Source organism: Phoca vitulina, unplaced genomic scaffold (assembly GCF_004348235.1).
Source record: "Phoca vitulina isolate PV1807 unplaced genomic scaffold, GSC_HSeal_1.0 scaffold62, whole genome shotgun sequence".
Taxonomy (NCBI): domain Eukaryota; kingdom Metazoa; phylum Chordata; class Mammalia; order Carnivora; family Phocidae; genus Phoca; species Phoca vitulina.
Genome location: NW_022589765.1, coordinates 3,242,736 through 3,788,033, shown reverse-complemented (window position 1 = coordinate 3,788,033; position 545,298 = coordinate 3,242,736). Strand labels below are relative to the sequence as shown.

Here is a 545,298-nt window from a genome sequence, read left to right as displayed (position 1 = left end):
GACCATAGAGTTGAGGGTCCATTTCTGGGCTCTCTATTCTGTTCCATTGATCTATGTGTCTGTTTTTGTGCCAGTACCATACTGTCTTGATGATGACAGCTTTGTAGTAGAGCTGGAAGTCTGGAATTGTGATGCCGCCAGCTTTGCTTTTCTTTTTCAACATTCCTCTGGCTATGCGGGGTCTTTTCTGGTTCCATACAAATTTTAGGATTATTTGTTCCATTTCTTTGAAGAAAGTGGATGGTATTTTGATGGGGATTGCATTGAATGTGTAGATTGCTCTAGGTAGGATTGACATCTTCACAATATTTGTTCTTCCAATCCATGAGCATGGAACGTTTTTCCATTTCTTTGTGTCTTCCTCAATTTCTTTCATGAGTATTTTATAGTTTTCTGAGTACAGATCCTTTGCCTCTTTGGTTAGATTTATTCCTAGGTATCTTATGGTTTTGGGTGCAATTGTAAATGGGATCGACTCCTTAATTTCTCTTTCTTCTGACTTGTTGTTGGTGTATAGGAATGCCACTGACTTCTGTGCATTGATTTTATATCCTGCCACTTGACTGAATTCCTGTATGAGTTCTAGTAGTTTTGGGGTGGAGTCTTTGGGATTTTCCACATAAAGTATCATATCATCTGCAAAGAGTGAGAGTTTGACTTCTTCTTTGCCAATTTGGATGCCTTTGATTTCTTTTTGTTGTCTGATTGCTGTGGCTAGGACTTCCAATACTATGTTGAATAGCAGTGGTGATAGTGGACATCCCTGCCGCGTTCCTGACCTTAGGGGGAAAGCTCTCAGTTTTTCCCCATTGAGAATGATATTCGCTGTAGGTTTTTCATAGATGGCTTTTATGATATTGAGGTATGTACCCTCTATGCCTATACTCTGAAGAGTTTTGATCAAGAAAGGATGCTGTACTTTGTCAAATGCTTTTTCTGCATCTATTGAGAGGATCATGTGATTCTTGTTTTTTCTTTTGTTAATGTATTGTATCACGTTGATTGATTTGCGGATGTTGAACCAACCTTGCAGCCCAGGGATAAATCCCACTTGGTCGTGGTGAATAATCCTTTTAATGTACTGTTGGATCCTATTGGCTAGTATTTTGGTGAGAATTTTTGCATCCATGTTCATCAGGGATATTGGTCTGTAATTCTCCTTTTTGATGGGGTCTTTGTCTGGTTTTGGGATCAAGGTAATGCTGGCCTCATAAAATAAGTTTGGAAGTTTTCCTTCCATTTCTATTTTTTGGAACAGTTTCAGAAGGATAGGTATTAATTCTTCTTGAAATGTTTGGTAGAATTCTCCTGGGAAGCCATCTGGCCCTGGGCTTTTGTGTTTTGGGAGATTTTTGATGACTGCTTCTATTTCCTTAGTGGTTATAGGTCTGTTCAGGTGTTCTATTTCTTCCTGGTTCAGTTTTGGTAGTTGATACATCTCTAGGAATGCATCCATTTCTTCCAGGTTATCTAATTTGTTGGCATAGAGTTGCTCATAATATGTTCTTATAATTGTTTGTATTTCTTTGGTGTTGGTTGTGATGTCTCCTCTTTCATTCATGATTTTGTTGATTTGGGTCATTTCTCTTTTCTTTTTGATAAGTCTGGCCAGGGGCTTATCAATCTTGTTAATTCTTTCAAAGAACCAGCTCCTAGTTTCGTTGATCTGTTCTACTGTTCTTTTGGTTTCTATTTCATTGATTTCTGCTCTGATCTTTATTATTTCTCTTCTCCTGCTGGGTTTAGGCTTTATTTGCTGTTCTTTCTCCAGCTCCTTTAGGTGTAGGGTTAGGTTGTGTACTTGAGACCTTTCTTGTTTCTTGAGAAAGGCTTGTATTGCTATATACTTTCCTCTTAGGACTGCCTTTGCTGTATCCCAAAGATTTTGAATAGTTGTGTTTTCATTTTCATTGGTTTCCATGAATTTTTTTAATTCTTCTTTAATTTCCTGGTTGACCCATTCATTCTTCAGTAGGATGCTCTTTAGCCTCCATGTATTTGAGTTCTTTCTGACTTTCCTCTTGTGATTGAGTTCTAGTTTCAAAGCATTGTGGTCTGAAAATAGGCAGGGGATGATCCCAATCTTCTGGTACCGGTTGAGACCTGATTTATGACCTAGGATGTGATCTATTCTGGAGAATGTTCCATGGGCACTAGAGAAGAATGTGTATTCCGTTGCTTTGGGATGGAATGTTCTGAATATGTCTGTGAAGTCCATTTGGTCCAGTGTGTCATTTAAAATCTTTATTTCCTTGTTGATCTTTTGCTTAGACGATCTGTCCATTTCAGTGAGGGGGGTGTTAAAGTCCCCCACTATTATTGTATTGTTGTCGATGTGTTTCTTTGCTTTTGTTATTAATTGCCTTATATAATTGGCTGCTCCCATGTTAGGGGCATAGATATTTACAATTGTTAGATCTTCTTGTTGGATAGACCCTTTAAGTATGATATAGTGTCCTTCCTCATCTCTTATTACAGTCTTTGGTTTAAAATCTAATTTGTCTGATATAAGGATTGCCACCCCAGCTTTCTTTTGGTGTCCATTAGCATGGTAAATGGTTTTCCACCCCCTCACTTTCAATCTGGGGGTGTCTTTGGGTCTAAAATGAGTCTCTTGCAGACAGCATATCGATGGGTCTTGTTTTTTAATCCAATCTGATAGCCTGTGTCTTTTGATTGGGGCATTTAGCCCATTTACATTCAGGGTAACTATTGAAAGATAGGAGTTCAGTGCCATTGTATTGCCTGTAAAGTGACTGTTACTGTATATTGTTTGTGTTCCTTTCTGGTCTATGTTGCTTTTAGGCTCTCTCTTTGCTTAGAGGACCCCTTTCAATATTTGTTGTAGGGCTGGTTTCGTGTTTGCAAATTCCTTTAGTTTTTGTTTGTCCTGGAAGCTTTTTATCTCTCCTTCAATTTTCAATGACAGCCTAGCTGGATATAGTATTCTTGGCTGCATATTTTTCTCATTTAGTGCTCTGAATATGTCCTGCCAGTCCTTTCTGGCCTGCCAGGTCTCTGTGGATAAGTCTGTTGCCAATCTAATGTTTCTACCATTGTAGGTTACATATCTCTTCTCCCGAGCTGCTTTCAGGATTTTCTCTTTGTCTCTGAGACTCGTAAGTTTTACTATTAGATGTCGGGGTGTTGACCTATTTTTATTGATTTTGAGAGGGGTTCTCTGTGCTTCCTGGATTTTGATGCCTGTTTCCTTCCCCAAATTAGGGAAGTTCTCTGCTATAATTTGCTCCATTATACCTTCTGCACCTCTCTCTCTTTCTTCTTCTTCTGGGATCCCAATTATTCTAATGTTGTTTCATCTTATGGTATCGTTTATCTCTCGAATTCTGCCCTCGTGATCCAGTAGTTGTTTATCTCTCTTTTTTCTCAGCTTCTTTATTTTCCATCATTTGGTCTTCTATCTCACTGATTCTTTCTTCTGCCTCATTTATCCTAGCAGTTAGCGCCCCCATATTTGATTGCACCTCATTAATAGCCTTTTTGATTTCTACTTGGTTCGATTTTAGTTCTTTTACTTCTCCAGAAAGGGTTTCTCTAATAACTTCCATGTTTTTTTCAAGCCCAGCTAGTATCTTTAAAGTGATGATTCTGAACTCTAGATCTGACATCGTACTAATGTCCGTATTGAGTAGGTCCCTGGCAGTCGGTACTACCTCTTGTTCTTTTTGTTGAGGTGATTTTTTCCATCTTGTCATTTTGTGCAGAGGAGAATAGATTAATGAGAGAACAAAATGCTAGCAGGGTAACAACGTCCCCAGAAAATATACTCTAAACAAATCAGAAAAGACCTGAAGCAGTGGGAAAAGAAAGGGAAAGAGAGAAAAAAGAAAAGGAAAGAAAAAAAGAAAAAGATAAAGATAAAAACAAACAAAAGCAGAACAAAACAAAACAAAACAAAAACAATGTGATCAAATATGATCAGGCTGGATTATAGATCAGTGCCACACACTAGATTTTGGGTGTATTTTGGTCTGTTAAAAGAAAGTCCCTCCCAAAATTTTAAAGAAAGAAAAACTTATATATGTACAAAAATAAGGGTTGATATGATGAAGGGATGGAATATGACTGTAAAGATGGAAATTATAAAAAATTTTAAAAAAGGATTTGATAAGTTGTTTGAAAAAAGAAAGAAGAGGATTAAAAAAAAAAAAGAAAGAAAAAAGGGAGAGAATGTGATCAGGCAGGGGAGTAGAAAAAAAACATACACTAGAGATTTAGAGTATATTTTGATCTGTTAGAAGAAACTATCTCAAGATTTTAAAGAGAGAACAACTTATATATATATGCCAAAAATACGGGTAACTACTATGAAGGGATAGAATATGACTTTAAAAATGAAAAATAAAAATGTTTTTTTTTTAAAAAAGGGATTGATAAGATGTTGGTTGAAAAAGGGAAAAAGAAAAATTCAAAAAAAAAAGAAAAAAGGAAAAAAGAAAAAAAGACAGTTAAAAAAAATAATTAACTTTGAAAGACTAAAGAATCATGGTAAAAAAGCCATGAATTCTATGTGCAGTATTCCCCTAGCGCTGGAGTTCTGCCGTTCTCATTGATCGGTAACCTTGGTCTTGGCTGGCTGTTCTCGCTGATCTTCTGGGGGAGGGGCCTGTTGCCGTGGTTCCCAAATGTCTTTGCCGGAGGCAAAATTGCCCCGCCCTTGCCGGTCCGGGCTAAGTAATCTGCTCGGGTTTGCTCTCCGGAGCTTTTGTTCCCTGCAAGCTTTCCGTACAGCTTTGGAGGCGGAGAGTGAAAATGGCGGCCTCCCAGTCTCCGCCCCGGCGGAGCCGAGAACTCGGGGTCCCGCTCCTCAGCGAGCCCTCAGAGAAAAGCCGTCAGTCACTCCCGTCTCCCCGGTCTCCGGCCGCACTCCGTGCTCACCCGGCCTGTGACCGCGCCTTTCTATCTGGCACCCGACCCCGGGTGGAGTCTCCAAACCCAGCAGATCCCCGCGGTGCACTCCCGCACCTCTCCTCCCCGGGGAAGAAGGTGAGTCTCCCCGGATCTGCCGCTTGTTGGGTCCCTGCTGGAGGAGCAGTGGCCCGACTGTGCCGCGGATCACGGTTTATAGCAACCCCGAGCTGAGAGCCCGCGCCTGGGCTCCGTCTCTGCAGCCGGCTTCCCTGTTCCGATCCCTGGGAGCTCTGCCGCACTCAGGCACCCCCGGTCTTTCTGTGACCCTGAGGGTCCTGAGACCACACTGTCCCGCAAGGGTTCCACCCCCCACTTCGCCACCAGAGTGACGTCCCTCAGCGGAGCAGACTTCTAAAAGTTCCGACTTTGTGTTCCGCGGCTCTATCACTTGCCAGAAGCGGCCGACGGAGGCCCCTCCCCTGCCGTCTATCCTCCCGAATATCGCCTCGGATTCACTTCTCCGCACGTCCTACCTTCCAGAAAGTGGTCGCTTTTCTGTTCAGAGAGTTGTTGCTCTTCTTTTCTTTGATCTCCTGTTGAGTTTGTAGGTGTTCAGAATGGTTTGATCCCTATCCAGCTGAATTCCTGAGAGGAGACGAAATCCAGGTCTCCTACTCCTCCGCCATCTTGCTCCGCCCCCCCCACATGATATCTTTTTAGTCTAAAGATGGCATTTCACCCATTCATTCAACCTAATCATTTTGTTTCCTGCCTCCAGGAAAGGTATTTCCTAATGAACACACTTGACTTTCAGAGAAAAAACTGGGGGCCAAGTGTAGCCAGTCCATCGGGTGACTATGTATTGATTGGCATTCAAGGATGGAGGCAGGTCTGGCAGCAGTCAGGGTAGTTGGGGCTCCAGTGACCTAATGGCCAAAATGGTCATTGCTTCAAGGCAAAGCCATGTGGCTCTCTAGCACAGACTGCAAGAATGTCAGAATAGCACTGAGGCAAACAGCTCTGCCAAAGCTTGGTGCCACACTGATGATACCCTCCAGACAGAATGGATAGAAAGCAAAGGGCCTTCTATCTTCCAAGGCCTCTGCGGGAACCTGGGAGTGATGACTGAGAGATGTGAAGACCATGATACATAGCAAATTATCTCAGATGAGAATCTCTTGACCTGCAAATATTTCATTTTTTAAATTAGTGATTATAGGTGGAAAATCACAATCAGGACACATTTTATCAAATATACCAATTTCTAAATGCTGGGAATTAGTACTGAGCTGGATATTGGGGGAGGCCTGAAGACCAGTTGTGCTTTCTCTTCTTTATTTTCTTTACAAGAGAGCTATTATCAGGACAATTCATTGTGAAGCACTATTACTTTAAAGAGAAAAACTTGGTCGGCCTTTCCTTCCCCCGGCCAAATTCAATACAAATCATCACCATCATCTCTGTCTGTGTGAAGCCCCTTGAGCAAGATCATTCATCCAAAAGCAACAAAGTGGCCCCTCTCTCAACTTTGCTCTGCCCAATGTCCTGAGTCCCCCCATGAAACTGTACCTAGTTCTTCAGCACTTAATTTTCCTCTCCAGTCCTTCTCAATACTTGTTTTCTCTTGCAAGAAAACTCATTGCTAGCAATAAATTTCAAGATGCTACCATGCATTCAAGAGGCAGTGTTTTGCTAAAATGAAATCACATTCTCTGGAGATGGACAGTTCTGGATTTCAGCCATTTTATTCATTACATGAACTTAAGTAATTTTATCTGTGAGTCTCAGTTTCTTTGCCTATGTAATGGGGGAAATAATGTATTACCTCATAGGTTGTTGCAAGGATTAATTGAGGCAATGCACATAAAGAGTGTAGCAGAGTGCTGAGTAAGTATTTGATCTAATGTTAGGCGTTAAAATATTAAAATTAATAAATGTAACCTATGGAAAATGTTTATCTTTTTCTGTCCTATTTTGCTCTCCATTATAACAAACCTAAAGGAATAATGAGAACCCATTATAGGAATCCATATTTTTTCATGTTTCTCCCACTCACAGCAAGTCAGCCCCTTTCCTGCACCTTGGGAAGTAACTCAAAACTGATTTTGACTCAGGCCTTTTTTTTTTAAAGACTGTATTTATTTATTGGGGGGGTGCAGAGGGAGAAGCGGGCTCCCCACTGAGCACGGAGCCAGACGCAGGGCTCAGTCCCAGGACTCTGGGCTCATGACCTGAGCCAAAGGCGGACACTTAATCGACTGAACCATCCAGGCGCCCCTTGATGCAGGTCTTCATAGTTGTATATGAGTGTGATGCATGGCTCTGGGTTTAATCATTCAGATATATCAGGTTCGGTCTAGGGCATTAATACCGAAATACCAAGTACATCAAGCATAGATTTCCCTGGTCACAGGCTCAGACATGCTTTAAAAAAGTATCTTCCTCTGAGCCACCACCATTCTGCCTAATACAGAGAATTCCAGCCGGTTATGTCCAGGTAAGTTCAGCAATTTCCCAGTCAGTTTAAGTTGGATACTCAGTCATAATCACTCTTTTCCTCCTTGGTTCAATCCCTTCCTCAGGATCAGTGATCAGCTCTGGGGATGTTTGGTAAGGAGGCAGCAGCTAAAGGGAATGCCCCTGTATTGGCCTTGCTTTCTTACTGCTGCAGATGTAACTCATCCCATCTGTTCCTAGGCACACATTTTGCACGATGCTCCCTTGAATTCTCTATCAGTTGATGTTTGCTGTTTAACAAGCTACCTCAAAACTTAGTAGATTAAAATAACAACCTTTTATTTAGCTCACAACTCTGTGGGTAAGCAATTTGGGCTGGACTCAGCTGGACTCATTTACGCATCTACAGTCAGCTGGCAGTCAAGGACCTCATTCACATGTCTGGAGATTGGCTGGCTGTCAGCTGGGATGAGAGAGTAAGCTGGACCATATGTCTTTCATAATCCAACAAGCTGATCACAGAGTGATCTGGAATCCCAACGGAAGCAAGAGAAGGCAAACCCTAATATGTAAGCACTCCTTTAAGTTTCTACTAGCCATCATGTTTTGTTGCCTTGTTGGCCAAATCAAGCAACATGGCCAAGCTTACAGTCAATGTGAAGGATGATATCAAAGAGTATAGAAACAGAAAGTCATGAATAAATGAGAATTAGGGGCGCCTGAGTGTGCAGTCAGTTGAGCATCTGTCTCTTGGTTTCAGCTCAGGTAGTGATCTCAGAGTCACGCTCTCAGGGTTGTGAAATCGAGCCCTGCATCAGGCTCCATGCTGAGCCCAGAGTCTGCTCAGGACTCTCTCACCTGCTCCCTCTGCCCCTCCCCCCACACCCACGTGCTTGCTTTCTCTAAAATAAATAAATCTTTAAAAAAATTAAAAATAAAAAAATTAGAATTAACCTGCCACAAATGGAAATTGCTTGTTTTATTTATTTATTTTTTTAGAGGGAGAAAGGGTGCACACCCTTGTGCGTGCGAGCAGTGGTGGGGGTGGGGGAGAAGGAGAGAGAGAATCTTAAGGGGCTGACACAGGGCTCGATCTCACGACCCTGAGATCATGACCTGAGCTGAAATCAAGAGTCAGATGCATAACCAACTGAACTACCCAGGTGCTCCAGAAATTGCTTGTTTTATAATCATTTAACTCCCACTTAGCTCCCACTTAGCTCTCTTGTGTTGATGAGCCAGTGAAAGGTATTTTATATCTCAATTCATGGCAGAGACTATTGAAATCATACACGGAATCTTCTTATCCTGGATAAAAGCACCTTAGAAACACATTGGTTCTCTTTCCCTCATATAACCTCCCCCCAGTCAATTCAGGGAACCACAGGACATTTTCATATGGTCTCCCACATTTGTGGAGGGTTCATAGAACTTAGGGGATGGGAGTTGGCAGGTAGTAAGAGTAGTGGAGACTTATCTTTTTTTTTTTTTTTTAAGATTTTATTTATTTGACAGAGAGAGAGACAGCGAGAGAGGGAACACAAGCAGGGGGAGAGGGAGAGGGAGAAGCAGGCCTCCTGCCGAGCAGAGAGCCCCATGCGGGGCTCGATCCCAGGACCCTGGGATCATGACCTGAGCCGAAGGCAGTCACTTAACTGACTGAGCCACCCAGGCGCCCTGAGTGGAGACGTATCTTTGACCTTTTCTTGCCTAGACCTGTCACACAGTACAGCTCTACCATAAGACTGCTACACTGGATTGAAAGGAAGTGGATTGCTCAACCAGGCTTCCCAGTTCACTGGTCCTCACCTAGGATATAAAGCTCAAATCACTCCTCCTTTGATCTCTTCAACCTTTAACTGGGATTTTCATCATGTTTTACTACCTTTCATATTTGGCCCAACAGGATGGGGGGATAGAATACAAGAACCTCCAAATACATGTCTAACTCTCTTTCTGCCTCTCCAAAACTCTTTGTGCTTATTGCTCCCTGCTTGAAAAGTCTTTTTCATGTGTGCATGCATGCACATGCACACACATGTTGCACATGTGATGGACATGGGGAGAGTATGAAAAGGCAGGAGAAAATGTTCACATTGATCTTGTATTCTTTCTAACTCTTTTCTCAATTATATTTAAAAAGTGGCTTTTTTTCTTTTTGAGCTTAGGAGCTAAAAATTGGTCACCTTTATTTTTGGAGCTTATCCTAATAACTACCCCCTATGAATTCTGGAAGCTGTTATTCTGGATGCACAGATCCCAGTCAGAGACTTAGTTCCCTTCTGAATTCTGCCATAACTGAAGGCAGAGCCTCCACAGAGGTCAGATAAGTCTTGCAATGGCCTTGCATACCTTGGTGGGGAGCAGTAGGGAGGGGAGACCTGTGTTGAGGAATCCAAATGCAATGATTTACTATGGAGAAAAATGTAGAGGCATAATATCTTCAAGTATTAACGGATGGGTTTTTATAGATAAAGCTGTGGATTACAAAACCCAACATTTTTGAGAGAGAAAAAGGTTTTGAGTTTCAAAAGTTTAGACTTAGTACAAAGACTTAGAGCACAAAGGTTATCTCATAAACAAGGGAGCTGGGAAGAATTTATGGTGAAAGAAGAGCTGATTTTCCACATCCAAAATGAAATTAAGTTCAATTGGCTAATGAAGGGAGGAGAGTTGAAAGTCATTTCTGGGAAGAGGGGTGATAGAAACCCCTGAAATATTTGGGGAATATTGAGAGCAGAGACCTGTGCTTAACTTCCCTGATGAAGCTCAAGAAAGCAGCAAGTTTTGCAAAAATGGTGGCCAGAAAGGTCTAGATATAGAGGACCAAAAAGTCTTCCAAATCTCCTAAGACCCCAGAGAGTGATGGGAAGATATGTCAAAGTTATCTGTGCTCTCAAGAAGGGTACAGATGAATGAGAGATGGGTAGGGGCCTTGTAATTTTAATAAGGAAACAGTGAATTCCGTATCAACAGAGCAATGTACATCTGGTCAGACTGTGGACATTAGGAGACACTGCAATAGTGATAAAGACCAACAATTGAAATATAAACAGGAGCTAAATTCCCCTGCTCAGACACCAAAAGAAAACAGAGAATGATCACAGACAAAATACCCTGCTTTCCACTTTGGTACTTAGATGCTACCCCATAGGAAAAAAAAATGGAGAACAAAACCTTGCTTTTTACTAGGTTATTACTTGAAAAAAAATGTTTAATCATACATTTGACTAGTAGTAACTTTTTTTAATTGTCAACATTAAGGTTTCCGAGACCAAACAGAATATGGGCTACAAATGATATTGGTAAAGGAGAATCACACCTTTACATACTTGAATTTGACTATGAAAATCATACCTACGACAGGTTTTCTATTGCTGCTATAGTAAGTCACCACAAATTTAGTGGCTTAAAACAACACAAATTTATTATCTCATAGTTCTGGAGATCAGAAGTTCTAAAGTAAAGATGTCAATAAAGCTGTATTCCTTCTTTAGGCTCTAGAGGAGAATCTGTAGCTGTTTCCTTAACTTTTCTGTCTTCTAGAGACAAATTTTGGTCCTTGGCTCATAGCCCCTTCCTTCCACCTTCCAGCAGCATAGCATCTTTCCCCACTTCCCCCCCCTCCCCTCATCATATCTCTTGCTTTGACTCAGACTCTCCTTTCTCTTATAAGGACCCTTGTGATTATATTGGGCCCACCCACATAATCAGGATAATCTCCCCAACTCAAGATGCTTAACTTAATCACATCTGCAAAGTCCACTTTGCCATCTAACATTCACAGGTTTCAGGGATTAGGATATGGATATCTTTAAAGGGCCATTATTCTCACCTATCACACAGGATAATCTGAGCTATGACCCAAGATCCAGGAAGATTCACCCTTTTATGGATCATTTTTGGTAAGGACCCATAAAGCCAAATGCTTAGGAGCACATTCTTCTATACAAGGCTAATGATCAAAGCTGATCTTCAGGCATTATGGATTGATAAGGCCCTCCCAGTTGTTCATAGTCAGAATCTGTACTGATTGGTTGGTGCCTGCACTATATCAGTTGTTAAATACTTTGACTCTCACCCTTGGTGACAATGACAAGTTGAGAAGTGCCACCCTGACAGTGTGAGCAATTAGAGTAAATCCCTAGAGCAAGACAGCCTACAGAGCTAAATGGGCTGAATAAGGCAGAGATTTGGAGGATTAGGTGGATGAAGGAGGTAAATAAAAATGATTGCTTTCTATACATATGTCTTGGATAACATCCAAAACAGGCTAGTGTTTCCAGCAATTAAAAAGCATGTAGTACATATCTTCATGTCCTCTTCCTTGTGATTTCCAAAGAAGATATAGGTGACTAATTCCCAGACCCCAAGTGACATATTCATTCATTCAACCATCTTCAGTGTCTGCTCAGTGTTGGGAGTTATTCTAGGTGCTGGAGATGCTGTGGTAAACAGGACCAGATAGTCTGCCACAAGGCTTTCAAACTTCAGTGTACATCAGGATTGTTTAATAAAATATAGCTTCAAGAGCTGTCCTAAAAAGACAGGTTCCTGAGCCCCTCTCTGGGAGTCTTTTTCAGAGGGCTTGGGGCAACTCAGGAATTATCATATTATAAATTACTGACAGTTGTAAGTGGGAATGTTCTTGTGAAAAGGGCTTACAGAGAGGAACTCATCACAATGGCAATGGCATAAAAGAATCCTCAAGGCTAATCACTTACCATCTATCTTCATTTCTGCTGAACCATCCTATGTGTTGGGTCATACAAATACAATGAGACTCAGTTTACGTAAATGCTAACATGTTTACAGCCTCTCATCTTCATTTGGAATTCCCATGTGGTCATTTGTTACTTTTGGTCAAAACCATAAATCTTATATCATTGTCTGCTCATTTATTGCAATAACTCTTGGAATAATCTAGATCAAAAAGTAGTGAGTCTCTAGATCAGAAGATACTCTTCATGGTTTTACTTAGAAGGCAGACTGATCATTTTGACTTTCAACTATTACATCAAAGACAGGCTGTGCTTTATTGTGCTAGAAGTCTTATTTGTATTGATGGCTAGGACACTCAGGAAGTTTGACATCTCTAGGTAAAACATGTTCCACTGACAGATTCTTCTACAGGAAATTGGCCCACACACAGTCCTTGTTAAGTTGACAGTGAAACACATGATTCTACTTTCCTAGCTATAGTTCTTTAGACTATAGATGGACACTGAAACCAGAGAAGTTCAGCCACAGACTTATAACTGACCTATGGCATGACCTGGCATAAAGAGATCAGCCCTGAAAGAGGTGAACTAAGTCACTAATTTCCTTTCTTGGTAGTTTAAACAAAAAGCCACAGAAAAGTCACAGGGTAATTGCAAGTTAGCTATAGGAACTGAACTGAAATGTCATTAACAAGGCAAATCCAGGTTTTGTGCAGCATAGATCTTATACCGTTGGGGCAGGGCAGAAGAATTTGTAGAAAAAGAAACAAAATTTGAAACTAGGTACAAGGCCTGGGAAGGGACTCTTGGAAGTGAGGAGCCATGAAGCTTGCATTCTTTAAGTAGTAGTGTACGAGAGCCAACTCATATCCATTTGTGAAGGACAAAAGTTATATTTTCAGAATTTAGCAAGCTCATTGATGTCATATTGGTAGCTTGAAATCAGCCATGGGTGGAAATATTCAAGCCACATAAATTGGAAAATGTGACAGATCAGGACATTTCCCTCTCCTCTACTCCAAGAGCCAGTTATTAAACACCAGTACGTTATTGCATTTGCTTCTTGATAGGAAAGAACCTATGGCCATCAGGTTGATTCAGTTGGTGGGACAGTCATTAGGAACCATGTGTAAAATGAGTTAGCAAAAGATGCCAGAAGAAAGGAGAAAATAGAGTAGATTCACAGAGAGAAGCAAAGAGATAATGAGAGAGACTCCATCCCTGAGAATCTCCTTTCTGGATGGTATTTTAGTTTAGTTACCAGTCCCAATGAGGCCTAGCTACATTTCATTTTCTCTATTTGGATTTGAATGCCACTTTCCTTTGTCAAATCACCCTCCCTTTACTTGAATTAGCCTGAGTGGGCCTCTATTCCTTGCGACCAAAATAACTTTAACCTACAATATTAATGAGACTAGGGAAAATCAAAGATTCTTTATGAAATTGGCTCTTCAGTCACAGACTAGAGCTCTTCCCCAAGCCAAGAATCTTACAAATATGTTTCATTGAGTGGGAAGTTATGGATTACTTGAAGGAAACCCAACCCTTTCTTGATAAATAACTATTTTGAATATATGAAGTTTGAGATGCCTATTAGATATGAAAATGGAGATTTCAAGTTAACAGTTATAAATCTTGAGGTTAGAGGAGAAATCGGGGTTGGATATGCAAATTTGGGGTCATCGGCATATAGACAGTACTGAAAGTCAGGGGACTAAATAAAATCATTCGGAGAGAGTGTATAGATAGAGAAGAAAAGGTGGGCCAGCCCTGAGTCCTGGGGCATTTCTACATTTAGAAATAGGGCAGAGGAAAGGAGCCAGCAAAGCAGATTAAGAATGAACAGCCACTAGTTTTGAAGGAAATATGGTGTCCTAGAAAACAAAAAAAGAAGTGGTTCAAGAATAAGGTAGTGGTCAATTGTGTCGGATGTTTACAAGAGATCTATTAACTGTGCCGGAACTGACGATGCAGAACAGAGAGAAGACAATGGCAGGTGAAAAGTCCTTGAGAAGTCAAGAGCAGATGGGATCCAGAGCACAAATGGAGGGATTGCCTTTGATAGAAACAAAGAATATACAGAAGTAGGTTAGATAGATTTAATAGTAGAAAGGTGAGGGGAACCCCCATATGATAATGTGGTTTTTGAGGGGGGTGTTTTAGAAGTTTCAGCAGAGAGGAAAATGAATGAAGTGACTGTTTCAAAGAGGAGAAAGGCAAATATGCAAAGACAGTATAACAGAATTCCCAGGCTGTTAAGTTTGAAATTTGAGGACACGAATTTAAAGGGAGACCAGGTAGCACATGGACTAGTTTTCTATTGATGCCATGACAAATGGCCACAAACTTAATGGTTTAAAACAACACAAATTTATCTCACAGCTCTGTAAGTCAGAAGTCCACTGTGGGTCCCATTGGGATAAAGTCAAGATATCTGCAGGACTGGCTTCCTTTCTGGAGGCTCTATGATTTTTCCCTTTCCAGCATGTCGTGGGATACCCACATTCATGGCCCCCTTTCTCCATCTTCAAAACCAGCAACAGCAGGAGTCCTTATGCTACGTCTCTCTCTAACCACAGCTGAGAACACTGCTCCATTTTTAAGGACTCATGGATTTAGATTGGGCCCACCTGGATAATCCAAATTAATCTCCCCCATCTCAAGGTCTTAATCACATCTGCAAAGCCCTTTTGCCATATAAGGTAACATTCACGGGTTACTGAGATTAGGACATGGCTATCTTTGGGGGGGCATTTTTCTGATGAGCACAGAATGATTGTATATTTTTCCCAGTAGTGTCTGGCTGCTCACGTACAGACCTGAAATAGGCAGAGAGCAGGGTATTAACAGGGTTTGGATTGTGCAAGGAAAGAACAGCTGAAGGAGAGGGAGAGATGGGCAACAGTTGAAGAGGTATGCAAGGAAAGGACTCTATGATAATTAAAATCAAGATTTTGGAGGTGGTTCAGTTTTTGGTGAGGATAAGTTCAAGGATATGACCTTGAGATTAGGTTGGTCAGGCAGGATAAAGAAAAAGACCATTGGAAATGAAAAGGTCAAAGAACTGAAGAGCCAGAAGATTGGATGACTCTTCCATGTGAATGTTGAAGTCACCAAGAATAATATCAACATTGGGGGGAGAGGAAGAAAGTGGGTCAAGTATTGAAGTGTTTATTTTTTTTCAAGTTTGTATTTAAATTCCAGTTAACGTACAGTGTAATATTAGTTTCAGGTATAGAATTTAATGATTCATCACTTTCACACAACACCCAGTGCTCATCACAAGTGCATTTCTTAATCCCCATCACCTATTTAACCCAACACCCTCCCCCCCCACCTCCCTTCTGGTAACCATTAGTTCCTTCTCTACAGTTGAGAGCCTGTTTCTTGGTTTGTCTCTCTCTCTCTCTTTTTTTCCCTTTATTTATTTGTTTCTAAATTCCATATAAGACTGAAATCATATGGTATTTGTTTCTCTGACTGACTTATTTCGCTTAGCATAATACCCTCTAGTTCCACCCACAGTGTTGCAAATGGCAAGATTTCATTCTTTTTGGTGGCTGAGTAATATTCCATTATATATATATATATATATATATATATATACCACATCTTCTTGATCCATTCATCAGTTAATGGGCCTTTGGGCTCTTTCCATAATTTGGCTATTGTTGATAATGCTGCTATAAACATTGGGGTGCATGTATCCCTTCAAATCAGTATTTTTATATCCTGAAATGTTTACTGAATGAAAGGAAGTGACTGGTTTAAAAGATAACAAGGAGAGGTAGCAGGTAGTAGATTAGGATGGCATGACATGTAAAGGACCAGGGTTGTCTAAAGGAAAAAGGAGAGATCAAAGCAAGGAGGGTACCTACCCCACCTCTACTGAGAACCAGTCCTATAAACAGATAGGAGTTCTACCATACAAAGGGCAGAGGTATGAAATAAACCTACCACCTAAAAGCTAGCATTTAATATCCTTGGGATGAGCCTCAAGAACCTACATACTAGAATTGCAACAAGGGCGCCTGGGTGGCTCAGTTAGTTAAGCGACTGCCTTCGGCTCAGGTCATGATCCCAGAGTCCCTGGATCAAGTCCCACATCTGGCTTCCTGCTCAGCAGGGAGTCTGCTTCTCCCTCTGACCATCCCTCCTCTCAAGCTCTCTCTCACTCTCTCTCTCTCAAAATAAATAAAAATAAAAAATAAAAAAAAAGAATTGCAACAAAATCCAGCCTCATGATGTAGCATGTATCAGTCTCCATATTCAGGAAAATTATATCTGGCTTGAGCTTCAACCCCAGCCTTCACAAGGCCAAACGGCCAACTACATACTTCAACAATATATTTAGCATTCTTGAATTTGTGTAAGATTATTATCCATGAGTCCATGAAGTTTACCATCACATCTAGTTTGCACACCAATATCAGTAATAGAAACAAAGCACACCATTTAGACTTATTGTCAATATCTGAATATTCACTTGTAAAATATGTGAGCATTCTTGTTGAACCCTGGAGTAAAAATCTTCTTTTGTGCTTTATATTTTGAAATTCTCATTAACCAGTTGAAGTGTAAATATATACATATTATTGCAATAATAAAATCTTTTAATAATTAGTGAAGATTGTGAAAACTATTCTTACATACAAAAGCAATTATTAAAGACTTCCAGGTGGTTAAATAAATTGGGAAACAGTGACAATTAATGCAAACATTAAAAGAATGCTGGATCCAGATAAATTTAGAAAGAATATACTTTTCAGCCTTCAAATGTTTATAAATATTTATAATTACAAAGGCAAATACTTATATAATAATTATTATAAAATGATTATAAATATAATCATTACAAACACTGAATAATGGATATTAGATTTTATAATTTTCATCTTTATAAAATTATTTGGTATACTAGTTAAATAAAATGATATTTAAAACCTCTATTTGATTTAAAGGTATTTAATCCCATTTATTAAAAGAAAAAGTCATAATTAAATATTATGCACATCTTAAGAGAAAGAATTAAAAACAGAATATCAATTTTGCCATCTCAAAATTTCATGAGAAAAAGAACTCCAAAATCACATACAAAACCTCCATGATAAATTGTCTTTGATCCAGACAGAATAAAGAATACAGAGTAAGAATTAATAAGGAAGTATTAGAAAAAAATGGGTTACCCTATAACTATCTTACTCTTGCATAAACCTCAGTTTAAGATGAGTATCTACTTAGGATCACCAATATGCAGTAGAATGATGCCAGGAATACTCCGGCATCAGTCAGTACCAAGAAATTATGATTTCTACACTACAATGTCAAATTTTTTACTTGACTACAAAATGTATAAAATAAAATTATAAAAATTAATTTGGGGGAGAGATTTTACATTTATCCTTGGGTCTCATGAGTTCATTCTATTTTGGTGACATTTGGTTTTGGTTAAGTTTCATATTGAACTTGTATTGTCATTTACTTTTTATTTTTTATTTTTCTTGAAGATTTTATTTATTTATCAGAGAGAGAGAGAGAGAGAGAGGCAGGCAGGCAGAGGGAGATGCAGACTCCCCACTGAGCAGGGAGCCTGATGCGGAACTCAATCCCAGGACACTGGGATCATGACCTGAGCCAAAGGCAGATGCTTAACCAACTGAGCCAACCAGGCACCCCTGTCGTTTATTTTTTAAATTGAAATATAATTCAGGTACCATAATATTCAGTCTTTTAAAGTGTACAAATCAATGGTTTATAGTGTATTCGCATAGCTGTGCAACCATCTCCATGGATAGCTGCTGAGACTACACAGGATTTCATCACCTTCTCCTGGAATATTCTACTTAGCCTACTGGCCACCATTTTCTGGGGCCAGGTCCAGTAGGTTCCGTGCCCACTAGGTCTCATCCTGCTTCCAAGTCCCAGCTTACCGCTGTCTCCCCAATGACAACCTTCTACTGAGACCCTCGCCATATGCTTCGTATCCAAATCCATATAATTATGATATATTTTGGATGGCTTCATTATTCAGGTTTATAAGACACATTGTTTCATTTATTCCTTAACAACACGACAATAAGTACCATTATTCTTATTTCAGAGATAAAATAAGCTCAGAGAAGTTAAATGACTTGCCCAATGTCAGAGAGCACAACTGAAGAAAAAGATAATCCCTTTACCTCCTTCTGATGATAAAATTGAGAGTAATATAATTATTGACAGTGTCACAATTAGTGGTAAAACCAGGACCCAAACTTGAACTGCAAAGGCTATTCTATCCATGGATTACCTAATACAGATATCCCCCACTTTTCAAAAGTTCGAGTTAAGGCCACTTCGCTTTTACCAGAGACCCACATTAGTACATTTTTTCGCTAACTGAAAGCAATCCAAAGAAGATTGTCACTTCTACAAAAAAAAGTGAAAAGCAAAAATAGTGTTTAGCATTTGTTTTGCAGCTAGCCCTTATAGAGGCACCCGGAGGGGGGAGAGCGGCCCCGCCCAACTCCTACCCCTCTAACAATACTCAGCATCTCCACATCAAGCCACCAGAGCTTTTCGCTGTGTCTGTGAGCATCTGTGCTTTATCTAGATTTATTTTGTGCGTCTGTTAGCAAGATGTGTCCTAAGGTATTAGAAAAGCCTAAGAGAGGTTATTTTTTGGGTGTGGGTATGCTCAAATGTTTTCCATATAAATTAATGATAATTGCTTCTTTGCTTTACACCATTTCAGCTTACAAAAGGCTTCGTAGGAATGCTCTACTTTGAGATAGCAAATAGTGGCGGGGGGGGGGGTTCCTGTACTGTTTCTCTACCATTAAATAATCTGTATAAATTTTATTATGAGGACATTTTCCCAAATTATTTTTGGCAGCCTCCAAGTTCTCCAAAAGCTTTAAAAGAATTTTTCTAGCTTGTCTGTGATGCAGCATCGTCTGGCTTCCCCGCCTATCACCAAACTCATTTAATTAATTCTGTTCTGAAAGAATCAGTTTAGTCTATATGTGGCAACAGATGAAGCGACAAAAGTCTAAAAGTATTGTTAATTTTTATGATGTTCAACTAATAATTGTTATAGATTCCTCCATAATACTTCAGTTCTTAATCAGTCTTTTTCCTCAATGTTTGTAACACCTGCTTTTCTACCCTAATTGGTTCAAACCGAGATTCCTCAAATTTAGTTTTCAAAATTTTCATCAAATACTTTCATCTTCACCCTACTCTCAGCCAAAATTTATTTGCCTATATGAACCCTGCCCTCAGGTCCCTCAAACAAATCTCATTATCACCCTCTTTATACCTCATGCTCACAACCACCTCAACAGTTTTGTTCATGCTGTTCCCTTAACTGGAAATACCCTTCTTCTTTCCCCCTACAATGGGATATCTACCTCCCCTTTATGCCTAACACAAATCCTACCTCATCCATAGAGCTTCCCCCCCACACACCCACACCTGCAATCCTCAGTGGCCTGTCTTTGGACTGCGACTGCACCATGAGAGGGAATAATCAGAGAAAACATTAATGGGATTGCAGTTCATGGGTTAGAAAATGCTATCTTTCTGAGAAATCCTAACTTCATTACTTTCACTACCTCTAGCATTCTTGATAACTTTAATTAAATCATCAAGATAATCTCCATCTCCTTCGGATGATAAAATTGAGAGTAATATGATCATTTACAGTGAAAAAAATCTATTTGAAGCCAAACAACCAAAACCCTTAATTAAGTAGAATTCCTTTGCATAAAACTTTTAAAATAATGAGGCAAAACAAACAAACAAAAAAAAAATAAGCTAATTTAATTTTTAATTACCTTCCGGGTGGTGTCTTGGTCTTGGTAGATACTCAGTCTCATGCCCAAAATCTATTCCATCCAACATCTGTTCCATCCATTCTTGGAGACTGATCACTGATTCTTGAGATGATATGCCTGTGAATCGGCAAAAGTAAAGATGTTCATTAGATTTTACTTGCTAAGGCACGAAAGTAGACTCAGACTAAAAATTTCCAAGAACATGAGGAAAAACAAAATAGGATTGTACTTCACCAAGGCAATCAAGACAGACTACTTAAAAAAAAAAAAAAAAAAAGTGTAAAGTCCTCAAAGTCAAGGGCCAAGTCTTAATCTTCTTTGTCTCCCTGACATACAGTTGAGTCTCAGGAAAGTTTTCCAGATGGAGCATTTCACTAGAAATCCCCCTACCCAGAGCTTTTCAACAGATTAATTTGGATGTTTTATTTAAAATTTCCTCAAAGGCTGAAAATATCCACTGTGAATATTCAATTTAACAGCTTCATTTACACTGACCTTTTAACTTTTTTTTTTTTTTTGGCTAATTTCTTCCTCTTGTCCTCTCTCTCATTGGTAAGCTTTGTTTTCTTTTCCAGAGGCCTATTGAGCATGGCACACTTTCAGTAATGTTCCATTTTCTACTTGTTTTTAAATCAACCATATGTGCCTCCATTAAGAAGTGAAGCTCTGATGATTCTGGCTTCCCTCTTTAAGAGTTCTGTTATAAAGAAGAACAAGAAACCTCACTCGTAGATCCAGGACTCTCCTAAGAATGGAGATCCTCTATGTTGGTATTTATTAGATGCAATATTGCAAATTGGAATAGTGCGCACCTTCTCCAAAATTTCACCAGGCAAAAGCCCCAGTTTGGAATGCTTTTACATTAATCAGCTTTCCCGGCAGCATAATGATGCTGGAAATTAGGAAAGCAATGGAGGATTCTTAGTCGGATTTAATAGGCTCGGGCACTTTGCTAACACACTGCAGTGGATCAATTGAAGTTAATTATTATACAAGATTAAACCCCAAGTAACTACAGTACATCAAACCAATGCAAAAAGCTCTGGCTCAGGAAGGAGAAAAAACAAACATGAATTCTAGAGGAAAGACTTTTCAATCGAGTTCTTTACTCACTACATTTTGCATATAAACATAATAGACTAATACAATATGAAATACAGCATATTAAATTCTAAAAGTGAGATATAAACTTCACCTACTGTCTCTATGGAATACTTAACCTGGAGACCTAAAGGAATAGCTGTGAATTTTCCTAATGTTTCTATTTATTTTTGGATAGTTGATTTGTCTTCTGCTGCTTGCCCAGATTTACATTTCCAGCCACCGGGGACTCAACCTTTTATGATCATTGACCATTCCAAGAAAAATAAGTATCTGAAGAAGCCACAAAAGCAAATAAATGGGATTTCACATTTATTCACTGCCTGAGACACTTAAAGGAAACATGGCTAAGCCTGGAATAGGTGCTTAATAAATAACTCTTGAAAGAGAGTTCTTTAGGTTCTTTAGGGACCTAACTGGGAGAGACAAAGGAACATACTAGGAAGGAGAAAACAATGACAAGGCACATTTATGCTAATTCGTGGTCATTAAGTGATAGTAATGTACCTTTTTGGAAGGATATTTTTAAATTATCAACCATTTCTTCCTGAGAGTTGCTTTTTCTTGCCCTTCCCCTCACTGAACAGCTAAACAGTTCTGTGCTCATTTGCTTTGGCAGACAGCAAACAGCAGAAATGGCATAAAGCAGTGGGGGAGCAAAAGGCATCTCATCTTAGCATTTGGGTTTCAAAAGCTTAGCAAAGGGCTCACAATATAGACAAGTAAGACTGGTGAGAAGTAAAAAGTAAACATTACCCCAACCATCCCCCACTGGACCAGGAAAAGATTTCCTAGGATGAGAGAATTCTGTAAAGGTAGAGAGGAAGCAAGGAGAATATAGATATCAAGTGGTCCAAGAGATGGGGCCAGAAATAAAAAGCCACAAGAGGTTTTTGGTTTCTAAGAGATAGGGAATTTAGGCCCCATTTTCAGATAAAGCCTTTGGGAGACAATAAGATACACGAGGGACAAATGGCTCTTAAATGTGTCTAGGCAGAAGGGGACTTTGCCTCACAGCACTTTACTACATCTCGTCATGGAGCAGGAACAGCTGAGTGATTGCTGTGAGCACAAGAGTGACATGGAAGGAGCATTAAAAAACAATCAACTGAAGGGAGCCATGAAGATAAGACCAAGGATCATCCCTCCTGGTGCTGTTTATGAACTCTTGTTGTACACTCAAATGGGGCCATGGGTATCTCAACAAATACCTAAATGAGCAGATGATATTGAAGATACAATAAATCATCTCCCAATATCTTGGTAATATATGAGATCTCTACTGACCCCTCAATAACTTAGACACAACCCAAAGTAAAGAAGCATGAAATCCCTAAACTTACTACAATTATGTTTCCAAACGCTGTTGGAATAAAAATTCCAAGTGGAAATTTATTAGAAAAATAGGTTCATTTTTGGACACATGAGTTTATGGACTGAGATTCACACCTATATACCTGTAAGCATATATACAACAAAATACAGGCTAAAGAAGTGTTAAAATAGGAATGGGCAAGTGATTTATTCTATAAACATTTATTCACTGATCACCAGGGCTTTGATTAGGAGTTGGTAAGAACATAATGGCAGGACAGGGGGATCTGGTAGAAATTCATAGAGCCCCAACTACAAGGTTGGAGGTTCAAGGTCAGGACTGGGTAGTAGACCAGGAAACAGAAAGGAAACTGGCATAGAAAGAAAAATGACAATCACCTAGTTTTTTAACTTTGTGTGAAAATATTGGCTCTCAAACCTTAGTACAAATAAGGACCAGCTTTGATGGATTTTTTTTTCCACAATACATACACCAAGGCCTCAGTACCAGATTTTGATTCCATGGATATAGAGCAAGGATCACCATACTTGTTCTGTAAAGGTCTAGACAGTAAATGTTTTAGGATTTCCTGGAGATGTGGACTCTGTCACAACTGCCCAACTCTGCACTGTGGTGCAAAAGCAGCCATAGACTATACATATGTGAAAAGATGTATCTGTGTTTCAATAAACTTTTATTTACAAAAACAGGTGGTAGCTTGAATTTGGCCCATAAGCCACAGTTTTCTTTTTTCTTTTTTTTTTAATTATGTTATGTTAATCACCATACATTACATCATTAGTTTTTGATGTAGTGTTCCATGATTCATTGTTTGCGTATAACACCCAGTGGTCCATTCAATACGTGCCCTCCTTAATACCCATCACCAGACTAACCCATCCCCCCACCCCCCTCCCCTCTAGAACCTTCAGTTTGTTTTTCAGAGTCCATCGTCTCTCATGGTTTGTCTCCCCCTCTGATTTCCCCCCCTTCATTCTTCCCCTCCTGCTATCTTTTTTTTTTTTAAACATATAATGTATTATTTGCTTCAGAGGTACAGATCTGTGATTCAACAGTCTTGCACACTTCACAGCACTCACCATAGCACATACCCTCCCCAGTGTCTATCACCCAGCCACCCCATCCCTCCCACCCCCCACCATTCCAGCAACCCTCAGTTTATTTCCTGAGATTAAGAATTCCTCATATCAGTGAGGTCATATGATACATGTCTTTCTCTGATTGGCTTATTTCGCTCAGCATAATACCCTCCAGTTCCATCCATGTCACTGCAAATGGCAAGATTTCATTCTTTTTGATGGCTGCATAATATTCCATTATATATATATATACATATATATACCACATCTTCTTTATCCATTCATCTGTCAATGGACATCTTGGCTCTTTCCACAGTTGGGCTATTGTGGACATTGCTGCTATAAACATCAGGGTGCACGTACCCCTTATGGTAGCTCTATTTTCAACTTTTTGAAGAACCTCCATACTGTTTTCCAGAGTGGCTTCACCAGCTTGCATTCCCACCAACAGTGTAGGAGGGTTCCCCTTTCTCCGCATCCCTGCCAACATCTGTCGTTTCCTGACTTGTTAATTTTAGCCATTCTGACTGGTGTGAGGTGATATCTTACTGAGGTTTTGAGTTGGATTTCCCTGATGCCAAGCGATGTTGAGCACTTTTTCATGTGTCTGTTGGCCGTTTGGATGTCTGCTTTGGAAAAATGTCTGTTCATGTCTTCTGGCCATTTCTTGATTGGATCATTTGTTCTTTGGGTGTTGAGTTTAAGAAGTTCTTTATAGATTTTGGATACTAGCCCTTTATCTGATGTGTCATTTGCAAATATCTTCCCCCATTCTGTCGGTTGTCTCTTGGTTTTGTTGACTGTTTCCTTTGCTGTGCAAAAGCTTTTTATCTTGTTGAGGTCCCAATAGTTCATTTTTGCCCTTGCTTCCCTTGCCTTTGGCGATGTTTCTAGGAAGAAGTTGCTGCGGCTGAGGTCGAAGAGGTCGCTGCCTGTGTTCTCCTTTAGGATTTTGATGGACTCCTGTCTCACATTTAGGTCTTTCAACCATTTGGAGTCTATTTTTGTGTGTGGTGTAAGGAAATGGTCCAGTTTCATTCTTCTGCATGTGGCTGTCCAATTTTCCCAACACCATTTGTTGAAGAGACTGTCTTTTTTCCATTGGACATTCTTTCCTGCTTTGTTGAAGATTAGTTGACCATAGAGTTGAGGGTCCATTTCTGGGCTCTCTATTCTGTTCCATTGATCTATGTGTCTGTTTTTGTGCCAGTACCATACTGTCTTGACGATGACAGCTTTGTAATAGAGCTTGAAGGCCGGAATTGTGATGCCTACAACTTTGCTTTTCTTTTTCAACATTCCTCTGGCTATTCGAGGTCTTTTCTGGTTCCATACAAATTTTAGGATTCTTTGTTCCATTTCTTTGAAAAAAGTGGATGGTATTTTGATGGGGATTGCATTGAATGTGTAGATTGCTCTAGGTAGCATTGACATCTTCACAATATTTGTTCTTCCAATCCATGAGCATGGAACGTATTTCCATTTCTTTGTGTCTTCCTCAATTTCTTTCATGAGTATTTTATAGTTTTCTGAGTACAGATTCTTTGCCTCTTTGGTTAGATTTATTCCTAGGTATCTTACGGTTTTGGGTGCAATTGTAAATGGGATCGACTCCTTAATTTCTCTTTTTTCTATCTTGTTGTTGATGTATAGGAATGCCACTGATTTCTGTGCATTGATTTTATATCCTGCCACTTTACTGAATTCCTGTATGAGTTCTAGCAGTTTTGGGGTGGAGTCTTTTGGGTTTTCCACATAAAGTATCATATCATCTGCAAACAGTGAGAGTTTGACTTCTTCTTTGCCAATTTGGATGCCTTTGATTTCTTTTTGTTGTCTGATTGCTGTGGCTAGGACTTCTAATACTACGTTGAATAGCAGTGGTGATAGTGGACATCCCTGCCGTGTTCCTGACCTTAGGGGGATAGCTCTCAGTTTTTCCCCATTGAGAATGATATTCGCTGTGGGTTTTTCATAGATGGCTTTTATGATATTGAGGTATGTACCCTCTATGCCTATACTCTGAAGAGTTTGGATCAAGAAAGGATGCTGTACCTTGTCAAATGCTTTTTCTGCATCTATTGAGAGGATCATATGGTTCTTGTTCTTTCTTTTATTAATGTATTGTATCACATTGATTGATTTGCAGATGTTGAACCAACCTTGCAGCCCAGGGATAAATCCCACTTGGTCGTGGTGAATAATCCTTTTAATGTACTGTTGGATCCTACTGGCTAGTATTTTGGTGAGAATTTTTGCATCCATGTTCATCAAGGATATTGGTCTGTAATTCTCCTTTTTGATGGGGTCTTTGTCTGGTTTTGGGATCAAGGTAATGGTGGCCTCATAAAACGAGTTTGGAAGTTTTCCTTCCATTTCTATTTTTTGGAACAGTTTCAGAAGAATAGGTATTAATTCTTCTTTAAATGTTTGATAGAATTCCCCTGGGAAGCCATCTGGCCCTGGGCTTTTGTTTGTTGGGAGATTTTTGATGACTGCTTCAATTTCCTTAGTGGTTATAGGTCTGTTCAGGTTTTCTATTTCTTCCTGATTCAGTTTTGGTAGTTGATACATCTCTAGGAAGCATCCATTTCTTCCAGATTATCTAATTTGCTGGCATATAGTTGCTCATAATATGTTCTTATAATTGTTTGTATTTCTTTGGTGTTGGTTGTGATCTCTCCTCTTTCATTCATGATTTTGTTGATTTGGGTCATTTCTCTTTTCTTTTGGTAAGTCTGGCCAGGGGTTTATCAATCTTGTTAATTCTTTCAAAGAACCAGCTCCTTGTTTCATTGATCTGTTCTACTGTTTTTTGGTTTCTATTTCATTGATTTCTGCTCTGATCTTTATTATTTCTCTTCTCCTGCTGGGTTTAGGCTTTATATGCTGTTCTCTCTCCAACTCATTTAGGTGCAGGGTTAAGTTGTGTATTTGAGACCTTTCTTGTTTCTTGAGAAAGGCTTGTATTGCTATATACTTTCCTCTTAGGACTGCCTTTGCTGTATCTCAAAGATTTTGAGCAGTTGTGTTTTCATTTTCATTTGTTTCTATGAATTTTTTTAATTCTTCTTTAATTTCCTGGTTGACCCATTCATTCTTTAGTAAGATGCTCTTTAGCCTCCATGTATTTGAGCTCTAGTTTCAAAGCATTGTGGTCTGAAAATAGGCAGGGAATGATCCCAATCTTTTGGTACCATTTGAGACCTGATTTGTGACCTAGGATGTGATCTATTCTGGAGAATGTTCCATGGGCACTAGAGAAGAATGTGTTCTGTTGTTTTGAGATGGAATGTTCTGAATATATCTGTGAAGTCCATTTGGTCCAGTGTGTCATTTAAAGTCTTTATTTCCTTGTTGATCTTTTGCTTAGATGATCCGTCCATTACAGTGAGGGGGGTGTTAAAGTCCCCCACTATTATTGTATTGTTGTCGATGTGTTTCTTTGCTTTTGTTATTAATTGCTTTATATAATTGGCTGCTCCCATGTTAGGGGCATAGATATTTACAATTGTTAGATCTTCTTGTTGGATAGACCCTTTAAGTAGGATATAGTGTCCTTCCTCATCTCTTATTACAGTCTTTGGTTTAAAATCTAATCTGTCTGATATAAGGATTGCCACCCCATCTTTCTTTTGGTGTCCATTAGCATGGTAAATGGTTTTCCACCCCCTCACTTTCAATCTGGGGGTGTCTTAGGGTCTAAAATGAGTCTCTTGCAGACAGCATTATTGATGGGTCTTGTTTTTTAATCCAATCTGATAGCCTGTGTCTTTTGATTGGGGCATTTAGCTCATTTACATTCAGGGTAACTACTGAAAGGTATGAATTTAGTGCCATTGTATTGCCTGTAAGGTGACTGTTAACTGTATATTGTCTGTGTTCCTTTCTGGTCTATGTTGCTTTTAGGCTCTCTCTTTGCTTAGAGGACCCCTTTCAATATTTCTTGTAGGGCTGGTTTCGTGTTTGCAAATTCCTTTAGTTTTTGTTTGTCCTGGAAGCTTTTTATCTCTCCTATTTTCAATGACAGCCTAGCTGGATATAGGATTCCTGGCTGCATATTTTTCTCATTTAGTGCTCTGAATATATCATGCCAGTCCTTTCTGGCCTGCCAGGTCTCTGTGGATAGGTCTGTTGCCAATCTAATGTTTCTACCATTGTAGTTACAGATCTCTTCTCCCGCGCTGCTTTCACGATTTTCTCTTTGCCTCTGAGACTCGTAAGTTTTACTATGAGATGTCGGGGTGTTGACCTATTTTTATTGATTTTGAGAGGGGTTCTCTGTGCCTCCTCGATTTTGATGCCTGTTTCCTTCCCCAAATCAGGGAAGTTCTCTGCTATAATTTGCTCCAACATACCTTCTGCCCCTCTCTCTCTTTCTTCTTCTTCTGGGATCCCAATTATTCTAATGTTGTTTTGTCTTATGGTATCGCTTATCTCTCGAATTCTGCCCTCGTGATCCAGTAGTTGTTTATCTCTCTTTTTCTCAGCTTCTTTGTTTTCCATCATTTGGTCTTCTATATCACTAATACTCTCTTCTGCCTCATTTACCCTAGCAGTTAGAGCCCCCATTTTTGATTGCACCTCATTAATAGCCTTTTTGATTTTGACTTGGTTAGATTTTAGTTCTTTTATTTCTCCAGAAAGGGTTTCTCTAATAACTTCCATGCTTTTTTCAAGCCCAGCTAGTATCTTTAAAATCATCATTCTGAACTCTAGTTCTGACATCGTACTAATGTCCATATTGAGTAGGTCCCTGGCAGTCAGTACTGCCTCTTGTTCTTTTTTTTTGAGGTGATTTTTTCCATCTTGTCGTTTTGTCCAGAGGAGAATAGATGAATGCGAGAACAAAATGCTAACAGGGTAACAATGTACCCAGAATATATACTCTAAATAAATCAGAAAAGACCTGAAATCAGGGAAAAAGAAAGGGAAAGAAAGAAAAAAGAAAAAGATAAAAACAAACAAAACAAAAAAAACCAGAATATGATCAAATATGATCAGGCTGGTGCATAGATCAGTGCCGCACACTAGATTTTGGGTGTATTTTGGTCTGTTAGAAGAAAGTGCCTCCCAAAATTTTAAAGAAAGAAAAACTTATATATGTACAAAAATAAGGGTTAATACGATGAAGGGATAGAATATGACTGTAAAGATGAAAATTATAAAAGATTTTATAAAAGGAATTGATAAGAAGTTGTTTGAAAAAAGAAAGAAGGGGGTTTTTTTTAAAAAAAAAAAGGGGGGGGGGAAAGGGAGAGAATGTGATCAGGCAGGGGACTCGAACAAAGCCATACACTAGAGATTTAGGGTATATTTTGATCTGTTAGAAGAAACTGTATCTCAAAATTTTAAAGAGAGAACAACTTATATATATATATACCAAAAATAAGGGTAACTACTATGAAGGGATAGAATATGACTCTAAAAATGAAAAATAAAAATGTTTTTTAAAAAAGGGATTGATAAGATATTGGTTGAAAAAGGGAAAAAGAAAAATTCAAAAAAAAGGAAGTTAAAAAAAAATTAACTTTGAAAGACTAAAGAATCATGGTAAAAAAGCCATGGATTCTATGTGCAGTATTCCCCTAGCACTGGAGTTCTGCCGTTCTCATTGATTGGTAAACTTGGTCTTGGCTGGCTGCTCTCGCTGATCTTCTGGGGGAGGGGCCTGTTGCCGTGGTTCCCAAATGTCTTTGCCGGAGGCGGAATTGCCCCGCCCTTGCCGGTCCGGGCTAAGTAATCTGCTCGGGTTTGCTCTCGGGAGCTTTTGTTCCCTGCAAGCTTTCCGTACAGCTTTGGAGGCAGAGAGTGAAAATGGCGGCCTCCCAATCTCCGCCCGGAGGAGCCGAGAACTCGGGGCCCCGCTCCTCAGTGAGCCCCCAGAGAAAAGCCGCCAGTCACTCCCGTCTCCCCGGTCTCTGGCCACACTCCGTGCTCACCCGGCCTGTGACCGAGCATTTCTATCTCTGGCACCCGACCCCGTGCAGAGTCTCCAAACCCAGCAGATCCCTGCGGTGTGCTCCCGCACTGCTCCTCCCAGGGAAGGAAGGGGAGTCTCCCCGGATCTGCCGCTTGTTGGGTCCCTGCTGGAGGAGCAGTGGCCCGACTGTGCTGCGGATCATGGTTTATGACAACCCTGAGCTGCGAGCCCACTCCTCGGCTCCATCTCTGCATCCGGCTTCCCTGCTCTGATCCCTGGGAGCTCTGCCGCACTCAGGCAGCCCCCATCTTTCTGTGACCCCGAGGGTCCTGAGACCACACTGTCCCAGCGAGGGTTCCACCCACAGCTTAGCCACTGGAGTGATGTCCCTCAGCAGAGCCGACTTCTAAAAGTTCCGATTTTGTACTCTGCAGCTCTATCACTTGCCAGAAGCGGCCGACAGAGGCCCCCTCCCCCGCCGTCTATCCTCCTGAATATCGCCTCGGATTCACTTCTCCACATGTCCTACCTTCCAAAAGTGGTCGCTTTTCTGTTCAGTTGCTGCTATTCTTTTCTTCGATCTCCTGTGGAGCTCGTAGGTGTTCAGAATGGTTTGATCCCTATCCAGCTGAATTCCTGAGACCAGAGGAAATCCAGGTCTCCTACTCCTCTGCCATCTTGCTCCGCCCCCTAGGCCACAGTTTTCTGACCCCTATTCTCAAATAAGGCCTGAAACCTGTAATTTTTAAAAATTCTACAAGTGATTCAAATGCACAGCAAAAGTATTGGGAAAACACTAAATTAGAATATCATTTTCCAGAAAGCTTTGGTTTGAATATAAATACATTACTTGTGAGGGGTAACATATTGATACTTTATCTATCCTTACCAAAGTTTTATTTAATTAAAAAAAGAAATTTGTACAAAAGATACATAGGTCTCATTCATGAATGGCTATGTAAAAGTTATACAAAACATCTAAATTAAATATTGTCAGGTAGAATCCTATAGTATAGTAAAACAATAAATTTTCATAACTAAGTAGGGCTGATTCCAGGAATAGAAGGACATTTCATACCCTTGAGCTTAATAATTTAATTTCTAGGATTCATACAGATACACATGTTAAGAGATTTAGGTAAGAAAAGTACTGATTCATTGCAGCATTGTTTGTAATAGCAACAGATGGAAAACCATATAAAGGTCCATTAACAGGAAACTGGTTGATACTATATGCTTAAATACACATAGACTGTCTCCAGAATATATAGGAAACTAGCAACAAGTGGTTTCTTCTAGAGAGAGGAACTGGTTGAATTAGAAATAGGGCTAAAGGGAGACTTGCTGTATTTTGGGGCTTTAGGGGCTTATATAATGTGCAAATACTACATATTCAAATGACTAATTATAATTTTTTAAATTACATTGCAGTAATTGATTCATTTAGCAAACCCTTATTGACCTCTTACCTCAGGGTAGAGCAATAAACATGAATATCTAGCAGAGGGAAAAACCAAGCAAAAAATTTGGAAAACGGTGGCCTGAGTGTCCAGGTGTCACTTCCAAAAATTGATTCAATTGTCTTAAGAGAGGAGAGGGAAGCAGGTAATCAGCATTTGGTTATATGCCCCCAAAGTGATTCTAATATCTAGCATAACATATCTAATACATTTGAGGGCTACTTAGTTTAAATAAGTATGGGTTGATGGTGAAAAAACCTAGAGAAAATCTTAATTGCATCTGAGAATGCCACATCTCCTGAGGACATAACAAGTGCATGATGTCATTTCTCAGAACAATACAGGAGGGGCCAAGAAATGAGTGAATGTCATTGACCAGTTCTTCCACTTTCTAGAGTAATCCTCAATGAGGATAATTCACCATCCCGACCCCAGGCATTCCAGAAGAGCAATAGCTGCATCGCTCCCATTTTGTACACTGTTCTACTTGCACCCAAAGAAGACTGAGAAAAGAACCTCCTCTCCCTCCAACACATACACCCCATAGAGAGGTTCCATTTTTTTCTTCGACATGCTAAGGGACTATTGGAGTAAAAAGTCTTGCTCTATCTTCCAGCACCTTCCAAGTTCACTACTGCCAGAGACCCCTAATGAGCTGATCTTCATGTGTGCTGAAGGATCCCATCCATGAGCAAGTATTGAAAATTCACGAGCCAGCTAAGGAGACTCAGCAACTTGAGAAAATGGCCGAGCTGAACAACCACAATTTGCGACTGCTATTGAGGCAGAAATAATTATAAGGGAAAGAAGAAAACTTTAAATGAAAATAGTGAGGACCCTCAAAGAGACATAATTAGAATGCAAAAAAAGGGGAGACCAGAAAACATTTTTTTCACAATTTAAAAATTCAATAATGAAAAAGGCAAACAGGATGGCCAATGCTGAAAATTGGAAGATCAAATAAAAAATATTTTAAAACATAGGGAAATATACATTGAAATGGGATTTATTAATGAAAAGGTAAGATATATTGAGAGCAGGTCCATGTAACTAATAACTAAATAATAGTTGTACAGGAAGAGAAAAAAATAGAGAAATCAATGATCAAAGAAATAATAAAACAAAACTTCCCTAAACTAGAAAAACTTTAGTTTTCAGATTAAAAGTGATCTCCAAATCTCATGAACTGTTAATGAAAAAAGATGCACACCTAGAAGGCCTATGGAAACATCTAAGCTACAAAGAGAGTAAAATTTTAGACACCCAGATAAATAAAACAGGTTGTTTATAACTAAAAGAGAATTAGACTAGCATTTAACTTCTCTTCTTCAACATTGGAAGTTGGAGGACATTGGAACAATATGTATAAATTTGGGGGGGAAGGATTTAATCAAAGTAATATTCACATGTGAGTAAAAAAAAATTGTGAACATGAGTAAATTCAGAAAGTATAGCACTATTGATATAGCCACTGGTAAATCAGTATGGAGGTTCCTCAAAAATTAAAAATAGAAATAACATATGATCCAATAATTTACTATTGAGTATTTATCCAAAGAAAACAAAACACTAATTCAAGAAGATACATACACCCCTATGTTGATTGCAGCCTTATTTACAATAGCCAAGATAAATGGAAGCAACCTAGGGATCCATCAATAAATGAATGGATAAAGAAGATGTGGTATGTCTGTGTGTGTGTGTGTGTGTGTGTGTGTGTGTGTAATATATATATATATATTACACAGTGATAATAAAGGATGAGATCATGCCACCTGAGACAACATGAATGGACTAGAGGTTATTATGTTAAGTGAAATAACTCAGACTGAGAAAGACAAATACCATATGATTTCACTCACAAGTGGAATCAAAAAAAAAAAAAAAGAATAAACAAAAAGTAGAATCAGACCTATAAATACAGAGAACAAACTGATGATTGCCAGAGGGGAGGTGGGGTGGGCAAAATGAGTGAAGGGGAGTGAGAGATACAGACTTCCAGTTATAGAATGAATAAGTCACAGGAATAAAAGGCACGGCATAAGGGATATAGCCAATGATACTGTAATAGGGATGTATGGGGACAGATGGGAGCTACACTTGTGAACATGGCATAATGAATTATTGAAATAAAATAGTTGTCATTTTGTCAATTTCAAAAAACTGAAAATATAGAGTTGTCAAATCACTATGTTGTATGCCTGAAACTAATGTAACATTGTTGTGTCAATTATACTTAAAAAAAAATATTAAGCCAGTAATAGCATAAGTGGTACAAAAATAATAAAAATCATAAAAGTGGGGAGAAAAGAAAGTATACTACTCATATACTCTTTATAAGTAAATTACTCAAAAACTGTTTCCAAGTGAAAATTATAGCAGATGAAAGAACTCAAGATGAGGGAAGATAAAAATGTATACAAAAGAGTAGTGAGTGGTGTTTCTTACAAAATGTATTGTTAAAATCTAAATGAATAATAACATGAGCACAAACTGTAACATAAATGTTAGGAAAGGTGTATTGAACTATAATTTACATTTTGTAAAGTAAAATATATAGTCATAAACTGAAAATAAATTATTATTTTAACAAAGTTCAGGATTTGGTGGAGAAAATAGGGAGTGGGGCATTTAAAGCTTTGTAAGAAATTTGTTTGAACGTAGTAGTAAAACATTTTGGGGATTGCAAAGCATAATTTATTTAGCTTTGGTACTTTGATAGAGGAATATAGCTTTAAATACCACAAAAATGTAGAAATATATCACTAGAAAAATAGAGAATTTATGAATTAACAGAGGACAAAAGAGAAATTTTCTCACTCTGAGAAATCTAGATATAATAAAAGGTAAATGAGCAAATAATAACAGGTATAATAAGTAATAAGCATAAAATAAGAAAAAAAGGAAAAATGTAAATATATTAATTATCCCAACAAATGTGAATGGATTGAACTCAGAAAGAAAGAAAGAAAAAGAAAGAAAGAAAGATTCCAAACTAAATTAAGAAATAAATGTTGAAAATAAAGGAATAAGCAAAAATGTATCAGGTAAATATTAACAAAAAGAATTCAAGAATTGTGATATTGGTATCAGGAAACGAAAATCGAAGTGAAAAGTATTAAATGGCACAAAGAGAAACATTGATAACTGATTTCTTCATTGAGTAGCTACTATGTGTCAAGCATTGTTTTGGATACAAAGAAAAAACAATGACCAAACAGAATAAAAGAACTGCTTTTGTGGACCTTGCATTATAATAGCAGAGGATAGATATTAACAAAAAATTAAATTATTTGGCATATTAGAATCTGATAAATGCTGTGGAGAGAAAAAAAAGCAGGAGAGAATAGTGGGGAAGGCCTTAGGTAAGGTAGGAGAAGGCTATCTGAGAAGGTAACATTTGAGCAAGGACTTACACTCAAAACAGGTGTAATGGTAAAAGATATTAAGATACTAAGAAGATATATAAGTCACAAGTACTTATGCACCAAACAATATAAGAGCAAAAGTTCCCAGAATTAGAAAGAGAAAGCAATATAACTACACAGAATGAAGAATGTTAATAGATGTCTTTCAGAAAAAGTAAGGATATGGAGGATGGGAGTTATTCAATCAAAAATTTCTGTCCCCTTCAAAGAAAGAATACACATTTTCCTCTCTGGCTATGGAAGATTTATAAAAATCAATCATGTACTTGATACAAAGGAACCTTAAGAAATTCATAAAGTTTTTAAAAGCCATATTACCTAACAATGGTACAGAAAATTAGAAACAACAGCAAAAATATAATAATATCTTAGCCATCTGGAAATTAAGGAATGCTTGGATAAAAGAAGAAATTAAAATAGAAATCATGACTTATCTAAAATTTATCCCAAAATGTACTTTTCACATTGGGCAAAGGACTTAAATAAATATTTCTCCCAAGAAGATATCAGAATGTCCAATAAGCACATGAAAATATGCTCAACATCACTAATTATTAGGGAAATACAAATCATAACCATAGTGAGATACTAACTCATATCCGTTAGGATAGCTACTATCAAAAAAATAGAAAGAAAGAAAAGAAAAAGAAGAGAACAGGTGTTGGTGAGGATGTGGAGAAACTGGAGCTCTTGTGCACTGTTGGTGGGTATGGTACAGCCATTGTGGACAACAGTATGGCTGTTGCGCAAAAAAATTAAAAATAAAATTATCATATGATCCAGCAAATCCACTTCTGGGTATACACCCAAAAAATACTGAAGGCAAGCTCACTACCGTGAGCTGTGTGACTTTGAGAAAGTTACTTAACCTGTCTGTGCCTCCATTTTTCCTTTGTCTACAAAGAGGAATAATAAAAAAGCTACATCTGTCAAATGGGGATAATAATAAATTATAGATTTTGTGGATTACTATGAGAATTAAATAAAAGCTATGGGGCACCTGGGTGGCATAGTTGGTTAAGCGTCTGGCTCTTGGTTTTGGCTCAGGTAGTGATCTCAGGGTCATGAGATAGAGCCCCCCCATCAGGCCCCACGCTCATCGCAGAGTCTGCTTAAAACTCTTTCTCCCTCTGCCCCTCCCCCTTGCACTCTCTCTCTCTCTCTCTCTCTAAAATAAATAAATCTTTAAAAAATGAATTAAATTAAAACTAAAAGCACTTAGGCTACGGCTTGGCACATGTTAGGAATAACTATGACAACATTCAGCCTTCTGGGGTTACCTCTCCATGTCTCTAATCTCTCTGGCAACCTGCTCACGAATTCCAACCCCTGGAATAGTCCCAAAACTGTGATCTCTGCCTCTTCTGCCTACCATTCTCTGCTTGGTTTCTGCCATCCTGGGAAATACACCCAGGGAGAACATTCACCCTGGGTAAATGCTGGGCTTGAATCATATACTTGCTGTCTCCCTCAAGGATTGCAGTCCCATTTTGATCACTGCCAAATACCTATAAATAGTTGTTTTATATATTTTGTGAAGTTTTTGTTTTGTTTTGTTTTGTTTTGTTTTTAGAGAGAGGGAGAAGGGCAGAGGGAGAGGCGGGGAGAGAATCTTAAGTAGGCTCCATGTCCAGCACAGAATCCAATGTGGGGCTCAATCTCACCACCCGGAGATCATGACCTGAGCTCAAGTCAAGAGTCAGATGCTTAACCGACTGAGCCACCCAGGCACCCCTATTTTGTCAAGTTTTTATAGTTGTTCATGGCAAGAGGGTGAGCCTGATACCAGGTACTCTGTCATGGTCAGAACTGGAAATCATGGCAACTTCTTAAAAAATTGATTAACATAGAGTGCTGTTGAGTTTGTGAGAGAAATATGTATTCTTCGATGCTGTGGGTGGAATATAAATAAATACCAAGTTTTTAACAGTAATAACAAATTACACTTATTGAGTTCATTGTATGTTTCAAAATTTCTAAGCTGTTTATTTAAATCTATTATTTCTGTAATCCTCACAACAGCCATATGAGATCCGTACTTCCTAATTACAGAAGAGGAAACTGAGTAAAGCAGAGGAGATTAAATAACTTGTCCATGGTGGGGTGTCTGGGTGGCTCAGTCAGTTAAGGGTCTGCCTTCAGCTCAGGTCAGGATCTCAGGGTCCTGGGATCGAGCCCCACATCTGGCTTCCTGCTCAGCGGGGAGTCTGCCTCTCTCTCTCCCTCTGCCCCTCCCCCGCCACTTGTGCACATGCTCTCTCTCTCTCTCTCTCAAATAAATAAATAAAATCTTTAAAAAAAAATGACTTGTCCATGGTTATAAAGCTAGTAAGTATGAGGTGGAGTCAAAATTTGAAACCTGACACTTTTATTCTGGAACTCATGCTCTCAACCAGTGTAGTCTACTGCCAACCTGGAAATATTTATTAAAATTAAAATGTGCGCAGCTTTTGACTCAGCAATCTCACTTCCGAGAATTTATCCATCAGATGTAAAAGCACTAGTATATCAAGATATACATGTAAGTTTATTTATTACAGAATTCGTAATACTTTAAAAAATGCTGAAGCCAATCTGAATTTGATAAAAGAAGTGATAAGGGAATGGTTGAATAAATTACAGGGCCTTTGTACATACTATGGAATATTACATGACTATTAAATGAGATTAATATGTATTGAATTGAGGTTGTACAGGACATATTAAAGATGAAAAGCAAATCACAGAATAATACGTATAGTGTGACTCATAAATGACTCACCTAATTTATGTCTCCAGCACAGACCTCTCTCCTGAACTTCAGGCTTCCCACTCAACATTTCCTCTTAAAGTCTCAAAAGCAGTGCCAATTCAATATGTCCAAAACTGAACTCAGAGTTTTCTATCCCCAAACCTAATTGTCTCCAGTGTCCTCCCTCCTAGTTAATGCACCATTATACATCTGAATGTGTGAGCCGGAAGCCCAGGACTTATATCTTTGACATCTCCCTCCCACTCATGTCACCTTCCCACCAGCGCACCTTTCCCACACTACACACGTATCCAACTCATCATCAAGTTCTGTTGATTTTATAACCAAGACGTATCTGCAATCTATCTCTTTTCATTGTTTCCATTACCACCACTCCCAGGTGAACGGCTAGTGTCTCTCACTTGCATTGCTACAATACTCTCTAGTCCAACTACAGGCAGACTCTCCCTATCAACTCTAGCCCACCCTAATTCATCCTCTACCCTGCATTGTGAGAGCAAAGAACCATCAATTTGGAAAGCTTTTGCCCTAATCTCTCTTGATCAGACAGAAAACAATGCAGCATTATCATCATCACAGTCTAAAGAATTCAATTGCCTTTTGTTGTTAAAAATAACAAACGCTTTAGTATCTGGGAAACATTTTGAGTCACAAATCCCCTTCCCTTAATACACTGCAACTGAGCACAGGAAATGTAACGATAAAATGCATTTTAAATTCTTTCCAAAGAGATATCCTTTGGTGGGGGCGAGTATTGAAAAAGTTTCTTTCTAGGGAATTCCTCTTGCAACCAGGTCCCGTTTATTCTCTCTCAATTTTGGCTACTACCTCATAAGTATTGCAGTAGAAAAAAAATGCTTCTTTTTTTAAGATTTTATTTATTTATTTGAGAGAGAGTGAGCGAGAGAGAGAGAGAGAGAGAGCACAAGTGGGGGATGGGGGGCAGAGGCAAGAAGCAGACTCCCCGCTGAGCAGGGAGCCAGATGCAGGGCTGGATCTAGGGACCCTGTTCTGGCAGACGAAGGCAGATGCTCAACTGACTGAGCCACCCAGGCACCCCCCAAAAAATTCTTGCATGCTACTTAGCTCATGTAAATTTATAGCCTGGAAGACACTAAGAACCCAAAGGTCGCCTCTAATTAGCCTGCGCTTCTGACCAGGTTCCTACTTCCAAGTTCCTCTGATTAGGACCCCAATACTCCTGCTAGGCTCAGCTCCCTCCCCTGGATCTCCATCCATTGGTAAGGATTCTGCTACCAATAGATGGAGCTCCCAAATGCACCTGTCTGCCTATGGAGCCCTGAAGACCTACTGCCATGTTTGCATCTACCTTTCTAACACACTAACATAAGAATGTATACTCTAGTGTTGACTGTTGCTTTAATCCTACTGAGAGGGCTGTACCTCCAAACCCAGCCCAGTCTCTGAATCCTGGAAAGTTTCCTCGGTGACTGCCCTTTTCCCATGCATGGGTTTCACGCCGGGTCTCAGGACAGTAGTTCCAGATGGGAAGCTTTTCTCATGACTCTTTGAAATACTGGGGAGCTCTGGAGATGTGGGCAGAATGGCAACTACCACTTCTCAATTGACTGGTTCAAGCTCTATAAAGCAGCCTCATTTACCTTTAAGGAAGCTCCTACCTTCTGATGTACTCAATAAAATATTAATGGTAGTTCAATATGTATAATACCGTTTTGCATTTGTGTGATTTTTCACTTCTTCCAAGCATTTTCACATTGTTATCCTCATATGCACCTGCTATTTTATTGGATCTCATAGGCCTCTTAGAAGATCAGTAAAGTAGGTATTAAGTGAATTATAAGCCTCTTAAGGGCAAGGACTGACTAACTCTATTTGAACCCTCCCTAGTATTCAGTAGGGTGATTCTACACAAAGTAAGTGCTCAATATGTAAGTGCCAACTTAATATTCTCTCCATTTCATAGATTCAGAAAGTAAGGCTCAGAAATGTTGAGCAACACATCTAAGGTCCTACAGCCTGTTAGTTCCACTCCTCATTCCAGGGCCAGTGCCCATCAATTAGACCAATCGTTTTCCAACTGTGCTCCGTGGGAATCCTGAATTGTGCAGGGAGTATGAGGGTGGGGCCAAGTAGAGAACACACAACTGCTCCAATCAGAACATCTTCACATTCATCTATTTTAGATTTTGAGGGTGTGTGTCAGATTTTACTCAAGTCAATTATTGTGCTACTATTTTTTTCTTAAGAGCAAGCAATCCTTTACCCATGCTAACTTATAATATCCTTTATGATGAAAAATATTCACTTGATGGTTAGAAATGAAGTGAGGGAGAGGAGATGAAGTAGAAAATGATAGAATCAGGTGGAGCTAAGAGTTAGGAACAAGACCTCGGTTCTCGGACCTTCAGGCCCTCAGCAAGGCGAGCACATCGCACAAGTTCAGGTGACACCATTCACATAGAACGTGGCAACCTTGCCCTCAGGATAGGGACTCCATATACCTAGAAAAGCACTCATGAAAAATGTCTCCGTATCCCTGATAGACACTCAGAATGTACAAGACAATTTTGTTCAGACCAGAAATAGTTAATAAAAGTTACCGCTGAGTGTTTCAATATGATTACCGCTACTATTTTGGAGTTCAACCACCTAGCACGTTTTGTTGCCTTAGTTACTATTAAGCATCTTAAGCTCAAGAGGGAAAGAGAGAAAAGAAGTATGCTCATGAGTGGGGGCTGTGTAAAAGTGAAGTACAGATATTGGTATAAGGCTCACTCCAAAAACAAGTGCAGAGGACACGAATAGGCAATTCACAAAATAAGAATGGCTAGAAAGCATATAAAAATGCTCATTCTCACCATTAATCCATGAAAAACATAAGCAAAAACAATGTGGTTTTTTTTACTGAGAAAATTAGCAAATGTTAAAAAAAAAAAAAGATAACAGCCAGAATTAGTGACATCTAGGGAAATGTAGACTCTTGCATATTGCTTGTAAGAGCATAAATTGATAAAACTTTTCTGGAGGAAAATTCAACAATAAGTAGCAAAAGTCTTAACAGTTTGAATATCTTTTGATTCTGCAACACCAAATAGGAGTTTATTCTATAGAAAGAATCATAAATGAAAACAAAGATATATGTTAATTGGGCTTCACTACAGCATAATTTGCCATAGTGAAATATGGGAAACAGTTGAAATAGCCAATAATAAGGGACTGATTAAATAAATTATTGTATACCTATATATGTGGCTATTAAAAAGCAAATTATAGAAGATTTAATGGCATGGAAAATGTCTAAAGATATATTTTTCAAACATACTGAGTTAAAAAGCTGGTTGCAAAATAGTATGTAGAATATGACATTATATATATACACATATTTATAGTAATCCTTAGGACTGTTCATAAATATTTTCATATTCTCCTTCAAGGCATGTAGTATGATTGTGCTTCCCAATCCCTTTGATGTTACGTATGGTCACGTTACACAACTGGAATGTGAAATGTAGTGGAACATTTAAGGGCCAGTGACCAATGTGCCACATGCCCTTTTCCCACCTTGACAATCGTGGAAGCATGTGTTGAAAAGAGTCTTCTATCAGCCTGGGTCTCTAAGTGACCATGATGTGCAGAGGCTCCCTGCCCACATATGTTGGATATGTAAAAAGCTTTTATTGTATGAAGCCACTGAGATTTGGGGGGGGTGGTTAACGCAACATAGCCTAGCCCATCCTTGCTTATCCTGTGTTCGTGTGCGTGCATGTGCGTGTGTGTTGTGGGCAGAGAGAGAGAGAATGGAGGGGAGGTGAAGGAGGGGGAAGACTAGATAGTTTTACATGAAAATAATAACAAATGGAGTGATTTTCATTTTCATATTTTTATATGTCTTCTAAATTTTCAAAGACTATAATTTTTATATTAGAAAGAAAGCAATGTTTTTTAATTTGTGTAAAATTACCTCTTCCTATTCTCATCTACCTTGTCCCTTCAAAGACTTCTACACCATCTTCCTGAGTCCCCAAGAGAGGAATGTGAGCTGTGGGACCCTAGGTAAGGCATGTAGTCTCTCTTGGGTTTCCTCCTATCTCAATGGCCTCCATTTCACAATTTGCTTTGCAGACCTCTCTTCATCTCCCCAATGTTTCAATGTTCATGGACTTTAGGACTTTGTCCTAAACCCTTGTCTTATCTCTCTCTCCTCCTTTTCCCTAAGTGAGTTCATCCAGCCCTCTGGCTTCGAATGCTGAGTTCCAAAGGTGTAGCTCACCTTTCCTCTGAGCTACAGTCTCCTACACAAGGTGTAGCTCACCTTTCCTCTGAGCTACAGTCTCCTACACAATTATCTACATTACCATTCCACTTGGATATCTCACAAACATCTGAAACTTAACATGGTTAAGCAGAACCCTTGGATCAACACTGCCACTTCTGCCAAAGCCTATTCTCTCCACCTACGTTGTTACCACCCTATTCCAAGTTCCCATCATTTGTTATCTAGACCATTGCAAAAATCTCCTAATTGGTCTGCAAATTCTACTCCTGCCCACCCTTCAACTCCTTCTCTATATAGCAGCAAGAGTGGCCTAAAATAGAGGTCATGTCCCACACCTACTTAAAACCCTCAGTGACTCCCTACTGTACTTAGAATAAATCTTAAATCTATACCATGCCCTACCAGCCCCTGTCTTGTCCCCAAACCTCACTTCATGGACTTCTCCCCTCACTTGCCACATTTTAGTCACACTTGTTTTCTTCCAGGTCCTCAAAGATGCCAAATTCTTTAGTCTCCAGTACTTCGCATAGGCTCTTCCCTCTGCCCACAAGCCCTATCTCCCCCACTTCGTTTGACTTATCTCATCCTTAATGTCTCAGTTAACATGTCATTCCAGCAAGTGGGCCTTTCCTCACCACTCTGAGGCAGAAAATATGGACTGCCCCCACGGCAACAACCCCCACCTACCTTCTTGGCTAGCACAATGATGATTTTGTTCAAAGATATGTCTCACATGGTCAGGGGAGCCTGGCCCTTTCCCAGTCACAAATAGTAGGTAACAACTGGTCTTAGACAGTCATGATCATATCTTGCCCTCTTGTCAGTGACTGGTTTAGAGATGAGTAAATGATGTGGATCTGACCAAAACAACACAAAGAGAAGTCTGCTTTGGAAAGGTCCTTGCTAAGAAAAGAAAGAGAGAAAGAGAGAGAATACCAGTTTTCTTTAACTAGCTGTCATGTGTCTACATGTGATGTTTGCAAGTGTGTAAAACATCTTGCAATTATAAGTGAAGCATTACCCATATGCTAAGGATGGTAGAATAGAAAGATGGAATGTGCCTGGGTCCCTCATAATAATTATGTTGTATATCTGAATTGACCCTGGATGCCTTGCCTCCAAACTTCTTATTCAGTGAGATAATAAATTCCATATTACTTGACCTAATTTTTTTATTTATTTATTTTACAGCAGGGGGGACAGAGGCACAGAGGGAAAGGGAGAGGGACTCGATCTCACAGCCCTGAGATCATGACCTGAGCCGATAACAAGAGTCAGACGCTTAGCCTACTGAGCCACCCAGGCGCCCCAACTTGACCTAATTTTAGTTTGGTTTTCCATTACTGGCTGTTGAAAGTTGGTCCTCATCTTCTATTCATATTGCAACATCCTATTGGCTTTCTTTGTTAAGCAAATCCAAATGGATTGTTACTTGTTTACTTTTTGTTTATCTAACATGAGAGCAGAATTATGTCTACCCTGTTCACCAGTGTCTACCACAGTATCCAACACATAGTAGGTGCTCAAGAAATATTTGTAGATGAATGACCAAATATCACATCCACAGGGAGAACCAACTAGCTGGTTTAGATGGCAATTGGTAGCGCAGAGGATATGTACAAACACTAAGAAATAAATTATAATTGTCCTTGGAAAATGATTTCCCAAAGAATTCTGATGCCTGATGTTTTAAACTTTAGTTTCAAAGGAATGCAGATGGGTAAGATACTAAAATGGAGGGCTCTAAGAGCTCTTGTCCATCCTCTAGGCAATCTATGTCTCATCATCCCAAGAAGACAAGACAAAAGATAATCATTTCCAAATCTCTACCACACCAAAGTGAGCTCATGTTTCTGCCTGGAGCAGATCAGACACATAACCTGGATTATTTTGTTTCTTTACTCTTTCATCAACTTCTACTGTTATGAAAAGCATTGTTATTGTCTTTTCACAAATTCAAGTAAATCTAAAATGATGGCACAATCCCATACAGCATGTCATTCAGATGACTGCAGGAGTCTTGTCCAGAGGCATTACAGTTTATCCAACTTTGAGAGCCCTGTCCAAGACAGGCCTTGTGTGGTATATTTCAGGTCGCACTGAGACTGTATCTTCTAACCAAAACAATGCCCCTGGTTTGCCAGGGTTCCTGAATTCCCACCATTATCATTGCTTCACTGGACTAATGCAGTTATGTCTCCAGAAGTCCCCTATTAAAATGTGAATATACTGTCTAGAGAGACTAATATGTGAATTGTTTGTCATTCATTTTTGAACAGAGGGCAAAGTCCTGAGGGAATGGAATACTGTAGAGGATAGTTAAGCTCTAATGAATGTGAGAAAAGGAAGAAAGTTCTAGACATGGGAGGGAACATAGGCACTGGAAAGCTAGAGGAAGAGAAAAGATAAAGGAAACTGGAAAATACCAAAAGAGAAAGCTAGTAAAGACTCAAAGAGCACAGATTCGCCCCAGAGCCCCCAGTGATCCTTATGCTACCTGATCGCTTACTTCTGATGGAAACATACAGGGGGGAAACACCACTTAGCCTCTTATCTATCTCTTCGTCTGTAAAATGGAGGCTGAAAAAAAAAAAAAACATAATAGCAGTGATTAGCAGCTGTATAAACAGAAAGGCAGATAAAGAAATGGGCTAATGGAGGAAACCAGAAAAGCACACATTTCAAAGGTCTGGTATCAGCAGGGCTAGTTGGAAAACTAACCTGGGTCAAGGTGTCATTGACTAGGGTGAACACATTTCCTAGATTATACCGTTTGTCTGATGTCCTGGTTTAATTATTAAGTGAACTCTTCCACTCTCAAAAGTGTCCTAGCTTGGACAATAAACCATGCAGTGACCCTTATGAAGGACAGGTGACAGTGTCATGCGGATAGATGAGAGCCGTGTTGAGTTACTAAGTGCCTTCGGGTCTCAAGGTCTTGGAGTGGCCTGAGTCCCCCAAATTCCTGACTCCAGTTCGGAGGAGCTGCCTGTTTGCCATGATGCAGAAATGTTGGGAAGCCATGCACCGAATGCAGGAAGTACTGCCATTTTAACAGAGGGCGTCCCAAAGGACAGGGTGAAGACAGGAATTTCAGAAAGTAGAACAAGGCCAGTGGGGAGGACACAAAGAAGGTGACATGGAAGCCCTAGAAGCCCCTCAAATCACACTCAGAGGAAGAACTCACTCCTAGACACAGGGCTGGACCTGATCCAGGTACATAAACAGTTGCCATACTCTCCATTTTCACCCATAATGCAAATAGTGCTTGCTCTAGACAGGATCCCTCAGTCCTGGGCTGGGCTAATATCCATAGATGCATTTGGCCATTTACTTAAGCCCTCAACTTGTAAGAAACAGATCGGTCCTCATGCAATGCCAAATCCAGAACAATGACAATGACCAAAAAGAAAAAACATTAATAGCCTGTGCACAGAGAAAACACATGAAAATAATCCACTATACATGATGTGAAGAAAGAAGAATCATTTGATTATAAACACTGGATTTCAGTTCTCACCTTACAGCACCAGAGAGGAAATTGTTCCAAAATTGATAACTTGTGTTTTTCCTTCCCAAAGTTTGTGTTCCCATCCAAATTGCACTAAATCTTCAGAGACATTGCCTTCTGAGCCTAAAACCTATTTCCCCACCTAATTCTCATCTCTGGGTAAATACTTGGAATGTATCTAGGAAATCAAAGACATAATTTCTTTTTCAATATATGCAAAGACATTCGTCTCCTGTGGTTGAGGGGATGAGTTACACGCTACGAGGAAATCAGAGGAGAGCTCTGGATGGGGGCTTCTGTGTAGCTCCTTGCCCCTCTGGCTCTAGCTTTATTACCCTGCAACAGCACCAATGTGTGGGAAAAAAAAAAAAAAAAACCCAAGGTTCTGGCCTCTCAGCTGCTGCCAGGAAAAGCCAGCATTATCTCAACGTACACTGAGGAGCAGGTGAGGAGAGAAAAATAAAAAAAGATAATCAAAGCCCTCCTGCCGCCCCCTCTTGCCTCGAAAGTCTTCACCAAGAGCCCCAGACTCGGCTATTCTATCTTGTGCTGTGTGCATAGAGAGCAGGTAATCAGCAAAACTAATCAAAAATGCATTCATTACCGCAGAGCGGCAGTGGGTGAGAGTGACTGCAGCTTTCACTGGCAAGTGGTTTCTGCACTGGCACAATCCAATCTCCGGGGCTCTTTGGCAAAACCTTTGCATCCCCCTGCCCTCCCCCTCTCCCCGCCATCCCAGCTGGCTCTGCCATGCTCAGCTCCGCTTCTCCATTAAAGGCAATCTGATTCAGACACTTGACAATGTTTTCCCCTCCATCACCACGACGTTGCTCTGTAAAAGCTGTTTTCTGTCTAATAAGTCTTCTGAGTATTTTTAAAAAGGTGTTTCTTCACTCTAAAATATATTTTCTTCTTTGTTTTCAAAGCAGGAAGCCATTTTCTGCCAGGGCTAAACAAACTCAAATGCTGACAGATTCTGCAAATGCACAAGCCTTTCCTGCTTTGTCCAGCTTAGCAAAATGGCCAGAACCAGAGCCAGAACCAAAGAAGCTCAGGGGGATCTATGCTAAAATATGCTGTCAGGTCTGGGGCTAATAACAATAATAACTAACGTTACTGAGCATTTATTACGTGTCAGGTGTTACTCTCCGCACTTTAATTACCTCATTCCACCCTCACAATACCCTTGTGGGGTATGGGTTACTCTCATCATCCCCATCGTACTGACAAGGGCTGTGAGACCCACGGAAGTCAAATCACCCTAACACTAGGTATGGACGGAGGATTTTGAACCCAGAGAGAGTGGTCCTTGCTCTAAACCACCCACCATGGTTCTGATAGAAGAAGAGTATGGCCCTCTGCACATTTGCCCATCCCCTCTCAGACTATAAAGTTAACCCTTCCACGGCGTGTGATTACCATGCAGTAAATAACTGTTTTCTAGGACAAACAAACAGTACTTCCTCCATCCCCCGGAAAAATCAATCTGTTTTAGCGAAGGTGGAGGGAGAGATTCATAAAAACAAAATAAAACTCTTTCCCAAGTCTTTGTTTGCTCCAGTCTACAATGCTGGTTGAGTGGCCCCTGAGTTTATGTGGTACAGAGGCAGCTAGCTGCTCCCTGCCCTTTGAGAACACACAAAGTAGCTGGGATGTCAGAACACACACACGCACGCATGCACACATGCACGCCCATACACACACACACGCACGCACGCCCATACACACACACACACACACGCACGCACGCCCATACACACACACAGTGTGATGTGGAGGCAGGGTAGCATAGAGGCTTTCTGGATCTCATTTCACCTCTGCAACTTAGAGCTGTGTGACCTTGGGCAAGTCACTTAATCTCTGTGTATGTGTGTCTTAGTTATACTGGCTGTAAAATTGAAATAATAGTAGTACCTACCTCACAGGGACTATGCAGAGTAGATGAACTAATGTGTTAAATCTCTTAGCACATACTTGGCACATAGTAAGCACCTGATAGATAATAGCTCATACTATAATTCCTCTCCCACTGACCTGAACTTTACAGCTTATGTTATATATCCAAGGCTTCAGCAAAGAAGTGAATGGTGGCAATTTGAGGCATGGGAGGGTGGTACCATATGCATTTCATTAACGCTTCGACTTGACCCAGATAATCCGGCAAGTTACTGACCTTGCTTCAGAAGTATACTTCGAAAACATACCAGATTGGAATACTGGGGTTTTGTGGAAGCCAGATATTTCCGGATTTAAGCCTCGGTAACAGAAGGCTTGAAAAATAAACAGCCCCAAACTACATCTTTTTATCTAAAGGAATCTGCCCTCTAAATTATAGGGGACTGTGGGATGTTGTTTTTTTTTTAGTACATATAGGAAACCACAAAAATGACAAAACAGCCAATTTTTTCACTTGAGAAGATGATTTGCTCCACAGCTCCTTTAAGTGACAAGCGCGTGTCCTGGATTTAAAATAGAATTCAATTTACCTAAATTCATTTTCCACACAAATTTTTAGATGCACACCCATTTCATAAAGCAAGATTTGCCCATATTATAAGGTATAGCAGTAAATTGCTGACGTCCATTTCCACTTTGTCGGCATTCACCACCCAGCCTCTTATCATGCTGTGGCCAGCTACAGACACACTCAGCCAATCTCCATGTTCTTAAGAAACCGGAAATGTTATACTAACTCAAACCTCCAATTCTTCTCAACTGCCATCCGTTCCTTAATGGTAACGCAAGGACTGCTTTCTGCCAAGTACCTTGTAGACGGTACCAACCACTTAGCTGACAGAATCCCTAGAAATCAGAAACTTTTTCTCCCTTGGATTCCTCCTAACTTATGACCCATAATGTTAAACAGAGCACCACTGGATCTTGCTTTAGGTTAATTCAGGCACTCATTCACTCATTTGACAAAAGTTATTTAGCATCAATTATATTCCACACATTTTTTCTGGGTGCTGGGATTACAGCAATAAACAAAACAGACCAAAAAAAAAAAAAAGTCCCCATCCTCACAGAACTCACCATCTTAAATAAAACAAGTTAGTAAATATCTAGTTAGAGTTAAGATATAGAACTACAGTATATTCCAATACCAAGGAAGTTGGTTCCCTCAAGTCTCCCTCTAGTTAGAAAAACAATAAAGTGTGGGGCGCCTGGGTGGCTCAGTGAGTTAAGCATCTGACTCTTTATTTTGGCTCGGGTCATGATTTCAGGGTCATGAGATCGAACCCCAAGTCAGGTTCCATGCTGGGCATGGAGCCTGCTTAAGATTCTCTCTCCTGCTGCCCCTTGCTCGTGCTCTCTCTCTCTCTCTCTAAAAAACAAACAAAACCAATAAAGTGTTAATAATTTTCAAAAAAAAATGATTAGTTTGGGAATGTAAACATTCCATCCATTTATGTACTTATTAATCACACTGTTCCTAATTCCAAAAAGACTTGGAAATAACCTATAATATAAGACTTATAAATTTCTTGCTTTAATTTGTTTGCCATGAATCTAACTTAAGCAAAAGTCAAGTATTGTACTGATGGAGAAGTGTAAGATTTCAATAGTCAAGATGCTATGGCTTTGTGCTTGGATAATTGGTCTGCAATTATTGGAAACACCCACAAGGTGGTGGTAATGATGCCTTAATTTATAACCATATCAGAAGGGCAGGTTGATAATACAGGTATGATATACCTGAAATGAAGGTACAGTGTACTTCTCCAACCACAAAATTTTGTTTCTCAAAACCCTTGTGGCAGAATTCATGATTAAAGAGCTTAGGATGTTTTCAAGAAACTTCTTTTTAAAAGATTTTATTTATTTATTTATTTATTTGACAGAGAGACACAGTGAGAGAGGGAGTACAAGCAGGGAAGAGTGGGAAAGGGAGAAGCAGGCTTCCCGCCGAGCAGGACCCTGGGATCATGACCCGAGCCTAAGGCAGACACTTAATGACTGACCCACCCAGGCGCGCCTTCAAGAAACTTCTTAAGAAGGGTGAGATCTTGAGTGAACTCATGGAAGCCCTCATTAATTCATCCAGCACACCTTTACTGAGAAGCTTCTGGGTACCAAGCATTATGAAAGGCATGTGAAAATGAATTTCTGTGTTCACAAAATATACCATAAAGGAAGCATCCTAAATAAAAGGAAAAGGCAATGACACTTCTCACATTCTAACTTATGCAATTACTCTCCATTTACCATTCCTTGTTTAATAGATGCTTCTCGGGGTCTCTTTCCTTTCAAATTTGTATGAAATGCTTCTAATTTTGATTTGCATTAAATACGGGGATAGTAACAGTACTTACCTCCAAGAGTTAAGGATTCAATGAGACAATACACTTAAATCATTTAGCAAGTACCTGGTCCCTGGCAAGAAATATATGTTAGCCATCATCATTGTCATCATCACCATGATCAGTGATCTCATTGTCGTCATCATCACCATCAGGGGAAAAATCAAGTTAATCTGTATATACCAGAAATTTGAGTGAAGGCAATTAAGAACTGGGGAGGAGTCACTTCCCCTTTATTAGTAAAACATGACAATGTTCTAAACTTTGAGCCGGACCTTTAAGGGGGACAGGGTGTGTGTTTGTTTTTGCTTTGTCTTCTGTTGTTTTGAATTTCAAGGCATTGCCTCACGGGGACTTTCTTAGTGTGGTGCCTCTGGATGTAAAATGATCTTCCCCTTAGGGAACTCAATGTGAGTTTGGATAGCAGGGTTGGTAAGATTGTAAGACCACTCTTTGGCCTCCTGCCAGGATACAGTGATTTTAAGTGATATTTTTTTTCTCTTCCTTTGTAACACAGAACTTCTCTTGGGACCGGGGCTACCCACTGGGGAGGCCAGAAGTGTTGAGGAACTGTTTGCTGCCTCCCTTGAGGAAGCCCTTTCATTTCCTTTAGACCCTGTAAGACCCTTAGTGAATGAGTTTCTCCCTGGGGCCTGGAGTCAAGAGCCCAGGGAACTGAGAAGGGAGACACTCCTCCTCCAGAGCAGGCTGCCCTCAGGGCTGGCTTCGTCAGGCTGACCTGTGCAGTCTCACAGGGCCCCATGCTAGAAGGGCCCAGTGCTTGCTACCATGCTCTGCTGTCTCCGTCTTGAAAGTCTTTATGATTGAACAAGGGGCCCAGCATTTTCATTTTGCACTGGACCCCACAAATTATACAGCCAGTCCTCTCTGCCCTGAAGAGTTTCTAAACACTGGGTGGACCTCATTAGTCTCTCTCCCTGCTGCTACTCAGCAGACTCCAAGCCATTCCCCACCCTTGAGTCCCACTAAGTGTGGCGGCTCAGTGAAAACTAGCTTTCTAACGAACCCTGCACTCTGAGGATCACTCTAGAGATATTTTCGTACCCTGAAGCACTGATGTCTAGTAACAGGAACTATAGGTAGCTTTCAATGAATTAAGGCAAAAGCAGCATAGGAAGTCAGAAAGCCTTGGTGGCAGGTGCGGGGAAGTGATGGGCATTCTGACCTGTCTCAGTTTCTTCACCAAAGAGCTATTGCTCTAGAATGTCTAGAAAAGTAAAAGCAGTAGAAATTCTCTGAGAAAGTTCACATTTCCTTATTTAACTTGAGCTAATCAACTTTACCAATCTGAATGTCACAATATTGAGTGGGTTCTATTAATGATCTCTCTCTCTCTCTCTCTCTTTCTCTCTTCAGTGCCTTATATGAAGAGGCAGGTAAGATATATCCCCAATTCACAGCTCAAAACACTGAGGCTCCAAAAGAATAATTTGGGCCTAACTGCAATTAGAATCCAGGTTTTCAGATACCTGGTACAATATTCACATTTCTGGAAAGGTGTGTGGAAAACATTTGGTTTTTTTAAACTCCTGGTCTGAGTACATAGAATGAGGGTTTCTTAACAGTGGCCCTATTGGCCTCTGGGACTGTATAATACTTTGTTGTTGGGGGCTGTCCTGTGCCTTATAGGAAGTTTAGCAGCATCCCTGGTCTCTACCTACTAAGTGTCAGTAGAAATACGCCCCCAACCCCCCACTGCCATGTGTGATGATCAAAAAGTTCTCCAGATATTGCTACTTGTCCCCTGGGGAGCAAACAACATCCAACTGATAGCCACTTCAGGAGAGCACTTCACTGTTTAAAGGAACATGTGATGAATCCTTTAGTAAACTACTCTCTGCTCTCTCCAAATTTGTATTTCCACATACTAGATTCTCTTAAATTAGAAGATACCTCCTTTTCAAAGGAGAAAACCACCGATTTGGGCTGTGTGGGGGTAATCACCTAGAAAAATGTGATGCTTTTCTTTTCCCTCAAAATATTATGTTCATGGAAGTGATGTCACAAAGATTCAACAGAATATGCTCACAGCATACAGATTAGAACACATTTAACTTTAGCAAATCCAGCAATTCCTCTTTAAGAATTAGCTACAGTCAAATATCTGAAAATTCAACTGTTTCCAGTTATCTTTTCATTCCCCTAAATACGCAGAATTCACTTTTAAAGCAAGAAACACAGACGTTCCTCTATCTAAGGGAGTGTGAAAAAATACCTTGTTCCTAAAGATAGCTAGGGTCAAACCCCCTAATCAAACAGATCAGGAACAGAAATTAAGTGGCAGACGTGGCAAACAAACAGATAGCAAGTCTTCCATCTGGCAATTGAAGCAACCCATAAGTCACCCATTGCTTCAGCTAGACGAACCAGACAGTTTAGCATCTAAACTAGGATACTTGTGAGAGCGAAAGGGGGCATAGAAACACACCACTCCCAGACACTTGTCATATTAGAGAGCCCCAAATCTTAGTAGCTTAAAACAAAACCATTTATCATTTCTCACCCATGTGTAGGTTGGCTGTGGTTCAGCTGATCTAGACTGATCTCAACTGGGCAGCTCTGCTACAGACCATAATAACAACGGAAATGGCTCTGTTTCTCACTTCAGGCCTGTGAGTCAACCGAGCCAGTTCTGCTCCACGTGTCATTCATCCTTCTTGGACGAGAAAACTATCTGGTATGTGTTCTTCTCGTGACACCCACAGAGGTGAAGATGGCAAGCAGAACTGCCATGAGTTTCCTTAAGACACAGGCCAGAACTGGCACACTGCCACTTCTACCCACGCGCCACGGGCCAAAGCAAGTCACACTGCCCAGCCCAAAATTAAGGGGCAAAGAAATAAACTGCCCCCAATGAGGCCATGATAAAGGTATGAATGCAGGAAGGAGTGAACAATTAGAGCACTCATTCAATCTAACACATATGCTTCACCCATCCCAACCTCATCACCGCCACCCCCACACATACACATACCTCAGGAAGGGTGGGGGGAGTCTGTTTGCCTTCATACGATGTGACATAATGCTGACTCAGTTCCTGACATACAGTCATGTAAGCTTCAGAATCCGGAGTCAGTTTCTAGTTTTCGTAAGTACTCTGAAAAACGGAAATTTTTTTCTAGGAGAGTATAAAAGCATAATTCCTCAGCCAATTGGCATCTAGAATTCCTCAACAAAATTCTCAAATCTGCTCAAACATGCACCCTGTCCGCAACTCGGGCTGGGAGGCAGGGCCAGTTTTAGGTTGGGGGTTAATTTCCCCCAGACTTGCCTGTGCTATTTGACAGTGACAGTTCCTAACCTTCCCAGAGCAGTAGAAAAAAAAAATACATTAATAAAAATGTCAACAATAACATCTTTGGGAGGTAACCTGGAATAATTCACAATAAATTAACACTTCCCATCAGAGAGACATTGCAGCTTCTAAGAATGTCACTTTGTGAGAAGTGGGAGTCCCAAAGCCATGTGACTTCCATCTGCAGTTTGCAAGCCCATTCAGAGCCCACCAGGGGATAATTACTTGCTAAGATGTACCCATCCCAGCAGAATATATTTGTTATGATTCAATTCTCCCACAGCATGAAGGAGACTCTGGTCTGGTGGATGAAGCCCTAGAGGGATAAGAAACTCCATTCCCCACCACTTGGCTGTGTGACCTTGAGCTGTTCACTAAACCTCTCTGATTCCTCGGTTCCACAGTCTATGGAGTAACACCCCAGACCTCTGCTTACCCTGAGAAGGACATGAAGAAGAGTCATTAGGTCCCTATCTGTAAAGATCTGAAAGCCTGTTTGCCTCTACCCGCAGGAAAAGGAATTACTTCTACATTCATTTCTCACCCCGGACACTCAATATAAAATTACTTTCTTAGGAGCAGAATTAAATATCAGGCAGATGCATCACAAACTGAATTTAGGGGGATGAGTTACTAAAATCGCAGAAGGATCTCACCACCGAGCAGCCTACCTCTAATGGACGAAAGACAAGACCATTCAGCAAATTACCATGGGCCTGTAGAGATTTCAAGAGTAAAATGATTACCACCCACATTCATGAGGAGTAGACCTTTGGCAAGGTAGGGATCTTAGTGGTTATTGTGGGACACTGCGGATAGGATATAATCCTGCTCCCCCATGCCAAGGTGATTGGTTCAGGTAGCTCAGGTCTAAGCATGACATTACTTGACCACAGGATTCGATCATGAATGTTCATGTGATTCATTTTGAACCAGTGATGCAGATGTGAAGATAAGACATGCTACAGACATTTTGCCATCATATGGTAGGCAAAAAAAGGGGGAGGGGGGAGAAAGGAAAAGAAGTTAGGTCTTTGATAAAATTTTTGAACTACTGAGTCTAATCAATTCTCAAGTAGTCTTACCTCTGTCTCTTCCAAAGATGTGAGTCAATGTATCTCCCTTATTATTTAGACCAATTTTAGTGGGTTTTGTCTTATCTGAAGCACGAAGCATCCTAACTGATATAGGAACTGAAGGAGTCAAGAGCATGGTCACTAGCCCTGAGAGTACCTAAAGAAGGCAATGTGAAAGTGCTTAGTCCAGAGAGAAAAAGTTGGAACAGAGGTATACTAAAGGGGAAAGATCATCTCCGTAATTATGCCCCCGCAAATACCTCCTGGAGATATCCTTAGGGCAAAACAAATGAGTTGTAAACACCCTTCCCATCTATAAAAAGCAAGCCAATCTGAAAATAATTCAAGATAAACAATTGCTTCCATGACCATGCTCACTTGGTGAGACTGTCTCCTCCTGGATATTGTTATGGATCCATTTCTGGGCATATCAAACCTAAGCTCATAAGACCTCTCCTCTGAGCTACACATAAACTCCCACCAGAAGCAGTGCCAACTGGGCCCATGCCTAGAATTTCAGCTCTGCAGGGCTGTGGATTTATTCAGCAACACCAAGGATGACATCTACATAGAGGACTTCTACAGAGGTTCCTGGAGGGGGAGTAGAGAGAAGATTGAATGACAGAGAAGTTAGATGGAAGACCCAGGCTTTCTTATTTGTCACACCCAACCTGGGTCTCCAGATATGACCGACTCTATTCTTGCCAAAGAATCCAGGAATGAAAGTGCAAGAGACGGCCATAAAGAATCGGGAGTACCTAAAGTAGTTCCTTGATTAGAATTGTAGGCTACAGTTTGGACAGTTTTTCTGACCCTAAGATAATCCTGCCTCCTGGAACCATAGGACCATAGAATAGGAGAGAAGTAAGGGTCTTTATTATTTTTTTTTTCTTATACCTAAAGCAACAATCCATCAAGAATGCAGCATTATGGGGCACCTGGGTGGCTCATTTGGCCAAGTGTCTGCCCTCGCTCAGGTCATGATCCCAGGCTCAGCAGGGAGTCTGCTTATTCATCCACCTATGCCCCCCCCTTGTGCTCTCTCTCTCTCTCTCACTCACTCTCTCTCTTTCTCAAATAGGTAAATAAATAAAATCTTTTTTTTTTTAAAGATTTTATTTATTTATTTGACAGAGAGAGACACAGTGAGAGAGGGAACACAAGCAGGGGAAGTGGGAGAGAGAGAAGCAGGCTCCCCGCAGAGTAGGGAGCCTGATGCGGGGCTCGATCCCAGGACCCTGGGATCATGACCTGAAGTAAGGGTCTTTAGAAATCACCTTGTTCTATCTTCTTTTTTTGATGGCACGGGACTGAATCTGGGATAAGGAAAGTACCTTGTTTCAGATCTTTGAACACCTTCTTCTGTACTCCCATGGTACCTGGTGCTTACTGTTTTCACAGCACTTACCATGTTACATTGTCATTGCCACTGAATGCATCTGCTCCTTCTCTGAACTTGAAATTCACTGAAAGCAGAAATTCTCTTGCTCCCTTACCTCCCTGGTACCTACCAGAGTCTGTCAAATAGCAGGTGGTCCAACATTTGTTGAAGATATCAAAGTTTCAAGTCCAACAGTGAAGAAGTTATCTTTCTATTAGGCAAAGGATATAGAATCTTGGTTTCCTTACTTTTAAAGGGTACAGCAGTTTCCTTCCAATGAATCAGGATGATTTTTGTCATTATTTTCCTTATTTCACTTATATGTCAAGTGAACAAGTATGAAGATCAATGTCTAGTTAGATCTTCTCCCCCCAATCCACTGGCCGACATTTCTTTCTGCTTACCCAAGTGCCCCTATCTATCCCAAGCCTGAAACGAACAGAAACCTCATGAAGAGAAGCACTGTTTTCCCTTTTGTATTGTAAACGTTGAAACTTTGTATTTTCAAAAAAAAAAAAAATTCGTATCTTCCTTCTGCCTCAACATCCCCACAAACCAAAAGGGCTGGGAGCACCCTGCCCAGGTGACAGGGTGCCCCACTGTGATAAGGATGGCCCCTGCCACAAGTCCCCCTTCTTGCCCTCCCCTGTGATCTACTGTCATTCAAATGTACCAATGAAACCCCCTCATGCCTTTTGCTTGTGTGCTCCATCCTGATAAAAGCACTTGCCTATGGGTCAATCTCTCTCTCTCTCTTTCTCTCTCTCTCTCTCTCTCTCCCCATCTGTGTGGTTGAGCCCACTCCTTCGGTGCTCCCCTGCCCTGTGTGGCCTTCCTTCATGGCATACAGTGACTCTGTTTCTCTGAAACTTGTGAGTATAATAAACTTTCTTTTCTGGTGCCTCTCTTGTGTCCCCTCTTGTGGCTACACCTGACTAAACCATTTCATGAGAGATTACGAACAACTTCTCCATAAGAACTGCAATGAATTCTTTTCTTGCGACTTCAGCTGTCTCATAGAGCTCATTTAGAAGTGCTGACAATGGGTCCTAAGACTACCAGGTAATTCCGAATCCAGCAGAGATCCCTCTTAACCGCAGAGAGAGAGCTAGATGTGGGGTTTTGTCGGCAACTTCAGGCAGCTATGATGCTGCTAGAACAATCTCTGGCTCCTCACTGGAAAAACAAAGCTGAAGTTCAAAAAGCATCTCACTGCTTTCTTGCGTGAGGGATTGAATGCAAAAGAATTTGCATGTATTATACGGACTTTTCAACCAACAGCAATATGCCTAGTTCAGCACTGGGTCCCTGCTGGCTCAGAGGGGACTAATCCAATTCTGCCAACAGCTGCCATTGGCAGCTAAAAGTTAAAAAAGTGGCAGCAGATGCAAGAGAGGAAAACAGGTAGTGGGCAGGGGAGACTGAAAACAGGAAGGAGAGGTGCCATTTACAGTGATGAATCCAATGGAGGATTTTCAAGTGCAGAGGCATTGAAATGCCTTTCTTCCACTCATCTTTTCTTACTGATCCACCCCGTTACTCTTCAAGCCAAATGACAGTGAAGATGGCCACAGATCTCTTCATCTACTTCTTCTAATGGCTAGCCAAGCACGGATGGGGACCCGGATGCTTTCAGGAGGGAAGTGAGGTGTGCTCCATCCAAAATGTATTGTCTCCGCACCTGAAATCAAAACTGCAACTCTGCATTAGCATTAGTCCTTTGGGTCAAGGTACTGAAGGCTCCTATTACAATGCAACGATGTTATCTAAAAGGAGGACCATGCAGTGCCTGGCACAGAGTAGAGGTTCTCTAAATGTCACTTTTCATAGCAAACTGTCACTGTCTGCCATTAGAACCTTAGTCAAGATTCATCTACCAGATTCTCTCCTGTCTCCAAGGGCTCTTGAGGAACCCTGATGGGAAGATTTTGATGGAACACTGGCAAAGCCTTGGTAGTAGGGTGTGAGGTCTGGGGATGGTGGAGAAAGGGGAGGCTGACAGCCTGAGGCACTCTGGGGGAGAAAGGGCACTTTTTAAAGGTGAGAAAGAGGGAAGGGAGTTGGGAAATTAACATTTATTGATTCTTCTATGAGTCAGGCATTTGAATTAGATGGTTTTGTATCCATTATTTCATTTAATCCTTATTTAATCCACAACCACTTTATAGGGAAAGAAGTAGTAATATTCCCATTTTGCAGATGGCAAAACTGGAGTTCAGATTAAGAAAGCCGCTCAAGGTCACACACTGCCTATAAGTAATAGAATATAGACTTGAACCTAAATCTGTCTCCTAAGCCTGTATTCCTGAACCATGCCATGTCACTCTCCACACTCATCAAGGGGTGGCCAACATGGTCTCTGCTACCTCCTTTGCCCTAATGCTCCAATCACTTGCAAATTCAGTCTCCTGTAACAGCCACGTTTCTCCCTCATTCTTAGCCATGGACTATCCAAATGGAGATAAAAAGATTTCCACGAGTGGTGGGATAGAAAGAGATTTTGCATTATCAAACTGGATATAAAGTTGGGGAGAGCCTAGAACCATTTTTCTGGTTGCTCGAGGGTTTGGAAATTTTCTATTCTAGGCTCCAATCTGTGGTCATGCCAAATCCAAAGTTCTGGAGTCACTGGTGGACCAGTTGGGCCCCTGCCCCATATCCCCTGCCCCACACATACCACGAATCCTGTACACTGGCCGGAAAGTTCATTTTTCCCATAGACCAGGAGGAGAGGATATGAAGAGGAGAGTAGCTGGCACCGAGAGGAATAAAACTCGTCTCTTCCAGAGTAGCTGGGGTAGGAGTGAAAGCCTTGGGAGATAAGGAAGCTTCTTTTCTCCCACCACCGGAGAAAGGGGCTAGGGAGAAGCATCTATAGCCCCACACAAGATCTTGTGGAGGGGACCATCCCCCAATGGAGATCCAGGCCAAACTGCCTGACTTGGAAGGTTCTTTCCTCCCCTTAGAACAGGGAATAAAGAGGACTGGAGGAGAATCGATAGCCTCTGGGGTCATCAGTCAGGGGCCAGGCTGCTTTGTCCAGAGGCTACAGCAAGGGAGCAAAGCAGCTAGGGACAGTTTCCTCCAACCTTAACTTTCAATCCCCACCCTTATCCCAGCACATTCCCACACCTCTCTCCTCCTTCCTCCGTGGGACTGAGCGTCCTTTTCCTTAACCTTTTAGTTACCACTTCCACGCACATACTTTTCTAAGCCCTCCAAAACAGTCAGCCTCACACTGCCCATCACTGCCTTCTCCCCCGCCGCAAGCCCGGCTCTGCACTTGGGTAAGGGGAGGTACTGGCCTCGCAGAGCCATGGGGGTGTGCGGGGGTGGGGGGGGGGCGGTTGTTCACTGGCCCTCGGATCTCTGCTGTAAAAACTGAGCGGCAGGGATCAGGCATGCGCAGCATCTTCGGGCGCATTGTGATGGGAACTGCTTCTCCGAGTCTCTACAAAGACTCCGGAGTAACCGCTAACCGCCCCCCCCAAGACCCCCCTTCTTTAAGACAGACACACAAACGCAGAGGCAATGCAGCTTTTCTTTCTTTTTTTCAAAGGGCCAGTTGCCGCTTGAAAGGCTAGCCCACGTGAAGACTAGTGTATTTCTATCGATCCCATCTCCGGTGTTGACAAACGCCAGCGCCAAGGCTTTGCAGTCCGGGGCTGCAGTTTGCAGTGAAGCTAAGCGGTGTGCGGCTTTAATTCCACGTCAGATCAACTTTGATCAATATCCCCCTACCGGCCCAATTGGAAGAGCCCAATTCACCGGCGCTGAGCCTTTCCGCTCTTTCCTTCTTTTTTCCCCTTTTTAGACCCACCATCTTCTGGGGGAAGAAAAGTCTCGGATTTTCTTTATAATTTCTTTCTTTCTCTCTCTCTCTCTCTTTTGTTTCTTTGGGGTTTTTTTGTTTGTTTTGTTTCTCGGTGTTTTGTCTTTTTTGTTTTGTTCGGTGTTTTAGGTTTTTATTCTCTCTCTCTCTCATTCTCTCTCTCTCTCTCTCTCTCTCTCTCTCTCTCTCTCTCTCTCTCGTAGTGATAGGGAGAGAGATCGCTTTGGCGAACCGAGCTTGCAGCCAATGAACCCGCCTTCCAGATTGGTGTGAAGACAGAAGTGAGGTGGGGGGCGGGGAGGGGGTGTGAGAGAACCTGGAGAGGGAACAAGAAAGGGAGAGAGAGAGAGAGACTGAGAGAGAGAGAGAGAGAGAGAGAGAGGAGGCGGTGGAGGAGGAGGACTAGTGTGGGGTGGAAAGGAAGAGTGAGCGAGAGCAAGTTGAGGGGAGGGGGTGTAAGAGCCGGCGAATTCTTTTTCTTTTTCTATTATTATTTTGACGACTCCTGAGTTGCGCCCATGCTCTTGTCAGCTTCGTTTTAGGCGTAGCATGGCCAGGCAGAAGAAAATGGGGCAAAACGTGCTCCGGGCGGTCTTCCTTTTAGTCCTGGGGCTTTTGGGTCATTCTCACGGAGGATTCCCCAACACCATCAGCATAGGTAAGCGCGAGCAAGCAGCCAGTCGGGCCGGGCTCCCCTGCACCCGAGACCACTGCCCCGGCGGGGCTGCTGCGGCCGCGGGGCCCCATCCTGCATGGCCAGGGGAGGGGACCGGGGACGGGAACCCGGCAGGAGCCTCGGGGATCTGAGCCCCAGGGAGCCGGCTGGTCTGGGGAGCGGCGGGGACGCGAGAGGGGTCTCCCGGGGCTGGGGTGGGAGCGGTGGGCTCCCGGGGGTTTCGGAGAGGAGCGGAGCAGGCGAGGCGTGCGGGAGGCCGGGAGGCTGCAAAGGGGCGAAGAGTCGCGGCTTTTCGGCTGGCTGCTCTGGACTTTGCCATGGCGTGCGTGCCGCGGCTGGAAGTTGTCCCAGGGTGATGCTGCCTGTCAGGCCGCGCCAGGGCGCCCCGTCCCGCGTGTCCGTCTGCCAGAGACCGGCTGGAGCTGGGGGAGCTGGAAGCCCCCTCCCCCCCGGGTTCCCCAGACCCGGGCGGCAGCCAGGGTCGGTGGCGGATGGGGCAGGCGCGGGTGTGAGGCAGGGAGCCGTGCGAGCGAGCGGGCGGGCGGCGAAGTCACGCAGACCACGAATTCATGAATTGCCGCTGTGTCTGTCTGGAGCCCGGCTCCCGGGCGCTGGGAGAGAGTTCTCTCAGCTTCTGTCTTGTATTTTCGAGTCTGAGAAGTTAGAATTGTTGCCGTTACTGAACCAAACCCCCGAATTGTCCAGGGGGGATGGGGGGATGGCTGCCGGGAACAGGATGGGGCAGCAGGGGGAACGGAATTGTTTTTCTTGCCAACCCTTCCCTTTGCACCAGGAAAAGATGAACCAGCTTTTGGAGATGGGCATCGGGGTGAGGGTTGGGGGGGGGGAGAAGTGGAGAGGAAGCTACTGCCCGAGAAAGAACCGAGTCCCCAAAGCAGCCCCCTCTTCCCCCTCTCCCCTTTCCCCCTTGCCTCTGGCCTCTTCTCTTCCTCTTCAGTCAGGAGGAAAACCAGGTTTCTCTTGGCCAAAATTTGAGTTCACAAGAGTCTAGAAAGACACACAGGTTGAAAATCAATAATCACCGCACACCCCAGTGCCATCGAGAGATATCCCCTATCTGTAGTGCTCCCCAGTTTCTAGCCGGTCCTGGGAGGGGACACGAACCAAATCTCGGTTCCTTTTGCTTATAGGTGGACTTTTCATGAGAAACACGGTGCAGGAGCACAGCGCTTTCCGCTTTGCCGTGCAGTTATACAACACCAACCAGAACACCACGGAGAAGCCCTTCCATTTGAATTACCACGTAGATCACTTGGATTCTTCCAATAGTTTTTCTGTGACTAATGCTTGTAAGTAGATCTGTTTTTTCTCCCTTTTGGGACCTTCGGGACCTCACTTGCATTTTGCTTGTGGGACTTGGGGTCTGCGTGTGTGCTGGGGGGTTGATTGCCTCAGTAGACGTATCAGGGGCTCTCCTTCAATCCAGGTTTCATGCGGCATAAATCAATTCCGTAGGTTCCTGCTGAGGGACTTAAGGCAGTGCACAAAACTCTGTTGTGAATAATGTTAGATGCAAAAGTTTTATTTTCCTCCTTGCTAAACTGGCGTTCCCTCCCCCACACTCCCCTCTTTGGGCTGGAAAAAAGAAAGAAAGAAAAAATAGCATGGTTGTTCAGGGAAATTTCTTCAGATGGGATAAAAAAAACACAACTCTTGATTGAGTCAATTCAGGATGTACATTACTTGATTGTTAAAGCTCGCGCCTGGCTGTAGGAATGAGCTGAATTTGACAATCACCTAATATTTAGGAGCCAAATATGAGAAATTCTGCAAACAAGTGACCTTGAGGCACAGATCAGGCTGGGTTTCCTGGCCTCTTTCTGTCCTATAATATCACCTTTCTTACTAAGAGAGCTCTGATAGGAACTGATAAGACAAACTCATTACAAGTGATGAACGCCTGGCAAACTGAAGGGAAGGGAGAAGACAGTGCTCGGGTTACTATTTGGGAAGCTACTTCTACCTCCCCTAGTATTGTTCACCGCCCCCCCACCCTGATTCTTCTTAGGGCAAAAGGTGGAGGGGAGGGGGGAGGCTTGCAGCAGAAAACCTGAATTTCAAAAGGGAGGAATTTCATCAGCCCCAAAGCCATTTCTGAAATACCTAGTTGTGTTCTGATTGTTCCTCTGGAAAGGGGACATTTTGAGAAGTAAAACCATGGGAACCCAAATGACCAATAGCCTGTTGGACACAGGTTTTTCTTGAATGGAATGTTTTATGAGAAAGACTGGTAATTCTTCATCTAAGCTTATTTTACTAAAAGTTTTCACAACAGTGAGGCTGATGATGGCATAAATATGTTTTGCTTTTACGGCTGGTGTAGTTTGGCATTTTGGGTTTTTTAAGTTTTATTTCAAGGGAGAAATGATATTTATGTTTCATTGGGGGAAACTTTGTATATAACTTCCTTCTAATTCTTCTGCCTCAAAGGATATGTGACTTCCAAAAACTGTTGAAAGGGTCACCAAGGGCACAGGTTCCTTGGATTTGAAGGCTTAGGTCAAGGAGATGGGGGTGAAGTACTTTGCAAGAAATGTGACACTTCAGCAGGTTTAAGAAAATTTTAGCTGAAGGTACAGATCCTTATATGAACATGTTCTGAGATACTCTGTATTTGACATTCATTGGCTTTCCGACATTGACAAAAATAGGAACTTATTAATTCCAGCTAAGTGTGAAAGTTACAAAATGTCTGTCTATACTTTGCATCTTATTTCAGTAATCCCAGCCTGTCGCTACAGCACTTACAACACACATCTGACTCTTAATCCTGCAGCACTGTGATCTTGTCAAGAGGCTGAATCTCAAATGCAGCTTCCTAAGTATCAATTAGAACAGATTTAAAACCAAATACATCAAACTAGCAGGATTTATTAATAATAATGAATAATATCTATTTCAACTCACTTTAGTGTCTTTCCACTGATGAGGACTGGGATAAGAGTGCCAATTAACTTCTTAGGAATGGATTGATTTCCGAGGTCTTTCGTCCTGTTTTTCTATGGTCAGATCGGATTGACACCCACCTGCTAAGGGCTATCGGAACCCTACCAAGTAGCAAGAAGGAAATGATCCTTGCCCTGTGAAAAGCTCAGGCTTGAGAACAATTGAGGCAATAAGTCATTCATATCGGTGTTGAGTTGCCTTAATGTCTTAACCTCCCAGGGCAATAAAGGAACAACCATGGGAAAGGAAAAGAAACTGATCAGCTCCCATACCCCCGATCCACAGCACTTCTGTTTAAAAGCTTACAAGGCTAGGTTATGGCTGGGGGCTTGAAAATGTGGGATAATGGGTGTGGCTCACTGGACAACGAGAAAGACAATACAAAAAAGTGACCTTGCTTTTAGTTATGCCAAATACACATATATGCCCACAAAGACACACACAGGAGAAATATCCAGAAACCAGTGATGTGTACCCAGCTGCCTGTTGCACTCTCAGACTTTACAGCTCAGAAGACAGAGGAGGAAAGCTACCATCTTCTCTGGTCCCCGAAACAGTTCCTCTCTGAATGTCACAATCATTGAATGGGGGCCAGATCCCAAAGCTGTCTCCGGGCAGCTGCTGCTTAGAAGCTTAGTATGAGAAAGATGACTAGTCCAACCACAATCTGATAGTCTCTGAATGCAGAAAACAAGCATTTCTAGGGTCCATGGGAGCCCTGGAGGTGTAACTCATCTTCCCCGCCCCCCCCCCCCAGGCTTAACTGTTCTTTTTCCTAGAGAAATAGAGATCATGTATCTCAGATGCTGACATAATAATACTAGTTCAGGACTGAAGCCTGGCAGGTGATCCCAGGTTCCATTCTTCCAACTGATTGCACTATTGTGCAGAGAAGAAACCCTGGATCCTCTCTCCTGCCCCTTCCTGGAGACCTAGGGAGAATTGGAGAAAACCCCTGATGAGTCCAAATCTGGTCTCCCACCTCTCCTATTTGGTTCAGTATGGAACAGGAAGGCAAAAATTAAAGAAACTTTTCCCTGTTTCCATTCAGAATTCCTAGTTTCAGCCCTAGAATTAATTTCTTCCCATGATATTCCCTGCATCCCCAATCCTTGGGTGGGCACACACTTTCCAGGGCTTAGGTGTGCAGGTAAACAAACCCCTGAAGAATAAACAAAGGGTAATGCTTTCTGTGTATGTCCCTGCTCCACATCCCCTCCCCCAATGTATTCAGAAGGTTTCCTCGCAATGAATCCCCGGCAGCATATTTAAAGACTCTTCTTCACCAGCAACCATTTTTTTTTTTTTTTTTGCACAACCCCCAAGAGGTTTACTTAAGACAGACTCCAACTTCGTTCTGTGTCTTAAGAGGCCAATAAAAGCCTCTTTGGCTTTGAAACGTGGCTCATTTGGGATCTCGGTTCACAGGTGAATTAAAGTTTATTGAAGAGACTCATCTGATTTGAAGCACATGTTCCCATTTCATAGGAATTAATTGCGTTTGCTATCTGACTTTTCAGTTTAGCTAGATGACCCCAGAAGGGAGGATGGTGTGCATATATGGTTTCAGGATCCATGCGTTCACACACACAACCAGGGTGTATAAAAAGAGATGTACACACATGTTTTTAAGTTACATGTCTGTTCTTGAAAAACCCCATCTGATCGTCCCCGGGCTTTGGGGGTTGTGGAAACACCGAGGGAGGGCTGGGTCTCATTTGCGTGGCTTTGCTGCCCTGGTTCCTCGGGAGGCGCCTCGGCTTCCCTTGAAGTCCCCTCCCGTGTGTTGCTGCTGTGCACTTGTAGTGCACTCCACACTACATCGCCCCAGCCTCTGCAGTGTCAGCTCATTAGCACACAGATCTCATATTCCCTCTCCGCACTGTCATTGCAAAAATTGCTGTTGTACACCTTTACAGCCAACAAATGTGCTCGTGGATTACGCACTGTTTGCAAGAAGCAAGGAAAAGGCAAATGTAACCTTAAAGGTTATTCACCACGGAATTGTGCTCTAAACGCGTTGGCTTAAATAAAAATCCGTTGATGGAGGCGCAGTAGTGATGGTAGGACTTCGGAGTGCAGGCTCTAATGGAGCCCCAGGCAAAATCCCTTTGGCTGCCTAAATCTAACTCATCAGCTGCACATTTTTATTCCATTAATTTTTTTTCGAGCCCCGTGAAATATACCTGCTGAGAGCACGCTCCCTTTATAACTGAGCGCGTTTTGCTACCAAGTGTACTTAGCTGAGACAGGTTTCCGTCTCTTTGCCCACAGATCACAATCTAATTATCTAATTATTCTAATTGCCAGGATCCATTTAACTGTTTAGGTCCATTTGGAAAGGAAATGTCTCCCCTGATCTGCTTCTCTGCTCTTTGGTGGGTTTGGTTTTGTTTTCGCGTTGGTCTCTTTCACGGAGTCTTTGGACCCAGGGTGAAGACCTGCAGTATCAATGCCCTCAAACGGATCTGCGTTATGCTAACCAGTGTTGACTGCTCCAGCCCCACCTCCCACCCCCCAGCTCCCCATCTTTGTGCCTAGGCTGCTGTCCCTCTCCTCTGTCTGCTGGCCAGTCTTCAATAAGCTCCCTGGCTTAGCTCACTTCTTGGCCCCTCTGGCCAGCTGGCTTAGCCCACTGAAGCACGAAGAGGTCGCCTCTGTGGTGCCAAAGACTTAAGTCACCTTCTCACAAGGTTTATTATGGGTTTTTTAAAATCTATTTTTTATGTGGAGAGGAGGGAGGAAGGTGATGCTGTTCATTTGGGCCGTAAAAATGGATGGCTATCAGCAGGCTGTAAAGGTGAGCTTCTAGCAAAGTGTACTGCCTCCCCTAGAAGGCAGCTTCCTGTTATCTACTAAGTGGGGGCGGGGGGGGGGGGGAGGGGGAGAGGCCAGGAAGGGTTTGAGTGGAAGGAACAAAGAGAACTATTGTTCTTTCTCTGTGCTTACAGCCAAATGAGCCACGGGTTTTCTTCCTCTCCGCAATTTTAACTTTTTTCCCCCTAAAATGAAACTAGTTTTCCACATCCCCCCACTTCGACCTCTACCCGAGGTTTCTGTAATTCTGCCTTTTCCTCCCTACTCCCCAAGATGGAAAGAGAATAGTGGGGGCTGGCTGAGATTTTTATGTTCTGGTTTTGGCTCCTGATGGATTTATTTTGAAATGTCATTATGAGGGGTAGTCAGAAGTGATTGGCTGGTTTCATTTTAAGAGACTGGAAAATAAATAAGGCTCCCGAGGCGTTGTTGTTAGTCTTCCTTTGTGGATAGAGATTTGTCATTTTTATACGGTGGGTTAAAGGATTAACAGTATGGATTTTCAGAGAGGGCCAGAATTTGAGAAGGAAGCATTCGTAACTTTGGGGGAGTAAACATGCTTATTCGGATGCTTTAGCTTTGAGCTCCTCAGATTGAGACCGCAAACAGATTTGAAGGACCTTTCATAAAACTTTCTACCTTCGGGGCGCCTGGGTGGCTCAGTCGGTTAAGCGTCTGCCTTCGGCTCAGGTCATGATCTCAGTGTCCTGGGATCGAGCCCCGCATCGGGCTCCCTGCTCCGTGGGAAGCCTGCTTCTCCCTCTCCCACTCCCCCTGCTTGTGTTCCCTCTCTCGCTGTGTCTCTCAAATAAATAAATAAAAATCTTTAAAAAAAAAAAAAAAAAAAAAACAACTTTCTACCTTCTCTGCGGGTCAGGAATATTATCTGCATACCTTACCTGATCTGTTAAAAGAAATCACATTTTGACTTTGTTCCTTTGGCTTTGATACTTCGGGTCTAATTAGATAAAATGTCCACAGGAGGGTGCAATTAAAACCCTAGGTGGGGGCGATGGGTGTTCTTCAGCACGAGTGTGGGAGTTGTGCAGACGCATAAGGAACTCCCTCCCTGCTCGGGAAATGTCTGGGCTCCAGACGTAGAGCTACAAATAGCCTCAGCCTGTGTGTGGGATGAGCCTTGAGCTAGGGCAGCAGCCCCCCAAAAGGGGTCAGTACTTGGCAAAAGGTGAACACAGGCAGAATGTGTCTGTCCTCTTTCACACCTCTACTTCTTCTCTTGCCACAATTTCCCCCGCCGGCTCTGCCTGCCCAGCCCACGGCTTTTTGCTGGTCTCTGAGTGGCCCCCAACTCTGGTATCCCATCCACAATAAACTGACCTCGGCACTGTTCTCCGCTCTGGACTTTTCTGCTCCTTCTCTATCAGAATATCCCTGTTCTTGATCTATCCTCTTGAGGGCCTGCACTCTACTTTAGGGGTGGCAGTATTTTACCCTAATACAGGAATCTAGCTGAAAGTGGCCGATAAGGGGTTAGTATACCTAATGTGAATATTTGCTTTAAAGCCAGAGACTGTGGGAACCATAATGCTTCAGTTTCAAGGAAGGGAAGATACTCAAGTGGGTGTGTTTCTGGACGTGATGCACAGAGTGGCTGTTCGCTCTACCCAAAACAAAGATCAGCTGGCCCTGGTCATGGAAGACCTCTACAGGCCAAAGTAAAAAGCTACCTGCACGTGGGGGGTTCGGTGTAAGTACACCGAAGGCACAGGGCGGGTACAACTTCACCATGTCGAACTTGGCCTTTGTTGTAATTGGGAGAGTAGCCACAGTTCCTAGGGATTCATTTTATTCAGGAGGCAAATATGTATGGCTTTTTTTTTTTTTTATGTCAACCATACCTCGATTAAATGGTCTAAAAAAGTGTGAACTTTTCATATGTTCTACCAAAAGAAAAAAAAAAAGAGGCTGTTGTAGAATCGGAAGGTGCCTCCGTGGGCACCAGCGGGAGGTACACCAGCATGGGACGGAGGTCATAGGGGGGAGTAAGGTGGTGAGGAAGCTGGCATGTAGAATGCAGGGATTACAAGGCAGCATTCCCCCCTCACAGACACTAAATGGTAGCTCCGGAGTGCTAAGGAGAGGAAACAGAGCTGGCAAGGACCCCTTCACCCCATGGGACACAGCTTAGTCTAGAACAGCACCTCTCAACCTTTTATGGGCACACCAATCACCCGGGAATCTTGTTAAAATGAAGTTCCTGATTCAGTAGGTCCGCGGTAGCATCCAAGAATTTGCATCTCTGGCAAACGCGGAGGTGATGCCGATGCTGCTGGTTCTCAAACCACTTCGAGTAAGAGTCCAGAGCAGGGAGACCATGATTACCAAAGAAAAAGGCTCTCCCAGACAAGCTCTTACCCCTATCTGTACCTCTTGACCTTCCAAAGAAGGTTCTGTAAGAGACACATTTGGCTCATTCTGATTCAAGGATGTCCCTGTCACATTCCCAGGAACCCTGTGCCCGGTTCAGCCATGTCTGTAGGTGACATGATGAGATGTCTGATGAGAGCGTCTACTTAAGGTTGCTTTTTGTAGGGATTTGGAAGAGACTGGAAGGCAGGCTGAGAGAGGAGGTAGCTCATGAGCCAGGATGACAGAGTCTTGGCTCCTTGCCACACCCTAAAGTGTCCCCTTTAGAAACAACCTGCCTGCGAGAGTTAAGGTTGGCATGCAGTGGCAGCTGCCTTCCCGCTCTGCTTCTCAGCTGTCTGACCCCCTTAAACAGGGTGAGAATCAAGAGGTACAACACAACTCGAATTCTGACTGGTTCCCTAACAACTGAAAAATTGACTACATTTTCAAGGCTGGTGCCAAGAACACACTGTGAGGTAGAGGGGAGGAAAGGGAGGTAATGTCACTCTCGAACGTATCTGAGCTGAGGACTGCTCCAGAGAAGTCATTAGAAGCTCACCCAGTGTCATTCGAAGGCTGCCCAATGACACCCTACTACCCTAAATATTGTCCCCCTATGGCGGTCGGCCATTAGAAATTCCACACTATTTATTTGTGGTATGGCACTTCAAGGCCTGTGCTAAAATGCAAGCATACCATCTGAAAGTGAATGAGTTAAATCCTTATCAGCCATTGAGGTTGCAACCAGAATTCTTTGACCAGGTTACCACCTATTACCTTGCAGAATCCTTAGAGGAGTTTTCCAAGACAGATAAGTGACCCCAAACAAGGCACCTTCCCAAGAAAGTGGGGGCATCAAATAGATGGTGGGCAGTCAGGGAGCACAGGGAGACTCTTAAAGATGAGGAAGAGTCCCTCAAATACACTTCACCTATCTGGCAACATTTGACTTTCTCCCTGGATAAATTCTGGGAGTTTCTTCACTAAGATTTTAGTTGCCTTTGACCCTGCAAGTCCCACCCTTTTGATAGTGGTGGGTGTATCCTCTCTGCCACGCTGGTTGTTTGCTGCAACAGATGATCTCAGCCTCTAGATTCCCCACAATTACTGTGGGATATTTTCGGAAGTAAAACCAGTTTGTGATGAGGGATGGTGAGGATTTTTTAAACCTTTTTAAAAATGTTGCAATCAAAACTAGTTCCCTTTCAATTATCCATGATTGGCTGATGTATTTTGCCAATCAATTACTTATTGCGACAGGGACCTCATTCTTGAAGCTGCCCAGAAAGGGATCAGGCAACGAATGAGACAGGAAAGGACAGGACCCAGCCTGCGCAGCAGTAATTGTGTGGATGTGGTTGTGGGTCTCTGTGTGGGTGAACACCTTTACACATTTAAGGTAGAAAGGCTGCCAACATCTACAGTCAGCCAGAACCTGTTACAGAGTCTCAAATATTCTTATATTTCTTTGTTATCTCCAAAGCTACTTGTTCGTTAGTTTAAAACAGTATTTCTTGAATTGGACCACTTGCATCAAAATCGCCAGAGATGTTTGTTAAACATACGATTTCCTAGGTCACACTCCAGATGTTTTAAATCAGAAAATATAAGGATACGCCTTTTTTTTTTTTAACAAGCTCTATGGGTGATTCTAATGCACACTCACGTTGGGAATCACTAGTTTAATTAGCCCTGGTACTGCAAACAGAGATCTGTGGATTCAAACTGAACATTTGTTGAGCACCCACTAAGCTGCAGGCATTGTACCAGGCACTTTCACATACGTGACTTCTGTAAGCAAGCAAGGTGCTTTTGGCCCATGCGAGCATTAGTGAGTGGCTCTCAGGTTGGAAATCCAAGACTTGAGAGAACTAAGACTAACCTCAATTGAGTCACAGTCTCTGAGGTAAACAAAGCAAAACTGCTCTTTGCAATGGTAAGTAGAGATGAGGCAATGACTTTATTTTTGACTTCTCTTCTTTGCTTGTTAGCTAATGATCAGTCCTTAGCCATGCTATAAACTAGGTGGTATGACAAATGCCAACCCATTTGTGAAAAAAACAGATGCACTGCAGTCACTTTATATGTTATTCATTGTGCCATCCTTGTTATCAACAAAGGCTGAAATAATATTGACTATCATTCATTGAACCCATACTTTGTAGAAGACATGGCACATGTCTTATCTCATGGAGTCAGCCCAACATTGCCAGAAAGGAGGTACTCTCATCTTTATTTTATAAAAGAGGAATCGGAGGTGGTTCAAAACATACATAAGCAACTAGCTCCAGGTCACACAGCTGGCTAATTAGTGAGGCCAGGATTCTAGCTGAGGTATTCCTGCCTCTAGAGCCTGGACTCAATTTCAACTGGGGCTGAAGTCTCCAATGATTACAGGGGCCAGGTGGATCGCATAAATGTGTCAGTTGGGCCAGGTGTGGAGTGGTGGGGCTTGCGGCCATCTGGAGAGTCCATGCCCCTCACCTGAAGACACCTAAATCCATTTTTTTAAAAACCACTGTGGGACAAACAGAACATCTGCAACAGGCCTTGGGGGAAGGTGTGAATCTCTGCCGTCTACACTGCATTATCCCCCTTCCTCTAGCAGCTAAGTTGCTAGTTGAGGGAAGTTCTATTAACTTGTAGTTAAAAGTACTGAGAAGATCAGAAAATCTCTCCTGCACAAAAGAACTGTTTGACCTTCTCCTCCTGGTGTGCCATCAAGGTACCTCAATATGGCAGAACTTTCTCCCCTTGGTGCACACACTTATGGTCCTGTGTGCATTCACTGTATATGCAGTGGCCGTTCGTGGTTGCCTAACCATGACTAACCTTCCTCCCGGCGATGCTGAGGCGTGCGGCAAGAGCAGGATGCTGGCACAGGGTCATTAACAGGTGCCCAGCAGGTCAGAAGAGGAACTACCGGGGGTGCGGTAGGGGAAACTGCTTAGGTTCTGGTAAATGCAAATCCCAGCTCCACAAATGGGAGGCCACCGGGTCAAGTACGGCCGTGCCAATATTCACCCAGGGTGGGAACTTCCCAAACACCCCAAGAAAGAGGCTTATTAACTTTAGACCGTTACTGGGTCCAAAATAGAGACATATAGTTAGTTGTGTGGAGCTGTATAAACTGACCTAAGGCAGTTTGGTCATTCAGATGACTGGGTATGTTTTGTTGGATATCAGTAATTTGCCATTGTTAAAGGGAGGACTATAGGTCTTCTCCCCATAACCTCACTATCAGATTTAAAAGTAAGCCTCAGACAAAACTCTGTTTCTCATTAAAATAGCAAGCAGGCATAAAAATAATTGGACAGCTTGTTCTGTAGGCTCAGGCAAGTCCAGCTGCCTTTCCTTTTAGGTGCTGAACAGCACCTTGCCTGAAGGTTCACTTGGGGCAGACAAACAATACTCTAGTGGCGGGTTGCAGGTAACCAAGAATCCTCCTTAGTGGCTGCCCACAGGACTATTTACAAATTAACCCTAGGGTACCAGTTCTAAGGGATAACACGGTAGAGCTTATTAGATCCTTATATCTTCTTTCTGCTACTTTGGGACCACCTCTACCATATTTCTAGCCCATCAACATATATTGAACACTACCGAAGTCACCAATGAGAAATTTAATGTTAATTTTAAAAGCCTCTGGTGTTCATTAAAGATGCCCAAAGTGCTTGTAGAACCACTTCTGGGTTGGAATTTTTAAATGCTAGATAACCACTCCTGCACTGTGTATTTCCAAGTAAGAGTAACTGGACCCGCCCCCCCACCAGGGTGTAGATTCAGACTAAATAACCCACATCTATACCACACAATTTATGTCGAAGTCTTATAAATTACAGAAAATATAACACTTGAGCTACCATGTTTCTTATGGCCTTGGAAAGCAGTATAAACTGTAGGGGGGATTAGGGGCATGGTGAAATGAACAATGGAGCAGGATTAGGAGATCTACCTGGATGACCTCAGGCAAGTCACTCTGTTCTCTGTTGAAGTTTTTATGTTTGGTAAAATGGGAAGGTTCTTCCGGATGATCTCTAAGGAGGCTTCCATTTTTGACATCTACCATTCCCTCTTGTCTAATCCCTCCCACCTCCTCTTCTAGTAACAGTCTCACTTCATTTCTTACTGAGGAAAGATCATCCAAAATGAAAGCCCCTCAAATTCTTCATCTACATCTAGAAACTTCTCTTTATATCCATCTATTCTTCGGCTTTTCAAGACTATGATCCAACTAATAAATCCTTGAAACCAATGGACAGGGCTTCTAGCCAGTTGTGGCTTATCCTGGCTCGCATCTCACCTCTTCCACTTGCTAGCTGTGAGAACTTGGGGCAAGTTTACTTAATTTCATTGTGCCTCAGATTTCCCAATTATAAAGTGGGGATAATAATAGTCTTCACCTCATAGGGTTGTGGAGAGTTTCAAAATGAGACAATTTGCAAATCCACATAAAGCACTGAGAATAGTGCCTGGCACATATTGGATATTATTATTATCAACATAATCATTAGTTTAAAATCCTTTGAGCTTTTTGTCCTAAAAACAGAAACCTCATTTCATTTGGAAAGTAAAATCTCTCGTCACTTTAGGGACCAGATTTCCTTCCTGAACAGCTGCCCTCTGAGCCTTTCTATAGTTTTCGGCTCTTCCCCGAACCCAAGATTATTTTTTCCTGCCAAGAAAACCATCCCAGCATCCTTTCAGATCACCAGCCCACCACCATGACCTTCTATATCCCTCACCCATGCATCCAAATTCCCAAACCCATCCAGTTTGCTTCTTGGGAACGACAGCTACTCAGATACACTCTGTGGTCAAAGAACTCAGAGATGCAGTTTTCTGCATCATCTAAGGACTATGGGTTCAAGGGAAGACCTCAAGTCTTCTCTCCCAAATAAATGGTCTTCTTCATCCCTAAGTCCAACTACTTCCAATCCCAAAAATGAATCCTCCTTTCTGTTCTTTTGTGACAAGCCATTAAGCAAACAGTACACAAGTAGCCCCCTGCCTTCCCAAAGGCCCAGGAGGCATCCATGTGTCTCTCTGACGGTTGATTCGGAAGAAAACATTTGGGCCAAGCTCCCAGGGGACTGGCTCTTCAGCCCTAGAGCTTCTCTTAGACATGGGGCTGCCCGCTGAGGGATGCAAGGAAAAGAAGCAAGGAAGTGCTCCGGGCCTCCCAGGAGGAAGCCCCTTCATTTTGGGGGGCATCGTTGGCCCATTAGGGAGGGAGATTCCTCCATGGGTCCCAGAGACAAGAGCCCAGGGAACTGAGGAGACAGGCACTCTGTACCCCCCTTTCTTTTCTAGAGCACGCAGTGCCCTGGAGCGCACACGTTGCATTCATCTTCCCCTAGTCCTTCCCGCTGCCTAGTGACACTGAGCATTTGCTAATCCTTTTAGTCTAATCCTTTTAGGCTCTTGCCATCCAGATGATGACAGCTCAACAGAGACCCACTTCTGGCACATCTGAGTCCAGTCAACCCTTTGAGTAAATATCACAGCCTCTTCCAAGAGTTCAGTCCACTTTGTGCAAGGGTTACTAACGGTGTCCTTTGACCTCCTGGTTTCTGTCAGTCCCAACTCTTCCTGTCCCCCATTCTTCCTTCTGCTGCCTGTAGATCTGGAGACCGCAAGGATTAAAAGACAATGAGGAAAGTTGAGCTTGCCCCTGGGCAGAGAGACCCAGAGCTGCCAAGCTCTGTGTGCACTCACTGCTGGCCCTTAGGTTCTGCACCTGTCTCTCCCGAGCCAGGGGCTACTCTTTCTCCTACTTAGTTTGGGAGCAACTGGAGGACAAAGGATGGCTCTAAATTGGACAGCCTGCATTTGAATCTTGGCTCTGTCTCTTCCTGGTCATGTGACCTGGGGCAAATTACCTAGCCTCTCTGAGCCTCGGGTTCCTCATCTGCAGAGTGAAGATGAATATAATCATAACTGACTTATAAAGTGGCTGTGAAGATTGACTCAGATCATCCATGTGAAATATTTAACGTCACTCCTGGCGTAGAGTAAGCGTTCAATAAATGGTAGCTGTCATTAACATGGAGTGTTGAGGCGGTTGGTAAGTGGAGGAGAGGAATAGAATTAGTCAAAACCAAACTGTGGAAGAGATTCTTCCCATCTCTGGCCATCCCTCAAGCCCTTCAAACTAGTGTGTACCCTCTGGGGGTCTGTAGCTGAAACCAGGCCAGATGGGATCACTTTTGAGTACTCACAGTGCTGCCTCAGGCATAAGGGATTTGCTTTAGGGCAAAGCAAAGGAGAGAGAATTGACTTGATGACCCCAAAAGCCAGTGCATACACACCACTAGGTTCAATCATGCCACCGTTGAGTGGAATTGTCTAAAAGGACATGCTCCCTTCTGGTTTGTTTTTTTTTTTTTTTTAATCTGAACTAGATATGCTTGGGGAAAAGCAGCATGGATAGTAATACGATAACCTTGGCACTTGCTGGCTCGAAGGAAAGAACAACCTTTCGTCAAATGTAAAGTCTATTTTCATGTGTGGAGAGTGGGAGAGTGGAAAAGTGGATCCTGGAATCTCCACTTAGACAAGGAAAAATGTGGTGCCAGTTGAGTTCTCCCAGCTGTGATTTTTCTGAGTTCTTTTAATTAAGGGTGATGTGTGGATGGAAGTTGAGAGCATATCAGTTTGAGTGGATGGATTTTCTTCTTTTGATGTTGCTTGCCTAAGTCAGACCAAAAATAGCAAAGGAAGGAGATATGGAAGAGGTTAAAAGAGAAATTTTGCTAATGTGATTTTCCAGCATTTCAGCCTCCTTTCTCCCCAGAGCAAAGGTTAACTAGCTAATTCCACAAGCACAGACTCACTAGAAAGGATCCTGCTGAGGACCACAGGGCCATGCAGTCCTTTTCCTACCCTCTCTTCCTTTGTATTCTGGGGCTGATCTGCCAGCATGGTGTCTCCAGCAGGCCCAAACCTGGGTGATGACCAAAAGCAGTTTTTTTTCCTTCCTACCCCAGGGCGCCCTTGCTCTGCCTGCATCACCTCCTCTTCTCATTTCCTACCCAAGCCAACTGCTATGCGGCCTCAAGGGATCACTGGGCTTTTTTCCCCTCTCAGATGAGGAAACTGAGGAACAGAGAGGCTAAGTCACTTTCTCAGAGTCACACAGCCAGTGATGGCTGAACCGAGATTATAGTGTGGGTCTTCTCCTTCTTGGCACTTCTCTATGTTGTCTTCCCAACATAATCCCTTTTGTTTTAACTTTCACGGTGATGCCATGATGTTATGTATGAAAATAATAACAGCCTTGTCTTTTATAAGTAGGTATCGGAGAGGAAGAATAAATCCACAGCAAGTGAATTAGAAATGCAGGAAAGCACGAGTTTCGGGCACCACATGTAATGGTATCTTCTATTTAGTGCCTCCGATGTTAGCCTGTCATCTTACCACCCTCTGATTTATAGTCACAAATGAGCCAAACTAAGTCTTGAAGGCCTGTTATAGATCACAGACTGTTGGAGATAGAGCAAGTAGTTCTAGTCCAACTACCTCATTTTGTGGATAAGGGTAGTGAGGCCAAGGAAGGGGCAGAGATTTGCCAGAGTCGATGCGAGGCAGCTCCCTAGTGGCAGAAGCAAGCTGAGGGTCTAGACGGCCAGATTCCCAGAGTGGGCTCTTGCCCACCACGGTTTGCAACCTTACCAGCAGAGTGTTGTACTAAAGCAGCACCACAAGGTTTATTACATTCCCATTTGCTGCTCTCTTTTTTCTCTAATTGTTTTATGAGTATAAGTCATAGTATCCCAACCAGATTTTTAAAGCATAGGATATTTTGCTATGATTATACAAGTTAAAATGGAAAATTAACTCATGTTCATCGTTAAAAAAAAAAAAAAAACTTCAAAAATATAGAAAGAAGAACCATCCAAGTAAAGTAAAAAGTTGCCCCAAACTTGGGTTTTATCATATGTAGAGAGATGTGTATCCTGCCTTTTTACTCTGTATTATATAGGGACCATTTTTCCAGAGTCCTTAAATGTTCTCTAAAAATTTGTTTTTTTAACGTCTATAAATTATTGTGTCACATAGTGTCACCTTATGGCATATATATACCATGATTTTTATATAACCATTACCCAATTTTATGCATTTAGCCAGATTCCCAATTCACTGAGGTTTATAATTACACCTTCGCCTCCTGTAATATCTCCATCCTGGCACAGGTCTGAACACACAGCAAATAATAAATACTTGCTGACTAATGAGTTGCCTTGGCCTTTCTGGAGTGATCATTATTCCTCCCCCAGATAGGGCAGCCAAAGCCAGAGCTGGACCTTCCATCCTCTCTTAAGGTACATGTTAAATAGCTCAAGACAGGCTGTATAGCAATGGTGGTTATGCTCAGAAGTCAGGCTTTCTGGGCTCAAGTCATGGACCCATTGCTTTCTGGTGGTACAGCCGTAGGCGAGGCACTTAACCCCTCCAAGCCTCAGTTTTTCTGTCTGACAAATGGGGAAATAGTAGCGTCCACCTCATAAGATGGCAGTAAAAATTAAATGAGAAAATATGAAGAAAGCACCTGGTATATAGTGAGCACTCAACAAATGTTAGTCACCATTATGAATATTATATCCGTCAAAGGAATAAAGCACCAGACTTGCAGTCAGAATGCCCTGGTTCTTTGTTCCATCTCTGCTCTTATGTGGCCCTATGGCCTTGCAGAAGTCAGTTTACTTGTCTAGGTCATAGTTGCTTCATCTACAAAACAGGAATACTAATCCCTCAGCTGGGAACCTTACAGGGAGTTTATGAAGATCGAATGAGAGAATGAATGTGAAAGTGTTTTGAGAACCATGAAGTAAAGTATGATTGCGAAGTATGTCAAGTCAGACGTCACGTGTGATTGTTGTCAGTAGGCCTGGAGATGCGGAAGGCGCAGGAGACTAGGAGGAATATACTGCGCCTAGAGAGTGGTTTCCAGAACTAAACCCCCGCTATTGGAAATATAGACTGTTATAGACAGATGGGACCTTAGAGATCACCTAGCCCGACATCTGACTATTATGCGGAAGAGCAGGGTTGCAGAGAGGAGAGAGCTTGAGATCACAGAGCTAGTCACAGAACTGAGACCAGAACTCAGGTCTCCAGATTTCCTGAGCAGAGTCCTAAAGCGATCACCGCAACTCTTTATTTATTGGCCTTTCTCTCAAAGGGGATGAAGAAAAGATGTAGTTATTTGTGGAATCCTTGTAGGTAGGAGCTGATCAATTGGAGTTTTGTTGCAGGGACAAGCCGCATCTAGCAGAGCTCTGCTATATTTTTAAATGCCAACCTCATTCCAGGAAAGGGAGAGTAAAGGGGCAGGAAGGTGATGGGGGGGCGGGTCTCAGTCAGGTGGGATGAGTATGCCCTCAGATTTGGACAGATTCCCAAGGGACTTCTGTTGTTCCCAGCACTGACCGCTGCAGCAGATGGCCTTTCTTTGATTGTTAATATTTATCCTTGCAATCGGTCCTCAGTTGTGTGTTTTTGGAGAACTTGGTAAAGCAGATGAAATTGCCAGTTGCTTGAAAATACAATTGCCAATTGTTGGAATGAAGTAGATTGATTACAGCCAGAGGACCATTCATTTTACCCTGGCATGCATACAGCTGACGTCAAGCAAGAGCTACATCACTGATGGCAGCTCAGATATCACTGCATCCCCTGAATTATATCCCTCCAGGTACTCAGTAAATATATGTGTTGGATACTTTCATCTTTACTCTATTTTAGCTGAGATGAGAACACATAAACACTTCCATCTGACAACCTTTTCAAGTTCAACACCAACAGAAGGTTATTTTAAAAAGAAACAAGAAAGGGGTTTTTCAATAGCAGACTCCAAAGGTGACTAAAAACGCTATCCAACGAGGCGGCCCGTTAGGAAATGTAGTGTGAAATGTGTCAATACGATGAACCCGAAAGAGGTCTCACTATTCTTAGCTCCAGATTTGTGGCTGCCTTACCCAGCTGCCCCTGTGGCCCGGACAGAGTCCATCAAGTTTCACCCTCCACCCCCAATCCTGAAGCTCCACCCCCCTTCCTCCCTTCAGCTGAAGGAGACCCTGTTGCCAGAGGCAACTCGCTTTCACCTTGTCCTCTGCATGGCTCCCGAGGAGAGGGACTCCCTGCCTTGGCGGGAGGGGAGGAGAAAGCCCTTAGAAAGTTCTCTATCATGCTACAGAGATCACTGGTTGCTGTGCCTCAAATGAGGCAGTGAGGGCGAGCCGAAATCAGGCCTCTTGCATCTGCAGAAGTGGCCCTAATCTGAAATCAACAAGAAGGGTGGAAAGGTGAACTGACCTTGTTCGCCAAGCCCTGTTCGTGGAGAACAAGGGACTCCCCCCGGAAGCTGGAAAGGAACCAATTTCGGACAAGTCAAAGGCAGGTCTACTTTACCAAGTGGGAAGTAAACATATGGAACCCTTCGCCCAGAGCTGATGCCGGCTGAGAATGTAAATACAGTCTGAGAAGTTTCAGTCCATTCATGCTGTGTGGGGACATCTTTACTCTCTGAGCTCAAAATCAGTGAGGACAACTAGGTCCTCTGACAGCCTCCCTCAATGAGCCTGAAGACATGGTCTTAGGATTGTGATCATGTATTCCAATTAAGCGAGCAAAAAAAAAAAAAAAAAAAGAGGGGCTATTTAGAGGTGGTTGGCTCGAACTGAGTTGCTGAAGTCTCTGGTTTGTTCAGAGTTCAATTCTTGCACACATATAAGGGAGGCGATATGTTACGGAACATACAACCTTGCCCTTGCCCTTGCCCTGCCGATACGAACTAGCCATATGACCACCTCTCTCCAGGCCTCCCTTTTTCCTAGTTGTAAAATAAGGGCACTAGACTAGGTGACCCCAAAGGTCCTTTTCTAACTTCAAATTGGTTTAATTCAAATGATATCAGAAAGTTCCATTGGAGAGTTTGGGGGTGCTCTGCACCTTTCCTTGCCCTCCCTTGCTCAGCAGCTCAAGCCCTTCAGTATGCTCAGAGGATGCCCCAGACTCCACCAAGATGTCCCACTCAAGACCCGCCTCCACAGCAGAATTTATATTTCGTGGCCTGTTCCTCGACTCCCCCAAGCCCCCTGCTGCCTTGTACGGAGGTAGAACTGGTTCTCTATGGGGGGTTGGTTTTGTTCAGTGCAGTAGGCAAGTTTGGGCTCCAAATATTAGAGGCAGCATTGTGTGGGCTCTAAAGGTTGAGCTGACCTGGGTTAGAACACAGAGTCTGCCACTTCCAGCCGTGTGACCTTCAGCAAGTTACCTCAACACTCTGTGTCTCGGTTTCTTTCCGTGGAAAGACAGTCACAAACCTGCCTCCGTTCTAGAGTGACAATGAGGACTGATAGGGAGAATTCACATCAAACGCTCAGCGTAACGCCTGGTATGCAGTAAATGCTGCCACCAGTGGGCACACTTCTCTACTCGTCACTAAACAGAATCAAGCTACAAATCAAAACCACTAAATCAATCAATATTGAGCTAATGAGCAAGACGGTCACTTTTAAGAGTAGCGAGTCATTCAGCTTCTCAGCGCCCCCCTCCCCCCGCCCCATTTTGGTCCCAATAACAGCATATTCACAATTCAATAGGGGCCTTCTGGAAACTACATAGGCCCACAAGAAATTTATTTCTGGTGGCATTTGGGTCACCCTCTAAATCACACTGCTTGGATGGATGCTACTTTCACTCCCCTGTGGAGCCAGCCCGGCCCGTGGGGATCCTATAGGGAGGCTGACAGAGAGGTGGGATCCAAAAGGTAACTCCTTGACATGGCTCATCCCCTCGTGGTGCTGACCAGTATGTCCCCTCCCTGTTCAGGGTGTGAAGTTAAACTGTGTGGCGAGAACAAGACCCCTACAGTGGTCCCTAGCTCCTCCCTTGTTGGGTTCTCACTGAGTGAGCACCACGGGGTGGGGGTGGGGGTGGGGGGCGGCAAAGAGAGAGGCTCAGCCTCAGTGTGCGTAGCTGGAAGGAGGCAGGTCGAGCCCAAACTCACTTTCAAGATAGGAGGAAGTGCCTTTTGGAGATAAAATAACAAGACAAAGCTGAGATGGAACGGCATCAAAGTTGATGAAATTGCAAGAAAGGTTAATAAAGGATCATTACTTTGCTCCGCAAGCCCTGTGTTCTGCTGCATGGGTGTGTGTTCGGGGGTGTGGGGGGGAGATGAGAGCAGCTAGCATGGAGACTCAGCTTCTCTTAATAATGCAAATCCGGTTGACCAGAGGGTCCGCTTTGACTTGGGGTCCCCATAACTCATCTTACACAGTTTACCTAAAGATAGTTTCTCTTCTTAGGCTTTTCTGAGTGAGAAGCCCTCCATCTTTGGAGGAAAGACCCCAGTAATTAATTGGCATACATGCACGAACATAGACGTGCCTTCAGAGTTTAATGGATCAAGGAAGGAAGGAAGGAAGGGGAGATCGTTCCTGAAGGTATGTGCCAGGTCCAGTGTGAAGGAGGGTGAGAGAGACGGTGACCTGTGCACTTTACTGGGAGCATGCGTGGATGCAGGCTGCTGTAATACCCACTTCACAGTAAGGGAGGCAAGGCAATACCCATTTCATGGCTAAAGAAACTGAGGCCCAGAGAACTAAATGTGTCGTTCCCAGTAAGTGGCAGGGATAGGACCCAAATCTGCCTCCTAATACTGAGCTCTTTCCATTCACCGTGCTGTCTCCATGTAACTAGCACTGGAGAGGAATGAGTGGTTCCACATAAGCTAATTTTCCAGATAATTGAAGCACACATCTCTCAGCAGCGCGAGGGTGCTATTTTTATTTTAGCCATTTTTGAAGAAAAACTTTCTACAATGCATCCCACACCTCCATGCCTTATTATGCAGAAGATACCGAGTACTGTGCTTTTAATCTTCTGTCTATTTTCATAGCCTTCTATCTCTTCTCTCACTGTGAGGCTGACAACGTTCAATACTTCCTAGGTTACTGAAGATAGCATATGAGAAATGGGGTGCTCCTAGAAGCAGGCGTACTGAACTGTGACAGTTGACAGTGAGGCGACAGCCTGCAGGATCAGCAGCTATGAAGGTACGGCAGTCCAGGACTATTTAGGGCAGGGACAGAGAGGCCCGAGAGGCCAAATAGCCTCACGGACGACACAGCCAGTCCTGGGACTGGAGATCCCAATAAAGACCCAGAATCCTCCAATAGAAAGTGGAATTGTGTTGATTTAATTGCACTGGCCTACCATGGGGAAGGGGTGATGGGGAGAGGTCCTTCCCAGCTGGGAGGAGTATTTTTTTTTTCACTGATACTGTTTAGAGTGGCTCATCCCCGATGGTAATAAGAGGCAGACTTTTAGACAGTTTATTACTGTCTTTAAACCCTATACGTATAACGCACCCTCTTCTTGTTGGCACCCCAGGCAGACCGCCCCCACCCCTGCCTTGGTGTGCTAGTGCTCTACTGTGTTTAAAAAGGCAGGGAGAGGGGGATTCATTTTAGAAAGATTTCCATCTCAAATGGCTCAAGAGTGCATGTGTTGAAAGGGGCAAATCTTCACTGATCTGGAAAACGAATCCCATGTGATTAAAAAAAAAAAAAAAATCCCTTTGAGCAAACCCACCAGAGAGCACCATCCTATTGGCTTGCTGCCATTACTCAGATCTTTTCAAGTTCCAATCCGAATGGGCTCTGCTCTGCCTTCTCCATCTTTGTCTCCTCTGACCCGGCAAAGTTTCCCATCTTTCATCCTGTCACTTAGCTAATGGTGTGTGTCCCTCTTGCATACATTCCAGAGTCACTGGCTTCTTTCGCTAGTGGAGTCGTCAGTGAGATGCTCGGCAGATGGCTCACTGGCTGCCGTTCTTGTCCCCTCACTGCAGCAATCTGTTGTTCTAAATCAAAATGTTAATGAAAAATAAAAGAACACAGTGCCAATGTCTGTCTGATTTAAATTAATATAGAGTCATACCTTTTGAGGCAGGTTTTACTGGCACGAGGTTCTATGTACAGGCTACCCATACATATTGTATTTTTTCCTCTCTCTCTCTCTCTAATTAAAATTAAGCGCTTTCATTGATCTGAGAGTCTCTTGGTACCCCCAACCTGTTCTTTTTAATAATAAAAAGGCCGAACAAACAGCCGATTTCAGCATTCCAGGGAACGGCATCTTACCTGGCGGAACCTAATTTTGAGAGATATTATATGTGATGTCTAATTATAAGCATGCTTTGATTAGATGCTGTTTTCAATACTGGAATGACATGTTTACTAAATGCTTCGAGTGCAGCTCCAAGTTAGGCATGTAGTCATTGAAATCTCTTTCAATCCATTTGTTTTAAAACTGCTAGCAAGATCATCGCTAATTTTCTACTTTAGTTACAAGGGCCCTTCACTTCCTCTGCACTCAGCGCAGTATTCGCTTCTGCTGCAGCAACAGGACCGCTCCCCTCTCCGGAGAAAACGCATGTGAATGCAAGGTTATCTATGCAAGACAGATTTCCAGCTTGAGCTTGGAGAAGAAGGAATCACTATGATGTTAACATACCCGGTTGAGGGGGAATTACCTCAGTGTTTTAATTAGCCCCAAATTCCAGAAGCCAAAAGAACAGCGGTTTCAAACAACTGCAGAGGAACCCACCTTTGTTTGTTCTCCCTAAGACTCCTTTGGTAGATACTGCTGGGAACAGTGTTGGGAATGAGGAGAGCTAACAGGGTGCTTTCAACGTACCAGGCATCCTCCTAAGTGATTTACATATATTTACTCTTTCAATCATCAGAACAGCCCTCTGACTTAGGTCTATTTCGCAGATGAGAAAGCTGAGGCACCGAGGGGTTGAGTAACTTGCCCAAGGCTACACGATTAGTAAGCGGCAGGGCTGAAGGTGAGCACAGCTCCTGGCCCCAGAGCCTTCGCTTTGAACCACATGCTCCTTGGAAGTGACCTATTGTTTCCTTGCAGATCTGTAGGAGGTTTTCTTTGCTCAAACTGCTGTGCGAGTTAGAATTAGGCCTCGTCTTCAGCAGGGCTTGCTCCTTGCTAAGTGCATGTTCTGTCTGCATGTGTCACTGCCATTAAGACTAAGCTGAAGCAGACAAATCAAGCCCAGGCTGCAGGCAGGTAGGAGAAAAGCCTGGGTTTTCAGGTGGGAGGTGGGGTGCTAGTCGTTGGATCAGTCACCTCAGTGCTGTGCACCAGTCCACCCAACCGTGCTGACAAGAGAAGGCCAAAAAGGAGGTAAGGGCCCCAGAGCCCCCCATCCACACCAGTAATCCAGGTAGGGACTCTGCTGGGACACACCCTCCGGGTCACGCTGCTTCGGGCTCAGCGCTCCCCTCAACCCACAGGCCAAGCCACCACACAAACGAAACACCACTGAAGTCCAGCCTCTCTCCTGCTTCTCAGAGCCAGTTCGATTGGAAAAGCAAACAGTAAAAGCTGATTCTAATTAAATATATGCATCCCAAGCCTAGGGATTTACTGGGGTATCAAGTTGTTCAAAAGAAAAGGCCCCTAGTGGGACGGGATTGAGTGGAGAGGGAGTTGTTTCCCTTGCTAAACCTCACTTTGGTGGTTATATCTTTCTGGCTTTACCAGAGACTGAATGAAAATATGAGTTTGGAAAAGGATATTACCAGACAGTGGGGTACGTTAAACACAACTCTGGGCTGGGAGCCAGGAGACCTGGGTTCCGGCTCCAGCTCTGTCTCTAACAGACCATGGCCTCTCTGGGTCTCAGTTCGACCCTTTCTAAAATGAAAGGGTTGGAGTAAATAAGCTCTGAGAGCTTTTCCAACATTAAACCTTGCCTGATTTTAGCCCCCCCCCCCCACACTTTTAATGAAAGTTGATTCTCCCTAGAGCAGCAAGGATACTCAGAGGATGATTTGACCAAATGAAGCAAAGATTTGAGCTATTTTGGGGTGTTTCTGAGCAACCAACTCCAACCACTGGAGTCAGAAAGTAGATTTCTTTTTGGTCTGGTCTCTCCCAGTTGATATCGCTAGATAATTGCTCACCCCTCTGAGTCTTCGAATCATAGGCTTATTGAATCTCTGGGATGGAAAGGACCTTAAAGGTCATCTTTTCCCATCTCCCTCCAGGGCCGGGCTTCCCTTTGTCCAAACATAGCCAGTCTAAGCATGCGATTAGTGCCAGGTTTATATATAAGCAGAAGAGGTGCTGCTTACTTGGCTGGAAGTCACAGGTGCTGGGATGGGTCCTCTGACCCTCGCCCCCAAATAGCTCCTTCCTCCTGCTCACTGATGCCATAAGCCCCTTTGACAGAAGGCCTAGATTTTCATTCTGCATTGAAAATATATAAGATACAAATCCCTTTGGAAGAGTTGGCACTGTCTAAATTCATAGCATGATACACGTGACTCATAGCAGATCCTATCATGAAAGCAGATTTTAATAGGAAAGAGCTCAAATATACAGAATTCTTGAAAAGAGTGAAATAGGCTTCAGTGACAGGGAAGAATTATACAGAATAGGAATGGAGGGCAGGGTGAAGCACCTATAATGGGAGCCTAATAGAATGTGTGGCAACTTGGAGTCAGACTTGGGTTTCTATCTCACCTGCCACTTAACTGCTCTTTTTACCATGTCTCTTAACCTGAGTCTCAGTTTTCCAAACTGTAATATGGGCATAATAATGTCTACTACACAGGGATCTTGTTGAGAATTAAATGTGATTGTCATGCAAAGCCATAATGGCCACATACTTGATTTCAATATGCTTTCAGCCCCAGATCCACAGGGTTGCCCTGGATTGATGGCCTTTGATGTGTCCTTGCTTGGTTATGCCTCTGCTGCACCCACGCGTATGAATGGTGTTGATGCACACGTCTGCAGCCACCAGTAATACCTTCAAGTTGCCTTAACCATCCATGGAGCTAGCCCAATATCTGACTCAAGCACCAGCCAGAATATCAACTAATAAGCAACTGAAATGCCAACCCAGACCTTGATCGAGATTTACAACCACAAAGAGACCAGTTCTATGTTCATAATTTGAGAGGGACCGTGATTTCAAGCCCGTCCAACTTAGCCCAGTTAATAGGAATTCAGAGTGGTTTCCCTAATTAATCAGCTCCAACTAGGAGTCAACATACCCAGTGGCTTTCTTGAAAAAATGTCCCCAACATATATTTCAATCTTACTATGGGAGAAGAGAGTTATTAACAAATGAAATGTTATGGGTTTAGTACAAGTTTTAGGTTTAGGGAAAGGTACAGAGTCCATATGCTCATCAAAGATAATTAGAGGAAGGTTGGGGCTGGCCAGTCTCCACCACTTAAATTCTGGCCTGGGCCCCTCCTTCTGCACAATTAGCCTGAATGTGGTCAGGTTCGGGTTTGGGGCTTACTCTGTTCTTTGCTTTGGGAGGCAGTGCTGGTTTGGAGGGACCAATCAACTCTACAATTTTTTATTTTCTATTGTAGAAACATGGTAAATTTGGGGCTCAGGGCTCGTTTTCTACCTTTTTCAAAACATGCTCAAAGCTCCATATAAAAATAACATCACTCTTTCACCCTGCCATGTTTTTGGCCATCTTCCTCCTTTTGCTTTCTCAATTCTTCTCATCTGAATTGCCTCCATTTTCTATCCCACAGTCTGCTTCTATTCTCACCAATCTACCAATATTTCTCTTTTGAGTTCACCAGTGATCTCCTTCTTGCCAAATCCAAGGGCAGTTTTTCAGTGGTTCATCCTCAACCTCTTTGTGATGACACACCGGTTTTATCTGCTCTTAAAGTTCTCTCCTTAGCTTCTATGACACTGCACTTTCTGGATTTTTCTCTGATTTTTACCCATTTCCTCTGTGGCATCAGGAAACTCACCTCTCCCTTCTGGGCTTGAGTTTCTTCATCAGTAAAATGAGGGGTTTAAACAGGATGATATTTGAAGTTTCTTCCATATCTAACATTCTGTGGTTCTCAGAGTCAAGGGGATATACCCAAGATCCTTTATTTGACTTCAACACGTTGTGATATTTTTAATATTGAAGGTTTTGTAGCTACTCCTGTCTATTTTAGTGTTCCAGTAATTGATATGCATGTACGAACTTCATAAAGCTGGGCCTTTGCTGATTTATACATATTTAATCTGTGTTTGCTTTCAGTCTTTATCTGAGAATACATATGTTTGACATGCTTGGATACTACCCTGTGCCTTTCTTGAAAATAGATACAAGGTACATTCTAGAACAATATCCTGTTGCTTATGCTTAATATTAGTCTTTCAAAAATGTATACGGGTCAGAAATCATTCACCTTGTTCCATTTAATTTGGATATTTAGAAAATTAAACAATTTTTTAAGCCAAGTGAAGGCATTATGATCAACCATAAGAATTCCCCAACATCATCAACAAAGAGCTACAAATAATACATAACAGTTTAATACTGAATTCATACTTTACACAGAAATAGACTGTGGGGTGTATTTAACCCTGGGAGTCTCCATATAACATCACTTGAAGACATTCAAGAGGGCCTAATATTACAATACAATTTCTACTGATATTTATTCCTTCACACACACCTCAGGTACTATACAGGACACCTTCAAGAGAGTTGCCTGAGACCCCAGGGCAAAAGATTGACAATCCATGCCTTAAAAGCCATGTCCTCAAATCCTTTGAATAAGAACTTTCCCTTTCCTGGGGCACCAGGGGGGCTCAGTCGGTTATATGTCCAACTCTTGATTTCTGCCAGGTCATGATCTCAGGGTCTTGAGATTGAGCCCTGCATTGACCTCCACACTGGGCGTGGAGTCTGCTTGAGATTCTCTCTCTCCCTCTCCCTCTACCCCTCCCCCACCCACTCACGCATGCAAGTGTGCACTCTCTCCCTCTCTCCCTATAAATGAATAAATAAATAAATAAGTTTCCCTTTCCCTAATGAAAAGGAAGTGATGCATTGCCTGCATCCAAGGGGCACACAATAAATATATGTTGGTAGTGAGAAGGTCAAAAGAAGGAAACTGTGAGTGTACAAGGTAGAAAATGCCTGTCTCTGCGAAGGAAGCCAGTCAAGAGTGAGGATAAGGATCCTCAAGCCGCTCCCAAAGCAAGCCACATAAAAAAGCAGCTGAGGTTTTGTATTTTTGCTTATCACCAAAGAATATCTGAATTTGAAAGACCTTGCACACAAAGGAGTTCTCTTGATCCATGGAACATAAACATGTCCGTGTCTCTTCAAGGCGTGATATACTATCATCCCTCCTCTCATAGGAGAAATTCAGTGACTCGCCCAAAGCTCTAAGAGTCAGTGGCTAAGTCGACAGGCCCCCAAATCTCTGTCAAAAATTCAAAAACTCTTCCTTTACATACAACAGGACAACAGCTGACTGCCACTCTTACTTCTCCCACTCTTCCTCCTTCTTCTCCCCCTGCCTCCTCTTGTCTCTCTCTCACACACACACAAGCACCACATACCACTTTAGTGTTCAGAAATCTGCTTGGTGGGCTGATTTTTATTGTATCATATAGTTCTGTTTTCCAGTGTTGTCAGGGACTGGAACACTCAAATTAATAGACTTGGGTATTCAAGTTGCTAGGGAACTGCTAAACCCTCCATGTAAAGTTTACCAATTTTTAAGAGAAGAAAATAAAATTTACTCATGACTAACAATACACTGTACCTAAAGTTATCTCTCATTGATGATTCAGCACTGCCCTGGAAGGACTTCATGTAGTTAAGTGAAAGGTACCATCTTAGGAATGACGGGACCGTGAAAGTCTGTTCTAGGTAAAACAACTGATCCTAAGGTCCCTGGGAAAAGAAACAACCTAGATTATTTTTAAAGTGAGTAAACATCACCAGAATTGTTATATAAAAAGCAAAAAAAATTCTACCTTGAGATTGCAAACTACCCTGTCTTCCATTTATTTTCAAATGAGAAATCCCAATGCTCTGCTCTTACAAGGAATAATGTGATATCTCATTTTGAAACTCAGAATGTTTACTTCTCTAGAAACATCTTTATCTTTTGGGCCTTTAAGATACTACCCTGAGAGGTCATTTTCACTATGTTGCATTGTCATAACTTCAGGCTTAAATACATTCGACAAAATGCCAATTTACTTGTCAAGAGTTCCAGGTGGTATGGTGCCAGTGACAAAGAGTTTGCTATTACGTGCCAAAAGTTATATTTAGGTTTCTGGCACAAATTAATAATTACTTATAACATTTTATAAAAATAAGAAATCATCCCAACAGTCTTCCATCCAAAGCAACACCACCATTTGTTCTATTAGTATGTGGAGTTTTTGCAGTGTCCAGGAGAGAATGAGGAGTAATAATAAAACAGTAATAATACCTACAAACATTCACTTCTCATGCTGTGCCAGGCGTTTGCTAAATGCTTTTCCATGCATTATGTCATTTAAATCCATACAATGGACCTATGCCATAGGTATCCTTGTTAGCCTCATTTTACCAATAAGGAAACTGAAGCCTAGAGAAGTGGAGGTGTCTCCAGACAAAGGGCCATTTGCTCAGACAAATGACCGGGTAGAGACACACGTTCAGAATTGCATTAGTTGTTTCCTGTGAAGGAGCATTAATATTTAGTGAGCATTTACCATGTGCCAGGAACTGGGCCAAGTGCTTTTCATAAGTTGCCTCTTTTAATACTCCCATCAACCTTATGAGATTGTTATTTTTAAACACACTTTACAGATAAAGGGATGAGAAGATCAAAGAAGTTAAGGAATTTCCCCCAAGGTCATGCCACTAAAGAGGGCAAAGCTGGGATGTTAATTTAGATAGGTTTGACCCTAAAGGTCATGCTCTTTCTACTATGAAGTAAAAAATCAAGCCAGCAAAGGAGACAAACCACAGTTTAATAATGAATTCCATATTCTGTTTCCTCGGATCTAAAACCTTAGTCATGAAAGCCAATCCCAAAGCCAATGCCAACAGGAAATTCTCCATCCCTCCTGTACACAGAGCTTTTTATCCTATGGAACACAGAGTTACAGCATTCTGCTCACTCTTAGCTTTCAGAGCAGTGAATGAGAACTGGTTGAAGCCATTCTCTGGAATTATCTCAGGACAAATGAAGAGAAAATAGACACTAAAAGTCAAAATTCTCTAAACTTTCCATATGCAGCAAGATTGCTCTGAGATGATGACTTAACTCCTTCATGCCAGTAGATCTACAGCTTCGCACAAGAAGCCAGGCCCTCTACTCTTAGTGGCCTGACAGCTGTAACAGCCTCTCCAAATAGAAACACTTCATCAGCATTTCTCAGAGGAATCCCTTGGAGTGCTTATTAAAAATGCAGATACCGAAGCCCAACCCCTGAGAGCAGGACCTATGAATGTGCATTTTAACAAATGCCTCAGATCACCTAGACATACAGTAAGGTTTGTGAATTACTGTACGAAGTGATAAAATGCTCCTCTCTCGGGCCTTATTAGTTCTGAATTTGGGAAGCTCAGACACAGATGAGCTGAATTTCTTTTTACCCCAAGGAGGGAAGCTCCCTTGAATTAATTAATACTAACAAACCATTTCACGTGAGCTTTTAAGGTACTTTAGGAGCACTTGTTGGCAGAGAGAAGATTAAGGTTAGTTGACATCCATCCACCCAGTCCTTATAGCAGGACACAGTGGCTGGAACATGTCTATGCAAAATACCTTAGTAGCTTTCCTTTAGCTTTTTGAAGGTCCCTATATAAAGTTTAATGTTCACCTAAGAACATTCTGTAACTTAGACTTCACCCTAATTAAGACTGATCTTAATGTCAATTTAGCCCTAAATAATGAAGTTGAACTATATTTCTGTTCTGTGTCAAGTCTAAAGCAAGAATAGAAGCCTCGGTAATGAATAGCAACTAATTGAGTGCTTACTGTGTACCAGGGACTATTACAAGACCTAAAATCCTGGATTAAAAACATTCCATCATGAGATAATTTTGCCTACTGTCTGTAACCTCCTCTGGAACATTCACAAGGCCCATGAACCTATTAAGAGCTCCAAGAAGGCCTTTCAGGAATGAAATCAATTTTGGTAACTCAGAGTTACCAAAACCTATTTGATCATATGCCCCTTTTATGAGGAAAATCTCTCGATGTACACTTTGAGGACGTGCCGTTCTGCAGCAGTGTTTTTCAAAATGTTTTCAGTGGCATCAAAATGCCGTCACCTCAGACCTGTAGAATCCATCTCTGCGGGGCAGGGGTTGGCTAGTAAGGAATCTGCATTCTTGGGTAACTCTTAGATACAATGCTCTAGCCTATAGCAGAAGAGTCCATCATTGCTCCAAAGGTGAGGGGAATCTTTCTAGCTACATTGACTGAAAATTAAACAAATTCCAAAGATGGAAAATATGACATGACTACATTTTGATGCTTGAAATTTCACCACCTGACCAGTCCAAAAAAAACAGGGCTGTTCACAGGGGAAATGCTTGTCCTTAAGTAACTGGGATCTGGAAATGGTGCACAGAACAAGCCCAGCTAAATATTCCCCAAAGCTCTGCTGCCACTTCAGGGAACAATGGGAGAACATAGGTGGGCAGATCTGTTCTACCACTTGCTAAGCTATAGAGTTTTAGGACAGTCACTTTACCTCTCTGTTTCCTCATCTGTAAAATGAGAATGGTTTTCTCTACCTCAGAGCGCCACTGTAAGAACTAAACAGGCGGTATGTATATAGACATTTTCTGTTACAAACAGGAAGCTTAAAAAAATGTTAGTTCTTTTCTCCTCTTTTCTTGTTCCCCTCCTCCTCTGGTATAGCACCGTGATGTCATCTTAATTGTGAAAGGGAGGAGTTTGGGGGAGGGGAGAGGAAATTTTGCTGTTGGTTTTGGAGGAGCTATGCTTTTCCAAGGGCAGTTTTCTTTAGTGAGCCCCTATGTCAGTGGTACAATGTCAAATGCAAGGTACTGACGGACCCACTCAATTCCGTCCAGTTAACTAGGAGTCAACACGCGCTGGCATACACAGAGATGAACGGACAAGTCCTGCCCTTAAGTTGCTCATGGCATAGTGAAAATACCCTGTGGGCCTATTGTGGCATAAAACGGGAACCCTTTAAATGGGGGCCAGAGCGAGGAGTGCAGCTGGTCATAGAGGCAAATCAAACTAATGCAAAGCGCATTCTGGCTGAGTGAAATCAGAGAGTCCAAGGACACCCAATGTCATCGTGATCTACCCCGAAGAGCCAAGCGCTGACCTAACCCAGGGCTGCAGTTCCAGGGCTCCATTCCAGCAGCCAGCACAAGCCCGGTCACAGGCTGTGGTGTGCTTTGAGTCTAGTGTCGTACTACATACAGGACGAAGCCAATAAAGCAGAGGTGACCCCTGCCCTTTAGGAGGAAAAATACTGATGAAGGCCAACCTTTAGAGCACCTGAATATAGTCGAAGAGTTAGCACCGAGCAAACAGATAAATACCACATTCACTCACATCATTCTCTTCTCAGATTCCTGTTCATTTTTCTCGAAGATTGAAAAGCTTAGCTCCTCTGCAATCTGTCAAGAGAGTTGGAGATACTTGCCACTAGGTTTTTTTTTTTTAAACATTGATTTCACCGGAGTTGCATGATAATCAGTGGTCAAACTAATTGGAATTCGGCTTTCTTAACGGTTATTTCTCTCTTTAGCGATTCTTCAGGCTTTGTCTGTGAGAGAGAGGTGAGGTTCCAGTGATCCTTGCATGGAATATTTCCTACTAATGCTCCCATCTGGGCCTTAAGCTTCTTTGGACAGTGGGACAAACAACAGGCGGCTCCTGCCACGTCCCTCTTCACTTGCACCTCCTCCCATACCTAGCGGGGCTTTCCGGGTGACAAGGTTGGCACCTCTCAGAGATGGAGGGGAGGGGGCAACTGTGGTTGAGAGGCAGGACTAGAGGATGAAGTGCGCCCTTGGTCAGCAATCTCTTGCACCTTCCCCTTAACCCTATGCCAAGCCCTTCCCCCACCGCTGAGGGGAAAACATACCCTGATTAAAGAAGCCTCCATGAGTAGCACAGGTGTTGTTCCTAAATAGGAAAATGAGTGATGGGGGAAGGGATTAAATTAAGCAAACATTTTTTGCCCCTGATTTTCTTCCAGAAAGGTCTGTAGGAAGAGACTACATTGAGAAGCCATATCTGAAGAGCCATATCTGAATACCTGGGCTTTCCTCTGAGACGGCTTACATAGTTAAGTCTAAGTGAGGTTTTAAAGCTCTGGTCTAGTCTCAGCTGTTCAGCCTAGATTCCACTGAACAATTGTGCTTCATTCCTAACATCCAACTCCTCAAATAGTTTTCAGTACTACCTGATACTGCTAAAGGGCAAAAGGTGCTGACAGGAACCATGGACATTTCCGCAATGCCTTTTTTCCCCCAGCAGAACAAACAGTGTTCAGATCTTGCAAAGCCAACAAAACCACAGCATAGGTCAGCTGCAAACTCCCCCTCATCAGAGACCTCCCTGAGCCAGCAAAGTCAAGGCCATGAGCTCAGGGCCCACAGAAGGTCGCTAGAGAGGACAATGAGTCTGCAGGATGAGTCAGGAGAATTGAGGAAGCCCGGCCGGTCCCCAGAGCCAGGCCTGTCGCCAGGCAGCCAAGGAAAAAGCTCTGTAAGAACCTGGAACACCCTGATAATGGAGGAGAGGGTGAAAGAAAGAACAGAAAGGCAAAACTACCTGTCCTCAGCATCGGCAAAAGAAGAGAGCAGGCCAGATTTATCTTTGACATGTTCTTATCCCACTACATCTTCTCCCTTCCCAAAGCATCTGACCCCCCGTGCCGGTGCCAGCTGCCCAGGCATTTCCTACCACCCTCAGATCTCTCCCTCCCCCAGCAGACCCACGTTCCCCAGACCTTCCCCGGGATCCCACTGTCTCTCAAAGCAGTGTCTTGTTCCCTCAGCACTGCTCTGACCTGTCCCTTCATGATAACTGATCTAAGCCAATGTACCAATGGCTATTCGTGAGTTAGTGTGGTCCCCACCAGGGTCACGTATTGGTAATGAAACAGCTGTCTCTTGGCAACAGAATACCTTCACTCCAAAGAGTATATGTAGGGAAAGGATTTCCAGTGAAGTGGGGGCCTCAAGCAGAGAGATCCCCACCTTCAATTCCGTGTGAAAGAACACCCACCTACCTCCTTGTTTAAGCATAAGCCAGCCCAACAGATAGCCACCTGGTCAAAAGCCTAAACCGAATTAGGGCCCAATATCAAGATACCTCCTTATATGGGCCCCAAAATACAAGAACTTCATCTGAGCTATTTCCAACAGATTGCAAACTGCTAATTTGTGATATCATTGCTTAGGGGAAAAAGCAAATACAGGAGTTAAGAGAATTTGTCCTATTATCAAATTGTGAGGAAGACAATTTTTTAAAAAGATTATTTATTTGAGATAGAGAGAGTGCACACGCACAGGGGGCAGCAGAGGGAGAGAGAGAATCTCAAGCAGACTCCCTGCTGAGCGTGGACCCTGAGATCATGACCTAAGCCAAAATCAAGAGTCTGACACTTAACCAACTGAGCCACCCAGGCGCCCCCATAAGGAAGAAAATTTTTAAAGTAACCCACAGTGTGACAAAAATCGTCCACTTAGAAGTTTTGAAATCCAAGGTTCTAAATGAGACAATGTAGAACCTGGAAGGCCTGCCCATGGCATCAGCTTGTGTGCCTGACAGCTGGGAATGAGGATGGGGTGGGGGGGTTTCTGGAAGGAAGATAAACACCTGGCATTTAGGTCACCCATTTTATTAGAGGCTGTAGACCATTGAGGACTCAGTAGTCTGAGTCCAGAGTTATGGCTGAGTTTTCAGAATAAAAGCATATAGTACAGAATTCTGAGTTCCAGAGTATCTAAGAAAGCATCTAGTGATGCTGATTCCAAATGAGCATTGCTGTCTAATAATGAGACTTCTCTGGGCGAAGAATGCTGTGATCTCAGATCACTTGTTGCAAGTGGACTTACCTGAGCAGTCCGAGCAAACGGAGCAAGCTTCTCTGATTTCCTTCTCCTTCCTTTTCCGTAGCTCACTCTCTCCACACCCCTACCATTGGGACCCACTTCTTCCTGGCAGCTTAGGGCCCCCCATGGCCTACTCAGTCCAGGTTGCTCACCATGCCTCTATAGTCTCCAGTACTTTCTGTCCCTCCTCCCTCCCATCCCAAAGTTCTATCCTGAGTCCTTCCTCTGAGACCTCTGTTGCCCACCTTCCAAAGAGACATCTGGGGGCTAATGAGTTGTTATGTGCTAAAGTGGTCATGGCTGATAATGAGTTAAATTCTTGCCCCTTCTAATTACAGGAGACTGGTTGACAAGGAATGAATTTCTTTTTATAAGATTTTATTTATTTATTTGACACGGGGTGGGGGGAGAGAGCAAGCACAAGCAGGGGGAGTGGCAGGCAGAGGGAGAAGCAGGCTCCCCACTGAGCAAGGAGTCCGATGCAGGGTTCGATCCCAGGACCCCTGGGATCATGACCTGAGCAGAAGGCAGCTGCCCAACTGACTGAGCCACCCAGGTGCCCCAACAATGAATGAATTTCTAATGATAGCATTTCAGGCTAGTGGGGATGGTTCTTGGGGACAAGGACACCATTTGACACACCTCCCATCACACAATGGAAATGGCTGCCTTCTTTGCCCTAAACATAGGACAGAGGAAGTGCCTTGGCTGCTTTAGGAGATGAAAGCAATCAGCTTAATTCACAAATAACCTATTAATGTTGCCAAAAATCCAGGCACAGGCAGGTGTCTATTCCTAACAGGCGGTGTATTTTGCCCATGATTTTTGCTTTGTCTTTTGCACTGCTGCCTTTTTTTTTTCACCTGAATCCACCTGAGGCAAAGTAAGTTGCTAAATTGGTATTGCATTTTTTTCCTGAGCCATCTAAAAACTTTTCTTTCTTACTACTATTTTGAAATGAGCCTGCCCCTAATCCCATCCCCATCCTTCTCCTTCTGTTAAGACTCTAGAAGTAGACCTCCCTTGAACCAACAACTGCACTATTGAAAAGATGTGTATATAGGAAAGGCCATACCCGCAAGCACACATCACTGAACTGGTCTATGATGGAAAGAATTCCAAAAAATCTGATCCACTCATTCAATAAAAAAGTGCAAGGCTAATCTTTGGCCAGAGGGCACACCTGTTGTTAAAATGGTAAATACTCCCGAAACAGCTGGTAAATAGCCACTACCCCTTGCCTTGACTGCCTCAGACCCTACTCTGAGATCCCCAGACCTCCACAAGATCTGACAACTGATATGTAACGTCTGGCATGGCAGAGGACCTCCAGGACCATAGCTGGAACCTATTCTGATCTGTTGTTTCATGTGCCTTGCCCTGGGAATATCATCTGTAATCTCGGAGCCACTTGTGCACCAGGTACTGGGGTTGACCCTGAATGTACACCGTGGTCACTTTGCTTAAAGCTCTAGCAGTGACACTGAGGTTTGTTTCAGTCTACTCTGCCACGTGCATTCCCATGGAGCAGAATGTCCACGACCTTCAAAAGACGGACAACTTGAGCCATTTCCAAAATAGCACTTGGCAGGCAGCCTAGACTCGGATGGGGACAGCAGACACAGACTGTGAGCATGATGGGCCTGCCCCCTGTCACATCACCTCAGGGGATCCTCAGCCCCATGGGACTCACTAGAAAATCCTTTACATTGGAAAAGCAGAAATTATCTAGTCCACCTGAGCAGCCTGGGAGTGGGTCTGTATTCTTAGCCTCATGCTTCAAGTGCTGAGTTTAGAACAAAAGCCTCTGCTCAAGGTCAGATGATGAGTCAGCTACTGAGTGGGGAACAAAAAGAGACGGAGAATAAACAACCCACAACAGGGTAAACCTGAGCTGCTTCCACCTATGAGAAAGGCCTGGCCAAACCCTTCATAGTCTTTATTTATAGATAGCTTGAGGAATTGTCCTGGAAGGATGTTAATGCCCATAGGTAAGGAAGAAGGATGATAGTGGTAGGTGTCTCTTTAATCAGCTGTCCCGGAGACCCAGACTTGCTCTAGCCTCATGATCTAAGTGAATATACACCGAGCTGCCGCTTGCTGTCTTTATTTGTAACTCAAGAAGGATCTAATTCATTCTGCCTCTGATAAAATCTCCCTCTTTCTCCCAATGCATGTTGGCTACTGTTAACCTTACAAGAATGTAAACGGTCAGCTTCCAATTAATTCTGTTTGCTGTGCCCTAACTAATGAGTTAATGCTGTCCGTCATTATAACAGCAAAAAGCTGACTTGTGATAAAGGGAAGCAGAGAGAGCCCGTGTCCGAGTTTTTTGGGAGGGTCTGAGTTCTAATCTTGACGCTAACTCCCTTGGTAACATTAAGGGAGACAGGTTCCTCATTTTCATTTTCTTCATTTATAAAATAAGGATAATGCTATTACTTGCCTCGTGGCTTGGCCTAGGAAGAAAATATGATTATAGACAAGAAAATGATTTGAACATTTCAATACCCTCCAAACACATAAGGAAATATGACTGCTTTAAGAAATACTCAAGGGGTATGTGGAAACGAGCATTTATCAAACACCTACTATATACCCAGCCCTTTCACATCCATTAATTTTTCTTGATAACGATCCTATGAAGTAGATGTTTGTTGTTACATATAAAATAGCGAGGGATAAAAAAATGACAATATGTCAGTATGTTCAAATTCTAACTTTTAGAATCAAGTAGATTTGACCTTAAAGAAAACCAGGCTTACACACATACACACAAATAGAATCTGAAGTACAGATGACAATGATGCAGCAGGTCAGTTTGGCATCAACTTGCATCTCTCAGATAAAATTGAAAGTAAACAGGTGACACTTCCCATAATTTATGTCACAAAAGTATAATATGGTTTGCAGAAACTGGAAAACACATTTAGGATAAGGATTATCAACCTGGGAGGAAGGCAAGCGTGCTCAAAATGTAGCCAGTTGGTCCAAACAACTACATGGGTACTGTCCAGGGTACTGCAGACCTGTAGTTTTTTGTTTTTTCATCTTTTTTTTTTTATTATTATGTTTCTTCCCTGACCAGTGGCAGGCTACTGGTGTAGCCAAACCTTGTTCTTTATAATTAGCAAAGCAGGGATGAGACCCCCCAAGAGTAGGGAGCAGAAAGATGAGAATTGTCAACATTTTTGTCCTCACCTTAGACAACGAAAATGGGACCCAGAAAGTTATTTTCCCAGTCATGCAGCTAATAATGGGGGAAGTTGGGTTTCAAGCCAAAGTATATATGATCTTCCCATACCCACACTGTTTACAAGAAAAGCCACCACTTCCCCAGACCACATTCCCTCTCTCAGAAATGGTGCCAAAACCTTGGGTGGTAGTGAGACACTGCTCCTGGCCCTTTCTGACATGAGCACCCCCTTACCATGACCACCCCACTGGTAATCCACGACTAAGTTCCACAAGCATGCCTACAAGTGTTATCACTGTTTCCCTGTTCAAATGGGGTAGAATATATGACCAAGAAACGAGCTGTTCTCTATTAAGAAAGCTAACTGACCCTCCTGGGGGATCAGACTCATCCATGGCCATATCCTTCTTTGCTCAGCCTCCCAGTCACAGAGAAGCTTGAAGGCCAAGACCTTCTCTGAAACATTCTATCCAAATAGTCCCCATAGCCATCCAACACAGGATGTGACCCATAGTGCACACTCCAAATACTTGATGAATCAATAAGGACCATGTGCAATGATGAGGATGTGTCCTAGATGTCTTAATTTTATTAGGGTCCTTGGGAAATTTTATCAGAGATCATACACACACAAAAGATGTAAAATTGAGAGGAATCTAATGATTAGCTTCTACCAAGAAACTCTCCTTTTCCTCAATCACTAACCTAATAACACTTGTTCTAGTCTCAAATCTATCAGAGGAGTTCTGATATCTATCTGAAACTATCAGTTCCAGCCAGAGGAACTAACAGAAGATGTCTCCCCTCTTTAAGCCTCAGTTTCCCCATTTTTAAACTAACAATATTGAGCAAGATCAGTGGTTCTCATCTCTGACTTTACACTAGAATCATCTGGGGAGCTTTTAAAACTACTGGTGTTGGATCCTCTCCCCAGGGTTTCTGATTTAATTGCTGTGGGGTGAGGCCTGAACATTGTTATTTTCTAAAAGCTCCCCAGTGAGCCTGATATGCTGCCAGCGTTGAGAACCACTAGGCTAGATGACCCATAAGGCCCCTTCTTACTCTGAAGATCGATATGCCGACTACAGCTGGGTCTCTCTTGATATCAGGGATGCCCTGCCTATTCTCTACTTTCCTAATACCACACACCACAAGATCTATCAATGGATTGTTCAACAACTTAACATCTCACTTCCCCTCATTTATCTATTGGTTTAAAACTTCGCGCATAGTCTTGGGGCTCCTCAGCACTGCTGTTGAGATCTTGCTTTTTAATGCTAAATGGGTTATTTTGCCATCAAAGAAGCTCCTCTGATCCCAGGATGTATCTTTAAAGCACTAGCCACCCTGCCCTGCTTCCAGGCTGGGAAAGCCCAACAAACAAATATGAGCAGCCTGGAGTCCTCCTGCTGATCTGGAAGGAATCCATAAACACAATGCACAACTTTCCATTTCACTGGACTTTTTCATGGCACCGAGCCTGCCCATTCCATTCGGCCCTTTGTCAAGAATGTCCTTGACACTTATGGAATTGATTTGTTCTTCCTTTGCTTTAAATAATAAGCCAACAGTTACGCAGGAGTTTTATAAGGTATCGATTTAACATACAAACCACATAATGGCCCTTGAATGCTACAGCGAGAACCAGTGCCTCATCAGCCAGGAAGACCAATATAGTGACATCTTAGCGTTTTCATAATCTGTCAAAACATCCTTGAGCTCTGGGCTTGCTGAAGAGCAGACATGCCAAGGATTTAGAAATGTCAAATTAAAATATTCTAGGCTATTTTCAAAAAGACATGAGCCTTTTTAACCACTAGCATTCTATCAACAATTCTTTTTCAGAACATAGGGCTTCTAAAGGAAGGCGGGCTCTCAGATGAACAGTGTGAACACTATACAGGGAACAGAGGGTCCCTCAAGGTCATAAGACAGCTTTATTCTAGAGGCACTCGATCAGAAACATTTGCCTACTCTGTGTGTAGATAGAAAAGGCTGAAAGGCAGAATCAGGGTGAAAGGAAACACAGGGCAGGAACCTTAATGAAAAATTCCCAAACTATAAGATCCTAAAATACAGATATGAAAAATTAGAATCTGGCATGGCCTTTTAGTGATATACAGCTTAGGTGCCCTTCAAGGATAGGAAAGTACAGAGGTGTTTTGTTGTAGACCCTTGGACAAATTGCCAAAAGTACATGAGATCATTCTTCCCTTCGTTGCCAAATGCCTTGCAAGGGTAGTTATCTATTCACCTTGCCTCTACTTCTGCATCTTCCATTCATCCTTCAAATTTGCCTCCAATATTCACCACTCTGCTATAACTGCTCTCATTAAGATATCCATGATCTCCAATGGCCAAATCCTGTGGTCAGCTCTCAATCCTCATCCTGATTGCCACCTCTACATTATTTGACACTGTTGACCATTCTTTCCTGCTTCAACCTTTGTGACACAATCTCTCTCCAGATTCTCCTCCTATTTCTCGACTTTTATTTTCAGTTGTCTTCTTAGGCTATGCTTCCTATTTCCGACCCTTAAATAATGGACATTTTTCTTGGCCCTTCTCACGCTTTATAAGTGCTCCTGTGATATGACTTATAGGACTCTCAAATCTTTATCTCTTGTCCCAGTCGTTCTTCCAGACTCTAAACCCATATGGTCAACTCTCTTTTGAACATCTTCGCTAGGCCCTATAGCCAATACTCATCCTCATTCCCAATCTGCTCTTCCTCTTGTATTGTTCCATTTGTCACAATAACTTTTTAATTGGTCTCTTCATCTGCAATCTCTTTCTTACCTCTATTTTATTGTCCTCATTATCTCCAGAACTCTCTCTTGAAAAAACAGACATATCTGATTTTGTCGCTCTGTTTAAAAACTTTTAGGGGGGCTCCCCTGTACCTATAGAATAACTCTAATACTTGCCCCATAGTATTCAAAGTATCTAATGAGCTGACCCTGCTTTACCTTTCTAGTTTTACTTCTGATATTCTGACCACTCCCCAACACCTCAATCCCACCTCTCCTATATTCTACCACTCCTTAAGTATGCTATGCCAGCTCATGTCTCAATTTCTTGGTTCATACTACTTCCTCTAGCTAGAAGAACCTTCTCTCCTTCCCATTTCCAATTCATATTCTTAAAATGTCACTTTGCCCAACCATAATGTCATCTCCTGTGTAAAATCTCCAGGCAGAATTAACTGTAGTCTTCTCTGAACTCTGAACTTTCTACAGACCATAACGCTAGCACTCATGCACATTATTTTACAATGAGGTATGTGAGAGTTCTTTAAGAGCTGGGATTCTGCCTCAGCCTTCATGTTTAATATTTCAGAGTCTGGAATCAGACAGACCTGGATTTGAGTACCAGCTCTGGTGCTTACTAGCTGTGTGATCTTGGACAAGTTCATTAATGTCTCTAAGCTTCAGTGTTCTCATCTGCAAAACAATAGTGTTTCAGGAAGAATAAATGAGATAATGCATATAAAACACTTATAGTGCCTGACACATAATAAACACAATAAATGTTAGCTATAATTTTTTTCTATGCTACTGGCACATGGTGGTGTGGAGAACAAATAATAAATGGTTACTGAATAAATTCATCATAGCATGGAAGACTGAAAAACACTTGCGAAACGGACAGTTTCTTCCTTTGTTGGATCTTGGGATCCCTGTCAGAGGCATAAAAATTGAGTTATGTAATGAACTGACCTCTCTGGAGCCAGATCATTACAGTGGCAGTTGGGGAAACCACAAGCTTTGTATGTGCATTTTATCTTTTGAATCTGAACCTATCACATCTTTATTCCCAGCAAATATAAGTTTTGACATGTGCATTTCAAACTTCTTTTCTCAGACTTTTTTTTCAACTTTAACATTTGACAAATAGGATGATTCAATTAATGTGATAATTATTTAATACAGCAAGCAATAACTTTTAAGATGTAATGATAATTGAGTCCAGCATGTTTGAAAATACCATTCTCTGAGTCAGGTTCAGCAACATGTCTTGAAGTTGGGACCTGAGAGGTTTAACTAATTCCAAACTCCTCTACCACCAAAAATTTAAATTAATGGCATTTCTGATTCTTGCCCCCTCTTACCTATAATCCATCTTAATCTCTTGACCTCCATTTTAGTCATGAAATCCTAAAAGATTACCTTTCATATTCAACGCAGAATAATCTGTTTAATGTCCCTTGATAAGGAATATCCTTTAAAAAGTCCAAATTCTGGCATGCTCTTTTTTTTTTATTTTTAAAGAGAGTGTTCACATGCATGGGGAGGGTAAGGGGCAGAGAGAAAGAGAGAGAATCTTAAGCAGGCTCCACACCTGGCGAAGAGCCTGACTCAGGGCTTGATCTCGATCTCATGACCCTGAGATCATGACCTGAGCTGAAATCAGGAGTGGGACACTTAACCGACTGAGCCACCCAGTCACCCCATGGCACACTTTCAATAGAAGCCCTATCCTTTGGGAAAAGATAAACCCTGTAGTCTTTCCCCTTATTTGGTCCTAGAAAAGGCCCAGAGGAAAACACTTATGTCAAGTCTATTGTAAACCAGACATTAGCAGTATCATTATTATTATAAAAACAATTTAAGAAAAACACAGGAAGTTTGGAAAGTGAGAGTGAGGCAGGGCTCTTCCAAAACTCCATTATCCACATACAACCAGAATTATTTCTGTATATTTTTCCATTTGTTTTCATTTGCCTGCATTTTTTTCAAAGCTTGCCTCTTAAGCATTCTGGGTACACTAAGAAGATTTTAAGAACTTCAGAAGAACGGTAATTCTAATCATATGACTGCCTGGAAGGTTTTCCCATGGCTTCAGTTTTTCAGAGAAAAATAAGAGTCCAGATGGCATAATGACCAGCCCTTTTTACTTCAGTTTGGACTCTGAAAGAGAAATGGCACGAGGAGAGAAGGGGATTCTCTAGTGACAATGACTTCAATCTTAATGATATTAAAAAATAAAAATTAAAAGCCAGAGAACATTGAAAAAGTCCATTCAGATCCAAAAAGAACAATATGCAAATAGTCATTCTTGTATGCAGTTAATCCTTGATTATCCATTAGAGCAGAAGAGAGCTGATGCTTTGAGGTGTGTTAAATCATACTTATCTGCAACTTGTAGCTTCCTGTCCCTCTTCCCCAGTATGCGTGCACACACCCCCCTGAGGGTAATAATTGTTTTAGATTGCATTTTGTATGTTCATGAAAACCTAATGTTGGAATCAATGAAAGCTCGGATTTCAGGCCTTTTACCTTTGTTTCTCAAACTGGCCTTCCTTTAGTAAAGTCTTCCACATCCCCCAAAACCCACACAGCTTCCCCCTGCTTAATTACCTAGGCTGCATGTTTTAATGCTGGACTTCATCATATCTTATGCTGTTCTTGAATTATTTAATATGGTTAAGGCTTGTCTCAACTAGATCATGAGTTATGCGACAGTTCATACTGAGTACTTCCCTTCTATCTGCTGTGCTTTTTATCATGTAGACCATGAGCTACTTGAGGCGGGGAGTGTGCTTTGTTCACCTTTGTCTCCCCAGCTACCCTTACTGTAGTGCCTGATAGTGGAGATCCTCAATAGAGTAAATATTGAGTGAAGAAAGAAAGAAATGGATTAACAAATACATAGATGAAAAGACAGCACCCAAGAATGTCACCTCGCTGATTAATGGATTTCACAGCACCTGCCAGCAAGAAGGATGGCCTGCAAGTGTTCAGTCCACAGTTACAACTATTGAGCACCTTCTATCTGCCAGACACAGATATTCTGGGGGAAAGAGAAGGGAGGCCTAGAATTGGAAATCCACTGTGTCTAAGTCACGAAGTGAAACACAGTTGCCCCATTGCCTTTTTGTCACTGTTGTCCATGTGTAGCATGGTCAATTTTTTTCTCCACCACACGGGGTGAAATAATTTAGGAGGCAGAATATTTCTGTGTTTTGCATGATTCCCTTAAGTTGAGCTGAAAGGTTCAAGCACTGGGATGTGTAATCACTGTTATGATGTCTCCTTTGCTCCATCATCATCCCTTTCAGCCAGTGGGAACGTAAGTTGGAGAGACATTCTGTATTGCAGAGAAGTTGCGGAAGCTGTAGGGGGGTGAGGAAGGAGTGGCTTCCCAGGTGTTTGTACTTTGCTTCCACTTTAGAGCCTGGAGCCTTTCAGTCTCTCCTGCTGTCTCTCTGGAACCTCTTAGGAAAAATTTGCTTTAATAACAATAACAGAGCACAAAAAGGAAGAATGGAAATGATCATAATAGCGTGGGCTTGTTGACCCAACACTGTCAGCCTTTCAGCGGTCAACCTCATGGAGCTGCCCTATGCTTGTCAATGAGGGGATAAAAAGGATATGGAAGAGACATTTTATGGGACCATTTCAGCTGTTCATTTTAAATATACCCTCCATCAAATATAGTGAGCTGGGACTTGGAGATCACGGACAGCTGGGTTGCTTGAAAAGGGAAAGGATATTATAGTAAATTGTATTATTGTACATTTACAGAATTCCAGGGTGTCTGGGAAAGCCTCAAAGGGCCACAGGAGCATTTCCAACCCGTGGCTTGAAACACCACTGTGCTAGGGGTGAGCCCAAGGCTGGCTAATGGGTCCAACGATGAGAGCATGACTTTGGTAGTTGGGAATTTGGTTAGGGGCTAGCACAGATGATTTTTTTCAGAGTTGAAGTACTTGGCAGGTGAACCAAAAATGAATATTTTTTATGAAGAGATTTAACAACAACAATGAGTTCACTGCCTGGCCTCAGTGATGCCTTCTGGTATTAAGGATCCATTCAAAAGCAGATGTCTGAATCTGAGGTTTTATGACAATGCCTCACCATGTCCAACATCATTCCCTTTCACTCCCATTCAGCACTTAGGCAAGCACACGTAAAATATATCCAGTCCAAAGGCACAAATCAGGTAATTGTCCTAGCAGAGCTGGGGAAGGGAGGAGGCTCCTTTGGATTTCTAGAGACCTGGGAAAATCAGGATGTACCTGATGGAGGGAAGTTAGAGTTGCCAGAGAAGGAGGACAGTTCAACACAGAGGTCAGCAAAGTAGCTGGTTTGATTATATAACATATTGTTATGAAATGGGGCACATGGTTCATTGAAGCCTGATCACCACAGGCAACATACTTGTTTAATTCAAAAGGAGGAGTGTCTCACTGAGGGTAAAATGCTGGAAACTCTAGGTTCAGGCAGTCAACTCACCAGGGCCTTGCCCATCTCCATGCTGTGTAGTGAAAATTAGCAGTGGAAAAATCTGAGAGCTGAAAGACACCTTAGAAATTAGAGACTGACCTCTCCTCTTTGCAGATGGAGAAACTGAAGCCCAGGGATATAGCCAAGGTTGCATTGCTAGGACTACAGCTCAGGTTCTCTGACTCCCCAGATGGATGCACTTTCCACTATAATATACTACCTCTCACTGTTTATAATATATTCATCATGATGACACTGAAACTGCAAAAGACCTTAAGGTACCTTCTGAATTATTAGCAAAAATCGTCCTCTGTTTCTTCTATTGCCAGTGTGCTGTGAATTGTATTGCATTTACTTTTCTGCACTTTTGTATCTATAGGAACTCACCATTAAACACAACTTTGAATTAATCTGAATAGCCCATTCCCTAACCCTGCCAGATAGCATATTGTGTTAGGAAATGGAATGTGCTCTTTCCCTTGCATCCTTTCCCTGGCTTACTTAGGGGACCCATGACTCTGTCTAAGAACTAGACAAAGGAGACCAGAGTGAAGGACAGAGGCCAGCTCTCAGAGCAAGGTGTGTGGCTGGGACAATATTTTCTCTTTCCGTTTCCTCCACAGCACTTGGCATGGTGTGGAGCACACGGTAATGTCCATAAGTGCTCATTGGTGGATCACAGAGGTCTCCAGCCCTTGATGCTTTACTGAAGATGGGGGAGAGGGCCATGGGCTTAGTAAGATGAGTCATTATAGATTCACAGAAAGATCATGCATTTTGTACTTAAATGGACCTGACAGTTGAGATAACACATGTAGGGACCTAGCATGATGTCTGGCAAATAGTGAGTACTCGTCAAATAGTACTCATTATTACTATTATTTTAAGAAAAAAAAAATGTATGCCATAAAAACTCAAGCTGTCCAGGGGGTCTGGATTACTAACTGGATGCTGAGAGAGAAGTGGGGATGCTAATAGAGGAGTCTTTGTCAAATGCATGAAGCTGGGGGTGGGGAGGGAGTGTTAAGAAAGCTAAAGAAGTCCCAGTTCTTGGGGCACCTGGGCGGCTCAGTTGAGTGACTCTTTTTTTTTATTTAAAGATATTATTTATTTATAGAGAGAGAGAGCGTGCATGTGAGTGGGGGGAGGAGCAGAGGGAGAGAGAGAGAGAATCCCAAGCAGACTCTCCACTGAGTGCTGAGCCCTACACAGGGCTCGATCCCATGACCTGAGCTGAAATCAAGAGTCCAATGCTTAACTGACTGAGCTACCCAGGAGCCAGGTCCAACTCTTGATCTCAGCTCAGGTCTTGATCTGAGGTGCTCAAGCTTTCTCAAGACCAGATGCAAGGTCTCTTGCCACTGTGGAATAGTCCCAGATGGTTTTCAGTGCCCCACCGGACTTTTGGTGCCACTGCCAAGTGGGAGAGGCCAGTGCCCTGCCCTCGGGATGCTGGCATTAGCTAATACAAAAACTAATTCATTCCGAGGTATTAATGATCACCTATACCTCATTTATCCCCTCTGATCCAAATGTAACACTTTTATTTTAATGAACCCACTATGCTCACCTAAAACAACTTGGTAGAAATTTCTGGCACCTGAGTAGGCTGGTAGGGGAGCGATTCAGAGACATATAGGAGCATTTTGGTAGTGCTCAAACCACACTATGTAGGCAACTGTGCTTCAGATCATTCTGGAAATACAACTGGGTACAAATTGTAAAAATAACAAAAATATGGGAAAATTGCCTACTCAACCTATATGTAGGGCCTCCCAGCTGTCACCTTATCTAATTCTGTAGACATTTCGAACACCTACTCTGAACCTGGCACTGTGCTAGCTGCTGTGGATACAAAGCCGGCTGTGACACATCTTGGAGCTCTTAGTTCTGTGGTCCAGCTGGGGTCTCTAACACAACTTCAAGCTGCGTATTTGATTGACAGATGAAATAAAACAGCAGGAAAAGCCTGGCAGCTGTTTGCTTATAACCACTTAGCATCTGAGAGTTCCCTCCCTACTTTAAATACTTCTTTGTATTTCAAACACAAAGAAGATGAAGATCTCCCTGTGAAAGCACGTAATCTTAGAGGTAAAAGCTAAACAAAGAGCAAGTGATCAGAGAAGTGAAGTCTGCAGTGGGCAAATTGCTAGTCTTTTCCCAAACAAACCAACACTGTCCCTGCTACAAGGCCTTTGAAGAAGAATCCACTAATTAAACCTGTTTTTACCGTGACAATTCAAAGCATTAGCATACTGGAGATCCCTGGAAATAAGAGGCAGCAAACCCTGGGTAGTTTAACTGGTTAATTTTCCCCCACTGATAAGAATCCAAATCCTGACTTTAGTAGAATGGTTAACTATTCAAGCCAGAAAGAACCTTAGAGATCATTGAATCCTCATTTTTTAGGCAAGGAGACTGAGGCCCAAAGAGGTCAATACCTCTTTGACCACACATCCAGAAAATAACAAGGCTGGGACCAGAATCCAGAACTCTTGAAGGATATTTATTCATTCATCTAGTCAGTCAACTAAATTTCTTGAGCACCTACTATGTGTCAGGCATTGTGCTAAGTTCGGGCTGGGGGTGGGCTATACAAGTGTCTCTGTCTCTGTCCTTATAAAGCTGAGGAAGACAGACATTGAACAAGTGACTCATTGTCTATAAATATGATCCATGCTGTGAGGGATAAGTACCGGATGCTAGGAGAGCAATCTAGGCTTGTAGGGGGAGTTCTAAGAGAACTCTCCCTGAGGAGGTCATGGTTTAGTCTAAGAAACAAAGGATGAGGGCGAGTCCACTAGCAGGGTAAAACTGTCCTTGTGGTTGGGGGGAGAGATGTGAGGAGAGAGAACATTCTAGAGTGCACATGGGAAAGTGCAGTCAGCTCAAAGCTATCCCAGCTCCTCTCTCAGAGTCCAGACATCCTGCACTTTTTATAAAGCAGCAGGATCTCGAGTATATTTTATTTCCTCAGAAGCATGGGTGCAGTGGAGAGAAAGGAATTGTAGCCATCTGGACCTATTAAAATAATTATTAAATCACTTCTCTGATTAAACAGTTATTTTTACTTACCAGCGCCATACACCTAGGCAGATAATCACTTTTTCCAGCTTCTGAGAAGGTCACATCCTCATTCTTTGGCAAGGCACCTGAAAATAAAATAAACCTATATTCAAAGAGTAGATTTTAAGTGATGCTCACTGAAATCAAGTCCACAGCTTGAAGTAGAAATAAGGAATGGTGGCATTTTCACATATGTATGCAGAAAAGGATATACATAGCAATATGTCAGCAGGCAGAGACCAGGCCTTAACCCCTTCCAGCTCTCACTAGAAGTGCCTTGTCCACAAGGGCGAGCAACAAAACTATGCAGCACGTGCTGCATAGGGGTTTGGAGTCCTGCACCCCAGATGTGGAAGGACAATTCTGACTCTCTCAAGGTCCCCATTTCTGCCATGTCACTTTGAATGGGCTTAAAATTCTGCCCTCCCCCCACCAATTGCACCTCAGGTGAAAATTAATTTAATATTAACTGTGATCAGTCATATGCAGCATGATAATAATAAAAGCTACCGTTTCGGGCACTCTGTGGTGTAGATGCATTATATCATTTGATCCTCACTGCAGCCCTTTGACCTGAGCTCCATTCCTGCCGTTTTGCAGCTGAGAGAGCTGAGCCTCTGAGAAGCTGAACAATTTGGCCAAGGTCACACAGAAAATCAATCTCCCCCCACCCCCAAATAAGAATATGAGCTACACGAGAGCGGGGATTTGTGTCTGCCTTGCTCACTGACATATTCCCAACATTGAGAACCGTGATTGACACAGAATGAGTGTTCAGTAAATATTTGGTGGAGCTGGAATCTTCTAGATTTTACTCACACATTGAACACACTGCCTCCAAGGTTGCTGTCCCTTTACACCTCATCTATTTCAATCCTTATAATCTCTTATCTGGAAACCACACTGTGCTCTCAACTGCTCATCTTTGCTGCCATTTCCAGGCTCCCTGAGTCTTATAACTCTTCCTGACATAACACCTAAGCTTAGGTCCACCCCCTTAGTGAAGAGCCTTCCAGATAGCACAGGCCTTGCTTAGCTACCATGAGGGTATTTCAGATAGTCCCAGGCTCACATTCTAACCCTGATATTTGCTACCATGTGATGTCACTTGTTTGGGTCTCAATTTCTTTATCTGTGAAATGGGGAAGCCCTTGGAAAATCACTTGCCTTCTCTGAGCCTCAGTTTCTTGTTTATCTCCCAGGTTCCTTCTAGCTCTCCAGCCTTCCTGACTAACACACTGGCACTAGATCTCTAGCTGCCCACCCTTAATGGCTTACGTCCCCTTGCTGAAGTCCTGTAAATAGGTCTGGTGCCTTGAGAATTTGCTGGACCTTCACTTACTAAGGAACCTGCCTGCATTTACCAAATATGTAGAATTCAGTGATTTCTTACCTGTTCTGAAGAGCCATTCCTACTACTTCTGCCTTTATCCCTACTTAAGTCCTTTTATGCTTAAGATCTAGAAATGAAAGAACGAGTAGGATGTCTTCTGCCAGGGAATCTGATGATCAGGGGTTGAAGCCATGAATAGTAAGTATTTGAGGAAAAGTATTAGCTATATAAAGCCATTTGCTAGTTGATAGGAGCTAAAAGCACTCCTATGAATAATTCCCACGTACTTACCTTTTGTCATGTTTTCCTCTCCTGCAAGGAAAAGACTACACTAAAATTAGGAAAATAACAGCCCCTGTTTTATGGCCAGAGCCATTCCACTCATTTTCTTCCTGCTTCCTTCCATTTGCATGAGTAACATCACAAGACCCTAGAAAAAGAATGCTGTCCTTGTAGATGAAAATGGTGCTTTTGTCTCAGGCTCTCTTTCTTATGAGCTCTCACCCTCACAGGGGCTTCCACCTGGATGTCAGGGGTCCGTCCAGTGATGAAAGTCCAACTGGTCCCCTTACCAGTTCTGGCCTCAGCAGGGCAGGGAATTTCCAGCCACTTCCCTCCAGGGGGCTTGAGTCTATGGCTTCCACAAAAAGCCACAGTCATCCCCACGACAAGCACCTTCCCGGTCTTCACGCCACTCCCCAAGGCTTCTAGCCTCAGAGGGTTTGTACTTTCTCTCCTGGAATCCAATTCACAAATGTTTCTGACTCTGGACTACTGATAGTATTATTATAACTAGAGTGGCAAAGTGATATGTAGAGGCAATAATGATCTGCAGGATGGGCCAGTTCAGGGGGAGCTTCTTAGAGGAAACTGCATTCTAAGCAGGCAAGTAGTGCTAACCCAGCTCCCTGAAATTGATTGGGTGACAATCCAATTACAACATGTATCCGATCCTTTCATGCATCATGGCAACATACTGGGATTCAGGAGACCCCTCGGTTCAAGGGAGTGGAATATTCTCAGTGCCTGGCCCACTCCTAATGGGAGCTTAGAACAGAAATAAGGCAATTGCAGGTAAAGAAATCATAACTCTGCATTAAAGGGTAAGGTCTTCATTGACAAACGCATGATGTCTTAGCAACAGTATATCGGGAAATAAGGCAAGAGGGTGCAGATGGCAAAATCTCTCCTAGAGATACATAACTGGATTATAAGCTCAAATAGCAAATATGCATTGAGGGCCAGGATAATTGGTCCTTTATCTTCTCCTTATAAAAACAAAGGTTTATTTGCCCTTTAAATGGGCCAATAAAATTAGATTGGCATCCGGTGGTGTGTGCTGAATACATAATCAGAAATCTGAAGCAATAAAAAAAAAAAGGGAAAAAGCAAAAGTAGAAAAATCTAAAATTCTGAACGGTGTAGAAAAACAATGTAGGAAAATAATACAGTTCCAAATAGACCTCCTCACTGTGTGGCAGACTCCAGAGCAGTCACTTCTGCTCCTGGAAGCTGGGGGTCGCCAGCTCGATCCACAGTTCCTCAGCAACAGAGGGTGCTTGGCTCTGGGGTGGCCCCAGAGGAAGGGAGGAAGGGATGGGGCAGGGCAGGGCCAGAAAGTAGGGGCTCTCCACCAAAGAGGGATTCACAAAACTTTGAAAGCAAAAGCAGTACTCAGGGAAAGGAATGTTTTGTGGCACTCAAAATGTCTTTTAAAGTATACTCCCTATAATCCTCCCAAAGCTGCTCACGTTGAGATCTTCAGAGAAAAAGCACAACAAAAACTTTCTAATACATGAGAATACAGCAATCCATCCTCCAGAAAAAAAGTCAGTGCTTGCTAACTGATGAACATGAAGCACAGTAAATAATAAAAAAAAAACAAAACCTCATCTTCCAACTGATTTCTAATTTTGATGGCCAGACACATAAATATTTGTTTAATGAGTGACAGCACATTGATAATACTTTTCTGTATTAGCTAGGCAGATGAAAAAGAAGGGAAATTGTGTTATCATTCAATTATTTTTGTATCAAATATATTCACATGCTCTACTCAGAGAAATTATTAATTATGCACAAAAGAATTTTGACTTAGAAATCTCAGAACACTTTATAGAAATTCATTGTGTAGAACAATTCAGGTGGTCAGATAAATAAGGATAAAGATAGGGATGCAGAATGAGTCCCAAAGAATACTTCTTTTAAAATATTTTACAGTTGGAGGTTCTCAGCGAAGGCGGAACTATCTAGAGGTCATCTCTCTGCCTCCAACCAGGAATACATGGAAGCTTTTCTGAATAAATTAAGTGCATCTGCTTTCCAGAGGGAAAGATTCTTCGATTTTTCTAAGGGCTCTTCTTAGTTTTTTCAAGCCTCTTATAGACCAAGAGACCCTTTCACGGCTAGGGGAATGCATATTTTGCTTCCTCTGTGTCTCTCCCAGGCACCCGTCAAAGGACTCTGTACTCAGTGTGCCTTCAGATGCCATTGCTGCCTGGCCAACACTTATGTTCAGTGCTTTCAGAGCTGCAACTCCTTCTCAGAGACAGATGTAAACCAACATGGGAAGGAACATTGGCTGAAGCAGGAGCCTCCGGGACAAAGGGTAGTAAGACACAGTCGTAGAGTCACTGTGTCTATAACATTGCTCTGGGGAGCCTAGCCCCAAAAAGACTGATCTCCAACCAGCTTCACCAGAGATTCCCTTTAAAAGGCAAAAGAGGTTGGGGCACCTGGCTGGCTCAGTTGGTAGAGCATGCTCCTCTTGATCTTGGGCTTGTAAGTTTAAGCCCCATATTGGGTGTAGAGATGACTTAAAAGTAAAATCTTAAAACAAATATATAAGAGGCAACTAGGCTCCTACTGTGCATAGAAACATAAATCACAAGCAATGAAATAAAATTAAATACTCATAATTGACTAATTGCTGGTACAGTTGGCTGCTTTTCCCCCCAGGGAAGGCGTCTTCTATATGATTTCTGGAGCATTTAACCAAGTGTAGCTGTAATTATTATTATTCCTATAATAATAGGGTTTCTACAGATCTTCATATTTTGTACATGTTTTATACTCATTATGGCTAATCCACAAAACATCTCTTTAGGATATATAAATACTGCCCTTGCCATTATGCTGGAGAGGAGTGAGAGCTCAGAAGAAGGTAAAGAGAAGGTCGCAGATTGAGTCAGCAGCAACATAGAGACAGAACTGGAGAATTCTGCTTTTCAGTACCAGTTTATGCCATGGGCTCATTAAGTGCTTACAGTATGAACCAGATTACACCGAACTGGACACACAACTAACGGAACATGTGTTTTGTGTTTCCTGCCATGGGTGAAAGTTCCCATTCACATACACAAGGCAAGCAGGCCGCCGCTTGGTTGAGGCATGCTATGGTCAAGTACCCAAATGGGGGCTTCCGTCCAAGTGCTGTGGACACTCGGAGAAGGAATGGGTCTCCTGGGGGATGAAATGTGCACCAAAAGCTCCATGGAGGAGGGAGCTTCAGGCTGGTTTTGAAAGGTGGGCAAGAATTGGAGTGGTAAAGATTTGGGAAATGGCATTCCAGGATGGGAACACAACATGAAAAATGCTGAGCAGCAGAAAAGAGTAAGAAGTGTGTTGAGCACAGAAAGACCAACTTGGTTGGAGCAGAAAGTTGCTGCTGGAGAATTATGGGAGACTATTTTGGATCGATCATAAGCCCTAATGATGTTGGCCCATGGGGTAGAAAACAAAGATGCACATTAACTGAGTACTTACCGTGTCCAGCTTTGTGCATCATGTTTTTTTCTAATGTGAATTCCAGGCTGAAGGGTTGGGACTCTGACAGGCAATAGGGGAGCCGAGGGTCCAGTCACTGGGTCCCAATACCTAAAATAAGACAGTGTGTTCAATTACCTCACTCACATGTCCTTGGTCAACCTCTGAGGACTTCACTGGGGTATTTCTCTGACTAAATACACAGCTTCTCTCAGGCAACGCCATTGTTATCTGAAAATATGAAGCCTTTAACTTTGCATGGCACTGCACAAAGAGAATTACAGAGGCCTAACTCCTCTTGGACAACTTTGACATGGTCAGATGTATTCATTGGTAGCACATGGTTACAAGTTGAATACATGACTGAGCAGCAAAGCGCTAGCCGGGGCTACTTATTCTGTCTGCGGCTGAAACTGCATGTGTTTACTTCGTTCTAGCTATTTCTAGCTATTTTTAGTCAGATTCTTCCCTGCGGATCAAGTTAGGCACTTTGGGAGACACAGTCTCACTTTCAAACCACTGAAGGAGCATCCGCAGGGCCCCTGGAAGAGGACTCAGCTGTTCTGTGTTGCTGCAAGAAGTTAAAGTAGGAATCCATTTGAATGATGCTCTGCACCAGTGCTTTCACAGCTTCCAAATGGATTGAGTTCTGAAAGGAGTTGTGTCATCTGGCTGGCATACAGGTGGCCTGGGCACCAGAGCTGTCCACTGGAGCACATAGGCTGCAGGCCGGAACTGAAGGACTGTACGTATGGTGCTGAACCCAGCCCCCTTGGTGTGCTCAGGTTTTTGTGGGAAGATGCATTCACAGTCCCAGTGTGAAAGCTGAGTAACGCAAGTTCCCTAATCACTCCCATCTGAGCTAGAGGGAACAGAGAGTCCTCCAGCCCCCATCCCCAGGCAGCAGCTCAATGGGACTCCAGCTGGATGGGAGGAAGACGAGTCCAGATGGGGGCTGTGAGGATCTAGGGAGGAGGAATGGATTGGGAAAACAGGAGAAGGAATAAGACAGGATTTCTGCAGGAGGTGATAAACAGTGAGGACACAAATGTAGACCAGACCAGTGTTAGGCCTGGGACGGGCCGTGGGGCTACAGTGGTGTACAGTGGTAAAGAGATACCATTTTATTTAATGACCCACAATACACATGCATATATTTGATAACCAAAAGTTTCATGAAACAATATTTACTCTTACTACACGGATACACATGGCATTTTTCTATTGTATTTTTTTTTTTTTAAAGGCTAGGTCATGACTCACATCGATTTTATAACCCATTGGTGGGCTGTGCCCTGCAATTTACAGAACACTTCCTGTAAGGAAAGGGAGGGAGGGTTCATTTTCCTGTATCCTTTCCTTGTCAGTCGTAGACTCTGGTCTGCAACAAGTCAGCAGTGAGGGTGAAACACTGGGGCATGGGATAAGAATGGGGAAGCTGGGTTCCAGGTAAATGAGGAGAGGGAGCAGAGAAAAGTAGGGCTGAAGAAAGGTGAAGTGTGGCTGTCCCTGGGCCAGCTCTGAACGCCTAGGAGGAGGTCATAGGAAAGGGAACTGGACATCCCCACCATCTCGCATAGTACTTGGTACTGTCCGATAAATGTTGAATGAAAAATACCTGCTGAATTGACACACACAAGTTAGAGGTTGTTTGAACAGCCTCGATCGGTTCAAATAGATCTGTGTCTGATCAAAATACAGGGAAGATGAGAACCCATCTTTAGCAAACAGCAGTGCTGACGTGGTGTATTGTCACCAACTTTACCCCTCCCCCTCTTTTCTGCCCTCATAACACCCAGCACTGCCTTCATGTGGCGGAAAGGCCCCAGACTGTGGTGCCCCCAAATGGAGAGGCACTGTGGTAGGAGATCATGGACTCAGATCTTTCCTAACTCCCACCACCGGCTCTCAAAATGTACCTGATCTGTGTCCTATTCCCTCAGTACCTGGTTCTCAGAGTTCACCTGGCAAACCACTCCATACTGACATGGTCATGAGTGACACCAACTGCATGTTGCCCTTTCGGGCCACATTTGTCACCTGACAGGGAATATCACCATTCTGGCCAACAGAGGTGGGTGTTTCAAACCTTATAGTAGTCAGTGGAGAAGACAACTGAAGGCAAGAAGGCTTTCCAGGGGCCCTCAAACCACACTACAAGGCAACTACTTACTCTGCCAACCCATTAGCGTTTCCATGAACCATTAAACAACACCATCCCCAACCCCCCAAAAAAGTGTGAAAGTAGCTAGTACAATGCCTAGAAAAGAGTAACGAAGAAGTGCTGGATGACTTAAAATCAAACATATTTAGTTGGGTAGGTGCAGGAGGTAACTTGAATAGGACCTACTTAGACCAGCACTCTCTGTGATGATGGAAATGTACCATGTTGCACTTCCCAATGCATGTGACACTCGAAATGCAGACAGTGTCACTGAGAAATTGAATCTTTAATTTTATTTAACTTCAACTAATTTTAATTCAAATAGTCACATGGCCAATGGCTACCAGATCAGACGACCCGGATCTAGGCAATCACTAGACGTAGCAAACACATTTTGAGGAAGTACCTCTTGGCGCCCTTGTTAAAAAGCTGGATCTTTTTCTAAATAAGCCTCAAGATCTGAAATTCCTCTCTTTAGAGAGATGTCCTTATTTATTTTAAGGCAAAGGAGTATGGGAGGACTTACTGAAGCTGGTTTCAGAGGGTCTTGTTCTCAGATTTGAGCTAGAGTAGCTGTAGTTCCTGATCAAAGTACTTTTAAAATAAAGGGTAGCTGGGGCGCCTGGATGGCTTAGTTGTCTGACTCTTGGTTTCGGCTCAGGTCGTGAACTCAGGGCCCCACGTCGGGCTCCACGCTCAGTGGGGAGTCTGCTTGAGGATTCTCTCTCTCCCTCTGCCTCTGCCCCTCCCCCCTCAAGTAAATAAATAAATCTTAAAAAAAAAATAGAGAGTAGCTGGACCCTGCAATGTCCTGCAAGGGCCACTGACGTTTGCCTGAATGTAAGCTCTATGCTTGACAAGACAAACACCTCTGAATGGACATCTTTGGCACAAAGTTCTGCACAGACCCTGAATGCCTCCCAAACCTAGAATGGGGAATTACTTTCAGAATTCCAACCAGTTGAATTTGACTTAGGAAAAAAAAAATGTCTTTAATTTAAACTTGCCTTTTTTTTTCCTAAAGGAAAAACGGGTTCTTTGTTCTCCAGGCTGATAGAACATATTTGAGGGAACTGAGGTTGTATAGATTTTTCAAATAGCAATAGGGTGAAATTTTTGTATAACCACCAAACCTGGGTACTGTGAAGATGGCTTTTCAATAGTTGCTTCCCATCAGGATTGCATTTGGGCAATTTTGTAAGGCTGCTTATAGTTTCTTTGAAGTCAACCAGCAAGCGGGGATGCTAAGGACCACGGACTCCAGGAGCTAATCAGATATCAATTATTCCACTTGTAAAATGGGTAGGCCATTTGTTTCCTGACCACAAAGGGCAATGAATCAGCTTTTTGACCTTAGGTAACGACAGACTGCTTGAGTTGGAGGGTAGAAAGGAACAGTTTTCCAGTTCTTCTGGTAGTTCATTCTTTACCAGAAGGCACTTTTCTGTTTCCTCTCAGCATCCTCTTCTTTTTTCACTTCTCTGTAAGACTCAGTGATAAATAGTAAAGATACAGGATCAGGGATGATGATGCCAGGAAAGAAGAAAATCATTCCAGTTACTTTTTTTTTTCCCTGAAAGGCAGACCTGTGAACATGTCTGAAGAACCAAGGTCAATATTAAGGATCATTTGTATTACCTAAACCAGAAGTATATTAAAGATACATTTGGAGCAGACCGAAGAACTCTAGAGTATTTATTACCTAATTGTTGTCATCCTGGAAAGTCTCGGGGTGAAAAATGAATTAGCCTGCCAGATAATTCTGTCCTTGACCTTGTCCTCTTTAGCACTTTTGTCAATAATTTGGATAATGCTACCGAAAGCAGGCTGATCAAATTTGTAGATGACAAGTAACTGGGAGTGATAGCTAATAAACTTATTAACCAAATCCAGATTTAAAAGGCTGGATCAAAATCATGAGGACATTCTAAAAGGGTAAAAGGTATCGAAAAGGCATTTAGCTACCAAAAAAATACACACACACACACAACACACACACACACACACACACACACACATATACATATATATATATATATATATAAAAGCATGGGATGCTAAGGAATATATATATATATATATATATATTCAACAGCACATATCCAAGGTTGGGAGAAGCCTGGCTTGGCAGAAGTCTTTAACAAGATACCTGGGATATAAATTCAAGACCACAAAGTATGAGTATACCTCAATTCGATAGTAGAAAGGTAAAAAAAAAAAAAATCAATGCCATCCTAGGCAGCACTGATAGATATGTAAGATGTCTAGTTCGAAATGGGAGTCTCCTGCCTTCTGGGTGGGTTCAACCTCACTTACAGTGCAGTGCTCAGTCCTAGACACCAAATTCTTAAGAGTGACATTTAACAAACTGAAACACGTCAAGGGGAAGCTGGCCAGAGTTGAAAGCCTGGGATCTATGACATACATCTGACATGCTAATGGTGATTAGCCTGAAGAAGAGAAGGCACAGACAGGTAGAATGTATACCTTCAGATGGTTTCAATCTGCCATTAGAAGAGGGAACAGACATTTTCTGTGAGCTTCAGGAAAAAAAAGAAGGAACCATAGGTGGTGAAAGTTACAGAGGCAGATTTGCACTCACTGTAATAAAGACATTTCTAATCATTAGAGCTGCCCCAAAGTAGAATGAACTGCTTTAGGAAGTGGTGAGCTTGCCGTCATCCAAAAGTGTTCAAGAGGAGATGGAATGCCTACCTGTAAGTCAAATTACAGAGGAGATTGTGGCACTGTTAAGAAGCTGGAGGGGGTGACCTAGGCCATTACACTCAATAAAAAGCATGGGATGCTAAGGAATTCAAACACAGTGGGAAATAAAAGTATATCTTCCCAACTGACAATGGCCCTAAACATTTTATTATGTTTATATGGTTCTGTTTTGAATTATGAAGTCTTTCAAGCATACGCGAGACAAGACAACCATTAATTAATTTTTAAGAATAATTTTTGTTTAGGGACTCAGCTCACCCTCCTCCCCTGCACAGGCTGCAAAATTAAAGAAAATGGCTTTCAAATGCTATATGGTACAATATCAAACTTGAAGCTCTTACCGGTCTATGACAAATCTTAGGGCTGATTCGAAGGCATCATAAGAGTTCATCAGTTTCCTGCCCAGCTTTAGAAATTGTTTCATTGTCTGACTGGATCACTGGATCAGTTAGTTTTTCAATTAAGAATTGTGCTAAATCCCATGTAAAATGAGTTGCAAGTCAAGACAGGCCCCTGACTACTTTAGATGATTGGTAGAGATATGCGGGTGAATGCCAGAGACTGGGGCTGGGAAGAATGAGGATTCTGTTGAGTTCTTTGTTGTTGGGAAAATGATTACTGAGAGTCAAGAACCAACTACTTCCTCACTGACACACTCAGATAGCAGCTTTTATAATTTTTCAAAGGAGAGTCTCAACTATTATTTCCATTTATTCTCAGCACATCCCTTTGATGTGGGCAGGGCAGTTGTTAGTTCTGCTGGCTTACAAATGACAGGCCTGAAGCCTAGTGAGGTAACTGACCCAAGGTCACACAGCAAGTTAGTGCCTGAACCATATAAAAACCCATCTCAGTGCAGAAGCCCTGAGGAATAATTTTAAAAATAATATTAGTGGGGCGCCTAGGTGGCGCAGTCAGTTGAGTGGCCGACTCTTGATTTGGGCTCCGGGTCATGCGACTGAGCCCCGCTTTGGGATCTGCGCTCAGCGGGGAGTCTGCTTAAGACTCTCTCTCCCTTTTCCTCTACCCCTCCTCTGCACGTGCTCTCTCTCTAAAATAAATAAATAAATCTTTAAAAATAATAATAATAACATTAGTAGCAGATACCACTTTATCAATTAAGCAGAGTCTTATATGAGAGTCCTAAGCACTTTGAACATACTCATTTAACAGGCACAGCAATGTTATGGGGCAGAATTATTATCCCAATTGTTACAGGTATAGTAGTGAGGTTTGGAGAGTTTAAGTAACTATTTCAAGGCTGTTCAACCATTAATCTGAACTCAGAAATAAACTCCAAATCACTCCACCTTCACTGCCACAAAAATCCAACTACTCTTCCCTCTAACCGAGACTACAGAAATAACATTCCGAATGTTCTCCCTGCTTTCACGGATGCCCCCTTACTTAAATCCACTGTCAATATAGCAGCCAGATAAATCTTTCTAAAATATAAATCAACTCATGGAACACCCATGATCCTTCCAAGATTTCCTCTCATGGTCCTTAGAATGAAATCTAAATTCCTTGCCAGGGTCCTCAAAGGTCTTCCACGGTTGGGTCCCTGCCTCCTACCAGACTCATCTTGCACCCTCCTCTTTGCTGGCCATACTCCGGCCAGGCTAATCTTCTTTCAGTGCCTCCAGGGCATCCGATGTTGCCCTCCCTCAGAGCCTTAGCAAGTGCTATTCTCTTGGCATCGGATGCTCTTCTATCTGAGGTGTCAGCTCAAATGTCAAGTCCTCAGCTAACGTTTCCCTGACCTAAAGTCACCTTGTCACATAGTCTCATAGCACCCTAATACCTTCCCTTCTTAGTACTTAGACCATGATAAGCACACAAGGGTATAATTATTTTATTAATATTTGCTGCCAATACTAAACCATAAGTGCCGTGAGGACAAAGAGCCTGTTTTGCTCACTACTGTATCCCAGCACCTAGACCATGTTTGTCACACAGTAGGAACTCAAAACTTTATTTGGTGAATGAGTAATTAATGAACAAGCAGAAAAATTTAAAACTCCTGAGCTCCAATGCTTAATCATATTGTCTTGCTATAGAAGGGCCTAAAAAGCACCCCTTTATCCCAACCCACCTCAACATCTCTCCTGCCATTTCTGATGCTGCTATGGAAGGGTGGATTGCACTTAACAGTTGCAAAATGAATTTTCCAAAATACATGTGTTCATATGTTAATGCCTGCATTTGAAAGCCGTTATATTCAAGTAGGATCAAATGTTGATAATGAATGTTTTCTTTGCCAGCATTTAGATACATGCCATGTAATTGCAAAAATAACTAGTTAGACTGTCGGAAGGCAGTGTACTCCTGAGAGCTGAACAAAATGTTCAAGGGAATTAACCCAAAGATGGTAATTAAACCATGGAATCATCAGCTGGAGAATGGGGCTGATACCTTATTCTGAATCTGGTACTTTATAAGCACCCACTGTGGTTACTAGAACCCAAGACCAAAGGGTATTTGGTGGGGAGGAGGAGGCTGATCTATATGAACCCAGGGAAGGTATGTGTTGGCTACTATCCCACGCCTACCCCACCATCAACATCTTTTATTTAGCTCGCCCGCTCCTACATCCCCAAGTTAAACACAAATAGCCAATTTAAGAGCAAGGCCAGGGAGGTATCTGCTTGTATGGTAGGCTTTGAAGAGCCCAAAATATCCACCCTTCCTGACTTTCTACCACTAAAATAACTCCTTTGGGATGTTCTAGATGTATATGCATTTTCATTAGGCTAAGGCCTTATTCTCTGTGGAGAGTAAGTCATAAGCTAACCCTGTGGTTCTCATATGGGGGAGGCAGGGAGGGAGGAAGGAACAGGTATAGTGATGTTGCCCCCCAGGGGCTATTTGATGATGTTTTGAGGCATTTGGAGTTTCACAACTGGAGAGCAACGGCAGTGCTATGGCCCTCTAATATTAGAGTAGCGTCCAGGGCTGCTAAACATCCTACAATATACAGGACAGTCTATCACAATAAAGAATTATCCAACTCCAAATATCAATAGTACCCGCCAAGGTTGAGAAACCCTGAACTGACTCGTGAAGATTCATTTATTAGTCCATTAACAACTCATACACAGGGCAGATTCTTGCCGAAATAGGAGTTGGGATGGGTATATTTTGATTGGACAGTTGGGAGAGAAAGAAGGAAGAGTGATGTGATAGCAGTGCCAGTGATGGATTGGGGAAAAGACTGGAAGCAGGTGACCAGTTATGACACTACTCTCATAGTCTAAGAGAGAAGGAATGAGAACCTGAACTAAAGATAAACAGGAAAAAGGTCCCCCACATGCTGTAGAGGTGGAATGGACGGAACATCACCAGAGAATGGCACATGGATGAGGCTGAGAGAGAAAAGCCAAAGATGGCCCTGAAGACTCCAGCTTGGGTAACTGGAAGAAGAGCAATGCATTAGGAGAAACAGGGACAAGAGAAGCAGATCCCCGGGGCCGGGGGGGGGGGGGGGGGGGGGGGGGGTGGTAAGAGGAGAGAGATAATATGCCAAGTATGAGAATATGAAGGCCTAATAATATGAAGTCCTCCAGGTGAGGTTGTTCTATGAGCAGTCAGAAATGTGGATCTGGAGCCCAGGAATGTGTCTGAAGCTAGAGGTATCTACTTGGAAGCCATCCGCATGGAGAGGGTGAACTAAGACCCCTGCTTGGCACATAGCAGGAACTCTATAAATATTTGTTGAATGAAAAAAATATCATTTGGAGTAAGAAGAAAAGAGGGCCAAGGACACAATCTTTGGACACATCTTCATCGAGGGGGTGGAGCAAGAGGAAAGTGAGCAGGAACAATAAAGGAGGTAGAGCCAGCAGAGTCTGGTGCTCTTGAAACAGAAGAGAGTTTCAAGAGGAAAGATTTGGCCAACAAAATCAAATGCTGCTCAGCAGTCAAGTCGGATGAGGTCTGTGGATAGAGTTGGGTTTAACAGTGAGCAGGTCATCATCAAACTTGAGAGAGCAGGTTCAGCGGAATGATGGGAGCAGAAACTAGGCTGGAGATGCAGAGGGCTGCAAGGTCCTCATCACCCCATCATGAGCGACGACGGTAAAGAAGGAGTTAGGAAGATCGTTTATGGATGCGGCAGGGATCAAGGGGGAGATGAGGTCTTTTAGCAAATTTTTTAGCCTGACAGGAAGAAGGCAGCATAGAGAGACTAAATGCACAAACTTGAATAGCTAATAACCATTATGTATCTCCTGAGTACATCAGTTGTATTTTTGAGCTTCCTGTAAAAAAAAGTTGAGGTCATGCAGAATTGGAGTTCAGTGTATCATTTAACACTCAAGAACCCCAACAGGTAGAGTTAGGTTCAATTTAAGGAAGAGCTCCATAGTCATCAGAGCTACCCTGCAAGGAAAGGGCTACTTTTGAGTGGTGAGCTCCCTTGTCACTAGAGGTATTCAGGGCGCAGTAACACGACCTCACGGCAGGTGGTTCCTGTCCTGAATCAGAAACTGGACTAGATAGTTAGTTTCCAAACTTTTGGACTTCTCATATCAGTAATATTTAAAGGGGCGGGGAGGGTGAGTGGAGTATAGGTTGATCTAGAGTCACTGACTTTTAAATTTTGCTCTGTTAAGTGTATTAATTTTCTACTTACTGCTGTAACAAATGACCACAAATTTCGTGGCTTAAAATAGCACAAGTTTATTATCTTCCAGTTCTGTAGGTCAGCAGTCTGGTAGGGGGTCTCACCAGCCTGCAGTCAACAGGGCTGCATTCCTGTCTGGAGGCTCGGAGGGCGAATCCGTTTTCTTGCCTTTCCCAACTTCTAGACTCTGCCCACATTCCTTAGCTCACAGTCCCCTCCAACTTCAAAGCTAGCAATGGCTGGTCAAGTCTTTCTCATATAACATCACTCTGATGTTGACTCTTTTTTTTTTTTTTTTTTTTTTTTTGCCCCGTTCTTCTACATTTAAGGACCCTCGTGATTATCTTGAGCCACCCAGATAATCCGGGATAATCTCACTATTTTAAGGTCAGCTGATTAACAAGCTTAATTCCATCTGTAGCCTTAATTCCCCTTCACCATATAACCTAATTCATAGATTTGGAGGATTAAGACATGGACATCTTTTGGGAGGACATTATTCAGTCTGTCACACAGACCAAATATATATGTATGTATGTATGCACACACACATGCACAAACACACACACCATTTCTCATTAACATGATCATCATCATTTCAGAAGAGAAAGGACTACATACAGGAATGGAAAACAGAAATGATATAAAGAAAAGGACTGTCCTTCCTAAAAAAGGACAGTTGTCAACCTTACTCTAACCACCCCCCCACACACACACACACACAAACGCGTGTGAACATATTTCACCAGATGGGAAACTCACCATGGACCAACACTACAGCTTTAGAAAGCACGACTAGGGGCACCTGGGTGGCTCAGTCAGTTAAGCATCTGCCTTCGGCTCAGGTCATGATCCCGGGGTCCTGGATGGAGCCCCACATCCTGCTCAGTGGGGAATCTGCTTCTCCCTCTCCCTCTGCCCCTCCCCGTGCTCATTCTCTCTCTCTCTCTCTCTCTCTCTCGAATAAATAAAACCTTAAAAAAAAAAAAAGAGCACAACTTTATGATCTCTTAAGGTCCCTCGCAGCTCTAAATTTCTTTGTTCCCCTGGAATTCATGGTACTATGGTATTACCTGGAGAACTTTCTTGTGATATATCTCTATCGGTTCCTTCAGAGCTACATTTTTCTTCTTCCTGCTTGCTTCAAATGTGATCATTAAGTCAGCAAGAGACTTCAGTTTCCTTTTTTCCCCCTGATTCAGAAGGCTATGAAAAGTGTTCTGTAAATGATATGCAATATTGCTATTCTGATCTTTGGGGTAATCAAGTTGTTTGACATTTTTGTAATGATGCCTTTTGGAATATGGGTGGTGTAATTAGCTGCTACATTGTACATTAACAATACCTGTCCCGACCCTATAGACTTGGGGACTATAAATAAAAGCGTGACAGCTGGCTCCAGCGTTGCTTGTCACTCACCATTGAAGGGAACACAGCCGGGAGCTACACTAGAGTCCCCAGGAATCCAGGATGTAGTCAGAAACAGCATCTTCAACAAGAATTTGGTGTTTTGCTAGTAGGAAGAGATGGAGACAGGCACCGTTAGGAAGCAGACAACCAAGATATTTCCTACTGGGAAGGCACAGAAGTCCCAAGGAGAGACAGCATTTTAGCAGCACAAAGGCATTATATAGGGAGGGAAAGAGTCAGAGGACAACAGTTCATTCTCAAGTCAAATTAGCAGGGTTTCTTTATTAAACCATTACTCCCTAGGAATTAGAATAGGAAAGAACACTGAAGAAATATATAGGGCAAGGGAAAGAGAAGAAAAGCTACGCTTACCTGGGTACTCAGTGTGACGTTGCAGGCAGTGGTTTCTGTGGGGAGGCTAACCTGATGGGGTTAATAGGGCAAAGTATGCTAGAAAGAGCGGGAAAGAGGAAAGAAACTGAGAAAGAACTATTTGGTTCCCAAGTTATATGTGAGGCACTGTAAATATTTTCCATGTACCATTTCATTTATTCCTTACCTCAAGACAGTAACCCAAACCAACACTTAACAACTGAGACATCATTTTTACTTGTCTCATTCATTATGGTCTTTCCGCCTCACTAGTATGTAAGTTCCAAGAGGACAGGAACTTTTTTTCTCTCCTGTATCTCCCAATACCTATAACAATGCCTGGCACATAATAGATGCTCAGTAAATATTTGTTGCATGAATAAAGAGCTAGCATTGAGTATCTGTTTTGTGCCAGGCACTGTTATAGATGGCTTCGCATGACTAAACTCATTTTAACTTTTACAGCCAATGCTGAGACAGGAACTATTATTATCCCAATTTCACAGATGAAGAAACTGGGTTGGAGGCCCAGAGATATTAAGTCACATGTCCAATAAGGGATCGCCTAAGTATTTCAAACTACACAGTCTAACTGCAGAACCTGTGTAATCACTATCCTATACTGAGGCTCAGAGAGGTTAAGTAACTTCCACAAAGCCATGCAGTTTAAGACTGGCAGGGCTGTGACTGAAACCAAGGTCTGCCGGAAACTGCTGCCCTTTCTTCTGTACTTCGCTGCTGCTTCCGAAGATCACCGCCAAGATAATGATTTCTTCCATTATCATTTTACCAAGGACTCATCTTCTGAGATAAACAAGTGGGTGTGGTTCATTAAGGACTCAGATAAAGGTAACAGACATCACCCAAGAGAATCCTGAGTCCCAAAGATCACCAACCTGCCACCCGATCTCATTGTTGGTATTTGGGGCTGGAGGGAGGTGAGAGCAGTGGCCGGCAGATGAATCATGGGAAACTCCTGGTGGAGCCATCTATGCTGAGAGCTAGGCATTGAGGGCAAGTCACTTTCATGCCAGGCAAATCCTGACCCATGCTGCCCTACATAGCTCCAGAGTAGGGATGGTGTAGAGATGCTGATACAGCTTTTCTAAGAAACTAGTTCATAATTCATTGCGTGACCTTGTGCAAGACACTTCCTCTCTTTGTGTCACAGTTTCTTTATGACAGGGAGGCACCAGTGGAACTCTGTTGAATCAGAAGAGCTTTACTTTATCCCTTTTATATATTGGACTTTTCCACATAAAATTTCATTTGGAGAAAGGATTCCACATGAAAAACTATGCTTAAAAAAAATCACTGAATAAAATAGTCTTTAGTTCCTTCTAGCTCAAACCTTCTCAGAGTCTAAAGACATGAACACTGTCCTTTGGGTCAGCACAGCGTTCCATTCAGCCTTACTTTCTACAGCCAGGAATGGGCCCAGGGATCTGCCGTGAGAGGTCATTCACAGGTCCCCTGTGCCCCGGCTTCTCTCAGAGGGGGTTAACCCTGTCTTCCCCATTGGACCTTCTTTTCCTTTGTTATTAAGTTTTTTATTTTAGTTCCAGTATAGTTAACATGCAGTGCTACATTAGTTTCAGGGGTACAATACAGTGATTTAATAATTCTATACATTACTCAGTGCTCATCATGTTACGTGTACTCTTTAATCCCCCCCCATCGGGCTTTCTACTTACATTACTTATATATGTTGAGATAGAGCAAGGGTAACTCTGCACAACTGTATGTGCAGAGCAGCTGCACCTCTGTTTTATATGAAGGGACTAGAACATTTACTGATTTTCTCTTACCATTCTTTTTGTTGATGTCCACCACCATGTGTCTGCCTGTTGGACCACAGTAGCCTAGTAGGGTTCTCTGAGGACTACTGCTGATCTGTAATACTTCTAAATCCCTTTAAATGAGCCACAACTGGCTTCCCTCACACCTGCTCACTCACACATTTGTATAAGGTCTTCCTTTGTGTCATTCTGTTTACCATAATACGTAGGCTGAAGGACTTCACCAGGCGTTCCTTCCTGGAGTCTGGTTTTCACATATGCAGTATGATTCCCTTTTTATAAAGGTTTAAAACAAAAATAACAAGGGGCGCCTGGGTGGCTCAGTCGTTGAGCGTGTGCCTTCGGCTCAGGTCATGATCCCAGGGTCCTGGGATCGAGCTCCGCATTGGGCTCCCTGCCCCGCTGTGTCTCTGTCAAATAAATAAAATCTTTAAAAAAAATAACATTATATCACTTAGGGGTGTGTGTGTGTGTGTGTTTTAAAAGACCAAGGTAATTATAAACACAAAATTCAGGATAGTAGTTATGGAGAGAGGGCCAGGAGGATGTCCAAACAGGGGGATAGAAAAGAGGGGGAAGACGAAGGTAAAAATAAGTTCTCAGTAATGTTATAGTTTTGGGGTTGGGTGATGGTTTTATGGGTGTTCATTACCAGTGTTCATAAATAAATAAATGTCATAAGTATGAAAAGTCCATATCTGACCTAGTAATGATTAATTCTGCTCCCGTTTCAAAAACAATGATTCTAAGAGCAATGCAAGATTTTTTTATTAACAGAATCTCACTTCCATAACATACTTTTATTTTGTTTCCTTCCAATGTCAAGGGCTTTTTAAAATTCTAAGTGAATCACAGCTGTAAGTTTGCCTCTCTTCAAGTTAATTTCCCCCTCAATTATTGTCCATAATTTAGTCAGATTGGGGTTTTCCTCATTGGAAATATGTTGCATTTCCCCCATAAGACTATATTTGTCTGGGATTCATGGATCCTCATCTTGGGCCTTGCATGCTAGTTGATATGGATCCAAGAATTACCAACTACCTCCTGAATAATGTTCGCTGAAGGGCCATGATTGCTTGTTGCCAGAAAAAATACATGATCCTTAAATTTGAATTTCAGGTCAACAACAAATAATTCTTGGGGACACCTGGGTGGCTCAGTCAGTTAAGTGTCTGCCTTTGGCTTGGATCCTGATCCCAGGGTCCTGGGATCGAGTCCCGAATCGGGCTCCTTGCTCAGCGGGGTACCTGCTTCTCCCTCCACTTGACTCTCTCTCTGACAAATAAGGAAAATCTTTAAAAAAACCCAAATAATTATTTAGTATATGTATGAACTTGAGGCATACAGAATCTCTATTTTACTTGCTAAATCTTGCCCTATCTCATTTGGGCCAATAACTACTCTTTAATGTCATTATTGGATTTGCGTCCCAGGGAGTATGAGTTTTAGAGTCAGACTGACTTCAGTTCAAATCCTGGCTCCTCCACTCAAGACACAGAACATTTTTGTCTTAGAATTCTCATCTATTAAATAGAAATATTAGCAATACACCATGAAGTTGTTGGGAATATTGGATATTTGTGTAGTACTTAGCATAATGCCTGGTACATACTAAGCACTCAATGGCTAGTATCATTATTATTGTCAGTTTTATATAGAACATTATGCGCACCAGCTAAGATCTGACCTGGTACTGCAAAGCTCTCCATTTACAGGATTAATTTGGGAACCGACCTTCCTTAGCATCTTCCTTGGTGATAACCAAGGCAAAGTGGCATCCTGCTTCTTCCTTTTTGCTTCTGAATACTTCTTTTGGCCCCCTGTCATGAAGTGCCCCAGATTCATTTCCTAATTGGTTTTCTCCTTTTAATATAAAGACCTTTTTTATGCCTGTGTTTGGGGGTCACTTAGAATTCCTCAAGTTGGAGGCTATGGTCTTCCCTGATGGAGATGCCTGAATGACCTTTGAAATGCTACCCTTAAGCCAATGACTAATGAGTTTGGCTAACAAAGGGGAACAGCCCTGATCAGTAACAGGTTTAAATAGAATGCAGGGAAAGCGAGATCCCACAGATACTGAGAACTCTCTGTTTCTCACAATCGGGTCAAGAAATGAATTAAATTGGTTTTCCACTTGTCATCCTCCTACTTTCAACACATTCCTTCTTTTTGGTGCCCAGTGCCTTCACTGTTTCTCCTCTCAGGAAAGACTCCAGACCCTTTACATTCTCTTCTCTGACTCACCCTTCCCTCTCAAAACTTACCTGTTTACACACGCTCCCTGGTGTCTAATTGGACATAGGACATATTAATTCATTTTTATTTTTAGAGAGAGAGAGAGGAGGGGGAAGGAGAGGCTGAGGGAGAGGGAGAGAGAGAATCTTAAGCAGGCTCCACGCCCAGCACAGAGCCTGCCACGGGACTTGATCTCACGACCCTGAGATCATGACCTGAGCCAAAATCAAGAGTCAGATGCTTAACCCACTGAGCCACCCAGGTGTCCCAGACATATTAATTCATCTTAATATGCTAACAGCTTTAAAAGATTCTATTTAATCCCCCTCCCAAATCACAGAGTTTTTTTCAAGACCCTAAACCTGAAGAAGTAAGCCTAACAGTGGCTTCCTAGCAGATAAGGGAGACCATGCAGAATTCCTTAAATCACACCACATTATCAGCTGCCTGTTCGGTCTGCTTCGCATGAATGGAAGGGAGCAGTAGAGCAGATAATCTAAAGATCATTTCCACTTGGTTTGGGAATGCACCACACGGTGTTGTTGTAGCTGATTTGCTTTGCTAATTATGTTCTACTTAAGCTAATATTGAAATTGGTTCACATTTTTTAAGCTCATCTGGGCCAGAAGAGGGAAAATGTGGTGGTGTGGCCCACTTTGAAATGAAGGACATAAAAGTTCTATGTGTGAGCTGATAGATCTAGAAGGAAAATGCAAAAGGAGCAAAATAGAACTTTGCCAGTTACACCTACCTCATGTGACTCCCTGGACACTGAAAGGCCAGTCTTTCCAATGGCCTGCCCAGAATCTGAAATCTTCATTAGTAGCCTCCATTAAGGGTCTTAATCATGACATAGCTATTGTTAAAGCAGTATGTAACCTAAAAGGAGTAACACATTTCCTAGCAGGCACATTAGCAATTTGTCTAACTAAGTCATCAGTCCTTATTGTCATCTAGTGGAAAAAGCACTGAAGGGGTGGGGCACAAGACAGTTGTACCTTGATGGGGGCATGGGTACACGAAGAGACCACTGGGAAGCTAAGATGGAAGTACAAGAACACCAAATGCCTTGTGGGAGAGCTGGGAGGGTTGCAGAAAGAGGGTAAGGCAATCTTCACCTCTTTCCTTCCCACATTTTCTTAGTTTCTTGCTCATGGTAGACATAGAAAACATGCAACTCTATCAAATAAATTCTTCCCTTCCTTACACTTCTCCTGCTGAGCAACTTTCAAGGGCTTTCAAGGGCTTCTAGAGATTTCAGAGATCTTGGTTTTCCTTTGAGGCATGTCCTTTAGAGCCAAAGCCTAACTATCCATGTCTTTCCAACCCTACAAGCTGCAGCAAGGGACCATGGGGCTATTGAAATATCTTGCTCTCTTTCTCATTGCAGTCTGCTCCCAGTTCTCGAGAGGAGTGTATGCCATCTTTGGATTCTATGACCAGATGTCAATGAACACTCTGACCTCCTTCTGTGGGGCCCTGCACACATCCTTTGTGACGCCCAGCTTCCCCACTGATGCAGATGTGCAGTTTGTCATCCAGATGCGCCCAGCCTTGAAGGGCGCCATTCTGAGTCTGCTTGGTCACTACAAGTGGGAGAAGTTCGTGTACCTCTACGACACAGAAAGAGGTAAGAAGAGGCATGTGCTCTTCTCTTTGAATATTCATGTAACAGTGGTGTTCAACCCTCCACAACTCATGTTTATTCCCTTCTCTTTCAATAAATACAATCTAATACTCTTTTAAAACTGTATTTAAATTCAAGATGAATTTAAATTAAGACCCCCAAAATATCAATGCAATGGTGATTTTAGAATCTAATTTTTCGAACTAAATACATCCTCCCATCCCCGGCCGTGGGAAGGGGTTTCAGACTCTCCTGGCTGAGTCACTCTTGTTGAAAAAGGACCCTCCCCCCCCAGAATAACTTAGGTGGTCTAAAATGCACGAAGTAAAAGTAGCTTCATCCAAAATAGAGAAAGGCCTAAGCTGGAAAGTTTCAGAAAATTAATCCTATCAGAGTGTAATTATTCCCATTTCAAAAATTAGAAAACTAAAGCTCAAAGAAGAAATGTGCTTTTTCACTCAGCCATTTAACCACAGAACTGGGACTGGTGTCAATATCTCCTGCTTCTAGGGCTTGTTCTACTAGATCACATTAAGTCTTCAGCTTACAGGGCCTCAACAATTACCTGATGGAAATAATGAGTGGAGAGTAGCTAAACTGGGCTTTGGGAATGGATGTTTTTCTAACAGTGAGGTAATACATTGAGGACACATTCTATTGAAACAGTCTCAGAAATTAAGGGTCTGATCTTAAATAGTACACAGTTAGGTGTATTTGTTAATTATATAACGCATTATAATTCAGCCAAATAGACCCCTCGAAAGCCCAGTTATCTTTGAGGGACTCCTCAGTAAAACCAAGGGATCCTTCCAAAAAACAATGTTACTTTATCATTTGTTTGCCTGCAACTCTGGCTGTAGGCTGGGGATGGTTCTTTCTGACTCAGAGAAAGAAGGAACAAATGGAAGGCCTGTCTGCCTGAGTGGCACCTGGAAACCCAAAGAACTCCCTGTATTTGCCTACGGTACTTACTTCTACGATATTATCAGATTTCATGAACCCGAAGCAAGAGACCAGAGTTCTAGTTCAAGGTCTGCCATTTAACGAGCTCTCTGACCTTGACTAATGCATAGAAGCTCTCTTGGCCTTGTCTCCTCCCCTAAGGTGCCTCTCTTCTTAATGCAACATTCTATGATTTTTTAAGATATTATACCAGACATAGGACACTTTGTATCTTGCTACTAACCCTAACTCATATATTATCAGTTAATTAGTCAAGCAATTCTACAAGTTGTTACCAACCCCTAATGGTGTGTTCCAGTCTTGTGGTAGATGCTTATATAATACAGTTCCAATGGGAGTGGACAGAAAAGGACATTCATGAAACCATTTATGAAAAACATGGAACACTATCAAGTTGAATGTTACACTATAGACTCTGATTGCTCTAAGAATTGTGAAAAGGTAGTACCCCAGGAAAGTAGAGTTTTCAGAGAAGGCTGGCTAGATGATCTAGGCTTTAAAGGATGTGGAAGTTGTAGATTGCAAGAGAAGAGGGAGGTATGGTTTGGAGAAGGGGAAAAGAGATGAACCAAGGGCAGAATCAGGAAGGAGTGTTGTGTGCTCACGCAGAGCCTTGCCTGACAAGGGTACAAAAATAGTTTCAACATTCTAATTCACAATTTGCTAAATCCTAATGCATTTCATTTCTTTCAAACACTGAGGATGAATTAGCCTATTTCCATGTATATGGTGTATTCCAGTGTGTAACAACCTAAATTTCAGAACAGAAGGTTGTAAATCAGACAGCTTCTCTCCTGAAACCTTTTGTAAACTACTTATCAGTTTTACGAATACTGTACCTCTCATTTATTCAAAAGCAGAAGATACAGTTCATGTATTTTCTCCTCATCTCCCATGGCCCTTCTTTGCCCATTAGCTATCAATTGGAGGAAAGGAAGCAGAAGTCCATCTAGGTCTATTTCTTATCCTTGCCTCTTTTCTCAAATCATCTCACTAAATAGTTTGGACAAATCTGTGGTCTTGGAGCTAAAAAAAACCTTTCTTACTCATGTGTATTCATATTTTTTTCTCTATAGCCATTTAGCCAGTAGGACTGATCTGGTCTGCTTCAGAACTACTTTCTATAAACTTTTACAGTAACTTCCTCCTTGGAAAGCCTTCTTAAAACACTGAACCATGACCCTGTTCCAGGATTTCCAATGGCTTTTATTGCCCACACGGGGGGTGGGGGTGGGAAGTAGTCTATTCTTCAAGACTCAACATAATTATGCCTCAGCCAACTAACAAACCTGTTGTGCCTGTGTTACCTAATGAGCACCTTCCACTGCAGGCAGCTCCCATTTTCCACCATTGCCCAAATGTGCGAGAATTATGCTTGGTCTCAGCAACTTCACTTCTACTACTACCTAGAATTCTCTCCATCTTGATTATGAAAATCCTGTCGGTGCTTCCCCATTTTTCAAAACCCACCTCAAACTCTACCTCTCCAAGGTAGCCTTCCCTGGCCACTCCAGCTCATAGTCATTCATTCATTCAGTCAGTCAGTCAGTCAGTGCTAGGGTTACAATGGTGAACAAGATAGACATGGTTTCTGCACCTATCCTAATGGATAGGACCTAATTTTAAAAAGATTCTCAGTGATAGCCTCATTGAGAAGGGGCATTTAAGCTGAGAAGTAAAGGATCAGAAGGAGACAACCATGTGAAGAAAAGAGGGAAAGAGTTTCAAGCAGTGGAAATAGCAAGTGCAAAGGCCCTGTGGCAGGGAAGAGTTTGGCATGTTTGAGGAAGTGAAAGAAGACAAGTGTGGGTAAAGGGGAGTGAGGAGGTTGAGAGTGGCCTGAGATGAGACTGTAGAGGTAGACAGGAGGCAGAGCATAGCCATGGAGAATGAACAGGAGCCATGGTAAGGAGTATGAATTTTATTCGAACTTCAATGAGAAGTCTTTGGAGGATTCTGAACAGGGGAGTCACATGATCTAAGTTTCTGTAGAGAACGGAATGTGGTGCAAGAGTGAAAGAAGGGAAACCAATTAAAAGGCCACCGTGGTTATCTAGGTGAGAAATGATGGGAGCTTAGATTAGGCTGGAGATGGAGACAAGTGGATGGAGTTGAAATACATTTTGGACACAGAATCAACAGAAATTGGGGACAGGTTGACTGTGGGATATGAGGGAGAGGAAGGCTTCGTGGATGAATGCTAGGCTTTTGGCTTGAGAGACTGGGCAAAATGATAACACTGTGTACTAAGGTGACTGGGCAGGAGGAGAACCAGTTTTGAGGAGCAGAGATCCTGCCTACCTCTGAACAACCACAGAACTCTTTGGTCCATGCCGTTCACTTGGCACTTAACATACGTGTTCTCCATTGTTATTTCACTGGGTCTGCTATATACCTTCCCAAGCCCCTCTCTCCAGTGTGATAATAAACAATTGGTTAACCCCTAGATGTATACTTTGTGCCTACAGGGGTACATAGCACAGGCCTGGGGACACATTTAGTGTTTTCCCAATGCCATTACTGATTCATCAAGAGTAAGCCCATGTCCTTTTTTGTTGTTGGACTGAAAGAGAGAGAGAGAGACGGAGGGAGGGAGGGAGGGAGGGAGGGAGGGAGGGAGGGAGGGAGGGAGGGAAGGAGGGAAGGAAGGAAGGAAGGAAGGAAGGAAGGAAGGAAGGAAGGAAGGAAGGGAGGGAGGGAGGAAGGAAGAAAGGAAAGAAGGAAAGTGGGAAGGCGGGAAGGAAAGGAAGAAAGAAGATGGGAAGGGAAGAATGAGGGGAGAGAGAGAACCCAGTTTGTAAATCAAACCATGAGGTACAGTTCTTTAAAATATTCAATAAAGTATCTATTGTGTATTTCCTCATTTTCTACAATAATCATCTATTGCTTTCATAATAAAAATTGTAGGGAGAAATTACAACTGTGAAATCGAATTTTAGAATATTTTAAATTACACAAGAGAGAAATGGAAGACAGACAGAAGGGAACACCTCTAATTACATTCAAATAAGCTAAATACACAAATGATGTGACTCTATAAAGGCAGGGGTAAGTGAGAAGCTGAGAAATGGGTTACACAGTTGAGGTCATTTAAAAGATTTGTGGTGCAATCAGGGTAACATTGCCTCTGAAGTTATGAAACAGCGAATGGATTTCAAGGCTTTGTTGGCTACACGTGGATTTCTGTCTGCCAGGAAAGGTCTGGTTTTGTGTTTGCAGTCTTCACTTTGCTTTGTTACCAAAATACCACGTTGTTTCATTAATACAAAGTTGAAAATTCTGCTCTTGGTGCTATAGACAGAGAAATTCATTTCTTGGAAACATTATAAGGTGGACTAAGTGAGATACCTGCCCCTCTGTACCCTCTCCTCTTCACCGACACCCCTTTTTTATTTACCCAGGGCTCCCCACTGTGTCACTTCTCTACCCCTGCCCTCCCTGGCGGGAGCAAAGCCTTAACCTCTCTGTCCCAAATTGCCTCTACACCTCCACAGAAACTTTCCTGTCCCACATTTCGTTTCCACTGATTAATAGACTTTCTCTGCAAGTGACAAGAGTTCAGCTGACCAATGTACTCATGCTAATTTCTCTATGGCTGTTAATGACGTGATGCGTTAGCGCATCCAAGGAAGAAATTTCTAGTCAGGTAAGGGCCTTCTGTGGCATAGAACCCTAGTCCAAAGCGTGGCTTTCTGATGCTGGGATCCCAGGCACCACAAGTCCAGTTGGGGAGGCCTCTTGCCCACATACCTTCTCACACCAAAAGTCCTAAAGCCATGCCAGGGAGGTGACCACCTCTCCCAGTTTTCTGTTAGACCTGTCTTTTGGGTATAAGTGACCTAGTTATCTGTGGTGCGAACATTTCCCCCAGAACAGCAACATACTTGAGAACTGCAGCCAGACTCTTTCGTGCCCCTGACAACTCTCCTTGCCTTCAATGGGCACAGCCCACAGAGATGAAAGGTTCTGGCCCAGGCTGTGGCTCTTAGCTTAGATAATGAGATAATAGCTCTAAGTGCCCTTTGAGGCAACTAGTCCCTACCTTCTTGCCAGTGTTCAATAAACTCCTGCTGTTTCCCATTCTCAACCTGAAACTCCCTACTCAGTTCCCAAGTCACTCTCTGGAAGTCAATAGTCTTCTAACGGACCTTTATATTTGCTCTAGAAAGTTGGGGCAGAAACATGGGCGGTGGCAACAGGTAGTCCATCGGTCACCAAGCAATTATTGGGCATTTTCTAGTGCTAGCTTGTGCCAGGCCACTGGCAGTATTTAAGAGAGATAGAATTAGCTCCTGCCTTTGAAGAGTTCACAATCCTGTTGCTGAAATGGTGATTTATCTCAGGGGCCTGGAAAAAATTAATTTTTAACCCAACTGTTCCCTCATCCAATAATGACATGTGCATTCATTAGAGCAGACACCTTGTGAAAAGATTAAAAGTGTTGCCAGATAGTGAGGAAGATGGGAAAATGTTGGAAGAGCCTGAGGGCTTAAGAGGTAAAGAGATTTCCCCCCAGACAAGGAGAACGGGGCCTTTCCTCAGAGAAGTGTTTTCGGATTGACTAGATTCAGTGCCACACAACTTTCTGCATGTTGTCGTTTACCACCTACTTACACAACCTGGCTTCATCCCTCCCATCCAGTTCTCCATTCCCAAATAAAGCACAGAATCTGTCTCCCCTCTGTGTTTCTGTCTCTGTTTCTATCTGTCTCTTGCTCTCCCTCCCTCCCTCCTTCCTGCTTCCCTCTCCCTTCACATACACACACACACACATGCATACACAGGTGTGCACGCACACACGTACACATCCCAGTACCAATCGGTGGCACAAATCAATAAATCTCTATTACTGGCATCATTTTATCATAAGATAAAGCAGTTTGATAAGAGCAGCAGCCATTTTTTATAAGCACTTACTGCGCACTAGGCCATAAGTTTCTGGATTACCACACTGAATCCACATGGCATCCTCACATCTTTCCAACTGAGGAAACCAAGGCACAAAAAGGCTGAATTATGGCTCCTAGGATTACACAGCTCGGTGTGCCAAAGTAGCAAAACCAGGATTTCAACCCAGGTCTGCCGCATTCACAGTCCATGCATATGCTTTCGCTGCACCAACACTGCTTCCCACACTTGTAACATTTGAAAACTTCTACTACCTCTTCCGTTAGTCCTTCCTTCAGCCATTCATTGGAGGACCTGGTACCTCGACCCTCCCTACCCTAGGTGTCCTCCTGTGGATATGCTCCAGGGGTCGATTTCCTTCATAAAGCCTGGTGTCCACAAATGAACACCACAAGTCGTGGTCCCAGAGTTCCAGGAATCCAGATAGGCAGCAGATCAAAAATCCAGGTTAAGGGGCAAATGAGTAGCGACAGTAGCAAATGCAGCCAGACAGGAGGTGGCGAGGGGGGTTGTCTGTGGTGCAAACTTATGGAAAGCTGTGGTGGGGACCTGGCTCTGAGGTGAAGTGAACTCAGAGATTCCTCTCTGGGGCAGAAACGGTTCCCAGAGCAGAGAAAGATCTGAACCTGCAGATCCTCATCACTATGGCACCATTTTTGGTTGGAGAAGAAGAAAGCAAGGAGAGACAGATGATAGGTTCTACCATGGCTACTTGGCAGAAACTTGAAAAAAAATAGCAGGTACCTTGATGTAGAAGAAGAAGAAGAAGAAGAAGAAGGACAACTATTGTGGACTTTTTTTTTCTCCTCCACTTTAAAAGCCGAGTAAAGGATGCGCGAAGGTAACAGATGGCTCTAATTCTAGTCATGTCCATTTGCCTTCTGGGAAAAGCAAAGCCAAGAGAGTTTTTATTGAAATTCAAGCTACTTTTTACATCTGAATAAATTAGGAAGGGCCAGAGAGTACATTATGCTGTGAGAGACAGATACTAAATTCCCTTGTTTGAGCGGCCATAATCGGGGTTGACAGCACCTGAGACATTTGGTAGCTTCTGCGGCCTGCCTAATCCATTGTGATGAGTCCTCGACTATGAGAGCATCTTGAGAGCCTGTGCAATAATAACAGTGAATGACTATTTGGACTGGACTGTGAATAAAAGACCGCACATATGTCTATAATGAGAATTTCATTGAAAATGAAAATACCAAAGCTGTCATATTTTTTAATACTTCGATTTGCACATCCTTGACTGCTTTGGGGCATAAAAAGAGAAAGCGCAGAGCAATTTGTTGTCAGCTCTTGAAATAAATTATCATTTAAACACTTCCCCTCCACAAAGGTTATTAGCTTAGTAGCTTGTTCCTGGGGTTGGACCATCAGTAGGGGGAAAAAAATTGCAAGACATTAAACTACCCTTTCAAACGCTGAACATTAGTTACTATGGAAATTGTTCACTCAGTGGCTTCACATATTTTGCTGTAACTCTCCAGTGCTACAGATTAGACTGCAGCGACTATTAATAAATACTGTCATATTTTACAGCTGTCACGCAAAGCTGAAAAAAGGCTTCGCTGTGATTAGATCCTGTTTACTGTAATATTTCCAGCTCAGCCTCAGAAAGGCAGTTTTCCTATAAAGGTATTTTCCATAAGTAGAATATTTCTCCATCAGACAACATGACTAATTTTAATGTATCATTAACTCCTTGGTGGCAGTGAATTTGAGGTTGAGTTGACTTCACAGCCAGAGATCCATGCCTCTCCAGAGACACAGTAAGCTAAACTGTCAAATTTGCTCTCTTGGGTTGTCCTTCATATTCCGAGATGGTGTGACCATCGGGAGATGTGCTTCAAGTCGTCACCCCTGCCCCCAACACACACACAGAAGGACAAATTGGCACCGGTTTATCCACCTTCTTTTGCCCTGTCCCTCTGTGACTGATTGCATTGTTTGCAAGACAGCTGGCCAGGATTTAGGGCAGGAATGACACTTCAGTGGGCTAGCTCGAAATTCTGCTTCCTGAGCTAAAATGCCATCATAAGAGCAAAAGAAATAAATCTCCAACCCCCCTACCATGCATTAGCTGTTGGAATGGGATTCACATCTCTGAAAAAAAGGAGGTGACAGCTGGTAGGGTTGCTTTTGCTCTGACCTTCCATTGCTTTTCATCCAGCTCCTTGAGGAATTAACCTTCACTAAGCTGAATATCTCGTTTTCGATGAGTGGGTGGTCCTGACACTGTTGAGGGTTAGCTGGTATGTTCTGGTAAATTCAGAGTGGAGCCCTAGAGGTCCTTGAGAAGGCTCTTCTAAATGTTCCTTGGGAGAAGAGAGAAACTGTGGTGTAGACCCACAACTGTGGCTTTAAGATTTGTCCTCTGGAGCCCCTTTAGAAAACAACTAAAGCCAGGGCAGGAGTGCTGTGGAGGTTAAACAAAAGAATGCATGTACTGTCTTTAGCACCAAGCTGGACATAGTAATGTGCTCAATAAATTTTACCTCTTATTATTTTATTATCATAATGGAACAGTGGTCCTCAGTGGGGAGGGAAGGTGATTTGGCCCCCCACAGGGACATTTGGCACTATCTGGAGACATTTTCAGTAGTGGGGAGAGGCCAGGAATGCTGCTGAACATCTTACAGTGCACAGGACAGTACCCACCCCCAAAAGAATTATCTGGAACAAAATATCAATAGTGCCAAGTAGCAGCAGGGTCAAAGGACAGATGGTTGCACGACCTCCTCAACGGGTTGTCAGTGAACCAATCTAGCATTTACTGTCTCTTACTGTGCTTAGATTGGTGTTAAAAGCCAGTAGGTTCAATAGGAGGTAGAGCCTTCAGCTTTGAAGAGCTTCTATTATGGTCAGCAAGACAGGATAAGATTAATGCACATGAAATAAAGATAAGTGTAAAACAGCATAAGGCAAGAGCTAGATTGTGTAGTACAGATTTGAAGTACCGTGGGAATCCAAATAAGAGAGAGTTCACAATAGGCAAGCTGGACCCATCAGGGAAGGCTCAACGGAAGAAGTTAGACATTTCTCTAAGCCCACCACCCAACTAGCAATGACCTTCCTTGATTGCTAAGGCCAAGTTGGTATCTAGAACCAAAACAACATGGCATTCCCATCAACGCTCCCAAACGTCTGAGCTCAGGGCAAGAAACACAATTAAAAGAAAAACCAAAAAAAGGAACAATGTTCCTTTTACTAAATGGAAAGCAATTACAGAGCTGTTTGAAAATAGGCAGTAAACAAAAGAAGGGAGGAAAATACTGGCAAAATTCCACCCCCCCCCCCACCGACTAATCCTGTAACAAAAGTGCAATTTGCAACAAAATCAACAGTGCTCTGGCCCTCTCTCCTGCAGTCAAACACACTGTTTGGCATCAGCACCACTGCACATGATGCCTTAGCAGAAAAGCGGGCGGAAGCAAGGGAGACAGGATATGAGTGGGAGGTTAAGGCGGAGCACAGCTCGCTCCACCCCGCCCTCCCCTCTCCCCACCGCAGTCTCTATGGAGCACCTTCATTCAGGGGGCAAGTGGGGGCCCTAACAGAGACTACATCCCTCCCCATCTTCCTGGATCCTTTCCCATCAATAAGTTGCCAGTGTCGACTGCTCTCCTGCTTTGTCAACTCCACAAACGTCTGATTAATTCTCTGGTGCTAACTGCCTCGGCGGGCTTTCTCGGCAGTAGAACTGAGGCTAATTAAGATCACATCAGGCGAGGAGGCTGACAGGTTATGTTCCTGGGCCACACGGAACTTTGGCCAGGCACTGACTCCATGGTAGGCTTTGCATTTATTTCCACTAATTCCTGCATCAACGGGCCTCCGTTTTGTCAAAGATTTACATCCTTCTCCTTGGGGTAATGAGCTGCCACTGTGTTCGCTCTCGATTGCATTATTTCGGCTCCCTTTCATTTGAATTTTTAATATGCTTGTAAACAAAGATAACAATTAACAGTGGGGTCATTTTCCCTCCTAAATCATGTGTGTGAGAGACAGAGGGAGAGAGGGAGACAGAGACTGTGTGTGTGTGTGTGTGTGTGTGTGTCTGTCTGTCTTACTAGCATATAGCCCATAGAGGTGAGTTTAGGACAAGTAAAGGAAGCCCTACTTCTCACAGCAGGTAGAAAATGGAGGAAACATATGGAACTCATTACACCAAGTGGTGGATTAGACCGAAAATAAAAATAGCTTCTCCCTCCCCCCCCCCCAATAAAAGCTTAGGTGAATTCATGGATGACAGACCCATAGTGAGTTATTAAGGGAAAGAGATGTTTGGAGATTTCTCGAAACTGAGGTCACCACAAACTGCACAGACTTCAGGGGCCATATTTGCCTTCTCGTGGGCAAATGGTCACACAGAGTGCTGGCATTCTGTGCCCCGGGTTTTTAAAGATAATCTCACGATTATCAAGACTCCACTATGCATCTAGGAGGTGGAGAGGAATGCTGAGAAATAGGGCAACGTTCTTCAGGACGATTCTGTCTACTCTCATGGAATCAGAACCTCCAGCCACACAGCAAGAACACCCCCCTATTGTGTGAGGTGATCGGCCCAGCTAAGAATGTTGAAGAAAACCATCATCAAACCAGAACTAGTCCCATGCCTAACTCTGCCACTAAGTAGCATGTGTGATCCTGGGCAAGTCACAGAGCCTTTCTGGTCCTCAGATCCCACATCTGCAAAGTGAGGGAGTGAAACTCAGTCTTCAACCAACAATTGCCAAGCGCGGCAGTTGTGTGTCAAGGGCGTTATTGGGGTTATAGAAGGGAATGGAACAGAGTGCCTACCTTTAAGCAGCTCACAGTTTCAAAGGGGAGCAAAGACATGTAAATAAGTAAGTAGAATCTACAGCGATTCTTTTAGGTTCTAAAATTCTGTGGGCTATCATAGCACTTCCATTTCTTTCTCTTCTTTTCCCCATAATGAAACCAGAACTCCTTTTCAAATGACCACTCTTAGGGAGGGTCACAGAGACCTAAATATTCACCCACATTGGCTTTGGAAATTAGCCAGACAACTTCAGCATGCTCACATTTCCTTCTGGCTCACCCTTTAGTGCCCAGCCCTTAACCTTTCCTGGATCCTGCTGGGCAGAGGAGAAAAGGAAACAAGGCCAAGTTGGTAGATTAGGATGTCCAGTAGATCTTAAAACCCTTCATGATAGATCTCATAGGTTTTCTTCTAACGAGGTTTGCTGGAATTTTCAGCAGTCCTCCCTCCCCCTACCTAAGGCCTTTACTGCCAGCACCCTTCAAATTCTTAAACCATAGCCCCACACAGCCCTTTCTAATCTCAAGGCTTCTGTGAAATGAATGCATTCCTACCAAAAATGATACAGATTTCTAGGATAATAATGCAGCTTTGTTTCTTGCCTACATTCAAATTCTGTAAAGATTCAGAATGCTTCACTAGGCAAGACAGTTACAGTTTCACATGGGCTTTCCAGAGGATCTCCCCAAGTCTAGATCTGCAGGTCTCGTCTCCCCCTAAAACCTTTACCTTGATGCCCCACTGGGACCTCAAACTCAACATGCTGAACTCTCTGAATTTATCATCTTCCTAGAAAATTCTCTCCTCCACCTGTGTTCCCAGGCCCCATGAATGGTACTGCCTGGCTGCCCAAAGCAAAAATTTCATCCTTGAATCTTCCCTCTTCATCATTCCTCACACACCTCACCAAGACCCTCTTCTGCATTCCCACCACCACTGACTCAAGTGCAGTCTGCCATCACCTCCTGCACCATCCTCCTAACCCATCTCCCTCATCTTACACCCTCCACTGCCACCAGGCCGCAGTCTTCCCTTCCCGTCACTCACCTGCCTAAAGGCTTTCAGTGGTGGCCCGTGACTCCTCCCGTTGCATCCTAGCTTCTTAGCAGGGCACAGAAGGCCCTACCTGATCTGACTCCAACCTGTTTTCCTAGCCTCATCTCCTCTCATTTCTTACCTGCTAGCTCTCTACACTCTAGCCATCTGGAACTATGCTACTTTCAATAGGCCACAGGTGCTGTACATTTCTTGTTTTTGCCTCCATGCCTTTGCATATACTGTTCCAACTTTCTGGCACTCAACCCCCTCACCCCACTCCCTCCACCTTCACACACACACACACACACACACACACACTCTCTCTCTCTCTATCTGCTAAATGACATGGCCTTCAAAACTCTGCTCAAATATTCACTTCCCCAGGCCTAGGTGTCCCGGGTTGCCTGTCCTGTGTCCTCATAGTACTTTGTATATGCCTCTAGTATAGATCTGATCATACTATAATATTATTATCTGTTTATGCTTTTATCCTCCTCAAAAAACAGTGAACTTATTGAAGATTGTTGTCTTACTCATCTCTGCCAGCACTGTGCTAAGTGCTGAGTATGATAGTGCCTGGATGATTATTATTATTTGTCAATTGAACAAATGAATGAATGAATAACAGAACCTTCACTAAAAATAAAATGGGAGATTTGAGGGGCCTTGAGGAGCTGGTGAAGGAGAAGGATTTGGGTGGGTTGTATCTCCTCAGGTCATACATTAGATGTTGCCCACCTACCCCTTATACATTGGGCTAATCCTCACTTTGAGTCCTTCTGTGACCCAACCTCTTCACCAAAGATGTCACCTTCTTTTAAAGAAATTTTTTTTTTTTAAAGATATCACCTTCCTGGTCAAATCAACTTGGAAGCAGAATGAACATTTTAGTGCTGGGAACTTTAGTTATAGGTCTCTGGCTGAATGACAAGCCTCCAGGGCAGTAGATGGTCCCTGAGTCTCAGCCAATACAGAGTCATTAACATTTGAAGAATCTCAAGAACTAGGGTAGAGATACTGTACTATTTTATACCAACCAATGGTATTTAGAGATCCACATGAATTCTCTAAAGACAAGAGGAGCATGATATTAATTTCCACAGCTCCCAGTGAAAAAGTAAATAAAGCAAATGATTTCCAAATGTCTGTGTAGACAATGTGACAAGAATGAGAGGTGACCTGAGAACCAATGCAGTCAGTTCTCAGTTTCCATACAAGATGAAGCGAGCCAGGCACAGATAAGCCAAAGGGCATTCCTGTGGGCCTGAAATAGTGCCTTTTTATAACAGATTTTCCTTCTTGTTTCTATACTACTTAGGCTTGGCTGAACATGGGAATAAAGGGAGGTACCCTAGGGGAAGGGAACTTTAAATATGGTCCTTTCAATTATAAATTCCCCCAAATATAGGAAGCACCGTTTTGAGGAACTAGCAGGAATAGGATATAAAATAGTTGATGGAGAAGTAGAAGTGGATAAGGGGGACACAGAAGAAAAGAGAGGGAGGGCCGTGAATCCAGAGAGAAAAAGGGTGATACCAAGACCCCCAAAACAAACTTTGCTGATCTTAAAATGACCAGCCTTATTCCTGAAACCATAATGACTGACAGACATAAATCAGGAACAAAGACCCATCGGCAGTAAACATCGTAAGCCTGGTAACTTTTGCTAAAGAGATTTGAAGTGGGGCTTTATATTGCTTAAGAAATTCAAAAGAATTGCATCAGCTATAAAATTTCCAGGTTTCAACAAGCAAACTACAGAATTATTACACAGAAGCATTGTAAACCTCTGAGAGGCTGAGAAAAAGCCTCTAAAGATTAGTCAGGTCTCTTCCTGTCTTGGGAAGCTCTTGGTAGAGGTGTATTCCTCCTGAAAATCCTGAAGAGGAAATAACTGCTTTCCATTTGACCCAGGATAGCAGGAAGCTGTACAATATTATTGGCCAAAACTAGCCATTGTCTTTCATTTTTTTACTCTTTTCAACAATGTAAGTGTATTATGGCTTGTCCATAAGATGGTAACTTTCAAGAGTAAGCACTAAGGCTTATCTAAGTGATTTTTTTTTATCCCACCACTTTTATCTAGCACAGTGCTAGATGGTAGCACAAAAAGAAAATTTAGATGTCAAGCTGGAAAGGTCTTTAAAGTTCCTAAGTCTGAGGTTTCAGGTTCTGAAAAATGGATTGGCCCCATATTTTGTCGAGTCGGTAAGTCTCCTAATCTGTAATTCCACTTAAAATGAGGGATTCCAAAAATCTAAAGGCTAGCCACAGATTTATCATATTAAGCCTTTTCTACTCTGTCTCAATGCTTTTATCTACATAATGGCAGTAATATACTTTACACCCTATCTCGCAGGAGTAAAGAGGAATGGCATAATGACGTAAGCTAAAATCAAATGCTGAGCATGACTGCACAATTGCCTACAGCTCAAAGAACTCTGTAGATAAGTGGTTAAGATGCAAGACAGGCTCATCGTCTGTGCCCACAGAGTTACAGAGCTGTCCTCAAGGCTTTACCGGACAGAATTGAAAGAGCACGCACCTTTCCACATTCCACGTGTGCTCACCCACTCGGAGGATCCAGCCAGTTCTATCCCTTCTTTGCACCCATTAGCAAGTCAACGAGCCACCACATTAAATGGGAATAGTCCACAAATGCTCATCAGACCAGTGGCTCCCATGACACACTCGCTGGGGCCATACCATGGCCAGCAGGAATGGCCACAGGCTCTAGGCTCTGGGTTGTATGTCCGCTTCCACGCCCTTAGAGTGAGAGACTCCTTGTACCTAATTCATAAGACTGTTGCGCAGATCACATCCAAGAAAGGCACCTAGACAAGTTCCTGACACCTAGTCAGCATTCTGTCAGCGTCAGTCATCATTATTAGGCGCTTACTAGGGTCACAGGGAAGGGGTGAGGACGGAGACACAACACGAAGATCCTAGGCTGCCCTATGTGGTCTCTTCTGTACCTTTCGGGCGACCCTGCTAGCCTCTCCAGGGTGCTAATTTTGGTTCTCCTCCATCAGAATCAGAACCTATTCCTAGGAAAGGAGCAAGGAAGCTTATTTACATGACACGGGGGCAAAAGGACTGATGCACAACCTCACGCAGACATCTTCTGTTTTTGGTAAGTGCAGAAAGCCTCAGGTCCCAGGAAGGAAGGCTCGCCTCTGGAGTTGTGATACTCGTGATAAAGGAGGGGGATCTCCATCCAATACCAGGGATGGAGGATGGCTTCCTGCAATCCTAACTTCATAGCCAGCCCTCCGTCTGTTCCACATATTGCTAAGGCTAGGCCCATTGCTGAAGAGAAGGGAAGGATTAGAAGAGCTGGACCAGCGCATTTTGGTGGTTTTCCTGGGCACATGTTCTGGAGAATAATAAAACAGAAGATGGCATTCTCTTCGTTCACAAGCAAATCGAAACACCTAAAGGCAACTGAAGCTGAACAGACAACCTCTTTGGAAAATCTTGAAGCCAGCGGCTCCACCAAAAATATATCCATATTTTCATTTTTTAATAAGCTGACAGAAAGTGGAGCATATATCTTTTCTGACATATTTTAGGCTCTCTTGGATTCATAGTATGCATATGGAATCCTAGAATCGTGAAGCAAAGCTCGGTTTATGGTCTTACATTTGTTTGGCTTAAAGTCGGCCACTGTCGGGAAAGGGAGGGATGGCCAGGTTCTTTCCACAGGTTCCCTTCCAGTCTCTCCCTGCACCTGCAGGCACATTCCCTGCAGCCATGGCCATGGGACTGGATGGACCTGGTCATGTGTGTGCATCACCCACAAGGAGGGGTGTGAAAAGAAAGTGAAGAACAACAGAAAGCAGCGGGGGGAATCTCTGGTTATTGGGGGAGAGATCGTGAGAAGGATTCTTTCTGTGGCCTTAGAGATGAACAGATAAGATAGAACAACTACCTTCACTGACAAATCTAAAGTCAGCATCTTCCAAATCCCAGCTTCCTCATCACTTTATCTTAGGCATTGTCCCCACCAAGCAGACTTTCAAGAGTCCATGGTACAGTGTCCATATCTTCTGAACACAGAAATAGGACACGTGGTCTGACAGTATGTTTTCTTTTCCTTCTGGTTTTTCCAAGGCAGGCCTAAGGATTTCAGTCCCAGTTCTGACATCGATCAGCTGCACAACCTTGGGCAAAAACCACTCTGAGCATCTATAAAGCAGCAATGGTTAAAATATCTGCCTAATTGGACTGTTAACAAAAACTAAATGAGATATGGTAGAAATGCTTAGCAGTGTCCAATAAACAGAAATGCACCCAATAAATGGTAGCTATTATTACCTATGGTAATGATCGTAATTTTGCAAAAACATCGACATGAAACTGCATTTAGTTACTAACTTCAAGAAAAGGAGATACATGAAATTTGGCCTGCCCCAGAAAATCCTAGATGTCTTAATCACTGTATCGGTAGGTACTGCTTCCCCTTGAGTTTAACAAGGCATAGAAAGAAGGCAACCTTCTCACTGACCTCATCATTCCTCGTAGCTACTGATAAGCAATTTAGAGCTCTGTGAATCTGATTTCTCTCCCGGTCCCTATCTTTTGTGCTCTTTGAATATTCCAATTTGAAATTAGAGAAGTATCGCCATAAGCTATTTGCTTGTATGAGCTCACCTAATATGTTGTTGAGAGATCGAAATTATTACTTAACTGGAACCCACCAAAATGGAAGAGCATTTATTTTCATTAATATTGTTCAAAAGAAAACCTGCCATTTTACACTTCCAAGCATTTTTCCCATGTCTTTTGTCATCATTCACACCCTGTGAGGAGGGCAGTGCGGCTGTATCATTGCTGGTTTACAGGTGCAAAAAAATCTATATTCCCTGCAAATGGAAGTGACTTGTCCAAGGTCACACAGCTAGTGAGTAATGAAAACAGGACTCAGGTCCAATTTTCCTAACGCCCTGTCCCACGATCTTTCCATTCCACCAGCCTGCTGCATGATTTTAGGTCAAAAGATTGTTTCCTTACTGACAATGATAGACTCTGGCTTTAGGGGGGAGGTTTGGAGACTAATGAGTAATTAGTTCTTTGGACCAATATCCTCCCTTGACTGAGCATTTGCTAAGTGCCAGGCTCTGCCTTCTAAATGCACCATCTCCTTTCATCTTACTACGCTTCTACAGGGAGGTCCTCATGATCCTCATTTTACAGATAAGACAGTAGAGGCATGGCAGAGTGAAGTGATTTGCTTAACGCCACACTCCTTGTGAGTGTGGAAGCTTGTTCTAGATGCTCTGTTCCCTAACTCCCAGTCAAGTGTTCTTTCCACGACTCCACACTGACAGGAACTTCCAGCTCTCTTATTAACAAGGAAAGGATGTTATTTTTAAAGATGCTTCAGGGCAAAAAGATAAGCCAGTCCTCTCTCAATTCCTCAGACTGATAGAGAAGTACAGAAAGCAGGCAAATCATGCCTAATCCCAAAGCCCTGACTGCACAGCTGTGGAAGGACAGCTAGGGACATGGAATCCAGCAGAGAGAACTCAGGGTCAGGGTAGGGGTACAACGCCTCTTACCTGCTCAAGCCCTGGGCTCCAGTCACAGATGGTTCTCAACCAAATAGAAGGGTGAAGTAGGGGTAGTCAGTCTGTCGCTCCCTTCCTCCCGTGGGGAGCTTAGGGCCCTGCTCTTGTTCCAATCTATCCCACGTCCCTTACCACAGTCAGCCTTGCTCCCCTTTCCCTAGAACTCTGCTAGATGCCTGGAGCCAAGTCCCAAGTTCTCATGGCTGGGGAGGACAACGGTTGCACACCTCAGTGAAATTTGCTTTTTAAGAAGTGCCTTCTAGGCCTTCACCTTCCGAGCGTCTGAATTGGGGGATGCAGAACTAGCTCTGCCCATGGCCCTCTCCCATCCCAGTCAGAGGTGGGGATAGCCAGTTAGGAGGTGGAGACAGGATGGGTTGCTATGGTTAACTAACTCACTGTTAATTGGAGCTTGACCAACCTCATTTTCTTGCTTCCAGAAATTTTTTCCCTGAGGATACAAATGAGTGCAAATCACCCTAAAGACAGGAAAGGTGAAGTTCCACGTGCACATTTCGACCAGGAAGGGGAAAAATCAGTTCATTATTTCAAGACCTCTTGAGATGCTGTAAATACACAGTCAACACAGAACAAAGATCTCTTTTTCCCCCCCTTACATTATTTATGTGCCATCTAAAAATTACATGCCCGTTCTCTTTCCAGCGCTGAGAGAAACATGCATATTCATGATCTGATAAATATTTAAGTGGGATTTATTTAAATGAGAGAGTCCATTTACAAACATTCCCTGGCTCTGAGATTTTATCCTGAGCACACAGAGGGAGGATAATTTCCTCTGGTAGATTCAAAACCTCCGCTGGCCACCTGCCCCCTTAAACTTGGAGCTCTTCCTTGAGAACTGGTGAATGCCACCCGCATTATTTCAAGGGAGTCTTCCGTACCTCCTCCCTCCAGGCCTGCCTTCCTGCTCTGAGCTCATGCCCATGCCGTAGGATCAGTCGTTGGCAAAATGCTAGAACTGGCGGTTTATTTGGGGGCAGGGGTGGGGGAGGGGCAGTCCCAGCTTTCTTTGCCTAGGCACTTCGTCCTCGCCTCTCTAGCCCCACAGCCACTTCCATCACTGATAGCCCCGGCCTTCCTCGGGTCGACCTCTCCGGCTGAGGGAGGACAGTTCTGTGATACACCAAGTAACCAGGACTGTGCTACCTTTCCCAGGAGGACATGCATTTTAACACTAAAGCATTGTGTCAGCACTCGTTTCCAAAGCGTGTATACATACAGTGTTTTCTTGGCTCCTCAGAACAATCCTATGAAACTCCCAACGCAGGACTCCTTTTCTCCGTCTTAGAGATGAAGGGACATGGAATCCAGCAGAGAGAAGGACACCTTGCTTGCCCAACCTAAGTCACACGGCTAGTGAGTTGCAGATTTAGGACTCGAACTCAGGTCTGACTCTTAGCGCTGGGCGCTTTTCATTACATACAGCTGCCTCTCATCTAGGAAGGATGCCCAGAGAGAAAGCAATGGCAACTCAAAGGGAAGACTCATGGTGACCTCTCGGGCATCGCGGCTGTCGGAGGGGGAAGTATTTGGGGATGCGTGGGACTGTACTCAACACCTCTTCAGTCCTACCGTATTCGTGACTTTCTGTGTGTGAGCTTAACTCAGGGTTCTTGGGCACCACCCTGGCTCTAGGTCTAGCTAGTTCTATCCCACCCATCTTCCTCGCTCCCAAATTCTAGTCACCTGTTTTGTGTCTCATTTTATCTAAACGTCATGAGCTGATCATTGAATTCACCTGTAGAGTGAATCTGGGCTAGGGAGCAAGTACTGGTTAACGGCTCAATGTATAACCTCTCCTGGGTCATCCACACGTTTCACCAGAAGCTTCTAATGCCTTAAGTGAAGGACCCTGTGTATGGCAAAGACTTCAAGCAATGAGCCAGGCCAGCGAGGGCAATATTATTGTGCAAATGAACTTCACAGTTCTCTAACTTACACTACCGAAGTGACCATCTATATTCTGCCTAATTTACAGTTGCCAGATAAAAAAAAGGATGTCCAGCTAAATTTGATTTTCAGATAAATAACAATTTTTTTTAGTGTAAGTATGTCCCAAATATTGCATTGGATGTACTCACACTTACAATTATACATTGTTTACTTTACATTCAAATCTCCTGGGCTTCCCGTTTTTTTATTTGCTAAATCTGTCAACCCTGGCTTAACTATAAGACCTGGCCTGCTGAGAATTATCATCAAAACAGTGCCAAGTGGGCATTTGCTGGCTTGTGACACTTGGTTGTGATTGATCCTATAGCACATGACACTGTGCTGGAGGGCCGAGAGCTGGAGAGGGAGGACGAGTGAAAGCAGCTATGGGAGAAAGAAACTTGTCCTAGCCAGCCCATCATGACACTGGTCTTAGTCACTGTACATGACATAAAAGTAATGTCACCAGGCCTTCTTAGGAAATATAGTCAGTACTATTTGCCTCTCATCCCCAACTCCTCCCCCCCACAGCCATCTGCTATGCTATTCTGCTCTTTGAAAAAGGAACAAGTTTTGGCAAATGCCAAGCCTTGCGTTTTCCGAGGGTGCTCTGGGCCTCAGAAGGCATATTGCGAGCAAACAGCAAGGCGGGCGGGAGGGGCGTGGCCAGGCTGCTGTACAGCAGGGCTGCCCAAATGGAATGAAACACCAGGCGCGGACCCCAGGAGTAACAGTGGGAAGAGTTCCAGGGCCAAAAAATATTAGGGTAGTGAAGTGGAGAACGTTTACAAGCCTAATTAGCAATTTGCACAACTGCAGAGTTAAAAATTCTGCTCGTGTCAGGCAGGTTTGTGGACTGACTATGGAAGTTGAACTGGACCCAAGGGAGGGGGAGCACTGGGATCTTGCTAGCGGGCCAAGTCCAGTGACGAGGGCACCTACTAAGAAGTTCAAACTGAGGAAATGACCAAATTAGGGCATGAACAGTAGAGGGACTCACTTCCCAGACAATACTAGAGGCAAAAGAAGGCACACTCTGGAAATTAAGCTTTTGAGTAGTAATAATAATGACAGAATAGTGATAATAATAATGATAGCAAGCCTTTAAAGCATCCATTTCCCCCAAACACACACGTTGAGTGTGTGAAACAAAGAAAGCTAGTCGAAACCTTCATTTTAGAGATGAGAGACAAAGGCCCAGAGAGGGGAAGTGACTTACTTAAGGTCACACAGCAGGTCAGCAGCGGTCTCCTCACTCCCAATCCAGTGCTGCGTCCACTATCCAAGGATGCTTTTCTGGAGATTCTAAACCGGTTCAGTTTTTCTCCTCCACGTTCTTTTTTTTTTTTTCCTGATCCATTTAGTTTAGTTTAATTTTGTTTTTATTAAGGTAAGAACACTTCATATGAGATCTACCCTCTTAAAAAATTTGAAGTGCACAATACAGTATTGTTAACTATAGGCACAGTGTTAGACAGCAGAATTCTAGAACTTACTTGTCTTGTATAACTTCATACCCTTGAAGAGCAACTCCCAATCTCCCCTTCTCTCCAGCCCCTGGCAACCACCATTCTACTCTGTTTCTGTGAGTTTGATTCTTTTAGTTTCATTACATAAGTGGGATCATGCAGTATTCGTCCTTCGGAAACTGGCTAGTTTCACTTAGTGCAACGTCCGACAGGTTCATCCGTGTTGTCACATACGGCAGAATTTCCTTGTCTTTAAAGGCTGAAGAACATTCCATTGTAAGAACATAACACATTTTGTTTATCCATTCATCTGTCAATGGACATTTAGGTTGTTTCCATATCTTGACTGTTGTGAATCATACTGCAGTGAAAACGGGCGTGCAGATATCTCTGAGATCCTGCCTTCACTTTGTTTGGATATGTACCCACGAGTAAGATTGCCAAATCATATGATAGTTCTATTTTTAATTTTTTGAACCTCCATACTGTTTTCCATAACATCTGCACCATTTTTAAATTCCCGCCAACAGTGTATAAGGGTCCTAATTGCTCCACATCCTCATGAGCATTTATCTTTTCAGTTTGTTGTTGTTGTTTTCTTTGTTTTTTTAATAATAGCCATCCCAAAGGCATGAGCTGATATCTCATTGTGGTATGGATTTGCATTTTCCTGAGGACTTGTGATATTGAGCATTTGTTATATACCTGTTGGGCATTTGTATATCTTCTTTGGAGAAATATCTATTCAAGTCCTCTGCCCATTTTCTAAAAGATTTTATTTATTTATTTATTTATTTATTTATTTATTTATTTATTTAGTGTGAGCGGGGGCCGGGGGGCAGGGGAGAGGTACAGAGGGAGAGGGAGAGAGAATCTTCAAGCAGACTCTGCACTGAGCGTGGAGACCGACACAGGGCTCGATCCCACGACCCTGAGATCATGACCTGAGCTGAAATTAAGAGTTGGATGCTCAACTGACTGAGCCACCCAGGTGCCCCCCCTGCCCATTTTTTAATCAGGTTGTTTGGTTGCTTTATTATTGAGTTGAAGGAGTTTCTTGTACATATTGGATATTAACCTCTTATCAGATATATGGTTTGCAAATATTTTCTCTCCTCCTGCAGATTGTCTTTTCACTCTATTGATTGTTTCCTTTGCTGTAGAGAAGCTTTTTTAGTTTGATGTAGTCCCCCTTAGTGCTTTCAGGGTCATATCCAAGAAATCATTGCTTAGGATTTACAGATTCAGTGCAATCCATATCAATCCCTATTTTTTTCAGAAATAGAAAAATCTCCTAAAATTCATATGGAACAACAAAGGACTCAAAATAGTCAAAGCAGTCTTGAGAAAGAAGAACAAAGCTGAAGGCATTACACTTCCTGATTTCAAAATGTATTACAAAGCTATAGTAAGTAAAACCAGTATGGTACTGGCATAAAAACAGACATATAGACCAATGGAACAGAACAGAGCCCAGAAATAAACCCATGTATATATAGTCAACCGATCTTCGACAAGGGTGCCAAGAACACACAATGGGGAAAGAATAGTTTCTTCAACAGATGATGTTGAAAAAACTAGATATCCACATGCAGAAGACTGAAGTGGAGGCCCTTATCTTGCACCATATATAAAAATCAACTCAAAATGGATTAAAGATTTAAATGTAAGATCCCAAGCTGTGAAACTCCTAGAAGAAAACATAGAGGAAAAAGTTTCATGACATTGGTCTATGCAATGATTTCTCCTCTACATTCTTGCTCTTCTAGTGCATTTTTTTTTTTTTTTACTTCCTGAACCTTCTGGTTCCCTGCTTTTGAAGTTCACTTGGAAAACAGTCACTCTGTTCCCTCTCCCCACCACCTATTCCTCTGCCTTAGGATCATGTTTTCCATCCTCTCCATAAATTCCCATAGCGAGGTGATGATTTTCCATATATTACATTCTTTAATTGATAGAGACTCAGCTGGGTCCTGTAAAACAGCTGAGAAACATGGGACCTCTTCCCATTTTCCCCCACTCAGCCATGAGCAGATGAAGATTCTAAAATTCTGCTGAGGTATGCCTACTGTGGACCAGGCACTGTGCTGAAACGGTGCATGAATTTTATTTCATTTCATAGTGTAGTGCTCCCTCGTGTAGGCACTACACTCCCTCGTCTAGGCACTATGATAGTTCCCATTTTGCAAGCAAGGATCCTGATATTCCTAAGGTGACACAGCTAGCACGTGACACAAGCAGTCTACTGTTAGTGTCCATGCTCTTAGTCTTTATGTGATCCCCTTGAGAACAGCTGACATACTGCCGCCATAGTACGTTTCCTCAACTGTGTCATTATTGTGTTCTTCCCTACTGCCTCTCGATATGTGCTGTCCAGCATGGAAGCTACTAGACACATGTGGCTATTTAAATGTAACTTACATTAATTACAATTAAATGAAATTTAAAATGCAGTTCCTGAGTCCCACCAGCCACATTTCAAGTGCTCAAAAGCCACACGCAGTTAGTAGCTACCATACTGAACAGCACAAATAAGAGACCATTTCCCTCACTGTGGAAAGTTCTATTGGACAGCCCTTCTCTAGATGCTAAACTTTGGACTCCTCAGCCTGGTGTTTCAAGTGTTCTGCAGTCTGGTTCCTACCAACTTTTAGCACAAAGACAGAAAATGAGGAGGAAAAAATGAGTCTGGAGAAAGGAGCAGGAGCCTGAGGATGAAGGGCCTGCTGTACCACACCATGGAAGTGAGACCTCATCCTGTAGAGCACGATGGATTTCTTCTGATAGACAGAGCCAGTGCAGGTTGAGACCTGAATCAAACTCACCTCTTTGAGGAAGTCTGAGTAAATAACCAGAGAGGTCTGAAGATCATGCCACCCAGGGGACTGGGTGCCCCCCCAGCAGTGACAAGAAGTGTTCCAATGCTTACAAAAAAGAAAGATCTCACTTTTAAAATGGAGTCAAGGACCTGTGCTCAAATCACAGCTCTGCTACTTAATTAGCTGTGTAATATTGGGCACTGCCACTTAACATCATTGAGCATCTGTTTGCCTCTCTGTAAATGTAGCCAATAATACCCACTCTCCAGATACATGTGACAATCAGGTAGGATAATGAGGACAGTGAGCTCAGGGTCTGGAGTAGGACCTGGACATTAAACTCCCGCGTGTGATTCTAGGGAGTAACTAGGGTTAAAAATCATTGAACTACCTGCCCACTGAGGTCCCTTCCAGCTTTGAACTTCAAGCCCTGACCCACAGTAAAAAAAAGATTAGCAGTCAGTTTGGACAAAATACTTACCTGGGTCCTCACAGCAGGCTGCAGGCTTCACGAGCACTCAGTGTGGCAGCCATCATGGACAGCCCAGGTTTCCAACTCTAGGACAGCCTCTTTAGTGAGAGTGTAAGGTCCCTGTTGGCTGCTTGGCAGAGTCGCTCCCCACCAAGTGACAGATGCACCCAGAACCTCCAGCCCAGGACTGTAATACCATGTGTCTTTATTGTCATTACAGAGTCATTAATGAGTCATTATAGAGTGGCAATGGATTTAGAGTTTGGATGTTGGTTCAAAGGTTTCTCCTATCACACAAAATTGCTTTATTTCAAGGAAATAGAAGTTTTAAAACAACAGGCAGGGGAGGTGGGTGGGGGATGGGTGAAACAGGTGAAGGTGATTAAGAGTACACCTGAAACTAATGTAACACTGTATGTTTACTGGAATTAAAAGAAAAACTTCATTAAAAAGGTACATTTTAGAACAGAAAAAACATATAACACTGTATGTTAAGTTTACTGGAATTAAAATTGAAAAAAGAAACAGATGGGAGTACAGGGGAATGCAAGGTGAAGAGGGTTGAGAGGAGCTGGCCGAGGGAGAGGGAAATGGGGGGCGACTATTCCAACTAATGCATCGAGAGCATCCTGTTGGGCCCCAGCAGAATAGCACAGCAAAGGCTCATTTGCCAGCACTTCAGTGCTCCAACGATCTCTCTGTTAGCCAGCCCTTCTGCACGTCAACAAAACACAAGGAAATTTGACGTTCCACCTCACAGCTCAGGAACCCTTCAAGGCCTTGAAGTACCTCCTTAAATTACCAAAGAAAGATAAAATTATGTTCAACCTGATGCAATATTATTAATGATATTTTGCTTTATATTCACTCTTTGAAAATCAGAAATCCCTAAAGGGTGAATAGGGAAGTATTTTATTAAACTAGAATATTTGATGAATCAAGGCACCCCATTCCCAACTGCATAAGACAAAATCTGCAGGATTGTGGGTGTTTGTAACTCCATCCAACCAGAGAAAAAGAACCAAATGGAGATTGGTAGCTCTCACTTCACAAACGAGTGTCATAGCTCCAAAAAGGGCTCCCAGGGCAAACCAATCATCACTGTTTCACTTATCAATCACAGCCATATTCCTGAGTCAATCTGGAAAAGATGCCCCAAGGTTTTGGACACCAAACCCCAAACAGGTCATACAGATGCTTCTTCTTTCCATTATAGTCTCACCTTATTTCTTGTTCAGCTGTTGCCCATAAACTGTACAGAAAACATTTCATCTTTGTGGTGCTTCTGGGTTGGGCTGTCGAACCAGTTCTATGGCAGAAAGCCAAATTAAATAACTCACTTTTTTGTATTATTACAAATAAGGAAGCTGAGGATTAATCAAAATTCTCAGGGAATGGACTGTTCTAATTAGCAGAATCTTCTGATAAACTGTTGAGCTAACATTAGAAGAATATTGAAACAACCCATTTAGTTTGGTCTATTTTGGGCAAATCTTCTAAAATGTCTGGTTTCACGTCCCTGCCTTGAAAATACCATTGAATCTTTGGTATTTGAGGCTCTGGCAGGGCTTTGGAGTTCTCGATCATGCATTCTCGATGTCCAGGGGGAGAAATGAAGATAGATATAGCACCGACAGAGACTGAACTCAGGACACAACTTTGGTGGCATCTCCAGTTTCAGAGACTGATTGTCTATTGTCTCTTAAATCAAAGGCATAGGGAGAGAACAGTGCTGTTGAGTGACAGTTCTGGTTAAAATTTAATGTGACTATACCTTCAACTTGTCCATACATTGTCACGCCTAGATCTTATTTGATCTTCATTACACTCTTGTGAGGCAGATTCCTCACTTTATAAACTGAGGCCTGGAGATGCTAAGAGGCTTGCCCAAGGCTGAGACCTCACCAAGTGTCTGGAGTCTCAGTCTCATGTCCTTTCACGAGAAAGCCCACTGTGATACCCATGGTGATTCTAATTTCCCTGTATTTGGGTTGACTTCCCCCCCCCCCCCCCCCCCCCCCCCCCGGCCACACTGGGCTCAGCTAATACCACCACAGTCAGAGAAATATCTGAGTGTGTGCTCAACTTTTGTAGCACTCAGAATAAATAGCTTAGGTGAAAGTCATACATAATAGCGGTTGCCATGATAATAGTGTCTTTAAGCACCCCAGTTGAGAACTATTCATTTTGCATAATATGATCTTGGTGTACTAAATGCTCATTTGCATCCTTGTGTTGAGGACACTTGTCTGTGGCATCGCTGTAGGGGGGATGAATTTTTTCCAGAAAGGTTTTGGTGTTTCCCCAGATATGCTGCTGGACTTCTGAGAAGCCAGAGAATGCTAATGTTTGTTTGTTTGTTTGTGCCATTCTGACAGGTGTGAGGTGGTATCTCATCATGGTTCCCTGAGGATGAGTGATGTTGAGCATCTTTTCATGTGTCTGTTAGCCATCTGGATGTCTTCTTTGGAAAAGTGTCTATTCATGTCTTCTGCCCATTTTTTAACTGGATGGATTATTTGGGTTTGGGGTGTTGAGTTTGATAAGTTCTTTATAGACTTTGGATGCAAACCCTTTATCAGATATGGATGCTAACCCTTTATCAGATATGTCATTTGTAAATATCTTCTCCTTATCTGCCTTTTAGTTTTGTTGATTGTTTCCTTTGCTGTGCAGAAGCTTCTTATCTTGATGAAGTCCTAATAGTTCAGTTTTGCTTTTATTTCCCTTCCTTTTGGAGCCATGTCTAGTAAGAAGTTGCTACGGCTGAGATCAAAGAGGTTGCAGCCTGTGTTCTCCTCTAGGATTTTGATGGTTTCCTGTCTCACACTTAGGTCTTTCATCCATTTGGAATTTATTTTGGTGTATGGTGTAAGGAAGTGGTCCAGTTTCATTCTTCTGCATGTGGCTGTCCAGTTTTCCCAAAATCATTTGTTGAAGAGACTCTCTTTTTTCCCATTAGATATTCTTTCCTGCTTTGTCAAAGATTAGTTGACCATACAGTTGTGGGTCTATTTCTGGGTCCTCTATTCTCTATTGATCTATGTGTCTGTTTTTGTGCCAGTACCATACTGCCTTGATGACTACAGCTTTGTAATAGAGCTTGAAGTCTGGAATTGTGATGCCTCCTGCTTTGCTTTTCTTTTTCAAGATTGCTTTGGCTATTTGGGGTCTTTGGTGGTTCCATACAAATTTTAGGATTGTTTGTTCTAGCTCTGTGAAAAATGCTGGTGGTATTTTAATAGGGATTTCACTAAATGTGTAGATTGCTTTGGGAAGTACGGACATTTTAACAATGTTTGTTCTTCCAAACCATGAGCATAGGATGCTTTTCCATTTCTTTGTGTCCTCTTCAATTTCTTTCATAAGTGTTCTGTAGTTTTCAGAGTACAGATCTTTTACCTCGTTAGTTAGGTTTATTCTTAGGTATCTTATGGTTTTTGGTGCAATTGCAAATGGGATCGATTCTTTGATTTCTTTTTCTGCTGCTTCGTTATTGGCATATAGAAATGCAACAGATTTCTGCAGATTGATTTTATATCCTGCAACTTTGCTGAATTCATGTATTAGTTCTAGCAATTTTTTGGTGGAGTCTTTCGGGTTTTCTACAAAGAGTATCATGTCATCTGCAAATAGTGAAAGTTTAACCTCTTCCTTGCCAATTTGGATGCCTTTTATTTCTTTTTGTTGTCTGCCTGCTGAGTAGTACTTCCAGTGCTATGCTAAATAGTAATGGTGACAGTGGACATCCTTGTCTTGTTCGTGACCATAGGGGAAAGGCTCTCAGAGAATGCTAATATTTGAAACAAAGGGAGAATGTGTGATCTGAGATTTCTTGTGTGTTTTTAGGTAATAAAAATAAATCATCTCCATTGATCTTTAATCTTATGAAGTTGGTAGAGCAGGTGTCATGGTCCCATTTTGCAGAAGTGGGTCCTGAGGTTCAGCTTGGTTGTTATGGTAACCTAAACCTGGCTACACAAATTTTTTCTCCTATGGTGCTTATCAAAGCCCACTTTTCATCAGAATGCCCCAGAAGTGTGTTACAAATACACCTTCCCCAGCTCCATCCCAGGCATACTAAATCAGATTTTTCAGAGACGAGACTCAAAAAATACATATATATGTAAAATTGCCTGCCCTATCAACCTCATAAGATTATTAAGATCAACTGATATCATTTTAATTTTATTACTGAAAATGAAGGAATTAAGATACTAGAGAATGGCAGCTGCTTAGAGCAACAATTTCATGATCATACTCTTGTGATCAGCACCATACCCCATGTTAGAAGTGGACACACAAGATGCAAGACTCAGACTTTTGCCTTGGGGAGTTTATAAGGTAGTTTGCTGCTAAGTCAATGGTTCTCAAATTCTAGCATCCATCAGAATCATCTGAACGGCTTTTTAAACATGACTTCCTGGGCCCCAGCCCCAGAATTTCTGCCTCAATAGGTCTAGAGATGGAGGCCAAGAATCTGCATTTTTTTAAAAGATTTTATTTATTTATTTGACAGACACAGTGAGAGAGGGGACACAGCAGGGGGAGTGGGAGAGGGAGAAGCAGGCTTCCCGCTGAGCAGGGAGCCCGATGCGGGGCTCGATCCCAGGACCCTGGGATCATGACCTGAGCCGAAGGCAGATGCTTAATGACTGAGCCACCCAGGTGCCCCAAGAATCTGCATTTTTAACAAGTTCCCAGGTGATACTGATGCTGCTAGTCCCAGGGCCACACTTTTTAGAACCACTAGCCTAGGTAGCATTTTATTTATTTATTTTTTAGAGATTTACTTATTTATTTTAGAGAGAGAGTGTACGTGCAAGTGCACAAGTCGGGGTAGGGGTAGAGGGAGACGGAAAGGGAGAAAGAATCTCAAGCAGATTCCCCACTGAGTGCAGAGCCCAATATGGGGCTTGATCTCACGACTCTGAGATCACAACCTGAGCCGAAATGAAGAGTCTGGCACTTAACCAACTGAGCCACCCAAGCACCCCTGAAATATCTCTTTTAAACCCTAAGACTGCCATAAGATTTAAAATGATGCCTAGTGGGACACTTAGGTGGCTCAATCGCTTAAGCACCCAAATTTTGATTTTGACTCAGGTCAGCATCTCAAGGTTGTGATCTCAGGGTCATGAGATCAATCCCCAAGTTGGGCTACGTGCTCAGTCGGGAGTCTGCTTGAGAGTGTCTCTCTCTCTCTCTCTCCCTCTGCCCCTCCCCACCGCATTCTCTTTCTCTCTCTAAAATAAATAAATCTTTAAAAAAAAAGAGAGAGAGATTTCAGAATATATGTGTGAAAGAAAATTAAAACAAAATTACCTGTCATGTTCTATTGTCTGCTCAGTGTCCTCCTCTTTCCCTCTACCTGCCCACACAGGGTCATGCATCCTTGCACCTCGGTCACAGAAAGACATCTTCCTGACCTGTGAAAACAATGCCATTTTCTTACCACAAATGCACTGGCCAGCACCATTTCTAATGGAAACACTTGCTTCCTTCATGCCCTGGTTTCTCATGAAATAGAAGAGCCCCCTGCTTTGGAGTCTTGAAGGAAGCGACAGAGGGAATGGTCTCTCTCCCCACTGCAGAAGGCAGTGCTTCTCAAAGTCTAATTCCCCAAATGAACAGTGGCAGACTCGCCCAGGGTGTTTATTAGGAATGAAAATGAGGGGACCCACTGTAGACCTAGTGAATCAGATTTCCAGAAGTGAGATGGGAATGTGGGTGCTTCAGGTGCTTAAGTGCTTCAGGTTATTTGTGTTTCTGGTACACACTAAATTGGAGAACCCCTAGAGGAAGGATTTACCAAATGTTAGGTTTAGTCAAGGACCTTAAGGAAGTCTCATTTCTCTTAACGGACCACCACTCCCTCTTTCGTGGATCTACGTGTCCCACAAGAAACCTCGGGAGACTAGGAGAGACACCAGGCTCCTCCCTCCTCCTTCACCTTTCCACATGACACCACCGCCTCCCTCCTCCCACGCCCCTCCCTTCCCCCCCACCCCGCAAACAATATGAATCCATTTGCCTAGAACATTTCTCAGGTTGCTTAAAGCACACACACCTAAGTCCCTGACAAATTCCACCCAGTGAGGAAAAGATTTGTTTTTTTTTAAGATGTTTTTATTTTATTTTATTTTATTTTATGTTTATACCTTCTCTCTCTTTAAATTTTTATCTCCCTGCTTCTTTATGACACATTCTGGAGATGTTTCAAAGCTATTTATATTCCATACTGACTTAAGTCTTTTTAATGTTCTGAGAAATGCCATAGCTTATATTGAAATGATGCACTAAGATACAAGCGAAAAAGGGGTGGGGGGAGATGGTGAGGAAAGTACCTGAGAGCAACGTCGGTTAGAAAGATAGTCAGACACAAGGGTTGGAACTCTCCTGCCACAGCACTGAAATACTGTCAGTTCATTACTTGGCATGCTCCTCTTCCTATCTTTCAAGAGTGGGGAACATCTTGGAAGTCTGAGGATGAAATGCAATCCTTTCCCTTGCTGTGGCAACTATAAGTCTGCCAGTGTTTTTGCTTTTTGGTTCACTGTCCAGTTAGAGCAAGTATATATTTTGTGTCTTCCGGCGAGTCACTGTATAACTTTTGTTTATTTTCATTATGAGCTCCTCAATACAATTCCACACACAGTGGATTAACTAATAAAGGTCGGAAAACACCACGGGGGCGTAGGTTGCTAGAACACAGAGACAGAGAACCAAACAAGTGAGTCTTCTGCATGGGAGGGGCACCCAGCATGTGCTTTAATGAGCTTCTAAATTCTGTTTCTTTTGCTCCCTCTCTTCAAGGGTGAGAGAGAGAGAGAGAGAGTCTGTCTGAAAAAATGTGTTAGCATTAGACATCATAATCATATTCTCAATTTATATAGCACAGTAACTTTTACAATTCTGCAGAGGATCAGATCCAGTGCCTTTTTTTTTTTTTTTTTTTTTTGCATTACTTTTTGGGATCATGCAAATGTTACTGACAACTAAATAAAATCTGTGAAAAGAATAAAAAGTCATCCCACAATAGTTCCAAATAGAGCCAGACCTTTTGAAGGTGACTGCTTCCAACATGGCGTTGATGGACACCCAAAATCTTTGGCTAAAAACGTGTCCTTTGATGTCCCTGCCACAGCTATCAAACCCCAGTTGTTAGAATGGAAGGAGCCACCCTTGGAGACTAACAGTTTGGAGAACTCTTCTATGAGTCAAAGCTTTCACACACAGGCATTTATTCAATTAGCCCCTATCACTTCGCCAGGCCCTGAGGAAGTATGGCACAGAACAGGTTACGCTTTGATTTTATTGGTGGTGGTGGATGGAGGTCACGAAAGACCCGAAACTTTTCTCAGATCGCATTCTGTGGGTAGTTTTGCCAGCCTGCAGGAAGGTTAATTTTGAAGAGTCTATGCAATGCGCTGGCACAGCAGCCTGACTTGGGCGAAGTGCCCTAGTGAGATACACTGAATAGCCAGGAGCTAACTTTAAGGTCCTGGAAACCTGGTGGCAGGGAGATAGGTATCTATTGGGATCACGTGAGGCTGCAAGTAACAAAATCCTGACTAGCAGCAGTTTAAACAAATAGGGCTTTTCAAAATATGTACCAGAAGCCTCCAAGTAGGTCGTTGTAGGCACGGATTCCGCTGTTCAAGAATGCCATCAAAGACCTAAGTTCTTCCTCTGTTTCGCCATCCTTAGAATGCTAGCTTTCACCTTCATGGTTGTTACCTCATGGTCACAAGATGGCTGAGACATCGTTGCTCCCAAGAGGCAGGAAGATGAAGAAAGGGCAGTACCAACCACATCTATCACCTTTTATCGGGAAAACAAAATCTTTGCCAGTTTCCCCAATAGGCTTCCATTTACATCTCCTTGGCTAGCACTATATACATGCCCCACCCACTCAACACCAGTTGCAAGGGAGACTGGGAAAGAGAGTATTTAGCTGGGCACATTGCCACCTTACACAAAACCAGGATTATGTGAGCAAAGAAGAGGGAAATTGATCTTGGGTAGACAACAAACAGTGCCTGCCAAAGACCAAAGGAGAGCATTGGTCACTCATTCAGTTCAACGAATATTCACTGGGCACCTACTAGGTGCCAAACACTGTGCCATGTGCTTTGACATCTGGCTTTTGCCTCAGGCTATCCAGAATTCAAAGAATGAAGCTTCTTCACTAGGGTAAATTACCGAAACTAGCGTCTAGCTGTGTGTCAGGTTTTATTTTGTTCCTCCCCACCAAGCTGCCCTGAGCTTTGAGAATGTAATTTCATCTAATCTTTCAGATACTTTGGGGCAGAGACTCAAACATCAGCTAACCCGCTCCAGATATGGACCTTCACAAAGAAAGGCCTTTGAATTTTAGCTATCAGGGTCATTTTTTAAAACCGTGCATCGGAGTTATTTTATGCATGCAAATCCCTTTCTGCTTTTTAATTGGATTTGTGCCTGGATGTACTGCAAATTGCTTTTAACGATGGGCTGCAGAATAGGTTCCAGCTATGGACAGCAATGCAGTGGCCTCCCTACCTTTATTCCCATACAGACCCCAATCTCATCCTACTTGCTGACTGGTCAGTACAAAGGACTTCTTATAACCCGAAAACAAGCTTTGAAGACCTCTGCCCTGCAAAATAGCAAAGGCAAAATGATTAAGAGCTCCTGGATAATTTCTATTGAGGGTTTGTTCCTGGGAATTCTCTCTCCAAGGAAAGATGAATGAATGGCTCCCAGGAAAGAAAGGATCTTTGCTGCTTTGATGTGGATGGGGCTGGCCACATATTCCCTAGAGTTTGAAACCCAAGCTCAGTAACACTTTGTTTTTAGGAAAGGCAGAATGGAAAAGGACTTTGGGGAAGTCTGGGAGTGGCCAGTAGGATCACAATGCATAGACTCTTCAAAATTAACCTTTCTGCAGGCTGGCAAAACCACCCACAGAATGTGATTTGAGAAGGAACTTCTTGCCCACAGATTGTTTTCCCTTGACCTGTCAAGAGTGAAAGTCCCATTAATGTTGTTTCTTAAGGGCCTTCTGGTGACAGGTGCATTCCATTCCCAGGGAAGGATGACATGCTACATGGTATTAGTTTATTTGGTTGACCCATTGTCACCCAGATGAGATCAGGGCCCTAAAATGGGCATTTTTTTGAGGGATAGGAAAAGGATGGTTTGTAGTTTAGGGCCCAGGCAGAATTAAGTGAGGGCTCCCCAGAGAAAGTCCAGGGTAGGCAAGGAAGAGCAGGGGACCACTGGGAGGAGCAGGAGAGTGGCAGTGTCTCATAGATACTTAGAGACAGTATCTGATAAATCTTTATCATCAAAGACTGCATGAAGCAATTTAAGGGGGAGGATATGGCTGATGGAAGGGCGGAACATCAGTGGATTAAATGGAAGTGTTCATATCTACTCTGTGCCATCTAAGGCATCCCCTGTACTTTTGCTTGCCCATACCCGATAGGAAACCCTGCCCGCCATAACATCTCCATAGATCAGAGGCATTGGAATCGGCAGGGTGGGGGGAGGGTGATAATAACTCACGGAGCAGGGTAAATAGAATAGGTATGGAAGGGACATAGGAAGGAAACTAAAAGAAGCAGCTGAAGGCAGAAGCAGAAGGGAGACGGGATGTCAAGACATAAAGGGAAAACACAGGGAGAAAAGATGCTGCATATTCAAATAACAACAGCAAAAATAATTTTAATAGCTAACACACTAGTACCAAGCCCTGTGGGAGGCATCGCATATGCATGAACTCACTGAATGTTTACAATAATCCTATGAAGTAGATTTATTATTATTATCCCATTTTACATACTAAGAAACGGAGGTACAGAGTTTATGTCAAAATTTGATATTTGTAAAGCAGGGACAAGCAACGAAGAAACTGAGTCCTGATATCATCTGATCTCTAAACTTTTCAGTTACTTAAGCCAATGATGCCTTCTTTAAAGGCAGTTTCAGTCAGTTGTCTGCCCCTCGTAACCCAAAGAGCCCTTACCAATAATTTAAGAAATGACAACATCCATTGGCTGCTTATTATGGACAAGGCACTGAGTTAAGTGCTTCATACACATTATTTTCTTTAATCCTGACAAATAACTTACCTAGAGTTGCGCAGCTAATAGGAAGCAGAGCTGAGAAATAAAGTCCTACAGTCTGATTCTGGACTATGTGCTCATAAGCTGTGGTAGACAGACAAACAGACACATAGAAGAGAATGTCACCAGTCAGCAGTGAATAGCAGAAACTGAAGGCAGCTGAATTCCAAGGGATCCCTTTAATGAGTAACCTGATAAAGTTTTAGCCACCCTCTCACAGCTGTAAGAAATCAGCTGCTACACAGGTGAGCATCTATTTGGAGGCTCCTTAATCTTGGGAAACTGTTACTTCTGGTGCCCTGCAGTCTTGATTCTCCAGTGAGGAGTCACTTAGCACTAACAGAAGCAAGTTCTAGGGTCTGCTGTGCCCAAGAGACTCCCTTCCACACAGGAAAGGGAAGAGGCCATGTTGAAGGCATCTATCTGTGTGGCCATGGCTGGGAATACTTCCTGGAATGGAAGCCCAGTAGCATCACGCTCTGGGAAGCACCCTACTGAAAAGATTCAGGAAGCCAGCATCAGTTGAGCGTAGCCAGTTTCTGTTCTTACATGCCTGCAGCCTCTCCCTATAATGGGGCCTGGCACCATCCTTAGGGCTCTCAGTCAGTCCCTATGAGCATTCCTTCTTCTACAAGGACCCTACAAACATGAATTGCTGTAGCTTCACTGCAGAGGAAGGAATTGTATGTTTTTAGTGTTTTTGTTGTTTGATGTTTAATGTACATGAAAGCCTGTCTTCTGAGAATAAGTATGGGCCAAAGAATGATAGCCTATTCAACTGGGATTCAAACAGTTAAAGATTACGAATGGCTTTCATTGTTTTTATAACTATTAGGTGGCTCCCTTGATAATTCCCAGCTGATTTATATCTTTGGTCTCTATTTCTGCATAGGCACCATAACAAATGCTATGTTAAACAATTTCATATTAAAAACAAAACCGGAACTTAATCTTCACTTAAGAGGCAAACAATAATTTTTATCAGGCTTTGCAAATGGGCCTTGCTTCCCATTCATTAAATGTCTATGAATGTTTGCTAGTTCTTAGAGGTTGAATGATTAAAAGGATAGGAGACACATGAATTTTAAAAAATCAATCACTGTTTGTAGCTCTATTCCCAAATATATCCTGCATGGCACAGTAGATCTTCTCCATGAGACTAGTTAATAACAAGCATTCTGCATATTTTATAATTATGTGCACTGCCAGCGGAGTGTAGTCGGATTTATTGTACATTTGAGTCCCAGGAATCAGAGTCGTGCCTCACAGCACCTATCATAACAAATGGCATGGAGGGGTTCTTTATATCGCAGGATGCTGAGTTGGATATTTAAATAGCATACCCAGGAAGTGTTCTGAGTTATGGTCACCCTGCAAGAGGGGCACCATCCAAAGTACACTATGATTTAAGTGTCATGGCCCGTAGCTGCTGCCAGACGCTCACTGAGTCAGAATTAGGATCTATAAGAAAGGGAATGAATAATTGTTGCAATAAAACCCAAGTTGACTGGGAGCAGATTGATCAGAAACATTTATTAGTTCTGATTGGGGTTTTGGCACACTCCGATTTTTAGATGTAAGAGGCAAATGGCACACAGACACATGCAAGGCTCATGTTACAATTTTTTCCAATGAAGGACACATTTGGTGGAAGTGTGGGAGAGGGTCCAACCTCTTAACCCTCTTTTCTATCTCCATTCTTAAAAACATTGGAATGTGTCACTAAGTTAAATGATATGTGAGAAGAGACTCTTTGTCTGGTGGAAAAGGTATTCTGTGAGTGGAACAGAGTTTCTCCCACTCCCACTTAGAATGAAGAGAGAATGATCTTTGGTTTTCCATTATATATCTGGGAGGTTTGAAGAACATATATATCCAATGTGTGCAAAATAGTTGCTCATGCTACCTTGACTTTTTAATACCACTTTTGCTTGTCAACCTACCGTTCCCAGATAATGTCTTTGGGTCTCACTGCTAGGACTGCCATACTTAGCTCTAGTTCGGCAGGTTTGGAGAGGTGGGGCAACTTATCCAAGGTCCCACACCGAGATCAATAGAGGAAACAGACTAGATTGCAGGTCTCCTGACTTCTGGCCCAGCATTCTTACTACAGCCTGTGCTGCCCCCGGTTCATTTACTTTGAGAAGAGTCTGTAAATAAATGTCCAGGATGTCGTTTGCTTACCCCATGCTCATGAATCAAACTGGTTCATCTCCCCGCTCCTGTTACCAGCACCCTCCCCATCTCCCACCCTACTTCCACATGCCACTTAAAAACCTACGTCTCCTGCTACTATTCAAGAGGCTGAAATATCAAGATCATCTAACTGGGGCTTGAGATAAATTACACTATGTTCCCTCAGAAATTACTTTGACACAAATAATTACTCCAGTGATAAATGGTGGAAAATACAGTGTTAAGTACAATCAGCAAATCTAAATGGCCTTAATCGGCATTACTAATTCTTGCACACAAATAATTATACTCCTCTCCTTCCAGATTTCAATTTTGGACATGCAAAGTCCACTTAGTTCACTGAAGCAGAAAGCAGAAGCCTTTACCAAAGTTGACAATCCACATAGCAACGTGTGGCCTACTTTACCTTAAATTCATCTTCACACTGCCCATATTGACTGTTAGCACAAAGCTCTGCATGTAGTAGGGTTTTTATGAGGGCTTGTTAAATGAATGGCTGCTCATGACCAGTCTCAAATTTCCATCGTATTGTTTATTCCATGAGAATAAAATGTCTGATTTCACCTTCTGTTGTGATATGTAAGTCCTTATACACCTTAGTTTATTAAATGGATTCAAGTCTGCCTCTCTCAAAACATACCAATTCTGGAAAAGCCCCTAAAGATGCTGTACCCTATAACCTTGCTACTTAAAGTGTGGTTCATAGACCAGAAGCATCAGCATCACCTGGGAGCTTGTCCAAAATGCAGACCCTCAGGCCCCACTGCAGACATCTAGAATCAGAATCCACATTCCCATGATCCCCATGTGATTCGTGTGCACATAAAAGCTTGAGAAGCAATAAATAAATAAATAAATAAATAAATAAATAAATAAATAAACTTGAGAAGCGCTGTGCTGTGGGAACAGTTGTCATTCCTGTCACCAGGCACTAATAGTCACACTGCAGATTCCAGTCTGCAAACATGTTCTGAGTCCCTATGGGTCTATTAGGCACTGTGGAAAATACAAAAAAGGAAAATACATGTTTTTTTTTCTTTTACCCAGGACAATATGTAATCTAATCCTAAATTGTGTACTTTATATTGCAATAATGCAATCATAAGGAAGATCAGGTGGGTTGAGTTATTCAAGAAAGGCTTTTCAGAAATGGGAGTTATGTACAGATTACCAATCAATATTTTGGGAAGTAGGGAAAACTGGTAACAACAGCTAATGTTTATCAAGTGCTTCCATTTGTCAAGGCCCTAGGTTTCACTTTTTAATATATTATGCCACTTAATCTTTGCATTAACTCAGTGAGTTGATATAGTGCTGTGGCTAAGTGCGCCAGCTCTGAAAGCAGACAGTCTGGGATTAATCCCACCTTTACTATTTACTAGCTGTGTGATCATGGGCAAGATATTGAAACTCTCTGTGCCTTACTTTCTTCCTCTATAAAATGGAAATAGTAGCACCTACCTCAGAGGATAGCTACCCATGAGAATTAAAGGAGTTGAAATGTATGAACACTGAGAACAATGTCTAGTGCATAGCGACCATCTAATAAATATCAGATATTACTATTTTCATTTTATGAATGGGGAAACTGATGCACAGAGAGGTTGAATAGCTTTTCCAGAGGCACACAGCTTACAGGTGGTAGAGTTAGAACTTGAACACTGCTTTGCGTGACTACAGAGCCCATACTCTTTTTTAAAAAAAGATTTTATTTATTTGAGAGAGAGTGAGTTGGGGGGCAGGGCCGAGAGAGAGGGAGAAAGAGAATCTCAAGCAGACTCCATGCTGAGTGCAGAGCCCGATGTGGAGCTCAATCCCACAATCGGGAGATCCTGACCTGAGCCAAAATCAAGAGTCAGACGCTCAACTGACTGAGCCACCCAGGTGCCCCTAGAGCCCACACTCTTAAATCCATTACATAACTTAAAATGTGCCTGAGGAGGGAGAAGGAGAAAACAACTCTAAATCTAAATTTCTCAAATTACTGTGAGCCCAATCTTACTGTTGATGCTAGGCCTACACAAGAATTAGACAGTTAAGGGGGCCTGGGTGGCTCAGTCTGTTAAGCATCTACCTTCAGCTTAGGTCGTGATTTCAGGGTCCTGGGATCAAGCCCTGTGTCAGACTCCCTGCTCAGTGGGGATTCTGCTTCTCCCTCTCACTCTGCCTCTCCCCGCTGCTTGTGCTCTCTCTTTCTCTCAAATAAATAAATAAAATCTTTAAAAGAAAAAAAAAAGAATTAGACGGTTAGCTGAAAATGTTTGTGGTAATGTCTTCATATAAGATTTCAAGCAGATTTCATTGTTTGAAACAAAGTTCATAAAAACTTTTGTTTTTCAGTGAGTGGGTATTGCTTTATCCAGTAATTCCCACTCTTCTGCCTGGATAACTTCATGGCCAGTGGCAGAGACATCCTAGATAGCTTACAAGAGTAAGGGGTTCAGGTTGTTCCCAAGGCCTAGAATAAAGATATCTGCCCCTGATGAGCCTATTACGGAATAAATGGAGCTTCTGGGCAAACCATGCCTTTAAGAGACAGATCTGAAAATGTTCAGAATACTTTAGAATCATATTTTAGTCATAGAGTCAGATGTCACTGGATTAAAGAGTAGATTTTGGTTCTTTTTAGACTTGGGTTCTCATTCAGATAAAATGAATTCAGTGTTCAATTTTTGGCTAAGCTCTCTTCTATGTCACCTTGAGTCAATCAGTATCCTTTTCTGGACCTCGGTTTCCATGTCTATAAAGTAAGACTGATTGGATTGTCTTTAAATGTCTTTCCAACCCCAATATATTCTCTATAGTTTTGAAAGCATCTTTCATTCATACCAGTTTTCTCCTCCCAGGTCTCTAGTGAGGTAGGAAGAGGTAGGCTCTGGAACCAGACAGACCTAGGATTGCCTCGTTGCTCCCAGCAGAAGCTGGGTGATCTTGGCCAAAACATGCCCCTCTCTGGACCTTAATATCCTCTTAGAGCTAATAATATTCCCATCCCCCTGGGTTGCTGGTAGTTTTATATAGTAGAAGGCATTCACTCAGTTTACTGCTGTAAATCTCTTCCTGACATTCTGAGGATCGTTATATGGGTCTATCACTCTATCAACACTGAGCCACTTTTGTGCGCTAAGAGAAGTCAAGGGTAACCTGGGCCCGTGTGTTCTTCTAATACTGAAATATTTCCCTCTAAGCCGGAAGTTTCCATTGAGGGTCTTTAATCTCTTGATAAGGTCAGAGAAAGTCGGGGGAAGCAGCTCTTTCAAAGGTCATGGTTTTCCCCTTGGTGATTTTATCCTCTAAGCCTGAAAGGACAAGTGTCCACCATTACACACCTACAACAGGATTTCTTTCCTATGGCCCGGGTGCCCAGGGAGTGTTTCAAATTCGCGTTTTGGAGCATAAAATTTCCACTGCCAGGCCCTTCACCATTTCTCACCCCTGAAGGATCTCCTATTACTTTCAAGGACTACTGAAAAATTTCTTTAAAGTCACATTAATTTTAGTGTATTTAGATTTTATTCAGATATGACCTATGGCACTTTGAGGGAAAGATAGGCTGCAGGATCTAGCAAGGGTATGTCCAGGCTCCTGATCAATCACGTTGGGAAGCAAAATTACTCAGTAGTGGGCAGAATATAAGTTTGATCAACCAAACAAGCATAAAATCACTCATTTGTTTCCAGAGGAGTGCTTTGGTCCAAGTAGGAAGGCTTAGTTCTCCCTAGTCAGAGGGAGATGGTTCTCCCTAGTCAGAGAAATGAAAGGACACTTTCAAGGAATACTTGTCACCTTGGTTTGGGTGACAATGGGCTGGGTTCAGGAAAGGATGTGAAAGTGAATTAAATGTATGATTCACCCAGTGAGATATCTGCTGGCAATGGTCTGTCATCCACTTTGAGAGTCACATGCCTCACCATTTAAACATTTTAAGGGAACATGTATCTGGGAAGGCACTGTGGTTAACAGGTCCATCCCTTTCCATGAAGTTCTTTCTATGCTCCATGCTTTGCATCATTACTGATCTCAGGCAGGGTCAGTACTGGCCTAGTGCTTTGCAATAATGCCATGTTGTTTGATCCCACAATCTCAACCCCTCTACCCCGATGTCTGATTTCCATGCCCCAGGAACATCCTGGCTTACTTCCGACATTCCTCTATGGGGAGAGTCTCCCACAACCCAAAGGCTCCAGTTTTAGTGCTAAGCCCAAGGAGAATCCAATGAAGGTATACAATGTGTCTGCCTTAATTTCTGGTTTCAAAATAACATTCAGCTATCTTTTTATAGGAAAATCTCAATCATTCAGAGTCTGAGGGGTCAGAATCTTCAAATAGCCAGAATTTTTGCCCAGAGTTTTTAGGAAAGAAACAAGTGATTTAAAAAGAGAGGGAGAGAGAGCAGGTGATACCAGAGATTTGTAAAAGTGACAATTTCCTTGGGCTACACCAGGGTCAGTACACACTTGGCCAACTGCTTTTACTTTTGACTTCTGTAGTCCTGGGCAAGGAATACCTATGTTCAGACGGATAATCCTGAGATATTGCAAGATCCCGTACCACCAAGAAAGATTCCACAATATTCATTTGGTTATATTTGTTAAGGAAGAAATCTGGACTTACATGCATTAGAGATATTTTCTATAGCATCTCAATAATAACACAAGGACTTTCTGTCAAGCACTCAGGCACCCAGAATATTCCATACACATTACTGGAAGGCACTTTCCTCCTCCTCTTCCCTCTCCAATTCTCTGAGCATGCCACATTCCCCTCTGGCCCTCAGTATGTGCACCCGTAAAATAAAAATATTAGATTAGATGATATTTAAGGTCCCTTTCCATTCTGATGTTCTATGACTATTTCATCTCTACAATCTCTTGCATGGTCTCTGCATTTTTGGCATTATGCATAATTCTAGCAGGGCCTACCTCTATCATTTGGTGCCTTTGATGTACCAAAAACCAGGGAGACAGTCTGGGGACTATTAGCCCAGGTTGACTAAGGGCAGAGGTTTTGCTGAGCCTGTCTGTGGAAGGCTATCAGAGTCCTTTTGATGGCTATCCTCAAGAGAGCTGATGAGGCCACCTCCCATGTAAGAACGGAAGTCCATCTGACATGCATGGAATTATTAAATAAGAATTAAATAAAAAGAAATTTGGCAACTGCTTCCAAGAGGGTTAGACTGGCCTGGAGCAAGTTTGAGATTAAGTTTGCATTATTAATTGAAAGGCAAGAGAGTCTTGGAATAAATCAGATAAAATAATAAAAAGATGATTTTACTTACTGTCAATAATGCCACAGGCAGTCCTGGGATTTGGTGGCAGTCTTAACAAAAATGCCTTATCTTCTTAAGATTTTTTTCTGCCAACTCTCAGCAGGTCCAAAATGCATTTCTGGTCCTTCTTCCCCTAAACAGCGATAGTATAAAGCTTCAGTGGCAGGAAAATAAACCTTGAAAGTTCTATAATGATAAATATTTCTGAGGCCATCACTTATCCCCCAAGTAAACGTAGCACCTGGATACTTCCTCCCATTAGAAGAACTTGCCTAGAAGCTTGTCTGAGCCAGTCATTAAACTTGGGACTTAGGCTTCTAGGAGTCTAAGAAAAACCTACTTTCAAATCAAGTTTATACCAGCTGATCGGATTTTGAACCCATGCCCACCCAAGACCAAAGTAAAACTCTGCCACCAATTCTGACTGCTGGTGGGGGTGACTTGTTCCAGTTACTAAGGGGCGTGGTGCCAAGACGTGGGAGCTAACAGAACAAAGCAAAACATCAGCAAGGCCAAGAAATCAAAAGAATGACTGCATGATCACTCCATTGTCTGTATCAGTTATATATCACAACATACAGATTTTTCTACACATATCCAAAAGTTTTTGTACCAAGAATAAACCCCAAGACTTCAGAAGACATGTCTCCTGTATCCTGCTTGCCTAGTAATTGGGGTTACTTACCCTCAATGCCAATACAGCTTTTGAGTTGGACCATTAGCATCTATGTTTCATAATTACTTTTTTCCCCAATATGCCAAATGTCCTCTGTTTCCTTTCCATTTGTCTTTTAAAACTGACAACCCCCCCACCGCCTCTGCACTAGGGAAGATTTGGGGGAGTGCAATTCTACAGAGGTGAATGTTTTGTATAAGTCTGAGAGGTGAGCATGGAGTCATGAGTCCAAACTGCACGAGGGATGAGCATAAGAAAATGGGACGGTTTCACATTTCCTCTAGCACCAGGCCTTTGTATTTAAATCCATTCCTGTATCATGAGGATACATATTCAATTATAAAGCATAAAAAAATTGCCAAAATTAACTATAAGTGAATTGAAGTGTATCCATTATTTGGTGCCATTCACACCCTGGATTCCCTATCCCTATTGCAAATAATCCAGAACAGCACATTTTAAAGAGCAGGTAGACAGAATGGCTGGAGATGGGAGGCCGGGGGAAGCAGGGTTGGGTAGATTAAATGGTCTATTGAGACCTCCACTTGCTCTATCATTCTGTTAGGAGTCATTGATGTTAATGCTCTTGGACTGTTCTGTGTGGATAAGGCAAATTGTAATAGACCCACAAATTGATCATTCAACAATCTGAGGCCTGTTTTGAAAGATGGTGCTTAAGGTCTTTTTTTATTCATCCCTTGGGTACATGGATAATTCAAAGGCAAGTACTAGACATATCTGTTGGGTCTGTCTGAATAATTGGCCAGTTTGATCTTTAATATTATACAGTTACTACTTTAGATTTATCTAAGTCTTTATGTTTCCCTTTATGTCACCAGATCACATATTGCTATCACATCACACATCAAATACAAGGCTCAGAGGGCAGAACAGGTGACGATTATGACTGTGTACCAGACACACTCTTCTCTAGTAGGGAGGGAGTAAACTAACATTTAATGAGCATCTACTATGTGTCAGACACTGTGCTAAGAAATTTCGCATACATCATCTAGAGCGTGTTCTGTATTGAAGGCAAGGGTTGATCTAGTCAAAGAATAGATAGTGCTTGGGAGAGGAAGAAGGGGAAGGTGTTGTATTTGGGAATCAACGAGTCCAACAACAAAATATGGATCCAAAAAGTACCAGCAGAGTCCCAGAGGAGTTTGCCTTCCAGAGAGATACCAACATCCTTGGCCAGCTAAAGATAGGCTCGGGGAGGCTCAGGGAAAGATGCACATCTTTTGAAATGATCACATTTCAAGCAAGCTACATTGAGCTTGCTCAGCACTACAGACAGAGGAGGGAGGCCTGGGGGTGGACCCACACACTTGTACCCACCCAGCTGTGCCCACATATCTGCCACCTCCAGATAACCCTCTCTCTGGCCCTAGGACACAGGCTGATCACACACCATTTCCTGAAAAGAATTCTCTGTCTTGCACCAGGGACTTTGGCAGAAGACTGGAGAGTTTGCTTTGTGTATCCTTTGGCATTCAAGTGAGGAGCTAATGCCCAAAGCTTGGAGCCAAGGGAGGTTTGTCCAAGTGCCTGACCTAGAAGGGCCATAACTTCACTTCTTTTCTAATTAGGATAATTAACCTCCCCTGCTCATTCATTCTATTCCGATCCAAAAAGCTTAAATTAAAATGGCACAGGGGACTGCCAGGCTCTAGGGACAGGAAACCATTTACAAGCCTTTCATCTCCATGCAATCACCATCGAGGCAAAGTCAGGACAAAGTCCTCACAGCGTCTTCACCCTGGAAACAACCTTGGATTGCCTTCAGGGCCACTTTCAGAATTTTCATTCATGTCCATATCCCATCAGCTAGCAAATTTTGCTCAGCTCCATAGAACTTGCTGACTAACTTTGGAGTTGGTGTTGGGGGGATGCTCACAGAAGGTAGCATTTCTTTTTGTCTTGTCATGTGGGTTTTGTGGTTGGTTCAAGGAGAACGAAAACTGGATGGCTTCAAGTTGGTAGGATTTGATGTGGGATTTATGGAATGTGTTCTTTGGCTACAACCACTGGAGGCAAAATTTCAGGAGCCTTTCAAAAACTGGAATCCAATAGAAGCATCTCACATAAGACAGAGACACAACTGAGGGGTGCCTATGTTGCGTTAACTCCCCATAGCTCCCCTCTGAGCGGGTTTGAGAGTTTCTCATCAAGTATCTACAGCTTCCATGCTACCTAGGCAGGTAGCTCTGGGTATAGTCTTCTGGATCTTTTGTTCCTCTTTACTACAGGACTCAGTCCAGGGTCTTCCCTACATGCAGCCCTTCATGCCTGTGGGGGAAGCCACTATGCTCTATAATCTTTCTGCCAAGAACTCTTTGACTGCGGCCCCTTGTGAGCCTCCATTGGCTGATGGGAAAGGCAAGACAACAGAGTAATAGATGAGATTAGGCTGCCCATTTGGCCTAAGCAGTAAAGAGTTCTTTCTAGCCCATTAACGCTAGGATCTAAGATTTTCCCTGGGACTATCTTGGTTGGAGCCTTGAAATATCCCCAGTAGATGAAGACCCTGACTTGCTTCTCAGTATGTCATAGAACCATCAGTGTAAATTTCTCAGCATGTTGTCAAGAGACTTGTTCTGAGCCTAGCTCGAGCACGTGAGTCACTCTCCGGCCTTTGCCAATTCATGCCCTGGTCCCCTCCGGGCCCTACACTATTTACTTCCCATCCATAACCTCTACCAAAGCCTAGGCTTTCCCTCCTTCTGAATCACCCATCTGTGTTAACAAGCCGAAGTGTGGTTCTCAGTAGATATATAATAATGGCCAGACCAGTGCTTCTTAAATTCTGATGTGCTTACAGATCCCTGGGGAGCTTATTAAAAGGTAGATTCTGATTCATTTAAGCCTGGGGTGGGACCCGAGAGTCTGCATTTCTAACAAGCAGCCTTGGTGATGCACCGTCGCTGGTCCATGAAGCATACTTTAAGTGGCAAATATGCTGATCTAAGGGCCATACTTTAAGTAGTGAGAACATCTGCCATCTTCTGAATGAGTTAAACCCAACCACGCTGCTTGGAGTAAGAGATAGTGACCTCTCTTCTTGGCAGCTAACAATAGCATCCTTTTATACTGAGGCTAAAATAATCCTCTAGTGTAACCAGAGCTATGCAGAGGGTGTGGCAAATGTGGACCTTGGCATAGACGATCTTTCTTGGGACCTGGGTTACTTAAATAAACCTTCCTGGGCACCTGCCCTGCTTCCTGAAGCCAATCATGCAGGCCAAACTCATTTTGGGTCCAGCCACACCATTTATTGCATCTCCTTTCACAGTGGCTCTGGAAGGCTGCTGCCGCCACATCACTCATGCTGTGATCTGCATCAGTGGTTAAGACAATGGAAGCAGATACATCATCCAAGGCACAATCCATTTATTTCATGCTGAAAAAAACAATCTTCTATCCAAGTGGGGCCAGCTAAGCTGGGCAGTTGCCACAGCTTTGAGTTTATAGGAAATATGCCTTTTGTACTATTTAGCTCCTCAGTGGAGAGCAATGTACCCCTACAGGAGGCCCCAGATGTCATTAGTGCATCAATAGTGGGCCGGACAGAGCAAGCCCATTTCTCCCCTGAGGCGCAAGGTGTATAACTCCTGGGGTTGTTAAAACATAAATTTGCTGGAGAAACGCACTGCCTTGGTTCTCTCCTAAAGTAATTCCTGAATCCTTTCTTCTTTAGCTTTGTGGCTGATTGTGTTCTTTACTCAAAATAAACCTTAAAGAACATTGTATTTGGTTTAGGGGATGCTCTATTACATTGATATTTGCAGAGCTAAACACTGCAGATGGGAAGATTCCCCTAAGAAGATTCCAGAGCATTATGATTATGTGGTTTTGAGCCAAAATATAAACATGTTTTATGGCCTAAGGGAGTTGTCAAGCAATGTTTTAAAATACACTGGCAAATTTAAGATGGTTTTAAAAGTAGGCCTACTTGAGGATCCAGAATGGTCCCATATCTACCCTCCCCAGTAGCTGCCTGGGAACAAGTACTGCTGGACCGGCTCATTGCTGGCTCCGGTAGGATCTCCAAGCCAAAATATTCATCATTAACTGTTTTCCTCTTGTCCACTGTCCCTGCCCTCCTATGCCGGTTATTTAACTCTCCTGGAGGACTTAATAAATACTTTCATCTGCATAGGACCCTACAACTCCACCTCTCCTTCAAAATGATACATAGACCTAGCACACTGGCCAGTGGGATCAAATTTCCAGCCAAGAGGAACTCACTTAGCCATTTTGTTAAGTTCTGTCACTGAGCACTTTGCCTCAATGAGCACAGAAGCTTTTTGGGCATGGTTGACTAGTCCCTCCACTAACCCAATCATTATGATGACTAGCTACATGGTTCCTAATTAGATTCATTTTATTCAAATAAATTCCTCGCCAGTGCCGGTTCCCAGCAGTACATCACTAGAGTCAGCATCTTAACTGTAAGTGATTCAGGGTTCTCCCTCTGTAAACCTCCCAGATTCTAGTTTGCTGAAGCACTCCTAAATTCAGTCATAACCGTAAGGTTGTTTGTCATTTGCAACTCATTAACTCAGTGAGGTAGATCCCCTGGCTAAATGAAACCCAGGCCATGACTTTGACTGCTGCTAGGGCCAGTTAGCCTCCTTTTTGTCCATGGGTCTCTATTTTCCCTACATCTTGGCCAGCCACCCTTCTTAGTAATTTGTGCCATGGGTGGCAAAACAAGCAGGGTTTAATGGTGAGGCTGGCTTTGTTTGCACCTCTTAACCTCACACTCATAGCTCGAGCTAAAGTGTCCATTTCCAAGCGAAACACTAATTAGCAACAATGAGGGTAAGTGAACAGACATTTTTATAAAGATCTTTCCTCACCGTCCCTCTTTCAGATTATCTTTCCTTTCCTCTAAGTCCTAGCCTCCGTTTGTCTCTTAGCAGAATAGAATCTTCTTGATCCACCCTCTCCAAACTGTCTGACAGTACCTATGAATACAGTTCTTAAGGGACCCCTCAAAATAGAATATTGAGGAAACTAAGTCCCAGAATGGGAAAGGAACAACCACAAGCTCACCCAGTTAATGAGCCACTCAAGATTTTCTTAGAAGGTAAATCCTAGATTGCAAGCAAGTGGAAACATTTATAATACCTCCTCTGAACTTTATCCTAGAGGCAAAGACAAACTTTTGAAGGTTTTTGAGAATGAGCATGGCTATTATATAATCAAAAGAATGAGAACGTGAAAGCCGGTCTTAGTGAGCAGCTTGGACAGAAGGGGAAGGACTGTTTGCACAGCCCAAGCAAATACCAGTAATAACTTTAAAATAGCTGGTAGTCATGGGAATATAAAGAAAGGTGAAGACACAGAAAGGATGAATGAGTTTCACTTCATGTTTGCTTAAGACAATGGAAGAGTCACAGATAATGCTCAGATTTGATAACCAGGAAATTTGACAGAAATAAGGAAGTCAGAAAAAAACAGCTACTTTGGAGGCAGCGGGCATCTGAGACAGTGTGAGAAATAAATAAGGGCACAAGCAATGATAAAACCCACCCAATCTAGTAACTCCAGCTCAACTCCAAAGGTGGTGATTAACTGATGAGCGATATGCCATTATCCAGAGAACCCTGACTGTGTCCCTGTTAAGCATTCACTTACAGCTGATTGCGCGGCATGCATCCTAGAAGGCCTGAAAAATCCTGGGGTGTCTTCAGGTAGTTATACAACAATGTGTTTTAAAGTCCTCTCTGTCATGAAGAAATACATAGAAAAATGTATGACTCCATAGTCCATGAACAAGTGCACAGGTTGGAGTAATTTCAGCCACTGATGAGGAGAAAGGAGAGTGTGAGCTTGGAAGCCAGGCCTGGGTGTGGATCCCAGCTCCAAAATATACTTGTTATGTGCATTTAGTTATAAACACATACCTCTCTGAGGCTCAGTCTCCTCATCTGTTCATTGGGGATAACTACTTTGCCTAGGATTGTTGGGAGGATTAGATGTAATAATGTGTACAAGGGCTTAGCACAGTGCTGAGCCCAAAGTAGGCAATGTGAATTTATACTCCTATCCCAAACTTGGCAGGGAAAGTAAAAGCAGTTCAATTTAAAATCTGAGGAATTGGGGCACCTGGGTGGCTCAGTCATTAAGCGTCTGCCTTCGGCTCAGGTCATGATCCCAGGGCCCTGGGATCAAGACCCGCATCGGGCTCTCTGCTCTGCAGGAAGCCTGCTTCTCCCTCTCCCACTCCCCCTGCTTGTGTTTCCTCTCTCGCTGTGTCTCTCTCTGTCAAATAAATAAATAAAATCTTTAAAAAGAAATAAATAAAATAAAATAAAATCTGAGGAATTAGGGGCGCCCTGGTGGCTCAGTCGGTTGAGCGTCCAACTCTTGGTTTTGGCTCAGGTCATGATCTCAGGGTGGTGGGATCGAGCCCCTTATCGGGCTCTGTGCTCAGCTCAGAGTCTGCTTGAGATTCTTTCCCCCTCCCTTGCCTTCCCCCCTGCTCCCACCGCTTGCATTCTCTCTCTCTCTAAAATAAATAAATAAAATCTTTAAAAATCTGAGGAATGAGAATGAAAATTTATATCTGATAATTCAAAAAAAAAAAATCTGTTATTCCAGCAATGGCTTAAAGGTGGCATTCAACCATAACCCCTGAGAGATAGTGTTCACCTTCTGTAATCTAAGATTCTCAAGCAAATAGAGGATGGGTGTGAGAGCATGGAGCCTTCATTTCCCCACCATCTCAATCAGGTGAGCTGTTTGATGAGATATGTGTTGAGCTGAGTTTTAATGAATGAGCGGCTGATGGGATGGAAGTGAGGCTTTTTTAGGTGTGGAGGGCAGCCATAAGTAAGTCACTAGAAATTGAAGATGCTGGAGAAAGCTGTGTCCTGCATGAGGACTGTGTGATTAGGCAGGATGAATCAAGCCACGAGTTTCAAAAGCCTGTGTAGATTAGAATGGGCCCCAGCACCAAAGGGGAGTCCCAGTTAGATTTGAGGAGGAAGAGATGCTCTAATACACAAACTTACCTATAGAATCCCTGGCTCCTCCATGCAAAGGTATTGAAGCAAAGAGGAGCACAGCCCTTAAGGGAGTCACCGAAGTCTTGTAGGCAAAGCTACATGCAATACCCACAACAATTTTCCGGTTGGATTTTAACTTTTACTCAATACCAAAATGAACCTTTATCCAGAAAACACAACAGAAACATCATTTCACATTACTATTGAAAGTTAAAACAAGAAAAGGGTTGTGGTCATTGTCAAGTTGGGATCCACCACTGTATAAACCATTTTCTCCCTCTGGACTCCCGTTTCTCGTTTGTACAATGAAGAGATGGGACCATCGCTAAATTCTGGCTCTCATATTTGAGAATGCTAAGAGACTTGGGAGAATCCTGGCCATCTCAGACAACCTAACTTCTCTACAGTTCAGGCAAGATTCAGCTACTCTTCTGGGAGCCCAAGGCCTGCACAAGATGAAACACTAGCCTCTAACCCTCCACATACTGTTAAATCCACTGTCATATCCCCATTGGAAAAACTCAATTGAAAGAAAACAACTAATCAAAATTAGTTGATCTTGGTGATGTTTTTGTGTGTGTGCTTCTTTTTTTAGTCTGAGAGGGCACGTGCAAATGCTTATTTACCTTGTAAGTTCTGAACATCCCACTTTGGATGTTTCCCAAGCAATTTTTAGACCACAGGATTAAGTCAAAGGAAAGTTTCTTAAAGGAAAAGTGTGCTCTCTGTTGTCCTTAGGACTGTATCTTTAGCCCGTCTGTATCCTCTAGGCAAAAGCTTGCCCTTAATATTACCTTTGACAGCCTTCCAATTGTATCAGGATCAAGAAATCTCTGCACTTCCAGGCAGAATAAGCCACAGTCCTTTCCAGTCACATCCAGACCCCTTTCATCTTTGACATAAATCTGCCTTCACTTTCCACCTCCTCTCTTCCTTGCTGGTAGCCAGCATCCATGCCTCACCCCCAAAACTCGGGAATGTTAAGAGGTTTGGCTTAGCCTTGCTTTCTCAAAATTAAGAATGTCAAAGAATATTTCCAGAGAAGTCACTCTCCTGGTAAGAAATCTTTTTCTTAATAGAAGGCAAGCACATATTTTCTGAGCTTAAGTCCCACCTCAGTCAATTCACCTTACTTCTCCATAGGCACAGCCACAATGTAAACTATAAACTACTGTGTCCAAAGGGAAGCCCATAATGTGGATGCTTATGCAAAATACACCCACTTCTGGGAATCCATTCAGAATTCCTCCCCTGCTGGAGGAGGGATGGCAGGGTAAGGGGTTATCTTTATTGTGGCCACTAGGTTCTATTTGGAATAGCTTGGGCTTGGGGAGAAGATATACTGTGGCTGATTGGTAGCACTTCTTCCCCCAACCCATAAGTGGGGCCCCCTTTTAATCATGTGAAAAGCCTTCCCACCACCCCACTCAACCAGAGCTGGCTAGTGCATTATTTGGTTGACATCTATAGTCAGCTCTCCCCCAGCTGCCCATAAAGTGCCTGCTAACACCCAGGCCACTCACCACTTGCTTTACTAGGAGATTCAGTCACATGAGTACTGAAAATTACTGATTTCAAGGGGATTAAAAGCCAAGTGAGGAAATGCTAAATAAGAAGCCTCTCAATGGGCACAATCAATCACCACATGACATCTTTTAAGTGCACAGCAGTCCCCAGAGCAGCTTTGAGATGACTTGGACCCTCTATGAGTTTGCATTGCAGGCAGTCCATCCCAGGACAATTACCTAGATACCAAATAGAAACATGAAAGAATTATGCCCAAGAACTGTAGTATCCCCTTTAATCCAAATTCCAGTTGCTTTCAGTTGTTTCTATTTTTTTTAGATTTCTTTTTTTTTAATTGAGGTAAAATTGGTATATAATATTATGTAAGTTTCAGGTGTACAACATTATAAGTCATTATCTGTGTGTACTACAAAGTGATCACAACTAAAAGTCTAGTTACCATCCATCACCATATAATTGACCCCTTTTGCTCTTTTTGCCCACCCTCCACCCCTCCCTTCCCCTCTGGTAACCACCAATCTGTTCTCTGTGTCTGTGAGTTTGTTTTTGTTTTGTTTCTTCACTTGTTTCACTTTTTTAAAATTCCGTATATGAGTGTCTTTCTCTGTCTGACTTCTTTCATTTAGCATAATACCTTCGAGGTCCATCCATGTTGTTTTAGTGATAAGATTTCATTCTTTTTTATGGCTGAGTAATATTCTATCATATATATATAGATAGATAGATAGATACATATATATACACATACATATATGTGCATATATACCATATCTTTTTTTAAAAGATTTTATTTATTTATCTGAGAGAGAGAGAGAGTGAGAGCATGAGTGGAGGAGAGGGGCAGAGGAAGAGGGAGAACCAGATGCCCTGTTGAGCAGGGAGCCCGAGGTGGGGCTCAATCCCAAGATCATGACCTGAGCCAAAGGCAGACAGACGCTTAACCGACTGAGCCACCCAGACATCCCTATACCATATCTTTTTTATCCATTCATCCATTGATGGACATTTAGGTTGTTTCCATGTCTTGGCTGTTGTAAATAATGTTTCAGTGAACACAGGGGTGCATGTATCTTTTTGAATCAGCCTTTTTCTATTTTTCAGATAAATATCCAGAAGTGGACTTACTGGATCATATGATTATTTCTATTTTTAATTTTTTGAGGAATCTCCATTCTGTTTTTCACAGTGGCTGCCCCAATTTACATTCCCACCAACAGTGCATGAGGGTTCCTTTTCCTCCACATCCTCTCCAACACTTTTTGCTTCTTGTCTTTTTTTAAGATTTTATTTATTTATTTTAGAGAGAGAGAGCTTGAGCAGGGGGAAGGACAGAGAGAGAGAATCTCAAGCAGACTCTACGCCCAGCACAGAGCCTGACGCAGGGCCCGATCTCACGACTCTGAGATCACAACCTGAGCCAAAATCAAGAGTTGGACACTTAGCCAGCTGAGCCACCAGGTGCCCCTTGTCTTTTTGATAAAAGCCATTCTAACCTAACCAGTGTGAGGTGATATCTTATTGTGGTTTCAATTGCATTTCCCTAACAGTCTGATGCTGAACATCTTTTCATGTGCCTGTTGTCCATCTGTATTCTTTGAAAAAATGTCTATTCAGATTCTCTGCTCATTTTTTAATCAGATTGTTTGTTTTCATTGGTGGTGAGTTGTATGAATTCTTTATATATTTTGGATATTAATGCCTTGTTGGCTATATGATTTGCAAAAATCTTTTTCCATTCAATAGATTGCCTTTTCATTTTGATGATGGTTACTTTCACTGTGCAAAAGCTTTTTAGTTTGTTGTAATCCCATTTTTTAATTTTTGCTTTTGTTTCTTTATTATTATTTTTTCTATCAGACCTTGTGTGGTTGAGGATCAGAAAGCTTGCCTGTTCTGTTTTTTCCAGACATTAAGCAAATCTACTCCAGATGGTCTTCTAAATTTCCTCTCAGCTGACAATGCAAACCAAGTTTACTTTCACTCAACAACACTATCTATCTGGGTGTATCTCTCTGGCTGTGCCCTCTCAGCTTATGATGAGGAGACTAGAGGAGAATGTAATTCACCAGCAAGGAGAGAAAGTTCATAATGAAGACTAGGATGAAAAAGAAAAATGGAAAGGCAGGATTACACACACCGCCCATTTCAGAGCCAACTTTAAACTTGACAAGTAGTTTGTCAGTAGTTGCCACTTCGAGGGGGATATCTGGGTCTTAGGAATACCTCAGGCTGCCAAACAATACCTCCCGCTTACTATTATCTACAATTTCTCCATTAGAGTTTGCCCCTTTACTTTCAGGCTTTGACTCTACTTTAAAACATAAATCTTTCATGGAAGAGGTCACAATTAAGCTTTAATCTGTCACGGGCAGTCTAGTATGAGTAAAGGGGTTGGTGTGGAGGGAGGATTTGTACTGGGAAAGAGGAAAAGGACATAGAACTGGGACATGGGGGGGGCACCTTCTGTTCACTGACTCCCAAATTAGCTAAGTTCCCATCCTAATAATGCAGCTGCAAGGAAGAGAAGATTTGCAGAGGGTCAGTTCTTAATTAAAGGGAAACTTAAACAAACACAATTATGAGGCATGAAGACCTCAGGGAAATCTTAATTCGCTAAGGGTAAATTGGGCTGGGCGTGGGTGAATATTTGTTTTTATCCTGTTCCATAAAATCCACAGACTGACATCCATATGCAAACACAGAGGGGTTCTTGATCTTCCCATCCTGAGCTCCTCATACACAAAAGAGTTTCTGCATTAACATCTCAAATGTAGACAATCACTATATTGATTTTGGTGGAAACCAAATGTGTTTAAATCAAGTTAAAAGAAAACAAACAACAACAAAATGACAAAATGTAGATTCAAATGGTCTATCGGAATCTTTCCATGAATTCTTTTTAAAGAAAAGTACATTTTTGGGGCGCCTGGCTGGCTCAGTCGATTAAGCATCTGACTCTTGATTTCGGCTCAGGTCATGATCTCAGGGTCGTGAGATGGAGCCCCATGTGCTCTGTGCTCAGTGGGAGCCTACTTGAGGAGTCTTCCTCTCCCTCTGCCCCTCCCCCCACTCATGCTCTCTAAATAAATAAATAAATAAATAAATCTTAAAAGAAAAGTACGTTTGTAATATGAATAAACATACCCTGAAGTATTGGGTTTGAGTTCAGATCTTTGAATATCAGGTTTCTTAGATATGACAAAACATAACCCAAAATAACTGAATTGGGCTTCTCACCTCTCTCTTTCCTCTGCCTCTATTTTTCTGCTCTTCACTTGTATCTCAGAAACCATCTTCATATTCCATATGTAGCTTCCCCCATTCACTTACTTTGCCAAAATATACTAGAAAAATTTACCTGAAATTCCATGGAGACCAAAGAAGCTGTGAGAAATGAAGAGAGTGGTTCGCATAAGTTTTGGGTTTAAAGCTCAGGTGAACACTATAAAATAAGAGCAGAAGAGAAATTTTCATTTGCTCTTTCTATCTCACGTAATTTTTTGATGAACAAGAATATTAATTTCATAAAATGTTAAACTTCTGTTCATTAAAACATGTCACAGACAACATTAAATGTCAAATAAACTGAATTAAAATATATGTGACATATAGTACAGACACTTAATATCGTTAATATATTAGGACTGTTATGAATCAATAAGAAAGCCATCAAGGCGCCTGGCTGGCTCAGTCAGTAAAGCATGCGACTCTTGACCTCAGGGTCATGAGCTCAAGCCACACGTTGGGCATAGAACCTACTTAAAAAAAATAATAAAAATAATTTTAAAAAGAAAAAAAAGAACACCATTAATATCACAGTAGAAATCTGAACAAAGGAAATAAACAGGAAATTATCAAAAGAAGGAATAAACATGGACACAAAAATTTTTTTAAATCATTAACTTTACTAACAAAGAAATGCTAATAAGAAAGGGAATATTTTTATATCTCCCTATCAAATGGTCACATGTCTTATTCAGTGCTAACAAAAGGGCAGAGAGACAAGTACTCTTGTATTCTGCTGATGGGGACATAAAGTGGTACAACCTTTCTGGAGGGCAATTTGGCAATATGTATGAAAAGCCTTAAAAATGTCCATAAATGTTTGACCTGATATTACTACTTCTAGACGTTTATCCTGTGGAAATAATTAGAGATGCTATATGAATGTTGTTATCACAGCATTTATTTGTAATAGGGAGAGATTAGAAACAATTGAAATTTTCATATTGGGGAATGATTAAATAAATTAAATATGTCTAAGGGATGGAATATTATGTAGCCATTAAAATCATGTCTGAAAACATTTAATAACATAAAACGATGTTCAAGATATAATGTTAGCTTTTTATTTTTTTTAAGATTTTTTATTTATTTATTTGACAGAAAGAGAGCACAAACAGAGGGAACAGCAGAGGGAGAGGGAGAAGCAGGCTCCCCGCTGAGCAGGGGGCCCGATGCGGGGCCTGATCCCAGGACCCTGGGATCGAGCCCCGCATTGGGCTCCCTGCTCGGCAGAAAGCCTGCTTCTCCCTCTACCACTCCCCCTGCTTGTGTTCCCTCTCTCGCTGTCTCTCTCTCCATCAAATAAATAAATAAATAAAATCTTTTAAAAAATAAAGACAAGACACAAATAGTACAGTCTATTTTACTAAAAAAAAGTGCATGCGGTATATTTATATAAAATAAAATGGAAAGAATATATCAAATATTAACAGTGGTTATCCTTAAGGAACAGAGTCACCTATACTTGTATTTTATTTTTGATACTTTTTGTGTCTTTTCAAATGTCCAAAATGAGCACATATTAGTTTTATACTTAGAAAGAAAAACACAGATGCTACCTCAGAAGAACAAAGACATTTGTAAAGTGCTTTGAACACATTAGGGTCTGCTTCCCACATACTCAATGTTCCCAGATTCCTCATCTACCACAGGAAGAAGCAATTCATAACCCTGGCCTGAGCCTTCCCCTCTTGCCTTTGTACGTTTGTTTGCTTATTTCTGGAGGGTATATTATCTCTTCTTGGATCATGCTTTTCTCACCCAGAACCTTTCCACCAGTTATGAAGGATACTAAGAAGAAAGCTGATTCTGGGGCACCTGGGTGTCTCAGTAAGTTAAGCATCCAACTCTTGATTTCAGCTCAGGTCATGATCTCATGGACCTAAGATCAAGCCCTACATTGGGCTCCTCGCTTAGTGTGGAGTCTGCTTGTCCCTCTCCCTCCCCCCACTTGTTCTCTTTCTCTCTCTCAAATTAATTAATTAATTAATTAATTAATTAAAATCTTAAAAAAAAGGAAAGAACTCTGCTTCCACATACCTCACTGTATTGGGTAGCCATTAGAATAGGTCAACAGTTCTCAACCCTGGTTGTACATGAGGATCACCCGGGGAATTTAAAATAAAATAAAACAAAGCCTGGATCCAGGGTGAGGCTTGGGTATCCATTTTTTTAAAGCTTCCAAAGTGATTATAACGTGCAGCCAGAGTCAAGAGCCACAGAGGTAAGTAAAGATGCAGAAAAATAGAGTAATGCTTCCTTCAGCTGAAATCAGTTGAGTAACAGGCAGGATGGACACTGACCCCACACCTGACCGGCCTTGGAGATACCCACCAGCTACCAGCTGTTCATTTGTTAAATGGTGTAGCCTGAGGATCATAAAGCACATCACCAACTTTCAGAGCCATCATGTAAATGACCTCATGAGATAGGCAGACCCCAAAACAATGCTCAACATTCTTTTCCTTTCCTTCCAAACTGGCTTGTGTGAAGGCCACTGTTAAGATGCAACTGTGTTAGCTGGAGGGGTAACACATTAAAGCCATGGGCCATTCTTACACTGGCACCTGGAAAAGGACAGAGTGCTGAGAGAATGGAACAGAGGACGGGCAAGTTTATCGTTCTTCTGTTTTTAGATCAAATACTAAATTTGTTCAGCATGGAGCAGTTTTTCATTTCGTTTGTATAGTGAACAAAATCCTGACCTTCTTTCCCCCTGTGAAAATGATTTTGACAATTGTAGATTTGAGATATTTTTGTATCTGCTGCCATCCCTGCCATGAGGTCAACCCAATAGTCACAGATTGAATTCCCTGGGAGCAGCTTCTGAGATGGAGAGCAGCATGCTAAAGTTTCTCAGGGAGTATCTTCACTACCAACACTTGTGGAAGAAAAAGAAGGAAGCTGGTTTGGGCAGAAGGAGGAGCTGGGCTGTGGTGCTGTCCTAACAAGGCCTCCGCCTACCCTTCAGGGAGCTCTGAAGTTGGGAGGGCCCTTTAGAGTTATCCCATCTGGGGTGAAGGGGTTGGGCCTTCATACCCTGTAACAAGGGTCACTGGATGCAGGCTGTTCTGGGTCGGGGGCATGACTTGAAGCTAGGCAGCTTTTTTCAGCGAACAACCTTTCCAGAAGCTGAAGGAATAAGCCCTTCAGTGCTGAAGGGGTATCTGGTGGTACAGCACAGCATCCCTACACTCGCCTTTCCCACAATGGCTTCCTTGTTTAGCAAGAGTAGCCCAGTGACCAGTCCAGTAGGATTGAGCTGGTCATAGGTGGGGCCCGGTTCTTCATCCATAGTCACCTTGCTGTGCCTCTGCTGTCCTGCTCCTGCATTATCTTGGTTGAAGGCAGACGACAATCCATCATTCGCCCGGTTACCTATGTGGTAACTCCCAGTCTTTAAAACGAGGAAGAAGGGGCGCCTGGGTGGCTCAGTCGTTACACATCTGCCTTCGGCTCAGGTCATGATCCCAGGGTCCTGGGATTGAGCCCCGCCTCGGGCTCCCTGTTCAGTGGAGAGTTTGCTTCTCTCTCTCTCTCTCTTTCCCTCTCCCTCTCCTTCTCCCCATCACTCGTTCTCTCTCTCTCTCAAATAAATAAATAAAATCCTTTTTAAAAAATAAAATAAAATGAGGAAGAAAAAGAAGGTGGACAGCAACAGGGGTCTGGAATCAAGATGAGAGAATTTGCTGCTCAAACGGAAGTAGCTTTCAGTTGGGCATGCTAAAGCTCACACAGAGTGGAGGACAATTCTAAAGCTGCTAAAACAGCAGGCTTATTTTTACAAAGGTGCTTTGTTAAGCACCTCACCTCCTACAAGCACCAACGCCTGCCTTGGCTCTGCCTCCAGAGACGAACTTTTCTCTTTTTTTTTTTTCCCCACCCTCAAACTCGTTACTTACTCTCTTCGGGCAGCTGCAACGGGGAACAGTCAAACCATAATAAATTAGGTACAAAAACAAATAAGAGCTTGGGGGGGTTACTCATGGATATGTACTAAATTGAGGTGATCGTGGCCCCCAGGGCTGTCAAGTACGTGGCCACGTGCTCTGGCAGCCACCTGGAGACTCTGCAAGTGGAAGACCCCGCCCTATGCAGCCACAGTGCTGACTTACAAGCAAGGCTCATTGCCCAGGAGGCCCCAGAGGCCAGCTCATTAAAAACTCAGGGGCTTTCTCAATTTTTGAACAGGTAAGACACTCACATGATTCAAAGACCAAAAGTACACAAAGATCTATAAAATCAGTGTTTATTAAGAGGCCGCTCATTGGCGGCCGCGGGCAGCGCACAGAGCTGCGCTCACCTGTCACCTGTGTCTTCCAGGAGCTTACGCTCGGAGAGGCCAGCATGAGTCATATTTTTTCATCTTTATTGTTTTTGTACTTACAGAAAATAATACCTGCTTCTCGTAAAATAGTCCAACATTCCGTAAATAAGGGGTGGTGCAAGTAGAAGTTCTTGGGAATCCTAAACCTCAGAGATAACCACTCCTACCTCCTTTGCATTCTTTCGACACATATACAAATAGGTGGGGCTTTTCTTTACAAAAATAGAATTATAGTGTAAGTGCTATTCTCAGCTTCTTTTCTCCATAAAATTTTGACAGAAGTCCTTTCTTCTATTATCTAGAGATTGGGCCATCTTTTTTACAGCAGCATAGCATTCCAAGCGTCTCTACTAGAATTTATTTATCCAGTTTTATTTGGAATTTTTAAACGCCTGTCATACAGTTCTTCCAACCAGCTTCTTTATTGTTTGGAACTGATTTCCCTTGCATTTAAGTCTACTCGTCTCTGGAGAAATGAATGAGAGGTCAGTTAGGGAAGCTTCATGGGGGGAGGAGAGTCATCCACAAAGGGCTATAGGTAGCAGAAAAAGAGACACATCAGGTATAGTTGCCTTGAGCAGGTAACAATGAGAGTACTGGATAAATGTGCAAAACCATCTTCCAGATTTGAGCGAATGTAAAAATGGGGGAGAAGTACAAACTGGTATGGGGTGAGCGATTAAAGAGAGGCAGACAGAAGCAGGTTGGAATGGAACAAATTTTGATACGTGGATAGTGAGTCGTTACATAGCAAAGCTTTTCTGGAGAGAACCGACATGCTTTAGTTGAATCCAAGGGTGGTGTCAATTAACAGTATAATGTGGCGATTTAAAAATATTAGCAATCCTGGGGCACCTGGCTGGCTCAGTCGGTTGAGTGTCTGCCTTCAGCTCAGGTCATGATCACAGGGTCCTGGGATTGAGTCCCACATCGGGCTCCCTGCTCAGCGGGGAGCCTGCTTCTCCCTCTCCCACTCCCCCTGCTTGTGCTCTCTGGCTGGTGCTCTCTCTCTCTCAAATAAATAAATAAAATCCTTAAAAAAAAATCTTTTTAAATAAATAAATAAAAATATTAGCAACCCTAGGCTGCCAAAATAACAGCCCAAATCAAAGCGGGCAATAATCCCATTGTCATCCGCACTGGTCAGATCACATCTGATTTATCCAGGTCAATAAAATATTGACAAATATCCATAAGAGAGAGACAGAACAGTGAGGGAAATTATCATCATGTTATAAAAGTAACTGTTGTAGTATTGGGACATCTTTAGTCTGAAGAAAAGAAAAATAAGGGGAGATATGTTAACTGTCAGTAAAAAATGTGGACTGTCATACAGAAAAGAGATTAAACTTGTCCGTCACCCCAAGTGGTGGAATAGGACTAGCAAATAGAAATGATAAGAATATAGATTTTGACGGGGTGCCTGAGTAGCTCAGTCATTTAAGCATCTGCCTTCAGCTCAGGTCATGATCCTGGGGTCCTGGGATCAAGTCCCGCATCGGGCTCCTAGCTTAGCAGGGAGCCTGCTTCTCCCTCTCCTCTCTGCTCGTGTTCTCTCTTGCTATCTCTCTCTCTCTCTCTTTCAAATAGATAAAATCATTTTAAAAAAATGTAGATTTTGACTCAATACACAAAAAAATTTGTCTTTTGTTAAAGGGTCTTTTAAACATATCAGAGCCTCCCCGATGTCATTTTCTTTCCATTATTATTCAGCCAATAATACATTCTTCATAAATAGTACAGAAGTAAAATTCAAACTAGTCCTTGCTGAATTTCATAAATTTTTAATTAGTAGGATTCAAAATAATGAGACCTTATTGTACACTGCTTAAGAAAGATTTTCAAATACTTTAATCTCCTTCTTCCTGTTTATTTCTTAATCCCGTGCTTTGGCCCCACCGTGTGCCCTCAACTCCCACTGAAGCAGAGAGCACACAGAAAACCCACACGAAAATGTAAATCTGAGAAATAAATATGCGTGGTTGGTTTAAAAAGAGTAAGAATTAACATTTAAAGCAATGGTAATTTACTCTGATCTGTAATTTTGAGCTCCTATGCTGAAATTGCTCATTTGGAAATTACCAAGTGCTTGGGTCTCATTTGTGATCTTCTTCCTGCATACACCCAGCACACAAAGGAGTCATAATGACCGGCTGAGTCACTGCTGCCATCTCCCTGACACGTGCTCTCCAAATGTCAATACATTTTCTATAGTGTAGTGATGAAGATTCCCAACCGTAGCTTGCTTACACTACAGGACGGGTCCTGGAATGTGTTCAAAGGGCACCGCGATCTTCCTCCGTCCTGTACTGCTCCAGTGGCCAAATGGTCATGCCACAGATCATTCTGGCTTTGCAAATCATTCCCATTACGCATTTCCATTAGTTATTGCCTAAATATAAATGGAAAACAATTTAAATTTATGGGAAGAAGGGAGCTGCTTTTGACCAGCTCCCAATAAAATGATGTCCGTACTTGATGAAATTATACTCAGATTACAGATTCCTACCAGAAGCAAAAATATAGACATGATATAATACTAGAGATGTAAGTACTTGAAAAGACCAGTACATAGAAAACCCTGTGCTATTCTGTGGCTCATACTTTAAGATATACTGCTCTTCCCAACTTCTCAAACCCTACCTCCAAAAGGGTTACGCAGAACTCAAGCATCACATCTTTTCCGTCTTTCCCATTCAGCATAGATCCAGGGTGTTAGTAGCTAATAGTTGTCAGATGTAAATTAACTAAAAAGGAACCAAGAATCCCTGGTAAATTTAATTTAAAAAGGGGAAGAACTGAGGAAGACTTAACATGATTGAACTTTTTCATAATGATGGGATCAAAGGACCAGTATGATATCTTTGTTAGAAACTGTCTTTGTCAGGTTTTCTTAGTTCTTTTACTTGGGAGACATAATTTATCTTGTTGGATAGTCATACCCATGTAAGAATCACCCATGTTATAAAGTTCTATCTCTACTGACGCTATGCCTCATTCCAAAGAATGTTTAGTGGAAGATGAAAGACGTGAGCTGCAATAGGAAAGACTGAGGCCAGAAACAAGGAAAAAGGCTTTGGCATTCATTCCATAGATGTTTTGATAATGCATGTCAATCAAAACGGTTAGGTACTATATAATTCAGCTGTGATTGCTTGCATCTGGGCTTGATTGAACACCCAGCCTGGTTTGTAGAATCTTCCTTTAAAGCAAGATAGAAGGTGCCTGGGTGGCTCAGTCGGTTAAGCGTCTGCCTTGGCCTCAGGTCATGATTCCGGGGTCCTGGGATCGAGCCCTGCATCGGGCTCCCTGCTCAGCAGGAAGCCTGCTTCTCCCTCTCCCTCTGCCCCTCCTTCCTTTCTCAAATAAATAAATAAAATCTTAAAAAAATTAAAGATAGAGATGACGACTATCTGGATGGTTAAGTCTGGGGTCATGAGTAAGCCTGCTTTCCACAGTGGATAAGATTCAAAGGGACCCGACGGACTGTAATAAAAACACCGTAGAACCTTTAATACCTACAGGAAGAGTTTAAAAAGAAAAACCTCACCGTCGCTGTTCTTCCTTCTTCCAGGATTTTCCATTCTCCAAGCGATTATGGAAGCAGCAGTGCAAAACAACTGGCAAGTGACAGCCAGGTCTGTGGGAAACATAAAAGACGTCCAAGAATTCCGGCGCATCATTGAAGAAATGGACAGGAGGCAGGAAAAGCGATACCTGATTGACTGCGAAGTCGAAAGGATTAACACAATTTTGGAACAGGTACGTTTGAGATTTATTCCAGCCCCAGCCAACATGTTAAATCATCAACCTCAGGCAGCTCCCATATCTGCTAATAAATTAAGTAGCCAACAGACTAGATGGGCCAACAGTTTTTGATAGTCTCTCTAATCTTTTTTCTTCCCCAGTGGCTGCAGGAAAAAAAAAAAAAGAAAAGAAAACACAATCTAAGCTGTTGAAAATTGCATACCATGATTAATCTGGAAGTCTCTGCAATTTAATGCTAACTATCAGATAAACACACCCTTCCCCACCTCCGTTTCATAGATCACTGATTGCTTCAAAGTAATTCCCTTCCTTTTCTATACCTTCCTCCCAGCACCGACCAGACAAGGGATGAGGCAGGGCAGAAGGAACGGGTTTTGTGTCAGGCACGTACTTGCAGAGTGTCAAGGCAATCTTCCCTAGGTTCGAATTTGTGGATATTTTTGCAGAACAGCCCTCCGGTTCCAGAGAGAGACAGAATGTGTATACGTAATTTAGACCCTTTTGTAAGTACGATGGCATACGAGAAAAAAAAAAAGTGTTTAGGGCTTTTAAAATGTGAACAAATTGAAAAAGAATTAGACTGAAGGAGAAATACAATTCAGTGGGCCCAAATGTATTCGTTCCTAAGCTCGGATATTTAAATTTAAGACTAAAAAATATTAGACGAAATGTTTCACCCTAAGCCAGATGGATACTCTGTTTGAAGAGTCAAATTGAAATGCGGTGAAAGTTTATTATTTTCCTTAGAAGTCTCAATTTTCCAGTTAATAACAGAGTGCCTATGCTGCTATAAACAAAACTGTAGGGGAAACATTTCCATTCTAATTCGATCCCAGTGTACCTGGGGGCCAAAACAGCTTTGGAGATTGAAATTATAGTGAGCAGCCATTGCCTGGGAGAGCTGTTTCTATAGCAAATTAAATATTAACAATTTGTCAGATATGCCCCCATAAGAAGAGAATGCAAAAAAAAAAAAAAATAGGAAAGGGAAGGGAAGAGGAGGGGAAAGAAGGAGGGGAAAAGGGAGGGAGAAAAAAAGAGAGGAAGGAAGAGAGAAATCGCTGAGCCTGCATCGTGGAGATACAAAGCAGTCCCCTTCCTGAGAAAGGCATCACCTCTAGAGAAATCACATCTCACAGGAAATCTAGAGCATAGCCTGGCTAAATCAAATTTCCCAACTAACGTTCTCTTGAACTACCCAAATGATCCACCCCTCCCTTCTAAAAAAAAAAAAAAAAAAAAAAAAAAAACCTTTGATTTTCTTAGATCCTGAAAGTGAAGAATCAGGTCAGTGATTCTGGTATATGTACTACATGCCCTCTAAAATTGTATACCAAAATAGCCTTTTAGTGGGTGACCTACTTAATAGCCTAAAGTGCAGGAACGTCCTCCTTGTTGTACTTTGTTTTCCTTCTTCTGTTATCAGGAACTTTGGCTTCTTGAGTATGTCACATTTGGTTAAGTCATCTGGGTTTTATAGGGTCTTACACTGGAGGCTGGGATTTTTCAGCATAATGTAATAGAAAATGCAGCGGGTAGAGCTCTGAATTTTATGTAGCTATGGGGTCTTGGGCAATTAAAATACTTATGCTTCAGTTTTCTCATCTACATCATGGGGAAAATAAAACTTGCTCTATCTCACATGATTGGTATAATTGCTCCGAGAGACATAAACTGCTATAGAAAAAAAAAAATAGTCATTATTACCTAACGCTTTCAGGAAAACTAAACTAACATTATTCAAAAGGCCCATTCTCTCTTTTCATGTATCACTTTCTATCTTCCTTTCTTCTATATGTACATTCACAGTATCCCTCAAAATACATACAATTTTTCAGGGAACATTGTTCAAAGAAAAGTTTTAGCAACATCCAGGTAAGGCTAAAGAGTTCATTTCACTTATTTTTTCTCCCTCTTTCAAAGAATTGTTATAGAACTACCAACTCATGATTGTTTACTCTGCCATTTAAGGAATTTCTCCTAGCCCATAAGTACTATGAGGTAGGGCCACGTTTGTCTTGTTCACAGTTATATCTCCAGTGTCCAAGAAAGTACCTGGCACATAGTGTTTGACGGATGGGTGGATGAATGGATGGACGGATGAATGAATGAATATTGAACCAGCACATTTTCAGTAAGTTTCACTGTGATTTTGCAATGCTTCCATCGAGAGGCAAAAAAGTGCCTGCCGCCACATGATAAGATTATTAAAGCACACGTTTTCTAAAGGTTTAAGATAGTGGCTCTCTGCTCAAACCTATTCTGATGATATCATGAATTTGCCATAATTTATTTTTTTATATAAAAATAGATTTCTCATTAAACAAATTATTTAAATTAAGCAACAAATTCAACATGCTGTTTCTTTAGAGGAAACATTTGAAAAAAATGAATTGAATGCTAAGATACAGGGATGTCACTTTTCTCGTTGGTTCCTAACCATTCTTTTGACAAATTTATCCTAATTCACTATACAGATCCTGGTTAGAATGATGGCATTTATAATTCAAACAGTATCATGTTCTTATAAAAGACGCCCCTATCCTCCAAAGGTGTTTTCAACTTTGACTGAGGTTTTTTCATAAAAAGAAACTTCTATAGTCTCCCACAAAATGATACTTCATGCCACTGTCTGGGGTAGAAGAGCCTGTTACACCATTATAACGCTATTCCCTGCAGATTTGATTTTGGCATAAAGTTCATATTGTACTCTATATCCCATGGGTGTGAATGAAAAGACATCAATATGGTACGATTTTTAAAATATAAACAGGTCTTCAATACAGTGTTATATAGCATAACCTCCCCATTTCATGATATAGGTTCTAATTTCCCTGCGAATATTCAAACACTTAGAGGGTAAATATGAATTCTTCTAACATTTCTCTCCAAAGCTCTTTTTTGAACTCTTTCCAACTCTCGGACTACAGCAGAAAAAAAAGACTCAAAGGAGGTACTAATATCTCTCTTTAACAGTTCAACTCTAAGGAAAGCATTCCAAACTTACAGTTCTAAGAATTAACATAGAAAACAGAGCTAGAGACAGATGAAAGAAACCATGAAAGATGGTCAGGGTTCACAGAGAATATTTAGAAATGGTAGATTTTTAATCTAAAAATGAAGAGCACTTTGTATAGGAAGATTTAGGTGTACTAGGCTGAATGAACCACTGACCCGACCTGATACAGCATTCCTATTACTGTATTCTGTTCATGAGGCCCTCCCGTTGGTGGACAGCTGCCTTCATGCAATGACCAATCTATTCACTTTTGAAAAGGTTGCCTCTCGTGGACTTACCTATTCGTGACAGAATAGATCCTCCATCCCCGTAGCATGTATCTGTGGACTGCTTTTGAAAGTCAGGCCCCATAACATGATATGGCTCTGCTGGACATTTAAAACTTATTTGGAGAGGGCGCCTGGGTGGCTCAGTTGGTTAAGCGACTGCCTTCGGCTCAGGTCATGATCCTGGAGTCCCGGGATCGAGTCCCGCATCGGGCTCCCTGCTCGGCAGGGAGTCTGCTTCTCCCTCTGACCCTCCTCCCTCTCATGCTCTCTGTCTCTCATTCTCTCTCTCAAATAAATAAATAAAATCTTTAAAAAAAAATAAAAAATAAAAAAACTTATTTGGAGAGGCAGCAGAGCGGAGAATTTCAGAACCTGGACTTTGGAGCCAGTCGGTGTGGATTCTGTCACTAGCTGTGTGACCTGGGGCAAGTTACTCAACTCTCTGTGCCCCCATTTTCTGGTTGTAAAATGGGGATGGTAACCGTCCGTTAATGACCTAATATAGGCAAAGCTTTTAGAAGATGTCTGACACATAGTGTTTGGGTAGTGCTTTGGTGCTAAATGATGTGTTTTCGCATACATTATCTCATTTGAGCCTCACTATGGGAGGCAGGCAGGGCAGATGTGTTTATCCCAAATTAACAGATGATAAATGGACACTTAGAGACACTCCGATGATTTGTCCAAATGTGGTGCTCCGCTCAATCCTAGTAAGTGGCAAAGCAGGGACAAACTCAGGTCTTCTGACTCCTAGTCCAGTGCTCTTGCCCCTACACTGACCCACCTTCATTAATTTCTAAGTCATTTATTAAATATTTAGTGAAAGCCAGATCCTAGATTAGGCTTGCTCATCAGGTTATGTTGTAAAAACACTTACAAAGCAATTGGAGAAGATCCAGAGAAGAGCAGCAAAAAATGATTAAAGCATTAGAAAACGGGCCCTATGAGGAAAGACTACATGGGGTTGGGGTTGTTTAGGCTGGTGAAAGAGAACCAAGAGGCAGTTTCATCACCATCCTCAAGTATAAAGAGGTATCATAAAGAAGGCACTGGCCAACTCACTCTGCCTGCCTGAGGACGGGACCAGAGCAAATGAGCTTAACTAGGATTAGAGAGTAGGCATTTAAAAGGACTCATTACAAGGAGAGAGGAAACTGGAAGAAAGTAAAAGGTCACCAGTTGAGGCAATGTGGAGGTGAGGCCATTCCAGAATAGTGAAAAATTAAATCTAGAATAGTTTTAAGATTGTTTTCAAGAATAGACAAATATTCTTGAGTTAATCCTGTTTGTTGACAAGTAAATATCCTTATAGAAGATTTATTTTAATGAACAGATAAGGGTATTTCTTAAGTTGCCTCTCCATTGGATATCTAAAAGTTTGTCTCTTTAATTTAAAAACATCCCCCTTCGGGCTTTACTGTGTTTTTATTTTTTTCACAGATAATTCAAAGGGAAATCTCAGCGTAGCCCCTGTTTGAATTATGGCATATGCAAACTTGGTGGGACCCAAACCAACATGTGGCAATGTGCTACTCTCAGGAAAAATACAGAATATATGATTTCCCCTGGAAATATTTCAGGCTAAAATCACCTCATTGTGGATGATGTGAAAGGAACACTTCTTAAGGACAGAATCCTGAAGCAGGTCAATCCTTCAGGCTCCTTTCATTTGAGAACTCTGTCCCTTCAAAGACAGTCATTTTAAGAATGAAACATCCAAGTTAGTAAGTCAGGTCTCTAAAGGTAACAATTTAAGCAAGATGAACACTATTAGGGGCCCTTCTAAAGTATGAGGCCATCACACAAAAGAGACAGTGCTCACTCCAAAGTGTGTGTAGCAATTGGGGTCACTAGAGCACTGTTGCCAATGGCTAGACCTAGGTCAAGTGAATTAAAAATGTTATATAGGCTTATGCCTGCTCCTGGCCTCACTCTCCACTCAACACAGAGTGGCACCATCCAGTTCCTCCCCTCTGTTTGCTCCCCCTTTGCTCCAGCCCTTACTTTCAACGTTCCTTATAGAACATTTAGCTGACTTACCAGTCCATGAGACAGGTTGTGTTAGCATCCCTTCTTCTTGGAAGATTTTGTTTGTGGTACAGTTGAATAAAACACCAGCCTGGGAATCAAATAGACACGACTTCAAATCTTAGCTCTATTACTTCTCTTTTGCATGACTTTGAAAAAGTGACTTAATTTCTTTGAGGCTCAACTTTCTCATCTTGAAAGACCATCCCACTCCCTTCCTTTCTCGTGATCCTCATGTGCTGTGAGGATCACGCAAGATCTGTGGAGAGCACCTGGCACAGCGTCTGGTACCCAGTAGGCACTCAGGAACCGGTAACCGTAGCTATTTGTCCACGAGGGGGAGGTTTTCGTGCTTGTGAAAATTAGTTATTGAGGGACTGTTGCTCCAGAACAGTGTCTTCATGGATTTTCCAAGATATCAGTTCAATCTAAGGTCTTCACATAAGAACAGGGTTTAAGACCTGAGCTAGCCTCAGGTCTCACTAATACGAGTTTAGCATGTTAGGCGACCTCTCTATTTTTCTCTCCAGTGTGATACTGGGTCACACACAGTGATTGATAAGCTCAAGGACTATCTGAGAATTAACTAGATTTTTCAGCATCAATTAAATTAATTAAAGGCATTAAAACCTTGAGCCACCTATGACAACTGGGCATTTTTAATAACAAATAGGTATTAGATGGTTACAAAGTTCCAGATACCACTTTAATCAATGCGTGTGGATATGTGTGTTTATATATCTCCTGTGAGTTAATCCCCGTATTAGCCCTATAAGGTAGATGGGAATATTATCTCCATTTTACAGATGCAGAAATTGAGACATAGAGGTCATACAGCTAATAACTGGTGGAGCCAGAATTTGAATCCGGGGGTCTGACTCCAAATGCTGTGAATCACTGCACTCATCAGCCTTGGGTCTGACTGAGGTTTGCAAGCAAAGTAGATTCAACCCGAGGTTATAAGAGATAAGCATCCTGATGAGGCCTAGAACAGCTTTGTTTACAACAAGCGTTGATAAACAACAAGCATTTCACAGATATTTTCTCCACTTGATGAGGATCCATATTCCATTAACACATGGAATTGAAAATATGCTCCTTAAACCCACCCTCTGGTGAAAAGCTCATTTATGATGAACAAGTTCATTTACTTATGGTGCCAAAACAATCTTCTGCAATGGGCCCCATAAGGGTAGGAATAAATTGTGAGAGGTACTTTATCAGAGTGATATAAAAGTACAACTAGCATTCCTATCTGTGTGCAGTTCTTCTCAGGTAAAGAACCACAGTCTCCATTCTATTACCCCCAGCTGCTCTAGATGTTGCCCATTTCCTCCTTCTCTTGCTAGGGAATAACCTGAATGTAACTGAAAAAGTCTGGAAGGCACAGCTCCTCTTCCCTTCATTAACCCCCAGAAAACCAAGCATAAAATAGGACTCATTCTGGGAAAGCATAAATGCCCACAGGATAAGTGTTTGGGGTGGGTGTTGAGCTTTTCTGGACTGCTAGATTTGAGCAGCAGTCCTCCAAGGGGCATGTTCCTCACGCCCACCCAATATCACCCTTAAACCCAGGTGAGAGGAGCCACTGCCTTGAGCTCCATGCTTTAGAGGGCTCCTCATACCTCAAACACTAAAACACAGTGATGGGTTTTTTTGCCTTTCTGGTCTTGAGAGTTTTTGAACAGTTAGTAGCTGGTTGAACATCAGGGAAAAAAGGGAGTGGGACACATAAGCCAAACTGGGCTCCCCAGATCAGAGCACAAAGGCACATGGGATTAAGGGGGAGTGGGGCAAGGGCAGGGGCAGTGAAGGAGAAATTGACAACTTATGCCATAGGAAACAAGAGAAAAACGACTAATTTTGTTTACAATTGGCCGCCCCAAATCAGCCTAAGTGAAGAAACTTGGCAGATGGGTTTCTCCAGATAACTGTGCTCGCTCCCTCTGTACTACTTGAATGATGTAGTTTTGGAAGACATGTAGAATTGCTTGGCAACTCCAAGTCAGAAAAGTGAGCCTTGGGGCTGGCAAGCTGCTGTCCTTGGCTTCTTGGAGAACTTGACAGCTCCACCCCATCCTGGCTTCAGGTGGCTCCAGTCACCAGGCAGGAGTCCTGGGCCCCCGGGGCTCAGCTTCCACCCCACCCTGCCCTGCCCCAGCCACGTGTGTGGATCTCACAGGCCTGGGAGAGAGCCTGAGTCTTTGAGCATCCTGATCTAGTTCAAGGGCATGGCCTGCAGAGCTTTGGGCGTGTGAAAGGATTTCAATCTAAAATGGAACTAGAGGATCTGAAATGGAGAATCTCACGCATGCGCCTTCAGGAAAATGAAACTTAAGAACTGAGAGGACTGATTTCCCATAAATGCCTGACTTCACAAAGAACCAGAACCTCTCTCCTGACCAATGAACATCCATCAAGAATTTCTGTTCATCCTCAAGCCAGTGAACTTATTGCTGGGACACTGACCAGACTTCCCCACTCTTTGCATTCCTTGCCCATAAATACTGCCCACCCCACACCCTAGACAGACTTGCCTGGAGCTTGCTACAGTTTGCATTTCCTGGAATTGCACTTCCTCTGCTATTCCTGCACAAACTCAATTTCTGGTCATTCGAGCTTGCCTCAGTTTACCTCTTTATTTGGGTTGACAGGTAGATACACAGGCAGGCCAAGGCATACCTTGTTTTTGGACATTTTAACATTTAAATATAGGGTATGTGGTATGTGGTCCTCCATTTGTATTCCTGCCCTGGTTTCCAGAAACGTTAGGGGTGAGCCTGCTCCTATTCACCTATATCTTTAATACCTAAAAACATAAATGCCCCTGTCAAAATGTCCAGTTTATTCCCGAAGAGTAGGTTTTTCTGAACACTCTAGGCTCATTCCGTGTGAATGTAGTTCTCCCAGTCACCTATCATGATATTTGTTTGGTGAGGCAGTTTAGGGAGGGTGCTTTTTCACAGTAATAGAATCTCTTCCTGACTAGCTTAGATGCTATGGAAAGTTAATCAAGTATCTGGTAGAACTGGGATGAGAGTGATATGCCCATCACTCTTGGAAGATTTTTATCCTACTTTTATCTCTTAGGGGTGGGTATAGGCTACTCCAGAGAATCTTTCTGATACTCTCATATCTTTTGCTTTATTCCATAGATATTCCTTTTTACCCTATCCAAAGTCCAAAGGAGAAGATGGTCAGGGGACACAGTTAGGTTAAATTATGGGTCTGGAGGAGCTGTGATAGGGAAATAAATTACTCAATTTTCTCCTCCTTTCCATGCCCACTGCCACAACACACCCTCAAGCACTATGGTCAATTCCTTTCTTTTTTTTAAGATTTTATTTATTTATTTTGGGGGGGGAAGAGCATGAGTGGGGGGAGGGGCAGAAGCAGAGAGAGAGAAAGAATCTCCAGCAGACTTCATGCTGAGCACAGAGCCTGATGCGGGGCTCCATCTCACAACCGGGAGATCATGACCTGAGCTGAAATCAAGAATCGGACGCTTAACCAACTGAGCCAACCAGGAGCCCCTGGTCAATTCCTTTTCAACACTAGAGTTTGTCTAAGAAAGATTCTCTATGCTTAGAATTCCATAGTTCTTCTAGAGACCTGCTTTCAGAGGCATCGTTACAAGCTGAGAGCTAAACATTCTTCTACCACCACGTGGTAGTGGTTCTATACTTCACACTTAGGTCTATGTCCTCCATGACATTCAGATTATATGATGGGCTGGTACTAGATGGGAGATAGTACAGCGACACTAAAGAACCCTTGAACCAAAGCAAAGTGCTATTTATTTACCAGCTGTGTCTACAGGTGGACTAAATGAGAAGTCTTTCAGAATCTTTAAACAAAAAGACACATAAGAGATTTGGCTGGTGTTATTTACCTGGATTTCTAAGGGTGATCTGAGGCCATATCCCCATGATAGAGATGATAGAGAAACAAGGGCCACACAGAATGGGATCTCTTAGAATGGATAAATAATTGCTCACCTATCTAAGAAATCACTGCGTAATTATGAGATAACTCATGAAGAAGAAGGAAGACAAAGGGATCAGACCTCTGGAACAGGCATTGTAATTTACATGGAACACTTCCAAGACAAGGGCCAATCAACTGTTCTGAGGTTAACCTCACACAAGGGCTTATATTAGAGTACTATACTAGGCACTATTGGAAGAAACAGAAGTTCTCTTTCTTTCCTTTTTAAAATTTGTAACAGCCCCTAGCAATGTAAATCAAATGAGAGAGCAGCATATCTCAACAAATGTAAAATAATATAATAAAGACAAAGTCCATATGTGCTGGTAAAATAAAAGAATTAGAAAAGCCCACAGCTGATTTTTGCATATGAGTTTATTCATCATAGAATGTAAGGTCAAAGTGTTTCCAAGACCTTTGCTTCTCCATCCTCTTCCCCCGGGAACACGGTAAGGCCCTTATATAAAAAAAGAGACCCCGTTCCTCTTTGCTTTTCCCTGCTCCCCAATCTCCTAATGGTCATACTTCCAGACCTACATGTAATACATAGCCAAGCACACCCATTGGCCTTCCTTCTTCTCTTACTGTATCTTACGAGATGTTCCCTCTCTTCTCCCACCTCCAACCATTCCAGTTTTCTACCTGAAATGAAATTGGCTGCCTCATACATCCTTTTCAGGGACCTTTCTCATTACTTCACCAATTATGATGTCCCGTGGTCTCTATTTCTTACCTTATTGACATGGTGATTTAAAGCTATTACTTAACATATATTGGACTACCCTAATAAATATTTTGAAGCAAAAATGCACCACAGAATTGCAGAACAGTGTCCCAGAAAGCAGAACCTATGGTTGGATTTCTTAAAATGCTCACAGCTGACATTGTTTCTCTTAAATCCAGCCTAACATCTGGCCTCCAGGCCCTACGTGAATGGGCAGAGCCACACACTTTTACTTGCAAGAAAAGTCTTCTGCATGTTAGGTGATTTCAACACTCACTGGCAGCCCTAAACAAACTTGTTCCCTAAAATGCAAAGATATTTATCCTAAGAGTTAGTAGCAGACACCAGTGTTCTATATTTAGAGATTTTATCTTCGGCTTATTAAAAAAGATGGTCTGATTCTCTGGTCATACTTCACACTAGACTGGCTAGACTGGCTTTGTGACTATTTAGAAACAAATCCCCTCTGGGAAAATAAAGAGAAAAAATTCATTCAAGATCATTACTTTGAAACAGCAAGACACTTGTTTATTTCAGATGATAGAAGCTTTGGTCTCAAAAAGGAACAGCTCTTGCTCAACCAACAGTTCCCTCCCCTTATTTTAAAAAACTGTGGTACCTAATTATTTGCTTGATTATTTCCTATGAGGTTTGGGGGTTTTATTTCAATAAATCAACACAAATTCAAATTAGTTTTCATTAGGGAACCTCGTGACAGTCCTTGGGATGACTGGAGGCATCTTGGAGTTTTATAAAGCAGAGGACAGAGGCCTGGAGACAGACCTGGGTTCTAGCCCCAAGCTGTAGGACTCCAAAGAGTCACTTAATCCCTCTGTGCCTCCATTTCCTAAACTGTATAATGACTGTGTTCTATATGATGGTCCCTTCCAGTTCCAACAGGCTGTGATTCCCAGAGCTGTGAAAAACAAAGTAGGCAATTCGAGAAATATTGAGTCCCAACCTATGTTACCATACATGGTTCTAGATATGGGCAGGGGGGAGGCCATGTCTTTCATGCTATGGTAGTAGGGGTGATAAGGCAATACAGTCGTTCTGGAAGGCAGAGTATGATAAGTATCTAGAACTGTGTGAGTCAACGTTCCTGCTTTCTCAGATTGCCAGGCTGGTGACCATCACGGAATGTTGCTGACTGTGAATCTTGCAAGCCTCAATATCAGTGAGCTTCGCTTAGCCTTGGAGACACGGATGGAGGGGGGAATTGAGATGCTGTGCTCCAAGGCCAGGACACAGCCTGGAAATTTATCATTTACCTCTCTCCTTAGAGTACAGAATAACAAATGCCCCCATTAACAGGATTTTCTGATTGATGAAAGCTGTGCACATAGGTATATGGAAATATCACATCAGCCCTTATTATATCTGGAAAATGACCGGGGGAAATTCCTATCAGGAATTTCTGGTAGTTGGCTTCTGATTAACTGTGGTTTGTTTGTTCCTCACAAGCCTATCCTAAGTTCCCCATTATATCCTTATCCACTGCCATACTCCTGCTCAGGCGCCCTTCACACATAGCAATGTAGAGTAGATTGCAGTAAAGATTTATTCAATCAAAAGACCTTCTCTCCCATCTAGTAATACCAATATTTTAGGATTAAGGCTGGTACCTTATTCCAAAATTCTAAAGATATGAACCAATTCAAATGCAAAAATAAAACTAATACAAATATCTTCCTTTGTTTTGAGTTGATTCCATCACTTAATCAAGTGAGACTGCCGGTCTTCAAAAAAAAAAAAAAAAAAATAGAAAGGAAACATTGACCATGCATAGCTGTTTCATCCCTCCACAGGCAATGAGTACATTTTCAGTTAGCACGGGAGGAAAACACCCTGATAACCTGTTCCTTTGTATGGCTTACATTGTGAATGTGCCGGCTAAGGCTCTACAGGCACTGAGAGTTTGACTAAGTCCTATGCGTTAGAATAACTGCCTTGTAAACATTAATGAATTTTTTAGAATCATCATCCTGCCTTATTAGGAAATTTCCCCAGATTAAGAGCAACAAAAATGTAGCAATTAGAAGGTTCATCACACAGCTGCATGATTACAGGAGCCTTGTCCTAGATTCTAACAGATGCTGTAACAAACAGTTTCATAAGGGCTGCAAGAACCACAGTTTACGACAGCAACACAAAAGCTAATTATTGCCCCCATTGCCACAGGACCCTTATGTTTAAAATAATTTAGATTTCTGGGATTTCCCACAGAGAGACACCAAGCAAAATAAGTGCAGCGATAAAAAATAAAATAGAAGATGCAAACTCACGTTCTTTACTGCCCTAACACTGAAGGCCAATGGCGATTAATTGATCCATGCCAAGGTCTGGACTTTGATGAGACAGAGTGTGGGAAAGAGCCCTTGGTCAGTTTGTTACCAACCACCCCACTGGCCGTTCCGATCAAATCCCATGTCTGTTGGGGCAACCTTCCCTCAGTCCACATCTGTCTCTGCCCAGAGGTTATAACAAAGTGCCAAGTAAGGGGCACCATTCAACAGGCCAGGACCAGGGCTTGGGGAGATTGGTGATGATTACTGTCATGTCACCAGAGGTAGAGGTAAGTGGAAGAGAGAAGTAGCCAGGCACCACTATTCTCTCTCCAACCTTTTAAGATAAATATAGCTACCAAAGAGCCTCCCAAATACACATGAGCCCCCAACACCCTACTCGGGAAAAGAATAGCGGTTGACAAATATCTTCTGAAGTAATCCAGCGCTAGGCCAAAGACCCAAAAGCTGGCTGAGCTCTATCTCAAGATCACCGTGTGACCTTGTACAGCCACCTCACCTTTCATCATCTTAGCGACTTCAGCCATAAAATATAAGAAGCCTTCCCTGCCTGACTAGGATGACATTAAGATGAATCAGACAATTTCTCTAAAGTATTCTAAGATCCTCAGAGAGGGCAAGTCTACACATATCAAGCATAGCAAACATTATAATTAGAGTCACTGCACCTCATTTCTTAAGGAGGAGAAAATGAACAAGGAAAGGAATGTGTGGTCCCTGAGCCTGAGAACTCAAAAAGCATTTAAGCTGCTTCTCTAATCTGAGGCGGGTCTCAAGAGAGGGAGACTGAAGTGAGGGAGTCACCTTAAACGTCTGGATTTGTGAGTGCTACCAAGGGGGTGCCAGGGGCTTTGATTATGGTTTTGTGGACCAAATAGGTCTGTCCTAAACATGGGTATTGTACTCAAACTTCCATGGTTTCACTTCAATTGTTTTCATGCCTTTAATTGCCCCAACAGTGGAAATTCTAGCTCTAGGTGTAAGTGGATCATTATTGGGGACAGGGGCAGGAAGGGTGCCATCTCTTTCAAAGTTCAGCATTGCCAGAAAATGTGCCTGCCGATCTTAAGAATGGGGACACAGAACTGGGTGAACCGATTTGCAAATCAGAACCTTGAAACGATGCTATCTAAAAGACACACACACACACACACACACACACACACACGCACGCAGAGGTAAATAAGAGGGAAGAACCAAAATAGAGTGGGACCTCAGTAACACTGTGTCTTAGATTAAGAGATGAAGATCCGGGGACACTGAATCAGGAGACTTGACGGTCAAAGATGGTACTATCAAAAGCTTCTTAAAGGCCGTTCTTAGGTTCCTTCACTGCTATGTCCTCAACAGCTCTGAGAGTCCTTTTCACTTCTCTTGACCTATTTCACCCTGCTTCACTTGAGAACCTCCTACTCAATAAATCGCTCCTCTTCCCCCTTCCCTGGCCAATATAAAATCAATTGTTGCTTGACAGACTGCTTTGTTGCAGTTTTCTCAAAGGCACAAAGGAAAGAAACACACCTTATTTGTACATGCATTAACTTAATTTCAGTCTCACCCACTCCAGCACAGCGCAATCCTTCAAACTCTGACCCAAACCCCTTCGCTATTTGGTGTCCATGGCAACAACCACCAGGCTGCTCAGAGAGAGTTGCAAGGAGTGACAGGAAAGTGCATCTCCCGACAGAGCCTTTAGCTCCTCTGCATTTGCTATATCAATAGCAGGTGGCAGCGGGTCCCTCCCCAAATCCTCGGGCATTTGCTTTCATTAGGGAGGGGGAATGTTGTTCTCATCTCCTCCCCAGAAGACTTATGGGCTGCTTCTCACACCCAACCTGTTGAAGATACAGCACTAATTGTGGAATACGGAAACCAAGCAGGAGGACAGTTTTTGCCTGAGAAAACTTCCCAGTGGTCTCCTTCCCCAGCGACTCTGTCCCCTGTAGCCTCCACCACAATACCCTGCTTGCTAAACTATAGCCAGTGACCTCGAACCCTCAAAAGACAATACACGTGAAATCCTACCCACTTTTCTTTTATGGTCCTTACCACTCAGTGACCTGAAACTCATTCTCTTAACTTTCTTAAGTCATGTCAATGCATGCATGGCAATCTTGCCATCAAACTGTATTTTTTAAAGAAGGCCTATGTTAATAATGGTCCAGGTACTGGAGGATTTATGAGCCAAGAGAAAATTGTATGGCTTCTCCAAACATAGTGAAAGCTGTTCAGTCTGCAAACTGATTTCATGAGTTCCATTTACCTGCTTTGCTCAGAGTTTAGCTGAAAAGTTGTCAGATGGCGATGAATCTCCCCTTACTGTCGTCCAGAGGAAGACAGGGATGGTTCCATTTGCAATCTCATTTCAACAGAACCCGACATATCTAACAAAGGCTTTTTGCATAAACACGACTAGCTCAGACTGGGTTCTTTATGGAAACTGAAAAGGACCCATTACTTAAGTGTCCTCTTCATAGAATCTACATAAACAGGAATACTACTTGAAGTGGGAGAAACAAGTGAATGGCTTTATCTTCTTAACTGCATGAAAAAAGGAAACAGGGGCGCCTGGGTGGCTCAGATGGTTAAGCGTCTGCCTTCGGCTCAGGTCATGATCCCGGGGTCCCGGGATCGAGTCCCGCATCGGGCTCCCTGCTAGGCGGGGAGCCTGCTTCTCCCTCTGCCTCTGCCTCTCTCTCTCTCTCTCTCTGACTCTCATGAATAAATAAAAAAAAAAAAAAAAAATTACTAGGAGCTTAATACATTTAAAAAAAAAAAAAAAAAGAAAAAAGGAAACAGAAGACTCTTACGCACAGTCCCCTCTAGCAGATCTGCTGAAATTTAAGGAGATGGTTTCAAGATCTCCTTGAAAGCAAGACAACATTCCTATTCATGCTGCCTATGTCTGTTGTCCTAAACAAGAACTAGTAAGAAGTTGAAAGAAAAAAATAAAAAACAAATAAGACATGGTTCCAGCCCTTAAGGAGCTCGTGGTTCAGTAGGGAAGCAGTGAAGTAAACAGATGATCGTGGTCTAGTGTGATAAGGGGAACACAGATCCTCCTGGAATGCAGAAGAAACATGCCTCCTTCAGCCTGACCTGGAGATCAGGGAGGCCTTTTCCTGATGATTTGTTGAACTGAGTCTTCAAGGACCCGATAGTTCATCTGGTTTGGTGAAAGGGGGTGGAATTTCTATTCGCATAGGTATGATAAATGCCACTTACTACTTGTCAGAGTGAATGCTAATAAGCTAGGATGTCATAAAGCAGAATGGTAGAAACTTGATACCAAGAAGAACACGGGCTAAATTGGCCAAAACATGACTCTACCTTTCGTCATGACCTTGACCTTTTGATCCCCAAGAAATGGGATTTTTCCACCAGGAAATGCAGTACCATGGTCTCCAGAATGAGAGGCTTCTACTTAGGGATTAAACCACACTATCATTTTACAGAGAAGACACTGACTGAGGTGAAAAAGCAAGGATTTAAACCCAGATCTGATTTTATTTATTTATTTATTTATTTATTTAATTTTTAAACCCAGATCTGATTTTAGAGTCCATACTCTTCATGGCACAGCACCCAAGATTATGCCAATACATGGACCAAATAGAAATCTACAGATGGGTTCCCCTGAATAGGTCACCAGCCTCCTCACCCCATCCCACTTCCCGCCCAACTGCCTGGAATTAGTGTATAGGTTAAGATAATCTGTTCATAGGAAAGCATACTACCCCAGAAAGATAATATTTGAAGTTAATGCACTTCTCATCCTTCTTACTTGTATTTCGAGTCATCTTCTTTCTCATCATCCACAAACATTGATTGAATACGTGCCCACAGTTCACTGTGCTGAATGATGAAACAAGTTTAAACTGAGGCCCTGCCCTCAAGGACCCAGAGTCTAATCGGGATGGCAGAACACATGCCTAAATCGGGTACATCATCAGTAGTCTGAAAGATGAGAGCTAGAAACCACCTAGGAATTCACAGGACAGAGTAATTACTAGCCAACCCAACTAGAGTCTAGGCTTCGTGAGGGCAGGGTTTTTTTATGTTTTGTTCACTGTTGTAGCCCCAGCATCCAAAACAGTTTGGAACCTAGTAAGTGCTCAATAAATATCTGTTGCATTAAATAAATAGCTTCTTAACTTTTTAGTAAAAAAAAAAAGTCCTGACATGTATCACTTGGAGAATAATTGCCAGTCCTGCACACACTGCATATTGTGCCTTTTATTCATTCTGCGTGCACTACCGGAACTCCCCGGGGAGATTTCTAGAAAGGACGGCTCAGTCTATAACTTAAACCTTTGCAAAATCCTAGCAGAGTTGTGTCCTCTGCTGCTCCCTACCATGGATGAGCGTTTCCCAGTGATGAAGGGTAATGTGGAGCCAGGGTTTTTTGTTCGTTTATTTGTTCATTATGACCTCGAGCTCTTTTCAGTAAAAGGCACGGCCCTTCAATAACAATGCAATTCTGGGAGACACAACTCCATTATTTACTTGGCTCATCTAACAAGGCAGAATGCAGACTCTGATTTAAAAGCAAGCTCCTTAAGTGAGTTTTGGTTAGGCTTGAAGGATAAACAGTTGTGATTACTGTCAGTAGGCATAGGTTGTAAATCTGTCTTAGATGTTTATATTCCATTAAGAGGGACTCAAATGGGTATCACAATACAATTCCCTTTAAAAAGTGGAATCAAGGGGGAAAAAGCAGCTTCAAAAGCAGTCGTTCATGCAGCCCAACCTGGTCAAATTCTTGGTCTTCCAAGGCTTTGAACTAGGTTAGGAGTTTTTCGCTTATATTGTTTTTACCACTGTACAAATTCTTATTAATTTGGCTTCCAGGGCTGGGGAAGATATGGGCAATTAGAATGTACCAGAACACTGTAGGGAAACCCAAGCATTCATATAAAAAAACAAGTGGGGATAATACCATCCTACTCTCACCGTGATGGACACTGACCTCATGGAACCACAGGGCTGTGCTAGCATGTAATTTCAAGTCTAAGATTTATTTTAACATGAATGGAGAAGGATCCAATTTCATAATCTGACTTCTTCCAAAAACCCATAAAGCCGAAATCATTTTCAGCTCCGTGGGTACACCCCCCAAGAAAGTAGAACATCACGTACCACCACACGGATATGGGGCTGAACAGACCACCCACTCTGACCCTTTCTCCTTTCGAGAGGTATCGTTCAGAAGGTACCTGGTTTATGACAGAGTCTCAGGGAAAAATAAAGAGGTCCATACGTAGGGCCTTCTACTCTCAAATCAAGAATCTTTGATTGGGAAACTCTCCTGGCTTAAAGCAAGAATACACACTGCCCCATAGATCTTTCCATATTTTTTCAAAGATTTTTTGCAACGTATCTCCTTCAAACTTCAGAGGTAGGTAGGGTGAATAGTGTTTTCTTGATTATGTAGATGAGAAACAGACATAGGAAGGTTAAATAACTTGCCTGAGATCACATGGTTCAGAGGGATGAGTTTCTTTAAACCTTATTTCAAAAAGAGCTAGACCCATTTTACCCACCGCCTCTGGAAGGATGCATTTGGAAAAGCAGCAAATGAAACTCTTGTTACACCATAGTACCTATGCCCTGCCCCTGTCAGCTCCCCTGCTTTAGAAAGGTAGGGCTAATAACCTTTACTTTGGGCTCGGGCATTTCTCTTTCCCCCTTCCCCACTCTGTTTCCTGAAAGAACAATTAAGATCCATCTGGGACTAATTACAGCGATTCTTGAATTTGAACTTGCAGCCATTACCCAATTGAGGTCACTTATTTTAAATTAACTTGCCTGGTCAGGACATAGGTTTGGTTATCTTCAGAGCCCAGTGCAGAGAGACACCAGCTCGCTCAGACTTTTAATTAACTAGCTAAATAACCTGCACTGTGACAAACTGCCTCTGATTTGATGGAGTCATTCATTTGCATGCAGACACGGATCAAAATACATTGTCAGAGCTTCAGGGACTGAGTCCTAGAAACATTCGCACAGTCTCTCATTCAAGGCTGTGAGCCTCTTCCCTTTGGTTCCCCCCTAATTATTTTTCCTAGGCTTTTGTTCTGATTATCCAGCATTCATCACAAGTGCAGCTTGCGATGAAACAATGACAACCCATGCTGTACGCTGAGAGGGAATCGAAAATTGGAGTCAGGATCATATGAACCAGGCCCACGGCTTTGAGAAATAATTAGGGGAAACCAAAGGGAAATTCCCAGGATGCCCTGCAACAAAGGAGAATTTCCAAAGATTCAGGCCATAACTGCTCCCCTGTTAGGTAATAATACATAATAACAGTAGGTCCTCAGTCTTTGTTGTATTAAATTCATAGTGGGAGCTGATCATCCCACAGTCATAATAATAGTTCTTATAATCAGGAATGATTAGTAGAGCTGCTACCCCGATGACTGGGCTTTGGATTCAGACAGATCTGATTTCGACTCCAGGCTCCATCGTTTCCTGCCTGTGAGGCCTCGGGCAAGTTACCCAACTTCTCTGGGCTTCGGTTTCTTGACATGGAAGATGAAATTAATACTAGTACCTACCTTCAAGGGTTGTGGTGAGGATCCAATGAGGTAAAGCATGTGAAAAATCAGTTTCCACCATGCCTTGTACATGGTAAATGCTCAATAAATGTGAGCTTATGTTTGTCTTCTGTTCTGTCCCGCCACCAGGCCTTTGTCCAAGGCATCTTCCCACCCGGGATCCTCTTCTCCCTTCTCTCTGCCAGCAACAGCCCCCTGCCCCCAATCATTCAAAATCCAGTCTACAAGGCATCTTCTTCTCCAGAAGAGAGCCTTCCCTGCGTCTGAACTTGTTCAATGCCCATCCCCTCAATATGCTTTTCTCGATTTTATATTACTTTAAATGGCACCTTCTTCTACCACTTCCTAAGGAACCTGGACTTTTCTCCAAGGTGTACTTAAGCCTTCCGTGTTCGAAACATCTATTAAGCATCACCTCGGTGCCATACACTGGGGCTCTGTGCTGTGGGGTACATGAGATGAGGAAACACATAGGGATGGGAAAGAGGGAATCCCTTTAAAGCTCACGTGTTCTGCTAGAAACCTTAAATGCATTTCTTCAGTTAGGCCTCACAATAACCTTAAGAAGTAGGTGCCGTTATGATTCCTACTTTAGATGTGGGAACTGAGATTCAGAGAGGTAAAATGACTTGTCCAAGGCCACTCAGCTAACAAAGAGGAAGAACTGGTGCCCTAGGTCAGTCTGACTCCAGGGTCCACTCCCACCGCCATGATGTTCTCCTGCTCACCTCAGGTTGTTTTTTTTTTCATCCGTTGCAATGATGCATGGCAAAGCAATAGGTAAACTGTAAGGTGCAGTACGTGTGACTTAAGGGTCACTGCAGTTGTAGCAAGTGCTGGGGATGCCCTACCCATGGCCCCTTGGCACTAGCCTTTGTTATCCACACCAGCGGTCTCCTATCAAAAGCACATGTTATTCTCCATTGGAAGCCTTTCTCCCAGCCTGAGAGTGAGACAAGTCAGAAGTGTTGGGCAGGGAGCACCTGGGTGGCTCAGTCAGTTAAGCATCTGCCTTCGGCTCAGGTCATGATCCCAGGGTCCTGGGATCAAGCCCCATGCCGGGCTCCCTGCTCAGCAGGGAGTCTGCTTCTCTCTCTCTCCCTCTGCTCCTCCCCCAGTTCCTGCTCGCTCACGCTCTCTCTCTCTCGCAAATAAATAAATAAAATTTTTTTAAAAAAGAAGCCCTGGGCAGTAATTAATACTCCTGATGGAAGCTATCAGCCAATGGTGAATAGGGAGTGAAGGACAAAGGCCCCAGCTTCCCAGCCCTCACACACCACCCCCAGAGGTACTCAGAGCTAACCTGCTCCAGAAAGCCCCTGGACTGGCTTCTTTCCCTTTGCTGTCTCATTTCCTCACTCCCCTACCAGCGCTTCCTGGAATCCCAACTTCTGGCCCTCAAATCTTTGTCTCAAGAGTCCGCCTCTGGTGCAGTCCTGTCTAAAACAAGAATCTGTCAGAGATTCCTCCTTTGGCTCCTGTCCCCAGGAGTCTGTGTGAGTGTCCTCATGCTGCCCCCTGCCCTTCCCATGGAAGCTTCTCAAGGGAGTACCTCATAAGCCCAGTGTCTCCCTTCTTTTTTTTTTTTTTAAGATTTTATTTATTTATTTGACAGAGAGAGACACAGCAAGAGAGGGAACACAAGCGGGGGGAGTGGGAGAGGGAGAAGCAGGCTTCCTGCAGAGCAGGGAGCCCGATGCGGGACTCGATCCCAGGACTTCGGGATCATGACCCGAGCCGAAGGCAGACGCCCAACGACTGAGCCACCCAGGTGCCCCCCAGTGTCTCCCGTCTTATCTCCTTTCATGAAAATCCCATCATTGAGGATCCTTTTAGCTTTTCAAAGTGCATTTATTACCATATGGAAAGGTAGTTCTAGATTTCAGTGTGCATCAGAATCAACCAAGTGTCCAATGCAGACTCCCTGGCCCTGACCCAGACTTTCTGAATCAGGCTCTCCGGAGAGGTGCTCAGGTGCCTGCACTGTCATACGCTCTCCAGCTGATCCCCACAGCATGCGCTTTGAGGAATACTGTCCTAAGACATTACTGTAGCCTGGGCCTCCAAGGAATGTGAACTGTGTTCCTCATGTTCTCCCTGCCCCCAAGGCCTCTGTGGATTCAGACAGGGAAGCCTGGAATTGCTCTGCCCCCTTGCTCCAGAAATGAAGCGTGGATAAAGCCATGGACCAGTTGTTACTGGCAGTGTGGGGCGGCCTGAGACTCCCGGGCAACTGTCTACCATGCAGAGAAGAGATCCATCTCACAGACTCTGCCAAATTTCTGCTCTCACCTTTCTCGCTACCCATTCCCAACCCCCATTCTCTCCTGTGCTACAAACCCTGTGATGACTACAGGTGCTCGGTTCAATAATGGCCTGTGTGCGCTTCTTTGTCTCTGGGTAGAACCCTGCCCCACCTCCAGCCCCCCACACGCATGTTCTCAACCATGGTTTCTGCGTGGTTTGGATTCCTGGTCCCGATCAATGTTGGAGGCCGGAGAGGAGAGGGCGGTGGAAGGTGACAGTGTGGGTTACTTTGTTGTTGGTTTACCCCCTCCCCGCTTCTTGTCCTTTTTTCACCCTCGAGTCAAATGCCTGAACCCTGCATGCAAACTTCAGCTCCTTCCTTGCACCTCCAACCCCGTGCTGTCCTGACCAGTGGCTCCAATACCCCCTCTGCACCAAGTTCTGATGCCTCTCCTTTTCCCTAACCCCACAGCAGTAGGAAACCACGTTTGCACATTTTGAGAGTAAGGGACATGAAATCAGGGAAGCCTTCATGGAAGAGGCTGCATATGAGCAGGCCTTGAAGGACAGATGTGATTTCTGTGGAAAAGGATGGAGGGAGGGAGCATTACAATAGGAATAAGGAAGGGAAAACATAATGAATATAGGATAAGCATCAGGCACTATGTTAAGAACGATGGGTATTAAAGAGGGCACGTGATGTGATGAGCACTGGGTGTTATACGCAACTAATGAATCGTTGAGAACACAACATCAAAAACTAATGATGTACTATGTTGGCTAATTGAACATAATTTTTAAAAAAAGAACTATAGGTACATTATTTCATTTACTCCTAGCTGCAATTCTATGAAGTAGGTACTAATGACAGACCCATTTAACAGATGAGTATACTGAAACACAGTTTAAGTGAATTGCTCAAAGCTACACAGCTATGAAAGGGCAAAGTAGAGAGTCTAACCCGGGCAGTCTACCCTGTGCTCTTGACCACCCGACTCAGCTCCCTATCCACTATTATGTTCTCTGTTCTACAGATGGAAAACTGAGTCTGAGAGGTTAAGTAACTCGCCCACGGTTACACAGCTTGTAACTGGCAAAGCTGGAACACATTGCCCTTAGCAGATCCCATTCTATTTACCACATAACCACTTATGCCCCTTCTAACTTAGCTTTTCCAACCAATCATTTCATTCACAATTTCTTCCGGAGCCAGCCCTGGCTGCCATCACAACAAATGCCTATTTGGCCTAAATGAAAATCTTTCCTCTTGTGTGTGAGCACTGTAAAACGGCGAGGCTCTCCTGAAATCAAGAGAAATAGCCCTCCGAAAGACATCTCTCTTTGTTTTCAAAATAGCATCCTCTTTAAATTACCTGTTTGTCAGATTCCCACTTTATAAAAACCACAGGAAAAAATTCTTTAGGTCTTTAGTTTGGAGACAAAGCACTTTCTATCTCAAGTGGGTTATGAGTTAATCATGCTCTCCTCAGCTGTACCTTGTACATTTTTCCGTCCTCATACTTCTCCCGCTGGGTTGTAATTGTCTGTTAACTTGGCAGTCTTTCCGCCTCTGGTGTTGAGATCCTCCAGGCTTGGGACCAAGTTTTGGTGACCTCTGTCTCCCCAGCGTCTGGCCCCAGGATTTGCACAGAGCAGGCATTCAACAAATGTCCATTAGAAGAAGAGATGAATGAAAGATGTGGTTAAGGGAGGCAACTCTTCCATCCACTAGGAACATCAATCCATATTCCTTTTGAGTCCAGTGGCGTGCAGGTGTGGTGTACGGGTAAACTGGCTCTCAAGGGGGAAAAGCCCTGATTTGTCACGTTGGCTGATGTTTATAGTGTAAATACTCCCACCATGGCTGATTTCAAGCTACCAATGGCTTAATAAATGGCTCACAAAATTCCTGAATATTTAATGATCGGCTTTCAGGAGCCCCCTGTTTTGGGCTGAAAGTCTGTAATTCTGCCTACAGTGCTTGAACTGTTATCACGTCAGTAGGATCACAAAGGTAGATAAGCTTTCAGAGTGGGGAAGATAATGCCAAATTCAAATAGCAAGAGTCAAAGACCAAAGCAAACCAAACATTTGAGAATTAGGAGAATTCTATGTTTGGCCTGCCATGAACGAAGCCTCTGTCATTTGTCATCCATCGCCAAATGGAGAGACACTTCGATGACATGGGTCTTAGAAGATGGAGAAATCTGCCAAGTAAGCAACTCTCCTAAAAAACAAAGGCCCCCCCAAATATACTGGGTTTCTGAGAGATATTTCCTTTTATTTGAAAATATAAACTTATTCACTCCCTTCTTTCAACAATCAGAAAATCTCCCAGATTGGGGTGTCGAATGCTGGAAGCATTGCACAAACAGAAGATTCATTCCCAGAGGCATAATTAGGGAGTTCTAAGGAGAACATCTCATTCTCCATATCCCCACATTAAATGTTCTTTCCTCTCTCCTCCCAACATGGAGGCTCCATCATTCTGGGCTGAACCTGAGTTTCTAATACTCTACCCAGCCACCCATGGCTCAATTTTGCACACCGTACGGAGCTAATGGGTAAATGGCAGGATTTGAATCCAGACCCATCTGGCTCTTTCTAGTACATCACCTTTAATAAGTACAAATTTTTTTCCAGGCTTTAAGGGTGATTCGGATCACATCTATAAAGAAAAGTATAAACACTATAAGGTGTCATTTTAGGTGCAGTACTAGAGTTGTTGATGCTGATAAATACCTAAAGATGGGAAAGTGTGACTCGTGCGGGAATGAAGGAAGTCCTGCATTAGTCCACCTATCCCCAAGTGGTTACAGTTGAAAACAACAAATATTTGAGTGACTACTCAGCTGTATGCCAGAGGTTGCCATTCCTTTTTTTTTTTTTAATTCAAGAAATGAAAAAAAAATACAAGGAATGAGTCCACTGGCACTCTCAAGCCTTCTACTTACCAGCTGTATAGTTCTCCAAGTAGGTCTTAGGAATCCAGGATTATAGCGCTTTGGTCCTAAATGATTTTGCAAAATCTACAAAGAAAAAAGATACCATTTGCTATTTAGAATAAAGTTGGAAATATTAAAGCCAAAGTTGTAAGCGTGAACATAAAATAACTGACAGTAAATTTCATAAAAGAATATGTGAAGAACTCTGGTATATAAAAATGTATTGTTTAGGGGCACCTGGGTGGTTCAGCCGGTTAAGCGTCTGACTCCTGGTTTTGACTCAGGTCATGATCTCGGGGTCGTGAGATTGAGCCCTGTGTTAGGTTCCGCACTCAGCATGGAGTCTGCTTGAGATTGTCTGTCCCACTCCCTCTGCCCCTCCCCCCACCAAATAAATAATAAATCTTTTTTTAAATAAAAAATAAAAATGTATTGTAAAATAAATTATCACTGATTTGGGGGGATAGCCAATACAAATGCAGAGAGACTACAAAAGTCATACATATGGGTATATACGTTGAAGAGAAACTAAGGTCCTTTTTGCCGTATTATTCTAGGTTGAATACTAATTAAAATCACCCTACCTTACCTACCTGAAGAAACATCTAGAATATTTCCAACTATAAATAGGGTACTGTGAAAGATCTTCCAGATGAAGTACTCCAAGAAAAGGCACAGTGTTTGGAAATGCATCATTTTACAGGAAGTTCTGGTGGAAAGGTCCCGGTGTTTTAAGTATTCATTATTGGCCCCCTGACCAAGGACTCTAACCGCTCCAAGCTGCTGGACTTCCTGGGTAAGGCACTACATGTAAATTGCCTTAGGAAATGTTTTCGTAATTTTCCAGATTTGTCATTTGTACCCAGTCCTGGGCATTGTTACCTCCAAAACACTGCCCATCATTTTGCTCCCTTACAAAACTCATGAACCTTTGAAAGTAGGCAGGGATACTCAAGATTTGAACCACCAGACAAATTAACCTTATTTTGTCAGGACAGGGAGACGCAATCTACATTCTCTTTGCCAAAGAGGGGCGGCTTTAAGGCATTATTTCCCAGCACCCCTTGTAGTATACCGCAGGATTTTCGGTAACATCTGGATGAATAGATTTTATTTCTATACAGTTGTATTTCTTTTCTTGCATGTAGTTTCATGGATATTATTGCTTTCGACATGGCTAAATTTAAGAAAAGGAGTAGCTATAAAGATATATATGAAGTAACTAATAGTCCGGCGGGATGTGGATAGGACACAAATGGAAGTCTGTGAAGGAATGAAATTTGAAAAATATTGTTTCCGGGTTAATACAGTGAGGTGTTCCCCCCAAGGTCAACATGCACTGAAATGGTCCCTTATCCACAGGAGCGAGAGTAATCTGTTGCTCCTTTAACTTACCCGTGGCCATATATTGCCTCTCATTTGTACGTTCTCTTTGCCTCTCCTGCTGTTTAGCATTAAATCTTCTGTATATTCCATTCAGTCATAGTGGATGCACTGTTCAAGTCTGGGAAGTGAAACTTCCCAAAGACGTGTTCTCTGGTGAAATCCTTGTCCTCTAATCCTCATATCCAAGCATTTTATTTGATGCTTTATTCTATTGCCTCCACTCTGCATAAGCTTCCCCTCTAGACAGCATAAGCACTGATGAGATTTCTCGGTTATACTCCCATTTTCCTTCTCTATGAAAAGCTTCAGCCCGTCTTTCTCCATTGGCACCACCCCCACCCCCACAGCCACTGGGCTGACTTTGGGATGGGTGATTGGCTCTTTCTGCCTCACTAATCCAGCACATTTATTCAAGTCAGATGACCGCAATATGAGACACTCACTGTCTTTCAGTTAGAGGAGAGCATGCATGTGCAGACTGAAATTATTACAAAATAATTCTAACGGAATTGACTTCTGATATATGTTTACTAAGACTAAAGCAATTTAGTAGCTCGGGGTTTTCATTCAAGAAAATGAATGCCTTTTATCATATCTGATGGAAGATTTCTTCTGGGAAGTGTGGCATATTCTAAGGCTGATTTTTGTAGCATACCACTATTTAACTCCCAACACAGCTGAAATTAGATAGGTTGCCATAGGACAACATATCTTTTTATAACTGAGGAAGCAGGAAAAGAAGGGGGGTGCTGAAAAATGTTTTCCCTTTGAACACAAGGAATGTGGTTTTTTCCGTAAAGAGAAAACACCTATACAATAGGTAAATCGGGCGAATTAAAATGGGAAACCTCCCTCACTTCTCCCCCCAGCCCCCCAGACTTCTCAGGGTACCTAAATCGAAGAGAAGCAGATTAAGGTGAGCGGGAAGGCATGTTCTGTATGCAAAGCAAGATCAATCTTTATACATAGATCCTTTTTTGGCACCGATGTAGAAAATCCAAACATGGAGACACTTAGGTCTGCAAATAACCTAATCTGCATACCAGATGGATCTAAGGGGGAAAAAAATCATAGACACTTTTCCACATACACATATTTTTTTTTAATGTGAGCATAGAAAAACAGATGCTTTTGCTCCCAAAGGGTCTGTGGGCCTCTCTCAAGTAGTCTTATGGAGCAATTTAATTTCAGATTTCTAAAATTATGAAAATGTCTAGATTGAGCATTAGATTGAAAAAGAAATGGCCTCTTACATAGAAAACCAACTGAACATTTTCTGAATTATTTTTAACTATTCAGTGAAACCCAGCCTCCAATGTCACAGATAAGCACATGGAGGAGTCAGTAAGGGAACGTTTCCCCCAAATGGGTAGACCATGATTCACTGGATGCTTTAACAAATAATTTAATGCTCTGCTATATGCTTGACTCAGTGAGTTAGTATGGAAGAGCTGTTTTTATCTGCAAACAAAACTGTTGTTTAAGTTTCAATGAATCGGGATTATGGCATTTTGTTCTTTCGGATCCTATTTGTGAGGCTAAAAATAAATTTCCTTAAAACAATGAATTGTATCGACATTTGACACATCTCTCCTTATTACATTTATCATATCTGCCATCTATCTCACCATCCATCATTTCCAACAAATCTTACAAAGACACAGTGAATATGGTACATGGATTTGGGAACTTGGTATTTCCTCCTTAAATTTCACAGTAGACTGTTAAGACAGCTTTTCTCCTTGAAGTTCTGAAACTAATTCAGAAAGAGCTATTGTAATTACTGTAAAAGCAAAGTTGAATATTCTCTTGGTTACCAGAGTCATTAAATAGCTCAGGGTACAATTTATGCCTTGTTCATCTACAGCAGATGGCAAGAATCAAGACTGAGGACTAACGGCACCAGAATCACTCCCATTAACTAGTTCTTTTGTGCATTCTATCACACACCCCACCCTCCCTCCCACAAGCCCTGCACCAAAAATGCAAAACAAGGAAAGACCCAGCGCAAAACAGGGCACTATTTGCAGCGAGGGCTCACTGAGCTCACATTGGCAGGATCACTGCTGCCTCACGGAAGTTAAGATTTCAAGGTTCCGGAGGGCGCTCTCTTAAGTATCGGGACTAGGAGCATTTCTGTTGGAAACCTACCACAAAACATATCGTGGGGGTTTTTTTAGCAGAAATTACCAACGCAATCAACCAGACCCTGATGACTCAGGCATTGACGACGAACATCCATGATGATCCTGTGCAGGAGTACGATGTTGTCTGCTACCTCCTTTAAGTCAGCCTGTCACTTCCTCTGCTGCTGAAGTGCCTCTTTCTAATATTACGCCCTCCCTCTCTACACACCCCTTCTAATTTGCAGCTTTTCGTTGACTGTGAACTGAAAGACCAAGATTGGTAAGAACTGTATGTTAAGTAAGAGTTAAGAAGGCGCTGGAAGTAAGGATGAGGAAATAATTAGGGCCTTCGAGGCAGTAGCTCTGTGACACCTAAAGGTTCCTATCTTTAACTTGCCCATCCCTTCCAGTTTAAGCTAAGTCTTGTGAGGTGATAATATGGGACAGCTACCTTCAAATAAGTGAGTTTCTTCTGAGCAGACTATCTGGGCAGGGACTAAAGCAGATATTCCAATAGCTTCAACTGTTTCCGAACCTAAAACACAGTGTATTAGGGAGTGACCCCCTCTCACGGTTATTTAACCCCCTGTGTGATTACATGAGGCACATTCCCCACCCCGAGTGCAGATGTTCTTCACTTTGATCTTGACAACTCTGCCGAGACAGGAAGGGCCAGGTTCACTGTCCCAGATTACAGATAAGGAAATGGAGGCGGGGTACGTTGAGTGATTTGCCCACACGCGAGCAGTGAATACATGACAAGGTTGGGCTCCTGGCTTCTCATGTGGGGCTTTTCTCACAACACTGATGTTTCTATGGCTCCCTCTCACCTCCCCTCTGCTCAAAAGGGCACTAAGCCCTTCCTCTGGTGAGAAAGACCCCATTTCCTTTGGGCTTGCTGCTTTATTTCTCTAAGTTCTGCCAGATGTCCTCAGGAATCTCGCTCATTTTTCTGGCAGAACTCAAAACCCTCTGTTTTTATTATGTTGAGGGTTGTCAGTGAATTAAAAATGCAACAGATATATGGTCCCAACTTGCCATCCAAAGTTAACAAATGTCACCAGTAAGGAGGTTTCTCACAAGCGGACACTGAAGAATACTTCCCAGCAGATACCTAACAGCTCATTTTGTGTCGTGGCAGTGTGAGAAATCACTTCCTCAAGACATTCATTAACCTTTCATTTCCTCCATAAATAATCAGTCAGAAATGTGGCTCATATTTTAAATTAATCGAAAACAGCTCTCGCTCTCTCTCTCAGCCCTTGAAATGACTGGAAAGCTTCTAATGCCAGCATGATAAGCATATTTAAATATGTGGTTCCACTCCTCTGAGCCAGCTTAAACCTTATCTTCTCCAGGAAACCTTCCCTATCCATCCCGGCAGACTTTAAATACCTCTTCTTCCTCTTCTCCAAGAACCTAGAACAATTATTGGTATTTGACATTTAGCGCATATTAAGAAACCATGTAATGTACCGCCAAGAATATGGGTTCTAGAGGCGACAGACCCAGGTTCTAATTCCAGCTTTTCCACTTCTGAGCTGTGTGGCCTCGGGCATATCACTTAAACTCTCTTTAGCTGAGATTCCTCCTCTGTAAAATGAAACTAATGATACTTAATCTGTTAAATTGTTCTAGCGATTAAGTACATAAAAAGCACCTAGCAAGGGCCTGCCATATACTAGGCACTCAGTTAAGGGCAATTGTTTTCACTGTTCTTATGGCCTTTTATATATACTTATGGTTTGATATGTATGCAATTTTGCTGTCTTGTCAAGTTGTTTTTATTTTATCTTTTTTTAAGATTTTATTTATTTATGGAGAGAGAGAGAAAGAGAGAGCGGGGGGAGGGGCAGAAGGAGAAAGAATCTCAAGCAGACTCCCCACTGAGCACAGAGCCCAACACGGGGCTTGATCCCCACGCCCCCGAGATCATGACTTGAGCCGAAATCAAGAGTCAGATGCTCAACCGACTGAGCCACCCAGGCGCCCCCTCAAGTTGTTTTTAAACCCTTTGATAACTGTGCCCATGGTGAACTTGTCAGGAAGCTTAAGCTTAATGGCACCTTACTTTTATGGGTTCTTTCCAAGGCTTTACTATTCACGACTTTGTTTCACTTTTCTTAAAGAGGGCTCCTAAAGTGGTATTAACGTCAGACCCGGAACAAAACCTGGTTCCACTTCCGGTTGTATCTTTACCCTCTATGTGATCCCCCTCCTGGTGCCCACTCCCTGAATTCAGTACAGTACTTTGTACATAATCAGTACTTATTAAAGTGACATTTTATAAAATCCTCAATTAACTGGAATTTGCCGTACTTAGCTATCTGGAAATAAGCTTATGTCAGGTATTTAGTCAAAAACTTGCGAATGACAACCAATACATTTGGTTGGAAATTATTCAATCCACTTACACATTTTGAAATAACAAAAATGCATTTTGTAAACTGTAAGACTTAGAATTAATACAGTGTTATTCATGAAAATTACTGTAAGAATGATGACCCCAAGGCAGGGCTTCTCCACCTCAGATGTTACTGACATTTTTTACCAGACAATTCTTTGTTGTGGAGGGCTGGCCTGTGCACTGTAGGATGTTTAGCAGCATCCCTGGCCTCTCCCCACTAGATACTAGTCACCCTTCCAGATATGACAACCAAAAATGCCTCCAGGCAGCTCCAAATGTCCCCTAGGGGACAATCCCCACCCCCACTGTCCTGCAGCCTAGCATCCAGCAGCAAAAGCTGTACAGATGGTCACAAATCTTTCCTATTAAGGCAGGAAAAAGAAGGTAAGCATTTTAGAAAAGTCTCAATAAGCAAAAGTAACCTCGATTAACCTGAAAATCCCATTAACCCCATTCCCAGAGTGTTCTATTCCCTAAGCATCCCAGATAACAACAACAAAAAAATGTACTGTACATTCTATTTTCTAATTTGTATTCCACGTTCAGCCCATTTTCCATCTCAGCAGCTGAGTACAGAATCCAGTTCATGGGTGGGGGATCAGCAGCTTCATCACTTCTGCCATCTATTTTTAGTGACAGTGATGCTACTGACCTGGCAGTTTCGAGAGCTTTTTCTCCCTTGTTTTTGACACTTTTAACTTCAATGTTAGCAATTCTTCCTGTATTCTCTGCCTGACATTGAAATGTGCAAAAAGAACTCTGGTCCTATTAACTGTGATTTTACCGTATACAAAGACCTAACTCTGTTGATCATTTAAAAGTAATTCACACTAGCCCATTGATTGATTGCACTTCCCATTGATTAGGCAATTGGAAATGCCCTTCTTAAATAAGCAATATTTCTTATTTCTTCTTTTGCAGGTTGTGATCCTGGGGAAACATTCAAGAGGTTATCACTACATGCTTGCGAACCTGGTAAGAACAAGCAGAGTTTTTATTTCCCAGGGCAATATATTCTATTTAGTTTGTGCTGTTCGTAATCATCCAAAAAAGAAATACACAAAGAACCTAATGTGTTCTTTAGACACTTGGAGAAATGAGTCAGTAAATGCCAAAACCTGAATGCAATAGCCTTGTTTTCAATTATGCTGTCTCTGTTTTAGCTGTGAAGCTCGTATTCTCTTCTCCTTTAAAACAGTAATTTGAGACTGATTCTTCTTAGATCCGATTTGAATTTGACATGTAAACCATTTTATCCAGGTTTGAAATATAACGCAAGGGACAGGGGACACAGGAAACCGACTCTTTCCCCAGTTAACCCAAGTAGATGTGCATATCAGTACTGGGTTTGTCTTTCCAGAAGCAGATCACTACCAAATCTTTTCAAATCAGATGCCAGAAGTAGGTTGGAACACAGAACATCAAGGGACCCTGTCAAAGCATACAGCCACCTGTATACTTATAATGAAACACAACTTGAATCTTTTCCTTCACATTTCCCACGCCTTTAAAATCTATGAAACTCTAGGGGCGCCTGGGTGGCTCAGTCGTTAAGCGTCTGCCTTCGGCTCAGGTCATGATCCCAGGGTCCTGGGATCGAGCCCCGCATCGGGCTCCCCGCTCAGTGGGAAGCCTGCTTCTCCCTCTCCCACTGCCCCCTGCTTGTGTTCCCTCTCTCGCTGTCTCTCTCTCTCTCTCTGTCAAATAAATAAATAAAATCTTTAAAAAAAAAAAAATCTATGAAACTCTAGAAGCTAGTATTTCATTTAGGTTAGTTTATAGTTCTTTCTCCAAAAAGACAATTGGTTTAGGAATTAACAAAGTGGCTTCTAAATCAGGAATATCTGTTTGGCAGAGGTTCTGAATAATACTATCTCCCCTAAATGAAAGAGAAATGTTAAATTATCACTGTAATACTAAGAATCTATTACATTATTACATAACATAAGTTCTAACCCCGATCTTGTTTCATTAGCACAACAGAATGATAATCATTATGGAGCTCTTACACCAAAAGAATAGCAACAAAGGTGAAAGATTATTATAATTATATTCTTAGATTTCTTAAATCAAAGAAAAAAATCTTATTTTGTTTTAATGATGAAAATTTTTTGAATAAGAAAGGAAATGTTACTTAAACCTCTGTCTTAGGAAGTGTGTTTTCCAACACTTTATGAAATGACGATTAGAGCTACTGCTTTGAAATGTAGTGTGCATGTTCTCCAATAAATTGCTCAAAGTGGAGCACTTCAGACCATTTGGGGGGTAAATGTATTGACTCTTTTAAGAGGAGAAATCTTGATTCTTCGTTTACATCTAAATACTTTCAATTTGGTTTTTTTAGGCAACCAGTAAGTAAAGGATGTTTGCTGACTCACTGGAAGTTAGACCAGGGCTTGGCAGGAAATATGGATGTCACAGCAAGGCACTTGAGGGCAGTTACTGATGGGTTTTTACCATTTCTTTCTCATCAATAAGTATTTTGCTCTCCTTCCTTCCTTCCTTTTTTCTTTCCTTCCTTCCTTCCTTCCTTCCTTCCTTCCTTCCTTCCTTCTCCCTTTTCCTTCTTTTCTGCCTTATACATCCCAGGGTTCACCCATCACTGACAGTACATGAGATGACTTTACATAGTGCACACATAAACTTTTTTATTATGATGGTAATGTATTATTTATTGTGTGTTAGAAAAATATAAAATGAGCACATCGAAATCCAAATTTCATGGACATTATTACTTCATACAGGGCTAACGTAGAGATTTAATGTGTCAAATGTGTCAAATGTGTCGTGTAAGCAATAGCATGGGGAATAAACATATGGCAAGGTCTGGCTTTTGTGTATGTGGCTGTGGTGGCATGTGGATGACTAAAGTTTGGGAAAGAGCATTGAACGAAGGCAGAAAGTTTGGGTTGTCATACGGAGTTTGCTACTTACTAACTAGCTATGCTACTTACTAACTAGCTATGGGACCTTGCATAAGTCACTTCAGTTTCTTTACTGTAAAACTCAGATGGGAATGGGGGAGTTCTTTGATGTAATGGTTAGGCCCCTTGGAAGCAGATGCTAAGATATAATTAGAAGTGCAAGACATTTACTGGGAATGATACCTGTGAAAAATAAAAGAGAGAGGGTCACAAGTGGGAAGGGAGAGCTTAAGACCACAGTTCAGGTCTGATATCAGCCAAGGAGAGGGAAAGGAAGTTTGATGAGAAGAGCTTCAGATGGCGGTATAGTTCTAAGAAAGTCTTGGCCAGAATAACCGAGAGTTCCAGTGCAAAGAACCCCATGCTGCCCCGAAACAGCGAGCCACTGCACCACCACCTTGCTCAGCCATTGGCTGGCAGCTGTTCAGGAAGAACATACCTCCTGCCTGAAAGCTGAGGCAGGTCCTGAAACTGGAGGCTATCAGCTCACTCAACTCCTCGAGGCAGGTTCCATCTTAAAGGGAGATCCAAGCCATGCGCATCAATGACTGGATGATACATTGAGACCTTCGCCATTCTAGAATTCTAACTGGGCCTCCTTATTCCTACCAACAATCCTTCAGACGAGCTTTGGTTTCAACTTGAGACCCGGACCTGACAGAAATGAAAGCCTATGGAGCATTAGAACTGCAAGAGAGAATCATTAGGACAAGGTTGGAGAAAAGAATGGTTAACTGAATGCCTAACCAGGACTCAGAATCATGAGACAGTGGGAGGAAGCCTACTACAAGAACAAGTAAAGTCTGGTCCTTCAGAAAGACTGTAATACATAGCGTCATGTCAGTCTGCCTAATGAAAACGTGAACTCATTCGCCATGCTTTGAACTGCCACTCCTTTTCCTCGAGTGACCTTCTTTTCATTTGAACTCAGCCATGTGTTTCCATAAGTCCCTGTACTCTATATCAAATTGCATGCAGGCAAGAGAGATAGGAACTGTTGCTAATCTCTGATAAAAAATGAGACAGATTATCCCGTCATGGTTTTCAGGTTTTTTAAAGCAGATAAAAATACCCCAAATACCTCCACCAAAGACACACATGCACACACACGCACACGCACGCACACACACATACACACACCCCAAAACTCTTTAGAAGTTCCTTAGATGGTCAAAAAGGGTAAGTGGAGCTAAGATGTTTCCTTTCAAAATGAGCCAGCTGCATGAAAGCTGAGGACAGATACACAAGGGAACAGTCTAATCTGAGTCTTGGTATAACAATAGCACAGAACCCTTGCCTTCTTCTACAAATGCAAAATCAAAGACAGTCACGGCGCTTCCCTAAGCTTTCTGGAATCAGCTGTACCAGAGCGCCATGTGCGCCCCTTGCCACGGAGCTCCATCTATCTGCAAAGACTTCTATGTGCTTTGACATGGACTTTCCCTGGTAGCAATGCGAAAGTGAGAAGACTCATACAGTCCAGGAATGCTTCAACAGGCCTCTCATGGGTCAGGGTGCACATTTCACAGCAGACAACAAGCTGCAGAAAAGTTCTACCTTGTTGAAGTCCCTGGAAGAAACAAAAGATTCCATCAGAAGCACAGGCCAGAGATGTGATCTGGAGAACACACAGGCCAGAGGTGGACATCCCAATGATGAGACAGCGAGCAAGTCTCTTACAAATTCTGTGTCAGTTGGTGATGTCATTTTTTGGGGAGTGGTTCCATAATTGTGTTCTCTTCCAGGATTCTAAGATGGTAATGTTTGCCACTCTGGTACCAGAGGTAACCAGCATGCATACACTCTGTCAGTCAGGCAACCTCTCTCTCTCTTTCAAGGCAAGGTCCTGCATCAGGATCCTTTACACTGCATCCCCAGGAATATTGTGTATTGTGATTTAATTTTTTCATATATGTCAGTAATGATAGCTCAGTCATTGTGTGCAGAACCCTAGACTAACAACCCTAGGCATGATGAAAACAAGCACTAGACCTGGAGCTAGGAAACAGGTTTCCTAATCCATAAAATGGAGAGTTAGACCAGATTACTATTTCCCTAAGTGTGCTACTTGTACACAAGATGATTTTAGGGAGTACACAGCAAAATTTCTTAAACTTATTACTTTTGAATTTGTATTAAATATGTAATGCAAAAAGATAACTGTCCTCTCACTTCTGTGATTTTACAGATACCATTCTTTAGAATGAGGGTAAAGTAGATATTTAGGTTAAAAAAATTTAGACCATATAAAGAAAAATATTAGGTAAATTACAGCTCAGATGATCCACCTTTATGGCAAAAAACTATAAAGGTGGCATATGTGGCATATTAATGATTAAAATTTGGGAAACCTCCAAGGTCACTTCCAGCTCTACATTTCTTCCCTCATGGAGGGTCAGTTTGGACCAGAGAAGGCCAGGAGTGAGAGTATAGGCACAACAGCTAGGCAGAAGCTGAGGATATAAATGGGGGAACAAAACCAGAGCCTTGTTATCCTTAGAGATATAAAGTCATAAGACAGGCTTAAAATCATTCCAGGTGGGCAGAAGCCAAGAAGGGTATGAGTACCCTTACCTACGTTCTGAACAGAGCTGAGGATCTGAAGGATCAATCAAAACTACCTTGTGGTCAACACAAAGTGAATTAGATCTGGGTTGAGATGGTCCAGCAACAGATCTTCTGCACCCAGCCCCAAAAATAAGACCAAAAAAAAAAAAACCCCAAGCATTTGGGGTGCCTAGGGGAGAACATGAGCCATACTGGACTCATTCAGTGCTGTACCAGTTAACCACTATCTTAGAAGACCCAACAGTTTCTCTGCCTAGGTCAAGACCAACCCCAGAGTGGGGGACTGTTGTTGACCCTACAAGTGGAAGTTAGGTCATGTAGCTGCCACTGGTAGAGGGGCCTCATGAGCAGGCAGTCAAGGACGCCATTGCGCTAGGGAAGCAAAGAAAAGGAAGCTAACGTATCTCAGACTCCTCTCTGCTGGGCCAGCTATTTTCTTTAGATTTCTTACTAAATTTACTCAGAACTCCCATGAGGAGAGACCTCTTACCTAGTCACCTCCCTAAGCTTTTTAGAGATCAGGAAAATGGGCTCAGAAAAAAATACATGACTTGCCCAAAGTCTCAGAGCTAATCCATTGCCAAAGCTAGGCCTCCAATGCAGGTTGAGCAGACTCTTGACAGAGCACCTTGCTCTTGCCCTTTGACCCACTCAAGCATCTCAGTGAGACAAAAGGCCAGCCCCACAAAGGTCACATAAGAACATTTGCAAAGACATAAATGCATACGAATGAAATACAAACTATACATTTATGACAGTAAAGTGATCAGAGAGAAAAAGGCTTAAACCAAGGAGAGCCTTGTGAATAGGGGTTTGAAACCTGTCCAAGAGCCGATCTGAAATGCATCTTAACAGGCACCAATTATATCTGTCCATCACTCTCTTCTCTCCTGCCACATTCCCTCTTCCTTCTCTCTCCCTCACACACACACACCCCTCTCTCCTGCTCTCTCATTTCCCCTCTTGCTCTTGCTCCCTCTTTTCTCTTTTCCTCCCTATATGCCCCATTCATATTATTAACATGCCAGGAAATAATGGGGGGGGGCACTAGCTTACATTTAATTTTTTCAAATTTTTACTAAAACAAAAGCACCATTCATAACACAGAACCCAAAAGAGGCAACCAGGAATAATATAAGATTGAAGAAGTGAACTCTGCAGCCTACTAGATCTTGGAATGTACCTGAAACAGAGAGGGGCCCACTTTGTTTAGAGAGAAAACAACTTCAAGTGAGATTGGGTCATGTGTTTTGCTTGCCAATAACAACTGTTCCCTTCTGCTCCCTTCCCCTTCCAGGTCTTTTCGTTTTGCTTGCTACTCTTTCCCTTCCTTTGTTCTTCCATTTTTATGTTCTAAATAGAAAATTCAAATGTTCGGGGCACCTGGGTGGCTCAGTTGGTTAAGCATCCAGGTCAGGTCATGATCTCAGGGTTGTGAGATCAAGCCCTGCGTCGGGCTCCATGCTGGACATGAAGCCTGCTTAAAATTCTCTCTCTCTCTCTGCTTACTTGCTTGCTCGCTCTCTCTCTCTCTCTCTCTCCCTCTCTCTCCTTCTCTAAAAAAACTTCAAATGCTCAAAACCATGTGTTGTGAACAATGCTACCTCAGAAGCTGGCATGTAAACACAGAGCTCACTGGGCTGGAGCCTGGCCTTACAGGCAAAAGAGGTAGGATTGAAGGGAAAAATCCCCACTGGTCCCAAATGCCAGGAGCCCAGCCCCCCTCCCCTAGGTACACAATTTCTCTGGTGGCTGAGGATTCACTTTCTTCTCCAAACGGAGATAGGTTACAACAGAGCACCAAGGGAATGAGGAGTTGTGGACTGGGCTGGGGTCCAACTTCCCACCTGGCATTTAGAAATCCACAGGCACTTGTCAACTTAAAGTTGCCAACTTTGAGACTCCCATTCTCCCTGTCCAAAAATGCCCCCATTGTAGTCAACCTTCCCTTCATCCCTTTCTCCTTCTCTCTCTCTCTCAACAAGATCACTTTCTAGCCAACGTTCTAGCAAGATAAATTGAAAGAATTCTGTTTTCTTCCCCAGGCTCTCAAATCATGTCCTCTAAAACAGCGCTTCTCAAACTATCTGTGAAGAAGGGCCAGTTTTTTCCTCCAAATTTTCACAGATCAATAGAAGTAAATTACTAAAAACATGAAATAAACAAAACAAGATATATAAAAATACAAGCCAAATTTTTTAGTATTATACTTAACAGACATAATATTACCCTGTCAAATTGCTATAAATATTTGTAAAAGCTTGCTTTCTGTTTCTTTCCTTATTTCATCTCTGATTACTAACAAACAGCAGACCAGCACCAGTCCACATACACTTTTCTCTAAAGATCTTTATAGTAAGTTATTTTTCCTCTGTATCACTTGTATGCCCAATACCTTGTTCGCTCCCCTGCAAGGAAGACAGAGGGTGGTGTCCTTAAGAACCTTATAGTCATAATGGACAGATAAAACTTGCAGAGCTTATGATAATTGACATGGAGACAGAACAGGTGCTAGGACAGGGAATGAAGAGAAGGCAGAGTATGGAGAATCAAATTTCTGCGTAGCATGGCCAGACAAGACCTTTCAGAAAAGATGACTTTGAAACAATGATCCAAATGATGAGAAAGATCCAATTATATAAAGAATCGGGAATGTTCATGTCACGCATAGGGAACAGCATGTGCCAAGGTCCTGAGGCAGAAAAGAGTTTGATACCTTCTCTGAACTGTCAGAAGGCAATTTTGGCTAGAGCAGAGTTCCAGATTATGTAAGGTGTTAGTAAGCCTGGTTAAGGGAGTTTTAGCTGTTTTCAACAGTGACAGAAAGCCACTGAAGAATTTCAAGCTGGGGCAGGGGTGCATGATCTGATTTTTGCTTTAAAAAAATCAGTGTCAAATGGATGGATTTTATGGTACTTAAATTATACCTCCATACAACTATTAATAAAAGAGATTGGTGGCTATTTTTCCTGCTAATAGCACTTATATCAACTTATATTCATATAAATAATTCCCCCTGGACTAAAGTGCCATGAGGTCAGGGCAAGTTTGATATGGCTCACCATCCTACCAATGGATAGCACTTAAAAGGTTTCAAAGTATGTTGATTGGATTAGAGAATAGAACAATGAGCTAACAATACAAGCAACCTATAATCAAGTGTTAATTTATATGGTGTAATCTTCAACTCCACACACTACACCCTCCCAGGAGGATGGACCTGCTTCTAGAAAAAGACTTGTGTCTCTCATTAGCAACCTGGTAACTTGAGTCACCACAATTACTATGCATTTCCCTATCGAAGCATCACCCACATGAACAATTCAAGTGACACTAAAGACAGAGCCAGCCTTCATCCAAATTATGAGATAGATACTTGCCCTTGGCAGCTTCCTAACCCTCTTTCTACTGCTTTTATCTTCCCTATAGGCAAGCCACTTTTCCCATTTCTCACCCATAATCTGCTATCAACTCAATGAAAGTCACCCAACTTATCTGGTCTCTGTTTTCCTTTCGGAACAAAATGTACCTAAGAATAGTATTATATGAAGGAAATCTCCAAATAATATCTTGAAAATAAGTGCTCTAAAAAGTAAGCTTTGAATATATTTATTTGCAACTCTCCATTATCCACAGTACCAGAAGGAAATTGAATTACAGTATGTATAAATCAAGGGAGACAGGATAACACTAAAGTCATTTGAATCTTTGCAAACTGACTTGTCTGGCTATTCTCAAATCGGGATAATCTGTGTTTGGATGCCAATTGTGTAACCAGTATCTGTATAAAAGATGACCCTGGAGAATCAGTCAGTAAAGGGTAGCTTACAAGTCCCCATGTGAACTGCTTAGACACAAAAGTCATGGTTGGTTTTATAAAGTTGCATTCAGATGTGGGCAACAGTACACTGGCTCAAACAGATGTATCGTGATCGAGAAGTGGTATGATTGATGAAATATAGCAGAACTTACAAATCCAAATGAGTAGGTTCCCTCTCAAGGGAATAACTCCTGGAGATTATATCCATATTTCCAACAAATATTGCCATTGTTACACAGAGGCAAATAGTCAACTGCACAGATACCCAAAACATAAAAAATGAGAAAGTAGAGTTTCAACTCATCCTATCTGTGAGCACTAGGATCGCCTCCAGTCTTCCTCTGCCTTCTCTCATCTCTTTTCATCTCTCCTTCTGCACACTGTTTTGGCCCAACTAAAGGAAAAGATACCATCCTGGCAATTAGCCAAACAACAACAACAATTTTAATCAAACAGAACTGGTGAGACGCAAACAGCACTAGAACTTGTTAAGTCCAGTCTAAGCAAAAGCCATTGAGTACCTCATCATCACATCTAGTTAATAAAATCCCTATGACATAGTAAAAGGGGCTCAACAGAAATTCCACCTCGTACAGCAGGGAATTGGGAACCTTGGAGTCACTTAGCAGGGATGCTGTGACAATACACATATACTTATTCCATGGAAGGCATGGGAAGGCATGCAGTAATGAAGGACAAAAGCCCATAAGCAGTCAACAATGTGCAAGAGCTTACATAATAATTGGCCAAAAAGGATTACAAATGGGCCTTCTTACTACCTGGTAGAGACTGTAGAGACAAATTTGATATCAGTCTTCCTTAGTCATTATTTTACTAAAGGAAATAGTTCTTGAAGAATGAAATTTCAGTAGAGACAGCCAGAGCTGTCAGTGATGAAGCAGACAAAGGTAGCACTGTTCAAAAGGGCATGATATGACTAGAGCATGAGGTCTCTTGAAGGAAGTGGTACAGGTGAGCCAGGGGAGCAGAAAATAACAAATAATGGAAATTCTCAAAGGCCAAGTCAAGACATTTGGCTGTTAATACATCTGTAGAAAGTAGGAAATCATTGCAATGTTTTGAGGAAAGGAATATTATGCTCTAACTGGTATTTTAGGAAGGTAAGTGTATTTATTTATTTATTTATTTAAGATTTATTTATTTATTTGAGAGAGAGCAAAAGAAAACATGATTTGGGGGAGGGGCAGAAGGAAAGGGAGAGAGAGAATCTCAAGCAGACTCCCCACTGAGCACAGTGCCTGACGCGGGGCTTGATCCCAGGACCCTGAGATCATGACCTGAGCTGAAATTGAGTTGGGTACTCAACCAACCGACCCACCCAGGCATCCCAGGAAAGTAAATTTATTATGTGAAGAATGAACTGGAGAGGTAAAGAACTGGACTTTAGAGCACCAACTAGGAAGCTAGGACAATAATCTAGGCCAGTGGTTCTCAAACCTACTTGTGCTTCCAAGTCACTTGATGAATTTATAAAACTACAGGTGTATGGGCCTCACACCCACTGACCCAGTAGACCTAAAGTACATTAATTAAAAGAAGGGATACAGGAAGAGGAAGAGATTTTGAGGGAATATAATAACTTTCCTTTGGGGCACATTCTTTTTAAGATGCTCATGGAATATGGAAGTTAATATAATCAGCAGGCAGTTAGGAAAGGGGTGCTGGAGTATGAGACAGGCTCTAATTGGAGACTCATTGGTGTCTCATTCAAAGTGAACTCAAATTAAAAATTCCAAAAGAAAACAAGAGTTAGTTTATTTTATAGACGCTAAAGCTTCAACATGTAACAAATTGATTGGCTGAGGTACTATGTATGGTAAGTGTCATCCTCTTGAAAAAGTAGGTTCTCAGAGGCCAGCTAGATGAGAAATCATGACTACCTCTACACTCAAAATTAAAAATGGAAAAAAAGGTAAAGAAAAAACAAAAAAGAAATTCTAGTATCTTTGTTTGGATAGGAGATGCCAGAAGGTGAAACCAGTTTTTAAGCAAAAAATGAACTGCTATGATTCAGCAAAGGGATAGAACAGTTGCTATAAAACAGCAACCTGCTTAAGCAAAATGAGCCATTTTTTCCCACGCAAAATATCAAAGAAATCCACTGGAACATTTTATTTTTGATAAAAATATGTTATTTTAAAATGCATAATTTTTAATAGCAGATGAAGCTCAGTGAGAAAATAGAATTCATGACACAGAAATTTCTTTTGGAGTCAGACATGCTAAAATACATGTATTAAATAAAAGAATATGGGTTTTCTGTCCTTTTTTGAGCAGTCGCCATTGGGAAAAGTACCCAGGTCAGGCACATAAACCCTGAAACAAAAGTCAGAACAAACTAAAAAGACTTAAAGAACTTTAAACCAAATGTCAATTTAGTTTTGAGCCAAGAGCATGAGTGAAAAAGCAGAACCTCGTGAACTCATTTATCACATATTTAAACTGGTAATCAAACTTATACTTTTTTTAAAGACAAGAATTCTCTAATAACAATTTTTTAAAAATCTGTATCTATTTACATATATTGCTGTCTGGTCACTGTACTACTACTCACAGACATTTTCAGGGGACCGAGTTAGAACTGGAGTATAAGGAGAGGCTAGGCCTGTGGGCCAGAGAGAAGCCTGAGTGGGAATACTTAAGAGTACATGTGACAGAAGGAGGGCTCATGAGAGGGTTCAGAGCCAATTGGCTGAGGGAACTGTGTCCCACCCCATGTGTGTTTCTGTCAAGGAGGAGTGAGAATGGAACTTTCTGGAAAAAGTCACATGATAAAAACTGACCAGCTTCAGGGGTGTAGTCTGAGGTAGCTGGCTGTGGAAAATAATTTGACAGCTGGCAGGCAGACAGGTAGGATGCCTTCCTCCACTACTCCCCACCCCTAACAACCCCATCTCTTTCCCATTTTACTTCTTGGGTTTGGGTGTTGAAAGCCTAACTCTGCTTCATTAGATTTTTTTTTGAGCCATATTTCCTTAGAGATTTTTTTTCTTTTTTTCTTTTTGCTTTTTTAATTTGTTATTTAAATTATGCTAAGTGAAATAAGTCAAGCAGAGAAAGTCAATTATCATATGGTTTCACTTATTTGTGGAACATAAGGAATAGCATGGAGGACATTAGGAGAAGGAAGGGAAAAATGAAGGGAGGGAAATCGGAGGGAGAGATGAACCATGAGAGACTATGGACTCAGAGAAACAAACAGGGTTTTAGAGGGGAGGGGATGGGGGGATGGGTTAGCCCGGTGATGGGTATTAAGGAGGGCACGTACTGCATGGAGCACTGGGTGTTATACAAAAACAATGGATCGTGGATCACTACATCAAAAACTAATGATGTGGGTGCCTGGGTGGCTCAGTTGATTAAGCGACTGCCTTCGTCTCAGGTCATGATCCTGGAGTCCCTGGATCGAGTCCCGCATCAGGCTCCCTGCTCGGCAGGGAGTCTGCTTCTCCCTCTGACCCTCCCCCTTCTCATGTGCTCTCTCTCTCATTCTCTCTCTCTCAAATAAATAAATAAATAAAATCTTTAAAAAAAACTAATGATGTACTGTATGGTGACTAACATAATAAAATTAAAAATAAATAAATAAATAAAAATTCAATTTAGTTAACATATAGTATATTATTAGTTTCAGGGGTAGAATTTAGTGATTCATCACTTGCATACAACACCCAGTGCTCATTCCATCAAATGCCCTCCTTAATGCCCATCACCCAGTTACCCCATCCCCCCACACCCCTCCCGTCCAGCAACTCTATTCCTAGAGTTAAGAGTTTCTTATGGCTTGCCTCCCTGTTTTCATTTTATTTTTCCTTCACTTCCCCTATGTTTATCTGCTTTGTTTTTTAAATTCCACATATGAGTGAAATCATATGGTATTTGTCTTTCTCTGACTGACTTATTTCACTTAGCATAATACCCTCTGGTTCCATTCACACCGTTGCAAATGGCAAGATTTCATTCTTTTTGATGGCTGAGTAATATGCTATTGTTTATCCATTCATCTGTCAATGGACATCTGGGCTCTTTCCATAGTTTGGTTATTGTGGACATGGCTAATATAAATATTGGGGTGCATATGCCCTTCAAATCACTATATTTGTATCCTTTGGATAAATACTTAGTAGTGCAATTGCTGGGTCAGAGGGTAGTTCTATTTTTAACTTTTTGAGGAACCTCCATCCTGTTTTCCAGAGTGGCTGCACCAGTTTGCATTCCCACCAACAGTGTAAGAGGGTTCCCCTTTCTCCACATCCTCACCATCATCTGTCATTTCCTGAGATGTTAATTTTAGCCATTCTGACCAGTGTGAGGTGGTATCTCATTGTGGTTTTGATTTGTATTTCCATGATGCCAAGTGATGTTGAGCATTTTTTCATGTGTCTGTTAGCCATTTGTATGTCTTCTTCAGAGAAGTGTCTTTTCATGTCTTCTGCCCATTTCTTAACTGGATTTTTTGGTTTTGGGTTGTGAGTCTGCTAAGTTCTTTATAGATTTTGATACCAGCCCTTTATCTGATATGTCATTTGTGAATATTTTCTCCCATTCCATAGGTTGCCTTTTAGTTTTGTTGATTGTTTCCTTTGCCGTGCAGAAGTCTTTATCTTGATGAAGTCCCAATAGTTCATTTTTGCTTTTGTTTCCCTTGCCTCTGGAGACATGTCTAGCAAGAACTTGCCGCGGCTAAGGTCAAGGAGGTTGCTACCTATGTTTTCTTCTAGGATTTTGATGGATTCCTCTCTCACATTTAGGTCTTTCATCTATTTTGAGTCATTAGATTTTTCCAGAAGTTTTAAGTACTTAAGAACTCTAAATTCTCCACATAGCAGATTTTGGTAGCCATCCCCCAGTGCTGGTGATCATGGGAAGGAAGGACATGGGGGACTAGGAGGAAAGTAGCCCTCTCCTAAAGATCTGTCTCTACATCTTAACCCCGCCCTTTCCCTTCTCCACTTTTACCTAGTGGCTTTGGGTGATAAAATCTGTGTGGGCAATTTTACAAAGGCTTCAGGAAGGCCAGAGACTTCAGTTCTCAAAAAACAAAAACAAGAAACCAGACAGAATGGCAAGTCCCACTTGTAGATCACAATGTGATGGGGAGGGGGGCACAATTTTATAAGGTTTAGGGAAGACAGGGGATCAAAATCCCCCAAAGTGCAGACTTTGGGTGGCAGACTTCAAGTAAAGATCACCAAGAGGTAACAAGAAAAGACAGACCAGAAACCACAAACCTCTACCATCCCCCAGGCTCTCACTCTCCCTCTTCCTTTCTGCTGTTACTTACTGGATCTATGGTGGTCAGATCTGTTCAGTTACTGTCTTAACAGAGAGTTTAGGGCATTTGTCCTCAGTTTTCCAAACTCAAGGACTGTGGACGAAAAGCTCAAAAAAGGAAATCTAGCAAGAGGTTATAAGCAAGAATAATTATTTAAAGTTAAAAGGTAAGTGGAGAAAGAAAACCAGAATCTCTACCCTGATGCCACCATACCTACCATTTGTCTCTTTTCCCCCATTTGCTCATAGCATCACTTGTCTGTTGAAGGTTTGGCGGTCAGGTCGGCTGAATTAGTGTCTTTGCTGAGGCTTTGGGGAGACTCGGGCCTCAATTTTCAAAACATCATGGACTGTGCTTATCCACAACTACAGTGGAAATATGTGAAAGAAAACAGAACATGTTTTAAAACAATTGAACAGAAATGAAGGGTGGCTAAGAGTGAGGCAGTTTCTGCTACTCTCTCCTAACTTCCTTCTTTCCCCCACTGTTCGTCACTGTTCTATGTCATCTACCCATTTTATCTGTTTAGTGGTCATTTCTTTCACATTAGTCTTTTTACAGAGGGTGTAGAAGTATTTGGCATTTAGATTCAAACTTGAGGTGGGTATGTTGCCATTTCAAAAAAAAAAATCTAACAATTTTAGTTTTTATAATCTTGGGGACTGTCCATGGCCACTCGAACCATGGGATTTAGCAATATTTGATACAAAAAGAAAATTCTTTTTAAAAAAAGTTTCAGAAATAGGATGATGAAGAGTCAACCAACTTGTACCTGTTAGCCAGAACCACTTTCTCTACAGCCCCCTCTCTACTATTCACCTCCTTTCCGTTTTCCCCTTCTACTTCCTTGAGATTTGTTGGTCAGCTCAGCTGTATTCATGTCTTTTCAGAGGGTTTAGGGAGAATCTAGCCTTGAATGTCTCAACCTCAAGGACATGGGTTGCTGCATCCAAATGCTGGGTACCAGGAGGACATTCGGCCATAGAATCCAAGAGATTACAGATAAGCAAAATGTACACAAATGAAACAAAGGGAGACCAGAAGCCAGCCAACTCTTGCCCTTAAGCGACAAGATCTCATTTCCCTAAATACCTGTTACCTCCTTTTTTTTTCTACCATGCTTCTCTCTCCATTTTGTCCGTGGGGGCTGTGTTAGTGCTCTCTGCCCTTGTGGAAGGATAAACCCTCGGGGCAGTCGGTAGGAGCTAGTGTTGTATAGGTTTTCCCAGCCAGAACAGTTTGAGGGACCTTCCCCTGGCTTGATTTGCGTTGTTGTGGATGCAGTTCATCCCATGAGGACAGCCAGGCTGATTCCAGTCCGAGGTGTACCACAACTCATTCCCAGGCATGTCTGTCATAAAACATGGATCGACTGTGAAACTTCTAGGTCCTCAGTGGTATGGTTGCTGTGTGGTAGAAAGATGAGTGCAGAGTATGCCTTTAAAGATGTTTTCAAATTACAATGTGTTTATTGGAGAGGAAGATACCCAAGCAGGAATATGTGGGGCCTACATGACAGAATGAAGCCTCCTGGGAGTATGTGGGTGTGATTGGTGAGGTAAATTTGAGCTGGACCCCTCCCTTTAGTATCCCTGCCAAGAAAAGGTGAGGGAACATCTTTCTGGAAAGGAGCGGAATGGTGAGTAAGCAGACCAAAGTGCTAGCTGTTATGCCTTAAGACAGATGTGAGAGTCCCGGGGTCCTCTCTCTCTCCCTTCCTTTTGTTAATTCTATGTTGCCATTTAACCTGCTCTGGATATTAGGAAAACAGGAGTGTGATGCTTACCAAAGTGCGAGGGCCATAAGAGATACTGCATCCTAGTGTATGCTGTGGCCATTGACCCTGAAGACCAGGATGGTGGCACAAGCATTCTCAACCCCCTTCTTTCAAGGAAAGGAGCTCCCCTTGTCCAGCCCAGGCTTTTAAGACACAGGACAGCATCAGAAGGCCCACTCTTCATCCCCGCCAGCAGGCAGGTGCACAGTTGGTCAATGTTCTTGTGTAATACTTGTTAACTGACAAATACCGTTTGGCACAGTGAGTGAATTAAAGCCATTTGTTAAAATTTTGCCCAGGCTCTTTATTTGTATATATGTTAGGGGGTGGGAGTGGGGAGTTGGGTAATAGGCTTAAGCCCCAGTTGGAGCCTCTACTAGACTTCATACCAAGTAAGTCTCCTTGCTGATTGTAGTGCGGGGGGCAGCAAATGGGAGAAAGCAATCTTAGTTCCCTTCATGAAAGAAGACTTTGGGACAAAACTCAACCTAACAAGTTAATGTTAACTTTGAAAACAGCTTTTTGATTATCAGAAAGGAGGAATGATACTCACTGATGCAAACTCTTTGTCCAGTCCCCATGGACTCAAGGCCCACTTGTGAAAGCAACAGGGAGGGGGCTGCAAGTAGTAAGTGAAAAAGCTGTTCATGAACCAAGATGTCCATCGACAGATGAATGGATAAAGAAGATGTGGTATATATATACAATGGAATATTATGCAGCCATCAAAAGGAATGAAATCTTGCCATTTGCAACAATGTGGATGGAACTGGAGGGTGTTATGCTGAGCGAAATAAGTCAATCAGAGAAAGACATGTATCATATGATCTCACTGATACGAGGAATTCTTAATCTCAGGAAACAAACTGAGGGTTGCTGGAGTTGGGGTGGTGGGAGGGATGGGGTGGCTGGGTGATAGACATTGGGGAGGGTATGTGCTATGGTGAGTGCTGTGAATTGTGTAAGACTGTTGAATCACAGACCTGTACCTCTGAAACAAATAATACATTATATGTTAGAAAAAAGAAGATAGTAGGAAGGGAAAAATGAAGGGGGGGAAATTGGAGGGCGAGACGAACCATGAGAGACTATGGACTCTGAGAAACAAACTGAGGGTTCTAGAGGGGAGGGGGGTGGGGAGATGGGTTAGCCTGGTGATGGGTATTAAAGAGGGCATGTATTGAATGGAGCACTGGGTGTTATACACAAAAAATGAATCATGGAACACGACATCAAAAACTAATGATGTAATGTATGGTGATTAACATAACATAATAAAATAAAATAAAATCCAACTAGTATTTTAATTGAGTTTCATTGACTTTTAGATCCATGTAAGGAAATATACTTTTATAATATCAAGACAAAAAAAAAGAAAAAGCTGTATCACTAAAATATAAAGAAAGGTGAATTAAAAGAAGTGTAGGGGTGTGACTAGAGAGGCACACAGAGGGGACTCTTCTGGATATTGGTTACATTTATGTGTTCAGTTTGTGAGAATTCATCAGGTTATATACTTAAAGATATGTGTACTTTTCTATATGATTGTTATACTTCAATAAAAACTTGGAATGTTGGGATGCCTGGGTGGCTCAGTCGGTTAAGCATCTGCCTTCGGCTCAGGTCATGATCCCAGGGTCCTGGGATCGAGCCCCACATCGGGCTCCTTGCTCAGTGGGGAGCCTGTTTCTCCCTCTGCCTGCCACTCCCCCTGCTTGTGCTCTCTCTCTCTGACAAATAAATAAATAAAATCTTAAAAAAAAACTTGGATTGCAAAAAAAAGAAAAGAAAACTTTAGAGGACTAACAGGTGTATGCATTTATCAGAACTCATTAAGTGCTACATTTAAGATTTGTCTGTTTCATCGGATGTAAATTTTACCAGAAAGAAAGAAAGAAAGATGCAAACACTGAACTCTAGTTAATGACCTGCCTGCTGAAGTCTTTTGGTGTGAAGTATACTAATGTCCACAACTTACTTTGAAATGCATCCAAAAAATGAAATGGATTGATGGATGGATAGAAAAATACTAATTGTGAAATCTGAGTTGAGACTATATGGGTATTCACTGTACAATTCTTTCAATTTTTTTATATATTTGAAAATTTTATATTAAAATGTTGGGCAGGAGAGTCTAAAGAAGGGAGGAAGAATTCTCCCCATTTATGAATATAAATGTTGGCTTCAGCCCATTGAGGACCTAAATGCATCCACTGCAACTAGCAAGAGCCAGGCATCCAGCAGCAATAGTGCGATTCCTGGGAGAAGTGTTCCAGAAGAGAGCAGTGCCCAGTGGAGCTGGCAGTACCCAGGTGCGGATGGGTTGGTGTGAACCTGAAGAGATTCCTTCAGAAGGCTTAGGTGACAGAGACACCAGATGGTAACCAGAGTGAGAGAAGAAAATGGTGGGTGATCTGAAGTAGATGTCAAGACTTGTTTATAAACACGTGTGAGACATACCCTGGGGTTTGTACCATCATATACAACCAAGCTGTCAGTTTCGCTCTTTGGCATTTCTGTAAGTCACAAATATTGAAAGTACTCATCATTAGAATCTGAAGCAATCTGCTGTGCTTGGCATGTTACGCTCAAGAAAAAATTTTAAACCTCTAGTTAGGGTCAAACGTTTCAACACTTTCCCAATTACAGGAAGCATTGTATTTGTACTCAGTGAAGAAAGACTAAAAATACAGGTAGATGAAACAGATCAAAACATTTGCTTGAAGTTGGCACCTGTGTTTGTCCTTGCAGCAGCTATACTAAATAAAGACACAGGCACTAAAATGGAAGAATGCATATTTTCTCCATTGTGCCTGTAGTTTTGGAGACATAGTGCCCTAAGAATTAGTCCATATCCAGCATTTTTTTGTATCTGTCCTCATCGTTGTTGTTGTAATTGAGATGTAATTGACATATAGCACTGTGTTCAGGGTTTTCTTGATTGGTAAAGAGTGGTAAAGAGTGATCCTGAGGAAGGACTTTTCATTTCCTCCTTAGCGTTCTAACCAACAGAGAGCGTTAAGAACACACCACCCCCCACAGTAATGATTCTCTTTCACTCTCTTTCTAGGGTTTTACCGATATCTTGCTAGAAAGAGTCATGCACGGGGGAGCCAACATCACCGGATTCCAGATTGTCAACAACGAAAACCCTATGGTTCAGCAGTTTATTCAGCGCTGGGTGAGGCTAGATGAAAGGGAATTCCCGGAAGCCAAGAATGCACCACTAAAGGTAATGTCCCATGGCATGCAGAAACCTTAGGCAACTTTTCACAGCATCTCAGTATGGCCTTTATATATTTACGGCCATCCTGTGATCGAGTGGTCTTCACTCAGAAGTGTTTCAACGATGCTAAAAACCAAACGGCAGGTGCCGCTGCATTTGAAAACTAAACTTGCAAATAAAGAAGCGATTGAGAAGGAGGTCTTTTAAAACCCAGGGTTTGGGAATGTTAACTAATTTTTTAATGAATTTCATTTGTAACATGCTCAAAACAATTTACAATATTACAAGAACCTGAGTCGGGCAAAAAGTGGGGGCTGTGGGAATAGGTAAGGAAGATTGATAGTCTGAAACAGAAAATTAGATTTTACATTATTTATGTGATTGCTTTGTGTTAATAAGTTTCATGAATCTCAGTACACCCAAGTGAATTGGGCTCTAATACAGAGTGCGTGTTGCCTATACGTATATTGAACGGAAATGTTTTCCTGCCTGGAAAAGTATCTTTAAAAATAATTAGATTACCTAAATTGCTCATTTTCATGAAACCAAGATAAGAATATTAAAGGTAGAAAGTCATGCTTAGAGTGTACATTTTTCACATGTGTTCCCTATGGCTAGAAATCCTATTATTTAAAAATTAGGAATTAAAACAGATAAATTACGGGAAAGTTATTCATGTAACACAAAGGATCCTTCAAGTGTATGTTTTAAGTAACCATTCCCTCAGTGCATCGATCCAAGTATGACACAGACTTTAAATTCTTCCTTCCTTATATAGTGAAAGTATGTACATACCATGGCTGTGGGATCCCTGTGATCAAGATAAGGAATCAAAGTAGAGTCAAGGCCTTTCCCTTAAAAAGGAAAGGGGGCGAATATTTCTTTTCTCATGGCTTCAAGATACCCATCCTCACATCCTCCCTGGCAAGAATAGAATAAGGGAGAACAAAGGGGCCATAGACCAGACAAGAGACACATTCTGTATCACCTAGTCAGGTCCACCCTAAATGAGTCGCATCAGAACATAATACAAGTGGGCCCTGACTTTATACAATTGCTATGTTCTAGAAAAGTAGTAAGTTACACATAATTTGTTCATTCATTTAAGCCACTCACTAGTTAAGTGGTATTCTGTAGTTGTAGTGATTATAGTATACATGCTGGATTTTTCCAGGGAAGTCCCATTTTAAAACATTCTGTCCCATGGTCAGATCAGGTGTCCTTATATGTTTCAGCAAGTATGGTCGCAATCCCTGTGATGTTAGGGTTAGGGTTTGCAGTCCAATTTTTTTAGAATAATTATTTTAATTTTTATTGAGATATAATTGACTTACAGCATTAAGTTAGTTTTAGGTATGTAGCATAATGACTTGGTAGATGTATATATTGCAAAATGATTACCACAATAACTTTATTTACTGTCCACCACTACCGTAGTTACAATTTTTTCTTGTGATGAGAACTTTTAAAATCTACTCTTAGCAACTTTCAAAATACAATATATTACAGTTAACCATAGTCATTGTGGTGTACATTACAAACCCAGGACTTATTTATCTTATAACTGGAAGTCTGTACCTTTTTGACCACCTCCACCCACTTCCCCTCCCCCCCCCCCCCACCTCTGGCAACCACCAATCTGTTCTCTATCTCTGTGAGTTCGGGGTTTGGTTGTTTTTTTTTTTTTTAGATTCTGTATTTAAGTGAGATCACACAGTATTTGTCTTTCTCTGTCTGACTTAATTTCATTTAGCATAATGCCCCCAAGGTCCATCCATGCTGTCACAAATAGCAGCATTTCCTTCCTTTTTGTGGCTGAATAATATTCCACTGTATGTATATACCATATTTTCTTTATCCACTCATTTGTTGATGGACACTTAGATTGTTTCCATGTCTTGGATATTGTAAATAATGCTGCACTGAACCACAGATATCTTTTTGTAATAGTGATTTTGTTTCTTTTGAAATAAATACCCAGAAGTGGAATTGCTAGATCATATGGTATTTCTATTTTTAATTTTTTGAGGCACCTCCTACTGTTTTCCATAGTAGCTACACCAGCTTACATTTCCACCGACAGTGCAAGAGGGTTCTCTTTACTCCACATTTTTGCCAACACTCATTATTTCCTGTCCTTTTGATTCTAACCATTGTAACAGGTGTGAGGTGATATCTCATGTGCTTTTGATTTGCATTTCCCTGATGATTCAAATTTTGTACTTACATTCAAATTCAAGGTACTAAATCCACCCACTACATTTAAATGAGCTTATACAAATTTAGATTTTCATAAACTGCCTGTCTACTGCTTTGCCATCCTTAGATTTAGCAGATAATAGGTAGAGTCAAGAAATTCATTTATGCAATATTTTAAGAGGTACCTACCAAGTGTCAGGCACTGTGTCTTAGGCACCAAAAAAAAAAAAAAAACGGACAAGGGTAAAAGGATGAGAAGTATACTACAGAGTAGTTTATGTTTGCTCAGAAGTTGTAGAGGTTGTACAAAAGAGAAGGAAAACAATCTTAGCTCTGGATTATTCATTGATAACTCATGGTATGTATAGAGTAAAGTTCTCAGAACTTGCTGAGAAGTGGGGTTTGTAAGTAAAACCCTTTAAATAGCTTAAGAAAATGGAATCTTTAAATAGATGGTTACAACTTTCAGATTGCTTTTGCTTAGTATTAGTCATGGAAACTCGCTCTATAGCAATCAGACAAAAAGCCCATTTTTTAAAAATGGTAATATTTTTGATTAGGAAATAAAATTGTCTGGAGATTACAATCCTGATGCTTAATTTATTCTATATTTTATGAATGTTTCCTTTGCGGGTTTTTTTTTTTACATGCTCACACATTGGTAAGTAGGAGCTGAAAAAGTAGAAATTAAATAGCTCTTTTGGCATGGCTTGGAATCGCAGACTATTCATGCAGTCAGCTGGAAAAGAGATCATCACCATGTTGGCTTTATGTAACGCTAGGATGGACAGACACAAAGATTTTTTTTTTCCACGAGAGAACATATGCCCCCTGTTACAGTCACACTTGAAGATTTGTTCCTCAAAGAAAAGTAACATGAGGAAAGTCAGAAAAGTAAATTGATAGTCGTAGAAATGACAATGTATTCTATTCACTCTTGGTCGTATTTGGACATACTATAGAGAGAAAACGCCCCGTAGGACATTTTGCTTCATTAAAAAAAAAAATCTGTAGAATTTTCTATCCTCCCAGTATTTGTCACACCTGGAAAACAGGGGCCAGCTTATTTTAATCAGACTTTGTTGATTCATTTAATAAAAAGGCCTCTACCCCGTCAAATCGCAGATAATCAAATCCCTTGTATTAAGTGACTGGCCTCATCCCTAGTAGAGCATATCAGTATGTCCAAGGAATAGAAACTAAGTGTTCTTGCCTGAAAGAGGCAGCATCATGAAGTATTGCCTGTGAATTGTCACTGTTATCAGATATAAAACTCAATAACAATTGTAATTTTCTACAATCAAAAACCAGCTTTGGTTTTCAGCTCCCCCCAAGAAACAAAAACTGATTTATTGCTGGCCAGAGGTCCTAGTTCACCAGAAACATGGTCCAGACAGAAATGATTAATGTTTCCCTCCAAATTAATTTCAAGTTGTCTAACTTAGCTATTTCCATTTTCCCCTAAGTAAACACCAGACTTGAATTTTCTATTACAAACAGCAATAACCAATCTACATATGCCATCCTTTAGCCTCACACGTATTTCTTTCTCTATAAAGGACCTGGCCTTTTAGTAGTCACTCACTCAAGACAAAACACAGTACCGAGAGCAAGAGAGAGACTCCCTTGAGCCATTTGATCTTAATAATCTTAACATGTGCACACACAAGGAAAGAAGGATCATTCTAGAATGAATCAAAGTCAGGCTTGCCCAGAGAGATCTCTTGATTCAAATAATTAAGAGGGTGACTTTGTAGAACAAGAGGTGGAGATGAATGAGCATTATAAGGAGCAAGGCAGGTTTTGAGGGCGTCATTTGTCATGATATCGTGTTTTCCATACATCCATTTCAGTATACATCTGCACTGACGCACGACGCAATACTGGTCATAGCAGAAGCTTTCCGTTATCTGAGGAGGCAGCGAGTGGATGTGTCCCGGAGAGGCAGTGCCGGAGACTGCTTAGCAAATCCCGCTGTGCCCTGGAGTCAAGGAATTGATATCGAGAGAGCTCTAAAAATGGTAAAGACCATAATGGCTTTTTGGGGTGCGGGCGGGGGCCTTATAACAACACACAAAAAATGAGACCTTGGTCTGGAGAAAAGCCATCCGAAAAGGGAATAGGATCAGAGTCTAAGAATGTCAGAGTGTGCAGAAAAATGAGCATGGATATGTATTCATCAAAATCTAGAAATCCCAAAGTAGAAGCTTCTAAACTTCTTCCTTGATGCTTGAGAAATGGCCAGTTGAGGGCAAATGAATATTTAGTTCTGTGCCACACTGTGGGTGGTAAAGTAAACTCACTACCCTCAAGAATTATGGATTGAACATGTAAACAGCTTCAAAAATTTTAAACTTTCCAGAGATATGGTGTTACTTTAGGGGGACTGGGATATTCTCTAGGAAGCTCCTAAGTTGAAGGTGGACATTACAGCAGCATCCTCTGGCTCATCAAACAGCTCTTGAGTTTGGATGGACTGTGGAAGGGAGCCAGTGTGGTAGTAGTTCTGTTGCCAAAGAGAACCTTTCTACATGCTATCTACATGGGGAAAGGCAGAAACCTGCTATATTTCTAGGCCTCCTTAGGAAGCTTTTCCCCAATGCCCCAAAGAAAAAGCCTACAGAGCAGTACAAGGAATCAATAGACAGTCAAATGCATCACTTGTTTTTAGTATTTACTGGTAGGGGATCATTTAAGGCTTCAGGTGGCATCCTTGGAGCAGATGTCACTCTTCACACCAGGAGTAGTATCGGTCATTCACTGCAGCTTTCCCAGCAAGAGCACTTTCCTGAATATTTTGCTTTATGCCACATGCGCCTGCATGCATTAAAAATGAGCCTTTGAGAGTACAAGCCTCTCTTATTGCTACTTATCTAATTATCCCAATGTTTGGGACATCCAAAAAACAAAGAGATAGGCAATGATAAGATAATTCTGTGCACAACCCAGCAACGAAGAATTTGTAATGGCCTCCTAATGTACATCAGTTTGTGTAGTTGGCTCTCCTACTGCTGCCTTCAATTTGCCAAGTTGGAAGCATTCAATCAAAAGGGGTTAGTAGCCCCTGTGTCTCTCTCCAAGAAAGAGGTATGACTCATTCTCCCATCATGTAGATTTTATGTCATTATGTCAGCTCCCTAACAAATGCCCTAAGTGTAGTTTTATGGAGGTAGCACTGCACAGTTTTGAAGAGCAGTTAATTAAATTCAACCTTCATAGCAGTTACAAGATTTGTACTGTCAGGTGAAACATAATGATGAGTGAAATACAAAACTCCCTCAGAGTAAATCAAAAAGAGTTTTCATCAACAAAACCTCAAGGGGCAAGTACCAGCATCTCCAACGGACTCCCCATTCATGACACAAACAACCACCTTCCCCAAATAGAAAACTGGCTACCAGAGTAAAGGATAAGAAATTCATTTGGCTAGAAAAAAAGCAGATTGATCATACTATTGCACAAATAGTTTCTGCATGTCTAACTCACTGATAAAGCTCAAGTTAGAAGCCAGGGAAGTCACCTTCCTCCCAGGCCCCAAGAAACGCTCAATTGAAAGGATGCTTTACCAGTTTCTGCAGGCCAGCCTCTTCCGATTGCTCCAGAGAGGTGGGAAAGCATTGACCTTTTCCAGAAGCAGATGCTCCCTTTGTGATAAATGCTCAGTAAAACTCCGCTTTTCAGAGGGACTACAAGGGAGGATGGTCTGGAGTACTAAAGGTTTTACTATATTAAAAGAAATCCCATTTTATTTGAGTTAATTAAAAGTGAGAATGCATGTGTAAAAGCATCCCTCACTGTGACAAGCGCATAGTTGTTGCTCAATAAATCATTCTCTTCCTTCAAAGAAATCTGGCAAACAAAATCATTGCCTGATAGAGGCGCCTACAGGGCCTGTTTTAATGAATAAATAAGCACACCATTCATGCAGTAAATATTTATTGAGCACCAATGACTATGTATCAGGCTCGAAGTTAGTATGCAAACATGAAATAAGCGGAGGAGCGCTCACACTTACATTGTTAATATGCAAACAAGTGTTTTTAAAGACCTTAAAGCCACTTGAATATTGGGTAATCCTCCTCCTCACAATCTACAGATAATACAAATATCAGCCTGAGCCTGATTGACTGAAATATGTCACAATTCTAAGTCATCAAAACTTGTCCCCTTGTTCAGTAAACATGTATTAAGCACCTGCTCTATTCCAGTCCCTGTACTAGTTGCTGAGAATCCAGGAAAAGAATGTCTCTCATCTCAAGATGTTCCCCATCTAGTAAGGGAGATGAAAATACAGAGATGATTAAAATGGGATGGTGGTTAGATCCTCCAGAGGCTGCTATGGGAACCCAGAGGAGAAGCACCAAATATAGATTGGGGTGGAGGGCGGGGGGTGGGGGATGATTAAAGAAGGGATCCCAGATGGGATGGTGGGAAACGGTAACTGACACTCCGGTGAAAATAGACTTCCCTCTGAGCGGTAGTCCAGTCCTACTTCTGCTCACCAAAAGTTTTAATCCTGGAGTCTCGAATCTCCTGGACATACTTAGACTGTTGTCCAGTTTCTCTATCATGTCCAAATATGCTAGATCTTTAGAAATATGTCATTCTTTTAAAAAAAAAAAACACTTTATTTATTTGAGAGAGTGAGAGAGAGCACACTAGCGGGGGGGAGGGGCTCGGGCAGAGGGACAAACAGACTCCCTGCTGAGCAGAGAGCCCGATGCGGGGCTCGATCCCAGGACCCTGGGATCATGACCTGAGCCGAAGGCAGACACTTAACTGACTGGGTCACCCAGGGGCCCCCAAAATATGCCATTCTTAAAGAGACTTGAAGCCTTTGCTGTTTTCAGTAAGGAAGGATTTCCTTAGTAAGTTTCTATGCCAGTGTCCCTGCCTGACCTACCTCCTCTCCTAGAACTCAATGCTCAGAGTAGAGTGTAAAGAACCCTTCATGCATCCCAGTATGCACCAGGCAGGCTAAGTAATTTCTGTCTCAATAAAGGACCTTTGCTTTAACCGGAAGTGTGACATCACCTTCTCTGCAAGCCTGAGCTGACAGTAGTGCTTCGGTTTGTTGGGTCAGTAGGACAGTCATCTTGTCCTCAGGAAGTCCCACTGGAGCTTTTCTCTTTCAACGGGAATTTCATTTTCCTGTTGGGGCTGAACAAGCCCCCTTTCCTCTCACAAAATGCTCCCTAATATTTGGCATCAGTTTTCCCTCCTGCAGCTCAAGCCCATTACTACTTCTGACTTGCTTAGTAGCTTGTCACTTCCTATAAGTTTTAAGTATTCTATCCTTTCATCCTAGAAAATGAGACAGATGTTTTTTCTCTGAAGCAAATTCCTTGACCCTTACTCACCAGATAAGTAATTCCAGTGACTTTTATTTATAGAGGGTCTTTCGTGCAGTGTCCCTGGACTGTAAAATAATTGGTAAGGAAATCTCTCCACCCGGCAGAGATAGCCTTTTATTAGTTCATAATACTGGGACCAGACCCAGGAAAAATTGTGGCCTACGTGAATTTGCAGTTGGCATCCCAAATCGGGGTCCAGGCTCTTCTAGTACCTCTATCTTTCTTACCTAGTACTACATACCCCTGATTCCTTAGACTTACAAATTTCACCAGTGTGTGGTTTATTCCTCCAGGGCCTAGCTCGCTGCTACCTGTTTGTAGCTGCGCATAAGTTAAATAAGAGGAAAAAGTCGTCTTTGTTACTGTGACAGCTGGCAAATGTGGAACACTCTCAAGAAACAGAACCGAATTCTTTGCAATCAACAATAATTTTATTATAGCTAGCATGTATTGCAAAGCATACTATGTGCCAGGTGCTGTTCTAAACTCTACACGTGTGTAATTCATTAAATCTTCCAAAACCTCTGAGGGATAGGTACCAGTGGGATTTCCCATTTTACAGATTGGGACACTGAAGTACAAAAGCATTAAGGAACATATAGAAGGTCATAGAGTTAGTAAGTGATGAAGCTAGAATGTGAATCTAGGAGCTCCAGAGCCCATATTATTGAAACCAGTTTATGTGATATTGGGAGTGCTAAGATAAGACACAGACACATCCCTCATGGAACTCATAGTTTAAAAAAAAGCATTATGCTAGTTAAGAATACCCTTCAGGGGGCACCTGGGTGGTTCGGTCGGTTAAGCGTCTGCCTTCAGCTCAGGTCATGATCCCAGGGTCCTGGGATCGAGCTCCCGCATCAGGATCCACACTTGGTGGGGAGCCTGCTTCTCCCTCTGCCTCTGCCTGCTGCTTCCCTTGCTTGTGCTCTTGCTTTCTCTCTCTCTGTCAAATAAATAAATAATATCTTTAAAAAAAAAAAAAAAGAATACCCTTCAAGCTGGGGCGCCTGGGTAGCTCAGTTGGTTAAATGTCTGCCTTCAGCTCAGGTCATGATCCTGGGGTCCTGGGATTGAGCCCCACGTCAGGCTCCCTGCTTAGTGGAGTCTGCTTCTCCCTCTTCCTCTGCCCTTTCCCCTGCTTGTGCTTTCTCTCTCTCTCTTTGTCTCAAATAAATAAATAAAATCTTAAAAAAAAAAAAAAAAAAGAATACCCTTCAGGCTACTCCCTCAAGAAGAGACTAATGGTAGAAATTTCAGGCCCTTGAAAAAGTGGTGGTAGGGCCTTCACTGTATCATATAGGTAACTGCCTATCACCCACTCAAAGCTTCACAACTAAAAGGCACACCTAGAAAACACTGGGGAGGAAATGAAGATCTATATAGACTGATCTGGTGGATTTAGCTCAATGACTCAAGATAAAAGATCTCCACGATTCTAAGATCTGTCAGTAGACCTGATCTCAGAGACCTAGAAGGCAAAAATGTGGTGCTATTTAAAATGTTTACATTTTCCCTTTCTACTAGGTGCAAGTACAAGGAATGACTGGAAACATCCAATTTGACACTTACGGACGTAGGACAAATTACACCATCGATGTGTATGAGATGAAAGTCACTGGCTCTCGAAAAGTAAGTAACCAAAACAGATGTCCAAAGAAAAAGTCTTTCAGAAGGTGACAGCACTCCAATGCAAGAAAACAGGTGTTAGGAAAGACACACAAAGCAAATTCCTACACGTTACTTTTGCCTTTCTGTTGGTGAACAGCGTAGACATGATACGGAGTTGCTTTGTGATCAAAGTGTTCCATCTACACATTTTGAAAGGAGCATTTCCCTCTGAGGCTGATCCTATAAAAGTCATAAACTCAAGAGTTATTAACAGCTTCCAACCATAGAGGGAAGGAACCACAAATTTTACAGTATGTTGTTATTTAAACAAGCTGCCAAGGTACATATGGTTTTAGTTTTAGCAAAAGATTCGGAAAGTACCAACTTGCGTTCCCACCAACAGAGTAAGAGCGTTCCCCTTTCTCCACAACCTTTCCAACATTTGTTGTTTCTTGCCTTGTCAATTTTTGCCATTCTAACTGGTGTAAGGTGGTATCTCAATGTGGTTTTGATTTGAATTTCCTTGATGGCTAATGATGATGAACATTTGCCACTTTGGAAAACAGTGTGGAGGTGCCTCAAAAAATTAAAAATAGAGCTACCCTATGACCCAGCAATTGCACTACTGGGTATTTACCCCAAAGACAAAGATGTAGTAAAAAGAAGGGCCATATGCACCCCAATGTTCATAGCAGCAATGTCCACAATAGCCAAACTGTGGAAAGAGCAGAGATGCCCTTCAACAGATGACTGGATAAAGAAGATGTGGTCCATATCTACAATGGAATATTACTCAGCCATCAGAAAAGATGAATACCCAACTTTTACATCAACATGGATGGGACTGGAGGAGATTATGCTAAGCGAAATAAGTCAAGCAGAGAAAGTCAATTATCATATGGTTTCACTCATTTGTGGAACATAAGGAATAACATGGAGGACATTAGGAGAAGGAAGGGAAAAACGAAGGGGAGAAATCAGAGGGAGAGATGAACCATGAGAGACTATGGATGCTGAGAAACAAATTGAGGGTGTTAGAGGGGAGGGGGGGTGGGGGATGAGTTAGCCTGGTGATGGGTATTAAGGAGGGCACGTACTGCATGGAGCACTGGGTGTTATATGAAAACAATGAATCGTGGATCACTACATCAAAAACTAATGATGTATTGTATGTTGACCAACATAACATAATAAAATAAAATTAAAAAAAATAATCGGGAAATAGGTATCTCTCCACCTTGCCCCTCACCCTCCGAAGGACACTGGACAAAGTACCTTTCTCTACAGCCAAAATTGTATAATGACCACTTTGCTTCTCTCATACTAATAGTTAAGTTAGGCATGAAATGAGGATTTCATAGCCATGTGATAAAATCTCAGAATGTAAAATAGCCTGTGTCATTTCTAAGGACACTCCTTGGTTTCCCACCCTCACATTCCAGCCTTCCTATAGTTCAGAGCACAGCACTTTCCTGCTATAGAAGTTTAAAGGGGAAAAAAAGGTTGACCATCCTACAGTGGGCTAAGTTATTTTACAAAATACTAGTAAAGGTGAGGTGGGGATGAGAACCCCCAGGATGAAGGTGTGTGTCTCAGGGTTGGGGTCCTGGTGGGGGTGGCAAGACAAAGGGAGACAGGACATCAATCCTTGGAAAGCTCCAACAACTAAAAAGAAAGTGTTACTCCATGACAACATTTGGATTTCTTGTGGTACTTTTTGAGTGAAAAACAGGCAACCAGGTCAAATGTCTGCTCTTTCTAGGCTGGCTACTGGAATGAGTATGAAAGATTTGTGCCTTTCTCAGATCAGCAAATCAGCAATGACAGCGCATCCTCAGAGAACCGGACCATTGTAGTGACTACCATTCTGGTAAGTATGGAGAGAAGATGGGTGGGCTTTCTGTACAGCAAGACTTCTGCTTTCTGAAAAGCATTATTCAGCCAGTAAAAAAGACATCAAGTTCAAGCCGTGAAAACATCCAATAGGTCAGCTTAGGAACCTCTTAAAGTATCTTGCCGTCATCATGAACAGAATGTCATTTTTTAATTTATTTTATTTTATTATTTTTTTAGAATTTCATTTTTTAGGATTGTATTTATTTATTTATTTTAGAGAGAGAGCGTACACGTGAGTGAGCACAAGTGAGGGGAGGAGCCGGAGGGAGGGAGAGAATCTCAAGCAGACTCTGTGTTGAGTGCAGAGCCCGACGTGGGGCTGGATCCCAGGATGCTGAGACCATGACCTGAGCCAAAACCAAGAGTCAGATGCTCAACCCACTGAGCCACCCAGGTGCCCCCGGAATGTCATTTTTAAAAAGAAAAAGAATAGGAATTTGGGACAGTTCCACATATCATTCTCCTCTTTACCCCCCCTCCCACACACACACTGTAGGACTGATGTTTCATTGTGGGGGAGACAGCATGATGTGAAAGAGAGAGTAGATTAGGGTTCTAATATTAGGTCTACCACTAATCTGTGTTTAACTATGCAAGTCACAACTTCTCTGAGCCTCAGGTTATGTTTCTTTTAATTTACGAAATGGGTGTAAAAAGGTCATAAGACCATTTCAAGGCAAAATTCACCGTTTAAAGCTTTTCTGTGAAACTCAAAGCACAGTTGAAATGTGAGATAGTGTTCTCATTTAGTTTTAAAATGTTTTTCTGAAAGCTGGTTCTTACTGGGTGAAGTACAAACCAGGGTGAAAAATGAGTATACCACTAGGTCTGAAGTTGTGAATAATTGGATAAAGATTCAACTGAAGTTTACCTTTCATTTAAACAGACATGTCAAATACGCTCTTTGTCCTGGGTACTGTACTAGACCCTGAGGATGTAAAAACAAATAAGCCACAGACTCTGACCTCAAAAAGACCACAGTGCTTTTTGAGGGCTTGCCTGGGCTGGCTGTGGTAAATCCCGAGAAATCAAAGGCAGTTCACCTTCATGTAAAGGAAATACCTCTGCCCAGTTTGACTAAGACAAAGACTTTATAGGTGGAAACCTGTCCTGCTTTCAAACCCTCAAAAAGAACTTAAGTCCTTCTCTACATCTTTAAATCATCAGTTAAAGACTCCAAGGAATATATAGCCCAGCGAATAGTCAGTCGATTGGGTTCTTCTGCTTCTTAAGCAAACATATTTTAAAGGCTCTTTTCACACACCAAACCTCAACAACTACACGGGGAAAAAACTTGATTATGGCATGTGTCATCTCTTAGAAAAATGTATGGGAGTAATCCTTCAATCTTCCTCTTGTCCCAAAGGAATCACCATATGTCATGTATAAGAAGAACCATGAGCAACTAGAAGGAAATGAGAGATATGAAGGCTATTGCGTCGACTTAGCCTATGAAATAGCCAAACACGTAAGGATCAAATACAAGCTGTCCATTGTCGGCGACGGGAAATATGGTGCAAGGGATCCAGAGACAAAAATATGGAATGGCATGGTTGGGGAACTTGTCTATGGGGTAAGTTTTTTCAACTCTATTTTCATTTACTTCTGTGCTTTCCACTTAACAAAGATAGATTTTATTTTCAAAGGTAGTACTTATCCAATTGTATAGTTTCTGTGTGGTCTGTAAAAAAAAATTTTTTTTTCTTCTCCAGTTGACTTTTGTAAAGGTAGGTTGTCGATAGCATCCTTTGGGCAACAGGATTATTTTGCCAAAAGCAAAGTAAGATTGGGGAACTTTATTTGGCAACATTAAATGCAGCCTGCCCTCTGCTGAAAATCTGTTCCTTCTGTGTTCCCTGTGTCGGGCGGCAAAATCACCACCCACCTCGTTGCCTCAACAACTTCGCCTAAGTGACCCGGTCATCTTTGCTCATTGCTCCCTCATTTCTAGGCAGTGACCATGTCCTATCCGTCCTACTCTTCTGTCTCTCAAACCCAGACACATTCTTCATTCCCACCCTCACCATTTCAGTTAAGGTTCTTACCACTTGTTGGTCATTTAACTGATTTCCCTGCCTCTACTCTTACCCTGGCAAATCAGATCTACTCTTCTGTCTCTCAAACCCAGACACATTCTTCATTCCCACCCTCACCATTTCAAGTTAAGGTTCTTACCACTTGTTGGTCATTTAACTGATTTCCCTGCCTCTACTCTTACCCTGGCAAATCAGATCTCCACATCATTGTAATTTCCCACGTGAAAAATCAGGATAAAATTCGAATCCCTGAGCATGGCAAATAACGCACTTCATCATCTGGCACCGCCTCCCTCTCTAAGTCGTCTTGGACTCTTCCCCCTTCATACTTAGTGTTCCAGCTGCCAAGAAGTATGTGTCATTCCCCGAAGGTGCCCACCTGCCACTTAGGGCATCCCTGGAAGTACCTTTGCCCCTGTCCGTCAGCTAACCTCGCTTCGCAGTCCTCCAGAATGCAGGTGGCAGCATTTTCAGGAAGCCTTTCCTAATCCCATTTACCCACCTGTGGTCTGCTTAGGTGCCCCTGCTTTTTGCTTTCTTGTAGTACCTTTGAACCAGTATTATAATGATCTGTTTACAAGTTCAGCTGCCCCAACTGGACTATAAACTCCTTGAGCACAGAAGCCATATCTGATTTATTTCAATATCCCAGAGCACAGCACAGAATGGAGGTTCAACAAATAATTGTTGAATGAATTAATAAATGAACAGAATCGCTCTGCCAAGGGCTTGCCCATGGGTCAAGTACAGAAGAATTATACTGATAATTACGGCTTTCAAAAGGGGTACAGCAGTATCTTCAGAGCTCTGCAATGGCTTCACTTGAAAGGGTTTGGGCCCCTGATTGGGAATGTCAGATCTTGGGCCGCCCAGTGAGGCCTATAGAGACAGGCAGAATTGGGCATAAGAACCGCCCACTGGGTGAACCAGTCACTAGAAAACTCACCCAAGGGTAGGTGGTGGCAGCCGAGGGTTAGTTCTCTCTGCTTTTTATTTTCATCCCAGTGTCGTTAACATATAGCATTATATTAGTTTCAGGTGCACAACACAGTGATTCGACACTTCCGTACGTCACCCAGTGTTCATCAGGACAAGTGTGTTCGGCAGAGGTTTGCTTTCTGACAGATAAGGAGTACTCGCAATGACCGGTCCCAGTCTAGACAACAGGTTAGGGGAAGACTAAGAAATCTAGCGGGTGCATATACTGAGAAGAAGTTGGCAAGAAGCAAACATCCAAGTTATCTTTTGGACAGAGGTTCAGGATAAGGACTCTGGTGCTTGAGATGGGAAGCAGCCAGAATAAGGTGCAGCTCTCCCCTCAGAAGGACTGGGGTCACTAAATAAGTTTTTGGAACAGGTCCTCAGGAACAAGCACAAAGGCAGACGCTCATTTCTAAAAATAAGGGCACAGAAAAGGAATTAAGGCTTAAACTGAGACTGGACCTCAAGTATCAAAACTAGGGCACCATCCTCCAGTCAGACAAGCAGCAAGGCAATTTGAACCTTAGCCCCCAGCAGTGGGGCTGGAGCCAATTATCTCCCATCTTGGGTCAAGGTTGGCCCTGGGAACTGGGGTAAGGCTGAGTTGCAGATGAGATTCAAGTGAACTCCTTTATGAGAAAGAGAAGAACTTCTAATGCCGGACACGGGGCTGAACGAGGGGCAGAGCACCTGTCGTGCTCTCTAAGGACCCTGAGAAGCTCTGAACTATCTTGACACAGCTCTAACCTCTTTCTGAGTTGGTGATTAAGTCTTCTCTTCTCTATCCTTCATCTCCCCAACACTCAGGCTCCAAGAGGTCCTGTTTTGCTCACAAATCTACCCCACACTTGGCACATTATGTGGTCCATAGTAGATACTCACTTTTTGCTCTAACAAATGAATGCCTGGTATGCAGTAATGCCCAGTCAATGTTCATTAAATTTACCTCATGGTAGGAGGTAATCTTATATCATTACCATTATTTATTATTATCGTTGCCATTATTATTTTATTTTTATTATTAGCTACTTGTTTGCTTATTATTAGCTACTTGTTTGCAAATTAGCTATTTGTTGCTTATTTCCTGGTTGCCGGACACTGTGCTAAGTGCTTTATAGGCATTATGTAACTCAATCCTCACAACACACCTCCAAAGGAGGTGCCACCTTATTAACATTCTACAGATGAAAATACTGAAGCCTAGAGAGGTGGTCTTATGCCAAGACCAAACAGCCTGTAGTGACACGGTGATTTGAACCCAGTCTCTATGAGGTCCATGTTCTTTTTTTTTTTTTAAGATTTTATTTATTTATTTGAGAGAGAGCAAAAGTGATCACAGAGGGAGAGGGAGAAGCAGACTCGCCGCCAAGCGGAGAGCCTGATATGGGGCTTGATCCCAGGACCCTGAGATCATGACCTGAGCCAAAGGCAGATGCTTAACCCACTGAGACATCCAGGTGCCTCAGAAGCCCGTGTTCTTTAACCACAGCCCTAGACTGCCCGACAGCTGACGTGTTATTTTAGACCCATCCCATCCTAAAAGATAGCTGAAACTTGTTGAAAGGCTTTTGGTGCGTCCGCTTTTCTGGGGAGAAGATTGGCCCCAGGAGCATGGCAAAGACTTTGGGGTGTCAATTTCTACTGGGCCAGAGTAACTGACATGAGCTCTACCAGCCCACTGTGATTCAGTAGCCAGAGCTTTCTAGTGTCTCAGAAGAAAGCCTGTCACATTCTGTAAATAGCTCAGGTCCCTCCTGGCATCGAGCAAGATGTTGGACCCAGTGATGTAGAGCAAGACAGATTTCCTGACACTGTTCAAAGACCCAGCTTTCTCACCAGGTTTTGGCTTCTCTTCTGGCATGTCCTCTGTACTGTGCCCACCTAATCTCCACATTCTCTCCCTCTTCCCAATATGTGTGAGTGAGGGAGCTTGAGAATTAAATAGTCCCTTACTTGTTTAGTAATTTAGAAACCAGCTCTTTACTGCTGAATAGGTAAAAATTCTTCTGAAAGAGGCTTCCCACCTTTTCCCTCCAGTTCTTTCCACTAAAGACAAAAAGCAATAGCCAGGGAAGTCTCAAAGAAACATCCTCCGCCCTCGTCTGACCTGGAACAAGTTTCTGATGCTTTCTGGGATTAAAACACAAGGTGTTTCCAGGGAACTGACTGCAAACTGCTGAATTCCACTTTCCCCTAAAACTTGTGGCTATGAAAAATGGATGTTCTTGTCATGCTTGGATAAAACCTCTCTGTTCAGGCAGATGATCTCATAAGCTGAATGTGTCCTCATCTTCATTTAAAATTTTAATCTTTCAGCATTGGCAAGTTTTCCACTTCTCTTTCAATGATAGAAATGGAGAGAAGTGAAAACGCAGGCATTCATTTCTGGCAGGCCTGGCATCTTGTAGTTTGCAAGTTCCTTAAGAAAAAAAAGGAAAGTGGGACGCCTGGGTGGCTCAGTAGGTTGGACAGCTGACTCTTGATCTCAGCTCAGGTCTTGAGCTCAGGGTCATGAGTTCAAGCCCCACATTGGGCTCTGCACTGGGTGTGGAGCCTACTTTAAAAAATGGGGCGGGTGGGCGGGGAGGTTACTCTCTTGCAATGAACATGAAAACTACACAGATAGGCACAGCTTTATCCTTAGGGAATTTTCTCTTATGCCTTTAGCATGTAAAACAGATCAGAGTAGGAAAAATATGAAGAAAGGCAGAGATGAAAAAAGCTTTGCGAAGATTTCAGTATCTACCATAAAGTCTCAAGAAAGAGTCAAAATGAATTAAATTTGTTCAGGAAGAAAGAAGCCAATCAGCCTCTTTTCAGATGATTTCTAAATGGTTTTCTTTTCCCTCTAAAGAAAACCAAATCAAGGTTGATGTTTGGGGCACCTTGTATTGCTAAGAAGGCTATTTTTGAAACAAACGTCAGTAGGACACAATGTGCCCCATTATGTAAGCTCTTCAGAACATTATGGACTTGAAACTGTCCACCTGCTTTTAGTGGTTTTGCTTTTGAGCTGGATGTCTATAACATCACCACATGGTAATTGTCCCTAGCTTAAATGGCTTACAGACCACAAGTTTTTATGTCTCCAAAATAGCATGTGTTTTTTTTTTTTAATCTTGAGTTTTATTAAGAATTTAAAAATCTAAACATTTTCTAGAGGCCTGGGAAGCCTACCTAGAAACACCGCCCTCAGGCATTTCCAACTTCCACATGTCCATATACCTCACTGCGCTGCACACACACACACACCCCCCCATGACAGACGACATGGCAGCACAGTGAATGTCATTGTGTTTTTACTATTTGTAGAAAACTGGCATTTAGGTTTCAAAATTAATAATATTACAAAATTACCAGCAGCAGTCTTAAGCCTTTCGACAATGCTTATGAACTCCACTTTGCTGACCCAAACAAGGCTATTATTCCAAGTTCAAAAAGCAGGACTTGCCCCAAGGAGGCATATTATACATCCTGCAGATACTCAGGCCACATTGCTCAGGACCCATTTGTGACCGTGTCTTCTTCCATCTCCTCTTCACCATCATCAGTGGGGCCTGGTCTGTGCTCCCCGCCAGGTACCTGGCCAGACTGCAGCAAGCCCTTCAGCCACTCCACTTCAGCCAGGGTGGATGCATTTGCTATAGCATTCTTGATTGCTTCTACATCCCCTGGAGACGGCCCACCTTTCTTTTTGTCAGTTGGCAGACCAGCACCTGGGTTGAAAGTTTTGCTTCTCCTGGCAATATCCTTTGCAAGTTGTGCACCCCGTTTGCCCTTGAACATTTTCTCTGCTTCCTGACGCTCTTTTAGTTTCACCTTCTGGAAATCCAGTACTCTGACTTGCGGAACTTTATAAATTACGTACGGTCTGTAATGCTTCTTATTTGTTACAGGATTTCTCATAATACTTAGGTAAGTCAGTGATTTGAGAGATGCCAAAGGGTCCAGATCACCCAGTTCCACAAGGACTATTGTTGGTGAGAATGAGTTCTGTCAGACAGGGTAGAGCCTGATCAAGTCCCTCACCTATACGGCATATTCTATTGTTGTTCACTAATAATGTTTTCAGTCTTCTCAACAAAGGAAAACCATCCAGTTTCCTGATTTCATTGTCAGAAAAATCAATAGCATCAAACTGGTCTAAGGTAGCACCTAGATTTTCAATGACAGGAATTTTATACCCCCGGAGGTCCAGCTCGTGGTCCCGCACAGTGTTGGTGTACTGAGCTGCCTGCTCAATCAACTCTGCCGTCAGTTTCACCATCCTGCCACCTCCCGCTGCCGGTGCCATGGCCCACCGGCTGTTCCCCCAAAATAGCATGTGTTTTAAGAGGACATTTAAAAACATTTTGTTGCTAACAGGGCTCTTAGACATCTTTTAGGCTACCGTTTCATTCATTTTACAGATAAATATGGGGATCAGCCAGGATTGGCCATTAGGACTGCCATTTGGGTAAACCAGGCAAGGCCTGACATAAGACAGGGATGACAGGAATGGTGGCAGGGATTATGACAAGGTCGTAAAATCACACAGCTTGGCAGAGCTTAGACTATAACTCAGGTTTCATGACTCCTGGCCCAGTGCTCTGTCCACCGGGTCATACTGGCTCAGTTTACTAAGCTTATCAAATTGCGGGAAGATTGGTGTATCAGATATGACATCCCCACCTGCCTTCAAGGGGCTTACAATCTAGTTGGATTATGAGCTTTTCCATCCAAGATACCGATCCTGCTTATCTGTGGCCTCCAGAATAACGTAATGCACATCCCTAGTTATCACTTGAAATATTTGAAAACCCGGTCGCCTGGGTGGCTCAGTTGGTTAAGCGACTGCCTTCGGCTCAGGTCATGATCCTGGAGTCCCTGGATCGAGTCCCGCATCGGGCTCCCTGCTCGGCGGGGAGTCTGCTTCTCCCTCTGACCCTCCCCCCTCTCATGTGCTTGCTCTCTCTCATTCTCTCTCTCTCAAATAAATAAATAAAAAATCTTTAAAAAAAAAAAAAAGAAAAAGAAATATTTGAAAACCCAAAGTCAACAGCTGGGGGTTTCTGCCTTTTGAGAGGAGATAAGATCTAACAGAAAAAGAGAGTGAGAGAAAGGGCTGGAAAGAAATTGAGGTCCTAACTGACAAAGGGTCGCCTGCCAGCAGGCAGCTGCTGTGTTCCTTATGTTCCTAGCACTTAGAAAAGACGGGAGGGAAAGAGTTGCATTGGGAAAGGCCAAACCACTGCCCAGATTGGTACCTCTGGCTTAGAAGAAAGCAGAGAGCTTGGGGACAGAGATGGGGTTGGCGGATGGCTGATTCCAGGTCACATCCCCTGGGCACCCTCAGACTCCTTCACACTCCCAGGACAAATGGCAATTTTATAGATGCTATTCACACTGACATTTCTCTACCCAGAAGAAATTATCTCTTAGGTTGTCACTATCCTAAGATAGATTCATTTTCCATTAAGAAAGACAGGAAGTCGATCTGTCCTTCCCGCTAAAAGGCAGAGAAGCAAGGGTGCAGTAACAGACACCAAATATTCTCTTCTATTCTTCAGGTGATTATACTGGGCTTTGGCAGAAGGGCTGATGGTTTGATAAAAGTGCCCCTCTCTTTGAAATGATGTATATAAACTCCAGGAAGGAGCATTAATGACACATGGACGTCTGCCATTCTGAGCAGAGAGGGTGGGGAAAGATTACCAACCAAATTTAGTCTCACAAGGCCTTTACCCAGCTCCCGGGATGCTCCTTTATCTTCACTTTGTCTTTAACTCTCTCAGCTCCCCAAGGACAAGGAGCCCTAACCAGTAGATCTAGACTGGGACATCTGTTCTGGCTAAGCAGATGAGGAAATCCCGTTGTGACACTGCTTGTTGTTGAACAGATTTAAATAGACCTCATCCCTTTCTCCAGATCTAAACAATTGCAGACAGTGAATATCCCATAGGGTACAGCCAATAAAGCAGTTTAAGTCCTGTCTTCATTATATTCCTGTTGTCTAGCTTGATTCTGTCCACTCCTTCCTCCAACACATTTAAACTTGCCAAGGAAATGTCTGCCAAAAGCTACTAGAACCTTATGACTGATACAGGGATAAGGGATCAGGTCATGTCTGCCTGTTCTCTTGGTTAGCATAGTATCTTTTTTTAACATGTATTTATTTATTTGAGAGAAAGAGCACGAGCATGAGTGGGAGAGGGAGAGAGAATCTCAAGCAGACTCCACCCTGAGCATGGAGCCGGAAGCAGGGCTCGATCCCAGGACCAAGATCATGACCTGAGCTGAAACCAAGAGTCGGACACTTAACCGACTGCTCCACCCAGGCGCCCTGCACATAATCTCTTACGCATTACACTCCAGTACATTGCCTCTCCTCTCCCATCCTCCCCCTTGCTTTCAGAAAGTGCTTTAAAATGGCGGCTGACAAGCTTCTGCTCATGTGTTGTCTCCAGGTCGGTTATAAGTTTTATATCAGATGAAAATATTTTAAGATACAACATAAGCCTTTAGCTCAAAAAAAAGTCTTAAATGCCATTTAAATTGTCATTTCTGTCTTAAACTTGTCAGACTCTTTAGTGTATCATCCCTATACATAGGAGTTCGTTGGTTTTTAAGTTTTATGAAATTTACGACTTTGGCAACCCACCTATGAAAAGGATTATAAATCCCCTCAAGTTAAATCCCCTCCAGTAATGCAGTTCTTCCAGGTTTGCTTTGCCACTGGTGAGTGGAAAAATCAAACCTAATTTGGCGTGTTTACTGAGCCCACACAGCCACTCGTAAGCCGCTTGATTAAAATGCTTTAAGTAGTCAAGATGCAAGCAAAAGCACTAGCAAACTCTTAACCCTGAGCTCTTCCCATTTGCTGGTTTTTATCCGTTACCTGAGGCACCTACATACCACCCAACTTACCCACCTAGATTTGGGGAAATGGCCTGCCTACTACTGTTACTAGCAGAGGCTGAAGCTTGAGAACAAAAGGCCACTGACTGGTTCAGGACACCGGAAGTGAGAGGCACTTCATTAGGGAGTCAGCACCTCACCTCCTCCCTATGCTCCCTAGCCCCGTCGATCATTCTTAACCCTCTCTCCCAGCACAGCTGCCTTCTGTAAGGAGCAGAGACCAGGAAAGGAAGCCTGTCTGGGGAGTTGCCTTTCTCACTTTTTCATAACACTGTTGGCCTCCTAAATCTTTAGCCTGCCTTGGAAATGACCTTCCCCCTCCTCTGCGTGTGTGGCGGTTCCAGGAGAGCTAAATGGGTGTTTTCTGACACTCGTTACCTACTCCTTCCATTTCCCTTACTACTCAGGTTGATTGCTCCACAGACATAATGCCAAGCAGATCTTGGGCTCTGAAATAACTGACCATTTCAACATCCTTTTCATATGGATGAGGGGATAGTGGTGGCAGAGGACAAGGGCTTCTCCCCAGCTGCCTTGGAGCTGATGGGACAGTCCTGCTGCGTGGGTCCCACCAGGCAGGCATAGAAGGGATGGGAGGGGTTGTTAAGTCCCCTACCCAGCTGGCCATCCTTGTGACTTCATCAGGAGCTCCTTCCTTTCTGTTGGATGATCCTTGTTCCACCTGCTTTTTGCTAGTCCTTTGTCTTTTTCCGGCTATAATAGGTCTTTTTTTAAGGTTCAACAGGGGAAATCTCATTTTGGAGCCAGGTCCACATCAATAAGGCTTAATCAAGCACAGATTTAATGCTATTCTTCACTGAGGGAGCACCCTCCAAAAAACAGACGAACTCCACCTTCTTTGGAAAAGCTCCTTAGAAAGAAACAGTTCTGGGGCGCCTGCATGGCGCAGTCGGTTGAGCGTCCAACTCTTGGTTTCGGCTTTGGTCTTGACCTCGAAGTCATGAGGTCAGTCTCCGTGCTCAGCGGGGAGTCTGCTTGAGATTCTCTCCCTCTCCCTCTCCCCCAGCTCACGCATGTGTGCTCTCTCTCACTCTCCAAAATAAATAAATAAATAAAATCCTTTTAAAAAAAAAAGCCAGACTGAGGGAAAAAGGCAAGTGCCTGAGGGGAGCAGGTTCTTTCTGTTGTCTTATGTGACTTCAAAAGTACTTCATACTAGGAATGGCTTCCTTTGGGAATCTGTTCTTTTGCTGCATATTCCTGGGAACCAGACAAGAAGCCCCACTTTGTCTATCTAGCCACCTCTTGTTAGTGTTTAGCTGTGCTTATCATCTAGTGGGTGTTTCTTGCTGAGGTTTTTTGGGTTTTTTTCTTCATAAAGGGTGTCAAGATTCTCAGACTCCTTTCTTTACCTGCTGGAAAAGAGCCCAATTCCCCAAAATTCAATCCAAAGTGATTTTCTCAGACAAATGCCCCTTATTTCTGCCTTCCAAAACAAGGAAATGGCCATTTCTCTTGGAACGATCAATTATTTAGACTTAAATGATCAAAAAACTAGTTAAATTAAGTAATTAAATTCAAATGAGATCAAATGGGAAATGATACGAGTGGGGCATTTGCATGGAGGCAGAAACACATTGGCAAGGATAGAAGGTGGCTTCATCTGTGAATTCTGTTGGCACGACAAGCCTCTTTCTAGCTGATGCAGACTCTGCCAAAAAACCCCACTAGCTTTCTGGCCAATTCCATTCTCCTCAATAGCTTTCGTTTCTAAGATCAAGTCTGGCCCCAGGCAAAAGGGTAAAATAGGTAAAATTTGGGTTTGGCTTCCGTCCAGTTATAAATGCAGAACTGGTGATTCAGGAGTTAGTGACAAAAGGAATAGGTAAATCGGGACACCTGGCTGGCTCAGTCAGTAAAAGCATGCAACTCTTGAACTTGGGGTCATGAGTTAGAGCCCCACATGGGGTGTGGAGACTACTTAAGAAAAAATAAAATATTTTTTTAAAAAAGAAGGAATAGGTGAAGACACAGCAATATGTTGAGAAGGAAAAGGACATGGAGACAATAGAGCTTGTATCAGTTGGCTCCCATCTCAGTAAAGAAAGAGGCAAGATTGGGGCGCCTGTGTGGCTCAGTCGGTTAAGCGTCTGCCTTCGGCTCAGGTCATGATCTCGGGGTCCTGGGATCGAGCCCCGCATCAGGATCCCTGCTCATTCTCTCTCTCTCTCTCTTTCAAATAAATAAAAAAAAATCTTTAAAAAAAGAAGAGAAAGAGGCAAGTTCACCTGCAGGGAGGGTGGAGCTGGTAAGGATTAGGGACTGCAAAAAGTTTGGAATAAGCATCACTCACAGACTTAGAAGAGAATCAGCTTTCCTGTGATAGATGATGGATTTAACTTCAGAAATGGGGAGTTTGAGATGGTAGTGATCCATTCAGGTAGATTGGGTCGGCGAGCTATTGGCTTTAAGAAATGCATACTTTCTGCAGCTCCCCCTGGGCTATAGGACATCCTCCATGAGGGTAAGGAGTTTTGTCTGCTTTGTCTGTCTTTCTCACTGCTTCATCTCCAGCACCAAGAGTAGGGCCTGGCACAGAATAGGCACTCGAATATGCACTGGAGTGAATCTGAGAGGGGTTGATTATCGTACATAAAAACAGTGTATAGTAGAAACCTGCACATATCTATGGCGTTTGAACATTTTGGTGATTAAGAGCATGAGTTCTAGCAGCATTGTCCACAATAGCCAAATTCTGGAAAGAGCCCAAATGTCCATCAACTCATGAATGGATCAGGAAGAGGTGGTATATATACACAATGGAATATTACTCAGCCATAAAAAAGGATGAATTCTTGCCTTTTGCAACAACATGGATGGAGTGACAGTGTATTATGCTAAGTGAAATAAGTCAGAGAAAGACAAATACCATATGATTTCACTCATGTGGAATTTAAGAAACAAAACAGATGAATATAGGGGAAGGAATAAAAAAATAAGAGAGGGAGGCGAACCATAAGAGACTCTTAACTCTAAAGAACAAACTGAGGGTTGATGGAGGGGTGGTGGGTGGGGGATGGGCTAAATGGGTGATGAGCATTAAGGAGGGCACATGATGTGATGAGCACTGGGTGTTATATATAAGTGATGAATCACTCCAGAAACAAATATTATACTGTATGTTAAGTAACTAGAATTTAAATAAAAACCTGAAAGAATAAAAGGACATGAGTTCTGAAATCTGAAGACCAGGCTTCTAATCCCAGACCTCAGTTTCTCCTTTAACATGGGAATGATTATGTGCCAACCTTAAGTTTGCTGAGAGAATTAAATAAGATAATATATACGAGGTGCTTACACACAGAGTGAGCACTGAATAAATGTTAGCTGGCTGTTTATTATCTGAATTTCCCTTTAAATTAATTAAGATGTGTTTTTTAATCAGTTTGAGTCACCATATGGGACTCAAGGTAGTAAAACATTTCTTTTAAAACATCCTGTATCTCAGACTTCATCATTCCTCCTCCACCTCCCCCCACTGGTAAGGATATTGAGGTATAACTATTTAATGTAGAAAAAGAATTCTCAAAATTGGTCCTTTTGTTTTTGTTTTTTGTTTTGAGATATGAGAGAGTGCGCGTGCGCGGGCAAGCAGGGGGAGGGGTAGAGGGAGAGGCAGAGAGAATCTTAAGCAGGCTCCACACCCAGCATGAAGCCTGACACGGGGCTCGATCTAATGTCCCTGAGATCATGACCTGAGGCAAAATCAAGAGTCAGGTGCTTAACTGACTGAGCCGCCCAAGCCCGCCAAAATTGGTGTTTTTACTTCATATCTGATATACCATCCAAAAGGCTTTCCTTAGAAGCATTTTTCTAGGTGTGTATTTTAAGGCCTGGCTCCAGACTAAAGTATACTAAACCTACTACTGGGGTAGAGGAACAATTGTGGAAGACCAAAGAAATAAGTGCAGAAATTCCTAGTGCCAGAAAGAAAAGAAAAGAAATTCCTAATGCCTTTTTTCATGGGATTAATACAAAAACATTGTCTGCCTTTGCCTGAGCGCATTATGCAGGGCACTACTGACACATTTATTTCATTGATCCAATACGCGTGAGCGCTACACTGATATTTATCACTAGACATGATGGCTTCCTATAGAGATTAATATGTATTCTAAGAACTGCTTTACCCTTGTTATTGCCCATTCAGAATTCTTTCATGTTTGCATAGATTATATTCAATAGTTAACAACTAATTTTCTAGGCATCCAGAGTTTCTTTATTTAGGATGTGCTGCAGTGATAGATAAAAAAAAAAAAGAAAAAACCCAGAAGATTGAGTCCCTGCCTTTAAAGAACCTATGTTTTAATAGACATTCTCTGGAGAAAATAACTCAAGAATAATAGCAAACACTCAAGTATTAAACTGAGGACTGTAGTCCTGTGTTGCCCCTCATGGTGGGGAGGGAGGCACGTATAAGGAGTCTAGACTATATGCTTGCCTCTCAAGAACTCCCAGTTATGTGAGGAAGCTAAGACATAAGAGCATGAAAATTAAAATTAAAAAAACAAGAGTTGGGGAGCCTGGGTGGCTCAGTCAGTTAAGCGTCTGACTCTTGGTTTCAGCTCAGGTCATGATCTCGGGGTCATGGGATTGAGCCCTGCGTTAGGCTCTGCACTCAGCGCAGAGTGTGCTTGAGATTCTATCTCTCCCTCTCCCTCTGCCCCTCCCCACCCCCCCCTCAAATAAATAAATGAGTCTTTAAGAAAACAAGAGTTAAGGAGTGATCGGGGCGCCTGACTGGCTCAGTCGGTGGAGCATGTGACTCTTGATCTCAGGATCATGAGTTCAAGCCCCACGTTAAGTGTAGAACTTACTTTAAAAAAAATTAAAAGAGTTAAGCAGTGATCTGTCACAAGGAAGTACAAGTTGAGTTGCAAGATAGCAAAAAAAAAAAAAAAAAATCAAAGAAAAAAATTGAGTTGGTTGCCCTAAGGCAATAGGTCACAAAGGACAAAAGGCCACCGGTGTCCTTTTCTTACTTACCATCGAGTTAAAGCATTTTAGAACCCATCGAATGCTACTACTTTTCTGACCAAAGCATTGACAAATCAATTGGTTATAGTGACCTAAGAGTTTATATTTCCACCAAAGAGGTAGAGTAAGTAGCAAATGACTAATGGAAATACTGTCTCTAAAAGTCAAAATTTTTTTTCCAGAGGGCTGATATAGCGGTTGCTCCACTCACTATAACCCTGGTTCGTGAAGAAGTCATAGATTTCTCAAAGCCATTTATGAGCCTGGGCATTTCCATCATGATAAAGAAGCCTCAGAAGTCAAAACCAGGAGTATTCTCATTTCTGGATCCCTTGGCTTATGAAATCTGGATGTGCATCGTCTTTGCTTACATTGGAGTCAGCGTAGTTCTTTTCCTAGTCAGCAGATTCAGCCCCTATGAATGGCACTTGGAAGACAACAATGAAGAACCTCGTGATCCACAAAGCCCTCCTGACCCTCCAAATGAATTTGGAATATTTAACAGTCTTTGGTTTTCCTTGGGTGCCTTTATGCAGCAAGGATGTGATATTTCTCCAAGGTTTGTTTCCATGTCATACCCAATGCCTCCTTGCATTCTGTGGCCATGATCCATTCATGTACATCTGGTATTCACTCATCTCAAGTCCAGATTTCTTTCATTTAACATTCCATCCAACAACAAATTATCATCAAGCCACTTTGTTTGCTTGCGTCCATGAAGTGAGTGTGTTTTGGTGTTGTTCTGAATGTCCTTCATGCATTTCTGTGGTATTGTATAGTTATATCTATTATAGCAAACATTTGGACTCTGGATAAAGGCAGCATTATCAGCTAATATTAATATTATTTGGATAAAGCTAATACTAAATCTTGATCAGATCAATCAGGCATGGTTTCCTCCTTAAGTGAGCTAAAACATTTTCTCATTTGTCTAGAGATGGGATCTAGAAAAAATTTGAAAGAATATAGAACTCTTCTTAAAAGCCCTCCTACTTTCCCCTTTCACTGTCCTACCTTTTTCATTTCACTCTTAGACTGCCTAGAACTATTCATTGTAGTATCTCACCCAAGTTTCATAACTAAAACTATAAAAGTACTGAAAGAAAACATAAGAGAAAAAAAAAAGAAAACCTAAGGGGAAGTCTATATGATCTCGGATTGGACAAAGAGTTTTCAAAACACAAAAAAGAACAATCCATTTTTTAAAAATTGACAAACTGGACTTCATTAAAATTCAAAACTTTCACATTTCAAAAGATATCATTAAGAAAATGAAAAGACAAGCCACAGACTGGGAGAAAATATTAGCAAATGATACATCTGATAAAGGACTTATATCCAGAATATATAAAGATTTCTTGCAACTCACTATAAAGAAGACAACCCAATTTTTAAGACGGACAAAATATTTGAATAGACCTTTCCCCAAGGAAGATATACAAATGGCTAATAATCACATGTAAAGATGTTCAACATCATTAGTCATTGGGGAAAAGCAAATTAAAATCATATTGAGATACCTCTATATATCCTCTAGAATGGCTATAATAAAAAAGACAGTACCAAGTGGTGGCAAGGATGCAGAATGACTATAGCTCTTATCCATTAGTAGGGTGAATGCAAAATGCTACCACCAAATAGGAAGACAGTTCCACAGACTCTTATAGTTAGACACACACTTAAAATATGACACGGCAATTCTACTTATTTACTGAAAAGAAAACCTATATCACACAAAGACTTATAAATGTTCATAGGAGCTTTATAAAAACCAAAAAGTGGAAACAACCCACATGTCCATCAACAAGTGAATGGATGAACACAATGTGGCATATCCATCCAATGGAATACTATTTGGCAATTAAAAAGAACAAGCTACCGATATGCTACAACATGGATGAACTTTGAAAACATGATGCTACATGAAAGAAGCCAGACACAAAAGGCCACATATTATATGATTCCATTTATTGAATTCTATTTATTGAATGTCCCTTATTGCATTGTTCCATTTGTCCAGGATAAGCAAACCCATAGAGACAGAAAGTCTCTAGGGACTTAGAGGGAGCAGAGTGAAGCTAAGAAAGATGAGGATTAGGCTGAGGCAGGCAAGGCTGAGTACAGCAAGCACAAGGGGCAAATTCAGTATTTAAAATTCTGATATTTGTTCATCATGGCTTTTTTGAATTAATCTTGATTTTCTTAAAAATATTGCACTGAAATGTTATTTATCTTGATTAATGAGATTTTGGTACCCCTCTAAATTTTGTGCATGGGGTAAATGCCTCACTGGTCTTACTCTCGCCTTGGCCCTGTCAGGATTAAGCACAAATGAGCATGAAGGAACTTTTCAGGGTGAGGGAAATGTTCCAAAACTGGATTGTGGCGATGGCTGCACAACTCTTAAGTTGACTAAACTCATTCATTGTACACTTACATTGGTGAATTTGATGAAATGCAAATTTTATCTCAGCGAAGCTATTGAAAATATTGAATGTGAATGTCCTGGACCTCGCCCACTTATTTTAGTGGTAATTCACCTAAACAGAAACAGTGTTGAATTCATAATCATAAAATATTGTAAGCAAATGTGGTATCTTTAAAATCGGTGGGGGGGGGAATTATTTATTTATTTTTAAATTATATTATTATTTATTTTTCTGAAATAAAAAGTTATACTTTTGGCAAAATTGAACATTAATCCAAATACTGACTAGAGTCCATTATACAAACATATGGGGATTTTCATTTAGAATATAAGGACTCAGAAGGTCACCTACTATGGTTTTACAGCATACTTCATTTTAAGATTATCCACCTGGAGCACAAAACATTTCAAATGAAGATTTGCAGCATAACTCATGGGTAACCATCTTCAAATTTCTAATGTAACGTGTATGGGGCAAGCTTCTTTTGTCTAAGTCATACCTTTTGCCACTCTCAATCTGCTTGGTCAGATACTCCAAATGATTTCACTCCCTGTTCCTTTTGTGCTTATAATGTGTATCATTTTGTGATACCATCTGGGAGTTCATTTATTTTGCTAGTTTCTTTCTTTTCTTATTTTTTTAAAACGTTCACTTAGAGACGAGGGTTCTGAACAATCCTTAATTGAGTGATTTTTAACATGGCTGATAATCTGTGTTGAGGCAATGCTAAAGAGTCATTAAGGCTAGAGATTTTATCGGTTTCTGTAAGTGAATTTTCAAAACTAAATTTGTGATATCCCCACCGGAGTGCTACATACTACTCTGTATACTCAAACAGGACTCTTCAAAAGCTATCTGTTTTTAGAAGTATTTATGCATATTGCTTCATTAAGTACTAACTTAAAGATGATGACCTGAAAGTGACAAGCTGGATAGATTTTTTTTTTTGTAGCAGAATTTAACCTTTTTTGTTTCCCAGGATACATATATCATTACACTGCACTAGATACTGTCATATAGAGCAATGGCTTTCAAACTTTTTGACCATGTCCCTCAGTACGAAATACATTTTCCATCATGAGTCGGTGTGTGTGTGTATGTATGTATATGTATATGTATATATATATATATATATATATATATATATATATATATATATATATATATAAGCATCACCAAAAATTACCCTTACAGCATGCCATGCTGTTTTAAATGCTGGTTGCAACTCAACCCAGCAGTGGGACCCACAGGCTATGGAATAACACAGGTCTAGAGTAACAAATATTCTCCCTTTTGTGCTTTTGAGTAATAAATTATTACTCTGTATATTTTCTACCAAATGGATGATCCCTCTTTCAATATTGTCTTTTGTGTCCTTCAAAGGAAATTATATCTTTAAGCCTTTTGATAAAATTTTATACATTGTAGCATACGTATTTCTCCTTGTCTTGAGAGCTCTATTGGTTATATATTTGTGCTCAATTGTATAACAGTAATTCCACTGAAATGTGCTTTTCTACTAACAGATTTCGAAATTCCTGATAGTGACATAGTTGCGCTCTAAGATTCATGGTTGCCTTGACAGCAAATGCCAGTGTTATACTTTATTTCTGTTTAATGGCCACACTTAGAAAGCAGACTCTCCAGAAAGCGCCGAATGTGAACATGCATTGTACACTCTTGACTTTTCCCAAAATTGAAGCAATTCAAGAAATTATAAGAGACCACATTTTAAAGTAGAACTATCAACTATCAGAGCAGGAGGAGATGTCAGATAAATTAACCCAACTGCTTCTGTGTCCTGAGGACAGAGGGGAAACAGCCTTCACTGAGCTCCCACCGCGTATGGGCACTTTTCCTCCATTATCCTGTGGATTTTAATCCTCCAAACACTGCCGCCATGTGCTTGGTTTTAAGTTGAAGAAGGTGGCGCTCGGGGTAAATAATTGGCCCAGTCACACAGCTAATGGCAGAGCCAGTATTCAAACCTAACTCCAACTCCACACCCTATGCTATTCCACTTCATGCTGCTTTTTTCACAACAGAGACAGAAGAACCCTATGCAGAGAGATACTGTGGTGGAGGTCAGGGTCAAGGGGTTTTAAGAGCCAGCAGTGTAACTGTTCCCACTACCACACACTGCCTCCCACTCCCGACCTGAAGGTGCATTTGCTTGTTCCATTCTTTTCCTCATGTGCGTGCCCAGGACTATTTTCCAGTCTCCCGACCTCCGATGAAACTCTGCCGGCGCCCGGGCTGTTAAAGAAAGTTTTAGGCAGTGAGCGCTTAAAATGCTGCCGGGTGTGTGTCCACTCAGAGTAAAAGAGTGGGAAATCAGCAGTGAGACAGCATGAGGAGCACCGAGCGTCATTGTATTTCCATCAAATAAAGGTATTGTCAGGGGCTTAGAAGCTTAAAGAGCCCGTGTCAATATTAGGTTTGATATTTTCAACTACTCCAGTTGTTCGGAGTGAACAATTCAGCTAGAGGCTGAATTGCCTTTAGAGAGGCTAATCAAGGTGATCAGCTGAGGTTATATCCATATACAAACTGATTTGTTTGGGGCAGTCGGGAGAAGAAATTATGAGGAGATTCCACTCAACCCTCTTGCCCCGGAGGGGGTTGGGGAGATCGGCAGTGGGTGTAGCCAGATGGAGGTAGCACGTAGGGGTTAAGTACGCGGGTGCGGGATTTAGTCTCACTGGATTCGCAATCTGCTTAGGAGTTGTGTAACTCGGGGCACGTTACTAAATCTGGCTAAGCCTCAGTTCCTCATCCGTAAAGTGTAAAGCATAGTACCTGGCATACGTACAGTAAGTTCTCGGTAAAGGGTAGCCATCCTCCTTATTAAACTGGCTGCTCTTCACCACCCTAATTTCACAAATATTAACAGTTAATATTTTACTTGCATGTGAGTCCCTAAAACTCCTTGGGAATACAGTTGAAATTGTAGGCAGTGCCACACAGCTGATTCCTGATGAGAAATAACCAACAACTTGCCTTCTTGAATCCATATAGTACCCTCCTTAAGGATTACACCTCGTACAAATGTTTTGATTGTATATTCTATAATGATTTACTGATACTGACAGAACGTTACAATTTTTTAAATCTGTCATTTATTTCCTTTGTAAAACTTGGATAGAACCTTGCTGAGCAGTCCAAAGTCCGAGTCCTTCCAGACAAATGCTCCCCCTGCTGACTCTCTTCGAAGCTGCAGGGCCATCTGAGGGCTAACTAAGTTGAAAATGGGAGGATTGGGGGAATTCTAGCCGAGAAACTGGAGGGGACACGCTAACTTGAATCTGATTACTGTGTGCATATTGTTCCAAAGGCATTACTCTTCTCTAATTCTGCAAATTATCAGAGACTTGAGAGGAGCAGGCAGGGCATCTATCCAGGTTAGTTGACATACAGATCCTTTTGTCAAACGGAAAATACAAGCCAAATAATAAAAGACACGAAGGGTATGAAATGAATGGGACCAAAGACTACAGGATTTGGGAGCTCCATTTTAAACAATAGCCTTTCCTTTGCTGATGTCTGACCAGAGTCTCATCCTACTGCAAATTCTCTTCAAAGTAGTAGTGATGTGGGGATCAATTAATGATGTAATAGCAGAATTTTTATTGCAACCATTTTATGACTTTTCTGGCTGAAAGCCATAGTTCTCAGTCTTCGGGAGATGGTTTCTTATTCCCATCAGAAAATACTATACGAGCCAAAGATTGATTCTGCACATTTTTTAAAAATCTGTCATAGAATCGGCATTGAATAGAGTGTAGAAAAGACACATACTTTGGAAGAAAGAATGGGGTGAGAGAGTGTGATGAAGAGTTTGTGCACAAGAGAAGTGGTCACAGTTTCAGCTCTTGATTTTGCAAAGCTAGTAAAGTGCAGATTTCAAAATTTACTTACAGGCTGAAGGTTATAGCACATAGCTCACTTTTATTATTATTCCCAAGGTCATAAAATACATTTTATTATTAACTCGGAAACTCTACTTCCGTATGATTACAGATAACAAGAGCGTTGTATATTATTTTGCGGTGTTTTTATGTCGTTTTTCTCTTGTTGCTAATCTACTTTCATTCACTTCCTCTTACATTTCTTCAAAAGGTACGATATGCTCCTTATAATGCATTTTTATAAATACTAAATGTGCAGCATTTTATAGCCATTTCATTATGCCAACCTCAAAATCTGTCTTGTGCAACAAAACTATTTGAAATGAATGTTAAACATTTTGAAGCTGCATTAATGGAGGGGAAGAAACTGGAAAATGACAGGTCTTTTTAACTCAACTATAAAGTCTTGTCTTGTTTTAATAGATCCTTTTAAAAATGTCATGGGGCTGACCCATCAGTCACTTTTTATATAGCCTCTGTGTGAAATGTGGGTTATTAAATGGCTCTAGTTTCATTAATGAGAAAAGGGAAATGTAAAAATTCTTACAGAGCTTCTTCCCTGTGAGTTCCACTGTACCTTTTCTCAGTGAAAGGATTTAGGCATTCATGCCATAAAGGAAAGAAAGCGGTAGAAATTCCACCAAGACTCTTGTCAAAGCTACTGCTGCCTTGAGGGGAGAATGTTGAATGCAAGCTTGTGCATTTCACACGGATTCCAAGGAAGCTCCTTTTCCATCTCTGCTGAGGCTTGTGGATACTATTATACCATTTCTATGTGAATATTCACCAAAATTCTCCATGCACATAGGAATATCATCATATTAACCACACAGTTGCCCGAGTCAATAGCCATGTATACAAGAGGCCACAAAAATGACCATTTTGCATTTAGGTTTATTTTCAGTCATGTCAACAGCCAATCTCAGCTAAGTCCTACAGATCAACCACATGATTATCTGGGTCACCTATTATGGTGGCCAAATAACCAGATTAGCATGGGCAGGCTTGATTTTAGATCATACAGACGCAGTCCATTAGCCTTGATAGAATGGCACAAGTGCAATTTCCATAAATTACTTTATTTTTCTCCCCATTTCAAGTAGACAATGCATAAACTGCCATTGGTATTCGCAGCAGCTTAATACACCCCTTTCTATACCAAACCATGATTCTGGAAATACTCCAAAATCAGTTCTCCTCTTGGTCTCAGGAAAACCCCATCATTCCAAATAAGGATAGCTTTCCCAGTTCCATTCCAAATGAACAACAGATAATAAACAATAATTATCCAAACATGTTTGCTTTTCCTACAACTATAATTCTCAGTTATTGTCAGAAAATTGCATCTTCTGTAATGTATACACCATTCTGGATTTTCTTAGACAAACTATGACTGTTTTATAGCACCAAAATGTGGGTATTTCTTTCCTATTTTCTAAGTATAGGTTATTTATTTCCTATTTCTCCTCTCCATGCCTCAGTTTCTTTATCTGTAAAATGCCTCTGTTTTCTAATCTGCAAAAATAGTACCTAACCATAGAGAGGAAGGATTGAAAGAGTTGACCCATGTGAACCCAAAGCAATCAGAACAGTCTGGAAGGGCTCAGTAAGGGTTAGCTATTATTGTTATCATTTTTATAACCCTATTACTACAGATGCTACTTTGAAATATTAATCTTTTATGTGGTAAAATTATTGCCAGAGTCAGATCAGTCGAGGATAAATTAAATATATATGGCAACAATGAAGAAAGACTATAAAGGTCTAAATTCCTAACTGAAATATCCTGTAAACGTTTAGCATTTGGACACATTCTTTCTGTCTCATCCCAATGTTTTTACCTCTTCTGATTAAGAGGGACATGTTCCCAGAGGAGATACTGAGAGAATATAACAGTTAGAGAAATCCATTGCAAAGCAGATTTTCACATCTGAAAGGCAAAAAGTGTGTTCAAAAATAAAGAAGGAAGGGTGGTTTTAAGCATCCAGGAACCAATAGGAATGACAGACTTCAAAAAATCAAGTAGCTTTGTTTTAGTTCATCAATAAAGAACACCATTTATCAAAACACCTGCCAAAACTATTTGACCAGAATGTAAAGTCAAAAACAACTGAATTTTCCAGAGGCTAATAAAAGTTTATCTTGGGACACGGGAATTTAAATTTGCTTCGAAGTGGTCAAATGCCAGTACAAACAGAGACGAGCTTGATTTGCCGGCTTTCAGCCCAGAACTGCCCTCTTTCCCACAGAGCCTGGGGATGTGCCAGGCTCCTGCGCCGATTCTTCCCTTCATGACAGAGTGGGTTCTTTTCCTGCGAGCTTTTCTGGGCATGGGAGAGCAGAGCCTAATCAGGATGGAGCTCTGCCATGGAGAGAACTAGCCTAGAGAGAATGTGGCGATGTTTTATAAAACCTAAGGACCAGATTTTCATTTCTGCAGCCAGAGCCAGCCTTCAGCAACACTGTGAAGGAGACGAAGCTGCCTCTGAACGAGCCGAGCCGCATCCCATCCCTGAGCATCCGGGGCCCTCCCTGGCCCCTGGCTCCCCACAGACCCTCTCCCTGGGCAGCATTCACGTACAGGACCGTTGCTCCCAATCCCGGCTGCACCAGCGCTTTATACATATGCTACTGCTTCGGCCTAACCCCGGCCCCGGAGGGTCTGATTCAGTTGGTCTGGGGTGGAGCCCAGGCATTTTTGTGTGTGTTTTGTTTTCTTTCATCTCAAGCTTCCCAGATGATATTGATGTGCAGGCGGAGTCGAGAATCATTGAGGTAGGAGAACAATATTCCTCAGCTTGGTCTGCAGACCACTGCAATCACCAGGGATGCGTCCGAAGCTCAAGTTCTTGAGCACTCAGATATATCCGAGTCTGCGTGTTCACAAACACCCCACGGAGTGCCAAAGGCGTGGCTACCTTTAAAGAACCAAATGTTCCCCTGTGATAACTCACCCGTCTTCTGTCCCATTCTCTACTAATTGGATTGGCTCATCCAAGATCATGTGATAATAGGTTCTATTGAAGTTACTGGTTAACATTTTGACCAAGTCTTCTAAAGAAAACGCAGAGGGTGATTCCAATCCGAAGAATTTCTATGGCAGGCTGGTGAGGATGGTTTTGTTTGGTTATTGGGGGTGGGGGGAGGTAGGGGTGGAAACAAACCTTTTAGTGCCTGGCAAATTCTATTATACAGGTAGTTCCCTACTTCACTTGAGGCCTGTCCCGTGTGCTAAGGCTTAGTTTGTAAAAGGGGAGAGTTTTGATTCCTGGAGTTAAGCTCCTGAGCCCCACTAGCCATTTCTATTAAGATCCTAATAAATATTATCTCATGGCTCCTTGCCTCACGGGTGACCAACTCCACAAAATGGCAGTCTTTATTAAATTTACTAAACTCAGAGTGAAGAGTACCCCTTCACTGACCCATTTCTCTTCAAATATGTGAGGCTTTTTGACTCTGTGTTTCTCCCATGACATCAGCTTACATCAGTGGTTCTCAGCCTTGGCTGTACCCCGTAATCACCTGGTGAGCTTTAAAAAATGTATGTCTGGGTGCCACTTCCCAGGCTCTGATTTAACTGGTGTTGGGTAGGCCTGAGCATGAGATTTTTTTTTTTTTTTTTAATGAAGATCCTAGGTGATCCTACCGTGCAGGCTGAGAACCCCTGGCCTTAAAGGAGGTGGGAGAGCTCACACGGGAAGAGAATCTGATAAGTACAGTTCTTACATGTAAGCAGGAGCTGGTAAAAAGATATCTTTCCTAGGATTTTAAAAAAAATCCTGCTTTACAAGCCATAAATGCCCAAAGAGCATTATCCATGTACCATCATCATCTGTCGTCATGACATGGGATGTTGTGAACTTGTTACTTTGGTTTGGTGTTTTAATTCCCTGACATCATCTATGTCAACTATCCTGAAACCACTTCTCTTTCCAGAAATAAAGATAAGGATTTTTTTAAACTGAAATCCGGCTCCTCTGGGTCTGGATTGGTCTTTGTTTTGTCTCGTAGGTCGCTTTCCGGGCGCATTGTCGGAGGGGTTTGGTGGTTCTTCACCCTGATCATCATTTCGTCCTATACTGCCAATCTCGCTGCTTTTCTGACTGTGGAGAGAATGGTCTCTCCCATAGAGAGTGCCGAAGACTTAGCTAAGCAGACGGAAATTGCGTATGGGACCCTGGACTCCGGTTCGACAAAAGAATTTTTCCGAGTAAGTGCTTTGCCATGAATTGGGCCGGCTGCTTTTTATTTTATCGTCTTCTCACAAAGGCAAATTCACAGGGCTTTTAAAGGAGGGTGGGGAAAGTGTGGGGATGTTATCAAAGCAGAGTGTCTTAAATACAGCACGGCTTGGTTGGTGACCCAATTCGTTGTTGTTGACAACTAAGACTTGTGTGCAGCATTACAAGGGGCATATTGAGAGCGCAAGTCTCGAACTCCCAGGTTTGAATCCCACCCCTGCCACACAGGGATTGTTTGTCCTTGGGCAAGTCATTTCACTTCTGTCAGCCTCCATCGCCTTGCTTGAGAAATGAGGGGACTGAACTAAATAATATGCGTTGTCCTTTCTAGCTTTTATGAAAGCATGATTTTATTATGTCTCAGCAGTTCACAGAAGGTAGGTACATGGCTCTGCCTAAGACTCTGAGGAGTGACAGACTATCAAATTGCATATTCTATTTTAGACAATGGTTTCCTATTGAAATGTTTTATGCTTGTTTCAAGGATTCAGATCCATGCTGATAATTCAATTTTCAGGGAGGCTGGTAATTGTTTAAATTTCTTGAGTACACTTATTCCACGCCCACCACCCCATCATCGGCCAGATCTTAGTGGGGAAACAGCAAGGTGTTCACGAGCAGAAGTTAGTAAAGCTGCATAAACACTGCCAAGAGGAAAGATGAAAGGAGATCGAAGCAGAAAATTATAGAAAGAAAATAGGATGGACAAGCCACTTTTACATAAACTATCAAGATCTTTGTTCTATACCAACTGAACTATAAGAAAGGCCACCAGCGGAGTGTTTAAGAACTCAAATGTTGCTTTAGTTGCCCCAAGCAGGGAAGTATGGTGATTAGAAAATAGCCCATTCTATACATTACCACTGCCGGCTACTGTCTTCAGTAAAACTGCTTATAGCAATGATCCAGAAGCCACTTATGTAGTAGGTAAAAGGGAAACACTTAGTCTCTCCAGCCAATAATCAAGTTATTGGATAGCGGGTCTAATTACTGACCTTTCCTCCAAGTCCAGGGTAAATAGATGTTGTTGTCAAAACCAGCTTATTTCAAGAAATCAGTAAGAAATAGATTTCTGCATGTATTATCATGAGATTTGTCCAATTGCTTCCTGGGAAACCAGGAGTACCTTTCTTAAAATTATAGCAATTAGCTAAAAACTGTTTTCATTCCCTAAAAAAGAAAGCATTAGTTCTGGGACGCTTTCAAGAATTCTCAATGGCTCTGGATATCCCTTTATCACTTCTACCACTGTTTACCAAGCAGATCAAAATCCCCAACCAGGGAGAGGGGCCCAGTATTGGAACCACCAATGAAGACCTTTTGGAACTAAGCTGGCCTTGACCCTCACCACTATGGCAGTCCCAGAAACTTATCTCGGAATAATCCCCTGCCTGCATGAAATCATTTGCATGTTTCAGGGCAGCAAGCCAGGGATTTCCATCTGCTGAGTAGTCAGCATATAATCAGCTCCATGGCAAGCTGGTTTGGTATCAACCTTCAACAGCATCCCAATCGGCATCAAGTTGCTGTATGAGGTAATTGATCACTTAGGCTATCAAGACACCAGACTTGGGCCCTCTGATAAGAGATACGTGTTCCATTGGAAAGCATTTTACCTTCAAAAATGATTAGAAATTAGGAAGGTGTGCTTTAAATGGTAATCGATAGATGGCATCAATTCCCGTTAAGCTTTCAAAGGCCATTCATCCATACTGCCAGCAAAAGACCTCTCTGGGAAGATTGATTAGCATTAAGACTGGAAAGCGTGACCAAATAGTCATTGTCCCCATACCCAGACCCCACCCCCGCCCATGCATTTTGTGTCTTTCTCAAAAACCAGGAAAGTGTCTGCTAATCCATTCAATGATGGTTTCATTAAAAAGCATCATATTACCAGAGCCAATTTTAATCAACATCCAATTCTGAACATAGCTATTGCCACATTCTAATTGGTTTGCTGTTTCTAATGTTCACCAATTCCTAGTGACCTTTACAGCCAATGAGTAATTCGTATGGAAATGGAGTTGTTATGAAAATCTGATTAGAGAGGGGGCTGGATATTTCTAGGTATAAGAAAATGCAAATCATTTTCTAATTCTCACGCACCACTTTTCTTTTTCCCCAAACGGTCGCTGGTGACAGCATTAGGATTCTGTGGGGAAGTTCTTTCAGGCAGCACACAAAGGTTGATGATCTAAGAGTGAAACTGAGCAATCTAGAAAAATCAACTTTTTTAGCCTGCTTGTATTGAAAATGTCACGTAGACCTAACAAAGGGTAAGGTTGGTATTCATATAATCGGGGTGGGGTGCCAACGGAAGCCATCTGTCCTCTCCATGTTCTCCACTCCACCCTCCTTGAACCACATTGATCAGAGAAGACAGCCAGCCAGAACACATCATCTCTCACTCAGGGACTTCACTGAACTAGCTTGTCACCACCCTCCCCCACCCCCCAATGATCTCAAGGCAGTTTTAAGAATAGTTACTCCACCATGCTAAGAAAAAAGTGAGGCCCTCCAATGGCATGCCTTCTGAACTTTAGAGAATAAAACGAGATCACATGCAACATTTACAAACATAACATGAGCTCATTTCTTCCCATTTTCCTGCATACTAAAACCTCAGGGACCAAATGGTAATACCATAAAACAGCCTGGGGCCAGCCCTCTAGTTCTTCCACTAAGAGAAAGAAATAAATAAAATACAATTCCTTTCTAATTGCCCTGCAGACATTTTTACTCCTCCTGGATAAGGCTGCCATTAAAATGATGGTATTTTAAAATGATTCCTTTGTGTCTCTCATTTTCCAGCTATCCTTAGCTGTTATCTGACAATCAATCACTTAAAGTCACGGGCACAGAGAGGCCTGTTCCATCAGGAAAGGTTGGGGGGGTGGACTGAGCAAAATGCATGCAGCTGGAAGAGACTTCTGAAATATTACCGTCAGCCCTCTTGGCTTACAAACTGATTTCCTTAGACAGCAGCTCCAAAACGAAATGTCCCAACCACAGTGGAAGTACCCATGCTAACAAGCCAGTTGACAGCTTTATTGTCATTGCCCAGAGAAATGCCGCTATGATTTCGAAAGCTGCGCCGAAATGATCATTCTCCACTAGGTTTTGGAAATTTAACCTGATACAGACTCATGTTAAAAAAATAGCACTGGGAGAAAAAGCAATTCCAACATTCTCTCTGCCTTCAGACCCCTAGCAATATAATGAGATGACTATGATGCTTGATTTCTTTTCCAGAGACTTGGCCGAATCCCCACTGAAGGTAGTTCAGGGGATTAAAGGAGGTGTTTTTTTTTTTTTAATGAAATGTTTAATATGAATTTGAACCCCTTTAAGAAATTAAACATAAAAGGAGAGGAGTGGAAAGAGAGTGAGTTGCTCTAGGGCCCTGGGCAGGACAGAGGAATTGAACTTCATCTGGAGACCACCGTCTTCTGACTTGCAGACGTTGTACGCCCCGTGTAGCACAACTGAATTACTCACGGAAATTGTTTTGTTTGAACACAGGACTCTTTGACTAATTGTCATTGGTCATTTAATTTTTTTTTAATTCAGGCTGTAAATGAAGAGCCCTCCAAACTGATTTGAAAAACAGTCCCTACTAATAGTATTTAGATCCTGCTTACACATTCAGAATCTCTCTCTCTCCCCCAGCCTCTCACACACATACACACACACACACACACACACACACACACACACAAGAATTTTCAATTGGAGTCCACATGTCAGCATTTCTCAGCCACCTATTATAGGGCTTTTGAAGTATATGGGGAAAGGGGAAAAGTCTCCCCACAGATGCGCCTCTGCTGAGTATGTTGACCTTTTGACATGGTCAAGAAAACTAACCGTGAATCTTTATGCTTTGTTACAACTGAGCTATGCACACAACAGACCTCCCTAACCCCATAACCCAACCCCTAGCCTTAGGAAACATGTCAAAATATAAAATCCTTTTGTTAAAAATTTTCTCACCAAGTACTATGATGAATTTGCAATTTTGAAAGACAATATACTTGGACAACTGCAACCAGATTTAATTGGTTTGAAGACACATATGATGAGACCAAATGTTTGAGGACACAGCCAAACCACACACTAGGGACAACATAATAGCAACAACCAGAGATGAGTTGACATCGAAGGATGGCAGGTCAGAGACATCTGTGGTACATACCACTTGACAGTTTTTCAAAAAAAATTTGTCTTTTAATTTTGACATGGCTATTTGGATGCCACCTTATCAAAAACAGTCTTATTTTCCTATGTCGTACACAACAAGACTCCTAGACCTCAGAGGTCAAGACTGGAGGTAGAGGCACAGGCACAAGGAGAGGATGCTGAGGCCTGACCACATAGGCCTCTGGAAGAGGGAAAAGTACACCCAGACAGCTGTTGGCTTTTCCCAGCCCTCGGCAGCCAGGGATCTGTGGTTCTGTAGGTCTTCCTTGCATGCAAGTCTTGACCTGGGTGGAGAGGACACCTTCCAAGGGAGTGGAGGTTGGTTGACCTGACAACTGCCCACAACTGACAACACACCTAATATCTGTCTCCAAGAGAAAGGAGACAATGTAGCAATGAAGACAGGCTAATAATAATGCCCTAGATTCTACTATGTATTCTTCACTCTTTCAATAATAACTCTTTTTTTGAGTACACTCCATATACCAAGTTCCAGGCTAAGCTCTGAGGCTCCATCTCCGTACACAAAATTAAATTTCTGCCTGTCTTTGGCCAAATCACATGAAAACACCTAGACAGGGTTTTCCACCATATTTGGAGGTTATTTCAGGGGACAGACTGACCTGAAATATAGGCATGTCAGGAAACTAGATGATCACACCTCCAGGGCAGCTGACAGTGTTTAGTTTTATGTTGCTCCTTCCCCGCACCTGCCAATCTGTGGGTACACCCCATGGTGAATAACAGTAGGGTTAATGATTCTTCACAACCCCAACACGAAAGTCAGGTAGGTAATGAATAAAACAGAAATGGCCTCTACCCTCTGGAAGCTCACAATCCAGCAGGCTGTCAATTTGCAACACATATTCACATACATTACCACATTCGATGCCCTTGACAATCCTGCAATGCTACCAGAACAGGTATGATTGCCCCCTACCTCATGGAGGAAACACATGGGGCAAAATGGCTTTGTGGCTTGCCGAATGTCACTCAGCTCCACGGGGAAGAGCTAGAACTCTGAGTCCAGATTGGGTCCTCTGTCCATCCCATCTCACTGCCTTTCTGGCTTGAGTGTTCACAGAAACAGGGGGTGTTATGCATGAATCGAGCCTCTGGTGCAGCACATGCTAAGGCGTCTGTATTATCTCCTAGTTGATCTTTGTCTTTATATCCCTTGATGGATCAATTAGAAAAGAAAACCTATACACACTTTTAAATGACATTTTCCCATGCTCTGATAACCTCAAAAGGATCCAAGATAAGATGGCATAGAAAAGGAAGACATCCATAAAACTAGAGTGAATGCCACAAACACAGCAAACCGCCATTATTCACAGCTGATTATAGTTTCTGATATGCCAAGGGTTATGTTGTGGCTGGATAAAACTGGAAAGAAAAAGAGAGAGGATGAAAATGATTTCTGGTTCTACATCCACTCATGACTTTCTTGTTTTTCTTTGGGTAAGAAGCATTTGGTCTCAGTTTCCTCATCTATCAAGGGAATGTTCTCTGCTTTACCTTCCTTATAGGGTTAGTAAGAGGATAATATCACAGAAAGATCTCTAAAAGTAGGAAGGGTTCTGTAAGTCCCAGGAGACTTTTTTTAAAGATTTTACTTATTTATTTGAGAGAGAGAGAGCAGGAGGAGGAGCAGAGGGAGAGGGACAAGCAGACTCCAAGCTGAGTGCAGAACTTGACGCAGGGTTCAATCTCACAACCCTGAGATCATGACCTGAGCTGAAATCAAGAGTCCCATGCTCCACCGACTGAGCCACCCAGGCGCCCCAAATCCCAGGAGACTTCAGAGGAAGGGCCCAACACTAGAACAATTAAAGCGTAAAGACTCCCAACAAGGCTCTGTGGAGACACGAGGGAGGGGTATTTCCCAAGAAGAAAATAAGAGAAAATAAAATAATCTCTGCTGGCTCAGTGGAAGAGAGGTGGGTTTCTGCCTGGCTTTGGGAGGAGAGAGAAAGCTCATTTGTATCCTCCCCCCTCCCCATCCTCCTGATCCCATCCCTACCCCTGTTATAAAATACTACTCCTGACCTCATCTCTTAGTCCATTTTCAGCCATTCCTTTGTGGCCTGCAGATTCAACCACTTCACCATGCACGATTCAGAGCTGCCCTTGAAGACCACCTAGAACCTTCAGGTGCTTCCAAGGGGGCATGCAGGCCATCTGCCCAAAGTAACCAACCATATGGATTTCATTAGCATTTCTCTGTTAGTCCTCCCAGGTAACCTACTTGCTTATGAGAGCATTTCACAGCCTAGAAAGCCTAAGGGAGTCTTCCTTTTCTTTGAGGCTGCCAACTCTCTCAGACAATGCCAGAGTAATTAACACCACACAGGATCCCCAGATCTTGGGGAGAACTCTGAAACTCTCTTCCCTAGAGTAATTCACCTCAGGATCTCACTTTCTTTCCTTAGCTGACAAAATCAAATCCCCTCAGCGCTTCTAGTTGGAGGAATTGGGCCCATCTGTTCAATTAGACATTCCTTGAGTTCACCTGGCAAGCTGGCGCAGGTTAATTATTAAATTCTCCTTCATCACCATGCAGATGTCTAAAAACTTGACCATCAGAATCAAGTAAAATTTCAACTTCCTGAAACGCAGCTAACAAAAACATTCAACTAGAATGGTTGGTTGCACTCTACTTTTGTTTTTTTGTTTGTTTGTTTGTTTTAAGATTTTACCTATTTATTTCACAGAGAGACACACAGTGAGAGAGGGAACACAAGCAGAGGGAGCGGGAGAGGGAGAAGCAGGCTTCCCGCTGAGCAGGGAGCCCGATGCGGGACTCGATCCCAGGACTCTGGGATCATGACCTGAGCTGAAGGCAGACGCCCAACGATTACTGGGTGGCAGACTGAGCCACCCAGCCCCCCTGCACTCTAATTTTGAAAGGAAAAGGCAACTCACACAAACAAAACCTTGATACGATTTTTTTTCCAAAAAAACTACTAGGTGATGTCCTGCGGTCATATTCATCCCAGTCTTCAACATCTTCTACATTTTTAATCAGAGAGCAAATAAATATTGAGGGTCTATCATATCAAGTTAGGCACCAGGGGGACAGTAGTTATGTTTTTGCAAAATGGAGTTAGTCACCTGTGAAAATACACTTCTACCATAAATCCATCTTCTAAGAAGAAAGCAGTAAGACACAGTAAAGGCATGAAACACAGGGGCTTCTGGACTTGAAAATTTTTTTGAGGATTAACCCTATCCAAGTAATAATGCTGCAGTGAACATTGGTGTACAAAGAGCTCTTTGAATCCCTGTTTTCAGATCCTTTCGGTATATACCTAGGAGTGGAATTGTTGGATTGTATGACAATTCTTTGTTTCTCTGTTTTAACTTTTAAGGTCTATTTTGATACAAAAGATGAGGACATTTTCTGTTCTGTTTTCTTCCCATTGCTGCTCAAACAATCCTACTCTTCTCTTAGGCTATAAATGCCACTCTCCCAATAGGAAGAGGACGCTAGGGCAGAACTTTCGCTAGTATCACAAAGTTTCATCTTGATATAGGACTGCAGCTGAGGGGGAGGTATGTGTATGTATGTAAGTGTTGAAAAAAACCTAAAGTCCTGTCTATATCACGTATATGTATGGAGGGTCCCGGATATTTTAGCTACCAATTCCAGCTTGTAACAAAACTTTGAGGGAACATGCTTTCTCTTTCTGTGTTTGTGCTGCAATTCTGATGCCCCTGCAAGATTGCACCAGAATGCAGGTGATGGATGGTAGAATGAAACTCACCTTCTTTCTGTTCTAAATGGTTGAGAATGTTACCTGTCTGATGGAAGGACTTGGATAGTGATGATCTGTTGCATTTCTTTCCAGTTCTGATTGTGGGCATCTGTCTGTACATTATTCCCAAAACTGATCTCCTATGTGCACACTCCCTGGTGCCCTAATGAAGAGGTTCCTGAAGGTGGTTGAAGGTGCTTAGCTGCTATGCCTAAAGAAACCTGAATTCTGGAACTGAATCTTACTTCTCAGTTTTGTAAAAATTCTTGTGTGTTCACAGCCTGATTTATTTGACTCTCAATTTTATCTTCTTTGAGTCTCTGGTCTGGGTTACAGACTATTTCTTTTTTAAGATTTTATTTATTTATTTATTTATTTGAGAGAGAGAGAGAGAGAGCACACGTGCATGAGCAGGGGGAAGGGGGAACGGCAGAGAGAGAGGGAGAAGCAGGCTGGCCACTCAGCAGGGAGCCCGACACCCGGCTCCATCCCAGGATGCCAGGATCATGACCTGAGCCGAAGGCGGACACTTAACTGACTAGGCCACACAGGTACCCACAGACTATTTCTAGCATCATTCAGTAGCACTGATTTTCCAACCCACTGGGTAAAGAACCCTGTCCTAGACATTCTGGGAATGAATAGGAGATGCCATCCAGACCCCTGAGTCCAATATATAAACAATAGGGGAGTCAGATGAATTAATCAGAAAAGGTTTCTGGAGAAAGGGACATCTTCAAAATATTTGGAGAGAAAAGATTTTAAAGTAGAAAAAATTTAAAAATAGTTCAAGCGGTACGTGAGAATATATATGTGACAAAAAAAAAAAAAACCAACAACAAAAAAACAAGACCATGACTTTATATCATGTTAGATTATGGCTATTCTTGACTGAGGAACTGTTAGTTTTCTATAGGGTTCACACTAAGTTTGTTTGTACAAGATAGTGTATGTGTATATGTTTGGGGGAGGAAATTTAGGATGGAAAAAAAGTTTCCCAGGAAAAGTATTGCTTTGAAACAATAGCATCATGGTAGAAATCAATCTATAGACTGCCACGGGTAAATTGGAAATCATTGCTTGAGACCAGGGTGCTCTGAGCGATGTCTTATTTCTAATTTCATCATTCACATTTGGCATGTGAAGATGAGGTTCATTAAAAAGAGACTCTCCAAAGAATACTTTGCTTTCTTTTAAATGAGTTTGAAGAACCAGTGTTGAAAAGCAAAATCCATCGCTGCTTTGGCAAACAATATCAAATGAAAGATTTCATAACCAACACTTCATATTTAAAAATAACCCCACTATAATAGACATTATTTCAGCCAAAATGAGCAGTCCCTTTTCCTGAATGTGGTAGTATTAATGGGGTAATCATGAAGAGAATCATATTAAAGCCCCTTTGCACAGAGTTTTGAAGTTTGATTTCCAAATATTTGTATCCTGCCCCTTTCTTCCAAACAGACACACATACACATGTGTGCACATGTGCACACACTCACACACACACATACACACACCACCACCACCACCATCATTTGGGTAATCGTAATGAACAAATATCTGAAGTTTGTTATATGTGAAAGCAGCAGGGAGCAAACTACCCCACTGGCCAAAGCCTGAAGCACATTTTTGCTTTATTTTCTCGGCCTGGGGTTTCAGCCAATTGTATAAGCAAGAAGGTTGAGAATAGCATGGTCAGTGATTGAGGAGAAATATAAATATATTCAAGGAGGCTTGTATACATTCACGCAAAACAGATCCATAGAAAGTTGTCCAAGGTAAGAGACAGGTGCTTGGAGGACACCTTCAGAGTTTTAGAGTTGACATCAAGAGGACAACCATGCTTCCCATAGCTCCGTGTTGATCTTGTCTTAAAACACTCCTTGCTGGAATTGCCCAAAGAGCTGACCTACAGGGACTGGCCTACAGTTTTTTACAAGATTGTTTTTCACATCACAAGAATTGAGACTATTTAGCCTGAAGAAAATATGCAGCAGTAGAATATATTAGGATTGTCTTAAAAATATTTGAAGGGTAGACATTTCAAAGATGAATTGTACTTGTTTTGTGGGGCCCTAAGGGACAGAACAAAACTCTAAGGGTAGATATTACAGGGATAGAGATTTTTGGCTCATTGTAAGAAGAACATTCTCATAGAGCAATCCAAAAATAGAATGAGCTGTCTCCATAGATAGTGAGCTGTTCATCTTTGAAGGGATTCAAGAATAAGCTAATGGCCACTTGTCAGGGATGTTGAATAGGGGACTCAATAATCTGATGAATGACTGCACTAGAGCAATGTTTTCATATAAAATCATTTGGAGAGCTATTTTAAAACACAGATTATTGGGCTAATGCCTCCTCCCACCATGTTGATCCCATAGGTTCTATTGATCAGCATTTTTGAACTAGCACCCCAAGTGATACCAACACAGATGACTAAGAGCTGCTTTGAAGAACGTTTGATTGCATAACATAGAAGAGAATTTCTACTTTGATGATTTGGATTTGCTTTTTTTCCATTAATCCTACATGAAGGATACAGGGGGAAGGCTGGAGGCTGGGCCTATAAGGCAGAGAGAAGCCTGAGTAGAAGTAGCTAGGGCCTGTCTGGCAGGAAGAGGTATCTTGAGAGTGAACACAGCTGACTGGCTGAGTGCTAGCCTCCTCCTCCCAGTATTCCTGTCAGAGAGGGAAAGAAAGGAAAAATTTTCCTCTGATCAACAGGAACCAATGGGAGATGATTGTTTAAGGGACTGGAATCTGAGGCTTTAGGGTGCCCCAAGAGCAGACAGAAATCTATAGGGAAGCTCAAGCAATGGTATCTGGGGACTATGGACTATAGAAGTCCTAAAAGTGAGGAAGAAATGACACTACAGGGTAATAATGTCCAGAGGCCTCGGAATGTTTATATTTTCTCCTATGATCCCTATGACACCCTTCCTTTTCCATTGCTCATTTACTGCGTGGGTCTTGAGTGACCAGGACTGTTGTATTAGTGTCTTTGTGGACCCTTCAGCAAGCCCCTGATTCCAACTTCCCATCCTAGAGGATGGCTGGTGGCTAGGTCCAGGGCTTGGTTATCAGTGGAGATTTCAATCAGTATGACCTAGGTCAAAGCTGTGAGTAGAGGAATTTCCTAGGAAAAAACAGGACAGAAGTAGAAGATAGCTCTCTCCTACTTCCCTTTAACTGCCCCTCACCTCCCTTTCTCTTTCCTTCTCTTACCAGCTGGGTGTCACATGGTCGGGGCTGCCATATTAGCGATTTCATAGAGGCTTCAGAGAATCTCTTACCTCCAATGGCTCTACCTGGAAGAATTTCGGTGAACATCCCTAGATGCTAGTCAGCACAGAAAAACAAAACCAGTAGAACCTGGAAAGCAGCAGGGGCCCAAGAAATGTCATAAAGAGAAATAAAACAATGGGACAGAGGGTAGAGATTGCTCAGGAGCTTGAAATCTCCCACCAGCATGACAGAAGCTACCAGCCCTCCCTCCATCTCTTTCCCCGTGTAACCTGTGGGGTCTCAAGGGGTCAGGGCTGCTGTGTTGGGGTTCTTACAGAGGCTTCAGGCACTCCTAAGCTCCGAAATTCCCCAGGCCAGAGGACAGTAGATAGACAAACACAACAGCTGGCCTTCACTTGGGGAAGTTCAAGTATTAAAATATCATTGGAAACTATGGGCACGAGAAAGGGCCTTTTTAAAAATGAAAAGGGGCAGAATGAGAAATTACAACAAGAGCTTTGAACTCTTGGCTATTACCAAAGCTCTCGCCACTATCACATGACCTCTGGCCTCCCTCCCTCTGGGTCCTTTTGCGTCTTTTATGATGCGGAGGCTGTGCTGTGCTGTGTTAAGGGCTCCTCAGACGCTTCAGGGAGTCCAGAGGAACTTCGCTGGGTAGACATGAACCCGGTCACTGGGAAGAGCTCAGAATTAGGAGGACGTAAATACTATCAGGAAGAGGAGTGTATTTTTAAACTGGTCCAGAAAGGAAAGACGAGCCAGGAGCTGGGAAACACCTGTCCTTCAGCTGGACGCCTTTTCTTTTTTTTTTTTTCCTGCATATTTTTATTTAAATTCTAATTAGTTACCATACAGTGCAATATTGGTTTCAGGAGTAGAATTCAGTGATTCATCACTTTCATACAACACCCGGTGCTCATCACAAGTGCCCTCAATACCCATCCCCCATCTAGCCCATCCCCCACCCACCTCCTTCCAGCGACCCTGTTTGTTCTCTATCCTTAAGAGTCTCTTATGGTTTGTTTCCCGCTCTCTTTTTTTTTCCCCTTCCCTTATGTTCATCTCTTTTGTTTCTTAAATTCCACATTTGAGTGAAATCATGGTATTTGTCTTTCTCTGCCCGACTTATTTCGTGTAGCATAACAACCTCTAGGTCCATCCACGTTGTTGCAAATGGCAAGATTTCATTCTTTTGATGGCTGAGTAGTATTCCATTGTGTATATATACCACCTCTTCTTTATCCACTCATCAGTCAATGGACATCTGAGCTCTTTCCAGAGTTTGGCTATTGTTGATAATGCTGCTATAAACATCGGGGTGCATATGCCCCTTTGAATCAGTATTTTTGTATCCTTTAGGTAACTGCCTAGCAGTGCAATTGCTGGATCATAGTACTATTTTCAACTCTTTGAGGAACCTCTATACTGTTTCCCAGAGTGACTGCACCAGTTTGCATTCCCACCAATGGTGTAAGAGGGTTCCCCTTTCTCGGCATCCTCCCCAACACCTGTCGTTTCCTGTGTTGTTCATTGTAGCCATGCTGACAGGTGTGAGGTGGTATCTCATCGTGGTTTTGGTTTGTCTCAGAAGCACTTTTCTAATGTACCCCTCCCTGTTCCTTACCCCCCTCCCTTTTCCTATTTAACCTGCTGGGTCTGGGCATTGGGCCACATACACAATTGCATTTGTTTCTTACAGAGGCATTAGGGAGACCAGAGGTTCAACCTTTCCCACACAGGAGACCTGTGGAGTGGACAGCCCCAGGTACCCACATGGCAGGGTGAAGCCTCCCAAGAGTAAGAGCAGGTGACTGGTGAGGGGAATTTGAGCTGGACCCTCCTCCTGGTATCTCTACTAAGAAGGGTTCATGAGGGCTCATCTTTCTAGGAAAGAGGGGTATGGTGGATATTTGTAACCAGACCGAAGTGCTGGCTCTTTGGGCCTTCAAGAAAAGTGGAATGGCTGTGCTCTTTTCTTCCTCCCTCCCTTTTGCTAATTCTGCATCATCCCTGCCACTTCTGCGTGCTATGAGCATGAGGCAAACAGGGGTGTGATGCACCGGGGCAGTAGCAAGAGCGTTCTGATTCCCAAGCAGGAGAGAAATGCTTTCCGGCCCAGCGACCAGACTGCCCAGCCTTCATCCACACCATCGGTTAGGGGCCATTTGAACAGGTTTCCAGTCAGTGTGAGCTCTGGGCATTGCTCAGACTCATACAGGGTGAAGCCCGCGTGGGGAAATGTTAAGAAGGTAGTTGAGTATTCCCACCACAAATTATTTGCAATGCTGATGAATACTTAAGAGGGACCATGCCTTCTTTCTAACCTCCCATGGGGTGCCACCATCACCATCTCCCAAACAGAAGCATGGGTGCTGATTACGACAGAGACGAGACCACCACCCTCCCCCTCACTCAAGAGTAATTTCTCTCTTCTGTGGAGACCAGATGAGTTTTTGTCCACCTAGTGTCCAATCTTTTTCCCCTCTATTCCACTGGGACCCATACTGTTACCACGGATACCTCTTCTGGTGGCCAGTGGCACTTCAGGGATGCAGCACAGTATCCAGTGTATCAGGACCTCCCACCTCGAATTGCTTTGTGCTGGCGTTTTCGTCTTCCCCGGCAATTATGGGGATTGCCCTTCTGCCAGTCCAGAGATTAACAGGGGCTAGTTAAAACCATTTGTTATCTTGAAAGCTTCCCTTTTCTTCCCAAACCTTTGGCTACACAACACAGCCGGACTCTTCCTTAAGTAATCCTTATATCAGAAAATTCACAACTTATAAAAGCAATAAATACTAATTACTCACATTAGAAATATAGTCTTCCCTGGAAAATGGAGATCCCTTAGTGCATTTTGGTGTTTACAGATCATTAACTGCTTGTCAGAAAAACCTAAGAGGAGGGCTGTCAGAAATAAACATAAAACAGCCCATGCATCGAAAGAGGTAAAATTTGATTTTCAAAAATGAATCTAATTCATGGCACAGATTTTTCTAAGAATTCATCTGTTACATGATGGAAGGCATACTCTTATCTAGGCATAGCAGCACAAACCAGGGAAAGGCAAGTTTGAAGGTGCCGAAAACCTTACTTCCTGAAGTTGAGCCAATCTACATAGATACAGTTACAGCATTCCAGAAGTCTGGTAGCTAATCTTGGAGTCTCCCTTCTAAACATCGGTTATTTTTTCAATGCTTTGGATCCGTGTCTTCCCAACACTGTACTATATATTCAGCATGTCCCATGTTGCCAAGACTGAAATGATGAGAAACTTAAAAAGTTCTGCATTCCCTGATTTTGTATTTAAATTTGTAAACTTAATGTTGCATTAATGGCCTATTTTGCATATCTGTTTGATTGTACCATCTTAAAGATTCATTTAAACCTGGGGAGGACAGCATGACTCCTACCTGCTTCTCATTAATAACATACTTTTCGGTGAGTAGATAATGAATGACCTGGATAGAAATCAGTAGAAATGCAGATTGCCATTAGGTGTAGAAGCGGGGAGGGAGTCCATTTTTTTCTACCATACTGACAAACAATTTCAAGGCAGAAGGTATTGAAAGCAAGCCTCAAAGAGAGATGACTATCTAGGAGGGTTCTTAATTAAATATTCCCTTGTCTTTACATGCAGGAAAGGCATCCTAATGGAAAAGGCATCCTAATGGAAATTAAAATTTGCAAGTGACTGAAAAAAATCTTGGGTTAAGAGAAACAAGCTCTCTAATTCTGAGAAAGAAAACCAGATAACAGTGACAGATTATCCTAATGGGCTCTGAAAACCATACGGGTCTGCATAAACAGTCTTTAATTTGTTGAGTTCACTACTGTTAGTGGCACACTGGTGGGGATGGAGGGTGGGAGGTAGTGAGCGGTAAGCATTTCGGCTGATAAAGGTCGGCCATTGGTTGATCAGAGTTGGAATAGAAGGCAAGCGGGAGAATCCTAGAGGAAAACACATAACTTTTTTTTTAAAGTATTATTGGCCTACTCCACTTTTCTGAAATAGCACCAGAAAATAATGGTCTTGCTTGAGACATATAGAGAGCCTGTTTTTCAAGTTACTGTATTTCTTTGGTAATAAGGTGCTGGCACCAAAATGGGGACTTAAGGAGAATGAATTTCGAAACAACAACTCCTAATAAATTATCCCACAGGCCACAGGTTTCACAGGTACTAGAAAATATACGAAATTTGGAAATGCAACCAAGACTTTCAGGTTCCCTTTACTCTTCCAAATCCTTTAGGATTCAACATGGCTTCCTTCTGCAGTTTGACTGTTGATCCTTACTGAATAGAGGTGATAACTGTTATCTATCAGAACTCAAGTCAAATGAAATAATGGTTTGATTGGATTTACTCTGGAGAGCTTTCGTACTTTGGTTTTGTTTCTGTTCAGTAGTTGCGGTAAATACAACAGGCCTGAATATGAAACAACCTAGTTTTCTAGATGACTCTTAAAAACAAGAACAATTTTGCTTCAGCTCATGAATCTGTTTCTATTTATAATGGGGTTTGATTTGCAAATTTGTGATTTGGCAGCATTCGTTTCAGTGTGGGACTTTTTTTTTTTTTTTAAAGATTTTATTTATTTGAGAGAGAGAACACTAGCAGAGGGAGGGGCAGAGGGAGAAACAGACTCCGCACTGAGCAAAGAGCCCGATGTGGGGCTTGATGCAGGACTCAATCCCAGGACCCTAAGATCATGACCTGAGCTGAAGTCAGACGGTTAACTGACTGAGCCACCCAGGCACCCCTCAGTGTGGAACTTTTGGTAGGGCTTGTTTCAATATCACGGTCACCGTATGACAGTAACCAAGCCCAATGGCCTTAACATTCAACCCGTCTAATTCCCCCAGTCTTACCTCCATATGAAATGCTGGTCCCATACTCCCTTTGGTGACTCAGAAAAGGCAAATTTACAGCCTTTTTATTAAGTGACCTTAATGTGATTGTAACACAGTTTGAAAATGCTAGGCAAAGGCCTTTGGAATGAGTACTTGACAAAGTTATTTGGAATTTTTAGTGGAAAGCATCTCTGGAGATTCTACTACTTTCAATTTTGATTATACTCAATCCTTCAACCCGTCTATCAGAGCTGATACAGGGAAGTAGTAGTTTTTAAAAACGGGGGGAAATTGTGAATGTTGCCGCCTGCCTGCCCACCTCTGTTGGAATTCTTCTCTTAGAAAGGAGACTCAGAGAGAGGGCATCCAAACAACTTAATGTAGCAACTCACAGAGCCAGAAAGACAAAATCAGGCCAGGTGGGAACTTAGGGAGCATACTCTATTTTTCTTGGCGCAAATATTCCCTTGTATAACGCTCTGCTCTTTCGAAGGATGGTATAGTTCTCAGACAGCAGTAACGAGAATATTCTTTCATGGCATACCTAGACCCAGGAGTTCATTTATTTTCAATTTTATACTAATAGAATAAATTTAAACGAAATAGTTCCTGTGTATGCCCAAGGGATTTTTGCCCATGCAAATAATACAGCTTACCTTTCTCTAGAGTGGGCTTTCATAACACAGGCTGGGTAAGCTATCCAGAGCCACAGATCAGACCTGAATGGAGCAGGAGTTATGGCTCCTCCTCCCCCCCCCCCTCAACCTAGGGTATAATCAATCCCTTCGACTGGGGCAGACAGGACTTTGATACGGCCGTCACTTCCACCATCAGAGCAAACACGAAAAATATTGTGAAGAAGACAAAGCCGTTCTTGGTGCCCTTTTGCTACCTTTTAGTCCCTCGGCCTTCTGCTTCCCTTAAGCTGTAGACCTGCACTATCCAATGTGGTACCCACTAACCTCATGTGACTAATTAAATTTAAACAAAATTAAAATCAAGAATTCAGTTGCTCGTGGCACTAGCCACATTTCAAGTGGCCAACAGGCATGTGTGGCTAGAAGCTACCATGTTGGACAGCACAGATATAGAACATTTCAGAAAGTTCTATTGGACTGTGCTTCTGTTCGTTCCTTTGGCTCCTTGATTGTAACGACCACATCTCTGTGCCCTATATCATTCTACCACAGTGCCTGATACAACTATTGAAAGGGGGAGACCCTTAACTAAGTTTCCTAACTTACTATGTTGTCAAGAGCTGTGCTAAATTCATTATAAGTGATCTCTCATTTCATCTTTGCAAGAGCACTGTGAGATAGGTCTTATCACCATTCCCATTTTTCAGATGAGGAAATTGAGATTCAGTAAGGTTAAATGATTTGCCCAAAGTTACTCAGGTAATAAGTACCAAAGCCAGGTCTTTATAACTTTAGGACCTATGTTCTTAACCTCTGCTCTATGCCCCCAAAGAAAACACATATCTGCACATTTCACCATGGACAAGCCAGCTCCTGGCAGAACATTGGTGACTGGGTGGCTTCTTCACAACACTCATGCTGACCAAGGCAGAATAAAAACAGGCTGGGATCAAGGGCCTGAGCATGAAGAATGGGGGTGTAAAGAAGTAGGTTGATTTGTGTTTGTGAGCAAGTATCAAGCTAAGTGGCTGACTACTTCTCTAAAGGAAATAAGAGCAAAGTAGTAGCCTTATCTGCCATTTTGTATAGGGAGGCCATTGCCTCTGGCCCCCAATGATGAAGATTAGTGAAACCTAATTATTTTTTGAAGTCACCGCCCACATGCTGCACTTACCAGAAGGTTCTGTAACTTGAGCTTCCATGCTGCAGAGTTTGTGCCAGGACACACGAATGCCAGAAAATCAATTTTCCTGCAGCTTTCACAGTCAGTGTGTTTGCCAGACAAAACCCCAGCCAGCCACTTTTTTAAATCAGCATAGCACCTTTAGAAATAATACTTACCGGAACACTCCTAACAGCAAGAAGGAAAAGACTTAAATCTAAAGCCCAACTGTTCAAAATTGAGAGCCACCAGAGAATATATTGAAATTGAACATTTTAGAGGCCCCATTTGGACTTAAAGGTATTCTCTGCTAAGCACCTAATGAATTAGCTTTTATCCTACTCTCTGCCTCAGCAGCATTGACAGCACATAACCTGGCATCATTCTTCTTCCCACCCACATGTGGCCATGCCCTCAGTGTGCTCCTGACTTATCATCCCACAGCATCCCCTCTCGCCTGCCCTCCCCAAGACCTAGCTTGATTCTCTGTCCCTCCCATATTCCTCCAGCACAAATTCTCTAATAAACCAAATCATACAAAGGTGGTGAATATGAGTTTTGTTGCCCTCGCATTTGCTATGATAGCTTAATCTAATTTATTGAGGATTTACTACATTCCAGGCACTGTGCTGGGTGCTTTATATAAATTATCTCATTTCACATTCTATCTCCATTTCAGAGATAATTATTAGAGCATTAGGGGAATTTAAGTAATTTGTCCAAGTCAAACAGAAGGCATGCTCTATAATGGTAGGATTTAGGAGCTTGTGACAAGCCAGTGGAGTATTATATTGGTGCCTTTTCCCTCATAGCGTACTGCACGGGCTTCAAAGCTGAACCAAGGAAGATGAAGGCTATATAAAATCACGTTGAAATGACAGGTCAAAGAAGTAAACCTCAATGAATTCACTGGCATTTTGTTCAATGTAATCACTAGCAATTTCTCCACTGGGAGGCAATGTGGAGTAGTAGAAAAAAAAACAGGTTTTGGAAGCCAACAGACCTAGATTTGAGCACTACTTCTGGCACTTGGCATCTATGCAATTATCACCTTACCTCTCTACGCTCTGAAAGATGGTGGGGGAGACAAATGATGACAATGTAATTAAGAATATAGACTTCCATGTCAAATGATCTGGGTTTAAATCTCAGCCACTTCATTCATTCATTTATTCATTCAGTTAATATTTATTGAGGACCTTCTATGTGAGAGCCCTTGTTCTAAGTGCTCAAATGAAACAAATTCCTTTTGGACTTTGTCTTAGTGGATGAAACAAAAAAGATAAACAAATATGTAAATAACATATATGTTTCAGCTGGTGTTAAGTGAAATGAAAACAAGCAGGTAAGGAGACATGTTGGGAGCGCTGTTTCGTCTCAGCTGATGGGGGAAGGCCTCTCTGTTGAAGTGACATTTGCCCAGACACCTGAATGAAGCAAGGGGGCAGACCATGCAAACGTGAGGTGGAGTTGGGTGGGGAGAGATTCGTTCCAGATGCAATGGCATGAGCAAAGGCTCTGACATGGGAACGCCCTTGGTGGGTTTGAGAATGACGGCCCACGTGGCTGAAGCAAAGTGAGAGAGAGAAGGAACAGTAAGAGATGAGACAAGACGAACCAGAGCCCTGTTGTGCTGGGCTTCCTAAGCCCTGGTAAGGATTTTGGATTTTATTCTGTGTCTGATAGGAAGTCATTTTGAGTGCTTTGAGCAGAGGAATGACATGATCCAATTGATGCGCAAAAGGACATGCAGACTGCTAGGCGAGGGTAAAAGTTGAGGAGCAGGGAGACCACATAAGAAGCGAAGATGGTCTTTCAGGTGAAAAATGACTGGCTTGGACTGGGGCAAAGATGATAAGAAGTGGTTGGATTTTGAATATATTGTGGAGATTGAGCTGACAGGTAACGGAATGTGAGAGCCAAGAAAGAAGTGAAGGATGACTGCCTGGGATTGGCCTGAACAGCGTGGTGGCGCCATTTTCTCTGATGGAGAACACTGGAGGAGTAGCAAGTGGGGGTGGGGAGAATCGAGAGGTGCATTTTGGCCATGTTAAGTTGGAGATGCCTATGAGATATCTAAGTGGAGACACCACTTAGGCAGTTGGATGAAAGGGTCCAGGGTTTAGAGAGGTCAGGGCTAGAAATCTTACCAGCTGTATCATCTTGAACCAGTAAATTAACCAGTAAATGAGTATTAACCAGTAAATGAACCAGTAAATAAGCATCCGTTACCTCATCAATAAAATGGGAGTAATGTTTGTTTCACTAGACCATTTGGAGGATTCACAATAATGTATGTAAAGAATGAGGCGCCATTCTTGGTGCACCCAAGAGTTTAATAAATGGTAGCCTTCTGATTGTCAGTATTCACTGCAATAACTGGTGGCTAGCTGTTGCAGAATCTTTGTTGATTGTTCTAAACCCAGACTGAGTATTAGAATCACCTAGGAAGCTTTTTAAAAAAATCTGTCGGCCCCACTTCAGGCCAATTACATCAGAATCACAGGAGCTGTGATCAGTAGCTGCCCAGGTATATATTACTTACAGATAGGAAACAGATGGGCTGGCTTTAAGAGAACTTCTCTTCGGATTAGTTCCAGCTCATCTTTTGGAAAACTAACTCTCCCCAAAAAACACTAAGTGGAAAATTTGGGCTCTTCCTGATCTTCCTGAACAAATTACTTTTTTTTTTTTCTATTGCTTTTTTTCCCCCTTAGTATGAAAATACTTCTTGCTCTAAGGACCTGGAAGAAACAGCCACCGTGAAAACTCAAAATATTGCAATTCCGGGATAGATTTTTTTCTCCTTAGTAGAAGAATATTTGTTCTTCTCATTTCCTCGGCCCTGGATTGTCAGGCTTGACCTCTGCATTACAATTATAACTGATTCAAGAATAATAAGAGTATTGAACTTCTCTTTTAAATACCTTAGTTATAAAAAATACAAATACAGCTTGAAAGTGAAATCCAATTGGCCAAGGCTCTGGATTGCTGAAGATGAAATTTCATTGAAAAATAGAAGTCCAGCAAGCTGAGGGAAGTGACCCTAGAGGTTTCAACAGCGATAGCAGTCCTAGAGGCAATCCATTGCTTGGGAGTCAGGGAATTGGAGGCTTTGCTTTAGCTAGTAGTTAAAGGGTGTGGCAGGCACACTATCTCCGTGGCCCATTCTCTGTCCTGAAAATAGATCCTACAATCTAAAGGTGAAGGTATATAGTTAGAAAAGTCAGCTTTTCGATACTCGCACACACCTCTCCCTTAACCAGTTGATGTGTCCACTATTGGGCTATCATTCCTTTAGCTGTGTTTTGATCTTTGCTGAAATGCAAGTTCTTCTGCCACGGGATCCCACTTTAGGCTTTTACCCATCATTTCTTGCTCAGTTGGGAATGTTTCCAATCCTTTTCTGTGAGCAGGATGGAGTGGGGAGGGCATCTTGTATCTGGTAAGACAAATGGGAAGAGTTGGTACTGTCCAGGTCGGGGAGTGAAACATGAGAATATCAGAAACAATAAAAGTTGATTCAGTCTTGCTTGATCACAGCCCTAGTGGTCCATATGTATATGTTTTCATTCTCAGAATAAAGGGGAAAAAATAATTTGTTGACTTCTGGTTTAAAAAGTGAGGACTTAAAGTGGGTTAAGGGTAAGACATCTTGGTCTTCAATCTCACATTTCAGGGGGGGAAATAATAGAAATATGCCCCTTGGGGGCGCCTGGGTGGCTCAGATGGTTAAGCGTCTGCCTTCGGCTCAGGTCATGATCCCAGGGTCCTGGGATCAAGTCCCACATCGGGCTCCCTGCTAGGCGGGGAGCCTGCTTCTCCCTCTGCCTCTGCCTCTCTCTCTCTCTCTCTCTGACTCTCATGAATAAATAAATAAAACATTAAAAAAAAAAAAAGAAAAAAATATGCCCCTTGATGTCATGCTAAAGTATAGGCACCATTCTGAGCAGAATTTATGTGAACTTGGTCCAGCCCTAGAGTATAATTTGCAAACATCCTTTAAGCTACCTGGGCACAGTGTACTGTTGGAGAGCATGGACTCTGGAGGCTGCATGAGTGAGTGCCCAGCTCCGCCACCTGCTGGCTCTACAGCCTTAGGCATGTTACTTAACTTCTCTGTGCCTCTGTCTGTGCACTTTTAAAATGGGATAATATTATAATGTATTTCACAAAGTTGTTGTGAGTATTACATGAGTCAACACACGTAAAACACCTAAAACAGAATCTGGGAGAATGGGCTCAATTAAATGTTAATTATTGTTGTTTTGCCCATTAAATTGTGGCTCCATCAAAGCCCATAAAGCAGGGTTTCTCAGCTGTGGTACTACGGACATTTCCAGCCAGGTTGTTGTTGGTTGTGAGGGTGTCTTTTGCATTGTAGGATATTTAACAGCATCTCTGGCTTCTATCCGGTAGGCACTCTTCTCCCCAAGTTGTAATAATAATAAAAAAGTCTCCAGATGTTGCCCAATGTCTTCTGGGAGGCAGAATCATTGCTGATTGAGAGTCACAGGGGTGGAGGATACTGGGTCCCTTCCTCTGTTCCCCCAGAATAGGGTAATAGGACCTTAGAACCATTTTCTCCAAGCCTTTGTTGACTCTGGCTTTCAAAGTCATACAGCCACCGATGCTACTTTTAACCCATTGGAATATTCTTAGTCTAACTTGGCAAGAGAAGCAGAAGACAAATCAGAATAGTGATCTGACTTTGCATGCTAGGGAGGGATGCTAGAAAGGTCACTGGGAACTGATCTGGATTGTCACCTGCACCTTTGGAGAGGAGACATCTGAAACTCCTTGAGGTGGAAGGAAACCTGTCCCTGGACTTGAGAGCACAGCGTGAAAAAGTTAGGCAAAGGCACTTGGAACAAGCACCTGACACTTGAGGGCAAAACTCAATGTCTGGGCAAAAGGTGACCTCCAACTCCACTGAAGTTGTCTAAAAGCCCAGCCCCCAAAATAATTCGGACAGGATCCCAATGCACCGATAGAAAAACTAAGAATAGAACCCAGTATTTCTTTCCCCTTCTTCCCCCGTGGCTTGCACCTACAATACATAGTCACACGGCAGTTGCTGACTGAGCAAGAGGAAACTGACAAGCAGAACCTGTCTGAATGCTTAGAAATGTGTGACCTTGAAGTGGAGGAAAGAAAGACAATGAAGGGGCGCCTGGGTGGCTCAGTCGTTAAGCGTCTGCCTTCGGCTCAGGTCATGATCCCAGGGTCCTGGGATCGAGCCCCTCATCGGGCTCCCTGCTCCGCGGGAAGCCTGCTTCTCCCTCTCCCATTCCCCCTGCCTGTGTTCCCTCTCTGGCTGTCTTTCTCTCTGTCAAATAAATAAAACCTTTAAAAAAAAAAAAAAGAAAGACAATGAAATTGGGGTTTGGTCATGCTTTAGAAATGAAGTAATTTCCTGTGCGCCTTGCTCCAAGTCAAAATGGAAACCATTGCCTTTGCTTTAGGGAAAGAAAGTGTAAAATTCAATGATTACTTTTTCCAAATGCACCTCGTCAGAGCGGCTGGCTTCTTCAAAGCAGATGTGGAAGAAAACCATGTGTTGGATGCATTTGGCAAGCCAGATGTGCCTCTCTTCCTCTTCTGCTCCAAATTGCTCGGATCTCATCACGTGGTGAGGCGCAAACACTAGGGGCCGGTAGCAGGGTTACAGTGAGTGACAGGAACATTCACTGATTCCAGTGCCTTAGCGGGAGGAGATTGGGGTTAATTGACAGTTTATCCCGATTTAAAAAAAAAAAAAAAAAGGCTTGAACAAGAAATTTAAAACGTTTTTGAAGATGAGTTGCTCTCTTTCACCAAAAAGGATATTGTCAGTGTCAGAGCCGAGTCTGGGCTTGTCATGGGAAAACAATCGGTAGCCGTGAGTTCCACGGACTTGGAGGGTGTCGCAGACTTGGAGGGCGTCGCGGATTTGGTCCTCATTAGTTGTGTCACCTGGAGCAAGTCACGGGGCTAGCAGCAACTCCCGAATTTCTGTATCGGAAGCCCGGCAGGGTGGCATTCTGGTTGGGACTCATTTGGAGGCTACACGTAGTAAGCACCACATTACCCAGACTTGTTTGTTTGTGGTGACTCTGGACTAGACTGATGGAACACGCCCACTGTGACACCGCTTGGCCTCAGCCCTACAATTACCCTCTCTCACTCTTGATTCCCTCGTCTATAAAATGGGGATTCATTCTTCCATTCCACAGATCTTTATTGAGCACCTCTGCGTGTCAGACATTGTTCTAGGTGCTGGGGATGAAGCAATGAACATACAATTCCTGCTGCTTCTACCACACCAAGTTACCGTGGAAGTTACATGGGATGGCGTGTATAAAATCTCCTTGGCAACCTGAAAGCCCTATGCGAATAGAAAGTTTAAAGAAATTCAACCATCTCCTGCTTCTGGTCATGATGAATCTAAGGTGTCTCTGAATAAGAAAGGGAAACACTTGAAAGGTTATGTGACGGGCAACACTCTTGCCCCCAAAATCTCCCCTTTACAGGCCTAACCCAAGTGCTTGAACCTTCCACTGTCAGAGTCACCACGCAAAGAACTTTTGTAGACCTGAGACTTATAACCACATTAAAGCATTGAGAATGGGCACCCTCCATCCAGGCCTTGCTCTCCCCCCCACCCCCCGTCCTCCCACTAGGACCCAAAAGCACCTGTCCTCTTCTAATGCCAGCAAGCATTAGGAAAGGCAGAGAAGAGAAGGAGGAAAGAGGAGGTTAGGAGCTCTCCAGAGCAGTCGTGTCACCAGCTTCCTTTCTTCCAGTGCCTTCCCTCACAAGGATCACCTGTCCATATCCCGGTATTTGAGAAACACAATGACGCAACATCTGCTCCTGAATGTTAGGGAAGGCACAGGAGGCACACAGCAGTCCTGCAGTGCTCAGTTCAGGCAGACAGTTGGCCAAAGCCACCTTTTTGAATCTGTACCAGCTAGCAGCACCCGTGCCCCAAACCTTTATTACAAGTAGAAATTTCAGGGCGCCTGGGTTAAGCATCTGACTCTTGGTTGCGGCTCAGCTCGTGACGATCTCAGGGTTGTGGGATCGAGCCCTGCATTGGGCTCTGTGCTCAGCAAGGAGTCTACTTGAGATTCTCTCTCCCTCTCCCTCTGCTCCTCCCCCCACTCTCGCACTCTCGCTCTCTCAAATAAATAAATAAATAAATATTTTTTAAAAAGTGAAATTTCAGAGGAGAGGCTAAATAATTTGGAAGAAAAAGCAGACTAGAGTTTTTAATGAGGTTCTCTTAACTAAAGGTACAATCTAGAGAAGAAATTGATGAAACTGTTAAGCAATAAATAATCTACGATAAAAGTAGAGAAGGCTAAACTGAGTGAGGGTAAGGTATTTTTGTTTGGAACGTGCCATTTTCCCCTTTGTTAGTGGCCTGTTTGCAGGGCTGGCTTTTTCCAGCCCCTGAACAGCACCTTTTACAATGCCAAGAAACCCACTCCCTTTTTTGAGACACCAATCCCCTATTCAAATAAAAATGATCCCTTGCTCAAGGGTAACAGAAACCCTTGGGGGTGTTTGTTTGTTTAAAGATTTTATTTTAAACAATTTGAGAGAGGATTTGAGAGAGAGCATGAGCAGGGGGAGGGGCAGAGGGAGAGGGAGAATCCCAAGCAGATTCCATGCTGAGGGCAGAGCTCAACATGGGGCTCAGTCCCACGACCCTGAGATCACAACCTGAGCCAAAATCAAGAGTCAGACATTTAACCGACTGAGCCACCCAGGCGCCCCAAGGGTAACAGAAACCCTTATAATATCAGTGAGCACTTCCATGAGGACCAAGACTACTGATGCTAGAGAAGGGGGACAGAATGGATCTCTGAGTAAAGAAGACAGTGAAATTGGGGGAGAGAGGTAGAGACTGAGAACCCAGCCTCTCTGTGACATGTACAAAGCTAGTCTTACGCATCCAGTGGTGGAAATGGACAATAAAGGCATGATGGCAAATGTGGTCAAAAAATAAATGCATAAAGCTAGCTCATTCCAATTTGAGGAATGCTGGGGTACAAAGTACCTAAAACTGGGACACTTGGCTGCCTTGGCCGGTGGAGTATGCAACACTTGATCTCAGGGTTGTGAGTTCAAGCCCCACATTGGGTATAGAGATTACTTAAAAATAAAATCTTTTTAAAAAGTACCTAAAACCATCTTCCCCTGACCTTTCCTTCATTCTATCCTCTGCAATTTAGTTACTCAGAACACACAGTCCATGTTTGGGACATGGAGATATCACAAACACCAATACTTTCTTGGCAAATTATGTAATACTTTTACTGCATGCTGACAGCAAATTAATACCATAAGTGAATTAGCAGATTATGCACGCCTCTGTTGACAATCATGCTTCCAATTTATTGGTCTGTTTTGTTAATGCAGTTAATTCTCGACTATCAACATACCGAAAAGTGACTGTGGAATCCTGTCAAAATGAAAAACTGTGCTCATGTCCAGATCATGAGAAGAGACTGTGTCACTGCCGCTTGTGCTAGTGCCGCTGTAACAAGCGCATTAGCATCAGTTCCTGGAGCCACAGCTTAGGAGGGACTCTGCAAAATTACAAAGTGTCTAGAAGATGGGGGATCCCAGACAGGGGAGGGGGACCACGGGAATTCATGTCATGAGGGTAATAAACAAAGGCCCTTACAATGTTTAGCCTGCGAAAGGGACAGTTAACAGGCGACATGGTGGTGGGCATCTTCAGGCTGCACACCATGTGGAAAAGAGCATATTTATTCTGTATTGCTACAGAGCGCAGAATTCGGACCAGTAGGTAGAACTGCAATTGTAATATTCATTCATTCCACAGATACATAGTGAGAGTTTCCTACGTGCCAGACATTATGCTAGTCACTGGGAATGCAGAGACAAAAAAAGAGAGAGAAAGAGAGAGAGACATAATTGCTATTCCCAAGGAGCTCAGATTGCACTGGGGATGACCATTACAAAGCAATAAAACCAGTGCTACCTACAGTGGAGAAATGGAAGCAGAAAGGAGAGACTGCCCAATTCAAGCAGAAGGCTTAGGACTGGAGGGGAGAGGGACTCTCATGAAGGATGTCAGTCCAACCAAAAGAATTTTCCATCAACTTGAACTGTCGTAAACTATGAGCCTCTTCTGAACTCAGGAGTGCCTCACCACCACAGACATTTGAGGAGCGAAGCCATTGCTGCATTGGGTGAGAGGCGGGACCAGATAGTATTTAAGGTCTCTTCTATTTCTTAAAGCCTGTTCCTCTACTGATTCCAATTGGATGTTCTGTTGACCAAGTGGATATTCTAATTTAACTCTTAGGGAGGCAGAAAGCTTCATTCACCAGGTCTCCCTAGTAGCAGTGTTCTGGTTAATGGGGATTTTAATGTATGAACCTCAACTAAACTACCAAACATAAATTTTAAAGGAAAATTTGCCATCCTACCCATTTTTCTTCCAACAAGTTTTTTAAATCCAAATCAAATGGGAACGACTTTTATTGATGACAGACCATGGGCATTCACCAGGAATATATCTGAGGACCCAAATACGTGAGTAACACTTGAACATATCATTCCCTCCATGAAATGAAGTAATGATTCTGTGACTATGGGACTAAAGTAATTGATAAAGCTATTAAATTCTGCCACGAAAACAAATTACACTTTCTGTACTATAAAAACATGTAATGGTTTCAGCACTGCCTGTGTGCCAGGCACTGTTCTAAGTGAGATGCATGTATTAACTCATGCAATTTCTCCCAAGAATCCCTTGAAGTAGGCACTTTAAAAAAAAAAATTATCCCATTTGATGGATGAGGAAATTGAGACACACAGGGGCTTAGATAACTTAATGCACCCAGCAAGTGGGATTCAAACCCAAGCATTGTGACTCCACACTCTCAACCACTGCGCTATACAGTTACCTTGTATTACCTGGGTCTCCAGAGGAATACTTACGCACAGTGATGAAGAGCAACCAGCACTGCAAAGACATACAAAGTCGGAGTGGCAGGCTAAGTGTGGTCACTGATCACGTTTCCACGCGTCAACCTCACTGGGCCCAAGATTCAAATCTCCACTCAACAAGAAGGCAAATTCCTCCATATGGTTGACCTTCATGATTTATTACAAGTAGTTGGAACAGTGACTGTTGAGTCCATGAATGCTAGAGCTCTGCTTTATCTGCTGTTTTGGATTCATCTGCTCCTCCTCCATTCATGGATTTCTCCGTTTTGGATCTCATATGCTAATTATCTAGTAGTGCTAAGAGAATTCCGTGCAGCCTCTCTGCATACCCCTCGCTCATTCCTTCTTAGGTACAACATGGTACTCTGTGGGACGAAATAGATGAATCATGGCGGGTTTGAGAAAAATGAACTTGCCCATAATTTTTTTAATTTCTCCCAGATGATTGAGCTAAGATTCAATTCCTTTTATTGCCTTCAGTATTTCAGCCAAAATAAGACAGACTGCAAAAAAAAAAAAAAAAAATGCTAGTGATTTTTTTTTTCTTCTTTTTGATCTAAATGTTAGACTGTCACTTAAACGCTAGTTAGGAAGACAAACGTTTCAGCTTAATTTTTCTCACTTATGAGCCATTGCTTTTTCCCCTTCTTAACCTAGTTCAGAATTCAGTCATTAACCAGGACCCAGTCATTTCTGCCACTAACTAACTTTTCATTTACTGCATTCATTAATATCTGCTGCATGTACATCACACACATTTAAAGTGCCCACTTCGAGCAGTGCCATTTATTCTCCTAGACATTCATCATTACCTAAAAGAATAAACCTTTAAACCTATATCAGCAATCAAAGAGCTCAAGTAAATGATGAAGTAAATGAATCCAAATTATAGTGTATTCGGATCAGAATTCACAGACCCCTTTGCCTTTGCCTTATAAATTTATCTTTGGAAGCCACAGACTGTTTGCAAATAGCATAAGACACAAATTGGCCTACCCGCCTCCCGCTTTCACTCAGGTTTGATCGGGCGAGATGAACACAAAATACCTCTTTACAAGTGCACAGAGATATGCACCTACTACGGTGTTATCTCTAATACCAAAAAAGAAATGGGAACTGACCTAAAAGTCCTTCAATAGAAGATTGTGTAGATAAAGTATGGTATAGCCATAGATTGAAATGTTCTGCAGCTATCACAAAGGAGATGTATTTATTCTCATAAAAATATAAAGAGATGCAAGGGAATGATAAAGACCAAATTCAGTGTAATGGTTACTTTTGGTCTAGAGGAAGGGTATGCAGTTAGGAAGGGGAATATAGTCAGACTTCAACTGACTTCATAATGTTTTGTTGCGTTTTGTGGCAGATACAAGGTGTTCTTACATTATTTTTTTGTATCTTTCAATGCATCTGAATTATTTACTGTTTTTAAAAATTCTTTGAGCCACTGACTAGGAAATTCCTACTGAGATAAAATTCAGTCATTGAGAATGCATTTCATTGTGATGTTTAGAAGTTGTTTTATGTGTCAGATGAGGATAATGGGATATGGAATGAGCATAAATGTTGATGGGTGAGATTTCAATCTTAGAAGACCTGATTATTAGGGGAGAGTTACTGGTGTGGACAACAAAGGCAGACCACGTGGCAAAAACAAAAACAAAACAAAACGGATTACAAAGCATATATCCTGATTGGTTCAGCTGGAAATTGGATCCAATGATCTTAAGAGTGACTTCAGCTCTAGAATTCTACAGTGCTCTAAAACTAGTGCTGGTAGCCATTTTTCACCAACCTTCCAATACCTTTGACCAACAATCTAGATGTCACCCTGATCAGGCTAAGCTTCAGTTATTAAGCAAATATATCTTGTGCTGGCTGCCAAGAGGGCTACCAAACGGAATCAGGCATGGACTTTGTCCTCAACAACACCCAGTAATGTAAGACAGTCACATAGCCAACTCACCAAAATGCATTCCAGTAAGCTCTGTAGCAAAGGTATGAGCAAAAGTGCTTTCGGAGCACCCAAGAAAGCACTTCTGTGGGACCAGGGGAGAGTCAGGAAAGATTTCACAGAAGACATGATATTTGCTCTGGACCTTGTAAGGTGAATAGGGATAATTCAGGCAGAAGCAAAAGCATAACCAAAGGCATAAGACGTGAAGTTGTGTGGCCTATTTCAGTGAACAGTGAGTAGTCTGATGTGACTAGATCATAGGAGAGTGTAGTTCAAGATCATAAAGTCTCTTAAATATCATACATAAGAGTCTGAATTTTGTCCTGTAGGTTTTAGGGAACTATCAGGAGATTTTAAAGAATGATCAGATTTACATTTTGGAAGGATCACTGGAAGATAAATTGAAGAGAGAGATGAAGCCAGGAGAGCAATTAGGAAGCAATGTAGTCCAGACCAAAAAATGATGGGAGCTTGCTCCAGGACAATGGTAATGAGGATGGAAAGAAGACAAAAGGACAGATCCTACATTTCTGTGTCAGAATAGACATGGCATAATGAGAGGCTGAGGAAGGTGCCAAAACCAAACTTTCTAGCTTGAATGTTAGGTGGTTTACTGATAGAATTTAGGAGAGCCAGGCTTTCTAAGAAAGATAGTAAGTTGGGTTTGGAAATGTTTAATCTCAAAGTGTCTATAGGACCATCAGGTGGAGATGTCCATCGGCAAGGCTTGTGTGCTGTCTCCCCAAAACATATCTCTTCTTTCTACCTCTATTGCTCCCAACCTAGTCGAAGCCACCACCATCTCTCCCCGGACTACTAGAATAGCCCCCTAACCAGTCCCCTCGCTTCCACTCTGGCCCACCTTAGAGTGGATTCTCCATAGAGCAGCCAGAGTAATGTTTTAAAACTTTAAATCGGATCTTATCACACCCCTCCTCACAATCTTTCGTTTTCAGTCAGAATAAATCCAAATGTTTTACCATGACCTACAGGGTCCTACAAGATCTGACCTCTGATTATCATTCTAAACTCCTTTCCTACCATTCTCCCTTTTGCTCATTTGGCTTCAGCCATATTGGCTTTTTCTTTTTCCTGTTCTTTTTGCAAAGCAAACATGGAAACCATATTTCCAATCTCAGTGAACAGTTTCAGTGGCTCAGTGAGGGCCTCAGTGGGGGATCTGATTGCCATAAACACTTTCCATGGCCATAGCTCTGGGAGCTGGAATTACTTAAGCTGGCCTCAAGAAGGTTGTCAGCCAAAATCCAGAGGAGAGCAGCTAAATTAACAATCAAAAAACCTGAGGTCGGGGCCAGGAGAGCCCATAAAATGACACTTGATATCATGGCATAGGTTTCTAGTTTCTACCGTGCTTCCTCACCTCTGGTCAAATAGCACTTCAGAATTTTTCTGTAGGGTTTTCATTCCTAAGGACCTAGCTCCCAACTCAGTTGGAAGTTCTGGGGTCATTGAGATCACACTCCCTTTATATTCTCCAGAATGCCTAATACAGAGCTATAAGCATTTAGTACATGTTCTAAGGACCACCTGAATTGAGATGAAATTTAATGGCATTAAATTCAAAATCCAAAATGGTAAAAATGAGGGAAACTTGGTTTGGCAGGAAGAACTAAAAGTTGGGGTTTGGCCTCCACCTGAGTTGAAAGAGGGACCCTATTCACTCTCTATTATATTCTTCACACCCCCAGTAGAATGCTTTAGATATAGCATATGCTCAAGAAATATTTGTTAAAAGGATGGATGAAAGGCTAAATACATTAATGCAAACTCAGGCAGTGTTGTGCTAGAAAATAATGCTCCAATGACTAGAAGCAAACCGTGTGTCTTTCCATTCTGTCTTTGTCGGATATCTGGGGTACCATGTCTATCTCTAGGCAATCTAATTAAAGAGAGGCATTGCTAGCTCAAATCCTATGGGAGATAGACCAAAACTGTGAGCATTCTGGAAATAGCTTTAGACATCAGTGGAGTTTGACCAGACGAAGAGAGGGTTTAACAACCGCCATCATGCAGAAGCAGAGATGGGATTGCCTTGCAGAGCTCTTGCAGATAGTGATAAAGGTTGGGAGTTACAGAGAGAGAAATTTCAGCTCGGAATAAGAAAGGACTTTCTTCCAATAATTGATGCCCTGTGCCGGAGTGGGCTCACTAAAATGGTTTACGCTTCCCTCCAATGGCAGTTTTTTTCAGGCAGGTAAAGGTAACCACAGAGCAGGATATCATAGGGGAGATTCCTGAATGGAGAGGAAGATTGAACCAAGAAAGTGTTTTTCAAACTAGATTGCAAACCCATTAGTGGAGCCACGAAATCAATTCAGTGCGTCCTGACTTGTGTGTGTGTGTGTGTGTGTGTGTGTGTGTGTGTGTTTGCAGTGAATTAGAATAGGGTGGAAAATATCAGAGAGCATCACACATCGCAAAGACGAGGGCAGTTTTGAGAAACCGATTGTGGAACCACGCTTACATACGTATGCGTGTACCTACCGGGTCACAGCGTGGCCTGCTCTTCTTCCTGCGAGCGGCAATCGAGCACGTTCAAAAACCACTGTGCCGAGGCCTTTTCCAGTGCTAATATCTGGTAGCTCTAAGAATCCTTCTCTCTGTTGCAGAGGTCCAAAATTGCAGTCTATGAGAAAATGTGGTCTTACATGAAATCAGCAGAGCCATCTGTGTTTACCAAAACGACAGCAGACGGAGTGGCCCGAGTGCGGAAGTCCAAGGGGAAGTTTGCCTTCCTGCTGGAGTCAACCATGAATGAGTACATTGAGCAGAGAAAACCGTGTGATACCATGAAAGTTGGTGGAAATCTGGATTCCAAAGGCTATGGTGTGGCAACCCCTAAAGGCTCAGCATTAAGGTGGGTGGAATAATATAACAATATCCGTGTTGTTATAGTATTCCACCTACCCTGATGCATTTTGTTGTCATTTTCTTTCTTGTGGATTTTGAGGTAACTTTTAAAGTTTAAAACCTACACTATTCCATGGAGTTAAATAAGACGGTAAATTATGGTTTCATCGATTTAATGCATCCATTTTTTTTTAATGTTCTCTCTCTGTGTTGTCCTCTCTGACTGTTTGTTGCTGTTTTAATTTTACAGTTCAACGGCTTTTTCAATTTAAATGGTAAAAGCCAAGTTATGGTGCCATATGTGACGAATGTTAATTGCATGGATGTGGTGTTCTTGTTACTTTTTTTCTCAAAGACAATTTCCCCATCCCGCACACTTCAGTTTTGAGCAAATGTTATCCTCCATGCCACCTTCCAATATTTAACCCTGTATTTGCTGTACAGACATTTTTATAGCTCCACGTTCTGTGAAATTTAGCCAATTTGTCCTCTTGTGCTCCTTTTTATACGTTAACGATTTCCTAAGCATTTGTGCATTTTCTTACAAGTTATGTTTTATCGTTTCAAGAAATGCTGTTAACCTGGCAGTATTAAAACTGAATGAGCAAGGCCTCTTGGACAAATTGAAAAACAAATGGTGGTACGACAAAGGAGAGTGCGGCAGCGGGGGCGGTGACTCCAAGGTCAGCCTCAATGTCACCACAACCGGGTACCCTTAGTGACGAGTAATCGGCAAGACTGTTATCTTATTATTGAGGAGAGAGCACAAGACTCACACATAAGGTGGAATGACCAGGTTATTCCCCTGCCTGGCAGCTTTGGGAACCAGAAAGACTCCAGGGCACTGCCCGCATTTTTGATCTAACTTGGGTCCCTTCTTAAACTCCCAGACAGAGGCTCCCCCTCCACACCCCTCCCTTCCCCTCACACGCCAGACTGGTTGCCTTATGAAGGCCATAGTGTGGGTTTCAACGGCCTAGGCTTTCAAGAGCCCCAGGCTTGCCTTAAGACTATCCCTGCCTGCCTCACACCAGTGGTGTGAGAAATCAAATCTACCTACTGAAAAGTCAGGTTACAGCCTTTTTTTTTTCCCCAAGGCATGACGGTTGCTCACAGAGGTTGGTTGGTTGGTTGGTTGGTTGATTAGAGTTGGCTTCTTCAATTATGTGTGAGTGATGAGATGGTGTTCTTGATATGTGATGGCCTGTTTAAGCTGGCCCCACTTAACTTGAAAGCCAAAGAACCAGCTCGGTTTCAAGTTAAATGGGGTCTTTCTTCAATAGGCCACCCCATATCCAGATTTGGCAAAGACATTCTGTATATTTAAACAAGTGCGTCGTCTAACTGTGATACTCCATGTGTATAAATCCCTGATTTGGCTTCTCCTTAGCCATGTTCTTGGTTCAGGTAGGTCTAATTGTTATCCAGGCTGCCTTCATGAGAAAATCCATCTTACTTGGCATTCCTTTGGCTCCACAATGCTCTTCAGGGCTAGAAAGAACGAAACGAATAGCCTTCATCCAAGCAACAAGAAATAGGGGCAAGCTCAGAAGCCATGATACCAAGTAATGGAAGGACACGTTGGGTAAGTACAAGAGAGGACCTGAAAACAAAATCCTCCATGACCTAAAGGGCATGCGAATTATATTGAAGCATGTAAGATCAACTCTTGTACAACCAAGATACCCATGGGCATCTTAAGGTGAAGAACAGTGTTTCCCACACACAGGCCAACAGACAGGCAAGCCAACCCTTTTCTCCTTCAGAGACAATGGTTACACCTCTGCTCTTCTCTTTCTCTCTCCATTCCTCAGGATCCTGATGGAAAAGTTAGTTGGCCAGTCTGCAGTATATTATGGGTTTGGAAACACTGATACAGAGCACTTTCAAAGAGATAAATTCAAATACAACTTTCTTCAGCCCATAATCTTACCACGCATTGGCGAGGTCTTTTATTGTAAAACCTTGATTAACCAGAACTCATCTAACCAGTACCCCAACTAACTGAATTTCCCCTCCTCAGTACTCCACATTGATGAGAAAGCAGCAATAGTACCAAAAAAGAAGAATTCTGCAAGGAATTGATTTTTTTCTTTTAAATCACTTGCCAAGAGATGACCTATGGTTAGGTCACATTCAGCTTTGTCTCCCATATCTTCTCTCCATCTGGATTGACCCTCAAACATTAGAGGCTGCTTCCTGGAGGCGAGAAAGTGGATACAAGCATTTTGGGGGGGGAAAAAACATGTTGTTAGCCAAGAATGAAACAAAATGAGTACTCTTAGTGAAAATTCTATTCCTCCCTTATGGATTCCAATTAATCAAGGTTTTACTGTGTCAGAAAGCAGTAACTTCCTTTCCCACCAGTGTGAACCGATAACATTGACAGCTTAGCCAAGCTTTCGGCTCAGTTGAGTTTGCAGGGGCTAACCTGATGCCTAGAGCATTTAGCACCTTCTTCCTGGTCTTTTTCTCATGTTCTTAGCAAGCCACGGAGAACCTAATTTTCTCACTCAAGTGAGTTGCAGAATGAAAAGTGAGCTGGATTGGATACATTGCTCTCGTGACTCCATCCTTCACCCTCAGCATGGTTACAGAGGAGCCATGGACTGCGTCAAGATGCCTCTAAAACATCCACATGATGCCAAGTGCCCAGAAGTTTTCAAATAACCAGATGTTTGCTGTTACACAAACCAAAAACAAATCTGCATGTAGTTGGCCGAATTTTTACTTTTCACCCCGAGGTTTTGGTATCCTGAAGACCCCTAAAACTTTAGACCGGCTCTTTGCTAATTACAACCAACAATCAAGCTTTTCTCTTTTTCCTCAGCTGATACTGCTGCAAGGTTATCAAGTAACCTTATTGCCAGCCCACGATTTCCAGATGATCTGATTTTCGATATGCAAGTAGGAAAAACAGTTCAGTAGAGCCTAAATGTTTCCAGCTTCTTTGACACTAGTGCTACCTGCCAGGCATCTTTCAAAATCACTTGTTTCGGTCATCCCTCCAGCCAGCCTTTTGAAATAAGTCAACCCCTTTCTCAGCTATGGATAATAGTATGATGAGTGCCGCATCTCCAACGATTGCTTATTCTGTTTCCGGATTACCAAGGAGTTTGCCTTTGTCCTCTCCCTTCTCGCTACCTGCTGTTTGCTGAGAGTGAGCAAGAGAAGGGGCAAGAGATGAACTTGAATTTGTTTTTACCACTATTTGGTGGTGACGCCAAAAGCAAATCAGTGGAGAAGGTAGAAAAGGCAGCGAAGCCCCGTTAATCTGGAGCCCTCAGATTTACAATTTGTGACAAACCTGACAGGGACCAGTGGACTGTCTACCCGCATAGCATCAAGAAAGGGGCCAGGAGAGGTTTGTTAAGCAAATGAAGAGTTTAGATTGTCAGTTGAATTTCTTCCTTAAGAGAACAAATTTTTTTCGCAAACATTGCAAGCATTCGTTAGATAGCATCATATTTATTACAAATCTATCTGCTAAAGTAGTTCTCACAAGGACCTCTACTACGGCAGTGTATTATAGTGAGTTTGAATTACAAAACAGACCTAAAGTAATAAAGCTGTCATTCCTCAAGCCTGTTTGGTAATTCAGGACTTTCTCATTGAGACAGTCCTTCCCCTATGTTAGTCCAAATCAGTGAGGTTTGACTGTATTAGTAAAGTGGCTTGAGAATTACACTTCCACATTGTATCCCATCCCCAGGTGACCTGACAATTGACTGTTGAATGTACCATCATTTCACGGAGAATGAGACCCAGAGATGGTGGTGACTTTGAGATGGTCACACAGCTAATGCTGTCACAAATCTCTGCTGACTTTCAGGGTCACCTCTTGTGATAATATTGCAGACAGCAATTGATCACATAGACCCATCCAATGAGCAATGCAAAGCTGATTGCATGTAAGATATTTCCACGAAAACCAGGTTCATTCTCAACTACCTTGGTTACAAGGCAATTGGCATATTTAAGCCATTTCAGCCCTCAGTGCTGATTACTAAAAATGACAATAATCACAAAGCCTGACATTTATGAGTGCTTTTACTTTTTCAAAAACACTTCCACACCTATTATCTCTGAAACCAGGAGAGGGAGAAAAACCTACAATACTTATCTCTCTGTTTCTCTCCCGCAACCTTAAAATAATAAGTGGGCAATTATGTTAAATTGTTGACTTTTCCCCCCTGGCATGAGACATCATGAATTTTCAGCCTACTCTCAAAAAGTTACCCTTCTACGGAAGGAACCGACAATTTTTCAGGCTGTTTTAAATGTGCACATGCTTAAACTAATGCAACAGATATTTATTTTCTTTCATTTCCCTGATTTTATCTCATTTTCGGAATGCAAGGAATTAAGACAAGGTCAGCCACTAAGGTGGCCCCTGCACCGAAATCCTGCTCTGTTTTAGCCATTTCCTGAACCTGGGCTAATAGGACACAAACAAATCAGACCTGATCCTTCCTTGATGGACTATAAATGTACAGCCAAGGATCATGAAAATTAGAGCTGTGGTTTGGGAATTTTTTAACCTGCAAGTCACCCTTTTGTGTTAGTGCGTTATTACAATGTGTTGTGTAAATGCGGTAATTAAGAGCCAGTAGGTTGTTTCAGCGATAAACCCAGATCACGGGGGGTTTGTGACATAGCCAGTGAAAGTCTGTCTCTGTAAATCACAGCAGAATAGGGATTTAGCTGCTGAATTACCACATAAGCACATCAGCCTCCCTCCACAGCTGCCTGTCGCCTCAAACTTCCAAATTCTTCTGATTCCGCCCCCGCTCACCCTGCTTCACTCCCTTAATCTTGGGGAAAGGGCACCAGCTTAGCTTTCCTGTGTAGCTGTACCTTCCTAGAGGGGGTCTGCTCTATGAAACAAGCTACCTGTGCCTGGCGGGACAAGACTTTGTAAGCCCTCCCCCCACCTCACCCTAAAATTGTCCCGGCTTTAGTTCTATCCAGGAATTTAGACTTCTAGTGTCCGTCTTTTCCAAGCTGACAATCAGCACGCTTTGTGTGCTTTGGGGAACACTGGAACAGAATGTTTCAATGGAACCGCCCTGAACCGCTCGTCTGGAAGGAGAGTTGCACAACCAGTGCCTCACCTTGCAAGGCATATCGGGAAGTCAGGGATGACGATGGGAGAAATGCAGTTAAACTTTGATTAAGTAAAGAAATGGTTGAGTGATCATTATGATTTACAGAACCTCGTTAGAGAAACGCAGCTTTGTTATCTTCAAAACTATATAGGGACTAGAATAGCCACTGTGACGCTAGGAAAGCATTTAGGGAACTTGTTTTCCTAAATTCAAAAAGTGGCTTGCAATTAAAATTAGTTGTGTTTCTTTTCATGTGGGTGCTTTCAGAGGACCTAAAAAGAGTTTGTTCTCTTAAGAAATTCAAACGCGTCCTTCCTTCCTATCACTAGCAATCATGTTTTTGATCTCCTGCATTTGCTTAGCAAGTCTCATATTCAAAGACAGTAAAAAGTTATACTTTAGAACAGCCTGCTTTCAAATGCCCTCAGCTTCCTATTTGGTGGCCCTTAGCTGAATGAGGTGATACTATGTTTCCCATATGTATAAATGAGAGCCTCAGTTGTGTGTGTATTCCTTCTTCCGTGTGTGTCTACAATCCTCCTCTCCTATGCCACCGTCTCTTAACCACTTCTCTTCCACACCCAGAATTCTTTGACATTCTTGGGCCTTGGGTCACGGATGTGAATCTGCATCTGCCTTTTACCTGCAACAAGATGGACCTTTTATTGGCAGAAGCCATCCCTAAAGGTAGACATTTTGGATGCCCAGGGTTAAGATGGATCCCAATGACTCTTTATTGACACTGTTATGTGTGTAGGCAAGAATCATTACAGATCGATGGCACTTCCTGGGTCTTAGAAGAAGTTCCTGTGAATCACCGAGACTGGTTTGGGATCAAGGAGTAGGGTGAGTATATTATGCTCTTCGTTGGTTTGCATGTCTCTGTGCTGGTGCTGCCTCCTGGAAGTATGAAGAACCTGACAGTTTTCTTTGCTGGTAGTGACTAAATTTGCTCCTTGAACTTTACTCAGGTCTTCTTCCCAAGAGCAAACCCTCACTTTCTCTCAAGTGGCTGCTTCAAGCAAGGGACCTTTTTTGCCTTAAGAACTGAACCAGTCCAGTGACTGCCAAAACCACTGATTTTTGCCAGATGGTGTTAAAGAATCAATTCTACCACCAGGAAAAAGTTGTAGTCCCAGAAAAAAAAATTGTTTTAATTAATCCATTCTAGCGATTTTTTTTTTTTTTTTGGCAATTGCGTGGCCTTAACATGATTTCTATGATTAAGACGTGATGATTTGCCTTTGGTGTTATCCTGATAACTTGAATGTGTTTCTTATTGACAAATAATGACTAAATGTTCAACACCTGAGCTACTGAAAGAGCAGCAGGAGAGAAAAGCCTGCAGGTAAGAATGCTGTTATACAATTGCCGACAGGAGAGACACGGCCACAGAGGCAGAGTGAAATGGTGTGTGTTTATACCCTTTCTGCCCCACTAAGACCAAATCATTTGGTTTCCTTTCATCTGGAGAGAAGGTTATAGAACTACACTCTCCGAAAGGCAAGACAGCCATGGAACCGAGACATGAAAGATTTGAAATGATTGAAATATATGCAATGAGGGTGGGAGTTGAAGTTGGTGGAGAAGGGTGGGGGCAAATTTATGGAGAACAATGGAAATCCATTCTCTTTTGACTTTCTAGAGAGCGGTACAGCATTTGGCCCTTGGCACGTGAGGCAAATCCCCATTGGTCGCAGGTGGCAAAAGTGTGTTGCAAGCACTAAATTCCCTGTAAAGCTGAATTTCATCTGGCCTTGAAGGAAATATTTCTCAAAATACAAACTGAAGGCAATAGCACACTTTGCATCTAAAAAAGAGAGCGAGCGAGCAAGCGAGAGAGAATGAGAGGGAGAGACTGAGTCTGCTGGTGTGTCTTATGTAGCCTCACTGCTGGAAAGGGCAGAGAAGTGGATGCTGGACTGCGTGCTAGGAAAGGATGGAATGTGTCCTGGCCTGGCAACCAGTAGTCAGCTTTCGGATCTGATAGATAGACCCCATTTGTTGCAATCTAATGGAGCATAAGCTAAGACTGATTATTTTTCTATGGGTCATGCTGAAGAGAGGGCTTTTGGGGAGAAAAGAAGATGCCGACACCCATCAGATTAAACTCTCGATGAACATTTTGCCTAGAGTCAGGGGCATGAACTCGACATCTTCAGAAACACGTGTCATGTGAGTTTCTGATCTAACATGAGATCGGTTTCTGTCTGTCTTGTCCGGCTAGGTTTTTCTTTCTTGGTGCCATTGGGATGAACTAAAGGAAACACGTTTATAAGTCATAAAGCCCAACCAAATTTGATAGTTTGAGTTTTTAATGGATCTTAAAACAGAGTTTTCAAGTGCATCATATCAATTATGACTGGGGGAAGTATCTGTGGCCACGTTTTAACCAAAACTGGCTTCTCCAGATGCTTAGCATCTTCCCTGAGCTCCTTCTCTCTATCAGGGACAAACAGAGTAAGAAGTCCTCCCAAACAAATTGGGTTGTGTGAGTTAGTCCACACCAATAATGGTTTTGGATTCCTGTTCTAAAGGGAGAGGTTGGACAAAGTCCCGGTTTTGCCGAAGTCCATCAGTGAAATTCACAACTTGTGGACTCAAGGGGTCTATCACTTTGAATCTGAGAGATTACCGTCTGGAAATGCACTGGCTTTACTCACATATCCACAATTGACTTCTGGAGCTGCTCCTCTAGCATAGATGCTCATTGATAGGTTTCAGTCACTAGCATTGTTAGGCCCTTAGTAAAATGACTCACAGCTTTCAACTCCTCATGTTATGTGCATGCATTATTGAATTTGCTCTTTGCACTTGTATTAAATTATGGTCTAATTAGCAAGGAGTTAAATAGGTTTGAGCTACATTTGTGAACTACATAGATATAAATTCTCACTCAGAGGGAGCTTCTAGCAGCTAAGCTCTGCATAACTCTGCAAATCATTGTAGCTGCCCCTGGGGACTGAGGGTTGCCTGGGTGGCCAGAGCCCAATAATGCCAGCAGTCGTATGGAACATGCTCCCAGGTTGTGGAGAAAGCTCAGGCTGATCCAAGGGTAGAAGGATTGAAATGACTTAAATCCTCATTCTCCTAGAGTCCTGCATCCAGAAAGCCCTGTGAAAGAATTGGATAGAGATTTTTTTTTTTTAAGGGCTCCAGATTCTAGTGTAGCCTAGGGCATATATTGAACTACGATGACCTCTAACAGCTAGTGTATGGAGAGGTGACCTATCCCACGGTAACCAACAGAAAAGAATATAAAGGACCTTAGAGTAAATCCTTTTATCTAGCAAAGAATCTTCTCTTGGTTGGTCATCAATTGGCTTCAACTTAATAAATCAAGACCTACTTGGGCAGAGATGTCTCTAGCTGCCTGTCTGCACATGCCTGTGATTTCCTGAGTGATGCTAGGAGTTTTTCAGAAAAGGCGAGGGAAGCAAGTGAGCAATTGGGAAAGGTGACTTGTCCCCATGAAAACCTGAAATATCTTCAGTAGAAAAACCAGTGAAAGAGAGGATGGCAATCCTCCCTCCACTGGGCTGAAGACAATTCTAAGAAGTCATTCAACAGGAAAAAAATCACTAGGTACCAAGAAGCAAGGGTCAGTAAGTTGAAGTGAGGTTTAGATGAGGCATGCGGTGAGGGGAGGGCTTCCAGCTTAGGTTGTGATAAGCTTCCATTGTCATCATCCAGAGGTTGTGTTGTTAGAGCAGGTTCCTCACTAACTATGCAAATACATCACCCTTACTCATATATTTCTTTTACTTCTCTGTGATCTCCTTGTCTGTCTCTGTAAGCTATGTATTTACACATATATCTACCCCTCCTAAGGGCACCATTGAAGATCTTCTGGCATCATTAATTAAACAGGCATTTGCTCTTTAGGTGTCCCTGCTCAGAAAGGAGAAGTGAAGCCATTCAGAGCAGAACCTATCCCATAGTCTCTTGGGCAGATAAATCGTACTGCCCCTGGGATCCTGTATTTTTCAGGCTCAGAGACATAGCCACAGTACAGATTTTTGTATCAACCCTTCCAGGATCACCATTGGGAGGAAGCAACTTGGTCATTAATTCACTAGGCCATTTTTTTCTTCTTTCCCACTCTGGGGAAACTCAGCACCCTTGCATCACTCTCCCCACACTTCTCTGTTCTTTGTTCATGGCTCCAAACTACCTATTTTGGGGTATTTCCTGAACTCAAAATTGAAAAATAAATAGGACACTTCTTTTGAAATATATCAAAAATTTTAGTTACTTTGTGTTTTTTTTTTTTTTTTTAAGTAAACAGTTTCTACGTTCACAGTAAAGGAAATGGTCTTCTTATCCTAAAACTGTCTCCATATGTAACACTGGCCATCACTAAGATAACACTGACCCAGCTGGCACATGCCAGGAATGAGCTGGAAACCTGGACACCCGCCACCCAGGCCTGGATGCCTTGGATTTGTGAGCACCGTCCTTTGTAGCTGAGGTCCTGCCAGGTGTGGATGGCAGAGATAAGCAAAAATCTGTATCAGCCAGTTACGGGTTTTATTTTGTTTTGTTTTTTTCCAAGGTAGGACTCATTTTCAAAACATTATGAATTACATTACTACCTCTATTAAAAAAAAATAGATGTCACTCCATGACTGTTCCCCATGCTCAGGAAAGCTTCATGTGCTTTCAAATGATGCTAATTCACCTCTGCTCTTATGCTCTCTATCTGCTCACCAGTCCATACACATCTCTATGACTTCAGGTGCGGCGGATCGTTCTCTTCTTAGGGGGAGCTTTACACTCTTCCTCCCTGAACAGTTTTTAAACAAAACGAAATAGAGTGTTGGAGTCTGTAAATAGTTACTCTGGTCCATGTCCCATTTCCCAAAGAAGCTTTGTATTTTAACAAGGAATGTTGTGCACACTTAAAGGTATGCGATTCTCAGGATGGAATTTCAGGTCCCCGTGAAGAAAATATTTTTGGAGCAGGGGACACTCCCCAGACCCCCTGAAAATACATCACAAAGCTCTCCTGTTCTCCCCCTCAGCCTCTGGACCCTTGCCTTTGTCTTGGGAGGGCTGTACTCAACAAAACGTTCACAGCAAGCCTGCCAAAGGGGACAATGCCTGACTAATCTCCATGATAGGAATCTGACCTAGTTTGTTTAATTCTTTCTGTTCTCTGTTGAGGTGAGTACAATAAATATTTCTGACTTATAATTCTCTGAGGTATCAGTTAAGGGCCTGCAGTAACTGCTCTGAAGCCTTCCCTTGGAGACCTATGGCGGCAGCACAGTGAAAGGCCCCAGCCACCAGATATGCCCTAGCTAGGTTGATAGCTATGTGGAGTATGGTGGTCCCCAAAGACAAACTTCATTAGGAACATCCAAGCGCAAAGAACAAAAATAAAAAGGACTGCCACCCTTTCGTGTGTTCCATTGGAAAATGCACTGTACAGAGTTGAACAGATATTCATTTGCCCTCTGGCCTGCGCTATCATTTGCTGTGCAGGCTTGAGCAGGTTGCTTAACCTATCTGTGCTTGGGTTTCTTTACTTACCAAGTAGAGGCCATAAATCTCCCTTCTTAGGGTGATCATTAAATTCGAACAATAAGTAGAAGTATGATAATTTTGTGAGATCCCAGGCTGAAAAGCAAAACGCTAAAAGAGAGTTATCTATTCAACAAGCATTTGTTGAGAGAACAATTCTAAGCGGGGATACCAATATGTAAGCCACGGTCCCTGCTCTTGAGAAGCACACAGTTTAGGGGGAGTTACGAGACATGGGTACAGATAATAAGGAGGGGAGAAAATACTGAGGTGGGGAGCGAAAATGGCTTCATGGAGAAAGTGACATTTAAAATGACCAAATGCCCACCTAAATCCTCTTCCTGTAAAAGCTCAAATTGTGCGTGCGTTCGTGCGTGTGTTGGGGGAGGGTGTCAGCACATGCGGTTGGTTCGGATTGAGCTGGGCAATCCCGTAAGGTACAGTGAGAAAGAAAATCCTGGCAGTTTTTCTCTGCCATCTCAGGAATGTATTCCACCCCACAGTAACAAACAGTTCTAGGAGATTTAGGCCCTTAAATCATTTTCTTTTCTTGGCAGCTATCCTAACCTTGTTAAGTGGCATTATCTGTGATTTCTGATTACAGCTTTTATGCTCCTTGGCTGTGCTGTTGCTTGAAATGTTTGTTTTTCTCCTTCATTTTTATTTAGAAATTCCCAAACACACATTGGTTCCCTGCCAGATTTCATAAGCCCTGTGATTTTTTCCCCCAAAGACTAAACTTCTAAAAGTATATCATTTGTCAGGTTTCTCTAAAGTCCTGGGGCACCGGATGAGGTCTGGATGCTCTAAGGCAGGGTTTCTCAACCTCGGCCCAGCTGACCCTGGGGGCTTCGGGGGGGGGGGGGGGGGGCTGTCCTGTGCACGGTAGGATGTCTAGCAGCATCCCCAGCCGCTATCCACTAGGTGCCCGTGGTGTCGCCCCACTCAGTTGTGACAATGAGAAGTGACTCTAGACATTGCCGAATAGCCCCTGGAGGACAAAAGGACCCCTGATTGAGAACCTTTGCCCTAAGGTAACCTCCATGGTAACCCCGGAGGCCACAGACGTGGAGAGCAGTTACCAGCCTTTCTGTGGAGGCCACTGGATGGCCTTGGGCAGGGACAGGCCATTTGTCAGAAGTTGCATTCTAATCTGCTGACATACTGAGCCTGGGTTTGGGCAAGAGTGGATGGTGGCAACCTAGGATAGGCCCCGGCACAGGAAAAGCCTTCCCTTCTCCCAAACCAGTGTTCCGCAAACTTTGCTTTGTCCCAGGACCCCTTAAAAATTATAGGGAACTCCCAAAAGATTTTATGTGTGTTATACCTACTAATATTTACCGTACTGGAAATTAAAATGGCATTTTAAAAGCATGTATTCATTAATTTATTTTAAAATAATAAACCCAATATATGTTAACATAAATAACATAGTTTTTATGAAAACTGACTATAGTTTTCCAAAACAAAATTAGTAAGGAGTGGCACTGTCCTATGAGTTTGCAAATCTCTTTAATATCTGGCTTCGTAGGAGAGAATAGGATTCTCATTTCTGCTTTTTCCTTCAATCTGTTGCAAGATCACGTGTCGTGAAGCCTCCAGGAAACTCCACTGTGCAGCAGGAGGCAATGAGAGTGAGAAGGGCAAGGAAGGTCTTAGTATCATTAGAAAAATAGTTTTGATCATGGGAACCCTCTGATGAAAAGGTTTCAGGGATCCTCTGGGGGTTCTTGGGCCACACTTTGAGAACTATCCCTCTAAACTAACATGTAACACTCGTATCAACCTAGCTCACTTAATGGTTGACAACCTTCTTTAAAACCCGGGCTCTCTAGGGAGATATCTCTATTTGGACCATAGCGTGAGTGCCTTTAATCAGACTGCTCTGTTCCGGAGATCCAGTAAGAGCCACTGTCCTAAGGAAATTGAATGAAGTCATCTGAAGAACATAGTAACTTGAGGGAGGACAGGGACCGGTAAGGGCTTCGTCAGAGAGCAGCGGGAGGACGCTGCGCCCTGTGCAATAAGAAAGGGGGAAGCACAGAAAGGAAAAAGAAAATGCTTTGTACTTTGTGCTGTTCTCCTGCTGGAATCAGGCACCCAGGTGCCATTGGGAAGCATCCCCCACCAGCGGAGCCTGGGGGCCAGTGCCTGGCTTAAGGCATAGCACTGGGGGTGAGCTGGTGATAAAACAAAAACTAGTAAGGGGAAAGAAGAAACAGAAGGGGGCCAAGCAGTGGGAAGTAGGAGAGAAGGCAGTTCCAACACTGATCTCAGGGCCATAGATGGCCTGTCTGTCCTTTAAAAGTCTTAGACTTGGGGCATCTCACTGCCTCAGTCAGTGGGGCGTGCAACTCTCCCTCTCAGGGTTGTAAATTCAATCCCCACGTTGGGCATAGAGATTACTCAAAAAGAAAATCTTTAAACATAAATAAGTGAAATTAAAAGTCTAAGACTTAACTCTCACTGCCAATAATATCTTCAAGAGGCTCCAAGTTTTGAGTATCTTTTGTTGCTTTGCATCCCAAGCCAAACCTGTTGGCATTTGAGAAGGCTAAGGTTCTGAGCACTGATTGAAGGAACTTGTTTAAAATATAAAAGGACCTCAATTTCCTGGTGAGATACAAAATGCAGATATTCCAGCTGCCAAGCCCGGCGTCAACTGAGAAAGTGTCACCTCCCTGACACTCAAGGTTTATAGCTTTCCAAATCTCAAGTACTCTGAAATTGCATATTATTTTTAAATGATGATACATTTCTCGGAATATCTCAGGATGAGATGGTCCCTCTGCTCTCAAAGGCAAAGGGGGAGAGAAAGGAAATAGCCTTCGGGGACTTGGTCCGATAGAGGCCACATCTCTGGGACTACAGGAAGTCTTCTCAATGACCGGATATGTTGGTGGGTCCAACATATCCCAACTAAGCTAAGAAATTCTATGGCATGTTCATAGTCACAGAAATGTGTCTGCTTTCCCCCTTGTGAACTGGTGGCGTTCAGCATAACATGCACTAGTATTCGCAATATTGTTCATGTGACTCTGAACCCACAGTAGCTTATTGCCTTGTAATAGAATTATGCCACCCTCTAAATATAATGCATTTTTTATCTGAAGTTACGAGAGATACTTTACTTAAAATCCATTAGTTCTAGAAAGACGACAGGGTAAAGGTCACTATTCCTATTTTACAGCTGAAGAAATTTCTAAGAGAAGAAATCTTAACCGGGGACCAGTAGGGTTTCCTGCATCTGCCCAGTGGCTCGGACAGCAGGCCCAATGCTTTAAGAGGCAGAGGGCTACGGAGCAATGGCCTGGCCTCCTGGAGCTGTAGGAGCCTCTCAGTTGAGGAAGTCTTCTTTTAGAAGAACAGCTTACCTAAACTGCTTCTCTACAGTACTACCCACAGTGGCAGAATCAGTTTGCCATCTTAGATCATGCCATATTAATAATCCGTTTTTAAACAATCTGGTTCACCCTCTGGTTATCTGAGTGGACCGCCGACCTACGGCCACACCAGAGAGACAGCCGGTCAGTAACAGAAACAAGCCAGAGTCCAGTTCTCTCGTGGTTGAAACCCCTCTCAGCCACAACTCAGAGGTCCACGTTCCACTCTCAATCCTAAGGCCAGGACGTGCGTAAGAATTCAGTTTGTGGAGTGAAGACATGTCTGTAGGACAGTTCTTTCTGAGATCAGTTTCATCTGGGCAACAGATATGTATAATAAAGGACAACTAATCAGAAGGCACGTTGTGCACATAGAATCTACTTTCTCTTCTGTTCCGATTCATCCTTTTGTCTTGTCCCTGCCCCCTCCCCCCCCTGCTCCTCCATAGAGCTTGCTTTCTGTCTGGAAGTACAACAAGACACCCGGTTAGATCAAACCTAACACACCTCCGCCACAAAGCTACCACGAGCTGCCGCCGGACAATTGTCACTTGAGGGGAGACCCCCTCCCCACCACACACAACCTATCCGAGGAGTGCCTGTTTTTCTATCCTCATTATTTAACAGTGTGTGCCGATTACTCAAAGCGATATGGGCAGGCCCTGGTAAATATAGCGTTGCTGTAGTGTTAACTTTTTATAAGGTAATGCTCAGGTTGCCTGCAGTGTTCTAAAATTACTCTGTGGCCAGGGCCCCCTGCTTTATCGCTTTCTATAGTTTTAAAGTAGTTTGAAGCTTGAATAACATAAAATAACATAATATAATGTTATTTATGTTATTTCCCACGTGAAGAACGCCTGTAAACCTTGCAGTATTGAAACTCAGTGAACAAGGCATCTTAGACAAGCTGAAAAACAAATGGTGGTACGATAAGGGGGAATGTGGAGCCAAGGACTCCGGGAGTAAGGTCAGTCGCTGAAGGTCTTTTTGTACTGATTAGCAATCACATTTTGAACCACTGTTTATTTTCTACCCCAAAACAGCTTTCCTTCCCAACACACACCCCCCCCCCGACACAGTGGGACCCCTTTATAACACCAGCGCTAAAGGCACAAGGCGGGCGCCCCGCCGGCGGAGACCTGCTGCAGGGCATCAACCATTGACCTTGAGCGGACCGAGCTAGTATTGACATTGGAACGCAATCCGGCCCACCGCACTTCCAAAGCTGTGCAAAGACCGAGCTGTGTTATAAAGGGGTTTTACTGTATTTCACATTTCGAAAGTTCAAAGAGAAAACCTAACAACAACCACAACCAAAAAAAAAAAAAAAAAAAGATCCAGTTGTGACAGTACTTTCTCTTAACCTCTTACAGTGTCAGAGACTTTGTAGTTGTAAATACCTTTGGTTATTTGTACATTATGTCGATCCCATGTGAAAACAGTCAAAGAAAGAAATAACAAAGACTGGTCTCTGTAAGCAGAGTGATTAGCCTCCTCCCAGCTGCTGTCGTATTGAGTTCAGCATCTATTTGGATCTCAAATATCATTAAGTCTGTCACACTTCTCTCTTCCAAAGGTGTCATTTGAATCTCTGTACGTAATACTTTTGAAATTTAGTCGCATGCTCCTTAAGGGTATACATTGTCAGGATAACATCACATTGATAAGCATGAAACACTCTTCCCCGCCTCCTTCCTGCCCCCTTTGCTCCCCTAAGAAAGTTCTTTTTAGTTTCAATTTTTGCCTTGCCTTTTTTTGAACTAATATTGTGGTATCAGTTAATTCATTTCATGAAATGCCACTCATTTCCCCTGCGCAGTGAACCATTTTGCTACTGGTTTTCCACATCCCACGGCAGGGAATTCTGTGAAACTTAAATACGTGGAAATGGAAACTGTTCTTGTTGCTGCGACCTAATGCGGCTTATGTCCAAGGTTATGTCCTTTTCCCCCGTCAAATACCACATACGTGGAGCAATCTCAGGGCAGAGGGACGGTTGCCGGAACTGGTCCATTTCCTAGTGGACCGTGGAGCATTCCTTGCAGAAAGCCTGGCCAGCCTCCTGAAGGAAATGACCCATTGTTTCATAAGTGACAGACATTCCCACTTCTCTAGTTACCTGTCATTCACCCTAGAAGAGTGACTATTTGAGAGGTTGTTGTAGACATGAGGCTCACACATAGCCCCTCCCTGACCATGCACTTCAATTCCAATTGGCCTTCTTATTAAAGTAAACAAGTATAGTGCTGGTTCCTATAACAATAGAATCAGGACGTGGCCGTATCATCTCTCCATTTAATCCTCAGCTAGCTGAGCCACAGTGTTGCGTGTCAGCTCTGGCCATTATCTGCTCACTGTGTTACCATGTCAATACGATATCCAATTCACTGATGTGACAGTTTGGGTATTCCATCCAATGGCATTCAGCAGCAAAATGGTCACATTCCCTCTAAAAAGACTACAAAATGCTATTTTATTTTATTTTTTCCAAAGAAAGGCTCCGGGCCCTTGGTGTGTCCTACCTCCAGGTAGGGCTCAAGGCACCAACTTTTTTCTTTCCATTGTTCAGCAGCTCAGTTTTTGCTTTTTCATGTAGGCAGATAGTCAGATTTGCACAGTTCGACCTGAAAGTCACTGACCGGCTTCCTCAATTTTTCCCCCCCCCATTTTAAATAGAAAACAGAGAAGCATAGTATTTTTTTTTTAAATATTCACTACATTCCCTGGAGTAAAGCTAAAAATGAGCTGGATTTTTTTTTTTTTTTTTTTAATCATCAGCCTCTTAGAAAAGCTTTCTGATTTGTATGGAGCCAATTCAGGACCCAGTGGGTCCTCCTGACAGTTTTCCTTAAATTCTCAGGAAGATGGAAGGGAGCTAATTCTTTGTGCTGGGCCCTTGTTCCAGCAGCGTGAAGACTTGCTGCCCTGAGGATGCGAGCTCAGCAACCAGTCCCCGAAGGGAGTAATCTCTCAGCCACCAGGGGAAAGGGGAGAGTTAATCCCTTTTAAACAAACCCTCGATAAGTAACTCCCCAGATAAGAATATCAGGAACCCCTAATATTCTCACCTGGTATCTTAAAGACAAGTTGTTGACAAGTTTGTCACAGGGAGAATGAGGGAGAAAGGGGCGTTGCGGGCCAGAGAGGGGAAAGAGTGCTTCAAGTTCCCAAATGAAAAGAGTGTTACATTTCTAGAGATTATGGCACAGCTCAACTCTGGCAAATGGCACTTTGCGGCCGGCAGAGGAATGAATTGGGCTTGTGTTTACACTTTTGCTCCCGTGGCCAAGCGCTGTTTTATTTAGTCATTGACACCATTTTGAGGTACCAAAGGAATTAAGGAGTCAAAGTAAATGAACAGCTAGGTGAGGACCACAACTGTCAACAGAAGCACAATCTACCATCTTGCGGGCCATTGTGAAACATCAGCCAGTTGCCAGAGTCGACTCATAACACTTACTTACATCAATGTTTAGTTATTCTGCAACTTAGAACTATCCTATATAGTTGTCATGTATTGTGATGTCCCATTGCTTGTGTTTTCCCAAGAACTAATCGCGTTGTTCATTTCTCTTAGGACAAGACCAGCGCTCTGAGCCTGAGCAATGTGGCAGGCGTTTTCTATATACTTGTTGGAGGTCTGGGGCTGGCCATGATGGTGGCCTTGATAGAATTCTGTTACAAATCACGGGCAGAGTCCAAACGCATGAAACTCACAAAGAACACCCAAAACTTTAAGCCTGCTCCTGCCACCAACACTCAAAATTACGCTACATACAGAGAAGGCTACAACGTGTATGGAACAGAGAGTGTTAAGATCTAGGGGTACGGTCAAGGTCTAGTAAACTAATCAGCCTTACCTTACTATATGTTAATCTCTCTCTCTTTTTCTCTCTCTCTCTCTCTTTGTTTTTTCACTTCAGTTTGTTGTTTCAAGTATTGTCTGTTCTTTGCAACCATTTGATTCTTTGAGAACAATGGTTGCACTTTCTTGTCAGGCAGTGCTGCTTTTCTAATAGCGCCGTCGTAATCGTACTGTGGTGTGTGACCCAAAAGGAGAAGAAATTCTCTAGAGCAGCGCTGTTCAATGGGAATGTTTGTGAACCACATATGTGAACCCCATGTATGATCTGAAGTGCTCTACTCACCACACTTTTTAAAAGTAACACAAGTGAAATTAATTTAATGCTACATTTTCTTTACCCTAACATATCCAAGATCTCATCTCAACATGTTCTCAATATCAAAAGTGAATGAGATAGTTTACATTATTTTCTTCATGCTACGTCTTAGAAATCTGGGGTGTATTTTATACTTCTGCTACATCTCAACTCATACTAGCCACCTGTCGAGTGTTCAGTGGTTGCATGTGGCTGCCATATTGGACAGTGCAGTTCTAGAGAAAGCAGCGGCCCTTGAACCGATGGTAGAGTGAGGAATAGGAGTGGGGCACTGACGTCTTGACAAATGCAGTGCTTCTGTAAGGGCACGGTGGTTCTCTTAAGCCTAAGCCTGAGACCATTTCTTTAATCTTTGAGTTCCTTTGTTGTCCCTTTCTTGGAACTGATATTCAGGTAAGTGTCTCCCAAAGAACAGTCTAGGCTCCCTGCTATTGGCTGCCCCAAATCCATATTTAGATGAACCTGACTAATGCCACCTTGACTCCGGCAGCTACAGCCAAACCCCCACCCCTACGCCAACCAGTAGCTCAGATGTGTTCAAAGGCAAGCTTAAAGTGGGCTAATCTGTCTGTTCTGGAAGTGTTTAAGAGAATATAGTCTTGTCACCTTCAAGTGCATCTGTCATCACTAACACACCTATCTGAAGGGGAACAGAACAATTAGCAACTTCACAGCCCCCGTTCTAGGTGGGAGGTGTTTTACCTCATGAGTCAACATCAATACGAATTCCTTGAATGCTCTCGAGTTTCTACAAATGCAGTATTTGCATTTTGATCTCCTTGTATTTCACATTGTGGAACGAAATTCGGCCCCCTTTTAAATAATACTTCATGCACATAAATCATGTGTCTTCACCATGGAAAGCATTATCTTGTTTGGTGAAGCTGCTGGTTGTTCTCTCCTACTGCAGACCACAACCCTCTGCTGCAACATGAACTAACCCACCCGCTGAGTGTTCCCATTGCATTGCTGAATGGACAATACATAGATCCATCTGTAATTAGCATTGTTTGCATGCAAGCGTTTCATGTTCCAGTGTGCTTACAATATTTTACTCTTGAGTAAGTTATATACGCCCATTACAATTCGGGGCACATGATTTGCTTTTTCAGAGAGTAGAACATGGGTGATTTCAGCTTACCTTAATTATTTCCCAAATTCCGAAATACTGGCATCCAAAGAAAGAATATATTTGAAATCGGCGTAACAGTTTTCCAAGTGCTCTCACATCTATTGCCTCGTTTGAGGCAATGGGTCACGAAGTGTTTTCCCTTTCAGGTAACTAAGACCCAGTCACGCCGAGTGACTTGCTCAAGGCAACACAACTAGGTAGTGGCCATTCTAGGACTAGGACCCAGTCCTCCTTCCTCCCATAGATGGATTCCCTTTGCTAAACCATTCAGCCTCTAACCACCCATGGCCTGGTGGCCTCCAGGAACCTTGAAATCCCAACGGGATCCCGTCAAATGGAAAGCAGATCCTAAGTCTGTGTCCCACTTGTTTACCAAAAAAGGCATGTGCGTCCCTTCTTACACATTGCACGTGAGGTTGTATAGTCAGTATCTCCTGCTTTCCCCAAAAAGAATCTTTCTGAGACAAGCATCAGGCCTTGGGGTCACACAGCCCCCAGACCCTCTTTATTATCAGCCATTCCATCCGGGAAGCTATAGTCTCTACTCCTCGACTACCACAGCCTCAGTCTCTTGTTAAAGCCCCAGAGCAGTGCTTCTTAAACGTCAGTGTACGTCGTGAATCACGTGGGGAACTTATGAAAATGCAGGTTCAGGTTGAGCATGTCTGCGAGGCTACCTGAGAGTCTCCATTTCTCACAATCTCCCCGGCCATGTTGCTGCTGCTGGTCCAGGGAGTAGTAAGATTCTAGAGAAAATGATCTCAGGGCATGTAACTTAAGGAAGGAAAGGAAAGAGGGAGGGAAGGACAGAGGGAAGGGCAGAGGGGGAAGGACAGAAAGAGGAAGAGAGAAAAAGAGAGGAAGGGAAAGAAAGAGAAAGCTGGGGTCGGCAAGCCTCTGGGCAGAATGTTGCAGTCCTCAAATGGAAACCCAGAAACGAGATTGCCACATCTGTCTCCCTGGCTTCCCTTTAGTCATCTTGGTTGATCCACTTTGTGAGGCAAAATGCAGGCTAAAAGAGGCAAAAATCACATTTTAATAGACATCAATGCCAATGTTGTTAGGGCCCAGTTAGCTAGCACCTTGGCAACCATCCTAGGATGAAAAGAAAAGCTAGGGAAAGCCTCAGCAAACAAATCTGTCCTCTGAGTCTATGTGAAGTCTCCACACAAGAAGGAAAAGCCTCAGAGGATGCCAGAAAAATCCTTCCATGTGTCAGTCCAAGAGGCACACAGCAAGCTGAGCAGGAAACAGAAACCTGTCTGCTGTTCTCAGCCAGTTTGGTCACGTAATGTTGGTTAAGTGAAGGGTGAGCCCTTTATCCATTCATCTTTTAATTCCCACGAAGTTCTGGAAGATCTCCTAATGACTTCTCATTTGTTACCTAGTTATTAAGCTTCCAGTTCTCTGAATTGGCCTAGATCTGTCACGGCCTATGCAGGGGCACAGAGATCAAGAGGCACCCTGAGATTTTACTTTTATTGCTAGTTATCAGAGCCCGCCTTAGGAGTTTGGGGTACCATTAATTCTTCAGGAAAACTGACTCCAGGGCAAATCACCTGCAAAAATATGATCCAGGTGAAACCTGGTTAATAAAGACCAACTCCTGGAAGGGTGGCCCCCAAGCATGCCTCGGCAGGTGACTGGCCGCCGAGTGTTCCAGATTCCCTGCACCCTAGAGTTGGCTCTGCTAATTGTCTTAAGAGACTCTTCCCAATTTCCCCATTGCCGTCAAGAGCTACTTCTAGCTTCTTTGGTTTCTTCAACAATATTTTTGAAATGCTTCTCATTTTCAAGACCTCAAGATGCCTGAAGTTAAGGGAAACGATTTCCATTTTCCCCCTAAGACGGTTCCGTTTTGTCTTCCCAGAAAATGTTAACTTTGTCCGTGTGGCCCATTTTCAAAATGATCAATTTTCCTTCTGCAGCCCATGCATAAACATTCTTGCTGGGGAAATTGTCGGCTCAGGAGAAAAACAAGGGTTCCCTTGGTATAGAGGGAAAGGATGGAGGAGAAGGGTATGAGCTTGAAGAGGAGGCAGGAAAGTGCCCTGCGGGCTTCAGAGTCAGGGGCAAATGAATGCCCTGCCCAAGTTAATCCCTCCTACGGTGGGGGCAGCATCAGCATTCCAATCAGGCCTCTAACATCCAAGCAAAGACCCCATGGATGCCAAGCCTGGGTACCACCGTTCTGACCTCTTTCTGGTATGTGCTGCCCCTTTAAAGCCCGTGTGCTATTTTCAGATTGGAATAACCAAGGCTGTAGGTATTAAGAGACACAAGCTGTCACTTTTCCAGCAATGAACGGCACATTTTCTTCTCACAGTCAAATGGATTTCAATTGAGCAAGCCACACAGAACACTGTTTATCCTCTGTCTTAGGTAAACAGTCCCCTGCCACAGGTTCTGCAATCAGAATACAGCCCACAGGTTAGTTGTTCTGCATATGTCTATATAAATGCTACCAAGACTTCCTAGTCTACCTGCATCCTAAGTGATCAATGCCTGGAGTTAGACTTCACGTGACATCCATATATTCCTTAGTACAAGGCACAGTAGAGAAGGAACCTAATTTAACCGATGGCAAAGCTTTTGCATCGGGAGAGAGAATTTAAACAGACTTGTTGCCTAAAGCCAGTCAAACTGGGTGCAGCCCCAGCGATGCCAGTTTGAGAAAACACTCATGGTTCTCGTCTAAGATAGACTGAGCCGTAAGAAACGTCGAAATCCCTAAGAGAAAGCCCATTCACATGGAAGTTACCCCCTTGCCTTTGCAGGTCCCATCCCACTGGCGGCATGTGATGAGAGGAATCACCGAAAACGTGGCTGCTTCAAGGATCCTGAGCCAGATTTCACTCTCCTTGGTGTCGGGCGTGACACGAATATTGCTGATGGTGCAATGACCTTTCAATAGGAAAAACTGATGTTTTTTTCCTTCAGTGCCTTACGGAACACTCTGAGACTCACGACAATGCAAACCATCATTGAAATCTTTTTGCTTTGCTTGAAAAAAAAATTAAAATAAAACCAACAAAAAAAAATGGACATGCAAGATTCCAGTATGTGAAAAAAAAATCTTATTAAAAAAAGTCAATTCAACAAAAGCCATTCTTTGATACCACTGCTCAATATACAAACACCACGTTCTTTAATACACACACGCACGCACACACGCACACGCGCACAGCACACACACACACACACACAAAAAAAAAATCTTTAATTCCAGTTCAGCAAATAGGCCCATCTCAGCTAAAATAATTAATTCCTCCTGATTAAAAAAAAAATCTCTGACTCCCTGTGTTTGGGAAGACAGACTGGCATTTCTTCTAGGATCTGCTGACCAGATGTTTTTGGTAGTTCCTGTTGGTAGTGATGTTGTGTGCACCCTCTTTCCTTTCAACGTTGCTGAAATGTGTGTATCTTTAGAATGTAAATGCGACACATAAGAAAATTCAAACACTTTGGAAAAGGGACTAAGCCTTGACTTCTCTGTGTTCTTGAAATGGTTTCGTGAAAATGCTTTGATAACTTCCCACTCGGTGAAGGGATTAACAGAGCTTTCGAAATTGACTTTTGTGTGTAGCAAGGGATGGGGCACTATCAGGCAAACCTCTCGGTGCTTTCCTAAAACGGATCCCGGGGCTCTCCAAGAAGCCTGGAATTGCAGCTCACAGATCTGTTTTTCTTGCTTCAGTGTGCATTTTAAGTCAATACAGCTGAGTATTTAGCATTGAGGTGAGGGAAATGCTGCCTACACTCCCAAATGTGTTTAGAGTATCTTTCTCAGAAACAACACTGTGTTTAGCTCTGCTTTCTCCGCTAAGTATGCCTTTCAAGTGTACACCCCGGAGACAGGACCGCGTCGCAAGGCGGGCCAGTGGGTTCAGACCACAGTTCTCAGTCCGACTTTTACTCTTGCTAGGTCTGTCTTCCCAGCTGTTGCCTGTTACTGCCCGTGGCTCTCCATCAGACTGCATGTGTCCTTTTCTAGTTTGCAAAGACTAAAACGCATTTCCAAACCTACTGCTAAACCCAGGGCCTCAGCATCGCTCCTAGGTCCTTGCTCGGAGCCGTCTCTCCACTGGCTCTCTCAGAAGAACGCTCCACTGCTCCACGGGCTATCAAGTAACTAATTGCGCACCTGCCGTTGGCATTATCAGAACAGTCAGAGGAAATAGTCTCCGCTCACTAATTACCTCCTATATAATGACGTATGCTTCCTGTAGTTCAGTAGTTCGCTCTCATCAGTGACATGCATTGGGAAGTTTCCAGACTGTAAAAACTAGGAGCTCGAATTCATTTCCCAAGTGTGACCTTTAGATGCTTAGCCGACTCGCTGCCCATTTGCTCTTGTCTTCAGAAAAGGAAGGAAGAAGTCTCGTTCCAATGAAACGTTTCCAGAAAAGTGTAATATAAACTTTCATTCCAAAAATTGTGTCATCAGCGAATAACTCACCTGTCAAATTTTAAATGGTATTGAACAAACAAAAAGAAAGCTGTTGTGTTTTTGTTCTGTTTTGTTTTCATGAACCTGTGACTTTCAACTTCTGAATGCTATGATGTCCAGAGCAGGAAGCTGACGCCGTGCAAATGTGAAGTTGTATAAAACGAATCAACCAACCTACACACAAATGTTTTCAGAGGCACTGTATAAAGAGAAATGTATGTTTATTGACTCAAATCAGTTTTTCAGAGGAAACTTCACTGGGAATGAAGAGGCGGGTAAATTGGTTTGTTATTTTTTAAAAACTTGCATGTTTAAAAAAAAACGATTGCTTCAAATCTCTGCTACTAACTTCAAGCTATGGGAGTTTGGCGGTAGTCACTTGAGGATTTTTTTTCCGATTCTTTTCTTTTCGTTGTTAAAGCTGTACTTCAGTGAACAGAAAAATTGCCAAGCAAACTAATGGCTGTAAAAGCGTAAATTGCATGTGTGGGCATAAATTACGGAGCCTCATTGCCATGAGGTATTGTACAAAGTTTTAATACATTTTGTAAATAAAATTGTAAAGAAAGCATTCATGTCTGTGCTTTGACTGTTTAAAATTTACTCGGATGCAGGTGCTAAGACGTTATTGTTCACTAATTTACTTCCCACCGGAAGTTTTGCCAACGATGTCACAGTCACCTTGCCGGTGATTCTCCTAAAGGATGACGCCACCCCTGCCCGACACTCAACTGCAGCCACACATAGTCAGGCTCAGAGCCCTTGACCTAAATAGCAGTGTGCCACCCAGACCTTAGGTTGGGATTGTGGGGATCACCTAGAGCGAGATGGTGTCTACAAGCAGCAAGAAGCAGGATTTCATTGATAGGGAAAGTTTGACCTCAGGGCCTTCCATTCCCATTCTTTGTCTCCTCCACCTTTTGGGACCCTCTCCTCAGAGGCTTTGACCCTAACCTTGGCCTCGCATCCTCCCTTCTCCAGATCTGACCTCCCAGCAAAGTGCCCAAACTAAGGATTGATGTTCTTCAATAACATTTCCAATTGCTTGCCCACATCATCACAAAGTATGTGTCCTGGTGCTCTTAGGTAACTGGCTACGTTTTGTACCGCTGTCCGAATTCCTGAGAGTAACTTCACGTTCCATTGGAAAAGAACCTTCATTCCACCCAGGGTCACTGATCTAGAGTGCAGAGAGAAGTAATGAACTCAGGACTGTACTGATTTTACAACAGTTCTGCGAGAGAAATGAAAGGCCGTAGATCTAGTCTGATTTGTAGATTCTGAATATGGAATACAGTTATTTTTAAAAAGATTTTATTTATTTATTTGACAGAGAGAGACACAGCGAGAGAGGGAACACAAGCAGGGGGAGTAGAAGAGGGAGAAGCAGGCCTCCCTGCAGGGAGCCCGATGTGGGGCTCGATCCCAGGACCCCGGGATCATGACCTGAGCCGAAGGCAGACGCTTAACGACTGAGCCACCCAGGCGCCCCTGGAATACAGTTTTATCCAATACATACGGCAAGTGTTTACGAATAGACCAGTTTTATATTCTGATCCCCATAGAAAACAGGGGATAATGATAGGAGGGAAGGAAGGGATCATTTGCTGCTGAGCCAGGAAAGAAGAAAAGGGCAGCTGAGATGCTAGAGTGAGAAAGGAAGGAACCTATCGGGGGTCGTGGAGTTTGGAACAGGGAGCACGAGGCCTTGGAGACAAAAAACTCAGAGTGGGAAAGGAAAGCTCTCAGAAGATTCTCAAGTGTAGGCTGATGTAAACACACTGAGGTTAATTTGGTCGGGAGGCCTCCCATCTTCACGGTCCTCGGAAATGGCAACGGGCTGGCCAACCATCGTGCTTTATGACCCTTCAGCTGCTTTCCTTGTCTTCGGTTAGGACACCCACAGCAGTCTCACCAGCAGAGAACTGAGTCCCTAGGGAGCAGATTCAGGGACCAGATTGGAGTAGTGGTTCCCTGGGGGGGGGCTGATAAAAATCAGTTCAAGTACCAAATGATGACCCCCCCGGATCTTTCGAAATAATAGATTTCTATTTTAACGGGAACTTTCAATTGCTTACCCCGAAGGAAAAGCCACTCTTAGGTGCTATGGCAGAGGATGATAGAGCGCAATTTGGGTTCAGGTGGGGTTTGGGCTTTTGTTTGGTTTTTTTTTTTCTCCTTGGTGGGAGGGAGAAGCGAAAGGAATACGAGTAGTCTTTCTCAAATCAGACTGCAGGTAGCTGTATCTCTTGCTTACACATCAGGTCAGACTTGCCAACCAGGTCTGCAAAAAATTCTTGAGCTTTAAATCCTACATGCCCCCCCACCTGCGCACCAAAGGAAAATGCCCCTTGGTCCTTGCATTGGTTTCCTTGCCTGTCAAGATTCATATCCAATCACATCATAAAATCTTCCAATGGGAAGGGCAAATATACTCAAGGAAACCTTGGTAGGCTCAGGCAAGAACTGTAAATCATCTGCCTAATATTGGGTGGGGAGAGAGGGTTGACTGTGACTTGGGGAGATGAACCTAGAGGAGGAGAACACATTGAGAAGCAAGAAGCAGAACCATTATTCCTCAGAATGCAGAGTCCTGCAGGACGCCTGGGTGGCTCATTCAGTGAAGCGTCTGCCTTCGGCTCAGGTCATGATCTCAGGGTCCTGGGATCGAGCCCCTTCTCGGGCTCCCTGCTCAGCGGGGAGTCTGCTTCTCCCTCTGTCGCTCACCCCACTCATGCTCTCATGCTCTCTCTGCCATTATAGGGTGAAAGCAGCCACAGACAATATGGAAATAAATAAATAAATAAATAAAATCTTTAAAAAAAATGCAGACTCCAGGAAGCAGAAGATAGAGTAACATGCTGTCTCAGAAGGGCACGAGCCAGTTATATCACCAAAACCTCCTATCAGTCAGAGCCAGCTAGTCAGCTGCTCCGGGCCCTACCCCTCCCCTCTTATCCTCACCCCGTTGGACTGGGCTTTGGGGCACCAGTTTATTACCAGATCAGTTGGCAGAGAGGACACTCAGCAGCAATATATCTGCATTCAGTTGTGGGCACACACAGAACTTGGCCTCCCAACAGGAAACCTCTTTTGAATCTGGGGCCACTGGAGAGACTGGCGGTTTCAACCCTATCACTCTGGACTTGGAAGAGAGTGAAGAGCGGCATGGAGAATTAATGAAACTTGCCTCTAGAACTGAAAGCCAGAGAATGAGGTGCTAGGAGACGTCCCGCACATCTAAGACTAGGAGTCGTAGACAAGACATTCATATTCAGTGAAGACACAAGGCACACTTTTGGGCTTTCTCAAAAGGCTTCCTGGGAGGCCTTTTGTCACTGTTGTCAGGAGAGGATGGAGGGAGGTATTATGGAGGGTCTGTCATTGTCCCAAAACTACCGCCACTTCCTTAGCATCCTCAAAACCGAGGGTTCACAAACTCATTTGAACAGGCAAGGTGCCCAAGCTCTTTGACAGGCATTGTCCTTGTAACGTCACAGGTGATGCAGGAGCAAACTTGGCTCCTGCCCTCAGGGGGCCTGCAGGCTTGGTGGCAAGGTAGACAATGAATCTACATGAATTCATGCCCAGCGCTTAGCTCAGAGAAAGAACTATAAGGAGCCCAACATGAAGACTTTCCTCCTGCCTCTTCCTTCAGATGTGTGCTTCTTAATACAGTCAGGTGGAACTTTTGTGCCTCCAAAGCTGTGAGCCTCTTCAACTGAAGGGTCACACCTGGCCCTTGTAGGCCCCTAGCTGCTAAAAACCTCAGAATGATCACTTTCCTGCCACCCTCAAAGCAGGAGATATTTGCTTATTTATTGACTCACAATGCCCTTGTTATAAAAGTATAAAAGAACTAAGGTGCCTGGGTGGCTCAATCGGTTAAGAATCCGACTCTTGATTTTGGCTCAGGTCATGATCTCAGGGTCTTGAAATCCGAGGCCCGCCTTGGAGTCCACACTCAGCACAGAGTCTACTTAAGATTCTCTCCCTCTCCTTCGGCCCCTCTCCCCACTCGCACACACACTCTCTCTCTCTCCCTTGCTCACTCTCAAAAAATAAAAAAAATAATAAATAAAAAGTAAATACAAGTATAAAAGAAGCTGCAATGTCAGCCTAAGAAATAATCCACTCCCTGTGCAGCAGATTTGGCAAAATTGGCCTTTCAGTGGTTTCACCGAGTTTCAATTCTGTAGCAAAATGGCTGATTTAAATTCTTCCTAATAAACATTCACGAAGCCTGCACAAGTCAAAGCTCTGGCAACAGCTCGCAAGAACCTTGAATGTAGGCTGATGGAGGAAACAGTTTTACAAATATTTCCAAACAACATTGCCATCTTCCCCCATGAGAGTGCTAATTTTCTTGAAAGACTGGAAACCCACTCTCAACCTGGTAATGACTTTTAAGGCCTACATTTTCCCCACTTACAATAGAGCTTTGGAAAAGCTTGTTACTCCCTATCTCTTATTCCTCAATAATTGTACTATGGCTTCTACCCACCACTCCAGAAGAACTGCTCTTGACAAGGTCATCAGTAAACTGCAAATCCTACTTTATAGCAACAGATGGCAAACTTTGGCCCACAGGCTAAATGTGGCCCACTGCCTGTTTTTGTTAATAAAGTTTTATTGAGGGGCACCTGGGTGGCTCAGTCGTTAAGCGTCTGCCTTCGGCTCAGGTCATGATCCCAGGGTCCTGGGATCGAGCCCTGCATCGGGCTCCCTGCTCTGCAGGAAGCCTGCTTCTCCCTCTCCCACTCCCCCTGCTTGTGTTCCCTCTCTCGCTGTGTCTCTCTCTGTCAAATAAATAAATAAAATCTTAAAAAATAAATAAATAAATAAAGTTTTATTGAAACACAGCCATCCCATTCATTTACATATTACCTGTGGCTGCTTTCACCCTACAATGGCAGAATTGAGTACTTGCAACAGTATTGCCCACAAAGTCTAACATATTTACTAACTTGCTCTTTACATAAAAAGCTTGCTAAACCCTACTTTGCCCTACTTGATAGTCATTATCTTATTTGGCCTCTTTCCAGAATTTGATGCTATTAACCTGTCCCACCTTGAAAATCTCTATTCCTTTGACTTCTGTAACAGCACTCTCTCCCGGTCTTCCTCCTACCCTGTTGCTGCTAATTTCTCTCCTGCTTCCTGGTCTCCTTTTCTATCTCTTAATGTCAGTGTTCTCCTGAGTTCCACCATGTTTCTTCCTCTCTTCTCCCTTTGCACACTCTCTCTGGGTATCTATCTGGGAAACTATCCCATAGTTTCCATTTCCACCTGTATTATGCTGTCTCTCAAGTCCCCATTTCCATCTCAAAACTTTCTCCTGAGCATCAACCCAGCATATCCCAATGTCTATACCTCCTCACTTGGACTATCCCATAAGCACATCAAACTCAGCATGTCCAACACAGAAACTATTATCTCTGCTCTTACCCTTATCCCATGGCTAAACCAGACTTCCCTCTAAGAGTCTCCATCCTGACTTAAAACCCCATTGATAAAGAGTAAAGTAAAATATAGGAATAAATCTAATAAACTTTAAAACTGGTAGATGTGACGATCTGAGAAAAATGGGCTTGCACTCAGAAGCAGAATTCACAGTACAATGACAATAAAAAAACAAATGGGTCAGTTTAACATCAACCTGTAGAGCTATAAGATGCAGTGAAAAGTAAGTGTATGATTCTTCTCATCTTTTGGATCTCAGAATTATAATATGATTTGCACTCACATGGAAGAAAATCAACTAGAGTTGTCACCAGTGAAGGAATGTGCAGATTCCAGACAAGCTACACAAATCACCTTTGGAAGCATAATATAAAAAGATGGTTCTCATAACGCTCGGGGAGATATGAGGAAGAGCCTGCATGGAACCAAAGAAAGAACAAGGAAAGAATGGATAGGGGGTTTGCATCCAGTTTATATAAAGCCAAGCATGTGTATTTGTGTAAGCGTTCTGAATAATCTAAGTAGCCCACTCTTTAGCTCTCCTTCCTTACTCTTGCCACTGCCGCAGAGGGTTGGGCCATGCAGAGAGGACAGTAGGACAGGGTGTTAATCACCACCATAAACCCAGACACCCAATCCAGAAACTGAATCCTGGTTATCAACCTTGTGAGCTCCTTACCTCATTTTTACCCTTAGTCAAGTCTTAACTCTGAAATCTGAAAACTCCTTCTGTGAATCCCTATCTTAGTTTGAGCTTGTAACACTTTCCATATGACCTAATTCAATAGCCTCAACTGTTCCTCTTGTTTCTAGTTTTTGTTCCCCCAATTCACCCTCCACACTGCAGCCAGAATGATTCTTTGGATCTCGTCACTCTTCATTGCCCTGTGGCATAAGGGTAAATCCCTTAGTGTTGTGAGATAGAGCCCCATGTCGAGCTCCACGCTGGGTGTGCAGTCTGCTTGAGATTCTCTCTCTCCCTCTCCCTCTTCCCCTCCCACTGTGCACTCTCTCTCTCAAATGAATAAACAAAATCTCTTTTAAAAAAAGAGTGAATCCCTTAGTTTACCATAAAAGGCCTTTCATAACCTGCCTCTTGCCCATTTCTTCAGCTTCGTTGTTCACCACCCCTTCACCTCCATTCTCTACTCCACTAAGACCTTGTCATATTCAACTACAGAAAATTCCTGGCTCTGCCATGTCTTCCTGACATGTCTTTTCATGCTTCCGTGGTTTTGCATATGCTTCTCCACCTACCTGGAATTCCCTTCCCCTCACCTTTATGCCTGACTAACTCATAGTTTGTAAGACCAAATTGGCAACATTTCCTCTGGGAAACCTTCCTGACTGTCCTCTCCCCCCCCCCAGGATGGGGTTAGAGACTCTTTCTCTCTATTCCATCCTGGTAGTGCTTGCCTTTTTCATAGCACTATAATGTTATATCATCTTCCCTACTAGATCATTGGCCGAGACCATGGGCAGAGTCTCTCTTAGTCATTTCCACAAATGAAACAGAATTGTAAATGTTTGATGAACAAATGAATGAAATGGGGGGGTGGAAAAATAACCCAGAGGCATAACTTAGGAAGCAGTGTTGAGGACAGAGAAGAGGTGCCACCTTATACTGTACAAAATGAAAATGAAAAAACTCACAAACTTTGTGTCCAAAGAAGTCTACCTTCCACATAATTAGTCATAAAAGGCAGTTTTCCACAGCCCGCCATCCTCTCAATGTCTCTCTTCTCCCAAAAGAAGCCCCACCTCATCACCAACTATCCAGGCAGCCAAACCCTCACCTTCCTCTGGATGGGGAGTATCTCCTGCACTAGGCACCATCACCACCCCTACGGGTGCCCTCCCTGGCCAATGCCCCAAGCTGCTACACTCTATCAAGGTCATGCATTCAGTCATGGGACACTCAGATGTGCAAATGTAATCTCCTTTGTGAGACTCACCCACTGGATGGATAGTGGGAGGGCCACATAAATTTTAGTCAGAACAGATAAATTTAGTTCATATACAGTGGTATTAGGCTCAGTCCATGTGGGAGACATAGTTGTGCACCCCTCATACTCCTCTTTAAGAAATGACTTACTGCCCAGCTGCAAGCAGTGTAGGCACCTGACAGCCTCCAGCTGTTAGCATCTCCAGACTCCACCTCAGGTTTTGAACAGAGATCCCACTCTTGTTGGGGAAGCCTGCAGCCAGTGACTGAGCAAGATGGTTATAAAATCACACTCTCTCGGGGTAACCGCCAGCTAATGACTAAGCAAAGCAGTGGAACCTAACCATGTCCACACAATACAGGACTTCTATAATGAGCAATCTTGGCTTCAGAAAGCCCCCTTGGGCTGGCAGAGACTTTATCAGGTCCACACCACAGTCTGATGGCCCCCCTGCTCAATTTTTGCTTCTTTGTCCTTATTCCTTCACAGGTGTTACTCCCTAATTAACTTTTGCATTCCTAACCCATCAACACCTGCTTCTCTGAGAGTCTGACCCATGAGATTTGGTACCAGAAGTGGTCCCAAGAAAGCAGGCCGTAGATGGGGTTTGGGGACTGGATCCCTCACCACTACGGTAGTAATGAGGACCCTATTCCCAGTGGGAAGTTGTGCACAGACAACCCCTGGCATGAGGGGGCGGTCCAATTGTTAAAGCTTTCACCTGTGGTGTTTTGGAAGAAGGGGCCAGTGGAAAAGAGGCACTAGCTGGTGGAATGACTCAAGCATTTGAAATGTATGGGAGAATTATAAATATAAAGAAAATGGGATCCGATGCTTGCTGAATAGTTACATTGATGCACTAAAAACAGATAAGAAAAAGCTGAGTGCAAAGAACAAAAACTAAATGTGAGGGGCACATGGGTGGTTCAGTCAGTTGATTTTGACTCAGGTAATGATCTTGGGGTCCTGGGATCAAGCCCCTATCAGGCTCCACACTAAGTGGGGAGTCTGCTTGAGGACTCTCTCCCTCTGCCCCTCCCCCCTTCTCTCTCTCTCTCTTTCTCTTTCTCAAACAAATAAATAAATCTTTTGTAAACACTAAATGTGAGAACCCAACAGTCTCTTTATTTTTTTTATTATGTTCAATTAGCCACTGTATAGTACAGTCTCTTTAGCTTACACATACTCTCATTTCATGCAATGGTGAGCATAAAAAGGTGAAGATCAAACCCAGGATTTGACCATTAGAGTAGCTGAATTACAAGGATAGTTGAATGCTCAACTGGCATTGGCAGGTATGTTATGCCAAAGTCAGGGTCCTTGGTTGGGAAAACCCAGCACCCTGACACACGGGGTGGGGACATCTAAGTGAATGCTCCTGAAGGTTTTGACTCCCCAGTCTTCTCTGAAACTTCTGAGCCCACGCCTCCCAAATAAAAGCTAGTACTTCCTCTGTATGAGGAGACAATACAGAGTTTTTCCCGCACAAAACAACAGGACTGTGAGCAGCCCAACCCTCCCCCAAACAAGCTAAACCTGACAGGGGAGGAAAGGGACTATACCCCGAAGGAACTGGAAGATCTAGCCAGCATGCGCTGGCAGGAGTCAAGGGAGTACCGGCGGGACTAGATTCTGCAGGTGCTTAATTGAGAAGTGCTTTAAGTTAAGACTGGATAAGGGAGAGTTTGTGGGTTTGGAGGCACTTTCTTGGGATACAGGACTTAACACCCTAGCAGGGCTCCCAGAGGTTGGGGTAAACTTGCTGTTTATCAGTGGCTCCTCTACAAGCCTAGAGAAAAACAATGACCCACACTGGGTGGCATTGAAATTCCTGAATTATTGTGGCAGATAGCAGAGGAAGGACTTAAAAGGCTGAGGGAAGTGGACATACTGGAGTGGATATATCATATGAAGCCAGAGGACCCACTGGAGGACTATGTTCCACGTGAGGGCTAAGGGAACACAGCATTCACCAAGGCCATGAGGAATGCTGGCAAGCGGGACAGCAGCATCACCAAGAAGTTCAGTGGTGGCTCTCCCTGCAGGCCAGGGCAGATGATAATAGAGGTTGTCCCTGAATTTGTTGAAAGAAATGGAAATGATAAGCAATCCTCTCTACCTGCCAGCAATAGAGTCCAGGTGATAGTGTTGAGCCACCAGCAGCCAGGGGTTTGTAATTATTGGAACAGCAGACAAGACTAGAGTGGCAACCAAGCGGGCCTGATCTATAGAGAGTTAAAGAGATGATTAAAAAAACAAAGCATCCCTAGATGCAAGTAGATAGGCAAACAGGGTATTGCTTAACATATATGATAAACTAAAAAGAGTCAGAATACATAATCCAAAATTTGAGGTCAGTCTTCCCAATTAAAAAAAAAAAAAATCATGATTTCTAGTCAAGTTTCCAGATCTAAGCTAATTTTCAGTTCCAGAACCCACTGACAGGAGATATGGCACCCAGGGGCAGAATCCTGCAACACCATTCCTTCCCCCAGTCCTCACCAAAGGGACCCACAGTCATTTACTTGGGTAAGTTTACTGTATATGCTGTACATTTACTGTATGCTGTGGAAAGAGAAATACCCAGACATTTCAAGGACTGTTAGACCGAGGGTCTGAGTCGACGTTGACACTTGGAGACACAAGACATCATCATGTCCCCTTGTTAGAGTGGAGTCACTGGGGGTCAGGTAATAAATGGAGTCCTGGTCAAAGCCTCACAGTGGATCCACTGGGTCTGCCGACTCACCTGATGGTCATTTTCATGATACCTGAATATGTAGTTGGGATTGACATATTTGACAGTTGGAGTAATCCCTCCATTGAGTCCTTGGCTAGAGTGGAGAAAGCCAAATAGAAGTTTCTGAAGCTGCCTCCCTCTCCCCAGTAACTAAATAAGATAGTACATCAAAAGTCATATCACATCTTGAGGGGGATGGTGGAAATCACTGTCACTTGTAAAGATTTAAACAACACAAGGGTGGCAGTTCCTATAATATCCTGCTTAATTACAAAATTGAATCCCTTAATTAACTAGATGGATCCTGGAGAATGACTATAGACTACCTCAAACTCAACCAAGACATAGCCCCCTGGCTTCAGGTACATGGCATGCAGCTAGCTATCAATCTGGTCAATGCCTTCTTTCCTATATCAATCAGGAAAGAGGACAGAAAACAGGGAGCATTCATATGAAAAAGAAAACAAATACATGTGCAATTTTGCCTCAGGGCTATGTTAATCCTCATACCCTCTGTAATAATGGAGTCCAGAGAGATATGGGCCATTTGGACATCCCGCAGGACATGATCACATTGATCTCTTACATCGATCGACATCATCACGTTGATCCAGAAGAATAAGCCTCAGGTGACCAGCATGAGGATGGCCTTGGTAAGATACATGCTCCAGAGGGTGAGGAAAAAAATGCTTTAAAGATTTAGGGCCCTAATAATTCAGTACAGTGATTAGGAGGTCTAATATCAGGGACACATGGGAATATCCTCTCCCAAGAGACAAATTGTTGAATCTTGTAAACTCTACTCTAAAGAAGTAAACACAATGCCTGATAGGTCTGTTTGGGTTCTGGAGGCAATGCATTCCATACACAGGAATACTGCTCTGGCCCATGTAATGGGTGAAACAAAAGCCTTACCCATTTTGAGCAGGGTCTACAGCAAGAAAGGACCCCACAGTAGATTTAAGCCATGGAGCAAGCAACCAGCCTACCTGGGCCATACCACCTGGCAGACCCTGTGTTGTTGGAGGTTTTGGTGTTGAAAAAAAAAATGCAGTGTTGAATTTATGAAAGAGATGTGAGACAATCACAATGCAGGCCTCTAGAGTTCTAGGGCAAAGCAATGTCAGAGGACGTACACACCCTTTGGAAAATAGCTCCTGGCAAGCTATAGGCCATGAGAGAAATAGAATGCTTGACCATGGAAGAGTGACCATGCATCTAGAAATCCCCATTATGTGCTGGGTCCCCACCAAGTCTTAACATCAAGGAGGCCTAGCAGCAATCCATGGTAACATGGAAATGGCACCTCCAGGACCTAGCACAAGCTGAACCAGTAGACCCTGGCAAGCTGCATGAGAAGGTGGCCCCAACTCTCATGTTACCTACCACAGCTATACCAGCACGCTTCCTTCATCTCACACTGATGACCATCCTGAAGGGTTCACCTACAACCAACTGAAGGAAAAAGAAAAATTCTGAATTTGGTTTACAGATGGGTTATCTTGATATACAATGCAAGCCAAAAACAGAAAGTGACTACATTACAGCTTCACTCAGGGGTAACCTTGAAAGATAGCATAGAGGGGAAAAATACCCAATGGACAGAACTAGAGGATGTGTACCTAATCATCTATTTTATGTGTGGGAGGAGCCATGCTCCAGGATAGAATGAATCCTGATAGGCAGTGGTGAATGGCTGGGTCAGGGCCCTGGAAGGAGAAAGATGGGAAAATCAGAAAAAAAAAAAAAACATTCTGGAATAGAGGTACGTAGATTGGCGTATGGGAGCAGGCATGAATGGTGAAGATTTTTGTATCAAATGTTAACATCCATCAGAAGGGATCTACCATGGAAGAGCTACTAGACATCAAGTAAATGAAATGATGCTAACCACCCTTCTTCATCAACTACCCAAACACTGGCAAAATGTGCTCCTGAAAGGCACAGCATAGTGGGAGGAACTAGGGCAATGCACGGGCCCAAAAGTACGGATGCACTCTCACTCACTTAGGGTGATTTATTTGGCTGTTATGCCTCTAAATGTTGAAATGGCCAGTAACAGTAACCAAAGCTGAAGCCCTGGTATGGTAGCATCCCCCAAGGAGACCAATCAGTCACTTGGTAGTAAGTTTACTGCAGTCACCACATCTATCCTGGAAGGGCCAGCAGTTCATTCGCACGGGGATAGATATCTATTTTGGGTATGGGTTTGTTTTTCCTACCTGCAGAACCTCAGGCAGAACCACTATCCAGGTACTTACGGAATGCATGACCCCCAAGTGTGGAATTCAACAAGGGAGACCACCTTTACGACAAAGGAGATACGGGAGTAGGCCCGTGACCATGGGATCCATCGGTCATGTCACATAGCACAACATCCAGAAGCAGCTGGCTTCACAGAATACTAGAATGCAGGAAAGAAAGGTTGTCCAGGAAGAAGACATTGAGATTTATTGGGGAGTGACACCTATGAAGGAGAAGGAAGGAAGCAGGTCTGGGGTAGGAGAGGCAATCAGACTTGGTGCAGACATGAAAAAGATTCTGGCAGCCCCATGGGGGACTTCTGGAGGCAAGAGTCCCATTGAAGGCGTTCATGCTGGACAGAAGTGGCGGGGTTCTGGTACCACTGCCTCACTCAGTCATTGGCCACAGGCTGCTCCAAGCAGAGCATGACCTTGGCTCAAAAGCTGAGGCCAACCGTGAAGGTGCTAACAGCTGGTGGCTGCCAAGTAATTACTCTCCTTGCAGCTGGGCAGCAAACACTTTCTTGAAGAGGGATCTGAGCAACACACCTGCTGGGTCTGCCACAGTGCGTCCTTGTATTGTGTTGATCTGCTTCTCCACACATGTTCAGGGAAAAGCCCCTCCAGGGCTCCTGTGGCCCTTACAACAGGGACACTGGTGGGATAAAGTGCAGCCTCCCAACTGCACTTCAACTTGGTCTTGGGCTGTAACTGTACTCATTGCCTTTCTCTTCCACTATCCATTCTAAATTCCCCTCAGCTATCACCTTGGCAGGTTTTGGTGGTTCATCTGATAGTCTGAGCCAAACCCTCATTCCTGAAAGATCAGAGCCCCCAGTAAACCATACCCTTCTCAGAGTGGGGTTGCTGCGCATGCTGCTCATTCAGTTACAGAGGCCTAGGGGACTATCAGGGGGCACCCAGGTGAGTCATCCAAGTTCCACACATATTCCTCTCTATTCTCATTGTGGAACATTATTCCTATCTCTTGCCAATGAGGGCCAATTATACCTGATAGGCTGGCGAGTCCTGTTCTTGACTGTTGGTCATTGGACACAAGGAGTACAAAGGGTCCAAGTGCCAGTTGTAACTTATAGGTCAATGGGATCTTTATTGTGTCCCCTGGGGAGAGTGTAGCCCCTTTACACTGTGAAGCAGAGAGTTGTGGAGACAGGAAACACAAAATCCTCCAGCGGGTCACTGGGAGTGATGGCTAGTGGGCCATTCCTGTTTCTACTCCTTGGTTCCCGAACCCTCTATTTTTCCTATAAGGGACACAGCACCATATAGAAGTCTCCAATTTAGGGTGCCTGGGTGGCTCAGTTGGTTAAGCGACTGCCTTCGGCTCAGGTCATGATCCCGGAGTCCTGGGACCGAGTCCCACGTTGGGCTCCCTGCTCAGCAGGGAGTCTGCTTCTCCCTCTGACCCTACCCCCTCTTGGGCTCTCTCTCTCACTCTCTCTCTCTCAAATAAATAAATAAAATCTTAAAAAAAAAAAAAAAAAGAAGTCTCCAATTTAATTCGTTCTTTCTGAGTGCCATCTCTGAAATTGTACTTTTGGGAAAGAGACTTGACAATATGATAAATCAACCATGCCTTGGTGTGAGAGTCATATTTACTATTATATCATCACAAGCCTGTGATGCAGATACTCTTACTTTCTCCATTTTACAAATGAGGAAACTGAGGCACAGACAGGTTAAGAAACTTACTAACTCCAACTTGTAAGTGGCAGGATATTTTAATTGGGCCATCCTGCAGAGGCAATATTACAAACCAAAGGAATGAGTGTCTAATAGTAAAATTTCAAGCCCGCTGATTGGCTAATTTCTAGAGGCAGTGGAGCCAACAACATCCCACTCATAATTTTTTTTAACATTCTTTCCAAAAGGAATTGCCATTCTAGGATTTTCCAAGGTCTTGATTAGAAGCTCTAGCCTTGACAAATATCCTGGTGAGATGCAAGGCTCCTCTGAAATGCTTCACATCATGAGTGCCATGCTGTGAGTTTTCCCTTATCCATTACTCCTGGCCTATACCTGACCCTCAGTGGGGACCAGGCCTTAATGCTGATCATTTCATTGTGGAAACAGAGAGCCCTAAAACCATCTGAGAGAAACAGTTTGCAGGTTTAATGTGGCTTTCCCCTATTCTATTTTCTCTGGTAGGATTTATTTACAGGCATAAATATGAAAAATACATAACACATATGATGATTTACAATTATTAAAATTAAATAAGAGAAAATCTTTGGTATTCACATTCATTTTCTTATTCGGAAGAGACATCCCATTCTACTGATTGCAATATAAATAAGTTTGGAATAATGATTGTGATATTCCATTAAACTAATGGATTCAATCTCATAAGTCATTTTTATGGATAAAATTTAAAATACTGTATTAATTCCAAACAGAATACATTTGCAGTTTGTTCCGGGAAAACAGATTACTACATGTAATGTCAACAGTCATTACTTCCTGGTGTTATTTAACTGATCCCAATTTCCTAGCTAATACCATCATGTGTGTAATGAATAATGCACGGTGTGAAATATACACTGTGCAAAACACATCATATATAGTAGGTATTGGGATGTGCATTGCCTAATAAGATAATTTGTATTTCTTCCCTGCCTCCCACTCATTCCCTTCCCACTATTTTTTATCTAACATATACCTAGAAGAAACATTTGGCAGGGAGGGGACAGGATGTTCAAAGTGAGCAAATTGTTTATGATTATTTATTTATTATTGAGATATAAATGAACATGCATAATCACTACCCAGATCAAGATATGGAAAGTTTTCAGCACCCCGGAATGCTTCTCCATGCCTCCTCCCCATCTATACCCAGAAGGCAACCATTATTCTGATTTGTATCACTATAGATGAGTTTCAAAGTGAGTAACTTCTTAAAAATGCAGAATCAGTCTTTTAAAAAAGGGCGGGGGGGCACCTGGGTGGCTCAGTCAGTTAAGTGTCTGCCTTCAACTCAGGTCATGATCCCAGGGTCCTGGGATTGAGCCCCATATCTTCATCGGGCTCCTTGCCCAGCGGAGAGTCTGCTTCTCCCTCTGCCTTCCGCTCCCCCTGTTTGTGCTCTCTCTCTCATTCTGACAAATAAATTTAAAAAATATATATCTTTAAGAAAATCATAAGGAAGAGAAAGTACATTTACAGTCCTGTGCTGTATTTATTGGAAAACATTCACATAGAAGTGGACCAGCGCAGTCAAACACATATTGTTCCAGGGTCTACTGTAGTTCAAAATTATCCAAACTTCTGGCCTTGCTTCTTACTTTAGGGTCTTTAAAGCAGTTCCTTTGCTTATTTATATCCGGGCCTACCCCCACTCCTCATTCTGCCTCCCTCCGCCCAATCACCCCCTCACTAAGTGGTGCATTGGAGCCTGCGTGCAGGGGCTTTTGAGAGCTAACTGTACGCCCCCTTTCCCAACTCCACAGTCAATGTTCAATTGACGGTTTTACAATTGGCCATGGTGGGAGTATTGACACCACAGAAATAGGCAAATGTGGCAAATCAGGGCCTTCCAGCCTCCCAGCCTCCCCACCCGCGGGATAAACGTGAAACATTTATCACCACCACGCACACGCACACACACACACACACACACACACACACACGACATTTAAAACATGTCAGATTGCTTCAAAGAGCTTCGGAGATTAAAAATGCTATCCAGTCACACAGAATAGAATCAACCACAGAAATCCGAGTGGGAGCAAGTTCCAACTCAGCCAGTTTTTTCATATCCACAACAGCTTGCTGTTGGTCATGGTTTGGATTTGCAACAATCACGATTTTGTGCTTTGCCCCCTCCCCCTTAATTTAAATGCTTGGCAATTATTTTAATTGAGGTACACTGTTGCTAACCTTGCTTGAAAATTTTTGTAATAGCCTTAGAGATACAATGGCATATTGCAGAAATAGTTGAAAATTCACTGTCTGGGACAGGATTTCAGTAATTCAGGTCTGTACTATAATCTCCATCTGTTTTATATGGCTTCGTGCATATAATGTTCTGTCACCACACCAGACAATAAGTTCATGGGGTCAAGAGTAGTGTCCTCTTCCTGGAAATTCTTCATAGTGCCTAGCACAGTGCTAGGGTTTGGGCAGATATGCCAGGTAACGATGCATGAATTTCACTTTTCCCTCCCCTTTTTCCTTTTCCATCCCATCCCCCTAATCAGTTCCCTACACTTCCTACCCCACCCAGTGACACAAAACAAACTCTTCCATTATTCACAATAGCCGAAATATGGAATCAACACAAATGTCCATCAACAGATGAATGGAAAAAGAAAATGTGGTATATACATATCATGGAATATTATTCAGCCTATAAAGAAGCAAATCCAATCATTTGTGGCAACATGGATGAACCTTGAGGACATTCTGCTATGTGAAATAAGCCAGTCTCAGGAGGACTGTATGACTCCATTTATATGAGGTCTCTAAAATAGTCAAACTCATGGAAGCAGAGAACAGAATGGTGGTTACCAACGGCTGGGAGGAGAGGGAAATGGGGCATGATTGTTCAATGGGTATCAAGTCTCGATTATGTAAGGTGAAAGAGTTCTAGAAATCTGCTGTACAACACAGTTCCTATAGTTAACAACATGGTATTGTGCACTTAAAATTGTGTGAAGAGGGTAGATCTCATATTAAGTGTTCTTATCACAACAAAAAAGGGGAGGGTTGCAAGGAAACTTACAGAGGTGATGGATAATGTTTTATCACCTTGATTGTAGTGATAGTATCACGGGTGTATGCATATGTCCAAACCTATCAATTGTATACCTTAAACATGTGCAGGGTTTTTTGTATATCAATTATACCTCAATAAAGCTATTTTTTACATTTAAAAAACCCTACTGTAAAAATTAAGATGATTATTATAATTATACTGTATTTCAGGAACAGAGTACACTCATTTGACCAATCTTTAAGTGCTAACACGATCAAGGGCATTGGCCTAAATATATAAATGAATACAAAGATGATTTAGACCCAAACCCTGGCATGAAGGAGATTCCAGGTAAACAGAGTAGATAAAGTACATATATAAGAAGCTCTGATGCAAATAGAAAAATGACCCAGATAAAATGCTATCAGAGTTTAAAGAGGGAGAGGTGGTTTTTGGGCACGCTTAGTTAGAAGCACAGGTGAAACAGCAAACAACCAAAGCAGGAAAGCCCAAGGGCACATACCAGGAACAGTAATTTGTCTAGAGCGTAGGATGTGAGAAGAGAAATAGTATAAAATGAGACTGGAAGGTGGAGGTCAGATTATAAAGGATATCAATATTTTGCTGAGGAGTTTGAGCTTTACCCTAGTCTTTGTATTACTCAAAGTATGCCAGATTATGCTGCAGTAAAAACCCCAAAATCAGTGATTTCAAACAACAAGGTTTGTTTCTTAGTCATGCCACATATCTATTGTGACTAGTCTGGGGGCCTCTCACTTGTGGATGCAGACTAACAGAATCACCACCACCGGGAGCCAAAGAGACAGAGAATAGGGCAAATTGTACACTGGCTCTTGAAGTTTCTGCCACAAGATGTCATTCAGCACTTCTGCTCACATTTCATTGACTAAAGTGGGTCATACAATCATACCTAACTTCAAGGGGCTAAAGAAGTGTGATCCTACCCTGTGCCTAGAAGAATGGAGAGCCAGATATATTTAGTAGACAGCACTAATGACCATCACCGTCTTTTATAAGGGGGAGGATATGGTCATATTTAGATGTCAGAAAGATCACTCCAGCAGCATGCATTGGATGGACTGGAGAGAGGCTAACCTGGAGGCAGGGAGCCTAGTCAGGAGGCTGATGCAGTATTCCAGGGGAGAGATGGTGGTGGTTTGATCTAGAACAAGGAAGAATTAGGGAGAAGAGAACCGATGCATAGGACATTTAATGAGATATTGAGGAGAATCAACAGGACTAAGCCACAGGGTTGGGAAGTAGGGGAAGTAAATTGGACTACTGTTGGTAGACATATCTGGGGGGCAGAGATGGTGGTGGTGGCCAGGGCTGTTGGGTATGGCTGGAGGTGGAGAGGCCTAATGGACAGACCTAGTAAGCAGGGCTTACTGGGCATGGGCAGGGTTATTGAGTAGTTAGTTGGTGGTTGTTGATTATTGGTGGTGAGCCGTGGCTGGTGGCTGGTGGGTGTGGGTGATGAATTTCAGTATGGCTGGAGTATAACCTATGAAGTGGGGAGTAGAGGGAGTTTAGGCCAGATGGGAAAATAGGCAACATCAAAACAGGAAAGACTTTGGCCACCATGGCAAGAGGTGTGAATTTTATCATAAAGATGATGGGAACCACTTAATTATTTTAAAGATATCTGCCCAATACATAGAGTATAAAGGTATCATGTATACAGGCAGGTATAAGTGGGACAATCATGTGGTAGAGTAAGACCAAGGGGAGCTGACCAGCCAATGTGATGTATATATTTGACAGAGCACAAGAGCAGAGGAGTGGGTTGTCTAATGCAGACCATGCTGTCATAACTCATATCTACTTGACAACTGTCTAGATGAAGGTGAGGTGGAATGCTTCCTGGTTTCTCATACAGGACCTTTCCCCCATTTTTTCATTTCATCCACTTTTCCCATTCATTTCCTACCACTTGGTGGAACTATTCAACTGTTGAGCATGCCCATAGGAACACCAAGTTCAGAGAAGCCTCTACTAGCCAGAAACTGCCTTAGTGGATGGACCTCAAAATCTGGCCTTAGGAGAAAAACTGTCTGAGTTCCAGAAAATGGGAGACCATTTGGTGATGGCTGCAAAGAAGTCTAAGGAGTTGGCCAAGGTTGGCAGGATGAAAAGCCCAGATCTGCAGTTGCTTTCATGAAGAAATGTCAATTCTACTGTCATCTCCAAGATTTGTGTTAATGCAAAATTCATCACACTTTAAAGCTCTGAAATTTGAGTGACAAAATGCAAAGAAACCACAGAAATAAAAGGAAAATTAGTCACAGAGAAACTCCTATTTGATAGAGTTCCAAAACTAACTTATAGACAAGTGGTAACCCACACTTCATAGCCGCTGAAGCAAAATGAAATATGTTAGAAGCTGCTAACATGCTACATTTATATTTCTATAACACTTAATAGAAAAAAAAATTTTTAATCTACTTCTAGCAGCTAAATATTTTGAGATAAATCAGAAAATATTTTATATGGCGCTTTTAATGTAGTCTAAGAGACCCCATAGGGAGGGAAAAAAAAGAGAAAAACATTTTAATTTGTCAAGAACTATTTAGTAGAAGCGAGGTAAATAGATGTACAACGACTATGCCGGATGTGTATTTGTACCCATAATTATACACTTTGAGTGTTTGCTATGTGCCAAGGCACCATTTTATACAGTTTATATATTTTATCTCATTAATCCTTCAACTTCCTTCTTTCCTTCCTTTAGTTACATCAGATATTGTCTGTGGGTACTTAGGGTCCACACCTGACCTTCTATAATCTTCCCTGTACTGCTGAAAGCCAGAAAACCTACATTTCCAAGACTCTCTTTGCCAGCAAGGCTCTGGTTAGCTTTTGCCAGCAGGAAACCCTTCCGTGAGACAAAGTAGGAGGGAAGGGTGAAGTCATTCTGCATTTGGCTCTACCCTTCCCTCCTGCTTCACTGCATTAAGTGATCCCAGGTCAGTGCATCAGCGACTCCAGGTAGGACCAGCACAATAACTGCTCAACCCAAATAACTGACCAACAGAACTGTGATCAAATAAACTCATTATGGCCTGAAGCCACTAAGTTCGGGGATGACTGGTTGTGAAGTCAAGCTAACTGAGCCATCACTTAGCTATGAACGGACAGCATGGCTCCCCCAGGCTCCAAAGATATGAAATAACAAAAAGTTCACGGCATGCAAATGCTGATTACTCCATACCTGAGAGAATAGCACTCACCCTCAAGAAAAATATGACAAACATCCCCCAACTCATTCAAAACACATTCTCCTTACTTGAAAAACATCAATCAACTACTAATACCACCTGGTGCTAACCAGGTGATAGATTTTTTTTTCCCCTGAGACGAAAAGTTATTTTCAAAGACTTTTGTCAAAGAAATGTTTATGATTTATTACTTCAATCTTTTTTAGAAGGCAAATAAATATTTCATTCTTGCATGGGCTTAATTCTCTGTGCAGATTCACCTCCTATCCCCTCAATTATAAAGAGTAAATCTTACTTGCCAAAGAATTACGTTTCTAAGATCACCCTTTAAACTTGCAGCTAAAATAATTCACACTCTCCTTTCATGTTTAAAGGGTGCACATTTCTCAGTGTCTTCGAGGAGGTGACACAGCTAATGTTTCTTAAACCCACAATTCTGCTTTCATGAAATCAACAAAGGCCTTCCATGGCTTTCTAGGAAGACAAAAGATCCCATTTCTAGCCACCTAAAGAAAGGACAGCTTGTCTGGACCATTAAAGATTCAGAATACCTTGTATCAAGTGTCTTTGAGGTCTGGCAACTCTTTGACAATCTTACTTTTCTTTGCTCCAGAAAATCTGAAGTTCTAATAAACCATTCAAATGAAATTTCCCACAGAATACAATCTTTAGTAACCGTAGAATCAAGTTAGAATGACAAAAATGTGACTTTTCTCTTCCATGTCTAGGATCCTTTATTAGAATTGTAAAGGTTTTCTCTCACTATTATTTTTCAATAAAACAACTTCTCATATGCTCAGGCTTTTTTTCTCCTGGGATCATTAACTCAACTGAGTCGTGCTTATTGTTAATGAAGCTAAGGTCTTAATGGATTCAGTCCCCACATGGACCGGTTCGGCTTTCCATAGCCAGACTGCACCCTTGCCTCCAACTTCAGTGTGACCTCTGATCTTGGCCAGGTCACCTTCCACCCTGGGAGGACAAGTGACTTTATGGCTATGTCTGTGCAAACATTCCCACCAGGGGAACAACTCAATCTCTGTTTCCAGGTGTAATAAGTCTTGCCTTCACCTGCGCAAGATTTTACTGCAGCAAAAAAGGTCCTACTTGAATTTGGGGCTCTGTCCACATACAGCCCATTTACAGTGTTTTAGGGCAAAATGGTGAGCTGCTTTAGCAAACAGTACTAACAATACAAGGATTTCTAAAGAAGAAGTTGATATATCTCTCTCATACTATTTGTGATGTAAGTACATAAGTCATGGTAAGCAAGGCAGCTCTGTCTGACCTGTGATCATTTAAGGATCTGGTTTCCTTTTGTGGGGATGCCCCTTCAACCCTTCATTCACGGATGTCATCTGTTTGGTTCAAGTTAGGTTGTCGTGAGTTGCAGTGCAGAGGAGGTATATTCACTTTCTTAAGGCCTGGAAGTGGCACCTATCACTTTCATTCACACTTCGCTGGGGGAGAACTTAGTCAAATGGCTAAACCTACTGCACAAGGGACTGGAGAAGGTATAACCATGTACCATGTTCCTAGGTAGAAGGGAAGAACATATTTTGGTAATCAACCAGCAGTCTTTGCCACAGATGGAAAGTCAAGACTGCACCTATTTTGCTGTTTGCATACTCAAAACCAGCACTGTGAGGAAGAGCTGTCCCCAGCACAAGGTATATGATAGCATGTCACTGTTCAAGTCAGCACCCTTCACCCAACCTCAGCCACACGCTAGAGGAAGGAAGGTAGCAGCCCAGGCAAATTCACAAACATGAGAAAGAATAAGAATGAGAAATTCCATTGTTCATCCCCCAATGCATTGATGCCATGACCCCAGGAGAGGGTACAGATTGTGCTAAGGAGTGCTTGCACCATTCCCTAGCTCCTTTGGAAGAGGGAAAAAGAGGAGCCATGGAGGAACAAAGAGAGAATTAGTAATGTTATCAAGAGTTCCTTCTCTGAGATCCTCCCAGAACGAGGGGCCCTGCATTTTCACTTTGCACTGGGTCCTACAAATTATGTAGTTGGTCCTGCATGGGGGATGGGGAGCTGGTGGATAAATGCTTTTCCCTTTTTACCCCCAGAAAATGGTGCTGATACACATGGTGTACAACCTCTCAGATATCCAGCAAAACTGAGAAAACACTCGCCCATAGCTGTGGCCAACTCCATAACTAATCTTTATATTGGCCCTCCCTCTGTCCCTGTTTCAATTTCCCTGCCCCTCACTCCTGCTTCCTTAGGTCATTCCCAAAGAAACAACTTCCCCAAAAGCTATTGTGGTCAGCATTTAGGCAGAGACCTTTAGGTGATGAATGATCTCTGTAGATATCTAGAGGAAGATCATCACAGGCAGTGGGAATAATAGTAAGCAAAGACCCTAAGGTGGGAGCATGCCTGGTGTGTTTGAGAAGCAGCAAAGAAGTCACTGTAGCTAGAGTGCAGTGAGCAGTCATAGGCGAGAGTAATAGGAAATAAAGTCAGTGAGGTCATGTATCCCCACAAGGACTTTGGTTTTTACCAGGAGAAATGAGAAGCTGTTGAGGCATGTGATCACAGAAATTATATGATTTGACTTCAGTTTTGAAAGAGTCACCCAGCTGCTATGTTAAGAATAGACTGTACGAGACAAGGGTAAGAGCAGGGAGAATGTTTACAAGACGATTGCAAGAGTCCCAGGGAGACAGAAGATGATGGCTTGGACCAGGGTGGTAGCCGTAGAGAGGGTGAGAAGAGGTCAGATTCTGGATGTATTTCAAAGTAGAGCCAAAGGATTTGCTGATGAATTGGATGAAGGTGAAAAGAAAGAGAGGAGTCAAGGATGTCTACAAGGTCCTCAGCCTCAGAAAGAGATGTGGCCTGGAAACTTAACAGAGAATAGGTCTCCAAGGGAATGGGAGAGAGGATGCAAGAGGGGTGGTTCAGATAGGAAACAGGATGATCTGGAGAATAGACAAGGGAGTGTCCAGGGAAGGAGACAATGGGACCCACAGTTCAGGGTAAATCTCTATTTCCCCCCTTTTCTTTGCCCAAAAAGTAATGACTAATGAGTAAGGTAACTGGCTATATGCAAATCATATATCTGATAAGGGGTTAATATTTAAAATATATAAAAAACTCATACACTCCATAGCAAAAAATAGATAACCCAATTTAAAAATGGGCAAAGGACCTGAACAGACAGTTTTCCAAAGAAGATATACAAATAGCCAACAGCTACATGAAAAGATACTCAACATTACTAGTCATCAAGGAAATGCAATTCAAAACCACAATGAGACATCACCTCACACCTGTTAGAATGGTTATTATCAAAAAGACAAGAGGGAGGGAAGCCTGGGTGGCTCAGATGGTTAAGCATCTGCCTTTGGCTCAGGTCATGATCCCAGAGTCCTGGGATTGAGCCCCGCATTGGGCTCCCTGCTTGGCAGGGAACCTGCTTCTCCCTCTCCCTCAACTGTTCCCCCTGCTTGTGCTCTCTCACTCTTTCTGTCAAATAAATAAATAAAATCTTTAAAAAACAAAAAAGACAAGAGGGGCCTCTGGCCTGGGTGGCTCAGTCAGTTAAGCATCTACCTTCCGCTCAGGTTGTGATCCCGGGGTCCTGGGATGGAGCTCCATATTGGGCTCCCTGCTAGGCGGGGAGTCTGCTTCTCCCTCTGCCCCTCCCCCTGCTCGTACATGCTCTCTCTCTCTAATAAATAAATAAATAAAATCTTTTTTTAAAAAAAGGCAAGAGGGGCGCCTGGGTGGCTCAGTTGGTTAAGCAACTGCCTTCGGCTCGGGTCATGATCCTGGAGTCCCGGGATCGAGTCCCACATCGGGCTCCCGGCTCGGCAGGAAGCCTGCTTCTCCCTTTCCCACTCCCCCTGCTTGTGTTCCCTCTCTCGCTGTCTCTCTCTCTGTCAAATAAATAAATAAAATCTTTAAAAAAAATAAAATAAAATAAAATAAAAAAATAAAATAAAAATAAAATAAAAAAAGGCAAGAAATAACAAGTGTTGGCAAGGATGTAGAGAAAAGGGAAGCTTATTGCTCTGATGATGAGAATGCAAACTGGTGCAGCCACTCTGGAAAAGAGTATGGAGGGTCCTCAAAAAGTTAAAAAGAGAACTACCATACAATCCAGCAATTTCACTGCTGGGTATTTATCCAAAGAAAACAAAAACACTAATTCAAAAAGATACATGCACCCCTATGTTTATTGCAGCGTTGTTCACAATAACCAAAACATGGAAACAGCCCAAGTGCCCATCAATGGATGAATGGATAATGAAAATATGGTGTGTGTGTGTGTGTGTGTGTGTGTGTGTGTGTGTATGCAATGGAATATTATTTAACCATAAAAAAGAATGACATCTTGCCATTTGTGACAACATGGATGGAGGGCATTATGCTAAGTCAGACAGAAAAAAATAAATATTGTATTATCTCATATGTGGAATCTAAAACAACACCACCACAAACAAAAAGCCAAGTCATCGGGGTGCCTCGGTGGCTCAGTCATTAGACGTCTGCCTTCAGCTCGGGTCATGATCCCAGGGTCCTGGGATCGAGCCCCACATCGGGCTCCCTGCTCTGCAGGAAGCCTGCTTCTCCCTCTCCCACTCCCCCTGCTTGTGTTCCCTCTCTTGCTGTGCCTCTCTGTCAAAAAGCCAAGTCATCAATATAGAGAACAGATTGGTGGTTGCCTGAGGTTGGGGATGGGAGGGGTAGGTGAAATGGGTGGAAAGGTATCAAAAAGTACAAATTTCCAGTAATGAATAGGTCAAATTTGGTTTGCTAATATTTTGTTGGGGATTTTGCAGCTATGTTCAACAGGGATATTGGCCTGTAATTTTTTTTGTGGTGTCTTTGTCTGGCTTTGTATTGTTATGTACAATAACCAAGATAAGGAAGAAACATAAGTGTCCATCAATGGATGAATGGATAAAAAAGATGTGGTATATATACACACACACAATGGAATATTAGCCATTCAGAAGAATGAAAATCTTGCCATTTGTGACAACATGGATGGACCTAGAGGGTATTATGGTCAGTAAAAGAAGTCAGACAGAAAAAAAATAAATATTGGTGATCTCACTTATATGTGGACTTTAAGAAATGAAACAAAGAAAACAAAACAGAAACAGACTCAAAAATACAGAGAACTAGTGGTTGCCAGAGAGTAGAGGGGGTGAAATGGGTGAAGGGGATTAAGAGGTACAAGCTTCCAGTTACAAAATAAATAAGTCATGGGGATGTCATGTACAGCATAGGGAATATAGTCAATAATATTGTAATAACTTTGTATGGTGACAGATGGTAACTAGACTTAACGTGGTGAGCATTGCATAACGCATATAAATGTAGAATCACTATGTTTACACCTGAAACTAATATAATATAAGCCAACTGTATTTTAACTTTTAAAAAATTATAATAACAAATTTAAAATAAAGTGAATAAGTCATAAGGATGTAATGTAGAGCATGGTGACCACGGTTAATAGAAAAACATTTTTGTGACTATGTATGGTGATGATTATTAACTGGACTTACGGTGGTGATCATTTTTTACTATACACAAATATCGAATTATTACATTGTATACCTGAAACTAATATAATGTTACGTCAATTCTACCTCAGTAAAAGAACAAAAATAAAAAAGAGGGAAAAGGGTCAGTACCACAGAGGTAGCCACTCCATGTACACTTGGGGTTGACTTTACACAGAGTCACATTTGGTCTCTGAGGCTCTCGGATATAAGGACAGCCGATTATAGCAGGCCTATGTGAATAAGACAAATCAGCTCTCCTGGAAAGAGCATGGAAGTGAGAGGCATGTGTGTTGGTCTACTGTAACGCATAGATTAGTTATTCCCGGGGGGGGGGGGGGCAACATCTGTTTTTGCCCAATGTTGACACTTCTTCACACACAGACACACCCCAAAAAATCTATTGACAAAGCATTGAAGATTATACTGAAGATTTCCCAGGGCCATAGAGGAAACATTTACATCATATATTTCATCAGCCCCCTTTTGACCTGTGTCCCAGTCTCAGTCTCTCTCTCCAACCATCTCACCAATGGGATATTTTTTCCATCATCCACTTAGATCTGCCTAGCCTCACTAAACTTTTCGAATCCTGGACCTCTTATTCCTACCCCTAAACCAACTCCAGTTTCTCCAAATTTGTAACTCAGCCCATTTGAGGGGCAGAAGGAAGGATTTTCTAGTTAGCATGATCCACCACCTTGGGTGGATGGTGGATGGGGGAGGGCAGGGAGGGATTATAAAAACTTCTTTTTTTTTTTGCACTAAGTGCAGAGGGTTGTATCAAAAGACACAGTCTCTAGCTTCAAGCAACCTACCAACATGTAAATGGATCATTGTAACTCCGTGCCATAAGTGTTATGATAGAAGTAAGCACAAGTACCACGACACCACTAAGGAGGAGTACCTAATCCGGACTGAAGGGGTAGTAGTCAGGGATGCCATTCCAGCTTTCCTGAGCACCTACTATGTGCCAGACCCTGTACTGCACACCAGTGTCTGGAGATGAATGCTACATGGCCTCTGCCTCCAGGAAAGTCATCACTAGTTGGTCTCTTTGTTCTTTGCTGGTACCCTAAGCAGGTGTTTAGTTTGCCTATTGGGGAACCCCTTTCAGCCTCCTGCGGCTATTCTCCATCTCTAAGCTCAGTTTCCCCATCTTTCCACTGAAGGAATCTGGACAGGGTTTGGTAGAACCAGGATCACAACCTGGGACTTTTGGTTCTTACTACATGGGACTTAGAAAATCTTAGAGCCTGGGAAGTGTTGACTCAAACACTTTGTTCTCAGTGCTCATTTATCAGCCCCAATGTATTGTTAGTAGAAATAGGAGGCTGTAGGCATTGTGCAGGCCTCTAGAGAATTCTGAGGCTGCTTTGTCTATTTATTTTTCCAACCCCAATCTCTATAGTCATTACCAGGACCAAAAAGTCTTATCTTCACTGCTTTTCCTTGGAACCACAGTGACATTCAGTGGCCATTGAAGGTTGAAAAGCAAGTGTCAGAGAAAGCCCTTGTCTTTGTGCTGCAGGATGAGTAAGGTGAGTTTCCCAGCAACTTTCCCATTTAAACTACCCCACAATCTGACCCACCCTTGTTATTGCTTGTGGAAACTTAGCATAGACTTAACGGGCTGGACTTGGCCCGAGACCACTACTAACAAAAACAATTTATCCTCAGTCAGTTGCCTTTATAGACAAAAGAACAAACCAAAAGAGTTTACACTGGAATCGTGATTTCTAATTTTTTTTCCTAGAAAATGCTTCCGTAATGCAAAAAAAAATTGGGAATAAAGATCTGAAAGACACAAACATTAAAATCATCCACAACCTTACCACCCAGAAATAACCCTCATTAATATTTTATTTCCCTCCTGTCTTTCTATGAATAATAAAATGTTGTCACTCAATACACATAGATTCGGTACCTGCTTTTTCCACTTAGTGGCATATCATGGGCATTTTCCATGTCATTCTTGTAGAACATTATTTTTAATGGCCGAATAGTATTCCAACATATGGATGTACTGTGATTCACTTATGGATGTATCATAATTCGTTAACAAATCCCATATTGTTAAAGCATTCAGATGGCTTCTAAATTTTCAACATTGTAAAATTATGTCGTAGGAGTTTCCTTACAAATAACATATCTGATTATTTCCTTAGGACCAATTCCTGAGACTGTGACAACTCAGTTAAAGAGCAGGCACATGTAATACTTTTGAAACATATTGCCAAATTACCCTCCAGAAAGATTATACCAATTTATTTTCCCAACAGCTATATTTGAAAGTGTTTATTTCCTCACGCCCCAGTCAACACTGGGTATTATTGTTACTTTTATTCTTTGCCACTGACAGGTAAAAAATGGGGAAAACTGTGAAATGGCATGGTGTTTTTTTTTCATTTTCATTTTTTATTATCAGTGAATTGGAATTGCTTTCATTTTTTCATTGGTTGTTTGTATGTCTTCCTTTGTAAATTGCCTGTCCTTGTCTTTTGCCTGTTTTTTTTCTCCTATTGGAATATTTATCTTCTTTATTGATTTGTAAACACTTTACGGGTTAACCCTTTGTCATATGTCACAAGTGTTCTCAACATGTCATTGTCTTTCTATTTCTTTGGCATATAGAAGTTTGATTTTTATACATTCAAGTCTATCCTTTATGGTTTCTGACTTTGGTGCCATGTTTTAAAAGGCCTTTCCTTCTCCTAAATTATATTTATATTTTTTCCTCTAGATCTCTGGTTTTATTATTTACATTTAACTATTCAATCCATATGGAATTTATTTTGAGGTGTGAGGTCAGACTATAGCTTTATTGAATAATGGTGCTACAATCATTAACTAGAAGAAATAACAATTTCTCCTTAACTTTTTTGCCACCTTATTAAGTGGTTATTAAGCATTGATTTATGATAGTGTCAGTTTCTAGGCTTCTTATTCTGTTCCACCGATCCACCTCTTCCCTCACTTGTAGCAGCTGGACAGTTCACAAAAGAGGAGACACATGCTATCTGACACAGCCGATGTATACACTCACATGCTTACAAACTCACATCGGTAGGCATAGGAGTGAGAAAAGTGAGCCTTCTCAAAGATGCAAAGGTACAAATTTAGAGCTGAGGGAAAGAATGTGGACCTCCAGGGCTGTGTCACTTCTATGAGGCTCACTCGGACAGTGGCTTCTATCCTACCTGTGCTGGATGTCTCCCATTTGCCCATCAATTCCATCTCCAACCTTGTTTACCATGCTCTGTTCCCCAGGAAACTGACCTGTATGGACCTAGTCAATGGGCTCCCTTGCCTTCTGGCTTCTGCTTGGGTTTGGCCAATGGGGAGCACCAGTAGGAGTTTGGAGGATGGTGAAAGAGTGTTATTCCCCCAGCTCTCTCCCTTTGGGACTTAATGAAGGCAACAAACTGCTATCAAGAGGATCTTTCCACATAGCTACCCTCCTCACAGTCTGGTGACCACTCACAGCTTCCTCTACTCACCCTTTTATGCAGCAGATGTAATCATTCCTCCACTGTCGCTAGCCCTGAATTCCTGTACTCTCTTTTGCTGATTCCTTAAATCTACCTGTATCTTTAATTAAATTCTTGTCAAATTACTCAAATTGTGCCAACTGTTCTAGCTGCGACCTTGACTGATACATACCCCTATAGATGGGCACTATATCCTTAAGGACGTGTGCTAGCACTATGGTCCTGCCAGAGATAATGATCTAATAATTCCTGCCCCTTCCCCCGTTTCAATGCACTGAAAGCATTATCTCAAACCCCAGAGTATACTAAAGACTTCTACAAAGAAAATAAAACCAAGAAGCAAGTATAGAACAGTTTTTTAAAAGCTCTAAGTGGAGTCCAAAACTTTAATCACATAAAATGCAGGGACATAACATTGCAAAGCTAACAAAGAGACGTATTTTTCAGTTGGTCTCCACTGTCTCAAGAAGCACAAAAGTAAAGACCTGTGAAACTTAGTGTACCCAGGAGTCCTTACACCGAACTGAGAAAGACCCCAATGATCACGAGAGAGTCATTCCTACATCCCTCCCCCACCCACTGCCATCCCTGCAGATAATACAGAACCTCAGTGAGCTGGGGACAGGTAAAGGACAGGCACAAAATGACAAATGTACTAACCCTTTACTGGATATGTCATTTGCAACTATCTTCTCCCATTCAATAGGTTGTCTTTTAGTTTTGTTGGTTGTTTCCTTTGTTGTGCAGAAGGTTTTAATTTTGATGTAGTCCCCATAGTTTATTTTTGCTTTTGTTTCCCTTGCTTCAGGAGACATATCTAGAAAGATGTAATGACCGATGTCAGAGAAATTACTGCCTGTGCTCTCTTCTAGGATTTTTATGGTTCCAGATCTCACATTTATGTCCTTAATGCATTTTGAATTTATTTTTGTGTATGGAGAAAGTGGGTCCAGTTTCATTCTTCTGCATGTTGCTGTCCAGTTTTCCCAACACCATATGTTGAAGAGACTGTCTTTTTCCCATTGCATATTCTTGCCTCCTTTGTCAAAGATTAATCGACCATATAACTGTGGGTTTGTTTCTGTGTTTTCTATTCTGTTCCATTGATCCGTGTGTCAATTTTTGTCCCAGTACCATACTGTTTTGATTACTACAGCTTTGTTATATAACTTGAAGTCCAGAATTGTGATGCCTCCAGTTTTGTTTTTCTTTTTCAAGATTGCTTTAGCTATTTGGGGTCTTTTGTGGTTCCATACAAATTTTAGGATTGTTTGTTCTAGCTCTGTGAAAAAAATGCTGTTGGTATTTTGATAGGGAGTGCATTAAATATTACACAGACTCTTTTCTAGCTAGAGTTCTGGGTGTACGATAGCTTCTACCAATTATGTGCACTTATGTGAGATTTAGAAAGCAGAAGTGAAGCCAAGGTCACCTTCCTTGCCCTTTTGGGCTCCTTTACCTGATAATCATGAGAATGTTCTACGGCAGTGTACCAACATCTACTCTCCAGCTTTTTGGTGTCAAGAGGCAGTTCCCATCAATGCCAGAGCCATTTCCTAATTCCAGCTTCTGTCCCCTGGGCCATATCCATAGTGCTATTTTCTTGAACTGAGCATTCCAGAGGTGGTATCAGAGGTAGTAGCCAACTGGTGGATCAGTTCTGTAAGATTCTGAGAGCCATTCCTTCAGGCCTAACCTAGGGACCACTCTTCCAATCCTTCCAAGGACTTTTTTAAATCTAATTTTCTTAAATCCATTTCAACTGAAAACACCTACAGTGGCTTCTGACAGATACAGGCAGCCAGGGTCAGGGTCTTTTACCAATTCCCCTCAAGACCTGAGTCTGGAAAAATATAAGTTATAGACAGGGGCCTTTCAGGTAACAGCTGGCTAATAGGAAAACACTATTTATCCATCATTGGCCTGAGTCACAGATACTGGTATCCTGCCCTTGACTGAGGCCAGCAACATATTAATACATAGGTGGTGGGGGAGGAGAGAAGAAGGGAGCCAGGAAGGTAGACTAAGTACCTACTATGTGTTGGGTACTAACGCAGACTCTTTCACATGTTCTCATTTAATTCATAGAATGGCTCTTATCCCCAGTTAACCCGGTGTTGCACATACACATTTCCAAATACAGTATGTCCATTTCCCTTTGGCTTAGATCACTGTTAAAATAAAACACCTTACCTAGCGTGGGGATCTAGATGGTGGGTGGGTTTAGATTCTAAGTCACTCTAAGGACCTCAGTTGCAGAAGTGCATGACCTTGTCAAGAGCTCTGCAATTAATATGATTTGGCTCCAGGTTCTGTGTCTACTTCTTTCTGCTCTGCTAACAACTGGTGAATTTCCTTTGTGTCATGAATCAAACTTCCTGAGGTAATACTCTGCTCCTGTTCATCTTAAGTCTGGGCCATAAGACTTGGCTGCCAGCCTATGGGTGAGCAGCATCCCTCAAAGACAGGCATCTGTCCCCGGTCCAGTCAGCTGTGACTAAGAGGAGGGGTCTCATGTCCAGGGAGCAACACAGCAGGAGGATGAAAAGGGAAAACCAGATTCGGGCATCTCTTGAAAAATCAGAATATTTAGATACACTGAGCCCACATTTCTGCAATCAACAAGGCGGGGGGGCTTTATATTGCAGTTTGCTGCACATCACTCATTTATGTTAATTGCCTGGCCCTTTTAGATATCTGAGTTTGAGAAATCCTAAATTCCTTCCAGCTCTAACAGTCTTTAGTTCTGAAATCCCGTACTCTTCTGGATTCCTTTACACTGAAAACACTGTGGATTGACATGGGCCTCATTGAACAGATAATTTGGAAACAAGCTGGGAATGCATTTCATTTATCCACCGATTTGATTTTCTAAATAGGGACTCTACATTTCCACACTATAAAGCCATTATTCTCCGCTATTCGAGTTGCTGTAATTTTCAATGTGCCATGTATTATCATCATCCTGTCAAAATGAAAATCTTACAGAAAGCCTGAGAGGGCCTTATCAAATCAAGTGGAAGTGATTAAGGACAGTAGAAAAAAATTAGAACAATTATATATACACTATTAAATAATGCAATGGATGAACATCCAACTAGACTTCAGATTTTCATAAGTAAGGTTTGTAATTTGATATTTTGTTGACTCAATAGCAAATTATCAATTCATTAAATGATTAAACCATTTATCAAAACTGTGAATGACAAAGCAATCAGAGACTGGGATAATCAGACTCCGAGTCTGTTCTTTATGTAAAATTCAAATGCACCCAGCACAATACAATTTTGTACTTAATGTCATTCATCTAATCAGCATATTTCTGCTCCAGTGTGAGATCTTTGTTTGAACACGAGATGCAACAGATATGGAAGCCACAAAAATCTCATTTATATAATCATAACAAGCATGTTATCATGGTTGTCAAATTTAATCAAACCTAATTTGCTCTATTTTCTAAGCTTAAAATTGACACAAAACGTTTTTGTGAAAGGCAAAGTGCTAAAGGATCACAGAAATAGGTATAGAGTGGATATTTTAGATGCCTGCATTTTGTTTTAGCTAGCTAGCTAATATTGATAATAACAGATTAGATCCCCCCATTTTTTTAAGTTTTTATTTTAATTCCAGTTAGTTAACATACAGTGTTATATCAGTTTTTGGTGTACAGTACAGTGATTCAAGATCCCCCAAATGTTTTAAAATATCAGTTGAATGTGAACATTCACTATGGAAGTCTAAACCTTTGGCCTCCTTTGAGTAATAATGATCCCACTGGTGCAATTACAATAAATGTAAATGTAGAAAACCTCTATTAACACATAACTTCTCAGGAAGACATTCTTTCCTAAGGCAAGGAAAATCTTTATTTCAAACAACACTGTCATCTTAACCATCCTCCGTTTAGAACCAGAGTTCTGCTTATACCAGAGCGTCTCAAACTTCAGTATACGTCAGAAACACTGGGAGAACTTGCTAAACATGCAGATTCCGGGGCCCCAACACTGGTCCTGATTTGAAAGATCTTGGTGGGGCCTGAAAACTCTGTATTTTAAACAAAAAAACCAGACAGTAGTTTTATAAATGATTCAAGGACGACATTGTGAGAAACACTGACCCACACAATGTTTTCTTTATCCCTTTGCATTAAGTTGTTTTGAAGCCTTGCATTATAAATCTTTCCAGTATCTCTCTTGAGAGCCTTCTGTATGCCCTAATCAACTTTCACTAATATTCCCTGGGCTCCATCTCACCTCATTAGCCTGAACTGGAAAAAGTCACATTTTCTACCTTTTCCTTCTCCAGACTCATACCTCTCTGGCCTTCACACATGTGCATTCCCCTTTGAAAGTTCCAATTAGTGGCACCCTTCTGGAAGACATGCAGTCTTCCCGAAGCCAATCAGATTCCCATGTGTTTCAGAGCAGGAGCTTTTCAAGTAAATACATAAGCTCTGTTTCTTGCAAACCTCCCTGTTACCAAAGAAAGGCTTATCTAAGCCTTTCCTGTCCACAGATTGGGCAAGATTAAACAGAGGAGGGGGGCTTCAAACCCACCCATTTAGCATCTTACTAGCAGCTCAAGAAAAAAAGTTGTCAGTGCAGAGCTAGAATCATATTTTCTTGAAAATTCACAATTGTCTGTTGATATGAATTATCCAAGTTCTCACGGAGCCTTCATACCACAGATAGAGAATAGATAACAAGCTACCACCTGGAAACTCACTTGGGGAGCTTTTCATACAGATCGATGGCTGGGCCGTGCCCAAGACCAGGGTTTCTCAACTTTGGCACTATTGACATTTTAGTCAGATAATTCTTTACAGTGAAGGGCTGTTCTGTGCATTGTAGGATGATTCAAAACATTACTGGACTCTACCCACTACATGCCAGTTCACCTCCCCCTCAGTCATTACAACCAATATTATCTCTAGACATTGGCAAATGCCCTTTGGCAGAGGGGGAGCAAGATTGCCCCCACTTGAGAACCATGGCCCTAGACCAAATAAATCAGAATGTCTAGGGGTGGAGCCTGATATTCTTTAAAAGTCCCCCCAGATAATTCCTACGTGCAGCCAGGGTTGAGAGCGACTGCTTTAGACTGATCTTTGAGCCTTGGTTTTCTTATCTGTAAAATGAGAAGATGAAAATATCTACTGCATAGAGTTGTTCTAAAAATCAAATGAAATAATATGTGTGAAAATTTTTTTGTGAATTGTTAAATAAATGTGGTATTACCCCCATCTCTTCTGAAACACGAATCCAAGGGTCATCAAATTGCAGCCTGCAGGACAAATCCAGCCCATCACCTGTTTTTGTATGATCTGTGAGCTGAGTGGTTTGTACATTTTTTTAATGGTTGAATAGAAATCAGAAAAAGAAGACGAATTTGTGACCCATGAAAATTTATATGAAATTCAGACTTCAGTATTTATTAATAGAATTTTATTGGAACTTACAGTCTATGGCTGCTTTTGCATAATAAGTTGAGTTATGACAGAGACCTTATAGCCCACAAAGCCTAAAACATTTACTATTTGGCCCTTTACAGAAGAAGTTTGAGGACCCCTGCCCTAACTGAATTAGCCATTTACTCTAGTTCTGAGAGAGACTGAAAGAAGGGAGGAAAGGCAAAAGTGAGACTGTGAACTTGTGTTCCTTGCTTTAAACCACATAAATGAAGTTGAGATAACTTAAAGACATCACCATCCACTGAAAGACAAAACACAATTTCTTCCTCTAAATTAAAGTTCTCTTTGAAAAAAAAAAAAAACAAAATTCTATGCCCATTTCATTGGCAAGACCTTTTTGACCCCTTGTCTTGGAAATTAAAATGCTTCATATTTGTTCATGTTTGCTGGAATTCTGTTTTCCAAGAGGTTATCAAAAGCTCTGAGCTTTCCCTCCTCTATCTTAGCTACTACAGAACTGGAAAAAGAGACTCTAAGTAGCCAATTTTCCTAAGCCTATCTCAATTTTCCTGATCTGGAGACAGTCCTTCTACATGGGAATATAGGCTGGGAATAATGAACGTCATAGTAAGGCTGTGCAGGGCTGATTAAGACAACTGCTTCTATGCACTGAACTAGTTACAGATGAAATGATGTTTGGGAGTTACTTCTAAATAATGGGGGAGGGGTGCCTGGCTGGCTCAGTTGGTGGAGCCTGCAACTCTTGATCTTGGCATTGTGAGTTCGAGCCCCATGTTGGGTGTGGAGATTTCTTAAAAATAAAATCTTAAAAAAAAAAAAAAAAAACGGGTGCCTGGGTGGCTCAGTCAGTTAAGCATCTGATTCTTGGTTTCAGCCCATTTCATGATCTCAGGGCCCAGGGATCGAGCCCCACGTCAGCCTCGGCACCCAGCACAGAGTCTGCTTGGTATTCTCTCCCTTTCCCTCTTCCTCTGTGTGCTCTTTCTCTCTCAGATAAATAAATAAATAAATAAATAAATACTCAATATTAAAAAACAAACCCAAAATAATGGGGGAGGGTGGAGATATATATGAAACAAGAGTGACACTGCACTGATAATTATTGAAGCTAAACAAACAATAGGCATGTGGGTGTTCGTTACATTATTCTTTCTATATTTGAGAATTTCAAATTTAGATAGAAATATGGAAAATATTTGAGAATTTCAATAACAATTTTTTTTATTTTTTTAGGTGTTCAATATATATTTATTGAATGACTAAATATAAGAAAAATAAGAATAATAAATTACAAGAGGAAGGTCTTTTTTTTAAGACTTTATTCATTTATTTGACAGAGAGAGACACAGCAAGAGAGGGAACACAAGCAGGGGGAGTGGGAGAGGGAGAAGCAGGCCCCCACGGAGCAGGGAGCCCGATGCGGAGCTAGATCCCAAGACCCTGGAATCATGACCTGAGCCAAAGGCAGACCCTTAATGACTGAGCCACCCAGGCACCCCAAGAGGAAGGTCTTTCTAATATTTCCTTGAATTAAAGCTTTGTATCTTATAGATACATCTAAATCCTCTCATAAGATAAAACCAAAAACTATATGATCAGCCTGAACCAGGTAAATATATACTGTGAAAATACAAGACTATTGCATGCCATGCAGAGCTGATGACTTTTAATAACTCCTGAACAGCAGAAAGCATGGTATTTAAGAAAAAACAATAAAAACAAAATCTGCTTCAAGTGTCAGATGAAGCCACAAATGCTTCCACATAGATAGGAAAAGCCCTCAATTTTCTTCTGAAGCAGCACTTTTAATATTTTGATTTCTTAGAACTTGGGCCGAGAGGAAACAGTTCACCAAAATTCTTTACCCCTAGTTCTTAGCAAAGTGTCTAGCATGACGTAAGGGCAAAATAAATATTTGTTGAGTGGATAAACAAACCTAGATGCTTTATGCTACAAGATCCTTCAGGAGAATACTAAGAATCATGATAACAGCAAGTAGTAACAATTATTAAGGATTTATTATGTGCCAGGTACTGTGCCAAACACTGGGGACCATTATCTCCCTTAATCTTCACTACAACTTTATAAATTCCATGAGAGCATGAATTTTTACTTTTTTATTCACTGGTATGTCCCCAGTGCTTAAAACATGAATGACTCAATCAATAATTGTTCAATGAATGAATATAAAGTGGATATTATTATTATTATAGCTTATATGCAGATAAGGAATCTGAAGCTTAAAAAGCTTAGTTAATTGACTTGCCCAGCTAGTAAATGACAGAGTTGGATTCAAATCCAGATAATGTAAGTCAAAAACCTCTCTCAACCATTAGCTATAATGACACTAACTCACACTTTAAAGTCTTGTCTATTATTATAACTGTGCAAACGAGTGACTTTCAAAGGCCCTACAAATACAATATATGATGGATATGTTTTAATAGCGACTGGAACTGAAGAGACTTAGAGCATGAGGTACTGTTTGGAACAGAATAGAAGGGAACTTAAACACAAAAAGGGGTCTCTCCCAAACACCTATATGAAAGATCATTGTGAAATTTTAGAAGCAATCTCATCAAAGGATGAAGGCAAGGATAATTTTACCAAGAATATTCTACCACCACTGTTAGGTGTTACTGTACTGGAGGTCATAGACAAAGCAATAAGATAGGGAAATAACTAGTATCTGTTAGAATTAGAAAGGAAGAGGCAATATAATCATTGTTTTCAGACAAAATAACCCATTAAAAAATCCACAAAAAGTTAAAAACTACTAAAACTAAGAGAGTTTAGCAAGACTGTTGGGTACAATATCATGCTCTTATTCAGTAATAGCAACCAATTTAAAAATGCAGAATTAATTTTTAGATATTTTTAAGAAGTAATTCACCATAAATTTCAAAACTCTATGGTAGCTAGGAGTAAATATAATAAAAGTTATGTAAGATCTTTATGACGACAATAAACTCTATTGAGGGACATAAGGGAAGACTTGGATAAATGAATACATCATATTCATGGATGGAAATTATATATAGATGTCAATTCTCCTCAAATTGACTTGCTAATTCATTGCAATTCCAATCAAAATTCCAACTGGAATTAAGAATGAAGAGTCAAGAATAAAGTAAATGATCTTGTATAAGAAGAAGGAATCTTACACTACCAGATTTTAAGACTTAAAAGGAATAATATATTTTATTTTATTTTTAAAAGATTTTATTTATTTATTTGACAGAGAGAGAGACAGCGAGAGAGGGAACACAGCAGGGGGGGTGGGAGAGGGAGAAGCAGGCTTCCCGCCGAGCAGGGAGCCCGATGTGGGGCTCGATCCCAGGACCCTGGGATCATGACCTGAGCCGAAGACAGATGCTTAACGACTGAGCCACCCTGGTGCCCCAGGAATAATATATTTTAAATAGGGTATTGGTATAGCAATATACAAGCAGACAACCAGAACAGATTAGAAAGTCAAGAAGCTGCCTCACATATATATAGAAACATGGCATATAAAAGAGATGGAATTACAATTCAGTGGTGAAAAAAAAAAGATTATTCAAAAAGTTGTGCTAGGATAAATGCCTTTCCAGCTTAAAAATTAGAAAACTACATCTCACATCACACATATAAGACATACAATGGTTTAAAAATGTAAAGGGAGGAGTTATAAAACTTTTTAGAAACAAAGACAACAGACTCTAGGAGACACAGGAAAGGATTTCTTAAATTCAACACTAAAGTTACAAACCATAAAGAGAAACATAGATATTTGATTATATTTGAATATAAAACTTCCATATGAACAATGGAATATTATGCAGCCATAAAAAGGATGAGATCTTCCCACTTGTGGCAACATGGATGGACCTAGAGGGTATTATGCTAAGTGAAATAAGTCAGACTGAGAAAGACAAATACCATACGAGTTCACTCATATGTGTAATCTAAAAAACAAATGAATAAACAAACAAAAAGCAGAATCAGACTTTGTAATACAGAGAACAAACTGATGATTGCTAGAGGGAAGGGGATGGGAGGATTGGCAAAATGGGTGAAGGGGAGTGGGAGATACAGGCTTCCAGTTATGAGATGAATAAGTCAAGGAAATAAAAGGCACAGCATAGGAAATATAGTCAATGATATTATAATAGCAGTGTATGATGACAGATGAGAGCTATACTTGTGGTGACATTAACATAACCTATAGAGAAGTTGAATCACTGTGTCGTACACCTGAAACTAATGTAACTTTATGTGTCAACTATACTCAAAAAATTTAAAAAAATAAAACTTCCACATGAGAAAAGTCACAATTAAAAAGTTACAATATTAAAAAAAGTTACAATATGAGCTACAGACTAGGAAAAATAGTTGTATTGTAATATATATTTATATGATAGTATCTATTGTATTACTATATTAGTATCTAGAATATATAAAGAGCTCATTAAAACACTAAGAAAAAAAACAACACAATAGAAAAATAGGCCAAAAGATATATGAAAAAACTTCACTTAAAATTAGAGAAATAGAGGGGAAAGATGGCGGAGGAGTAGGGGACCCTATTTCAACTGGTCCCTGGAATTGAGCTGGATATCTACCAGACCACTCTGAGCACCCACGAAACCAGCCTGAGATGTAAGAAGATCTGGATCTCTATAAACAGAATATCACAGGCGGTTGGTTTCGAGGTACGAAGCAGGGAGCGTGATTCCGCGGGCAGATACCGGAGGATAAACAGCAGCGGGAGGGTGCCTGGCCGTGGGGATCCTACACCGCCGGTGAGTGACAGCCTCGCGTGCTGGAGACGGGCACAGACTCGCAGACCGGTAGGGTCGGGAAAGATCTTTATAGGGCAGCCCCCGGGCCAGAAACCCGGAGTGGCGGGGTCGCGCAGGCGCGAACTGGGAGCGGCTGGCGGTTTTAGAAGCACAAAGGGCAGAGACGTGCCCCGACCTGGAGGCAGGACTGGGAGCACTGCGGAGGGGCGCACAACCCAGGCCGCTGCAGTTTATAGCAGCACGGACAGAAATGGAGACAGTGTGGCCTGGAGAGCTCACTGAAGAACAGACTGCAGTCTCTCTGCTCTGAGGCAGAGGGTTGGAAACGGTCTCTTCTGCTCTGACTCGCAGAGGAGACGCGGAAAGCCGCCAGGGAAAAGCGCCAGAGAACAAAAGCCCCAAAGACTGATTCCCACTGAGCCCATCCCCCGCCACAGGGGGGCAGGGCAACTCCGCCCAAACAGGGTTGCCTGAGTAACAGTGCGGCAGGCCCCTCCCCCAGAAGACAGGCTGGGAAAACAAGAGGCCAGCAACCCTAAGGTCCCAAGAAAACAGGTGCATCTTGCTTGGGTCCTGGTCAATAATTTGGACTCTATACATTCCCTCAAACACCCATCAACAGAATGACTAGGAGGAGGAGCCCCCAAAATAGAAAAGACTCAGAGATTATGACTTATGCTGCAGATTTACAAATGGATGCAGATATAACCAAGATGTCAGAGATGGAATTCAGGCTCGCAATTGTGAAGACAATGGCTAGAATGGAGAAATCAGTTAATGGCAACATAGTCTCTAAGGGCAGAAATGAAAGCTGAATTGGCATAACTTAAAAATGCTATCAATGAGATCCAATCCAATCTAGATAATCTAACAGCTAGGGTAACTGAGGCAGAAGAGCAAATAAGCGACCTGGAAGACAATATAATAGATAAAAAGGGAAAAGAGGAGGCCAGGGAAAAACAACTCAGAATCTATGAAAATAGAATCAGAGAAATAAGTGACACCATGAAGTGTTCCAATGTCAGAATAATTGGAATCCCGGAGGGAGTGGAGAGAGAGAGAGGACTAGAAGACGTATTTGAGCAAATCGTAGCTGAGAACTTCCCTAATCTGGGGAATGAAACAAATATTCGCATCCTAGAGGCAGAGAGGACCCCTCCCAAGATCAAGGAAAACAGGCCAACACCCCAGCATGTAATAGTAAAACTTGCAAATCTTAGAACCAAGGAAACCATCTTAAGGGCAGTTAGGGGGAAGAGATTCCTTACGTACAGAGGGAGGAACATCAGAATAACGTCAGACCTATCCACAGAGACCTGGCAAGCCAGAAAGGGCTGGCAAGACATATTCAGGGTACTAAATGAGAAGAACATGCAGCCAAGAATACTTTATCCGGCAAGGCTTTCATTTAGAATGGATGGAGAGATGCAGAGCTTCTACGACCGGCAGAAACTGAAAGAATATGTGACCACTAAGCCGGCCCTGCAAGAAATATTAAGGGGGGTTCTATAAAAGGAGAAAGACCCCAAGAGTGATATACAACAGAAATTTACAGGGACAATCTATAAAAACAACGTCTTCACAAGCAACATGATGACAATTAATTCATATCTTTCAATAATCACTCTCAACGTGAATGGCCTAAACACTCCCATAAAATGGCACAAGGTTGCAGATTGGATAAAAAGATAGGACCCATCCATATGCTGCCTACAAGAGACTCATTTTGAACCTAAAGATACATCCAGACTGAAAGTGAAGGGATGGAGATCCATCTTCCATGCCAGCGGACCTCAAAAGAAAGCTGGGGTTGCAATTCTTATATCAGACAAATTAGATTTTAAACTAAAGTCTGTAATTAGAGACACAGAAGGACACTATATCATTCTTAAAGGGTCTGTCCAACAAGAAGATCTAACAATTGTAAATATCTATGCCCCCAACATGGGAGCAACCATCTACATAAGCCAACTGTTAACCAAAATAAAGAGTCATATTGATAACAATACGTTAATTGTAGGAGACCTCAATACTCCACTCTCAGCAATGCACAGATCATCTAAGCAGAAAATCAACAAGGAAACAAGAGCTTTGAATGATACATTGGACCAGATGGACCTCATAGATATTTACAGAACATTCCACCCTAAAACAACAGAATACTCATTCTTCTCGAGCACACATGGAACTTTCTCCAGAATAGACCACATACTGGGTCACAAATCAGGTCTCAACCGATACCAAAAGATTGAGATTATTCCCTGCATATTCTCAGACCACAATGCTTTAAAACTGGAACTCAATCACAAGAAAAAAATTGGCAGAAATTCAAACGCTTGGAAGCTAAAGACCACTCTGCTCAAGAATGTTTGGGTCAACCAGGAAATCAAAGAAGAACTTAAACAATTCACGGAAATCAATGAGAACGAAAACACATCGATCCAAAACCTATGGGCTACTGCAAAGGCGGTCCTAAGGGGGAAATACATAGCCATCCAAGCCTCACTCAAAAAAATAGAAAAATCCCGAATTTACCAACTAACTCTACACCTTAAAGAACTAGAGAAAAAGCAACAAACGACGCCTAAGCCACACATCAGAAGAGAAATAATTAAAATTGGAGCAGAGATCAATGAATTAGAAACCAGAAACACAGTAGATCAGATCAACGAAACTAGAAGTTGGTTCTTTGAAAGAATTAATAAGATCGATAAACCACTGGCCAGACTTATCCAAAAGAAAAGAGGAAGGACCCAAATTAATAAAATTATGAATGAAAGGGGAGAGGTCATGACTAACACCAAGGACATAGAAACAATTATTAGAAATTATTATCAACAACTATATGCCAATAAACTGAGCAATCTGGATGAAATGGAGGCCTTCCTGGAAACCTATAAGCTGCCAAGACTGAAACAGGAAGAAATTGACAACCTGAATAGGCCAATAACCAGTAACGAGATTGAAGCAGTGATCAAAAACCTCCCAAAAAACAAGAGTCCAGGGCCTGATGGATTCCCTGGGGAATTCTACCAAACATTCAAAGAAGAAATAATACCTATTCTACTGAAGCTGTTTCAAAAAATAGAAACAGAAGGAAAACTTCCAAACTCATTCTATGAGGCCAGCATTACCTTAATCCCCAAACCAGGCAAAGACCCCATCAAAAAGGAGAATTTCAGACCGATATCCCTGATGAATATGGATTCCAAAATCCTCAACAAAATCCTAACTAATAGGATCCAACAATACATTAAAGGATCATCCACCACGACCAAGTGGGATTTATCCCCGGGATGCAAGGGTGGTTCAACATTCGCAAATCAATGTGATAGAACACATTAATAAGAGGAGGGAGAAGAACCTTATGGTCCTCTCAGTTGATGCAGAAAAAGCATTTGACAAAATACAACATCCTTTCCTGATTAAAACTCTTCAGAGTATAGGGATAGAGGGAATATTCCTCAAGTTCATAAAATCCATCTATGAAAAACCCACAGCGAATATCATCCTCAATGGGGAAAAGCTGAGAGCCTTTCCCTTAAGATCAGGAACACATCAAGGATGCCCACTCTCACCACTATTATTCAACATAGGATTAGAAGTCCTTGCAACAGCAATCAGACAACAAAAAGAAATAAAAGGTATTCAAATTGGCAAAGAAGAAGTCAAACTCTCTCTTTTCGCAGACGACATGATACTTTATGTGGAAAACCCAAAAGACTCCACCCCCAAATTACTAGAACTCATCCAGCAATTCAGTAATGTGGCAGGATACAAAATCAATGCACAGAAATCAGTTGCTTTCTTATACACTAACAACACAACTGTAGAAAGAGAAATTAGAGAAATGATTCCATTTACAATAGCACCAAAAACCGTAAGATACCTCGGAATAAACCTAACCAAAGAGGTAAAGGATCTATACTCTAGGAACTACAAAACACTCATGAAAGAAATTGAAGAAGACACAAAAAGATGGAAAAATATTCCATGCTCATGGATCGGAAGAATAAACATTGTTAAAATGTCTATGCTACCCAGAGCAATCTATACCTTCAATGCCATCCTGATCAAAATTCCAATGACATTTTTCAAAGTGCTGGAACAAACAATCCTAAAATTTGTATGGAATCAGAAAAGACCCCGAATCACCAAGGAAATGTTGAAAAAGAAAAACAAAGCTGGGGGCATCACGTTGCCCGATTTCAAGCTATATTACAAATCAGTGATCACCAAGACAGCATGGTACTGGCACAAAAACAGACATATAGACCAATGGAACAGAATAGAGAACCCGGATATGGACCCTCAAGTCTATGGTCAAATAATCTTTGACAAAGCAGGAAAAAACATGCAATGGAAAAAAGACAGTCTCTTCAATAAATGGTGCTGGGAAAATTGGACAGCCACATGCAGAAGAATGAAACTCGACCATTCTCTAACACCATTCACAAAGATAAACTCAAAGTGGATGAAAGACCTCAATGTGAGACAGGAATCCATCAAAATCCTAGAGGAGAACATAGGCAGTAACCTCTTTGACATCGGCCACAGCAACTTCTTTCAAGATACATCTCCAAAAGCTAGTGAAACAAAAGCAAAAATGAACTTTTGGGACTTCATCAAGATAAAAAGCTTCGGCACAGCAAAGGAAACAGTCAACAAAACAAAGAGGCAACCCACAGAATGGGAGAAGATATTTGCAAATGACACTACAGATAAAGGGCTGGTATCCAAGATCTATAAAGAACTTCTCAAACTCAACACCCAAAAAACAAATAATCAAGTCAAAAAGTGGGCAGAAGAGATGAAAAGACACTTTTCTGAAGAAGACATACAAATGGCTAACAGACACATGAAAAAATGTTCATCATCATTAGCCATCAGGGAAATCCAAATCAAAACCACATTGAGATACCACCTTACACCAGTTAGAATGGCAAAAATGGACAGGGAAAGAAACAACAAATGTTGCAGAGGTTGTGGAGAAAGGGGAACCCTCTTACACTGTTGGTGGGAATGCAAGTTGGTACAGCCACTTTGGAAAACAGTGTGGAGGTTCCTCAAAAATTTAAAAATAGAGCTACCCTATGACCCAGCAATTGCACTCCTGGGTATTTACCCCAAAGACACAGATGCAGTGAAAAGAAGGGCCATATGCACCCCAATGTTCATAGCAGCAATGTCCGCAATAGCCAAACTGTGGAAAGAGCCGAGATGCCCTTCAACAGATGAATGGATAAAGGAGATGTGGTCCATATATACAATGGAATATTACTCAGCCATCAGAAAGGATGAATACCCAACTTTTACATCAACATGGATGGGACTGGAGGAGATTATGCTAAGTGAAATAAATCAAGCAGAGAAAGTCAATTATCATATGGTTTCACTTATTTGTGGAACATAAGGAATAGCATGGAGGACATTAGGAGAAGGAAGGGAAAGATGGGGGGTGGGAATTGGAGGGAGAGATGAACCATGAGAGACTATGGACTCTGAGAAACAAACAGGGTTTTAAAGGGGAGGGGGGAGGGGGGATTGGTTAGCCCGGTGATGGGTATTAAGGAGGGCACGTACTGCATGGAGCACTGGGTGTTATACGAAAACAATGGATCGTGGATCACCACATCAAAAACCAATGATGTATTGTATGGTGACTAACATAACATAATAAAATTTTTAAAAAAATTAGAGAAATACCAAGTAAAACAAGAGTAAGATTTGTGTTGGGGTATCTGCCTGGCTCAGTTGGAAAAGCATTCGACTCTTGATCTCAGAGTCATGAGTTCAAGCCCCACATTGGGTGCAAAGATTTCTTAAATAAATAAATAAATCTAAAAAAAAAGAGTAAGATTGTGTCACATCTGTCATGTTGGCAAAAAATTTAAATCTGATAACGCCAGGGTTGGTGAGGATGTGGGGAAACAGGAACCCTGCCACCTTGGTGGTGGGATGCAAATTGCTACAACCTTTAAGGAGAACAATTTGACAATATCAAGTAAAATTGAAGATGTACATCTCCACGAACTCAGTTAAGTCCACTTCTACCTACATACCCCAGAGCTACAGTTCTCAAAGTGTGACCCATGGACCTGTGGGGGACCCTGAGACCCTTTTAAGGGGTCCATGGCAACTGTTCTTATAATATCAAGAAGTTATTTGCCTTTTGCACTATGTTCCTATTTGCACTAACAGTGCAAAATCAGTGGTGGGTTGTGGTAGGCTGAATAATGGCCCCCAAAGATACCCAGGTCCTAATCCCTTGGAACCTGTGAATGTTATCTTATATGGCTTGAAGGACTTTGCTGACTTGATGAAGTTAAAGATCTTGAGATGGAGAGATTACTCTGGATCATCTGCATGGGCCCTAAATGTAATCACAAGTGTCTTTGTAAGAAGGAAGCTATCTCATGAGGAGTCTGACTCCATTTTCTGATGTTCAACTGCTAACACCTTTTAAGCTTGACCCCTTTTCTTCCCCCTTCTGCCCTACATTTAAGCCAGTTGATAAGAAAGGCTGGGCGCTCCCTCCTTTGCCACTGGTTGGAGATTCAAACCACATAAGGCCCTGCCTACGTGCAGGAACTCTCACCCCGGCCCCCATCGCCTAACCACAATAAAAAATTCATTTTTTTTTTTTAAGACTTGAGCTAGTCTCCTTTCTTTGCTCTCTCAAGTCATTTTCAGACCTGCTTGGGGTTTGCCCTGCTCTCCCCGGGAAAGCCCCAATTGTGTAAATAATGAAGCTTTTCATATCCTTTGTGTATGTGTAGCTCCACCGGTCTTGACATCCAGACCAATTTGGGGGAGGGGGGGACTATCATGTTTCTTTAGGATGGTCACTATTGGTTTGCAAACTGACCTTTATACAAGGAGGGCAAGGAGAGACCAAAGTGGCCAGCAACTCCAGGTTGGTAGGTGGCAGGTTTAATAGGCAAGGAACTTGCAAGGTTTGTCTTGGGTGGCTGCAAGATGAGTAGATCTGCCCACCAGAATCATAAAAGTTTAGAGGCCTTAATAGGGTTCTGTCACCTATTCAGTCCAGATGGTCTCAACAACTCCTTGCTCTCTCAAGACTGTGTCCTTGAAAACAGCTCCCACTGTGGGAACAGTGGGTAGAGTGTACATTCCAAGGACAGGGGAGGGGGCGAGGAGTCTCTGATTGCCCCAGGTTGGCTCAGAGATCAACCAGTGGTCAGGTCTTCTCCATGACCTCCTCCAACAGTCACAACAGAGACAGGGAGATTTGAACAGAAGGCAACATATTGACTAAAATAAGATGCTTGGCTGCTGGTTTTGAAAATGGAGGAAGGGTCCATGAGCCAAGGAATGAAGGAATGAAGTTCATGATGCTGAAAACGAATAGCAAGCTAACGAATTGTCCCCTAGAGCTGCTGGAGGGAATACAACACTATCAACACCTTCATTTCAGCCCCAGTGAAACTGATTGTTCAGACTTCTGACCCCCGGAATTGCAAGAGAATAACGTGTGTTGTTTTAAATAACCAAATCTATAGGAATTTGTTACAGCAGCCCTAAGAAACTGGGGAGTAGCTCCAAATGGTACTAGTGGTCACTGTCTTCACCACCACCATATGCAGTGTTATTAAAAAAGCAAAAGCCAGCTGCACTTAAGAATATCTTTGATGGAGCAGTAAAAATTATTAATGTTATAAATATTGACCCTTGAGTAATGTTATAAATATTGATCCTTGAGTACACAGGGTCAATATTTTGTATGACAAAATGGGAAGTATGTATAAAGCATTTCTGCTGCATCCTGAAGGATAATAATTGCCTCAAAGACAAACACTTGTGCAATTTTAAAACAACTTTTTTTCTCACGAAACACCATTTTTACTTGGAAGAATTACTGACAGAGAAATTTTGGTTATTCAGACTTGGGTTCTTGGCAGCCATTTTCTCTAAAATTAACAAAGTGAGGCTGTCACTTCAAGGAAAACAACTGACAGCATTTTTTGCCTGCCAATTATAAAATTCAAGTTTTCAAGTAAAAATTAGAGTTTTAGAAAACTTGCATCTGCCACCATGAGCTTGACAGCTTTCCAAAACATACTTTCCTGATGAGATCAATGGTTATAGTAACAAATGTGATGTTTTTATATTGTATCATGAAATATGTCAATATTTGGAAGATCTGCATAACTCAGTGAAGCAATATTTTTCATATGATCAATGCATGATGTTACAAAATCATGCATGGCTTAAAAAATCCATTCAAAGCGAGGATATAGTAATGGATTTTTCATGTACAAAAACACAAAAAAATCACTGATATTGTTTCAGATTCCACGTTGGAACTAACTTCTAAGAAACTTCCACTTGTCAAATTTTGGTGTATTATCAAGGAATATCCACAACAGTCATGCCCAGTAATGACCAAATGATTGGTGTTTGTCATATCCAGTGTAGAATCTACAATAATGGGGTAGTATTTGGTGTCTGGTTTACTAACTTAATTTCCCACTTCATTTTCTCATTGATTCCACTAAGTCTTGTAAACTAGTTTAAATAAATAAGTCATATTTTAATTTTTTTAAAGATTTATTTATTTACTTTAGAGAGAGACAGAGAGGTGGGGAGGGACAGAGGGAGAGGGTGAGAGAATCCCAAGTGGACTGTGGGCTGAAGATGGAGCCAATGTGGGGCTTGATCTCATGACCCTGAGATCACGACCTGAGCTGAAACCAAGAGTCGGACACTTAACCGACTGAGCCACTCGGGCGCCCCAGTCACATTTTAATTTTTATATTTTTCCAAGTATTTATGCAATGATTGATCCAATTTATCATTTTGTTTAAAGATTCCTCTGAAATTTGGTTTTTGAAGAATGCCACTTTTCTTTGTAACCTCTGAAGAGAACACCTCTTTCACTTAAAAATTTAATAGCAGCAACTACACCAAATGTCTTCACTTATCTGTTTTTCAAGACATTGGTTTAGTGCATTTTCACTTGGCTTTCAGGTATTCCAAGTAAACCATAGCCTGCTGGTGCTCTGTGGAGTCTTCATGAATTAATATAGTCATCCAATCTGTTTTGTTGAAAACAGTTTATAAGCAAAACAATAATCCTTAGTCTTGGGATAGGCTAATGAGGATCTCATAACAGCTTAATTTAAAGCATTTATAAGATCCATTTTATAATATGTGTGATTCTGTGTAAATACTATTGGGATAATGACTTGGGGAAAATATGTCTTTCATTAAACAATGTTGAAGGGAATTATTCTTCATCATAAAGAGCACAAGGAAAGTTCACAGTTCTCACTGAAGTCAATGAAACCTAACCTTCATATGTGCTCTGTTGACCCTACAAATTGTGAGTTGTGTTTTACGTCATCTTCCACTTTTTCAGTTCCTCTTGAGGTGTGTCTGATGCTTACAATCTTTCTTTTCCTCTGTTATCATCTTCATTATTAATATTTTCTTGACTATAGTGGCTCTTTCCCTTAATTCTACAATATTTTTATTTATTTTTTTTAAAGATTTTATTTATTTATTTGACAGAACGAGAGATAGCGAGGGCAGGAACACAAGCAGGGGGAGTGGGAGAGGGAGAAGCAGGCTTCCCGCAGAGCAGGGAGCCCGATGCGGGGCTCGATCCCAGGACTCCGGGATCATGACCTGAGCCGAAGGCAGACGCTTAACGACTGAGCCACCCAGGCGCCCCCAATTTTTTTATTTTTCGAATGTTTAGTTTGTATTGTGATATAAGAGCTTTTAACATGTTGAAGCTTCTGCCAGCCTTCCTTCATTCAGTTTTTGGTTTTGGTTTCCACTGTAATACTTTTCTTCATGTCATATTTGAATTTGGGTCAGTCAACATTTCTGAATAAAAATGGGGTACATATCAGATACATATTGTCCATTATATATCACACTACTCTTATGCTCCATACACTGACATACTGGACACTATGTGTAGGCATTTTGCCACTGAAGCATTTGTTTCTTCAAGCCATTTCATTGTATTAGTGGCAATTTCACACGCTGTTCCATGCAAAACTGCCAGAGTTTGTCTGGAAAGCATGGATCATATATAAGAACACAGTCCAATATGTTGGGTTGTATAAAACATGAGACTTCATACACATACTCTTTGCTTATAGTACTGTTATAGGTTTGGGCTTACAAACACAGAAATTCTGATAAATTCTCTTTAATTAGACTTCCACCAAAAAGAAAGAAAAATGTTTATGGTATATTTATAATCATTTATGCTGCATTACTGATTTTATTCTTATCAGGCCAGAAGTTATGTCTTGATTAGGTATTGATAAGAACCAACCCTATACATAAAATGCTACAAGTCTGGTAATTGGAAGAACCTTCTATAGACTAGCTTCTGGTTCTGTACATTTCAAATTTTGTTTCTTCTCCATTAAGGACAAACTCTCTGTACCAGTCACCAGGGGCACATTTGTCACTGCAGCACAACCCATGCTCTCACACTTTGGGCAGACTGCATTATCAATAACCTAACTATACACAATGCATTTCCATCAACTGCTCAGTAGCCAGATCCCAGAAATTCCCATCGCCAGTCCAAGGCCAACCACCAGCAGGGGAAATATGATGGAAGGGAAGGCTCAGTGGAAAGAGATGGCAGTTATAACCAGTTGTTTTTAAAATACCTTACTTCTGCATATATTATAAAAACATACGGCCATGGACACACATTATTAGGGATTCCCATAGGCCCTGAGAAGGGACCCATTAGTTTCATGGTAAATTCATTCACCTCTGGTCACACAGCAGCCAGAGTGATTTTTTTTTTAAGTGATAAACCAGTTGTATCACTCTCCGCTGCCTAATATGCTCTGTTGATTTACCACTGCATTTAGAATAAAATACAAAATCCTTACCAGAGCCTACAAGGGTCTGCATGATCTGGTCCCTATCTGTCTCTCCAACCCCACTGACCACGCCCCCCCCCCCCCCCCCCCGCCCCCAGCTCACTACACTTTTCCCACAAAGACATATTCCTGTGTCTGGAAGAGACCAAATTCTTTTCTACCTCAAGGGCTTTGCACTTGCTATTTCTTCTATCTGGAAGGACACTTTCACAACAATTGTGCTTTATTGGCTACTTACTATCCTTCAGATATCAGTTTAAATGTCATCTCCTTAGAAATGCCTGATTATTCCAATCTGGTAACCATGTATTGCACCACCTTTAGTTCTCCACATAATAACTCTAATAGTTTCCTTATTTATACATGTTTCTTTTTTTTTTTTTTTTTAAAGATTTTATTTATTTATTTGACAGAGAGACAGAGTGAGAGAGGGAACACAAGCAGGGGGAGGGGAGAGGGAGAAGCAGGCTTCCCGCAGAGCAGGGAGCCCGATGCGGGGCTCGATCCCAGGACACTGGGATCATGACCTGAGCCGAAGGCAGACGCTTAACGACTGAGCCACCCAGGCGCCCCTATTTATACATGTTTCTATTTATTAACTGTCTCCCCAAATTCCAAAAGAGCAGGCACCTTGTCTGTCCTATGAATTACTGAATCACCATGATTTAAAACAGTGCCTGGCATATGTGAGCTCTCATTCACTGAAATACAGGAAGAAAAAGAACAAGTATGGTAAGGGAGTTCAATTTTGGACATGTTGCACTTGAGATGCTTATAGGACACCCAAGTGGAGATATCTAGTAGGTTCCAATGTTAGGCAAGAGACTGTATGAAAGACAGAAGTCTGGAAGTTGTCAGCATAAAGATGGTGCCTGGAATAATAATCATGGATATGACTAGGAGACACATAAAATTCTCAACCTGGGCTCTGGATCAAAACCAGCTGAGAGGCAGTTTTTTCCCTCACTCAAATGTGGTTCTTGAAACAAAGTTTTGAAAATCAAAACTAATTTTGCATATGAACTGATTCATGATAAACATTCCAGAGAACAGACTCAAATCTCATAGAACCACCCAGATTTTGTGCCTAACCAAGAGAAAGAACACTAACTGGACAGGGTTATATTTTGATGAATAAATCAGCCTTTGGGTGTTTGTTAACCTATGACCTCAATATTTCCCCTCTCCTGAATAGCACAGAGGGACTCCCTGTGCAGAGCACAAGGAAATTTTAAGAACATGCAGTAAAGTACCCTGACTTGTAAACTTTGTTCCTTCTAGTATACTTTTGCCAAATAATATATGAAAGCCTGATAGACAGTGAGTGCTAATTTGCAAATTTACCAACCAACAAATAAAAGGAACTAGGGCTTCTTGGAGAAATGGTTGATTCCAGGCATGGGGCAGAAAATGTACAAAATAAATCTAAGAACTCCTGTCATACCAGAAAGCAAGGAAGTCATCAAAGACATAGAGGTTCACTATATCACTCTGTCTACATTTTTGTTAGAGATTTTTCCATTAAATTTCATTTCAATGATTAAAATAATAATATCCCAAAGGGACTGACGCTGGGTCACTATCTTTTTCCATCCTTTTACTTTCAACTTTTTTGTGCTGTTGAATCTAAAGTATGTTTCTTGTAAACAGCATCTAGTTGGATGTGTTCTTAACCCATTTTGCCAATTTTTGCCTTATAATTGGAGTGTTTAATCCACTTTTATTTAATGTAATTGCTAATAAAGTATCATTTATATCCATCATTTTGGTTTTTTTAAATATTTTATTTATTTGTTAGAGAGAGCACAAGCACAAGCAGGGGGAGTGGGAGAGGGAGAAGCAGGTTCCCCACAGAGCAGGGAGCCCAATGCGGGGCTCAATCCCAGGACCCTGGGATCATGACCTGAGCCGAAGGCAGACGCTTAACCGACTGAGCCACCTAGGCACCTGATCGTCATTTTGTTTTCTATATGACTTATGTCCTCTTTATTTATCTTCCTCCATTATTGCCTCTTTTGTGTTAAATAGATGTTTTCTAGTGTATCTTTGTATTCCTTTATCATTTCTTATACTATATATTTTTAGTCAATTTCTTAGTTGTTGTCCTGGGGATTACTATTAACAATTTTTTAAGATTTTATTTATTTATTTGTTTATTTATTTATTTAAGAGAGAGAGAGAGCATGAGCCAGCCAGAGGAAGAGCTGAAGGAGAGGGAGAAGCAGACTCCATGCTGAGCATGAAGCCCGACACAGGGCTCAATCTGACAACCCTGAGATCATGACCCAAGCTGAAACCAAGAGTTGGACACCCAACCGACTGAGCCACGCAGGCGCCCCTCAACAACTTAATTTTTAAAGGTCAGTTTAGATTTATAAAAATCTAGTTTTTAATTTCAAAAGTGTACAAAAACTTTACTCTTATATAATTACTTATCCACCCCCATCCTTTGTGCTAATATAGTCATATGAATTACATTTTTATATGGTATATGCCCATCAGCATTATGCATATGCTGGTATGCTTGATGGGGTTCCACAGGTCTCTGAGGTTATGTTCATTTTTCTTCACCTTTTTTTTTTCTGCTCCCCAGACTGGATAATCTCAGTTGACCTACCTTCGAGTTTGCTGCTCCTTTATTCTGTTAGTTAAAATCTTCAGTTGTACCCCACTTGGGAATTGTTCAGTTATTGTACTTCTCAACTACAGAATTTCTACTTGGCTCTTTTTTATAATTTCTTTTTATTGATATTCTCTTTTTAGAGGGATTTTGTTCTCACATTTTCCTTTAGTTCTTTAGACATGGTTTCCTTTAGTTCTTTGAACATATTTTTAATAGCTAATTTAAAGTCTTTATTAAGTCTAGTGACGGCTTCTTCGAGGGCAGTTTGTATTGATTCCTTTTTCCCCTTCAGTATGAGCCATAATTTTCTGTTTCTTTTCTTGTCTCAACTTTTTGTTGAAAACTGGACATGTTAAGTAATACAATGTGTCAACTCTGAAAATCAGTTTTTTCCTTCTCCCCAGGGTTTGCTGTTTTTGTTGTAGCTGCTGCTGTTTGGTGACTTTACTGAACTAATTCCTCAAAGTTCATATTCCTTGGCAAGTATGGTCTCCTGCTTGGTTAGATTAGCGGTCAGCTAAATATTGAACAGAGATTTCCTCAAATGCCATGAAGCAGTAAGTCTCTGAGCGTTTTCCAAGATGCTGTGTGTATGTGTGTGTGTGTGTGTGTGTGTGTGTGAGAGAGAGAGAGAGAGAGAGACATGCCTTCAACATTCTGGCAGGCAGTTTACATCTCAGCCTTAGCCTTGCATGCACACAGCCCCAAACATGCATGCGGCCTCTGAGATTCCCAGGAATATGTCAGAGCTTTTCAAACTTCCCTATGGACATCCCATTCCTCAGTTTTTCTGTTTAAGTTTTTTGGACAGCTTCCGATTAGTCCCTTATTTACAGTCCTCTTGTTAAACGTATCACCACCTCAGACAACTATGATTTTAAACAATTGCCACTGATTGCTTTTAAGAAGTAACCTGGGGATAGAGCTCTTCATATTGCAACCTGAGTCATGTCAAATAAATTAAAGCCCTGGGAAAGGATCTTTTCAGAAAGCTTCCAGACAGGTCAAATAGTGACAATTCTCTGGAGATAGAATTTTGCAGGAAACTCCTAACTCCTCCAGTAGCTTCTAGGCTTGTTGGTTTTTATAGCTACCATAGTTTCAATAATTTTTGGCTTTCAAGAGTACCACGGAAGTGGAGAGAAAGGAATGGCATTAGGGCAAGTTAAAATGGTACAAAGCTCACTGTTCTTACCGGGGTTCAGATGTTTTTCTTGAATAAATAGTCTTCAGATCACTGCAAGCTTTGGTTAATTTCCAGAGTTCCAAAAAAGTTGATTTTGACAATTTTTGCCAGTGCTCTTGTTTTCATGATGGTGCAAATTTCAGTTCTTAATCCACCGTTCTGGAAATGCTTTTCCTTTTGCTTGTTTTTTTAGTCACATATGGACTTATATTGGATTTAAAATTAGATTTTAAAAGGATAATAAATGTTTATGTTTATAAAAAGAGAGGCAGGACATGAATTTTAAAACACATTTAACAAACATGAATTTTGATAAGCTAGGCATGGAGGGTTTCCAGATGTTTTTAGAAACTGTGGTGGCTCTAAAAGAGTGGATTATTGTCTCACTTTGTGAATATGGTGACTCCTCAGGAAATACAATGTCAAATAACTTTTAACATCAAGTTTAAGAATCCGTAGGCTTTCCTTCAATGAAGCAATTTTGGGGATGTCCTGCCATCCAAAACCAAAATCAAAGCATGGTTCTTCCTTCATTGCTGGTTGCCTGTAGCCTTTGTCTTAACCAATTCAGGCTGAAGCCCACATCTCCTATACAGTTTCTTTGACTGAAACTTGACAATTCTTCCTATCCTTTGCCAATAAGCTACTTTTTTTTTTTAAGATTTTATTTATTTATTTGACAGAGAGAGAGAGACAGTGAGAGAGGGAACACAAGCAGGGGGAGTGGGAGAGGGAGAAGCAGGCTTCCCGCGGAGCAGGGAGCCCAATGTGGGGCTCGATCCCAGGACCCTGGGATCATGACCTGAGCTGAAGGCAGATGCTTAATGACTGAGCCACCCAGGCACCCCAATAAGCTACTTTTTACATGTAACTTATGACCTGAATTTTAATTGCTAAGGATCTCATGTTTTGTTTGTAAGGGAAGAATTCCTAATTCTCTTCAAGCTGGCTTCTCAAGCATTAATCTTTCCTAACCTTAAAAAGACTTCTTATAAAAAACTATTCTTCTGATTTTTTGTTATTTTCCCTAACAGCAAGATAATAATAAAAAAAAGTAGCATCATTAAGTGCTTACTATAGTTCAGGCATTGTGCTAGGCTCTTTATATTGGTTGCTGAATCTGATGATAGTAGTCATATAATTTGCTGTCCAAATCAGGACACTTTGGTTGTTTTTTTTAAGATTTTATTTATTTATTTGACAGAGAGAGAAAGAACAGCACAAGTGGGGGAGGTGGGGGCAAAAGGAGAAGCAAACTCCCTGCTGATCAGGGAGCCCAGTGCACGACTCAATCCCAGAACCCTGAGATCATGACCTGGGCCAAAGGCAGCTGCTTAACTGACTGAGCCACCCAGGCATCTCCAAATCAGGACACTTTGAAGAGAAAGAGGGCACTATTAATAATTATGCCTGGATAAAAGACACATGCCAGGACCATCCCAGGCAAACTGAGATGTAGAATCATCCTACCTATGAGACAGGTAATATTATCCTTCTCATTTTACAGATAAGAAAACTGAAGCTCAGAAATGTAAAATAACTTTCCTAAGATAACACAACAAGTTAAGTAACAGAAATGTGTTTAAAGCCCAGGTCTGTTTGTTCCCAAAGCTTGTGCTCTTTTTATACCACATGGTGCAAAGGTGTATTCATTGCATTCATTCAGGAGAATGGGTTCAGTTGCTAAATATATATAACCTTTGATGCTTCAAAGTAAGTTCCCAGTACCCCCCAGAACTCTTCTGGAAAAAAAACACATTGACAACTTCCTGTGGTTGCCCTACTGTATTGTCTTTGATTCCTAGGACACTAGTTCCCAGTGGCAGAAATCCATTCTCTCCTAAGAGGCTTTTGAGAGTGATAACAAGTATAAACTGGCCTGGAATGCAGTTGCTACTCAGTACTCAATGTTTGTAGAAAGGTGAGCTATCTTCCAACAATATCACCTATGTGGTCTTTGCTATCTTGAAAAGACGCTGATCTTGGTAAACTTGCTCCAACATGCATTTAATAATCTTGGACCTTTTGAGCTTTTAAATTATATAATAGGTATCAATCTAAAATTGACTTCATTCTGGGATGACTGTGTGGCTCAGCCAGTTAAGAGGCTGCCTTCAGCTCAGGGTACTGAGATTGATCTCGGGGTACTGAGATTGAGCCCCTAGTTGGGCTTTTCTGGGCTCCCTGATCGGTGGGGAGTCTGCTTCTCCCTCTGCCTCTCACCCCACCCCACCCCCAGCTTGTGCTGTTCTCTCTCAAATAAATAAAATCTTTTTAAAAAATAAAAGTGACTTTATTCTTTCAGTACATCTGCCTGCAAATGAGGACCACCGCAATATTATAAAGCATCTTGCCAGGTACCCTCTCTGTGTCTGCAATATTATGTGCAAAAATGAAGATTACCCAATGCTAAGTGATGGGTACTCCTGGGAGAGTTCTTGTATTTTAAACAGCATATACTTCCTCTGCCAGGCTTTGTTGCTTACCATGTTGAAATTAGAAGCATAATGCAAGTTACCTCCTCAGTTTGGGCAAGACTGAAAAGTCTGCAATGACCTGAGGTAATACGCAGTGATTGCAAAATGCATGTTCTTTCGCTCTAGGCAAGTACAACATTTTCCATCTTGATGATGTCAAGACAGAACAAAAGTCTTGATGCAGATGCTACCAGGAAGCAGGCCAGCTACCAGCAGACTTACCAACATGATTCGCAGCAGCCATTTTAGCATACATATTCGCATTTTAGGCTGGGGCCTGCATTTGCTTGTTTCTCAAGAGCAATTGAAAATGGATGGTCAGAGCCAGGTATTAACCAACTTCCTGGAATTCTGTAAGAGAATCCTGTCATTATAAATATTGTAGCAGGCAGAGGCCAAGGCAAAATGAGCAACAGAACCTTTTCTTAAAATTTGAGGTAACTTACCCCAACCTATTTCCTCTAGCTGTATTTAGCATATAAATGCCAGTATTTAAAAGGGTCAAAATCAAACAGAAAATTCCACCCTTTTACCCATAATGATCCCAAACAGCCACAACACCCCTCTATAGCTTTCAAAAATGGTTCTGAATAAAGGGTACCAAGAATCCCTCCATCTATACCCTCCACTGGGTCTGTCAGTTGGCCTAGGATTATGGTAATTAGAGGTCAAATAACTTTGATCTTCTTGGATATGAAAGAGAAATAATGTGAGAAAACATGGCTTTGGAATCAGAGATTCTTCAAACCACATTCTTCCACCTCTGTGGAGTGGAAGCTTCCTTAATAAATGCCTAGAAATCAAAATTAAAAATTAAAAAACACACCAACAAAAGTATAAACAATTAAATGCCTGACCAAGAAATGCTTCGTGAAGCTGGGAGTCTCTTCTTCTTTCTGGACTATGTGCACTCATCTCACTTAAGGTACAGTACCATGATCCAACCCCACATGCTAGGACAAGAGCAGTGACAAGAAAAGATGACAACCCAGGCTCCAGAGGGATCCACTGATCTCAGAACAATAAAGGAAAATAAACTCCCCCAGAGTCTTGCAGCTTCCACTTCTCCCGTCTCTCATCTGGAGAGAAAATTTGGATTTGCAAGTCATGATTGCCTGCCATTTAGAAGCTCATGAGACCTATTTTGTTTTTTTTAAGAGTTTGAAAAACTTTGTATGGTTTTTCAACCAGAGGTCATGATGGCAACCACATTTCCAGGGTGAAAACCTGCCGGATATGATTGGACACCTGTCTTTCAGTTTGAGACTAAAAGTCTGGATATATCATCCTCGCTATGGTAAAACTGTATCTGAAAGTCTAAAAGTTTCAAAAAGTTGAAGTCATGGACTTACAGGGATTTTGTCAGTGTATCTTCTATTTAAGTAAATCCATGGGTTGGGGATGATAAATCCCAAGATCAAATAGAGAGAAACTAGTGGTCCACAGCAGTGTATCATATGGCTGAAGAATGGTGACTACCCAATAAAAAAATGAAAAGGATGGGCATTTTAATTTTTTTCCCTACAGTGAAGTTCACATATGTATCTGTCTCTGTATTTCCTTTTGTTCCCCGACTAAAGGCAATTGTGTGTGTGTTTAAGAGAAAAACCTTTACTCCCTCCTCACAGAAGAAATTAACCATGTACAATAATCTATTTGTAACTGCAACCCTTTGTGTCTGGCTTTTGGGAGGATCATTTTCAGAGATTAACTGATACAGGAATCTGTCATTTATTCACATTATATAAGTATCTAATCCAAAAAGACTTATCATCAAAGTTAAGGAAATAGACTTGAAACAGGCTTTGCATAGTTTAGAGAGCAGAGTTTTCACTTTTGGCTTGTATAACAATAATATGAATGAGTTTGTATAAGTATTTAAAATATTAAATTATACATGGAATGAGAAAACAAGAAATGGGATGTGTCTATCTGCTTTTGGCTTGTCCAGACACTTAATGACCTCTAATTATCTGAGAGGTCTGAAGAATTCTTGAGTGTATTCATTCTCCTTTTCTCTCCCTTGTAAGAAGTGAGCAAATCTTATAGACCTACACGAATAAGCCAAGTCAAAATGTAATAAAAAAATTGTATGTGTGCTGACATTGAACCTCTAGCTCAACTCACATATTAACTGGATAAATCCTACAGAAAACAGCACACAACAAAATAGAGGGGAAAAAACTTCAACCATAAACTCCAACTTGGGCAAATTCTAGCTTGTCCAAAAGTGTGATATGATTCTTCCACTAGATGAATATGAAGTATTTTCTAAACAAATAAATTTAAACACTTCCTCCTACCTCCAGAGAAAGGTAATAAATTTGATTATAAAGTCTTAAAATTAGGACATTCTGCTCTAAATAAATAATTAAACAATAAAAGACATTCTGCTCTGTTTAGCTTATTGAGACTAACAAGTGTTGATATAAACCTAGAAGAAAAGAACTCAGGAATTCTCATAGAAGGAAGAAATTAGACTGTTGCTTTAAATGTACTGACCCTTTCAGAAAACATCTTCACACACAGAAACTGCCAATTCAGAAACTGACAAGTTGAGACAGTCAAATAGAAAGAAAAGAAATGGAGAGGGGGAGGAGCAAGATGGCGGAGGAGTAGGAGACCTGGATTTCGTCTGGTCTCAGGAATTCAGCTGGATAGGGATCAAACCATTCTGAACACCTACAAACTCAACAGGAGATTGAAGAAAAGAATAGCAACAACTCTCTGAACAGAAAAGCGACCACTTTCTGGAAGGTAGGACGTGTGGAGAAGTGAATCCGAGGTGATATTCGGGAGGATAGACGGTGGGGGAGGGGCCTCCAGCGGCCGCTTCTGGCAAGTGATAGAGCCACGGAGCACAAAATCGGAACTTTTAGAAGTCGGCTCTGCTGAGGGACGTCGCTCCAGTGGCTAAGCTGGGGGGTGGAACCCTCGCTGGGACAGTGTGGTCTCAGGACCCTCGGGGTCACAGAAAGACCGGGGGTGCCTGAGTGTGGCAGAGCTTCCAGGGATCGGAGCAGGGAAGCCGGCTGCAGAGACGGAGCCGAGGAGCGGGCTCTCAGCTCGGGGTTGCCATAAACCGTGATCCGCGGCACAGTCGGGCCACTGCTCCTCCAGCAGGGACCCAACAAGTGGCAGATCTGGGGAGACTCCCCTTCTTCCCCCGGGAGGAGCGGCACGGGAGCGCACCGCAGGGATCTGCTGGGTTTGGAGACTCCACGCGGGGTCAGGTGCCAGAGATAGAAACCCTCCATCACAGGCCGGGTGAGCACGGAGTGTGGCCAGAGATCGGGGAGACGGGAGTGACTGGCGGCTTTTCTCTGGGGGCTCACTGAGGAGCGGGGCCCTGAGTTCTCGGCTCCTCTGGGCAGAGATTGGGAGGCCATCATTTTCACTCTCGTCCTCCAAAGCCGAACAGAAAGCTTACAGGGAACAAAAGCTCCTGAGAGCAAACCCGAGCAGATTACTTAGCCCGGACTGGGCAAGGGTGGGGAAATTCCGCCTCCGGCAAAGACATTTGAGAACCACGGCAACAGGCCCCTCCCCCAGAAGATCAGCAAGAACCGCCAGCCAAGACCAAGTTTACCGATCAATGAGAACAGCAGAACTCCAGTGCTAGGGGAATACTGCACATAGAATCCATGGCTTTTTAACCATGATTCTTTAGTCTTTCAAAGTTAATTTTTTTTTAACTGTTTTTTTTTTTAATTTTTCTTTTTCCATTTTTCAACCAACATCTTATCAATCCCTTTTTTATTTTTATTTTTTTAAAGATTTTATTTATTTATTTGACGAGAGAGACAGTGAGAGAGGGGACACAAGCAGGGGGAGTGGGAGAGGGAGAAGCAGGCCTCCTGCTGAATAGGGAGCCCAATGTGGGGCTTGATCCCAGGACCCTGGGACTATGACCTGAGCTGAAGGCAGACGCTTAACAACTGAGCCACCCAGGTGCCTCTCAATCCCTTTTTTAAAAAATATTTTTTATTTTTCATTTTTAAGAGTCATATTCTATCCCTTCATAGTAGTTACCCTTATTTTTGGTATATATATATATATGTGTTGTTCTCTCTTTAAAATTTTGAGATACAGTTTCTTCTGACAGATCAAAATATACCCTGAATCTCTAGTGTACGGCTTTGTTCGAGTCCCCTGCCTGATCACAATCTCTTTTTTTTTTAAATCCTCTTTTTTCAACCAACTTCTTATCAATTCCTTTTATAAAATCTTTTATAATTTTCATCTTTACAGTCATATTCCATCCCTTCATCGTATTAACCTTATTTTTGTACATATATAAGTGTTTCTTTCTTTAAAATTTTGGGAGGCACTTTCTTCTAACAGACCAAAATACGCCCAAAATCTAGAGTGTGGCACTGATCTATGCACCAGCCTGATCATATCTGATCATATTCTGTTTTGTTTTGTTTTTGTTTATCTTTTTCTTTTTTCTTTCCTTCCCTTTCTTTTCCCCCGGTTTCAGGTCTTTTCTGATTTGTTTAGTGTGTATTTTATGGGGACGTTGTTACCCTGTTAGCATTTTGTTCTCTCATTCATCTGTTCTCCTCTGGACAAAATGACAAGATGGAAAAAATCACCTCAACAAAAAGAACAAGAGGCAGTACTGACTGCCAAGGACCTAATCAATACGGACATTAGTACGATGTCGGATCTAGAGTTCAGAATGATGATTTTAAAGATACTAGCTGGGCTTGAAAAAAGCATGGAAGTTATTGGAGAAACCCTTTCTGGAGAAATAAAAGAACTAAAATCTAACCAAGTCAAAATCAAAAAGGCTATTAATGAGGTGCAATCAAAAATGGAGGCTCTAACTGCTAGGATAAATGAGGCAGAAGAGAGAATTAGTGATACAGAAGACCAAATGATGGAAAATAAAGAAGCTGAGAAAAAGAGAGATAACTACTGGATCACAAGGGCAGAATTCGAGAGATAAGCGATACCATAAGACAAAACAACATTAGAATAATTGGGATCCCAGAAGAAGAAGAAAGAGAGAGAGGGGCAGAATGTACAATGGAGCAAATTATAGCAGAGAACTTCCCTAATTTGGGGAAGGAAACAGGTATCAAAATCGAGGAGGCACAGAGAACCCCTCTCAAAATCAGTAAAAATAGGTCAACACCCCGACATCTCATAGTAAAACTTACGAGTCTCAGAGACAAAGAGAAAATCCTGAAAGTAGCTCGGGAGAAGAGATCTGTAACCTACAATGGTAGAAACATTAGATTGGCAACAGACCTATCCAGAGAGGCCTGGCAGGCCAGAAAGGACTGGCATGATATATTCAGAGCACTAAATGAGAAAAATATGCAGCCAAGAATACTATATCCAGCTAGGCTGTCATTGAAAATAGAAGGAGAGATAAAAAGCTTCCAGGACAAACAAAAACTAAAGGAATTTGCAAATACAAAACCAGCCCTACAAGAAATATTGAAAGGGGTCCTCTAAGCAAAGAGAGAGCCGAAAAGCAACATACACCAGAAAGGAACACAGACAATATACAGTAACAGTCACCTTACAGGCAATATAATGGCACTAAATTCGTATCTCTCAATAGTTATCCTGAATGTAAATGGACTAAATGCCCCAATCAAAAGACACAGGCTATCAGACTGGATAAAAAAACAAGACCCATCGATATGCTGTCTGCAAGAGACTCATTTTAGACCCAAAGACAGCCCCAGATTGAAAGTGAAGGGGTGGAAAACCATTTACCATGCTAATGGACACCAAAAGAAAGCTTGGGTGTCAACTTATATCAGACAAATTAGATTTTAAACCAAAGACTGTAATAAGAGATGAGGAAGGACACTATATCCTACTTAAAGGGTCTATCCAACAAGAAGATCTAACAATCATAAATATCTATGACCCTAACATGGGAGCAGCCAATTATATAAGGCAATTAATAACAAAAGCAAAGAAACACATCGACAACAATACAATAATAGTGGGGGACTTTAACACCCCCCTCACTGAAATGGACAGATCATCTAAGCAAAAGATCAACAAGGAAATAAAGACTCTAAATGACACACTAGACCAAATGGACTTCACAGATGTATTCAGAACATTCCATCCCAAAGCAACAGAATACACATTCTTCTCTAGTGCCCATGGAACATTCTCCAGAATAGATCACATCCTAGGTCACAAATCAGGTCTCAACTGGTACCAAAAGATTGGGATCATTCCCTGCATATTTTCAGACCACAATGCTTTGAAACTAGAACTCAATCACAAGAGGAGAGTCGAAAAGAACTCAAATACATGGAGGCTAAAGAGCATCCTACTAAAGAATGAATGGGTCAACCAGGAAATTAAAGAAGAATTTAAAAAACTTCATGGAAACAAATGAAAATGAAAACACAACTGTTCAAAATCTTTGGGATACAGCAAAGGCAGTCCTAAGAGGAAAGCATATAGCAATACAAGCCTTTCTCAAGAAACAAGGAAGGTCTCAAATACACAACCTAACCCTACACCTAAAGGAGCTGGAGAAAGAACAGCAAAAAGCCTAAACCCAACAGGAGAAAAGAAATAATAAAGATCAGAGCAGAAATCAATGAAATAGAAACCAAAATAACAGTAGAACAGATCAATGAAACAAGGAGCTGGTTCTTTGAAAGAAATAACAAGATTGATAAACACCTGGCCAGACTTCTCAGAAAGAAAAGAGAAATGACCCAAATAAACAAAATCATGAATGAAAGAGGAGAGATCACAACCAACACCAAAGAAATACAAACAATTATAAGGACATATTATGAGCAACTCTATGCCAGCAAATTAGATAATCTGGAAGAAATGGATGCATTCCTAGAGATGTATCAACTACCAAAAATTAACCAGGAAGAAAGAGAAAACCTGAACAGACCTATAACCACTAAGGAAATTGAAGCAGTCATCAAAAATCTCCCAACAAACAAAGGCCCAGGGCCAGATGGCTTCCCAGAAGAATTCTACCAAACATTTAAAGAAGAATTAATAACTATCCTTCTGAAACTGTTCCAAAAAATAGAAATGCAAGGAAAACTTCCAAACTCGTTTTATGAGGCCACCATTACCTTGATCCCAAAACCAGACAAAGACCCCATCAAAAAGGAGAATTACAGACCAATATCCTTGATGAACATGGATGCAAAAATTCCCACCAAAATACTAGCCAATCAGATCCAACAGTACATTAAAAGGATTATTCACCACGACCAAGTGGGATTTATCCCTGGGCTGCAAGGTTGGTTCAACATCCGCAAATCAATCAATGTGATACAATACATTAATGAAAGAAAGAACAAGAACCATATGATCCTCTCAATAGATGCAGAAAAAGCATTTGACAAAGTACAGCATCCTTTCTTGATCAAAACTCTTCAGAGTATGGGGATAGAGGGTACATACCTCAATATCATAAAAGCCATTTATGAAAAACCCACAGCGAATATCATTCTCAATGGGGAAAAACTGAGAGCTTTCCCCCTAAGGTCAGGAACATGGCAGGGATGTCCACTATCACCACTGCTATTCAACATAGTATTAGAAGTCCCAGCCACAGCAATCAGACAACAAAAAGAAATAAAAGGCATCCAAATCGGCAAAGAAGAAGTCAAACTCTCACTGTTTGCAAATGATATGTTACTTTATGTGGAAAACCCAAAAGACTCCACCCCAAAACTGCTAGAACTCATATAGGAATTCAGTAAAGTGGCAGGATATAAAATCAATGCACAGAAATCAGTGGCATTCCTATACACCAACAACGAGACAGAAGAAAGAGAAATTAAGGAGTCGATCCCATTTACAATTGCACCCAAAACCATAAGATACCTAGGAATAAATCTAACCAAAGAGGCAAAGAATCTGTACTCAGAAAACTATAAAATACTCATGAAAGAAATTGAGGAAGACACAAAGAAATGGAAAAACTTTCCATGCTCATGGATTGGAAGAATATTGTGAAGATGTCAATGCTACCTAGAGCAATCTCCACATTCAATGCAATCCCCATCAAAATACCATCCACTTTTTTCAGAGAAATGGAACAAAGAATCCTAAAATTTGTGTAACCAGAAAAGACCCCGAATAGCCAGAGGAATGTTGAAAAAGAAAAGCAGGATGCTTGGGTAGCTCGGTCGGTTAAGCGTCTGCCTTTGGCTCAGGTCATGATCCCAGGGTCCTGGGATCGAGTCCCGCATCAGGCTCCCTGCTCTGTGGGGAGCCTGCTTCTCCCTCTCCTCCCCACTTGTGCTCTCTCACTATCTCTGTCTCTCTCTCTCAAATAAAAAAATCTTTAAAAAAAGAAAAATTTAAGAAAGAAAAAAGAAAAGCAAAGCTGGTGGCATCACAATTCTGGACTTCAAGCTCTATTACAAAGCTGTCATCATCAAGACAGTATGGTACTGGCACAAACACAGACACATAGATCAATGGAACAGAATAGAGAGCCCAGAAATGGACCCTCAACCCTATGGTCAACTAATCTTCGACAAAGCAGGAAAGAATGTCCAATGGAAAAAAGACCGTCTCTTCAACAAATGGTGTTGGGAAAATTGGACAGCCACATGCAGAAGAATGAAACTGGACCATTTCCTTACACCACACACAAAAATAGACTCAAAATGGATGAAAGACTAAATGTGAGACAGGAGTCCATCAAAATCCTAAAGGATAACACAGGCAGCAACCTCTTCGACCTCAGCCGCAGCAACTTCTTCCTAGAAACATCGCCAAAGGCAAGGGAAGCAAGGACAAAAATGAACTACTGGGACCTCATCAAGATAAAAAGCTTTTGCACAGCAAAGGAAACAGTCAACAAAACTAAAAGACAACCAACAGAATGGGAGAAGATATTTGCAAATGACATATCAGATAAAGGGCTAGTATCCAAAATCTATAAAGAACTTCTTAAACTCAACACCCAAAGAACAAATAATCCAATCAAGAAATGGGCAAATGAACATTTTTCCAAAGAAGACATCCAAATAGCCAACAGACACATGAAAAAGTGCTCAACATCACTCGGCATCAGGGAAATCCAAATCAAAACCTCAATGAGATACCACCTCACACCAGTCAGAATGGCTAAAATTAACAAGTCAGGAAACGACAGATGTTGGCGGGGATGTGGAGAAAGGGGAACCCTCCTACACTGTTGGTGGGAATGCAAGCTGGTGCAGCCACTCTGGAAAACAGTATGGAGGTTCTTCAAAAAGTTGAAAATAGAGCTACCATACGATCCAGCAATTGCACTACTGGGTATTTACCCCAAAGATACAAATGTAAGGATCTGAAGGGGTACATGCACCCCGATGTTTATAGCAACAATGTCCACAATAGCCCAACTGTGGAAAGAGCCAAGATGTCCATCGACAGATGAATGGATAAAGAAGAAGTGGTATATATATACAATGGAATATTATGCAGCCATCAAAAGGAATGAAATCTTGCCATTTGCAATGACGTGGATGGAACTGGAGAGTGTTATGCTGAGCGAAATAAGTCAATCAGAGAAAGACATGTATCATATGACCTCACTGATATGAGGAGTTCTTAATCTCAGGAAACAAACTGAGGGTTGCTGGAGTGGGGGGGGGGGGGAGGGATGGGGTGGCTAGGTGATAGACATTGGGGAGGGTATGTGCTATGGTGAGCACTGTGAATTGTGCAAGACTGTTAGATCACAGATCTGTACCTCTGAAACAAATAATACATTATATGTTAAAAAAAAAAAAAGAAGATAGCAGGAGGGGAAGAATGAAGGGGGGGAAATCGGAGGGGGAGAGGAACCATGAGAGACGATGGACTCTGAGAAACAAACTGAGGGTTCTAGAGGGGAGGGGGGTGGGGGGATGGGTTAGCCTGGTGATGGGTATTAAAGAGGGCACGTTCTGCATGGAGCACTGGGTGTTATACGCAAATAATGAATCACGGAACACTACATCAAAAACTAATGATGTAATGTATGGTGATTAACATAATAATAAAAAAAGGAAAGGAAAGGAAAGGTAGAAAGCAAGTGCGCGCACACGAGAGAGAGAGGAAGACATATCAAGCTAGTAACTACTAATCATAAAAAAGCACTACTGAAAACTTCTGTGAAGCATTTTTAATATTTTTAAATAAATAATAAAAATTAACATACATTTCCAAGTTCATCTAATATTCTCTATCAAAATGAATCCTCCCACAAATCAGTGATTTGGTAAATTTGGTTTTTAAAAAGTTAAATGCCTTCTCCCAGATTTTATTACATTGAAGAATATAATGCAAGTGTAATATTGCATTATATAAGTGCAACAATTTTTAAAGAAATTAAAGAGAGCTAGAAAAGTGAAAATACTTGGTCACCATAAAATTTCATTTTTAATTGACTCATTAATATATAAATGTATTTGTTCTTCATAACATTTAGATTACAAGCGAAAATCCAGGCGATTAAAAGTCTTACAATATGCTTGTAAGATTAACTTCTAAAGCTAACGTTTAAAGCTTTAGTGTGGTCATGTATCATTGTTTAGTGCATGCATTTAGATATGTACATACTTAAGTCTACTAAAAGTATTTGATTTTAAAAACAGAAGATATGTATAGTAGAGGACTGGTAACTCAGAAAGAAAAGTGGTCCTTGAGTATATGGTTTTTTCTCAACCATGAGGGTGTAAAATGTTATTTACTTTCTGCATGTTCTACCCAGATGGCAAAAGTTTGTTTTTCTCACCATACCCAAATACAATTGCTCAAAAGGATCTGTTACTCTTCTTGTTTTTGTGCTGATTTTGCATACTTTAAAACTATAAATGATTATAATTAAATAGAGTATGGGCTTCCAATTATAAAGTAGCTGAAATTACTATTTTTTTCTTTTAGTTATTACAAAGTATTTTTTTCCTGATTAATAACACAGACAAGGCTGTGGCCATTTCCTTTCTGGGGCATCTGTGTTATTAACTGGAAACTCTTGTTGATGTTGCCCTTCTCTGAGACAAGCCACAAATTCAGAGATTCAAGGAATTAAAATTATCAAGGTGTTTTTTTATATCCAAATTATTATCACTTCCAAGTGGCCACTAGGTAGCACCAAAGGCCTGCTCCTCCACTTTGTAACCTATTGCAAAACACAACAAAGAAGATGCTAGAAATAATTAGGTGTGTTTGAGATCCTTTAAACTTTTCAGCCCCTATTTTTTCAAATATTTTTTCTGCCCTTTTTCTTCTTTCCTCTATGGGATATCACTTACACATACATTGGACTGTTGTCTCTTCATTTTTCTTCAGTCCTTTCTCTCTGTTCTTCAAATTTATATATGTATGAAATATATATATGAAATCAAGTCCATTAATTCTTCTGCCATCTTCAATATGTTGTTGAGCCCCTCTAGTAAATTTATTTCTGTTATTGTGTTTTTCAGCTCTAGAATATCTATTTGTTTTTTGTGGTAGCTTCAATATCCCTATTGTCATGTTCTCATTCATTGATAACACATTTTCCTTTAATTCTTTGAAAATTTTCCTTTAATCCTTTGAATGTTCAAATAGATTCATAATAGATAAGTCTTTGTCTGCTAAGGACCCACTTAGAATTAATAGTCAATTCTACTGACTGCCTTTTTCCCTAGGCCTGAGTCTCACTTTTCTGTTTCTGTCACTGTCCAGTATTTTTGGTTGAAAATTAGACATTACAGAAAATATGTTGCAGTGACTCTGGATTCTGATGTATTCTTATAATTACTGGGTTTTTATTCTAGTAGACAGTTAACATACCTGAACTCAAACTGCAAATTTTGTGTTCTTTGTGGTATGCAGCAAATGATATATTTGCTTTGTTCTTATAGCTACCCTGTGATTTGATTTTTAGCCTGACTCCCTGTGGAGTCTCCCATGAGCCCATGTAATTTGACAATCAGCCAAGAATTTGGACAGAGAAGAGGCTCAGCCTTTCTGTGGCTTCCTTGCCTCTAAGGTTTTACACCTAATTACCAGCTGTCCTGCTGGCCTTACACTCTGTCTACTGGCACTGCAAGTCCATAGGCTTCAGTTTTCTGCTGCTCCATCTAAGCACAGATGGGAATGCATACAGTTAAAACGGGGGTGGGGGGTGGGGGACACACTTCTAGATATATACCCAAAAGAACTGAAAACAGGTACTCAAATAAGTACATGTGCTTACATGTTCACAGCAGCACTATTCACAATAGCAGAGGTTGAAACAGCCCAAATGTCCATCAATGGATGAATGGATAAACAAATTGTGGTATATACAGACAGTAGGCTATTATTTGGTCACAACAAAGGAATGAAGTACTGATCTCTGCCACAACATGGATGATAGTAAGTGTAACATTATGCTAAGTGAAAGAAGCCAGACAATAAGGTCATATATTATATAAATCCATTTATATGAAATACCTGGAATAGGTAAATCCATAGAGATAGAATGCAGATTGGTGATTGCCAGGGGGCTGGGGGGAGTGCAACTGAGGAGAAACCACTTAATGGATAAGAATTTTTACTATGGAGTGATGGAAATATTTTGGAATGAGATAGAGGTGGTGATTTCACAACATATATATATGAAACGCCACTGAATTGTCAACTTTCAAATAATGTGTGAATTTCACTTCAATAAGTTATTTTTAAAATTATTTTTCAACATCACTAGCCATTAAAGAAATGCAAATTAAGACTACAATGAGATATAAATACACACCTATTAGAACAGCTAAAATAAAAAAGAGTGACATTACCAAATGCTGGTAAATATATGAACAACGGGATCTCTCATACATTACTGATGGGAATATGAAATCAATGATCATAGTTTGGCAGTTTCTTATTAAACTAAACATTCAACTACCATACAACCCAGCAATTATATTCCTGGGCATTTATCCCCAGAAAAGTGAAAATTTACATCTACACAAAAACCTGTACGTGAACCTTCATAGCAGCTTTATTTGTAATAGCCAAAAACTGCAAACCAAAATATCCCTCAATAGATGAATTGTTAAATAAACTGTGGTATATCTGTTCCATGAAATATTAATCAGAAACAAAAAGGCATGAAATATTGAAAACACGTGTATCTTAGGGGAATTATGCTAAGTGAAAAAAGCCAATCTCATAGGGTCAAAAAAATTCACATGCTATATTATTCCATTTATATAACATTCTCCATGTAACAAAATTGCAGTGATGGAAAACAGATTAGTGGTTATCAGAGGTTAGGGATGGTGGGGAGGGGAGGGGTGAATATCACTAATTAAAGGGTAGCACAAGGGAGATCTTTGTGGTGGCAGGATAGTTCTGCATATTGATTGTACTGGTGGTTACCCTAATCTACATACACAACAAAATGGCACAGAACTACAGACACACATTCTATCTATGTCAATTTCCTGGCGTTGATACCGTACCACAGTTATGTAAGATGTAACCATTGGGGGAAATTGGGAGAAGGGTACACAGACCTCTCTGTACTATTTTTTGAAACTTCGTGTGGATTTATAATTGTTTCCAAATAAAAAAGTAAAAAAAAAAATACAATGTAAAATAAACTTCAATAAAGTTGATTTTTTAAATATAAATAAAAATAATTTTTTAAAAGTTAAGCCAAACAGGGGCGCCCCTGGTACAGTCAGTTAAGCATCCGACTCTTGATTTCAGCTCAGGTCATGATCTCAGGGTCCTGAGATCAAGCCCCACATCGGGCTGTGCACTCAGGGCAGAGTCTGCTTGAGACTCTCTCTCCCTCTCCCTCTGACCCTCCCCCTTGTGCTCTCACTCTCTCTCAAATAAATAAATCTTAAAAAAAAAAAAAAAAAGGGACGCCTGGGTGGCTCAGTTGGTTAAGCGACTGCCTTTGGCTCAGGTCATGATCCTGGAATCCCGGGATCGAGTCCCGCTTCGGGCTCCCTGCTCAGCGGGGAGTCTGCTTCTCCCTCTGACCCTCCCCTCTCTCATGTGTGCTCTCACTCATTCGCTCTCTCTCAAATAAATAAAATCTTAAAAATAAAATAAAATAAAGTTAGGGATGCCTGGGTGGCTCAGTCAGTTGAGCGTCTGCCTTCAGCAGAGCCCCACATCAGGCTCCCTGCTCGTCGGGGAGCCTGCTTCTCCCTCTGCCCCTCCCCCCTGGCTCATGCCCTCTATCTCTCTCAAATAAATAAAATCCTTTTCAAAAAATTAAATTAAATTAAAAAAATTTTTTTTAAAAGTTAAACCAAAAACCTACCCAAAAAAAGGCAACAAATACACAGATCTTGCTCTACATAGCTCCATATTTCAAGTATAGATTTCTCTCTGGTCTTTACCTATTTTGTGTTGGGTCTCATGAATCCTCTCTTACACATGCATAGTTTAGCTGTCAAAAAGAATCTGGGGAGAATTTATATTTGGAATTTGGGTCTCATTCTTTCTATACTTCTCTTGCTGCCAGAATTTCCCTCTTTAAATTTCCAGCTGATTTTCTAGTCCTGAAAGGTACCTTGAGCCAATAAGGCTATGTTTTTCCACTGCAATTTCTTCTAGCCATAGCCATAGGGATCAGGAAATGTCTTCGGACCAGAAAGCCACAAACTCACAACTCACTCCTTGCAGTTGTGGTGTTTTTTTCTTCTGATTTTGGGCACTTCCCAGTGTCTTAAGTTTTTTAAATCAATTTTTGTAATTGTTACCTGCAAGAAGTTACATATGACCACTTCATTTCTCCACAATTACTGGAAGCCTCTGTTTTATAATTTAAAATTATATCAACATTATTATAAGAGTTTTCTTGTCATCAAACCCACAATATGAGAAAAGTTTCCAAATAAAGAGAAGCTCCAATTCCACCAGTATTTTTTATACGCCAAATGTTTTTAATATGTATATCTCAGCTACTGTATCCCTCAGGATGGATAGAAGCATAATCAAGTTCATATGCACTGTCCAAAAACTGACCTTTTTGGGGTAACGCTTTTATTGAAATATAATTCACATACCACATAATTCACACACTTAAATTGTACAGTTCAATGGTTTTCAGTATACAGAATTTTGCAATCAGTACCATAATCAATTTTAGAACATTTCATCACCCCTAAGAAAAAACCCAATGCCCTTTAGCTACATCATTACCCTTAATTCCCCCAGAACTAGACCACTTTCAAAATCTATAGATCTGCCTATTTTGGACATTTTGTATCACATAAATAATATAATATATAGTCTTTTGAGACTAGATTCTGTCACTTAGCATAACATTTTCAAGGTTCCTGTTATAGCTTCATTCCTTTTTATGACCAAATAATATTCCATAGTATGGATATACCCTATTTTGTTTATTCATTCATCAATTGATGATGATCTTCATTTTTTTACTATTATGAATAATGCCGCTATAAGCATCTGTATACAGATTTTTGTGTGGAAGAATGTTTTCGATTCTCTTGGGTATATACCTAGGAGTAGAACTGGTAGATCAAATTATAACTCTATGTTTAACCATTTGAGCAACAGTCACTCTTTTCCAAAGCGCCTGCACCATTTTACATTCCCACCAACAACATATGAAAGTTCTCATTTCTCAACATCCTGGTCAACATTTGTTATTATCTGTCTTTTTTATTATAGCCATTCTACTGGGTGTGGTATCTCATTGTGGTTTTGATTTGCATTTGCCTGATAGCTAATGATGTTAAGCATCTTTTTGTGTGCTTATTGGCCATTTCTATATTTTCTTTGGAAAAATCATTTCAGATCATTTGCCCATTTTTTAATTGGAATTCTGTTAAGGATTGGGTTGAATCTATAGATCAATTGGGGAAGTACTGCCATCTTAATGAATGTAGGATGTCTTTCTATTTATTTACTTCATGTTTAATTTCTTTCAATAATGTTCTATACTCCTAAAAACATAAGGTTACACTCTGTTAAATTTATTCCTACATATTTTAACCTTTTTGATGCTATTATAAATGGAATTGTTTTCTTAATTTCATTTTCAGGTTGCTCATTGCTATTGTATAAAAATATAATTGATTTTTTATATTAATTCTGTATCCTCCAACTTTGTGGAACCCTTTTATTAGTTCTAATAGTTATTAGTGGATTCCTTAGGATTTTCTATATGCTAAATCATGTCATCTGTAAATAGAGATAGTTTTACTCCTTCCTTCACAATTCAGATACCTTTAATTTCACTGTTTTGTCTACTTGCCCTGGCTAGAACTCTAGTACAGTGTTGAATAGAAGCAGAAAGAGTGGACATTCTTGTCTTGTTCCTGACCTCAGGGGGTAATCTCAGTGGCTTACAACCTTTATTTTTTGCTCATATTACATGTAAGCTGGGGCCTTATGGCAGGTCAGTTGCAACTGTGCTCAGTTCTTCTTAGCCTTAATCCATAGACATAAATGTCTTCTCATTCTAGCACCCAGCCTGAGGCCTTACCTGGGCTATACTATTATCTTTGCAAAGGGCTAAAACAAGAGGTTAAGCCAAACCACACAATCACTTTAAACCTCTGCTTGGATGTGGCATGTCATATCCACTCACACTCTATTGCCAAAGCATGTCAGTTGTGCCCAAAGTCAAATCTGTACTCCTCCCACAAGAGGCATGGCAAGTCACCTGGCAATGGACAGGGATACATACTCCTCTTAGAGGAAAGGTGGGGAGTAAATAACTGAACAGTATCATCTACCCTATTGGGGCTATATCTAATTTCCATTACCTCTAAGAATTAGAGAAAATTACTAAGCAAGAAGCCCAACTAATTATCTTGACAAAAAACCACAATAAGATCAGTTTTGTTGTGTGTGCCCAAGACCACTCTTAAGAAATTGTCCAAGGTCGCATAAGACTATATAAGAAAACTTAATCTAAAACTTGAAAATAAGGAAAAATGATGATTGCAAAACTTATTAAATATCATGGCAGCAAATTTTCTAATAAGCCTTTCAGTTATCTCTCTCTAGGTTTGTACCTTTGACTAACTATCCACAACTAATTAGGGTCCAGAGAATTTTAGTCTTATAAAGTTAGAGGTTAACATGCAGAAAACTACCAAGATGTGATTTACTTTTTGGAAGGTTCTTGGTTCAGTAAATAACCCCAAAAGTTTCAGTTTATTGCACTATAAAACATTAGTCAGTTTTTAATCTAACTTAGTCATCTTATTTTGGCATTCTTTTCCCAACTGATTAAATTAATCCCTGTTTTTCAAATGCTCTTTGAAGAAGCATTCTTGTGTATCTGCTGATTCTTTCATTAATTGGTTGAATAAAACTTTGGCATGTGCTAATGAATTACTTTGTCTGAGGCTTGTGCTTTTATAGACATCACCAACCCCAAGCAATTTTCCCTGAACCCCTCTTCCTCCAACCTCTCACTCATCCTGTGCCCCCACATCCCACATCCTACATGAACAATCAACCTTTGTAGAATGAATGATTGCTCTGTAATTGTTATAAGGTACAACAAATAACCAAAATGAAAAAATGAAGCAAGAAAATTTGGTTTCTAGAATTTAGGGGGAATATGTGGAGAAAATATATTAGAGAAAATATAGCCAGTCCTCACTTTTAGGAAGGCCCATATATGTAATTTAAATTTAGGACACAAGAGTACACATTCTCCTAAAGCTTCTTTGTTTCATGAAATAATTCACCAGAGTTCTCTAAAACAATAGAATCTCCTGTGTTAACTATCTGACTGGGTTAGTTTTATAATCTGTTGACAAATAAAGATCAGAAGTGAAACTGCTGTCAGTGAGAAAATTATTTGATTTATGTATGTGTACACTCTAGAGTGCTTTCCAGGAACATATTTATTGTGTAAAGTGAACCAGAAGTACTTAGGATGGTGAAGAAGTTTAGCTTACAGGCTACTCGATCTCTGACCTCTAAAGGCCTTTGGTTAAAAAGGGGGGGGGGGGCAGAAAATGAATGTTGCTATGCTTCATTTTAGCACCTATAAAAATGTTTGCCATCTTGGGGTACCTGGCTGGCTAAAGTCAGAAGAGCATGTGACTCTTGATCTCAGGGTTGTAAGTTCAAGCCCCACTCTTGGGTGTAGAGATTACTAAAAAATAAATAAATAAATTTAAAATGCTTGCCATCTTACTTCACTTTCTCCCTGACCAAACCTGTACTCCCTCCCCACTAAAACAAAGTATCCTACCATCCTTCCTCAAAAGAAAACATACTGTTAACAATGCTAACATCTACCTAAGCTACATGAATCAGAATTTTAATGGAAATTCATTTGCCACTTTAATTTTAGCATGTATCTCAGTTAAGCCACTGAATATGTTCAAATGCTGTAGGTAAGTGGAACTTTTATTAACTGAACAATGGTTTTAAAACGTCCTAAGGAAGCTTTCTGACTAAACGTAAAAGCAAATCAATTATTTCATACCTCAGCAGCTGTAATGTTTCACCAAGACAAAGAACACAAAGTATTTCTTACTTTGAGAAAGAATTTAAACTCTATTTGGGCCAGTAGGCAGAGTCAGAATTTCCTGGACATATCCCATAGGGAACAGTGAGATGTGGCTCTTAAAATATGCCTAATGACTTCATCTTTCAACATACCAGCTCTAAAATAATTGGGAGTTGACGGCATGAAAGGTCCCTCTGGCAGATATCTTTACCCATAATGTTCTTTCTTCAAAGGTTAGCCTATTCTAGTTCTTAGGACGTTAGACATCTACATTTTATGTCTGCCAACAAAGTTGAACAATGAAAGAGACCCTGGGAAATCTGTCATGTAAATTGCCTCAATGAATGTTATTTTGATTATAAAGAGAAAAAAATGTATTTGAAAAAATTTGAACTCCAGTATTTTTTTTAAGTTGCTCTAAACTAATATCCCTTCCAAATAATAGCCACTACCACCAAAATAAAGTAACCAGAAAGAATTTTCTTTTTTTTTAAGATTTTATTTATTTGTCAGAGAGAGAGAGAACACAAGAAGGGGAAGGAGCAGAGGAAGAGGGAGAAGCAGGCTCCCCACTGAGGAGGTAGCCCAATGTAGGGCTCGATCTCAGGACCCTGGGATCATGACCTGAGCCAAAGGCAAACGCTTAACCGACTGAGCCACCCAGGAGCCCCCAGAAAGAATTTTCTTTAGCCAATTCATAGTCCATCAAAAATAATTATATCAACCTTGGGGGGTCTGGGTGGCCCAGTTGGTTAAGTGTCTCAACTCTTGATTTCAGTTCAGGTCATGATCTCAGGGTTGTGAGACTGAGCCCCATGTTGGGTTCATGAGCTGGGCGTGGAGCCTGCTTAAGAGTCTCTCTCTCCTTCTGCCCCTCTCTCTCTAAAAAAAGATTTTTTTTTAATAATAATGATAATTATATCAACCTTGAAAAGAAAAACCTTCTCTGCTATTTGTCCAGAGTTATAGAAAAGCAGTGGTGCTCATTGTTATATACAGACCAATCTGGAAATCTATTTACTTGGGCTTCCTGGTGAAAAAAGCATGGATGAATTAGCCTACCAATCATCTCCAATTTTTCAATGGATTGCGTTCCAAAATTTATTTGTATGTCAACTGTTGGGAAATCAGAACATATTTTCCCATAACAAAGGGTGGTTAGGGTCTCTGACCAGCTTGCAAAAGCCTATAGATTGCAAATCTACCTCAACCATGGAGCTACCTCAGAACCAGTCTACTGACTGAGCCAGCCAGGCACCCCTGGGTCCGATATTTATTGAGTACCCTGTGCCATGTGGTAGGTGCTGGCATTAAACAACAGTCCTGCACTTGTGAAGCTTATAGTCTAGATGAGTGTTGAAGAAGCCACAGACACCAAACAAATCCTCAATGAAGAAGCAAAAGATGGGAAAGCACAACTGTTCCCAACCCACTAAATTAGACTTCCAAACCAGCCCTCATCTTTTGGAAGTGAATAAAATATAAAATATGACCAAGTCAACTATTGCAAAGGTCAAACAATTAAGTATCAATTGCGACATATTCCTCTTACAGTGAAACTGGAGGAAAGCCTCAAATACAAAAACCAGAAGCTTAACTTCACAAACTGGCACAAAATAAAACCACCAACTGCGCCAGGTCCATTTGGGCAAATTTCCCACCTCTCCTTTTACCTTCAAGTAGCCATCTGAGCTGCCCACTGTGGTACTCTCACAGCCTCAGGCTGTGTCCCTTTCTCTGAATTCTGCCTAAAGCAAAACCTCTCAATGTTTTCCTAGGGAATATGGGAGCATGATGGGGTCATCAGAAATCATTTGTGCTTCAGTGCTCTTGAGAAAATTGATTGACTCCTCCCATAATGCCTTTCTTAAAGGATACGCACATCTCCAGAAGTTCCTATAAAATCCTTACTTGTGAAAATTTCACACACCACAGCTGGCCAGTAGGGGAGATATTTTGGAATCAGGGCCTTTCAGTGCCCAAACTACTCCTGTAGACAACTACCTAACTCATCTGTATATGTACATAATAGCTCTAGAACCGAAAACCTTTGCAGAGTTGACATCCTAAGGAGTTCTCTATCCTTTGATTTAAAAAAATTATTGAGTTCTATATAAATACGTGCCAAGCATCAATGTATAAATTGTCTCATTTGGGGCACCTGGGTGGCTCACTTGGTTAAGCTTCTGACTTTGGCTCGGGTCACGATCTCAGGGTCCTGGGACAGAGCCTCCCTTCGTGCTCTGCACTCAGCATGGAGTCTGCTTGTCCCTCCTCCTCTGCTCCTGCCCCTGCTTGTGCACTCTTTCTCTCTCAATCTTTTTAAAAAATTATCTCATTTAATCCTTAGGAGTACCTTATGAAATGGTTGTTATTATTAGCCTCATTTTACCAATGAGGAAACTGAAGGACAATCCATCTAAAAGAAGGCAGGAAAAAAAGGAAGATATGATGGGACAAAAACAAATAGCAAGATGTCAGATTTAAACCCTATCACATCAATAATGAAATTAAATGTATTGTCTAAACACCCTAAATAAAAGGCAGAGATTGTTGGGGCACCTGGCTGACTCAGTTGGTAGAGCATACAACTTTTGATCTCAGGGTCATGAGTTTGAGCCCCACACTGGCATGAAGATCACTTGACAGATAGATAGATAGATAGATAGATAGATAGATAGATGTACCTGGGAGGTGCAGTCAGTTGGGCGTCTGACTCTTGATTTCTGCTCAGGTCATAATCTCGCAATCGTGGGATAGGGCCCCACATCAGGCTCCCTGTTTGGCAGGGAGTCTGCTTGAGATTCTCTCTCTCTCCCCCCACCCCTCCCCCTGCACACATGTGCGTGTTCTCTCTCTCTCTCTCTTAAATAAATAAATCTTAAATAAATATTTTTTAAAAGGCAGAGATTGTCAAATTGGATTAATAAGCAAGAAACCCATTTTCAATATTTAAAAAAAAGAATGGAAAACATATACCCTGCAAATGGAATCAGAAGAAAGCTGGAGAAACTACATTAACTTTGACATGGATTTTAGAATGAGGAATATTATCAGAAATAAAGAAGAATATTTCATTTTGATAAAGGGGTCAATTCACCAAGAGTACATAATCCCAAATATGCATGCACCTAATCACAAAATTTCAAAATACACAGAACAAAAATTGACAAAACCAAAAGAAGAAATAAGATAAAGCCACAATTATTATTTTCAAATTACAATACACCTCTCTCAGCAATTGACAGACCAAGCAGACAGAAAATCAGCAAGGACACAGAATATTTGGAACACCACCAACCAACTTGACCTAACTGGCATTTATAGAACACTACATCCAACAAAAACAGAATACACATTCTTTTCAAGTGCACATGGAGTATTCACCATGGTAGACCAGCTACTGTGCCATAAAATAAGCCTCAGTAAATGTAAGAGAACTGAAATAATTCAAAGTATGTTCTTTCACCCACAGAACTAAACTAGGTATCAATAACAGAAGGGTATCTGGGAAATTTTGCAAATATTTGGAAATTAAAACACTTCTAAATAACACATGGGTCAAAGAATAAATCATAAGGGAAGTTGGAAAATATTTTGAGCTGAATGAAAATGAAAATACCACATATTAAAATTGTGGGATGCAGCTAGAGCAGTGGTTAAAGAGAAATTTGTAGCATTGAATTATTAAACACTTATGCAACCCTCCCCCCACAAACATCAGGATATTATGCAAGGAAAAGGAATGGAGGACAAAACCCAGCCCTGAACACAACAACCATAGAAAAGTGACCCACTGCAGATGAAAGTTAAAGGAGAAAGTACAACCGGTATCAAAAGCAGCTCTGAACTCCATACATCTTACCTTGATAGCCGATGCTTGCTGACAATATACGTCTAGGTTAACAAGAGCTTAGATCCAGGAAGGTCAGTGAAGGTAGGCGGGAGAAGGCAGGGAGTCAGAATGAACAAGAGCAGCATGGGCTAGCAGAGTTGATGAACTCTGATCCCAGGACAGAGGCTGTTACTCTTATCTTTAAAATACTTCTTGCCAAAGATGAGTTGTCCCTGGAGCCTAACACATACTACCCTCAGAAATAAGAAGCCTCTGATGGGTTCTGTTTCTAATTGAGGTAAGAACAGAGGGGTCAGGATTGCAGGCTGGTTGAACTGTGATCCCCAATTATCGTCCTACATTAGAATCACCTGAGGAACTGTGTTAAAAAATACTCCAGGCCCCCACTCCAAAATAATCTAATTCAGTATATTTGGAATGCGGAACCTAAAGTTTCCCCATTAATTCTAACTCTGATGATTCCCAGTCTGCAAACTACTGGTATAAATATTATCACTAATAAAAATTGCTAACAGTTACTGAGTACCTGCCACTACTAGGTCCTCTTTATGTGCTTTAATGTATTGTTAGATTTAATTAACAAAAGGGCACTGTGAAGACCAGGTGAGGACATTCAAGTGGAGCTCATCCCCACTCAGAGGAAACAGATAAGGGAAATCATCTTGACATACAGGCAGTAACTTTTCAATTACCTGTAAAGATATGAAAAATGTGATTAACACTGATTGATTAAAGCAATAAAAAGATTGGTGATGTCAGACTTAGTTGTGAAGAAAGACAAAAAAAGGAAAAAGTCTTGAGGCAGCATGGAACAGTACCCAAAGAGGTATGTGCCTCTCAAGTATGATCCAAGCCTGCGCTAGCAGGGGAACAGGTTGGCTTCAAGGATTCTGCACTATACAAAAATGGGTCTGAATTCCAAGTTGAACATTCTCTTGCCTGAGAGAATGTCTTCCTGACCATCCAATCCTTCCTGAAGTCTTCCCAGATCAACCTGTTGAGAGCAAGACTTCCCAAATCACACCTAGTCTGAGGTCATTCTTACCCTGAGTACTCACCATCATCTTAAAATGTAACAGGACCCCAGTTGCATGTGGTATGAATACCTTACTCGTTTTACACTTCATTTCCTGCTTGTATCTTGTAAGCGTGATCTTTTCTCTATTATTGACGTCCTGGATCAATTATCCTGGAAAGCGCAAAAGGTGTCTGCATAACAGTAACTAGCAGCGGCATATTTAAATTACAATTCATTAATGTTCTTTGATAATGATGATATAGGTAACCCTAGGAGATAAGTATCACAACAAACTGCATGAAATTAGGATCATGAAGGCCTTGAATATAGTACAATAATATCATTCCGGTTAAAATGTTGTGGGAACATGGGTGATAGTAGCTCTTTATCAGTTTGATATTCAAATCCAAGGACATCTAGCTGTCACAGGACAAAAACCAGAGGTCAGACTAAGCTAGAGGTTAAGTACCAGGTCATTTTCTAGCTCCTAACCCTTCCTTAAATGAAGGCTACTTCTGACTTGCAATGATGCATTTATGTGCCCTGTGTCCAAAATCTTCTTTTCTTCTTCCACTAAACACCCCCATTTAACAACACATCAAAGGAATTAAGCTTTGTTAGCCTGATTGATGTGGAACTGGTCATTAGAACTTAAAACAGTATCTAAGAATCAGAAATAAAAAGCAATTATTCTTACATTAATACATATCTTCTCAGGTTGTCACACTTCCTTTAGTCACATTTCCAATATCCCTTCTATTGTCATTCTTAGTTATCATGTCAATTTGCATTTATAAATACCAACAAAATCCGTATGCAACTATCATGAATTACCATCTCTTAAGCAGCTCCTCTTTTTATTCTCAACACTAGGCCCAGTAAAATCTCTTTGGCCCTGACAATGTCTCTAGAAATGTTACTTCAATTAAAAAAATTAAACATTTAAACCATGCTTCTGATAAGTGATAAGACAGAATATTAAGTGGCTCTAATATTATAAGATCCATTCTACCTAAGGCCTTAGAGATCAGTATCCATAAAAACAAACAAAAAAATCAAAGGCCAGGCACAGCTTTTAAACTAATGAGATCTTGTTTATCTTACTTGTATCATGGAAACCAAACAATGGTCACATGAGTTTTCTGATCTTTACAAACATGCTTATGAAAAAGGAAGGCCATCATAAATCCTAGTTTAGAAAATCTGTCCTGAATATTCAAAAACGCTGGGACGCCTGGGTGGCTCAGTCAGTTAAGCGTCTGCCTTCGGCTCAGGTCATGATCCCAGGGTCCTGGGATCAAGTCCCGCATCGGGCTCCCTGCTCCATGGGGAGCCTGCTTCTCCCTCTGCCTCTCTCTCGGTCTCTCATGAATAAATAAAATCTTAAAAAAAAAATATTCGAAAACGTTTTCCTGGACTGAACCAAATCATCAGAGACCTGGGTGCCTGGAACACATATTTTGGTGTCATTGTAGAAATATACTCACCAGGGTGAGTTGAGGTGTTGGCCATCAGGGCCATTCAGGGCTACTACAAGATACATCCCTTTGTTTTGTTTACTGAAAAGACAGGGCTTGTTCCTTATGAGAATGCAAAGGAAAAGTTTCTTTCGGGTTACATTGCCAGAAAATGTTCTTCTCCATGACTGGCTTTTTATTTAATGGACACTGTAATTCCTGTAAATGACACATCACACCTTGTCTGTGTGACCGATCAAGTTTCTCAGAACTGATTCATGGCCCAGGTGTACATGACATTTTGGGGTGTTAACTTCATTTTAGGTATTAATTTCACCCAGAAATCAAATTTTCTCATTTACTTCTTAAATACTGTACTGTAGGTTTTTTCATAAATCCTTTTTGGAACGTGGTAGGGTAGAAATAAAATAATTACACAATTGCTGGGGGAAAAAAATAAGGCTGCTAGAATTTCCACCCGTATTTGGCTAAGGTGCTTCCAGGAAACAGAAAATAGCCCTGCACCATGGACCAGTGATTTTCCAACAATAAACTGCAAATCACTTGTACATTGACAAGACAAGGCAAGATACTCTAACTTTTGCCCCTACCGTTTAAGACAACGCAGATGGATGGACAACTGTCTTCCAACTTCTCACCAGCTCAAGAGAGGGTTCAGGGTTACTTGTACGTGTTTATATACAGTTCTTCGGATCAAGACCCAGAAAAACAAACTTGCCACCTTAAAATCTTTTTGAGAACTGAAAGCTAGAAAAAATGCACATACCACAAAAATTTCGGGGGGGTGGGTGGGTGCTGTAGATATTCTCCATTTATGAGCCTAAAGGTAAGAACTCCTTTCTAAAAGATGGCAAGCTTAAGACACCAGTCAATACAGCTTAGAGCCTAGTTCCTGAGAGAGAAATCCTGCATATTACATGATTTTCATGTAAAACGTTCAAAGATTTTGGGGGGAGGGGTTAGGATGACACCCGCTCATATTACTTAGTAATATTCATAGTGTGATAACTGCCTCAAAATATACTGCTTTGCACTTCTTCACTCCACATGATCCCTCCATATAGAGAGCAGTAAGCCCTGCATCACCTAGGTTTAGATTTCCTCGGAGGACCTCCCTCCATCCAACATTATTTGCCTCCATTGACTAGAATGGAAGTTACGTGAGGGTAGCAGGGACTTTGTTGTGCTCAAGGCTATATACCTCTGGTGCACCTCTGGTGCATAAGAGGCACTCAAATATTTTTTAAATAAATCTTCTGTAGGAGGCTCTATAGCCAGTTTTTGTAAATGAAATTCTACTAGAACTCAGTCATGCTTACTCATTTACGTATCACCTATGGCTCCTTTCATGCTATAATGGCAGAGCCAAGGAGTTGCAACAGGGTATACACAGCCCGTAAAGTCTTAAATATTTACTATCTGGCCCTTTACAGAAATAGTTTGCTTACCCCCAATAGCACTCATTTGGCCCTTATTTCTCAAACTAGATTGGAAGCACCCTAGGTACAGGAGTTGGGTCTTAATACTCCTTTGTACCTAGAACAGAGTAGATGCTTAAAAATAGCTACCACTACACAAATACAGATTTCCTACTTCCAACATAAATTATTTTTGCACAGTTAAATCCAAAGTTAGTATTTTCCATCCTCAATTCATTTCTAGCAAGGATACAACCAAAGCTCACCTATGTTCAATAATTTGAGGGACAAGGAGAAGAGAGCCTGATGCTAAGCAAGTAGTGAACTTTCTGGTTCAAACTCACAATCATGTATTCTTTAAAATGTGAATGCAACATAACTGGAGGGCTCCTCCCTATGTTTCAGACAAATGATTCTGAGGTGAACCACAGCTATTTTCTCAATGTCAAAATCATTTTAACAATGCATAATTTCTTTTTATGCCAGGCACATTATGGGTGCTCAATAGTCACTGAATGGATCATTCTCCCATAATTATTGTGCTCATCAATTTTTGCAAATTACAATTACCTGAAAAGGGGCATCAAGATTTATATCCCTTTGCCAATTCTCAAATATGCTCAGCATTTCTCAATCCTTTAAAAAATTACAGCCTTGTCATTCTCTAAAAAAAAAATAATAATAATTTGCATAGGTATCATCAGTTCCAAAGAATTAAAGAGTAAATGGATAATTTTAGGCATGGTTTCAGCCCACTGTTTACCCCAGGTGCAGAGGTGAGCAAATAAGATTTTTTCATATTATTGGATGAGGTATCATTTGAAAACACTGTAGACCGTGGACCAGGACAGAAAAGAAAAGAAAGGGCTAGGAGCCTTACTGAATTATCTTTACTAAGTTACTGTGAATAAGCAACAATATACACAATGATATACAATCATTTGAGAAAACTATTGTTTATTTAGAAAAAAAGTTACACTGGTAGAATTCAGTAGATAAAAAAATTTTCTTTTAAAAATGTCACTGTGAAACTTTTCCAGATGAAAGTTCAGCAATACAAAGCTCCTGTAGCTGTAGAATTAAAACACAATTAACTTTCGGTTTTCCCCCCACCAGATTTGTCTGACATAATTACAAGAAAAAATGGCAAGGGACAAGTGAGTGCTGGTACCTTTTTCTTTTTTAAACAGGTTTTAATGTTGTACACGTACTATATAAAATGATTCCTAAGCATTGCATAAGACACTGCTCCCACTTCATTTTTAGTGACTAATATTAAAAACAGGCCAAATAATAAATTAAAACTGAGTTTTAAAACGAGGTAAATTCAAAATGGTTCAATAATTGTTTATTTTCAGTTTCCAACAATAAAAAGGAAGCATTTCAGATTGGGGAAAAAAAAAACAAACAAAAAAACCCCAACTAAACCCAGGCAATATTTAGTTGACCTAAAGTGAAATTCTGTACACATGTAACCTTATTTGCTTGTTGGGAACTGTATGCAGCACATTGTGCTAAAAATATGGAACAGTTAACACTTTCAGCCATTTACTGAAAATAAACATGTAGAAACTAAGCAACAAGTTAAATACAGTAATGCACAACTCAACAATTTTAAGTTTTCAGCATGGAGCAATAAAGCAGATAACTGAATAACTTAAGAAGATGCAAATGGGCCCTCTTGATTCATAATTCTCGGCAATCTACTCAGGAAAATAAATTTCTGGTCACAGCTGAACAATTTCATTCCAATCTCACCTGAAAGAAACAAAGTGATTATATTGATAGATAAGAAAGGAAAAAAAGAAGGAAGGAGGCAGGGAGAAGAAAGGGCAGGGGGAATGGATGGAAAAAAGGGGCAGAGGGAGGGAAGGAGAAACAAAGGAGGGAAGGGAGGGAGGAAAGGAATGAAGGAGGAGGAAAGGAGGAAAACAAGAAGGAAGGAAAGAAGGAAGATTTACGAAATAAAGAAAAATCAATGAGTTCTGTCAATAACAAAGGCTTGAATTAATAAGTCCCTAGATAAGAATGAAATATTTGTGTATTTCTCATCACTTCCCCCTCTCAGAAACCATTAAAGATAGGCACACTAGGAGGAGTTTGAAGAAGAAAAAAAAAAAAAAAAACCACTGAATATTTTGTCTGTGAGAGAGGGAGAAGTCAGGGGAGGGGAGGGAGGATAAAATTAAATAGAAACAAGAAAATATTCCACAGGGGCAAGCAATAGCTTGTCAAAAGTAAACAGAACACAGAGCAATGAAAAGGAACCGATTTTACATGATCAACAAAAAAAAGAGAAAAATGACATCACATTTTTCACAAGGACACGATTTTAATAGTGACTTATATTAAGATGCAATGTCTGCTAAATTATAAAAATTGCTTTAAAAATATATTGACTTAATTATACTCATTTCCTTTCCTTTATGTACTGACATTTTCAAATACTGCATATTGAAATAAATTCAAAACATGATCATTACAACATGTGGCAAATAACTTCATATCTGCCTAACATTGTTCTCATTCAAATTTTAAACTAATGCTTAAAGCATTAAACTTTATTGACGAAAATACTACATTCACATATTTCATAAAACCAGAGCTAGAAGGGCCTTGGAAAGTAATCACACTTGCATGAAATGCTGACAAATAATTTACACATCATTTCTATACAGCATTCTGTTCACACCATGTATAACCTTGACATTACCAATTATAACTGTGGATACACTAATGTTGAACTTACAATTTTAATACTTAAAAATCATTGTTCCTGTCCATCACTGATGAATGGATAAACAAAATGTGGTACACATTCATACAATGGAGCATTATTCAGTTATAAAAAGAAATGAAGTTCTGATACATGCTACAACATGGATGAACCTTGAAAACATGATGCTAAGTGAAAGAAGCCAGACACAAAAGGCCACATATTGCATGATTCCATTTTTATGAAATGTCCAAAACAGGCAAATCCATAGAGACAGAAAGTACATTAGTTGTTTCCAGGGGCAGGGAAGGGGAGAACTAGGAGTGACTGCTAACGGGTATGGGGTCTCTTTTGGGGATGATGGAAATGTTCTGGAATTAGTGGTGATGGCTACAACATAGTGAATTACTAAAAACCACTTTAAAATGGCAAATTTTATATGTTATGTAAATTTTATCTCAATTTTTTAAATTGCAAAAAAAAAAAAAAGAAAGTGTTGCAATAAAGAGTATCATGGTATCAGTATGGCCATAACTAGAAAAAGAAATGGGGGTCTCAATCATGATGATGTCACAGGAGAATTACTGGGCAAGGGAATTTTTGCTGACATATTTAAGGGCACATTAAAGGATAAAACTGCTGTTGCCATTAAAACATGTAAAGATGATCTTTCCCAGGAACTGAAATTAAAATTTTTACAAGAAGCCAAAATCCTCAAGCAATATAATCATCCCGATATTGTCAAACTTATAGAAGTTCGCACACAAATACAGCCTATCTATATCATTAAGGAACTGGTTCCAGGAGGCGATTTCCTCTCCTTTCTGAGAAAGAAGGATGAACTAAAACAGTTAGTGAAATTTTCATTAGATGCTGCTTCTGGATGGCGAATCTCGAGTAAAAATTGTATACACAGGGACCTTGCTGCAAGAAACTGCCTGGAGGTGAAAATAATGTTCTGAAAATCAGTGACTTTGGAATGTCTCGTCAAGAGGATGGTGGTGTGTATTCATCTTCTGACTTAAAGCAGATTCCCATTAAATGGACAGCACCAGAAGCTCTTAATTATGGGAGATATCGTTCTGAGAGTGACGCATGGAGCTTTGGCATCCTCCTCTGGGAGACCTTCAGCTTAGGGGTCTGTCCATACCCTGGAATGACAAATCAGCAAGCACAAGAGCAAGTGGAAAGAAGATACTGGATGTCAGTCTCTCAGCAGTGTCCAGAGCGTATTTATCAATACAATGTTGAAGTGTTGGGATTACAAACTTGAAAACTGCCCCAAGTTCAGTGAACTTCAGAAAGAACTGCCATCAAGAAGAAAAGTCATATGGTGATGAAACAGTGCCAAACTCAGCCTTCAGGACTCTATCTTCCAGCAGAGTAATATTTTCTTCTCATTAACAATGCATTTATACCACATTACCTGGAACATTCTCCTAAGGTTATTGTTTTTTTATTTTTTAAAAAATATGTGCCACTTTAATGTTTGTAAATAACAAAGCACAGGCGCTAAATGCAAGCGATAACACAGATCTATCTTTTTCACACCTAGGACTGCTGATGTTTTTCACAGGGTTTCTACTTCAGGCTGGGTCCAGAGCTGGCTGTCCTCCATCCTAGACATCTCTATTCTTTCGGTGCTATCGACTGCACTGGTAATACTGTGTTTGCAGAAAGACAAGATTACCTTTGTAAACATCACTTTCTACTGAGTATTATCTGGACAGGACATCCTGAGGTTTTTTTCTTCCCTCCCCCCAACACCCCCAGAAATAGGCCCTGCTGTATTAGTAAGGTTGCAACTTCCCTAGGTTCCACCACACCCTCCTCCTGGGCATCAGAAAACTATGCATGAAATGCCCTCAAAGAGCACACTCTCAGAGCTGAGGAGCTGGTTTTAAATGATGTTACTTTATAGAGAGTTGTGACAGCAAGAAGCAAGTCTGAATAGTAGAGTGGTCTTGAGAAAAGAACAGCTAGACCGGTGATCAAAGTAGAGAAGAAAAATATAAATTCAGCCTTCTTATCCAAGGTATGCCCTTATAAACACACACACACACACACACACACACACACACACACACACACTCTGATTTTATGATCAAATTCACCAAAAAGATCCTAAGAAATGTTTCAATAGTACACAGATTCCTCATAAAGGAGCCCGCTTGAGGGTAACAGAATTTTTGTTAGAGAAACTATAAAACACAGGCCCACAGAATTAATAAGATTGTTTTGGGTTAAGTGTCTTCACCTCAAAGGAGGCATCTGAGAATTTGGTTCCCTTCATTTTCACCAGTTTCTGAAGTTATCAGGATTTTGTGATCCTATTTCACACACACACACACACAGTAGAAAGGCATATATGGATGAAGCTGACAGTTAAAAAGTCAAATGAACATTTATGAGGAAGAAGAAGATATAGGAGAAAGACAAAGGGATAGCCATCTTAATTCCACTTTACTCCTTCATTTACTCTCCTTATACTACTGCTACCTAGGAATTCTTATCATAGCAAACATACTTCCTGAGGTGTTCCATGTAGATAAATGTGACACAGAATTAAAACTGGGATTCTGTTGAACTGAATCTTAGCACACACAGGGGTGCCTCTTAGGATAAAAGCATGTATAAGGGATAGTCACACTCAGGGGTAAATGTGGCATGGGAGCCCTTTTCTAGGCCTATGTCCCAATAAAAACAGCACAGCACCTACTGAATATTTGGTCTACCCTACTTGAGAAAAAGAAAATAGAAAATTCCTCCTATTCTGTCCAACTTTTTGGTACCTATGAATATCAGTGCAAAGAATGCACACCCGCTAAAGAGTATAAATGATGGTAATGAAGAGAAAAGTAGTTTGTGTCTATCATTTCAATCTCCTAACAAAACTTTGGAACTCATTTAATGATTACTACATACAGACCAAAATGAAAGCATAATAAACCTGCCCTGAAAAATATGTTGCAGCACACAAAGCAACCTCTTCTTAAACAGGATACTACCAAATGCTATAAAGTGAACCTTCTTTTGAGGGCAAAAAAAAGTCCAGTGCTCTTTCTCATCAATCCCAAAGAGATATACATAATACTTCTGCACATAGCTCTCCCTGTAGAGTTAACAGAGTATCTGAAACACAGCAGGCAATAAAGAAAAATACCTGGTTGCTTGATTAGAAGGAAAGGATGAAGTCACTGCCTTCAACAAGATCACAATCTAAGGAGAGGGATATGTAACATACTCATATATTACACAGGAATCTGTGACTAAGACTCTGTAGGCAAGCTGACATGCCCACACATAAGCAATGGGAAACCAAAAAAGAAACCTAACTGAACACTCCCCACTCCAACAAATATTACCAGGACCTAGGACAGTGCTTCACCATGGCGACACATTCCTAAAATAAACAATCTCTGAGCACTTAGGAGGTCAGTTCCCAAGTATGGACTGAGAAAAAAGGCTCAGAACAGGAATTACAAAATCAATTGTTTACAGACGCTAGTATATAATGGAAACAAATGAAGTGGGGTGGAGACTGACTGAGGTAAACTATAAAAAAAAAAAAAAAAAAGACCCACTCTCTACATAAGGGGGGGGGCAGCACCTAGGGGGCCCAGCTAATTGCTGCCATGCAGAAATCAGGACACAATGTTGCCAGATGTTCCAATTCTTCAAGAGAAATTGAAATTTGGATTTTATCATATCGATTAAAATAAAGTTAAATATTGTGTGAGGCCAAGAAAGTACATATAACAAGCCACATTCTGTCCAAGGGCTGAGAATTTGCCTTTGGGCAGAGTGTGGTTTAAAGGATAAAAGAGTTAGGTTATACCTATGATACTGGAGGTGAGAGAAGAACCTGCAAAACAGATCAGGCCTCGTTGGAGTGGAGGATTAGAACAGGAATGTAGTATACTACAAATACAGATGGGTAGGATACAGCTTAACTGCTAATGTTCTTCGAAATCAAGAATCAAAGTCCAAGAAGACTGAGCCTCTCAAAGTCTGGGAGCAAGTCTCAGTATGGCATCTGGTTCACAAAAGGACTCTCAAAAGTTAGTTAACCCTGACACTCATGAACTGAGGATCACACATATCAAATTAAAATTGAGAAGCTAAAGGAACCTGGTTCTAAGAGAAAATTTTTAATAGGCAGGAGTTTTTAGAGATTAAACTAGGGGAAAAAGTTAAAGGCAAAGCAACCAGTAGTGCTCAAGAGACTAAATCAAGGAAAGATAAGATGAATTTGGACAAAAACATTAGCAGTAACAAGTAACAGAAGATACAGAGAACAAGGAGAAAGGATTTTACAACTAAAAATCATGAGATAGGAAAAGACGACAGAAGACTTTGGAAGCAATTTAATTTGGGTCACATTTATATACTGTATTTTCTTACCTCTAATGTGATCATTTTAATTTTCCTGAAATCAAGGTGATATTTACAAATCAATGTCATTTTCCTATCCACTCTGCTCAAAAACTAGTTCTAGAAACCAACAATGAATCTTAACAATTAATAACATCTTTGAATCATGGAAATGTGACATTATGCAGCAGCTCTCTTTTCTGTAGAATGTAAAATAACTAAAAAAAGGGAGCAGGGAGCTGCAGATGTGAAGGAGCCTAAAGGTAAATGGTGCCAATCAGAAATGATGAGACTTCTAAAGGAAAAGAAAGAACAAAAGAAAGACCTGACTAATCCTAAAATGTATCCAAATAGAAGGAGGCAGCCAGCACAGCCAGAAGAAGGAAAAAATCAACCAGAGCCTCACAAAATTAAGAGTTTACCCAAGGAGAAAGTATAGGACATGGTTGTCAAGAAGAAAGTGAACAGGATGAACATCAAGCCAAATATATCTTAAAAGGATATCTGAACTGAGAAGGTTTGCTCTAAGACCACCGACCTAACATCTAACACCCAAACCAGTCTTTTCATGCCTTTGGTCCTGAAAGCTTATAGAGAGAGGTAAAGTACAAACCCATGGCCTGTGTGAATAAGTACTCAAAGAAATCTGTAGTAAAACCTTCACATACCAAAGAATAATATTTAGGTACTGAGTAAAGAGAATATATATAAAATCACATTAAAGTGGTCAGTCACAAAGGTTGACCCATACCTAATGAAGAGATAAGTGATAGGTTTGTTTTCTTTAATAAGGAGACCATGTGAAAGCAAGAAGTAAAAAGCAAAATGCCAAAATAAAAGAGTAAAGTGAAGCATAAAAAAAGATGAAGAGTTTATAGTTCGCTAGGGAAGACAGCTAGTTAGTTGTTGGGGCAGGGGATGACTAGAACTGAGGAATGGGCAATCTTTCTAAAGGTTTTCAAGAAAATCTACTAAATTCTAAATGTTCTCTCATAACTCTCATTTAGCCTATTCTACTACTTAGATAACAAGCAGAGAATAACAAAGCAAGGCACACACCACTTGTTAGGATATTACCCAGCTGGCAAACTCAAGTCCCTGCTCTGCAGCCAAACTAAATGGGACAAAATCCATGCCCTAAAACTCATACCTTATACAGAACGGGCTCTCATACATTTCTGACTCTTAATTTAAACAACCGTAAACAGTCTTGGTTATCTCTCTGGTTTCATAAAAGCAGCAGCAAATATTAGGGGGAGGGTAGAGACAGCAAGTATACTTGATATCATTGCAAGTATACTTGGTATCATTAAAAAATGACAGCTATAATGGAAGCAAGAAAATGGGCTACAAAAGAGCTGACAACTTCAAATATGGCCATCTCAAACAAATGTAGAGGGCAAATCATCCTACAAATCTCAATAATCCTAAAGCATCACCAAACAAGAGCTATTCAGATGATGATCTGAGTACTCAAAAAAGACTATCTTAAGTTCTGAACACTCTCTTCACTAAGACAGAGTGAACTACTGTCCACATACAATTTATTTAAGATGGTTAAACACTTTTTAAATCTCATACAAGGCATAATTACCTTGAAAACGAAGTTGCATATTTTAAATTCCAGAACGAAAAGCACAGACCCTATTTTCTGGCCTTGCAAAACATGGGCTGTGGTAGCAAATGAGGCATAAAAACTTAGAACAAAAATTTCTGGATAACACGTCTGCATGAAAAGGCAAAAAGAAGAACAGAGAACACTAAAGGGCAAGAAAACCTATGCTGTGAATACTGGTTTTGTCAGCTAATATCTCTGCTAGCCTCTTCAACTTAACCCCTCAGAGTCTCAGGTTCTTCACCTGTAAAGTGCAGATACCAGCACCACCCACAAAGCTATAGGTACTTAAAAAAAGGTGATTAATTATCCAGAGAAGTTGGGAATGAGTGGTGAAGAGAAAGCCAGATGTTCTTAAATACATCTTGGTGCTTAAAAAAAACAAAAACAAAAACAAAAACAAAAAAACTGCGTGGCTAATCAGCAAGCTTTAAATGAAAGCAGCTCAAAAGTAACTGTGAATCTTGTTTTGCATCTGTACCCAAAGACCTGGTCATTAGAGTTAGGTGCAAATTCAAGTTGCATCTTGCAAAATGTATCTAGTTTCTTCAACATTATCAGACCTCATTTCATATTTCTATCTTTAAATGAAAGGAGGTGAGAAAACACTCACCTTGATTGAAAGTCTTCATTATCTGTGCTTGTCCGAGGACTTATGAGTAGATGACAAATTAAGGGAAAACAACTTTGAAAAAAAAAAAAAAGGAATGGTGTCTCAACTTTTTAGTGCAGTCCTTCAGCTTGCAGGCCTAATTGGCTCTGACCAGCCTGGTAGCCTCAACTTCTACCAGCTCTGCTCGTCTGCTGCATCATCTTGCCCTTCTAATCCCCATGCCCCCAGCCCAAGGCACTCTGTTCCCTTTCCTCCTCTCAGTAGTAATACGACCAGAGAGAATCTAAATCCCCTGACGGCATAAAACCACCTCACAGTCACTACAGAAGTTAAAAAAAAAAAAAAATATATCAAGTCTCCCACTTCCACATTTCGTACATTTGAGAGGGTTAACTGAAGAGACTATTTAAAAGCTAATAAGCCCTTAAACTTTATTCAGACCACATACTACAAGGGTACAATTCTAAACATGACCAGTATCAAAGCTTTCCATTACACTGATTAAAAACTCCAATAAGATGAAAAGGATATTGTTTCTTCTCTTCCTTTCCTCCTGAACTGTCCCGTTTCTCTTTCTTTTCTATCTTTTCTTTATCATGCCTGGACTCCTATAAGGAATGGTGGAATTAGTTTGGGAAGGGAAAACCAAATACAAAAATCAGCTCAAAATCCCTTTTTATCACCCATCAGTCATACATTTTCTTCAAAAACGTATTTAATGATGCCAAAAGCACAAGCAACAAAAGAAAAAAATTGGACTTCATCAAAAACAAAAACTTTCATGCATCAAAGAACACTAGCAAGAAAGTGAAAATACAATGTACGGAATGGGGGAAAATATTTGCAAATCATACATCTCATACGGGTCTAGTATCTAGACTATATAAAGAAGTCTTACAACGGAGCAACAAAAAGACAAACAATCCAATTTAAAAATGGCCACAGCATCTGAAGAGATTTCTCCAAAGAAGGTATACAAATGGCCAACAAACACATGAAAAGATGTTCAACATCATTAGTCATTAAGGAAATGCAAAATCAAAACCACAATGAGATACCACTTCACACCCACTAGGATGGCTATATTTTTAAAAAAATTAATAATTAAAAAAAACCCCAGAAAATAACAAGCATTGGCAATGATGTAGAGAAATTGGCACCCTCGTACATTGCTGGTAAAACATAAGCTGATCAGCCACTGTGGAAAACAGTTTGTCGGTTCCTCAAAAAGTTAAACATAGCATTACCATATAACCCAGAAATTCCACTCCTGGGTATATGCACAAGAGAACTAAAAACAGGTCTTCAAACAAACACTTCAGAGCAGCACACAAACATTCATAGCAGCACTATTCACAATAGCCAAAGGGAAACAACAAAAAAGTCCATCAACTGACAAATGGATGAACAAATGTGGTATATGCATACAATGGAGTATTATTCAGCCATAAAAAGAAATGGAAGTACTGATACATGCTACAGCATGGAAGACTCTCAAAATATTATGCTAAGTGAAAGAAGTCAGACACAAAAGGCCACATTATTATTCGATTCCATTTACATAAAATATCCAAAACTGGTAAGCCCATAGAGACAGAAAGCAAATTAGTAGTTGACAGGGGCTAAAAGGAGAGGGAAATAGAGAATGACTGCTTAATGGGTATGGGGTTTCTCTTTGGGGTGATGAAAATGTTTTGGAACTTGATAGACATGATGATCGCACAACATTGTAAATATACTAAATGCCACTGAATTGTACATTTTACAATGGTTATTTTTATGTTATGTGAATTTTACCTCAATTTAAAAAATACTTATTTAAAAGGAGCAGCATCACTTTTAAAACATACAGAATTTTTTAAGTAGGCTCCACACCCAGCATGGAGCCCAACGCAGGGCTTGAACTCATGACCCCGAGATCAAGATTTGAGCTGAGATCAAGAGCCAGAAGCTTAATCGACTGAGCCACCCAAGCACCCCAAAGCACAGAGAAATTTTAAAATGATTACAATTTTCCAAAACTGCTTTTAAGAACTATGACTATATGTACCATAATAATGCTTTTGAAACACTTTACACCTTAGTAATGACTTGCCTACTTTATGGCAGATGCATGAAATGTATTATAAATATCATCCATGAGTATCTAAGAAAATGCACATTATACTTAGTTTGAAAATCAAATACAAGTTGCAAACACGTAAGTTTATTAGGAGAAAATGTTATAAAAATGTTTAAAAATTACAATTAATAAAGACTTTATGACAATGTAATGATCAGGGAGAAAGAATACACGACCATATTTTAATCTCATGAATGTAAAGAAACCAAAAACACTGTTGGCGAGGAGGAATAAAAGAAAACACAAAAGAAAGGGTAAATGGTAAAGCTCAATGAATAGAAGTAGGTGGGGGTGGAATGGAGAGAAAAGGAATTTCAGAGGTAAACTAATTCTACTCTTCCCATAATTTGGGACCCAACTGGCTGGACTTCCCCCCAGATAACCCGCCCTCCCCCACTGCCTCCTCTTCCCACCCTCAAATAATTAACCAAAGACTATTTGATTACCAAAAAAATTCAGTATTTGCTAAATACTCAGAGTCAATTTTTCAAGAAAAAGCCTTTTGTTCCTTTGTTTCCCTAATTTACCTTTTTGCCACCGGAGGAGATTTTATCCATCTTTTCAGATTTAAAAGAATCGCCGCCTTTTTCTTTGCCTGAAGATTTTGACTTATTTTTTTCCTTGTCTTTCTCATTTGGATAAGGAGACTCACACGGACTTTCACTTTTGTGTTTTGAAACCCCCACTAAAAGTATAAAAGAGAATCATGAAAGTCTCTTCCAGTTCAGTTTGACGACAGCTTCGAAAGCATTAATAAATCTACCTACTTGTTCCATTTTCCTCTTTTCGCCTCTTGGCTAAGTCCGGCGGCACTTCACGGTCATTGTTTGAATGATCCTAGAACCAAGAATTGTGAACTACATTGATCAAGAGTTTATGTTTTTGTTTTAAAATACTACTTTTATACAAGGGCACAGCTAACTAGCATTGGAGAGTATTGGCAGTCGTTTCACATTGTAAAATGACATGAAAGACAAGCAGAGCTGGCAGAGATTGTTAGGCTGAAGATCCTTATTACTGTAGAAGATTCAATTCAAACACATTTTAGGGTGAAAATACCAGTTAAAACACCAAATAACAGCCTGCCATGCAACAAACCAGTACTTTAAAAAAGGCAACAAACACACTACCATACATAATATAATGGCTTTCCAAACTAGTTTTTAAAAAATTACAAACCCTTTTCCGCTCTTTCCTGTCCTTTTCATCTTTTTTCTCTCTTTCTCTGGATCTTTCCCTCGACTTGTCCAAGTCTTTCTTGTCCATTTCTCTCTCCTTACTCTTGGACAGTGGTGGAGGAGTATGATTAATGTAGAGCTGTTAAATTAAGGCAATATTACTAAAGATTATTAGTTTTCCAGTATCGGCATCATCTGCTTGATTGTTTATTTAATGAAAGACAATTGGTAGTTAGACCCAAAGTCAAAACTGGTCAGCTGTCTGGATTACAAGAGGTGAAATACAAGAGCATGGCACAAATTATGCAAAGACTTCAATTCTTGGCCTTACAAAAATTTTCATTTAAACTCAATCAGTTCATTCCTGTCTTAACTGAGACTCATGAGTAAATCTATAAGCTACAGTTCCTTTTATAACTCCATTGTGAAAATCTATAACCACCACTACAGAAGTCCATGTGAAAAATAATGACTTTCTCTACTGTAAAAAAAAAAAAAAAAAAAAAGATACAAACCTCTACACAATCAGAGAAATTTTAGTTTTACCATCCACTTACAAGGCAAGTGAGCCAAAGTATAAAATAAAACCTAGCCATGACTTTACTAATAAGTCTTTTCTGCCTCAGCATATACCATGCATACATTATCCTAAATTATTTTTATAAATGTAAAGGCTGCATATTCTCTACTTCTGAAAGCACTCCAATTTCTACCAAATAATCACAACGGACTGTGAAATTTGTCTCACTGGTTCTAAATAGCTCAGAAAACTATTTGGTCAGCTGAGGATGATAAAAAAACTCAGACTGAAAAATGATGAACTGATGTGTGCCTATTGTTTCAAAAGGCCCACAGGCAATAAACAGCCAAAGATCAAGGATGTGCTACCTAAATAATTAAGAGACAACCTTAATAACTTACGCAAGTTGTAAATATGGAAATCTAGTATAAAAGAAAACATTAAGGAAGTAATCAGATACCTATCCTTACAGCATTTATAACTGCTACAAGCTTATGTTCAATTTAAGACATTACAAGTATTAGGCAGCAGAATATGAAATATAACTCATTACATAACTACACAATCCTAGATATACCTTAGGAATGAAAACAATAGTGAGTCAAAAGTCAAATAGTTTTACATGAGGAAATCCTTTGTAGTCAAAGGAATACATCAAAAAAAGACCATCAGTTTGAAAATTAAAGAAACACTTTTTTAACACCACCAAATATTTTCAATTCAGTTGGCTCAGAAATACTGCCATTAGCAATGCAGAAGTAGATTCTTTAAAATGTCAATGTTTAAAAGTTGATGATCAACTGAAATAGACAAAATTTTATTAATAACAAAGAGCAAGAGAATGAGAAACAGTCATAAAAGTGCTTGTCCGAATGGTACTCTTGCTGGGTTAATGCCCTATACAACACTTCAAGCTTTTCTAATTGTGAGGTTTATTCATATCTTAAGTTAATATTACTTATGAAAATGATAAGACAAAAGAAATAATATATTCCTGCAATACTCAAAGAAGATTTCTCTAAGGGAAGTATTGCTTAATTCTCCTGATAAAAGAAAAAAAGGGGGGGTTGTGATTACAAATAAGTACACACAAGCACACGCATGCACACACACACGCACACACACACACTCCTCAAGAATGAAGTTTTTAATTGTGCCTAACTTGAATTCTGTATTGCAAGGACCTGAGAAACCTATATATTCTTACTTTAGAAATGTACCTATTCTAGTCATTCTTCCTACCCTTCTAAGAATAGGTCTGATCACAATACTCTTTTCCACAGTAACATGCAGTCTCTCACTGCCTACGGAATAAAATGCATACTCCTTAGCTTAGGTATTTCCAAGCTCTTCACAATCTTTGCACAATTATATCCTACTATGGGGCAACCCAATGCACTCTATGCTTTGGCTACCACTGGCTCCCTAACACCCTGTCCTTCCCAGCAGTTGTCTTCACCAGAATGGTAGCTCACTTTATCTTAATCTCTTAAAATCCTGCTAGCCTTCGAAGACAGCTCAAAAGCCATCAGCACTTCAATCGTCCCTCAACTCTGCAACTCACTTTCCAGTGAATTCCTGTTATTATTTTATATTAACCTTTTCCTGTGAAAGGTATTCCCTATTAATTTCATGTCACTTATTCTTGTCCATAACAGTTTCCAGTATGGCAGGGAAGCTAATGTGTCTTTTCTACTTTTACACACTTCCTACTGCCTTGTACACAACCAAGTACTAAATACATGTTTGCCAAACAAAATGATTTGTTAAATTGATCTGCATATAGTGTTGATGGATTTTGCTTTTGATTTGCTTTTATTCTTTACATTGGGATCAACAGGTCCAAAAAACATGACTGATTTTCAAAATCTGTTAACACTGCTACACTGACTTTATTAAGGCTACCATATATAAAGATGGCCTCACTTGTAGGCTTCCCTTTGATTATAAATCCTTGTTTTAAGACGATGAACAAAATTAAAACCTGAATTCTGTTTTGAGTGGTCACTGCTGCCCTCCTCAATTACAGAGAAGTTTGGGTAAAGAAAATGCTTTTCACACTTTCATCAAATGTAGCTGCCAAGTTTGCTAGGTGAAAACACAAGTGACCAAACTGCTGGAAATATGCCAATTGGAAATTGGGGGTGGAAGGTAAACAGAAACAATTTGGATACTAAGCTAGATTTTTCTCCCTTTCCTTTAACAAATCCCACTTGAAAAGCCAAATCCATGTATTACTTTTACCATGGATTAGAAGGTGAAAATAGTAAGTAATTTAATAAAAAAGAGGATCCCAGCGAAAAAGCGTAACTAAAAAATTAAAGCACAGAAACAATTTTATATGTACAACTGACAAGAGAACACAAAAAATATACACACATCATTCAAATCCTCTAAAAAGTAAAAGCTACCCCAGAAACAGTGAGTTGATATAGATCGTCAATTTTAAAGATCACTCAAAGTCCGGTAACGTTTTTTTGTGGTTGTTTTTTTTTTTTTGTAAGACATTCATATGCTATTGAACTTTCCTAGACATATAAAAATGCAGACCAGTAATCTGTGGATGCTTTACCAAAGTCCAAAGGCATAAGAGTTCATTTCAAATAGTTATTGAACACCTAATCATATCACCAAGTTAACCATACTGAGCACTAAGGATCTGAAAAGTGGTATGAGTCACACAATTTTTACAAGTGCATTCAGATGCCATTTTCAAAAATTTCTGATTGAATGTGGAATAAATCTATTGAATTTTAAATATCCAGAAAATCACTATCTTTTTTCAAAGGGGGATAGGGAGACTGACTTAAAGCACTATAATTTCAAAAACAAGGCAAACACACTAAAGGAGTTAGGAACCCATTTCGACTACCGCTGAAATGGGTGCTAAGAATCAAGGGACCATATATTTTTTTGCAATTTTTTTTTTCATTGTGGTAAGAATACTTGAGGAACCTTAATTTTAGTCCAAGTTTTGGTACTACTAACAAGTTATATGCCACTGGGAAAAGATCAAGAACTTTTTCAGTCTCTTATTTGTCCAAAAGACACTACCCTCCTGCCCTATCTACCTCACAGCACTGTTATGAGCATGAAATAACATGTTTATCTCACATGTTTTATTTTCAAAAGACTTTCACAAATGTAAGGAACCATAATTTTCATCATTGATGAGAAATTCCAGTTAACTATAACAGCAGGTTTCAAACTGCTTCAAAGTATGTTTCAGGAAATAAATACTCACAAGGTCACATTGTTAACCCATGAATTAAAATAGCCCACATAAGCCACTGATGGTTAAGACTTACATACACAATCCCAAACTGGTTATGAAAACCAACTGTATTGCAATACATACTTAGTTTAGCCAATAAAAAGTTTTACCTTAAAAGAAAGCATTCACACAGTACAGCTAATACTCTTTTGATTAATACAGTATACTCTAAAAACAATGCTACAGTTTCAGGACAAAGGCATATTGGCTAACCTAAACTATTAAAAAATTAGTGCTTATTGCCCAATATCCACAGACATTTCATTATAAAGCTACAGATCTAAAAGCAGTTAGTAATGTCAACTGGCTTTGTTTCAAAATTTCATTTTGTATTGGTCCACCAGTAAGAGATAATACTTAGCAGATATAAGAGGAGGCAAAGTAGAAAATCAAAGTGAAAGAGGGTACAAATTTTATAATAAGTAGACAAAATAACATGAACAATGGACAATTCAACTACAATAATGAAGTGAACTCTGTAATAAGATACACAAACTGCACATTATTTTTAGTAGAAGAATACTCAAGAAAGTAGAGTAATAGGCAAGAATTAATACTGACATGTAAACATGACCATCAAGTTGAGTATTCCCCTCCAAGAGAATGATTAGTTGACATTAACCAGATTTCTTGATAATTATGCTACAACTACCAAAAAGGTAGCTCAGCAGAGGCAATAGAGTTTTATGGATTGAGATGGGCTCAGTTTTTAGAACAGTACGTGAATGCATCAAATTTCTTTTCTGGTCTTTTGGGTTGTCTAAAAAAGTCAGAAAACAACCTAACGGATTTGTTTTGAGAAATTAAATAAGCTTACTCCCCAAAACAAACCAACAACCGCTTCCCCAAACCTTAAACTTATTTCCAGATTTTGAAGCATAAAAGGATAATGCATAACACAGCAAGCAAAGAGAGATTATAGAAATGTTGCCACATTACACGCATTTGATAACAATCTCATTAAAAGGGACCGTTGTCATCCATTGTTTCAGTTTGTGATAGGTATTTTTAAAGGTTATTCACTAGCTTACTGAATTTACTAGGGTGAAGGTATCTACTAAATAAATGAAGAATTTTTTTGTTTTACTTAGGCATGATGATTTTAAAAGACTCAAACCTTTGCTGAAGACTCCTTGAGTTCGATGAGACTGTCCTGTAGAAAATGAATGGAGATGACAGGTGAGCTGGCATAGTTCTCAGAACCCAGAGGAACTTTGGGAAGTATGGCTGTAACCTGGAAATAAACCAGCTACTTCTTGTGAGGATAAATCTTGTGATGTCAATTATTATATGAATATCAACAATAAAAAAACAAAAGCAAAACCATGTAATGGAACTGTAATGTTAAAAAAACTAAATTATATGTGCTCAATGTAACAAATAAAAATCTTTCTCTGCTCATAATTTAAAAATAAATGTCAATGCCACATTTTTCATAACACTGTACATAAACTATAAGTAATGTTAAGAGGCTTAAGAAAGCAAAACACTTTTTTCCCTCCACAAAAAGTTTAAAACAGTGGAGGTCACTGTGGAAGAACATTATCTTACATTTTCATAGTTGTTCTTTAATTGGGAGGTTTCAAACTTTACTTTATGACTCTACCATAAATATACATTCTTAATCCTAGCCAAAAAACTCAGTGGCATTATATTAACAAGAAAACAAAATGTATTCTCTACAAGAGTAGTCACTTTTTTGCAAAGTGCCTCTGATGGTGAATCTCATACCTCCCACAAAAAAAGCACTTAAAAAAAAGAAAGAAAGAAAAATAAATCAATTACGGTATTCCACCACAGTGCTCTTGATGAAGAATTAATTAACTTACAGTTTTAAAAGTTCAACGTACTGCAAATTCAAAGATTCCATGAAATTAGATGACTTTAGAATTAAAATTAAATATGGAGCAAGGAATGGCTACCCTGAGTCTTCAAGAAGGCTACACCCACGATTTTGTGCTGCAGTTGAATGCCTGGGGTTTCTCTTTGCTGGGTGGTAGGATTGGATGCCACATCTGCTTTTATCGTAACGCAAGGTTCAACTTGTTGGGAACCCAATGGGTATAAACAAACCTCCAAGGGAAGATACAACAGAAGCTGCATGCTCACTGAATATACACAACTACAGGAGAACTGATCACCAAGGAGACTTTAAAATGGAACTCCTTTCAAGACTCCTTCTTAGAAGGCACACATCGGTATGATGCTCATCAAGAAGCTTGATGAATTCAGAGGTATCTTGTTTATCCTGTATCATCCAGGAAGTCTTCAGGGCTATATATTCTTCAATATTTATGCTGAAAAATAGGCTTCATTCTGCTGAAAAGATTCATTTGCTTGTAGCTACCATTGCACTCCAAAAAAGACTGCTTAAAGCAGTGAGGCACTTCTGGGTAAAATTTTTCTTGCACTTTGAAACACTACAAAATTAGTGCTAGGTCCTTGAAGTTTTAATATTTTTATAATAAAAATACTCAATAGGAAAAAAATATCAGTCCACCAATATGTAAAAAATTCATTTTCTAATGCAATATAAAACCTCCAGTGGCTCCAGTGAATACTTGGCACAAGACTTGAAGGAAGTCAGGACACGTATTCCAACCAGGTGAGCCTAACATGGACGCTGCCTTCCTCAGGCTATACTAACCTTTACTGTTGAGGAATGTGATGGAGAAGGGTGGGTATCAATTTTGCGGCGTTTTTGTTCTGTTGGTACAAAAAGAAATGGTCACGGTAAGATAGATTTCTACTTTTTCCAAACACTTAAAAAATCACCACTTTTAAGATCACTTTTAAAATCACCTTTAAGGTCATCAAGTATTCGCTCCCCCCACCAAGTAAAGTCCCTAGATAACTTGCCGAAACAAGGAGACAAGAACTAACTATACATTAACAAGAACCGAAAGTAAACTATATATAAATAAATAAAGGCGAACTTGCCCCTTTCAGGCTCTGCAACATCTGATCGGGGAACAGGTGACTTCAAGGACCCAGAAACTGGTGTTTTTTCTCCTCCTTTAACATTTTCCTTTGATTTCATTTCCTTTGCTATATCTCTTTCTCTGGATGGCTCCTTCTCTCTTTCCTTTTCTTGAGTCGATTTTGATTCTACGTTGGCAACAGTGGTTTTGAATTTCTCATCTTTAGCTTTTTCTTCCTTCTTGAATTTTTCTTTCTCTTTGTCTGACTTGGGTGTTCTTTCCTTCGTCTCTCTTGCTTTTTCATCTTTATTTGGCCGCTCTTCCTTCGGTTTTTCTTTACCATCTTTACCAAGTATCCTGGCCTCTGGAGTAGTAGCTGGAGTCTTTTCTTTTTTCTCTTTTTCTTTCTCTTTCCCTTTTTCTTTGTCATTTTCTTTAACAGCTTTGCTGCTTAAGAATAAAAACACAAGATTTTAAGACAAACAGTCATAAAACATATTCCATGTTATAAATCCTAAAGGGTTTCTTACTGACTTCAAAAATACTAGAAGAGTAGCCCTTTGAAAACTCAAAGACCTTAAAGACAAGTAAAAAGGAAGTACTTCTTTATTCAGTAAATAATAAATGACCAAATTCATGAACAGCAGATTAAAAAAGAACGACTAAAGTGATGTCAGGCCGTTCTTTGTATATGTTCATAACCTCTGAGGATTACAAGGTCACAACCAAAAATTATCCCACAAGCCGATCAAGGGTGCTATTATCAGGAACTGGATTACTTGGCTGGATGGATCACTGGTCTAAATCAGTGTAGGCTTCTCTTATGTTCATTATCCTTACCCAGAATGCCCACAGCAAGCACTCAATCCTAAAATGTTTTTCTAACTTCACCACCTACCTTCATCTGCATAACTCAGCAGGGGAAACAATGTCAGTCTCAGCATTATATAAAACATAATGAGGACAGTTAGCGCATCACCAATTAGGGGTACACACAAAATTTCAAGGTCCAACACAAATGACTTTCATAGTATTCAACTACCACCCTGTTTCATTCATGTCTAATGAGGTTAATCATATAAGAATTCAGAATTCTGACATATAGCCAGTGTTCCTACCTGTTAGAGCTACTGTTTCCATTGCTTGAATTCCCTTTCGGTGTGGCACTAGAAGCTTTATTAACAGCTTTCACACCACACTGAGATCTCTCCCTTGATTTATCTGAAATAAAGGTAAGGTTTTATTTGACAAGCCCCTAATTGTAAATAAACTATCATTTCACAGCAAAATGATTAGAGATTAATTAGAAAGAAACAAAGGGCTAATTTCTTCTTGACAGTTACATACTCCTACCTAAGGAATAAACTATAATACTAAGCCAACATTTTATTTGTCATGTGATATAAAACAGCTTAGTTTGTTGAAACAAAACGTATTACTTATAAATTTCTACAAATAAGCATACCAGTCTCCTCAGTACTGCTTTCATCCGACTTAGACGCACTTCCTATCGACGATGAAGAAGGCCCACCACCAGGCCCATTTTGTACACTGGCAACTGCATTCCTCGGAGGGGGGTCTTTGTGATGAAACTCATTTTCAGGTATCATGTATGACTTTCTACTTTTCAACTGCCCAGAGTAGCTGAAAGTCGCACAAAGTGTTTAAATATACAAATACAAATCAAAAGCACAAACATGGAGTTTAAAAGAATAAAATTAGCAAATTATTCACTCTGCTACTTGGTTTCAGAGATAAAAAATACTAATTTTCAATAAGTTCCTGAAGGTCTTTATAGAGAGCCCCAGATGCTTTCTTAAAAAATAAAAATTTCAATGTAAACTAATCCTTAAACTAAGATGCCTTTTTTTCACTACTGAAGATCCAAAACTCAACTGACGATAATAAAATTACATTTCCTCCAAACCAAGACATATTGTATATGACTTTTGAAACTATCATCCAGTATAGACCGGAAGCTGATAATCAGAAGTGACAACTCTCACCAGCCTGTGGGAACATGATCGCATAATCTCCCATAATCTCCTGAAGTAAGGCAGAAGATAAACTTCAACACTGTAAAACATTTTAAAGTCTTCAGAATCCTTCTGTCATCTAGTCTCATAAATCACATTAAAGTATAATTGTGTTACCCCATAGCCAATGCATATAGATCTGGCCTCTTCTCTTTTTCTTCTTGGCAGATTTTATGCACTCTTCTTTCCAAAGCCTGACCCAAATTCAAAACTTTTGGGTACCAAGGAAGTATTTTTGTTAGCACAATCAAGATATTCCTGATGTGAGTATATTCGCCTGTTTCAAGGCAATGTACGGATGCCTACAACAAACATTTTAAGATCTATTATTACAAAAGTATAAGTATAAAGAGAAAAACCACCTTTGAGAAACATAATTTTTTTTACCTTGGTTAGTTTGTAATGCCATTTATGTACAACATGTCGAAAATTTTCATAGTCTAATTGGTCAGCTTTATTTCCACCATCAAATCCAGTGGCCCGTAATATAGTAAGGAATCCTGGATAATTTCCACATTCCTTGAAGAAAAAAAAAAAAGGTTGTTAAAGAAAAATTCTGCCCCTAAAATAGCAGAAGCTGAAAACTTAAGTGGACTAGATTAATGATTCCACGCAAAAACAAGATGTGTATTTGAATGACAGGTAGTTTTCACAGAAAGGTTCAACTTATTCAGTGCTGGGAATCTGGAATGTCAGTTTGAGATAGATTTTTTTAAAAAGCACTTTTTAATAATGAATGAATGATGTTTAAATTTTAAACACTGTTTTACAACTGAATCTTAAACTCAGCTTCCCTTTCAGAACTGAACCTAAAGATTACTGAAAGCTGCTGTGAGATACATGTAAATGTAAGGGTGTTTATTAGCCATACCTTTTCATACGTGGCTCTGTCACTGTGCCACCTGGTCACAGTCTCTAACATGCAGCAAAGAAATCTCCCATACCGACTAGCTTCATTTTCAGTACAGCTTGCAACTGTGTAAATTATATCAGAGAAAACCTACAGGAAAAATGTTTGAAAAATAAAAACAAATCAAGGTCAAAATTAATTCAAAAAGTAAAAGGTTTTTATAGCAAATAAACTGGTTTAGTCAAAATGTATCTTCCCCTTTTATAGTCACAATTCCAGAAATCTTTAAAGATTCTGGCCTTTGTGAGGAAACAGCACATTCATAAAGCAACAACAACAAACTTTTATTTGAAAAAACTGATTTACAATGACAGTGGAAAAAACTATCATTATTATTACAACATAACTTCTTTAACAAAGGCTTAGCCATAGATATTACTGGGGTTAGGGGGACAGTAAGCAGAGGCGAGGCTGACAGAAACTAGAAATAGGCAGCTGACATGCTGTGACATATACTACATTTTAAAACCACAAATACAGTATTTACTATTAAGAAAAAAGCCAGATGCAAAAATACATAAATGTAACCATACTGAAAAGCATCCCTGCTTTTATGTATGTGTGAAGGTGTAAGCTGTTTTGTTGTTTTTTTGAGGGGGTGAAGGTTAAGAAAAGAGTTCTATTATGACAAACATATAAACCCATACTATGAGTTACTAGATTAACTAGGGGTGCTTATTACATGTCAGGCACTATTCAAAGCACTTTTGTGTGCAGTGACTCATTTAATTCTCACAACAATCTTATGAAGCAAGTACTATTATCCCATTTTACAGATAAGAAAACTGAGGCACAGAGAGGTTAAAAAAACTTGCCAAAGATCATATAGCTAGAAAGCAGCAGAGCTAGGATTCAAGTTCAGGCACTTGGCTCTTGAGTTCATGCTTTTAACCACACACACAATAATACCTCTATAGATTATAATGTTTAGCTATCTTTGTGTGAGTTTTTTTTTTTAAAGGTTGCAATAAAAAGAACTTACTCGATCATAGCAAAGAAGTGTGGAAAAATTTGGAGTTTTCTGTTGATGTACCAATTCAACAAAACGAGCACAGTAAACAGCATCAATTGCTGAAAAAATACATCGAGGAAATATACACAGCTGTAGAAATTTTGTGATGGTCTCATTTTTGGTAGATTCTAAAAATAAGGGAAGAATATATTAAGTGGTAAACTTCTTCCTCAAGTGCCTCAAGACCACTAAACATGACAACATATTAATTTTAGTGTAGAGAATGCTATAAAAAAACCCACAAACTCCTTATAGTTTGTAACCAAAAGGTCATGTCTGGGATAAAACTTTCACTTTCACTCTGTGGACATTTTTCTATCTATAACTTCTCCAGAAACATGATTTCATACAGAAAAGCTGAATGGTAAGCTGCCAATATTGTAGTTATGTTAATTTCACCAGCAAACTAAAACAGTTCCTTTGGTGAACATGTGAGGTCGACTCTGCATTAATGAATAACCAAAGAATGGGATAGTGAACACGGAGCTGAAATACAAACATAATACACTTCAACACCTCTGAAGTTATAGAGGTTTGCTTTTGTAATTTGGCAGTAGCAGGAACGTAACAATTCCAACAACCTACTTGCTAAAAGCCAGTTGTCCTTTTCAAGTTTCAGTCTCTGTAGAACTCGCTGTACATGTTCCATCTGTTTCTTTTCTTCTTCAAGAAGCTTGTCCTGAAGGGCAGTACAACGCTCTTTCTCTTTTTTCTTTTTATTTGGAGGCTACGAAGTATAAGTTAGATACTTTTCTAACTACACGCATATTACCTCCCTTCCTTTTAATTAAAAAATTCAAAAAGAGATCAGGGCTAATATTTTATATTAACCACTTCACAGGGATATTGAGGAGTCTACCTGGATGTGCTTTCACCGCCATTCAACAAATTCAAAATCTGGTCTTCACATCAAAACAGGCTACCTTCCTAGCACTCATACTTTTAGTCTCAGGCATGAAGTCATCTCTGACTCTTCCTTCTCCTTCATTCCAGCATCCCGATTGCTTACAAGTCTCATGCATTCCCACTACCTCCACCAATAGTCTATGTTCTCAGTACTTCACAATGAATTACCCTAAGAGCCACCTAGCTGAACTCCAGCCTTGATGCCAGTCCCTTCCCCTAAGAAATGTATCCTTCGAACCACTGTCAAGAGTAATCTTTCTAAAGTACCATTTTTACCATTATCACTTCCCTGCTGAGGAATCTAATATAGCTCTCAATTTTATCAAGTCTTCTTTTCTAACTTTCACTTCTCTACATAATCTGATCCCATCCTAACCATTCAAATTTATCACTAAGCCCATTCACTACAGTAAAAGTGGTCTTTTTAAATCTTAAATTACTTCATACCTTTGCTGAAGCTCTTGAGTGGCCAATCTGCCTCCCTATTTCCAAACCTAATCTACCTTCAAAGCCTACCCAGCTCAAGAGTCAACTCTTCAATAGTCTTCTCCTAAAGAGTTCTCCTTTTGGGAACTCCTATTACTCTTGCAACTGGAGTCACACAGATCATTTTACATTGCTAACACAATCTTCAGTTTAAAAAAAAAAAGACAAACTCAAATACCTTTTGTGTGATCATAACTGCCAGGTATTCACCAAGCCCCTGCCCCACCCACTGGGAGGTCACCATTAACTCACTTAGGAAAATATTATATAGCAATAAGATCACAGCTTTAAGGAACCTTAGCTAATACAAAGCATGCATAATATTAAATTATTACCATGAAATTATTGTACTTGAGCTACTAGAACAAAAACCTACCATTTCCTGATTGTCATCAATTGCTTTCATCTGGACTTTAAGTTTATTGACTTCCCGTTCATAGCTGGTGTGTGGAACTGCAAGGTCATACATTGTCAACGACCAGAATGTGGCATAGAACTGAGGGCTGATGTCATCCCAGACTTTGGAAACGTGTAAGGAGACCACTGCTTCATGGACAGGAGCCATCACCATTTCACATGATGTAATGTACTTGTGAACTTTATGTTGCTGTTTACTTCCCTTTTCTGATTTTTTAAGTTCATCATATTTAGACTGGAGATAAAAAGTAAAAACAAACACAACACAATTTATAGCACTAACTTTCACAGTATAAAAACCTATGTTCCTTTTTCAAGAATCAGAAGACAACTAATCAAAACTTGTAGGAATTCTAAGTTCTTACCAATGACATTTATTTTAAGATAAATCATCCCTGGAAGCTGTTCTCATCTTTAGTCCTGTGTGATCACTAGAAGCTTTTAAGATTATTAAAAACATAGGGTATGTGTACCCCCTCCACCATCCATATCTTCCACCGTACTCTCGCTTACTACTACATTAAGAATTGAACATGTAGGGTTTCCACTCCAGCTTTTAAGATCTTCAAGGGAACCAAGTAAAGGGTCTTAACACTAGTAAAGAGGCATAATGGAACTAGTAACAGCCAACCAGCACAGTATGCTTTATTACTACACATAGCCCCTATTGGCCATTACAATTTGTCAATTAAGAAAGTGGATCCGGGGCGCCTGGCTGGCTCAGTTGGTGGAATGTGCAACTTTTGATCTCAGGGTTGTGAGCTCCAGTCCCACTTTGGGTGTAGAAATTACTTAAAAATAAAATCTTCAAAAAAAAAAAAAAGAGAGAAAGAAATTGGATCAACATTAAGAAAGGCTATGAGAAAGTTACTATAAGACTGCTAAGCAGGGTGACTAACTGTTCAGGTTTGCCAGTGAATGAGAGGGGATTCCCAGGATGTAAGAGTATAGTGCCAAAACTGGCAAAGTCCCAAGCAAACCTAAATAAGACTTTTATTTTTAAGATTTTGTTTACTTATTTCAGAGAGAGGGAGTGAGCATGCACAAGAGAGAGCAAAGGCAGTGGGAGGGGCAGAGGGAGAGGGAGAAACAGATTCCCCACCAAGCAGGGAGTCCAACACAGGGTTCAATTCCAGGACGCTAGAATCATGACCTGAACTGAAGGCAGATGCTTAACCAACTGAGCCACCCAGGTGCCCCTAAGTAAGACTTTCTATGAATGGATATGGTATATTAGTTTAAAGCATGTGGGAATTGACACTGCAGCTTTTTTAGACTGGACTGGTTTATCCTAATTTGGAAGAGAGTCAGAGGAAGACCATACTCTTAAGAGTATGAGGAAAAGAATCTGTTAGTACAATGGGAGGGAACTACATATTAGTTCACAGAGCATAATACCAAATGTAAAAAAGAAAATAATACAAAGTGTTGTTGCTATTGTCTCATGTCCTTCAGTCTCTTTAGGATGAAAATTTTGTTTGGGTTAGGCATCATTCCTGAAGATGAACCTAAGAGGAGATTAAAACATTTCTTTTTGTTAGAAAAGCATTTAAATCATCAGTTTGTGCTAAACATGGAACCCAGAACTAGAAGGTCAGAGGTCAAAGGTTCCACTTCCAGTTCTGCATTGTGGTAGGCAAGAGTCTTGGCTCCTTACACTCCAGCTGTCTTCCCTCCTAAGTGTCTCTATACCCCAGGCTAACTGGACTGAAGATATACCAAGTACTTTGTTCCAGAGGGTATCTCAAGCAGCATCTTACAATTATTATAATTACAATCTGAGACTCTTACAATTTTTCTGTAAGTGGATTTACCTTCTGTTACCCCCATTTTAGAGAGCATGCTGATAATTACTGAGACCATACAGGTGACAAAACTACAAACAATATTCCTTATGAGAGAGAAGTCCCAATTACATCCCAGACCTGAGAGAATAACAGCAAGGATAAGGAAGCATTTTTACACCGTGAGGGCAGGTCCTGTTGATGGTAACTAGTATTAATCTCTGTGAGGAAGAATGACATCTGCTAAGGTTCTAACAAAACATAGGGTAAGTAGTGCCGAAACTACCTGTATAGGATAGCTTAACTACCTGATTTGGGCAAGATCTAGAATATGAACTGGGTGGGGAAAAGCCTTTCTTTCAGAACTGTGTTACAAGGTGGGTCTCAACAATTAGAACTAAAAATTAGGTTTATAGGTATGAGAGGGTAATGATGTGGTACAACAGCCCCCCATCTCCCCAGTCCTCGGGTTCTGAATCTGTCACTTTTATTGCTAGATACCCACCTAGTCCCTATCTAGTTAAAAAAAAATTAGGCTTGATCAGAAAAGACAGCTATACTTCATATTTAACTAGGATGAATAGTTCCTGGTCTAAAGTTAGTTTAACTCCTTCTTCAAGCTTACACCTTCAGTCAAATGGAGAGGCATAACAGCTCTACATCTCAAGTCACCCAGTGCACTAAATCTGTGAAATAGAACTGATATCCACAGTTACTGCTATACTTCTAATTCCTGTTCAAAAAGCTCTTGTTGCCCCCAATAACCTGAACAGTGTTTGGTTGGCTGAATTATTCCCATGAGAGCCTACTACTAATCAATTTATGGAAGGGTCCTAGCAGTCCTCCAATATTCATACCCTCTCATCAAAGGCTCTTCAAGAGAGGCTCTCGGGCGCCTGGGTGGCTCAGATGGTTAAGCGTCTGCCTTCGGCTCAGGTCATGATCCCAGGGTCCTGGGATCGAGTCCCGCATCAGGCTCCCTGCTCAGTGCAGAGCCTGCTTCTCCCTCTCCCTCTGCCATTCCCTCTGCTTGTGCTCTTCTGTCTATCTCTCTGTCAAATAAATAAATAAAATCTTTAAAAAAAAAAAAAAAAAAAAGAGAGAGGCTCTCATCCAAGAAGCAAAAGCAAGGATCCCCAGGAAGTTTGGGTGTCCATCCAGTGCAACCAAGGTTGCCAAAGAACTCCTTTTCCAGAGGGTGTTATGTGGCCTATTGGTAACAGACTTATCCCTGATTTGGCTGTATAGCCACCTCTATAGAGTTCTTTGTTTTCCTCTGCAACCCTAGAGGGGAAATGACATTTCTTTTAGATTTTTGTATCTCTTAAATGACAAAGACACAATATTTTACACAGGCTACAGAAAAGGTAGCTATTGGTATGAATGACCTGCTCCATTTCTGACCTGGAAAAGTTCAGCCAACCTCAGGCAACCAGGTGTTCCTGTTTGCTAGGGTTCAATATCGCTGATTAATGTGTTAACTTCTCAATATAGCACAGGGCAGGTCAGAATTCCTGAGATGAAGCAACTCTCCCACCTCAGTCCTTCAAGAAATCAGGTCCCCTGTTGTATAGCTGAGACTGATCTACTGCGGGGTGGGGTGACAACACAAGACATAACTACGCAAAGAGAGCACACAATTTTCTGGAAAGATTCTAAAGGAGGAAAAAAGAGGCTAATCCTACCCCCTGTCCCTTTTTCCCTTCTAGAGAATATAGCACAGTATTGCTGTGTAATGCTAATCAAGTGATAACCGAATCAATTAACAGTTACTTGTTAGAGGGAAGTGTGACACTGTAGCAGTTGATATGTAAACACTAACAGCTGATGGCCAATTAAATGATCAATTAGACCCCAAATTTCTCAGCGTCTTTTTTCCACACCTCTACTACACAACCCTATGTTCCTACTGGGGACAAAGAAGGGATCCTACTTTAAGAGAAAGGACCAAGGTCTTCCCCCAAAATCTGTAGTGAAAGCCTTCCTTACACAGTACAGACTTAAAACCAACAACAAATAAACAGAAGGGCCAGAATTCAAGCCTACACAAAGATGAGGAATGTGCTGGGGGGCTCCAGTCAGAATGGAGAAGTACTATAGTTTCCAAACAGAGGCCTGACCATGGTCTGAAGGAAAAGGAAGAGTCAATTCCCATTAGAGGTCACTGCTTTGCAGGCAGGAGTCCAGGCGGCAGAGAAGAGGAGGGAAGGCAGTCTCCTCTTCCCCCAACCATCCTTACAGTCACTGCTGGGATGCCCTGCTTGGGAAGGCTCTGGTTTGCTTTTGTGCTTTTCTTTTTAGTTGTCTCATTTAGGTGGAGAGAAATAAAACAAGAACTATGAATACCTTTCCGAGAAGTTACATAACACAACCTACAAGAGTTTTTAGAGTGGTTGGGGGTGGTTAGGTCTTTCTGTCTGTATTTCTCTCAAGCAAGTCAACTGACAGGGATATTGTTACTGAGGAAAGAGGACTCTGTATTCAATAGGAGTGTTTCGCAGAATCACCTACCAGATTTTCCTGCATCAGAATCAACTAGCGCTTGTTAAAAAACAAACAAAAACAAAAACAAAACAGAAATTCCCAGGTACTACTGAAGTTACGACCATTAGAATCTGGGGACACGGGATTGAGTTTCAAAGATGCTTCGCTGGTGACTCTCATCTACACTAATGTTTGAGTGCTATAGTTTTAAAGGGCCCATAAGACATCAACCTGGACAACTGGGGGTATAGTACTAGTAAGACTTACTTTTAAAGGGAGCATTTTCATTGTACACTGCTCAGAGATGAGTATTAACAAAAGAGTAACTCTCTAAGAGACATAATCTGCATCTGTGTCAAACTAAAATACATTTACAGTTAAGAAATAATGTGGAATCATTCTTGAATGGCAGCAAAGACACTTACACTTACCGAAATATGGTGTGCATACATTGGCCTAGACAGGAAAAATGCTGCATCATGGGGTGTATGAAATTCGTTACAGAGCACATCAATTGAAGGCACTCGCTTTATATAATCTTCTGTGCTTAGATTAGATGCTAAAAACCCACCAAACTGTACCAGGGTATCATGACACTAAATTTAAAAAAATAAGACAAAAAACACAAATGTGCTACCATTTTATGAAACATAAAAATTTTCCAAAATAATTATAATGTCATTTTAACAGTATTTTGATTAACATTTAAGAATTCAAATTTTACAACTTAAAAGAACTTTAGAGACAATCTATAAACATCATCATGTAATCGTATTACCAAAAAAGATGCCAAGGCCCTGAAAAGTTGATCAATCTAAGGCTTTAATAGTCAACGAGGTCTCAAGTTCCAAGCCACTGTTCATCACTTTTAGTAACAGGATATATTTACCCTACATCACATATAACAATTTTATGTATACAGAATTTCCTTGCCCTTAAAAGAGTAAAACTTCATTTATAAAATATATGTGATCTTTTTTCCCTTGTAATATAGTTGGTGATAAACACATTCTGTAGGCTAATCACAGGTTTTGCCACTTAATATTTATGATATATTTTATAAAGATCACATCTACTTAGTTCTGATTGAAATTCCACATTTCCAGAGATCAGGAAAGATATGGGAGCAAACAACTTGAAGTTAACTACTTAACTCAAAACCTTGTACATATTATTACATCTCCTACAGCCTTCACTTAAATACCATAATTTGCACAGAAACAGCCCCTATTTCCAGAATGTCTATTTTACATTAGAGTTGTTTCACACTCATATGATGTGCAAAATGGCATCTTAAAAATTTTATCACATTCCATATTTTCCATTATCAGGATAAAAAAATCCATATAAACACAAAAGCCACTTTAACTTGCCTGATCATAGAGTTTTCCCACAAGTTTCAAATGTTTCTCTCCACCTTCTTGGAAGATTACCCCATTCCTCTGCTGAGCCATAAGCAAACAGAGAGGAAGAGCAAGATCATGGTCCAACAGCGCATCCTTTAATCTCTGGGAGGATTTTTTAGTGTTTCTGATCTGGCCAAAATAACCACCCTGCACAAGAGAAGACATAAACTTACCAGTGTACAGTACATTAACACATGTTATCTGATTTGAAAAAGACATAGAAAAGGCTCAGTTACAATCCTGAAGATAAAAAAAACCTTTACGTTCCTTCCCTTTCTTCACACATTTATTTTAGTGACACTGTTGTTGGTTAGAGTCATTGGCTTAAAGATAACTGTCAATTGTCTTTAAACTTCTGCATATTTTCCATTTTCTACCTTGCAGTCCCTTATAAAGGATTATTCTTCATTCAGTATGGAACAGATTCAACAACAGAGTAACTATGTTCAGATTTACACCAGTTAGGATATCAAGGACCACAGAAGACTTGATATTTACTTCTCTTATAGATGTGACACTGTCTTTTATACTTTGTTTCAGCTTTTTGAAAGGGTTAAAACAACTAGTGTATCAATTTTTGAAAGGGAGATGAGGGCAGTCATGAGGGAAGGGTACATATGGCTTTGACATTTGGCTTCATGTACTTATGTGCTGTCTGGATTCTTTAGCATGAGCATGCCTATATCTGGAACTTAAAAAATCGATTAAAAAAACTAGCAACTCTCACCTCAGCTTTTAGTTGCTCTCCACCAGTCATGGCCTCTAGTTGCTCCATCGTCATTTCCTCTGTAATTTCTATTCCTGCCATTTTTTGTACCACTTCTTTCAATATAAGCAGGTCAAAACTATTTAGAAAAAATAAGAAATAGTCTGTAGTTGAAACTTCAAACATAAAAGTGACAACATATATAATTAATATGCTGAGAATCCCTAAATTATTTGTATATAAATATGGAGCGGAAGGGGCTGGAGTGGTTTTTAAGGAAAAATTGCATTCCTAGAACTATACTGAAAAATATTTGGGGCATGTAATAGGTTTATGTTTATTTTAACTTTTTCCTTGGGAATAATTTCAAACTTACAGATAGGATGTAAAGATAAAAAATAGTACAAAGCATACCCATATACCCTTTACCCCGACTTCACCTATTATTAACATTCTTACTCCTGTTCACTTTATCATTTGTTTTCTCTCTCTCCCTCCCTTTCTACACACACACACACACACACACAGTTTTTTTGAACCATTTGGGAGTAACTTATTTAGTAAGCAACATCATTTTAAGGGCACATTTTACCCCTAAAATTCCAAAGAACGTATTTCCTAAGAGTGCATTTCCTAAGAATATAGCTATTCTCTTAACATAACCACAGCATAGTTACCAACTTTAGTAAATCTAACACTGATATAATACTTTATAGTTCATATTTCATTTTTATCAGTTTACCCAACAGTCCTTCATAACATTTTAATAATGTTTTTTATTTATTTTTTAATTCAAGTATAATTAACACAGTTTATATTAGTTCTGGTCATGTAAGATATAGTGATTCAACAATTCCATACATTATTCAGTGCTCATCATGGTTTAAATGAACTCTTAATCCCCTTCACTTCTTCATAGCATTTTTTTTATCCTCCAGTACAAGGTGGCCAATACATATATTTGATGGTATAGAGCCATCTCTCTAAACAATCACACACACTTGGAAGGGATGGAGGGAGTGAGGGAGAGGAGAAAGAAAAAAAGGAAGGGAATGGAAGTGTATGAGCCTAAGATGACAGCCTTAAGAACATCTGTTATTGTGCCAATAGTTATGCATTTTAATTCTCAAAGTTTAGGACTGTCAATGAAAATAACAACTTATGACTTTCAAGATCTTCTTTAATTAGTTAAGTAGTAAAGATAAAGTGGAAACCTTCTTTCCTACAAAACAAATACAGATGTTTTTCCAAAGGTAAAGCTAGACATACCCAAGACACAAGTTAATAACAAACAAAAGGCACAGTTTTTGAAGATTCTTATTAAGTGCTTACTCTCTCAACTTGTCTTGCCTTCCCTAAACGTAGTTTATGTAAATGAGAGCCCTCATGCAAATTAGTATGCAACAAGTACCAATAAAATGTTTTAATTTTTCTTTAAACTATCTTTTAATTATAAACTATATTCACAGTACAGAAAACTGAGTTATAGATTTAAAAATAATGTTATATTCTCCTAGCCCATAGACACAGGAGAGTAAAATGTATAGGAATGGTGGAAAGATGCACATAGTGTAAGTGATATGCTGACAAAATCCTAAATCGAATTATTTTTTTAAGTTTTCCCTAATCCAAAATAATAATCTGTCAAAAATTACTTAGGTTATACTTGTGTGGAACACCAGATAGCTTTACAAATTTTTGTTCGCTTTCTACCAGAAAGTTTTGGAGAACAATTTCCAGTTCTTTGATTCTAGTCAGTCTACTGCTGATGAGGTTTAATATACATACTAATTCAAACTCTAAACACTGATAGTGGTCCAGAATAAAATAATAAAACCCAGTATTCATAAAGAAAAGAGAACACTGTCCAAAAGGTATGTAAGCTGTATGTATCTCTGAAGTTCAAATTCAAAAGAAATTGTGTTTTAAAAATACTGTTTACAGGGCGCCTGGGTGGCTCAGTTGGTTGAGCGACTGCCTTCGGCTCAGGTCATGATCCTGGAGTCCCTGGATCGAGTCCCGCATCGGGCTCCCTGCTCGGCAGGGAGCCTGCTTCTCCCTATGACCCTCACCCCTCTCATGTGCTCTCTCTGTCTCAAATAAATAAATAAAATCTTTAAAAAAAAAAAAAAAAAAAAAAATACTGTTTACACCCTCAAAATAAATATGTTCCTACCATATGCTTAAAGGCCAATTACTGTCCAGCAGCACAATCAAAAATGCAATGCATTTTGTCATAAGAGGATTTACAATATACCATATAAACCATTTACTCAAGAGCCTAACAGGTAGTCAAAATGAAATGTCTTTTTAACGAGTTACATATATAGCCAAATATTACATTTCTTTCTGCAAAAAGTGTTTATGTATGAAATTACAATTTCTTTTAATTAAAGAATTCCATATAAATAAGTGAGCAACTATTCTACTTAAGCCTACAAAACACTTTTTCAGAAATAGCAATCTCAATATCCCAATACCACCAGAAGTATTCTAATTATTGAATTTCATTTACATATAATTTGCTATGAATACCTTTTGCCTGCCTTTAGCTGATTAGCCACATATTGAAGAAGACCAGCAAGATCAATTGGATATTTACGAAAAACTGCACCACAGAAACTAGCCAGACCTATATGAAATAAAAAAAATAGGGCTTTTAAAAAACAGTTCATAAAACAAAAAAAAAACACAGTATTAGGTGGCATTTCTCAACTAACTCAATTTCTAAAACAAAATGAGGTAGGAATAATTGTACTGCTGATGCCACTGAATGGAGCTTTACAATTAATAATAGCTAATATTTACTGAGCATACATACGCTAAGCACTATACTAAGTAAGCACTTTACATTAATTAACTCATTTAATTTTTGCAATAATCATCTCAGGTTGGTATAAAACCTATCGATGAGGAAAATTTGGAACAGATATATCATGCAACTTGTTCATGTCACATAGTTGGTATGAGGTAGAGCAGTGATTCAAAGGTATACGGCCTGACTCCAGAGCCTGTTAGGCCACAACAATTAACCAAGCTACAACAAAATCTTGCAGATCACCCAGTAAATCTGAATGATCAACAGAACACCTGCCCCTCTAATGTTTGAGTTACACACACAAAAATCTCTCATCTAGAAACATGCTACTAGTTGTGGAGAGGAAAGGAAACAGACCAAGAAGCAAACAAGAGACCAATTTTAACCAATAGTCCTTATCGCATCATGAGTAGGGAGAAAACCCCAGTCAAGAGGAGATCCTAGTAAAATCAAGTGATCTGTAACCTTTTCAACAATTATTTGCTGAGCACCTTAAAGGATAATGGACAAGACACAGGTCCTGCCCTCAAGGAGCTTAGAGTCTAGTGAGGGATATAGAAAAGGAAGCTGAAATAACTATGATGAATAAAAGGTTCCATATAATAAGAGGAGCACCTAATTCCGACTTTTGGGTAGGAGCATTAACAGGGAAAGTTTTCTGAAGAAAAGTGACCTCTAAGCTGAAATCTAATGAATAAGTAGATGTGATGGAGGAAATGAGTAGACATGGAAGGGTATTCCAAGTAAAGGCAATAACATGTACAAAAAGGCCATGGAAAGTACAAGTTCAGTATTAATGGAACCCAGAATATGGGGAGGGGCAAAAGATGAGCCTAATACACCGAGTAAGGACCTGATCCCAAAAGAACTTACTTGTATGACTTAATGCAGATTTCAGACTTTAAAGGGCAATGGGGAACTACCACAAGATTCAGCTATCAGACACAATAGGTTGAAAGAAAAGGGAACTCACTGCTAGAAATCAAAAGCACAAGAAATTTAGGACAAAACAAGGCTAGGGTTTCCGTTAACAACCAAGTTTTTGTTCTTTTAAGATGAATGAAACCTCAGGATGGAAAGGAGAGAGAGGAAAAGAGTTCCCTTAAGATTGATTCCTCTAAAATAATAGAAGGGAATTTTTATCTCCCCAGTAATGCTTGCACAAATTCTATCACAGCCAATACTGGACTCTTGAGTTGGAAAATGAATAAGTACTACATGAACCTCCTTACACAGCCAAAGACTTAGACACACTGAGGGCACGCTGAGTGGCTAGGTATTCTCAAGATCTCTTGACAAACAGGCTCTTAGCATTAGCACTAGAATACTTAACATGGCAATTACAACAGATGGAAATTTCATCCTTAGAAAAATAAAAATACTTACTCTGAAGCCAGCTTGAGATGGTTGTGTCATCATGTTTCATTCTCTCCTTTTCCGGATTAGCTAAAGCTTCAATGATACAATCTTTCGCACATTAAGGAAAAAATTTAAGTCACTACATCTCTAACCAAGACCCTTAAAACAGTAACAAAATGCCACATCTTGGAAAAAGTAAAATTGTCAGCTTCAAGTTACTACAGATTATTGAAAATTATACTCACAGTAGTACCAACTTTTCCATCTTTCAGCAAGCGAGACAGATTTCACCTATATTACCATGTTTAGTAAACTTAACATTGTTCTCTCCCTATACACAGAGCAGACACACACACACAAACTCCTGACTGGTCAACCTTTTTTAGATCAGCCAACAGAATTAACCTCATATGGTTACTAATGGAACTTAGAATGAAAAAGAAAAACAAAAAGAATGAAAATAAATGTTCACCATTAAGATCTATGAAATGTGAAATCTATGTATTACTTCACTTGAAAGGATACAGGCCAAAACATCGTAATTCAATGAAGTGAGGTATTTCAATGAATCTACTACAGGTGTTATTAAGTTATCATACTTCTGTATTTGTGACAAGATCTGGAAGATAGCAACAAAAAAAAGATGGCATTAACTCATCAAAAGGGAACTTCTGTGCTAAATAATGGCTATACGTTTTTTGTTCTTCAAAAGAAACAATGCTTAAAATTAAAGTAGCTTCCTTCTACTTTGTATTTATATAAAACCTACTATATTCTATCATTTCTTAGGAAATATTTTCTTAGGCTACATTCTCCAATTAGAAAATAATTCCAGGACATGTAACTTGACTTCTGGAATGATAAATGCCAAATGTCTTTTAGAAATCTCTTTCTAAATATAAAAGTATTACACCTGAATCACAATGAAATGCTATTCAAATGTTTCTAAGAAAAATCAATAAATAATGCATCTCTTTATTAATATTTTTATAAACCAACATGGGGTAAATAAGACAATGTTAGACTGTTTAACAGTAGCATTGTTACATATGACCAAAAAGGAGATCAATGTGTTAAATATACTGTATGCTGTTTTTAGAGTAACAATATTTCATTTGCTAAAGATTTTTTCCTCTAACACTATCATTTTTAAAACTTCATCATTCCATTTCCACTTGTGCTGATTTAAAGACAACAAAAAGAAAAATCCCTTAAAATAATATTAACCTCAAAACATACATAATCAAACAAAATGGTTGGATTGCTGTGGCTCAACTTCCCAATTTGTCTTCCAGAAGGCTTCACATTTTCCTTGGTTAGACGCCTACAAGGGGAGAAAAAGGTGGCAGAGATCATCTTAAGTCATTTCCCTTATAATGTTGATAGCATTGTTATATCATAAAAAAACAAACAAAAAAAAAAACAATTCTTTCCCAAGTATCCAAAATGGATCCATGTAAAACCACCACATTCTTCATATACATTACTGTAGGCCTTAAGTTATTTTGATTAGGCATTCTCCCAAAGGGTATTAAGATTTTGAATTAATGCTTAACATTTATAATATATACATTTCCATTTTATACTAAGAGTCTAATAAGCAAAAACTCTTAATGTACTCTACAAGTACATAATACTCCTTTTGAAGAAAACCATAATTATTTTTTTAAAGATTTTATTTATTTGTCAGAGAGAGCACACACACAAGCAGGGGGAGCGGCAGGCAGAGAAGCAGGCTCCCCGCCGAGCAAGGAGCCCAATGCGGGACTCAATCCCAGGACCCTGGGATCATGACCTGAGCCGAAGGCAGAAGCTTAACCTACTAAGCCACCCAGGCGTCCCGAAAATCATAATTATTTTAGATTTAGAAGCGCTCATTTATCAGTGTAGGCATCAAATTCAGTGTAACGCAATCAAATACCTCATACCATCTGTCTCAGTTACCCTAATAGAATAATAGCTAATGCTGCACTCCTTGATAAAGGAAAGTTCTCTGGTTTTCGTGTAAACAATTTTTTAAAAAATCAATTCTACTCCTTTCCTTCCTCTTTAATTCTTCCACTGCTCAGTATTCTTTTACTAACATTCTGGAAAATTTAGATCTATGAAATGCTTACAGCTCAAAATTATTACACAGCATCTTAAACTCTTCTGATATTACATAATAAATCTAGAAACTTAAAAAAGCTGATGACTAAAAGCTTTCTAGAATGAAAATACAATACGATGAAGCAAATAATGAATTCAGTTGATAGTTCAAGGAATGGGACCATTCTGGAAGTAACAAACTTGATAATTATCTTAAGAAGTTTCTTATGACAAAACTGACCCATCAATCAAAATTATTTCATCATCAACTGCTTCCCTTTCCCATTCTCCAAGGCCCAGTTTCCTTTTCTCCCACAGAAAAGAGAGACCTATCAAGTTTGAAACTTGGGCTATACTCTGTTCCACCTTCAAACTTACTACCACCTGTCCCTACTTCTGACCCTACTATTTCAGGTGGTCCTCCTACTTGCCAAAGCAGATCCTTCCTCTCTATACCTTTTATCCCATTCCTTTCTGCCTCCACCCTGGAGGGAAAAAACCAAAAAAATAAATAAATAAATAAAAGGAGTACTTTCTTGATTATGTCTTACCCTCAAGCTACCATGGTGTCTGGCATATGGAACACAATCAATGACCATCTGTTGAATGAATTACTGAATGCCTTACAGCAAATTCATTTTTTAAACAGTAATCAAAACTTGTGAAATTCTGTAAGTAATAAATTAATACACTCCATTCCCAACATATAACATTTAATCAATACCAAAATCATGTTGTTCAAGCCTGGTGAAATAGTTACAACTAACAAATACAACAAAAATCCAAGTACATTAAAATTTCTACACATATTCTTCTGTGATATATATTTTTATCAATTCATTCATTCATTCATATTAATGTCTTCTGTAACAGGCAAAGAGCTAAGCACTCGGAATACAAGGATGAATAATAGCTCCTGCTCTCAAGCTTAGTCCAGCTGGGGAGACTGACTTAACCTATTTTTTAAATTTTACTTTCTTAAATCCAGCAAGTTACAGAACAGTATTTATTATATGCTAACAATAGTACAAGGGGGGAGAATAATATATTTGTATTCACCTATATATACATAAAAATCTCTGGAAGGATAAATAACAAACTAAACAATGGCTTCCTTTTTTACCTCCTGAGTGAATGGAGGATGAGATGAGAGACTTTTTATTATCTACCTCTTCATATTTATTGAAATTTAAGCCATGTGAATGTATAAACTATTCCAAAGATTAGATAATTAGGTAAGAGAAAAATAATCATAGCAATGTATCTAAGTGGTATGATAGCATCATATGCATATGGGACAGCGGTGGCATAAACAAAGAACAGTAGATTGTGCTTGGCAGTATGTGTTACAGAAGGCTTCGTGAGGAGCTAACATTGAAGCCCACCCTCCAAGGATGATGAGGTCACCAGATGGACAGAGGAAAAAGAGGTAAGGAAAACCTGTACAAACAGAAGAAATGAAACACAGATGCAAAGAAAAAGGAGACCACAGCCCATTCAGGGAAACTTAACTGAGCTCAGCACAGCTGGAGGTAGAATTAGCAGGCAAAGAGGCTGGAAATGGGGAGGGACAGATCATGAAAGATGTCTTACATCACCATGCCATAAAGGCTGACACATAACCTGCAGGCAATGGTTAGTCACCAAAGGATCTTGAAGAAAGAAGAAAGAAGAAAGGCACAATAATACTCCCGATAAAAGAAATAAGTTAGTGGCAGTAGAGAGTAGAAGACAGATTCAAGAGATCTGATAATATTTAATATACAGTTGACCCTTGAACAACATAGAGATTAGGGGCAACAACCCCCTACACAGTCGAAAATCTGTGTATAATTTCTGACTCCCCAAAACCTTTACTAATAGCCTACTACTGACCAGAAAGAAGCCTAATAACATAAACAGCTGATTAACACATATTCTGTATATGTATTATATACTATATTCTTACAATAAAGTAAGCTAAAGAAAATGTTAGTAAGAAAATCATAAGGAAAATACATTTACAGTTCTGTCAATACTGTTAAGCTTACGTTGTCTATTTACAAGATGAACAGTCTGTCAGTACCTACACCAATATTATATGATACAAAACACTGTAGATATTATATGCATCACTAACACTAGACATCAAAAATGAAGAGATAATGTGAAAAAGAAATTCATATTTATTTACAGGTATAATGATTCATGCATTGATAACAAAGCAGCAACAATATGACTGCTTTATGGCAGCCTAGTATAACTGATATCATTATCAAATTTTTATGGCATATAGCATTACAGTCATATTCATAATACAATACTGGAAATACTGTTACTTTTTTTAAAAAACCACTTATCTGTGATAGGCTGATAATGCAGTTTGTCCAATTACAAGAAAGGCATACTATACAATAATACAAATCTTCGAAAGCAAAGTTATCAAACAGAAAACAAACACATTATTAATTTTGTTAAATATCATTCACCTTATGCCTATGTAAGGACAGGCTATCCACTTCCATACAAGTCTTACACACAATATCCTACATGATGATAAGGACACAAAAACATCTCCTATAGTTCTTGCCATAGGGTTAGACTTCCACACAAAGACACACAAACACAACAGACAAGTTTATTAACTGTATTATCATGATGATTATTTACTATTCATTAAATGAAAGTGGATCATCATAAAGGTCTTCACTCTCATTGCCTTCACACTGAGAAGGCTGAAGAGGAGGAGGAAGAGGAATGGTTGCTGGTCTTGTTGTCTCAGGGCTGGCAGAGTGGAAGAGGCAGAGGAAGTGGAAGAAAGGCAGTTGAGACAGGCACACTCAGTGTAACTTTATGGAAGTACATGGTAATTTCTGTCTGACTTTTTTGCTTTTCTACTTCTTTAAAAATGTTTCTATATGGTACCTATCCTTCTTCCACCATTTGCTTTAGTTTCAGTGCCCATATCATAGAAGGGTCCATATCGTAACAGAAGTCAAAAAGCAGTCTAGAATAATCAGAACCTTCTTCCAGATTGTCCAATGTCAATTTGTTTTCTAGAACCTGGTGTTTATCTTTTCCCTTCAAGGCTCAGGAGTTAGCAGCTTTATAGATAAGGGCACTGCAGATCATAAACTTGACTGCATTTGCACAAAACAGCAGAGTTAGCCTATCCCTTCCTACCTTAAATTCTGTGCTTGCTCTTCCTTCCTTACTAACAAATGTCCTTTGTGGCTTTATTTTCCAGAATAGGGCAACTTTTGTCTGCATTAAAAACCTGTTCAGGCAGATATCCCTTCTCCTCAATGATTTTTTTTTTAAAGATTTTATTTATTTATTTGACAGAGAGAGACACAGCGAGAGAGGGAACACAAGCAGGGGGAGTGGGAGAGGGAGAAGCAGGCTTCCCGCGGAGCAGGGAGCCCAATGTGGGGCTCGATCCCAGGACCCTGGGATCATGACCTGAGCCGAAGGCAGACGCTTAACGACTGAGCCACCCAGGCGCCCCTCCTCAATGATTTTCTTAATGGCATCTGGGAACTCATCTACTTTCTGCCTCTTGGTCAGCATAAACTCTTTCTCCTGTCATCTTGACATTTTTTAAGCCAAAACTCTCTAAAATTATCAAACCATCCTTTGCTGGCCTTAAATTCTCCCGCTTCTGATCCTTCACTTTCCTTTTAAGTTGTCATATAATGACTTGGCATTTTCTCAAATTATATTAGAATCAATAGATATTTCATTCTTAAAGCAATCCTGCACCCACATAACAGCTGCATTTTCAATACAAGATAAAAAGGTATTTCACAAAAAGTACAAAGTTTTCACATCTGCTGGTATAGCTGTAACAATGACCTTATGAATTTCCTTTAAAAAAAAAAAAAAAAACAGTCCTTACACTGGATTCATTTATCTTGAAATGGTGGATAGCTGCAGCTACAGACCTCAAGCTATGGTACATATGAAGCAATTCAACTTTTTCTTGTAATGTCATGACTTTTCTCTGCTTGGGAGCACTTCTGGCAGCACTAGAAGTACTTCGTATGGGCCCCAGGGTGTTATGCAAGGCTTACAGTATCGCAATAAACACGAAAAATACTTAAGAACCATGAGAGATCACTTTTTACTGCAATACACAATCTACTGGAAAGATGAACTGCTCACGCAGAGATGATCATCATCACACAGTGTTTTAAGCGGATACTCGCAACACTTGAGCTCACTGCATAGCAACGGGGTGGCTACGAAATTATTACAGTAGTACAGTAAGTATTACAGGTACTTTTATGCAGTTATGACTTAATACTAAATCTTTACATTTGTTTACATCTCTCTTGACTACGAATAGCACGTTGTACAGTCTGTAAGTGTGCATGTAGGTAAGTTCTGGTAAATTTTAACTTTTTAGAATAGATTGGTGTATATTTTATCGTAGCAAATGATAAACTAGACTAGTACCTACATATATTTTATGCATTCATGACATACCTTTTTCCTGATTTTTTTCAGTATTTCTAGGTTATGTCATCTGTCTGTAAGTTTCTTCAAATTTGTTCCAAATCTCCAAAAAATTTTCCAATACTTTTTTTTTTTAAGATTTTATTTATTTGACAGAAAGAGACACAGCGAGAGAGGGAACATAAGCAGGGGGAGTGGGAGAGGGAGAAGCAGGCTTCCCACTGAGCAGGGAGCCCAATGCAGGGCTCGATCCCAGGACCCTGGGATCATGACCTGAGCCGAAGGCAGATGCTTAACGACTGAGCCACCCAGGCGCCCCTCCAATACATTTATTGAAAAAAATCCGCATATAAGTGAATCCGCATAGTTCAAACCCATGTTTGTTCAAGAGTCAACTATATTATTAAATAATCCATATAAAGCACTTAGTTCAGGGCCTGGCACATATAAATATTAATGGCTCCATAAATATTAGCTGCTGTTGTTAAGCTAGAAACTACCTGTGGAATTCTTAAGACCGGAACTCTTTTGGAATGACCAATTCTAATATCACCTCCTTCCATGCCTTCCCCAACTTCCATGGGGTGAAATAACTCACTCTCTTCTCTATCCTCCCAAAGAACATTTTATATACACTGTATAACAGCAACTATTAAACCAGATTGTGATTGTGTACACACCTGTTTCCCCAATAGACTGTGGCCAGGGACAATATCACTGGGCAGACAGTAACATTGCATACTGTTAAATCTAGTTAAACTAGAGAATGAACTATTTTAATTAGAATAACCATACCACTGCACAAACATAAAAGAAACAACAATCAATAGCCTTGCTGAAAACACTTGTAATATAGCAGTGTATTTAGCATATAAACCAACTCTAATCTGAAGTATACAATTTTCATAATTAAATTTCAGTTTACCAAGAAGTAAAATAACATCACTCTTATGTTTTTAATAACATGAAAATAAAGCACAAAAATGAAAAGAAATTTTTCAACAGTTGACTCAAGGATGTAGTTCTACATAATTCCATTAGATCTTCCAAAAAAGAAAAAATATTTTTTTTAAAGATCTTAGTTATTTGAGAAAGAGAGAGAGAGAGAGAGAAAGCACACATGCAAGCAGGGGAAGGGGCAGAGGGAAAGGGAAAGGCAGAGAATCCCAAGCAGACTCTGTATTGAGTGCAGAGCCCAATGCAGGGCGGGATCCACAACCCATGAGATCACAAACTGAGCCAAAACCAAGAGTCAGAAGCTTAACTGACTGAGCCACCCGGGCACCCCAAGAAAAATCTTTATTATAATAACTTTTGGCAGAGGAAATTTCAAGAACTTTGACCACCTTTTATAATCCATTAAATGTATTATGCAAATTGAGCAAAGGCCATAGTAGACTGTCCTTTAAAAAAAACTCACCTATAATATGATGCATTAAAGAGGATTATTAGATTCTACAGCTATGCAAACATGACAACTACAAAAACTAACTTGGTAGTCAATATGAGCTAAAAAGCACAAAAATTGATAGTCATTCTATCTGCAGTATATAACTGACTATACCATTAAGCAAATACTCCTGGGCTTCCTCAGAACTGAGGCTCAGACATAAGTTGGCTGGAAGAAAGTAAATTAGATCCAGATATACTTTAGGTTAATATGAAGAAAAATAAATTAAAACTTACTTCATGATATATTTGGCTCTGTCTATTGTTTGGGCTTTAACTTTTACTAAAAGTGGGTGACTGTTATAAGTTTCATTCTTCCACTGGCCATACAGACGATATCTTAAAAAACGATGAGATGAAGAATTAGGAAAAGTTAAACACTTAGAGGTTAATGACTAGTAGTTAAAAATACAAAAATATTATGTATTTACCTATGCTGATATGGAAATGTTTTAAACATTCCCCATAGTTCCTCAGACATACAAGCATTGCAGTCCATCAAAGAAAGAGATGGAAGAAGTACCTGGTCAGTAATGCTAAGTAAACAGCTAAGGATAACTTCCTAAGAAGAAGGAAGGAAAAAATTATTTTAGTAAAAGGTCCATATTAACCCCCCCCCAAAATAAATTTATGTCAGCCTTGGAAAAACTGCCATTCCTTGACCTCATACCACACCACATCTAATTTCCCACATTATCACTGCCCTTTTCACAGTGGAAATTTGTGCTTCTCCATCAAAGGAAGCAATGAGGTGAGGTAAGGAAAGGGGTAGCAAGAGAATGAGGGATTCTTATTATCCCTCTTCCTTTCTCAACATGGTAATCCTCAAAAACAGGAGTTGTCAATCTTAAAAGATATGTCAAAAGCTATACTAAGCATGTAGAGTACAAAATATTCACACAGGTGATTAAAACTTGTTCACAGTAAAATTTACAGTATGCTGTACATAGACCAATCAGACACATCGGATTTTTCTAGTATCTTACCGTTTTCTCTTTATCTTCTTGTTTGCTTCCATCAGACTGAAACTAAAATTAAAAAAAACTATAAATAAAATGCAAAAAGGTTAAGATTATGATGTCACAATTTAGCATCTAATTTGAAAAAAATTAACTTGTACACGGTTGTGAATTATTTCCTTACTTTTTAAACAAGTGTAGATTTTAAATATAGCCAGTATTACCAACTAACATTTTTAAATTTCACCTATATTTCTAACTTCCAAATCATTTGCAACATTCATGAATTTTAAATGTCAATTTTATAAGCCAATTCTTTTCTTAATCTCATTATCACAAACCAAAGCATCCTAAAATTGATCTAAGTATTTATTATAAGATTGTATCCAGCACAATTTAGTTATAATGCATTTGCATTTTTCCATCCAGAAGTTCTGATTTTCTGCTACAGAATTAGTAAAATCTAAGACTAAAGCAATAACACAAAAAAATTAAACCCAAAGAAATTTAAACTATGTTTTAATTCACCATTACTTAAACTCTCAATGAGAAATAAGCCTAAAATATTAGTAAAACATTACTGACAAAGACCAAACCACTGCCTAAGTTGGACTGAATGAAAAAACCTGGGTCGTTTTGTATCAGTGATTTGCAGATGGACCGCTGAAGTGCCATGTTTGATGCTGATGCTGTCCATTCATTCAAAATGAAATAGTACTTGTGTGTGTGTGTATATAGGCAGGTGGAGAGTTAGAGGAGTGTACAAAGGCCAAAAGGACAATTGAAGCACTGATAGCCAAGGATAATCTAGATTTCTGGGAAAGATTTAACTCAATACCAAGTGACAGAAGGGGAAAACGCTAACATGCAGCTAACAAGCTTATTATTTTCCTGGCAGAAATAGGTATTTTGTGCATGCATGTTTTTATACTTGAGTAATTTAATGGTACTACAGAGAAGTCTGACTGCTGCGCAACATTTTCACATAAGACTAATTCTGGGACTGCCATGTCACCTTGATGGGAAAACACACACAATACCCCTCTTTTTTTTTTTTTTGATCAGCAGGTTAAAAAGATATGGTTCACTTTCACAGAAACAACTGTTAAGTCAACATATATCCTGGTCAGCAAATAAGGGCCAGGTTATGAAGGAATGGCCTGGCAGAAAACAAAGTAGATAGCTGCTTTTGTTTTGTTTGGTTGTGGGGGGGGGGGGGTAATTCTGGTGGCATATTAGGAAGAACTAGATTTACAGTATATTACGTTGGGGATAAAGGCAGTTAAGCTACTCCTTTTCTAGTATACTATGACTCTAATAAAGCTACACAGAGTTTTCTCCATAGAAATAAAACATTTTCTTACCTACTAAGCTGTCCTAATTCCTTTACTAAATACTTAAGTTTGTAATGTCTATATGTCAATTCTCTAGATTTCATAACCAGGAAAATTTGAAAAAGAAAAAGAAATATGGTCTGTCAAATAAATAAATAAAATCTTTAAAAAAAAAAAGAAGAAGAAATATGGAAAGCAAATGAAACTATCTAGAAGAGCAGTAAGAAACATTTCTATCAAAGGCTAACTATAACAAAGATGAACAAAGATGAACAAAAATGGTAAAGGTACATGCAAGTAAAAGAATTTTCTTTTCTTTGGTAAGAATATAAAGACACATTCCAGTTCCTTGATGCTTTTTCTTTTAATTTGCTTTTTAATTTAGAATAAATATAAAACTCTCCATTCCCATAGTACAACACTAAAATTTTATTGAATGGCCAGTCCAGGAAGAAATGGAAGAAAAGAGGGGGAGGAAGAAAATACGTCCACTTCATGCATTCATTTACTATGTGCCAGATACTGGGAATTCAAAGATGAACAGAACAGAGTTCCTATCTCTGAGGAAGTGACAAAGACAATTCCTATCCTTGAGGATCTCTTGAAGATCAAAACTACGCTTGCCAATGTACTATTAGGAACTGAATTTTTTTAAGTCTGACTAAAATCAGGCATTCATAATTATGCCTAGACAAACCATCAGCTATAAATGGCCCCAAGCAGGTTCCATTCTTGCCCTATAATGAGGGAGCAGATGACAGGGCTGCATAAAAGAACTGGGCACAAAAAGAATGTAGGTCCACCAAGAGGGGGCTTCTGGAGAGTCAAGAAATAAAACTTGGGAAAAAGTTGTAGATTTAACTAGATAAATTATTTTATTACTGACGTCCTACTTTTAGTATCTCTAACCCATGAATATTTGAAATGCTACTTTATATTTTATTTCAAAAAAGAAGAAAAAAGAAAAATATACTTAAGACTTGTGACTAGATTTGAACCTGAAGCTACATCTAAGTAAATTATGGCACTATTTTCACCTTCCTTATTTTTCTCATTCTTAATTAACTACCATTTATTGAGTACTCACTATGTGCTATACAATAGGCTAAAATTTCACATTTAGGTCTTAAAACTATAAGGAAAAAAATTTTTTTTAAGATTTTATTTATTTATTTGAGAGAGAAAGAACACATGAGCAGGGAGGAGGGGTAGAGGGAGAGGGAGAAGCAGGCTCCCTGCTGAGCAGGGAGCCCAATGTGGGATTCCATCCCAGGACCCTGGGATCATGACCTGAGCTGAAGGCAGCCACTTAACCGACTGAGCCACCCAGATGCCCAAGGAAAATCTTTTTGCTAGAAAGGATCCAACTAAGACCTACCAAAATAACTTAGAAATAGGAAAATACAGCCTGTAAGTTAAAAGTTACAAGGCCATGAGTTTACCGAGCCTAAAGAAGAGATAAATGAATTGCCTTTCAATGCTTTGGTTCAAAGCTTTGTTTTTATCTTTTAATCAGAAACTCTTAAAATTTTATAAACACTTAGAAACAATCAGTAATATTGCTACTACATCATTTCTGAAAACAGAGATACTAAATGAAAAAGTACTATCTTCCAACACATTTCATTCTTAATCAATACAAATCTGTACCAAAGAATTAATAATATGATCACCTATCCACAGGATGACCATATGTGCTGGTTCTCGCTTTTTATCCCAGTGTAGGTAATAGCACAACCTTTCCATCTTGAATATCCTGGTTTAGACAATAAAGCACATGGTCTCCCTACCTACCACATGAGTAGCATTCAAACTGCAGTAAATGGACTTGAGGGAGTGGTTTAAACATTAAGCTATAGCAAACTAGACAAAATGCTAAAGAGCCAAACTTGGGTTTCATAAAATTCACCACCCAAAAGTAATTACTTTGGTTAAAACGTTGATTATGGGGCGCCTGGGTGGCTCAGTCGTTAAGTGTCTGCCTTCGGCTCAGGTCATGATCCCAGGGTCCTGGGATGGAGCCCCGCATCCAGCTCCCTGCTCAGCGGGAAGCCTGCTTCTCTCTCTCCCACTCCCCCTGCTTGTGTTCCCTCTCTTGCTGTCTCTCTCTCTCTCTGTCAAATAAATAAATAATAAAAATCTTTAAAAAAAAAAAAAGTTGATTATGATATGAAACTGTGCTGTTTTACACAAGCATAGTTCTAACAAGCTGTGTGTAAAAATGGGTATTTTCAGTGCACTTAATGAATATGAATATGTGATTTATTTAAATGAATTCTCTTTATAAATGGAGTTCATAATAGAAGTCTTTCGTAAAACAAAAAATTGCCCTGTAAATCTATCTTTAGGGAAAATTAAGGTTTTCAAATGAAATTCATTTAAAGGGATATGCCCCTGTGTTTTACTTTACATTCCCCCAAAAGCAGACCCTATTCAAGTACAGGCATAATTTATTCGGGAAGTAACCCTGGTAGGAAATTATTCCTGTGGGTTAACTGGAGCTTAATCCCACTGGGGACTCTGAGGGTCTGTGTAGAAATACAACTCAGGATTATCCCATCTCAAGGCATGGTAGTTACACACTAACTCCTATCATTTCACTGGTTGAGAGCTGGGGAGAGGGGGCAAGGTGAGTTAGTTCTCCAGCAGTTCCAGGATACCAATTCCTATCCTACCTATGCAGGCTTCCAGGGCCAGAAAAGCCCTCAGACAACGAGATGCAGGAGCTAATAGTTGAAAATTGGGCAGGCACACACCAAAATGATAAGGACCTAGTGCAGAGCGAAAAGAATACAGATGGAATCTAATAGCATCTGCTATGCCCCGCATGGACAAATGGCCAAACCTCCAAGAGATGAAGAGTTTTTCACAAATATTTTTTAATGTTTTACATTCTGAATTTTTTTTTCTGAAACTGAACACTGAGGTCCAATTTCAGAAAACAGTCTTTGAGAGGAGGCACAGGGGCTGAATCAATTGCTTACAGTGTGTGCACACTAAAAAGTTGACTTTTCTTTCTTGTATAAAATATACTTCTTAAAATTATACTGTTTGTACGTATCTACATTTGCCTATTAACAGACTTAGATGTTTATATGTCTCTCTTAAGTAAAAAGCATAGCTAACGGTAAAAATTAAGATCCTATTTGTAATTTTATTACCTTAACTATGATTCTACATCTTGATTAGAATTGTCACATGAAGATATTCAGTAATAGCTAAGGTGACCTTAGTTCAAACCAATTATTACAGGTGACAATATAAGTACAAATATAAACATCCTAAGAGTTCTTCCCTGCTCAGGCTCATTAAATAGCAAGAATGATGTAGATTAAATTTGGTCTCCAAATCTAGAGTTCACTTGCTTTGTATGAGACTTATTTATTTTATTTTATTATGTTATGTTAATCACCATACATTACATCATTAGTTTTTGATGTAGTGTTCCATGATTCATTGTTTACGTATAACACCCAGTGCTCCATTCAGTATGTGCCCTCTTTAATACCCATCACCAGGCTAACCCATCCCCCCAGCCCCCTCCCCTCTAGAACCCTCAGTTTGTTCCTCAGAGTCCGTAGTTTCTCATGGTTCGTCTCCCCCTCCGATTTCCCCCCCTTCATTGTATGAGACTTATAATAGCAAAAGTACATAGAGGAGCTGAACCAAACTGAGAGAAAAAAAATCCTCCAATGAGAGCAGCATCTGTCTCTTGGACAATAAGAATAATGCAAGGTTCTGATTCTCTTAAAAATATTCTTGCAAAATTTGTATCTACTTAAAATTGGAAACTGACATGTCTATAGCTACCCCTGACTAGTCCACTCACAAAGCCCCAGCAATAAAAATTTGATAAAAATTTTGATTTGTTACTAATTTATAACATAAATTTCCACAATGAAGGGGGGGGGACATCTGATTACCACCACAATGTAAAGAAGTTAAAAGGCATTCCTATATAAAATCAAATCTGCTCTCATGGGGAAATGAAGCTGCTACTTGAAAGTAACATCTATTATTTAAAGACAGAGATAGATTGAAGTATATTAACACTTTAAAACAAATCATCAAAAGTTAGTGTAGTGACAACTTACAAAAGTAAAGCTGTAACTTACTATGTTCTGAAGAATTCATGACAACTTTAACTCTCTAAAGCTGAATGCCTAATTAATGTTAGCATCTAATTAATGTTTAGACATATCTTATTTGATTCTCACTGCAACCCCAGGAACTAGCTAAGGCAAAGGTTATTACCACTCATCTCTGGCACAGAAAAATGACCAGATTAAAGTCACATAACTAGCAAGTAGCTAGCAGCTCATCCTGATGAAACCAGTTAACCTAACAATGTGTAATGCCTTAAAATTACTTTGTTTGGGGGACAGCTTAAATGAAGACTCTTTGTGGGCAAGTTAGGTTCTAAAGTCAATGCATACAATGAATATATACTCACAATTACCCTTAAAAGTCCCTTAAATTATCTATAAAGTACACAGACACATTATCTTTCATTTAAGTCCAACACAAGACTGTTTTTTCCCCTTCTAGTATTAGAAGAAATCACTGTTATGGGAACATGAATTCATGTGAACATGAAACGAAGTAACTGGCTTGCATTTAGGGGCCATGTCACATGAAAACCCATTACTTTAAAAACTAGATTCACACTAAATGTGGTAAGAGACCTGAGAAACTGAACCAAACTGAGAGAAAAAAATCCTCCAATTTCGCCCTTACTCCTAGGCATACACACTTGAGTATTTTGATGGAAAAAGTCTGGCCACCTTCACACAAATTAAGCACAAGTAACCTTCATCCAGAAGGAATATTAACTTTGAGCTCTATCTATACAACCAGGGTAGATCTTCAATTTTGAAAAGAAAAACAAAAAAAACAGTAACATCAGCCAAAATTCTAAAGTAACTGGTTCATAAAGTAGAACTTTGGAATCAATGGGCTAAGGTAGATTCTGTCCCTAGCAACCCCAATTTTTATTACGAAAAATTTCAAGTTTACATAAAAGTTGAATGGATAGTGCACTATCAATAAACACCTCTTATACCTACTTTATAGATTCAACAATTAACATTTTGCCCTTTTGACTGACCAAAAAAATAGCAGGCATGACATTTCATCTCAAAATAATTCAGTATGCATCTCCTAAAAAGGACATTCTTCCACATTACCACAATATCATTATCACAGCTAGCTATTCCTAGTATCATCCAATGCCCAATCTAAGGAATATTCTGACCCTCTGACTCTAGGTTTCTCTAAGCTTCATCTATGAATCAATTTAAAGCACTCTCGCTTTTACCAAGGGCCAATATAAGAAAGAGCCATATAAACAGCCTGCCCAGACAAATGAATTAAAATGACAGAGTGAAGCAGAATTTCTCTCCCCTATCCCTAATGCAATGAAAAATGTATGCCCTGTTGTTTTAACGCTCCAAATTCACCACCAACCAAGCAAGAAAAGAGGAAACTATGCTATTAACTTCAAGGGGACAGGGAGACACACACACACACACAATTCTGGTACTACACACAGTGTGGTATGGCTCCTGCCCTTAACCCAATCCCAGAAGTAATACAGACCAAGGAAGGTAAGTCAACAAAATCCTTTAGGCAATAAGACCTGCAAGGTAAGTGAGTAGACTCAGGAAAACCTCTTGTGAATAGGAGCCCAGCAGGACTCTGGCAAAGGAAGAACCAGCTGCTAAAGCCTACTGTCGTTCACAGGAACTGTGCTTAGATGGCTGAGGGAGTCAAAGCCCAAGGGAGCTGGCATGCCCACATGGTAGAGGATAGGTAATAGTATTTCAGAAGAGAAAGCAGAGGTACTAAATGAGGGCTATACTCAGCCTCACTGAGCTCATTCACTTCCCTTATCACAGACTACAGAAAAGATTGAAAGGAGAACCCAATTATTAGACTGTAGCTTGGGGGGAGGAGGACTGGTCATAAATAAGGTAGGAAAGGTAAGAAGATTCACTCTCACTATATCAGAAAGAAGTTGTAAACAGAGCTATACATATTAAGATGAAAAGAAATGCTGTGGCTACAATGGAAACATAAATAGCATGCCCCCCTGCCAAAAAAAGCATATAAAACATAAATGAACTCAGTGTGGATGAAAGTAGAACACAAAGGACAGAGGCAGATTCTCCACAAGTATCTACATATAGTCATAGAAAAAAGTCTTAAGGATGAACTTAACAAAACAAGAAAAGCTTGGAGATGAGATACATAGATTGAGATGAACAGATTGTAGAGATAAACAAAATAACAAAATAACAAAATACCACTAACAGATTTAATTTAAAATAGCAAGGAATTTCAAGAATTGCAAAATTTAGATAACCTGTCATTTCTTCCACTTCAGACACACTACATTTGTATAGGCAGGCGAGCATGATGATTTTGAGCTTGGCCTCTGAATCCAGATTGCCTGGATTGAAATCTCAGCCCTGCCCCGTATTAATGGTGTGACCTGGGACAATTAACTTAAAGCATAAAAGGTATGGTAAAGATTAAATGAGCTGACTCACATGAAGTACTTAGAATAGGACTTGGCACAGAGTAAGAGCTCAATATTAACTGTCATTATCGTAAACAACTTAATCCATTAACATTAGCTGGATGCAAAAAAGCACCAAGGAATTCATCTTTAGTTGTGTAGGTGCTGTCAAAACCATTTAAGTATGTCAGGTGAGCATGTTAAAGCTATGCTCTACAATTAAAGAAAATTAAAGATAGCAAAATCTGTCCATTCATATAGAAATATTCTTTAGAGCTACCCCCTCTTTTAAGGCTGAAATAAAGACCAAAATTGGTTAATATACTAGAACAACAGTTCTCAAAGTTTGGTTTTCGAATCAGTAGCATCAGCATCACCTGGTAACTTGTTAGAAATGCAAACTCTCTTCAGTAGGTTCCACCCCAGACCTACTGAATCAGAAATTCTGAGGATGGGACCCAACAATGTGTTTTAAGATGAGCTCCAGGTGATTCTAATGTATGCTACAGTTTGAAGATCACTGTACTAGATGGTCCTATGATATATACCTCAAATTTAAGAAATACACAGAGATAAATGATTACAAATAACTGTAGGCTAGAAGACTATTCTGTTAAGTGACAGCTGGTATAAGTATATAACCAACATTTTCAAAATATGCATAAATTATATACACAAGCAACCCCAAGCTTATAATGAGTTGTTAAAGACATTTAATTATATTATTTGGAACTAAAGTCAAACTCCTCCTTTAGAAACGATCTTACATACCCTAGTTAAATTCCTAGCTAAGCAACAAAAGCCTTTTAAACCTATAAACACAGAACAAATGATCTTTTACAGTTAAATATTTTCATGGGTAAAAAATTAACCAAAATTCTAACTCAGATCGTTGGAAAGATTCACTTTTCCTACCACAACCTTAGCAATGAGAGAAGACAGATTTCTTCCCACACTGTGATCAAAATAAACATTTTCCTCTTCCTTTCTGCCCTTCTACCTCTGCAAAAATAGAGACTGGAGTTAGGGGCAGGCACCAGGCACAACTGTGATAGAACAGAGGTACAGGAGAGCTGCGATGGAGATGGCAGAGGGGAAGGGTGACAGCTCTAGCACCTGCGCATCTTGGTAACAATACTATGTTTGTGCATATGCTCATGCATATGTCTATGTATAGGACTTCCACAACTTGGATGTTTGGTCTCCTGCTTACAGGTTTTTAATACTTGCAGCCAAAGAAAGAATTTCACAACGAGAGATCTGAACATTAAGATGTTCAGTTAAAAAGAACAGCATTAGTGGGTGAAGGTAAGATGAGAAAGAGGCTATTTACATTGTCAAAAAAAGTATCTCCCCACAAGATATATATTAGCAACAAAGGAAAAAAATAATTGTACCCTAGAGAAACCTGGTAGCGCACTACCTTAACTAAGTGATCTACGTTAACATCACCAGTAATGGGACAGATTGACTTCATATGCTTCCCAATATGAGGCATTGGGAAAGACATGACCCTTTTGTTCTTTGAACAGGCACTACTAACATGACTCATCCCTTTCAGACTATAAGAATTAAAATAATGAAACATCATTATACTTCCTTTTTATATATGTTATATAATAAGTGATTTGTATAGTAATAAACTACTCAGCAGATTTTTAGTAATATGGTATCAATGTTAATTTATTGATTTTGATAACTGTAGTGGTTTTAAGACTTTATTTATTTATTTGAGAGAGTGAGTGAGAGAGAGAACAAGCGGAGGGGAGGGGCAGAGGGAGAAGCAAACTCCCTGCTGAGCAGGGAGCCCGATGGGGGACTTGATCCCAGGACCCTGGGATCATGCCCTGAGCCGAAGGCAGACGCTTAATTGACTGAGCCACCCAGGTGCCCAGCAGATTTCTTTAGAGTACCTTTACACGATGTAAATTTGTGAGCATTTAAAAAAAAAGAGGTATTAAAAGCCAAATCAAATACTTCAGGTGTCAAGGGATTAATATACAACAGCTGATAAATTTTCTGTATAGTCACTGTTGTCAAAAATTAAAATTAGATGCAATCACCAAACTCTGGAGAAAACTGTATTTGTGCTTGTAACAATTTGCAGATACTTTTGGCAGCCTTGTTTTTACAATTGAAACTTATGTATTCTTTTCTATTTCAAGACCTTGGGTTAGGCAAAGATCTCTTAGAACACAAAGAGGAAACCATAAAAATACTGCTAAATTGGAATTAATCAAAATTTAAAATTTTGCTTTTCAAAAGACAATTAACATAATGAAAAGGCAAATCAGAGAAATAATAACAAAAGACAACCCAATTAAAATGGGTAGAGATTTGAATAGACATTTCGATATATGATGATTACAAATGGCAAATAAGAACATGAAAAGACGCTCAACATCACCGATCATCAGGGAAACATAAATTAAAAGCACAATAGGTACCACTACACACCCACTAGAATGACTAAAATTTAAGAGCGACAATAACAAGTACTGATGAAGATGTGGAACAACTGGAAGTCATATACAGGAATGCAAAATGGTACACACACGTTGGAACAGTTTGGCAAAAAGTTAAACATACACTTACCCATATGGCCCAGCAATCCCATTCCTGGGGAAACAAAAACATATTCCCCCCCCAAAAAAAGACTTGTACAGGAATATTCATAGCAGCTTTATTTATAATAGCCCCCAACTAGAAACAACCCCAATGCCCATCAACTGGAGAATGCATAAACTCTGGTATGTCTATCTAATATTGCTCAGCAATAAAGGAACTACTGACACGTGTGCAACAACTTGGATGAATCTCAAAAGCATTACATGAGAGAAACCAGACAAAAAAGAGTACATTCTATACAATTCCATTTATATGAAGTTCTAGAAAAAGCAAAACTATAGTGACAAAAAGCCTATCAGTGGTTGCCAGGAACCAGCAACGAAGGGACAGAATTAAAGGCAAAGGGGCAAGAGGGAACTTTCTGGGGTGATGAAAATATTCTCTATCATGATTGTGGTGGTGGACACACAACTGTATACCTTTGTCAAAACTCATCAAATTGTAAACTTCAAATTGGTGAAGTTTACTGTATGTAAATTATAACTCAAAGCCAATTTTAAAATTTAGTTAATAGCATAAAGGGTTACCCTTAGGGTATTAACTAGAAGGGAGTACAAGGGAACTCTGGGGTAGTGTTCTATTTTTTGATCAGGGCAGGGGATACATGGGTGTTTGGTTTGGAAAAAGTCACTGAGGTGTACAATTATGATTTGTTACTTTCTGTACATTTTATTTCAATAAAAAGTTTACTAGCAAAGAATGCATCCTCAACAGTCTGACTTCATACAAATAATCACAATGATTCAAAATTGCAGCCAAGAAAATAACGGAGTAGAAGAAAAGTAAGGGGGAAAGCAAGCTGAGTTGACCACTAAAATTATAAAGGGATTCAAAAAGCAACCACTTGTCCAAAGTACATTTTCCTATGCGGGGGACTTGACTAATTTTCTGTGTGTGTGTGTGTGTGTGTGTGTGTGTGTGTGTGTGTGTCATGCGCACACACACATATATGTGGTTAGGACACAATGGACTTGTGTGTGTGTGTGTGTGTGTGTGTGTGTGTGTGTCACGCGCACACACGCATATATGTGGTTAGGACACAATGGACTTTCCCCAAACCTTACTCAACGTAACCTTTTCTTAAATTAAGTTCACTTTTCATTTCTAGAGATATGCATAAGACAAATATACATAGAACATTTTCATTCCAAAATTTAGTTTCCTGCTTAGAAGGAAAAAAAATCTTACTAACCTCTTTCATAAATGATTTGCCTATGCGCACCACTTTTGCAAATAAAATGGGATCATGCGAAAGGTGAGGACCAAGGTAACAGAACATATTGAAGACATCTCTCCTCAAATCTTCAAAGCTCTCTGCTTGTTTTGGTGCCCTCTTATTTTGCAAAGCATTAACAGGTGAACCTTTAGCACCTTTAGGAACGCCAACTCTATAAAAAGAAGCAAAATTTATATGTATACTATACAATACCCCATTTTAAGTTAACACAGTCATATTAATCAGTAAGTAAAGCTTTTCTTGCTCAAATTTGATTTCTATATTTCACTTGTGCCTAACTTTATTAATTAATACCAGATAATTTAGCTGGTAGAAAAAGACAAAAACAATACTCATTTGGAAAAAATCAGAGTTCAGAGAATGTTTCAAATTAATTGCATAAGGAAATCAGAGAAACGCATATTTCAAGTAACATTTAACATACATTGTATGAATTTGGTTTTAGTTAAACTTGGCCAGTATCAGGAATTTGGATATGGGAATGGGGAACAAGGGATGGACCTCAGAGACACTGGAAGATGAAACAGAAAAATATGGATATAACAACAGAGATTCAAGTCAATAAACACTTCTCAATGTGGGTTCCACTACCTAGACTGAGTATGAGGTAGGTGGTGGTAGGGAAGGTGAGCAGCATAATGAAAGAGGGTGTCACACTAAAAAGGACAGCATGCCCAGAGTTCTCACCTGCTGAGCAGGTGTCCCGCTGTGGAGTCACAGGGGTCACTCTTTGAGAAGAAGCCTTCATGGTCCACAGCCCAGGTGGCACTAAAGGCAGCAGCCAGCAGCTATGCACGAGTCACAAGGCTGGGGCTTTTGAGGCAGGCTCTGATCTGTGGGGCTGAAGCCAGAGCTGCTGCCAATACTGCTCCTAAGTATCCTGCAAGTAGGCTGAGGGCTAGAGGACTGGTCGACACAGTAACTAGGGGTGATGAGAAAGGCTGCACTAGCAATTTCCAGAACAGCAGCCTATATGCCAGAAGAGATAAGGCAAGCAGAGAGGCAATGTCCTCACTCAGAGCCACTCAACCCGGGACAGAGGAAATTTACACTAAGTAAAAACCTCAGGAATTCTCTGCCCCCCACCAAGAGAGGAGGAAAAGTCAAAAACAGAAGAATGGAGTTTTCACTCTGTGGAGCAAACCCAACCTAGATGTCTAACCTACAGTTTTCCAACTACACTGCAGCACACCTTCTGCATCACCTGGTCTAGACGTTAGGAGACAAGCCACTGATTAATACATATAAAACTGATACACTCTGTGAATAGTTCTTATCTTCTAATAAAACATACTAAAATATTTGCTTGGTTGGAGAAGACAAGATAAATATGTAGATTTTTTACTGTAGTCCTAAGCTATTTCTACCTCAATGATTAGAAAAGCATACTGTAACATACCTTCGGTAGAGAGGCTCAATAGTTATGTGAATGAGCTTGCAAATTGCAAGGGCTATTAGCTTATGTGAAGCTGCATAGTATGGAGGCATCTGATCCATAATGTTCTGCGCATGCTGCCAATCACCAATCTTTAACAAGGCTTCCAACAAACCAAGTTTTTGGTTGTCAGGTGGCTAAAAATGAACAATTACAGCAAAGAAACTCAGAATATAGACACCAATAAATCTCAATGTTTTTTCATTTAAAAAAAATTGAGCTCAATAACCATAATAATGTATGTCAACAGCTGCCACTCATGGGAAACGCAATGACATTTCCCTGAAGGTACAATCAAGTTTTTTAGCTACTGAAAAATACAACAGGATATGCTCTTTCATTTAGCAGACACAGCCTGACAGTTTATAGACCTGGAATTAAATTAAGTTCTATTTAATGTCTTACTGTGCCATAGGGAACTAGAATTCATTCATCTTTGAGAATCCCCTTAGGACTTGAGAGACATTAATACACAGAGCACATATATATTTCACTTAGGATACATTTTGAAATTTATGTAAGAAAAAACACGGCAGCCTCTTTTGGGAAGGTGCCAATCAGATTAAAAACAAAACCACCTTTGCAAATCGGTATTCCAAAAAACAGATTTCACCATAATCAAAATTAATAAGTTATTCTCCCATAAGTTGATTAACTATTACAAGTTAAATTTCCTAATTCTAAATCCAGAAGACAATGTTAATTTTACAAAAAGGAACCATATATATACCTTCTCTACTTTCTCCTCTTCTTTTTCCTTTTCTTTCTCTCGTTCATCAATTTTTTCAGAAGACAATACAACCATCGTAAGTTTTCTAACAATTTGCTTAGCTTCCACAATTTCTCGTTTGTGTTCATCCATAATGCAATTATCAGCTGGAAGAAGCTAAAAATGGTTCATTAAAGTTTCATAAAACAGCTAATACTATTTGCACATATAAAAAGCAAACACTATCTACTCTGAATTGATAAAATTGTAAATAAGGTCTAGCCTATTAACGACCATGATTTGCCTTCAAGATAAGTTTCTCTCCATTATTTTCTTATAATCTAACAGGGTTAAGTATCTGAAATTTGTACACCTTTTAAAATCAGGTAGCAGTTCAAAGTTCCATGTCTTCTTTCTGTTAGAGGTCCTACATTAATACAATACTACAACAGCGATGCTTACCATTGAATGTATTAGATTACCCAAGAAAATGTATAAATGTTCCATTAAAAATATCACAGATTTCCCCTTTAAAGGTCAAACTCCAAATTAAATAAAGTACTGCATATGGATCCAATTTGGGAGACATGAGCTACTGAATTACATGAAGGGGTAAATTTAATTCCTCTAGATGAAAAATCTCAAGTAGAAAAATTATGAGCAACTTGACATCTCACTTTTCATTTTCTAATACCTATTTGATGACTTAAGTCACAAACTAGTTTCTAGCTTATTACAAAAGAGAAAGTAATATGTGTATAGTCAACCCTCCATTATGAAAAAGGACCAAATATCTCCAGTACAGCCATCTTGTATGAGTGGAAGAAGGTTAATGTAGATATTTCATAAAATAAATCAAAAAAACCCAGACACAAGGAAAAATATAGCCAACAAACCACAGTAGTTTCTGCTAGGCACTATGGTAGGCTATGAAAGAAGTGTTCCTGCCCCCAGAAATACATAATCTACTTCAGTAACTAAGTCTAATGCAAAGTAAATAATCACTAAACAATAAAATGAAACATAGTAAAATATTAAACTACATATTATACACTTCATCCCATTAGTCAAAAATGGGGGCAGGAAAAAAGTCACTAAGGACTGATGGCAAGGAGTAAGCAAGACTTTTTCTCATTCTTCCTGCTCTCCACTGGCCAGCGAACCCATTTTTATTGCTTTACTTATGTACCTGCCAAAGGTCCTCATCTTTTACCTAGATTAATGCAACTGCCTCTAAAAAATCTCCCATTATAATGAATAAACTATAAGTTTCTTTTTTTTATTATTTTAAGTAATCTCTTCACCCAACGTGGGACTCAAACTCACATCCTGGAGATCAAGAGTCGCACACTCTACCAACTGAGCCAGCCAGGCACCCCTGTAAGTTTCTTTTATAGTTCCTCTCAATTCTAGTTTTGTGTATTTTGAGAATATGTAATTAGGTGGATATAAAGTTACAAATGTTTTATCTTCCTGTGAACACAATTTTATTTACTATTAAGTGACTATCATTTTTTGCCAAAAAAAGTCCATTTTGTCTAACAATAATAATTTCCCTGGTATATTTTTCCCACCCTTTTACTTTCAACCTTCCTTTGTCCTTAGGTTTTGGAAGTCTCATGTGAAAAATAAACAATAAACTGGTTTTTAATCCCATCTGAAAATCTTTGACAACTTAACAGGAACACTTAGGCCGCTCACATTTATTGTTAAACATTTCAGTAATAAATCTATCATCATCTATCATCTTTCCATTTGTCCTAACAGTCTATACTTACCTATAAACTCATACCTGTCTTTGAATTCCCCTTTTTCTGACCAATTTTCCATGTTCTCAGTTTGTAACATCACTTTTCTACTTTAAACCTTGAATGGCTCTCTACTCCCAACAAGAAAAAATTAAAACTCCTTACTATGGCACTTAAGGCCCTGCAATGTTTAGCCCCAATCTACTTCTCCATCTTCATCACCCCACATACTAGCCTAGGCTCCAACCACTCTGAGCTTCCTGATGTTCCCCTAAGGCGATAATGAAGCCCCTTCAATCCTCTTGCCTTTATACTCAGTTAATTCTACCTACAAAACTTCCCACCTTTAAAGCCAGGCCATTACCATCTCATCTACCAACATCTCAGTTCAACATCACTAGTTTGAAAAAGCCTTCCAAAATCCCCCCCAGACAGACATGGTCACTATCTAAGATATTCTGAGCCCCTACAGCACTTTGTGAATACCTCCAATAGAGTAGTTACTATATAATGCAAAATGTTTTCTCCGTTGCTAAACTATGGCTGCTTCCAAGGTAGAGACTAAGTTTTATTCAACTCTGTAACCATAGTACATGAGAGAAAAAGTGATTTCAAAGACAATGAAGATGGTATCAGCTTTGGACAGGTTTAAGTCCATAGATGTCCAAATGTACAACCAAATAAAACAGGAATTTCTATACTACAAACCTAGTTTTTTCAAACTGACAGGCTAAACTGTTGCTAAACTGGAGGTCATCAATCACAATCATACATACACTCTTCTAAATCCTGTATCCAACAATAAAAGCACAATACTAGTCATTTACTACCCAGTAAAAACACAAGAAAAGCCTTAAAAAAATATACAGACTTGCCCCATTCATCTTGAATGCCTAAAATTAACATTTTGGGGAGAAGGAAAAAGTATCTAGGTAATCCCATATTTCTGATAATTTGCATATAAGAGAAGTCTAAAACCACATTGGTTAGAACTTGGCCTCTCTCCCCATGAGATATACCTTGCTGACAATTAAGAACTTTAACTTCATATCCAACCTCAAACTCTGTAAGAGTGACAGAGGGTATTTAATTTCCATAGTTTGTCAAAGAATTAAATTCATTTACTTCATAAAGTAAACACAAAGCAATAATGCATTAGGGCTTCAAAAACTAAAACTTGAGAGCCTGACCAACCTTGAAGTGCTATATGGCTGCCTACTCCTCTTCCCACCCCTGGGATGGACAACCAAATATTCTTAGCAGCCCACTTGACTTACATGTACATAAAGATCATCTAAATCAATAAGATTAAACTGTAGAAGTACTGCTGCAACTCTGTATAAAGATGAAGGAGTCTCTCCATTTGGTTCCTTGAAAAACAAAAAAAGTTTCTATTTAGTGCATAAAGTAAAACTAAAATCATATCCTTTACCTACCAATAATCAAGAACAATTACATCAAATAACTAGATCAACAATAAGCTTCGTTGCTCTTCCTGATCATACATGACATCTGAACTGAGGACAAAGATAATTAGGTCAACATCCCTTTTCACACTGGAACATTTTCTGATGAACACAAAGGTTTCAAAAATGGACACATTTTACAGTGCATGCTAGTATTTCAACAAAATCTGAAAATCAAATAGAATAAGTGAGATTTTATACTGCATAATACTTAGTTTTGGGTTTTATTTGTGTGTTTTCTTAACTTGCTTTTTCAAGTAGTTCTCAATGGAGATGCAGACAGACAAGAGTGACAAATTTGGAAGTGCTGAACTATCTGTGTCTACTTTATACTTTTCTCCCTATTCTTTTACTTCTTGGGTTTTGTGCTAAATATATCTGCTTGTCAACTGATTTCCCCCTTCAAAACGGGTGTCTATACATATTACACATGGATAAATCAACATTTTAAAATACAGAATGGCCAATTCCAGTGAACGCTTCACAGAAACAGAAGGATCTTTGAATCAAGACTTTTCCTCTAATTTTTAAACTGCTTGGGATCAGCTGAATGGAAGACTGAAGTCATGACAACTGGCAATTACTAAATGGCCAAATGCGAATAAAAAGCAAACAGGGACAATACATTATGTTCCGCTCCTACTCAACACTGGAAACAAGATCTTTGTAAGGTTCCCCACAATTGTAATAGGTGCTATGGATATAACACAGGAAGCTAACCAAACTAATGGATATCCTATAAAGAACGCATTGTTCACTGTATTTCTTAAGACAGGTTAAGTCTTCCATTTCACAATAGTTTAATTCTAAATGTATATAAATGGTTATTTAGTAACAAAACATTTTCCTCTAAAAACAAATGGTGGTCAAGGTCTCAGAGCAAACCCACAAAAGCTTATTATCTGACTTGAATCCACCAGGCATACGCTCATTATTCCCATTATCTCTGTCACAATGAGTCCACCACAAGAAGCCCTTGACTCCCAGGCCAAACATAAACTCCCATACTCTGATCTTCATATTGCTCTGTACAATCCGTTCTGTCCTAACCCATCTTTCTGCATTCTTGAAAAAGTTCCATGGACTCCTCTGGAATTCATAATCCATCCTCAGCAAAACCCCCTATATATCCTGAACTTCTCCTCTAACTGTTCCCTTCACTTTCTTGCTCAAACAGAGCCTAAGACTCCCTAGGAACACCACTCTCACTGTAACCCAGTCAAGTGGTAGCTCTTTTCCCCAGACCCCTCACACTACTAGGCCTGGAGGTGGGGTATGAGTCATCTTTGCTTTTTATAGTTTTCAGACTATTCTCCCTCCACCCTCCCCTAAAGCCCACCCAGCTTTGAATTTCCAATCGCTCATTATCCCTCACTATTGCTGTGATCTAGTTTCATTCCATTGTGGTCAAAGAAAATATTTTGTAGGATTTCAATGTTTTTTTTTTTTTTTTTTTTAAAGATTTTATTTATTTATTTGAGACAGAGAGAATGAGAGAGAGAGAGCACATGAGAGGGGAGAGGGTCAGAGGGAGAAGCAGGCTCCCCACTGAGCAGGGAGCCCAATGCGGGACTCGATCCAGGGACTCCAGGATCATGACCTGAGCCGAAGGCAGTCGCTTAACCAACTGAGCCACCCAGGCGCCCCAGAATTTCAATGTTTTAAATTTATTGAGACATGTTTTGTGGTCAAAGATAGGGTCTATCCTGGAGAACGTTCCATGCACACTTGAGAAGAATACGTAATCTACTGTTGCTAGCTAGGTACTGTTCTATATATGTCTGTTAAGTCTAATTGGTTTATAGTGGCTGTTCAAGTTCTCTATTTCCTTTTGTCTAGTTGTTCTATCCATTAATGAGAGTGGGGTATGGAAATTTCCAACAATTATTGCAAAACTATTTCTCCTTGCAATCCTGTTAATGTATGCTTCATATATTTTGAGGCTCTATTTGGTGCAAATGTGTTTATAACTGTTTTATCTTCTTCGTGGGCTGACCCTTTTATCAATATATAATGTCCTTTGCTGTCTATTGTAAAAATTTTTGTCTTAAAGTCTATTTTGTCTGATATTAGAATAGCCACCCCAGCTCTCTCTCATGGATACTATTCGCATAGGATTTTCCACTTTGAACATATTTCTATCTTTGGATCTAAAAGTGAGTTGCTTATAGACAGCACATAGTTGAATCATGTTTTATACATTCTGCCAAACTGCCTTTTGATTACAAATTTTAATCCATTTACATTTAAAGTAATAACTGACAAGGAAGGACTTCTGCCATTTTTCTATTTGTTTTCTACAGATCATATATATATATATATATATATATATATATATATATATATAGTTGTGTTGTTCCTCATTTCTTCCATTAGTGCCTTCTTTTGTGTTTGATTTTTTTTTTGTACCCTTTTGATTCCCTTCTTTCCTTTTCTATTTTTTTAGTTATTTTCCTAGTGGTTACCTTGGGTATTGCAAGTGATATTTTAAACATAATAATCTAGTTTGAACTAATAGCAATTTAGCTTCAATAGTATATAAAAACTCTATACCTATACACCTCAATCCCTCCCCCTTTTATATTGTTACATTGTTTGCCAATTAGATTTATAATTATTGTTTTATTACTTTGTCTTTTAAATCTTGTAAGAAAAAAGGAACTACAAACCAAAAAAATATAGTAATGTTGGCTTTTATATTTACCTATGTAGTTACCTTTACCAGTGTTCTTTATTTCTTCATATGGCTTCAAGTTATTGTCTAGTGTCCTTTCATTTCAGCCCAAAGGACTCTCTTTAGCATTTCTTGTTCTTTTAAGGTCTACTAGCGACAAATTCCCCCAACTTCTGTTTATCTTGGAATGTCATAAACTACCATTTTTGAAGGATAGTTTTACTAGATACAGAATTCTTTGACAGTTTTGTTCTTTCAGCACTTTATGCCATCCTACTGCCTTCTGAAGAGAAATCACCTGTTAATCTTATTGAGGATCTTTTGTATGCAATGGGTCACATCTGTTTTGCTTTCAAAATTCTTTGTCTTTCAACAATCTGAGTATAATGTGTCTTGGTGTGGCTCTCTTTGAGTTTATCCACTTAGTGTTTGTGGAGCTTCTTAGATGTGTAGATCCATATCTTTCATCAAATTTGGGAAGTTTTCAACCATTTTTTTTTTTTTTGTCCTGTCCCTTTCTCTCTCCCCTCTGCTTCTGGGAGTCTAATGTACATATTGATATTGGATGGTGTCCTATAGTCTCTTAGACTCTGTTCATTTTTCTTCATTCTTTTCTCTTTCTGCTCCTCATACTGGATAACCTCAATTGGCTCATCAAGTTGGCTGACTGTTTCTTCAGCCTTCTCAAATCTGTTGTTATAACCCTCTAGTGAATTTTTCATTTATCATACTTTTTGACTCCAGAATGTTTGGTTCCTTTGTTCATAATTTCTATTCCTTTTTTGATATTCTGCCTGGTCTCCTTTAGCTCTTTGCCCATGGTTTCCTATATAGATCATAAGCATATTTAGGACTGGTGATTTAAATTATCTAATAAGTCCATCACCTGGGCTTGCTCAGGGATAGTTTCTATTTTCTTTTCTTGTGAATGAGCCATACTATGTTTCATTGCATACCTCATTATCTCTTGTTGAAAACAAGATATTTTGAATATTATGTGGCAACTCTGAAAATCAAATTCTGCCCCATCTTTGGAGTTTGTTGATGCTTATTGTGGGTTACTGTTGTTTGCCTGTTTAGCGACATTTTTGTAAAGTCTATATTACTGTCATGTGCGGTCACTGAAATCTGTGTTCTGTCAGTGGAGTGGTTAGCTAATGTTTTGAGTTTTCTTAAAGGCCTGAAGCCAAAAATAAAAAGAAGAAAAAAAAGAAAAAAAACCACTCTCCCAGTCTTTGCATACTAGCTCTGTGTTTGGGCATGCTTCAACACTTGGCCAGGTCATTTACAATTCTGTCTTAAGTCTTCACCTCCTGCTTGTGCAGAGCCTGAAGGCCAGCCAGAGGAAAAAGCCTAGGATCTTCTCAGTCCTTTTCTGAGTAGGTATCCAGTTCTGGGCATAAGCACGGCCTTTTGTTCCAATTCCCTGGTACATGCTATTCCCCCGTATTATCTCCTTATCAACCTTCTTTTTTCCCAGGCTTTCAGTCTCTCTATTGCTCGTCTAACCGTTGTCTCTCACTCCAAGCTGCTAAAGCCAGTAGTTGTGCCTTAGAATCCTTTTGGCAAAAGCCACCCCAGCTCTGGAGATGCTCCTAATCAGGCAAAACAAAAACAGGCCCTTGCACAAGTCCTTCAGGGAACAGAGAGATCGCAACCCACAATTCTTTATGTCCTCTGGCATTAGCAATCTACACTAGGAGTGCAGACTTCTATCTTCAGGGCCATCATCGATCTGGGTGTGAGGCAATTTATAACATCACAGTGCTCTCTTCCCCAAAGCAGCAGCTTCTTTCTTCACCCAGCCTTTCCTTGACTGTTGTAAGTTTTTTACTAAATTCCAGAATTCTGTTAAAGTTGATTGACAGTTTTTGCCAGTTCATTAGTTGCTTTTATGGAGGGACAGAGCTCTGGAGTTCCCTACTCTGCCATTTTCACTCATGTCCTACTGTTGCCACCTATGGACTCCTGGGTCACTGCCCTTCATTTAGCAATGATCTTATAGGTTCTGATTCACTGTCATTCCATCCAACTCTATCCTTTTTTAATTGTTGGAGATTTTCATATATATGTAAGTGATACTTCCATCATCCTGACCTCTTGGCTCCTGGAACTCCTCTCTTCCAAAGATCTTCTCCTCTACCCCATCTGAGCCATTCACTCCATATCCTAAACTTTAATATTACCAATACCTACAACCCCTCCAAAATGTCGATTTCACATATCTACCCTCAAATGAATCCTTAATCCTGCCGGACAGTCATACTCTATTTCTCTCATTCATTCACTCTCCTACTCTCCTATATAACTACTTCCTACCTTCTTTACTAACCTCTCCTAACCTCCAATACCTCCTCTCTCAGCTGATGACCTTATTTTCTATTTTGGCAAGAAAACTGGAGCAATCAAAATTTCTACAAACTCTCACCATCACATCCATCCACCTACCAACAACTGTACCTACATATGCTGCTACCTTTCCAACTATTATTCTAGATGAACTCTCTATGCTCCCATTTAAAGTCAATCCATCTACTTATGCCATAAACTCCATTCTCTCTATCCAAGAACATTACTCCAATAACTCTCTCCTACATCACCAGTTTTCTTCCTTTCTACTCAATCATTCCCATGAGCATAAAAATATGTTCTCTCTCCCTCTTCAAAAAATAATCTCTCTTGAGCTCACTTCCCCTGCCAGCTACCTTTGTGACTCTTTGTAACAACTGCTTTAGAGCTGTCTACTCTATTTCCAACCTACTCTCCCCATTCTCTTAACACCACCCCAACTTTACCAAAATGGCTAGTTTTGCCCTCCCTGATGATAAAGCCAATGACCAAATTTTAGTCCTCATCTTAAATGACCTATCAGAGGCATTTAACAAAGTTCATCATTCCTTCTTCCATTTAGCTTCCAAGATGCTATATTCTTTTTTTTCCTCTTACCTTATACATTACTTCTGTATCTCATTTGCTGATTCCTCCTCTTCTCCAGGCCCTTTAACATTGGAGTGCCAAGGCTCAGCCCTTGGTTCTCTTCTCTTGTCTCTCTATATCCAACTCTTGGTGATTTCAGTTAGTATCACAACTTTAAATATCACCTACATGTTTCTGACATCTGTATTTCTATTTCTAACCCAGTCCTTTCTGATTACCAGATCTATACATCCAGTTATTTACTCAACATCTCACTTGGATATCTAAGACATCTCAAACTTAACATACGCAAAACTGAAATTCCTGATTTCTACCCCCAGTACACCAAACCCATTCCACCTGAAATTTACTCTATCTCAGTTGATAATAACACCATCCTTTTTGCTGCTCAGTCCAAAAAAAAGGTTAGAAATAACCCTAACTCTACTCTCTCACACTCTGTATCTAATCAATCAACGAATACTATTGGCTCTACCTTCAAAATATACTCAGAAGCTCATCAACTTCCACTGCTACCTTAACAATATCGATTCTTTGATAACCTAAGTCAAAATACACATGTACACGATGTCTTCTGTCTCTCTTATCTCTCTCTCTCTCACATACACACATACTGCTCATGTCACCTTTACTCTGATAGCTAGTAATTAATGGGGGGGGTGGGGAATGAAGCATTCATCCTGCCTTTCCAGTAGGAACTGTATTTCAACGTAACCAAGCAACCCAAGTTAATAAGGGACAACTCTTCTTTACAGAGAAATGATAGCTAATAAATGTGGAAAGCATGATAACATCAGTAAATCAACAATTTGGAACACCTAAGGAAATAACTGACTCAGGCAAGGATCATTCATGTATTCTAAGCCACTTAATGTAAGGTTAATGAAAAACTGGATATTCACAAGGTGCCAAAGTATCAACATACAGGTAACTTCCTATTAAAATGGGGGGAAATGTCACTGTTGAATGGAGGGATTAGACTGTCATCAACTTACTGGAACATTAAAAGTCAGACAGGCATGAGATGTTACGTGATATGAAACATAAAGCACAATCTGTGAAGTCTTTTGCAATTAAATATTTTACCTGAACATAGTCAAGCTCTGAGACCTAACTCTAAGTACATAAGACAGACTGGGGACAAAGAACAAATTTAACCAACCATGAAAAAGCAATCAGATAAATCTAATGCTTGGAAGAATAATGTAGTCTTCTATGGTAATGGTGTCTTCAACAAGTCGATGCCATTAAGGAATGAGAGGGGACACTATTCTGAATTAAGAGACTGAAGAACCCTAACAAATAAAACACATGGCCTCTGACTGGATCACTGTTTGAACAAAACAGTTATAAAATGTACTTGGGAGACAATTTGGGAAATCTGAATATGGTCAGAGTTTGTTATAGAATAGCAATCTAGTAAGATATAAAACTGGTATGATGGTTATATAGAAAAAGTCCTTACTTTTAAAAAGTACCAATTAGCGTATTTAGGAGTAAATGATATCTGTAATATAAATTAATATTTCCAAAAAAGTATACCAACATGTTAATAAACTTACTTCTAGGTGATGGGATTACACTATTCACTCTTTTCTATATGTTTGAAAATGTTCATAATAAAATGAAAACATAAAAGAGAAACAAAATGAAAGAACTAAGTCCGATCACATCACTCTCCTACTCAAAATCCTCCAATAGCTTCACCCAGTATCAAAGCCAAAAATCTTGCAGCACTAGCTCTATGTGATGTGGTCTCTCAGCTCTGACCTCATCTCCTACCACTCTCCCAATCAGTCTGATCCAGCCACACTGGTCTCCTTGTTGTTCTCCAACACATCAGGCATGCTCACACCTTAAGGCCTTTGCCTAGAGCCTCTTCCCCAGATATCTGCACAGTTTAAACCTCACATCCTTCATTTCATTGCTTATATCTATTTTTTCAGTGAGGTATACTCTCACTGTTCTATGTAAAATTGCAACCTACCACTCCAGCACTCCCACTCTTCCTTACCCTGCTCTATACTTTTTTTTGCCCCATCTCATTGATCACCTTCTAACATACCATATAATTTACCTCAAATATAAGCATCATGAAGGCAAGAATTTCTATTTGCTTACAGATGTAGCCCCAGCACCTAGAACACTACCTGGCACATAAGAAGTGCCCAATCAAATTTTTTTTTCCAATTTTTTTTTTTTTAAGTAATCTCTATACCCAATGTAGGGCTCAAACTCACAACCTTGAAATCAAGAGTCTTGTGCTCCACCAACCATGCCAGCCAGGTGCCCCACTGATCAATATTTTTTTTTTTTTTAAGCAGGCTCCACGCCCAGCATGGAGCACAATGCAGGGCTTGAACTCATGACCCTGAGATCAAGACCTGAGCTGAGATCAAGAGTTGGACACTTAACTGACTGAGCCACCAGGTGCCCCCAATCAACATCTCTTAAGTGAGTGAATTTAAGTTATAATAATGCCTAGCCATGATACCACTATTACTACTGTTGTGTTCTGAATCCAGAAATTAAGGGGCTGTGATATGGGTGAGAGTCATCATCTCTTTCCTCTTTCCTGTGGCAAGACAACTCCAGCCAAGTTTATCTTTTGGTTCCCTCACACTTCCTAGTACTCCTTTCCTTCTGTCCTTTGTGCTAATCCTCATGCTGTCCCTAAGCCCTCTATCATAGCCATCCCTGTTAGGAGAATCAAGCAGACGTGCCTGCCAAATTTTCCAAAGTGTGCTCTCAAACTGCCTACATCCCCTGCCACCCTTCCAAGTCAAAACATCCAGTATAGCTGATCCCAGGTTGAAACTAGGATAAAATCACTCTCACTGACTTCATGGCATAAATAATCAGCTTTGTCTAGAAGTCCTAGCACTAAGGGAAAAAAAAAAGTCTGTTCATCCAAATAAGTCCCAACTGGTGAAAATATGGGTTGTGGGCAAGGGGAATGAACATTTTCAGATAATGATAAGAAGAGGGGAGGGTGGAGTAAGGCAAGGGACCAATACACAAGGGTGACCATGTATGCCTAGGAGCCAATTCCCAGGCTTACATGCCCTAAGCACCTCTTCACTTTCATGGTTGTCCTTATTTTACCTCTCAGACCACAAATTATTGAAAATCTTTGACATTTTTTCCTCTAACCTCAGTGGTCCTTAAGACTACAGATTTGTACAAGATAGTTCAGGCAATAGAAACAAAGGAATGGTGTTACACAGAGCAATATAAGGGTTACTCTTTCCAATAATAGATTATTTCTAAATCAAATGTTCCTTGCTGGGTATTTCTTATATAAGAAAAGGGCCCATCATCTATTTAAAAAAAAAGATTATTCCATGGGGCGCCTGGGTGGCTCAGTCGTTAAGCATCTGCCTTCGGCTCAGGTCATGATCCCAGGGTCCTGGGATCGAGCCCCGCATCGGGCTTCCTGCTCGGCGGGGAGTCTGCTTCTCCCTCTCCCACTCCCCCTGCTTATGTTCCCTCTCTCGCTGTGTCTCTGTCAAATAAATAAATAAAAATCTTTAAAAAAAAATTAAAATTAAAAAAAAGATTATTCCAACACTGTCAACCCCCCAGGGATATTTTAATTCAGCTCAAAAGTGTTACCATTATGAGGAATATTTTCATATAAAAATTTCTAAATTCTAAAACTCACATTCAACTAATAATACTTGATGTTATGCAGTAGGTCATCATTATTCACTGTAATATACTCTGAAACCTACAGTCTCCAAAGCTGTAACCTATATTCTAATTAATTAAGCCCAAGTTAAATTTCAGCTACCCTGTCACTTTAGCGATTGGCTTCATGTTCTCAAACTCAAAGCAATCATGGTACCTCTTAAGATGTGATAAATACTTCAACTTCTCTTCCTACCAAGGAATGGGGAAAGTTGCCATCACTAATTTTTGAACAAAGATGAAGTACTCTTGCCTAAAAACCCTGCCATGTGTCTTGTTTGGTATCAAAATGCTATATGAAGTTCTGATCTGATTTCTCTTCTGGAGCATCCCAGAAAATGGAAAATAAAAGATAAGCAGAGGCAGTAGGTGGTGTTATCATTTGAGAATACTAAAAGAAATCGTCTTACTATCCTGAATTTGAGCTCCAGAGGACAGGAAAAGACCCTCTTTACCAGAGTATCCTCAGTGCCTAGCAAAGCAAGAGCATATCATAAACATTCCATAAATGAGTATTTCTTGACTAAGTATCCCAGGCAGGTAGACAAATTAGGAAAGCTATACCAAAAGGATGGACAATAGAGGCCTTATTACATTAAAATCCTCCATGCTATCATGAAAGTTATCTTCCTAAAAACATAGATCACTCATTTACAATTAGTGAGCATTTACTATAGGCTAAGCAGTAAATTAATCCAGAGAAATTATTAAAATATAGACCCCACCCTAAATGGCTCACAGTCTGACAAGGGACACAGATACAGTTTATGCTAATATAACCTGATAAGTGCTAGAAGTCTGTGTCAAGTTTTATGAGAACAGAGATTAAGAAATAACTAATTCCACCTGGGTGAAGTGACAGCAAGACTTTACAGAGCAAGTAGCACTTGATCTTAAAGAATAAACAGGAGTCCTCAAGATGAGGAAAAGACAGGTGAGAGGGTTGAGTAAGAAGAGTTTTCTAGTTATAAGGAACTGCATATAAATAAAGGTCTATATATACTAATGTCTATACCTAAATTTAGGAAATGGCTAGTAATTTAATAGGACTAGAATATTAGATTTGAGGGGGGAAAACCACTAAATATGAGGCTGGAAAGAAAGAATGGGGCTAGATTGTGAAGAGCCTTTTCTGCCATGTTTAGAAGTTTGAATTTTATCCTGCAAAGGTTTTTGAGCAGTGGTCAATTTGATTTCTTTTAAAATATAACAGTAGTAATAATATGAAAGACAGACTGAAAGAGAAATAGAGGCAGACTTGCTAGATAATTATTATAGTGATTTAAGTGAAAAGTAATGTAAAATATGCCTCAAGAATTTATCCACATCCATAAAAAAATTCCTATGGTCATTGCCTATATAATAAAATTCTAACTCAACACAGTACCTTTGACAATCTAAAGTGTGCCTACCTTTCCAACTTCACTTCTTGTTCTTTCTTTTCCCTATATCTTACAATCCAGCCACATCAGACTATGTACCATTTCTTCAATCGGTTATATACATTCATACTGCCATGTCTTCACTCAGTTTATTTCGAAAAACAACTCTCAACAAACTCCTACTCATCCTTCAAGGACTGGGTTAAAAAAGAGTTGTATCTATAAAGTCTTCTCTGATTCCATCTCTCCCAAGGCAAAAATTTATTATGCTTTGCTCTAGGCTTTCACATCACACCATTCATACTACTAATATAGTACTTATCATATGGCATTGTTAGCTATCCATTTATCTACCTGCTTTGCTAGAATGGCTGAGCTGAAACCAATCATTTACAAATAAAATTCAAATTAAGTTATACATATAAAACCATGAGATTTATCGATGTCTGTGTATACACACACACACACATACACACACACACACATTTTTTTTTTTTACCTGGTAAAACTTGAATTTGAACCCAAGAATATGACACAGTGTTTGCGGTTCACACATACTCATGTAAGATTCTAATAAAGATATAAAGAAGTCATCATGTTCTGGCCTGCATTCAAACACTTCTAAAATGACATCCAAAACTCTATTGGGATCCAGATTAAAGCATCCTGCAACAGATGAGATACACACAAATTCAAAAGTGATTATACATCATTTCTAATAATTAAACCATTAATTTTCAGGGACAACTTATATAACAAGATAAAATGTTTTTAAAAACAACTTCTTTTACAAGTTTGCTTCCCCTGCATCAGAGGATAATCTTTATAATTTTCAAGATGATCAAGTCCACTCCCCATATTTTACAGATGAGAAATATGACTTGCCCAGGATTACAAAGTGGGTTAATGACAGAACTGGGGCTGGAGCCCAGGACCTGCGACACACAGACAAGTAAACTTTCTTCTATGCCACACTGTCTCAGGTCTTGATTACTCAGGCTAGTTAAAGAGATCCACATTTTTAATTCTCAGGAAAATATGACAATCAAAAATGCATTTACAAGTTAGGCAACTAAAGGGTTTTCTTTAGTATTTCAAGAAGCATTTGGAATGTTGGTAAACAATTAAAAGTTCAGGTTCATAAAAGCAGAACATCATTTTTAGAATAATTTCTTAGTTTATCTTACATACACAACAAAACTATAAAATATAAACCGCACCACTGACTTATATCTATGGTTTTTGGCAGCATTCTAAGGAGAAAACAAGTATACTACTGATACTGAAGAGATGAAAGAACACCAAGGAGTTGGGGACATAACCAAAGAGCGTAGATAACACAAGCAAAGAGAGGAGGAAAACGATCTAGGCAGAGCCAGAAAAGAAAGGAAAAGCAGCACTGAATAGGCGCCGATGGCTACTTATCCTTGCTAATCTCATGAGGTAAAGCTAAAGAGGGCCAATGGACACAGATTTAGTAGACATTCCTACCAGCGACCCTATTCTTAATACATTATTAATTCCATTTGCATCCAGCTTCACCTGTTACCATATATTATAGTGCAGTCCTATCATATGTGCATTTAATTTATGAGAATTTGCACAAAACAAAAAAAGTGAAAGAGGGGCGCCTGGGTGGCTCAGTTGGTTGGGCGACTGCTTTCAGCTCAGGTCATGATCCTGAAGTCCCAGGATCGAGTCCCGCACGGGGCTCCCTGCTCAGCACTTCTCCCTCTGACCCTCCCCCCCTCATGCGCTCTCTCTCTCTCTCTCTCTCATGCTCTCTCTCAAATAAATAGAATCTTTAAAAAAAAATAAGTGAAAGAAATAAATTTAAACAATACAGGAGGTTCCACCCACCATTCCTCTCAATAAAACATATGCTTATGACCCAGAGTGAGCACGAAATATCAATCTACTGTTTCCTCAGTTTATATCAATTCCCATATGCCTTGCACATCAAGCTGAATGGAATTCTAGAATTTTAAATTACATAGTTTTCATTAGACATAGCGCCTCCATGCAAGCTAACCACTTCATTGGGGCAAATAAATAAATATTCCTTTCTTCTAATGCTGGAGGAAGAAAAAACAACTGTGTTGAACTTAGAAATCTTAGTTCTGAACACTGTATTTTATAGATGACTTAAGAGATTTTTCAAAGAAAATTCTTATATAACCTATTATAAGAGATTTCCAGAGTTACTTTTATTAACTCCACACTTAGTTACATTGAATGCTATAAAACTAATATCTGATTCACAGTATCTTAGCAATCACTTGGAAAACCAAACTCTCCAAATATAAAAAGTATTTCTTTCCTCGTTTTATGAAATCCAAAGTTAAGAATACATTTTCTTCTATTTCTCATACTAAAGGGAAAAAAGACTAACACAGTGATTATGTCTCACTGAAAAGAGCTCCAGATTTTCATAAATTCTCCAAGGAAATATTTACCTAAAGTTCTGAGAAAAAAACTTCTAAATATTTTTGTCTCTCTCTGTACCCTCCAAAAGTAGCCTATGAATGTAAAAGTCACTCCAGAATAGCAAATGGAATTTTTAAAGGCTGTTGGTGGAAATATAAAATGCAAAATGGCACAACTACTTTGTAAAACTGGCAATTTCCTTAAAAATTAAACTTACAACTACCCTATGACCCAGCCATTTCATTCTTAAGTATTTACCCAAGAGAAATAAATGTCTATGTTCATACAAAGACTTGTACAAATGTCTTTGATAACAGCTTTATTTATTTTCTTATAACAGCTTTATTTATAATAGTACCCTCTCAAATGTCTATCAGCATGTAAATGGACAAACTGTAGTACAGTATAACTGTCATATATACAGTAGACTACTACTCAGAAATAACAAGAATAATACAAGCAAAAACGTGGATGAATCACAAAATAATTATGCTGAATGAAAAAAGCCAGACCAAAAAAAAATACTCACTATATGATTCCATTTATTAAAAAAATTCTCAAAAATGCAAACTAATCTATAGTGACAGAAAACAACCAGTGGTTACCTGGAGAGGGGGAAACAGAGTGAAGGAGGATGAAACACAAAGGGGCAAGAAGAAATTTGGGGGAAGGGGGTAGTGGTAAATGTGCATTATCTAGATTGCTGTGATGTTTTCACAGATGCATACATGTTATAACTCAAACTGTACACTTTAAATATGCAGTTTATTTATGCCAAGTATGCCTCAATAAAACTGAAAAAAATGCCTCCAAACTGTTCTAACACTGACAGTAAAGATTGTGAAAGTAAGACCTAGCAAATTCTCTAGCCTTATAACTGCTAATTTACTAAATATAAAAATCCAATCACCAAATAAAAATACTCTATCAGAGATGACAAAAGATACATTAAATATAATTTTGAAAAAATTGCTGGTTTATAATTACCCATCAAGCTACAACTAGAACATGTTACATGGGAATGCTGTGCTTCATGAATCACATTGCTTTAAAGTTTTGTGGTTTTTTTTAAGATTTTATTTATTTAGGAGAGAGAGTGTGTGAGAGAGAGAGAGCACGAGCAGGGTAACGGCGGGGGAAAAGCAGACTCCCCCGCTGAGCAGGGACCCCAATGCGGGGCTCGATGCCAGGACTTCAGGATAATGACCGAAGCTGAAGGCAGATGCTTAACAAACTGAGCCACCCAGGCGCCCCTAAAATTTGTATTTTCAATGTGCTACAGTGTGAGCCACCTTCATTATGTTTTTTAACAGTATTACTGCATCAAGGCTATTCTATCAGTGATCCGTACTGTCGACTAACTACCAGTTTCTTTCTAGATGCAATATGAGGCAGTAATCTAAAAGAGAAGATATGTACCTTTATTTATAACAGATATCAACCTTTGCATCTTTCACAAAAGAAAAACTGGCTTATGAATTTTCTATTAAGTGTCTCAAGTTTAGTGCAACCAACTAGAATGACCTTTGCTCCATAAGATGGAAAAAGTAACCAAACCATGTATTTAGAAAATGATTTTTAAAACCTTAAAGATCTGCTAGGTAACAGTTAAGCTATTTCATATAGAATAAGACTCTAGTAACAATCAGTAAGCTTGGAATGTCCAAAATAATTTTTTTTTTCTAATGGCAGCTGTCGGTAGAACATAGGCACTCTTGTGCTCAACCATCTTAGAAAGGCTTTTGTCTAGCCCAAACATCAACAGTCATGTGATCTTGAAAGAGATCATAAGCCTAGCTCCCCAACTAGGCATTATATAGCTGGTGTAGCTACATTAAGGATATATACACACATATAATGCCTTTATGTCTTCTGAGGAATAAACAGGGAACCATATTGGAAGGGAACAAGTAGAAAAATAAAAAAGTGGTAGAGCTGTAATGGCCATGGATGCATTCCTTCATTTAAATAAACATTAAATAACCACCTGATACGTGCCAGGTGCCTGTGATAGGGAGATTAATAAAATGCCTAAAAGAGAGTTCACACCTTTTGGATGACGTCTTTTTAGAAATGCGCTGAAGAAGTAACTGAAGTTTTCCCAAAGACAGACAGGATGACACTAGTCATTATTAGAGCAAGCGATTGTGACTAGAGGCAAAAAAAATATTGATTAAACTGACAATGGCTGTTGGAGGAATATGCCAAATGGAGATTCCTAACAGAAAAAAAAAATCCCAAGGTAATATTGTAAACATGACTGGGAGAGATGTCCAACCCGCACACTTCAGACAAGAAAACAGAATAGCTTCAATCATCATGTTCCGGACAGAAAGGACCTTATGAGACAGAGAAAAACCATGTGTTGAACAAAAGGACATAATCTGGCATCTAGAATTACTTTAGAAACAGGCTATGATGTAATCTGAATGCTTGTGCCCCCCCCCCCACCAAAAACTGTTATATGGAAATTCTAATCCCCAATGTGATGGTATTTAGGAGGTGGAGCCTTTGAGAGGTGATTAGGTCACAAGAGCAGAGCTCTCACGAATGAGCTTAATGCCCTTAAAAAAGAGAGCTCCTCTGCCCCTTTCACCATGTGAGGATACAGCAAAAATTCAGGAAGCTTTCACCAAGAACCCAACCATGTTGGCACCCTGATTTTGGACTTCCAGCCTCCAGAACTGTGAGAGATACATTTCTGTTGTTTATAAGCCACCCAGTCTGTGGTAACTTGTTATAGTATGAAAGTATTTTTAATTTCTTTACTGCAGGTACAATGGCATCCAAGTCATCAATTTCTAAGATTTCAAGTAGATTATTAGTAAATGCCTGAAATGCTGGGAAAAATTCCTCCTGTTCTTCCAGTTTGTTGATAATGCTTTGGAGGTCTTCAGGTCCCAATACCTGCATAACCTGTTCATTCACATCCTCATTAATCAGCCTACACAATTTTCCAACTGTGTTCACCAACACACACAATGAAGATGAACTATCTAATTCTAAGAGTTCTTGGAGGTTTCTCACAGCACTGTTCATTTCTCCAAGCCTAGTATAAACTTCATTCATTTGTGTGGTAACTTGTTATAGCAGTCCAAATGGACTAAAACAGGCTAATAAAAACCTATGCTAGATTATTTCTAAGAAATAGTATTTGCAAAAAAACTATGCATCTCAAGGAAAGAACCAGAGAACCAAGATGCAGAGAAATGCACCTAACAAAATAAAAGTATAATTTTAAGGAAAAAATCTATGCTTGAGAACACCAATTGCTGTCATCTTTTTCATAGCAGAAAAAAACTCTGTAACTAGTATACAGTAAAGAAACTTCAATAAAGCAAAAACACAAAGGAGGTAGTCAACTGGCTTCCCTTTCCAAGAGATAGCAGACAGCTGACACAAAGATAAGATGCTTCTAGGCTGAATGGCCCTTATATCCAGATTGGTCCAAAAATAAAATACTAAGTATACTCAAGGTAACTGAGTCAAAATGGTTAAATGTAAATAAAATCTTTAAAAAAAGGGGGGGGGTGCCTGGGTGGCTCAGTCGTTAAGCGTCTGCCTTTGGCTCAGGTCATGATCCCAGGGTCCTGGGATCGAGCCCCGCTCAGGCTCCCTGCTCAGAGGAGAGCCTGCTTCTCCCTCTCCCACTCCCCCTGCTTGTGTTCCCTCTCTTGCTGTCTCACTCTCTCTGTCAAATAAATAAATAAAATCTTTAAAAAAATAAATTAATTAAATTAAATTTAAAAAAAAAAAAGGGCGCCTGGGTGGCTCAGTCAGTTGGGCGTCTGTCTTTGGCTCAGGTCATGATCCCAGGGTCCTGGGATCGAGTCCCGCATCAGGCTCCTTGCTCAGCAGGAAGCCTGCTTCTCCCTCCGCCTGCCACTCCCCCTGCTTGTGCTCTCTCTCGCTCGCTCGCTCTCTGACAAATAAACAAAATCTTTTTTAAAAAATGGTTAAATGTCCCATAATATGCCCAAGAATCATTTGGCTTGGGGTCTTATTTTGTTTTTAATGTTTCTCAGGTTACTTGCCAAGCAACCAAGAGAACTTGTGAGACTGAAGGTGCAGAGATTCTCACCCTACCTTTCCCCACCCCCAGCCAAATCTAGAAACTTGGACACCAGGCAACAAATTAAGGTCCTGAGGTTTGGTGAAGAGGGCTCTGGTTCTGGGTGAGTAGCACAGGGTTAGAGCCTAGGCCAAAAAGATCCTAGACCACTAAACCCAAAACCAGGAAGAACCATTTCCACTCCCTAAAACTAAACTCAAGTTAGCTAGCTCCATGACTAATTTTTAGCCAGAACTTTTGATTTAGAGCAGAAACCAGCAGAGTGTGGCCTGTGGGTCAAATCCATTCGGTTTCTGTAAATAAAGTTGTACTAGAACACATTTATTTACATATTGTCTATGGTTACTTTCAAACTACATCGGCAGAGTTGAGTAGTTGCAACAGAGACCATATGGCCCACAAAGCAAACAAATATTTACTACCTCACCCTTTAGAGAAAAAATCTGCTGACTCCTAATTTAAAAGAAAGAAAAGGAATACCTATTACTTTTTTTGAAGGGCATTCAGAAGAGTTATAGTTTAGCTCAATAATCAAAAGTGTCCATCTCTGATATCTTTCCTTGAATTTCTAAATGATGCCTTTTGCCATCTTGATGCAGGGTTCATTTGAGTGGGGTCTATGATTTAGTAGCTAAAGAGCCTACTAATCACTATCCTTTCCCATTTAATAAGTTTTTCAAATTTACTGTCAGACTTGAGATCACAACCACCATGCGGACTCATATGATTCTCCTCCTTTGCTTACTCATGCAGTAAACAGTCCCTATCTAACAGGATATAAACCTTGTTTATTATCTTTAGGATATAAACATTTTGATGTGCCAGAATCTTTTAGGGAGCAAATGACTAGCTTTTAATTAAAGGATGATAAATAAGGATTTCTCCTGATCAGACCAAGTGCCCTGAAATATAAGTGCATTTAAATGCATACCTCCCAAACTAGGTGGAGGTATCAGTTCTGCCAATGGCTAGTGAAGGAGATCAGGCCTGAGATAGCTTTGTAGGAGGTATTATGTCCAGACTGCTCCTACAGAGAAAACGATGGGAATAAGCAAGGGGAAACTCGTCCAAAGATGCCATGAAAATAAGATGCTGTGTCAGTGAACTGCTCTGGCCAGATGAGACAAGGCCTGCATGGAGTCTGCATTGAGGGGAAATCCAATAAATTTTAACACTGAAAGAGTACTCATTGGAATTGGAGTCTTAACCTCAATTTTCATGTCAATAAAAAATTCCTTTCTCAGACAATGGGGGAGAGGACAGACTCAGCAAGCCAGAAAGAAACAAACACTTGAGTCAAGGAGATGAGCTTACTAAAATCCTCCACGTCAAGGGAAAGATGCTAAGAATCACTATAAACTCTACAAGAATGAGAGAATTTTCATTCATTTTTCAACAAGTATTTATTTGGCACCTACATACCAGGCACTGAAGTTAGAGGTACTAAACAAAACAAAAACCACTATTTTCATGAAGCTTACATTCCAGGGTGGGTAGAGAATAAATTGCAGCTCATGTTAAATGGCGATAAGTGCTCAGAAGAAAACATAGTGAATGAAAGGGAGTATTGAGGGGGATGGCCAGGGAAGGCTATACTGGAGAGGTTACATGTGAGTGCTTCGGGCCTAGTGTGCTTGGGAGTCCACATGATAGACTAGAATAGGGGTTTAGCCCAAGAAATCAAATTCTTTATATTCATGGAATATCCATGTATATCATGAGCTTGCAGTTGTAACTACCACATTGTTCTTCAGAGACAGTAACATAACCTGTTCTATAGGAGAGCCACGTTCAAGATAAGAAAGTAGTGTGTATTTTCCCAGTTAGATAAAAGCATAACTTCAAGAAAATCCCTCTTTGAAATGTTCCTAAAACAAAGGACTAAAAAGGTATAAACCCACAAGGACAAAAATTAGAAGAAACAAGGACAGATGAGAAGTGTCAACAGATAAAATAGAAACAAAAACAACTGAGGAGCTTACATAGCATAAATTTTTTTTTTTTTTTAAAGATTTTATTTATTTATTTGAGAGAGAAGGAGCAGTGGAGGGAGGGGGAGAGAGAGAGAGAGAGAGAGAAGCAGACTCCCCGCTGAGCAGGAAGCCCAATGGAGATCATGACCTGAGCCGAAGGCAGATGCTCAACCAACTGAGCCACCCAGGCGCCCCAGCATAAAAATTTTTATGTGAGAAATATCATCTTAAAAGAGTACATGGCAGTATGATAAGGAAAGACAAACTATAGGAAAGCAATATTGCCAAGTAAGCATCTCAAGCTAGATCAAAATGCTGCAGGAAAAATGTAGAGCCTACCCTGAAAAGAATAGAAAGGAAACCCTACAGGAGGCTTTTTTAAAAATAGGTCACTGCCACAAAGATAAGCAAGAGCCCTGGAGCCCATGGGCTACCAGTCTTGGTGGTAAATTAACAACAGGAGGAAGTAGCAAAGAGAGTAAATCAGCTGCCAGAACTAGACTCACTTCAAAGGTGGGGGGGGGGGTGAAATAGGTGATGGGGATTAAGGAGTGCACTTGTGGTGGTGAGCACTGGGTGTGGCATGGAAGTGTTGAACCACTATATTGTATATCTGAAACTAATATTATACTGTGTTAACTAACTGCAATTTAAATAAAAACTTTTAAAAAGGATAAATTTAAAGTAAAAGCTCCTTACCTGCCACACCTGCTGATCACCAAAAGCCTAAGCTAAAAACAAAGGTAACTGTAGTAAATCTAGTTTTATCTGGGTCCCTATACATAAGAATGGAGGAAGGGAATGAAGATTGGGGGACACTTCCTCTCTCTTTCTTAGTCATACACAAATTTCAAAAGTGTAGAAAAACTAAGAAGTGGAGCATAACCATCCCCTAAAATATAACCAGTAAAGCAGGGAACATGACTTCTCCAACAGGTCTCAAAATCTAAGACATCTAGGTGTTGTGAAATCTTCCCTAAGATAGCACAACAACCAACAAATAATAGCAAAAACTCTTTCCATTCTGAAAAATCAGGATTACCCTATTTTTCTACCATTCATTCCTCCTTTCTACAGAAGCCAACTATTTCCTCCAAATGCTCAATGCAAATGAAAAGAATAAAGCTGAAGAAATTTTACTTAAAAGGTAGGGAGAATAACACTTCCCTATCTTTCACAACATCTGCCACACTTATTTTAACAGGCTGTTGTAAAGATAAAATAATGTATGTATCAAAGTCCCTTGTAAAGATATTTTTTAAATCAAGCTCAAAAGACCTAAACATCTCCATGTTTCGAGAATTCAATAAAGATTTTATTGAACTTTCACATTTGCTTATTTTCTGCCCTCTATAAAATTACTGAGAAATACTTAAAAATTAAAGATAGAAATACTAGAGAGAACAGAAATGAATACAAACACGCAGCAGGAAAACAGAAATAATAAAGATCAGAGCAGAAATCAATGAAATAGAAACCAAAAGAACAGTAGAACAGATTAACGAAACTAGGAACTGGCTCTTTGAAAGAATTAGTAAGACTGATAAACCCCTGGCCAGACTTATCAAAAAGAAAATAGAAAGGACCCAAATAAATAAAATCATAAATGAAAGAGGAGAGATCACAACCAACACAGAAGAAATACAAATAATTATAAGAACATATTATGAGCAACCATATGCCAACAAATTAGACAATCTGGAAGAAATAGATGCATTCCTAGAGACGTATAAACTACCAAAACTGAACCAGGAAGAAACAGACAACCTGAACAGACCCATAAACAGCAAGGAAATTGAAGCAGTAATCAAAAATCTCCCAACAAACAAGAGCCCTGGGCCAGACGGCTTCCCAGGGAAATTCTACCAAACATTTAAAGAAAAATTAGTACCTATTCTTCTGAAACTGTTCCAAAAAACAGAAACGGAAGGAAAACTTCCAAACTCATTTTATGAGACCAGCATTACCTTATCCCAAAACTAGACAAAGACCCCACCAAAAAGGAGAATTACAGACCAATATCCCTGATGAACATGGATGCAAAAATTCTCAACAAGATCCTAGCCAAAAGGGGGTGCCTGGGTGGCTCAGTCGCAGGGCGTCTGCCTTTGGCTCAGGTCATGGTCCCAGGGTCCTGGGATCAAGCCCCGTGTCGGGCTCCCTGCTTGGTGAGACTGCTTCTCCCTCTCCCTCTGCCTGCTGCCCCCCCTGCTTGTGCTCGCTCGCTCGCTCTGTGTCAAATAAATAAATAAAATCTTTAAAAGAAAAAAAGATCCTAGCCAATAGGATCCAACAGTACATTAAAAGGATTATTCACCACGACCAAGTGGGATTTATTCCTGGGCTGCAAGGTTGGTTCAACATCCGCAAATCAATGTGATACACTACATTAATAAAAGAAAGGACAAGAACCATATGATACTCTCAGTAGATGCAGAAAAAGCATTTGACAAAGTACAGCATCCTCTCTTGATTAAAACTCTTCACAGTGTAGGGACAGAGAGTACATACCTCAATATCACAAAAGCCATCTACGAAAAACCCACAGCTAATATCATTCTCAATGGGGAAAAACTGAGAGCTTTTTCCCTAAGGTCAGGAACACGGCAGGGATGTCCACTATCACCACTACTGTTCAACACAGTACTAGAAGTCCTAGTCTCAGCAATCAGACAACAAAAAGAAATAAAAGGCATCTGAATCAGCAAAGAAGTCAAACTCTCACTCTTCGCAGATGATATACTTTACGTGGAAAATCCAAAAGACTCCACCCCAAAACTGCTAGAACTCATACAGGAATTCAGTAAAGTGGCAGGATATAAAATCAATGCACAGAAATCAGTTGCATTTCTATACACCAACAACGAGACAGAAGAAAGAGAAATTAAGGAGTTGATCCCATTTACAATTGCACCCAAAACCATAAGATACCTAGGAATAAACCTAACCAAAGAGGCAAAGAATCTGTACTCAGAAAACTATAGAATACTCATGAAAGAAATTGAGGAAGACATAAAGAAATGGAAAAACGTTCCATGCTCATGGATTGGAAGAACAAATATTGTGAAAATGTCTATGCTACCTAGAGCAATCTATACATTTAATGCAATTGCTATCAAAATACCATCAACTTTTTTCAAAGAAATGGAACAAATAATCCTAAAATTTGTATGGAACCAAAAAAGACCCCGAATAGCCAGAGGAATGTTGAAAAAGAAAACCAAAGCTGGTGGCATCACAATGCCAGACTTCAAGCACTATTAAAAAGCTGTAATCATCAAGACAGTATGGTACTGGCACAAAAACAGACACATAGATCAATGGAAAAGAATAGAGAACTCAGAAATGGACCTTCAACTCTATGGTCAACTAATCTTCGACAAAGCAGGAAAGAAGTCTAATGGAAAAAGACAATCTCTTCAACAAATGGTGTTGGAAAAATTGGACAGCCACATGCAGAAAAATGAAAGTGGACCATTTCCTTATACCACACACAAAAATAGACTGAAAATGGATGAAAGACCTAAATGTGAGACAGGAGTCCATCAAAATCCTATGGAGAACACAGGCAGCAACCTCTTTGACCTCAGCCGCAGCAACTTCTTCCTAGAAACATCACCAAAGGCAAGGGAAGCAAGGGCAAAAATGAACTACTGGGACTTCATCCGGATAAAAAGCTTTTGCATAGCAAAGGAAACAGTCAACAAAACTAAAAGACAACCAACAGAATGGGAGAAGATATTTGCAAATGACACATCAGATAAAGGGCTAGTATCCAAAATCTATAAAGAACTTATCAAACTCAACACCCAAAGAACAAATAATCCAATCAAGAAATGGGCAGAAGACATGAACAGACATTTCTGCAAAGAAGACATCCAAATGGCCAACAGACACATGAAAAAGTGCTCAACATCATTTGGCATCAGGGAAATACAAATCAAAACCACAATGAGATACCACCTCACACCAGCCAGAATGGCTAAAATTAACAAGTCAGGAAACGACAGATGTTGGCGAGGATGTGGAGAAAGGGGAACCCTCCTACGCTGTTGGTGGGAATGCAAACTGGTGCAGTCATTCTGGAAAACAGTATAGAGGTTCCTCAAAAAGTTGAAAATAGAGCTACCCTACGACCCAGAAATTGCACTACTGGGTATTTACCCCAAAGATACAAATGTAGTGATCTGAAGGGGCACGTGCACCCCAATGTTTATAGCAGCAATGTCCACAATAGCCAAACTATGGAAAGAGCCTAGATGTCCATCAGCAGATGAATGGATAAAGATGTGGTATATATATATATATATATATACATACATACAATGGAATCTTATGCAGCCATCAAAAAAAAAAAAGAAATCTTGCCATTTGCAACAATGTGGATGGAACTAGAGGGTATTATGTTAAGCGAAATAAATCAGAGAAAGACAATTATCATATGATCTTGCTGATATGTGGAATTTGAGAAACAAGGCAGAGGATCATGGGGGAAGAGAGGGAAAAATGAAACAAGACGAAACCAGAGAGGGAGACAAACCATAAGAGACTCTTAATCTCAGGATACAAACTGAGGGTTGCTGGAGTGGAGGGGGGTGGAAGGGATGGGGTGGCTGGGTGATGGACATTGGGGAGGGTATGTGTTGTGGTGAGCACTGTGTATTATGTAAGACTGATGAATCACAGACCTGTACCCCTGAAACCAATAATACAATGAAAATAATAACAATAAAAAGAAAAAAGAAATGAATACAAACACATAGGTAGCAATGACAAAAAGATTTCTCATAAATATCATCCCAAATTTTACTAGTACTGATAAAATCTTAAAAGTACAATCTAGACACTGCTCTCATTTCTTAATTGAAAAAAAGAAACCTACATGGGGGAATGCATCCATTTTGTCTTTATGGATATTCTCCAACAGTTTAAAAAAAACTTAGTAACACATATTATTAGACATATGTCTTACCTATTAAAGATTTTATATTTTCTAAGATTAAATCACTAGTAATATTTCCAGATAAATCTTGCCCCAATTCAGCAATCAGCTTGGCATAACCTTCATTCTCTTCTCTTAACAAATTGAATTTTTGCTGCTTATAACTGAAATTAGATAAACATCATAAAGGGGATAAAATTAATTCAATTAACAAGCTTGCATAAAAGTACCGTATTCTTCTCATTGAATTTTCATATTTCTCTTATATAGAACAATTATAAAAATAGTTGTTGAAAGTTTACTTCTTTGTATATCTTTTAAAATAGAAAATAACAGTGATTCATAAGAGACACCCCAATGTTAATTACACAGGGAAAACCAGTAACACAAAAAAAGAATATTGCTAATCCCAAGGAACAATAGCATGCCACTATTTCCATCGTTGACTAAGAATATAGCCATACTTGTAAATTATTTTATTGGTAATAATAAAAGCACTGAATATTACTTTAACTTCTAATACGGAAAAAAATTAACACTGGTTTCACACAGGTAAAGTTCACGGCTGACTCAATAATCCTAGGCTTCTTTTAAAAGGATAAAACACAAGACATGCTAACAGCAACAACAACAAAAAAAATCTTCAGACTGCTGTTAGAAACATCTAGTATTCAAAATGAGAACTAAAGAAAACATACTCAGATACTTGATCTGCAACATAAAGATAAATGTACTTACAAGAGTTTTGTCTTGATTTTAACTGACTTTTGATTGAACTGCTGTGATTGTTTGATAAGCCCTAATGATTCCAATGTTTCTGGATCCAGGCGTTCCTTTAGAACTGTGTCTGAAACTAAATACTGTATTAAAAAATATTAAAGGCCATTTATTCCTTAGCATTCTAACATATCCACAATTTAAATACACTCAAAATAATTTTTCCCAAATAAGAATATTAAAATCACATTAAATATGTATCAATAAATTTCAATTTATTAAAAAAAAGCTTGGAACTTCAATTTAACAAAAATGATGACTCTCCAAATATTGAAAAAAATGTGACATATAGCTCTTTAAATAAAACTCACTAAAAAATTATATGCATGCTGTACACAGCCTACAAATGAAATTCTGATTAAACCTATGTCTGTCAACTGAATTTTTCTTTAAGAGTAATACAGCACCTTCAGCCTTCATTACTTTCTACTGTTTAAGTCAAATTCTAGTACAGCGAATACAAGGACATCTTCCAGGTCTGAGTAATAGCATTTCTCCTTGGTTCTAAATTTATGAACATAAAATGGTTTACTCGACAATGATTATGACAAGTTCTAGAATTTATTATTTTTAAACTACCTCCATTCTTTTTCTCCTTGCCTAATAGTTTATGAAAAACTGTTCAGTTTAAAAGTTGTCCACATCATTTCTACTCACTTGATAGATGCTTACCTTTTCCTTATTTAGGAACTTACTAGGTCAGGAATATCACCAAAAGTCTGATATATACAGATAGTTTAATTGATATGAAGCATGCATATTCCACATAATTAGCATGTCTAATTTTACAAAGCATTCCATTTCAAAATCCAAATCTCACCTTATAATGAATAGCCAACTGAATGTCAATATCCTCCTCCATTAACATGATTAACTGTGATTATAATTGTTCAATGTAAAAATCTAGAAAGGGAAAGTATTTTTTATAACTTACCAAACATGCTAATACCAATTGTGTAAAATAGTCTCTCTTGCTTTTTTCTTCTAAACAATTTGTCTCAATATCTATAATGATGGGAAAAAAAAACATGAAAGTTTGATTTTTCTAGACTGTCTCCAGCACTATAATAAGATACTTATTTTCTTTAAAACTAGCTAATTTTAAAATGCCTCATTCTGAAATTGGAAACAAATTTGCAACTATAGTAAGCAGGAGCTGTCCTTCATATGCATATGAATGCTCAGAATTAATTTCTCCTGATAATGGAGACTGACCCTGTAGCCAATGGCATATCCATAAAATGGTAAGTTGATTACACAGGAGTTACATGCTATGGCACTGGAAGCAACAAAACTTCAAAAAAATAATGTTTTCAAAAATGGAAATATTCAAGCAAAGTTTAAATGACAACACATCAGAGATGCTAAAGAAGAGATTCCTTCCTTAGGTGTAAAGTTGAACTAGGTGACAACAAAGATCTCTTCTAACACTAAAGATCTTATTACTTGTGAGGATTAAACCTCTGACCTTGGCCACCTTGGCACCATGTTCTAACCAAACTACCTGGCCATCAACTCTACGAAAAGACAGTATTAAAAGAATATTTTTAACACCCCGTTTTGAATTACTCTAGTCAGCAAACAAAAATTATTCATGATTTTTATTTTCTTCCTATTGAAATATTAAGAAACTGAGACCTCCGAGTTTCAGTAGATTATTCAGAAAATTTGTCAGTTTTATGAAGTATGGAGGAAATAAAACAATTAGCTCTTAATGCCAAGCATCAAAAAATTCAACCAGGATTGGGCGCCTGGGTGGCTCAGATGGTTAAGCGTCTGCCTTCAGCTCAGGTCATGATTCCGGGGTTCTGGGATCGAGTCCCGCATCGGGCTCCCTGCTAGGCGGGGAGCCTGCTTCTCCCTCTTCTTCTGCCTCTCTCTCTCTCTGACTCTCATGAATAAAAAAAAAAAAAAATTAAAAAAAAAAAGACTTAAAAAAATTCAACCAGGATTGACAGGATTACAAAGTTGATCTCAGGATTATTGCTTTAATGATTACATACTATCATATTAAGGTCAACTCGTAATTTACAAGAGACACCAATTTTAGTGATATAATAAAATTGTCTTCTAAGGGTTCTACAGTTCTCCCCAGATGTCCTACCACTGATTTGCTTCAGTTTACTTTCTATTGCCGTAACTGAGAATCAAAAGAGAAAAGAATTTATCATCAAACATTTCCACATTTTCCTGGCCCTTCTCCTCTTTCCCGTCTTGGACAGTGTCATTTCCCAATATCCTGGCCACTGTAGCTAAGCACATGGTCAGCTCAAGCGTATTAAGAGAATTTGAGGGTATAATTTATACAACATAAACTGCAATACAATCTCATTCTCTTAATTAGACTTTTGATCCATGTGTATCTCATCAATCCCTTCCAGGGATTCCTAGTTGTCTCCCTGTTATCTGGTTTTCTGGTCCCTCCTCAGGCTAGAACTTCAAGGATACTGATCTTCAGGGGTCAGGACTAAACTGGGCCCATTCTTTTAACCAACATCTATCTACCAAGGCCCAAAAGTCCCTAAGATCTACCCCCAAAGTCCCTGAGATCAGAGCACCTGGATAGCAGGTTCATCCTCTTCAAGCCAAGTCTCCTCTCCTCTTAGCCATCTGACCTGATCAAGGTACCACTCTCTGGGTTCTGACCATGTTAAGAAATGCTTAGTAGGACCTCAGTAAACTTCTTTGCTGAGCTATCTCAACAATCAATACACGACTCTCTTAGCACAATTATGTCTTCCCTGTTTCTTTCTTCTTTTTGTCCTAACTAATGAAGCTATTCTAATAAATTCATTCATTATCCCTGACTCATAAACCCTGAAATCAGTACCTAGTAAATTCTCTTTAATTTCCCCTATGATTTTACTAAAAAGCCCTCAACCATTTCCAACTCTAGGTCCCAGTATCACCAACCACCCACTCCAGCTCAGAGGTCCCATCAGTGCATCAAGTTACATCAGACTTCCCTCTCCAGGTTAATATAGCTCTCAGGCCCCCTCATTCTTACATAATTAGTCTTTTAAAGAAAACTGTTATCTTAACCAGGAAGTACAGCACTGATTTTTCTTATGGCTCTTAAAATATTAGAAAGACAACATGGTATAGTAAAAAAAATTACGGGCTCTGGAACCAAAACGACCCAGGTTCAAACCCTGTTTTACTGGCTATGTGGCCTTGAAAAATCCCTTCTCGGAGCTTCAATTTTCTGATATGTACACCTACTTTACAGAAGTTGCTGTAAAGATTAAAATGAAATTAAATGCATAACACAATGCTTAGAACATAGAAGGTGCTCCAAAAATAGCATCTACATTATTATTGCCATTATCATTATTAGAGGTAGCTCCCATTCTTACTCCTATTCCCTAGTTTGGTCTGGGGTCATCCTTCGATCATTTTTTTTTTTTCTGCTAACAGTGAGGGTGGGTGAGTGAGGGGGGACAGGTAAGGGAAATTCTCTTTCCAAGTTTGCCATTCTAATCTTGCTTGTAAAAATTGACTGGATAGGCTAAAAGAAATTTCCCAAGAGCAACCAAACATCCTCATAAATTTATGTTAATAGTAAAAAGCAATGACTTATAACAATAATTCCTATTACTAAAGTAAATATGAAGGGAAAATATATCCTAATAAAATAAATCAATAAAGAAATTATTGGAACTTACTAGTAAGCTGATAGCTGATGATTACCCCCAAAAAAGACATAAAATATACTCCTGACACTATCAAGGAACGACAGCTTCCACAAAATGTTACCTACAAATCACTCTTTCAGTCCTACAAATTTATAGTAAAAACCATTTTTTAAAATTTTTTAAACTGTTTCAAGGTATATCTATATGTAACATACATAATGTAATACCTTTAGTGCCTGCTTTAAAAAATTAAGCTTAAAAGGTTTTGTTGTTCTTGCTGGCATAAATCAATTCAATAGATAGTATGAACTTATACTTAATGATCCAAACCAGGACAGTTTTAAAAATCGAAATAAGGCACTATTAATTATGCCAGGGGAAAAAAAACAAAAGTGGGACATACGATCACCCCATCAGTGGTCTACTCTTTTATCACTCACAGTCCACACACATTTTGACCTATTCCTGACATTACTGCTGTTATGAATCTTAAACATCCTGAAGGATCAAGCACCAGGCATTCAGATTTGATGAGATCAAATTCCCAGATTCTCAGTAAGACATTTAAGTAACCTATCTATTCTAGGAATTAAGATTAATGAGCTAAATTAATTCACTCCAGCTCGACAAACTCTCAGAGGATGTCTTATTTTAAAGTGAATATTAAAATGTCTGGTAAAGGTTTCTATTAGATCAAAGTTTTAGAAAGCATAACACTGATGGGGAAAACTGTGCTCAAAGTTATTTTAATTCAAATCTAAAATTAAGAGAAATAAATTTATAATATACATTATTTTTTAAATCCATGCTTCCCGTGGAAGGACACTACCTTTTGTTCTAAGTCAAAGAAATACTCCTTTTTTATCTTGCATAAATTCTTACTTATTCTGGACAAATAGAGAAGCTGCTATCTCCAAAGCTGGTTTCTCATCCTCAAAAGAAAAGTACTTTTGATTACTTTGGCTCTTCTTGCTCTCTCTAAAATTAAGAAGAATCAAAAGAGTATAACAGCAAAGTAACTATCTCTTTAGCGTCCTAAGTTTGAGATTCTGACATTCATTGATAAAATTAATTATGTGGTTACTAAAATCTGAATAATTCAGACTAACTGAACTTCAAAAAACTTAGCTTTTTTCTACTTGAAATGACTTAATTTAGCTCAATTTTATATAAACATACATTCTGCAAAACTCAGACTATTTAAATTATAAACTATATCTAAAGCTAGTTTATAAACAGTGATCATACTCACATTTGACTTACAACACTATATTCTCTATAAAGTAAAGAAATGATACAGTCTAGTTCCTACAAATAGTTTGAAAGAAAATATTTTTTTAAACATAGTACATTAATCTACCATACAGCACTTTTTACAGGTGAAATAAAGGATTGATACCTACCTAATATGCAGAATACATCAGCAAGAATGGAGGGCATATCCTCACGAAATTCCTAATTATAAAAATATAATTATTCATAGTAAATACAAGAACAGCACACTAGCAAGTATGGTTTCAGAATAATACTCTTCAGTAAAACCTAAAACCTAACAAAACCCCAACACCACTACGTTGACAAATAATAAAATTCAAGTTTCGTAATACACAGAAAACAGAAAGAGACAACAGTTGGAAAAAAAATGTTTAAATGTCTACCATGAAATAACTTGATAAAACACTTGATAAAAAAAAAACCTAACAAGCGGGGCGCCTGGGTGGCTCAGTCATTAAGCGTCTGCCTTCAGCTCAGGCCATGGTCCCAGGGTCCTGGGATCGAGCCCGGCATCGGGCTCCCTGCTCAGCGGGAAGCCTGCTTTTCCCTCTCCCACTCTCCCTGCTTGTGTTTCCTCTCTCTGTGTTCCCTCTCTCGCTGTCTCTCTGTCAAATAAATCTTTAAAAAAAAAACCTAACAAGCACCTCAGGAAATATTAAAGAGCACAAATGAATGACACTTTTCCAATGAAGTTTCATGTTAGAAACCACTGGAATTTGGGTACCTTAAACCTACTGTTAAAAATGGTACATTTTTCAACTACAACTTTAAATGTGCTCATGCCTCAATCAACACTGATTTATGCAAAAGTCCTAGTGGTATCGGAACAGAAATCTAAAAAATACAAAAACAATTACAAGCTGTCATTCCATAACTCAAGATTCTCTGAAGATGAAAACAATTACCAAAAATCCATCTTTATTTTCTTTATGCACTGATGTTTGTAGCCTTTGTAAACTAAAATTCTCCCCTCATTTCTGGATGAAAACTTCAACACGTATTCTAGATTTGTCTCCTGACTTCCCACTCCCATGCCCAATTTTAGAGACATTTTCCATTAGTAAGGATCATAGTTCAATCACTGCAATTAGTTTGCTGGCACTATAGCAACCCTTAAACTAGCCTACTTTCAGAGAGTAAAGGAAAGAAATATAATCCTAACAACAACAACAACAACAAAAAACTGGCACTGTAAGAGACATGCAAGATACGCTTCCATGGCTAAGATATGGGACAGTGAGATATGGGGCTATGAGAAAGCCATGACAATGACAATCCAGGTGCAAAGGTATATATAAAGACTCAAAGGAAAGGGGAAGCTAAGTAAAAACAAAATACATATTAAATCCATTTGGACTATTCACTTTCAAAAAATGGGAAAAATATTAGAATCGAATCCATAAACAGACTATACCAATGGCCAATTTACAGAATGAAAGAACCTTAATTGCACACCAGACTTCAGTCTCAAAAGTTTCTTAAGGGCTATGAATTTTTGCTATGTCTACTTGAACGCAAGTACTCAGGCTACTTGAAGAAAAGAGCAAAACAAGAGTTTTCAACATGGAATATTAGTTGTTGAAAAAAAAGACTACTCCAACATGAATTAATACTGCTGTGGTCAGATAGAGACAGTTTAAGGATAAAAGAGAAATTCATATTGAACCTTGACTGCTCAAATACATTTCAATATGTAAGGGAAAAAAAAATCACAACAGCTAAACATAGAAATTCCTCACGACTATCCTCAGAAAAGCACAGAAAGCATATGAAGGAGATTACCTATCCTAACAGAAAAAGGCTACAGAAGCTTAAAGCAGCACAAGGGAAATTCGTACTGGTATCAAGAAGCTCCAGGTCCTACACGTCAATAATACTCATTATGAAAGCTGTTCTCAACTGGATGGATAATTTTATTTATACAAGGTTAAAATCCAGCCTAATAATAATAGAATAATACACCACTTAACTACTTAAGTTAAGAAACTTAACTACTGGTTTACAAACAACATCCTTACAATTTGAGAGCTCATCTTACAATTCAAATACCAAACACCTATGAAAAGTATCTGGTCTGAATCTAACTTAAATTGTCTAATAAAAGAGACAGAAAAATCACCTAAAGGTTAGGGGAAAAAATCTAGTTATTAATATTTTCTAACAAACACATGAAAACTGGCATCAAGTGAGCATTAGTTACAACTATGCAACCTCAATTTAATTTAAAATAACTTAATCCTCAAATTTTAAAATATATTTAATTTCTAAACATAACTGCAAACAAAAGAAAATGTTTTGATATGCTCCACTGTGAGAAAAATATTCTAGTCAAATTATTTTTATAGTAGCATTTTTAATTAAGTGTATCGTGATTTTGTTCCAAGGCAGGCTTTTTTTTTTTCTTTGCCCTCTCAGCTTACCTAACATTTTCTGCTTTATTCACAACCAAAGATTAAAATTTCAACCTAGCAACAACGGCTTATCAATATTGCCTTAAAACATCCACTACTATAATTCTGAACAAAATGAAATGCAAGTTATATACTTTAGGGATCTTTGTATCAAAGGCAAAAAGAAATATGTAATTATTAAATTAAAAAACGTGTGTGTGTGTGTATGTGTGTGTATATACTTACGCTAATGTCATTAAGAACATTAGATGCCTGTTCATGCTTTAGATTTCCTTTAATGACATGGTATGATAACTCATAAAGAGCCTGCTGGAAATCTGTTGAACATAAAAGAAAGAGTGTAAGAACACAATCTCTTGAACATAAAAGGTAGACCCTTCTGAGGGAAGACCTCTGTATTTCCCACTTCTCAGAATTATAAGTATCAAAAATAAGAAAAATATACTTCTAATGCTTTTCTCTGACAGATTTTTTTCCCTTTTACTTTCACAAAAACACAACACTAAAAGTAGAAAATAGTTAACCTTGACTCCACTACTATAACATAACTACTGCTTGAACATTTCCTTCCAATCTTTTTCTACGTATCTACATGTTTTACATATTTGCATTCACAGTGTACATCATTTGGTATTCAGATTCCCCCACAAACACTTTTTAAAGTATTTCCTTATGCTACCAAAGTCTCCCAAATTATTTTCAGTGACTGCATGGAATTCCAGCAGGTGGATATAAACTAATTTAACCATTTCTCTCACCAGCAAATTTCACAGCTTTGTCTACATATATTGGGATCATAGCCAATTCACTCTCAGGGCTACATTGACAACAGGTAAAGACTACCAGTCAATATAAAATCAAGTTGTATCCGTATCCTACTCTCGGAGAATGTCTCCCCAAATCTAGATCTTTTCGCCTATCAGAATTCAAACTAAAATAATTACATATATACATATGTAAAATGGCAGTTCTATGAGAACTGTCAACCACAGATAGTCTCATTCACTATTACCATAGCTTCCTTCCCTGGAGAAGGAATTCGGACGGGGCGGGGGGGGGGGGGGGGGGAGCTAATGGTCACATGACTACCTCCTTCGGGCCATATTTTTCTTTAGTCCTATACACTGAAAACTTTACCTCCTTCCTCTCATTAAAAGTAGAAAAACAATTGTATGGTGACAGATGGTACCTATGCTTGTGGTGAGCACAGCATAATGTACAGTTATAGAGTTGTTGAATTACTATGTTGTACACCTGAAACTAATTTATTATGTGTCGCCTATACTTCAGTAATAAAAAAAAAAAAGTAGAAAAACAAGTAGCTCTAAAAACAGCTGTAAAATAAAGTCAATTTATCTTTCTGAAGGGAATCAAAAATCTTTCAGGGCAAAATAGCAGGTAAAACATCAAATATTTAAAAATCTTCTCCCTTAGTTTGACTACTCGTCACAAAAAAGGAATAGCATAGAAATCAAAACATACCAATATCCCTTTAAACAACCTTATTTACAATTTTATTAATTTACAATTATTTTACAATGAAATAAATTTGTCCATTAAATTATTTGCTAAAGAAATATAGCCAGAGGGAGCCCGGGTGGCTCAGTCAGTTAAGCGTCTGCCTTCAGCTCAGGTCATGATCCCGGGGCCCTGGGATTGAGCCCCACGTCGGGCTCCCTGCCCAGTAGGGAGTCTGCTTCTCCCTCTCCCTCCCCCAACTTGTGCTCCCTCTCTCACTCTCTCTCTCAAATAAATCTTTAAAATTAAAAAATTAAAAAAAAAAAAGAAATACAGCCAGAGTATCCCAATTCCTAATGAAGAATTCATTATTAAACATATTCTATACCTTTTTCATAAATATGCCTTCATTATGCTTATAATAAACTATATAAAAGCTAAAATGCAAAGGAAAAAATTTCTATTTGTTAGTATGGTAGAAATGAGGTCAATTTCATGCTTTCAATTTCCATTAATAAAATGCTTTTACAACAAACAACACTCATTTTTAAAATTATCCAGAGATACCTGGCTGGCTCAGTCAGTGGAGCATACAACTCTTGATCTCGGCGGGGTTGTGGGTCCGAGCCCATCTTAGGTGTAGAGATTACTTAAAAATAAAATCTTTAAAAAAATTAAGAACTAGGAACACCTGGGTGGCTCAGTTGGTTAAGCGTCCGACTTGATTTCGGCTCAGGTCAGGATCTCAGGCTCATGGAATTGAGCCCCGCATCGCATTGGGCTCCACACTCAGTGGGGAGTCTGCTTCTCCCCCTTGCTCTGCCCCTCCCCCCACTCAAGTGTGTGCTACCTCTAAAATAAATAAATAAAATTAAAGTTATCCAGATAACTAAGTTAGGAAAAAAAAAAAAGCACTCTTGGAAGGACAAAACAGCTGAACAACATAAACTAAATTCCCAGAAGAATATGGACTCATAGGAGCTGAGGAAATTCTAATCTTAATCAGAGAAGGAGATTAAAACAGAGAACAAATAGCCCAGGTCATTTTGCTAACACTAAGTGACATGAAAACAATCACAATGTTATCCACAAAAGAGCAAAGGCAGTCCCCAATTCACATGTTTTTAAATGCCCATTTAAGTGGTTAGGAACATCTACTATATTTTAGCCATAGAAACAATAAGTGGTACTTTAAGACTACCAAGGCTAACCCCACAAAATTCTGTAAAATCTATACTAAAGTTGAAAAACATTACATTTACAACATGGAGAAAAACTTAGCAAACCTTATAATTATACACAAAAATAAATAAAAGATTTTATCTTAATGCTAACATTTCAGAAAAAGTAGGGTTTTTCCCTTGTTTATTTTTAGTATTCTCTACACTCAATGTGGGGCTCAAACTCATGACCTGGAAATCAAGAGCTGCATGTTCTTCCAACTAAGCAGGCCAGGCGCCCCTCAGAAAAAGTAGTTTTAAGGGCAGCCACAAGTAAAAGGGACTTCTAGAGATTCTTAGACATTCTTTGTGGGATTTGACCACTAAAGACACTAGTTCTTGGTTATGTCAGGACTACTCCTGTTTATCAGCCATCATTACAATATCATTTTATTGGGGGGAAGGGACTTATAAAAAGGAGAAGTAGTGTGAGCAAAGGAAACTGGGAAGGGAGGGGCAGAAAGGGAAAGGGCTCAGGGAACACTACCCAAACTCAATCCCCCTAAGACAGAACAAAGGAAATTCTGAAGAAATGACATTTCAGTTAGCTTTCTGCATGGAATACCAACTGGAGCCCTTAGACCAAAGCTTGACTGTTGGCAGATACCAGCCAAAGAACGTATGTATTGAGGAAGCAGGCAAAGGCAGGTGAAAGAGAGCATTGGCAATTATGTCAATGAGGCCACGCTCATAACTATTTTTGGTTTCATACATGAATCAGAACAACCATGCAAATTAACAATAATCTGGTAGTTATTAAAGATCCATACAGTCCCATTTAAAACTGAAGAGTAATCATCCTGTGTTACACTATTTAGTTTTCTGAAAATTCTTTCTCTTATTTTACCCACATAAGATTTCAATCACAGACAAGATCAAAGTTAACTGAGAAGTTATAAACTTGTTTTAAACATAGGGAAGAAAAAAAGTTAAGTATCCAAGTGCTTTTAGGAAGGAGTCTTTCTTTACTTTCTTACAATTCTGGCAGCCAACTGACTTATTCAAAAGAAAAGGCATTATAACAACCTCAGAAATCTTTATGAAAGATCATGCAACTTTATAAGTAGGATAAATTGGAAAATAAGTGGGGGTGCAGGCTAGGAATGTTAAGTCTTAAAACAGGTCTTACCCAAATGACAAAAAAAAAAAAAAAAAAGAGGCTCATTTGTTAAAAAAATGCTTCCACTCAAAAATTCAAATGTTCTTTAAAAATCTTAATCATATTAATATTTATTTTTTATAAAACAAAAGTAAATCTATAGAAAAACATTGTTTTTAATCTTCTATTCACAAAGGCATAATTTAAATAACTATAATGAATTTTTATTTAATCATTTTTTATTTAAAATAGATTAGTAGTTATAAATTATTTTTTCTAAATTGAAAAAACTGTTATGGGTTCTACCCTCAGTGAAAGCTACATATGAAAATGCTTTAATCTTACTAGATATAATTGCTTTTGTTTTTGCCCCTCCTTTTCTAAATCCAAATGACTAATTTTAAATTAATAAATGCTAAATAGTAAAAGCCTTTAAAATTAAAATTTACATCCTGTTTAATTACATCTTACTTAATAAATCATACTTGTGATATGCAGTAAACAACTCCTTTGCTTTTAATGTTTTCCATGACAACTGCCTTTAATAAGATCCCCAGATACTACCTAAACATAACCAGCTTTAGTAAAAACACCACCTCAGTTTCTGGAAATTTCCTAGTGCAAACAAAATCTGAATAGTTTTTCCATACTAGCTTTTCTCTTCTGTTTATGACTGATAGCTAGCCTGTATAATTTTTAATACAGCTAGCAACTGCTGATATTTGGCCAAATATACCATGTCACAACGATAAAAGCCAAGCAATACATGACTCTTATGCAGATCAAACATCTATATACAGAAATATATAGTCTTACTGTAACTACAGTTTTAATCCTAACGGTAATATACTCATATAAAGGCTTTATATAATGTGAACTATCTCACAGCTTTTGTTTTTCATTCATAACAATTTAATGGAAAACAGAACATCTATTAATTTTGACCAAGCCAAAAATAATAGCTATGATACTTTTAAAAGTCTTACCTCTGTAAGTTGAACTATCATGGCTTTTATTTTCACTGAGGATCCGGCATAAATGCAAACTAGAATAAAATAGAAATAATCTGCATTCATTTCCAATCCTAATATAGATGACCCTTAGAGAGCAAATTATATCAACTAAAAATATTTGGAAACGTATCAGATGCGTTTAAGTCCATTAGTTTATAATGAGAATAAAACAAACCTAAAAACCCTAATTGGTCAGAACTGGAGGATGCTAGTAAATCAATTCATTATTTTTGAAAACTGGAAATGAATAAAAAACACTTCATCTGCCTTTCACACATGAGCCAATAATTGTTAAGAAATGTCTCTGTACTGATGAATATGGATTCCAAAATCCTCAACAAAATCCTAGCTAATAGGATCCAACAATACATTAAAAGGATCATCCATCACGACCAAGTGGGATTTATCCCCGGGATGCAAGGGTGGTTCAACATTCGCAAATCAATCAATGTGATAGAACACATTAATAAGAGGAGGGAGAAGAACCATATGGTCCTCTCAATTGATGCAGAAAAAGCATTTGACAAAATACAACATCCTTTCCTGATTAAAACTCTCCAGAGTATAGGGATAGAGGGAACATTCCTCAAGCTCATAAAATCCATCTATGAAAAACCCACAGTGAATATCATCCTCAATGGGGAAAAGCTGAGAGCCTTTCCCTTAAGATCAGGAACACGTCAAGGGTGCCCACTCTCACCACTGTTGTTCAACATAGTACTAGAAGTCCTAGCAACAGCAATCAGACAACAAAAAGAAATAAAAGGTATTCAAATTGGCGAAGAAGAAGTCAAACTCTCTCTTTTCGCAGACGACATGATACTTTATGTGGAAAACCCAAAAGACTCCACCCCCAAATTACTAGAACTCATCCAGCAATTCAGTAATGTGGCAGGGTACAAAATCAATGCACAGAAATCAGTTGCTTTCTTATACACTAACAACACAACTGTAGAAAGAGAAATTAAAGAAACGATTCCATTTACAATAGCACCAAAAACCGTAAGATACCTCGGAATAAACCTAACCAAAGAGGTAAAGGATCTATACTCTAGGAACTACAAAACACTCATGAAAGAAATTGAAGAAGACACAAAAAGATGGAAAAATATTCCATGCTCATGGATCGGAAGAATAAACACTGTTAAAATGTCTATGCTACCCAGAGCAATCTATACCTTCAATGCCATCCCGATCAAAATTCCAATGACATTTTTCCAAGTGCTGGAACAAACAATCCTAAAATTTGTATGGAATCAGAAAAGACCCCGAATCACCAAGGAGATGTTGAAAAAGAAAAACAAAGCTGGGGGCATCACGTTGCCCGATTTCAAGCTATATTACAAATCAGTGATCACCAAGACAGCATGGTACTGGCACAAAAACAGACATACAGACCAATGGAACAGAATAGAGAACCCAGATATGGACCCTCAACTCTATGGTCAAATAATCTTTGACAAAGCAGGAAAAAACATGCAATGGGAAAAAGACAGCCTCTTCAATAAATGGTGCTGGGAAAATTGGACAGCCACATGCAGAAGAATGAAACTCGACCATTCTCTAACACCACTCACAAAGATAAACTCAAAGTGGATGAAAGACCTCAATGTGAGACAGGAATCCATCAAAATCCTAGAGGAGAACATAGGCAGTAACCTCTTTGACATCGGCCACAGCAACTTCTTTCAAGATACATCTCCAAAAGCTAGTGAGACAAAAGCAAAAATGAACTTTTGGGACTTCATCAAGATAAAAAGCTTCTGCACAGCAAAGGAAACAGTCAACAAAACAAAGAGGCAACCCACAGAATGGGAGAAGATATCTGCAAATGACACTACAGATAAAGGGCTGGTATCCAAGATCTATAAAGAACTTCTCAAACTCAACACCCAAAAAACAAATAATCAAGTCAAAAAGTGGGCAGAAGAGATGAAAAGACACTTCTCTGAAGAAGACATACAAATGGCTAACAGACACATGAAAAAATGTTCATCATCATTAGCCATCAGGGAAATCCAAATCAAAACCACATTGAGATACCACCTTACACCAGTTAGAATGGCAAAAATGGACAGGGAAAGAAACAACAAATGTTGGAGAGGTTGTGGAGAAAGGGGAACCCTCTTACACTGTTGGTGGGAATGCAAGTTGGTACAGCCACTTTGGAAAACAGTGTGGAGGTGCCTCAAAAATTTAAAAATAGAGCTACCCTATGACCCAGCAATTGCACTCCTGGGTATTTACCCCAAAGACACAGATGTAGTGAAAAGAAGGGCCATATGCACCCCAATGTTCATAGCAGCAATGTCCGCAATAGCCAAACTGTGGAAAGAGCCGAGATGCCCTTCAACAGATGAATGGATAAAGGAGATGTGGTCCATATATACAATGGAATATTACTCAGCCATCAGAAAAGATGAATACCCAACTTTTACATCAACATGGATGGGACTGGAGGAGATTATGCTAAGCGAAATAAGTCAAGCAGAGAAAGTCAATTATCATATGGTTTCACTTATTTGTGGAACATAAGGAATAATATGGAGGACATTAGGAGAAGGAAGGGAAAAATGGGGCGGGGGGGAATTGGAGGGAGAGATGAACCATGAGAGACTATGGACCTGAGAAACAAACAGGGTTCTTGAGGGGGGGGGGTGGGGGGATTGGTTAGCCCGGTGATGGGTATTAAGGAGGGCACGTACTGCATGGAGCACTGGGTGTTATACGAAAACAATGGATCATGGATCACTACATCAAAAACTAATGATGTATTGTATGGTGACTAACATAATATAATAAAATTAAAAACTACAAAAAAAAAAAAGAAATGTCTCTGTACTGAAGTATTTCAGCTAATAAAGAAAGGAATGACAGAAGAACAACACCATTTAAAGATCCCTAATAAATTAAAGGATCTAAACATCTATCAATAACTGTTTACATCACAAGAAGAGACAATCAAACATTTTGTGTGTCCTAATCCTGATGAAAGAATACACCACCCACCTATGAAGTTGTCTTTAAGAAGAAAGAAAAAAAAAAAAGCCATGAACCTAAATTCGAACTGTGGGAAACCGTACAGACAATGACCCAGTCTCTTCAACAAATACACTGCAAGAAAAAATTAAAGATGCCGGGGAATCCTCAGGTTAAAAAAGGCTTGAGAGATACATCAATCACAGTGTTTGGATCCTGTTTCAAACAAGTATTTTTTTTTTCAAGTATTTTTAAAATTAATATTTCTGAGTCAACTAGAGTATTTTATAGAGATCTTATAAACTTTGGGGGCGCCTGGGTGGTGCAGTCAGTTAAAGCATCTGACTCTTGGTTTCGGCTCAGGTCTGACCTAAGGGTCATGAGATCAAGCCCCACGTGGGCTCTGCGCTCGTCAGGGAGTCTGCTTGAGTTTCTCCCTCTCACTCTGCCCCTCCCCCCAGCTCGCTCGCTCTCATGCTCTCTCTCTCAAATAAATCTTCAAAAAAATGATTTTATAAATTTTATAAAAATGTATCTTTAAAAGATAATACTGAAATATTCATGGATAAAATGAGAATGGGAAAATGGGTGTGGGGTATTAGGTGAAACAAGATTGGCCAGCAGTTGAGAACTAGCAAAGCTGACTGATGGATGATTTCATTAGTATTCTGAATACCTTCTCATCTGTTTGAGATTTTTTTCCAATAATAAAGTTTAAAAACAAAAAAACTGAAAGTTGAAAAAAAAACTTATATTTTAAATACCTCTTCATTAGATTAATTTAAATACTGTAAAGAAGGATAGATATACACAATACAGTGAAAAGAGGTATGCTTAACTGGAATTCCAGAGAGAAGAGAGAACAGGGACAAAAACAATTTTTGAAGAAATAATAGCCAAGAATTCAGTTTTCTAGAACTGAAGTAAAATCCACAACTGGACACATCATAATAAAGCTAGAGAAAACCAAAGACAAAATCAGTTAAGCACCTGAGGGAAAAAAGACAGTATCTTCAGGACTTCTCAACCAGAACACTGAATGCAAAAGATAGCTGAAAGATACATCCAAAGTGCTACAACAAAGTATTTGCCCACCTAAAATTCTATACCCAAAAAACAGTTCCAAGTTCCAAGAAAAGGCAAAATAAGGACTGAAGTTCAGACAAATAACTGATTCACACACTAAAATAAACACTTAAGGACATTTTTTAGGCAGAATAAAAGTTATTCCAGAGAGAACTTTGGAGTTGAAGCAAGAAATGAGGAAAAAGTGGCAAGTATATGGGTGATTCTAAAAGAGTATTAACTGATAACAATAATAGTGTCTTGTGGTATTTAAACATGTGCAGTATTAAATATATAGATAAATGGAAATATTGAAATACATCAAGACTTATGTGGGTTTATCCCAAATACACGAAGTTGGTTCAAATTAATTCACCACATTAAACTGACTTTTAAAAATCACACGACTTCAACAGATGCATAAAAGACATTTGACAAAATTCAACATCCATTCACTACTTTTTTAAAAAGACTTAAAAATAGGAACAGAAAGGAACCGTTATAATTTGGTAAAGTAGCAGTTCTGACAATGTGGTTCATGAACCCCTGATCCCCAAGACACTTTCTAGAGTTCTGCAAGGTCAAAACCATATTCATAATAATACTAAGACTTCATTTCCCTTTTTTGCAGTATTAACATTTACACTAACAGTTCATTTCTTTTTTTTCTTAGAGGGGGAAGGGGCAGAGGGAGGAGAGAGAATTCTCAGCAGGCTCCACACCCTGCTTGAAGCCCTACATGGGGCTCGATCTCACAACCCTGAGAGATCATGACCTGAGCCGAAATCGAGAGTCCAACGCTTAACCAACTGAGCCACCCAGGCGCCCCTGCACTAACCGTTCAAAAGAAAAGGAAGGAAAGACTGCTGGCACCTTAGCACATATCAAGGCACTTGCACCAAACTGCTTCATTGATTCTCCGTGACCAAGAAATCAAAGGAAAGAGGGACACCTGGGTGGTTCAGTTGGTTGCACGTCGGACTCTTGATTTTGGCTCAGGTCATGATCTCATGGGTTCTGAGATTGAGCCCCACATTGGACTCTCTGGTCAGTGGAGAGTCTGCTTGGGATTCTCCCCCTCTGCCTCTCCCCCAACCCACGTGTGCATGCTCGCTCTCTCTCTCTCAAATCAACCTTTAAAAAAAAAAAAAAAGAAAGAAATCAAAGGAAAGAATAAAGCCAGTCCCGTGTAAGATGTCACCAAACTATTTTTCATGATCATTCACAAAACAAAAGCCAGTTTCACTTAAGAAGGTACTTGATGGGAGTGGCATCAGCAAGATGGCAGAACAGGAAGTCCCACGTTTTCCTTCCTCCCAAAGAAACACCAACTCAACAACAATACACATACCAATTCCCATCATGAGAAATTCAGAAACCGGTTAAGAAGCTCCTGCACACCAGGTGAGCACTAAACCAACTGCATCAAAGCCAGCAGGAAAATTCATGTCACCCTTTCACCACAGTCCTTCCTCCTGGCACAGCACCACACAATTAGGAAAAAAACCTCCCAGCTCCCAAATTCCCCCTAAGGATGAAAGAGAAGACTGGACTTTATATCTAACATTCTGACTTGGGGTAGGCGCTGCCTGAGGAATTAGTTTCTTTCCTGAACATCTTGGAGCACAGACAGGACCTTGCATACCCTAGGTGCCTGAGGCCTGCTGACAACACAACAAAAAGCTGGGTGGCAAGCTGCAGATTCAGAGAATCCATATTACAACAAACAGAAACCAATACAGCTCAGCAACCTCTCCCTCAGGGGAGAAAGAATATCCAACATTCCAGCTTTTGGGGGGACTGCCTGAAGGACTAGTTTCTGTTTAGACTGACCTAGGGCAGTGACAGCATCCAACCTACTCTAGCTGCCTAGGGACCACCAAGAACAAAAAAGAGCTGGGTGGTATGCTGCTACTTCATAGGACCCAGAGTACAACAGATGGACACCAAAGGATACAAAAGAGTACAAGCTTCTGAAAAAAAGAAACTGGAAAATTCCTTTAATGTGGAATCTACACACATAAATCCAAAAGACACATCCAGAGAAAAGGTTTGAGAAGCCCCCAGAATCTATAGCCAGGCTGATTGGTAAAGGCTTTTCCCTGTACTAAGCAGGTCCATAAAGACTGGGAGAGAGGAGTGTTTTTGCAAATATAATCATACAAACACAAAATTAAAAAGAACGTAAAGAGGGGCGCCTGGGTGGCTCAGATGGTTGGACGTCTGCCTTCAGCTCAGATCATGATCCCAGGGTCCTGGGATCGAGCCCCACATTGGGCTCCTGGCTCGGCGGGGAGCCTGCTTCTCCTTCTCCCTCTGCTTCTCCCCTGCTCATGCTCTCTCTCTCTGTGTCTAAAATGAATAAATAAAATCTTTAAAAAAAAAAAAAAAGAACGTGAAGAAACAGGGAAGACGGCTCAATAAGAGGAACAAAATGGGTCTCCAAAAACTGACCCTAAAGAATTAGAGATACATGAGTTACCTGACAAAGAATCTAAAATAACCATCATAAAGATGCTCAATGAGCTCAGGAAAATGCAACAATAATATGAGATTTTCAACAAAAGGACAGAAAATATTTAAAAGGAACCGAACAAATTCTGGAGCTAAAGAATGTAATAACTGGGGTCCCTGGCTGGCTCAGTCAGTAGACCATGAAACTCCTGATCTCAGAGTCGTGAGTTTGACCCCATATTGGGCATGGAGCCTACTTAAAGAAAAAAAAAAAAAAGCTAATAACTGAACTGAAAAATAAACAGAGGAGTTCAAAAGCATTTATGGATAATCACATGCAAAAGAATGAAATTGGACACTTATATCATGCAAAAACCAACTCAAAATGGATTAAATACATAAACTTAAGATCCAAAACTGTGGCATTCCTAAGAGAAAAGCTTTATGACATTAGTCTTGGCAATGATTTCTTGGCTATGACAACAAAAGGAAAAACAGACAAGTAGGACATCAAGCTAAAAATTGTATGCACAGCAAAGGAAACAGAATGAAAAGGCAACCTATGGAATGGAAGAAAATATATGCAAACCATATACCTGATAAGGGGTTAATATCCAAAATATATAAGGAACATCTATAATTCAATAGCAAAAAAACAAGCCAATTAAAAAATGGGCAAAGAACTTGAACACATTTCTCCAAAGCAGACATACAAATGGCCAATAGTTATATGAAAAGATGTACAACATCACTTATCAAGAGAAATGTAAATCAAAACCACAGGTATTACTTCTGTAAGGATGGCCATTATAAAAAAAAAACAGAAACAGAACACCTGATAAAGGAGTTATCCAAAATATACAAAGAACTCTTAAAATTCAATAAAAAAAAAAACTTCAATTTAAAAATGGGCAAAAGACCTTAACAGACATTTCACCAAAGATATACAGATGGCAAAATAAGCATATGAAAAGATGCCTTACATTATATGTCATCAGGGAAATGCAAATTAAAACAAGATACCACTACACACCTATTAGAATTGCCAAAATCTGGAAAACCGCCAATACTGAATGCTATTAAGGATGTGGCACAACAGGAACTCTCAATCATTACTGGTGGAAATGAAAAATGGTACAGCCACATTGGAACAGTTTGGTGGCTTATAAAACTAAACATACTCTAACCTTATGATCCAGCAATCTCACTCCTTGGTATTTACCCATATGATCCAGCAATCTCACTCCTTGGTATTTACCCAAAAGAAGTGAAAACTTATGTCCACACAAAAACCTACACATAGATGTTTACAGCAGCTTTATTCATAATTGCCAAAACCTGGAAGCAACCAAGATGTACTTCAGTAGGTGAATGGATAAAATGATACATCTACACTATGCTATTATTCAGTACTGAACAGAAATGAGCATTCAAGCCATGAAAAAAGATGGGGGAACCTTAAATGCATATTACTAAGTGAAAGAAACCAATCTGAAAAAGCTATATAGTATATATTCCCAACTATATGACATTTTGGAAAAGGCAAAACTATGGAGAGAGTGAAAAGATCAGTGGTTGCCAGGGGTTGGAGGTAGCCAGAGAGATGAACAAACAACACAGAGGATACTTAGGGCAGGGGAAATACTCTGATACTATAACAGAGGATACATATCAGTACACATTTATACAAACCCACAGAATATACAACACCAAGAATGAAGTCAAAGGTAAACTATGAACTTTGGGTGATTGTGATATGTCAACGTAGATTCACCAACTGTAACAATAAAGGTACCACTCTGGTGGGGAATGTTGAAAATAAAGAAGATAGCTATGCATGTGTGGGGGCAAGGGGTAAATGGGAAATCTCTGTACCTTCTTCTCTATTTTTCGGTTAACCTAAAACTGCTGTCAAAAATTAATTCTTTAAAAAAAAAAAAAGAAAATAACAAGTGCTGGGGAGGAGAAACCAGAATCCTTGTGAATTGTTGGTGGAAATGTAAAATGGTGCAGCAACTACGGGTAGCAGTATGGAAGTTCCTCAAGAAATTAAAAATAGAACTACAATCCAGCAATCCCACGTCTGGGTATTTATTCACAAGAGTTAAAATCAGGATTTCAAAGAGCTATTTGCACTCCCATGTTCACTGCAGCATTATTCACAATAGCCAAAAGGTAGAAACAACCTAAATGCACATCAACAGATGAATGTATAAAGAAAATGTGGCATATACATACAACTGAATATTCCTTCAGCTGTAAGAAGGAATTCCTGTCATATACTACAACATAGATGAGCCTTGAGGACAGTATGCAAAGTGAAATAAGTCAATCACAGAAGCATAAATACTGCACAATTCTGCTTATATGAGGTATATCTAAGGGAGTCAAATTCATAGAAGCAAAAAGTGTAATTTCAATGGTTGCCAGGGACTAGAGGAAAAGAGAAATGGGGAGTTGCTATTCAATGGGTATAAAACTTCAGTTACACAAGACGAAAAAGATCCAGAGATCTATTGTACAACATTGTGCTTATCTTTAACAATATGGTACTGTTCACTTAAAAATTTGGTAAGGCTGGGGCGCCTGGGTGGCTCAGTTGGTTAAGCGACTGCCTTCGGCTCAGGTCATGATCCCGGAGTCCCGGGATCGAGTCCTGCATCGGGCTCCCTGCTCAGCAGGGAGTCTGCTTCTCCCTCTGACCTTCCCCCCTCTCATGCTCTCTCTCTATCTCATTCTCTCTCTCAAATAAATAAATAAAATCTTTAAAAAAAAAAAAAAAAAAAAAAAAAATTTGGTAAGGCTGATCTCGTTATGTGTTTTTATCTACAATAAAAAAAATGTGCTTGATGAAGTAGTAAAAAAAATATTAATTTAATTAAATCCTGAGCCCTGAGAACACGTCCTTTTTTTTTTTTAAGAACATGTATTTTAATATTCTATGTGACAAAATGGAAGGTACACATAAAGCATTTCTGCCACACACCAAAATACTGTAGTTGTCTCCAGGAAAATCACTTAAGCAACTGTTTAAATTGTGAGCTAAGCTAGCTGCTTTTTCATAAAATGCCATTTTTACTTGAAAGAACAACTGACAAACAATGGTTATTCAGACTTGGGTCTTTGGCAGGCGTTTTCTCAAAAATGAACCAACTGAGCCAGTCACTTCAAGGAAAACAACTGAGAGTATGTGATGCCAATGGCAAAATGTGAGGTTTCAAACAAAAATCCAAATAGTGAAAAACTTACAGCTGCCACCATGGACTTGACTAATTCCCAATTCATAAAAACTTTCCTGATTAGTTCAGTGATGATACTAAAGAATGTGGGGTTTTTTTAATTTAATACAATGTACTGTGTCAATATTTGGAAGAGCTGCATCATTCAGGGAACCAGTATTTTCCAAATGACCAATGCATGATGTTGCAAAATAATGCATGGGTAAAAGATTTCAAATAAAAGACAAATGCATTTTAACATAGTACAAAGAGTTCACTGATGTGGTTTTGGATTTGGCATTGCAACAAACCATTAAGAAACAACCACCTGACAAATTTTGACATGATACCAAAGAAGAATATATACAATTACCTGAAAAGACTATTAAAATTCTCCTCCTTTTGCCAAATATTTATCTGTGTGAGGCTGGATTTTCTTCATATACATCATCCACAACAATATATTGCAAACCCTACTCATAGCACATATAAAAATCAACTCCATTTAGGTAAGGCTTAAAAATGAAAAGCAAAATAATATGTTTCCAGAAGATCATAGGAGGATAAGTTCATTTGCCTTGGAATGGGGAAAAGACTGCTTAAACACAAAAAAACTACTAATCATAAAGCAAAAGATCAATAAATTTGACATTAAAATAACTTCTGTTCATCAAAAATCACCATTTTAAGAATGGAAATGCAAGCCAAAGAGTAAAAGATATCTGCCACATATACACTATAACTCACAAAGGACACAAATACAGACTCTACAAAGAACCCCTCCAAATCAATGAAAGAGGGTGCCTGGGTGGCTCAGATGGTTAAGCGTCTGCCTTCGGCTCAGGTCATGGTCCCAGGGTCCTCAGATCAAGTCCCGCATCGGGCTCCCTGCTCAGCGGGGAGCCTGCTTCTCCCTCTGCCCCCCCCCCTCTTTCTCTCTCTCTCTCTGTCTCTTACGAATAAAGAAATAAAATCTTTCTAAAAAAATTTAAAAATCCATCAATCAATGAAAGAAATGCAAACAATCCAATAGAAAAATGGAAGAAAAAATATAAAGAGGCCTTTCACAAGAAATCAAAAATCCAACCGGCCAATAACATATAAAAAAATGCCCATGGGGACACCTGGGTGGCTCAGTCGGTGAAGTGTCTGCCTTTGGCTCAGGTCATGATCCCAAGGTCCTGGGATCAAGTCCCACATCGGGCTCCTTACTCAGCGGGGGGGCCTGCCTTCTCCCTCTGCCTGCCGCTCTCCCTGCTTGTGCGCTTTTGCTCGCCCACTCTCTCTCTCTGACAAATAAATAAATAAAATCTTTAAAAAAAATTAAAATTAAAAAAGATGCCCATGAAAATATAAGCCCCAATATAACACCATTACACAAATATTGACAAAAAATTTAAAGTCTGACAATATTAGGGATGCCTGGGTGGCTCAGTCCGTTAAGCGTCTGTTTTTGGCTCAGGTCATAATCCCAGAGTCCTGGGATGGAGTCCCACATCAGGCTCAGCGGGGAGCCTGCTTCCCCCTCTGCCTGCCACTCCCCCTGCTTGTGCTCTCTCTCTCTGACAAATAAATAAAACCTTTAAAGTCTGACAATATTAAATGTTAGCGAGGATGTGAAGCAAGGTGAACTCCCATACACCTGCTTTTGGGAGTGTATTTTGAAATAGCTTCACAGTTTATAGTAGAGCTAAAGTTAGTCACAATCTAGAACCCAGCGATTTTCTACACTTCAGTATATATCCCACAAAAACACATGCTTATATACACCAAGATACTTGTATAAGAATGTTTCATTGGCGCTGTTGGTAACAGTTGAAATTTCAAAACAGCAAAATTGTTTATCAGTAGCACAAGAAACAAAATTACGGTAGAGTTATGCAATGGAGCATCTTGTAACTATGAAAATCAAAGAAGGCAAATACTTGCAAAAGTACTGATGGATCCTCAAGACACAATGTTGCGCAAAAGCAGCCAGATACAAGAGAATACACCCTCTATGATTCCATTTATAGGAAATTCAAGAACAAACTTAAGCTTATAGGGTAGTAAAACTGTAAATAAAAACAAGGAAGAGAAAACCATAAATGTCAGGATAATGGTTACCACGGAGAGGTAAAAAGTGTGCAATCTGGAAGGCAGTTGTCTTGACCTGGGTGTGAGTTACATGGATGTGCATATTACACTGATTCTTTAAGCTCTACATTTAAGTTTTATGCAATTTTCTGCATTGTTTTAATTGCACAATTTACAAAAAGAAATATTCTTATTACAAGTTGCACAAGGCTCTAACAAAAAAGAAAACCAATGAATGCGTGTTTTTTACTTTTATGTCTAGCAATCCTTTTTCCGCAGTCAAAACAAATAATTTTTAAGACTTCTAGAATATCACTCTATATCACACCTAAAGTGAACTATGCCACATTACAATCACCCACAGAGAGATTATCTACTTTGCAGATTATCTATGCTATTGCAGCTCACCACTCTGTCTTTTGATTATTTCAATACTCCATCATCATGATGAGCAGAGTAAGGTTGTTTAAAGTCAATAAAGTAAACTTTTCTTGATCAACAATTCACACGTAGGTCTCACAAAATTATCTTCAAAGTCAAAGAATAAAAAGGCCTTGCCAATGGAGACTAATTAAATCTGCATAGTTTGAAATTTTCATTTAGTTATTAGTTTCTTAACCAACTCCTATTAAAAAACAAAAAGAAATTTTCAGAGAGTACATTATAAATGGTAAAATAAACTGATTTAAGTTTGACCCCAAATACTTTCAACTACTTCCCTGAAGAACTAGACAGGCTTTCCAATGTGCTGAGAACAGTAGTAAAGCTTTTAATTTCTCAAAATGTTAAACCTACCACAAGCTTATCTGAAATATAAAACAAAATCAATCTTCCTTCCAACAAGCAACACAGAAAAATCTGCTTCAGACTAGCATCAGAAAATGTAACCTAAAAATGTCTACCATGTAGCTCTTTTCTGTTAAGAGTAAATATATAAGAAAGTTGGGGCACCTGGGTGGCTCTGTCATTTAGGTGTCTGCCTTTGGCTCAGGTTGTGATCCCGGGGTCCTGGGATCCAGCCCTGTGTTGGGCCTCAGGGAGCCTGCTTCTCCCTCTCCCTCTGCAGCTCCCCCTCCTTGGGCTCTCTCATTCTCGCTGGTTCTCTCTCTCTCTCTCTCTCTCTCGCTCATATAAATAAGTAAAATCTTAAAAAAAAAAAAAGTATATCAAGATCACTTCAATATTTGTTATAAAGTATTAAAACAATTCCTTGTGGTTCTCACTGTCCCCAAAGGTTCAATTCCCTTTAGAAAGTAGTAGTAGGAAACACTGGTTTTTGACAGAAGAATGGAATGGAATCAAGTAACTCATCTTTCCCTTTGTATCCAGACTACTAAAAAGCAAGGTCAAATATTCCTTATGGTGAACATTATATGCTTGTTTACATTTTCAGTAGCTTCATTTTCTGTTTGTTTTAATAAGTTTAAAGCATGTCTTTCACAATAATCCTTCCAGTGGGGAGGAGGGAATGTCAGTGTTCCCACCTCATCCCACCTAATCTAATGGTACAGCCATTGTTACATAATTTCAAGAAATAATTGAAACATAATTCCATCTTATCAGTCACAAGGCCACAAAAATACTCATTAGAATGTAGGTGATAATGTCATCATGAACTATTAATTAGCATCTCAAAGATTTGCTCAAATTGTGTAAGGAATCACTGATGGTTTATTACGATAAGGCAATTCACCTGCATAAGATACTTTTATTTCCCTAGTATAAAACAGTTCTTCTCTAGTTGTAGGAGGAAACTAAACCAATTGCTAAGAATGTTTCCCCAATCAGTAGATTTGTCCATGCTCTTCTCCCTAAGTAATTCACTAACAGAAGATCAATCATAAAGTATCCTTAAAAAAACAATTCTGGGTGCCTCAGTCCGATAAGCGTCTACCTTCAGCTCAGGTCATGATCCCAGGGTCCTGGGATTAGGCCCACATCAAGCCCCTCATCACATTGCTTCTCCCTCTCCCTCTGCCGCTCCCCCGGCTTGTGCTCTCTGTCAAATAAATAAAATCTTAAAAAAAAAAAAACACCACAATTCTGTTTTTGAATACTGCATGTCTTACCACACCCGTTAAACAGTTTTAGTACTCTATCCTAAATTATAAAGGAAGAAAAAAAAACAAAACTACCTCCAGCAGTTGCCCATTTTAACGTGGCTTAAAAAATAATCAAATATTCTGCCTCAGTCTAAGTGATTATTTTATTCCTCTCATAACCTCCAAATAATTGAGTTTGCCAGTTTTTCCACTTTTAAAACAATTTGGTGCTATTATGGAGGAGATGCTGTCTCAGGTCCCTGAGAACAAAGACAGAATCTACATTCTGTCAAAGACCTGTGAAACTTAAACTGAATGTCTTAAATTCCTCCAAGGATTCATGAGGTATTTTGTGAATAGTTCTTGAGTATTTAGCTTTCCACCTTACTTGAACCCATTTTCCAGTAAAAAAGGAAACAGCACAAGCCTGAGCTACTTGATTATGGTCACCATCTCAAAGTTGGCTTCACATATGAAACACTGATGTCAATCTGTCCTTCAATTAATTCTTAAAAGCAAAACAACAAAAAAGGCTAAATTTGGTGAAGCAAAGTACTACCTCTACTATCATTATCAGAACAGAAATATAACACAAAAATGAAATATTGGGCATGCAGTTTTATCTTGAAACATGCATTTATGAAAATGAAAATATTCACTTTATGAGGAGGAAAGGGAACAGGAAATGTTTAAAAAAGAACAAAGGTTCCTGCACACAAGTACATTAATAGCGCTCTTTCTACCTTAATATTTAAGCACTGGAAAATAATTTAATTTTTCTAACAAAGAAAGCAATAGCCTAGAAAATCTCCTGATAGTGATACATTTTTTTGAAAAATGTATTTCTCTTACCAGGAAAAAGGACCAAGATTTATTCTTAATTTGTGAATACAGGTCAAAATGAGAAAATGAATGCCAATGAAAACTAAAATATGAAGAAAAGGCTTCAGATAAAACTTCAGCTGAATTTAGAGCATCTTTTGAAGAAAAAAAAAAGACTCAACTACCAAGACAAATCTCTTTGAATGATTATTTGCTATAAACTCCTTCCTCCTACCTCCCTCCAAAAAATTCAGGTCAGACATTTAATGAACGTCCAAATGCACTCAGCTAAGTTCTGGAAGATGTAAAATCATTTAGCAGCAGCAAAAGAAAAAGAACGGCAATCAAAACATCTGGCAATTAAATTTTAAAAGCTTATTATAACGACCAATAATTAATAAGGTGAGATCTAACAAAAATTTCTAATTGATATGTAAATTTTTTATATAATTAAGTTCTTGGAACAAATAGATAATATTCAACAAATATAGGTATTTCAAAATTAGACCAAGTATGGACATGAGGCTAACATCTTCAGATTAAGACCTTGAAACATAAACCCTCCATTAAGGTTGCTTGTGACACAAAGAAATGTTGAGTTCACTGTGTTAATGATTTCTACTAAAAACAAAATTCACCACTGGATCTACCAGCACATGCAAGTTTATTAGCATAATCATGGCAAGTCCTATGCTTATATGAAGTTGTCAAGAAACTAAAACTCTAATTCCAAAATTGAAGTGATTAAATCCTTATCTTTCATATGTGGCAGAATTCATAAGTTTGCATTTAGATGTGAAACTTTTAAGAATAGCTCTAAATGTTACTAGAAAAGACCCTTAATAATTATGTTTTGGTAGTCCTCCTTTGTCCTTTTGGTATCTGTGGGTAAAGATCACCTTAAGAGTTCTATAATTTATCATTAAAAACATAATCAGTATCTCTGGAAACAACAGGTTAGCTAGGTATGTGACTGACCACTTAGACAAGCAAAATAAAGTTTTTTCTTTTCCCTATAATTACCTAACAAAGCTTATTCTTCAAAGCCAAGACTTTCCATCTTAATACAGTTGCTTTTCAACTTACTGAAAATCTTAATTAAGAAACTGCCCTCTCTGAAATTTACTAAATGCCCCATACATCTCATGTGTTGCTTTAACACTATGTGGCTGAAGTTGACTACAACTCCCCAAATATACTGGTAAGAAGTGACCGACAAGAAATGAACTAAAAACCTCATGAAATACTTCATGCATTTTTCTTTAAAAGATAATTTTCAGTCAAGTTAAATCTCATCTGCTAATTTATCTCGTTAAAAACTAAAAACCCACACAAGATATTATTTTAAATATTGGTCATATTCTAAAAGCCAAATCTATAAATGGATTCACTAATAATTTGTTGGCACATTACCTTCGTTTTTAACATTTCTAGTTGCTGGCTTATAATTAAGAGGCTCTGTTTTCAGAGAAAGGAAAGGATTTTTGGTAATATATTTACAAGACCATTCATTCTAATAAAATGAAAATGCTAGATACAAGAACTCTGAAGTTAGACTATATGCAACAAAGTTTTGAAAGAGGGGAAAGAGGTCAAATAAATGAAACCTAAGTACTGGATGGTGATGTGTTTGCCTATTTAAAACATTTTGTTATGTCATACAATTAACACCTTATGCTCTCTTCATATAACAGAATATAATTATAAAACTGACTACACTGATTTGGATCTACGGTAATTCAAACTACATTCCTCAAGCCATGGAATAACTACATACAAATAAGCCCTAACAACAGTTTTGAAAAAGCTCTTCAGGAACAATACGGGTAGCATGGATCATGCAAATATACATAAAGTGAATCCAAAATCTCATTTTGACGAGGTACTTCAACCTCCTACATCACTATTTTTCTCCAACCACTGCGGGTAAGAAGTCAAGCAGAATTTCACCTCCTAGCCCTAATACCACTCATTCTAAGGTGAAAGTAATAATAATAAAACTGTCAAAAACAGCTGGAAGGAGGAAGCTGAGCAATCTACTGAAGATGACAGGCCCTAAATAACTAAGTAGGTAAACAAAACAATGAACTGATTTATCAGTTTGGGGAGGTTATCCTAATCTAATATAGATGAAAATGATGGTTTGGTTAGGTAACCTCCCATCCTGCCTTCCCTGCACACAAGGAACTTAATAGCTATTTGTTAAATAGCATGTACAAGGATCTGGAAAATGTTCCTAACAGTTAAAAATGAATGTTTATCGAATAGACTTCTCATTTAATAAACCAATAAGCACTCACTCTAAGCATATGCTAGAAAATCTAGGGGGAGAGGGAGATGGGGTGGGAGCGGGGGAGGGGGGGCGGAAGGGTTGAACCAAAATAAATATGAAACATAGTCGCCACTCTTCAAGGGTCTCTCAATTCGTTAGAGTACAAGAGTACGCAGGAGAAAGAGTCAAAGACCAATTAATTGCTAACCTGGGTGGTACGGACTTTAAGAGCAAGAGCTGTCCAGAGAAGTTTAAATATCTAAAGATTGGAATAATATTACTTTTAATAGCTATCACTTGAGCACTTACTATAAGCCAAGTGCTTTACAGGCATTATTTAGTCTTCACAACAATCCTTTGAGTAGAGTACTTATTAATCCCAATTTACTCAAGGGGAAACGGTCAAAGTGGTTAAGGAACTTACCCAAGGTCACTCAGCTAGTTAAGTGGCTAAGACCGCCGCTTACCCAGGAAATTACAATTCTAGAGCTCACACAGTTAAGACTTCGTAAAGCAGTGCGAGTGCGCGCGGGGGGGGGGGGGGGGGGGGGGGGGGGGGGGGGGGGGGGAGGGGGGGGGGGGGAGGAGGCCATACAGGCTGGCAATATTACACGCGCAAGATCGGGCAACGCATTCCCCTGGTTTCGTTCGAAGTAACGAAGTTGCAAAGATTCGTTATCTTTTGCACCAGCAACCTAAACTGACTGGGGGGTAGGGGGGGAAGACAACCGCAAAAATGGCTAAGGAGAGTTAATCTCATACAATGTTGAGCTTTAGCTAATAAAGCGATTCAGAGAAAGAAATGAGAAATAAGTTATTTGTTTTTGAATCTGGGGTTTTACTCCTTAAACGATTTCTTTCTTTCCGAGAGAGCGCGAACTGAAATTCTGGGCGAGGAAACCGCGCGGGTATGGCAAAATACTGTTTTCTGTATTACCGGGGGGAAAAAAACAAGTTTTATGACTAAAGGAAACGCGTTATTCCAGGTACTCGAGAACCTTGGAGAGTTGCCAAAATTAGTTGCAGTCCCAGGACAAAATGGGGTTTAGGAAACATTTAATGACGAAAGTTGAATCAAACCCGAAATGGCTCTAAAGTGAAAAAACGGAGCAAAGAAATGCCGGTAGGTCTTCGGGGAAAGCGGCAATCCCAGCTATACTTCTCCCACGGCCAGTGGCGCCGCGCGAGGCCGGGACAATCCGAAAGGACCGCTCCCCGGGAGGAAGAGAGGTACCAAGCGGGGCTCTTCGCGACGCCCCGGGCACCGCGGCGGCGGCGGGCGGAGAGGAGGGGAGGGAGTCGGGACGGTTCGCCCTCCTCGGACTTCAGGCAAAGGAGGCGTCGGGCTCCAAACTGCAGAGTCGAACGGGCGCAGAGTGAAGAAATGGGACAGAGAGATGGGAAGTCCGAAACCCCCCGGCGCGGCCCCGTAAAAAGAAAGGAGCCAAGTGAGCTCAAGCGAAGAGGGGGACAAAAAGAGACGGAGCGGGAGCGCGGGGACCCGCAGGGGCGAAACGGGAGTTCTGCTAAGAGACTAAAGGAACACAGCCTACGGCGGGCAACAGAGATTTCAGAGAAGCCAGAGAAGGAAGGAGGTCGGCGACGGTTACCAGCACCTCTCCTCCCCGAGTTCGAAACTCCTAGCCAACCATCCACACCCGCCGCCCGGATGGGGGAGGGGGCACATCTTCCCCCCACAACCTCTCCCCACATGGGAGAGCACGGCTGACGCCCGGGCCCGGCCCGGCCATGCGCCCGCCTCCAGCCCGGACACTCACAATTCGCCTCTCCCTGATTTCTCCCAGTTCTTTATCCACTCTACGGGAACCACCACAGTTGCGGCCGCCATCTTCCCCTCACTAGTAGCAGAGGCCCGGATGTGTAGCACGCGAGCGAGGGGTCAAAGGGGAGCACCGCCCACGGGGAATGCCGGGAGCTGCGAGTTCGGTTTTCGATTTCCCGCCCCACTTTCCTCCCCACCCGCGGAAACCCGAGGCCTTGCCTCTAACTCGGTGGCTGAGACCCATGGGTTCCTTTGCAGAGTGACTGCGCCGACCGCGCCCTCTACAACCCTTGCCCTAGCTTCCCTTTAGAACAGGAAAAATGCCATCCCCAGGCCGACTCATAGCCCTTATCTTCTTCCGTAGTATCTACTCCAGGCCACTAATTCAAACATGTATTTTTCAAGCCCCTAGTATGTGCTAGACAGGGGACAGAGAAGCTATAAGCCATTGTGCCTACCCTCAACGAGCTCACAGTCTGTGGGAAAGACAAACATAAGCAGATCAATTACAATACACCCTACTAACTGCTGAGATAAAAGAAATTAATCAGGAAAGAAGCAGCCATTTACTATGTGCTAGACATGCTAATACAAGGGATACAAGCAGAAATTGACCCTTGGAAACACTTGCCGCCACCAGTGCTGACACCCTACTGTAATCAGCCTCTGCCTCTGTAACCTTAGACAAAACTAGGGGGCGCAATTACCATAAGAAACAACTTGTTTACATTACAGAGTCTCAAAGTATCTCCCGACCAAGATACTACGATTTCAAAGGCGAAATAAAAACTACAGTGGGAAAACATGGCAGATACCGTCCTAATTGTGATGAAAATCAGCACGCCCAGAAATGGGCATTCTGTGCCTCCTGATAAGGTGCTAAGAAAAACACTAACCAATTTTGTAGCATTCATGACGCCAAAATTCGCATAACCTGAATTTAATCATAAGGGAACATCAAACAAACCCATAGAGGGACAGTCTACAAAATTACTGGCTTGCACTCTTCAAAATCATCAAAGTCACTAATCCTCCAGATTAATAGAAACAGACATGACAACTGATCCCCAGCCAGAAAAAGAACATTTTTCTTTTGCTAAAAAGGGTATTACTGGGACAACTGACAAAATCTGAATATCTATAGATTAATAATACTTTATCAATGTAAATTTCTTGATTTTTATACTTGTAGTATGATTAATGTGAAAGTCTTTGTTTAAGACAATACTCGCTGGAGTATTCAGAGATAATGGGGCATTATGTTGCAACTTACTCTAAAATATCTCAGAAGAAAACCCTTGGATGATTAAGCAAATGTAAAATATTAACATTTTAGGAGTCTAAGTGAAGGACATGCAAGGATTCTCTGTTCTATTTGTGCAACTTTTCAAAACAAAAAAAGTTTTAAAAATAAGTGTTTGGCAGAAATTTTAGAAAATAGAGGTAAACCAAAGAAAGAAATCCTACCACACATATATTAAGGTATGAACTTTAGAACTAGTATCTTCTAAATTTGGCAATTTTCACCAAATGCACCAGGTTCATTTGCATTGAAAAGCTGTTGGAGGGATAGGCTGTATTCATAATAAGCCCTGGGGAAATACCACATTGTTCATGATTGTTTTTCATCAGCTATATCTAGTCTCCTAATGTCCTGTCTGATTTTGAAATCCTAAAGCCACTAATTAGAAAATACACACCGTTTAGTTTTAGTGACATCTGCTCATAAAAACCCTTTGTCATTTCAAGGAGGTTCAGAGAAATGAGTGCCTGCTGATCTTTTCATTTTTCATTATTATGGATTTTTCAAGTGTCAACAAAAAGGTATAGTGAATCCTTGCTGTACCATCATCCTCCCTTAAAGAAATGTGAAATCATTATTACAGGATGGCTTCTGTGATACAAGAAACACTATCCTGCTGCTTATCTATACTTCACTGTATAACCCATAGCAGCAGGCACTATCCACATTTGAGTCCAGATAATTCTTTGCAGAGGACAGGGAGGATCCTGTGTATTGTAGAACCCCCCCCCACACACACACCAGTTGTTACAACAGTCTCTCCAGACATTGCAAAATGTCTCCTACAGTGCAAAATAACCCCCTGTTGAGAGCCACTGACAATATTCTGCTGTATTGTGGTTTACCTTGCCACTTTGAGTGATTTCTCCTTCCAAACACTGAACTGTGAGCAGTATGCATACTACTCAGTATGCTACAAATGTGGTATGACCTGACTGCAGTGATGCCCTTCGAAGCTTTGATTTTCCCTTCTTCCAGAGCCTGCAGAACTATTTTTACATGTTATGATGACTCCTTTAGGAATTCCTCAGAGCTAATTGGCTTTTTGCTCTATAAGATTGCAAAGCTATCACATCTTTTGCATCTTTGCTGTTGGCTTGCCTGTTCTTTGCTATCAGAGTCTGGTACTATCTCAGCAGCTAAGAGTACTGTTCCCTGGTGATCTCACTGGCTCCGGAGTACCAATGGACTAGGCAGGGACTGAGGTCTGTGGTGAAGGCTAGGGATTGGGTAGTTTCAATGTTGACGGTCTGATGCATGGAGTGATAGTTTAATTTTAGGTCACTGTAAGGTCAAGCAAAACAAGACAAAATAAATAAAATAATCAAAGAATGAATGCAAAAACTGTACTCTTTGTGGAATTGTGCCCTAGAATGCTGAGTATTGGTAATGGATTTCTATTAACTAAAGACTTAATTATGTTGAATATACATATTAAAATTTCTAGGATAACCACTAACATAAAAGCATATTATATCTCTTCCAAACTACCAAAAGGCGGAAAATTAAAAGAGAGAAAGAGGAAAAAATCAACCACCAATCCAAAAAAGGCAAGAAAGGAGGAAAAACTTTTTGGAAAAGTGGGACAAAGAGAATAGAGGAAGATGGTAGATTTAAACTTAAATACATCAATAATTGCATAAAATGTAAATGAACCAAATGCTCCAGTTAAAAGTAAAGATTATCAGTCTGGATTTAAAGAAGTCTAGGGGCGCCTGGGTGGCTCAGTCGTTAAGCGTTTGCCTTAGGCTCAGGTCATGATCCCAGGGTCCTGGGATCGAGCCCTGCATCGGGCTCCCTGCTCCGCGGGAAGCCTGCTTCTCCCTCTCCCACTCCCCCTGCTTGTGCTCCTTCTCTCGCTGTGTCTCTGTCAAATAAATAAATAAAATCTTTAAAATAAATAAATAAATAAAATAAAGAAGTCTAGCTATTTTTAAGAGATACCCCCAAAACACACATACACAGTAAGTCTGAAAGTAAAAATGATGGAAAAAATACATAGGCAAATAGTATGATCAACAAAATATAAGCTGTTATAGCTAGATTAATATCACACAAAACAAATTTCAAGGGAAAAATAATTACTAGATTTAAAGAAGGTTACAAAAGGTGCCTGACTGGCTCAGTTGGTAGAGCATGGAACTCTTGATCTTGGGGTTGTAGGTTCAAGCCCATGCTGGGTGTAGACATTACTTAAAAATAAAATCTTTTAAAAATAATTTTTAAAAAATAAAGGTTACAATATACTGATAAAAATTTCAATTCAACAGAAAAATGTAATAATACTAACTTTGTATTCAACTGCTTTGACTATGTGAAACAAAAATTAACAGAGATATAAGGAGAAATAGACAAATCCACCACCACAGTGAGTTTTTAGTTCATCTCTCTCATAAATTCATAGATGAAGCAGACAAAAAATCAGTAAAGATGTAGAAAATTTGAACATCAAATGAACAAGCTTGTTCTAGTAGATATACAAAGAACACTGTACCTAGCAACTGGAAAATAAACATTCTCTGCAAGAACACATGAAAGAGTCACCACGTACAGATTGTTCACTGATCAAAAGCACCTAGCCAAGGGGACAAGTGGGGGTCAAAATCCATCCCATGCTCCACTTGCCAAACCACATGCTCGGGTGTGGTGTTACATCCATCTGGAAGAAAGAGCACATTTTCCTAATTCATACAAAAGCAATATGTCATCTAGTAGTGGTCCAACACATGAAACATTCATGAAAGTTAATCATATGCTAGGTTAAAAAAAAATGTCAACAAATTTCAAAGACTCAGTCTCAAACAGTTCACATTTTCTGACCACACTGCAGTTAAAGTGGAAATCAGTAACAAGAAGATAAAGAAAACATCTATGTTTGGAAATTTTAAAACATACTTTGAAATCACATGTCAAAGAGAAAAAGTCATACTAAAAATTAGAAAATACTTAGAACAGAACAATAATGAAAATATTACATGTCAAAACTAATAGGGGCACATGGCTGTGTCAGTCGGTAGAGGAAGTGACTCTTAATCTTGGGGTTGTGAGCTCAAGCCCCACCTTGGGCATAGAGCCTACTTAAGAAAAAAGAAAACTAATTTAAAAATTATGGGTTGCAGCCCAAGTGGTATTTAGAAAGAAATTTATATTGTGAAACCTTTGTATGATTAAAGAAGTAAGGCTGGGGCTCCTGGGTGGCTCAGTCAGTTAAACATCGGCCTTCGGCTCAGGTCATGAACCCAGAGTCCTGGGATCGAGCCCCGCATCAGGCTCTCCCTGCTCAGTGGGGAGCCTGCATCTCCCTCTCCCTCTCCCTCTGCCTGCGTTCCCCTTGCTTATGCTCACACTCTCTCTCTCTCTCAAATAAATAAATAAAATATTAAAAAAAAATAAAGAAGCAAGGCTGGAAATTAAAAACCTAAGCATCTGATTTAAGAAGCTACAAAAACATAACAGAGTAAATGAGAAAGCAGAAATAAGAACACTTCAAAATAACAAATATTAATAAAAAGAAATGTCTAATACAAAAGATCAATAAAACCCAAACTGGTTGGTTGAAAAGTCTAATAAGACTGATAAACCTCTCTGGAAAGACTGATTACAAAAATGGGAGAAGGTATATATAAACAAATATTAGGAATTGTATCAGTTGGGTTCATGACAGGAAACAGATGACATACTCAAAATGGATAATTAAAGACAGTTCATTTTTTTAAAGATTTTATTTATTTTTTTTAGATTTTATTTATTTCTTTGACAGAGAGAGACACAGCAAGAAAGGAAACACAAGCAGGGGGAGTGGGAGAGGGAGAAGCAGGCTTCCCACTGAGCAGGGAGCCTGATGTGGGGCTCGATCCCAGGACCCCAGGATCATGACCTGAGCCGAAGGCAGACGCTTAACGACTGAGCCACCCAGGTGCCCCAAGATTTTATTTTTAAGTAATCTCTACACCCAATGTGGGAGTCAAACTTACAACCCGGAGATCAAGAGTCACGTACTCCGTGGACTGAGCCAGCAAGGGACGCCTAAAGACAGTTTAATGAAGGAACCATGCACAAGGATGTGGGTGGGCAGAATTAAGGGAAATCAACAATGGATGGTGAAGCACCTCAGGGCTAGCAACACTGGAAGATGTCAGTAATTGTAAGCCTGAAGGGGCAAGGAGAGGGAATGGTTACCAAAAACTAAGGCAATAAGGAAAAATAAAATAAAATAATAAGGAAAGGAACATTCAACAGGAACTGTGGCCTTCTATAGAAGAATCACTGCCAACTCACATCCCTGCAGGGAGGGAATGTGGGAAATAAATTTCCTGACCTTTCTCTCCTTCCACCATCTGATCTCCTGTTGCTGATACCTCCCATTGGCTGATGGCTACTCAGAGCCATAATGCAGGGGGGGCCAAATGGGCCAAAGTTAATGTGGGTCAGGGAAAAGAGCTGGGTGGAGAAGGATGTAAAGCGAACCTTGAAAGGAAAAACAGAGAATTCCCAGCACTGACCATTCCTTTTGCCCCTCCACACCACTCTTGCCCCTCATCCAGATGAAATCCCCATGACCTCAAACAAAATGTACAAATACCCATCAGCTACTCTATCATTGCAGGGGGATGTCAATTCATTCATACGCTCATATGAAATCTAAAATATTAACCACCAACAGTGCTTTTCATACAAAGTAGAAGGGAAAGGCCGCTCTAAGCATAAAACATAGTTGCCATAGGGGTGCCTGGGTGGCTCAGTCGGTTAGGTATCTGACTCTTGATTTCGGCTCAGGTCATGATCTCAGGGTTATGGGATCAAGCCCTGCATAGGGCTCCATGCTGGGAGTGGAACCTGCTTGAGAATCTCTCTCTCCCTCTTCCTCTGCCCTTCCCCCTACATGCGCACTCTCTCTCTCTCTCTCAAGTAAATAAATAAATAAAATCTTTTTAAAAATTAAAAAAAAAAAACATAGTTGCTATAGTCCCTGCTTCTGTAAGTAGAAGCAGGCCCTAAGTTGATAATCATAGCTTCAATTTTTCTTCCACCCACTCCATGCTTCCCTTGCCCTCTGTCAGCATCTCAGTAGGACGGAATACGTTCCCTGGTGGAGTGACATAAACCTTCATCCCCACAGGGGATCTGAATCCTTATAATATTACCTTGACTGGGTTACCAGTTTTCATTGACCAGTACTATTGAACAAGGGAGTGATAAGAGGCACCCCAGTGAAGCCCCTGGGTTCTAGAGATAGTTCTCCTTGCTTCCATTGCATAGGAGCAGCCTAATCTGCCTTTGGTGATCAGGATAGAGCACCCTGGTCTGTACAGTGCCCCCTTGTCTGCCTGTTAGTTAAACAGCATGAAGAACACAAAATGGCCAGAGGGCAGTGTCAGTTTCCAAAACATCAGAATCCTGACATGTTCCCTGGTGGAAGCATTTCTCCCTTGGGCATTAGAACCTCTTAACCCACTGAGTCCAAGATGTAGGGATGGGAAGCAAATATTTCTTCAGGGAGAGGGGTCAGTCCCACCTCTGCCTCTGGAATCCTGGACCCATACATTCTGGCTACAAGGGAGATGATATGATATATGGGCCCCTGGTTTAAAGTATCTACTAGGTTCTGTAGGACAGTACCCCAAACTTGCAGGTTATGGTGCCATAACTGAGCCTTTGGCAGGAAATGTCATCATTCTATCAAGCCAGTTGTTTCTGGGTGATGAGACATGGGATAAGACCAATGAATTCCATGGGGACAAGTCCATCGCCACACTTCCCTCACACTAAACTGAGTTCCTTTGTTGGAAGCAATGTTGGGTGGAATACCATGGTGATGAATCAGGCATTCTGTGAGTCCACATGGTGGTGCTGGCAGAAGCTTTGCAGGCATGAAAAGCAAATCCATATTCAGAATATGTATCTATTCCTGTGAAGACAGTCAGTGCCTCCTCCGTGACGGAAGGGAGTTCAGTATAACCAATCTGCCATCAGATGACTACCTGGTCGCCCCCAAGGAATGGTGCCATATTGGTGCCTCAGCGTTTGGTCTCTGCTGATAAGCAGATTGCCAATTCAAAGTAGTAATAGACAAATCAGCTTCAGTGAGCAAAGATCCCATACATACACCCCATCCCAGCTGCCACAGCCATTTTGTATATGGGTCTACTGAGCAAGCACTAGAGTGGCTAAAGAGGCTAACATCAACAGAATAAATTATATTATCCACCTGATTACTGACAGCCTCTTCCACAGTGGGTGTCCTCTAGACGCAAGTATATGGAACACAAATATCTTCACACTTCTGGCCCATTCTAAGAGGCCTATGCATATATCTTTTTCCTAGGCCTCCTTATCACCAAATTCCTATCTTGTTCTTTCCACATTCTTCACCATCCAGCCAACATGTTAGCCTCTGCCCCTGAATCAGTCTACATCAGTATATTAGGCCATTTCTCCTTCTACAATTAGATGTACTACTTGGCAGGATTTTCCTTTACCTCTGTCTTTAGGGGCCATCCCTGAGTGGAGCTGTCAGCCACCTGGACCTACTTCTGCCAGGTGCCAGCCTACCATGCAGACCCATCTATAAAGCCATAGGCCTACGTTTTCTTGCTCTGTTCAATGATTATAGAGAACTGTCCTTGAGGCCATGTGTAGGGGCTGATGGAGAGGCAGTGATATAGTAGGAGCAAGTACCCTGTGAGTCTGAGCTAGTTCCTCATTCACTTCACTTTTACTTTCCCAATTTTCTCAGATCTGATTTCATTCACAGTTTCCATTTAACAATAGAATGCTGCTGCACATGGCCATTTGATGATTGAGTGGATTAGATAATACCCATTTCCTAATGGCCCATTCAAGTCACATAGTCTCCTGGTGTCTCATGGTCAGTAATTCAGTCACTATCAGAACCTGGAAGCAATAGAGGCATTGCCTTTCAAATGGAAAATAATTGTCAATTAAGGAAAGTCTGGCCTTACTTCAACACCCTAAGAGTCTGTGCTATGAGGCTTCTATTGAGGCTTCACTGAACATGTACTACAGACTCAGATTTATTGCTGATGCTTTTCTTGCTTCAGATCCCACTCAAAACTGGCAGCCTTACAGGTTACTCAGTAAATGGGTTAGAGCAGCATACCCAAATACGGTATATGTTGCCTCCTAAATCCAGAGAGGTCCACCAAGTATTGGTTTCTTTCTTTGTGGTGGGCAGTGCAAGGAAAAACAACTTATCTCTTACTTCAGAAGAGATATTCTGACATTCCCCAGATCACTGGACCCCTAGAAATGTCATCCATGTAGCAGGCTCCTGAACTTTCACAGGGCTTATCTCCCATCCTCTGGTCATGAGGCATCTAGTATACTTGATTCTTCCTGCTCCTCAGAGTTGTTATTAGCATAATGCCATCAGTGTCATGGATCAGCATTATGCCTGTGGAATAAAAAGACAAGTTCCTTCTGGACTAGATTATAACAGAAAACAGCGTAGTTTGAGATAGCCCTGAGGTAAGAGAGCAAGTGCAAACTATTTCTGATTATCTCTGCTGATGATCGTTGCTAGGTCAATAGGTGCCAGAGGCTGGGTTGATTTACTCCAATAAAGATACCACATTAAGAAACACAGTTGTGATTGGTGTCACAACCTGATTAAATGAACAATAATTCAAAAGCATTCTCCAAAACTTATATGCCTTTACCCACAGGCTGAACAGGCAAGTTATATAGGGGCATGTGGTTGGAGTCATCACGATTTCATTGTTCAAGTCTTTGGTGGTGGCTCTTATCTCTTCAGTTGCCCCAGGAATTTGGTGTTGCTTTGGTTTACTTTATTGGCAGTAGAGGTGAAAGGGGAGAGGGGTACAGTTCCAGGGGATACTACTTGACCTTTCCTATAATGAGAGCCCTCCCTCCATGGATCATGAGTCAGAAAAATAATGTGTGGTGATTCGGCCAAGATGGGTCCAAGTTCCCACTGAAATGAACTCAGACCAAGACATAATTTATCACCTGACTCCCTAAGTCCCCACTCTGGAAATGAACCACAGTGGCACACTGTCCAATAATTAGCATCAATTCAGAGCTGGAATCTTATAACCCTCAGAAGGTTCTGGATATTTTCTTTACCCTGGTCATGGCCTCCTAGTAAATGACCATAGGTCTCAGTCTGAGGAACATTTGAAAGAAGATTTGCAGTATACATCTGTGATAGCATTGCAGTAAGGTCCTTTCTCAAAGAGATCTGGCCTCCCCCTTAATCAAGGAGCTCAAAAAAAAAAAAAAAAAAAAAAATCAAGGACCTCCAGACCTGTGAACTGGCTTAGTAGATCTGGGAACAGAGTAAGAGTTCAAGAGTCTGCAAAATTTTTGTCCACCAGACCTAGAATTTTTCTATTTCTCTATATCACATCTATTTCATTCCTAGGAAATTCCATAAACAATCACCCCCTGCAACAGACGGAGGTCAAAACACTCTATCCTTGTGCTTTATGTCAGTTGCATCCACATTAGTTCTGACAGTTAAGCACCATCCCCTAGACTCTACCCTTTAGGACTCCATTAGTCCTTTTGAAATCAGGGTGTCCAATTCCACTGAAGCATCTCCCACTATCATCTCTGGCCTATGGAGGCTTTTCCATAGAGCTTTTCAATCATACTGGTGCTCCCCTCACCAATGTATTTCTTTTTTTAATTAAATTCAATTAGCCAGCATATAGTACATCATTAGTTTTTGATGTTGTGTTCCATGATTCATTAGTTGCGTATAACACCTAATATATTTCTTAATGCTTTAGTGAAGAGTGTCCTCCCAATAGGGGGACTGACTGATACAAATTTTCCTGGGACTGTCACATTTTTAAAACTGAAAATCCCACAACCCAGGAAACCCTACTGCAGTCTTTGTGCGAGTAGAGTTAGTGGTAGGCACTGAGCAGACTGCACATCATAGGTCCCCTGCCACATGCCCTTCTCCTTGGGCAGTAGGGCATATAGGCTACACTGAAATCCAACGATTCTTATGGGAGTGGAGACATTGAACTGTTGTGGGGGGTTAGTCTTGAGGAGACTCAGTATTTCCTGTGAGGCAAACACCCCCGTGGAAGTCACCAAAAGGTTTTTATGCAGAGGAAGGCTGGTACCATTAGAGAAAAGACATATGACTCCTTCTCCTGGCAAGGAAGGTTCAGGGAAACGTGGAGCCTAAATTTTTCTCAGCTTCATCAGTTTATGCCCAAATATTTCCACTCACTGTGTTAGGGTTCTATTCTTTCCCCAGAAGAGCCCATCAGTTAACCTCAGAGCTCTAACAAGGCCATACCTTTAATCAGTGCTGCACCTCTGCAACGTTTATGATCAGTCCCTGGGCATGACTGTCAGGCATATCCATCCGACAGTTCCAGGAGAATAAAGACTACTTGAATGGTGACAGTGAGGCTCTTCGATTTTCCACTCTGATCTGTGTTGTGCATTCAAGGCTTTCCATTTGTCCTCTTTTCTGTATAAGCTCTCTACGGTCATCAGAAGCAGTTAGCCCTAGCCACATCCTTTGCAATCATCACTGTCACCATAGGGACTAAGTGCTCTAGTCACTTGATTTCCCAAAGCTTTGCCCTCCACTTGTATTCCATTTCAAGCCACCATCGCTGATAATTTGCGTAATCATCATCCAGTGCATACCACGCATTACAAGTGTCTCATTTCCCCCTAGAAAAGAGGTTGTCGCAGATTGCATTCTTTAGGAAGCCAAAGCTGAAATGGAGTTAGGATGCAAAGCATTTACTGGAGAGTGAAACCTGTGAAGCAAATGAGGAGGCGGTAGCACTGGGCAGAGGCAGTACAGGCAGGCAAAACAAACCCAAATCCAAAGCATGTGTCGATTCCATCAAAGACAACTCACTCTCCCTTCCAAGGTGGAAGGGGCCTAATGGAATTAAGACCATAAGGTGGCTGGCTAGTGTTCCTTTAGCCATCGGCACTGTATAAAGGATTCACCATTGCTCTC

At 40.8% G+C, this 545,298-nt stretch overlaps 3 protein-coding genes and 1 pseudogene across 20 annotated transcripts; 2 read left to right on the top strand and 2 right to left on the bottom strand.

The window, feature by feature from the left end:
• Positions 1–58,285: 58,285 nt before the first annotated feature.
• On the top strand, positions 58,286–334,272 carry GRIA3 (glutamate ionotropic receptor AMPA type subunit 3). Of its 8 annotated transcripts, none has more exons than XM_032391369.1 (17): positions 58,286–58,479; positions 59,153–59,279; positions 60,449–60,607; positions 128,683–128,922; positions 190,883–191,070; positions 222,002–222,055; positions 240,536–240,697; positions 244,744–244,911; positions 249,772–249,876; positions 251,618–251,725; positions 253,118–253,324; positions 266,846–267,222; positions 277,012–277,210; positions 309,664–309,911; positions 324,774–324,888; positions 327,499–327,746; positions 332,012–334,272. In XM_032391369.1, the coding sequence occupies exons 2-16, from the start codon at positions 59,171–59,173 to the stop codon at positions 327,742–327,744; spliced, it is 2,685 nt and encodes an 894-aa protein (XP_032247260.1). In that variant the 5' UTR covers positions 58,286–58,479; positions 59,153–59,170; the 3' UTR covers positions 327,745–327,746; positions 332,012–334,272. The 8 variants fall into 8 exon arrangements, 6 of the variants coding, with proteins under 6 accessions (XP_032247260.1, XP_032247259.1, XP_032247258.1 ...); XM_032391368.1 differs by lacking the exon at positions 58,286–58,479 and adding an exon at positions 58,789–58,902; XM_032391367.1 differs by lacking the exon at positions 58,286–58,479 and adding an exon at positions 58,789–58,907.
• On the bottom strand, positions 257,384–259,564 carry LOC116623859 (U2 small nuclear ribonucleoprotein A'-like). Its single transcript, XM_032391372.1, is given in 2 exon segments — positions 257,384–258,737; positions 258,739–259,564. Coding segments are annotated over 2 exon segments (879 nt in total). The 5' UTR covers positions 259,147–259,564; the 3' UTR covers positions 257,384–258,266.
• An 83,034-nt stretch (positions 334,273–417,306) lies between the features above and the next one.
• On the bottom strand, positions 417,307–534,139 carry THOC2 (THO complex 2). Of its 10 annotated transcripts, none has more exons than XM_032391336.1 (40): positions 534,009–534,099; positions 515,276–515,334; positions 510,738–510,829; positions 508,230–508,281; positions 504,126–504,196; positions 503,153–503,274; positions 502,445–502,578; positions 489,500–489,666; positions 478,129–478,221; positions 475,125–475,280; positions 474,359–474,531; positions 472,915–473,110; positions 471,690–471,713; positions 461,268–461,309; positions 460,713–460,843; positions 460,519–460,620; positions 453,535–453,631; positions 452,833–452,926; positions 452,335–452,415; positions 450,666–450,762; positions 448,152–448,269; positions 447,392–447,571; positions 446,450–446,614; positions 441,710–441,985; positions 440,527–440,668; positions 439,912–440,069; positions 438,891–439,019; positions 438,407–438,538; positions 438,137–438,321; positions 437,449–437,627; positions 437,102–437,204; positions 436,003–436,433; positions 435,710–435,768; positions 434,180–434,296; positions 429,270–429,407; positions 428,858–428,927; positions 428,618–428,775; positions 426,500–426,576; positions 425,969–426,014; positions 417,307–418,408 (listed from the first exon to the last, which is right to left on the bottom strand). In XM_032391336.1, exons 1-39 carry the CDS (start codon positions 534,077–534,079, stop codon positions 425,987–425,989), a joined length of 4,899 nt encoding a protein of 1,632 aa, XP_032247227.1. In that variant the 5' UTR covers positions 534,080–534,099; the 3' UTR covers positions 417,307–418,408; positions 425,969–425,986. The 10 variants fall into 10 exon arrangements, with proteins under 10 accessions (XP_032247227.1, XP_032247230.1, XP_032247228.1 ...); XM_032391339.1 differs by having other exon boundaries at positions 425,969–426,008; XM_032391337.1 differs by lacking the exon at positions 417,307–418,408 and adding an exon at positions 420,434–420,517.
• LOC116623847 lies at positions 419,863–420,721 on the top strand (annotated as a pseudogene). Its single transcript, XR_004297774.1, has one exon. The product of XR_004297774.1 is annotated as a tyrosine-protein kinase Fer-like (transcript).
• Positions 534,140–545,298: the final 11,159 nt, after the last annotated feature.

Coding starts and splice junctions, on each gene's coding strand:
- GRIA3 (XM_032391369.1), top strand. CDS start 59,171: ATGGCCAGGCAGAAGAAAATGGGGCAAAACGTGCTCCGGGCGGTCTTC. Junction 240,698..244,743: donor CCAAGAATGCACCACTAAAG/GTAATGTCCCAT, acceptor CATCCATTTCAG/TATACATCTGCACTGACGCA. Junction 309,912..324,773: donor CCTAAAGGCTCAGCATTAAG/GTGGGTGGAATA, acceptor TCCCACGTGAAG/AACGCCTGTAAACCTTGCAG.
- THOC2 (XM_032391336.1), bottom strand. CDS start 534,079: ATGGCGGCCGCAACTGTGGTGGTTCCCGTAGAGTGGATAAAGAACTGG. Junction 489,667..502,444: donor AAATATAAAATCTTTAATAG/GTAAGACATATG, acceptor CATCTGTTGCAG/GATGCTTTAATCTGGATCCC. Junction 436,434..437,101: donor GGAAACAGTAGCTCTAACAG/GTAGGAACACTG, acceptor TTTATTCTTAAG/CAGCAAAGCTGTTAAAGAAA.